Below are 553,151 nucleotides of genomic sequence, written 5' to 3'. Positions count from 1 at the left end.
TTTCTAAACACTATGCCATGGGACCCAGATCCATGGGAATTGGTAATATGGAAATATAGTATCCTCCTAGATTAAGGAAATCTACCAAATATTTTATTTACATAAGTTTACTAAGTGTGGCAGCAACTCTCTCTGACCACAGAGAGCAGGCACAGATTTTCCCAGGCATTTTCCCAGGGAAGGCTGTGAGAAGATCAGAGCAAAAAATGAGAAACCATTCATATCTCACTTACTGCTGCTTGTTGTTGCGCACATGTAGAATATATTTTAGAGATTTGTTTACCAAAAAGTGATTTCTTAATTACTGTTTAGATTAATTGACCAATTAGGTCAAAACTAGATCAGACTGGCTGTAAAAGTTACTGAGTTTCCTAATAAGTATAGTATAATATAGTGTAAAATTATATATTAAAACAACCAGCCTTCTACAATCATGGAGCCAATGTTAATTATTACTCAGCTAGGGGCCTACTGTAACAACTAAGGACTGTAGAAACATGTGATCATTGTATTTTTTATTTTAATATTAAAATGCATTAGTATTTCTGGACTGTTATATGTAATCAGTTGATTATGTCAGAAATCTGTTCAGCTGTGACCAAGACAATGTGAAAATGGACTGGGAGTCCCCTGAGACACAAGATTACTCTGACTAAATAATGTTTCCTATGCTTCTGCCTCAATTCTGTCAGAAGTGCTCCATCAAGCCATCCACTGCAAGGAATGAGGAGGCATCTGACCACTGTCCTGCATATTTCTGTTTTTACAACCCTTGCAATTGCTTCACTCATTGTACATGCAGCATCTCAATTCACTGTATTGCCTATCAGGACTGAAGTCAGCTCTACATTAATCTAATTACAGTGTAGAAAGAACAATAGTGCAAAATATTAGATGTTATTAACAAACTAGAGTAAGTGTAGCTTACTTTCTTCAAATATGGTCTATGCAAAAAGATCATGGTTTATCTGAACTATTTGAAATGCTAAAATCATCACATTTACTGCATTGGGAGCAAGGAAAGACTGTTGTAGCTGTGAAATATATTTAAAGACTCATTTATTAGTCTTTGTCCTAAACTATTTAGGAGATATACAGAGAATACACACAAGAGTAAGTACCAAAACTTTTAAAATTGTGTTGTATTTCTCTCACAAAACAGAGACAACATGTTGATAAAAATTGCTGCTTCTGGTAATTAAAAATACATGAAAAGTAAAGTATTCCTAAAAGTACATCTACTTTTAGCTTGAGTACTTAAACAAATAACATTCTAGCAGCAATATTTTTTGTCTGCCTGCCAGTGACTTCTGATACCTTTAATTAATTTCAGGTAAGTTTCACAGAGATCTACAAGCTTCTACGAATGTCATGAAACTCACAGCTGGATCAAAGAAAGCAACCCATGTTCATTTGCATGAACCAGGTGTGGGGTGAGGGGACCACATAATATACTCCAAGTCTTCTTTACTTTGTTTCTTTGCCTTCTTATCACAGCACAATCACCATAAACTAGTATTTGTCTACAAAAGACCACTTTGCCTTATTCCTTTTTTTCTTTGTCTGGGCTAAGTTAATCAAATTTCATAACAGGCTATGTTTTGCTTTCCAAAATTGTTGTTGGCCCTACTGTTCTCTTCTTAACTATCCATTCTGTTAGCCTGCTTCTCTAGGCATCCCAGACAAGGCCTCCCATTATCAAGCATAACCTCCAGAACAAGTAAAATTCTCTGTTAATATACCCCATGTTGAGGTCTGCCTGCTTTTTCACCTTCATCACAGTATTGACCACTACTCAAGTCTGTAATGATGAGTAATACTCATAACCTTTCAAAACATATTGCTTCCCAGTTACCTATTATCTATTTTTATTTGAGGATTTGAGCTCTGCTAACTCTGGGTAGTTTTTTTTTGTACTTGTTTTTACCAAAGTGATTTTAGGCAACCTCTGATTTTTCCGAATTATATTTAGTTTCTATTCCATTTTTCAAAATGCTTATAACTATCTCATTTTTTTTTTTTAGTCATTTGCTAATGATTTGACCTTTTATTTCCTTAGCCAGTCTCTTCATTAACTTATTTAATGTGTCTGAGATCAGAACCTTTCAGGAACCTGGTAGAAACATCTTCCTAGTTTGATGGTACACAGCTGATACTTTCTTTTGAGAATTAGTTCAGGAGCAATTTCTTACCCACTCATGAATCACCTACACAATAGTTCCTTAGCTTACTGATGAGAACCTCAAGCTATGTATATAGTGAGTGCTGCTGATGCAGATATACAGCATACCTACTGCTTCATCACTGTCCATGGGGTCAGATATGAGGCAAAGAAGAAAATTCATCTTGTTTCATGTGGAGTTTTCTTGACAAATTCACAATGGCTAATCTTAATCAAATTATTATTTTTAGGTGATTACTAAAAAGTAGTTTAATAATTCTTTTGTGAGTCTTCTGGTGATATCTATTTCATTAATTTCTTTATAATTTCTCTCATCTCTGTTTCTGAAAATACACAGCATTATTTTTTTCCAACTTTAGAATCCCCCCCCTCCAAACACTTAAAATAGCAAGTGGTAGTATATGCTTGAAAGATCACATCTTATCTCCAACAGAGAATGTTATATTAGGAGAAAATGTCAGAAAACATATATGACTTTGGTGCCTAATTGTGTATGGAGAACTTGCATCTGATATGAAGATGTATCTAATATGCCGATGCAGACTCTACAGTTTAAATAAACACTATTCAAAAGCTTTGTTAGCTTATTCACAAGTTGGGAAAAGATGCGGGATGCTGAAATGCAGGGCTAAATATAGTCCATATAAAATACAACTAAAAACACAGTCCACTCTGCTTGTAGTTTGCAGATATGATGCAAATGTTGGGAAACACTGCACATAAACAGAGAGCTGGTGGTGCCTCTGTGGCAAAGACACACAATGTAACACACTTGCACTGAGGAGAGCAGAAGTGAGTCTCAGAACACATACCCAAAGCAGTCAGAACCCTGAGCCAGTTTCCACTAATTCTTTATTTGAAATTAAAACAAATGTAAACCAGAAACTGCTGTGTCAATTAAGGCACTGTGCAGCAAATGGAATAAATTACTAGCATAGTACCTGAGCTGCCTTCACAAAGAAAATCCCACTTCCCCTTAATTTCCAGCATAAATTTCCAGTTCTAAAAAAGGACATTAAGTTGGCAACACCCCTAATAATAGTAGAAGAAGAGTCACTGCTATATCCAAAAGGAGACATTTGTGTTTCTGGCCCTGTTCTACAAAGCCTAAAAGCTGAGATGAACCGCCTGCCCCTGCAGCAGCAGAAGCTGCTGAGCTCAGACCCTCAGCCTGGGTGAGCAGTAACACACATGGAGAGGAGGAGTGCTCAATGCCCTGATACTCTGCCCTAGCTGCATCAAGAGCAGCATTCAAGTGGTAAAAATATTTCTTATCCTTAACCACCTAACTTGTGTATTTGAGTACAGATTAATGGATATCTGCTGAAGCACAGGCAGAGGTGGTAGAAGTGCCTATCTTTAGATTAATAGCCAGGTCCTAGAACATTGCTATGGCCAGTGAGAGGTAGAGACCCTTCTCATCAAGAACTTCAAACCCACAACATTGAGGAGACAGCCCAACAGCAGTCCAGCGCCTTGGCAGGGTCAGAATGAAGCAGGCTAGAAATGAATGAGAGATAAATGCACTAAAATGAGATAAAGGAAGAATCACCTGAAAAAGAAAGCTTAAAAATCATTATAAGCATCAGAAAATAACATTTCTACCAGGACATATTATATGAAGTAGCTAAGTTTCTTCTGAGCACCTTGGTTTCAGTAATGAACTAGTTGATTACAATGAGTATTCAAATTACTACAGTGCTTTATAACAATTAAATATACACCCTTTAGAACTATCAGGGAAGAATAATCACTGGGACAAGACAAAGTGGGCTTATTTGTCCACTTACAACAAGAATAACATTCATAGTACTTCCAATATCTCAAGAAAAATTAATTTTGTTATCAAGCAATAAACCATGAATGCATACAATCCTAATCCAGTGTGTAAAGCAGTAAATTGCTGGCTGTTGTTTTCTTCCTTGCTGCTTTAGGGATTTAGGGCATTAAAAATATTTTTTGAACTTTCAAAGATGTAACCCACAATATGATGGCTTGGTAACTACCTTGGATTTAACTTTATGTCCAGATGAAGTATTCTCCCTCCCAATTATTTTACCAGTTACTTTTTTTTTCAAATATATGTCAAGACTAGAATAATTTTGCATTTTCTCTCTGTTACATAAAATAACAAATTGTCATCTGATGTAGATTAGCATATCTTTACTGAAGCCAATGAAATTATATGAATTTATATAGAAAAGTATTTGCCCACTCATATACAGAAGGAAGGATACAGAATTCCCATTAAAATGTTACAAAAACCTACATCCTATTACATTTTGTTCTAAGAATTTGCAGATGTCAGCTAATGAAAATAAACTTCAAAGGGAGGAATAATTTGAATTAATTGGGAGAAAATCACAATCTCAAAATAAGTTCTGTTTGGAAATGGTTGCTTTCTGCTGTGTTGTTAAGTAGGTCTTTTAACAGATTTGCTGTTTCATGTAGAGCTGTCCACTTGAAATAAGAAGCAAATAGCAGAATCTACTGATCATAGACCTTGAGGTTTGAGGCAACCCTTGCTTTCATGCTGATAAAGTATTCAAAATAAACCCTCAGTTAAAATGCTGTTTTTTCTCTTTCTTCTTGAAAGAAACAAGATTTACAGAAGAAAGCAAGACTATCCTCTCTCTACTCCTGTCCATCTGCCCTATTCCACATTCAACACAAAAGCAAGAGGTGAGACAGAGTAGATTTTTTTTTAACAACGAATGAGAGGGATATATTAATGATATCAGAGAGGGAAGGAAAAGTGGAGGCAAAGAAATTTCAGTTTTCTGACTCTTTTTTTTTCATAACTTGTAAAAAGAGAGTCTCTGCTTTACTATCAGTCAGACAGATTTCCCTCTGGAGGAGAAAAGTAAGGTGTTGGAAGCACTACAGTGAGAAAATAAAATAATGATACAGCCTTTTGTGCTATGTACAAGGCTCCAGAACACCCATGTTTTTGATTTATGACAGCAGTTTTAATGGACAAGAAGGCACATGGCCAGATAAGCTTTGGGCCAAACCTTCACAAGTCATACAAACCCTATAAAGCAGGGACAGCAGATGAGAAATGAGACACTCACTTGCCATGCCAGTGGGAACTCTGTAAGGTTGATATGGACAGTCCTCTGGCATTGAAGAGGGAGGCATGGCATGAAGAAATAAGGCAGCCAGTGGGTAGGAGCAGACTGACAAACACGCTTTCAGATCTCTCACACCAATGCCCTTTATTTGCAGCAGTGGTGTTCATGTTTCCTGATGTGGATCACTGGTCACTAGGACCTGTAGTGAATAAAGATGCACAGAGCTACATCATTCATGGTAAAGAGGTCTTGTGGGGCTAAGAGCTTTTGGTCTTTGAACTCAGAAAAAAATCCCTATAGAAGAAGTAATCTCTTCAGCCAATTCAACTTTTCTCTAGAATGATCTTCAAAATTAATGTCAGTTTAAGAGCAGAAGAGAATTTTTGTGTGTCTGTAAAACTGGGGAGACTTTAATCTATGGTTCAGATGAGCAAGGATGACATTCAGCAGAAGCTGCTTGTTCTCCACTGATTCTAGAAATCAGAGTCTTCTGAAAAGATTGAAAGCTAATACTGATGAGGTAGAGGGAGGATTCAGCCGTTATTGTCAGGAGGAAAGCTATTTCAGAGGAACATTTCAATTTACCTTCTCTAGAAAGAGTGATGATTTCCTATGAAAAAAGCCAGCCTACTTTGCAGCAATAGAAAAGAAGGATAACTGTTTTTCTACATCTAACCTCACATTGCAATTCCTCTTTCTAAGGCATAACATAGCCAGTGGTTTATTTTTTGCATTGATTATCTCAATTACTTTTTAAAGGTGATTCAAACAGTAAAATCAAAACAAAAGTATGTCAGTTATACATTAAGTTGTAGCTTCAGGGACTTGTTCAGTTTTCATCTAATAGGCTGTTGATACTTACTACAAATCATAATTTTGACAAAGTGCCTATTTTTCACAAATCCTGCCCAACAGTGTGGGATGGGTGTACTTGAGTTGTCTTGACAGTATTATCCAGCTGTTGTTTCAATCTATGGAACACACACCAAGGGCAAGCAGAGGGGAGGACTTGGGACTTAAGAGTGTCGAGAGCTTTTTTAGCCTTACCTTCCTCTCTCTTTCATTTAATGTTTGCAGGGGACAGCAGCAGCCCAGTGCAGGGCTGGATGCCTCTCTTTTGCCAGTGCAGGCTAAAATACCAGCTCTCGCAAGGATCAGTGTGCTTCTTGATCCCCACTGTGCTCCAGAAGGAGAATGATGAGCTAGGTCACTTGTTAAACTGTTGTCTCTTCTGACTAAGCAGCACCAAATTACTAAAGGCAAGGAAGCCACATCAATGTGTCCTTTTCCAAGACTGAAAGTTGTGGCCCTCTGTGATTGTAGCATAAGTTACAGGACTGCAGTCTGCCAGTTTTCATAGACAGACAATATTTTTACCAAACATAAGTTTCTTTTTTTCTTTACTGAGATACAGTAAATTTACTGTATCTGAGTAACCTACATAAGGACACGCAGTTGTTCACATAAAATAGACTTCCTGTAGCTGTAAGAGAAGCCAGCCAGCTCTAGATATTCCATTGAAATACAAATTACAGCTTTCAGAGCAGTAAAAATACTGATGGTAGTAAGACAATCCAGGGACCTATTTTGTCAAGTGCACCATTGTTAGTGCTCCTTCCCTATTCAATATTACTTTTATTTTTACTTAAACAGTTGGTCTGTCTAAACTTCAACCTCATTTTCAAATAGATGCAAAGCCTAAAATCTATTTACACTGCAATCAATAGTAAACCACTCACAGATTTTGCCAGAGTCAGTATTTTAGCCCTCACTGACAAAGGAGAGACACCGTCAAGTTTTGCGCTGGATTGCTGCTCTGCCTTGCAAGCATTTAATGCCAGAGAGGGGAAGATATGGATTAACGTAGCTTTTAACACTATAATTTCTTCATTCTGTCCACCCTTGGAGCATGTTGCAAAGTTTGAAACAGCAGCTAGATAAGAGACAGATCAAGTATATCCAGTCCCATGCTGCTGGACAGGATTTGTGGAAAGTGGACTCCCTTCGCAGGTAATTCTGCTGAGGACAATTCAGGTCAATGTATTTTTTTCACTTATTCACAAAAGAATGTAGTCTGATTTTACCCTGCTGTGATTAGAAAATACATAACCTTCAGCTTTGCTTTCAGCATCAGTCATTTGTAGCTAATAATTTCAGCAAGTGTAAGCGGTCTCTGTTCTGGAGATTCTTCTGAATAACAATGTTTCAGTTAAAAATCATTTTGGAAAGCGAGACTTGGACTCCATAGGTTTGGAAAATTCACAACATTCTACTTTTTTCCCTAAAACATATCAAAGAATTATGTTAACAGATATGTTTATCATCCATTCTCTTCCACAAGCTGAAGAGGCACCTTCTGTCTGGTAAGACAGAACTTATCATCCATCTTATCTCAGATCTGCTATTTATACTGCCCTTCTGCAAATGTGTTATCACTGCCCTGCATGCTGCTCTAAGGCATTTTCCACAAAAGCTACAGATTTCCACATCTGAAATGAGCACAACCCAGATCAAATTTAAACAGAGGCTGGAACTGAGTCTTCACTTTGGATGGCTGTGTGTGGGTGTGTGTGCATGTATGTGTATTTGTGTAGGTGTATCAGCATTCATTGCTTAAATTTTGTTCCTGCTGTACAAATGACTTGCGTAGAGGTTTATTTTAGTATCAAATTGCAAGGTTAGTTCATTTTACAAGATAGCAGTTTAACACATTGGGAGAAGGAGGGAAAATAGATTTTTTCCCCTAAGATCTGCAGTGTCTGTGATCCTCTGCAACAAACAGAGCAGAACAAAATTCTGGTGACCATTTTGATGAAAAAGTGAATGTGCTCAGTGAGACAAGCAGCAGTCAGGGAAATCAAATATGAGACTAGATAATTTTTTTCCTCTTCCAGCCATTCCAATTGACTTTCTGTAATTTCATTTAAGACAGAAATATTGTACTTAAGGGGGTTTAATGATTTTTAAATTAAATATGTTAAATTGGTTTGTGTAGAAACATTTCTCTAGAAAAATCAGTTGCAATATTTGATGAGTTCATTCTTTCTCTAAAAGGGAATCAGCTGTAATAACTTTCCTCCTAACTTTACAAAGAACTATTCTGTAACTTTTGCCCTTGCATCTCCACAAAGTCTGCATAGAAATAACCAAAACAAATGAGGACCAAAGTGATGCCTTTGGTTTTACCTTTTATATTTTTCAGATTCTGTGCTGCTTTCATGTGTAGTTCTGAGCTTTGTATTAGGAGATAGTAAGTTCTCTTCACAGAGTATGTAGGCAGAACAATTCCTTTCCTAGCTGGGGACCAAGGACAGCCACCCAAATTTCAGGTCCAAGACCATAAACAACATGGACTAAAAAAACCAGGAAGGATGGGACTTTATAACTTAAAGCTATAATTGGACAATTAACTCCAATATGCTAATGGACCAGAACTTATAAGAGACCTTGTGGCCTATCATCCATTTTGTGACCATTTTGACTCATCTTGGGTGCAGCCCTGGCAAGGCTGTTGTACTGCCTAAGGTGTATCTGTTGAGGCTTTTAATAAATACCTATTTTATTCTTTAACTCTGTCTAGCCTCTGTTCTAGGTCAGCCTTTACAAGGCATCAAAAGAATGAAGACAAGCTGGCTTTAGGGCACCATTAAAGCCATTAAAGATGGAAACAGAAAAGAAGTGTGCCATGAGAGCCTGTGCAGTACTGTAGCTTATGCTGGGAAGCTCAGTGGCTGGCAGCTGGATTGGGTCCCTCCATCTCTGCAGTTCAAGGCAGGAGGACTCTCCTTTCCCCCCCCTCTGCCCAAATGAAAAATTTTCTCTTGACATTGTGATGTACCTGTTGGGTAAAATTCACATTATCTGCTTAAAGCTCATCAGATCCTCTCTCTGCAGCTCAGTGTCCCAGTGTCAGGGTGACCTTTCCACCTCCCAGTGGGACCCATCTTCCAGAAGCCTGTATCCCAGCAGCCCCACACTGAGGCAAGCACAGAATTGTATATTCTAGCCTGGGGTTCACCAAGGTCAGCCTGAAACCAGGCACAGTTAAAGGAGAAGGAGGCACCACCATTCAGTGTGATACAAGTGCAGGTTTGGTGTCTGGGAGTGCTGCTGCAGATGTGTCTGCTATTGCCTTTGTCTTTGCTGAGAATGACAAAGTGCTGGTGAGCTGTCACATACCAAACACATCAGGTACCTCCCATTAAACAACCAAGTGCTGCAAAAAAAGTCCAATACTGGGGAAAATAATCCTTTCCTTGCCTTCCTGTTCTGGTGAATAGCTTTGATCCTCTGGTACTAGTAAGTTCTCTGCTTTTATCTCTTCTATTGAATTCTTATATATTCAACTATGTATGTGCACAGACATGCACATCCACATGCTTTAAACCCTATGGATTGTCCTAACCATGTTCCTTTGATATTCCAACCCCTTCTACATTTTCAGCCCTGAGAGACTCAGTTGCTTAGCTGAGGCAATGTCAGAGCCAGCATTTGCAAGGAGGGGAAGAGGAAGGTGCAGCATCCCTCACTGGGAAGGAGCAAGGGGCAAGAGAGGAGCAAAAGCCCTTCCAGCATTCATATTATGTCCAGGAGTGGCACCTAACAAAGACTGCAGTAATGAGAGGTAAGGGTTAAATCAGCTAAGCTCCAGGGCACATCCTCTGACTGAAGCTTGCAGAACTTTTATTTTTTTCTCCACAAAGGTGTGCAGCCACTTCTGCAGTGCTTTCCGCTGCTGTTCACTACATTGCAGATATTCCCCTGTCACTTTGCTCTAGGCCATCAGACTTGATAAATTCCTATTGCAAACAGAAGATAAGCTCCATGCTTATCAAAGTGGAATGATACAGAGCCTATTTTCATTTCTGCTACTCCAAGAATATGTATTATGCATAAGTTTTACATTTATGCCAGTTGGACTCAATTCTGCATCTTCTTGTCAGCAGAAATTATTACCTTTGTTTTTGGCAGTGACATCATGATGCTGTATTTACCTGAACAGGCTTTTAACACATGATACTTATCAGCTTCCTAATATTTTCTGGTTTGAGCTACCTTCTTTTTGATAGTGAAATTTGTGTGGTCCTATCAGTAGCAATGGTAAAACACCCTCTATAGACTCCTAACCTTTCCTCTCTCTTGAATCACCCCTGTGGGAGTCATCTGTGACAGGAGGAGTGAGGGCACCATCCTGAGCAGCACCACCCAGCCTGCACAGGTAGTGCAGACCCTAGGAGGGTGCTGGCCTTGCCCAGCACTCCTTCCATGGCAGTTTTAGGACATTAATGCCGACCTGGGAACATTTCCAACAGGCTTTCTGGTCACAGCCATCCCATTCTGGTCTGAACATTTAGCTCTACAGCTGCAATCTGCACTGGGCCAGTAGTCTCCAAGTGGTCCCTTGGCTGTTTCATAGTGTGAGACAGCCTATAATTCTCATCTGAATTTGCTTCTGTCTTTCTTGTTTTCACACCCTAATTTCAGCCATTTCAAGCTTAGCTGTACCTCTCTAAACAGGATATCGCTGTCTCTTTATCCCTCCCTGCTCTTCTTCCTCACTTGCAGCCAGCGCTTGGATGTTGCCTTATTGATCTCTTTCCTGTGTTCAGTTTTGTCTGTTGACCACCTCTTCCATTTATTGTCATCTGAACACTCTCCTTCAAATCATTTGTAAATCCCTGGTACTCTTCCATTTTTGCTATTTCTCTTCTTCTCCTTTATTTCTGTTGATTATGGTGGCAGAATCCTTGTAATGACACATTTTATTGTAAAGTGATAATATGTGATAGTAAAGACTTAAAATCTCATAGTTCTTTTATTCCTCCCTCATTTTCTTTTCTCTGGTTATCTTCTCCATTTACTTTCTTTCCAAGCCATTTCATTTTCATTTCCCACATTTTTAGTGCTCACCAGCACCCTGCTATTCCCTCTGCAGCTTTGCAAACTTTGCAGTTTTTCCCTTCTTTTACAGAGGCAGCACCACTCTTAATCTTTGCAGGAACTGTTAATCTCAGTGAAACACCTGTCATCTCTTGTGCCCCAGCTTCTCACTTTGTATCTGGTCTGCATCTGCATAGTCTAGTTTTCAGCTATTTTTCCTGGTGTCTTTCATGGCTTTCCCCAGATCATTTTTTATCTGCTGTGCACTGTGACTCTCTTCCTTTTTATCCCAGAGGCAGAAGGGCCTTGTTAGCTAGTTCTGTTCCATAGGAAATTTTCTTTCAACATTTTCTTTTAGAGAATACCAGATTGCAAACACTGTTAAATTTAGCACACAGCTCTCCAGATCCCGACGAGTTAGAGCACTGGAGAAGGTTTGTGCCCTAAGAGTTCTTATTCATCCTTACTGTTAGTGCCAATCAATTCTGTCTAGCTCAGAGGTTTTGGCCCTCACTTTCTCTCTTTTTCCATGTCTGTACCTCTATGTCAGTTTTGAAAAGGGTTATTCCCCTAAAGTTTTGCTCCACTGTTCTCAGTCACTCACTTGCAACTGAAAGCATACTTCTTGTTCTAGGATTAAATAATTTCTCAAAATTCCTTAGGGTGGAGTTTCCACAGTCTTCCCTAGCAAACAGATGCCTGTCCCAGTAACCTTGCTTCCCATCCTTGCTTATCCCTGTTGCAATGTCAGTCTATTTTTCTTGTGCTAACACAGTGGATATGGTGAGCAATTCATTCCTTCCTCTTTGCCAGTACCATTCAGATTTTGCATACATCCACTTCCAGATTTCTTTTCTCTGGATTGAGCTACCACAGGGACTTCAATCCTTTTTTAATTTGGTCATATTTTCTAGAGCTCTGATCACTCTCCAGCTCTCTCCTCAGGTACCTCAGGATCTCTCACCCTGCCAGATTACTCCCACCAACATACTAACACTGCTTTTCTGAAGAGAAGCCTTTGCCTCTCTGTTAGTCTGCCCATTCCCCAGTAAATGTTGTACTTACATTCTTCTGTATTAGAGAGGAAGTCTCAGTGTTAAGATCTGTGGTTTGTATATATGATCTAAACAAAAGTCTAAGTCTGAATTCTTGTTAAAATATTTTGGAGCATTTGGAATCATTCTGATATCATGTAGCACATGCTTCCTTCACTCTTCAGCCACCCTTTCAGCAGAGGGTATGTTGCTTTTTCCTAACTCTTAATTCTCATAGCAGTGACTTTGGGCTGAGGGTACCTTTGGATTCACTGTCTACTCCTCTAGTTTGCAAGACTTTACTGCTGAGAAGCTCATTTCATTTTCACTAGCAGCTTTCTTTCTCCCTAAAATGGCAGGGGTTAGTGTTAGGGGTTAGTGGCAGAGATTTGTGTTATCCATCAGTATTTCATTTCTAGAATTTCCTGAAGACATATAGAGGGCCAAACACACAAAGTTCAATGCTGTAGTTCTATTTGAAATAACAGAAGTATATAAATCCACCTACAAGTGGTGACCTTTCAGGATTTGCAGAATTAGATCACATTGAAAAAACTCTGAGGGATGAAAAATATAAGTGTAGGGAAAAGTAATATCTGGGATCCCTGGTGTAATGTTTTCAAGAAAAGATTTTATAGCAGCCATTTTACCCCTTGATTTATTCACAACTTTTGCATTTATCCTCAGGGCATAGTGCTCAAACTGCTCATAAAAAAATCCACATGTGGACAGATTTTTCCTCTAATGAGGTGCTGGCTGCCTGTGGTAGATTTTTCTGAGAATCCTGTCTAACTTCTTGTTGTGACAAAGGTTGCAGCTAATGTTAAACCTGTGATTTCCCTACAATAACTTTGTGAGTCCTGATGGAGCTGTAGGAAATGAGGATAGCCTGAAGGGCAACACAGTAAAATAAATGATGAGAATTTGCTCTGAGTGATAGGTGAGGGCTATTGGAGGTGGATGTGCATCCACAGACACACACACAGTATGCTAAGGTCATAATGTGAACTTTTTGTACTTAGGTTTTTTGCAAATCTCAACCGAATCTATTCAACTTCTTAAAATTAGTTTAGCCATTAAAATTAGTTTAGATTAGTTCTCTGAGAGAACCAGAAAATCTGAAATACCACTTTTGTGATAGATAAATGCACAATAGATACCTATTTTGCGATAGATAAATACAAGTGAATGAGCAACACCACTTCTTGCACTTGTGATTCCTTCATCTGTAAGTTTTGCTCTTAAGTCACACAAGGTCAAATAAATCTTTCTAAAACTTGTCTGTTCCCCTCCTTTCAATACTTTTACTGGGTAAAAAGCTATCCTGATGGCTGGGTCCAGAAAGTGTTGGTGGCCCACAGTAGTAAAAGGCAGTCCTCTGACATGTCAGTGAGTGCACTTTGCTTTTAAACCTTAAACTAGAAATTCAGTTTTTACTTTGCTCCTGCTTTAGTGTTAGCAGCATGCTTGGCTGTGAAGAGCTTTACCTAGGAGGCTTAACAGCAAGAATAGTCAATTAATTAATTAATTAATAATTATTTGCCCAGAGAGGCAAATCCCTGGAAGTGTTCAAGATCAAGCTGACGGGGTCCTGAGAAACATTGTGAGAACCCCAGCCTTGTTTTGGGGCCACATGTGGTGGTGAAATTCCTCCTCCAACCCGTGCCTCCAAAGAAAAACTCCGCAGGCTTAGCTGTTCGGTCTCAAGGCAGTTTATTGTTAGTTATCTAACAGATTATGTTCTTGGACTGCAGCTATTTGATCAGCGGCCCAGGTAGAGGCACACACACACTGACATCCTCTCTGTCTGCTGTCTTCTTCATCTCTCTCTCTGCCTAGGGTTGCTGCTATCTTTTATAAGATATATTACGTATAACATGTTTACAATTATTCCCCAATACCTACTACCTACGTTGCTAAGTGTTTTTCTACTCTAAACCAATCTGTGAGTGCCAACATCACCAAGAACATGGAGGTAAGAAGGAAGAAGGATGGGTTCAGCCCACTTTCCTCCATCTTAGAACTTCTGACCCCCATGTATAAAGTGAAAACCCCCCTGTACATGTGCTAAAACCCCCCTGTATAATACTAAAAAAATTTCCCCTCTACTTCGTAACTACTTATACTATACTATCTAACCTTTTGTGATTGCTTGTTCCACCTCCAAAGTTGGTAATTCATTCCATGGCTCAAACTCAAAATCACAGTTGTTTTTCAGCTGTCTGCCAGGGTCTAGAATGCTTCTGACCAAGGCCTGGAACCTCTAAAAATGTCTGAGAGACATTTTGAGTTCCCACAAAACATGATTTAGTTGAAGGTGTCCCTGGATTAGATGGCTTTTGGAAGGTGCCTCCCAACACAAACCATCCGATGATTCTGTGATTACACTGATATGGCCCAGTCTCAAGAAGCGGAGCCAGCAAACACCTCTGGGGCGGGCCAGGCAGGGCTCCTAGTTGGGTTTGGTACCCGAGCATCCCTGGCGGGCGGCGGGGCGCGGGCTGTGCAGGAACATTAGGGGGAGCTCCGCGCCCTGTCCGCGCGGAGCGGAGCGCGGCCGGCTCCGCCCGGGCCGCGGGGACCGCGAGGCTGCTCCGCCCGGCTGCCGTCATCGCAGGCGGCGTCCGGCTAGCAAAACTGGCCGCCCGCTAATCCCACCCCTCAAAGCGGCAATTATCGACGATGGCTTCGCCAGTTCCGACTGAAAAGTCAGAAATGCCGCGGACTTAATTACTGTCTTTACATCCACCGCCGGATTAGTTAACGAGACCAGTTATTAGTCATGGGCACTTCACGCTCCCAGGTTGTGGCGCTTATACAATGAAATGTTTTGGCATTTTCCCTGCAATTTTCAGGGTTTATAACCCAGACAGTTTACTATAGTAATTATGCAAGAACATGTATTATTTTCATACAAGCTGTAATGTGCATAATTTACTTCATAAATAGTCATTAGAGAAGAAATAGAGAAAAAGTAAAAGAAAAGTTGTGATTCGGAGGAGATGGGATAAATTTGAGTTACAGAGAATGAATGTGGGCAGATCATAGTAGAACAGTTGTGGGGAAGGGCAAAGATGGATGTTCTAGGGAAATGGAGGAGAGCAGGAGAGATGGAAGAGACAAAGTCTTTGCAATTGACTGCTAGTATTACACAGAGGGATTGAGGTTTTTTTTTGTTGTTGTTTTTTTTTTTTTTTTTTTTTTGTGGGACAAAAAGATCAACTCTAAGCTATTTCAACAGGAAAACAATAAAATTCTTTACACTAAATGGTCTTTTACTCATCTTAAAATGCTTCCTACCATCACAAATCCCCTGCAGACAGCAGCAGTGGTCACAGTTCTGCCTTGAAGCATGTTTTAAGCACCTCAGACAAAAGGAGGAGGCTTTGTGTTTAGGTTCTGTGTGCACCATCTGCTGAGAGAAGACACACAGACTTTCAGAAGGCTGCCAGCTGGCTGGCCATTCCTCTCATTTCAAATAAACATTCAGCATGTTTTCAGTAAATTCTGAATGATAGAAGCCTGCTTTTTCCTTTCTGCAGTTCTCACTGGAGAGGGTGAGAGGTTTTTTTTCTCTCAGCCATGTTATATATTTCCAGCAAGATGAACTTTTACTTCAGATTGTTACTATCTCATAAAAATAGCCCGCATGGATTAATATTCATTATTAGGGTGTTTTATTATGAACTGTAAAGGTATAATTAGTTCTTTGAAGCATACTAAAGAACAAGATCATTTAAAGATCACTTACTGAGCCTATACCTGAACTATTCCGAGCAAGTTCCAATAAATAATGTAATTTTAAAGAGAGATTTTTCTTCCTAATGTGTTTCGATTATAAAAAATGAGGAATGCAGATAGTTCTAGGGTGAAATGCAAACTTTGCACCACCTTTACTGCATAGTGATCCAAAGTGACAAGGAAATGCCATATCTAGGTACAGAACACTAACAAGTATATATGATTTTGTATCTAGCAAAGACGCTGCAGCCCACACTGGGTGTCTTCAGGAGGAAAGACCTTGGATTTGTGTCAGGGATGATGCTCATCATCCATGGACATCCAGATGTCCATGTTTTAGGTAAGCAGGATGGAGCATGGCACATCTGGCATGGAGAAAGATACTTTTGCAATCTGAAAGTAACACAGACCCGAACCACAGAGTCACACTCCATAGGTATGCAATCCTATAACACCACTTCCAACTTTTTATGTCAATGTGTCCTAAATAAAATCATGGTGACTATCAAAGTTGTTGGAGTACCTGATTCTCCTCACCACTTTACTCAGTGTCTGTGAGACTGTGCAAGCAATCAAGTTATTGTTACTAGAGGAAATTCCAGAGTGTCAGCTATTGTCTAATAATTGCTCATCTGAATGTTCTTCCTTGCAGGACATGTGAGGTCATTTTTCCCTCTTCAACTTGCAGATAAGCAGTCTCAGGCCCCTTAATCCAGAGAGGTAGACACAAATAATTGCCCCGTAGCCCCAAGATGTAACTCCCATTTTATCTCCTAAGAATCTGTGCTGATATGTGCTGAATGACCATAGAAGCTCCATTTACACATGCACTAATTCTTAATTTCTGATTCTTAATCTGTCCTGGTACTTTCTTCCATCATCTGCTTTGCATCTTGCATAAAAGAATGCAAGATGTTCAATTGTTTTGTTGAATTTTTTAATTTTATGAGCTATTCATTATGTAAAAGGTTTCATTGTATGACCTCAAGTGGAAGTACCAGGTTTGTGTCAAAGGACTCAAAGCAGTTTGGGGTGGTAAAAGACAGGTAGACTGACAAACATACAAAACACAGTATCCTTTGGAAAACCTGGGTAAAAGTGCTCATAACAACAGCCTGATCATTCAGACAAAGAATAAGGTCAATAACTTTTTTTGGGTAGATTCTCTTATCACCTCAGTAAATCTATGTAAAATTATTCACGTGCAGAAATACTTACAGAACCTTACCAGAGGTCATTTCACATCCTTCATTGTTCTAAACTCATCTTTCCTTTGGTGGTATATATTGTTCATATATCAAAGAGCTAAATCAAAAGCACGGTGGTATTTTACAGGTTTAAAATCCTTTGTCTTAAACCATAAGACAATTTCCTTCCCAGGAGAATGTGTCATTTAAAAAGAGTTCTTTCACCCTCCACCCTGCTCAAAAATGTAAAAAAAAAAAAATCATATTTAGCTCATTTCCTTCTGGAGTAGAGAAATAATGTGAGTGAGAGTACATGGGAGATTTGTGACCATTCATTTACTGGCAATCCCAATAGCCTGTCCAGCGAAGAAGGAAGGAAGTATAGTTCATCTCAATGGCAATTCCTATTGTAAGAAGTGTTTCACATGCTGAAATGTTCCATATGACCATGAAAATGCATTCTCATGCTACTAAAAACAGACTAGGAAATTGTTACTTACAGAAACATAAACAAAAAATCCCAAAATAGCGTAAAAGAATGAAGAAAACTATTAACTTAAGGAAATTCCAAATGAAGGTGGTAACTACATCAGGCAGTGGCACAACAAATACAGTGCACATAAATAAGGCAAGACATTAAAAAAGGTAGATTTACTGAGGTGCATTCTGCACAACTCATATCCTGCTGCATTACTTCCTGTCATTAATTACCCCATCTACATCCAAATAATATCAATCAGCCAACTGGAAGTGCAAGTTAATGAACAAAATTTCATACTCTGGGGTCAAGTTCCTTTTCCTTCATTTGTGTTCATTAGTGGCACCTCACAAGGCTTTTCCCCCAAACAGAAGGCAGTGAATTTTAAAAGAAGAGATTTTATAAGTCGCACTCAAGAGTGCTCAAATAAAACTGCTGGATTAGCCTCAGAGCTCTTAGGATGAAATGGAGGTTGTTATTGTTATTAAGTAGGATTAAGAAAGTGAGGTGTCCTGCCTTCCTAATTATTTTCACCTCCTGTAGTCTTGCCCCATTGTTGGCACCTTGGCACTGAAGGATACACAGAAGCTTTTCCAGTTACTGCCTGGTCTGTAAAGTGTAATGACATTCCATCTCTGGTCACTCCTGTGTAGTACACTGCAGTCAGTGAGTTCCTCCTCACAACCTCCTTTCCTTTCTTCCTGCTCCAGTCTTATCTCTTTTCTTCCCAAGGACAAGGTAGGAACAAGGCAAGCGAGGCCACCACCAATATCCTGTAGCATCTGCACAGGGACAGGCACGCACATGTCCTTCTTCTCCATAATCTCTTCCAGGGAGTTTCAGTCTCCTCCAGTTCTGTTGTCCTTGCAGAAGTCACACACCAAGACTCTTCTGCAGAGTCTATATCCTTTAAAAAGATAATTATGGACAGGATCAGGAGAGGCAAACAGCAAAGTGAGATATTCCTTCATTCATTCTCCCAGGAAATCTATTTGGTTTATATAATTTCTGCTTATGAGCTTCTCTGAAAAAGGAGAAGGCAGTGTCTCTGGGAGCTCTTCTTTTTCAGTAGCCAGAGTCAGTTTGAAACCTCTGCCCTTGAACCACAGGTGCAAAAATACATCACAGACTCATTGTCCTAGGAAATATTTCTGCCACCACAGATACAAGCCAGTATGGGGTGGAAATGCAGCAGTTATTTAATAGCATAAGGAGTTTGCACGCTCATGGGAAGGTTGGAAGCATCAGCATCACTGACAGACTGGAAGTGTTGAGATATTAAATGGGCACACAGCACTTCTCTGCACTGAGGCAGGGACTTCTGGGTTTTCCAATCACCCTGCATAGAAGAATCTCAGACTCATCCCTCATGAAAATAGATGTTTCTTCTGAGCTGTTCCTATTCTACTTAGCACTAACAGAGAGTCTGTTTATAAAAGAGCAAAGTGACAAAAAGCTGTTCTTGCCTTACAGTGGAGCAGTGTTTTACTTGAGGAACATAAAACAGACTTACAGGGATCAAATGGAATCAAATAAACACAATCAAAACCACCCTGTAGTGCAGTTCTGCCTACACATAAAAGAACACAAAAAGGAGAAAAGATTTGTGCACTTGGAGATAGGATGCTGAGGTTCACTGTCAGTGAAATTCAAGCAGTTGATATAGCCCTGTGGAAGTTGAGGGCACTTGCAGGGATTACACTGAGGTGGCAAGGAATGGTTGTTCTGCTCAGTCCACTGTCAGGATATTTTTCTGGATGACCTTGGCCAAAGGCCTATTGCATCCTCTGCCTGCTGCCAGCTCTCTAAGAAGGGCAGGAGCATTCTAAAATACTAACGATAATATGTGTTTTTAATTGTAGATCTTTCAACACTGATCTCTGTAATGTGGTGTTCAGGATCAGGTAGGGATTGAGCCTCGAGTTAATGGCACTCAGAAGCAAGCTGATCTTTGTGAGGATGTGACTGACCCTCCCAGGAGAACCACTCATCTTGACACCATTTTGTAGCCCCAGTGCAGACTTCCAGAGAGCCTTTAAATCACCCAAATTAAATACTGCAGTGCCCATTTGTAAAAGAGCCTTTGCAAAACAATTATAATTAATTTTTGGTTTTATTATTAAATCTGAATTTAATCAACAACAGCTCCTTCCAGAAAACAGTTTCCTTTTCAGCTGCTTGGCTTATCTCCTTGTCTCCACACAAAACCTCTCAGCTCTCTGAGTCAGAACACTCTCCAGGTCTGGGTCAGGAGCGATGGCAGGCCACTCCTGCTCAGAACAGGCACAGTTCCCTCCCGGGGCACCGCTGAAATAAAGTCAAATTCTGCCTTGATGGCAGCTGCTGACAGCGAGAGCAGGCGACACCGGGGTGCTGCAGACACCTCATGGTTCAAGCACCCCTGCACAGCAATGTTCTCCAAGGACAGACACTGTGGACCTGGGAAAGGAGGCACTGAGGGAGGTCAGTGCCAGAACATGGTGCTGCCACAGCACCAGGGCCCAAGGGGAGGCAATTCCCCAGCTGAAAATTCGAGATGCACAGTCAGTCCTACCCAGAGGCTTTTCCACACAGCCCAGCTGGGCACAGAGAGGAAAGGCTTGTTTTGGTGTTTTTTTACTTTATAAGAAGACCTATACAGAGCCTATTTAACAGATAAAATAGGAAAAATATTTAATTTTAGCATCAATTTTCTTGGAAAAGCTCAAGATAGTTGAAATGCCAGACTCTAAATAGAAAATTATTTCTGCACAAAAACAGATGCTGAGCTGCTGGACCAGTCTCTGGAAGATTAGCCCAGCTCCTCATAAAGAAAGCTGTGACTTCTTTTGAAGAAATCTTCCAAAAGTAATTTGAACAGTTCTCTCATTTCTGGTGTTTCTAGATCTCTAGATGGTCTCTGTGAAAGAAAAAATAGGCCAGACAATGTTTTGGCCCTGCAAAGAATCTGTATTAGTGACACTGTGATGGCCCTAATGCGACAGCTATTTATTGCTATTGATTTTCTGTGGAAAATGGACAGAATTGTGTAGGCAAGCCTGATAAAAGGGATATAAGAGGGATTTTTATACCAACTGTGTACCTTGTCAATCATTTATGCTGGCCGATTGATGGTAAGTTGAATAGTTTTGGAAATTTATCAGAAACTCATGAATCTCAATTAAAAACTTCTATTACAAACCCTCATGCAGTGGCAGTACATATTAAATCCCAGTATGTATGCAGTGGCAACTACATATTAAATCACAAACTTCAGTTTGTGAAGGCTAATGTGCCTTTCTTGACACTGTCTTTCCAGTTCTGCTGGGGACTGGATGCCAGCTTTAATGACAAAAGGCAACTTCCAAGATTTGCTAAAGCTTTATGTACCTCCTACTCAAAAGGAAACCTTCTTCAGCAGAGAATGAGGCCAGGTGAGTAAAACCAGTTAGTGTCTATTCAACACTGTGATGACTTGAAACATCTGGTGGCCTTGACCAAGAGTTACATGATAGGCTAAAGTGAAACCTCAGAGCCCTAGTTCTGTGAAGCCTTATTGTTGCATGTGTACCACTGAAGCAGTGGTGTGCTTGAGCATGGGGCAGGTCAGTCATTAGGGGCTGTGCCTGTCTGTGATCCCTCAAAGAACTAACAGAGGCTGAGGTGAGCCAACTGTGGTACATGAGCACCGAGCAGGACATACAAACCAGGAAACTGTTACATGTGGCATTAAAAGGCAGAATGACAACATTAATTATTCAATATATTTCAATATTCAATATTATTGTAGGCCTTGGTATGCTAAGTCATATTTAGCAGTCTAGATGTAGTTTAAAGAAGGAGAGGTAGAAAAATTTGAATGAATGATACCACAAGCCTCAGCCTTTGATCATTCTAATTAATGTTAATGGGAAATAAATTAACAGGAAAGCATTAGAGGCAAAGACTGTCAGATGTGAGTGGTAAGCCATGACGTCCTATCTGCTGGATGAACAGAAAGAAGACGGACTGCAAACAGCAAGGAGGGATATCTGCTGGCCTTAAAAAGAAAGATAATTTATTAGATGTAAACTATTATAGGAAGGAATCAACCTGTACCTGATCTCATGTTCAAGTGAAGATGCCTATCAGCAAATGGCTTCAGAGCTTCCTTTAGAGCTCAGGTAAATTCAAGTAAGAATTTTCCCCCACCTGAGAACTGGCCTCTTTATCAGTGAGTGATCTTGAAGGTAGGACTCAGAGCTTCTGGCTGTAATTCTCACTCCTGGGCCTGTTATCAGAAATTTAGTACTGAAGCCTTATAGAAATTCTTTTGTTTTAGCAGTAGCAGATCATCCTTTTTCTACTCTTTTCCATCTACAATGCTGAGTGCAGCATTTCTGTGGAGGGCAGTCCTATACTTTCTTCCTTTCAGCTTGTGTTTACAGATCAACAGCTGCAAACAGTAGGATCCCACTTAGCACATATTTAGTATACAGATAATATAATTAAGTCATTAGGAAAATGCATTGTAGGAATATGAAAAATCATAAAAAATGTACTGGGTAGGAACTGGATTGTTAAAGGGATGATCATTGGCTGCACCTTGGGGCTGATCAGTTTTCTGCTCTCATCAGGGTAAGAAATCTGCAGGACAACTCTGGTACAGGCAGGAAGGCAGAGGGAGCTTGGTCCTTGAGAGATGTGGCTTTAGAGAAGGCTCCAGCACAGATGCCTGTGATGGTGGAGGGGCAGTGCTAATGGTGACCAGGTTCATTGTCACTGGTGGCTGGTAGGGGAGTCAGCCCTGGAAGGGGCATTTCTTACTCAAGCTGGTGAAAAGAAACCACTTCACCTCCTTGGCTGGTACCCAGCAGCCAGGGATGCAAATCCATTGACCCTGTAAGACAAACTTAACAACCCAGTAGTTAAATCTCTGGGAAGAGATGTGCCATGAGATGTGTGAGGCAGACAGATTGTGCATTGCAAAGCTGCAGGCAGACCAGGTCACCAGGCTGGAGCTGCCCTGCCAGCACAAAGAAGGTAAATCTCATTGTGAAATGCAGCCATCAGGTCAGCATCAGCACTAGGACAGGACCAGTGGATGGGATGTGAACCTCCAGTAGGTGTGGGAGTGCAGGGGAACTGCTCCAGCACGCCCTGGGAAGCGCTGCAGAAACCCTGCACCTGTGGGGATCAAAGCAAATATTTCCAGCACTCGGACCTGGGTAGCCTGATCCTGTTTCTGTTGTGCTCCATCTGAGCAGGGAAACTAATAGGTCTTTTAGATGGAGCCTGATGTGTTGGGAGAACAGGGAGCAGGAATTTGCCATGAACCACTGAAGCAGTGCCCATCTAAAGGGGCACAGGCTGCACCAAGCTGAGTGCCCCACGAGTGCTTTTGCCTGTCTGCAGCTGCGTGGCACAGCATGGCCACAGCTCGCTGACTGCCACCTCTGAGCTGCCCTGCCCAGATGACTGCAGCAGCATGGTCTGTCTCTCTGAATCAGTGCCCACAGGTTCACTGAATTTTGGACAACTGGAGAAACTCACACAATGCACAGTGCTTGTCGCTGTGGTTCCTGTCATCACAAGGGAAAATATTAGCATATGAATTCAGGTGAATCCACATCTCGCAAAACAAACAAAAAGGAATACAAATATATTACACAGAAAATCTTGTGATTTTAAGTCAATCTGTCCCCTAGGGATCAGGTCCAATGGTATAAATATAGCTAAATGAAGTTTATGCAGTGTTTACTCACTTTTCACTGCATGACCTAAAAATCCAAGCAGTAGATATTCCCCCTGGACACCAGTCTGGCCACCTGCATGTTGCCATGCTCATGGTATACCAGTGCCTTGTCCACTGTCACAGCAATGGCCTCCTGGGATTTTACCTGTCCTTTTTTCTTTTCTTGTTGATCTTTCCTTCTCCTTCTTGTTGATCTTTCCTTCTCCCAGAATCTGCCTTTATACCATCCCAAGCGTCCAGCCTTAGGCCCACTGAGCACCTGCATGTCTTGTCAGCTGCTGATAGTCAGGTTTCCTTCCCTTGAAGTGGGGCTAGTTCCTGGCAAAATTGAAGCTGATTAAAACTCTTCACAAAGTCAGTTGATTAATCAGGACAACAGCGACATTGATCAGCAGGAACCAGAACATAGTGAGTATAGAGGAGGCCCTAAAGAAAATTTTCCTTAATAAATAACAACCTCTCTTTCATGAAGTCTGGAAGTGTCTCATTCATGACTACTGAGCCAGCAGCTTCCCCTCCAGCCTCCTGGCACAGCAGAGTCTGTTCACTATGCTGAAAACACTCAAAGAGATTTGTCATGAAGCCAAGAGAAAGCAATAACCAATCCATGACAGAATAAAGACATTTTGTACAGCGGAACAACCTTCCCAAGAATATGGTAGAGTCTCCATCACTGGAAGTTTTCAAGCTGGGCCAGTCCCAGGATGCTAGATAGGGTTCCTTTTCCCATAAGAGGTTGGACCAGAAGATCTTTTGTGGCTGCTTCCAACATGAGCTCTTCTATGATTCTGTAACACAAGTGAATATGAGGTCCTGAAAATATAAAGCAGGTGATCAGGCTCCACAGGTCTCTACTCTGTTGGCCTTCATCAGCTGTACTTCTGAACCTACTGCAGCCTGGTAAAGTGGGCCATGCCAGCCCCTGCATCCCCTCAGCTGCAATGCCTCTTTTTCCAGGCAGCTGCAGCAGCCACCAGGGCTTGGCAGGAGCTGGAATTCTCTGTGTACCAGGACCTCAGCCCAGTGCAAAGCAGCTCCAGGAGCAGAGACAGGGTGATGTCTCTAAGGCTGAAGTCCTCTTCTCTCTCCTTATCATGATATTGGATACAGGTAATCTGGCATATATCTGTACACAGAGAAATCTAATTGGATTCATTATAGCAGAATTTGCATACATTAGCATCACCACTGACAGAGAGTGGAGTTGCTATTATGTAACTGTCCCTCTTTGGAAGGAGCTGTCCATCAGCCACCTACAGTGCTGGCAGGAGGCATTTCCTTGGCAGAGGGGCTCCTGCAGCCTGCTCTCCTTGCCATTTGTTTGACAAACAGTATTGTATCAGCCAGGGGACTTAGCTAGTTGTCACTGTGATGACACATATCTGGTCTATCATTAAAAGGGAAATCTCTCTGCATTTATATGTGTATAAATGAAAATTGTATTTTGTCAGCAACTTCTTAACCTAGCTAAGTTCTGAGCTAAGTGATCTAAATTTTCCATTAGACATTTTGTCCTATTTTGTGAACCACAATGGTAACTGTGAGAACTTTCATGTGAAACTTCAGAAGCAAAATTTATTACATCATCAGTTATTCACAACCTTTTGCAATGTATGGAAAATTATAAACTCTGTAGCATGATCAATAAGTAGGTGGTGTATTCTGAATTAGAAGACTTTTCATAGAATCATAGAATCATTTATATTGGCAGAGACCTTCAGCTTCATCGAGTCCAACCACTAACCCAGCACTGCCGAAGTCACCAGTCAGCTGTGTCTCTGAGTGACACATCTACATGTGATTTAAATGCTTCCAGGGATGGTAACTACATGGCCTTCCTCAGTGGCCTGCTCCAGTGCCTGACAGCCCTTTTGGTGAAGAAATATTTTCTAATATCCAGTCTGAACCATCCCTGGAACAACTTGAGGCTGTTTCTTGTTACCTGGGAGAAGACACCAGTTCCCAACTGCTTCAACCTCCTTTCAGTTACTTGTAGAGAACACTAAGGTCCTCCTTGAGCCTCTTTTTCTCCAGGCTGAGTGCCCCCAGCTCCCTCAGCTGCTCCTGATCAGACTTCTGCTCCAGACCCTTCACCAGCTTTTTTGCTGTTCTCTGGACTCGCTCCAGCACTTCAGTGTTTTTCTTGTAGTGAGGGGCTTGAAGGGATTGGATTAGATACTAGACTTTTAAAACAGTTTATTGCATTTTTTTGTTTCAGTGGAAAATGAGCATACAGGATGACAGCCTTAGGAACCTTATGCTAACCTCAGCCCCTGACAATGACATCATCCCCTCTGTGTGCCCAGATGAGGTCAATTCTGCTGATGGAAAAACAAAACAGAAAATTTCTGAAACAGAAATTGTGAATACTTTTTGATACAGAGTTTTCTTGGAATGTTTTAAACACAAGAGGGATACTAAATTTATAATTTTTTTCAAGTAATACTGTGTATTTGGTATGCAAATACATGTCTCATGAAAAACAAACCATGCTATCAACCTTGGAGGTGCACTCCTTTATCACAAAAGTGTCCTAACAAACAGGACTGAAGGTCACAGATAAGGAGCAAAACCTGACCCATTAATGCCTACGTGGATATCACAGCTAATAAAAACAGCAGAACAGTTCCTCAACCTGCAGAAGCCAAGGCTTGGCAGAGACACATCTTCCTGCTGCACCAGAGGAATTTGCTGATTAGACTCAAGGGGTCTAATCGGTAAACTGGGTACTGATGGGTCCTTCCAAGAAACTGGGGATAAATTCATTTGTGACAATCTTTTTGAGAAAAGCAAAGCAGTCCCTGTTCTCAGCCTCATTAGGAATAAAACTTGTAATGGGAAAATAATAGGAAAGGTGGTGAGATACTGTCAAAGCCCTGTCAAGGCAAAAGCCAAATGTCATTTCTTAGGCAATGCTGCTGTATTAAACGGGCTCTGTATCAGAGTGCATTATGCAAAGAAGGGGTGAGATGGACAGTTTGACAGCAATTCAGTTACTTCAGACAGGCAGATCACTGCCCAGTTTTTCTGGAGAACAAGTATTTTGCTAATTGATAGGAAATGCCAGTGAGTGAACCTCTGAATCACAGGCCAAACTCAAAGCTTCAATTGAAGGCATCTACAGTTACACTGAATGGCTGTGGTGGGCAGCTTTCTCCAGGGGTTGCCTGGGGCTGCTGTGGGAGGGAGAGGGTGAGGGGCATAGCTAAAAGAGGTTTTGAACCAAGGCTCTTTTCTTCTTTCTCGAGAAATATGGGAATTAAAGACAGAAGACACAGTGATTTAGGTCAAGACCAGTTTGGTACAGCCCTAACCATTTCCCAGCAGTGGATTGCACATATGTGTAATATCTAACATGCTCAACATGCTTTCTGGAGACTTCTTCATCAAGCACAGAAAAGGAGTTACAACAAAATCAAGCTTGGAAAGTATGTGAGAAACCATTTTAAACCCAAGAGGAAGGGCATCAGAGGGAACACTGAAGTGAATTCAACCACAGCATTCTTCAAAATATGTTCTGGGCTCCATTGTGCCTGCAAACAGAGGCTCACACTTCTGCAGAGCGAGAATATTCCCAGACAGACATTCAAAGTCTTCTGCAAGCTCTGAGACATAGAGCTGGATCATCCATCCACTGAGCTTCCTCTATTTGCATAAAAAACTCCAAAACCCAACCTGTATCAGACATCAACAGAAAAATACAAGTGGCCTTATTAATTATGACCTGTTAAAAATAAGCAGCTTTTAAAAGCAAAGCCATGATTTGGAGAGATAGCCCTTCAGAAACAAATTGTTCTACCCTTTGCTCCCCTTGAAGGAAGGTGTCTGGCAGCTCCCTGCACCTGGCATCCCACAGCCCCCTCTCTGGAGAACATGGTGCTGCAGAGATAAAGAAGCTCTTACAGCAGCCATTGCTTCCCTCCCAGATAAGGATGACTAATAACTCACTCAGCAGGTCCCTCTATTTTGGAAGTGCCATTTTTAAAGTCTTACAATTAGTCAAGTATGATGAAGGAAAATACTGTTTCTCTGGGAGTGGCAACCAGCTGAGAAAGCTGGTGGCCCCAGATGAATGAATTAATCCCCATCAGCCTGTCCCCAGAGCAGGAAATCAGCAGAGGTCACCAGGCTCTGAACAACAGCCCACCTTTTCAAGAGTGTGAATTACTGTGCACTGGTACCCAGGGCACTTTTAGGGAATGGCTCCCCTTCCATCCACCAGTGTAAAATCCTGGCATGACTAACCTGCCTGCGAGACTACCCAGACTGCTAAGCCCTAATGTGAGATTGTTTAACAATCCCTTGGTCTGATTTTTACTGAAAGCTAAACCTACCATCCAGCTGGATGGGCAGGGAGAAGGAATGTCAGCTGGAGGAATGTCAGCTGTCAGCAGGCAGAGCCAGAGTGCTTTCAGCAGAAGGGAGGACAAAAGCATCCTCACCCCAGTGCCTGCTGCTGGAACCACTTGGCTCTAAAGAGAGGCAGTGCCAGAGCTGCTGTCACTGATATTTCCCCAAAGGTGTGCCCCATCCAGCATGGCTGGTCTTGGTGTCTTCAGCTGCTGCTCTCCAGCACTGCTGCCAATGCACATGGTAAAGTACAAGCACCTGGAGAAATCCCAGCAGCAAAGGCCAGGGCTGGGGATGCCTTTCAGAAGGAAAGCAGAGCCCTTTCCTGTCGCTGCAGAGAGCTTTTCTGCAAGCAAATCCCCCTGGAGAGCAACACCAAAATCTAGAGGCAGAAAAGGAAAGTGGGTTTGGCAGCCATAAGGCAGTGTCTCATGCATCTGGTGAGGGCAGCAGGAGGATCTGGCTGCAGGGGGCTGCACCGATCCAGGCACAGCCACTGCCAAACAAGGAGAGACAGGAGCAAGCACACAGCTCCCTGCGGGGCAGTAAAGGGAAACAACCGTCAGATCAAACCCTGCAGACTTCAGTCAGCGCCTGCTGCTTATGCCAAGAATTTCAGGCTGCAGATAAAGGTTGTATAGATGTTTACATGCAGCATTTTAAATCAGTTCCTGTGACTCATCATAATACAAATATTTTTCTAGATGAATGTAGGCATATAAAGATTACCTTCGGAACAGCAGCCACATTTAACTACTGCCATGTTGTAAATATCAATAATTAAATAGCAACCATTCTGGAGATCACAAGAGAAGACAGCAAACTATACTTATGACGCTGAGAGAAAAGGGTATTTTTCTCTAATAGCTCTGAGAATGCCTTAGAAAACCATCTCATGAGAGTGCATGTTTTCCATAATCTCACTAGCAACCCCTCAGCTTTCGAGCACAAGCAATACAGAAGATTAAACCAACTGTAATTTAAAAAATTCCATTAAGATAAAAAACCTCATGAAATGGCACTTTCATTCTGCACGTACGTGATCTCTCCTGATTTACCCAGCCACATTTCCTACCCAAAAACCCTTCATCTGCCAACCCCACAAAGGCAGTAGCACAAGAGTAGAGCAGCAGATTCTGTCTGCCCTTTGCATCATCAAGAAAACTGAATGCTGCCTTCTATCTTTCAGCTACTGATGTGCACACACTGCAAAAAGCCATCCTGGCTTTCCAGAATACAGGTGATGTTTAAAAGGATTGCAATGAAAAAATGTCAATTGTAAGCTGAGCAAATAGTCTATGGTGTTTATTAAAAAGATAACAGGCCACCCCACAATTGGTAGCTTCAGTTTCAGCTCTAATACTGCTTGTTTTACAGAACAGAAGGGGAATTGGGAAATGGTACTGCAACACAAAACCAGGCAGGCCACCATTTAAAGGCAGATCAGGTAGCTATGTTATGATCTGCATGAAATGAGCTGCTAATATCACCCCACTTTGGAGGCAGTAGATACTTCCATTAGAAAAATCTCCATCAGAGTTATCATTTTTCTTACCGGAGGCAATTTAGCCCCAAACCTCCATCTGTTTCCCAGAAATGGTTCTTCTGTGCAGCCCATGGACAGACAGGAATGTGGATGCCCAGTCTGCACTCCTGAAGTGCCACATCCATTCCACTTCACAGGCAGGCACAGAAATTCCTGGAGTCTCAGGAGCAGCACTTCTAACCATGCAGCAGCTCTTTTTGGTAGAAGAGCTGCACCAGCATGTGCTGACATGGCACTGCATATTATTACAACCATGTTGGTAATATACCCCCAACCAATGTCTTACTCCAGGTTTTGTTTTTTTTTTTCATTTTACCACTGTGGTTTAGAAATCAAAAATCCCTTTATTCTAGAAGTGGGGTTTCCCCATGGGGATTTATTTATGTGTATCCATATTGGCTTACATGTACTAGAATAAAATATATTAGTGACTGATAAATATCTCTAAGCTGTTTGAAAGTATAATGTGAACAAAAACGCCTGGGTAAAGGGGAGGGAAAGGACTGGAGGGAGAAGAGGCAAAGGGCTGGTCTCTTTCACTGCTCTCCAAACAAAGAAATCTTGGAGCTGTGTCTTTAAAGTAAGGTTTTCATGGGATGCAGACATCCCTTTCACATATGTTTTATCAATTCCAGGAAAGCTGATGAGACTGTCTCCTTCTGAGAAAGCAGGTGGCTGTGCTCCATCCAGCTCTTTGAAATCACCTAATGAGATCATTTCATCCAAGAGACAATGAAGAGCCCACACTGCACAGCAGCCTCTGTGCAGCAGAGTAGCTGGAGAGTGAAGGGCGTTCAAGGTTTCCAAACCACATCCTCCCTCACCTCGACATAATCAGATCAGTGCTGAGGTGGTGTCTGCAACAGCCCTTGTCAGCTGTGAAGACAGAACGACCAGTCTGTCAGTCGGCAGCCGGTGGTGAAACAGGGAGCTCTGCAGTCCTGGACAGAAAGTAATGAACCTTCATTTCCACTGCTGTCTGCTCTGTGAAAGATAAAAACTAGACTTCGCTGCCGAGTTTGCCAGGTGATAAATTCAGGTTCCTTTAAGGAGGAAATCTGGAAAATGCCTATGAATTCTGTCAGCTGTGAGTGCACAGCAGCGACCCTGGCAGTGCCCCTCCTGTCCAACAGGAACAACTGAGCAAGTATAGAATTATGGAATTATTTAGGCTGGAAAAAACTTTAAGATCATCAAGTCCAAGTGTTAAACCTAACACTGCCAAGCCCAACACTAAAGCATATCCCTAAGTGCCACATCTACACATCTTTTAAATACTTCACTGTGCTGTGGAAGTGTAAAAGCCAAGCAGAGACCTCACTCTAAATGCTCTTAAAATTCATGTAATGTCATACAGAAAATGCCATACCTATAGTGTCAGGAGATCTGTTCTTTCAGACACAAAATTTTTTATGCCCTTAAAAGAACACCCTGCCTATTTTCTCATTCTGGCAGCATTTCTCCAGTACATCTCTGTATTGAAAGCAGCATAGCTAGCAGGTTGAGGCAGCTGTTTCTGCCCCTCTGCTCTGCTCTTATGAGACACCATTCAGAGAACTGAATCCACCTCTGGGATTCCCAGCACAGGAAGGATATTGACCTGTTGGAGCAAGTCCAGATGAGGGCCACCACTTGACCATAAGGCTGGAGCACCTCTGCTATGAGGAAAGGCTGGGAGAATTTGGATTGTTCAGCCTGGAAAAGAGAAGGCTCTGGAGTGACCTCATTGTGGGCTTCCAGTTCCTGAAGGAAGCCTACAAGAAAGATGGAGATAGAATTTTTACAATACCATGTAGTGACAGGACAAGGGGCAATGACTTCCAAATAAAAGAGACGAGGCCTAAATTAGATAGTAGAAAGAAATTCTTGTCTGTGAGATTTGAGAGGCACTAAAGAGGTTGCCTAGAGAAAATGGGATGTCCCACCCCTGGATGTGTGCAAGGGCAGGTTGAACAAGGCTCTGAGCAACCTGGTTTTGTGGAAGGTGTCCCTTAACATAGTAGGGGGGTTGGAACTTGGTGATCTTTGGGTCCCTTCCAATACAAACTATGCTATGATTCTATGGTCTCCCTGGCTCATGGGAAGTCAGCTGGAGTTCAAATTCTTTTCTTAGTTTGTCACATCCTGCTCAGAGGACAGTGTCATTGCTGGTAAAACAAATTCAAAATTCATATACTAGATTTGCAGCCTTTCCTTGGTGTCATGTTTTGGCTGGGCAGGAGATGAGAGAAAGGTCTTCTGTTGTAATTCATCAGTAGATGACTTAGGACATAAGCAGAGCTCTTGACATATCCCTCTTATATCTCCTCAGATTCACAGCAGGACTATAGGGTTTGGTGAGCTGATTTCTGCCAGCAGCTATTGCTTTTCCTGGCTGCCCACAAGTGATTATCCAGGGCGGAGGAGTTTGAGGTGGGACGTGCATCCCTCAGGCACTGCTGAGCATATTTAAAGCATGAGATACTGGGTTCAACAGAGGGGGCTTTATACAGTAGCTGCTTCCTACTGAGCCACAAAATACCAAGATAACACAAATACCAACTGTCTAAGTCAGAGTTTAGATTGCTGTGCTGCAGTAAGATATTAATTTACTTGGGTTTGATGAAGATAATGATTTTTCTAGTTATACAGACAGTGTAGGATTTACACTCACCTGAGGATAAATGAATTTAGAAATGCTAGCAACTGGGGAGCAGAGAGGGAAAGTTCTTGAAGGCAGAGAACAATGGAGACCTAGAACAACCAACCAGGTCACTAAGTTTCATCCCCTGCTGTTCCCACAGCCCATATCCCTTCCAGATGCCAGCCTTTTTTCTTTGGCAAAATAGCAATGCATTTGCTTTGTGAAAATCTTAGAGAGCTTATTGCAAAATCTCAGTGTCTGGGGGTTAGAAGGTTTCTGACTGAAATGTATTCTGTGTATGACCAGCCTGAATGCCAGGTTGTGGGCTGGTACTGACCTTTCAATAGACACATCTCTTCTTTCTCAGTGTTTTCCCTTTGATGTATCAGCAGACAGGGACAGTGGTTAGCTGGACTTGACATATCCCTGCCATTTGCTAACAGAGCTCTGCAAGGAGTCTGTGCAGACATCTGTCAAATGGCAGAGCATCCTTGCTCTCCTGTCCACGGTGATGGGACAAAATCCATGTCTCCCTGATGAAATTGCCCCAATGGGGAAGAGAGCAGGTGCCAGAAGAGGGTCAGGATAGGCATATGAGCCTGCACTATGTCTGAGGCACCTTCCTTCTGCCCCCCACTCAAGTTAATGGTGAGAAATGAGTGAATTTCCTATTATGATTTCTTGTTGTCATTGTCATCTACAAAATATGCTGTGTTTCAAAGAGATTCATACAAATATTTGATTAACAGGTTCTAAACATCACTACATATTGTCCCAGAATTAAGAAATAATGTCAGGGCCCTGTTTTTATCTTTTTTGATCAAGAACTTTCTCTTGTGGGACATCTACTGTTTATTTTGGTCCTACATAGAATCCATCCAAACTAAACAGGAACAGCACCTGAGCAATCTTTAAAGGGATATAGTGATTTCCTTCTTGAATCCTGTGCCCATGTCGTTGTGGGGAGGGTCCTGCTGTGGCAAGCAGGCAGGTGCAAAAGGGCACCCTGGCTGGGGAGGCATTAAGGGTTGGCACAAGTTTTTGTTGTTCCCTGTTCTGCAAAGCTCCCCAAAGGCTCAAGGACATTCTTTAAATTCCTTTCTCCCAGCACAGTTGATGATAACCCATAAATAGCTCCTTTTCAAACACAATGCTGAAAGCCCCAGTGATGAGCCAAGAGTGAAAATGTTTCAGTACTTAAACACTTTATTGAACTTGCAGAGGCCAAAAGCTTCAGTGCTCTATTCAGATTTAAAATAAAAAACAAAGCCAAAGTCGTATTCAAGAAAGTCTATTTCATTCCCTAAGTTTCCATAAGACAGGGTTGTTATCCTTCAGTCATTACAAATATACCGACAGAGCATGAAAGGTCGTGAAAATAACAAGACTGAGCTGAGCTGAGAAGCTCTATGTGCTTTCATAAAGTTGTCTTGGAGATTATGGCCAGGGTCCTTAACATTCAGATACCTAAATATAGAACTGTGCATACTGACCATGGTAGAATTGCCAGAAGCCTTTATGTTCAGAGCTGGAATATGATCAACAATTTCTAAAGAAATTTTTGTGATGCCTAATTTTGGGCACTAAAAAGCAAATCCAAGCAAGCACAAGTTTCTTATGGAAATAATGAGATTTATTTTCTGTCAAGTGTCATTCATGGTATTGCTTTTTTCTATGGCTGTGAAGGCAAGATGAGGGACCACAGACCCTGAGTGTTCTTAGCATTCATATCATACAATATTACCTTATAAATATCATACCAAGACATCCAGTAATAACATGGCTATCCCACTCTGTTCATTCAGCATGTCCTCCTAGCAACATGAAGTCAATTTTTTTACTTAAAGGCAAAGCAGTGCTTTTGGAGAAAGCACTTTCCAAAGGGAAAGAAAAATGTTTTGTCCTGAAGACTCTCCACCTGTGCCACTATGTGTTGCATTAACTGCCCAGCACAAGTCCTGCCGTGGTCACAGGGATGCCCTTCTGCTGTGCATGCCTGTGCAATGCTGTGCTTCTGAACTCCCTGCCACAAATTAGCATTATTAGCAGTAATTTGATGTTACTAGATGGTAATCCATGGACAATAACAGAGTAAAATAACTGTTATCAATTTTTCTGTGCAATCTAGAAATGCTGGCTGGTCATTTTATCCTGCCAAAACTAAGCTCTGTGTAACACAACATTTCACATTAAATGCCCCTGAGTATCAGGGATGTTTATTTACCTCTTATTCTAGCCTTACTCTCAGGCACATGTTTATCTTTCCACCTGAGAGAATTCCTTTTAAGTATCACAACCCATTTGTTTCGTTTCAGTACAAGCTAAATAGCCATAGGAGACAAGGAGAAACACCTTCCCCTTCCCTGCTCTCTGCATCCCATCTATCCTGGATTAAGAGACTGAAGACATATTGCACTCATTTTGGTGATAGCTGCTATACATATTAAGAGATCTGTGAGGCTAGGAATATCCAGCAGAAAGCAGCCATGATAATAAGTCATGATAAAAGTTTTAGAAATGCCTCAGAGCATTTCAGCTAATATGTCTTTGGTGAGGATATAATCATAAAGAGCAGTAAACTCACTTCCAGACTAGTCTTTCTCACATAACTGTCTTGCACTGATGGGTGATGGTTGAAGGTGCAATTAGGTCTTGTGATTGTTTGGCTCTCTTTGGGTCTCCAGGTATGGTATTAACCTCTGCAGTCCACTGAAATGCAGCCTGGGAATTCAGTGATGGGACATTCCCACCCTCACTTTGCATTAAAAAAAAAAAAAAAAAAAAAAAAAATCATCTGGCATCCCTGCCCAGGATACTGCCATCACTCTCAGTCAGGGAAAGGCTTTTGCCTCCCTGAGGTCTCTGCTCCCACTTGCCCCAGCAGTGCTGCGCAGTCACAGACTGACATGCAGAGCTTGTTATTCTCCTGGGCTGGCTCTGTCTCCTGGTCCCCCCATAATGAAATGACCACTTGTTTTAAGATATGATCTATTGAGTTTTCATCCAGTTTTAGGAAATGAGATGTGTTTTTCAGCTTGATCTGTATCTCTGAGAATTTGACTCAGTTCAAATGCAAGACCAAACATTATGACAAATTTCTTCCTTCTGTGGGGTGTAGATCCAACTTTTTCCAAACATCTCTCTACTTTTAGTAGATTTTTAATCATTCACTCACACATCATTAAGGATACAAAAATGGGCAGGATCTGTGAAAGATGTGACCACTAGATATTTGAGAAAGACATTAAGTTGGTACATATGGCATTTCTCCAGCTGGACAGAGAGTTCTGCAGCTGTGGAGCAGCTGAGCAACCAACCCTCATGGTGCCTGGACCATGGGGACCTGGCACTTTGTGTGTCACAGGGGCTGGAGAGTGTCTGTGTGTCGCAGTGACAGGCTGGAAAGGGCAGTGATAGAGGCATTCCTAGCCACACAAATCTGGAGTTTAGACAAACCCAGGTTCCCTCCACTTAGAAGGAATGACAAGAACTACTTCTAACACAGAAAAATGGGCACATTTGTACGCCCTTTGCAACATTAAGTCTGGAAACATGAGAAAACTGCAGGTCCTTTTATAAACAAGAGGACAGACAAACTCCATAAAGACTACCAGGTGCTTCCCTGTTACTGAACTGTGTTTTGAGGAGGTGGCCCTCGCAGTGCTGGGATCTCCCAAGTGTCTCCCACAGTTCCATATGTTCCTAGGCAAGGTTAAATGAGAGGGAGGTTGGTTTAGAATGTGTAACTCCTTCTACCTCCTGCTCCTAGGCAGCATCTGCTGATTCTCAAACTTAGTAGCCAAACATGAATTCAGATTAATTTATAAATTATACAAAAAATTATACAAAGGAGTTGAAGATAAAAGATATGTTTTCCTTTCATTTGGGATAAAATGTAATATAAACCAGTGTCACCTTCAGAAGTAAGACTGGCTCTAGCAGAGCAGTCAGCAGTAGACTAGGCTTACAGACATGCTGGCAACTGTTTGACTACCAGTCAGGAAAGGGAATCCCCTCCAGGCCAATGTGGAAATGATGGGTGAAGAGAGTATCTTTGCAGTGGTGATATTAATAGCTCATTTGAAAATTTTTACTCAAATCTACTCACTTCAAAAGCTCAGCTTGGGGACCAAGAGAGATATTTTTCAACAAAACATTAGTCTCAATTAACAAAATGTAACCAAGATAAATGAGCTGAAAAAACCAGAAGCAGATAAAACTGGTGAGGCCATTAAGTCTATAAAAGGAAGTTGCTGAAACTTGGAAGGTATCTGAATACAATCCTGCAAGTAATCCAAGGCAGGGTCAGAAAGGGATAACAAGGCATTCCCAGGCCAGAGATGCTGAGTGGCCAGACGGTGTTGACACAGACAGTCACACAGCAGCACAGCCCACAGCAAACACTGCACTAAGGTGGGGAAGAATTTTAATGAGTAATTTCACTCTCATACACGCTATGAAAAAAGGACTTGGCATTGTTCCCAATGACAGTGCCCTCCAGATCAGAGACTAAATCACAGCATCCTCAGGGGAGGATGAAAAGAGATCGCAGTAGAGTGTCTTTATTTTTTTCTTTGATCCTGAAGTACAAATAGCAACACGCGTGCATGCATAAGAGCAACGTTGGAGTATAACAAGCAAGCTGAAGAATAATAAAATAAAATAAAAATAAAATAAAATAAAATAAAATAAAATAAAATAAAATAAAATAAAAATAAAATAAAATAAAATAAAATAAAATAAAATAAAATAAAATAAAATAAAATAAAATAAATAAAAAATAAAATAAATAAAATAAAATGTTGAAAATAGTGGACTAAAATAAAACCACAATAAAGTAATGTAAGATGATTTAAAGGCATTAATCCAAAGTTTTATGAACATTTATAGCAGGTTGTGCACTCCTAGGTAAACAGTAACTTATTTGGTAAGTAGAGCCCCTTTAACAGACGATTTTTCTGATGTCTTCAGCAGGACCAACACCCCAGTTCTCTCAGAAGAGGCAGATGTACCAAAGCAAGTAACATCACCTGGGACGACAGGTTCTGCCCTCCGAAACATCGGGGAGGAACCGGCATACGCAGTGAAGGCAAAAGGAACAAAACGCTCTTTAGGCATCGGGAGGCACCAAAAAGCTCAGCTGTTCTCTGCAGAATGCTATGGTATGTTATGGGCGCAGGGTGACCGGGTCGGACGGGCGCGGGGCTGCGGCAGCGGGCGGAGCGCCCCGGCCCCGGGCTCCGGGGCTCGCTCTGCTCCCCAGCACAGCCCCGGCTGCCGCCGGCCTGCCCGGCCCTCACCCTGCCTCAGGCCACGAAAGTATGGCGAGATAAGTCGGCAAAACACCTGGAAAAGCCTGCTAGTGCTCTTGTAGGGCTGAAAGAGAAAGCTGACAGTTATTCCCGCAGTTAAATATTTCTGCTACCTAAAAGCCGATATGCTGCTGTCCTGCAGGGTTTATGTGGCACCCTCCAGGAGAGCGGCATATCGGGTTTTAGGAGCGATGGTGCTGCCACGGGATTGTGGGCTCGGCTCCCGTGTGAGAGCAATTCCCCAGCCCAGCTGCGGAGGCAGGGAAAGCCAGCTTGCTCCATCTGTCACTGCCGCCACGGCGGAAAGGACAGGCCCTCTCACTGCTGTGCCTTTCGCTTCCACTTGATCCTGTTGGTTATTTCTAACCGGCTTTTTATAAATCAATGTCCTGCAAAAAAGCCTGAAATTGAACACAGTGGAAACCTAGGCACGTTCAGTGTTCATATCCGGATAAGAAAATGCAAATGCCTGTTAAACTGTGCTTGGGTCTGTGGCTCTGGCTGCTGTTCACATGCCTTCAGATAAGGGTCTTCAGCAACCCTGCACAGCAAGACCACTTAGAGTGTCACCTGGCATTGGACAGGGACATTCATCCTCTCAAGCTTCCTATCAAAATAATCAGGAATTGGAACACTTGAAGCCAACTAAGTCTTTGATAGTAAAGACTGCACACTCTTTGTTCCCCCACCAACTTGGGAGCTGTGATATATGTTTTACCAACTGGAGAGGTTATCATAATTTTTGAAAACATAAGGCAAACCTTGGGATTTTTCTTTTATTTTTCCTTGGGTAGAGTCAAAAACCTTGACTGTTTTCTACATCAGTGCCTTCCCTCAGATTTTTCACTTAAAAATCAAAAAAATTAAATTTTGCTTTGCTGGATTATTTCTATTATTTATTTATGAATTTTCCTGTAAACATTACTGACTGCTTAATGGAAAGTTGTCTCCTATGTTTCTCAAAGAAGAAAGTAGCTGCTGTCTCAGAGGCAGCAGTAATTGCTTGAATGGCAATGAATAATTGCTTGGTAACAGCCAGAGTAGGGCTTTGCTTTTCACTGGAAATCTGTTTCTGACTTAGAGACTAATTAGCTACTGCCAAAAGAAAAGGGAGACTTGCAGAGCTGCTCCTCTGCTCTCATTCCCAGAGATTTGCAAGGTGTTTCCTGCTTCCAATCTCTGACCAGCCTGATTCCAAAGTCCTTCTTGGAATGTGTGCCTATCTTCTGTGACAGAATTAAAAACCATACTGCATTTTCCCTATCTCTAGAGCAAAATAAACCCCTGAATGCTCAACTAGCATGGATGAGCTTTCCAACTCGGCAACGGACTTTTTCTTTGGTTGATCAGTGAACTCAACTTCTAGTAAAATATAAGGAGTACTGGATGGGACAAAGAGACTCTGGGGCTCCTCTCTCCTCTGTGGGCTGCCTACAGCTCTCCTCAAGGTAGTCATGCCAGGTTAACTTTGCCTTTGAAACTTTAGGAAATCAAGACTTTAGATCAAATCTCTCTCTGCTTGTTCTAAGACAATCCTCTCTGGAAGAAATGAAGACCCAGCTCATAGGGCTACATAGATACACATATGCTCAGAGAAGGTATTAGAAGGAAATTTCAGGAGTAACTTTTCTGTGATTATGAAATTAAATACTATATTATAAAGGGTATATATAGGGAAATTGAGCTTAGGCTGCCTTAGAGGGTATGACTTGGTTATTTTCTGGTAGCTAAATGTTTGACTTTGGAACTGTAGCACTTCTTCAGCTAAGTCTTCATGTGCCATATTAGTAGGGAACTTCAGTAGCTTCAATCACAGACTTGGCAACTATCTCCAGTGACCATGCCCCTTGTCTTTCAGCTTCATTACACACAGCAAGCATGATGGAGATGGAAAGAGTGAATGAGAATTTTAATTGTTTTGGAAAGCACGATGTCCTGTTCATGTTCACATTTAGAGCCACTTCATGGGTAGCTATTTTAGGCTGTGTAAAACAATAATGAAAAGGTTAAGAGGGAATGTCATGGATAATTGTTTTAAAGTTAATAAATATATAATTCATTTTAAGCCTGCATTTTGCAATAATCCAATCTCACTTCTACTGGGCTCCATGGCACTTCTGTGATTCACTTGAAATGAATCAGGTTGCAGAGTTTCCATAAAGGAAAATCCAACACTTAATTAAACCCTTTTTTCCGAAATTCCAGGGTCATTGGCTTCAAAGACGCACAGTAATATTTCTCCCACACAGATGTAGATGCTAATGTTACACAGTCAGTCACATAGCAAGGTGATGAACAAAGCTCAAATAATTCATAACCTAATTAAATAAATGAACTTCAATGAAGTTACAGGTTGTATTTACAATGGACATTTTTTAAATGTTGTTATTTACAAGAGAAGTGCAGCTTCTTCTTGCAATCCATTTTTAAATGCTGTTTGGAAACTGTATTTTTTTTCCCCCAAATAAAACATTATTTTATCTATATTATACACAGCATATCTGTTATTGCCTTCCCTAAATGCCCAAATTAGCCCCAAGGCTCTCAGTAGTGCAGGTAAAACCACTCAGTGCAGGGAGTGGACCAGGCAGCTGTGGCATTGCAGCAAGGGAAAAGGGTGAAGTGGGCCAGGGCAGGATGGGATGGGGCAGGCAGGATGGGATGGGGCAGGCAGCACTGGAAAGCAGAACCCAGAGCCCTGTGCTCACCCCAGGCATGGCAGGGCAGGGCAGCCGAGTTCCCCAATTTCCACACTGGGGAGGCCACATTAGTTTTTTTGCCACAACAGTCACACAGGTGGCACGTGGCCTCTCCTGCACTGCAGACCCAGGCCTGGCATCTCCAGATTTGTGAAAACCTTCAATGAACCAGGAGTGAATTTTCCCAGTTTTCTCCAAAAGTGCCTGGCAAACACAGAAAATGCACTCACAGCTTTCATCTTCCAACACAGACTCTGAGCTACTGTGTATTGGGTCTTTTTTCCATCAGGGCAGCCATACCAGCAGTTTGGTTTCAGGCACCATGCCAGTCCTCTAACTCACTCTGATTCCCCTTGGACAGGTTGTGTACATCAGTAGGCATTTGCTTTGCATCATTATTCTGGGTTCTGGTTCACAGATGAACAGTGTTGGAACTTTTTGTGGCATAAAGGCACTCAGACTCCTTCTGAGAGCACAATGGTTTCTAGTAGTCATGCTATACTAAGCACTGCTGATTTTGTCTCACAGCAAAGAGTTATTTCCATTCTGCCTGATAATTCAAAGTGTTTATTTTGGAAATTACGTTTTTAAAAACTCAGCAAACTGAAAATTAGCAGTGATTTTCTTTTTTTTTTTCTTCTTTCCTATTTTTTTAATAATAAAAGCAACTAGCACTTCCAAAAATACCCTTGTTTATGTATCAGTTGCAAGCCAGAAACTGCTCTTGAATTATCGCTGCTTGTAGGAAACTGCCTTAGCTTTACAGATACCAGAACAAAGTGCTTATTTTTGTTATCATGAAAGAAAAACTCCTATGTCCTTCAGCCTGCCAGTATTTCAAAGCCCATCTGAAGCAGAGCAGCAGGTGTAGCAGTTTCTCACAGTCAGTGAAAAGAATGATGATGAATTGCATATATTGCCCCCAGATCCCTGCCCCTCCTCCAAAAGCCAATCTTTCAGATTAGGCAGAACACAAACAGGGCTGCACAGGACCACCTGCTCTCCCTTGTGCTATATAATATGTTCTCTAAGCTCAGATGTGCCTGGAAATGTAGTGAATCCAAGTTCAAAGGAGGCAGCTAAGGGCAGAGGGGTATAATGGAGTGGGCTGCAGGAGAGGATAATTTATTTTCCATTTGATAGACTGCTGTGAGTCTCTCTCCAAAAGTTATCTTTTGCCTCTTTAGGAAGTGCCCAAAGGTAAATGCTATTGTACACCATGCAATAACATTTCTGCCTTCAGCTTACACCAGAGACTGGTTTCCTTAGAGGAGTTTGGGCAGCAGCAGTTTCTACATAGCAGAAGCTCAGAGTGTGACTAGGAAGCCTTTTATTCCTGAGCACCTTTGTCTCTTTCTGGTGTACAACATTCTACTTCTCCAGGTTCCCAGGTGATTTAACCATGTGGGCAGTTTAGTTCACTGATGTATCTTTATATTTTGTCTATATCTAATTCACACTTTGTAGCTTTGGAGACCTCTCAATAGTATCCTGTCTCACTGCAACTTTGGAGTTAACATTAATGGGGTTTTTGTTGTATAGAAAATCATCCAACTACAAAGTTTATAGGCTAGATTGAGGTAATCTAGCTATTTCTCTTTCTCTCTAATAAATAGCTTTCAACATGATTGTAATTTTCTTCCAGATAAAAGAAACTTCTCTTTACAGCTTTTCCCCCACTTTTTTTTTTTTTGCCTAATTATCAACCTAATGAAAAAAACTTCCATTTATTCTCAGCCATTGTATGTGCATCTAAAATTTTGCCAAAAGGTCTAGAAAGCTATTGCACTTCCCTTGTACACCATAACATTAATATCTCCAAATAATTCCCCTACATTAATGAGTTATGAACTTCCTTCTTAACATTACAGCCACTTCCCTGTCTTCTTTCTCTGCCTCTTGGTTCTTTATCACTTGTTATTCCTCTCTTTAGTTAAGAATACACTGAAGGAATTTCTTAACCACTTTAAGTGCAAAATTATATCTCTAATTTCTTTGAATGTTACTATTTTCCAATCTCTAAGTTTTTTCTTTAAATGTCAGTTAGCACATAGCAGGCATTTTCATGCATTTGAAACTGCAGCTGAAATACACACAATATGGATATAATTAAAATTTGATTGGTATTGGTATTGATTGGTCTGATTGCAACTAGTGAAGTAGATGCAACTTCCACTATATGCCTAAATGTAGACTAACAAAATCAGACATAAATCCCATTCCAAATCTAGTCCTCAGAACTGACATTTCAGGGACAGCTAATCTGCCAAACATTTTATGTTAGCATCTTCATTTAAAAATAAACAAATAAAACAATCAACAAAAAACAAACCCAACCAAACAAAAACCCCTCAGATTAAAACATATTGATTCAAGGTGTACTTTCAGTCCAGTTAAAATTGCCCAGGTCATCTGTTTTGTCCAGTGCTCTTCTGCTTGCTAAACTACCTGGCATCAGAACTGAGATGAAGAGACTGGCATCAAGAAACACAGTGCTGGTGGAAAGGGGCCTAGTCTAAAGGGCATGAAAGACAAGGAGATACAGCATCTCCACTTTGGTCTGAGGAGTTGCAGAGCAATGCCAGAAGCCACACAAGCATTTCTTCCATGTCCAGACCAAGTGAAAACCAACAGAAGTTCAGTAAGGCTGCATATCAACAGGCCATCTATACAAATAGTACATCCAAACATGAAGCCTATGAAGGCTACTCCAAAACTGACACTCCCAAAATGAGATAATTTCTTTAATCAGGAGGATCTGAAGGCAGCAGAGAGACTGCCATGTATAAATGCAGTGTGCTTCTGGAGACAGCTGGTGACTTTGGCTGTGACAGCAAGGTCAGGAACCTCTGCCAGGGCCCAGCAGTGACTGGCGACTGCTGCGATTGGAAACCAGAGTTATTTTCACCTGGCTTGTATAAGCAATAGTGCAGAGCATTTAGGGTCCCCAGTTCCTAGCCCAGCCCCAGACACTCACATCAGGGCTGAGAATGTTGTTCTTGCTCCTCCAGCCCTGATACCAAGCTTGACACCTGTGTGGGTGGCCAGAGGGCTCGCTGGTCACTGCAGCCACTCCAGGGCCACCACACCATGCCAGTGTGGACACTGGGGTCAAGAGCAGTGAGAGAACAGTACCACATGCCAAGTGTGCCTTGGGGACTGTATGATTCACAGAGTGAAATGAGAACAGTAAAAGGTATCAAGAAGCACTTTTGACCAGAGGCTGATTAGAGAAGCATCCTTCAGACAGGTCAGGAAGGAGCTGATGAGATGAGGGTCCATATGGAAAAGGAAAAGGAAGAAGGGAAAAGAAGAGAAAAGCATATTAAGTGTTTTCTCTTGTCTTTTATTGGTGTTGCACACTTTTTACTTAATAAGAAATGTCTTTAATTCATGTCAAAATACTCCAGTAAATCAGTGCAAGTCCTCACAGTTGCAGAGATGCCATTTTCTAAGCCTTTGCTTTCTCCTTTAGATTTTTAGATTCCATGTCAGTATTTGTCCCCAGTCCCCAAGACAGTTACCAGCTCAGCACACTCAGTTCTGCTTGTTTTTACTCTTCTTATCTTGCACAGTTTCAGTTTACAGACTCTCAGAGCTCAGTGACATCTTCCTCAGTGACAGTGAACCAAGGTCAGGCAACGAAGCTTCACACAACCAGCCAAGGGTCAAGGCCAGCTGGAGACCTGGGCTGCAGAAGCCCTGAACCTGACAGCACAGCTCAGGGAAGTAGTGTGGTCCCCCTGTGACTTCAAAGTGGCTTTGAGTAGGAAAGACAACAGATCCCATCTGGATGTGATGATGCAGCAGACTGGTACCCACAGGGATCTCTTTCTTCACAGGGATGCACATCTCTTTCAACACATTATCTGAGATGCACCAGTCAAGATGGCTCACATTGATCCAGCAAGCATGATATGCCATGCACACAACAAACTGAAATACATATGCAACCTGTAGGCATGTACATTATATATACATGTGCATATATATAAAATCATACAACTTCAGATAGACTGCTAAACCATAAATCCTCATTCCATGTTAAACACCATTTTTGAATAAAAAGTTTAAATAAAATTTTAAATTCTTTCTTTGTCTTTTAGCTCAGAATTATTGGCAGACAAGAAGTAGAATCACTCCTCTCAGCCCCACCCCCCCTCCAAAAAGCTGTCTCCCTGGTACCTACCCTCACTGCAGCAGGCTTTTACACAAATCTCTCAAGAAAACCACAGCTCCACTTTTATAGTAAGATATTAAGGCTAGGAAGCCTTAGTCATAGTCATGGTTAAAGGAACTGTTTAAAGGGTCAGATTTTAAATCTTGGGCTTCAATTTGCAGACACTCAGCAGAATTGTGCCTACCTTCTGAGTATTCACTTGATCTGTTTTTTGCTGCTCTTTCCACCCATTTTTTACTTTCTACATAGTGAAGTCTGATTTTAAAACTTTTGTATCATTCATTTATGAATTTGGGTAGGAGTAAGGTGGAGGGGAAAAAACCAGCATCCCCTAATCCCCTAATTTGAAATCTTGCAAAAATCACCACTTTCAAGCTTTCTGAGAAAGATATAAACTTACCAAAAATCCTCATACTCATACATATGTACCTCTTCTCCTCTTAAGTAAAGTTATAATAACAAAATCATGTCTTCTGGTTTTCCTTTCCTGAAAATTGTTGCATATATACACTTTTCCTTACAGTCAGAACTCATGGCAGTTTTTAAAATTCTTCTGAAAGAAGTGCAGTAACAACACAGTGTCACAACACAGAATGACAACACAGTTTACAGAATTTCATCATGAACATTTCAAAGGGTACCTGATTCCAAAATGAAATAAAACTCTTGATTTGCATTCCAAGTACCAGGCTGAAAGGAACTTAATTACATTAACTATGAAATGCTTATTACAAGATTTTTTTTAAGATTCTGGTATTTTGAGTTGTAACATACAGAGAAATTTATCCTACAAAGACTGATTTTAAAATGTCCCATGAAAAGGCTTACAGAATTAAAAACCAGTTATGCTAAAATGACTTTATGATAATAGGTGACAGAGAAGAATATGAGTGCATAACAGAGACATCTGCTTTGCAAACAAAAAAAATTACTAAAGTGGTCTCAATGACACTCAAATGTTGCTTATTTCATCTGTCTGTCCTCTAAAACCAGATCTACACACAGCATCAGCCCTAACAACATTTAACACAGCTATCAAAAAAGGAAAAAATGAAAGGCAATGTACAGTAGGGAATTTAGGAACACAGGATTGGGCAATTGTTTCTGGGGAACTGTAGACAAATGCATCATAGAATTGCTTTCATAAGCTCATCAAAATACTTCTTAAATTAAAGTGACAGGAAACTCACTGGAGGAGAGTTAAGGGACACTGGAGGTTAAAGAGACCAATTTTTGTCTTTTTGGTCCTCACCCACACAGCCACAGTAGCCATAAGGCACAATAACTCATCAGTTTCTCAGCTGCACAATTACTTTTAAGCTGTTCCATTTAAATGTAAGCTGATTCATGAAGCAGATTGTGCAATTAATACAAGAGGAAAAAAACCTCAAAAAAAAACCAAATTAAAATGATTCCTTCTGCTGCCCCTGAACTGACTGAAGAGCCACCACCATGGGGGTGGGAGATCCACTCTTCACCCTGAGGCTTAGCACAATAAGCTAAGTTCTCACAGAAGGCAAATTTTATTTTGGACAGATTTTTTTAAAAGTGATTTATATTTCTTCCATCAGCTATCAGCTGTGCATTGCAGCAGTGAGTTAAAATTTGATATTGGGAGATCTTAGTTTGTGAAGTAGTTTTCAACCAGCTTTTATACTGGCTCTATACAGTGCTGAAAAGCTCACTTTGCACTCAATGTCTTCTGGCTCAGCTTCATCACTCTGCATTTTGAACAGGAGTTGACTGAGTATTAGGTTTGATTCGTCTTTACTAAAAGTAATTCTAGTGTCAGGCCAAAGTAACTCAGTAAATAATTCTGTTTTGCAGTCAGATCCCTCTGAGAAGGAAGGGACCTGGACTTATAACTATTTATTTTCACAGTAATAAATGCATAAGAAATACGAACTTTACCATCAGTGACCTAGGAGCACAAAGAACAAGGTGTTTGCAATTCAGGTACTGCACACTTCCTGGAATCAGGACTTAAAAGCTAGATTTAACAGTTTGAAAATGTAACATCTTTTTACCTTTTGTAAATGAAGTAAGAACAGTTTTTCCATTTTCAGAAATCATCAGTGTATCATTAGCACCCGATATAAATTCAGAGAATCCAGCATATATTTTTGATAACAGATAAAGTAAAATAATACAATTTGGAAGTACATTAAATATTTAAGTATCTGATAAGTTTCTCAAATGTGTAGTTGTAGATTTTTGAGACTGAGGAAGTGAAAGGGAGAGACTGAAAGAGATTATGTGACTAACTTAGGGAAGCAAACTTTGACCCTTTGTCTTCCACCAATTTAAAACCCACATGAAGGTACTTGATAAATCTAACATTTTTAATAGGCAGACCTGGTCATCTGTTGAAGGTAAACAATACCAAATTTCCTTTGGAGTACAATCATTCCAGAAAAATCTTTCATCAAAAAATGTTAGCCAGAGTAATAAATCACTTAGAACAATAAAATCACCTGCATGAGCAAACACAGCTTCTGTCAGTAATTGTGCTTCCTTGCCCTAGGCATAAGTTTGTTACATATGGAAAGTGATAATACTTGTGGCTACAGTTCCCAGTATCACATTTTCCTTTCCCAGTTCATACTTATAGGTATGCTTATCCAACAGCAGTTACATAAGATGCAATTCCAAACATTTATAATCCACCTCTTGCAAACAATGAGCTGCATCAAATTAGCCCCTGATGTGCTTTGTACTATCAAAGCAATTTGCAGATCCATCATGAAGTATCAGGACTATTTGTCTGCAGTCAGTACAGCTTGTTTTTTCTGACAGTGTTACCTGCAAGTGCTGGCTTATGTGAACTTACAGTCACTATCATGTAACTGAGACACTCTTAGGCAAAAGGACAATTCAGCCTAATTTCTTTCCCCCATTTCTGGGAGTTGGAGTATCCATCTGATCCAACATCATGAGATGTCCCAGAAGCAACATCAGCAATGCTCCAGACTACTGATTTCTCCTGGTGATGTCCATCACACCCGACACATTACAGCATTTTTGGGGACCCTGAGCCCTGCCATTACCTTGACTAACCTGTTTCCTTGCATAGCTGTGTACAGTTCTATCTACAGACCATAAACCCTTTCCACATGGCAGCCACCAGAGCAGAGAATGTTTCTTTCCATTTGGTTTTCTTTTGTATATTTGTTTTTCCTATATTTAATTTACTCACATAGTGCTATGCCTAATTACTATAAAGAAAATTCAGTGTGTAGCTTAACTTGAAAGGCAACAACAATATATCATTTACTTCCTCATTAACACTTCATAATTATTATATATTAACTTTTTTTTGTCAGTCCATTTCCAGATCCTGGAAATAGTAATTTTCACCACATTTCTTTAAAATTTGCAGCATGTGGGAGATGTTCAGGCCCTCAAATTTTACTGGCAGTCTGCATAAGATACTACCAACTCAGAAGGTTTGTCTCTACAGTCCTTGTTGCCAGATTCAACCAGCAAGTAGGTTCTACCAGCTTGATCATTCTGAAAGTGGGGGTTTTCTGACTGACAATTGCTTTCAGTGAACAGGAATTCATACTCTGTTTTGCAGAGCCATCTTTGAGGATGATAGAGGTACAGCAGAATGTTAGGAAAAAGAATATCTGCTTAATGTCAAAACTGTGCCCACTAACCCAGCAAAGACTGTCATTAGTGTCAGCCGTGGTGCAGCTGCTGCTCTGTCCTTTCAGCTGTGTTAAGTGAGAGGAACCAAACCCAGAGGTCTGAGGTGTCAGTGGGAGTCAGCACATGGAGCAGAGGGATTAGCAGGAAACGTACACACACATTAGAAAAGATTACACAGAAGTTTTGCTACCACAAAACAATAAATCAAAAACCAAATAACTCATATTCCTTTCTGTTGACTCAAAATAGGCTTAGAAAAAATTCCACAATTTACATTGGATTACAGTTTCAGCAGAAACTTTAGGTTATACCTTTTTTTCTTTTGCAAACAAAAATGCAAGTAGGGCACCAGCTAGAAGGGAGATATAAATGATCAGCTAAGGTCTGATCTTACAGAATCAGCAAAAAAGCAAAGTAGATCAGGACTTCAACCATGGGGCAGAAAAGTATAATATGCACGTCCCTGCTATATAAAATCTCGTGCACTTGTATCAGTTTAGCAGGTTGTATAACATTCCTTCATGCTTGTATTCAAAGAAAAAGAGTAACAAGATATTTGAATTGACCATATAAAGACTGCAAGAAACTGAAATATAAAGCCTGAAGGAAAGCAGAGCTGCCTGCTGGCTCAGTTATCAACCTGGATGACAGGCATATGAAAATAAGTTGCTTGGTCATTGTAACATTAAACTATGAAAAATCCTCCCCTGCAGAGCAAGACATAATTGTTCACATGTTCATTTTCCCCAGGAACACTATTATCTGCCCTTCCTTAGCCCAGACCTCACTACAAGCTCCATATGCCTCATCCTGTTCAAAACACCAAACACTAGGGTTTGCGTACAAGACCATGGTATTATTTGTGCTCTTGATTTAATTAATTTTTAAATTATTATTTTAGACTCTTTCACTAAAGCAAAATTGATTCCAGCTTTACAGTTGAAAAGTCTCTAGTAGCATATAATGCCATGAATGAATGTGCTGTTTTGTAACCTGGAACCATCACATATTTCTGGATACTCCACACACCAATGAGTATTAACCTAATTATCATTAAGGTTTCTTAAATTTCTCTTAATTACCCTTTATAAAAATGAAAACATAAAAAGCTCATATAATATGCTTATGACTGCCTCTCACTTAGAGCTCTTACAAAACTGCAAGAAATGACCATGTCTATCAAACTCCTGTTAGGAATGCCACCTTGTGGATAAAAGCTGTATGAAACAACAGTTCCACGTAAATGTCACTAAAATGTTTACTTGTAAAAAACTGGTTTTGCAGAAATAAGCCACTCTTGTGGTGTTTAAAAACTGCATTGAATTCTTTTATTAACCTTTCTGGTAGAAAAATTCTGTGAGTATGGTTCATCTGTATAAAATGCTAATTAATTATGCAGGGACTACTGGTTTCATTAGGAGATGGGATGCATTTATTAGCATTTTAAACAGAACCAGATTGCCACAGATACTTAGAAAACAAATCCACTAAATGCCTGCTCTATTTAGATATAATTTAGTGAATTAGTTTAATGAAAAAATACATTTAAATCAAAATATATTGCTAGAGTAGAACCTATGAGTACATTTTACCTTCTCTAAGCTTTAATTGGTATATATAAGTTCTAGTTTAACTATAAAAAGGAACCATTGGATTTTTCCATTTGTCATATAAGTCTTATTATGAAAATGAATTGAAAATGGCCACTGGATTGCAAGTTGCTCGTAAAAGCCGAGAAAAAAGTGGCCAAAAAGCATCTAATAAATTTCAAAAGATCTCCAACTTTTAAAACCTTGAGAAAATAAATAAAATTAGCTACATTCAATAAAGCTGACATTTACACAGACACTTTCCTCCTGTGCTCTTCACCTCATTTTCATAATGAAAGTATATATAGCCCAAACCATCATAAGGCATATTGTATAATGAAATTTAAAACTAATGAGCCATATCCTAATAGCCATGAGTCAAGTCAGGGTATGCATTAGTAGTCCATTTGCAATTCTCTAGAGACAGCAGGAACAAGGCTAAACATATCCAGTAGCCTATTTTGCTCTGTGTACTGATCACACCACAGCAGAACTGAAATTAGTTCATAATCTCTATCTCTCAAACCTCTGTGAAATGCTGTTCATGCTTTTGTTAAAGGCAAGTTACTCCTGGGGCAGCCAAACACAACTTGTGACTGTTTGGTTTGACCTCTTGTGTACCATGGGTCTGACTTGTCTGAATTAGTCCTCTTTCTATCAAATCACATTTTTTCAGGAAATCATCTAATATGTCCAGACTAGGGATGCCTTTACTGTTCTGTTATATATTTTATCTCTTTTTGCAACATGTCCTTCTGCTTAGACTTGCTGGATCACTCTTTCTCTGCTAGGTGGAACAGCTCTTTATTATCAATTTTTCTCTGAAAATGGTTTGTCTAGGCTGATTCTTTTTTCACTAAACTAAGATTTTCTGGTTTCTGAGACTCTCATGCTAGTGCTTCTTTTTAATACTTTTATTGCTCTCATGACTCTTTTCTGTCCAGCTTCCCAGCATTACTAAAAATTGTGACTACTGAAATTTGGCATAATATTCTTCCAAAAGGTTACACCAAAGCAAATTACAGACAGCAGTATTTCTTCCCTGGCAGTATTCCCATTTCTAACCTTTTGTCCTTCTGGCACTGGTCCTTTTGGCCACAAGGCATGCTGAAAATTCATACTCAGTTGAGAATGCACATCATTTCCAGACACCATTCAAAGTCAGCAGCATTTCCTGCCACAAACAGTTTAACTTGCTAAGTATGTTCAAACCTCTATTCTCCAAAAAAAACAGGTCTACTTTAGGCCAGAGTAAAATGCAAATTGCTTACAGCTCCTAACCAAGAAATTAATCTTGCTCTGATTAAGTGGCTCCTTAGTATTTAAGTTTTGTGGCATCTGTAGATTTGGACAGTCATTAGTCTATTTCCTCCTATGTTCTTAATAAACTCATGGTTAAGAGCCAAATCCTGTGTGAACTCACATAACAAATCTGTTAAGTCTTCCCTTTCCAATTTGCATGTTGAGTTCTTTCAGGTTTGACTCAATTATTGTCATGATGAATTTTAAATCTGGAAGTGATACCCTCCATATTTATGTAACAATAACTCTTTAAAATAAAAGAAACTATTTAAAAATTGAAGTCTGTTCCAAATACCAGTGACAAAATATCTAAATAAAATGCTAGAGTAACAATTCCTGTGCTATGTAACTGATTTTGTGAAACTTGAGATACACTTTTTATGAAAAAAGTGTTCCTGTGTTGTTCAAGGAAAACACCTTGGATGTTCTCCTTGGCTAAATTTTGTAATATCATACACAAGCAAGTAAATCAGGTGTTATCTTAATTCCATTGAATAATTTTCCTATACTGCCAAGAAAGAGACCAGACAGCATCTTAAACACTTATCAGGAAATAAAGTCTTCTCAAGTAAAATGAGCAAACAGCTTAGGTCTTGGTCCACACTGAGAGATCTTTGAAAGTTTTAGCTAAGATGGAGAGCAAGACCAAGACAGTTGTCTTTTAGATTGCTACATTCTGAAAAAAATCTGAAGCAACAGCTTCCCAGGTCTGATAGGCAAGCTGAGCACATTTGAAACCACTGTGAAAAAACACAGTGACATTTAAATCCTCCTTAAGCTGCTAATACATGTTCAGAATCAATGGCCCATTCACATTAATTCACTGACATCAACTGCTCATTGTGGCTTCAACCATTCAAGTAATTTTTAAGCCCATGATCCTGAAATGATATTAGAAGTGTACCAAAGTTGCTCCACATCAGCTAACAATCTCTCCACTGAACTAGACAGGAATAAGGAACATTAAACTGTCAGAGATTTACTTTTCCATACTAATCCTCAGAATACAGGCTTTCCGTGTAGTGCTGGACAAGTATGTGGTGCAACGCAAACAGAGTATTTAGACATTTGCTATTTTTGATCTGTGCTTTCTTTTTTATACATACTTCCTTCCAGTGATGCACATTATCTCACTAAAATCTTAGTCTCAGCAAAGTGAATGACTGTATTATCACTAACCATACCCCTAACTTTCAAGGAAACACAGGATGGAACACATATTTCAAGACTTAAGAATATCTTAATTGACTCTGAAACCACTACTTTTAGTGGATTTTCTTTATAGCAGATTGTTAAGAATTCACAAACATATTTGCAAAGAAAGTGCTACAGTGCTATATAAATCCTGCAGTGTTTATTTAGAAAAAAACACAGTGGATACAAATGAGTAATGTGTATTCCAGGTATGCCAAATATGATATACTTAATAGCAATATCTGTTCTTGAAGTCCTTGAAAGCAAAGCTTTTGAACAACAAGAATCGTCCCTGTAGAGTTCCATCAGATAAAATATTTCATCACCTCAAAACTGTAAACAGCAATTCTTTTTATATAATAAAATACTAAGAAAACAGAATTATCTTCTGATGTTCTATTCATCCTTCACATGTCTCCCCCCTGAGAAGAAGAGCTGTGACTAAAGGCAAGTGATGAGCACCTGGTACATCTGTAAAGAAAATATAGTATTTCCCACATAAATATTCTTATAATATAAAGTGTAAATATAGATGTTGTATTTCTCCTTACATTTGTTAAATTTGTCCCTGAGGTTTTTCAGGTAGTAGGAAGTGTTCAGCAAAGATTTATCTATACAGAAAGTAACAGCTTAACTAAAGCCATGCTATTACTCTGGGTCAACAAAGGGAGTGGAAATGTGTAGATCTGCACGCTCATATGTTCTGTCAACCTGGATTTTATTAATTGATTCTGCTAGACAAATAGGAGCAAACTGTGTATCAGCAAACCTAAATGGCTTAAATACTGCTAACCAGCACAATATAGATTTGCTTTTCTGTACCACTGGCACACTACTTTGCCTGAAGAAGTTAATAGAAAATAATGTATGACAGCATTCAGTGTGCAGTGTCTGCACACTGAACACACAAAACCAAAAAAAAGGGCACTTATGCCCAGTCTTTAATGCCTTTTGAATCTTTCATAATACTGACAGTGGGGAAAACAAGGACCATAACAGTAGCACAAGATTTGCTGAGTGACAGTGTATCACTGACACTAAGAAAATCTGGGCTAGGAAGAAAGGAGGATTGCTTCCCTCATTATCCTATGTACCCACAGCCAGCTATTCTGAGCATGCTGGAATTTTTTTTTCCTTTGCTACAGGCCCTGCAGGACAGAAAGCTACACCACAGCTACCAGAACACTGCATTAGCATCAGCTCACAAATACTGTGTACATCCAGGATCACAACACTACTGCAGCATTTTAAAATGTTCATTACTAGGATCCACAAGCAGATGTAGTGCAGGAAAACAGTTTATTGAAGTTAAGAAAATCCAAAAATTAACTATTTTTGAAAATTAGTAAATACTATATTGTAAAAGCCTTTACATTCTGAGAAATCTATTAATATTATGTGTGCTCATTAACCACTGCCCTTAGACACTGTAAGTCCACATTAAAAGCCCTTACCTAAGTACAAGTGCTTATTTTTTTTACTTGCTTAGTTTATATCAACTGCTATAATGGGTCATGTGATAGGAAAACAGCAACTAGAAATTCAAACAATGCTTGGGTTACTGCCACGAACTATAAAATAATTTAGTGATGCCAAAATAAATCCCCTGCTAGTTTAGTTCTGACTAGTTTATCTAACACCGAGTTATCTGAGGGTAGGATATTGGCTTCTAGTCTTATCTTGTTTAAGGTAAGACTAGAATCTTGTTTAGAATAAGTTTTAAGATAAGACTAAATCTTGTTTAGAATCTCAGCTCTTCCCTTTCAGGTACTTTCTACAAAAACAAGTTCTTTTTTGAAGATATTTCTATAAAGTATTGTAACACTTTGCGACAAACTGCCCTGTGATGCATTAAGCCCCATGGAACCAAGTACTGCAGGATTTCCACTAAGTCCTTATGCTGAAACCAAGCCCTGTCCCAGTACTTCAATCCAAGCAGTTTGGTTTGTTTGGTTTTGGGTTTTTATTTTCAAGATTTAGAATTCTGGTTTTGCACTGAGCATGTCCAGAGAAAGCATTACATTTTTCCACTTGGAATTACTGTAAGAATCATATTGAAACATACAGAAATACAAGGTGGATGCTGACTTAACACTGATAAAAACAGTGCTTCTTTCTTTGCAATATGCTTATGCAACTTTTTCTTACAGGACTTGCTTTTTTTAAAAATTATTTAATCATGGTCTTTCCCAGGTTGTATATGGAAAATGATGAAAATTCCCCTGCCCTATGAGGATGCTGAATGAGTTAGATATTTTCATACTACAGGAGGCTTAGTGGGCACTTCAGCACAGTTGTCCAATACATCAGTGGTGGTTAGGAAGAGATTGGAAGCTCTCTATTCACAAGGAGTCATATGGAGATAACAAGGGGGAATCTGCACCAGGAGAATGCTCATTTTGGTACAAGAGAGAAATTTTTACAGTGAGAACACTCAGTCACTTGAACAATATCCCCAAGGATGCAGAAAGGTCTCCATTGCTGTAAGTTTTTAAAATATAACCATAGAGGGTGCTAGATAATCTCATCTAGGCTCAACTTGTCACAAAAGGTTGGCCCAGACGATGTTTTTAGGTCACTTCCAACCTGGTCTGTTCACAATTTGATAAAAATAAAAAGTTGTTTTCCAAAGTTACTGCAGAAATAGTGAATAAGGTTTGAGCAAAGAACTAGAAAGGTCCTAAAAATGCATCTAAAAATGGAGGAATCTAGAAAGCTACTGTGTCAAACCCATGTTCTCAGCTACACTTAGTGATACTGTATATATATTCACTGTGGCAAAGGCACATCGTGCTTGGGACTTTTACCTTATGCTGGAAGAAATTACAGTTCTTTAAAAGAGTTTGCTAGATGATTTGCTAGATGGTGACTTGGTCACTTCTAGTGTGACAAAAAGTACAAGCAGGCACACAGAGGAAGCTGTTGGATACAACAACAGTTCAAAGCCTCAAGTGAGTCTTGACATGTAGGAAATGTTGCCTATTGAAGAGGCAAAAAAATGTTATAAATTACCAGATTATTTGAATCTTAGTAGGAAACACAACTTCTCATAGCTATATGTCCTTACATCTTAAGACAATCTTAGCTCTATAACTGCATTCAAACCTTTCAATATATCATTTTACCATTTCTCATAGTATGAAATGTAGTTTATGTCCTTGCAAAATATAATCTTCAATTAGCAGAATACATTTGTCCATAACCACATGATCTCCTAGGACAATCCAGTCTAATTTTTCTTCAGAAAAAAAAAAACAACACCAAACAGCCTGTCATTAGGAAAACCACACAAATGTATTTTGGGTTACATAATGAACACTTCTGATGCTATCACACTGGAATTCATCTTTCACTTGCCTTGATGAGATGCCAAGTAATTCGGGAAGCTTCTTTCTTACATTAATTCATGCAAAGCATGAATAGAATATAACATCAAGGAAATGAACTTAAGAAAAATATGAAAACATAAGTAATTAGAACAAGAAAAGCTATATGATCTCAAAGATAAAACAAAAAATATAGGTAAATAAATGGTGAAGTCTGGTTCTTATTTAAGAAGACAGCTGTTACCACTATCAGATTCTTCTATAGTACTAAAAAGGATTCTAAATTTGAAAGTTCAAATAAAAACCATCTAAAAAAGAGACTACAAGACACTGGAGGAAGAGTCACACCTCAAATATATTGAAAATATTCAAATAGGTATTTTGTTTGACACAGGAAAATATTTTGGGGGAAAAGGGTGTTAAAATGACTAGATTTTTTTTTTTTACTTAGACACTGGCAACACAATACATAAAAAACATTATACAAGAAGGTAATATATCAAAAAATTAAATGGTTCAAGGATTAACAATACAAGGACATTTTAATCTTTGTAGTGAAATCAACCCTCATTACTAACATATGAACACCAGTATATTATTATGTTTCACTGCCCTAAGTGAAATGATTTAAAGTTTAATTAAACATCCACTGACCAAAGGTTCACATCATTGTTGGAACAAAACCAGAGCTATTAGTTCCAGAAAGGTCAGAATTCACTGTCTCCTTTTGTTGAGGATGCTTCAGGCTTGTGAAGGAAACAGCACTGCCAAGGAAAGCCAGCAGTGCTGGCATCTCTACTGTATGATTTGCAAAGCGGTATTCCAGTTTTTTACACTCTCAATTCACATCCTTTCACCACCACTAGAAATCTCACACATGTTACTTACAAATACTGTTGAAAGCTTGACAACTGAATATAAAACTGTGAGATATGCTGTGAACTGATGAATGATGGCTTTAGTAAAGCATGCAGCTTGTTAAGAACTTATTGCAATTGCGGACATTGGATGCGTTGCTCAAAAAACTTTCATGAAATGATTTTGAATTAAGGTTTCTATATGAGACATCAGCACACTTATATCAGCAGCACAGACCTGGTGATCCCCATTTCCTGTCTTCTTCAGGGTCTCCAATAGGCCCCAGTGGATTGGAGGCAGAGCGCTGTAAGAACTCAGCAAGTGAAGCTGACTTAATGGATTCTGATTTATTTCTGCAATCCTCAAGGCCCTTAAGATAGCAGGTGCAAACTTAGAATAATGAGCTGTAGATGAAATAATAATTGGACAAGTTCTATCTTGTAATCGATCAGCAACTACTTTAGCAACAGCTGTGTGTGTATCCAAAATATATCCTGTAGTACTGTACACAGAGTGAATAGCAGCCAGACAGTCCTCATCAGAGCACCAGCCAGCCACTAAGTCCTGCTGAAGCTTTCCAAGTAGATCTTTCTGCAGCTGGAAGTGGCCCTGATTTTCCAGCTGATTAAATAATTGTGTCACCAGTTGTCCGTCTTCATTACCAATCAGGTGTAAGTATCGCTCAAGATTGGAGGACTTCAAAATATCTACTGCTGGTGAAAAACTGGAAATTAATTTTCTTCCCCTCAAGTCATAAACACCTGTTCTTATGAATTCAGTCAAAACATTGTTTTCATTGGAAGCACAAATACATTTCCTAATAGGAATTCCCATCATTTTAGCATAGAAAGCAGCTAACATGTTGCCAAAGTTTCCTGTAGGAATACAAATATCTATAGGACTTCCAAAAGAAATAATACCTTGATGAATGAGATCAAGGTATGCAGAGGCATGATAAACTATCTGAGGAAGCAGTCGTGCCCAGTTTATGGAGTTTGCTGCAGCTAAAGCTGTTCCATATTCTACTGTAAGAAAGCCAGTAAAATCAGAATTAGTAAAGATTTGCTTTATAGCTGTCTGGCAAAAATCAAAATCTGATTTGACACCCACTGACCAAGCATTTTCCTTCTGACAACCAATCATTTGTGATTTTTGAATTGGGCTTACTCCATCCTCAGGGAAAAAATTCACCAGAGCAATTCTCTGTTTATCAGCATCACGGAGACGACTAAAGCCATCTAGAACAGCACTCCCTGTGTCCCCAGAAGTAGCTACCAGAATTAAGTAATTGCAGCTTCTGGGGATGCAGTAGGCAAACAAATGTGGCATCAACTGTAATGCAAAATCTTTAAATGATGCTGTTGGTCCATGAAATAACTCAAGAAGGAACTGATTACCTGCCAGATGCCTAACTGGGGCAACTTTAGAACAACTAAAGTTTTCTCCATAAGCAGTTTCAATAATTTCTGCCAGCTTAGAAGCAGGAATATCAGCAGGATGTATGCATTTTTCTAGTATCACCTGGGCTCTTTCAATGTAAGTTGCTTCTATCAGACCTTGCCATTCTTCAGCAGTGAATTTGGGAAGCCCTCTCTCAGGAACAAAGAGTCCTCCATCAAGGGCTAAGCCCTGAATAACAACATCACTGAAATATAATTTGTGAGAGTCTTCTTCTGTACTCCTTGCAGTACTACTAGACCTCGTTGAAATGAAAGTTTCCAGTTCTGAGTCTTGGTATCTCTTCACAGCATCAAGTACCTTTTCTGCTACAACCTCTGCTGCAACATCCCCTCCACAAAGAACACGGATGTCAAACCACCTCTTGTAGAACTGCTTCCTAAACTGAAGTATGTCTTTGAGAGAAATACCAGGAGAAAGGCCCACAATACGATCCATTTGCTTTGATTTCAGCCTCCTCATAATGACTGTTGTGGGCACATCCAGATACACAACTATTCCATTTTTCTTTATGTGCTGCATGCCAGCAGCATGCATTGGATTGGACCCACTGAGGGAAATTACACTTCCAGATGCCGAGAACTTCAACAGGGCTTTTCCTTCTTCCTCTAAAAATTCCTCATAACCAACGTCCTGCAGTTTTTCTGACACACTCATATTCCAGGTTGTTTCAAGAACATCATCATCTATGTCTATGACAGGGCAATCCAGTTTCTGGCCCACTATTCTCCCAGTCGTTGTTTTCCCAGCACCTGGAGGTCCCATCAGGATAATATTTTTCTTTCCAAGAAGAGAATGACTTGATAACCATGACTTCCATATCTGTGCAAATGCAACAGGTCTTGAAAGCATCAGTTTTAAACACATGCTAGAAAGACTGTTTTGGGTTATTAGTCTTAAAGGCTGATACTGAAAAATGTGAAACATCTTCTGATGAGTTATTGTGGGTTTTTTTCCAAGACAGCTTGACAATCCACTTAATTGCTTCAGAAAGAAAACAACACAAAAAAACCCAAAACAAAACAAAAACAAACAGCAACTAGTCCTTCAGCAAATATCTAAGAAAAAGTCCTCAAAGATATAAAATTCAGAACAAGACTTAAAACATAAATCCAGCTATAACCTCATCAGTGCCAATGGGGCATTTTTCAGAGTAAGACTCATTCCCCTCTTGCATAGTTCCAGCTTGTTTCCACTGACAATCCAACTTCAAAACATCCATGTCCTGAAGGTAAAAAAAGACATCTGAACCTAATACTATAATACTGTTTTCAAATAATATTGCTTATAGGAATTAAAAAACAATTACTTTTTCTTCTAGAAGACTTGATTTTAACTACACATTTATAAGTAACAATTAACTTGATTACCTTTTTGTAATCAAAATGTTAACAAAATATGCATTTGTCCCACCTCCCAAGAAAATTTTGATTTTTTTAAAAAAATTATTTCTTTCTAAATAAAAGCAAATGCAAGACCCACTTAAATACACAGATAACTCACAGTCTTGTGCAACAGCAAGGCTGGATGAGTTGCATTCAAATCTCTTCTGAAGGGATGGAAACCAGGCAAGGGATTTTTCAAGAACTCCTATACTGGAATTGTATTGAATGTAATTTGAGGATAGAGAGAGAAGGAGACACAGACAGACAAACGGACAGATAGAAATCATGAGGACTCTCTAACAAAAAAAGTAACTAAGAAGGATGGATTTCCAACAAAGTAAGAAACTCCCAACATTGTGCTTTGTTTACTTAGAGAAATAAACACCAATATCAGCACTAATTGGAGCACATGATTTGTCTGTGATGTTTAGAGCAAAAGAGGAAAGACTCAAAAATCTCCCTAAAACTGTGAGGGGGCTGGGGGAAGAGCAAATGCTCTTCTATGCAAAGTTGAGCTTGCAAACAGTAAATTTCTGTGTTTGCAACGAGTGCTGTGACCTGGAGGATATGCTGTCATTGCAAGGCATAGATCGGAGTAAAGATGGGCATATAATGCTATCCAGGGTTTTTTCCTCAACTCTTTTAAAGAATAAGGGGATCATCCTATGTAGGTGCAATAAAAGGGGTTTATAAATCTTTAATAAAATAAGAGTTTTAGAAACCCTTATAAACACATAATAAAAGGAAAAACAAACTGCAAAGAGGATTTGTAATATCCAGTATTGCTCTAAAAGTGTACTGCAATAGTAAGCACTCTATTGTGTATATAAATATGTACATTTTCCTCTTAGGGACAGAAAGAGATCTTCATATTAAACTTGCATTACATAAAGAAGAAATATTCAGGAGTAAATAAACCCAAAACCAGTAAATTTTAGTGACTTTATTTGTTGAATGTAAGAACCACTCCAAGCATTGTGCGTGTGACCTAAGGGAGTGAAAACCACGCCAAGCACAGAGTCCAAGCTGCCATGTCCTGCTCTACTAGAGGTTAACTCTGAGCTGCAGTCAGTTGGTGTGCATTACTCAGATAATGGGTGAAACATCTGGACTGCCTTAAGAATTTAGGCCATATGTATTGTTTAAAATCAACTTGAGTTTTGCACTCACCCACATAAAGCACATGTACATAGAAAGTCGCAAACACTGAAAACAACCCATTTCTTTGAAATTATTTTTTGTCCACTGGCAAAACTTCAACAGTAGAAACAGTCAAATGATCCACCCACCCCACTTTAGATATAAACTCCATGCCAAGAGGGTGCGGTTGTTGCAGCAGAGCATACCCATACCTCCAGTAACATTAGCTTTGGCTATTCAGCTCGACATGGACATGGACAGCACCTAAGCATCTTTAGCCCTGACCCACAGCGTTAACACCCACTGCCGGTGACAGCGCTCTAGTGAAAAGTGGGCCTTGCTGCTTGAATAGACACGAGAGCAGCCCCCGCACCCAGCTCCTGCAGCAGCTCCCTGAGGGAGTCAAAGCGCGGATGGGAGGCGGGGAGCCGGACGGACCGCACCCACCCAGCCAGACAGCCGGCCGGCAGTGCCGCGGGCTGCCGGCCCCGCTCGCCCTGCCCTGTGCTGTGCTGTGCTGTCCTGTCCCGTCCCGTCCCCCCTGTCCCGGCCGCTCCCTCCGCCGCCCCCCGGCGCCCTCAGCGCGGCGCGCGCACGTACCGGCGGGGGCGGGAGCCGCTGCCACAGCACCGCGCACGCGCAGTCCCACGGCCCGGCGCGCCCCGCCTCCCCGCGCGCCGCGCGGTACCCGCGGCCGCTGCGCCTGCGCGGCCGTTGCGCGGCCGTGGCCGGAGCGGGCGGAGCGGAGGCCCCGCCCCTCATGGCGCCGTGCCCCGGCCGTTCCCCCGGTAACTGACAACAGCCGCCGCCCCGCCCTCAGACACAGCGCCCGGCGGCGCTTCCCGGTCCGAGCCCCAGCGGGCTGGGTGCCCCGCGTCCAGAGCCCCGCAAGCAGGCCAGCGCTTCCCTGTGCCCGGAGCCCCGCGGCGGCAGCATGGCCGCGCAGAGTGCCCAGGAGGGCGCCTGCGAGCCCCCGCCCCGGCCGAGGCAGCCCGGCAAGTCTGACGGGTATGTGGGGGTGACGGAGCTGCTTCTGGCAGGGCAGTGCATCTAACGGGTAACAGGTTTTAAGAAGAAAAATAAGTTTCTTCATAGTTACTCCCCCTCCTAACGAGGCACTAACATCAGGAAGGACGCTGAGGTGCTGGAGTGTGTCCAGGAAGGGCAGCGAATGGTGAAGGGTCTGGAGCACAAGTCCGATGAGGAGCAGCTGAGGGAGCTTAGCCAGGAGGAGAGGAGGCTCAGGGTGATTTTATTGCTCTCTACAGCTGCCTGAAAGGAAGGTGCAGCCAGGTGGGGTTGGTCTTTTTTCCTAGGCAGTTAGCGACCGGGCAAGAGGACGCTAACTCTAACCTGCACCAGGGCAGGTTTAGCTTGGACATCAGGAAGAGATTTTTCACAAGAATGGCCGATTAGATACTGGAGTGGGCTGCCCGGGAAGGTGGTGGAATCCTTGTCCCTGGAGGTGTATAAGGAAATACTGGATGTGGTGCTCAAGTCTAGTTAACAAGATGGTGTTGGACTTAGATAATTCAGAGGTTTTGTCCAGCCTAATTGATTCTATGATCTGAAGGTTTACAGTCTGCTCCAAGAAGTGATGATTAAGTTTGGTGTCTTCAGTGACATCTTGTTAGTTCATAATTTACAAAGCACTCCTTCTGTGCACGGGAATTACATGACATCTTTGTTATTTGCACTTAGAACAGCTCAGTGAACAGCTGAAAAGGTGAGCTTTCCAGTTTCCATACTTTACATGTTTCAGGTGTATCCTCTGACATTGTTTCTTCTGCTTCCCTTTCTTAGCACTTGCCTTAGAAATATTAAAAAAAGGTATTTTGACAAGAGTTATACAGATATGTTGTTTTTTCAAGTCCCTATTTATATAAAAGGCTGTTACACTTAGCATCTTTAATGAAAGGGTAGGTCGTAATTCAATAGCTTTAAAACAAGTAGATGTATCAGTGACACTCATTAGAACAAAGATAATTATCCTGTTTCAGGTAAAAGGATTCAGACTTGTGAGATTCCTAGTTCTGAGTCCTTCCCATGTAAAAGTAGATCTTTAAATTTTGTTTGTTTTCATTGTGAATGGATACAGTTTTGGACAGATACTTTTGAAGACAGAGGAAGGTGAAAGGACAATATGGTAAGGCATGCACGCTAAATCCATTCCTGACTTAATACTGTCCAGAGATTTGGATACTCCATGACCATTAGGTTCAGTTTAGGCAATGGATTCCTTGGCTTAGATAAATCTGACTAAATCCCCTTCTGATCTCATTGACTTCTGTTGTCACCACACTTGCAGCTTAGGTTCACAATGTGACAAATATTCAGCTGGTAACAGGACTACTGAACCTGGTTAATAGCGTGATTTGACCAGTTTTAACTAATGCATACAAAATCTACTTTGTTGCATGGGTTTTTTTTCCCAAATGAAATCATATATATTTCACTTTCAACTGACTGGTACTGCTCATGTAACCACAGCAAACATCCTCATTTTCCCCAGCTTTGATATCCCAAGTTGACACCTAGTCATCTTCTGTCTTCTTACAGATGTATTGTCTCTTTTTCCCTTGCTAAATGATGAATAGATTAGATTCTGATGTTGGTCATAACCATGTTTTCTTCCTTGCAACCCTCTCTAACCCTGTCATATTGAGTGACTTTCTGGGTCTGGAAAGTCACTAAAAAGATAACAGATCCCCCATCTCTTTGTCAAAAGGCATGTCTGTAGCTATCTACAAATGATGTCTCATGCCAGTATGTAAGAAAGTCAGTGTCTTCTCATGCATTTTCTCATTCCAAGACTGTGAACCCCACTAGGTCAAAATTTGCATAAAGCCTTTCTCTCCCACGCGCTCAGGATGCCACTTCTAGAAAATGATGAGGAATACTATTATTTGTCAGTTTGGTGAGTTTGTGCAATGTCTATTGCTGTTTGCCATGAATTTAATAGAAAAAATAAAATAAAACCTTATTCCTTATAATTAGAAGTATTTCAGGAAGAATATAAGATCTTCTGTAGATAATCCTCTCTCTGATTTTGGAGACCAAATCTTCAAAAGACAAAATAAGTCCACAGTTTTAATGAAGTCCTCTGACATGTTCTAATGTCATGATTAAGTACAAATACATTTATTGGACATTTGCAGCTCACAGACAAGAGCTGTTATCAGTGTTGCTACTGTCATACACATTCAGTGGTCCAGGATTACATGGTTTCTTCCTATTTCAGTATTTCCATAGAATGGGTTGCACTATGTGTAATCTTTTTTGTTCTTCTTTTTTATCTTTACTTGAAAACATGAACACATTCATAAAGACTTTTTTCTGTAAAAGAAGCACAGTTTTTTATATGCTTTTGTCTACCATAAATTAATATGACATGTTTTCTAAAGATGGGCAGATTTTAAAAGTACAGTGAAGGAGCCTTTGCTTCAGGAGCAGGGAGTTCTGCTCCCTCAGGCAAACATCTGTGACAGCTCAATCCTTCAGACAGAGGCAAGATGTTGCCAATCAGCTAATGATCAGCATTTGGCTTCTTTTGGAGATTTTGATTAAAGCAGAAGTTATCATGCCATATGCAACATTAGACCAAAACAGCAGTGTGTGTACCATGTTTATACAGCTTTTCATGTCCGAGCCCTTACTGATTTTCACATCAACTGTTTCAGTGCCAAACCCACTACTGATTACCATTGTTCAGGATCACAACTCCTGTCTGTGTAACATAAGGAATGTGCAGTGTGCTGTGCTATTTCAGAGCAGTTGCCCATCTCACCTCTCATAAGAGTCTGTAACAGATGGCTCAACTGAACATTGAGACAGTGATACAGTGGACAATAATAAGGAAAATCTGATAAACAAGGACATCCTGTACAATTCTTGACTACATTTGACATTTTTTCTCAAGCATAAATCATAGAATCATAGATAATGCTGAATTGGAAGGGGGCCATCAGGATCATTGAGTCCAACTCCTGACCCTGCACAAGACACCCCAAGAATCCCACCATGTACCATAAGGAATTAATGCAAGCAATACTCTAGTTTATTTCCAAAATTTAGGTTTTGTTGTATTTCAGAATGTATGTGTTCAGTGTATATATTTGGTATTTATTTCCTCAAGTGTGGTTATCCTGACCTCAGAGACACAAGAACAGAAGGAAAAGCAAGCTAACGTCAGTGTCAGTGCACTATTAGTTTAGCCTTAGTATGGAAGCTGTATGATTGACAGTCTTTATTTGGGAGAGAGTACAAAACAAAACAGATTAGGCTTTTGCCATGAGCTACTGCAAAAAAGTATATTCTTTGAAGAACTATTTTGAATATTTTTCTGACCCTTAACTTCTTTATGGATATTTTTTAACCTCTAAGGTATATATCCAAACTTAGAGAACTTGTGAAACATGAAGCAGAGAAAAATAAATCTCAGTGGAAAACTATGGGGCCAGCAAAAGTTGCAGTGCCAACTCCAAATGATTTTCTGCAGAAACGTTCCAAGGAACCCAAGCTAGCACCAAGTAAGTGTAGACAGCAAATATATGCAGTGTAATGTATATTTTAGAGTAGAGAGTTACCTCTTTGTGTCCTACAGTACTACGTTGTGGCCAGCTGTCAGGTTGTAAAAACAGAAGTACTGCTTTGTGGGGTCAGTGTCAGGACCTCTGTTGTTGTTGGAATCAGTATTGTTGTGGGGTCAGTATCAGTGGCTGTTGTAGGAATGAGCTTTGTCACTTGTGACGTGACACTTATTTACTGCCAAAGAAGAATATTAACTCAGACAACTTGGATCAGATCATTATTTCTGGTAATGATAATGAATTAGAATTATGTCTAGTGGGAAATACGATGGGAAATAATTATTCTTAATTGCTTACTATAAGTGAGACTACTCAGATGCTACTGAATTTCTGTTTGTGCCTTGGAGAAAAGATTACACTAAAATGGAAGAGGTTCTGTATTCTCTGGAGAAAGGATTATGAGAAGTTTTTTACAAGGATTAGGGAGCATGTCTCCCTAAGGAGAGATGAGTCAGATATTGAGGGCAACCACAATGCAGACTGGGCAAAGACCTCACCAAGAGAGTGCAGTCCCACCGTGTCAGGCAGGCCAGCAGAGCAGGGTGGTGAGCAAAGTCTGTCCTGTCAGTGTCCCACTGACCATCAGGCAAAATCAGGTTACAGGCCAGGTCCCTCACTGATTCCGTATCGCTCTTCAGGAGCAGGACGAGGGGCACACATGGCTGAGACAGCTCATCCACGTATTGACAGGTGAAATGGAGTTCCAGAGCCCAAGGGGGTGGGGTGGATGCCCCAGCTGAGACTGGACAGGACCATTATTGCCCAAGGGCTCTGACAATGAGCACCTCTACTAGAAGTAGTTATAATTACATTTGAAAAAAGTCCGGTACTACTGCAGTTAAGAGAAAATGAGTGACAAATAAGGAAAACCCATCTGAAGCACCATAGTATTTCCTAGGTTATGAAACTTCTATTAGGCCAAACAAACATACCTCACAATTTATTGACAGGCATTCTTTCATTGTAGATACTGTTTGGTTCTAGTTTTACGTAATTCTTTACACAGTTTTTCCCTTTTGAGAAGTGTAATAATATGAAATTGCAAATCTCTTTACATTTATTGCTGAGAATGTTTACATGCTCTTTTCACAGAAAAGAAGGAAGAAGATGGTAAAAAATTGATTCCATTATCAGTGCCACCCAGGACATACCACCCAATTACTCGCATTAAAAAGAATTTTATAAATAAAAATGCAGTTGCTGTTATAACGGGAGAGCCTAAAAAGCCCCGACATTTTTGTGTTGATACAAGACAGGGAGATAAATATCTCCTTGAACCTTCAGGACTTTTTCCAAAATACATTAAAAAAAAGGTAGGTTTTATTAAATTATATTGGAAACACTATTTGTAATGCCTATTTTAGTTTCACTATTGCATAGATACCATGGCTGCTCATGTGAGACCTCTTGAATTCATCAAGAAGAAATCACTGGCACTAGATTTGTGCCTTGCATTTGCTCTGTTTTCATTTGCTGTCAGCAAAAAAATTTACATATGTCTTGCATTGGGAACCCAGGGAGTGTTTAAAATGGGGATATATGGAATTCTGTGATGAGTGAATGTTTCTGCTTAGAAAAGGCAGGCAGGGAAGAAGAGGAGGGTTGCCCTTTGAATGGAGGAGCTGTGCAAATAGATGGAGTTCTTCTATGAAATTGGCAACGGACTGGTTGAGCCTGTGGGTCAGAATCAGAGGAAAGGCCAGAGACTGTCAAAAGTGTGTTTGTTATGGAGCACCCAATAAGGTGAGGAGCTGGATGAAAAAAAAACTCTTTAAGCAGCTTGAGGAAATCTTCATATCATGATGCAGCTTCTTATGGAAGACTTAGCTCTCCTTGAAAGTTGCTGAAAGTGTAACACAATGGCATGAAAGCAATCAAAAAGGTTTCTTGAAGCATGTCAGCAACATCTTTCTTCACACATGGTAGATAAGCAAATCAATAGTCATGCTCTTCTGGTTCTCCTACTTACAAATCAGGAAGAATTTCTCAGGGGTGTGATAATCAGTTGTAGTCTGGGTGGCACAGACCATGTAGCAGTTGCAGACCTCCTCCTGTTCGGGGAGCCAGGTGGTAGAGTACTGACTGCTCAGGAGAGCAAACAGCAGCTTATTGAGGGTAACTGGTAAGTAGGACCCCATGTGAGACAGCTCTGGAAATCAAATACCTTGGGAGAGCTGGCATGATTTTAAGGACAACCAACAGTCCATCTGCTACCCAGGAAAACAAGATCTATCAAGAGTCTGGCTTATCTAAACATGTAACCCATGACAGAGCATTAAGAGATGACATAAGACATAACTCATGACAGAGAAGATGACAAAAAGAACCTGAAACCCTTGCAGTAGTTTTCCATTGCTAAACAGATACATATAAGTAATGCTAGTCATGGTGCTACCTGACACTAAAAGATTAGTGAATAATTTTGCATTTAGTAGAAAGAAGGTAGACTCTTGATATCTTTTGGCTAGAGGAGCTTTGTTTTACAAAGGTTAAGGCAAAATAGGTTTGTTTCCCCAATAATGTCTGGGATATTCAGAAGTTACTTTTTCCCTCACTGAAACACATCAGTATGGGATAGTTTATCCTTCTTAATTAGACTTATTTTCATGTATGTATTTTTGCATGTTGCAGTGTTCAGCAAAAATCAGGATACAGGAAGACCTTTCAAAGACATTCTCTAAGGCATGTTTCCAATCATAGAAGCTGATGCTGTATAAAAATGTAAATGCTCACTGTCATGAACAGGTTTCAAACTCCTTGCTCAACCATCAGTTCTTATAAGTAGACATTTTGGTTTCCGATTCTGTTGTCTTCTAAGGATGTGAAAATAAATTGAAGGGAATTGTTTATATGTTTTTCTCAGGCTAAAAAGATTATTAAGAACATGGTGATTTAGGATTTTAGTGCTCAGTAGCACAAATTGTCATTTCAAGCTATTTTTGCAAATGGAAAGATGACAGATATCTCTTTTTTTCCTTCTTAAGAGCACCTATAAGGAACTTCTTCCTTCTCCTTACAGAATTATGGTGTTTTACCAAAATACGTGACACGGAGAAATGAAGAAATGAAGAGAGAGGAGGAAGAATACCAGGCCAGTGTTTTGGACCAACTTAAGAAGAAAGCCATGAAAGCTCTATCTGAAGAAGAAAGGACAAATGTTCTGAAGGTGCATATTTTGATTTAGTGTAATTAGTATCATGTCCAAAAGATTAAATACGGTAATGTAAGTCCATATAAAAAAATAAAAGTATACTTTTTTGGTTTTTTAAGTGAAACTAATTAGTTGGCTACTTTTTCACTAGATGGAGCCGTAGAACAGTTGTATACAACTGAAAGAAACTGCTGTAGCTACAGTTTTAATAGTTTTCAATTATGTTTCGTTCTTATCTACCTTAATGACTTAAAGTTTCAGTGAAACTTCAAAGAGCAGAAAATCACCAATATGGATTTAGTGGCACTTATTAATGCAGAAATACAATTTTTTTCCTAATGCAGAATATTGCTCCTTTTATTGGCAGTTTCTATCTTCACATAGTGACCTCACTGATCAAAGCATAATTACTTGCTTTAAAATGTGGCAAAAAAAGAAAACAGAATTAAATTGCGATGTAGTCATAGAACTACAACTGAAAATTTTGTATTTTGCCAAGTTGTTCTGTATACTGTCTTTCATACAGTTTTTATTGCACAAGACTTTTTAAAGAGAATTAATACCATAAAAGTAGAGCATAAAAGAGATATCCATAAAAGTATATCTTGCCCTAGAACTGGATTTTTTCTTGACCACTTTTTAGACAAATTCCCTATGAAAATCAAGTTTATATGATTGTGATATCTGTATATCAGTCTGTCCCTTAATAACTTGCTCTTAGCATCCACCTGAAACAAATTAATAGATAGATGGACAGCTTAAAGATGCTGAATGCCCACAAAAGAAAATATCTAGAGAGAAAAGAGTGTCTAACTCACTTGCCTGAAAGATGAACTGGTTAATTGGTAAGGTCTGAAATATCCAACACAATGGTCTTTTGCATGTACAACAAGCAGTGGAAGGAGTATGGGAGAGAGGTGAGGGTATTGCACTGACAGCAATATAAAGAACAAAACAGCATGCTGTTTTGAAGAAGATTGAGATATTTTTATGGTGGGAAAGGCATGGTACAAGCTGATGGTCTAACAAGTTAACTATGCAGAAAAAATATGTGCACAAAAGGCATGTGAGTTCAGCTGCTCACCATTCTGCATTTAGTTTGATTAAAACAATGTCCTGTATTTTTCAAATATAGGAAAGCACTGGAATATATTTTTAATTTTTAAATTTTTTAGATTTTTTTTTTTTAACTCAGTATTTATTTTAATTTTTTGTTTCAAAAACATTTGAACTTCCACGGGCTTACTTATGCAATTATATTGTCAGGAGAAATTAGTGTCCCCAGGGTATGTGGCTTCTACCCAGTGCTCAACTATAGACATATGGGAATTTATATCCTTTAAAATAATTGACATTGCTAGTGAACACATGTGCATGATCTGATTTGAAAGAATACGTGGCAGTAGATGCCTGAGACTAAAATCAAGCCTCATGACCTTACAAAAATAAAGGGAAGTAATTTGTGCCAACATTTTTTGAACTCTTCATTGTGCTTACTTTGGTTGGGGTTTTATGAGAATAAAAGAGAACGTTGATAAATGCAGTACATATTTCTCACTGATCCAGCATGTTTTAAAATTCCATATATAGAGCTGGATATTCAGTTTGTGATTCTAGCTGTAGGAATAGTGGTCAGCATATTACACTGTTGGAGGAGCTATGAAGGAGATTTTTATAGAGTCATGATCTGCTTTCAATCTCTCCACTTTGTAGGGATAGAGCAAATTTGATGAATGTATGCTCTATGTTTTAAAATTCACTGTTTTCAATTATTTCCAAGTCAATTCTTGCTAATGTACACAAATAAGAATTACTTAAAGAATCTACGAATTACTCTTTTATGAAAGTTTTTGAAAAGATAAGATTTATTTTTATGCCTATATATTTGTAAATGGTACCTGATGCCTGGTAGACTATGAACCTTATCAAAGTCCTTTACAGCCTTGGTTAGCAAAGACAAGTATCATTACCAAACAGTAGATAAATATCCTTGTTGCTTTAAGGTTCACATGTAGCAGTAAAGTATTTTAAGTTTATGTAGATATTTGTATATGAAGATTGTTGTAATGACCTTTATGAACAACACTTAGATGCTTAATATGAATATGCAAAAAGCTTGAAATTCTATGCAAAAAATACACTGCTTTGAATTGTTAAAATATTAGTTCATCATAAAGGTTACATTTTTCTTAGTGTTGGCAGGAGAGTTCATTTTTTTTCTGTAAATCGATTTATACAGTCAACAAAAGACTGTATAAAGTTTTTAAGCACAAGAGCCCTTGAGTTCTGAAATAGAAACAACAGTCCTCAAAGTTAAATATGTATAAAAATAAACCTCTAAGTTTAACTTCAGTATGTTCATCAGTTAGCCAGACTGTGAGAAAAGTGTTTAATAATAATGGAGGACATGAGTTTGGAAATTAGAGCATGCCATAAAATCAGTGTGCCAATTGAATCCAGTTTTAGTTATGGAGAAGAGCTAAAAGCTTTGGTTCCCAAGACAGTAACTTAATTTCTTTGTTTTTGAAGATACTTAGTGATATCCTCTAAGATGACAGAACTGAGAGCCATAAACATTTTGGAGAACTGTTTTCTTCACCCGTAGGTGTGTTATTTACTGACTGCTGCCTCAGTTCCTCATTAGTTGTGATTATTAAGTTCACCCAAATTCTCACATACATGTGGATAGAATTTGTAGATTTGGATTATACTTTTGAGGAGAGAAAGTAAGAGCAGTAGTTGGGGTAATTGTAAGAAAGCTATAAAGACAAGATGTAATTTCTTTTCCTACCACTGTCTGGTTCCTTTTATTGGTGGATAAAAGTGTTGTCTCAGGTGTCGACTTAACACATTTATGAATAAGTTTTGGATTATAGCATTTTTAATTTTTTTATGTAGAATTTTAGTCTCAAAGTTTTATATATGGAGGATATGGTTTGCTTTATCTAGAAAGGTAATTCTTTGCACAGCAGCATTCAAGAGATGTGGTAGTTATTGAAATTATTGTTAATAGGGTCAGTGACAGGGTTTTTAGTCCAAATGATAAATAAATTGCCCATAGTTGTTACTCTAAATGTGGATTAGAAGGGGAATGTAAGTATTCAGTATTTTTTCAAAGTAGTTTATAGAAGTTAAATCAGTTTGGAATCAGTTTGGTGACCATGGTGTGAACAAAATCCTGATTACAGCAAATTAGGCTGGTGGTGAGATAGCATGAAACTTTGCTGAATTTTGCTGAATATGGCTGGAGTTCCAAGTATCATAACTCTTAAGGGTTTAATTAATTTGGTCCATTTAAGATGATTACACAGTTTATGTACATATTGTTCTTATTTTTTCTCATATATTTCCTTTTCATGTAATGGCACCAGGCACTGAAAAAGAACTGGGAGGAAATAAATCATGCATATCAGGGTCTTCCAATAATAACAGACACCTTGTACAAGAAGATGCATAAAGAAGAGCTGGAATTAAAGCTGAACCAGCTAGAGCATGACATAGCAGCAATTGAGAAGCATAAAACTGTCTACATTGCAAATGTGTAAGGCTTGTTGTTCAGATACTGCCTCTTTTCTCCTTTTTCTCTGTCCCTGCATCTCCGAGAAGTGCCTCTCTAAATTCTCAGATGCTACTGTCAACTATTTAGAAGGAAATACTCAACTAAGTATGTCGCTCCTTAGAAAAGTTGTTAAATATAACTCACCTGTACAATTCCCAAAACACTTTGAAATAAAATGCTTAACTAAACTCTGAGTATGAATAACAAATTTAATTTATTATTCTTTGTAATTTTTATTAACTACTAAGATTTCTATAAACATCATATGGAAAGCATATAAAACAGTGTTTCATATGTTTGGAGTACATCTTTCCTTGCCTAGCCAAAACAAAGGGAAATAATTGGCTGCTGAAGACAGCTTGGTAAATATAACTTCAGGATGGAATGGCTTCTGGATTATATATTAAAGAGATGTTGTGCTTAAAAGCTTAAGTGTTTGTATTTCTAAACAGCTTGGCTTCTGCATAACATTGTGTGTACTCATTTTTTGTTACCAAAACCAATTTTTATTATGGAAACCTGTAATAATACAGACTTCACACAATACAGATACCACATGTATGTTTTTACAAGTACATAATTCTGTAATACTATAATAAATCTACAGTTAAATTAGAAAAATGTGTTTTGATTGGAATTATGTGTGTACTGGTAGAATGAAAGCAATATACAAGCATCTGAATCAAGACTTAGACAAAAATTAATCAGCACACTCTATTGCAATTGTTTGCATAGAAGGAAAAAATGGATTTTTTCCTGCTGCTTAACCTTTGCTTCATAGAATTGTAGGTATTGTTTAGATTAGAAAAAATTTTTTCAGCCTTTCAGAACACAGCTTTTTCTGTATGGTGTCAATCACTACCACCAGCAGCTGTTGTGACATCATCATATCTGACATCAGAAAAGGATAAAGTAAAAAAATTGAAATTAACTATGAAAAGCCAAAATTTCCCATACATTGAGTTCCCTTCCTAAATTTATCAGGGAATGGCTTTGAAGACTTCACAGTGATTCTAGGCTTTATATCTTGTGCATGTTATACTTGTCTGTGATATGCACTGGGAACACATGGATGAGCAGGAATGCATGTTTTCTTATTTCTAACTTGTTAAGCAAACATGTTTCATTTTGAAGGATATAAGCTGGAAGAAAGCTGCAGATTTGTAAAATGTGGATTTAAGATACTTCTTACTCAAAATAATGACACACTGTATATTTTAAAAAACTACACTTAATTGTTAGCACTTAATAATATGTGACATTATTTTCTAGTGAAGTACCTGATGCTCCTCTTAAGAAATTCAGTGTAATCAGAAAAGGCTGTTTCGTATAGCTTGAAATAAAAAAAAAAAATTAATAGGATTTGAATCCAAAATAGCATACATTCCCACTGCCTCCCTTCCAGCCTTTACTTATTTGCAGACTGGCTGATTTAGGTTAGGATTTGTGTTTGGTTCTTCTGTCTATCATCAGAGCTGACTTTATGGAAATGCAAAATAGGTGGTGGCCTATCCCAAAATTTGGGATGAGCCTCTAGGCCACACTTATAAACATTCACCACTCACCAGTAAAAATTACTGATTTTTAACATTGCAGAAGTATGTTAATACATTATTGGGAAATTAGGAAGTGAATGGGAAGGAATGCAAAAAGTATTCCTGCTTAACAGAAGAGGAAGAGACAAAAGCCAGTGTCCTGTATCTGAGTGGACTGTCACTAGTGTCCTTCAATGGTGCTGTGGCATCTTTTTCCTCAGTCTCATACAGCTCTTTGCAGGTAGCTCTGCTGCATGTTCCCCTCATGAGACATGAATTGCTTCTGTCACCCTGTGGAGAGGCTTTTGGTGTGTATTCCATGGGACCTGCCTACACCTCTGATAATGGAAAAAAAATATAATGAAAATGATTGGAAATGCATGCAGAAGGATAAAGTTCTTATCCTTTAGCTCTCTCTGGGAAGTTTGACAAAATAGATTTACATAATCCAAAGAATGTAACTGTATTTATATGTTCAGGAAATGCCAGTAATCTAAAGTATAGTGTTCGTGAATCAACTAATATGGACCATTGGTATAACAAAATAAAAAAGATGAAAAGACTAAATTGTTCTGCTAGAATTGTTCCCTCATAAAAGCTATTAAATATTACCAGAAACAAGTCTGTCCACAGGCTAAAAAGTGGCATTACCATTGAAACATCCTTTAAATTCACTAGTCAGTTACTAATAATCAATGAAATAACAAAGAACTGCTTCAGTATTTAATAATTATAAAATTGGTAATTTTAAATTGTTCATAATTAATTGGATAACCATAATAAAACATGAAAAATGGGACATGAATAATCTGTGGGTCAGTAAGAGTTATGTTCCCGCAAACTGAAAACATTTCCTGTTGGAAGTTGTGCATGACAAAGCTGTGTATCTATTTTTTAAAAATAGCAAGGTGAAATTATGATGAATATCTCCCTGGCTGTTCTTGAGAATGAAACTATTTATATTCAGGAAGGAAGGGATCAGATATGGCATTGTCACAAACAGAGGGAGTTCCTGATTGCCTCGAGCAAACATCAGCTCTGAGAGGAGCATGTGGGCTTCATGTGGCTGATCTTGGACATGGTGGCTTTTTGGGCTCTGCATGCATTCCTGGGGACTAAGTCTGGGACAGGTCTTCAAAACCTAGAGAGGTAACCTTGTTCCACTCACAAAATTCAGTGGGAAAAATGGGAGAAATTTGCCACTGAATTAATTTTCCTTAGTCTCTGTAGGTAGGTTTTTTTGTGGGAGGGCATGTTCTGACACCTTGTATATTTTTGTGGAAAATTGGTACTGCAAACTGCTGCTGTGATGGCTCTGCCATGAAGCTAAAATCTAGTCCTTTCATTGGCATCCATTTCAGGCAACACAACATATCTAAGAATTTCTGACTTAATGAAAGCAGACATCTTTCAGATAAGAAAATTTCACATATATGCAGATTAATAGGATCCTAGATAAATGCTAACCCTAGTCCACACTTTCATCCTCAGCTTTAGGATGCTTATAATATTAATGACATAATTAGAGGAGAGACAGGTGGCAAACCCTGTTATTAAGGTTGTCTGACATTTGCCATAGTCAAGGAAGGCAGCTGCTGAGCCCTGCAGCTGGCTGGCATTGTCCACTCCAGGATCCAGGTGTGTATCAAGCATGACTAAGCCAAGGAGGAATGGCCATTCCTTCCATGAATGGCCATCCAAGGTGGTGATGTACACATGACCACATGAATGCCTAGATTGTAGGGTTTTTCATACTATCTCTACCCTCCTCCTGCTCCTTCTTGTCATGCAAAGCTATGTAGACAAAATATGAGTAAATTCACAGTATTCACCTTCCAGGCTAAGAAGTGGTGTTATGGTAGGAATGCAGCATGAGTTATTTTTTGTAGGTTTTTTTTTTTTTACTGTTTAAAGGGTGCTGATATAAATGTGACATATTCCAGCAAGTTATGAAACACAATTTTTTTATAGACTGTACCTCCACAAATAGTTGTAGATAGGCAGACATAGCCAAATAGTAGCTGTATCCTGGTCTTGTTGATGCTGCTAGGAGAGTGAGCTGTTCAGTCACAGTACCAGCCTGTGGTGTTAATTCATTATGCCATACCATCCTCAACATTGACTCCACAGCATGAAGAAATTCACAGAAACATGCAAACACTGGAATAATTTTGTATTCAAATCTTTCCTCAAATGTCTTTTGCAGTGATGCTCATCAACAATTTAACAACAGCTGAGCTGCTGGTGAGCTGAAATAAGGATTTATGTTGCTGACCTGTGCAGTTTCCTTTAACTCCCCCCCAGCACTGTAGCCTGTTGTTTCTTGTCTTAGATTGTTAAGCTATCTGTCATATGGGTTGTGTTTTTCTCTATTTGCTTAGTGTCTGACACAATTTTGTCTGTTAGTAGAGCTCTTATGTGCTTATAATAACAGTAATAACAAATATGCTCATCTGGCCATGAAGACTGTGCAATAAGATTCTTGTTGTTTACTAAAAGGATCTGTTTTCCAAGAACCCTCATTTCATTTGTTTCAGCAACTGGAAAGTAGGAGTTGAAGGAAGAGAAATGAGATTTAAAGCACTTAACTTATTCCCTGGAGCAGTATGATCTATTCATGTCTTTGTCATAGCATGTTTTTGAAATGTAATGGTAAATTACTTAATACCTGGTATTTTCACTGATAATCATTAATACTGCATTTCCCATTTTTGGTATTTCTGACATGCAATTTGAGCCCATCTCTTTTAAATATAGGATATATGTGCCTAAAGTTAGAACTATGATTTGAGCCTAAACAGCACTGTGACTCAAAATTACTAAAATTAATGATCAATTTAGTCTTGCTAGGTGAGAGCACCCATATGGAAAATTCAAGTGACTCAATCTTCTAATTCCAAGAGTGGCTGTAAAAATTGATAAATACCTCTAGAACTATTCTTTGAGGTCCATTTTAAAGGACCTCATGTTGCTTTGAGGTCCATATTCAAGCTGAGGAAGCAATGTAGTAATTCTCTCTTCGGAGGAAAAAACTCCAGTAGTGGCTTCAAGCACTGCACAAGGGAGAAACAACCACATTTTGCTGTTTGCTCAGGAGGAATGAATTGTGTTTTACACAAACAATAAAATTAGTAAATGGCCCATATCCAGAATTTCAGCACCATCAGGTTGTGGGTCATTCTGTGCTGCAACAGAGCACAGAGGCTGTCCATGAACAACCACTGTCCTGTGCAGCAGGAGAACTCTTGGGACCAGACTCTGTTTTTCAATACACTTTTGTTACTGCAGTGTTTATTCTAGGCAAGCTCTGAAGTATACAAAATTATATCAAAGATAACTGAGCCATTCTGGAAGGAAAAAAACCCTTAAATTGTTACTTGCTTATTTGTTTAAGACACTCTGAATTCTTTTCTATGGTAGATTTTTCTATATTTGTTTGAATTTAGAAAAAAAAAGTTAAAAAGAGGGATGAAACCAAGTGAACAACCTCCTTTAAAAAGAAAACAAACTCTTAACAGTTAAATTCATTACTTTGGGTGTGACCCACTATATAGTTACAACTCCCTGACTAGTTTCCATGATCATGCATGATGAATTTGTCATAGGATATGATGTGAGCCGCATTCCTTGAAAATAGTGCTTTATCATTCAAACATCAATACCTCTAAATAGCTGGTTAGGGCAAATATTTCCATAATATTATAAAGAATATAAAGTTTATACTAGTACTGAAGGACAAGAGGAAATTTCTGTTTGCATTTCTTTCAGCTATAAGGACTTTATATTACTAACATGAACCTGAAAAGCAGGAAGGGTATCTTCAGGAGTCAGGAAATTGCAAAGCAAAGCTCGCTGCTCTAGTTTGGCACAGTGAGATTAATAACAAACAAAAATGTAGTTTTGTATTAAAGATGTTTATCATAGACCAAATAAGTCAAAGCCCAGCCTTCTGTCAAGCAGTGCCTAACAGTGATTTGAAGGTTATAAATATTTGAAAAAATAAGACTAACATCTTGAATGGCAGCTTTTAGCCATTTTCTTGATATCAAAGTTACTCCAGTTAATTTTCAAAGCCTAAGTCAGTCTCACAGACTTAGTACAGGTTAACTGTGACCAAGCTTCCCTTGTAGATCTTAAATGCTGCAACTGCTTCAAAGCTAAACTTTCTAATTCCTCTAAAATGATGGTAATTCTGCTGAAGTAGACAGGAGCCAGATTCCAGCCTGCAGAGCCACTCTGTCACCTGCTCTAGTACAGGAGTCACAAAGAACAATGTGCATCTCTTGTGCTGCACATCACAGGATGCTCCCTAGCCCTGCTAATGGGGCAGCATTTTCTATGGCCTCCCTGTGTTCATTGCTGTAGGGGAATGGTTTGAAATCCTGCTTCATGTTCTCCCAGATGTCTGGAACACTGTCTGCCAGACATGTTCTGCTGCACTCAGGGTCTCCAGCAGCCACCCTGTGGACTGGGTCACTGCCTCAGGTAATACACAAGAACTCAAAATTCTGGAATATATTAAAACTGGATATGCAAACAATTTAGAACTCTTTCCAACATGTCCTAAAGTACTGTACATATGCTAGACCTTTGTTTTTAATAATCTCTTCAGTAACCATTTTACCCAAAAATGTCTTTGCCACAACTGGGGGTGTGTGTGCTGTAGCTTACTTTCTAACCACTAAGAAATGCAAGTTTATGCTTGATAAGATTGTTTACAGTTCTGCTGTTCACATAACAGCTGCAGCAACAGGCAGAACCAGAAAAAGCTCTTACTTCATCCCCTAATTGGCAAGCTTCTGTCTAGGTAAGCCATACCTCTTGAAATATTCTGGATTTTCATGCTTTCCTTGTCTAGTTTTGGTGTTTACATATCAAACTGAGTTGTCAAATGTTTGTTATAGCTTCTTGGAAGCAGAAGACATAATGCAGTTGTAAAGGTTGCTTACAGGTAACTCCATAATAATATGTGCATTGGACTGCTTTCTTGGTATATCCCTGCCCCCCAACCTTTTATATTTATAATTTCTTTACATTAAAGTTGTTAAAGGGTGGGGATGTCCTACTTTTAGTAACACAGTAAGAGAGAAATATATGTCTAATTGAAATTATAAAATTGTGTAAAGGCCAAAAATGTAAATATATTCACATGAGATTTGTGTATTAGTCCTAACCCTGCTTTGTTTCTCTGTGTGTCACTTCTTCCATCTGCTCCTTTATGGCTCTTGGCTATGTGTCCAGACCTACCCAGTCCTACTTGTTAGTTTTATCTACTCTTATTTTCTTTGTTCTTCTCCCCTTTGATCATTTCCCCTGGTTGTATATCTAGAAATGTTTATTCTTTTCCTCCTATTTTTAGTTAATAAACAAACAGCTAAACAAAGATAGTAAGAACATTCTTCAGAATGTTTACAGACTTTTTCATAGTTAAGCCCCAAATATCATGCTTTCACTAATCATATTTTGGCCATAATTAAAATAAGTTTTGAAAGCCTACTGTAAACTCATTCATTCTATACCAGTTCAGACTGTAAAAAAATGTAAGCATTCAGTAAGTATACATTCCTCCATAACAAAATCCTGAGCAGCTTCATTTCCATCATGAACAAAGAACCTCATTAATTCTGGTTTCTACTAATTCTGTGAGTTCACAGAACCATGAATTTGTGTCATTTGCAACAAAATGAAACAAAATGTGTTTTGTGCCAATGAAAAAATCTTTCATGGAGAAGAGCAGCTTTGTGGGTTGGGTGTGTGGCTGCTGACAGCAGTACTATCAAAGCGTACCCCAGCTGAATTTATCTAGTTTTTTATTTCCTTACTCATATTTATTGTTATTAGCAAGACATGACACTTCATTACACTTCTTAAACAAGCCCTGTAAAATTGCTGGAAGATAAGAATATCAAAACAAAGACTTGACAAACACATTCATCCAATCCTGATGGGAAGAACAAACGATCTCCTGCTTAAGTTTTCCAGCACAATGCTGGAGGAATTTATTCTTTAAGTGTCCTGCTCATGTTTTTCAAAGCATTAAGCTTTGAACTATCTCTTATATTGCAGTAGTCTGATAAAGAATATGGTTAAAAAATACAGAAAGCTCTGATAATAGTAACCCAAATAGCAGTGGCAGAATTTGAGTTTCTATCTGTAATCTAAATAGATTCAGATCCTTAGAGTTCAGCACTGTGACTTAAATGCAACAGCAACTTTATTGGCAACTTGGTGACAACTGATTCTGACTGCACTAGCTTTAGGGCAAATATGGACTTTAGGAGGCATCCTTCCAGACAAGAGTCTTCAAATCCTGAAAAGTGTGGATATGTATCAGGAGCATTTAACCCAAAGAATCAGATGAAACATTTAAGTTTCCTTCTCAATAGTTGTATGGAATGTTGACATGTAATTAAAATGTGAATCTATTTAGGGATTTTGTCCATTACAAAAATCTCTTATGTATTTTACCAAATTATTTTTATTTGATTTATGTAGGTTTGTACAAGTCTGCATATGCTGTTTATCAGATTCACTACTTATTATTTTACAGCACTGTGAAGAGGAACTATTTTTTCCTGGCGCACTTGAGTCTTCATATGCAGGCACCACTTTAAGGCAGATAGATTCTGGAGTGGACTTCTGACACTTTGTAAACCTTTTGTTCTTTCAGACATCCTGTCTATTGTAGCAATAGCTCATTAAAGAATAGTTTCTTAATTCATCAAAAACCCCTGGCTTCCTATAGGAAGCAAAGCATTTATCACAAGATAATCTTCAACTGCTCTAGTACTTCACCAGATTTTAATCAGTGATTACCTTATAGAAGCATTCTTAACACCAGATTCCTAAGAATTGTCCTATCAGTTCTAATATAAGTGCATAAATGGAATGTATTTGAAAACTAGTCCACATAGGACATGACAAACTCCCTGTGCAGATATACCCATAACTGCCCTCTGGATCCATCTGTTGTGACCAGAAGTGTCAATGACCACATTCTACAATAGCAGTGTTCAAACCTGAAATGTTTCCTACTTGGTTGCTGAGAGCCTTTCAAGCAGCACTAAGAATATTTCACTATGCCTAGGTCTCCCATAAAAACAACTTTTTCTTCCTTTAATATTTCTAGTATAGGAATGGCAGAATTCTACCAGCTGTGTATTTGACAGATTGATACTAGAAATTACGACCGACTTTCAATTTGAAGAAAGTTAAAAACTCTATTTTTATCCACAGTGGGCAGAGAGGCTGCTACCATTTCCCACAAAAGACAGGATACGAAAAGAGTGGAGCAAGTCCAAATTTGAACTTCTTATATGGAAATATAAAGGCAGGTAATGATCAGAGTAAGCCAAGAAAAAACACAAGCTCCTTCTGATCTGTGAGGCAGTGAAAGCAGAATATTAATAATAATTTTAACAGAATTGGAAGGGAGTGGCAGAAAGCTGTACTATTCCTGGTGCCTGATCTGTTTATCTCTAACTGCACAGAGAGCATAGGCAACATGGGCATGGGCTGGGGGCAATGGGAAAACAGAGCCTGCCCCTGCATGTGCACGGTGATGGGAAGGAGCAGCAACTGCACAAGACAGAGAGGATGAAAAGTATGATTACTGAACTGTTGGAAATTTCATTTTATCTTCCCTGGAGTATAAGAAAATCCTGTTAAACCGTCAGTTTAAACCACACCAGCTTAATATTACCCATTAACTCAGGCCAGGCCTCTTGGCCAGCCCTGCCCAAGTCTTTCCACCATTCCCACCGTACCTATACGCGCACAGCCTCCATCCTGCACGCCGCACCGTGCATCCTGAATCCCGCACCGCCCATCCTGCATCCCCCCTCCCTGCACCGCCTGTCCCGCACCAGTCACCCCGCATCCCACATCCCATACCCCTCACCTCACATCCCACACCCCGCAACCCTCAGCCCACATCACTCACCCCATACCCCGCCTCCCACACCCCACACCCCTCACCCCGCATCCCACACCCCTCACCCCACATATCTCACCCCTCATCCTACATCCCTCACCCCACACCCCTCACCCCACATCCCGCACCCCTCACTCCCCACCCCTCACCCCGCATCCCTCACCCCACACCCCTCACCCCACACTCTGCATCTCACACCCCTCACCCCACATCCCTCACCCCTCACCCCACATCCTTCACCCCACACCCCTCACCCCTCACCCCTCACCCCTCACCCCACATCCCTCACCCCGCATCCCTCACCCCGCATCCCTCACCCCGCATCCCTCACCCCACACCCCGCACCCCTCACCCCGCATCCCTCACCGCGCACCCCACATCCCTCACCCCTCACCCTTCACCCCGCATCCCTCACTCCTCACCCCACATCCCTCACCCCACATCCCTCACTCCTCATCCCGCATCCCTCACCCCGCCTCCCTCACTCCACATCCCACATCCCTCACCCCTCACCCCACACCCCGCACCCCACACCCCTCACCCCTCACCCCACACCCTTCACCCCACATCCCACACCCCTCACCCCTCACCCCTCACCCCTCACCCCTCACCCGCACAGCACCGCAGCCGCCGCGCTCCCCGGCGCGGCCCCGCCCCGCAGCCCCTCGGGCGGGCGCGCAGGAACATGGCCGGGCAGGGCGGCAGCAGCGCTGGAGGCCGCGGCATTGTGGTAAATGCGGAGCGCGGCCCGGCTCGGCCCGGCCGCTCGACCCTCGCCGGCCGCGGTGCCTCCCCGGTCCCCGGCCCGCTTCCCCGATGTCCCCCGGCGCTTTGTGCTGAAGCTCCGCGCCCTTCCCTTCCCTTCCTTCCCCTCCTCCGGCCCCGGCCGGCGCCTGGGCCGCCTCCCCTCGCCCCGCGCCGCTCCCGCCGCGCCCGCGGCCCCGGCCCCGCTGCGGCCGCCGGAGCGGGACGGGCGGGCTGGGCTGAGCCGCGCCTTTGGCTTCCGCCGTGAAAACACGGCCCGGTGCCGCCGCGAGCGGCCCCGGGGCCGAGCCTGTGCCCGTCCAGGCTCCTTGAGCACCGGGGATGAGGCTCCTCGGTCATCCCGAGGTGTCTTGCTCCCACCGGAACTCTGCGAGGCCTCTGGGAGAGGGTTGGGCTGCCCGTGTTTTGCTGGGGTGGGAAATAGCCCGAGCCTTGGCATGCGCTTGAAATGTCTGTAGGGATGGATAAATGGTGCAAAAATGAATGAATGTGATCCTTATTCTGATAGACACACCAGATTCTCCTGTGAAGCAAATGCCATCACTGCCACCACCTTAGGTATGTTCTTATTTCAATGTGGCATTAGGATTTTAACAGAAAGTTCACGGGTCAGCTGCCCAGATCATGGCACAGGACGCTCTGTGTAGGCAGTGGTCACACTGTCCACTCCAACATCTCTTTCATCCCCCTCCTGAAGGACCTGTCTCCATGTATTCGAGCTCTGTCTGAAAACACCACACATCAGCCACATCTCCTGACACCTGTGTAATAAATTACATTCCTTAAGTGGGTGACTGTGCGTATCATCAAGCAACAGGAGGTTATTGCAAAGTCAGACATGAATGTGCATGACCATGTTCTGGTGCTCTGATTTAATATTTCTGCTCAACTCCCCAAAAACCCAACCAGCAATAAGTCCAGTGCAGCATTATTTAAGTTACAAAAGCTGGACTTTGCTTTATGCTTTTTGGAGCCGAGGACTGAGCTCAAACCTCACCTGTGCTCACTTTGCCAGACAAGAAAATGAGCAACATTCTTCTAAAGGTGTTGAATGTCTTCAGCTTGTCTCTTAGGCCTCAGGGGAAAGCTTTTGGATATTGCCATGTATTTATATTCCTCTTTGTATCCATTCACATCAACTTTTTAAAGACTTACTGAAGAATATCTGATGGGCTATTCAAACATGTGAAACCTGAACTTTAAAAGTAGGTCTTTATTTCACTGTAGGAATGTTTTACAGACAAATATGCCAATGTATTTAGAATATATATTTACTTATCCAGTTGAACACTGTTTTTTTTTCTGAAAACAATGAGACTTTTTTTCCTTCATTTTTAAATTCTCAAACAGAATAGTCATAAGAATTGACAGTTACTTGAAAATTGTCTTACAGCATAACACTGTGAATAGGTTTAGGATAAATGAGAATTTCCTAGACTTGTTGGGAAGTGCCTGTTTAAAAGAAAGAGGAATATGAAAAAGGCTTATTATATCAGACAAATAATTAATTTGAAAGTACATGTGAATTTCATCTTGTTTGTCAAATGCCAGCAAGCACTTGTAAACAAGAACTTCAATATTATTGTAGAGTTACACTATGTTCTGCTATTCTAGAAGGATAAATGGGAGAATGAAAATTTCATCCTGATCCTGTTTTATGAAGGACTTATTGTAGCCTAAGTAAAAGTTATTGGGTTGTATGAATTCTAAAGCAATTTTTATCCATTTAATTTGTTCTGCATCACACTGAAAACATGCAATTTGCCAAGAATGCAGAAGTAAGCAACGCTGACAGGGGTTGCTAGTGGGTGTTTGTAATACTTAATGAAATTGTTTCAGTTTGCATTAAAATGCTTTTGAACAGACCGTTCATTGCTACAAAATGTTTAAAAACTTCCAGCCTCCTCATGCACTGAAGAAGTAGATGGGAAAATAGTCTTTCCAGGCCGACTGCAGCAGTGTTTCTGGGGCAAGATTTTCTCTAATAGAAAGCTCGCCAAGGAGGATCTTTATAATCTCCTGTTTCTATGGAAATGAGGAACACAACTAAGTAACTTTTTATTCTTCTGTGTAGTTTCAAGGCTTGTGTAAGTCAGGGGAAAAGCTTTCATTGATTCCAGTGCTCTCCCAGTCATGCCCTTCATGGACTAATATTCAGTAGCCAACGAGTAATTTTTTTGATGCAGAAAATTTTGGGTAGAGTTAAGAAAATGTGCCAGTCAAGGAGCCTGTAACTGTCAATGAATATGAAAAAAAAGCCCCCAAGAAACTCAAAATCCATAAAGCAGAACAGTGTTTCAGTACAGCAAGAGGCAGGGCTGTGTCTGAGTTAAAGAAGAGGGGATGTGAAGGACAGCTCAACATCAAATATGTTATCTTAGCCAAAACTGTGAGGAACAATTTAGTGCTCTACTATAAAATGGTAAGGAGAGATTAATTTCAGTGATGGTCCTTTAAAGACTGTAGCAAAAATGCCACTAAGATATGCACTGCACAATGGCAAGTTTGCCTCCATTTCTCCTTATAATCAAGATTCCTGTAGCCAGGCTGTAGAAAATGTGTGACTTGAGGAATATGATTGTAAGGAAAACCTATTAGGTGTTGCTTTTTATCCTGAACCAGTATTGGAGCAAAGCTTTGCAATGATTTCAAGGTACCTTGTGAACCTGTCTTATCTGAAAGCCTTGTCTTTCATAAGGAATAGGGAAAATGTTTGTTTTGGAGTTTGTGTAGTTTTTGTGCTGGTGACTTTGCATTTCATAGCTTTCTGAAGCCTTCAACCGTTGGCTAATTTTTGACCTTCTTAATCTCTACCACTATTGTATGTTGTGAGATCTAATCTCTGTATTCTGATACTTACAAAACCAATGTATATTAAGTCTGTAAAATATTTTTTATGTAAATATATGGATTTACAGACTAGTTTCATAGTGAGGTGAGATGCAAACATTTTGTAATCACTCGTATTTGATGACATCTAAATTAACAACCTCACCTTTGACAAGAAGTACTGTTTTTCACTGATTTGTACAGATATCATCCATGAAACACATAAATTATTCTCTGAATGTGCTGTTTCATCTGTAGAATACTTACCTATTTATTTATAACTTTAAGTCATTCTAAACTAGAAATGCACAATTTTAATATAGAATTTTTTGTCTTTTATTCCAACATCTGAATGTCCCATTGGAAAATCTCTTCTTACTGGCACTATTATTTTTGCACTTTGAATTTGAAAGTACTTAGAAACTTATTTTTGCCACTAGTTTAGTATTAAATATTTCCTTTGTCTGTCTAGTTGTTTGTAATTTCAGGTGACATTTCCCACACTTTGTAGGGAGAAAGATGTAGCATTTGATTTCTGAGTTATACAGAGAAGCAAAATAATTAATGGGAAAAGCAAAATAGTAAATTGTAACTGGAAGAAGTTATGGCACACAATGAATTCATCCAATAGAGTGTACTAGAATGCTGATTTTGTATCAGTTACATAAGGTCAAACACCACGAAGTGTTCTTGACAGTACTATTTGATATTCAGATTTCAGACAATTGGCCTGGATACAGTCTGGATTTGTTCACTTACCCTCAACACTACTATGGTGACCTGGAATATGTGCTCATTCCTCATGGCATTATTGTTGACAGGTATGTGTTGCTTGAATGTTACTAAATAAATTGTTTGGTCAGTAGTATTATTCTTTTTTATAAAGGTGGTCATCCATATACCGTACATGTATGATTTTTGTAATAAAATAAGTTAAAAACTTGGATATTTTTATTTAGAAATTTAAATTAGTACATTTTTGTCTGTCCTGGACTGCCTACATTTTTAACATACAAAGTGGTCTTTGGAATTCCTGGAAATTTTAGCTGCAACCAATCTGAGGAACAATATAAAAAATAAAAATTAATCAAATAAATGTTTCTTAATGAGAGGTTTTCCCCATTCTCAGACTTGATAAAGATGATAAAAGACTATTTTATTAATCTTCAGTAAAGTAAGTGATCCTCATTTTTAAAACACTAAAAGGAATTATATATTTCAGATCAAATAAGATGATCTAATTTTTCTAATCTCTTCTATTTCTCATCTAAAATATGCTAATTATAGCCATATGGAATTTGCTACAGCATTAAAAATAAAATATGTGGAAATGAAGCAACAGCTGTTTCTCATACTTAATATATTATCTTCAGTCTAGAGCTTATTCTTCTCTGCTCCATGCACAGATTTCACTAAAGACCAATCAATGTACTTATGTAGCGGCAAATTGATTTCTGTATTGCAGTTGATAGAGAAATAAAGAAAACAACTAAACCTGAAAAATGTAATAATAAAATATATGGGATAAATTATGGGGTTATTTAATAAATTGTATCCTGTCAACAAGTCCACTCTTGTTGATACTACTAATCTAAGTCAGAGAGCTATAAAATAATTTTCCAGTGGAAGTGTTTACAGAATATAATTTGCTGAGCTGTTTTTCCTCAAAACATCAAATGACATTTTAAAGTTTCCTATTGATACTTCATTACATCTAGAAATGACCCAGTACCCTACTGGGGGTCTAGAAACACTATATTTAAAGTTAATATTATTTACATTTATTACTAAGATTAATATTTATTATTTTTATCTTAAAAATGTATGTAGCATTGCATGGCAGAAATGTGTACCCTTTGTTTCCAATCATCTGCCATATTGTGTTTGCCATACAGAATTGTCTGAAAGGACGGTTTTGTTTGGGAACCACACAATTCCAGGCTCACTGGGGCATTTGCTTGATTATTTTCCTGTGTGGGACCTTGAACAAGTCAGTGAAGCTCTTTGCACTCTTCATTTCTGCTGTACAAAGCAGTGACCTGTACAGAATAGTGATAATATACACTCTTTATAAGCTTTTCACTGATGCTCTATTTCATTCTAGTTTTTATGTATATTTTTCTTAAAACTGTAGGGGTAGCATCTTCCAAAGCCAATCAGCATGAAAGTTTCAGATATTTTCCCTATCTTCCACTTGTTCTTGTGCAGTAACTAACATAACAAGTTAGGGGTTTGTACAGGTATATTTTATACTGATAATTCCTGTGAGGTAAAATGGAAGGCTAGTTCACATTCTTTTCTCTGGAGTCTCTGACATATTTATGAGCCTAAAATATGCTGAGATGTGTAGGTCCTGTTTGTATAGCTGGGAAATTTATGCATTTAAGGTTAACTAGAATCAAGTGCTTTGCATATTACATCCATCACTTTGCTATCTGTGAGCTGGATCCAAACCCTATCAAGCACTGGAATGGACTGTCCTGGAAGGTGGTAGAGTCACCATTCCTGGAGGTGTTCAAGAAAAGACTGCACATGGCAGTTACTGTTATGGTCTGGCTGACGTTGTGGTGATCAGTCAAAGGGTGGGCTTAATGATCTTGAAGGTCTTTTCCAACCTAAATCACTCTGTGATTCTGTGAAGTCAGGCTACTTAAGCAATGCCAAGCAAGCTTTATAGTCATGATAGTGTTTGTAAAGCATACCATGAACTTAGAGCATCTGCATCTAAAGTTATTTTATCTCTAATTTTTTTTTTTGTGCAGGACAGAACGACTGGCGAAAGATATTATGCAAGACATTGGAGACAATGATATTGTGGTTCTCTGTGTCCTCAAAGGTGGCTACAAGTTCTGTGCTGATCTTGTGGAGCACATTAAAAATCTCAGCAGAAATTCAGAAAGGTTCATCTCCATGAAAGTCGATTTTGTTAGACTGAAAAGTTACCACGTAAGTCAACAACTGATTTATGTAGATTCTGGTTGAATGCCATAATAAATTATTGACTTTTGCATGTGAGTTCTCCACCTCCAATTATAAGAAAAAATGCATGAAAAATATTTTTGCTTGAAAAACCTGTGAGGTTTTCTTAAAAACTCATATCCCTTATACTTTGTAAGTAGTAAGAATAAGGATATGAAGCAGCCTTTACCTCTATTGTTTTATTTAGTCTATCTTTTAGTTCTGGACAGAGAAGTATTCAAATTTCATTCATGTAAAATGACAGCATTTGTTTGTACTCAAAATCCTCAGCAGTTCTGTCAAGTTAATTTCGTGTTATTGCATTTTCTACCCCCGCATAGTTTGGCATAACTGCAAGGTGGTAAAATCTATGTCTTCTTCTAAATGTTTAATGCTAAGTAAATGAAATGCTTTCGTCTTCATAGCATGCAGTTTACATAGTAGCAGAATATACCACCAGATGATGATAGTGTTCTACAAGACTATGAAACAAGCCATTCAATCAAATCCAGTGTTGAAGTAATCATCAAGCCCTCCTGTTATCTTCAGAGGAAATTATGCAATAATAATTTATCTGTGTCACTAAGGATGATACTGAGAAGACCAGCATTTTTCAGAATCTCTAACTACAATTTCTTACTGTAGAAGCTATAAATTTGTATCCTATCCTGCAGTGCATGTTTCACAGTGAGGTAGCATTTCTATAAGTAAGTTGTTGTAGAGGTGTCTGAAGAAGTACACTAAATAAATAAGAGTGATAATAAGGTGTCTTGCAGAAATGCAGCTTGCTATGTCCTGTAGTTCCCACATTAACTCTACAGCCTTTCCACAATTTGTTGGCTGGCATTTTCTTCTGACCCCAGTGACTATGAACTTTTTCTAACTTTCACAGATCTGGTCTGACTTTTTTTTCACTGTGAGAAAAAAGGTGAATGAGAACCTTTTATAGCCATTTGGTTAGGATTTGGTCCTAGGACTTCTGTTTCAAGAATTAGTTCTATGAAGCACATGTGAAATACTAATATTGTACATTTTCTAGGTATTCAACAGTATTACAGAAATAATTAATAAATTACAATGTTATATAATGTCTCACATAATGGCACATGGAAATTTTACTCAATTTTTTTTTTGTGTGGTTATAATAGCACTTCTGTAACACTGCTGAGGAAATAGAGGAATTACTTAAATTGGGTTTTATTTTGCATCTGGCATGTAGGTAATGCATGTGTTTTTCCTACAGAGTTATCTCCTATCAAGTATGAAGATATCCTAGTTCTAAAATTTCTTTCCTTGGGGTCAAATCTTATTAGTCATCATAACCCATAACCAATGAGTGGCAGGAGATGTGTACTGCAAAAGTGTGTACATTTTCACCTCTTTAGCTTAGGAAATAATGTAAAAGCATGTTATATCAAGCTGAAACAGCACTAAGAATTTTATTATGCAAGGGTGCAATTACCAATACTAAGTCCTAGATAATCTTAGGATTTAGTGGCTGTGCATATTTTGGGTCCTATCTTTCTCAGGCTATATCAGAAAGGTAGCACCTTCCCTCCCAAGAACTAGTGCCTCCATCTGCATTTTTGAAAATATATTCTTTGTTTCTTGTATGTACTTCCAAACTGGTGTCAAGTATTGCGAGGCTGAAGCTGTCCTTGATTTAGTGCTTGGATCAGTGCTTGATACCTGTCTGGTCTTGAGAAGCTGAATGACACTGCAGTAGAAATTTGAAATTACATTAATATTGGTAGATGCAGTCCATGAGATATGCATAAACATAATGCTGGCTAAAGCACCTTTTTATTTTGAGTTATTGTTGTGTCCTGTGCAATTGCAGGTTTTGGAGAATGTCCCCTTGTCAGCATAGCTGGGCTCAGATCACTTGAGGAACTCACAGTTACCTAGTCTGAGAGACTCTTTATCCTGGCCCTATACGAAACTCCCAAATCTCCATGTGAGTTTATTCTGTAATAACATGTCTTCCTCAGTGTTTCACACTTTAATCAGAGGCAACAATTACAGCTTTAGAGATAAACCTCTACTTAAAATCTTGGAGCATCACCAGTTCCACTCCTTTGTTTTCCTCTGAGTTTTCTGTTCCACTTTCTAGTAAGACTTATCACTGCCCTCTCTTTTTATACCTTTTTCATTTCACAGACACTGTTCTTCTCACATTATTTATCCTGTTTCCTTTTACTAACTGTTCTCTCTTTCTCTCCTGAAGGGAGTCCTGCTGCTCTCAATATGCTTCCTTCAGACATGTCTCCCTTACCCCCTCCAGCTGTTTAAATCCAGAAACTAATTTCAGCTCAAACTCATGGGATTTTTGTATTGTCTCATTCCAGCTTCAATACTGAAAGGTTAGTTGATTTTTAGGGGCTGTAATTCAAAGTGGGATTTCTTGGTTTAACAGGCTAGCAAAAATGGGCTGTAATTGTGACCCAAAGTCAAATCTTGGCACCCCTTAACTACCAAGTATCAGTGAAAAATGCTGTACTTTGCTGTTTACCATGCAGACATGATTACAGGAAAAGGAGATTGCAAATATGACCAGTTTTATATGGCTCTTTGTTTTTCAAACCTGTCATGATATTACAGGATTTAGACTTGAGAATTTATACTTAATTAGTATGTTAGGATTTGCCTTCATATTAAGTAGCTGAAAGCTGGGCATAAATCTTCTTTGTAAGATTTCTTCCTGCAAATGAATTGATTAAAAAAAAAAGCGTAGTACATATAGATTCTCTGGATAATGAGTTGCTACTTGTACTGCCATAATCAGTATGGCTTTATCTGGCTTGCAAAATATTGTTATATGTGCCTGAATATTTTTACATTTTTGTGAGAAACTTTCCTGTATTTTACAAGGGGCAGGTTAAAAGAAAGCACCAAGTTGACAGAAAATATTATTTCAGGAATAAACAGATAGGAAGCATCATGTAAAGTTAAGCATAAAAGGAAGATGGAGAGGAAAATCAACTTAATTTTCCAGATGGAAATCTAAATGAAAAGCAGCAGCTCTGAGTTTTAAGAGGTGGAGAAGAGAAAACATACCACCAGACTTCTTTGAATGAACTCAAGAGTAGCAAGGCAAGAAGTATAGTGGGTAGAGCAAGAAGCACTACAATAATCCTCATTGGAAATATGATGAATATATAGAAAGATGCATGCCAAGTTATAGGGGAAAACACTGTATTCTGGAAACAATGACATAAGAACTGATAGAATTTAGCAGCTTTTTAGATATTAGGTTCTAAGATATTGGATTTTAATATTTCAGGAACAGTGGGATTGACGGCAGAGATTTTTGAATTTAAAACTGGATGAATAAAATTTACTATATTTAATTTTTAGCATGCTGATTTTTTTCCTGAGTGATTGTTCCTCCACAGGGAATTGGAGTTCTGAAGTTGAAAATGGGTGAGGGTTTCAGATTGAAAGGAGATTTCAAAATTGTTTTCAGAATGTTGAAGTTAAAGATGAAAAGTAATGGTGGAAGAAGTTGAATTGGGAATGTCATCAATGTGACCCTAGCAGGAGAGATGGTGGATCCAGAAATTCCATAATACATTTGTGATATTGATAACTTCAGGAGATTAAAGAGCTGATTAGGAAGAATCTATTTTACTTTTAGGGAAGTAAAATAGAGACATTAGGAAGATGTTTTATTAGGGTATTTTTAATTAAATGATAGGACTAGACAAGAAAAAATATTTGATGATGAACCAAAAGAGAGAATGAACAAAAGAAACCAGAAGGATGTGGACGTCATGAAAAGAAGGGTGGAAGAGGATATGTTTTAGTAACAACATACACTATAAGAAGGGTAGCAGAAGAGTAGACTGTTCATAAACAATAATTAGAGCTTATCTTTGTTAAATGTGGAAGACACAATTTAGGACAAGCTGAAAAGTAAAGGTTGAATTACAGCTGCAGAGAGAAGAGGATATTCTGTCTTAGCGAGTCTAATCCACGACTAAGAGATGCAACAGTATCACCTAATCCTGTTCCATGGATGTGCCAAATGTGACCTTTAAGTGAAACCTCAATTTTTAAATGGAATTGACAAAAATTAGAAGAAGTAGAGGAAGTATGCAGACTTTTTTTAGAAGTTTTCAGCAGCCTCTCAATAGAAGGTACATGCATATGAATTAAGACTTCTTTAGTCTTTCAATGATGAAAACTAAGAGAAGGAATCATATTAAGAGTCATTGTTGAAACTGGTGATGGAGACTGATGGAAGAGAGAGGAAACACCACACGCTTTTATTAGTCAGACCAGTGTGCTTTCTACCTGTTCTTTAAAATGTTTAGTATTCGCATATGGTTATCCATTGATACCTATCTAATTCTCTTAATTACTATATTTTATAGAATAGATATTATAGTAAAGCTCACATCTTAGGGAAGGACAAGTGAATCTTGGTGCAATAACCTTTTTTCACTGAAAACCATGGTGAGGTAAATGAAGAATGAGATTGCTACTTTTCCTGAAGTCTTTTGTGATTTGTTTGGTTATATGTGTGGACTAAAGTGGCAGAAGAGCAGCCATTTCTGTTTTGAAATGACATTGTTATAACAAACTCTGTTATTTTGAGTAACTTTGGGACCCCACCTGGAACACTTCATCCAGCTCTGGAGTCCTCTGTACAGCAAAGACAAGGATCTGTTGGAGAGGGTCTGGGGGAGGCTACATACATGATCACAGGTCTGGAGCACCTCTCTTAAGAAGGCAGACTGATTCAGTGGGGTTGTTCAGCCTGGAGAAAACAAGACTTTGGGGAGACCTCAGAGCAGATGGCCAGTATCTGAAAGGGGCTTACAAGAAAGGTGAAGAGGGACATTTACAAGGCCATGGAATGATAGGACAAGGTATAATGCCTCTAAGTTGAAAGAGGGTAGGTTTAGACTAGATAGAATGGAGAATTTTTTTTTATTATGAAGTTGGTGAGGCACTGGAACACGTTGCCCAGAGATGTGTTTGATGCTTCAAATATGAGTGAACTTCAGAGGAAACTTCCAGAGAATTATGTAGATTTGGTCAATTCATGCAATTCTTTCAAATGAGTACATTATTTATGATTTCCAGAACATAACTAATAAAAAAATTATAAAAATGTGACTGCTGAATTGTAATCCACACACAATGGTTACATTGAATTATGTTCACAAACAAATTCATTGATATGATCTGTTTCCTCTTCAGCCTCCAGTTGTTTGAAACATATTTACAACTGTTGGTTATTAGTCTTGGCAAAAACAGGACTATTAGTGCTGCAAGAATCTGAAAACAAGCAACAAAACAAGCACTGTTTAGTAGAAATCTGAATGTTTTTGCTATATGAAGCCATCTCAGTCAATAGTTTTGCTAAATCTCTCTTCTGTAGGAGTAAGGAAACAGAGGGATTTTATAATGACTAAGTTGAAAGCTTGGTAAATGGAATATAATAATTTCTTTTTTTGCCAAGCAGGTTTCCTTCTCATACATCAAATGAGTGTACTTAATTCCTAAAGGACTCAACAGAATGAAGCATCAGGCTATAATCAGAGTGTTGTAAAATATACAGTTCTACTTTTAATGATAACCTATTCTTATTCAGTATAATTTTACTGTATGTAACTTGGCTTTTTTTAAGATCACTATGAACTTTGCATTTAAAAATAATATGTTGAAATCCTGATGCTGAAAAAGCAAGTAACCTCCAAATGCTTTTGTTAATTTAACAACACAGAAGCAACAACTGTCTTGTTTGCATTTAGTGATTCATGTCTGTACCCAGACCCTGCACCAGTGCTACAATGATTGTTTATCTCCATTGCTGTGTCACACAGGAGAACACAACTATGATCTCTTGAAAAAAATATACATGCTGAGATGAAAGAGAATTCACATTAGTTTTTGTACTTACAAATTTTATTTTGGGCAGGTTGTGAGTTCCCTTTATTTTGCTTCATGTACACAGTTTAGCTGATGATTGCATCATCATATTGATGCTGAGTAGGCAGGAAGAATTACAAATTGAAGCCTACCTGATAGAATGAATTCCTGTTAGCTTTAAAGCCAAATTCTACCATAATTTCACAGGACTCTAAATTATCTGTGCATTATACATTTGACCTGCAAATAAATAACTTCAGTCTAGGCAAAAATGTAATTTAATTTGAAAATTAGTGATTTGTGGTTTATTTAATTTGGAGAGAGACATTCAAAAACTAAAATATACTCTTAACCTTTTTCAGATGTATGTCTTGCAGTCACCACTGCAGACAGTGAACAACTGTATAGAGAATTTTGCAGCATGATATAGTTTAAAATGCTAATGGGCAGCAGAAGCATTACCTAATTTAGTCCATAGAAGCTACCAGTGTCAAGGTTGTTGCTGTTCTGAGAAATATGTTCTGTTGATTGTAGATGGTATCATCAGACAGATGTCTTATGGGCAAGCTAATGATGAGAGATTTGGGAAATCTGCTCCTTGAATTGCAAAATGGATTTCATCTCTGTGCTCTTTTTGTCTATGAATGGATAAAATAGCATTTACATCCCAAAGTAGTAGTATCTTTTTGAGTGAAAGTTCCATGAGTATAAAACAAGTAAGTAAAAGGTCTTCTAGTGCTCCAAGCCAAAGACAGTCCCAAATCTTAAGCAGGCATTGGTGCTCTCCCTTGTATCTCTTATGCTTCAGTTATTTTCTGAAATTTAGTAAGACCTGAGATGGTTAAGAAGATGATGACCAGTGGAAACAGATCATATTTTTTGTGAATTGAGTGTTTGGAGATACTACAATTCACAGTTCTCCAAGCTCTGTCCAAATGTTCCTTTTTCAAGTGTTAAGACTTGTTTAAGTATAGAATATTCTTCATGAAAGAAACAAAAAAACCCACATCAACATACAGCAGTGTCTGACTGCAAAATATCACTCTCAGAGACACAAACTTTTCAGAGAAATAGCCGAAAATGTGTTAGTAGTGAAAGTTATCCCAAAGGCTTATTCTTGCAGCTAGCTGATGAAATTTTAAAAGAAATTCACAAAAATGTAATGAGAAGAATGACAGTCTCTTTCATTAAATTGTGGGTGGTGTTATGAGAGTAGCAGCACAATTCAGGCACTTTGAGAGTAAACTCTCTTGCCAGGTTAATCTGTACAGCAGGTACAGTAGCTTGGTGTACAAACTCAGGCACTGGAGTCTCTTTTCTGATTGCACCTGCACTGGCTAGAACAGTGACTGTCTCCATTCCTCAGGGGCTGCATTGCCCTCCAGGCAGTCACACTGGCCAGCTCAGCTGTTTCTGAGCACTCCCTAACTTGTTTCAGCCCAGGTAACACCACTTACAAGAGAATTTCTATTTGGACCACTTGAGCTTGCTGGATTTGTTTTTAGCAGCCCAGATGCACATATGCATCTCAGTAGCCCCTGCCAGAGGGAGATGTACAAGCAGCTGGGGACAGCTTGTGGGCTGTAAATTCTTTAGTCAGCACAGTTCTTGCTGGAAAAAAAGTCTGCCCATAGTCAAGGGACTATCACTGCCATGTGTGCAAGCCTCAGACTCACCCACTGATTTACCTGAGAGAAGCTCCTCAAAGGTATGAGCAGTGTGGATGTTTCAACTCTAGTTATATTTGTGTACCAGCCTAGTTTTCATAGTGTTCTCAGATAAACTGAAGAAGGCCATACTATGTGGAAAAAAATGTGAACTCAAAAGTCAGGGTCTTGAAACTTCTTAGGTCTGGAGGCAAATGTGCTCCTTTCACCTACATGGCATCTACAGCTTCTATTTAATGTGATGGTAGAATTGTGAGATATGAGGGCTTTACTTCATTTCTTCTCAAAGGAAGTGTTTTATTTAAAATAAACCATACAGTTTTATTTTGTGCTTAGGAGCTTGGCTCCTTCTAATGTAAGTAGGTGTTAATTTGTGGGCACAGTTCAGGAAAGGTTATAAGTCTATCATACAGTCAGTTTATCCAGTTTATCTCTAATGTAAAACTTACTTATAGAAGATGATCTTTGTAATTCTATGCACCAGATAATACACCTACATATCACTTGAATATGTTAGCACCATCTGAAATCTTAGTGATTTTTTTAAAGTATGAGTAAGTGTGTTGGTGACTCACGTATGAAAGATTTGGGGGAACCAAACAACTCAGCCGAGGGAGAACTGAGTAGGAAGTGGCCTGATTGCCATGGGGACAGAACTAGATCAGATGTGGCACTGAAGGCAGAGTGATACTGAGCTGTCCTACAAGTTTTCAGAAATATGAAAGTATTGTTTTAAAGTGTTTATGGAGCATATTAAAGCAAGTAATTGCATGCTTTTTAAGATACTTCTAATTTTTATCTATAGTTTCCAGCTTAGGTATTACCTTCCTTTATACTGATATATGATTTTTAGCTATGGAATTATTTTTCAAATTAAAAAAAAGTTTGCTTTCCTATATTGTGTGTTGGTACTGTGCTCTTTTGGATACAAACTCCAAATAGAGGTATTTTCTAATGTTTTTTGAGAAATTTGTGTCCCCAAGGGTCACATTTTTCTTACAAGCTGTAATATTTTCTTTTGAAAAATGTCTTTTAATTTGGAATAAATGTCTTGGGCTACAGTATATTGCATAGGGTACAGCTACTATGTATAAATGGAGTTTAAGGTCTCAAGTTCCTTTTTCTTAAGGTTTTTTTTCTATGAGTGGGTTTTTTGTGAGCTTAAATTTTTAGTATTTTTAAGCAACCCAGGTTCCTGATATCTTAACATATAAGACTGTAGATGTTTTTGAAACTGGCCACTTTTAGAACATATTCAAAGCACCAAGGGACTTTATTAGAAGCATCCAACTGTTAATCTCTTCAAATAATTAGATTCTCCTGGATACAGTATTTGTTGTATAGCAGTGGTTTCTAAAATATTGAAGTTTAGTTTAGTTCATATTCTGCCAAAAATATACCAAGCTACTATTAAGTTATGGCATTTGCAACAATACTATATGTCATCCTGCTTCATGGATTTTATAGTGACAGGGAGATAGGATCTTACATGTAAGATAGGTCCAGAACTTTATGGTCATTAATCCTGTTGTAAAAATAAGATCTGATGAGTTTGAAAGTACTGTGGCGTGTTTATGCATTGGAAAAATATCACATTACTTGTACGCTAGTAGTACCATTTAATGTGTGAGTTTTTCGTATTAAGATCTGAAATGGGGCAAAATAAATTAAAATAAGCCAGAGGGTTCTAATTTTTCTCAAGGGATTTGTTTACTCCCTTTTACTGGCATCTTAAATGCTGTTTCTTAAAAAAGATCATATATGTGTAGTGTTTGTGCAGTGTCACACCCCAGTTGGTCAGTGAGGCATAGACCAAAGGGTTACTCTAAAGAAATATGCCAATAACAGGAACTCCTCTGTAATTGCACTGCTGATCTGTGTGACAGATATAAAATTCTTTTCCCTCCTCATTTGATAGACAGAAGTTAAACTATTTAAATAAAGATGGGATACTATAAAAAAACTGTGCAAGAAAATTCACAAAGAATATGGGTGCTGTTAAAAGTTTCCAAGTTGTTGTTAGCCCAGGGAGTAAATGCAGTAGTATGGAAAAGAGTCTACTGATTTCTGAGAATCAATGATAAACTAAGCTCCAGATTGCTGGAAGGGACTAAGCATTTGAAGTTTTTATTAGACTCATCTTCTGTGAATTTGCTTACACCTATTTATCTGTTTTCTCAGCTTGTGGCTATTTGACAAAGTTCAAGATTCTTCTTCTATCTCTGTTTTATCACCAGATTCTAGGAACTAATGATAGTCAGGGTCAGAAGGTTAGCACATTCTGATTATTTTAGAGAAAGCTGTTTTCTCTTGTGCTCGCAGAATCCCCAGGTGGATAGGATTTTTAGTACAGAGCTACAAACTCATTATATGTTTTTTTCACAATGTTCATTTACTTTTGATCATTAATTCACAATGCAATTTAAAAAATGGGGTAAGATCATACATGTGGATTTAGTAGTGTCTGAGGTGGCAGGCTAAGATCCTCTGTTGAGGCTGAGAAATATGACTTCTAGTTCATGCATTTAATGCTAAACAATAATTGGGCAAAAGACAGATACTCCAGTTATTGTGGACTTGAATCCAAATGGACATTTTCCTACCCAAGGCCAGTCTAGTTTGCCATAGCATGATTGATGACCTTAATGACTTTTGCATTACCATAGCAGGAGGAGAATTTTCCTTATGCTCTTTGGCTTATGGAGCTAAGGAGGAAAAGCATCCCAAGTCTGCTATTCCAAGTGTGTGGGCTGGTATTACATTATTGTCACCAAAAGTAGACGCTCTTTGCAATGCCTCCTGGCAGCCTAAATGGAGCTCCTGTGTAGGACTGTGGTAGTTCAGGAGGGTATGCTTCCTAAATTTTTCTTTTACCTGTAAATTTTAAACTTTATTTGCTTCCCATATCTGGAGAAAATTATGTGATCTGAACCTTATCTTATATGACTGAAGAGCCCTGTGAAATTGCTAATACCTTTTCGCTTTCTGGAACATACACAGATTTAATGTCTATGTTTTAAATATTATCTTAGAGAATAAAAATAAGCTAGAGTACAAGGAAATCTCAGACTACTGTATGTGAAAACTAACCTGAGTTTTTGAGGATTTACTGTGTTTCTGATATACATACAAGTCAAAATCTTTGTTATCATATGTTCTTGATTTCAGTTCTTGCTGATCTTTCTAAGTGTTCAAGTGCTGTTTCTGCCATATGGTAGTATGTAGTGTTGCAATCTTACTGCCTCGTTCTTAAATAAAAGAACCCATTTAACCAATGCTAAGCACGTATATAAAATTTAATTGCTAAATCAGCAATTAAAAGTGAAATCATTTATTGTCTATAATCCTTACTAGCCAAGTTAACTAGTCTGAGTTCTGCTTCAATTTATGACAGTTCAACCCTTTTTTAAGATAGCTTGCCTTCCTTGGATTAAATACAGAGAAGGCATGCATGAAACTGGAACACAAAAAATTTGCTGAGTGTCTGAACAGATGATTACAAGCAATTCCATTTATTAAGTTTAATAACTTACTGTTTCCCAGAGTGTTGTTTAAGCTGAATGACCTGCCTTGCTTTTACCGTAGGGAAGAAATATACCCAGGTGTTACCACAGGTCAGCTGATAAGGAGTACCTTGCTGTCAGCAAGTTCATTGTTTGCCTTTCCCTGTCCAAAGCCAACTTCCTCATTGCAAAACTCTGGCCATCCCTGGAACTGGATAGACTAGCCTGAATTTGAAGCAGTTCCAAACCTGAGTGGTGGAACTTTTAGTTAAGGAATAACAACAAGGAAGAAATAGAAGAAAAAAATAAGTAAATCTTTACATGAGTTACATTGTAGATCTACCCCTACAGAAATAAAATATGTCTTACACTGTGATAGCTAGAACTCTGCTAGATGTACATCTAGACCAGTTTCAAATTTGCTGTCATCTGTTATCCTGGCATAGCAGTAAGGCCAGGCTCAGTGCAGCACAGTCAGTGTGTGGTCAGCTCAGGAAGGCAGCTTTAAGGCTTGCAGAGCTGCTCAAAGCTGTCAGTGCTTCAGTGCACATGTACCTGTGCGTCCCTGCAGGAAAGGGGGTGTTCTGGCAGTGGGTGTGTGCCAGTTTACTGGATTCCATTCCCACTTGGCTCAGCATTGTTGGATTGTTTGCAAGGTGTTCAAGGCACCTCATAAAAATGTATCAGCGACCTGGCATTTGACTATTTTGAATGTGGGTGTACCCCAGAGGTTGCACTGTGGCCTTTGGTATACATTTGATTCTGGGTTAGGGAAGGCAAACTTTCCAGTCTTTACTGGGAAGTGATCCACATCACTGATTCAAGTGGATGTTGTTTCTAAGTACAGCATTTTATATACTACCACTCAACTTCTGCTGATTCACTGAGGATATTTCATAGCCTATACTTTGTATATCAGTTTGACTTTACCTATTAGCCAGAATAGGTTAACAGATCCTGTAGATGCTATATTGACACTTCCCCAGCAACTTCTTAATATTTTGAAGTATTTCTCAGGAGGCAGGTTGCAAAGCAATTTAGTTACATACTAGGATCCAAGTGACAACTGAATGGTCTGGCATTGACTTCTTTTTGGTCAAAACCTTCCTGGAAAACCCAGTTGTAGGAGGTGGAATGGTAGTGTGAAGTGAAAGAGCTGTCCCAATGGGAATTCCCAGGTTGGAGGATCTGCTGTATTACCCAAGGGGACAAAACCAACATAGAACAGGCCTGATGGTCACATTCTTCTTTGTTTTGAGTTGCCTTGATGAATTTTGGGAGAAAAAGATAACCACATTTTTTTAAGAAATTCCATATGAACTGTGCAGACTGTAGTAATTAGAAGTGTGATAACGACCTTGAGTCTATATTTCATAATTTAGTTATGCATTTACTGCTCTCTTCTGTTAAAGCTGTTTCTTTTGCCATGATTAAAGAAGCTTTGTTTCACTGAGTCCAGTATTAATGTATTCCAGATTCTGCTTCTTCAGAAGAGTAACAGATGTTCACAGTTTGGTGCAATTTTCAGATGAGCAATGGTGTTTATAATGCATTTCCCTGAGACCACCCAACTCATTTCACTTGTAACTTGAACTATGTCCAAGTGTTGATCTCAAGAGATGTAAAAGAGATGTAATAATTCTGTGCCCCACCCAGTTCAAAACACATGACTTAGTATAGATGGAATTTAAATATGTATACTTCCAATCTACATAGAAAGCTAAAATTTTATCTTGTATGCCATGAAAAATGGTGGTGGATATAAAATGCTTGCTTTAATTAATCAAGTGTTCCTAGAATTAACTAAAATCATGAAACAAAGATGAACAAGTGAAAAACCACAACCCAGTAATTAAAACCAAAGAAATTGAGATTTATTCTGGAAAACGCAGATTTATTAAGCAGTGAAAAAAAAAAAAAGAAATATAGCTTAGGATGAGGTGTGGGGATGTGACACAATGCTTCATGTCTTGTCAGAAACAGCTGCAATAAATTTTGTGCTGCATTAACCAAAATATAGTGTGATTTAGAGCTGTCTCTATCCAAGCCAATATATCTAGTGTCAAATCTTTAAAAAAAAAAAAAAGGTTGATGGGGTTTAGTGATATTAGAAAACAAGTATTGAGGAACTTTGGGTGACAGAAAATGAAACTTCATATTTCTGCATTTATAATAAATCTCAGAGACTCAATTATATCAGTTGGAACAACTCACAAAGGAAGAAAGAAGCTCTGAATGACTTGCGACCATGAAAATTAAACAAACAGTTCTGAATTGACATTAATTGGTTACATACTAGGTGTATGTACATACTGAATGAAGAAGATTTATTTCATTCCTGACATTCGTTGTACTTTATACTTAACATTTAGTGCAGTGTTATTTTGAGATTATAAACTGAGAACTCAGAAAAAAAGAATCACTGAGAGGTTCCCATGGCAACCATAGTGTGGAAATTATCTGAACATTATGATCAGGGTAATGTCACATCATAGTATTAAGCCTTGCTGTTTGGCAGGTATGTATTTTACAACATGAGTTAAGTGATAAATGTAGATAGTTATAAATGGCATTGAAATCAATTATCTGAGTTTTGGTGGTTTTTTTGGGTTTTTTGGGGTTTTTTTTAGCCAGAGAATTGCTCTCCAGTGTAATGCAAGGAATTTCTTTAATTTTTTTCTGAAAATACATTGTCTGGAGGGTTCTGAGCTGCATATAAATAAACATATAGAAAATTATATGGTTTTTAGGCACCATGAATACTCAGCCTTGTCCTTTGCCAGCAGTCATTCTCCACTCAGAACAGCAGGATTTTCATAAATGTGTGCAGTTGTGTCCCAACAGCCGATGTGTGAATGCAGAGATTGACAGGATGCTGTGATCCCCCTGCTCTCAATGGCTTTTGTGTTTGCTTAGCTGCTTGCCAGCAATGAAGATGCTATTTCAGCATCTTCCTTTCAGCTGAAGCCAGAAATACCAAATGCAAAGGAAACAGTGCTGCTGTGAATACTGTAGAAAGAAAGGTTTTTGGGTTTTTTTTGTGAAAAATAAATAAATTCATTAATCATTGCACCTCACTGTTATCTTTTTTCTCTTTCTCTGTCTCAAATAGCAGCTTAAGGGCAAACTGCCTCTTCAGTAATTCTTCTGTGCTGGTTGCTAATGAAATTCTACACTTTCTCATTTGGAAATGAAAAAATATTTTGCCAGTGCCTTGGTTACACATGCTGTGGTAGATATTAGAAACAATCTGCTTTTTATAGTCTTATAATAGTCTTGACTTGAATACATGCCTGACTTTTGAAGAGTGACCTGTCTTGCTTTACAACAAAAGACTTATGCTTTTAATCCTGAACTTAAAATCTTCTCAATGTCCATTTTTCTACTTAGTTTTAAAATAATCTTCTTAGGAAATCAGTTACTTGCTTTGTTGTTGTTTGGACTTTTCTTTTTCTGTTTTTCTTTACAAAAATAAAAGAAATATTGAAACTTATATTAGAAAATATATGGAATGTAACCTTCGTTGCTGCTCTAGCTCTGTTTCCCGGGAAACGGATGAGAGCAGCATGAAATTTATCTAAAGCTCCCAGATCCGGTGCAGAAAAAGTGAAGGCAGGTCTAAAAACTGCCTTTTAAAGCAGTGACTGCTCAGGACCTCTTACAAAGCTGTGGTGTGAGAGTTTTGTGGAGAGTAGAGTCTTGAGTGAAAGCCAGGGAGCCTTTTGGTGGGTCTGCAGAATGCAAACATGGAGAAATTCTCATCTGGGCAATTCAATAACCTTTGCTTACAATTATTCAGGAAGGCTGTAATAATTTATACAGTCCATTCCCATGAGGATCACAAATAGTTCCTGGGGTTGCCAGATTGCTTGTGGCTAAATATCTGCAAAGGTGCTTGGAAGTCCCCAGACTTCTGCCACCTGGGCTGTGAGCATGGACAGGTGTGGTTCCATCTGCACAGGGAGCAGCTCTGACCCTCTGAGTGCTGCCTCTGCTTGTCCTGCTTTGGGAAGGGAAGAAGAACAGCTATAAATCCCTTAGTCCAGTAGGTCTTTACCCACATTTTAAGTGCCACTATTTACCTGTGGAAAAACATTTGTCTTCAGACCACTGGATTTAGAAATAAAAGCAGAGAATTCAAGTATTGTATATTTGTCAGCTGTTTGTAATGATGAAGCTTCCTGGTGTCACCAGTAAACCACAGTGTGACATTGTGGTACTGGAGCTATTATTAAAATTGGACTAATGCTATCTTCCTATGGGTAGGAATATTAGATTAGCACATGCATCGATTTGGCAAAAAAACCACATTAACCATGCTTCTGTTCTTGCTTTTTCTGAAAAGTTCATATAGCCTGGCCATGGCTGTGTATTTTTTAATTTGCTACCTTCTTTAAGGCCTCTTTTGTCTTGCCTTAAAAGTAGGGCTTCCATGTGTTTCCTTTACGTGATCTTAACTTCGTGTTCTGCTCATAATAAATTGGAGCTAGAGCTGGTTGAGAATTTTCCATCAAAAGGAATTTCAACTAGAAATGTCTGTAAAACAAATTCAGAAAAAAAAGAATTCTTCAAAAAATAACTTTTTTAACAAGAAAATCAAACTATACTATTCTGTTGCATTTGGTTCAACCTCATTGGCCATGTTTAAGTAATTGACCTCAAGGATTTTATCTTTGAGTCAATTGAATAAACAAAGCTCTGGAAACTGTATAGCACACTGAAAATATTTTGCAAATAAATTTTGCAAAACTTTTTTTGCCCTGGAGAAGATTAATTTCTCCAAAAAGAGCTGACATGTAAGCACATTTAGCCTGTGCTTCCAAAAACTGTTCCAAACCAAGAATGTGCTTGCAGGTGTTTGGTCAAGTGTTGAGATGCTCCTGTCCTCCCATTTTGAAAGGGATAAATATGTTACTCAACCCTTGTCATACTAAGAAATAGCAAGCAAGGGAACGCTATTTTAAAAAGAAAGATGCAACTTTTTCTAGTCCAGTAAACCCTGGAGTTTGATGTTGGCTGAAAACAAGCAGGAGATGCAGGAAGCCACAGGAAGAAGTGAGAGTATGGTTTCTTGAACACCAACACTACCAAGCATTAGAAAATATTCATAACTAAGACTAGTAATCAAGATTTAAAAAAAAAAAGGTAACATATTTTTATTCTGTACAGTTATAACCAATTTCAGAGTTTTATCTTTCTTCTTTCAGAATGATCAGTCTATGCAAGATATGCAGATAATTGGAGGAGATGATCTTTCAAAGCTGACTGGCAAGGTTTGTTCATTCTATATTTAAGAAAGAAAATAAATTCACTAAAAATACTTGAGAAGAGCTATATAATTTTTGTCAGATACTAATACTGGAATCAAAGTTATTTATTCTAATATATTAAATTGCTGTGATGCCAATGCTTTCAGATTGCAGATGCCCAAAAAGGTCAGAATGTAGCCTCTCCATCCTTTGTAGACTTTCCCAGTAGTTATACACGTATCATCAGTGAGATTGTGGGCAAAATTTGTGATGTAATGTTTCCCCTTAGCTTGTTTATATCATGGAGCCTTGACTTTTTTTTTTTGCCTTCAATGGGTGCATACAAGCAAACTGCACAGTGCATATCTCTGTTGAATTCAGCATATGAGTTTAATCCCATTTTGCCTACTGCACAAAATTCAGTTGTGGAGCCTTTCACTCAGAGAATCAAATGGGATTTTTTATTTCAGCATCAGGCTGCCAGCCTGATATATGACTGAATCTGCACTAAGCTTGAGCCTTGTGATAAGGAGAGAGAGTGGTCTGAGGCAGTGAAAAGGCCATTTTCATCCAACCATGGTAATACAAAGCAGTACTTTAAAGAGGAAGGAAAGCTGATTTCATTAGGCAAATGGTCTGTGTGGCAAATGGTCAAAAAATGGATTCTTTACTTATGCATTAAGGCAACATAATACTTATCTTGTTATTGTACTTGCAGTCACAGTATTGTATTTGCAGTCACTGTTTTATTAGGTGGTTCTAGATAATATCAGTTTCTTCAAAGCACTCAAATGGAACACTAGCAAACTCATTTTTTTGTTGTACTAGCAAACTCAGTTTTGTTGTGCTATAGCACACAAGAAAAAGAAGAGGAAAACAACTTTAAATATTTCATTAATATTAAATAGGGTTTGATGCAACTAGAACTGAAATTTAAAAAATGCTGTTATACTCAGAATATTTTAGTGATATGTATGTACTCAATTTGCACTTCTAAATACTCCTGCTGGGTGTTGTTTCCAAATTACCACTAAAGGGTTAATCATATTCTGGGGAAATATTAATTAATTTGCTACTTTCTAATATTCAAACACTAGAGTTACCTGTTTTTCTGTGATGATTTTGCATATGTTTCTCTACCTCACAGACAGAACTGGCAGTGCATCTTACTTAACATTTCTCTTTCTGAACGTAGTTCAAACACTTTCTAAACTTCCAGGCCCAGCTCTCCTTCCCCATCTTCCAATCCCAAATTTCCTTGATTAATGGTTGCAGATATTAGTATTATTTCCAGACATGATATTTCCAGTATAATTTGAATTCACTGAGCAAAACATTTTTTGCAAGACTTTTGTGTATTTATCTGTGCCCACATGTGTATGAGAGAGAAGGAAGATTTCACCCTATGAAGTCCTGCTCTTGTCAAAAAATAAGTAAATTGTTTTCTTACAATGGAAGTCCTGGTAATATTTTTCTCAGTGGCATGGCTCTCCTGTTCCCAGGTATGGAATGGGACACAAAATTTGGCTGTTGGGAGGCTGAGAGATAGCTGGGGAGAAGACTGAGCAGCAGCATTGTTTCAGATAGCTGGGCAAGGCTGCTGGGATCTTGGGTGGGTGGGAAGAAATTGCTGCTCAGGAGGGGAGCCCAGTGCTGGAAGCTGGGACTGCCAGGGGAGCAGAGCTCCAAGGGCCTGGTGTTTGTATGTGGGGCTGTCTGTGACACAGCTGATGTGTCAGGAAATAGGAATAATAGCATTTTCTCTAGAACACGTGAGAACAGGGTTCCCTTAAGACTTATTTTACTGTTTGAAAAGCTGGAATGCAAAGCTCAGGCTCAAATGCTCATGCTTGCATGTCTAAAGTTGGATATGTGAAGGAGTGGCCTTATGTCCACAGATGCCAACTCCTCCATCTGTTGTTGACTTCAGCAGCTAGTGCAAATATTCAGCACATTTTACTAATCAGCCATTTGTGGGCTGATTCAGAGCCTCCTACAGGCCATGTAAAACTTTTCCTTGAAGTATTTTCAGTACCTCTCTTTAGCTGCTGGCTTTTAAAACTGCTGGTTCAGTAGTTATCCAGTGTCACTGAGTGAATTAGTTGAAGACTTACTCAGAGAATTGAAGTTCTTTGCTATCAAGCAAGCTGTGTTCTTCCTCTGCCTGCTTGGAGTATTTAATAGGAAAGGTGTAATTATATTGAAAAATTAATATACCAAGTTAAAATCCCATTAACTTACTGATCATGGAAGGTGTTTTCAAAAGCACAAGTGTGGGCTTGGAACATAAGTTCCATTAAGTTTCTGTAAAGTTGAAAAGTATCAATAAATGTAAACAGTTTTGAAACTTACAGAGAAAATATTCTGAGATTTTGATATTGAACTGCCTTTCATTAAGTAATAATGCCTGGAACCTCAGCTAGCCTATAATCTTAGTGAAGAACTAAGGCATGTTTGCTGCCTATTGGAAAAACAGATTACTGAGTGAACATGCTGGTATATAATAAAGTTGGGGGTTTTTTTCTGAGAAAGCTCGAAGAAAGCAAAAAATTTTAAAAGCTAATTAGAAAGAGGCTGTTAAGGAATAGCTCTTAGCTCTGTTAATAGCTTTCAAAATAATATCTCCTCTGTACTTCTCTACAATATACTTTTGTTTACAAAATTATTATAAGCATGGCAAAAATGTATCATGACCCAAACCACGAAAAAGAAAAATATTATGAGAGTTGGCATACAGACCCAAATTGCCCAAATTGTTGCCTGAAGAAAATCATCCCCCATTTGAAATTATTCTTCTGTGAAGAAGGTCACTGAAGCAAGAATGAAGTTTTCCATGGCACAAGTCATTAATTAAGATACTTGAAGAATGAATCCTGATATATCTTAACACTCTAATGCTTTGTAAGCATTTCTATCCAGAAAAAATATACTTTTAAAATCTCTCCTTTAATCATGTAAATAGTGAACATAAAGTTTCTCAATATCTGATTTCATAGTAAAATAGTTAGTTTTAAATTACTTTAAAGTTGAAATTCTCACTTGGGTAAAATGTATCATGTAAACATTTTGAAAATGGGAGATAATAAATTACTGTTCAGAAATCTGTTTAATAACAAGATGGCAATGAAAATGTATGGAGATGAGGTGAAAGAACAAATAATACAACCCTGCTTAGTTTCAATACTGTAAACATACTGTATAATACTGTAAAAATTCCTAACATATTTTCAAGTATTTTTGACATTTGAGCAAAGTAAATTTTAAAGCATCTAGAAACTTCAGTAGGTTCAGCTGTACCAGAGCTGTGAGTAGCACTGCCATTTATTTCTTATATTTGTATGCACATATATTTTGTCTGAAAAGCTTAGGAGATGGTTTTGTAGTAAAAAAATCTCCAATGACAGGAATCATTCAGTATATCACTCCATATGTAAAATATGTCCTGTAACCTTTCAAAAAGCTCCTATACCACTTTGACTTCTCTCCTTGTAAATGAGACATGTTAGATAAAATAATAGATTTAAAGTTTATATATTTTTGCAATTAAATACTTATTACAGTTGTATATTTGATGTCAAACTTAGATCCATATATACTGAAATTTTCCCTATTTCTGTATAGCATAGAAAGTGAACAAAAAGAATCATTATTAGTTTTTAAGTTAATAATAACTTCAAATTAAGACAGAGTAGTTGTACAGTTAGTACTATACAATTGTAGAGCCAGTGAATTTCAAAAATTCTGTCCATGCTTATGTTTTGTGTGAATTCCCCTTGTTCATATTAAGTACATGTTGACAGCCAGTGGTTTAGTCATTTTCAGTGAAGTGTAGAAGGTCATAAATAGCCATCAAGAAAAAGGGAAAGTGAGTATTTGTGCTTTATATGCACTTTGTTGTGTTAGTTTGAGCACTCCATCCTCACTCTGATGGTCTTCTAAAATAACTGATCAGCTCATACAAAAAAGAAGTTTCACTCAGAAGAAGATATCCTCCATGTATCTCTTCTCAATTCCTTCAGGTTTTGGGATTTGGGCTATAAAATTTCCAAACTTCCTTTATGTGGTTTGCCTAAATCAATTTAACCACTATCTGCCATTTTCTTGCTCAGCTTGTCATTTGGGAAGATGTTCCAGGAACATAAAGCATTCTCACTTTCTTCTCTTATGCTTCTCATTTCATTCCTATTTGATTGAACCATTTTCTATGCATCTCATAGGCTCCAGCAACAGCTCTGAGAGCTGTTTCTCTGTCATGCTCCTAAATATGTTAACATGGCAGTATTTAATAAATCATACATGTGGCAGCTGTCTAACACAATGTTTTATTCTCTAGATCAATATACATATTATCCTCACAAATTCAAGTTTGTTTCTCAGAATTATATTGGTTCCATACTTATTATTCTCTCCATTAGTATTCACTGTCTTGACTAATGTTGTGATTTCTTGCCCTATATGCATTCCTTTCTAGAGTAATGCCCATAAATTTGCAGAAACAATAATGCCATTCTCTTTAGAACATTATGTACATGAGAGACAATTTATATGACAATAAAGCCATACAAAATTCACTGTACACTTTGGCAATTGTCATGTCCCCCACTCACCTCAACATCTTACTTTATTCCTGTCAGACATGCAGCCTTGCCTTTTTCTTCTTTTCAAAGGTCAATTTTATATGTCTTGAAGTATTGCACATCTTCAGTATCTCTGCTTAACTGCCAAGTTTAGTCACTTCTGTTGTTCTAAATTTTTTCTTTATTAGATTTGATACTGTCTATTCTTCTGACAGTTGCCATTCTTAACTGTTTTTTCCAAAGCAGAAGACACTATTTTTTCTTTCTCCAAAGTCAATTACCTTTCTTTGCATTTCTTTCTCAGATATTCTCTTCTACTGTTGATCATTATTTTCTTTTGTTGTTCTTGTTGTTTTGGAGGAAGGAAAGTATAAAAAAAATCTTTACAGCCTTCCTATCCCATTTTTCACATGGGCTCTGCTCATCTTGCTTCTACATCTTACCTGTTGGTAATCCTATTTCACCTATGTCCAGAAAATCCTCCTCCATTTCCAGATGACCAGAAGACTGTACTTCATGCAAGTGAGAAAATGGAGACATGAGTCATTCCTGAATTACCTTTAGATTAATTATGGTAGTTTGTTCTACTTTTTATACACAACAGAAGGATGCTGTGAAGATGGCTGCAAGTGGAACATGAGTGTGCGCAGCATTTGACACAATGCTGTCTAAGACCAAAGCATCAGGTCCTCCATTATGTCCCCCACTCTCTTACCTCTTGGAGATTCTGAACTTGTTTTATACAATTTAGATAGCTGGAGTTTGTATTCATGGGCTTTTAATACATTCACCAGTTTGCTCCCATCAGCAGCTGCGACTGATGAAACCAAGTGTCTGAAAAAAATAACAGTTTTGAGGTGTCATATCTGTCCTTCCAAGTATGCCATAAGATGTGGATGAGCCCAGCAGAAAAGTTGAAAATCAGACATATATGGCTTTTTCTAGAAACCTGTAGAAAGTGCCTAGCTATATGTCTCATTTTACAGAAGTCTTGCACATTATTTTCTGACATTGTGATGAAGGGTTAATATCTGTGGATTTCATGCCTGTGTGCATAACATAAAATTATTTCACTTCTCACAGGAGTGCTTGTAGCTTCCTTTGAACCTCTTCACTGAAACCTGATGCATTTTCATTTAATTTTTATTTTATGGTGATTCTTTTTAATTTAAAAATGGTGATTTTAATTAATTTTTATTTGATGGTGATTCTTCAGCTCTATGGCACTGTCATAAAACATCTTGTTTAACCACTGGTGGGTGAGGTTCCCCAAATACAATGCTAAGAAAGCAGGTACTACATGTATGATGAGTAAACTGATACTCCATTAAGAATTCAGTTTGAAGAATCACATTATCAATTTATGTAATTCTGATGATGTGGAGTACACATGAAAAGGTGTCTTAAATGCAGACTACTGAATGGAAATTTATCTAAAAAGAAAGAAAATACACTATATTGTTGCTTTTAATCCTCTTACCCTCATAAAACAAAACAAAAAAAAGAAGTAGAGATTGACAAAAAAGAGATTTTTTGGGGGGAAGGTGGTAGGAGTTTTGGTTGTTTTTGGTTTTTTTTTTTTTTTTTTTTTTTTTTTTTTTTTTTTTTCAAATATGCTTTCACTCATAGAACTGGCAAGTAAAAGAACTCACCTTTTCTTGACACTGTGTATTCATGCATACTTTGCAAGCTGGTATAACTAACAATATGTTACAATACTCCCAAGTAGTTTAAGAATAGTTCTATCCAAGAAAAAGACAGCAAGGAACTCAGGATATCAATGGGGATTTGAAGATAAAAGTATTTCCATCAGTTCAAATTATGCGCAATATTCTCACATTCAGACTCATTTTTTTTCCCTTTGTTTTTTCCTTCCCAGAACAGTTAATTGGCCTGATCACAAACAGGGCTGTGTTTAGAGATTCCTTTATCTTAAGGCCCAAAAGCATCTTCTGGGTGATTAAAATGAAGGGTCCCAAATGATAATTTCTTCACTGTACCTACAGTGTATATTTTAAACTACTAAAAATTTTGATTTAGAGACTTGGTAGAGAAGCCTCTATATATCAGGCATGTTTTACCAAGTCAACTGTCATAATTGCTAAAATGGTGAACCTAATTTTCGTTTTTGAATGTGAACCATTTTTTGTCTTTTACTATGGCCTTTTTTAATACCTTTGCCTACTGGATTAAGCTGTTTGCCATTGTCAAATTTATATTGCCATATGGTTGCATATTTGCCTATCACACAGTCATTACTTAAGCTTCTTTTAGATAAACTAATCCATTGGAAGCCTGCTGTACAGTACTGGCATACTGTAGGATGTAAATGAGACAATATTTGAAGGTGGAATTAACAACATGAAATTATTAGTAGGCAACTGATATAGTTGGAAGAAATGAAATTTCAAGCATGCAGATTCTTCTGTTGGTCTGAATAGAATCAGCAAACGTCAAGCTAATTACAGATTGAGAGAAACTTTTAATTTTAACCTAATTTGGTAATCAGACAATTTGGGATAAGAGAAGCGATTGCCCTACATAATCACCTGCCCTGTGACCAGAGGGGCAGATAAAAATGTTAAGAATTCCTCTGAGCTAAAATAAGAGAGGAAATTATCAGCTGTGGAACACTGATAAATGAGTTGAAGGGCAGCTGCAGAGGAGGATTATAATGTGTTGTAAAGCCTCTATTTTATTCAGTCCATGATTTCAAGTGCGTACAGCAGTTCTGAATTTTTGTTCCCAGGCTCAGCTGTTGAAAGTATTTTGTGGTCTCTCTGAGGCTGTGGGCTGAAAGGTCAAAGTTCTTTTGTGAAAAATGTTCCCCCACTGGGAAATGGGCTGTTAATTAAATAAAAGCTATTACTTCCTGCTACAAACTTTACTTCACTCTAAGGTATTTTTTTCAGTTCTCAAACAATTTTTCTTTTCTCAGTTTTAAGTTCCTTCTGTTATTTTCTTTCTATTAAAGGAAAAAAAATGTGTATATGCTATTCTACTGATTTTATGCTGAAACATTTAAGGAGAAAATACCCTCTTTATGTACCTATCTGATTTTCTTGCTATATATGTGAGAGCTGAGTTTGTCCCCTTTGCTGTAGTGTTGCATTAAATGCAGTTGTTAATTTGATTATTAAAGTATAGTTTCAGCTTTCAGGGAAATACTCCCCCTTTCTAAATGTGCAACTTAGAATTTTTACCTTGTTAAAATTTCACATTTTATATTAATTCAAAGACACAGTTTTCCTCAAAGTCTTACTCCAAGCTAACTTCAAAGTACTACTATTTCATAGCAATTTTCCTTTGAAAACAGTCTTCCAAATGGAACATAAAATCCAAGTCTAGAAAAAAATTGTTATTCTTTTCCAGGAAGATGAAAAATAATTTCCATAGCACTTACTACTGTCAGGCAGGAGGCAGACATGCTTTCATTACTCTGCTTGGTCTTGTTAGCTGACATTGCTCCATTTATTACTGACCTGTGGGAAGGTAAACAATAGAAATATATTGACTCAGTGCTGGAGTAGTTTTCATCTCACTGTAAGTCAGGATTTTTAAAAATGTACTGTAAAAAGAACATACTTTCTTGGAGTGTATAAATGTGTGTGGCTTTAAAAAGCAGTAAATGACAGATTTTCAATTTTTGCATGTTTTCTGCTCATTATTAAAAAAAATAACATTCACAGATAATTCTCTTTAGCATGAGAGACAAATTCACATGCTACCTGGGGATTAGACATTTCTTCTTTATTTTACATAGTACTAGTATTGTCAATCTCCTTTTTCCAGATGACCCAAGACATGTTGTTATGGGCCATTTTTACTACTGTCTGGAAATTAATATGGAAGTGCAAATTCTATTTTTGCAGAGATCCAGCTCACACCACAAGTGTTATTTCTGCTGAGTTCAAATGTTCATGTACTGAGTTGCAAGTTGTGTGTCCCCTGATCACTCAGAACTGGAGAATTTTAAACTTCACAGCACCCCTTTGCATTCAAAACCACAGAGGACAATTTTTGGGCCACTGCTCTTTAATGTTTTTGTAAAAGATCTGGACTCATTAATTGAATGTATATTAAGAAAATTTGCCAGTGATGCAAAAAGAGAAGGGGCTGTGGATTTCCTCAAAGGTGGAAGAGCTTACAGAGAAACCTGCATAGGCTGGAGAGCTGGGCAATCACCAATCATGAAATTTAACAGGATTCTCCACTTGGGACAGAGTAAACCCTGTTATATGCAGAGACTGGGGAATGAGGCTGGAGTGCAGCACCATCTAAAGGGACCTGGGGGTCCTGGTCCATGGCAAGTTGAACCTGAGCCAGCAGTGCCCTGGCAGCCAGGAGGGACAACCCTGTCCTGGGGGGCATCAGGCACAGCATGGCCAGCTGGGCAAGGGAGGGATCGTCCTGCTCTGCTCTGCTCTGGGGCAGCCTCAGTGCTGGTGTCTGCCACAATGCAAGGACTCCTGACTATCAGAGTGTGTCCAGGACAACCAGGTTGGTGCAAGGGCTCAAGGCTTCTGAGGAGTGCCTGAGGTCACTTGTGTTGTTCAGCCTGGGGAAGTGAAGGCTGAGGAGTGCCCTCATCACAGCCTACAACTTCCACAAGATGGGCAGTGCACACAGCTCTCTAGTGACCAGCAACAGGACAGTAGGAAATGGAATGAAGCCATATCAGGGGAAGTTCAGATTGGACAGTTGGAAAAGGTTTTTCACTGAAACCATGTTCAAGTCACTGGAACTGGCTCCCCAGGGAAGTGGTCAGGGTCTGAAGCCTGACAGAGTTACAAGAAGTACCTGGTCAATGTCATATGGTTTATTTTAGGTAGTCCTGCAAAGAGCAAGGAGTTGGACTTGCTGGTCCTTATGAGTTTCCTTTCCAACTTGAGATATTCCTTGACTCTGTGTTGCACCAGCCTACCTTCTGCCAGCTACCTGGTAAAAAACTGTAAACACAGAATGAATCACAGTCATCCAAATCTATCCACTCCCAGCCATCCCTCTGATCTATCAGTAATGGAAGCTGATTCTTTTGCAATGTTGATTCTTTTGCAATGACTCAATAGAAAGGTGTTTCATTCCCTGAAGCCAGCATCCCTTTTTATTTGGACTGTGTATGAAATCTTTCTAGGACATATTTTAAAAAACTGAGTGTACTCTGTCTCATGCTAAGATATATTACCACCATTATTAGATTTCTGGATGTACTTCAGAGATTGTCTTGGTGAAGATGGCTCTGCTCAGAAATTAAGCCATCTTTAGTCTAGTCAACATGCAGTAAATATTTCTATATCCTGTTCTCTGAGTTTCAAAAGTAGACAGAATCCAGAAGGCTGGATTACTTTTCATGTGGTTTCCTTCTTAGTAATTGCCTCAAATATATCTGAAAGGACAAAACATTCTTGATCTATGTGGTACAGGAGCTTCAAACACACATACTTGAGAAGGATCTTTTCTTCAGTGTCCTTTAGTCCTTTGTCCAGCTATCAGTGATTGTTGCAGCACCACAAGCTGATGAGTTTTACCAGTCTCCTGCACACTGGCTTACATGGGCACTTCACAGTGAAGCTGAATAAGCTCTTCCACATAAGTAACCTTTCACAAGAGATGCTGGGCACAGCCAGCTGTGCCTTTAGGTTGATGTTGACATTACTGATAATATACTAATTTGTTGTATCCATTGCATTCTTCTTTCATCCTCTGCTATCTGATCAAGGATAAGCTGATCTATTTCAACCAGTTTTAGTTGGACATCACTTCTGTCTAGTCTTGGACATTGTATATCAAACCATTTCTTGTCAGTTTGCAGTTTGTTCCTCTACTACTCTGCTATCCCATCCCTTTTCTGAAATCTTCTATCTGTAAACTGCTTCAGCAGAAAAAAGGCAGGGGATAGGCAGCAACACAGTTTCCCAGCACAGTATTTTGTAGGGGAGGGTTTGTGTACCAGAGGATGGCAAACCACTCTGAATGCCTTTGGTCGTAAGCAGCAGTTTATGACTGAAAAGTATGGAGACTTTAGGCACAGTAACCCTGCATAAAGATAATAGAGATTAAAGTATCTCTCTGAACAATTAGGATGCCTGCTTACTTATAGTTACAAAATGCTTTCATATCTAAATATTTTATAGTGGCAAAGGCCTTACCTACAGGATTTCCCCATAGTATAGAAAATCCTCATCAGTGTTTTGGAAATAATAAGGATGGGTGTAATACAAAACAGCACATGTGTTTTCTGGTCTAGACATCTTATAGGGACTTCCCCAATGTGTGTGATTTGCAACAGTTGGACTCCTTGACTCTGTGGATGAGAGACAGCATCCACCAAAATCCTTCCTTGTCAAGTTAGTCAATAAGTATGAGATCTTGTGCTTCAACTGAAGTCATATGCAGGTGACTATCACTCCTATAGCCAGACAAACCTTTCAGGCATGTCTGGATCCACGTTAATCCTCTTTCCTTCATATGAGTCATTTGTGATAAGGAAACACAGACAAAATTACATTTCTATTAGGCTGATGTGTAACTGGTTGGAAAGCTGTTCTCAAGAAACAGTTAATTATGCTTCACTGTCAGACAAGATGCATTAAAGCATGCTCTCCAGGGACTGTACAAAATTTAATTCATGATTGAAAAGATGAAATTAGCATTTAATGGTACTCATACTACCTGGAAAAATACTACAAGATATTATGATCTTAAGAAATTATTTTAAGAATTTTGTTCAAAAAATGACATGTAATGACAATAAAGACGAATACCAACTTCTGTGTTTATATAGAAGTAATCTTTTGCATAAATGCAAGTGAGGGAGGATTGACTCAGCAGCAGTCCTGGAGACAATAGGTGGATCACAAGTTGCACATGAGACACCAGTATATTTTTATAAAGGATGTAACTGTTGTACTAGGATACATAGAAAAGAGGATTATTTATAAAGCATACAAAGTGGTTCTTTTATTCCTCTTTACACTGGAAAAGACTTCTTTCTGATTTGGAACACCACAACTGGAGAAGGATTCTGACCAACTGGACCAATTCCAGAGGAGAACAAGAGTGATCAGAAAGCTAAGAAATACAACTTGTGAGAAAACATTAAATAAATAGTTTGTTCAATCTGAAGAAGAAGAAACTGAGGAAATATGACTTTCAAATATAGAAGAGAAAAGAGAAGAAAACAAAGCTTTTTCCACATTCTCTTCAAAATAAGTTCAGGCTAAATATCAAGATAAGTTTTCTTATTGTATTTTTGCTCTTAGATAATGAGGTGTTGAGACACATTCCCTGGGGAGATTCTGAAGTACTCGTCATGTTCTAGAAGAGGTAAATCAGGTATCTGTGAAAGATAGTTTAACATTTCTACTGTAGCCCAACAGAATATGATCTTTGATGGTCTCTTCACACCCATTTTCTATTATGTCTATGATTATTTTTTCTCACAAGTTAAATAGTAAAGTCTACTCCTCCCTATTGTTTAACTCAAATTCCATGGCCAGGGAGGCTGCTGTCCCCTCATGCTGTCCAACTTTGTGATTCCCACATGTGAGCAAGCAAGAAAATCCCTACTGCCGATCATGACAGACCAGCTGAAGCAACTGTGGTAGCAAAGAAACTTATTTCTCTGTCAATTAAATGTCCCAGGACTTTGCTTTTCTCTCAATCTGTCACAGTGCACTAGGAGATGCACTAATAGATGCTAATGGCCATGACCTGTGTCCCTGGGGGTCTCTACTCACACCTGTGGGCACAGGGACACCAGCTCAGCCCTGGGCTCTTAGTCCCTGGTCTGTGCTGCGTGGGTACCGACCTTCAGCTCAGCTGCAGCCAGACCTGTACATTACTGCAAACATTGAGCCAGACCCTGACTCACAGACTGACTTTGTTGAACCTGTCTCAAGGCTATGGACCTGCCTTGAGATCCATGGGCTGTGTTTGGTCATGGTTACTCTCATTGGGCCTGGTACTAAAGGGTTCATTTCCATTTTTAGTTCTGGTGAGGTTCTTTCCTTGTCAACTCTTTTGCTCTTTCCCTATATCATATATATATATATGTGTGTGTGTGTGTATAAACACATCAATATTTACATATATCACCAGCTGCACAATTTCTTTGGGGTGGTTAAGCCATTACTCCTGCACATTATCTTCAGGTGTCCATGGACTGAATCAACTAATTTCCTTATGCCTCACACCCAGGTGTCCTGAGCTAGTCCTCAGAAGTGTTTTTCCCACTTATGATTTCATACAGGAAGTCAGATGAGAACCAAATTGGTTTTGTATCCAAATGGTTTCCTTCAAAAAAATGTGTTCCTATACACCTGTCATAAGCTTCTCCTGAACATGGTTTTGGTTCTTCATACTTCCATTTTTTCTTGAAGGGATAAGTTTCTAGAGGCGGGGTATCTTCAGATTTTTGTTGTTAAGAGGCCTTTAAGTTTTAACGTTCACAGAACTAGGTGTTTGAGATCCAAAGTTGTTTGTGTCAGCAGCTGAGAGGTTGAAAGTCAGGAGTGCCAAGCAGGATAACCACCAGTGAAACCTGTTATGAAAACACCAAAAAGGAGCCTCCCTCCAAGATTAATATACATTCCACCAGAGCTCAGTCTAAATTAGTGGCTTTCTTGAGTGGTGTCTCCATTGCTGACATTTGCTCAACTGCTGCTGGGAGTTCCTCCACACCTTTATCAAGTGTTTTGCCATTTCAGAAGCATCCAGGTATAATACAGTGTGTGGTAACATGTTCCTGCAGTGCTTAATGCATGAACTATGCCATGTTTCCCTGCCAAGCACTGTGAGTATTAGGAAGAGCTGCAGTATGAATATAAATATGGATAATCTATATTAATAATTTCTGGTTTGAAAATTAAAAATTATTTACATATCGGTTAATGAAGCTATTAAAGGTGTGCTGGTTGTGAGCATGCTCCTTTCACACACTCCTTCTCCATGTGTTTGAGTCTCTCTTACAACTCTCAGCCTTGGGTTTCTGTTATGGAAAAGAAGTTAAACAGTCTCCATGTTATGTATGCAGCAAAAGCCAACAAGCCTGATAGAAAGGAAGTGGAATGTAAACTAGGCTGGTGGATACTGCATAGATATGAAACTGTGTGGTCTCGAGATTTTGCAGGACACACAGCATCCACATCCATATAAGGTGTATACACTGATAGATGGATAAAGGTATTTGTGAAATAACTTTCCTCTTGCTACTGTGGGTTTCACTTCAGAAAGTAGATCTTAATGCAATATTGTAAGAGTTCATCCTTTTAATCATGCCTACTAATAAACAGATTTGTATTTTGTCTAATAAGAACATTACATCTTATTATTGCTTTTAGTAAAAGAACTGAAGTCTGCTTAGACATTGTAATTCCTGGACCAGTGATGAACCATTTCAGCAAAAAAATTCAGCCTGTGTAGTGAACTGTCATAAAACTTGACATCACTGCTCTTGGCTGGGCCACTCCCCTTCTCTTCAAATAATACTGATTTCAGCAGCAGTATCTGAAGAGAAAGAGGGTGCTTTGCAGTATGAGGGTGGGTGTTACAGCTTGGCCTCTAATCCTTTACTGTGAAGTTGCTCAAGTGTGGATGGAGGGAGGAAGAGCATTTATTTCAGAGAAAGAATATTATTGCCGTATTCTTATACTGACATTGGAAGTGTTATTTTAGTGAACTGTAGGGTACACTGCAGTACACAGCTAGAGATGCTGGAATGAAGTGAAGCTCATCCTATTTGGATTTCTTCCATCTAATTTTATTTTCCAAAGCTACATCCATTCTTGGACAAAGAGGATAATCTAGACAGAGCGGAATTAATTTTTGGTCCCTGACTGCAGGGCTTGCTCTTATGGCTGGTTCTTTTTCAGGGCACAGAAATGAAACCGGAAACTCCTTGTGTCCTACTGTGTTGTACATATGCACATGGACCTATCTTAATTTCCCTTTATAAAACATTTGTTTCTTTTACTATGTGAATATCAAGTAATTGTATTCCTTTTTGCTTGTTTCTTCCAGAATGTTCTAATTGTGGAGGTAAGCTGGGTGCTTATGTCATATTGTATGTAGATAAAGTCACACAGCCAAATCATGATTGGCTGTTCTTTTTCTAAATCCTGTCTGTGTTTACACTTCTCTTGCTGGGAGGTGGTGAAGAGGGAGAGGGGTTTATTTGCTTAGTGGCCTCTCCATCTTTTTGCAATTGCTTGACAGATCAAACTACATTGCTGTCACTTTGACTGGTGCTCTGCCTTGTGATACCCAGGAGTCTTTGTTTCTGCCTCATTTGATTTGTTCTTTCTACAATTTCATCAACTCCTGTTCTTCAAGTTGTTCTATTCCTTGGAGGACAGTGAATCAATTGCAGTGATGCCCTGCATTTCTCAGATGCATGACTTTGAAATAGTGGCCCTGCATATGATTTACAGCCCCAAAGTTGTTCACAGTCTGGCTGGGAGTGTCAATCATTCCCTCAAGGCCCCCAGCTCCTGCATCCAGCTCTCCATCCAGCAGTGTCCCCAGGGGACAGCCCATCACAGAGCTGTTGCTGATATAAGTCTGTGTTCTGATATAAGCAGTGTTCAGTTGTAGAGGGAAATGTCACCTCACTGGTGACATGATTACATAATTAAGATAGGTGATTCTCTTTGAAAATGTTGAATAAGCAACTGAGACAGCTAGAGAGCACATCAGGATCTGCCTGGCATTTCAGAACCTGTTTGTGTGTATGGAAGTAAGCTGGACAGTGCAAAGAACTGTATACTGTTGAAATTTCTTCTCTTAGCAAAGGATGGAAAAAAACTTATCAGTCACAGAGATGACTGGTTACCTGAATAGCTGCTAAGAGCTCCAATTTACTCATTCCAGCTGCTTTAACAGAAATTAAAAATGTCCACAGCAAATTTCATTAATGCTAATTAAATAGCTGGAGGGCAGAGACAAGGTGTTGCTAATCCAACAAGCTGTTGATCCCAAAGTTCAGGATCAACAGCTGCTCTCCACAGTCAGTTTTCTAGACAGGTATCTACTGATCTCATTGGATATGGCAGCTCTGGAGAAATCACATTTGTACTGTGCTAATACAACAACTAGGGCAGAATTAGTCCTGACGTGGAGACATGGTGACATATTGTGGTCTCAGGCATAATGTGAGAAGCTGAATCCCTGCATCCTTGCAGTGCCAAGTAGAGTCGTCTCCAGTCCCAAGTTACATCCTGAGTACTTGCAACATAGCTGTTTTCAAGAGGAAGTGGACAGTCCTTGAACTGATAATTTTATGAATAGAAAGTGCTTGCTTCAAAGAGTGCAAGCTCAATTATAACCTTTTTTGGATGTGGCTTACAATGCACTGGAAAAATAAATCATCTCCACAAATAAGAATGTGAAACTTCTCAGTCATTGTCCACATTTCCTCCTTTCAGCTTTCCTTTGTGTTTTACTTTATTTTTCTTGTTTTATAAGGATATTGTTGGAACTGGAAGGACCATGAAGGTTCTCCTTAACAATATAGAAAAATACAAGCCAAAAATGATTAAAGTAGCAAGGTGAGTAAAACAATCACAAAACTTAGTAAGTAATTAGTCTAGTCCGGGATATTTTCCAGAGTAGATTCCCATTAAGACATCCTGCTTTAATTTGATGCTGCAGTATGAAGGAGAGCTGTGCAGAGGAGCTGCCTGAGTCACTAAGGGCAGGGTGAAGGAAAGGAGGGGAAATGTTTTGTATTGTTCTGCCTTGGCGATGATCCTCCAGCCATTTAAAGACTGGCACTGATGGACTTGGGAGGGGAATACACCCAGCTCTTCCCTGCAGTCAGGATGTTGTCAGGAAGAGAAACAGAACAAGAACAGGGACTCACATGGCTCAGAAGATTTTGATAAAGAGAATCGTTTTATGTGTGTTATTCCATTACATATCTAGATTTAAATGGGGTTTATTTTATTTTATTTACAGCTTGTTGGTGAAAAGAACATCTCGGCCTGATGGGTACAGACCAGATTGTAAGTGTTCTGAAAATCTCTACTTGATAGTAGAAGTTACCACTACTTTGTCATTTGCCTTTCATCCCATTCTATGGACTGTTAGAAGCATTGTAAAATACCAGTTGTCAGTGGGTCTATGGGATGCAATGGAAGGATTTGTATAAATGTAGTTTGGAAAGCCCACCCTACTTAGATTTTCTGCAGAATATGAACTTTATTGGGAAATTTTGAAAGGGTTTAATTTTATCAATGAAAGGTGAGTGTTTTATCTTCTGTCTCTGACAAACAATATTGAAGAGAATATCCATTTCTTCTTTTTCCTTCCTCATTGCATCTCTCTGGAGGAGCTGCAGGATTCCATCTGAGCAAGAAAGGTGTTTTATTGTGACTAAACATTAACAAGTTTTACATTCTTTTATTCAGAAAAGCACTTCTGTTTTTTTTAAAGTTAGTTGTCCAAAGAAAAAACACTGATATTGTAATTAAATCCCTGTCCCTAAAAAGCAGAAGATAAATTGGGCTTTTTAAACTTTCTCCTGCTGCTCAGTTTGCACCACACCAGCACCACTTCTCTCTAAATTATTGGTCCTTATACTGTGTTATGATGAAGCTGTAAATGGAGCTATACCAAGCAATTGTCATTTTAGACTTATTTAGAATAAATGATGTAATAACAGGTATATGGCTAAATATGAAAAGAATAGACCCATCTAGAAGAGATCAACCAGTATTTGCTACTGAAGAAGTCTCTGGTCAACTGAACTGGGGAGGAGGGTAGAAGGAGTGTAGGCAGGTGAGTACCAGGAGGCAGCATGAAGAGTTTTGATTTGAAGTGGGATGTGGGAGAGAGGGAAAATTTATCAAGTAAAAGTTACTTAAATGTTGGGCATGGCTCTGAGGTTTTAGCCCTTTTATCTAAACTATGATCCAAACATTTTGTTGTACAACTTTTTACACAGTGGAGTGTTATTTTTTAACATTTAGAACTTAATCCAGTAAATTAAGGCATATATATGACTGGATTCACTAATGTTAAACATATAAAAGAGGCAATAAAATTACTTCATGAAGGGTAACTTTATATTTATATGTACAAACTTTTGAATGAAACAAATTTTATCCTTGTTTATTCATAGTGTGATGAATTTTATAAAACATCAGATATCTCTTTTGTAAATCACTGAAAGTGGTGTAGCATTTCCTCACTTACCTAAATTTACAATTCCAAAGTACAAATAACCTCCAATCTTAAACAACTGAATAAATTTCTTACCTGGATACCTGTAGAATGTTTTATGTGGACCTATTTTTGTGTCTGTAAGATTGGGTTTTCCTCTAGTTATTTAGAGAAGAATTTGGAAATAGTCTAACTTATTTTATGTAGTGCTGATATTACAGAGACCTTCACACTCAAAAAGATGCATGTCTGTGCTTGGCTTCAGGTGTGTGAGTTGTATAATTGAGGTGCACTGCATGCATTTACTTTGTTAAGCATGTGCTTGAATCTTCATAAGGTTGGGGCTTTAATTTAAGAAGCATTTGACAAGTTTTGATAGCACAAAATACGAGCTAGATTTGCTATTCTTAGCAGAAAATATATATATCTGAAAGTTACTTCTGATTTAATATTCCACATTTTTCCATCATTACTGTGACACAGGACAATAATCTTCACACATATATACCAATGGAACTTCCAAATGCAATCAGAATGTTCCAGCTCTGATTTTGGCTTCCTTCCACAATGTACCAGTGATAATTTTATACAAAATTATCCTCTCCTCTCCTCTCCTCTTGCTATTCACATCCCTTTCACAAGTACTCTGTGACTGGAAACTGGTTATGGTGCTACTGGTGACCACGATGTCTCAGATTCAAAAGTAACATATCCCAACTGACTACATATAAGTAGAGTTTGCTTGTTGAGAACTATGCATGAAATTAAGGGCTTACAACTGCCACTGATCTGATATTGATGGTGTTTGTTATTTGTCTCAATACAGATTATGGATTTGAAATTCCAGATTTATTTGTGGTAGGTTATGCCTTAGACTACAATGAGCACTTCAGAGATTTAAACGTAAGTTTCTTATAAAAAAAAAAGTTTAAAAAATCACTGGTCTACTTTTTCCATATTCTCATAAATATCCCACAATTTTTCTCCTCTTTGGGGCCCTGTGGAAGTGTGTATTTGACATGGTTGGGATTTGGGATCCTTTCAGTGAGTACAAAACTCCCTGAAAAGCCTCAAATAATCCAAAGGAGTTCTTGCTCAGCACTGTGATCAGTTCCCTCCCTCTAAGAGTTCCCTAAATTTCCATCTTTTATGAGCCTAGTTTTTCTCAGGTCCACCATTGCCAGTATGTGCAGAGACAGCAGCAAAAGTGAAACACAGGCACAGGTCAGATGGGTTGTCTGAATATTATGTTACCTGTCCCTTTTCTCAGAGAACTGAGGATGGAAAAAAGGTGCAAACCTTTCCTTTGCTTCTTGTGGTACTTCCAGGGGTGCACCTCATAGCTGGGAATTCCAAGTGGGAAAACTTGCTATAGCTAGAAAGTGAAATCAGAATTCACTTCCAGATGTCTGGAAATGAAAGAGTGTAAGATCACTAGGCTGGCCAAACCTAAGTATTTCTGAACAATTAATTAATAATTTATAATGCATTCAACCATACTTCTGCAATCTGTTCTGGTTTTTTCAGCACATATGTGTTATCAACGATCATGGCAAAAGAAAATACAGAGTCTGAAGCAATAACATCAACACCTGAATATTTATGTGAAGCAAAAATTTGACTACACTCCTTCAAGCATCTCCCAGAAAAGTGATTCAACTAGCTTGTATGTCTTTCAACTCAGTATAATAAGGGGTTTACTCTAGAGATGCTAATGAATATTTACAGATGTGAGAGGTCTTATCTCAAATGTGAAACATAGGACTTTTACAGTTACTACCTTTATTACATATTAAAATTACCACCTAAGATGCCTTTTGACTAATAACTTGTCTGCCTCAGGTCTCATTGTGAACACATCTTTTCTTTGCTCAGTTCTTCATTCCACCTATTGCAATTGCAATAATTTCACCTACTTTGCTGTGTTGCATAAGGTAGTTCAAAAGTGCCATTCTGTGCATGAAAATTATTTTACAAGATTTTACTGACTTCATCATGCTTTTAGTCTTGGTCAGATATGCTGCTGCGAAATTGAAAGCATTATTTTGACTTAATTCCACAATTCAAAAGTTTCACTGGAAGTTTTGTGTTGTGCTGCAGTTCATTACTGACTCCTCAAACAAATTTTTAGCTCCCAGAATGTGCTGAATTAGAATGAAGGTCAAAATGAACCTTTGCAAGACACTGTTGATCCAAAATTGGAAGATATCATGGTTCTGGTATGTCATGTAGCCATAGATCTGACCTGTTTAATGTGCTGAATTTTAATCAAGACAAAACAATGCCAGGCAGATTTGAATTTCTGCATGGTATCCCTTTCTTCTGTAGCACACAAACAAGTATAAAAATGAACAGTGTTTTCCTGAGCTCATTTTCTTAACTTATCCTCATTAAGCACAAAAGTTTAATGTTAGTCAGACAATTATTCAGTTATGATTTGATTTTGTAATGTGTCTAAGTAGAGATTTCTGTAACCATCTGCCATCTTAGAGAATACAGGTCTGGCAATGCTGAAGGAATCTTGTATGGAAAAAAAGAAAAATATACAAGACAACACAGAAAACCAGTTAATGCATGAGTGTTGTAGACTCTAGACTCCTTCCTTTGTAGATCATGTTTGAAGAAGTTTGTGAATTTTATGTACTGTATTAGCTGTGAAAAGTTTAATCCTGTATTAAATATAACTGTTCTTAACAACTTCCTGAGGGAAACCAATGCAAAGTAAGTAGCTGTGTATCAGTAGCTTTGCTCTGAACTGTGAGACACAGATTGTTACTAGCTGCAGATTCCTATAAACTAATAAAGAAACATTAAGAATGCTTATTTCATTGCACAGTTGTTTTCCTGCTTCAGCATATTTTGCACATCCCATAAAAGATTTTTAAAAATATGAATTTATCTGATAATCTAAACATACCATATGTATGTATTCTGTAGCTGATAAGCTGTGGTTATTTGGATAAAATCCATGCATGATGTTAAGGGAATGAAAAAGGTCAGAGAATTATGGTGATTCCTAGAGAAATGCCTTAGCTCATCTCTAGTCCTTTAACTTGTATTTTAAAAGACTTCTGTTGAAAAGCTTTCCCTCAGAGTAAATTTCTTCTGTTTTAGAGAACAATGCATACCCTTACAGACCATAGAAGAAGTTGCTGAAGAATTTAATCCCTTTTTGTTTGATAAGAGTGGTAAAGTTTTTCTTAACGCTTCTGATTGCTATTAGTAGTAATGATGCATTGCATAGACTGACATGCTTAGACTTAGGCTTAGTCCAAGATATTCATTAGGTTATTTCTTTTTTTTCTTCTCTTCTTAAAAAATTACAGTCTTCACCTTGGATAATTCACAATTATCAGCTTTCAGCATCAACAATAAAAATTTAGGTTTTATTGTGAATGAGTTTGTGTGAAATTAGTGTGAAAATATGAAGAACTGTATATACAAATAATTCAGACAGTGTTAAAATTGTTTAATTGGAAGACTCAGATTATTAAAATCTACATGCTTAAAAGAAAAGACCAGATTTCTAGATATTATGAGAACTGGAATGTTTCTTCAAATTCTGTTTCCTCCTGTCATATTTTTAACATTGTGAAAAATGACCATACAGATTTCATTAGTGAATTTGCATGTGGAATTATTCTGCGAATAAAGGGGGTGTTCTTTTCTAATATCATATTGAATTTTGTACATATATGTATCTGAGCATCTCCAGGTATCTCATCTGCCATCCACATTATTCTTTGCTTGAAGCACTTCCACCTGAAAAATCAGCTTTCAATTACTTTAACAATCAGACTGAAAATCATTAGTGTAACTAGGGGAACAGGTAATCATGTACTGTTATATGACTGATTAATATTGAGCTTATTGGGCACTCTTTGGTGTGCTCAGAGAATTTATTGTTTTGTGTTTTGGTAATATTGTTGATTCCACTCCTTTAACTAAAAGGCCACTAAGTATTTTTTCAGTTGTGGTTGCATGCTATGACCCACAAAGCTATGTTTGGGTTTTTTAATCAGTTCAGCAACATCTGTTACATAAGAGGAGATGTTCTCTAAAATTTATTCTTTTCCTTGGACATTGTGTTTATGGTCAGGCTTCCATTTTTATCTCAATTTTTCTTCTTGTGCACTTAATACCAGCATCTTTTCCCCACCTGTTGAATACAAATTAGCATGGACAGTAATTTTGTTTAAAGTGACGTAAAGACTTTTCAGCCATCAGGGTTTAGACTTTATTCATTTATGTCTGATTCCAAAGTATCTATAAGTGTTTTCCTGGAGAGAAGGTAGGAAGAATAATTACTGCACCTTGGTTAACTGAATATAAATTAGGATTTCATGTTGCAAGCCATAGATATAGTCTGACTATCTAGTAATTTCTGCCTAACAAATAGAATTAAAATAGTCTCAGAGGTCTGTAATTAAGATATTTTTTCAATTGAATCAGCTGGTTTACTTTTCTAGTTAGAGCTGAACAAAGTAGGAAACTGATTGATTGATTGATTGCTATTAGTGTTATATTTCTTGGCCATGTTATGTTCATCCTCAAAGTGTTATTAATAAATTTGTATAATGTAAAATTCCAACATTTCCCCTCAAAATACAATACTAACTGTATGTGATACTCAGCTGCAGAACACTTTCTGATCTGTGAAAGTGTGAAATCATCACAGTTTATACGCTGTGTTTATGCACAGTTTTGTATATTAAAATGCTTAACTTTGAGATGTACTTAAGTCATGAGTCATCACTATTGATCTGTGGTAAGAATAAGATTTATTTAAATACAAATATTTGCAATTCTATATTTTAATATTTCTTTATATTGAAGAAGATAAAGGCTGAACCAGCTTCTCTGCATATCTTGCATTTTGATTTTCTCAGATAGCAATGAAACCCCCTATTGTAATCAAACTTGTTTCACATGCAAACTGTAATTAATTCTAGCTAGCTTGAAAACTTTAATTTCCAGTTTCAGTTAAAAATGAGTCTCAAAAGAAAAACATTACAGGGTTGCATAACAAGAGACAGAAGGATTCCTTGCCCTTTTGTAAAACTATCATATTTGAAGATGCTGTTTCTTTCTTTTACCTTTTAAAAGTTTTCCAAAACCTCTCATAGTCTAAATATAAAGATCTGAGATGAATGCAATGTCAGTGTACTGAGAAAGATATCCTAAATTCTTCTTCTCTTTAAATTGGATGGAGAAATGTAGATACATAAGTTAACGTAGGTGTGTGTTACCTCGGTTCAGTCTTCCAAAAGTTACTCTGGCTGTACCCTCCATGTGACTAAGGCAGCTGAGTCAGCCTCCTCCTGTGCTTGTCTCCATGTCCCCATTTGAAACCTTGTAGGTGAGAGAAGCAGGGTGTCAGGTGCTTTAGCCATCCTTTCAAAACATTGAAAACACAGCAGAGGGAAAATAAAAGCTTGTATCCTAATTTCATACACTTTTCACAGTTCTTTTTTTAGTGCCACATGCCTTTGTCTGGGAAGGCAGCCTTGAACAGCTATCCCAGTACCTGGCTGAAATGTTTGTACCACTTGGGAATGACTGCTGTGCTTGCCAGGGATATTCAAAGCAGTGACAGCACCACAGCAACACTTGGACAGCTAGAAAAGTTTGGTCACAAGCCATAAACTATACTGTGGGATTATTTTGTAGTGTTAAAAGGATAATTGCTTGTGAAGAAACAGCAGTATTATGCACTTATAATTGGTTTGAAGGGAAAGACACCCCAAATAAGGAAAGCAATACAGACAGACTGAGGAAAGGCTGTCCTTTATTTTGCAGAAAATACACAAAATTTTTGAAAGGGAAAAAAGGAGACATCAGTTCTGGGTGAGGCTCTGCAAGCCCTTTGAAGGCTGTCAGCTGTAGTTTGGATGCTTGTGCTGTTATGCAGAACTGGCTGACCCTGTCTTCCTTTCTGTCAATAAACCAGTGCTTGGTTTCTTTGTACCTTCACATGGACACATGTGTATCCGCAGCTGAACTTTTCACTGCTGCCAGCAGTTGTTTTGGAACACCAAGGGGTTTCCAAATGCAGAAATTTAGACTCAATTAGTTGAATACTTGCTGTCAAGGCTCGTTCCTTCTGCTGCTGCATGGAGCAATGAGCTACTGACAAACTATTGGAGTCTGCAGTACAGCGATTTATGTCTAATACTGTTTTGGATACTGTTCAGAGGATGACCTTTAGTTTGTTTCAGGAGTGGCATGAAAGTTTTCCTCTGTTTTTCCACAGCAGAAAGAGACAGAAATTACTTGTAGTACTGTAGTTCTAGAAGTCTGTCTTCAACCAGCATGACTGGGGGCCTCTGATAATGGTAAGAAAGTGTTGTTTCTAATCATGACACAAAATTTCATTAAATTACTCATTACTGCCTGTGTTCAAAAATACATTTTTCTTACTGATAGTAGAGCTTTGTACATTTATCAATGCTGTCATGAGATTACACAAGGGACAGCTATTGCTGGAAGACATATGTTATGCCTTCATAGCTATTGAATTTGCATAGAAAAACATTGGAATTTAGCTAAGATGTTTTGGAAGCAATGCCAGGAAACACTTATCTTGAAGTGCCTTTTCTCAGCAATCTTCCATTTTCCTAAATTTCTACAAGTATTAATCTCTTTTCTTCAGATTTCTTACCTCCAGTTACACATTGGTTTTATACTCTATTCCATCATAATGTCTTTTAAGCAAGTCCTTACCAGTCCTGTAGTTTAAAGGACATTCACAAATGCTTGTTATTTACCAGGAAACTTCAACCCTTTTTTTGAAACATTCAAAATCAGATTTTCAAAGGTGCTTATGCATCCAAGAAAATTTTATGGGATTTCACCTGCTTGAATAGGTGCCTAGCTGCATCCTTCAGTACCATGTACTTTTGAAAATATGTTTCTTGACGAATCTGGATAGACTGAGAAAATATGCAGTAACATAACTTGGAATGAAAGCAGGAGGATATAACAACAAAAAGAAGAGGCAAGCACAATCATGTCATTCTTTCACATGGGCATGAATATCTCTTTGTCTTTCTGAATCATGCAAGTGTTTAATTGATTTATTTGTTTGGGTTTTCATGAGAGTTATTGTAGTAGTGTTTCTGCTCTTTCTTAGGAAATTTGGAATGTAGTGAGAATGCTCAAAATTTAACTTTTGGAAATAATAACTCAGCATAAACATTAGCACAGAGAGACAGAAAACAGATCAGCTACAAAGGAATACCCAACAACAGTGGCAGAAGAGTCAAGGAGAGTAAAAAATGAAGTGTCACAAAAAAACCTTAAGCCATAGAGTATTGATTGGAATGGATCCACCAGTGGGTGTACAGGCAAGATGTAAAAATTGGTTCAATATGACCTGCAGAATGAGTGTGGAGGTGGGAGCTTTCTGCTGAGAGCCAGTTTGGTCCTTGGCCCATTTGTGCCATATGGGAAGCAAAACCATAGTAAACTGAAATTGTTTATCTTCCTTCAGAAGCATTTCAGATAATAACATGATGCTATTAACTGTGTTCAAGCTTTTAACTACGAACACCCAACTGGAGCTTCCAGTACTATTTTGCCTAAACTGTAGACAAGACAATCTCAGCCCTGTAAAGTCAATCTCAATCTCTCTGTTTTAAATTTAATCAAGTACTAGACACCAATGTTACTCCATCTGTATAGATTCCAGTGTTGTTCCTCACAGCCTCTCTGTCCTATTTTCTGAGATTTTAAGATCTTTCCATCTCAAGCTTTACCCCTATTCCTTACAACTTAATTTATCCCAACTCCTCTTAGCCTATAAACCAATTTACAAGCTTAGCAGATGCTGAGAGAGAGGTGAAGAATGATCTGCAGACAGACACTGCTGAGTTTGCAATCCTAAGAGAAAACAAAACCCACAAAGTGCTGAGATATTCTGAGGGGTGGCAGTCATTGGTTTCTCATGGGAAATTTCAAGAAAAATAGCAAATATTTAACTTTAGGGGGGAAAATAAATCTTTGCTTTGTATCCAGAAGTGTCAGAGTGGAGGTGACTTGCTTGCAAGGCATGGAGGAAGAATTTTGTGACACCACCACTGTCTAGTGTGGTTTTGTTTGCTGCCAGAGCTTGGGCAGTGACTGGGGCTAGAGGAGCAATCCAGCCTCTGCGACACAAATCAACACAACAAACATCCTCCTTTGCTGCAGCTTTTCTAGCTCCAGTACTCAGACAAACACAGAGTTGGGTTTATCCCGGTCAGGTCTGGCACACTGTTGATTCTGTCAGGCCTCAGCCATATCTCACAGCAGTCTAGCCAAAATATGCCTCAAAGTATTTTAATATTTTCCCCACACAAGCTGGAATCCAAAGCTAGCAAGTGTTTTCCTGATTATGGTCTGCTTATTTATAGAAAAAGAGTCAAACATAAAAACACATTTCCCATGCAGAAGGGAAAAGGAAATCAAGGGACATCATGGCACTGCCCCAAGCAGATCTGAAGTCTTTGGTTGGGAACAGATTTACCATGGTTATTTTCCATCCTCTGAACTGTGTTTAGACTGTCTCAATGTTAGCAGTCTCTGAGACATGTAAATTATTTTATGCAGAAGGACAACAATGAAGCCAAAATAGGTAGTGAAAACTGTATGTAACACTGCTTAGGAAGGAGTGCATGCTGTCTGTGTTTGAATGGCACACTCACCCCACACATACAAGCCCTGTTCCTACAGAGGAACACAGACCAAATAACCATCATTGCTCATGCACCCCAAGTTCAGCCCCTGTGGAGTCTGAACAAGATTGTAACAACAGATTTTTGTTAGTATATAGGTGTACACATGAACATACTATCATTTTCAATATGGATGTTATTCCAAACATTATTTTTGAGTCCTTTTGCCTCCTTCAATATAATGACCTCAGCCTGAAATTAGGAGTGGTGGTAATATTGTTAACTAGAATGTAAATTTTGGGCACAAAATTTCATACATCACGAAATGTGATGGGAAAGCAGCCATGCAGTTTAAGTAAGGATCACCACAGGTTCATCCACCAATGTTTCTTGAAGTCTCTGCTGTTGAGGTAAATCTTCACTACCTGAGGAGACAAAGACATATAGTAACTCTTCTCAGCCATTATTAGGCAGACTTTCCAAATTCATAACAATTTACAAGGCCCATTTCTCGTAAAGCAGGAAGAGTAGACTATAAACTCTTGTTTATGAATTGTAACAATCATCATAGAGCACAGCTGCTTTATTCTCCTTTGTAGTTCACCTGCCCCTGAATTCCAAGGCTTTCTCCCTTGAGGCTCTTCAAGACCAACCTGGCCTGCCTAAAGCCACAGTTTCATCCACAGCCATTATCCTGACAGAGCAGCCAGAACCTTTGTGCCTTCCACCTTAATTTGCTAAGAGAAACCCCTTCCCAGCCAAAGCACTAAACTATGTAAAATTATCAGTTATGTAGTGCAGGAGTGGCCACAAAGTACTGGGTATCAGCACATCCTGTGGGGTAACAGGCTTGGGTGAACTGGCATGGGGACAATGGCATTTTACCCTGCCATTCTTGGAAGGGCTGGGCTGGGAGGGTGAGGACAACCACAGTCTTTGCTTTATGCAGCAGCCAGAGCACCTCATCAAAAGCACGGTGTTCCCTTAGGGCTCAGAGCCTCTCATGACAGCTCCCAATGTCAAGTCCAGCACCCTGCTGAGAGCTTGTATTTTCCAAGCTCAGCTCCCAGTGTTAGAGCAGATGGGATCACAATTTGAAACTGTAAAGGTGTAGGAGTTAGCTTTTCACCAAGAACAAGCCCTAAATAAAAAAAGTCATCATGCTACCTTTATAAGCATCCCTGCCCTTCTCCTGAGGGTTTGTGCTGCTCTCCTTGGCTGCTGTTGCTATCTTGGTTCAGCTTCTTTCCAGAACCAGTTTTTCTCACCCTCCACTGGCTCTTGCTCTTGCCCGAGACTGCTTCATAAATGTGTTTTACAGCTCAAAATTACCCACTGCCTCCCAGCCTGTGGCTACAACTGAAATAATAGGGTGAAAGTAGGTGATTTCCATGTTTAGGTTTAATCAAAATTACAGTACCAAGATATGTGAAACCTCAAGGCCTGGCTGATGTTCTGTGCTGCTGTTGAAGGAAGCTGCTGCCTTTACCCCTTCAGACAGTTTTGATATATAGTGAAAGGTAGTGTCTTAGTGAATAATACTGGAGTTACTGCAAAAATGGAGAGCTAACAGATAAAGATCTGCCAACTTGTAAATAATTCTTTAAGAATTTAGATTTTGGAGAGATTTTGGCTTTTTAAAAAGTCTTCCTCTTCCCTGACACACTTTGCAAAAGTTCTTCATTTTCAAGGGTCTTGTAATTAGTCATTCCATGAAAAAAACAATGCATTTATCATTTGTTCTTTTGTCTATATGTTCACCCAAGTTGAAAAACCTTGGGAAGTTCCCATCACTCTTCTGAGTTAATTCATATCAAATTTGCTCTAAAAGTTAGTTTTAAAATAGGCAGTTAAAAATTCAGATGTCACTATCTGCATTAATTGCTTTCTGAAATACAAAAAAAAAAATCTTATTTATATATAATGTTCTTATAATAATAGTTAGTAGAAATGTGGACATAGAAAAGCAGCTCAAAATAAAAATCAGTTTTTTCTATCCCGATTTTGATAAAGTCTCATCTGAAAGGTATTTTCATATTTCTCATATTCTCAGTAATTTTTCAGAATTCTACCAGAACCTCTGTGTTCAATGTTTTAGGTCAGTAAATTTTAGTCACACAATTCCTGCCTCATTGCATATCAAGAGTGCTTCATTAGCTCTACTTTACTGACCTTAGAAATTTCAGTTAAGGGAATCCTTACAAGTCTGGTTTTAAATTTGGATTCTCACTTTTCATACTTCCAACAAGTATATTTCAAAGGTGGCAATGCAGATTGCTCATCCAAATTAACTTTCTTGTTGCCCTCCCTCGTGCTTACCACAGCAGGTCAACGCTCCTTATTTCTCCCAATACATCTTGCCTGTGTTCTCAGCAGATCATGTTAAAGTTCTGAATTATCTCAGCAACTACAGAATTGTTTCCTCTTGCTTCTGTGACATTTTATGGCACAATAAGGCAGCCTTGAAGTGAGAACAACTGGCTTCAGAAGAATATCCTTCATCATTTCAGTCTTTCCGGTCATGACAATAGCATAGAATATATGCTGGCCTCATCTGAGTTCCTGCCACAGACCTCTGTGGCAATGCCAGAGATTGGTGATGTGCTTTTCCCAGTGCACTGCAATCAGGAGCTATCTCTGCAACCCCAGGTTTGCTTTCTGGACTGGGCAAGCACCTGCACAAGCTTTACAGACTGCTGAGACCCCCACCTCGCTCCCTCCCACCCTTGGGACTGGTTCTGCACACAGACACAGTGCAGGGCTGGACCACAGTACCATGTCCTCGCCTCTCCTGCTAGTTTTCATTATTTGCAACACCTGGAGAAACTTCTAGAAGCTCTGCTTCTGGATTTAGTCTGTTTCTCCTGTGCACAAGCTTGCTCCTCTTTATCTTTATAGATCTGTCAGTCTTTTCAAAAATAAGAACTTTTTTCCCTGACAAAGCCAGATTCTTGGCACATTCTTTCAGCATTCCTTTGAACATCCCGTCAGCAAACAACATCACAAACACTTGCCTGCCCCCTCATTGTTTCCTGACCCTGACTTATGAGAGGTCGGTGTGATAGATGTTTAAACTAACCACAGGCTCAGTTTATGCCAGGCCATTCCATCTAAGCTTTCATGTCATATTAATAACAATTCCATTGCAATTAAAATCAAAAGCAACAGCTGTATGCTTTCAGCTCCCACCCAAATATCAGGTATTGCTGAAGGCCAGATTCCACCCCTCTTCTCCCTTCTGGATATCATCTTCCCTTCTATATCTTCATATTTTCAGATCAGTCTTGAAAAACATGGAAGCTCATCTAATTGAGTGGATAGCCAAGTGCAGTGACATCCAAGAGAAAAGTACTGTGTTGGATAAGACTGTTACAGGTTGGCCCTTTGCAGAGTCTGAGTTGGCTTTCACGGCACAAAGTCAGGATGCAGGCAAGAACACAGATTTTCTGTTTCAAAAATTGAGAAGTTACAGGCATGTATAACCATTACTTTCAAGCTATTAGAGAGGTTGCCACAACAAATGAAACCAAGGTTCTGCTGGGGCTGAGGTGTCCCAGCTTTTCATCCCCAGCAGTGGCACTGCACATGCAGTGTCCTGGTCAGCAGCAGCACTCTAAGGGGATGCTCCATCATAGGCCTGCCAGGTGTGCTGGGGTTTAGCTAATTGGCCCCTTGCCCAACTGCTAGTTCATACTCTGCTTGCAGCACCTTGACTTCTTTCTATTCCTACTCTCTTTTTCCCCCACTGCATTTCTTTTATTGTCTTCCTTTATCTTTTGTTGTATTTCTAGCTCTGCTTTGTCTTAATTTTGCTAGAAGCAGCATTCTTCTGCTAGACTCTCAGACTGAGAAGGATCTGCTGCACTTCCTTTCTGGTCTCGCAGGACTGCTGCTGGAGCTTCTGGCAGAATTTCTTTCTTGTAGCTTTTTTTTTTCCCCCAGACTCTACTGAAATAGCTGTTTGCCTTTCCAGTAAGAGATGCTGCATTACTATCAGGAGCAGGTCATTCTTGTTTCAGAAATTCCTGTCAAGAAACTGAAGCATGTGACATCTTGTGAATCACAGATTCTTGCTGTCTGTCCTGACAATTTCTCTTATCTTTCTGAGCTGAAGGCTGATCCTTAAAATGGATAAGTAAGTGATATTGCATATCATGCCACTACAGTCCAGCCAAATAATATAAAAACAAATGGCTTAGGTGGAGTCACTGCAAAATGCAGAATTAGAAAAGATATCTTGATGTTGGTCTAGACAAAACTTTTATATTTGTACTATTGCCCCCCAGATGAATTAAAAATTACCTAGCCTTACAGCTCTTAAATCAGTGTAAAATCTCCAATGTTTTATAGCCCCTGATATTTTTTGTTCTTCAAAAAGTTCAACTTAAGATCCCGTTTGCCATTTTGCACCCTTTCTTTGTTCCTGCCAGACAACTAGAATGCTGGTGACCCTAATGAGCTACCAGGCACTTCAGCTTGTTCCAGAACAACAGAAAATGTACCACCTTAAAACGGGCAATCTGTCCAATGAGAAAAAAAAAAAAAAAACATGAGGAAAAAAAGCAAGAGGTTATAAGAAAACTAATTTAAAATGTGTATTACAAAAGGTTATCTATGGCAAGAGTGGATGTAGGATTTAAACTTCTACAATTCAAAATCTGAATGTCTTATACATTTCAAAATGTATATCTGGGCTTGGATGTCTCTGGGTAGGGTCAGTATATTTGGCATTATCTGAATTGAGCTAGCTGAAAGAAGATTCTGCTGTCTCCAGACGAGTCCTTCCAGTCTCTATCACAAGCCATCACATAACAACAATAACTTTACACTTAGCTCATGAAGATATGCCAGAGAATTTTCTTCCACACCTCGCTGCAGTCCAGATGGGCTGGAAGGCAATGCAGTATCCCGGGAACAGTCATGCCTGAGCCCATAGCAACTTTTTGTCCTACTTAGTATGTGAATGTCCTTGTTTTCACTGGTGTGCAAAGGACAAGAGCCTGGAGCTTGCATGTGTGCTGTCGGAGTGGCCCCTGCTAAGGTCAGTGGCACGGAGTTACAGTCATCATCCCTGCTAAAAGCAACGTTCTCCTGCTGCCCCCTCAGTGCATTCACAGCGCAGAGGAAATAGTGTATTTGCAGGTGTGAGGAGCAATGCTTTCCAAGGATACTTTAGTCTCTCCCACCTTAAAAAATCCTGTCCTTGATTCCAGTTGTCCATTCAGATGCTCTCTCCTCCGTGCTGAGGGTCTGCTCCTTGAGCAGCACATCATTGCTCAGTTTTCTTCTTCAGTTCTGACCTAACTCTTCCCTGACTCAGCTCCTGCCACCTGTGCTCCACTGAATTGGCTCATGATGTCCATGAAGTTCAGAACTAGAGGCAAGGCGAGTCTTTTATTCTAATTTTAAACTGTCACTTTAAAAACATTTTAAACTGTTATATGTAAAACTCAGGTATATTAAAGACAGAAGCTTGTGTAAGGAGAAGGAATTGTGCATCTCTCTCAGCAGCTTCCTTATAATGAGGGCAAAGCAGGAGCAGACTGTTAGTCTCCATTCTTTCATTTGGCTTTCAGGATTCTATTTCTGCTTCCACATTTTTAATCTTTCTTACAAGGTATTAAGGGATCCTTATTCTCTTTTCAGCATTTTCTACAAATTCAAGAAATAGCTGTATTCAATCACCTTATCTTCCCTTCCTGTACTTTGCCTCGGAAGGATCTCATCATAAATACCATTTTGGCAGCTTTCTCCATAGTTATGATTCACCAGCTTTTCTACTTCCTATTTGTCACATTCAGATATTTATGGTAATCTTTCAATGCCACTCCAACTAAACACATTTTTCTTGCAACTCTTGGGCTTCTGTGTCCCCTTATTATAGGAGCCTGATTTTGGTTTCTCACATCCGTTACTCCCACCTTGTACAACTTCTGTTCCCATAGTTCTGATATGAGTGGGAAAGTGCTGATGAGTTTGTGTGGGGTCACCAGTCACTGTAACCTAAAAAATATTATCAAGTCTCAGTGAGGTTTGGTGAATGGAAGTAGATCAAGTCTTGAAAAGATCCTTTAGGACTAACTTATACTAGTCTTTACTCATATTTTTGTTTGTTTTTTCTTTTTATTTGAGAAGATGGACAAAACATAATCAAGCCTACCAGATTTTTCTAAAGACAACTGTATCCAGCTGTGAAGGTGTAAACACAAAAGAGAGGGGCTGAGTTCTTGGCACTGACTGACAGGGAATAACTGGGAGTAATGAGATTAAACTGAACAAAGGAAAACCACTGAAGGTTGAACATCAGGAAAATATCCTGACTGTGTCTATCAGACCATGGACTAATTTCCCACGGGAAGAGGTGGAAACTCCATCTCTTGAGTAATTTAAAATTAGAACAGATAAATCACTAAAAAACACAGGGCTGGGAACAAACCAATTGGAATTGGAAGGGGATGAACTAGACAGTTTTGAAAGATGTTTTTAGTCTCAGTTTCTCTTCCCCTGAAACTAAATAACAAGCCTTGTTTAGGGTTTACTCACATGGGACTGACAAACCTGCAGCTGCATGTGTTCTAGTCATTGTGGCCAGGTTGAAATGTTAATGTGACTCTGTCTGATCAGTTTTCTCTGCTATGGCCACACCACAGCTAAAGCCTGGCAGGGTGACCAGAGGACTCCTGTACAGGCCCTCCTCCTCCCCAGATCACAGGCCTGGTTGGCCTGTCCATGGATTTTTCTGTCAAAATCCTTTGTCTTCAATGGATTCCTTGTTATATCTTATAGCACACACCCTGCTGGGCTGAGCTCCCCTAGATGGCAGAGCTGAAGCAATTTACAATGCAAAATGCTTTACACAGCCCTTCTGGAACAGGGACTGCCATAGCCAGCCCTCTAATTTCTTCAGAGCTACTGGCTAGAAACAGCTTCTCTTGCCACAGGTCACTTTTTGCTGCATGTGAGAGATGCTCCAACTCCATGTGCAGTTAATGCAGTAATTAATTAATTAATTAATGCAATAAGGCCTTGGCCCCAAAAGGATATTGTTTCTCATAAATGATTCAAGTTTCCAGTTCTCAAAAACAGCAGGCAAAAAAAAAAAAAAAGGTTCATTTATGGTTGCGTCTTTAACAAACCCCCAGCCACACTCCTTGAAAAAAATCAGCTATAATACAGTTGTGCAGATGCTTGGAAAAGCAACAAAGGTGATGAGGCAAGTTCGGAGGAGATACTTGTGATCTTCTTGTGCATGTACATTTTCATGCCTTCTGTTATGCAACACGAGAGGTTATCCTGTCAGCAGCATCAGTCCACACAGCACTGCTCTCCCTGCACACAGCACTGCTCTTGGTCCACCCTCAGCTGTTCTTCCAACTCACTGAACTCTACTGCAATGCTTTTTTTTTTTTTTTTTTTTTTTTTTTTTGGGTTGAAGTGCTGAGGAAACCTGAACACGAGCTGGGTCACATTTTGAGGATTTCTTTTGAAATTAAACACATAACTTCAAGTTTAAGGATCTTATTAAAAAAAAAAAATACTTGAGTTCTGATATCTCCAGAACTGTCATGATTTTCTATGGTTTGCTGAAGAGGACAATAGATCAGGGTCTTTTTGTGTGTGCTATTTCTTTTTCAGCTGAGCAGTTTCACATGGGCTATTGCATTTCTCAGTTGGCAAAAGACTTTTTTTTTAACATTACTGTTGGATTAGCACAAGATGCCTGAGAGTTTCCCATCTTAGAGTCAGAAACAAGTTAAAAATATTGACAATGGCTGTGGTAGATCTATAGAGGGAAAAAGGGAAATCCTTGGGAAACAAGAAGATTGATCTGAACTATTTCATGAGTCTCCCTTTGTTACCTACCTGAAATTGTAAGGTTTTTTTGTACTCAAGAGCTGTGAGTACAAAAAATAGAAAAAAAAAAAATCTGTGTTTATAAATGATCAGTTCAGAATCAGGTTAACCTTCTTATCACTGAATTTGTATAGTTTTACAGTTTGTTCCATAATAATTTATTTCTCATGTAAGGATTATTCTGTTTGCATCCAGTCTTTTACTGATAATTTCCTTGTTACTCACTCTATGTTATATTTTCCATTATTTTAATCTCTTTTTTTGCTGAGTTTTAGAATTTCTATTTTATTCATCTTTGAGTAAAAGCTCATCCAGCTAATTTCAAATTTATTTTACCGATTTTGTCAATTTTTGCTTCCTCCCTGTATCTGTCTTATCTTTACAATCACTGTGTATCTTTTTTGATTTTCCACAATGCAGCTTCTCAGTATCAAATACTCATGTTGCAAAATTTCCCCTTGTATAAGGATCAACAGTAAGTTAGCTGGAAGTCATTCGTATTTCATTATATTTGGCACTGAGAAGTGAAGCTTTTAAAGAGCCTCCACCCTACAGCTGCATCACATCATTGATCCATTTAAATGCACTAATCTAGCCAAAAAGCCAATGTTTCCCATTACAACCTGTCTCTAAGTGACATCTATGTGCTAGTTTAGGAATAGATCTTCATAACAGAACTACTTTGGAGGTAAACCAGGAAAAGATATTCTGGTTCCGTGCTGAACACTAGCATGCTTTTAACCTGAAGTAAGTATGGAGCTGTGTAATTCCATCCACTTATGTAGCAGGTAAAATAAACATGAGTGTCCCTCACCGAATACAAATTCTGCAATTATGGGTTGTATGTGTGTGTATGACCATTTAGGTGACTAGAAATTGGCTCCTACATTGGATGGGATTTATCTACATAAAGGGAAAATTATTAACAACTCTGAAATTCACACAGAACATAGGGGAGGAGATCTAACATGTGACTAATATCCCAAAGGCTCTCAGGTCTTTATAATAGTGATCATAACACTATAGCTTCATGAAAGGAGTAATGAGGTCTGATCTGCCCCCAGGCTAACACAGTAGTGTGTGAGATGGCTTCTGAGTTAGTTTGATTTTGTTGACATAGTTATAATACTGGAAATCTTTCTAATCAAGATGAAAGGTCTTAAAAAGAAAACCAAACTGGGGCTTACAGGTCCTGTCACAGAGACAAATTTTGATATAAGCCTCATAGATGACAAAAGGTTTTATTACAACAAAGAAGGAAAGCACACAGCATATTCTATAGCATATTAATTATTTCAAATACCTCTATGTTGGAAATAATAATCAATATCCTGTGCAGATCTTTCAGTGTGATGCTGCCTTCCTACACTTTCCAGGAGCCGGTGGGCTGCAGAACCCGCCCCCAGCACTGCTCCGCTCCAACAGCTGTCACAGGAGAATGAGAGGGTTTTATAACAAGAGTGGGTAACTGCAATTTGGGTACTCAGGAACTCGTGGGATGCTGTTTCTTGACTCCAAAGGCAAGTCAATAAATGAGAAGATACAGTGGGAGATAAACAGGCTTTGGAACACTTTGCAGGAACTGCTACTAGGAGGTTCGCAGGGGCCATACCCAGCTACTTATGTGTTCTGGCACCTTCAGAAATACTATGGTATTTCAGAAATACTATCGTTTCTCCTGAAGGACCATCTTGCTGCCAAATGATTTTTGCATGTTTTCAGTAGATGCCTGAGTCATAGATTCTACAGTGCTAACGCTCACAAAACTAAGTTTATTTTTGATCTCCTTCCCAAAACTTCTTTCCTAATTCATAATTGTAGTCAACAGCACCTTTGACATGCCTTCCCATAAACTGAGCCTTAAGACAGACATACAGTTAAAGCCCTGAGTTGTATTTGCTTCCTAAATTAACATCCAGGCTGTGATAAATGTGGCAGTGCGTGAATAACAGTTATTGTTTCACACTGTTTGCTGGCAGCATCAGAACAATAACTGCAGTGGTCTCAGTTCAAGTCACACACGTCTGCAAAGCCTCCTGCTGTAGGGTGGCCTTCGTTCTCAATCCCAGTTCCATGAAAAGAACACGTCTCCAATCATTGTCTTGTCCAGGTGAACAAGATAAGGACTTAATCGCTCCTTCCTACAGAAGGAGTTTAAAGAATATCTGTACAGAAGGTCTTTCTGTGATGCTGACATACAGATATACAATTAATAAAAAAACCCCAGCCCTCATGAGAATGTGTACTTTGAATTTAGTTTTAATGCGTTTGGCACATAGCTTATAATGTTTCTTCACCTCAAGAGAGGTCACTTATATCCTGTTTCAATATTTTAGTTTTCTCTGGACTTGCAAACAAGTCAGTTGTGAAACAGATCTTCTAATAATTTCGTTTGAAAGGGGACACACTGCTCCATTTTCTATTATGAGTAAATGGACCAAATTTCTACATTAAAAAAATTGCATGTACTAGGCATATTGTTTCCAGGGTCATAACCATTCTTGATATAGTTTGTGACAGTTGGACTGCTAAATTTTTCAACCTGATAAATGAAACTAAATTGAAAATCAATATTTTCTTTTACAGAAGCTTTCAAAATACAAGGCCTGGCACTTTGCTCAGAGTAAAAAATTCTTCCTTACTAGAGGCAAACCTCTAGTAATACAGATCCTGCAGCACAGTCACACTTGCTCTCACCCCACAAAATGGCACGACAATCTATAAAGCTAAAGAATTAGAAAATAACTAATTAACATAATTGAAATGTCTCAGTTAATATACTTGGTTAACAGCAATGTTATGTTACCAAGAGAAAAATCCCCCTACACACTTGGATGAAAGCCTTGCTGTTACCTCATGTCATATTTATTTCTTAATATAGAAATAATTAATACTTTTATGTATACAGTTATACAGAGCAGAACTGCACAGCTGTCCCTGGCCAGCCATCAAAGGGATGTCTTGTATACACAAGAATAAATTGTTACTTTTTCTGTAATTCTCCCAATGTGAGGGTGGACAAAAAGAAAGTGGGCTAATATGTCATTGCAGTTGCAGTAGTCTGGGCTTTCCCAGAAGTCACTGGAGAGAAATAAGAGCCCTGAGACATTGATGCAAGCCATCTTACATGTGATACAAACATGCCTGACCAGCTTCTTTGTCTTTCATTGACTATTGAGGGAGCATAGCTGATTAGCTCAGATCAAATGAATAATTTATAGATGGGTAAAATCAGGTGTCATGAATATCATCCTCAGTGTCTATTGCATTTGGAGAGCACAAGGCAAACAGAAAATTTCCCTTGCCTCAGGATATTAAAGGTTTGTGTTATTAAGCTCTCTGTTTGCCCAGGGAGGGAGTTCTATTGCAGCCAGATTTGTAAGGATTTGCTTTCTCCTGGAATTAACAATAATGGCTGTACAGCAACACCTGTATCTGCAACAAGAGCCCCTCATTCTTGTCTTCACATTGAACTAAACTGAAGGTGAATAAGACATTAATATTTTTTAATTGGAACCAAAAGAAGTCATTTCATTAAAAAGAAGAAGAGAGTATGAGATCCATTTAATTAAAGCTTTTCCAGCCAATATGCTAAGGAACATTTAGATTCTGCAGGCATCTTATGTATAATCAATGGAAATTGCATGACCAGAAACTGGAAAAGCTTGCAGGAAGCCAATGTAGAATGAGCAAAGACTACAACAGACTAGACCCCATATTACAAAGCTTTGGCATTTATCAGAGAAGAACCAAAATGTTTGACTACTAAGTGGACCCTGGTTGAAGAGTGGCAGGTGAACCCTGCCATGGTTTAAAGCACCCTGCCAGTCTGCACCAAGTGACACATTTGACAGGAATAAGGTGCTCCTGCAGGAGCAGGATCATTGAACAGCACAATGCCATCACTCAGGAGTACCAGTCTCTCCATAGCTGGTATCGCCTCCAGCTGGGTCAGTAGTTCCCTAAACCCTCTTTCAATGCAGAGCAGCATGTCAAGGAAGGGGGTGGGGCACTATTTCATTAGTCCAGCAGTCTGTGAAATAACCATTTAGCTTCAGATGCAGCTAAATCTGGAAGCTGTTTGAGATAGCCATCCTCAGGCAGCCCTAACATGGACCATCCTTTCCCAGTGATCCAAGCAATGTGCCTCACTCTCTGCTCTCATCTCTCGTTTTTCTAAGAACAGTATTGTCATGAGCAAGAAAAGCATGATCCTCTGAACTGGAGTCAGAAAACACATCTTGAAAGAGGAAAAGCCAAAAGATGACTGCTGCAGTGTTTCCAAGTGGTTCACCCCCTTTGCTAAAACAGCTAATTATTGGAAGGGACTTGAGCTCTGCACAGATGTTATTTACCTCTATTTTGAAATGCAGAAAGTTGCAGTAATCGGTTTATTTTTCTTTAACTCTTTTGTGCTTTGGAAGTATCACACAGTTCAAAAGGCAATATAACTAATTTTAAAGAAAATTATTGAGCTGCCAGTGTTTTAATAACTGTTGTTTTATAAAAGAAAACAATAAATAAGGAAAAGCAGATTAAATAAACATAGAAGCTATGAGCAGCACACAAAACAAGTTTTAGTGTATAGAGAAGTTTGGCAAATTATGACTGCTGCAAATCTTCGCTTTTTCTCTGGCTTTCATCAAGATTTCTCTAAAACTTAGACCATGTCTTCAGGAGAGCAGCCTGACACATTGCAAATGGAATAGAACCTGTTGCTCCCGCAGCTGGTCCCACAGGGAATGAGAAGAGCAAACAGGAATCTGTATATCAAGGAGGAGGGTTTTCCCTTTGAATGTCTTTTTTTATATTAATCAGATCCAGTTACTCAGGCTAATTACCTTCAAAAATATTGTAAAATACTTGTGGCCCTCACCTCAGGTAGTCATGTAGACCTGAAAGCTAATAGTCCATCCCCACCTGATCAAAAGGAAAGAACACTCTTAATATATCAAAAATATTAATCCCTGACCCTAGACATCTGGGAAAAATGCTTTGCATTACTGTGCTCAGGGTTTGTTTTGTATTTTGCTTAGGCCCTAAAGACTGCCTTGAGAATTAAACTAACTTGGACTGCTTTCCCTTGCCTGCCTTGCAACTCTTTGGTCTAATCCTGCAAATGACCTTTGTGTGGACATACTTTGCATCCACATGGAGCCATTTGGAGTCTGGCACATATGAAACAGCACAATACTGCAGTGAAGAGTTCAAGTATATCTAATGAGTTAAAATATTTGGCTGCTGCTTTTTTCTGGGAAAGCAGTTCTGAAATGAACATCTGAGGGTATCTTAGCAGTAGACTGGGCTGAAAATATTTTGTAAATGTGGCTTTGTTCCTTAGCTCATTAATTTCAACTTCTCCCAGCATTATATTATTGCTGATCAGATTTCTGGATTGATTTTTGACTAAATTTGAAATTCTAAGTTCATTGCCAAACAGGGACAAAGTGGTGTAGGATGCTGATGATTAATTTAGTCACACCAGAAACATGTTATATTTAATGCTTTCTTCAGTCAGTTCAAAAGCATGTTTCTTCTTTCCATACTACAGTTTGCATAGGCAATCAGCACAGCCCATTCACAGAAAATTAATGAGCATTTCTGTTCATTAGCTGCAATAATTTACATGGCTGGATTCTAACAATGCTTGTTTTTTTTTTTTTTTTTGTTTTTTTTTTGCTTTTTTTTCCCATAAGGGCAGATGAACCACTTGGAACCTGAACCCAATCCTGGGTGTTCCTAATTCCCACAGTTGTCCCTGTGTTGGTCCCTAAAGCTAGAGCAGAACCAGTCATTAGATAGTATCTCTAACTCCAAGCAGTCAGCATCTTCTGCAGCATTTGTTTAAAGGGTTTATAAATAAGAGAATGAATCCTGTACTTTCTTCTTCTTGAAAACAGCATTCAAATACAGTCCTTTCTCTGGAAGCAGAATGTAGCTTGCTCAGGAATTCCTAATATTTTTTTTTCAGGAAGCTATAGTAAAAGCTTAGTTCTGTTAAAATACCAAAGATATTCCTAACCCAGTCTCTTCTGGGAAATGTATAACCAACAGACATAAATACAATCCAGTTTGCCTCACACATTTGGTTTGGTTTTTAGTTTATTTGGTTTTTGTTTTTCTTTTTTTTCGTGGGGATCATGCTTCTCTGGATGCTGTCTCCCCATATTCCACATCACTTTTTAAAAGCTTCAGCAGAAAGATGGGTGGTGGGAAAGCAGTGGGGAAATAAACCAACCAACAACCCCCCAACCAAGCAACCAAAAAAAACCCCCACCCCAATATCACTTTCAGAGCCTAGTCCCCATAAATAGTAATCAGCTTACAGGTTTAGACACCTTCTGGCCTTTGGGTGACTCCCGCTGTCCTAGAGAACATCTCTTGTGTCTCTTCAGTGAAATAGAGCTGAGCAGCAGTCGGTTGGTGTAAGTAGCAGTCGGGTTTAGAAGCCAGTAAAAGCCAAGTACCTGGTTTCTACAGGGTATCTGGCAGTGAGGTTCTGATGAGCTCAAATTGAAGAATAAGCTCTTTGGATATAGTAAGTAAAATGTGGGAGCAGCAACTGACACATTGGGTGGGGCACATAATTTTTGGAAGGAGGGAGAGTTTGAATGAAATCAACATATTCATGTGATACGTCCAATTTTTACTCCTGAGCTTTTCCTCAAGGCCTGAAAGCTGTCTTGATCTAGCCCAGTTCTAGAGGCAGATCTGTTATATGGCAGAGGTCAGGAGAAAGCTGCCACGCTTCATCTAGCTAAAGGGAAGCAGTGGATAGTCAGAAAAAATACAAGATGGGTAGCCTAAACTTTGGAGATGGCTGTTAGCATCTCTGTGCTACTAAAACAAGGCTTTGCTAATCAGTGGATCAAGCTGCTGATTATGTGATGAAGCAAGGAGAGAGCAACAATGCTGTTGTCAATTCCTCACCAGCTACTTCCACCTAAATTATCAGTTCTGTAGTTAAATGAAACATTTTACAAACTAGGGCTGATTTATTACCTTCCAGTCAGAAGCACAGAACCAAACACAGAGTTGTTATTTAGCAGAAGAGCTAAGGTGAATCAAATCATCATTTCACTTTTCTCTCTCATTCAGGCACTTAAACCTTTGCTGTCACGGCCAGTTTTAGATAGTTTGGATATTTATTGTGTTGAACTCTTTTAAACTGTGTGTGTGTGGGAGGGGAGGGTTTCTGAGGGAAAATGCTGCACATGTAATAGTCCCTGCTGGCTTTCTAAAACAAGTTAACATTGTTTGACCTAATGTGAATAAACCTTCAGCAGAACTGAGGCCGATGACTTTATCTGTTAGATTCTGGCTCCTCTAATTTAAAACAAATGAAAGAATGTAGATAGTTTAAGTGAATGCAGAAAAGACTGGAGTGATTTTCCCCTCGACCTTTAAAAAGTTAGGAAATCCTTTGAAAACAGGCACAGCATCTTTAGAAACATTGTCACTGTTGTTATTCCACAGTGACAGTTTCCAACAGCAAAGGATGAAAAACATGTTTTACTCTGCTCACAGTTTCAGAGTGTGTCACTAGATTTTCATTGTTAGGAACACAAGTTAATAGTCTTAAGTGAGTTCTGCTGGGCTCCTCCTAACCATAATCTCACTTACTCAAATTTTATACTGCAACCCATTCTCCTGGGCTCACTGAATTATACTTGAAATTGTTTTTGTCTCTGGCTGGATGATAGTAAATTCCTGCAGGCTTGAACAACTTTGTATTTCTTTACAGAGTACCAAGTTTGTGGTCTGAGCTGAAATACTAATGCTGTAAACCCACCAAAATGTATCCAGCTCCAGATTCAGAATAGCAGGGATGATTGTGTGAACAGCTGAGGCTTACTGCTGTAAAAGCTATGCCAGCCTGCCTTGGTGTACATTGGTAGCCTCACACAAACACCTCTGGGTGACTGGCAATGGATCAGGGATGCTGGCCAGGAGGAACAGTCATCTCGCTGTCCACTCCTGGCTTCTCTTTGTGCTTCGGACATTGTTACTCTGTCCACATCAGGAATGGTGTCCTGACAGACACAGATCTCCCTTTACACCACAGTTTTGTTATCTGAGAAGACTACATTGAGGAGCAGAAGGCACATAATCTGCATAATCTGAGACACTGGTTTTTATAGCACAGGTACCTGGTTCCCAAAAGTGGACAAATGGCTCCTTTCTCCTTACAGCTCCTTTCATCCTTGCAGCAGGATAAGAACTGGATGTCCAGACTTCTACCCAGGCTGCAATGTTACTCTGTGTTGGCATCCCCAGGCAGTGATTTTCCCTGAGAGTATTCTTGCAGAATACTGTATGCACTTAAAATGGTGTTACTTCTAGGAGGTATTGCCTAACACCCTGTGACTGATGGAGATGAGGGATGACTGACTGAAACTTCAGGATGTCAAAACCCTCTCTTGCTATGGAGGACCCAGTGGTAGGCCTTGTTGCAATTCTCTCTGGCAGTTCTAAGCACTTTAAAATCATCAGTATCCAGGGCCAAGTATGGAAGGTGTGATCTTCGAAGAGAAGACTGAAATAAAAGAAACACATTTGTAAGGGTTCAGTGTAAAAGAGGAGCCAAGATATAGGCATGGCAGCAATATTTATTTCTGTTGCCTGAGTATTGGTGATAGGAACACCTATAGAATGAAAGGGGAATATTGTGGTATGGTTACCAAGAAAACAGCCATCACTACTGATGTCTAAGATGAATACTGTACTAGTGCTGGACAGGAAACAGATGCCTGTATCATGACTGAATCACAGGAATTTCAATGCAGAAATCTGTAAAGTAAATGCAGTTACAGGCAATGGTCACATTACTGTGTAGCTATAGTAATGATTTAATGGCTTTTACATATTTAGTAGGGACTGACTATTATCTGCATTATCTTGGAAATACCAGTGAATGAGAAATGTGTGCGTAATCCAATCCTCAAATCCTCATGCTGGGAAGAATCTCCTGAATCATTCTCGGGCACCTGTCAGCATCTTTGGGAAGCAGGGATGCTGTTAGGTTGATTCCAGTGATGAAAAGCCTGTAGCCAGGCAAACTGTGGTGCTTGCTTGCTTGCAAACACTTCCTTGGAATATTTCTTACATCCGTAACAGAGATGTCCAGGCTCAGCCTGAACCTCTCAAAGGCCCTGACCATGAGATTGAAGCCACTGGCAACTAGAGCAGAAACTCTAATCAGAATGATCATTACCTCGGCAGCTCCTACAAGTGACAATTTCTGAGGACAAGCATCAGTACAATCATCTCCTTGCCTGAGGCTTATGTCCGCCCACTCACTCACTCCTCCTTTCATCCCTAAACTCAGGTCCTGTTAAACTTGGACCTTTTCCTATTTAACTTTTCAGACTCCTCCTTAGGAGAGAAGTCCTTATCCCAGCACAAATACCCAAGATTTACTGCTATCTCCCACAGCTGCCTATCTAATCTATTTTACTCAGGTACTCAACACTAATCTAATCTAAAGAGTCATGTAAAAAACCCGCTCTCACTTTAAGTTCTTTTTCTCTCCACTCTGTTGTTGTCTAACCCAAAGGCCAGGCATTTGGCTGGGCCTCCTCAGTGCCTGTGGCACCTCACGTCTGACATATCAAGGTGGGCTGTGGGTGGTGAGAAATGAGAGAGCATTCAAGATGGCAAGGACAACAGAACTGCTTAGCAAATGAATTGCTACTCCTGAGTGCAGGTTTACAGGTCTACACACTTGTGCATGTGAGAGAAAGGCATGCCCCTGTGCCCTGCCAGAGACAGGTGCTATGCACCATCTGGAAAGGAGGCAGCTACCAAAACCATATTTAGTGTAATGAAATTCAGTCCTCCAGTCTTCCTGGCCAAGTGAAATTTGATGTCTGCAAATTAGCCTCTAGAATATCTATATTCCCAAAACATCAACATGTTTACTCAGCAAATGATAGTTTAAGAAAGCAGAGCCTAGTGACTGTGCCACCACTGACCCAGCAGAATGAGCTGAACAGAATGACTGAGTACACCTTAGCCCCCAGACTGCAGGACAGGCTTCACTCTGCCTACCTGGGAAATTTAAATTAGCTGCTAGACTTTGCACTGGAGTGTCTGAGATGTGCTCAAAGATGTCTGCAGCAGTTCTCCTGTGGGGATGATACTCTTTAGCAAGGAGTGATAATAAACAGTAGGAGAGTGCTAACACTTTAAGCTGCTGCAGCTGCCTGCTGAGTATGTGTCAACACCTTCAGACTGGAAGGTGAGAAAGTGAAATTATAGCTTTCAGATACCCTATTTTCTGCTTTTGCAACCTCTTTTATTAAATAACTTTCAAGGATGATTAAGGGACTAAAAGGTTTGCTTGTGTATTATGAATCCAAGATATTGAGTGTGTTTCTGAAACTTTGTGTCCTTGTTCAAGCTTGACAATTTATGACACCGTTTTTACAACAAAAAAATTACAGCAAGATAGTCTTATACAGGAATGTCCTATAAACACTCCAGTGTCTTGAACAAAAATATCTGCCACTAAAAAAATAGAACATTGTAATATGAGGAAGAAAATTAAGTACACAGTTTAACAAAGGTTTGTGTAGTCTGAATTTTCTTTTGATAGTTACACAAATATATATGTCTCAGTCAATAATGAGGTCTAGTCCCTCAACCTAGCAATGAAGTAATATGTGATTCTAGGATCAAAGTTTCCTCTGTTATATTTTCATCTCTCCTTAAAATTTGAAAGCTAAAGCTAGAGAAGTTGATTGACAATGTAAAAAAAACCCAAACCAAAACAAACAAACAAAAAAAAAAGCCCCAAACAAAACCCAAAACAAACCCACTGGAAGATTTGTCTCTGTATTGATGCAGCTATGCTGGTAAAGAGACTTGTTAGATTCTATCCTCAGAGCCCACTTGTAGTTCAATCTCTCCAAGACATTTTGTAAATCTGACAACATTCTATATGGGTATTAGTGATTATGCTAATTTAGATTTGGAGTCAGTACTGTGTCTCCTATTGAAAAAAAATTATTATGAGTACATGAACTAATTTTCTATACATCAAGGAATCTTGATAGTGTTCTGCAGATTGTCATGATGACTCCAGTGCAAAGAGGAATGCACAGCTGAGCACATAGCTACACTTCTTGGTTCTGTTTGATAACAGAATTTCAACAGAAGTGTTCCAACTGTTCCCCTTCTCCACTCTTCAAAAATCTCAAGTGATTTTAATTCTAGTCTTTTCAACTTCTTGACAACCATTGTGCAAACAACATTATAAGAGTTTTCTCACAGTCTGCATAGCAAATACATCTTTTAATGTTATAGGAGAGTGAGAAATAATAAGGGAGCTGGGCAGAACCTTCCTGTAGATTGCCACATGGATAGCAGTATGCTTATTCAAAATATTTCTATGTAATCTCTAGTCCAGGTCAGGTTCAGCCACAAAGTAATCTTTAACATCAGAAATTTATGAGGAACTCAAATTCAGAAATTACCACATATTTTAAACTATATATATACCTTATGAAATCCACAGCAACAAGTAGTATTGCAGGCAAGCACCTGAATCAGTGTGACAGGCTGTGAGTTGTAACACCCTTTTAAACTCAGCAGATGTGACCTGGATTGATAATAATTAGCATATGGGCCTCGAGACTTTTCCTCCAGCTGCTGGAAATAAGCTTGTTCCTCAGTTCTCTGGATACCAGTATTCATCCCTGCTGACAACTCAAGTTGCTGATGGATAACCAGGGCAGGCACCTCTTTTCAGAGATTGCGATCTCATGGGCAAGGGCAGCACGTAAAACAAACACAACCCAAAACATTACTATTGTTTTCAGTACACAAACTAGATACAACGTTTCGTTTCACTCAATTCTTTACCAATTCTTGCAAATGCTTTGTTTTTCTTTGTTCCCTGCCAGAGAGAGCTTACTTGTCCAACCTCCAGGCTGGAAAACACTATCCTAAAAACCGAAATTTCAAATCACATACTCCGATCATGATAAAGTATAGAACATATCTGCATTTACGGCCTTCGTAGCTACCACACAACCAAGTTCGCCCCCGCCACTGGCCCAGGGGCGGCCCAGGACTTCGGCCGAGCCCGTCCAAAGCCAGCCCAGGGGCGGTGGCGGTCCCGGTCCTCCCGTAGCCAGGTGCAGGTGGAGCTGGCTGCAGAAGCACCAAATCCTGCGCTAGGGCGGAAAGTCTGAGATCGCTGCTGTGCGATCAGCCCCGCAAACGCCCAGGGAAGCAGCAGCAAACGCCGCCGCCCCAGGCCGCGCTGGCGGGCGGGGGCCGGCGGGGCTCTGCGCTCCCCAGCCGCAGGGCGGGTGCCCTGGACGGCAGCCGAGAGCCAGTTCCTGCCCTCGCCGTGTCGTCTGAGAAGGTGGGTGGAATTTTGGAGGGAAGAGAAACCGCCAGGCGGGAGGCAAGGGAAGGGGACACGTTCCCCCATCAGCAGAGGCAGCGGGAGCCGCCAGCGCCGGGAAGGGCGGGGCGGGGGCCGGAGCCCCGCGGGCCGAGGCCGAGGGGCGGCTGCGGGGCCGTGGGGCGGCGCCGCCTCCCTGCGCGGGGTCGCGGTGCCGGCCCGGCAGTGCGGGCGATGGACACCCCTGTTCTTGTCAGGGCGGGGGCCGCCCACGGCTGCGGCGCTGGGACGGCCCCGGGGCCTGCCTGGAGATGGGCTCCAATGGGTCGGGGCAGAAGGGGGGCCGTGCTGGGGCCCGGGGGAGCGATCGCGGCGAGCGGCACCGCGCACAGCCCTGTGCTTTCGGGAGGGCGCTACCTGGAGTGCCCCGCCGCTCCCCCGCTCGCCGAGCCCGGGCCAGTGCTCAGGTAGCTCGGGGAGCCCCGGGAGGAGCCCGGGGGGGCGCAGCTGGAGCGGCGCGATGGCCCCAGCGCCGAGACTCCCTAATCGCCGCCGGCTGCCGCTGTGGAAGCAAAGCGGCGTCTGCACGGGGGAGGCCCGAGGGAGGGGCGCGGGCGGGGCGTGGGGCGCGGTGGTCTGATCGCGAACGGCTCTGGCTACGTAGACGGGGGGAGGGAACGGCCTGCGAGCGGGGCAGACCCGCGTAAGAGACAAAAGCCCGGCACGGCCTCGCTGCTGTCGGAGGGGTCTTTTGTTGCTACTTCTTCATCGGGGCTTGTGCGCTTTCTGCTGCCGCCCCCCACCCCAGCACGCCTCTGGATACAGCCGGGGCGGGAATTGTGAGCCGGCGGCGGCTTCCGCCCAGCCCGGAGAGCGAGCGGCCCTTCAGCCCCCGGTCCCGTTCTCCTCGCCCACCAGTTGATCCAAGTTCGGCTGGGCCGAGGCGGGAGCGGCCCAACCGCCCCCGCCGGCCGCGGCTGCCCGGACAGCGCCGCTCCGTCCTCGCTCCCTCCGGCGGCGTGTGGCGAAGTAGGAAGGAGCGGACACCTCCCGCCTCTCCCCGCTTGCCCTCTCCTCCCCGCGGCTGGGGCTCTGGATAGGAGGAGCCGGAGGAAGAGGAAGATGACGGAGTGGGTGCAATTAGCCTAACAAGGGACGGGCGGCGGAGGCGGCGGCGTCCCCGCGCCGAGAACTGACACATCTGCTTTCTCTCCTCCTCCAGCTATGAAGGCAGCAGCCGGGGAGCGTAGCTGAAGCCCAGGGTCGTTCCGGTGCTCTTCCCTATGGCAACCGCGTGAAGGGGCCGACCCGTCCCCCGGCGGCGGGGCTGGGCTGGCCGAGCCTCGCCTGGCGTGCGCGAGTGGCTCTGGCATTGGTTCCCTCCTCCCGTCCCTTCCCTTCCCCGATGTGGGCTCCAGTGGATTTGCGCCTCCTTTGTAACCGGGAATGAAATAATGGCGACCCGGTGGGCAGTGGGGCCACCCGACGGAGATGGAGACAACGAGCCCCCCCCGGGCGGCGGCAGCGGTGTCGGCGGCCAGGTAGGACCGGCAGAGGCGGGCGGGGCGCGGGCCGGACCGGGCGGCCGCCTCCCGCCGCGGGGAACGGCTTGGCTGGAGCGGGCTTAATGGCCGCTCCCGCCCGCTCTCCCTCCCTCCCGCTCTTCCTGCCCGCCCGCCCCGGAGTTGCTGGGAGTTGGACGCTGGGAGTGGTGCGGTTCCCCGGCGGCGCAGGGGAGGCAGCCGCCCGGCCGAGCGCTGGCCCCGCACTCGGGGCACCGCTCCCAGGCCGGGAGGCGGCGGCGTCTTCGCTGCCTCGCGGGCCGGGCGGCGGCTCCGCTTCCCGCCCCGCGGAGCCGCCGCCGCCGCCCTCGCCCTCGGGACGGAGGTTTTCCCGGGGCCGCCCCTGGGGCCTCTCGCCCCCCCGGCCCCGCGGGCAGAGCGTGGCGTGTCGCTCCCACGCCCAACCTGCCCGTCCTGCAGGAGCGCTTCGCTGAGCTCTCAGGAGTACGGCTTCGTGCCTGTCACATTTCTGTCGTGGTGATTTTCAGTAGAAACAAGGGTCTGGCCTCTGTCTGCTTGACCCCAGTGCTTGCCACTGTCCTGTCCGCAGTCCCTTATATTAAGGATATTTCTATCCACAGCATTCGTTGCTGGAACGATCCTCTGTGTGTTTAGTTCAGAAACTTAATAGCGTGCCCTTTGGTGTCACCGTTGCATGTTTTGACTTGCAAGACAAAGTTTTTAACGCAGAACCGTGTCTGATCCTTCTGTGCTCCCTATTAATAATAGTGTCTCTGAAAATATTAATTTTAGATTCAACAAAATACATATAACAGCTTCAGTGGACTTGTTTTAAGATTTGTCTTAAACTTTATTTACAAAGACAAACCTGATTTTGTATTTCTCAAAGTTGGAGTGTGCATGTTGTGCTGAAGAGAAAGCTGATTTAAATCTGCATAGGGCTGTGAAATGTATGCCCTTTATGTAGATACTCCCCTTTTTGTTTGCTGATACAATTGAGTGATTTTTTAGGCATACAGAAATTTAATTGAGAAGTGTGGATGGTTTTTGGTTTGGTTGTGGTTTTTTTTTTTTATTTTGTGTGATTTTTTACCTTAGGCCACTGAGTTTTAGTTTAGTGCTCTCCTTGAATTCACCCTTTTGCCTTGGATTGGAAGTGTCAAATATGGTGTAGGATTTTCTTTTCTGCTGTCATCTCAATTAAGTGGTTCCCACAGTCTCTTAAAGCCAGGTGGGTTAGGTGAGGACAAAATCAGTTTTAAGTAAGAGCACAGAAGATGTTAAGACTTTTTGATAAAATTCAGCTGGAAAACAGTGCCATGTTTGGAGAACCTGTCCTTCAATACTTTTCAGGTAGTGTGGGAAGAAGGAGAAAACTCTGTGTCTAATGGTAGATATTAATATCTGCTTTTTAATTCTGTAAGATTGAAACTTCTGGTCTTTGGCACTGGCCCTTGTCATAATCTACCTTGTCCTGTGGTGGTAAGCCTTAACAAGGCCTGTGGCACTTTTGGAGCTCATCGTGTTAAAGCTGTCTAATTGGTGACTACTAATAGGCGTGGAATTGCAAAATGGACTGCTCTGCCTGTTGTTTTGCCAGGTATTTACATGTTGGAGTTAAAATGTAACTGGTAGACGAGGTGTGCTGGGACCTGTGATTGCCTTAATCACAGCAGGCCTGATGTAATCTTTGCTTGAACGTAGACAGCCCTGGTGAATGTCTGATCAAGGTTGCAGTGCATTCTCAGTTGCCTTCTTGTAAGATTGCTGTGGCTTAAAGTTCAGTTTATTATGTTATACCTTTAGTTTCATTGATTTGTGTGAAATACCCAGAGAGTGAGAATTTGTGGCTTGACATCTGCTCTATTTGATGTAATAGTTACTGTACATTGTTTCATGTGCTATATGTGAACAAATCCCTTTAATTGAAGTCTCTCATGTTTGTATTGAGCAGTAAGAATGGCTTTTCTGTTTAAAAGATCAGAAAATACCTTTAATGAAAAACAATTACTAGAAAAAGGGACTTCAGGTTTCAAAAAAATTGCTGCAGTTGCAGAGGTTTATAGTAGTCTAATACTGATGTGCAAGGTATTAGCAATTTAGAGAAATTATTTATGGTTTTGGGACGCTGGATCCCATATGGTGTTTGCATTATAATGCAGTAATTAGGTAATCTATGTTTTATGCTTAGGTGTAGATATACGTACAGCAGACTGTCACGAGGAAGACTCCAGGCATAGCCGTTGTTCACCACAGTCAAGGGAGTTGCAACAAAAATTAGGACTTTGAATCAGTTTAAGTTTTTGGAAATGCGTTAACTGTAATCATCAGTGTTTGAGCAAGGACTGAAAAACTTGTGCTCTATCTTCAAGATCAGTGGTCAGACTAAGAAAGGGAATGTTTGAGAAGTGATGCTTCTGTGGGTCTTTGTGTACACAGGTAGAAGAGAGGACATGTTATTTGAGTCCTCTGGGTACCACATATGTTGGTCGATAATTGTGTTTTGTTTTGGATGCCTGCCTACTCTGATACTAAGTTCTGTTTGGTTACACCTTTCTGTGTTTCCTATTTTTATTTTCACTTCATTTTTTTTAAATTTTCCCTTTGTTGCTGTACCTGGTGGTCTTTCTAAGCACAGAGCACCTCCACTGAAATGATTGTTGCGAACAAAGATTTCACATTCAGGCTTGCATGCTCCATCTGAACATGGAGTGCCTGTTCAATGGGACAGGTCACGTATTCTGGGCTCCTGGGGGAGCTGGCAGAGAGGGCCAGGGACTCTCAGGGCTGTTTGCCATTCTCTTTGAAATCTGACACACGCTTACAAATGGAAGAATTGCTGGGCTTATGTTCGTAAGGGCAGATAAGTGGGAGCATGTTCTTTCTGGCTTTTAGATTAATAAGCATTGGCTATCTCTGTTCTGTCAGGTTGTAGTGGTATTTTGCTGGAGAGTTTAAGGCCTGCTGAGGTACAGGCAGTACTGCTTCAGTCACAACATCCCACCTACAGGCCTGTCCAGATTCGAGGCTGTAACTGGTGTCTTTGTTAGTGTAAATTTAATTTCCCATCCTTTGCCTAGAAAGGCACAACAAAAAGTGGGGGTTTTTTTCAAGTTTTTTTTTGCTTTTCTGTTTCTACTGTTTTGTATTTAAAGAAGTGCTGTGTCTCTTTGTAGTATACTTTACTGCTAATCTGTATTAAAAGTACATTCTGAATATTAAATGAAGGCTTAAGAAAATATTAAGCACAGTGTGTGTGGCCTTAAAAGCCAATTTTTAATTCTTAACAATGCTATTTCCTTAGTTTATGAACAGTAAAGTGAATACTAGAAATACTTTATCAAATAATTTTATTAAGACTGATATTTTTCTTTTGGTTTGGTTACATGTTTTTATTTTGCTTAGCAGATGAGTTGTTAGGAATAGTGAATGGTCTTTAGTGATTCTGTATTTGTTGAAAATTAGGAATACATTTCCAAAGACTTCTGTAAATAATAAAAAAAAGCCGTTTATTAGTACTTGCTTTGTAATCACAAGTGTTCAATTTCAGAGAAGAAGAAAACCCACAACATTCTTACTCCTACACCTTATCAGAGAGAGTGCAACTGCGTAAACTGAAGACGAGCATGTGCTGGGTCAGGAACCAGAGAAGGGCAATGATGGCACTAAAAATAGAAAATCATTTGCCTCTTGCTAACAATAATGAATAGATCGTTTACTATTTTAACAGCCTGGTTGGGATGACATTGGTAAACTTCCAAGTGGTAACTCCCAGATGTTACATCTCTCTCCTCTCAGAGCTGAATGTCAGTCTTTCTGTAATTGTGCCTATAAACATGTGTTCTGGAGCTCTGCGTTGGTGGGTATTGATACTTTTTCTATGCCTGATACTCAGAGGCTGGAAGGTTTAATAGTAATGGTAAATATTAGAATTAGAAAAATCCATTTATAAAATTTTATATTCAAATAGTACACAATACTGATTGTTAAAAGTGTACATTACTTAAGGTGTTAGAGAATTCTGCATAAAGCTTCCATTTATTAAATTCAGTATAAATACCAGCCTTACCTGGAGTTTTGGTTGCAGCTGTTCAAAAAGCTTGAGTCAAATCCTGTTTAATCATGCAGGCATAATGCTGACTTCTGCTCTGATTTATGTCAGCATAAGCCTAGATTAATTTGACAAAACATGGACCTCTTCCTTGAAGAAATGTTACTTATTTGATAAGTGACAATATGAAGCGGGAAATACCTTCTTTTTTTGAAGGAACTATCTGCCTTCCAATGTAACTGCACTTAATGTTTTTTCTCAGGCAACTTCTTGCTTTCCAGTTACACAATTTTGTTGATTGTACCACTTTGGTATAGCTGTCTGAAAAAAAATACTTCTGCAAGAGAAATGCAGTGGACTGAGAGTAACTTGAACTGTGGCCACATGAAATAACTGCTCTTACTGCATGCATTATATGCATTATACAACTGAACATTTTCTTTAAAAGGTTTGACAAACATCAAAGTACTAAGTTGACTTTATCTGCGTAAGCTAGTTTTAATGATTTTTATTAAGATGTAAAAATAACATCTGTTACTTCAGACATATTATTTAATGTAATTTGTATTTACTTACATGCAAAAACGAGAAAACGGTTGGGGAAGAGGAACTATTTCATCTTGCACACTGTATGCATTTGTGATCTTGTCCCTCTTATATCTTTGAAAACATCTTATTGTAGATCTTACATAACCAAATCATAACTGAATAGTATAGGCTCTGAAAAGAGTAAAAGCTTGTATTTTTTTTTTTTCTTTAATTCTCTGACTACATACATATGTGGCTGTGTAAATGATGATTATAATATAAACATATACAACCTGTGACCTAAACATGTACAACCTGTACAACCTAAAAGAAAAAAAATATTTTTCCAAGGAAATCTAAGTAGCAGTGTTAGGGTAAGCTGTTAGGAATATATACTGGTGCTTTGTAGCTGCTGTTTTGGTTTTTTTTCTCTGATAACAAATGGAAGAAGAAATTGAGGTTTTCTAGCATTCAGAGGTTGTATGCTATTCTTCCTTGCAGTTGTTAGTGTGCTAAATTGCATAGAACAGGAAGAAGATAGAAAAAGAATTATGAAATGGTATTAAATGAAAACAAGATTTATTTATGGTGGTTATCAGGAGTCATTGTTTTTAAAAAAGCATGAGTTAGCCCTGGTGTAAATGTTGAGGTTTCTAAACTGTATTGAAACAATCTGAATTGACAGTACTCCTAAAGTCAGTCTGGTGGGCTGTTAGATACAATTCCATGATTGTGGAAGCTGTCTGAGCCTATGAACTCATCAAAACCTTGAATTTAGGGCCTTGCTACAGAGGAAGTGTTTGTCTGCTTGCCACAATACATAATGGATGTATACTAAAAATATGTTATCCTAAGCATAGTTTGCAGACAGTGAACGTGAGTTATGCTGTCTGGTCAGATTGATTTCTTTCTACAGAAATCTTGTAACACTTAGCCTGTTCATAATATGAAATGTAGATTATTGTAAATGCTGTGCTTTTGTGCTGTCCAAATCCTTCTTATGTCTTGTAAATTTTTTTTTTTTTTTTTTTTTTTTTTTTTTTTTTGTGCAAAGACACTCCACGGTATTTTCACCTAGTAGTAAGTATACATAGTAGAAGTATAATGGGTAGGAGAAGTGACGTCAAACAAGCTTTGATTATGTTGGTACCAGAAGCCTGACACATCTTGTAAACCTGAAAGTGCATAACCTTGGAGTTGCAAGGTGGGATTAAGCTATTTCATGTATACTGTTCCTGGGTACATAAAGGGTATTTAATGGGAAGGCTTCCTCTGTGTGTTTTTTCTTTTTGTTGGGCATTTGTTTTTCTTTGGTGGTATGAGTTTTGGTTGTTGTTTGGTTTTTGGTTTTTGTTTTTTTTTTAAACCATAGTAAAATGCATTTTTCACTTACACTAGTTAGATGGGAGCTCTGGCGTCTCCCTGTTTTTGTTGTTTGCTTTGGTAACAGGGAAACAATTTTCTGACTTTACTTTGTTGACTGTTGTTGGATTTGAAGAGAACACTTCTGGGGAGGTGATACTAGAGTTTAGTGATTGGATCACTTTGGAATAGGATGGTAAAGATTAGGCACAACTGTATGCTTTGTTCTCTGCATCTCTGTGCTGGGGGCTGAACTACTGCATTTTTCTGAATTGGTGTACCCTGTTATTCTGTGTGGAAGGGAATTGTGTTTAACAGAAAGTGTTGCTGCTTTATATTGTCTGTTCTAGATTTTTGCACTGACAACTTGTGGATAAGTGTTTTAGTGAAGCCTTGTATCTGTTGCTGCAGCTCTCTACAGTCTGAGAGAGCCTGATACAAGATATAAATCATGTTAGTAAATATTTGGTGCTAAGCATGAGAGGTTCTGTGTGGGCATTCTGGAAAAACACTAAACAGCTGTTTAGATTTTTACTCTGGTTTGCAACTCTGGTATACACCTCTGGGAGTGTAGGTAGAGGCTTCTTTGTGTTCTAAATTTCTTTATTTCCATTTGCCAGCAGCTGCTGCTTTGGTGAGAGTGAATGAGGTGCCTCCTTAGAGGACATGGATAATTACAGATTCTCTATTGGTGGAGGGGGGCACTCTGAGATAGACATTTTCTTTCATGTGTGTGTCATTTGCATAATGTGTTAGGACACACAGTATGGACTGCATTAAGCACTAGCAAATATGCTGTAGGGAATAATCTTGCACTAGCATCAATAAGTTGGCTGGATAATGTAATCTTCCTTATTTTAAACGTTTAGGTTTGTATTTGTCTATTTGAAGGGCCGGGGACAAGAAACAAATAGAAAACCACATAAACTGTACTGAGGAGAGAAATTTTAAATGCTTCTGAGTAACAGTTGCAGTTGGTACAAATAGGTTGAAAAGAGAAACCTGAACTTGTGTGGGGATTTTGGTTTTTGTTTGTTTGCTGTGGGTTTTTGGTTTTTTTTAGTTGGCTGCTTTGTGGGGTTTGTGGTTATTTTTGGGAGAGGGGTTGTTTTTTTTTTTTAATTAATGGCAGTGTGCCCTCCTATTTGTATGTATGTGTATCTCTTTACACTTTGATTAAATACTATTTCTTATTAGAATTTCATTGCAAACCACTCATCCTTTTAAGGACTGTATTTGATTCTCTTCTAGTTAAGTTTTTCATCTAAATATTTGGGGCTTTTTGTGTTGTGAAGTTTGAGACATAAGAGAGTGAACAATCCTGTAATAAAAAGAGTTTAAAAAAATCAAAGCTTCTTAAATTTCCTTAAATGTTAGTGTTGAATATATCTGTGTAGTTCTCTTAGTCTAAGTGCAGGGGCAGAAAAGACTAAAATTCAAATGCCGATGTGATTTAAAACTTCAAAGTGAATAGAGGTCTTGGATGCAACTTGTTCTGTCCATGATGTGAGTTAAAAGAGAATATTTTAAACTCTCAAGAATCCCTTACAGATCACTTGGCTTGTGGCAGATACAATCTGCTCAGTGATACATTCACAGCATTGAGATGGACTACTCAATTTTGAAAACTAAAACGGAGCTCGATCTACAGCTTAAGTTGCAGTTTTATATCAGAAAACTGCACAGGGAGAAGTGCTAAAAAACTAGCTCATGGAGCTGAAGTCATATGGATTTCAAAACCATAACACAATTCCAGTTACTTTTGAGAAAAATACAACATTATAACTTGTTCAAGGTCTATCCAGATGTAATAGAATGTGGAAGAGGTTGATTTCATAAGAAGCTTGATAGATATTTAAATAAAATTCTTTCATTAAAGTCTATGGTAGTGTAGGCATGTTTAAATGTTTATGTCCTCAGTTCCATAATGTTTAAGAGGGCTAGAGGTCGGTCAGTGTTTGCAGGAGTATACAAAGCTATCAGAATTCCCTTTTGATGTAAGAATTGAGAGCTGAAGTATTTTGTTGTTCACTTGGTCAGCAAAAGAAGCAGCAGGTCTAGTATCTGCTCCTCAAGCAGGTGACTCTTCTTACCTGTGGGTTTTGACCTGTTTTTTGTAAGATAAAAATCTGGTTAGGGTTATCTCCAAAAGAAGTGCTGCAGTTTTCATGGAACAAGCTGTCCCATTGCACTTCATGCTTTGTTGTTGTTGTGCTTTTCTTCTAATTTTGATGCAACTTTAATAGGGAGCCTGTGACTCCAGTGACTCCGTGTATAGCCGCAAACATTTCTTACTCACCAATGGCTGTAAAATCTGACTTGTTCCTTCTTGCATGCATTTTAAAGTTTTATTATCCTCAATCATCTTGGTAAAAGATGAGTAAGTAAACTTTGCCCGGAGTAATCAATTTTCATGGCAATTTTTCAGGCCTTTTGCTCCATTCTCTGTATTTGCACTGGTTTTGTATGGAACTCTCTACATACAGTCTCACACTTTCTGTATGCTTTAGTTACATTTTCAAATATGTTGGAAAAGTTGCTTTGGAGCTGCTTGTGAGGTGGGATTTAAACACGGTCTTTCTTTTCTTAAGGAAAAACAAATGAATGGCTTGTGTGCTGCTCTGAGATTATTAAAGTTTCCCATATTGCCAAATTACCAATAATATGGAATTTGGAAGAGTGAAACAAGTGAACATGAACAACCTTCAGTATTCGTTGCAATTTGTGTATCTGAATCAGATGCTGAGTAGTTCAGTATCAGTAAGTAGTTTGGCAAGCTGGTATTCTGATCCTGATGTCATGGAGGTGATCTTACAAGCTCATTGCTATCATCTCTTTTGATGGCATTTTAATTTTTTTGAAACATGAGAAGTAGTATTCTTGGTTTTTAAAACTACTGCATACAGAACCAGAATGAGTCTGTGCAACAAAGGGCTTTTTCTGTATGAAAGTGTTATGAAATGTCACATTGTATAATGGAAGCTGGCCAATACAAGTAGTATTTTGTAGACCATGCCCTTTAGGTGTGTTGTTTTTTTTTTTTTTTTGTAAATTCAAAACTGTAGAGGGTTTTGAGTAAGTTTCTTTTCATTTGCACTGTGACTGAGGCTATGATTCATCTGTGTATCTAAACAGGTCTGGTAACTGCTGTTTTCATGAATTTAATGACAATGGAGAGGTAAAAGTGCTTCTTTTGTTACCTTTATTTGTAGAGAACTTTTGCCTGCTGATAGTTATTCTGATTAGTGAAGATGAATTGTCTATCCAGAAATGCTGAAGGACTTTCTTCAGTTGTAAGTTGATACAAAATGTGTGTGTCTTATGTCACATATAAAATACTGAGAGATGATGATTAACCAGGAGCTCATGGGTGAAATCTTAAATGTTCTGGTAGGTAACTCCAAGGATTAAACAGCACCTTAATGCATGGTGTTGTTCAAAAGAGTGAATTGTCATCCATTCCCTAATAGTTTTGAACATCTGTTATGCCTCAGTATATAAATCCATAGTACACTTAGAGCTGGTGTGTCTTGGTCCCATCTCTCTCTGTTTTTCCCCATCTCAGAAACAATATAGTAATGCTGGAAAAATTGCCAAGAAAGGCTAGTTGTGATAATTGAATAGATGAAGTTGTTTTCATATCAAAAGCAAAAATGGAATCTAGGACTTGGCAATTTGGGAAAGAGGGGACTAGAGACTGGTGATGTTAAGATGTTGTAGCTTTCTTTGTCTTCATCTTGAATTTCTATGGATCAGCTCTTTACTATCTGCACCAGATAGTAAGAACTTGGTGGCGTCAGATGAGCATGGTGGGTTGAGATCAAGCAAAAGGAGATGGTCCTTTGCATAAAAATTAATTAAAACTTGTTATTACTCTGCGCTTTAAAATTTTGAAAGCTAAAAGCATGTGTATAGACTGGATATATTTTTGAAAGAGCAATGCATTTAGAGTTACTCAGTACCCTTGTAGTGGAATGAATTATGGATTTGTGAATAATTAAAGCTGAGAGGATAGTCTAGTGATGCTTGTTTCTGTGTTCTTTCCTGATTATTCACAGCTATTAGGATTTGGTCACTGTTACAGCTGGGCTACTTCAATCTTTGATCTCATCTACAGGTGTTCTTATATGTTACAGTGCTGAATCCGTTCTAGCTCATCAGGATTCCTTCTGCTTTCAGGAAATTCTGTACCAAGCCTGATGAAACAAGGCAGCTGTTGGTGATCAGCAACAGGAAATGGAGTTTTTAAAATATTCAGGACTGGGCCTATTTTTGCTTCTTGAAGATACCAAACTTATGTCTGGTTTTACCCGGTTTTGTTAAAGCTGTTGCATCATATTGGTCTAATGTTCTCCAGTTTTAATAAGCTAAATGAAATGCACCATTGCTGGCTTTTGTGTCCACTCTATCTCTTCTCTATCCCCCTCCCAGCTGAAGGAGAGCTCAAGATGACTGGGAATTGTACACACAAGTTATGTATGCTGTTGTACTTTCATTTATTTTCTACTTGTTTGCAGTTCAGGCAAGTGCTTTTTTTGCCTGTAGAATGGTTTTCTGTTCCACCTTTTTAGTGGCCTGCATTACTTTGCAGGACGTAATCTTTGATTCCAGGTCTTTTTGCAGCAGCAAACTCAATAAACCACTTAGATCCTGTGGAAAGCTCCTTTCTCCTTTTGTGGTGAATGATGCTTCTGGGACTTCAGTTTCCTGTGGAATAGTTACTCCTCTTTCACTCTATTTCTACAGCTTAAGGGAAGGAGATAGCACTTTCAGAGGCTACACAGCAAGCTACATAGCTCCAAATGGATCAGTCTGGGTGATGTAGGGAGAGGGAAAGGACTGGAGGGAGCAGCCCAAAATTAAACTTCTCCCCTTCCCTAGTCCTGAAAATCAATTATCCAGAAGGTAAGATAAAAAAAGGTAAACTTCTACTTCACAACTAGGAAATGAGATGGCCACAAAAATAGTTTTGTTGAATTGGGGTTTTTGTCGTTTGTGGGTGGGTAGACAAATAACCTCCACCCCCAAAAACTATTTTTAAAGCTAGATCTAAAATGTTAAAAGGCATCTGTGGTTAAGATGGTTTCTGGTCTTGTAATCAGTGATTCATGACTGAGAAACTAAATTCTTTAATGCGAGTGAGTAGAGACTGTGGTAATATTAGACAGTTACTCAGCAAGGCGTGTTCAGGGTAAACAGTCCTCACTGGTAAGTTTGTCTGTGGAGAATCATTTTTTCCTTGTTTCATTTAAATTGTAGACTTGGATAAACTTAGGAAAAAATCTTGTATTCAGTTAAGAATTCAATGATGCTTGTTTTTCACACTATCCCGGTGTGAGTTTATTTGGGAAAAAGATTCTCCCTTTGCAACTCCTTCAGCATGTTAACCTTTATACATTTCATGGCCAACATTCAGTGGCTTAAAGTTTGGATGATGCAATGTCAGTAAGTAATGTAATGGTCTGTAAGCTTCTTTACAGTTCACAATGGCAATCAAGTTTGGAAACCAGATTTTTTTTCTGTGTTCTGTGTCTGCTGTGAGGGAGGCAAAGCACAAGCACTACAATCATCTTATTTTGGATAGTGCCAAAAAAGTGGATAATGATGTTTTAGTGGTTTTTTTTTTTTGTTGTTGTTTTTTTTTTGTTTGTTTGTTTGTGGTTATTTGGTATGTTTTTGGGTGGTGTGTTGCTGTGTGGGTGATGGTTTGTTTGGGTTTTTTCTTTTTTTAAATTACTGGATTTTTAAAAAATTCAAACCACTAATTCTACCAGATGAGTTAAGGGGAAGGCATTATGTGTGAGATTAAAACCCAGATTTGTGGGAGTGACTTGACCTTAAATTCAGTTAATACTGTGGTGACTTCCCCCACTTGGATAATCTGGTCTTGCAGATTTCTCTTTTCCTGCTTAGGACCCAACCTTGAGCTTTCATTCCTTGGAAAGTGCCTCTAGTCTTCCTTACTTTTGTAAGTGGAAAAGCTGGGATTACAAGAATATGTCCTGAACTGAATCTTGCTAACATTTTCAAGACATGAGGAACAGTGGTTGTCCTTCTTTGTATTCTTTATCCCATGGCTCAGTTGTTTTATGTGGAACTGGATTTCTTTATCGCAAAGACACTTCTCATTTGGGAAAGAAATATAACTAGTTGTATCTTGGAATGACTCACTAGAGAATGATATTCCAGTTTAGTGTTACTGCTTAATAAGTCTGTTCTGGCCTATGTGCACATTATTTCACAAGCCTGTTTTTCTGTGTTACCTTATTTACAAATGGCTGTTTCAAAGTGGCAGTAGAGGTTTTACTTTTCCATTATACTGTTTTGTACTTTGAGTTCCAATGAGTTCAGAGAAGTTCCATTGTATTTATTGTTTTAAATAGTTGAAGTCTGGATTATTTTTTATTTTTAAGAGCAAATTCAGGTTAGATGATTTCAGAAATGATAAAAAATATGTCAGAAGATGTCTTGTGTTGTTTATGTTAATAAAGGTTTTTAATAATTGGTGAAAAAAGTATTTGGTCTAATTTAAAATACTAAAAAAAGGGGAAAATTATATTTATTCATACTTCATAAATAGCCTGTGTAAGTCTTTTCAGCTGGAGATGGTTCTGGACTTCAGCAGGCTTTGAATCAGTGCCTCTAATAAATGAACCTTTAGGAAAAATCTTTAATTCTTTTCAAAATCACTTGTGCCTATTCTGTTCTTTAATGCTGACTGATTTTTGTATTATGTACTAGAATATAAGTAAATAACTTGAATTGTATACTTTCTTCAAGCCTTTTGGAGAGATCAGTGTCAGGTTTAAGTAAGAATAACCCAAACAACTAACATTTCTTCACTTGTTAGAATAAAAAGCCTACAAATACTATTTTTCTGTATAATGCTGTAGAAAACCTGACATGCTGTTATATATGAAGTCACAATGTGAAAATACAAAGAATGTAAAAATAACTGTATATTGAAGATAAGCACAGTGAAAGTAGATACATTTGTTTGAGGAACACAATTTTTGTCTTTTTATGCAACTCCTTTATTCTTACTCAAATTTAGAGGGTGAGAAAGCTTGTCTGTTTAAAGGAAATCTGTGAAGAATGAGGCCTACTTTTTTGAATGTGTGCAGCTTGAAAGTGTTTTAGGTATGTCTCCGAAACCAGGCAGATAAGACTCTGTTGTAAAAGTAGTACAGGTTGTGAATTTAGAAAACAGAAATTTAATCTTTAAAAAATCCCAAAAAAACAACAAAAGCAAATCTAAGAGAAATTCATGAGCATCTTTCCATAGCAAGTCATGGACTAAACTATAATTATACTTCATCTAGTATCTCGTTCCATCATTAACAGACTTTGCCTGTTTTAAGAGAACTTTGTCTTCCTGGTGTGGTTTTGTTTTCTGTAGCTACTGCAGGATTTTGCCTGGAGCCTGGAAATCACTGCTGTACCTGCAGCAGTCTCTTTTCAGTGTTAGATCTATGACTTGGGAGTTTCTGGCCCTCTGAGGGCAATATTGAGGTGAATTTGTTCTTTTTCCTCCTTCCTTCCATATACACATGTGATTATATGTTATAATTGTGAAACTGGTTGCTGAAGCCAGAGGAGGATACGCTTCTGTACTTATGTTGAAAGTGCTATGTTCATGTTAGCAGGGGGTGTTGCAGACTGTATTGGACATGAACAGGTCGGGGATGTTAAGGATTTGAACTAGAATGTAGCACTTCACCAAAAATAGTCTGAACCTGATTTGCCTGCAGCACTGATTTGTGTAGTTGCTGTAAAATGCTTTTTCACTACTGAAGATATTGCACAGATTTAGAAACGGTTTTCACAGTATCAGTGAATCATTGAGGTTGGAAGGCATTTCTGAAGATCATTTAGTTCAGTAAACTGGAGCAGGCTATCGAGGATGGTGTCTAGGCTGGTTTTGACCACAAGTATGGAGACTCAGCAGCTTTTCTAGCAATGTGTTTCAGTGTTTGATGACGCTTATGGTAAAACTTTGGGTGCTGGTGATGATATTTACGTGGTTTTCCTTTATTTCACTTTGTTTCTGTGCATTTTCTAATTTCATACTTGGCCTCCAGCTGTACCTCTTTCTGTTGTTCATAATCGCTTCAATTCCCAGTTTGGTTCACTGTTCATTTTTATCTGGCCCATACTTCATTTGTTTGTCCGTAAGAACATAATAAAAGGCAGTGTCAAAAAACCCCCCTGATGTCAGGCTGAAAAAATACCTGCTGCTCTCCTCTCATCTACCAAGCCAGTCAACTGTTTACAAATGGCCATCAGGCTGATTAAGTATGTTTTATTATTGATCAATCTACCTTCTTGTCCTTTGTACGTTTGGAAGCCTTTCTTGTTGCTCTCCATGTCCAGTAGCAGATGAAAATCCAAGTAGGTTTTGGCTTTCCCATGGGCTTTGGCTTTCCTAACCCCTATCACTGCATGCTCAGTGTCTTTGTTTCTTTTGGATCACCTGGATTATGCTTGTGATCCTTGTAAATTCCCTTTTACATTTGAGCTCAGTCAGAATCTTCTTGTTTGTCACTGCATGCCTCCTGCCACCTTTGCTTGATTGATTGCACACTGGTGAGGATCATTCTTGAGCTTGTAGGAGATCCATGAAAATCAGCCAGCTCTCCTGGACTCTTCTCCAGGACAACCTCCTTTGAAATTCTTCCAAGCTGATCAGTGATCAGTTCTGTTCTGTGGAAGTCCAGGGCTTTGAGTCTGTTACGTGGCTTTGCTCTCTGCTCTCAGAATCCTGAATCTCGTTCTTCACAGTCACTGTAGCTAAGGTGGCCCCTGAACTTCACGCTCCCAAGAATTCTTCCTTTTCTGTAAATATGAGGTTTAGTAGATTGCCTGTTCCTTTTTGGAATCTCAGTCACCAGTGTCAGTCTGGAAACCTACTAGTGTTCTGTGATGTTAATAAAATTATTAAAAATAATATATATTTCATTGCATATGTTTTTGTGAATAATGCAGTTCTTCTGAATTGGTCTTGTACAAGGTAAAACCCTTACAGGCTGTTGGCTGGGAACTTTTACAGGGGAATTAAATGCAGAGAAAAGGAAGTTTCATTAGAGGATTAATCTGTTTCATCATAGGGCATAATTTGGAAGCCAGGATGTAAATTTGAGAAACACAGTGAAAAGGTTTGGAAAAAGATTGTTATATAAAACTGAAACAAGAGCTTGTATTCTGCAATTAAGTAATTTTTAGTTATTATTGATGTCAGTTTAGTATTGTTGATGTCATTTTTGAAATCTGGTTGAAAGTATTTTGGTAAATTGTGCTGTCTCTATTCTTGCTGTATCTTAGGGGAGTGCAGGTCTCCTATCATCATTTGACACATGATATTTTGTGCAAGCACACCCAGGTCATGGACATGGAACTTCTGCCATTTGACCTGAAGTTGCTGAATGGTGATTTTTTTAAAAAAGTAATTTCTCACTTGAAAGATAAGGGTAGGAAATACATTTTTTTAATAGACATAGTAAAAAATTAAAGCAAGACCCTCCAGAAGAGAGCCAAATATTTTTGCACAGGCTGATTACTGTCACTTATGTAATGAGGAGCTTGGCACATGTGTAGTAGTTTATGATTGATGGGTCACAGTGTGTGTACTCACACTTTGGACAAGACTGGTAAAATACATTCCTAAAATATACTGTGAGCTTAATTTGATGTTAGGTGAAATTTTTATTAAGAGTCAAGACCTGCTGCTGGCAGAAAGAAGGTTGTGGTGACACAACCTATTTTCTTGCAGAAATATAAGCAACTCTGAATCTAAGCAATTAAATGAATTAAATTCATGTGACTTTGTTATATAATCAATAGTCAACCTGTAGTTTTCCACTGATAAATCTCCTGCTTGTTTCTTGGTTTCTGCTAGTCTGTTGCTTTCTCCCTTTATTCCACACATTCAACTATGGTTGCTTTTCTTTTAATTTCTTTTTGAATGTTATAGTTTTCTAGAACTTTTTTCCTAGGAGTTTTTGGCTGTAATATTAGGACTCCCCTGAGTACTGACAGAAGTCCGATACCTGATACGTTAGGATTGATTTAGGACTTGCTTGTTAAAACGGTATGTTTTTCTTGAAATGGTAATTTCATTAAGTTTCAGTGGCACATTAATTTCAGACTTTGAATGTAGCTCTCACAGACTGGCTCGAACTTGTTGATGACATTTTGTGTGGCGTGTTCTTTTACATACAGAAAGTGTGTTGGTGGCTGAACAGTTTCTCAGTCTGTTGGAATACATTGTCTCAGGTGGGTTTATGAACCATATCCTGGGTTTGTGCACTTGAATGTCTCAGGTTGTTTGTATCAGTCTTTAGTTAATAAAAGTTTCCTTGAGATTTTAAGTGCTAGTACATTTATTCCTTATTTACTAGGAGTCTTTAGAGTGGGAATTTTTTACCTTTTTAATTAGTTCTGCACTGTGCCCTGACCTTTTAAGTTAAAAAGAATAATAAAAAAATCCTTGACCCTTTATTCTATCCAGCTTTTTTAGACACGGAATCTATTGCTCATTGATGTACTTTGGGTTTAGTATTCAATATAGAGGTAAGTTTTTAATGTGTTCATTTAATTCATGTTCATTTAAGTCTTTGTATGCCTTTTGTATGTTGTCAATCACACCTGCCATGCATTTTAAAGAAAAGGACCACTTTATGCCCTCTCTCATCCTGTCCTCTTCCTACTGGACTGTTGCTTCCTCCATCGCTGCTCATTTCCATTATTTAGTGTGTGGCAAGACCTTATCCTTTAATGAGCAGAGGACTGAAAGGGCAGGGAATTACATGCTGATTTTTCAGCTCTGGAGGTGATTGATCCAACACTTCAATGAGGGGGAAAAATAATTTATATCAGTACGAGTAGTGCTGCTGGATGTAATTGTTGTTGCTGTGCTTGTGTAGCATATTTGGTTGGTCATACTGTTCACAGCGTTTGTGAACATTTCTACTCCGTAATCTCTGAGCGTGTTGGTGTCATTCCCCATCTGTTGGCAGTTGTGTTCCTCCCAGAAGACCATGCCCAGTGTTTGGCCCTCTCTGTGGGACATGACAAACTGGAGAGAGGGAAGGCATTCAGAGCCTGGAGTGCCTGCCTGGACAGGAGGCCACTGACCCCAGCTTTGCTCAGCCTGAAGCAGGGAGGGCTGAGAGGGCAGGTGGATGGGGCCTTCAGCTTCTTGAAAGGGAAGGGATGAGAAAATGGATGTAGTAAGGGAAGCTCCAGGTGAGCACAAGGAGAAAAAATTGCTGTTTAGGGTGGTTAAACATTGGGACAGCTTGTGAGAAGTCCTGGAACCTTCCTCTTTGGAGACTTCTGGGACTTCACTGTATGAAGACCATAGCAGCCTTTTAATCAGCAGTCTCTAGTGTCTGCGATTAGGGCTGTGTGTTTGTTGCTTTTTCTCAGAAGAAAAGCATTGCTGCATTGTAAAAAGTCTTACTGGCATGTCCTTTCTAATAAAAATGAGGTGTTTCTTAATATACTTATGTGATGAAAAAGACACCTGCCTGTGCCTATAGACATCTCTAAAAAATTGGAATTAGATTCAATGCAAAACACTGGTGTGGGGCTTTTTTTCTTTTTTTTTCCCTCAGTTGCACCTGTATAATGCTTAATGAAGATTACATTTTCAGTGTAAAGTTCAGTGAAATTGTGTTATTTTGGACTAGTCTGTTTTAGAGATAAAGGTGTTCTAGGGATAAGAAAAAACCAAACAGGTGATAGTTCTTGGTTTTTAGCCTGTATCAAGAACTGAAGTGAGATGGACTGCAGAGGATGTGGCTTTTCATCATCCAGCATGAGTTTTTACTAAGGTGATGACTAGGTCAAATTTACAGTTCCTTTTTATTGCCTAACTTTGGAGGATGAAGTTTTGGTAAAGAAAACGGTAATCGGGTTGACTTTCTTAGGAGTGTTTTGTCTATGTGTTTCCTGTAGTAACAGCTTTTTTCAGGTTCAGCGCTCAGGAAAAATGAAGGTACAAATTTGCTTTCTGGAGTTTTCTTTCTTACTTTATCCTTATGTTGGGGAATTTCAGAGATTGTATTTTAAACTCGGTTCTTGGAAACCCTTTGTATTTTTTTTTCATTGTGCCTTTTTAGTGTAAGTAATTTTCTCTGTCAAGATGTTGGGAGTAAGGAGTAGAAAATATGGACTCTAAGAGTGATAAATCTGAAGGCAATGGTGGAGTTCGGATTTAGGCCATTGTACCACAGCCACTTTGCTTGGCCTTGACTTATTAATGAGATCAATGGATGTTATTACTGATTTCTAAATAATGTTATGTGCAGAGTTGGAGATAGGCTTGAGAGTACCTCTCGACTTGGTGGGATGGGAATCTATTGGCCAGAATTTTGGTGTGGCTCTGCTTATACCCTTTCATGAATAGAAAGCACCCCAAAATATTTTTAAGCTAAAAAAAAAGAGATTTTGCACAGCTTTCTCCTATATAGAAAGCTGAAAGGAAAACAAAATTATTTTATTGGTTTAGAAATTAGGGGAATATATCTCCACTCCCTACTGACTAAATCAGGGCATGTCCTTGCTTCTAGAATTAGCTCCAGATGAGGCTTTTTATTTATTCTTTTTCTGTTACGAATTAAATAACGATGATATTTCTCAGAAACCAGTTCCTTCTAGTTCATAGGTAGGAAGTTTTTCTCCAGTCTCCTCGGAGGCCTGGCTGGACTTCTGCTGGCATTCTTAGTAGTCTCTGGCTGAAACGGTTCACTGAAGGGGCAAGCAGTAAGTTGTTAGGCTGGCCACGGTCATCACTTCTAGAAATGTCGTGTAGGCTTGGAGATCGTTTGGAAACTGAAACTTAATATTAGTTGGACTTCTTGTGATGAATGGTAATGTGCTAATATGAGCAAACTTCTGTTTTTTAAGATGCTTCCTGCATTTAGCAAACATTCTCCTTGTTGTAACATTTCAGAGGATACCCTGACTTTTTTTCTGAGAGTTTTGGAATGATGAATTGTGCCACCAGCCTAGTGAGGTTTAAGACCATAATTCTAAGCGACACATCATTACTAAGATCTACTTAGATACCATCCCCGCAGAGCTACATGTGTTGAGTTCTGTGGTTTTTTGCAATCAGTGTATTTCCCTTTAGTGGTAAGCACTAAAAATTACCCTGGGTTCACAGTGTAATTGAAATGTTGAGGCCAGAGGGTGAAGCTATTGACTTCCTCTGTAAATGTAATGGGGCAGTGCTTCTAGTTGATGAAAAGCAGGTCTTTGCCAGTGCTACAGTAGTGTTTTGCATACTGTGTGTTTTTGTCATAAAAGTTCCTCTTATCCTGTGGTTAAGAAATAAAAGGGTTTTAAATTCCATTGTATGAAAGAATTATTAAGTATTGTGTCAAGTCTCTTTCATGCCACAGCTAATTTGCCTGTTACATAGAGACAAATTCAGACACCTGGCTTCTCTGCACCTTGGATCATTTAGATGTGCTGTGTGGTAATTTTACATAGTAATTTTTCACATTGCATCTGAAAATACATTCTGTTGTCTCAACTGTAAAAAAAAATGGGATTTCAGATGTACTCCTTTTTTCAACATAATGCTGCCTTTAGCATCTCCCTGGTCTGTACTTCACTGTTTTGAATTTCATAACTAGATGCTTAGACCTGGAGTTATACCTTATAAAGAGAAGTGCAACGATACCTTTGCTCTGCCTGTGTTTTGTGAATTTGAACTTTTGCTCCCTAGGAAAAAAAATGATCTTCAGGTCTACAGACATACAAAAAATGAGGAAAGTGAAGTTTAATCTATTGGAAAATGTATGTTGATCAGAAAAAAAAAAAGTTAATTGTTCCACCTGTACTTGTATACTTTTTTGCCAAGAATATTTTTGTTTTCATAATTTTCAGTTATGATTTTTTCTCTAAAGAATGTATATAAGCATTATAAGGTCAAAATATATTAAAAGCACTAGCTTATGATTCTGCAAGTTTCTTCTTTTACTTTTGATGAAAAGATCATAATATCTGCATTTCTGTATGATAATTGCATGCTGAAATAGCTGAAGGCACTGCAGGTGAAAATGCAAGGCTCGTTTTCTTCAGGCAAACAATAGTGTCAGAAGCAAATGTTGTAATGGAATGAAGAAGTAAAAATTCTTGAATCTGATTTATTTTGTTCATGGCATCAGTCTGCCCATCTGTTAATTGCACTGCAGTTGCTCTCAGAGGTCCCTGGCCAATTTTGGTCAAATTTCAAGGCAAGAAGGTGGTCTCAGAGATAATGTACGTGCCTGGAAATTCATAGTCACTCAGTAGGCAGATGCATTTTGTCTTAGACTGGTTAATGCCTTGCACTGAAGGTGAGGTAGAGGAGCTGTTGTGGCCAGTCAGCACACGTGTGACTGCCAAAAAACCATTCTTTCCCTTACAGGGGATCTGACAGCACGAAAGAAGATTGGGGAAACAAGATGTATGAGACCGAAGTCAGTTCTACCACTCATGTAGCAACTTGATATGTTTAATTTGTTTCTAAAATAAACCTTAAGCCTTCTTAGAATTCCAAAGCTCCCTGGAGTATTTATTAACTTCTTTTAAAGGGTATTTTCTTCCAAGTAAATCTATCTACCTTTGGATGAATGAAAACTTTTGAGAAGAGATGGAAATTTGCACTGTGGTGGGGAAGAGCTTTGATCAAGTCTATGTACTTTATAAAACAAAAAAGAATGGAAGTCATGAAAGTTAGTATCAGATTGTGTCACATGACTGATCTGATAACACTGTTCATGCAAAATGAGGCTTGTTCCTAATAGAAAAAAAGTATGGGAAAATGGAAGGAAAATCTGAATTTTTTAATCTCTTCCAGTTAGGTAAATTGCCTAGAGACATTACTAGATATTATAGAGGTCAATCTTTGAGGTTTTTTTAAAAAGACCAGACTTCAAGCCTCTGAAAATGCAGCATATGGAAGCATGCTTATAGGGTCTATACTATTTTTTTTTTTAGTACAGGGAACAGAGGTGTTTGATTTTGTTGTTTGAGGTTCCTCATCTTCCTTCAAAGGAACGAAAGCTTCATCAAGTTCTAGACAAGCCTCTGGCACTGTACAAGTTTAAAATTTGGGGACAGTCAGAAGAGAAAGCTAGGCATAAGTCACCAAGCTGTATTAATTAACAAGCTGTTTTTATTTAACTCTTCTTCTCTTGGGAGTGACAAGTGGTGATATTTGTTTCTCGGCTGGGTTCTGTAGCTTGCGTATGACAGGACTTCTCTGTACTGCATTATGTTGCTTGTAATCAATGCAAGTTGCCTGCCAGATTTGAAAACCTAACCCAGAGTAGCTTTGTTTGTAGCATATGTTAGCTGGTATATTTACACATTACCCTCCTACAAAAGGAAAGTAGAAGTGCAGGTGTGACGAACGTTGGTCATTAGTAATCCGGTATCTTAGAGTTTATGTCCCCTGCCCATGTACCTGCAGAAAAAAAGGTACTGACAAAGGGCTTGGGACTGCACTGAGTAATTCTGTAGCATTTGTGTTAACACTAACAATGTGGGAGTTCTACTCAGTCTGTACATTTGAGACCACAGGTGGGAAAAGGAGAAAGGCTTTTGGAAAGGTTTCTGTGAAGGGTACTTCGAGATCTCTCTTGGTGTAGAGGTGAAGTGGCCAAGGCAGGTGTTCAGCATCGTGGTCCTTGCCAGCTGGGATACAGCAGCTTTAAAAAGTTTTGCTCTAGGAGCTTAGGGTTCTTGCTCTGTGGGAGACTTACAGGAAGCTATTAAGGAATGTAATGTTCACTTACAAGTTTTTTTCCTAGTGTTTTGAGAACATATGTACAATGACTGATCATTACTTGAATTTTGGAAGAGCAATTATAAAAGAAACTCACATTGTCATTCTGAAGTCTAACGCCTTGAACAACTAATGCTGAGTTTGAAACATTTTGACTCTGATAGTGCAGATGGTAAAGGTTAACACTATAGAGATATCCAATCTGTAAGGGTATGTTATCATTTAATAAAAACATATTAATTGAAAAAAACCTGTATGTTAAGAATAGCAAAATAAGGGTGTTCTATGAAAAATAAGATCAATAATGTAATATGTTTTCCAGCATGCCCAAACTGATTTTCTGTTTTTTTTTTTTTTTTGGTTTTCAGTTCAGTCAGTGAACTAGTTAAGTGAAAGAAATGTTCAGAAATTATTTGTTGCAGTTGAGATTAGACTTCTGCTTTCTGAAGTCGGAGCTTACCTTTCTGACTGAGAGCTCAGTACAATCCCTTTCTTGTTTCACTGGTGGACTGCCTTTCTGAGGCTGAGGGAGAAGGAAGGGAGAGGAAGCAAATGTGATGATTTTGCTAGGTGATGAACTCAAGTTGCTTCACATGTGCTCTACTAATTTTATTTTAATGAAGATTTTATTTTTTTTTCATTTTAGCTGGCTTCAGGAAGAGCTCAGCTGCTCTGATTGCCCGTTTGGTGAGGTTATGTTAACTTCAAAATTTGTACTTAGTGTTGAAGGACAATTCAGCTGTTATTCTCTATATATCAGAGTTGTGTTATGAAGTAAACCATGTAATCAAGTACTGAGAACATACTATTCTAACAGAAATAGGAGGATTTTATTGAAAATACCTTAATATTTCAATAGTTCTTGTGTTTACCAGCAGTAATATTTTTTAATTCTGGTTCTCTTCTTACAGTCTGAATGCAAAGAAAGCAGGAATATGTCTGTGTTCTGATCAGGCTGGCACTGTTTCTGGAGTGACATGAGTGTTGCTTTCTGGGATTGTCTTTCAGGAAGGAGGTTCTCTGTACACAAACAGTTTAGCCTTCTGAACACCCTCTGGTCTCAATAAGAGGGTATTGGGCTGTAGGTGAAGGTGCTTCAAGTGTGGTCACAATTGTTGATTAGTTTTATCCTAGCCTTATATTTACAGATTGCTAGGTTATTGAGAAGACGTGAATATATTATAATAGATTTGCTATTTAAGTAAATGTCCCAATAAATGGGAAGAATTTTCTCTGTAATCACCAGAGGTAACATTGTATTTTCTTATGTGTTTCTATAAGCATTAATGCATGTAGGGATTCTGCTTTATTACAATAGAAAATTTTAGGATTCTGAAGCCCTGTCTTAAGCTGGCAAGTAACTTAGTTCTGGCTTTGTGCTGAGATCAGAAAATGGCCGAGCTGATCGCATGGCGCTGCAGTGTAGTGAAGAATGGAAAGACAAGAGGAAATCCCTGTTAGAATTCTTCCTGTGGTGGTGCTCAAGCAGTTGTGAACCCATGCGTGTTCAGATAGGATCACTAATATTGTAAGTGAATAGCCTTCTGTAAAAGAAAATGTGTGTCTTGTTGATACCAAAGCCATTACATTTGATGTAATTTAATTTTGATGTTTTTACCATTATTCCTGGGGGTAAAAAAAGAAAGGGAGACCTGCCTACTTTCTAACCTGGTCATGGCTGCATCACTGCTGGTGTGTACACTGTCTTCTAGAAATTCAGATGTAAGCTAGAAACAAGTAGTAATGTGTCTTATAGTTTTGTTTTCATGGGGACAAAGAAGTAGTGATGGGTAGTGCATTATGGTAGGAATTAGCATGGCAGTTTTTTCTGTCTGTGTTTTGTTCGGATATGAAAAATTACCATGTAGAGACATTTTAAATTAAGTCACGTTGCATTTTGTCTTAGACTGGAGATGATGTAAAATAACCAGGTGAATAGTACTAATGTGATCTAAAATGCATTTGACAAATAGACTTCTGTAAAATTTTTGCTGGGTTTTGCTATTTTAATCCTCTGCTGATATAAAAACTAAAGACAGTGAGAGCAAGTGGAAACTGAAACAATACTGGTATAATTGTGTGAACACTGGATTGGACAAACAGGAATTTCCACAGGAGCAGTACATTTGCCATCCAGGAACTTGCAGGTGAAAAGCAAATGATCTGCTCTTGAGAGACATTGAGCTCGTTGGTAGCAGTGATGATAGCTTCAGTAAACTTACATTTTCTTACATTTTAGCCCCATAAAGGCTACCAAGTCCTTAATGGTGTGACAGAATATACTTTGCAAAAGAGTACATATGGCTTTTATTTCTTACTCAGTCCTCACTAAACTTGGCTGTGCATTTCTTGACTAGAACAGTGTTAGAATCTTGCTTCCAGTTTCTAAAGATTGCCAGCTGCTTTACTAGAGTGCAGTTTGAGGAATCAAAGTATATTTGAGTATATTCATTTTTATGGGATTACATGCAAAATGATACTTCCCTACAGCTAAAGCTAGTCAAAAGTCAGGTTTTGTTTGGATGTTGATTGTTCGCTGAAACAGAGAGATCTGTGCCTGAATATGATCAGATAAAGAAAAGGAAAAGCTAGAAGTTGGTTAAAGAAGGGAAACACAGGCCTAGTCTACTGAAAATGTCTATGGCTAAAATCCCAGGAAGTGGGCACTATTTGAGCTTAACTGATGAACTGAACTGATTGCTCAAGAGAAAAGGAGCTCACTGTGTTGTGACTCAAACTGACACTTGACAGATCAATCCTGCTATCGCATGTCCTTTGAGGAAGCAAACGTGATGGTGAAGTTGTCTTGAGAGTGGGTGCAGGAGAATTTTTGAAGAATTAGGCAGCCAAATTGATGAGTACCTCACTGCATGAGTTTTTAAAACAATTACTAGAACAACTCTCTTTATATGATTTAGATATTGTGAATGTGTTTGCAGACTGTTGAATGCTATGTTTACAAAATATATCATAAAATACATTGTTGAATTCATCTAATGGGCTTATACATTGATAAAATACAAGTTGCATTTATGCAGAAGAAAAATGACAGTTATGCTAATCTCAGTTATTTTCTTTTGCCTTGAGTTTCTGAAGAAAAATATGTTTTGTGCATTCCCTTAGTTTCTCAGGTTTTGAGAAACCAGTAGAATGGAATAGAAAATATCAGTAGAATTGTAGCAGACTGATTTGCATGTGTTAAAAAGCCAAAAATGGTACTGTGCCACCTGTTGTACGCTGTATTTTTCCCCCCTAAGGTTCTCTTGTGTTTGTAATTCTATGAACTCTGTTACATCTTAAAAAGAAGTTGTTACAGAGGGAAGGAAACAGTCCAGATATTTTTTTCCACTATGGAGGGAGATGGCTTGTGTATTTACTGTTTCTTCCCTTTTTAAAAAAATGTTCATAGATTTTTGTAACAATTTCAATCATAGGAAAGAACGCAGAATGGAATAATATTTCAGCCTCTTCCTGCTGTTGACTTGGTTTGTAGGAACTTTTTTCCTTGTCAGCCTTTGAGACTTAAGCAATGAAAACACCTTTTCTTCAGACACATTTTTCCTTTTTTGTTCTTGTGCACGTCTCAGTTTCATTTGCTAAAACTCCCCCACATTTCCACCAGAGCTTCACTATCATCACTGTCAGTCTGCACTTTGTTAGTGAAGGATTTACCCTTTCAAGGAATTGTTGCAAGTTCTGAACAGCACCTTTCTGGTACATGCTTCACTGTGTGCTGTTGATGTGCTGACCCTTGGGTATGATTTGCGTATTTACTCATGTAGAAAAATATCTGGAGTTTTAGGGAAATGGAAGCCCTTCCTTTGTGTGCATATGAGCTGTTCCTGTTTCGGAAAGCTCGCTGCAGTTTTTAGAGAAAAGTCTAGATACTTGAGGGGTACAATTTTAGGGAAATTAAATGTTCCTTTATAACCTTCTAGAATCTGCATACAAAGATGGAGAGTTCTGAAAGAGATGAGGAAGTTGTTTGTGAGCTGTTTTTAGTTTAGTTACCTCAAAATATTGAGATGTTAAACTTGGTTTTTAACAGCAGGAGAGAACAGTGGACTTGGCAACAGATGTGAGAGGACATTGAATAGGTTCTTGATTTTTTTATTTAATAAATTGCATAATTGAAGTTTAGCTTCATTGTGTTCTCGGAATCCTAAGTGGTCCCTTCATTACTTACAGAGGCATGAAGCTGACCAGTGGTAGAATTTCAAAACCTGGATGACATTCATCATCTATTTTTCAGTCAAAGCTCAGTGTATGATAAGGAGCTCTCTGAGCAATTGAGTGCTGAACTCAAATTTTCTCTGGACACTGAGTCCTTTGTTGCCTACTAATGTTGATGTGTGTAATCTGTCATTCTCTAGTTATGGGTGCATCTTTAAATGCTTCAAATTGAAAATTCAGTGTATAAGCATTGCTTTTATATTTTGAGCAAAACTTTTTAGAAGTTTAATGCTTACAACAAAAATTATTTCAGTTTTACTTCTGTATTAAACTTTTCCAAGATAGGCATTGGTAAAATGGATGTTGAAGGCAAAAAGGGAAGAAGACTTCTCTTGATTTTAGGCCTTTTATAAGGAAGCTTCATACATAGTAACTATGCTTAGGAGGAGTAAATATGGACTCTGAAAAAACATGTTAACAGTAAAGAAAATAAGATTAGAACCGGGGAGCACTGAATTAGTGGAATTTGATTTAACATCGTGCCAGGAAGGAGATTTATCTCTTGTAAATGAGGGCAATTGTCAAGCTGGCTGATGAACAGTTTACAGTAACAGCAGATTCAAATTTACAAGTATAAAGACTGATTGGAGAAAAACATTGAGACAGTCCATTTTAAGCAATAGCTGAAATTTACTGTGGAAGGTGCTGCAGTTTGTGAATTCCTTTTACCTGAGGCACCTTAGTAAAGACTCAAGCTTGAAACAACTTGTCCTCAGGTCTTTCTTGTGCCTGCTGGAATTTACAGGCGTTTCTGTACTAACCTTTGGCAGCAGCTGGCAGGCCTAGACTGACTGACTGACTCTGAAAATGTTCTCCTACTGCTCTGTATTGCTATTTATGGTTTTATCTGCAATATTAAACACTTTTGCATAAACTGCAATGGTGTATAAACACTGTCCAGATTGTCAGAGATCAGAATAGGTTTAGGATTTCATTGAAATGGATTTGAAAATGAATGGAAGGTAAAGGGTAAATAATGGCTGCTGGCGTTATGGAAAGAGTTACACAAATTTGATGCTGAGTTGTAACTGCTGTTTTTTAAATAATAACATACTGTACAGTAGGAGATTTCTAATATGTTGAATACTTTATTAGGAAGTTGAATGCTTCATAGGAAATTAATATGGAGTGATATTTGATGAATCTAAAAGTAGATAATTGATAGTAAAACAAATCACTGCAAAACTGTACTAAAATACTGTTTAAGAAGAACTTGGTTGATGTTGATTTTAGTATAGAACAACAGTCTTCTCTTAATTTTCCAGATCTGCTTTCCCTCTTCCTTCTGCCTGATTTAGTTGGTGACAGCATTTTTCCACAGTCCAGCAAATGTGCAGCTGGCTGCATTTCCAGCCATGTGTAGGCTGCCCCATACGCTCTGCCAGCATCCCGCTGCCAGTCCTGCAAGGTGCCAGGTCCTTCCTCGTTCCAGTATTGCTGTCCTGGGGACTTCACTGCCTCAGTCTGCTCTGGCATCTCTGCAGTAACCCCCTGCTCTGTAAAACCTTCCCAGACATCCTCTCCAAGATTTCTCAAGCTTGGATAGTTAATGGTGTCTCTTGTGAGGAAGTGTATCTGTTCCACCTAGTAATAGTTGCTAAGCAGGACATTTCTTCTAGCCACATGTCATGTTAGCCCTGCCTGCTTCATTACAGACCACCTAACTGGAGATGTTATTGTTCCTTTTTTTTTTTTTTTTTTTTTTTTGACCTGAGAACACATTAATTTTGTGCCATGTTGCTGTTCTCCCTTTTGCACAATTAGGTGTTGTAAATATAATAGAGAATCTCCTGCCATACCTCTCTTAAAAAACCAGAATAGGTTTTTTTTTTTGTACACAACAGGGTCTTGGAAGTTTTCAGACTATTCATATTGGCAAGAAGGGAAGAGGTTGGCTTGGACTCTGATATTAATTTCCAGGGTCCTTTGGATGAGGAATTGCAACAAGATTTTTAAATTTGGTTTGGGTGAAACAAATGAAGCCTTATTTTTATAATTGTCTCAAAGTTAGAGCTGCTCTTTGGCCACACCATTTGTTTAACTCTCATGTACAAGTTTGTTTTATTTCCAGACTGCTTTCATAGCACACGTTTTCTTTGACATTTGAAGTATTTTTCAGTCATTTGGCCATTACTGAACCAAAGGGTGAATTGGCCACTTGTTCCCATAACCTTTCCTCCATCTTTTCCCAAGACAGTTTTCTGTTTCTTGCATCTCATGAATGTTGTTAGATAATTGTATCATTTAAACTGAAGGTTACTCTAAGTTGGTTGTGTGACTAATCCAGTAGTTTGTGTAGTCCCCAGATAAAACGAGTATGTTTCTGCAGAAACACATTTCCTGTATTTCTGAATCTCACTTTGGAATGGGAATATTAGGTAAGCAGTCAAGATACAGTAAGTGAGATTCGTGCTAAAATAAGATTGTTGTTTGCAGATTGCAAAAAGGGAATACATGAAGGAAGGAAGGAACTTTTCCAGTATTTCTTCAGTTTCTCAAGATTCCTCTGGTGTTGCAGCCCTGACCTATAGGATTGTCATCCTTCATTACAGAAGGCTGCCAGCATATCTGTGCAATGCTAACAGTATTTTTACAGGTTTAAAGGGAAGTCTGCTATTTAAGAGTAAAAAGTAGATAAACCTGTATAATTTTTATGAACACCGTGCCATTCTCCTAACTTCAAAAAGTTGCATTGTATTGTGCTGGGTTTTAAAGAGGCATCCTAAGCTTTTGAATCTTATTTACAATATAGGGAGCCATCATCACAGTCATGCCTAAGGAAGTTTTAAGATTGATATGATGTGAATTATGACTCTAAATTGTTTATATTTAGAGTGATTTCAGCAGGAGCAGAAATGAAGGGGGCAGGGAAAAGAACAAGTGCAGTTTGAGAGTGCCTTTGTTTGCTTTAGTGTGGTTTCTTAGGATGTTCTTATTTCTCATACATTCCCAAGAATGCATAATTTGTCAGCTTCGGAAGTATTATTTTGAATAATGTTACGCAATTCTGTCAGTTTATCTTGTTGACTTGACACATAGTTGGGGTGGGAAGGGAGACTGAACAGGAAGGAAAGTCCTTGTTCCTGAATGTCGTTGCTGCACAGCTCTCATATCCTCGAGGATCACCCGGACAAAAGCTGAGTCAGAGCACAGCAGCACTGTGCACCACAGCAATGGCCCAGTTCAGGATTTTGGACTGCGTGATCAATCACAACTGGAATTTCATATGTAACCTGTACTGTGCGTGGAGTGATCAGGTTTGTTGTTTGCTTATCCTTGCATACAAGATGATTATTTAATGTAGTATAAGGGGAGAACAAAAAGGCTTGGGTTGATCTCCCCACCCCCAATCTTACTGAAGATGAGCTATTAGAAATGCTGCTATTTACTAAGGAGTTTTTTAGAGATAGTAAGCATACAAAACATGGTTTGATTATATAATTGCTTTTTTTAACACTTTGAGTACTTTAGTTTTTTCTCATTAGAGTCTTATGCTTTGAGGGATTTTGTTTCATGAATTGCACAAAAAGGTAAATATAATGTACAGGAAGGGGGAGATATACCAAGACAAAGTAAGTTGTTAATAAATATAAAACTAATTTGTTTTCTTGCTTTAAAAAGACCGAGCATTTGGCTATTTCAAAATACTTGATCATGAACAGGATTAAAATAAGTGTGAGGGGGAGTTTGTTACCCTTTTTTTCTTTTAATATACAGTATTAAATAGCTCACAGGATGCTATTCATTTTTTAATATGGACAGATATACTTCTTATTCACTACTTTGCTGTAGAACCAGAGGAGAAAAAGGCCAACAAACAAAATTCCCTGGATTCTGAATGAAAATGTTTTAAAACAGAATCCACTTACTAAAGCCTTTTAAATAGTGTATGCAGTTGTAATACTGCTTTAAAGTTACTCTAGATATTACCTGTATTTCTCATATAGCATTCAGCCAGTCACTGAAGAAAATTTATTTAATTTTTATTTGGTGTAAAGGGAAGGTAGGCAATCCTTATAAAGTTGCAGTTTCAGTACAGTTACTGGACATGGGTGATGCAGAATTTTTTTCTACTATGCATAGAGGTCCTTTGAAATAACCTGCCACTTAAAAATGCCTACAACCCCTGTATATCACATCTATACTGAAGCTTCTTAATCAGGAAAATACACTGCAAGGTCATAATGGTGGGGTTTGGTTTTGTTTGTTTGTGGGTATTGTTTTAGTTCTTTTGTTAGTGGTGCAAAACCTGATTGATGGTGCCTGGGTTTTCAAGTAATCTAATGGATGTGACAGGCAAAGAGTATCTTCTATTGAATTTAAAAAAAATGAGTAAATTAAAAAAACAGAGGAAACATATTACATTCTCTTAAACTTTTAATTTTTACATATGCCCAACTATTTGATCTGTTTGCTTATATATGAGTAAGAATTCACCTGTCCAGTCAAATGCAGTATGACAATTGCTTCCTATGCTTCAGAGGAATGAAGAAGAAATAAGAAAAGGCTTTGGATGTGGGCGGTCCTGCAGAGTTTTAAAGTGCATTGGATATAACTAGAGGGAAGGGAAAAGAGAATTGCTTTTTGAGCATAATGAAGTGGAAGGTTTTAAAAAAACCAAAACACTACCCCCCCCCCCCCCCCCCCCCACCAAAACCAAACCCCAAACACACTTCCCCCTTCAAACCCCCCCCCAGCCAAATACAAACAAACAAACAAAAACCCCAAGCAAACAAAAGCCACCAAAACCCCCTCGCCTCAATGCGGAACAGGGTTCACATCATCTAAAAACTGTTTCTTACCAATATGGAAAGAAACAAGCTTTAGATTCATATACCCTGAATTAATTGCATGCTTGAGGTAGCAATGGTGCAAAACTGTTTGATCTTGCTAGATTTTATTAAGTAGACAGTGCAATTGTTATGTTTATGTTGTTGTGTTTACTTTAACTGAAGTCCAGTCTCTGTAAACTATACAATTTAATGAACTGTTGCTGATACTTTGCTTTGAAATGAAGCTGGAAGTTTGTTTATGGGTTATTCCAGTGCATCTACTCTGTTCCTGCTGCCCTGAAATGCTGTGGCAGAAGTGGAAGCTGTCAGGCCTGAGGAGAGCTGCATGCTGCTCCACACAGCAGTACTGCTCTCCACCTTTCCCACCTCACTGTGCCCAGGCAGGCTGCTGGTGAGAAGGCAGATGGGTGACCTCTCACGTTTGTGTCACTAATAATATCTCAAATTTTGTTTCAGTCATTCTAAGGATTTATTTTAATTGTTCACCACCCACTGCCTTGGCTCTGGAGCATATACTTCCCAAAGCTTATTTTTAAAACAGGAAGTGAGCAAGTATGAAATAGCAGGGGTATTTTCTTCTGTCTATCATAGTGGTTTAAATTTTAGAAAAAGTATTTTCATGGTGTGACATTAAGTTACTTTGGCCACCTTTGCCCTCTGATACAGCAAACTGCTATGTGTATTAATATGTTTTCAAAGGATATACAGTGTTTCATACTAAAACAAAAACCCTTAAAATAAAATTGTTCTGTGATATAATTTAGTGAAGTTCTGTTGGCATCAGTGAATTACAGTTTTTAGTCCAAACATTGTATAGGATTGATGTCTATCACATGGTGATCCATAAACAGCAGGTTGGAAGCCTTCAGTGACAATAAACTTGATTGCTTGCAGTTTTTCATCCTTTACTTTTTGTTCCTGGGAGAACTGCACTACCAATGTTAAAAATGTTTTTTAAAATGAGTTACTGCAAGTACCAAAGTGCCTTGCTTCTTGCATATGTTGTCTCTGACAATTGTCTTGTGGGACATGGGGTAGATTCAAGTGTGACAGTCTTACTGGCAATTCAGAGCTTCAGCATGACTACAAATGTAGAATTAGTGAAGCTGAGTAGTAGCTAAAAAGTTTGTATTTATGGGGGACCTCGGCACACAGCTTTATGTGGAAATTTGTTTGTACTTATCCAGATTGCCCTGACAGTATCATAGATGATTAATTCTGTTTTTAATATAGTCTGGTCTTAGTAACAAGGAATTTTTAGTGTTTTTTTCTTAAAGAAGAAAAAAGAGAAAGGGTGAGAGTGCTCTAAAAACTTAAAGCATTTTTTTTTTCATATGATAATCTGGTGTTTATGGGGTTGTAATCTTGGAAGGATAACTTTGGCATGCTAGCTGTGGTCAAAGAGGAGTTCCTCAGTGAATATATGGAAGATCTAGGTAATATTTTTCCTCAGTAACGTGTGAACTAGACTCATCCTCAGTAAGATGTAATAGGAGCTACTTCCTCTGTCCTTGTCCAAAGAAGTACTGGTAAGTAGTATAATGTAGGTGATACAGTGGCTTTGGATTTTTTTCCTTCCTTTTATCACAAATTCCTTTCTTTCATGTGTTAGGTAGGAAACAGTAGACCACAAATTGAGTGTAGGTTGTCTTCCTACCAGCACAGAGCATAGATCAGCACTGTGCTCTGAGGAGACTTCTGTTAGTTTGAGGTGATCAGATCTTCTCATGTCCTGTTCTCATAGGTTCTTTGATGAACTGCATCAGGCTTCTTTTTGTTTTTAATCTTATTGCTGCACCCTAGTCTCTAAAAATAATTATATTATTCCTTCAGCCATGTAAATACTTAAATCTTGGGTTTTTCAACCAGAGGTAGGTATTTTGCAAATTCTGTAAACTTGTAGTGGTCAAATTTCACTGCATAGGGTGGGCCTCATCATTGCAGTTGTTGGTCTTGGAGAAACCTTCTCATCAAAGACTATTTTGATGTACATGAAGATTTGTTACTATGTGGTGACCTAACAGCCAGGGTGTCTGATTCCTGTTCTTTTAGCTGGAGTTCATTATTGCAGGCAGTGTGAGAATGCGATGTTGCAGTGCAAGCCTGGCTCTTGCATCACTGTTGTTCGAGCCCCAGAATGCAGCAGTACTGCAGCAGCTGCTGCACTGCAGCTATTGCCCTTCCTCCGGAGAGTCTCCAGTGACATTAAAAATGCTTTTTGGTCTTCCAAGTGTGTCATTTGGAGGATGAAATAACAAAGATGTCTGCATTTCTTCTGAGATATTTGCAGCTGATAATGGTTTTGAAATGCGATATTTATTTTCTTACTATTCTGCTGCTGCCTCAGAGAGGGAGGGAGGCAATATGATAAAAATCTGTCTCGGTAGCAGTGCAGGGTGTGCTGTTTCAGTTTAAGTAAAAAGTGTAAAATCATTGCATGAAACAGCTGGTGACTTAACTCATTGTGGAAATTCATATTGCTGGAGAAACATTTTGTAATGTCCAGAAGTACAGGGAAATAACTTGGCAACAGTGAGCAATTTAAGCCACAATAATAGGCATGCAAAGACAAGTAGTTCTTAAATAAGCCAATAGATTTGTGTTAAAATAGATTTCTTCTCTCTCCCCACTCCAGCTTCCAGACAGAGAAATAAATGTAGATTTAGTTACCTGTATCAACCATTCTTACTGATACACACAATGCAAACTGTGAGGAAACGTATGCAGGTCACATATGATCATGCCATAAGTCAATGTTCAGAAGCTTTTGGATTTGCAGTTAAACTGAAAATCCTGTGGACAACTTTCTCCTCTTTATCCTCTTAGTGGTATCCCTGGGCATAAAGGTCTAATATATTTTTTCATGTTAATGACTTCACACTCCTTTTTCAAGCATTTTCCTGTTCATTGTATCTTTGTAAATGAAGTTATTTACTGAAAAGGCTGCTATTTTTCCTGTTATATATGCACAATAGATTACAAATTTAGAGGTTGGTCATAATTTAATTTGGGCGTTTGGATATGTGGCTTTACATGCTTTACATCTGTGGATGCTAATTTTATTTTATTTTGCTTTATAATGGAGAAGCATTTTCATTTCCAAATTTAGGACTTTGAAACGTAATTGTGTTGATTTGCACATTATATAGAATGTTTAAATTAAATGTCTTGAAACACAGGATCAGGATTTTTTTTAAGTGGTGAGTTTAAAGGAGTTTATTAGTAAAGTATTAGAAAGCTTTAACACTTGAGTATCTCATGCTATATGTAGATCTGTTTAGAGGCTATTTTTGAGGAGGGAAACTGTGTATTTGAGGACGTAAAGAATCTTGACTCACTGGTCTTTTTTGTGTTTTCAGCCATGTTCTCTGTGTTAAAATTCCTATGCCGTTATTTAGCCTTGATCGACACAGTTGTTCCTAAAACTCCCCCCAAATGTCTAGGTAAATCTTCTACAAACAGAGTCAAATTCTGGAATAACAATGCATGTGCAATAACCACGTTTTTAAGGTTACTGTTTAGGTTTGATATTGAAGGATCAAATCCCTGATGTTCCAGAGGCTTTGGGCAGGTCAAGAGAATTTTCTGATATACATGAAATAAAATCCCAAGTGAAGCTGCTGTAGTGCAGTACTGAATGAGCTTAAGCCTTAACAGCTTGAGTTACCAGCAGGTACAATGATGCACTTAGGCAGATGAAGTGATGTGTCTAGTCTGTAAATGACCTAATTTTCTTGTTTTTAGAACAGAAATGAGCATGTTCTGTTTATGTTGAAAAGTTCAGTAGTTTCAGTAAGAGAAGGTCAGCCTCATGTTTGCATTCAATAAAGAGCAGGTATAAGGATGCACTGTCCCCCTGCTCAGCCCAAAAGCTGTAAAGCTCTTACTCAGTATTGTAGCTGCATCCTGGAGTAGCCTAGTCAACATAGAGGCTTGCCACAGGAACAAAGAAGCTGTGGAAAAATTGTTGTTCTCTTGGCTGGTTTGGTCAATTTTAACTGTGTCCCTTGTGGAGTTAATAATTTTGTTATTCAAGTCATAGTCTCTGGCTGCAATGGAGAAAAACACTATGAAGGGAAGGAACTCTGTAGGTAGTTTCAGGGCTGGTAGTAGTTTCAAGGGTGGAGTGTCAGTTTATTGGGAATGGGGTCTGTGCAGGTGATTTTATATTGTGCAGCAGTTTTGGTTTTCTTGAAGGCTTCTGCAAAGCTATTTCATATGTAAACACATTTGTGCTTATGCTATGGTGGAGGTGTAGTGGAAACTATCTGGTATTTTGTGTGTTTTGTAAAGACCAGGTTATTAGAGAAAAGAATACAAACTTCGTTGACACTCATTCCGATTTTTGCAGTACTGTACTTAGCTGGGGAAAGAGGTGGTGTTTCTTATTGTCCTCTCCCCGTTAGTAGGAAGCAGAGTTAATCATGGTCCAAGCTCATAGTCTTGGATCTGAAAAAATTCCCATAGGTTGAAAGAGGCAGTATAAGGCAGCCCTTGACAGCTGGTGACTGTGTAAGGTGCTCTTACAACTTTGTTGTTGGACTGAGAAGATTCTTGTATCTTGCATGGAGTAACCTCAAACATATCTTCAATGCTAAGGAGCAGAAGCATGCTTTCTTTGTCTCCTGTCTCTGATATTTTCAGATTACACTGTGAGGTGAGGACAGAGAATTTCCTATTCTTAACAAGCAATGACAGAACAAGCAGAGAAGGAAAATTTTCAATTTAGCTAAATTAAGATCACATGATATTTTGCTGTTGTGCTAGCTACCAGCCCTGCAGATGTTTCCTTTCTTTCCAGTTTAAGGATGTAGCTGTTAAGAGGGGCAGCTTTTGCTAATGGGTCTATAAGAAAACAAGGAAGCTCTCAATTTCTCTTTGTTGTTAATGTTTTTCTGACTAAATTTAATATTATGAAGTCCATGTTTGTTGTTTTGAATAACAAAATTTAAGATTCAAACAAAACACATTGTGAAAATAGTTTGCATCTCTGTCTTGTGAAGTTTTTCATTGTATACTTTTTACTTTGTGTCATAGATCTGTACAAGCTACTACAAATGTATGTGTATATATCTACACACACAACACAGTATACTTAAGTTTGTGTGTATAAAACTAAAATAGACATATGGTAGATTAATGAATTTGAAATGTGCTAATGGTACTATCTAGAGTTTAAAGGAAGATCTGAGAAGCTAGTTTATGTTCGTTTGTGGATGATTTAGGGGTTAGGGGCTAAGTGTGGAGAAATCCTGTTTAAGAAGTGGTGGAGCACTAGTCATACCAGACATGATCTTGATTTTGGTGACGTTAAGAGCATTGTTCAGAAGGTCCAGCCATCAGAACTACTGTATGAGAAACCAGAGCTTGTGCTGTCTAGAAAAAGAAAAAAGTTACTTTGAGTCTAGGCAGCACTTAGTAAGGTGGAATTTTCCTTACTTTGAAGTAGAACAACTCTTTCTGAGTCTCACCTGGCCTGGGAAGCTGAAAGCTGCTTTCATTCAAGCAAGTATGTCTCGCTAGGCTCAGTTTGCAGAACCACTTGGGATGTTACTGCTTTTAATCCAGAGCCAGGTAAACTGAAAAATTTTCAGTTGAACAGACACATAGAGGGGACATTTCTGGGATCGTCCTTGCTGTAGATAGCCTTCAGCTTTGCTTTGTAGGTCTAGTGGTAAGACTGACATGAGCAGCAACTGCTTTACAGAGCCGCCTTTCATGAACAGTAGAGTGCAGTGAGGCAACTTTGGGCTGTGTAGTAATAACATGCACACATGGAGCTTTTTACTGTTTATTTTCTGCATATGCCTTGACCTTTAGGAGAACTGAAATCCTTTCTTTTCAAAATGCTGTTTCTCCTTTGAATAACTGTTTACTACAATGCTAGTGGTACAGAAGTAGACAGAAAGTACACAGAAATATGCATCCCTTTGTCCTGCTTCCAAGCCTAAGCCAGCTCTGTTGCCTGCATGGTGCTTGACAGAATTTTGTTTCCTTCCCTGTGCCTCCCAGCCATCTGCCATGCTGGCACAGATGCTTTGCTTTTGAAAGGTCGCAGATTTCCCACTTACTTCATGCACTGGGAGTAGTTATGTATTACCATCTTAGTTGCCTTTCTCTTTACCTGGTCTTGGTTTAAGGATATGATTTATTTATCTTATTGAAGTACAATCCTGAGATGCACTTCAAAATTTGGTATCCTCACTAACCTCTGCTGCAGGCAGCTGCTGCCTTTGTTATTGAACTATACCAGCTTCTATTCCATCTGGGTGAGATTTGCAGTCCTAAAAGACAGGTAGGTTTACTCCCAGGATGATGTCCTAACACATGTCTGAATTCAGTTTGGTTAGTACACCAAAAAGGACCCAGGCTTAGTGCCATAATGGTGTGTTACTGTGATAAGAGGTGAGCTCCTGTGAGGGACACACCTAGACCTGTGGTCATTTCATCACGGGATGTTCACATCTTTATTGCCTTCCCCTTTCTCTGAATTGTCTCACTGTGGGTCTCTGCAAGACCCATGAAGGGGGTTAGAGAGGGAGAGTGGCTCATGGAGACCACCTTGCTGTTGCTGGTGGCTGCTTGAGTCCCACCTCACCAACCTAGGTGAGCATCAAATAGGAGGAATGGCATTGCCTGACTTCCCCTTAGTCTTAATTGTGATCACTGATAATCTGTTCCTGTTTTCCTGTTGTTGGATATTGAACCATTAAATGTAGTAAAAGCCTCCACTTTAAGTTATAAAGGATTTGCATCTTGTTCCAGTAGTAGTTGAGTTCTTCCAATATGTTTGCGTCTATTACCCTTTCCAGTTAGTGCATCCCACTCAGCTGCAGTACAAGAGAGTGTTGGGGTGTCTCAGCAAATATCCTGTGCTTCATGCATGCATGACACTTGCGTGATAAGAGATGAATGGGGACCCTGGTGATTCTGAGTGCTGGTGCTTTTCCTGAGTTTGGGAGTTGAAGTCTTCCTCTAGAAACCCTTATTTTTTCTTACTCTTTTCCCCTTCCACTTCACAAAGAACTGTAGCATGGAAGAAGAGCTGTGCCCCAGTTCCAAAACCAGACAGCAGTGACCCCAGAGTGAGGGCCCTGACTAGACTAGCTTTTTCTGTCTCTGTTAGTGCTAGCTACTGATGGTTTTATGTGTGTGGACTCAGGCTGTGTTTATCTCCACATCTCATCTTGTGGTGAGTGTGGTTCTGTAGCTGTTTGATCTTTAGAGCTTTGAGGGTTTGTTTACATCTGCATCTCCAGTTTCAGGTGCTTCATGATGAGGCAGCCTCTTCTTGGTAACTACTGAAAACGGGCTCAGCAGTTACAACCACTGAGCATCCAAGTCCTTCCTGCAGCTTTCTTAAATATATAGCACTGAAGTGGTCAGGATGGAGACAGATACCTTCGTGTTCTGAGGGTCTTGCTACTAGTCAGAGATCTGTTGAGTGGAATCCATTTCCCTGTGGCCTATTCTGCAAAGAGGAATCGTTAGAGATATTCTGGGGTAGGAAGCTCCTTTGTGCTTTAGTACATCTGTGTCTCAAGTTGCCTGATTTTTCTGTTTCGGGAGTCACTGTAGATAAAGGCTTTCTCAGTGGAGTGAACTAATTTCACTTCTGTGTATCAGCACATAGCAAATGTCAGCAATCACATAAATACATGGTCAATACTGTAAGGTTGAGTATATTGTGCTGTGAATCTATATTGCATTACAACATCTGTATGTTGAGAGTTCAGCTCATTATTGGATAGAGGGAAACTTCTATTTTTAAATTACAGTGATTTATTTCTGCTTGGCAAAGTTCACTTTAACAGGTGTTGATTACATTCAGCCATACCCTAGTAATGTTTGTATTTCTAAAAGGTAGACATGGAATGAAGTAGGTAGAGCATGTAGTTAGGAACAGTTAATTATTATCTGTCATCAGCTTAAATCTATACATAAATTAAGCATTATTAATTTTTTTAACCTTGTTGCTTGCTTAGTGTGATGGGTGACACTGGAGTAGCATGCAAAAATGAATGCTACAGTGTGACACTAAAAAATACTGAAACATTTGTGTATGTTAATGTTGATGTTAGTAAAGAAGGGACAACTTTGGTATTATGCATTCACTGCTGCATGCATCTTTGGAATTTGGCTTAGAGTTTTTTAACAAGTCTAGCATGTACAGCTGTTAAATATTCACTTGGTGTTTTTCTCAGGTTTTGTTTTTTTTTTGGCCTCTCTTCCTTTCTGCAAATTCTAGATGCCTTTTTTGTGGTGTCAGTTACCATCCACAATCTTTTAATAGATTTCCTCGTATCTCACTAATTTGGCAGACTGATTTCTGACCATCCGTGTGGGTTTGGAGAATAGTGTTGATTATACTCTGTAGCTGTCTTTCAAGGACATAAAATGATGAAACACTTCTTTGAGAGAAGGACACTGTCAGTATATATACTGACAGGTTATATTTCCTGCCTGAATTTCTGTCTCTATCAACATCCTACCTATTCAGGGCAAGATTACAAATTTTGGTAAACATGAAAGTCAGAAGTTCAGACAAGTGGGTATTGGACACAGAAGCTTAAAATTATTTGGGTTTGGGGTTTTCTGTGTTCCAGTTTTCCTGCTGGTCTTTTTGCAGTGATTTTTTTTTTCAGTAAGAAATGAATGTATTTCCTGAGGCTAAAAATGATGGAGCTGACTTATTTGTTTTGAGAAGAAGGCTGTGTTCTGAAAACCTGGAAGATGGATTTACTTAATGTCAACTTTGTCAGTAATTACTTTTCTTCAACTAGGAATAACTTCTGTATAAGATGATGTTTGTGCATTCCAGTTTGATTTAAAGACATTAGAAATTTTGCTCACTACCTCTTTAGACTGTTTCAGTACATGATCATAAAATGTGACCCATTTCCCTTTAAATTTTGGTTTATTAACTTGAGAACTGAAAGAAAAAGACTCAATGTACACCTTGTGTGAGTCATCCTGCTTCTCAAATAAATAAAATACTGTCTTGGTGTGCTCTATATGCCTTCCTATGCTGCAAATGAGATGGAGATAATGTATCTCAGAAAAGATTGTATAGTCTTTTATATGGCTGCCTTATACGTAGGTTTTTTTCCCCCTACATGTTCTGTAGGCTTAGCCAGAAAAGACCTTTTTATTTCTTCTTTGTTAGCTTTTTAAAGAATCTATTTTGTTGTCAGATTAAATAAGGCAAGACTGTCCTAGAAAAGCCTTTTTCTCTGCAATATCAGGTATTTAGCAGGGCAGTTAGGTAAGTGATAGTGACTGGGTACAAAAACAGGGGAAAGCAGATGACCCTATACAAGAAATACCCCTGTTTTCAAGGTAGCCCAGCTATTATTAGAACATTTGGAATATCCTGTCTGTGTCTCAGGAAGATTTTAGGAATTAATAACTACATTTTTTTCCTCTGGCTTATGTCAGTAGTTACTGAGAAGCCCTAAACATCATTTGATGGCTGTTGAATCAGTAAAATCAGGTAACATCAGCTCATTTTCTATGGAACACGTATCTGTCTAGCTGAGCAGCTATATCAAGTATCACTTTTCTTGGTAGATGAGCTAAAAGTTGAACATTTGCTAAGTGCAGCTGCAGCAGGTGCTGCTTAGCACAGGCTGTCTCCATGTTGTGACTGAGGCACTGATAAGTAGGTCCCCTGGATGGTCTGGTGTGGGGGAGATTGGTTGGTTTGAGAGTTGGGGGTTTCTTGTTTGTTTTTTTATAAAGATGTAAGCTCTGAAAAGTGTAGTGTGGGAAACCCTTATATCTACAACGAAACTTTTATTTATGTGATTTATTTGTGAAGCATTCTGTATGGTAAAAAAAGGCATCAACCAAAACAGTTTAAAAGGTAGCAAATCTGGATACCAGTCCCATGCCCCATTTCTTTAAGAAATAATTTTGAATTTGGATACTAAACACAAAATAAAGATAGAAATTGATTGCTCGTACCAACTTTAAAAGAGCTTGAATGATTTTTTCAGAATAGATGGTAAAATATATAAATTATGTGTTCACATTTTTTCACCTATGGAGACAGTGTTCAGAACTTAGACCATACCTGTTTATATGTTTAGATAATCAGGATGACTGTTTATAGCTTCAAATGCAGTTGCCTACACCTGTCATGTAAGGATTTTTAGCTTGTACAGTACTGTACATTGAGATCTGTAAATTGATCAGAAGATTAAAAATTAGAGGGGCTTTAGAGAGCATGAAGGCTGGATGTATTAGCTTTTTTAGTTGTTATTTAGACTGATATAATGGGAAACTATTGCTTTGAGACTTACTTTTAATTTGAAATATTATTTACAAACATTAATGCGACTTACTGATTTTACGTAATTCTGTTACTGTATGTTAAGCTGCCAGTGATTCATGTAGTTTTTTATAGTGCCATCTGATTTTTCATAGATGCTTTCATTGCTCAGAAAGAAGGGTTAAATACAATATTAAAAACAAGGTATGCATTTTACTGTGCACTTAAGCATCTGTTGTATGTCCTTGCAATTGCACAGAACAGGAAATGATGCTTTGAGATACTTTGTGCAGAAACCTTGTATGAAAAATTCCCCAGGGAAATGATGCTTGAATAATTTTTAGTAGCCTGGGATTCTTCAGTCCTTGAACTCGATTGTATGCATTCTGACTTTGATTTTGAGAACTGAGTCTATAGAGAAATAAACATACAGATCTTCAGTAAGGAGTATGGCACAATAAGCTTTGGTTTTTTAGATCTTATATGAAAATGAAGCATTCATTTTTCGTCTCTTGTTATGCAAATGACTCTACCCAAAAGATACTCCCTTATGGATATGAGATACTTATGTATTTGTAACTTGGTATTTGATTTTCAAGTAAAATTGTAGGGACTTTGTCTTCAGTACTGTGTACTTGCCTGTGCCAAACATCATCTGTTTCTTGCTTGCTGTCTTGCATCCTTGTTTTGTTTATGTTTTTGAGAAATTCTCTTGTTCCTTTTTAAAGCTTTTTCTGGCAAGGGATATTCTGGTGAGTGTGCTGTGGTTGGAAGTGTCAGAGGGTTACTCAACAGATGTTCATTCTCTTTATAAATCAGATTCTTGCTTGTTGTGGTCGCTGAAAGTTGCTATTACTGAACATGTCTCACATTTATTACTGATACTACTGGCTTTTTGTGTTACCCTGTTGGCAGACCTTGCAGGGGGTCCAAGGTTGGCATAAAGTTCACCTTTCCCTTTAGTGTGCTCTTTCAAGAAATAATTATTTGACTGTGGCTTTATGAGTAACTTCTAGTTCAGTAACTTGTGAATGCTAAATGTTTAAATGAAATCACAAGGAAATTAGAGGTTCTCTTGCTACACTGAAATGCTGAAACTCCTGTTTCTAAAAGCTAGTGAAGTTCTCTGTATGGGTCTCTTTTGAACTGAGGTTACACTACTTCTGTATGTAAATTACAGTCCTTAGTTGTTACACATACTAAAACTACATTTTGGCTAATTAAGGAGGTTTTTCTTAGAAAAAGGATGGAAGTATATTGAAGACTTAGAATTTTTCAGTGCTACATTTAAGCTTGTTGTTTACCTATTTCTAACTATAGGCATTTGCTTATGGACATTTTTCAATATCTGTGATTGTTGGATCATTTTAAACTTTGCATCATGTCTTGTGTATAAAAGTCTGAGAGAAGAAACAAAAGATTGCAAGGGAATATTAAATAGATGTGTTGCTGTGAGTCACTTGATGGAGGAAATCATTGTCATTTTTTAGAGGCCGGTGATATTTTTCTTACTGGGAGCTATTTCTTTTGCCAGTTTACTAGGATCAAAATGTTCTTATTGGCTCCGGTTTCTGCATGTGTCCTGAGACTGAAAGCCTGAAAAGCGACATTTATTTGTGCAGTACTGATAAAATGCTCTTGTGTTCGGAAGCTGAACAGAGTGGTTAGGAACACCTCAATAACAAACTCCATCCTTAGGCTAAAGGATTATGTAAATTTTACCCTAATCTTTGCATTGTTTGAACTTGAGCTCAAGCGTCTCATCTTGGCAGTTTTGCAGTGCTCACTAATTTTTTGTTCATTAGTCATCTAATTGCAGAGTCTTCTCAGTTTCACATTAACACATTAAAACATGAATGAATATGATAGATGAGGACAGACTAGGCTGAGATGGGGTCCTTGATATTTATAACTGTTCGTTCCAAAATCTGCATTAATTCTTCCAAGCTGTTTGGAAGAGCAGGCTGTCAGTCTGTTCTGGTTTCTCCATATTTTCTTGTTCCTGAAGCAAATTTTTTTTTCTTGCTGAAAATGGGGTTGTTGGAGGTAGGGAGGCTGGTCTTTGGAGCACTTGCTAGTATTTGCTGGTTCTCCCACTTGGACAAAAACAAGATGTGGGTTTCTGAGGACAAACTGTAGCATCTGTGGTCAAATGTGTTGTGTTTTACATACCTGAATGCAAAATGTTGTTCTGGTGGATTAACTCTCACCAAGGAGCTGCAGTATTTTCCTTGTAGTATTCTGTGTTGTTCTCCTTGTGGTTAGAGTGGAAATGCTCTGTCTTCTCTGTAGATGTTGGTTGGAGTTGGCTGAGTCCACCTTGCCAACTAGCACTGCAGTTTGAGATTCCAGCTCTAAGACTGAAGCAAAAGAGATTATTTTGGAGCAGGACAGGGAGAAACCAAGCAGTAAATTCTGGCACTGATCAGCCAGTTGCTGAGCCACAGCAGCAGAGCTACTGGAGGACAAGAAGACTATTATTTCTGTTTGAATACCTTTTGAATAGGCTATAGGCTCTGGTATCTAAATTTGTTTCACGCATCATTGAACTACAGTCTTTAGACGAGGGTCATAGAATTTTGCATGCTCTCTTTGTGTCTCCTGCCTTTGAGTGCTGGTATGGCACTCACTTTGGAAGTTGAAATGGAAGATTTTATGTAAGGCTGAGAAGGTAAATATTTAAATATATTGCTTGAGTTACAGGTATATGAAATTACCAGTAAGAAAAAAAAAACACCCAAGATGGCTTATTTCTGTATGAGAGGAAGGATTGTAGGACTGTATTAAGAAAGGAGACATTTTTACTTTTGTGTTTAGAATTTGCATACTGAAATGTTGAGAGAGACAATAGGTAAGTGTGGAAAAAGCAAAGGTGAAGTCGTAGATATGACTAGAGGAAAATGTCTTACTGGAGAAGTCTAACCAATTGCATGTTCTGTTTTACTTGTATTAAGTGAGGAGGCACTAGTAAGAAAATCATCCCTGAATTGTGTGGGAAGAACTTTGTTTTGTACTTGTATATGTGAGATATGTACAGCCAGAAATGGGGTCCCGGAAGTCACGTGTTTATCTCTAAATAGAAGGCAAATAAAACATGCAAGCTGTATGCATTTCTTGTGGTTCCTTCAAGTCTTTCATTGTTGAATGCTGATTTTTTAAATATCTAACCTCATTTAAAATTTCAGTGTTATTCTATGTGTAGTATGACCAGAGATGCAATGGTGAAAGGGGTGCTGCTTTAGCATACACATTTGAAAATACTAGTGGTCATCAAGTTATTTTGGTTGTGGAGGGGAAGATTCTATTTTCAAGTGTACAGGCATGTCTGGGAATTCTTAACTCTTGTTCTCTTTTTATTTTTCAATGATCCAAATTAAAACTCCTCTGCATATCTTTTTCTCTTTTAGGCATCAAAAAATAAAGATGGAAAAGAGCAGAGTGAAGCTATATCGCCATCGGAGGAGGAAGAAACTTTCTCTTGGCCTGGTCCTAAAACTGTTGTGCTAAGGAGGACATCTCAGGGTTTTGGCTTCACCTTAAGACACTTCATAGTCTACCCTCCAGAATCTGCCGTTCAGTTTTCTTTCAAAGTAAGTGGAATTAATAATGAAGCACTTTATATAAAGCCTTGTACTTTTTAGGGTTGTAAGTCCCACTTACTTGAAAGTAAATGTGTTTATAAATTTGTCTTACACAGATGAAAGATCCCTTGTAAGGTGGGTGGGGTCATGGCATTGTTTAATAGCTGTTTGCTGATCTGTTCAATAAAATGGAATTGATGGAGTTGGTCAGTTAAAAATAGTTGTATCATGGATAAGAACAGTGGTTATTGCAGAACAGGTAATTGTTTCTCTGTACAGATTCTTTTTACCCAAAGCTAGTGTCATTAATTAGTCTGTACCTCTTCTGAAGTGTAGACTTGAAGGGTATGATATTTGGGTTTCATTGTTGTTGTTGTTCTCCTCCCCAAATGAAGTTGTCACACCATCACATTAAGACACAAGGAAGAATGTTTGCCTTGGTTTCTAACTGAGTATCCTAAATTCAGTGTACATTAGAAAGATAGGTTGTGTTTCGGTGTTGCATTTTTTCTGCTGAAAAGAGTATATGCAGTTGAGATTAATATAAACAAGATATATACAGGCCTACATTAAAAGACAATTTTCTTCATTTTATGTTTTTTAAAATGTAAAACAAGAATATCTGAATGTTAAGTAGCTAATTGGTCTTCCTTTCTTAAAGCATGTACATGTTCTCTTTTGTGACTGGAGCTTTTGAAAGTTGCTGTAATATGGGATGTTGAGAAAAAGTCCATTTAATAATGAGAAGAATTTGAAAATTGAGAGAGGGTGTTTCCTTGTGAGTTCCAATAACATTTTCTCATTTTAAAGGCATGAAGTATAATAGTTTTCATAAGCCATGCTACACCTCAGTTTTGCTTTTCCAGTTAGGCAGAAGAATAAATTCATACCAAGCTGGGGAATGGGTATTGAAGCTTTCTGGAAAGATTATGAAGCTAATTGACTCATATGTCTGCAGGTGTCTTTTAGTAAAGTTCTGTCTTTGCCTGCCCTTGGTGGCTGTAAGATTTCTTTTGAAATAGAAAAAGCGTTGCAGAAAAAAGTTGGCACATTTTTCCAGTTTACTGCAGCTATTCAGCCTTCACTTGAGTGCCCAAATTTTTTTCCTTGACAAGGAGTGACTGAAGTTACGTGGAAGTGAAGCTAGCAGTATCAGGTGATCCCAACATTTCTGTCATTGAGCACAGGTAATAGCAGTTTCTGGCTGAATTCAGTGTGAAACAGAGGAGTGAGGGTGGGGAAGCCTTAGCCTTGAGCAGACCAAATGACATTTGGGCTGAGGGTGAAAATAAACAGCATAAGCAGGATTAGCTTCCTTAACTGAGAAGTGACTGGATATGTTCTGGAAAAAAGCCATCACTAGATGTCTCTGAGAGAGTCAATATGTTTTTCATGTGCAAAAGGCAAAAGGGAAGGGCATTATAAAAACGAAATATCAGTCCTTCCTCTCCTGTTCATATCCAATGATTTGAGAGACCCAAGCAGTTCATGGTGAGCTCAGCACCTGTAAATCTCAAGACTTTTCTTGAAGTTCTTAACTCCCTCTTTTTCTGCAAGAGAGATCTTCATGCCTTCTAAATTTTTTTCAGTTTTTGCTCTGACATGTTAGAATCTGGTTCATTCATTCCTATTTCTGTCTGATTTTGAAAATGAAATAATGAGGTGATTGGATACTGGAACACCTTTATTCATGGATTCAGTTAGATATAAAGATGGTAAGGTTCATTTGGAGAGAGCTCTTGTCCTGAATGATTATATTCTCTTCTCTTCATTTTAGTGTCCATGAGGTGAAGCAAAAAAAAGAACAGATCTTGCTACTTACGAGTATTCATAAGGTGGCTTTTGTAGAAATCGATGTACCTGAGTTATGGTACAAAAGAATGAAATTCACCTATTGTCATCCTGATCCTAATATGAGGCAAATCTGATTTCTCAGCTGTGCAGTTGGATCTTTGATCAGATAAGATTACCAGCTAATTACAATCTCTGTCATTGATTGGAAGCTCAAGTATCAGTCCTTTCTTTCCTCATTGATCAAAATTTTAAGTGCCTCAGAAGTCACAGATGTTTCATTTTGCACTCCTCAAAGGGAGTATAATAACAATAAATATGATTTGGTTTTCTTACTGTTTTTAATCTTGTAGTAGCCTTGTCCCTCCTTCACACCTGAGGATGCAGCCACTGCTGATATAAGACAGAGATTACAGCTGGATGTTGATGATGTCCTTAACATAATAGCTGTAGTCACCCAATCCTTGACCTGTTTCTCAGAGCTACAGCTCCTTTGTTATCTCAAGTGTCAGTGAGATGCTGGTGCTTTTCCTCTAGATCAGTGCATAAGTCTCTGTTATTTACCTGAGGGTAAAAAGCATTCTAGCTCCTTTAATTTTATTGTTTGTTAATTCCTCCCTGCCTGCCCCATCCCCTCAAGGAAAGCTTGCCCTACGATCTCTTAAATTTTACTACAAATCAATATAAACTAGTAGAGTTGGTGAAAAGGAAGAAAATTATCTAAAAATGCTTTTGAACAATCCTTCCACATTCTTGTGAATGTATATGTTTTTGATTTTTTATTACCTTCTGTAGATTCCCATTCAGAAATACTGATGAAAATGTCTCCATTCAAAGTTCTGCTCCTTTTGCTTGTGTTTTGCATGTTTGAAAAAGCTGTTAGTGAGTTACGTGAAATTCTGCGGGAAGAGGAGAAAAAGATTCTTCACAAGGGGTAACAGTAGCATCTCTAGAGCATAGAGCATAATATTCTTAGCCTGCAGGGTGTGGTAAAGATCACTCCACAGCTACATATTCCATGGGAATTGAAAGATAAGTTTTCTTATATGCTGGAGGATGCTGCTTGGAAAGCCACTGAGGTTAATTTTCTTGCAAGCAAAGGCATGCCAGAGGATGTATTTGAGTGGAGAAGAGTGGGTATTACTTTATAAAATGTATAATCTGTTCTCTGATTAGATGTGTTTGAGATTATGAGCTTTTAATTTCTGAGAAGTTCAGTGATCTAGTTGTTAGTCTAATAAAATCTTTGTTCAGTTGTAAAGCCTTTTTCTTTATTGTCTGAAGAATTTGCTGCTGGGAAGGGCGTCTAGGCAGATCTGCCTCCAAGACGTGACTGACTGCTCTGAGTCCCAAAACACTCTTGTCTTGATACATAAACTCCTAATAGTACTTCAGGACTTCATGTGATTTTTTTTTTTTTATTTGTGACACTCTTTCCCCATGTGAAAATGATTGGTTATGATCAATTCAGGGAAGTGTCTCTGCATATTTTATAATGGAATGCTAGTATGTTGCATTTTGATTATTTATATCTTTATTACATATAAAACATTTTTATATCTAATTCTTTTAGCACTCCATGTGTATGTAGTAGTGGGGGGGGTCTAGGTCAAATTCAGGGTATTTTGCTAAATTCTACTATCTTTTCATAGTTCCTGCATAGAACAGCTGTTTAAGTACAAATCAAGGGTCTCTTTCTCACTGTAATTTGCCTTAATTAGCAAACGTATCAACATTGTGATAGGTTATGGAAAAAACGTTTTGTCTGGTCAGTCTCTTGGGAGGGACAGCCCTGTGTGAAAAATGACCTTGGAAATTGAGGATGTGGTTTGACACGTTTCATTTTAGCAGAGGTACTTGACTGTGCTTCTATGGGGACACACCAAACTGGGAAAAGCTGCACATTCAGGAATAACCCATTTATGTATTGTACTTGCTTCCCATCCCTCCTTTTCCTTAAGAAATTGATTACGGAATGTGTGGAAGATTTCTTAAGCTAGCATAGCAGAAAACAAGTGTTGCATAATGCCTTTAACATCAGGTGTTCATTAGGTTTTACTAGAAACACACAGTTTCTGCATGTGATGTTTGTTCTCCCAAGTTCATTTATCTGGGAAGCAAGTAAGTGATACATTCTTCTCTTCGGGTATGGATGCAGCATATACTGACATCTTGCCACGTGTAAGGGGTGGATGTAGGAGGGAAAGCTGGTTTCTAAACACTTGTGTTATAAAGCATTCATTCCATTTTTCAAAGCCTGATCTCTTTGGCTTGATACCATGAAAAACTAATATTCTACAGCTGTCTTTGGTAACAGAACTTTGCAGGAACAGTGACAAAACTGACAAAAACCCACTGCAGGATTTCATAAATTATGGCATTTCTACATTAGCTAATTTTTCTCTTCAGAAATGTTTGCTATATAGCATCAAGCCAAGTAGCCTCCCCTACATGTAACCCAGATTTTTCAGATTATAGGTTCTAATATTTCATGTCCTAAAGATGTTTTTTCGCTTGATAGGTGTGTACAGAAGTAACATATATACATTTGTACATATGTTACAAATGTACAGAAGTTACCTGTGTCTAATTCTGGGCTGCTGGTTGTAGTTCAAAACCAGCTGACTGTTACAGGGCTCCAAGAGTAAGCAGTCATGGTACTTAGCTTCTAGTGTGCCACTTTTACCAAAGTATAGAGCAGACAGGACTGTCCAACTTAGAGATACACTGTGTGGGCATCAGTGACAATTATAATGATTTTTTAAAAGTAGAATATATGCTAGATTTTTGTTAACTCTCTGTTTTGGGTTTGGGGGAATTTTTTTATTCCTTTTTGTTCCTTAAAGTTATCTTCCTGTAATATCTTTGAAAGCTCCAGCAGAACTTCTGTATGCCTTGTAAGAAATCGATTTCTGCTAGGACAGACTTGTTTCATCCTCACCATTAAACAATGTTCATATCTGGGTCTTATTTCCTCTCTTTCCTCAAGTCTTTCTCTCTTGAATGGATTGCTCAGGTCAGTGTGTAGATGCTTTGAGCTTATATAATTTGAAAAGCATAGTGATTTTGCTTTAAATACAAAATAACTAGAAATTTTGAGTTAGACCATCTAAAAGTAGGAGGAAATATCCAGGTAAAAATTATTTCTATGGTTATTTCCTTGCTCCTTCCTTCAGGACAAAGCTGTTCTGATTAGCTGAGATATGTAGTTAGAAATATTTTTCAAATACTACCTGTTAGTCTCAGAAATTGTATTTGATTAAGTATTTATTACTCTATGAAGTTTAGAAAGCAAACAGGTATTTTCCTAGTTAGATAATTTTGCTTCTTAAACGATAGAACTTCGTAGACAAGGTTAACAGTGATCTTCATACCAGAATGTTGACAAGAAAGTAACATAAGGGATATTTTTTTTTTTTTTAGTTTAAGCATGCCATTTGCCCTGATTTTGTGTGGTTTTTTTGGAATCAGTGAGCAGAAGGAGATTCTTCAAGGTTGTTACTAAATAGTGTTTGAGGTACATACTTTCCCCTAGTAGTAGCAGTAGTACTACTGAAGGCAAAACAAGCTTGGTTCAAATTTCCAGAAGCAGATTCAGACATTGCTTACAAAATATTTTGTATCTCTTGTATATGTAGCTTTGAATGGTAAGGTGATTAAAGTGTAACCTTCCCTGCCTGGCTTTCAGGGTGAAACATGCTTGTAAGAACACACAGTGCAGTGTGAAGCTTCATGGTAGTATTTCATGGGGTTTAGTACATTTGTTTTCACATAATCCTGTTCATGTTGTTTCTGTGGGAATGTTTCATAGGATTGTGATTAGCTGTTGCTTTTAAATTAGCTATTACTCTACATTCTCAGAATAAAAGTCATAATTCTGTAAGTTGAATAGTTGTGGAGAAAGTAGGAGGTACCAAAATACAGACTTAGCTTTACCAGTTCACTTCAAGTCTTTGTATCTTAGAGCTGCCTATGCATATTTTTCATTTATTGAATTTTTAATATGCACTCTTTCTTCCTCTTTAGGATGAAGAGAATGGGAATAGACAAGGTATGTCTTGTTTTTACTCTCTTATAGATCCAGTATATTGAATGCTTCAGCTGTGTAATAGACCTGAATTGCTGCCTAAGAGTTTGAAACTGAAAATCACTTTAGTGTGAGCATCAACCTCATTGATCAGTCACTTAATTCTAGGTTATGCCAGTCAGTTCCCCTCAATTTTCAGAACTTTCTCCCTCTCACATTGCCTTTGTCTGCTTCCTTTCTTAATTTACTCATGAACTTATTTTTAGAAATTCTCCATCCCATTTAATTGAAGTCTCTCTTTGGCATCCGTGCTTCCTTTTTGCTGATACCTTACTGTTCCTTTAAAAGAGTGAAAAACATGTTGATTTAAGAAAGATGGTTTCCAGCTTGGGAACCCATTCCCACTTTCTGTTTCCCCAGTGTGTCATGATGGTGAGGTGCAGGGGCCAGTGTGATGATGTGCATTGAGTGCCCCATGCAGGGTTCCCCAGTGCTCTGCCTGCCTGCCACAGCAGTGCAGCTGCCTGGGGGCAGCATGGGCTGAGAGCTGCTTCTGGTGCTGGGTTCTCAATTGTACCAAAGCATGGGACCTGCTCTCAGTGTACCTTTAAGTACCTCCTTTAGTTGGAAGACAAAGAGTATATCTGAATTCCTGTTTCTGTTTAGTTTGTGTAGCTGTGATATATTAAAAGCATTATGGGAAGTATGAATTTATTTGAACTCTCTTACTTTTCTTTTGGAATCAGATGGATTAATCCATTTCATTCTCCTAGTTTTACTCAGCTGTCATCACCTGCGTGTTAAACAGTGAGAAGTTAATCTCTTCTTACTTCTTATCACTCCCCAAATTTGAAGCATCCTTTATCTGTTTTGACTTACAAAAAGGCCCATTCTTTTAGGAAGGGAAGGGAATTGATCTTTTTTGCCAAACCAGTGAGGAACATGCCACTTAAGCTCTAGAGAAAAAAGTTCATGGTGTTCTTGTTCTTACAGGGAGAGCTCAGGCAGCTAAAGATGTAATGTTTTAGGTCTGTTTATCTAAAATGTTATCTGAGAGCTATTTTTCAGTAGGGAAACAGCAGTGAATAAATACTTGGTTCACCATGAGACCTGTAAAGGTGGAAACAAGATTACTTTCTGGAAATTTTTATGTAGCTTCTAAACCCATGAATCATAGCTCAACTATTGATTATTTATAGCACCTTGGTACGTTATATGCCTTGAAATACAGATTAGAGAGCATAAATGCCCTGAAAGTTAACAGCATTCTCTTTAAGAAGGTTGGACTTGTCCCCCTAGAAAGAGAAGGCACTACTATTAGGCAGAGGATGTAGATGTCAGTAAAAATTAACCTGCCAATTTTGTGTATTAAACCTTTAAAAACAGCAAAATGGGACGAAGTGTGTTAGACACTTCAGCATTTGACGTGATCTTTGGGGGTATAGGGTGGATGAAATCTTTATTTACATTGCTGCAGGTTGCCTGTTCCCAAACAAGGGGAGTAGGCAGCTTGTGCGGAGAAGATGAGGAGATCCGCACGTGTCATTTCTTTTGCTGGCAGAGCGCTGTTCGCTCCGCAGCAGCAGCGGGCAGGCTCGGTGCGGGGCTGTGCCGGCGCTCCGCGGCGCGGAGCCGCTCCGCTGGAAACGCGCGGGCGGGGCCGGCCGCTGGCGCCACCCGCTGGCGGGCCCGTGCGGTGCAGGCCAACTGGGAAACCCTGCCGAAATGGACTGAAAACACCTATTGAGAAACAGTTTTTAAAGTTTGTACGCGGTAATTCGCTTAATCCTCTTGATCTTTTCTTCCTGAAAGACTAAGTTAAAGGGATCCAAGCATTTCGTTTTTGTGAAGCAGTGTGTGCCAGTGCAGAAATGTCTTTTTTGGTGTCAGTTTTCAGTGAAAATTTATAATTAGCTGCCCTTTATGCTTTGCCCTTGTCGTAGATTAAGCTTACCTGTTAAAAATGAGGGTTTAGTATCAAATTCAGCATTTATATGTTTGATTAGGTGAGTGTGGATAAAAGTATCTCTATTGCTATTGCCTTTCATTGAGACCACTTGAATATTTTTCCAAAGGATCAAAGCACGTAATTAAGTCTAGAGGGCAGAAGATAAAAGCGTGTACCCTGTTTGATGTATTCTAACAGTGAAAGAAATATTTTTATATTTTTTAAGTTCTGATATAGAATTTTAGTGTATAGTTAGATCAAGCTCCTAGCTTGCATTAGTCTTCCTTTTGGTAAGTAGTAAAGTTTCAAAGTGTTTATATTGGAAGGTAATGTCAGTTTGTCCAGGAGAGCCCTTAACTAGGAATAACACCAGAGGGAGACGATGACCTAAAAGCAAGATTGGGTTGTCAGGCAAAGGAGTTAGGATGCTGTGACCAGGAGACACCTCATGTCTCAGGCATGTTCTCAGCAGGAACAGAAAGGGACCACCTCAGCTGTATGCACATGAACAAGGGAGAGCCTACAGGACTGCAGGAAGCTCTCCTGCCTTTTCCAGGAGCTCGCTGAAGCCCCTGCACACTCAGACAGAGGGGCAGTGGGATATCCCACAGCAGAGGGCCAGTGGATGAGTGGAGAGCAGATTGGGAGACCATAGGAGTTGAGTTGTCTTTGAGGTCCAGTTGTGAGAACAGCAGGGATGCATGGAGCTGTAGCTAGGGATGGATGAGGAGCTGGCTTAGAGCCCGTGGCCAGGATTTTTGGGCAGTGTTTTGGTGGGTGTCTGCTGTCTGCTCTCATGGAAGAAGTAGCCAAGGCTTTCTTCAGACAAGAGGTGGAGAAAGCACGTGCTGCTTCTTGTGGGAGACTTTAGCACCCTGTTATCTGCTGGAAGGTCTTCACAACAGATTTAGGGTAAATATTTTGTAGTTCTTACTTTAAGATTTTCAATTCTTTTCCTACTTTCACTGCTCCAGATTGTTGATCTTAAGCCAAGTCATTGAAAGGCTTCTCTAACAAGGTGCATTTTATCATATGATACAGATTTTCCACAGTGAATTCATTGGCCACAGATTGGAAACTTGTATCAGCTTCTACTGTTTTCCAGAGACTCTCTGTTATATTGACCAATCTATATTGCATATTTCTTGGACTTGTTACTCCCAGAAATACTTGGAGTATTTATTTTGTGTGTTTTGAGGATGTCTTGCTGTCAGTTTTCCATTCTTCCTATTTTTTGGAGTTGCCCTGTTTCAATACTCATTTATTTAAGTGGTATCTCACAGATAGAAATATTCCAGGAGAGCATATTAGGAATATTTGGAGCCAGACTGAAAAATACCTATACCTACTAATAACTTAGCATTCTTATTAAAAACTTGCACCTCATTAGGTCTGTCAAGACCTAATTAGGTCTGTCTAGAACTAATGAGTGGAGCTGGGGGAGAAGTTCATGCCATTTGATTTGATTGTGAATTAATATGATTCTGTATCTTGTTGTCATTCAAACATTACTTAAATTGTTAATGTCAAAATACAGGTTTTGTACATATGAAAGTACTTTTTTGTAAATTGTCCTAAAACATGTTTTTCTTTAAAAACTTCTAGTTTGGTGATAGTGACTAAAGTGAACAGTGAAAAGCATAAAGAAATAGACTGAAAGAAATTTTATCCTTCTACAGAACTAAGCTATTTTGTGTCTAACACAGTACCTGGGAATCCAATATCATTATAATGCTGTATCTTTTTTTTTTTAATAGTATGATGTTCTTGATTTTTGTACTTTTACCTGTATTTCTATGTAGAAGTACCTGTGGCAACTAGGAACTCTTTTTCCCATAAAAATTAAAATCAACTTAGGTGTATTACTCAGTGTATTTCTCTGTGGAGACCCAGTGTGTACTTGTTAATGAGACCTTAGACATGTTTTCACTGAGAAGTCTAGAAGTCTAGAACCTTAAACTTTATCACCAGGCTTTTTTCTTTTCTTTTCTGTTTTTGTTTTTGGGGTTTTTTTGGTGTTTTTTTTTTTTTTTTTTTTTTTTTTTTTGTTTGTTTTTGTTTTTTTAATGTGCCTAAATATGTACAAAAGTTTCTACCCTTCAATTGTTTACGCTAAATAGTTGCAATTTACTACCTGGCCTTCTTCAGCTCTGTGCAAGTCTGCTTTGATAGGGTACAGCCTTTGAGAGAAGGGTGGAAAAAATTCAGGAAAAGGTTTTTTTCCTGCATTACTGCTGCTTACATAAGGGCTGGAGTTTTTAATATTTCATTTCTTTTAACAGACTGTTGATTTCTGTAATGTGTTTGTGTTCTCCCAGGATTTAATTTAATCCCATGTTTTTTAACATCATGGTCTGTCGGCTCAGTCTGTTATGAAATAAACATATTGTGCCTGTGATGTGGGAGCAAGGTAGATCAGAACAAGAGGCTGAATGTGAAAGCAAATATGTGGAAAGGTCATAGATGGCTGGGGTGTTAGGGTCCAGGGTATATGGTAGTAGAATTAGAAGTAAAAGACAAGAGATGTGTAAGAGTAATGGTTCAGGATAGGGGGACAGTTAATTTCTCTTTCTTGTGGATTTTTGATCCAACTTAATTTTTTTAACACCTAAATGTTGAGAATGCTAAAAGAGGGCTCATTCAGTTTTCTGCTGAGACCAGAGCCTGATGATTCCTTGTTCCCTTATAGTACATCCAGAATGTCTAATGGATTAATTTTCCAGCTTGTCACATGTATAATGTTTCTCCGTGGTTTCTGTTGAGTTCAGATCATCTTTGACTTTGAATAAAAACATGAAGTATAATTCTCAAGGATTTAAGGGAGGGTCCATAGATTCAGCACTCCAGATAAAAATTGTATTTCTCTATGCTTATCTAATGACTACAGTAAATCCTCTAGACTAATCATAGATTAAATTTTAAACTTAAAAAGGTTTCATTTGAGAGAATTGAATAAAGTCATAGTAATGGCAAATAATGCAATGAGAAAACACAGTTTTGAAGAGTTTGTAACTAAGCTGAAACTGTGTTACATATTTTCCATAACATTGCCAAATTATTTTCTCATCTTCTCCCCTACCTTGGCATGTAGATAGGGTTGAGGTTGTATTAGTCAAATGATTTAACAGAAAAGTAAGCAAAAGAAGAAATAGCATTTTGGAGTTGCCTAATCAAAATGCCAGAGGTGCTTTGAGAAATAAGAATGTATTTTTCCTGTGTTAGAGAGTTGAATGCCAAGTGTTTCTCTGCTAAATGACTCAACAGCACTAATTTACTTATCACATTCTTTCAGAGGCTCATCCCTGGCACTGTATTTCAGCTGGTGTTTTTCAGTTGAGTTGCTTTGAGCTTGACAGTGAGTGAAATAAGCTCTGTTGGGACTGGGCTGAGACCTTTGGGCTCCTTTTCCAGAGTGGATTGCTGGTGGAGAAATGCTTACTATGTATGAAATTCAGTTTGTAGATTATAATATGTAGAATGATCCCTCAGAGGGATTCTTCAATGGGCCGCCTTCAGTTAGATGTAGTCCTGACAGGTTTGTGATTTATATTTAATTAAATGCAATATCAGTTAATAAATGTAAGTTCTGCTGTACTTTCAGCAACCTTTTTTGAGTAGTTTGGGAAATGAGTAACAAGTTTTTGATTGAGTAATCAATTGGAAGCATTTGCTGTGCTGTCTGTTCCCCTCCCTTTGCCTGAAAGGCATCCCAGGAATCAGTGCTGCTCAGCTGAAACAGTGGCGCTCAAATGCCTTGGATACCCAAAAGCATACTTGCAGATCTTCATGCTCAAGAGGAATGTTCCTCCTCCTTGAGTCAGAGACAGATGTGCATAACAGCCCGTCTTAATTGATTAATCTGAGGTGTTTCATGAGGCTGATTTCTTAAATGTAAAAGTGAAAGTCATCCTTTTGCTGTCTTCTGATGATAGGGCTGGGAGTAAAAATGTTCTACAACATGTTCTCTGTAGACTTTATTGAATTGCTGTATTATGAGGATTTCTAAGCACAGTTCAGCTGTTCTGAGCAGCAGAATTTATTTTCACCTTGAGGAAGAGGAGCAATGACATGTTTTTAATCAGTGGATAGTTGGAGAGACTTTGTAAGAAAGTATGTACTGTACTGTGTTCCAACACTTGCTGGTTTGTGTTCTGCAGGTCAATAGAAAGAGCTGTCAGCAATAGCACTTTGGCATGAGGTTTTTTTTTTTCTTTTATCCTTTCCTGTTCAGGATGCAAAGGTTGTTCTTTTTGTAGTCTTTGTGACTCAGATGTTTTAATCTGTGTTTTATATCAAAAGGTTAATGACTTCAGAGAGACTAAGTGCTTGTTGCTAGGCTGTAGTGTGTTGGTAGATTAGATAGCATAACTTATGCCATGTCATTTTGTTTTCCATGTGAATCATAGAGTAGCACTGTAATACTGTCTGGTCTGCAGAGAGTAGTTTAAAAACTAAGTCATAGTTACTGCATTTGATACAATACTGGTTATGTTCATTGTAGCAGCTGTATTTCAAACTAGATTTTTAGGGGATTAAGCTAGAATTGGCACCTAGGTAATTTCTATGTTGAATTTGGGGCAATTAGGAGAAGTTCTGCTGAATATCGCCCCCCCAAATGTAAGTCAGTTTTAAATGTTACCTAGTCTTATTTCTACTGTTATGTTTAAAAGGAAATATTTTTTAAAAATACTGCTACTTTTATCAGGGAAAGCATGTTTGAATTCTATTATTTTGTAAATATGGTGGTTGCTAGTGCAACATATTCCCCTCTGCCACTTGTGGCTTCTTAAACATTTGTCAGGAAAGCTTCCTTGGAACTTTGCAATGGGAGACTTGTTTTCTCCTGTCAGACTGTGAAGACGTTATTGACTTGAAGTCTCAGCTCATGGATCCAGGCAAGATAAAGGTTTGATCACTAATGATTCCATGATATGAGCTATGAAGAAAGTCTTTATTTTGCAGTCATTTGAACAAAAGTTAAAACAAGGCACTAATTTTAGTTTCTAGATTTTATTGTGATCTCCATGCTTATTGCAAGTGACATGTAGTCTCTGATTAATTAAAAGATTTGCATCGAATTATGAAAAACATACTGGCTCAGAAAAACCTTGTTGCAATACCTAGGTTTTCTGTATTTGTCTTGCATTTGATTTACAGGTGCTAATTATTAACTCTCCTGATTCCTTACTATCCTTGTTTAAGCTGATGAGTTTTTGTCTTGAGTCTTCTATGTACTTGGGAATTTATTTTTCTTTCCTTACTTCTGATGATGCTGAATCTCTGAATTCAGTTCAGACACCAGTTTGCTTACTCTAAAGTTATATTTTCATTTGGATAACATCACTGAAGGGAATCATTGCACTGCAATCAGTATTTTAGTTGTTCTGTTAACAAAATTACACTACTGCCTGGGCAAAAACTTGCCTTTGAATTTATACTGACTGATGACCATTTACTCATGCTGGAAATTTTCATGTGTTTACAAAAGTGATACAGGAAATGTCAACTTGATGGACTTTTCAGTATCCAATCAGCTGAGTTGGGTACTTACCAACTTTATTTGCTTTTTTCTTTTCACTGCTCTGTTGCAAGACTACATCTCTCTTTATAGCTGCATTCAAGGGGGAATCAAGTACAAATGAAGTTCTTTTTAAATAAGTTGTGCTTTTCATCTGTGCTGTTTCCTTGCATATGTGAATATGTTATTGGCACCTCACACTTTGTCTGTTCTTTGTGTGTGCATGGTGTCTTATTTTTCATTTGCAGTTGAAGATTTGGGAGAAGTTGTTGTATTTGCTGGTAGCCTGCCATGTAATGCTCAATTACAAAGTATGTTTTGTTTACAAAAGTATGGAGAAGGAGGAAGGAGGCAAAATTCATATGAAGTAATAAGCACTGGAAAAGCACAGACTTTTATTTCTTACAAAGCCTTTTATATAAGGATTGTATGTCTTACAAACTGCTTTTGGATCTGCAAAAGAGGTCTGCGTTTGCTGTTCTTTGTTGTATCACTTTGTCAAGAATTGCTGGCATGCTGCAAAAAATTGGTCTTTTCAGTATTAGAAACAAAAATCATGAATCCTGACAGAATGTAGTGCAGAGCTGGAGAACTTTGTGTAAATCTCTTGGCTGTGATATTCTGTTCTAGATTGTGGTGTTTAGGAGGAGGGCAGTTTAGTCTCATTTCTAGGCAGCATTTGCTTTTGCCTGATCATTAGGTGCAGACAGGACCACATGGAAATTTAGGCATAATTAAATCAGAGTGTAGTGAATGTTAAATTTTGAGACAGGAGGTGAGTTATTAGATAATGCATTTTACTTGAAGTTTATTTCTATGATGATTGAGTGCATATTTTAAAGATTTATTCTCCTCAGCTGGTCTGAAAAGGTACTGTTAGCTTCCACTGTCAAAAAATACTGCTTAGCTTTGCTTGAGTTTCAAACTCCCAAGTATAAATGTACATTGAGGCTATGTATTCAAGGAAGTTAATTTCTGTGTTACTGATTAAAAAAGATTTGGTTTGTATCTAAATATGTAGAAGATCAAGGAGAAGTGAAGAACATATATTTATCTACCAGGGCTTGAGAGTTCTAATATGTCTTCTTGTTTCTACTTCTGTTTGGATAATGCTGATTTGTGGAACGAACTAGCAAATGTAATCCACATTTTGGACATTTTATCTTGATTTTTTGCCCTTAAATTGATTTTTAGTGTGGTGGTTTAGTTTTTATAGGAAGTAAGAATGACTGTTTAATACAGCCTCCTTCTGCAAGTAGGACAAAGAGCCAAGTTTAATGTGCAATTAGCTTTCTGAACTGATTGATAAAATAGCTGTGGAAATATCAAGTGAGTGCCCTTAATGTCCTGGTGTAGCTGACAGGCAGGTCAGAAGTCCGGTGTCAGTCTCTGGTCTCCCTAAATTGTGGCAAGTTTCCCCTCTTACTCAGAAGTGGGAAGTGTATTACAGGATTTCTGTGTTACATACTGAATGGGAGTAACTTTATCTATTTGACCTCTTGATTTGCATGTTCAGGTATGGACAAGGCATAAAGCAGCACATAAAGCAGCACTAACGTTTTTTGAAGAGTATTTTATAAAGGAAGCTGAGGTGTGATAAATTAGATGTGTCATGGAAGCTGTATTATTTTTAATTTTTTTGCCTCTTTAGGAAATGTATGTGTCTTCAGTAAAAGATAAGTGACAGCATTGGGAAGGATGTTTGGTGGTCCTATAAAAGGTCATATTTTAACTTCATTCTGTAAGAAGTTGAAGCAACCTTTTGTTCATGGCATCTGGGTAGATTAATCTTGGGGCTTCTCTAAACTTGCTGAAATGTTAGTGGCTTTTTAAAGGACAAGACTCATCACATGTTCAGTGTCTATTTAAATCTGCAGATTAAAAATGACAGATATTAACTTTGGCTCACAAAGAGCATTTTGTGTGTCTTGTAGCTGTATCTTGCTAATCAAATTTTAAGTATTTGAGGACTGAACTGCCAGCTGGAGTTTCTTGATTTGTAATTAAGTTGCTTTATATATAGTATTTATCTGATTCTATCAAATAAACTTTTTGATTATTTACTCCCCAATCTGGAACTATTTTGAGAAGGCCCATTAGAGCCATATGAGCGAGCCATTTTGTTGAACTGTTTTATGGTAAATTGGCAGGATACTTGAGGATCTGCACAATAAAGGCATTAGGCTAAAACCAGGATCTGAAAAATGTGAATCATAGTCACAGGGTGATCTGGTTTTTTGCAATTTATTACAGTTTTTCAAATGAACTTTGCCCACATGGAAACTGAACTAAAAAAAAGAGGTTAAGGGTGCACCTTATTTATATTCAATAAATACTACTGTGATTTATTAAACATTTTAGGTGGAACATTTAAAGCTGTGGGGAGAGTACTTTGAAAAGCCTAAGACTTGTGCCTAAGTCAAATGCCAGTCATTTCAGAAATGGTTAGAACCTAATAAGGCCAGTTTTAAGGAGTTTTTTATCAGCAATGCCAGTTTTAAGCAATTCCTTTATTCTCTTGTGCTGTTCCTTCTTTTCCTGCAGTTTAAGCCTCCCTCTCCACTAAGCTGGGGTTTCCTGCTGAGGTGGAGCCCCGGCCCAGACCCAGCTTATTTTTGTACCGTGTCACTTCCCTGGGCTGGCTGCTCACTTACCCTCCAAAGGTGGCACTTCCTTAGCTGGGAGTGTGCAGCAGGGATAGAACCTGGAGCCAGGGGTTGGGAGTGCCCAAGGCTGTCAGAGTGTCTCTGGCACTCTAAGACTGTGTGTATCTGGCTGTAGCCCTTCAGGTTCTGGTTCTGTGAGCACTGGACCATGCAGGGCCATTATGGATGTGTTGGTTTATTTTTCATTATTTCTGGCTGGTCTTCTTTGTGAATAATTGGGGTTTGGTTTTGGTTTTTTAGCTTCACTGGCACAATAGTTCCATCAGTGAAGCTGTGTTAGATGCTGTAAAATGGCTTACTCCAGCTGCGTGCAAATGTAGGACAGCTACACTGTATTTTAGCTGCTGTATAACTGTGAGAATTTTTTGGGTGTTTTTGTTTGTTTTACTGTACACACACACACACACCCCCCCCCCCCATCTTGATTTTCAGAAGTGTGGTTACTTAACAAAGAATTACTTAGCTTTGGTGACAGGCATGTAAAACCAAAAGGTGCCTGTGTTTCTGGAAGTATAGAACTTAAGTGTGTATTGAGAAAGCAAGAAAATGCAATTGTACATTGCTTTTAACTACTGTAGATTAACTTGAAGTTGTGTATATACAGATATATACAGCATGTGCAGACATATGCTGTGCGTATAATTTGAATTAAAAATTTCTTTTTGAACCTTGGTAGATCTTTGAGAAAACTTTCAACTTCATTTTGCAGTTTCTGAAAACACTGTTGGAAAATCACTTTTGTAGTCCATGAGAACTGTAAATCAGTGTTTTATTTCTTCCTTCTAAGGGAAGATTTTAAAATTTTATTTTTCAGTTTCTATTACATTATGATTTCTTTGTATGTCTCTGTGAATGCAGCAGGATTGCATCCCAAAATATTTTAAAATGAAAACATCATGTAATGCAGTACAATGAAATGCTATTAAGAGATATTCTTTCTTTCCCAGGAAAACAAAGAAATAGACTGGAGCCAATGGATACCATATTCGTTAAACAAGTTAAAGAGGGTGGACCTGCTTTTGAAGCTGGGCTGTGCACAGGTACTGTTCAATAACATGTTTATGTACATGATGTAAAATACATATGATTTAAGTTTGCTACTACATAGTTCTATCCCATTTAAACCTTGTTCTTTCCTTTAGAAGCTTTTAAATTGTTCTCCAGTGTTTTTCACCTTGGAACCTTGTTTTGCTTATTAAAGCATTGAAGTTTTAGTCTTTTTGATTTGCTGTCTTTAAGAGAAAAATAAAATACGTGAAGAAGAGATAAAAAACGAAAATAATACCTGTAAGTTCCTATTTCTTTGGTTTGAGACAAATTGGTAACCTAAAAACATTCAGGTCTTTGTACATTAAATAAAATTTTTCTGCCCTACCTCCTTAAATCAAATAGGATCACTACAAATCTATTCTTATAAAATTCTGTTCAATTGCTCGTTTAATCAAACTGGAGAGCAGAAAACATGGAGGTTTTCTGTGAACTGTGTCATACCTTTACTTAAGTGCTGAAAGAAGAAAAAAACTGTGTTAGAATAGAAAATCTTACAGGTGACAAAGTTACATACATAGATGGATGCCATTGTGAACACAGGTTTCTTAAAAATATGGCAAAAATTATTTTCTGTGAAAGGCTTGTGCTTGTATCAGTAATGGGATGTTGATATATTTTTAGAAAAAGTTATGTACCTCAAATTGACTGGAATAAGATAAGTTTTGTATGTTCTTCCTAAAGAAATACAAAGTTTCTAGGTTGATTAGTTTAAAAACAGCTCTAGATCCCACTTGCACGCCATAAGGGATTTGTGGGGTTTTTTTTAACTCCTCCTTAGATAGTTATTTAGAGAAGGGCTACTTTGGCAAAATTTGATTGCTATTATATAAAGATGTTTTGGCTTGATAAAATGCAGCATATGTTGAATTTGTACAGAGGAACCATGTTAATTTCTGCTCTGTTCAGTGTCTGCCAAATTGAGAGAGATAAAATCTGTAGTGAATATTTTATTTTTAGTTACAGAAGAGATTTTTAAGAGCCCAGAATAAAGAGCATAAAATAAAGGAGAGAATACATTTTTAATAACTAGAATATTATTCTTAAACACAGTGCTTATAGCAGTTACATCTAATTAGGTCATGCCAGTATTTGTTATTTATGAGTTTTAGGGTGAAATACATTACTATATCTCTGTCTTGGTATTATAAAATACTCAGGGAATAATCAGCCAGGTATATTGCTTAACCTCTCATGCAGACACTGTATACATTTCTTATTTTGTAGAATCAACTGTTGCTATTATTAATTGGGTTTGGGGTTTTTTTGTGTTGTTGCGTTGGTGGTTTTTTTTTTTTTTGTTTGTTTTCCATAATGTAACCAATGAAAACTTGAATGAAAGCTTCTCAATAGAAAACTTGGAATATTCTTGGAAATTTGAGCAATAGAGGAAAGTATCTTAAGTATAAGACAGTCCACTCTGAAGTATTTTTGAATACTCCTGTAAAATCATCTTTGTTAAGGCTAGAAAGGTAATCTCACATATTTAACCTCTAAGATATTTCATTAAAAATAGTTTTATGGAGTTAATAAATACTAGAAATATAGAAATATGAAAAGCCTAAACATATCTGTATTTCCCATGTCATGATCTTTGTGCTGTTGTTTATCTATATGAAGGAATATAAAGAACTAAAACATATGTGGAAGGGGCATTCTGATTAATTTCTACTTTGATCAAAATATGTAGCAAGCCACCAGACTGATGGAGAGCTGTTAGAAAAAGCCTTCTTGTTTCTGTTTCCTTTTTCACACTACAGGCACTGATGTCCCTTTGCTATGTATCTGAAACAGAACAAAGTTGTACTTGGAGAGTTGTCTGTGCTCATGTCATTTATGTAAGCAGTTCTGCAGTGTGTCCCCATCAGATCTTGTGGCAGATCCATGGGATGTCTATTTCAAGCAGACTCGTGTCACTGCTGTGTGGAATCTAGTCTGCTTCTGTGAAAAATAAAAGCTGCACAAGTATAGATAAAATTATATGACCTACTCTAATGATACTCCTAATTATAGTTTTTAGTGGGAATACTGAGTAAAGATCTGTGGCAATATAGCCCACATTGCAGGCTGTTCTTAAACAACCTGGAAAAGAGCCAGTTGGAGTCCCAGAGAAGGATCTGGTGTGTTCTGGGGAAGTTCTGCAGTATGACATAGCCAGGACAGGGTTGAGAGCTTGTTGCCACTAAGCTTTCTTTCATGGCTTAGGAAGCAGGAGACAAAACTCAAGAGTTATTTCAGACAAGAAGGTAACCAGTGGATGAAGGGGAATAGGTAAACTTTTATAAAGTTGAAAATATCACACCAGTTTTATTGGCATAAAGTTTACTTTATCTGCAGACAAAATTAAAAGTCAGATTTGTGTAATCTGTATGTGGAGCCTCCTCAGAGCACAAGCATTTGAAGCATTATTGTCCCCAAGACAGGGTGAGTAGTCAGGGTGAACAGTTTTTTCCTTGCTTTGATTTGATCATGCCAGAAAAACAAAAAGGGCTTTCAGTTTCTAAAGCAGTGTTGAAAAAGCCATTCTCTTTGCCTCACTCTGCACAGGTCCTTTCTTTCAGCTCTTCTTCCTCCAGTAGCTTTTTGAAGCTCCCTACCTGTAATCTTGGAGACCGTTTTCTCCTCATTAGGAAATTCAGGATACCTTTCTGCTCTTCTGATCAGAGATGTCTTAAATACTGTTTGGTCAAGAACAAACAGAATAGGTTTTGCATCACAGGCTAAAAATAGCTCTACATAATATATTTGACAATTTATGAGGATATATGAAACTCTTAATGAGGAAGGTGTAACATAATATTTGGAGAAATGTTTTTTTGTTTTTGAGGAAGACTTGAATTTAACATATGGGTGTTCTTGATTATTGTGAGGTATAGAAATGCAAAATAAAAACTGTTTAAAAAACATATAGACGAACTAATTTCAGTTATAACTTTTCCCTCTACAGGTGACAGAATTATAAAAGTCAATGGAGAAAGTGTTATTGGAAAGACATATTCTCAAGTCATTGCTTTAATACAGAACAGGTAAGATAATATTATCATGTGCCACACTTCTTGTATGGTGAGCATGAAATACCCACTTGCGGGAGTTTTGAAAAGTCATCGTATGACTAAATTTTCATTAGTCCCGCTCAGTTATATTATTTCCTTTTTCATATATTTGCTGATTGCTGAGAAAAGTTTGAGAATAGATGTGCTGAGTTGTACCACAGTCCTTTTATTGTTGGTACTTGTCCCATGTTAATAAATAACACCAAGTGTTATAGAGCTGATGGCTGAAATGTTTTAACATCCCTGCTAATACAGACACTTGGTTTCAGGCAAATAGAATCAAATTCTCAGTGTTATAGAGGAAGTTTGAACTGGAAATAGACAGATTAGGTGTATATACATGTGTCAATTGGAACAAAAGTTTATAAAATCCACCTTGCTTATGAGAGCTAAGAACTAGAAATCAGCACATCTGGTGAAGGAAAAATTCTTGCTAGTGCACACCTGCAGAATATCATCTGCAGTAAGTCTTTCCTCTGTTTTGCAGCAAATTAAGAACCTTGCTCAGAGTTGAGAAAATACTAATATTTACTGCTCCTTCAACTCACAAGCACTTGTGAAATCATGTCTATGCATGAGTCTAGATACTCTTTCATGTCTCATGTCTGCCTCCTTTTTTACAGTTCTTTTGGTGTCAAATTTGTTCTATAGCAACAAGTTTCTGATATAATACTGAACTATGTGGCAAAAAGATGTATTATGATCAGCATGAAGGAATGTTTTCCAAGTACATCTCCCTTGTCATATTTTTAGTGGCTCATCACGTATTTAAACTTAGATATGCCTACTGTTAAAAGAAGGGAAAATCAGATTCTGATCTTCCTATTTCAGTGATGTCTTTGTTCAAGATTTTGTTCCAAATGTGTCCACCTCAGGTGGTTTGTGTCTCTGTGGTTTTGTTTTGGATGTTTGTTGTTATTTTGTTCTTTCAATAAACAACAAAATTGTATTCAGAGATGTGATGAACTTGGTAGACTGAAACATGTTTTGTGTCATTAATGCTGTCTTACAAGAGCTGGACAGATGGGCTTTTTTATTTCCTTCACTGGACATAACTACTAACCATGCATTGTTTCTTTATTTTGTGTTTTTGCAAGCAATTCTCTTATACAGTAGTGTATACCCAAGATATAGTGTATGCTCAACTATGTAGATCAGTCAATTAACTCTTTTAATCCCAGAAGGAGACCAGTCACATCTTTGAGTGGCTTGTGTGGTCAGTGATGCTTAACTCTAGGTGTGCCTGTGAATTGAGTTTATTTTCAGGAGTGTAGGTAGTGACCTATTCAGTAGAACTGAACCCCTGCCCACTGTGGGTGAACTGGGGACACCTGAACAAGGCCATGTCAGTAATTGTCTAGTGCAGCCAGGAAGGGTGTAGCACACTGTTGCATCTATCCCTGATTTCCATGAGGGCAGGGAGGATGAAGGGATGCTATTGTTTGTTAGGAGAGAACAGTTTGTTTTCTCAAGCCAGATGTGTACATCACAGAAGATTGTAACAAAAGGTCATGTGTATCCTTGAGTGTTTTATACAGCATATTCAACCATCAGGAAGTCTACAGCTGAACCTCTTAGGATAAACAGATAAATGTGAATTCTGATCCATAAAGCGAGCTCAGACTCCATGTCAGGTGTATCTTGTAGCTTATAGACAGTACTTCTCATGTGACTGAAGAATCAGCTGTCTCTCATTTTTTGCTTGAAAACAGTATTTTTGAGCTCAAAGCAGTTGGTCTGAATATAAGGGGTTTTTTACTTCTTATGCTGTCATTTCATGGCAAATAAAATTGCATTATGGTGCATGGTGCTCTTGCATTAACATTGCCACCTGGGTCAGACTGATGGTTTGTTAGGCCATTATCCTCTGTGCTAATATCCAGTAAAGATTTCTTTGAAGTCTGTGAAAACACTGAAACTACAGAGTGATTTGAGTGGTCAGATAATACCAGCCCACTTTCTATAAATCCTTTGTTCAGGAAGCTGCTGAACTGCAAGGTTTCTCTTCATTGATTGATTTAGTAATTCTTGATAGGTTGGCCTTGCATAAGTTCACTCTTGAATGTCTTCACATTAAAAACACTCAGTGGCACAGTTTCAGCTGTGTTTTGTGTCTTAGCTGATCTTTCATCCAGCACACCTTGGCTTCTTTAGTTGGCCTCATGAAAGCAGCTTGCTGAAAGGCCTTTTGAAAGGCTGAGTTGTCTGCTGAAATATTTTTTTATGACTAGAGACAGGTTTCATTATAGTCTTAATGTGTTGTATGTTGGTTTTCTAGACATTTAAATTGCTGTATTTTTATTGTTTTTAATTACTCATTCAAAGATATTGATGAGTGTAAATGCTTATTCTTTTGTCATTTTACTCATCTTCAGAGCAGTTTTTAAGGTTACAACACACTTCATCTTCTCTCTAAAGAGAGAGCTTCCCCATTGCTCACTGTTCAGCTGTTTGCAATAAAACTCCATGCAGGCTGGCAGATTTTTTTTAGATTACTTCTGTGGCTCCATTTTTATAGCTGCTTATTATTTTTCTAAAAAGTTGTTCAATTTTAGCTGCTTGTCTTCATTATATAATGCTGCAGACATCAAAACTTAGCTGCTTTATATGAAATGATACCCGTATCTTCCAGTGGGACTTAAGGATAGGATATAATTCAGCCATGCTCTGTACTGTTCCCAGAAAAGTTTCAAGCTGTGTCTAGAGTGTTTTCTATTTTCCTCTGCTTGGAGATAACTTAGTTTAACTTTAGGTTTTATGCTATTTCCTCTGGGAGATGAAAGGCACACCTCAGAAGAGTTGCTAGAATTAACTACAGTCCTGTAACATTAATCATGACTACACTTTTAACTCTACATTTCCTACTTTTTGCCAAGAAAAATTTAACTCTGCATTTCCTACTTTTGCCAACATTCCTACCTTTTGATGGTTTGGGCCATTAAGAATTTATTCTTATCTGTTTACATATATAATCAACTTGGAGATATGTTGATTGCTAGCATAAACTCTGTAATTTACTTATTATTCCAAATAAAAGAAGAAACAGATTCTGATTTGCAACTTCTCTTCCTTCCCGCCCCCCCCCCCCCCGCCCCCCCTTTTCATTACAGAGGGGGATTTGAATGATTGTCTATTCTGCTTGTTTCTCTTTTCAAACTGTTCTTGAAAGTGTTTGGATTACTCAGAAATGTACAGTTTAGCTACTGAATCTGTTTTATTAATACAAAACAATGCATCAGAAGATAGACTTTATGATTACTGCTTTAGTTTGATAACTTGGAATCAAGACATTTGAATTTAACTCTCAGAATGTGTAATGAAAGTAATTGGAATGATAAATACCTCTGAGAGTTCTGAGTACTGTGTCTGGAGCTCCATTGTAGGCTATCACTGGTTCTTACTAACACTTTCTAGTTCATAATTTGCATTTACATTACATTGTACAATAAACCAGAAGTCTTCCCTAATATTTTCTGTTTCTGATATGGGAATTAAAAAACATCCTGAGAGCATGTCTCAGAATATGAAGCAAGGACATCTAAATTGTCTTCAAAAGGTTCTTCAGGCAAACAGGAATAGAATACTTAAGTAGTTATTAGAGTTACATGTAAAACATTGTTTCTGAATGGAACCCTGTAGTCCTCTGAATGTCTTCTAAAAGTATGTTAATTGTGTAAATAGATTTAATAATTTTCTTAAAAAGGGGGAGGAGGAGAAACATGCAAAATACTTCAACGGGTATGGTTTTTTCTGTGTCAAATTATATTTTTTTATACAAAAAGTACTCCAAGAGGAGCAATGCTATCATATTTTTGACATCCAAGGTCTTCATCCTGGAAGGAAGAAGTTGCCTGATACGATTTTTACGAACATGCTATCCATGTGTAAAACTGAAATCTGAACACTTAAAAATGCCTCCAGCTGTTTATGCATTCTGTCAATATGGGAAATGCTATTGTAAATGCACATAAAGTCAATACTTCCTTGTTTCTTATAATTCAGTATTTTAAAATAATCTTTACAAGACTTTTGAAGACTTACTTTTTCCTAGATGTATAGGGACTTAAAAAAAAAAAAAACCAAAAAACAACCAAAACTTAAATCACTGCTGATCTTCAGTTTTAAGACTAAAGTAAGTTTTATGCTGCTTGGAGAGCACTCTTTTCCAAAATGAATAGTGGTTTAAAAAGATTGTGAAACCAAATACCCTTACTCTGCTTTTGGAATTCAGCCTTACGTCTGTGGTTGTTAGAAAATGGAAAAGGAACCACAACATAGAAACACTTTTCATATAAGAAAGCATAATAAATCACACATGACATTTTGAGATGATGGCTTTCTTTTCTGCACAAATAAACTGAGGTCCCTTCTCAGTGTTTTCATAGGCTGATCAGTGTGCCCTGTAGTTGGGCCAGTCTTTGTGTGGCTTTGTCTTTCCTCACCTAATGCATTGTGCTAACCAGTACAGATGAGCTGATTTCTGAGAGAGCCACTTAGGTTGCATTGATACTTACGCTGATACTGGTCATGTTTTTTTTAAATATCCTTTTTTAATTCTTATATGTGAGATTTCTAAATAATGGTCACAGTTGGTTTTTTGGCCTCATTATAATAGGCTGTAAATTAGTCTTTTGTAGTCCTTCTTTGTACCTGTTCCACTTCACATTTAATGAATGTGAACAGGTTATTCCATTATCTCAGATGAGATAATAAATGAATCTATTCTTATCCAATGTTGCAAGCCTATGCTTCCCTCTTGCTTGTGAAAATACCTTATTTCTGGTAGATACCAACTGTGGATTTCACTGTTTTTAAAATATTCAACTGGGTAGCTGGTACACTGTACATTTGGTGTCCTGATTTTGCTTGTGTTTGAGTCACACTGATAGATCTATTCAGATTCCTGGATCTTTATGCTGTTGTTGCTTGTGGTTTCAGCAGCTCAGACTGACAATTGCAGCAATTACAAATAGTAAGCATTTTTCATCCATATTTCAGATGTCATCTGAATGGCTGTTTAAGTTGATCCTGCTAGGAGGTGATTTTAGTGGAAAGGTATAGGTCAGTACTGGCCTTGGTATTGCTCCTCTTTTCAAATGAGGTGGTGATCATGATGTCACCACAGCAATTTTAAAAAGTGCTACAAAACTTCAGTTTTAAATTGAAGAAAGAGGAAAGTTTTAGCTTTTATTCACATATTTGTCACATTGTTTTGTCCAAGAAGTTCCAAACAAGTAGTGTACCTTGGGACTAAAAGAAGAAAGTAAAAGAAATAAAACTACCCAAACCGGTGTGTTGGTTCAATAAACTGGCTCAGTCAGATTTCTCTTCTGCTTTTACTTCCTAAGATTCTAGTGGAAATCAGTGATTACTTTTGTTGTGTCACGTGTTTGTCATAGTAGCTGAGGGTTAGAGTTTTGAACAATCTATGAAAGTAAATTGATTATCTTTGTAATAAGAATTGAAAATCTCTGAAAGTTTATCTGTGACTTTTTTTCCCATTTCTTTCAGTGACAGCATATTGGAACTTAGTGTTATGCCAAAAGATGAGGACATCCTTCAATTGGTATGTTAATGAAACTTCTGTTCAGAGAGTGTATTACCTATCAAAAATGTTCTGTTGTTGGTTAAAAAGTCTTTGAAGTGTGCTATCAGCAAATAATTAGAGATAATATTTATCCTCTTTGTAACTCCTTAGATATTTTCCTACCTCATTGCCATGCTTGAAATTTCAGGGGAATCTAAATATAAGGAATATTGTCTTCACATGATATTTCTAGCATGTTAAAAAATACATTTGTTCATATTTTTACTGTAATTTAGATTAATTATGTTAGAATTTATGAATCAGATTGCTTCTTTTAATTGGGTTGTCCAGTTCTAAAGAATTTGAATTCAAAACTAGCATATGAAGCCTTTGTTAATAATTCAGTAATTGTGAGTGGTGTGGTTAATGGGCCCAAGTGACTGCTGTAATGTTTTGTTGTACTAGTGCCTATTTGTTACGGATTTTAATTGAGGTCCTGCATGTGTAGTAAGATAATTCATCTCCCATTTAGTGTCTCTAAATCCAAAAGAGTCTTGAATAATACATGATATATAAACGTATATTGTGAAGAATCAAAATTACACCTAGTGTATTGATATGCTCTAGTTTATTTTTAATTGGAAGCAGAGGAGAGGAGAAGATGGCAAGCAGGGTAGATTTTCTTGTTAGTAGTTGGATAAGTGTATTTTCTAATCTACATAGAAGTAGTGAGATGACTTTGTGTTAAGAAAAACCTATGGGTTTCAGTAGTTGTTTTCCACTATTACAGACCAAAATAATGAGTAAAGAGAAAAACAAAAAAACTTTGTTTGGCATTAAAATGAAGGTAGAAGCTAGTACAGGAACTCTCCAGTTGGGACAACAAGCTAAGATTGATAGAATAGAAGTGATATTTTGAGAACATTTGATGAAGACATATTTCAGTAATCAAACACAGAAAGTGTTGGGGGCAGGGTGTGAGTTTTGATTGCATGAATAAGTGGGAGAGAAAAGCTGTTTGGGTGTTTTTTGGTGTTTTGTTTGTTTGGTTTGTTTTTTTTTTTTTTTTTTTTTTAGTGGAACTGTGAATATGTATAAATGCAGGAATAATGCTAACATTTAAATTATCAGAATGCCCTACTCATATAATAAAGTCTTGTAGCCATAGTAGTGTAAGAATCTGGACAAGGCAGGATTTGTAGTTTTAAGGTTAAACATTTGTATTTGTTGGGATGAAAAGGTCTTAGTGAAACAGAAAGTGCAAACTTCAGGTGAAATAGAGATGAAAAATAACGAGTTGCATATGATTTGTTAGATCAACAGGTAAGATGGGGGAAGAAGGCAAAAAAGGATGATTGTTGCCATTAAGGGTTAGGAAAGGATATTAACAAAAAAAAAAAAGGTTATTTTCCTTCAGAAGATGGAGGGATAAAGAAAAGAGAAAAAAAGACCTGCCTGTGGAAGTTCTAGGGAAAGACTGGATATATGAAAAATCTTCAGGTGTCATTATACAATAGTTCCTTCAGAGTTTTAAGATGTGATGAGTTGTGAATTTTGTATGTGAGGTTGCTCTGTTGAAGATAGAAAGAGGATTAGGTTTGACAGATGAAGTCATAATTCTGCAAAAAATGCTTTACATTGACCATATAGCTTGTGTGAGTTCTTTCAGTTGTTCACTGTTGGGTTGGGTCGTGACACAGAAGGATTTTATGCTAATGTTTGCTAAGATGCAGTTGTGTGGGATAAAGTGAACTGCCCTTGAGGGCTTCCAGTTGCACATAGTATTTTCCAAAGGAAAGCCTTGGAGGCACAGGTGTTTCCTGTATCCATAAGGCTGAGCAGTACTGGCTGTACTTGGGCCTATTGGAAATGACCTCTGATAGCAGCAGTTTGTTCATTCAGTCCTGTCACTGAACACTTCAGTATATATGTTTCCAAGTGTCAATTTTTGATGGCTGAGCTGCAACTGGTGAATAAAAAGATGATAAAAATGAGTTGTATCTTACAACAGTCTGTCAGTTGTGGCCTGTAATTGTATCTGTTTTAGTCCACCACACAGGAGGAAAGATTTTAGTACTTCTGAAATAATTTGCAATCTTTTGAGACAGTACATTCTCAGTAACGTCAGTAAAATGAAGAATCTGTACAATTCTTCTGAATTGTAATAGAGGAGAAACACCTGAAGTTGTGTTATGTAAGCTATTATAGAATGTTAGATAACTTAGTAGTCTGCTGTGACATATGTCACTGTAAATGTCTTAAAATAGTGTTACATTGTAAATTGATGTTAAATACCAATGTGCTGTAAAAATAGCAAAACTCCAAGCACTACTGGATATTGTAGTATGAGCTAACAAGTGTTATATCTAGTGTAGAGAAGATGGAATAGGTTCATTATATTCAGGAACAATGTTGGTTGTGCTAAATTTTATAGTACTTGGCAGTCTGCTCCATGTGCTCATGACTGAAGGCTAGAAATACAGTTGCTTGTTTCTATCCTTAGTTTGCTATTTATAAACCTTGAGTTTAGTCTTCAGAAATATCCATATATGTCTGTGAACCTCTTGGTATATTGAATTCCCTGAAAACAGGGTTTCAAATCCATTCATAAGTAGTTACAATTAAATGGTCTAATCCCCAGGCCATTGCCCTCTGTGGCATGGTGAACAGTGCTTACTTGGGAGGGAATTACACGTGAAATCTACCATTAGTGAAACCAATGTCACTTTTTGCTTGTTCACTGGTGTGATGTTGAAAATGTCACTTTGTAGATAGGGAAAAGGATATTTAAAGCATCTATGTCTAAAACAAAATCTTAAACTCTTGACAGCTGTGTATGTCTTGTTTTTTTTCATGCTCCTCATCAAATTTACAATAAATTTACTTAAATTTATCAAAAGATATTAGTTTGAAACATTTCTTTTCTAGGTATATAACCATTTTTAAACCAGGAAGAGGAGGATTATTTTTATGTCATGTTGTCCTTGATGATTCAAATTTGATGCATGTATATGCAATTTTTGTAGCATTCTTAACCTTTTTTGACAGAATTCTGGCATCTTGTAGGTTTTAGTTACTGCTGTCTTCATGCAAATGGGAAGACGCATTTAGGTCAACTACAAATAGCTTGCATTTCTCAAGTGTATTCAATGAAATTGTTGGTGTTTTGTAGCCTTTGGATAACAAGTTTAATACTAAAATACTGTTCAAATGTTGACAACGTTCCAGTTGTTCAAAGGCTTTTTGTGCTATGTGGAAAATACTGAATGTAAAGGTGCTCCATAGAGTAAACCAAGTTTTCTAAGCTTCTTTGCAGGTGAGCATTGTTATGAGTGTTGTCAGTAGGATTTGTTGTGACTAACATGTGTATGTTAGTGTGTCCTCCATATTCAGGATTTGTGGACCATTTTTTCTGGGAATGTTTCATGTTGAAATGTTACTTGCTAACTGTTCCTGTGTGTAAAAACGAATAGATCCTACACATCACTCATTTTATAAGTACCAGGCACTTGAAAATACCACTCTTTGAAAAATGATATCTTTGTTATGATCTGCATTGGAGCTGTTTGTTTGGAAAGTTATTTGTAATGTAGCATATTAATCATTATATATTATGCTTATTGCAGGTAAATATATGTAGATACTATTTTGTAGATGTGTATAACTATGCTGTGTATAAACATATATACTATAGGTAAGGTATCCTTTTATTCACCATTAATTTTCTAGCACTTTTCTCACTATACCCTCACTCAGAAGTTCATCTTACCCAACTTTTAGCCTATCTCCAATAGTTTAATTTCTAAAAAAACCTATTTCCTTACAGGAATTGTCCCTAAAGGTAAGAGGTTACTTCTGGTCTTAGGTGTTGTCACCATAAATTTTATTAGTGCCCAAATCTGTTGAACTGTGCCGTAGCCTTCCAGAAAGAACTTTGCAGTTTCATTTACAGAAAGATGTTATTGAACAGTCTATGAATAATGGTAAAGGTGGAAATAAAAGGGGGCTGTTTACTACTATGTTTTTGATAAATTTAGTTAAATCTTAATCTTTCCTCAGAATTACAGACCAATGAAGCTGCAGATCAGTAACTGAAAGTTTACCACATTTGACAAGAAATGTTCCTCTTGTCATAGATAGTAGGGGAACCAAAAATCCTAGATGGGAATGACCAGGAAAATGAGTAAAAGTCAACTGAAGCACAGGTTTTCTTTTTTGTTTTTTCTTCTTTCTAGTCAGGTCATATAGAAATTTCCAGTATATTGGAAGATCTGTACAGCAGAGAAGAGAGTGCTGCATTATCATTTCTGAATTTAGAATTTTTGTGGGATTTGGTGGATCTCAAGGCCTTGTAATACCCTGAAATTGCCAGCTGTGCACTTATAATTAAAAAATAAAAGGGGAAAAAAACTCTCTAACAACAGCAAAAAGAAAAATAACTTAAATGAGGAAATGTGTCCTAGAGTTTTACATGCTCCAGTAACCTCATGTCTCTGACTACAGGTCTGCTCACAGTTGGCTTCCATGTAAAAAGAGTGCCAGTTTAATTTTGTTCTTCTTCCTGTGACCATCCAGTTGTATCAGACCTAGTGGAGGAACATGGCAAATTGTGAAATACTTTCATTTGTTTTATCTTTTAATAAAGATAGAGATGTTTTTCTAAGTAGCTGTATTTAGTCCAGAGACTTGGAACATTTTTTTAATTCCACATTTTGTGCTGAGTTACTGATGTGCACAGAGGTTAATATTAAAGCAGTGGTAGCAAGCACAGTGGGAGGCAGGTGTGGTGTGAAGACACAATGACCTAGAAGAGGAGACTTAAATTTTATTGTCCAACCGTGCATGTTAGAAAATACCATTTGCATCAACCCTCCAAACCACAATTTAGGCTTTACAAGAAAGTCTCCTACACAGCTTTTATTTGGAAATAAAACTTACTTTGCCAAAGGCACTAAATTTTGCATACTAAAGATGCGCTGCCTTTAGGAAGAAAAGGTGCATTTTTTGGGTTTTTTTCAAATAACATTATCTGACTGTAGTGTTGGCATGTCTCAGAGTAAAATGAAAGCACTTGAGCTGTATTGCTAGCATTCTTGCAGAACAAACTGTAAGTAGAAAATGTTGCCTTTTAAGAGACCTGTGAACCTTTTCTGGTGTGCAGTTTCCATACTCATGATGACAGTGAGATTAGGTTAAGGCTGGGGAAGAGAACAATTTAGTAGTAAAGAAAGAAAATCTGAAGCCAGACTAGTTGGAAAAGGAAAGAAGAATGCCTCAAGCTCAATGTTGCAAGGAGTTATTCATGTTAGCTTCTGATTCATCAAAATGCTTATCACCAATTTAGTGAATAGTTGTGTTGAAATTCTGTTGTTATTCATCCTGTGGTGGAGTGAAGCACACTCATCCTCAGTGAAACATAGGGCAGCATGTTTTCATGGATTTGGGCTAATGGGTGTAGGATATGGTTGGTTTGAGCTCTTGAAAGTAAAGGGTTTCCTATGATTCTTTCCCAGAGGAATCCTCATGCATTTGGCTGTTACTGTTCTAGCATCTAATAGCATTAAATCAAGGGATTATATGTGGGACCAAAGCCCTTCAGCTAAATTTTACGTGGTTAATGAAAGACCTTGGTAAAATGGTTTATTTGCTTAAAATGTATTTTGTCTATCATACGGCATGAATGTATACCTTAGGAGTTAAAACCCTTAACAGTTCTACAAATTCACAGTAAGAAATTATTCCTTTACCACAGGAGTTTGCAAACTTTTTGCAAACAAAACAGATTGCAAGGGGGGAAGAAATGGTACCCAGTAACTAGAAATATGCTGAGTTCTTACTGTAAGAGCAGCAATTTTCTTCTAGTAATTGTTGCAGAGTTGTTATCCATCAGAGCAGTTAATGTCACTCTAAATTACTGCATTTGTATTCTAGTCTTTTGAAACTGCCATTGTTTTGCGAAGGTGAAAAAGAGCTCATGAAACATCTAGACTAATTTTTGGATTTTTTTGGGACTTCTGAGTATCCAGTTCTGGAAATTGAAATGGCTTGGCAGGTGTCTGAATTAGGAGCATCACTAATCTGGATATTAAAAAACGTTTTTGTTCTCTAAGTTGTAAGCCTTTTTTTGTTTGGTTGATTTGTTTTTTGTTTTAAGACTATAAACACTTAAAATTCAGCCTTTATGAATGTATCCTGTGGTAATCCCTTAGAGATTAAGGTAGTATTTTTCACATTATTTAGATTGTTATAGAAACTGTTAAAGCAGTGTTTTATGTGGTTGCAAAATATGTTAAATATCAAAACAATGTATGAACTAATACTTTGGTGTATTTCACATTTCTTAGTCTCTAAACCTCTTCTAAAAATCTCATCAATTTGTGTTGAAAGCAGTTCAAATATTTTATTGGTAAAAAGGCTGATAATACCCCCTTCAGTGTGATATTTGCAGGACAGATCCATCAGTTTCTTTGTAATTTGCATTCTTTTCTGTAGGCCCTTAATCAGAGTTATGAAACAAAGATATCAGATATTCTTTGTGGAAGTATCACAATCCTGTCTATGAACTTCCTTTTTCTTGGAAGTATGTTCTGCTTTGTCTTGGTGCTTTCTTGGGTAGTGGGTGGAATGAGGTTGAGAGGAGAAATACACTTTCCAGTAACTGTCTTACACAGAACTGGCAGTCTCTCTGTCTGGATGTACCTGCAATCATGGAAACAGAATTTTTTGGGGGAGGAGAAAACCTAGCTGATCTCATTTTGGACCCTGTGGGAATGCTGTCTTCTAAAGGTGATGTTTTAATACAGGTGATAAATTTTGTCAAGAGCTGAGAACTTATTTTTATACTCACTTGTAGTCTTTGGCTACAATCAGATCACACCAGCTTTGGAATTTAGCCTTTCTGCTATCAAAGTCAATGAAGCATTGTTTGTCAGGGGAATGTTTTACAAAAACAGAAATGGGATATTTTCTGTTGGTTTAATGTGTGCACATCCTGGAGAAGGTAGGATATGAGCTGTTTCATCAGCTGTATAAATTGATAATTATTTTCTGATTGGGTCAACATATGATGGTTTTTGTTTGTCTTGCATGCCTGAAGGATCTTGCTTAATCTGTTTTTTGAGTCTTCAGCATCTCTTACAATTTTAAAAATTTAATTTTTCAGCCCATCAAGATCTTAAATAGCCATTTATTTAAAGCTTTAGAAATGTTTGTCTTTGTATGTTCCTTTCCCCCATTAAATATGTCAATGGAAGCCTGTCCTGATTTTTACTATGAGTGGAGGAAAAAAAATTACAGATCACATGAGGAGAGTATTTCTGCAGCATCATTCCTCTAATTTCAGATGTAGAGCATGAAAGCAGCTGCAGTCAGCTGACAGTTAGTGGTCATGTTCGGATATACGTGAGGAAGGGGCGTGCTGTTTTAAGTGCATTATAAAGCCGTTGTTTCGTCACCAGGAAGCAGGGATGGATGGCAGCAGCCCAGGGAAATGAGAGACAGTGATGTTGCTCTAGTGGAAGGGAAATCTCATTGCACAGAGCCAGAGCTCTCTGCAGGCAGCTGTAGGGATGCACCAAGGCAGAATGGCACAAATGTATTTTGCTTTTTGTAAAGGTACAGAATAAACGTAAGGAGCAGATAAAATTCTGAGATGGACATGCTCACAAGGAGGATGAAGTTATTTTTTATGCTCTACTGCCCTTTATGTCTGTTGGTACTTTCCAGTGAAATCAGTGAAGCTGTATTTTTAGCTTGCTGTAGTCAACATCAATATGACAAGATAATTCTGTCTTTACATCTGTAAGCAGTTTTTACTGTGTTTTCCTGTTTTCTGCCAGCTGCAGTTTACAAAGGATGTCACAGCACTGGTAAGAAATATACAGTAGCCATTTCTCTGACGGTTTTGTAAGGCATGCTTTTCTTAATGATTTGTGAGAAGCAAGAATATGAAACAGCAAGTTTGGTAATGAACCAGATAGTCTGAGCTGAATTTTCTTCATAATGCCGATCTCTTGATTTGTGGTTTGTGCCTGTGTTATTTGGTCTGTTTTCTCTCAGTGTGCTTTAATATTTTGCATTTCACTAATGCTCGATGTAACATTGCAGCAATATTGTAAATGCCTCGCCCTCTCTACTTTGCTCTGTGTTAATTTTATGGCTGCACTTGGGCTTTTATAACTGTCTACTGTTAAGACAGAGCACATTGATATACTGGAATTGAGCATGTTATGATTTGAACAGGAAATGCTGTGATATGATAGCCCTCCTAAGCGTGTAAAAGCCTTGAGAAATTATTTTAATCTTCTGTTATATTGGCAGGCTCTGCACTGGCTCTTTTTTTCATTATGTTCAAACTGAACAAAGTCATGCTGAAGTTTTTCAATAATAGAATGTTGTTTAAGTATGCTGTATGCTTCTTATGGATATATTGTTTTCAATGTTCCGTTAATTTCACAATGACAAATGCTGCTTTCAGAAATGCTGCAGAAATGTACTAAGTATAATATAACCATTTTTTTCTTAGAAGTCAGGTTGTTATGCATGAAGATGCAAAGTGCACCAAGGAAATTAGAGATTTCAGTTTGGGTTTCAATAGTGCATGGACAGTGGTGAATATGAATTTTCATACTATTTTTACCTCAAAGTTAAAAATGCTAAATATAATTAATATTTTTGCAGTAAAATTTGTGTACCATGTACTTGCTGTCTCCTGTAAAATATCACTTACAGGGTGTTGGCTCACAACAGTATGTTACTGCTTCAATTTATTCATTATATGTTTAGGAACAGTAGCTTTTATGTTTAGAAGACATCTTAGAGGAGTGTGTGTATATGTATACTTATTTGTCTGTACTTTTCATATGTACTGCATTAAGTGAACAGAGTTGTTTTATACCCTAAGTATATAGAGAATTTTCTAGTGCTATTTGAATTTATTATTCAGCATTTTAACCTATCGAGTGCGGTGAAATTCCAGCTCCAGCAATGGGAGGCTTAAATGAGGAAAATGCGTGAAGTATTATATTAGGTATCATATTAGAAAGCAGAATTAAAGGGGAGAAAAATACTGTGCTGTGTGCTCATGGATTTTGAGAAACCTGACTCAATGCCCTAGTCACAGTATGTCCTAGAATTGGTCATCAGTTTTTTAATCATTGAAGGAGGGAATGAATATCATGATTTTGCTTGTTCTGTTTCTGCTTACTAAGAGGCTGGAATGCTGGTTTTATCTTTTGAACTAACATTTTGTCTGAAATGAGAGGGAGTGTGAATTTTGTACTTGTTCTCCTCCTTTGAAGCTTGGTCATGCAAATACTAAATGGCAAAGTTTTCCTTCTCCCTCACTGAATACTCACTTAATCTTCTCTCCACAGGCGTATTCCCAAGATGCCTACCTGAAAGGCAATGAAGCCTACAGTGGTAATGCCCACAACATACCTGAACCACCACCAATATGTTACCCACGCTTGACATCCACAGCCTCTGTTAAGGCACAAGCTGGAGACAAGCTCCCTTCTGACTTCTCGCTGGGGAAACAGCAAGTCACTAGACCAGTCCGGGCATTGACACAGCCAGAGAGGGCTTACAGAATGGAAATACAAGTGCCTCCATCTCCAACAGACATTGCAAAATCAAATACAGCCGTGTGCGTTTGCAATGAAACTGTAAGGACTGTTATTGTGCCTTCTGAGAAGGCTGTAGATTTGCCGTCTTGCAGAAATAACCATGCTGGTCCATCACACAGGACAGAGGAAGTAAGATACGGCATGAAAGATCAAACCAATCTAAAAGCATGGACCACCACATCACCACCATCTTTAGTGTCCACTGCCATTGTACTTCCCCAGACTCCAATAACAAGACCAGTTGATACAACTGTAACAGTAAGTAAAGCTTCAAATTATGTAGTATGTTCAGAAGGCATCCCAAACACTAGACCTTCTACTCAAGCCACAGACTCGCCCTCAGTCTCTACTAATCACTACAGTTCTCCAACCTCCCACCAGCATATAGACTGGAAGACCTACAAAACTTACAAGGAATACATTGATAATAGGCGCATGCACATGTATGGCTCCAGAACAATACAGGAAAGGTTAGATAGCTTAAGGGCAGCTTCTCAGAACACAACTGAGTATAATCAGGTGGTGCCAAATCGCACTGCTTCTCAGGTACGGCGCAGGAGCACCTCTCACGACAGGGTTCCGCAGTCTGTCCAGATCCGGCAGAGAAGTGTATCCCAGGAAAGGCTTGAAGATCCCGTGTTGATGAAAGAATGGCCCCGAAGTGCTTCACAAGATGCTCTAACTTCGCCTTCAGTCAATGCTAGAAATCACAGGGCTCGGTCGTGGGATTATCTCAGCAAACAGGGTGAAGTGCTAGAAAATTTTCATTCTGAGAATATGATTGCCGATGCAAATGGAGATAGGAGAAAGACTTACAAATGGACAGGGTTTACTGAACAAGATGATAGACGAGGGATTTATGAGAGATCTAGGCAGCATGCATTTCATATGTCCCTCCGAGGTCAAAACTTTCCTATTGCTCCGAATACTTATATTTCAGACAACAGGAGAACTGGTAGTAGAGCTTCTCTGCCTGGTTCTCACTTTCAGAAAGTTTCACCAGATATCAAAGTCTTACAGCCTTCTCGTGATTCACAAACTCCTGGGGGAGTTTCAAAATCTGCAGGTGTTTCACAAGAAAGGTTGTGTCTCACACCAGCCAGAAGTTCTAAAAGTAACTCTCTGAAGAACTCGGCTCCCTATGCAGCAAAACCGTCGATTCCCCTTAACCAGGGCCTGGATGCTATTGCCAGCAAAGACCAAAGAACAGTAAATAATTTGCATCAAAGCAGTCTGTTAAACCAACAGTCAAGGATCCGAGTTGAAGGTGCCCCAGATCACAAAACAGAAACTGGTAAAACCATCCAGCCCTCTTCTCTGGCTCCAGCTTCTACCAAACTTGTTCACCCAACAAGTGAGTGTTTAACTACCTCTGACAACGTAGATGGTTCCATCAGACAAAAGATTCATGGTATTGAAAGGGAAGATGTTCATGAGTCTGAAAGTCTGCAAATGGATGTTCAGGGAAATGACAAAGACACAGTGGTCATGCGGGACAAATCCCCTTCTGGCCACCAAACTCCCCAGCCTTTGAGGCATCAGTCCTACATTCTTGCTGTTAATGACCAAGAGGCAGCCTCGGACACTACCTGTTGGTTACCTAATGATGCTCGGAGAGAAGTCCACATAAAAAGAATAGAGGAAAGGAAGGCGTCGAGTTCCAGCCCACCTGGTGACTCTTTGGCTTCAATTCCGTTTATTGGTGAGTTAAATTATTTCAGTGTATATCAAATGCTTTTCTGTCCTGGAGGTGATGAAAAACAGCTGATTGCTATTCCTGTAAGCCCTGAGGTTGAGAGGCATGGGAGATTTTTCTCATCTAAAATAACTTTGGGTTGGTAAAAGGAAAAAATATTTTTCAGTGGAGAAAAAAACAAAGCTGTTTTGTTTGGGGGTCCTGGAGAATGAGTGTAAAAAAAACCACAGTGATGTAATATTTTTCTAGAGTTTTCTTTAACCCTCTGGGTAAGTCGGTGTTACATAACTCCATCTTGTTATCACTCCACATAATGTTGTGATGTTACGGATATGGACAACTGGCATTTGCAACACCTTTAAAATACTTTTACTTTACTAGTATAAAACATACTTGGAATCCAGTACAGAGGGAATATGAATGCAAATCCATATAAGAGTGATGATTTGTCGGTAAAAAAGAAGTTTTTCAGCTGAATAGGTATGGTAAAAGCTTTCTGAGACAGATGGGGAAGACATGAAAACTGTTTCAGGTGAAGGGATAGCAATAAAAAGAAGTGGATTTGCAAGTACAGATGCTAATGCGGATATGAATGAAAGTTTGTGGAAGCAGAATTTTAGAAGGCGAAATGATTTGCCTGTGTGCTGTGACACAAACAGGGCTGGAATTACAGAGAGCTTATGGGAAGGGCTCTGAACAGGAAAAGAACTAATGGAAGGATTTGATATAGTAGGAAAAAAAATTACACTGAATGTTGGATATGTGATGAATCAGTGTCTTCTGCTGAAGAGAGGGTTACAGTGCAGAACATTTCTGTTCTATCCAAGTAGTCAATGCCTCTCTTGTCTTTGTCCTGCTGTTGTTGTTGGGTTGAATTTTATTCTGTTGTGGCTGATTTAATCCTTTGTAGTCTGGATGTCTGTGCATCATTCCACAGGAGTAGATTTATACCTGACTCTCTGTGCTCTTGAATGTAGCATAGGAAATATTTAGAAAATACTGAATATGGAATTTTGATTCTTAGACTCATCGGTGTGAAAACCAACTCTTTTTAATGATCCTTTTTGGTTTTTTTTACACATTAGGTTAAGGGAATTGCAGATACGATGTATCTGTATCATAGCATAATTGTCTTCTGCTGTGGATCTGAAACAGTGATTTTTTTTTTCCCCCCAAGCATTATCTATTATACCCACTACTAGTTGAAAGTGAATGAACAAAAAATAGTGAAGAAGCTTTGTGTTCATCAGAAAATGGAAATCATACAAAAGATAACGATAATTCTGGTCTTTTGACAAAATACTGGTAAGACATTAAAAAGTGCTTTCTTAGCTAGCAGATACTGCTTTTGTTGGGTTTTTAATTTTGAATGGGAGTTGTATGGATCTTTTTCATTCTTGTCATTAGTGGATGCATCAGCATAATTTTAGGTTCTTCTTTAGACACAGTCAATCTTTCTTTAAGGATTAGCAAAGTTTGTGAGGCATATAACTGATCTTTGTGCAGGATTTTTCAATACTCTGCCTAAAATCAGTGTTGGGCTCTTGATTTAGTTACATTCCATGTTTGCTGGGAGTATTTTAATCCCATACAGTTGAAATGTCATGTTAAAATTAGATCAAGATTGGTAACGTCAAGACCAACCTTTTCTACAGATTCTCCTTTCTTGGTTTTGTCAGAGATTTCCTATGAACTTTTATTTATGTGACTTGCTTCCATATTTTAGAGAAATGTGTTGATTAAAGTTCAAAGAAACCTTAAACGTATCAGTTGAACTGTATTTGGTAGCAGCTGAGCAGTTAAGAAGGAACAAAATTGTAACTCTCCGTTGCAGCCTCTTGGCATAACACCACATGGGATTGAATTCTTATAAGCCTCTTGGAATGAAACCTCCTGAATGTTCCAGAAATACTGAAACCAGATGCTTCTAGAGCCTGGGCATGATCTGAGTCAGCATGGTCCTTGTGGCTGTTTTCCTAGCAAGAAATTCCTGTGCCAGTACAGGGGCTGTGGAAAGCTCCAGCACCCTGAAGAGGAAATAACCCTCTCTGAATAGAAAGAGCATGAGACGTTATGAAAGTGGACCACTTATGTTAGAGTTTATATGCATTATTCTAACTTTGCTTGTTCTGCTATCATTATGCCTAACTACAACTTCACTCATTAAAAGTTGTACTTAATCAGGCGGATAAAACCCTAGATCTGCTTGGAAATTCAGTTAAAGGCTTTTTAACTCTTCAGATGGCAAATCACTGGGAGTTTTGGTTTAGGGTTTTCTTTTGGGTTTTTAGGATTTTTTTTTCCCCGTCTCTGATTGTTGAGAAGGATCTTACTTTGAACGAAGACATACCTTGGAATTGGCAAATCACTTTTCTTCACTTATGCTTATATCCATATAGTAGGGTTTTTTGCTTTCTTAGGTTTTAATTGGATAGAACTAATGTAATACACTTAGTGAAGTTCCTTGTACAGTAGATACTTGGAGTAGTGTAAAAATGTGAATTTGGGGGAGGGTAACAAGTATATTCCAAGGCTACAGATTGCTACCTTTTAAAATATGTGTGGTGTTTAAAATACTTGTGCTGTATCTATTTTTATCACCACTTTCTGCTTATTAGAAGCAGTAGGTATGGCCAGTATTTTGGTAGAAATTCAGCCAGGAACAGTTGGCTTTTGCAGCAGTATTTTGTGATTAACTCTCTTCTGAGAACAGCACAACATCAGGATGATTTTAGCCCTGCCATGCCCTACACTGCAGATAGAAATCCAGGCAGAGTTTCTGTTGAGCTTCCTTACAGCAGATTATTGCAGGTATCATGGTGGGTTACAGAAAAACTGCCTTTTGACACTAATATTTTAAAAAAGGTAGTTCAGAAGCAGGAAGATTTAAATTTTGTGTGTAATTTATTAATAAAAATGACAGATCTGTTCAGAGCAAACCTAGTAGGCAGCTGTAATGCCTTTTATGGGAGAAATTGATTTATTAAAAAAAAACAGGCAAAAAAATTAGGCAAAACATTGTGTGTTCAGACTCTTCAGGTAAGCATATGTTCTTGAGGGATGATGAAGCTGCCAGCTTTACAGATAAACATACAGTGGTATTGCACACTTTTCTACTTTCCATATGCTACTAAATGCAGGATATTGTGGTTGTCAGAAAGCTGCTATTTCTGTTTCAGGTCCAGAGAAAGGCCATGTCCTAAAAATGGTCTTTATTGTTTCAAACTATACAAGTTAAGTCTAGTGATGGTCTACTGTTTTTACCCAGAAAAGGTATCATCTGTTCTCTAGACTGATAAAAATATCATTTTCTCTATTAGTGACTATATTAGCAGTTGTGTTTAATGTGCATTTTTTGGACTTGTAGTTTTTGCATGATTTCTATGCTAGAGGGCAGCAAATGATAATTTTCTGACCTACTGGGTAATTTTGGATGAGTTAATCTTCACTGGAATGGAAAGTAGAATGCTGCTAAACATCCTGATAGATGTGGATGACAAGTGGTGTCTCTCAGGGATATTTACTGGGACCAGGGTTATTAAATATTTTCATTAATGACATGGACAGTGGGGTTGAGTGTACCTTGGCAGATAATACAGATTGACACCAAGCTTGAGAGGTGCTGTTGCCACACCTGAAGGATGAGATGTCATCCAGAGGGACCTGGACAACTCGAGGAGTAGGCACATGGGAATTTCATGTGGTTTAACAAGACCAGTGCAAGGTGCCCTGAGTCAGGGCAACCCCTTGTGTCAACACGGGCTGGGGAATGGACAGGGTGAGAGCAGCCCTGCCCAGAGGGGCTTGGGCTGCTGATGGGTGAGAGGCTGGACATGACCCAGCCATGTGCACTCACAGCCCAGAGAGCCAAACGTGCCCTGAGCTGCATCAAAAGCAGCGTGGGCAGCTGGTAAAGGGAGGGGATTCTGCCCTCTGCTCTGCTTTGGTGAGACCCCACCTGCAGTGCTGCATCCAGCTCTGGGGTCCCCAGCAGGGAATGTGTGGACCTGTTGGAGAAATCCCAGAGGAGGGCCACCAAATTCAGCAGAGGGTTGAGGAGAGGCTGAGAGAAGTGGGATTGTTCAGCCTGGAGAAGAGAAGGCTTTGGGGTGCTGTAATTATGGCCTTTCTCCTGAAGGGAGCCTACAAGAAAGATGGAGAGAAACTTCTTGCAAGAATGTGTAGTGACAGCACAAGGGGCAATGGATTTAAACTGAGGTTTAGATAAAATATTAGGAGGAAATTCTTTACTGTGAGAGTGGTGAAACACTGAAACAGGTTGTCCAGAGAAGCTGTGGATGTCCTTTTCCTAGAAGTATTTAAGGCCTCGTTGCGTGCGTGTCTGAGCAACCTGGTCTGGTGGAAGGTGTCCTTGTCCTCAGCAGGGGCCTTGGGTCCCTTCCAAACCAAACCATTTAATGAATTTTGTAACTGTTGAGAAAATGTTGATTCAGGATATAGTTATTTTAATACATTTTGTAGACATAAATGTCTAGTATTCATGTCTGAGATTTGCAGCAAAGTTGAAAATATTTTTTGTTTTTTTTACAATACTTACTTGTAGAGTAGAAAGAAATGTAAAAGAAGTTAATCCAATTCCTATATTGAGTTGAGTGAACTACCCACAGGAGTGCAGTGGAGGCACTACTTCAATTCTTGACCTGATTGCAGCATGTGTAGCTGTCAGGCCAGCTTAGTGCTTTGGCCATTACTGCTTGGTGGATGTTCTTTCCAGCTTCACAGAGGCCTGTCACATGAAAATTAGTTTTAAACAGATATGTTTTAAAAACCTTAGCCTAAATAAAATTTCAAAGTTCAAGGTTATTTTAAAATAAAATCAAGTTCATAGCTATTCTATTAAAGAGTTTTTCCTTAGGCATACAGTAGCATCATGTAAGTACAAAGATTTTAACTCAAAGGTGTGATCCTATTTTGAAAATATTTAGCACACCCTTACCCTGGAAAAATTTTAGGTGAGTTCTTCATTCCACTGTTAATTTGTCAATAACTGAAGGAAAATTACCCAGATAAAAATACTGACCAGACTTTGATAACACCAAAATATTGTAAAAATGAGATGAGTGTTCTCTCCCTGACTGAAACTCATACATTAGGAAGGGTATAAGAACAGGACAAGGATATGTGATACTTATTATTCTTCCACTATTTGCACTTTAAAATATCTCTGAGCTAAATATGATTTTAAGTGTACCATAAATTCCTCTATTCTCGTGTGTATTACAGTAAAATTTTGTTATCCAATACCCTGTATTGATTTAAATAAAGATTTGCCAGGGATTTCACAGTTGAAACTACATGGTATTTATTCCCTTAGTGTGTGTCTGTGTTTTTCTAAACCATGTCTCCTGCTGACGAAGTTCACAGTGTGGGTTGAGAGGGTCCCTAAAGACCATCTGGTTCCAAGCCCCTGCCATCAGTGGAATACCTTCCACTAGGTTGCTCAGAGCTTCTCTCAAACTGGCCTTGAGCACTTCCAGGGATGGGGCATCCAGAGCTTCTCTGGGGAACCTGTTGCAGTGCAATACCACCCTTACAATAAATCTCTCTGTTGCTTCTACCCTTAGTGCAGGCAAACCACCACAGCAACTTCTGTGCTAATAATTAGGAACACTCTGCTGTTCACCACACTTTAGAAGCTGATATTCATGCTAACTTTCAAAACCAAAAAGTTGGGGGTTTGGGGGAGCTTTAGATTTTGTGGTTGGGATTTTTTTTTTTTTTGGGGGGGGTTGTTTTATTTTGGTTTTGTGGGGTTTGTTGATGTTTTTATTTTGTTGGTTTTTCGGGTTTTTTTATTTGTGGTTTTTTGTTTGTGTTTTTTTTTTGTATTTCATTACCTGTTTTTTTACAAACGTCATAAATAAAAGTTCTTGGGTACTTGCTAAATTAGCAGATGGGTAAATGTACCATGTACCTGGCTTCCAGTGAGTTCTGCTCAACCCTGTTTTTTGGGTTTTTTTCCTATGATGTTGTTGATACTATATGTATTTTTTAAAGTGTATTAATTAAGGAATTAGGAGTTGAAACATTCTAAATCACCTTTTAGTTAAGCTTTTCAGGCAACTTTATTATACATGTGATTGCGTTTATCTTCTTTAGTGCTGAAAGTAGGGGTGTATAGCTTTACCCTATCAATACTTACCTTTAAGTCCTAGGTAATGTATGTATCTCCAAGTACTTTTTGGAAAGTGTAAGGACTTTACTGCCTTGCCTTAGTGGATTATGTGCCATGCTTTCCCTATCCTCCCCCTACATGTTAATGCCTCTTTCTTCAGGCTGGTGAGGCTTTGGAGATGACAATGTGAATACATCGAATGCAATTGAAACAAGAAAATAAATTGATATGCTTGCACAACACGCTATGAAGAAAGGTTATGATGGTAGGAATAGATACAGGGGAAACAAACATTCTCATAAGCAGAAAGGAAGCATTTGAAAGAATGTACTCATTCTGTTTTCCCCTTATGAGGAGGGAGAAACTCCAAACCTCGGACGTCTGCAGCAGAGATTGTGGTTCATTAACTCAAATTGTGTGGATTTCTTCAGGGCAAATGGTGGCTGAATACTGATGGCTGATATGGTGTGTTTTAAGGCAAAACTGCTAGCAGTCAAGATGAAAACAAAATCTTTAGCTATTGTGATAATTTTCTTTTCTACAAGTTATTGCCTAGCTATTCCAAACTATCAAAACACATGCAATTGCAGTAGAGAGTAGGGCTGACAAATGTTCATTTTCGAGGACTGTTTCTTCCATTATCGTGATAGCATTGGAACAGCTTTTAACATGTCATCAGTGTTTCTAAGATAAGCATCAGTCATGTATTTTTTTCCAGGGTTTTACAGTGTGGCCTGCCAAATCACTGTTGCTCCAGGCTGAACACTTCAGTGTTTCTTATCCAAAGAACATGTTTTAAATCATTGTGTTATTCTGAAGTATAGCATCCAAAACGCAAAATTAGTAATTAGTTTTTTAAATACCATTTAAATGCTTCTGTAACTCAAAAATATTTTTTTTAATTAAAACTTAAAATTTGGAGCAATAATTCATAACATCTAGAAGAGTTTTAATTGAGTAGAAGCATCAGATTAGTTTGATAGTGAGTAATAGTTTCAAAGCATAAATCATCCTAAGTGAATCATTATAACTTCAAATAATAATTGCAGGTAGGGAATGCTGTCGGGGTTGTTGGCAACAAAAAATATACTGAGAATTGTACTTTTTTTTTTTTTATGGAGTAATATGGCAAGCAGGAACCTTTAGAATTGCTTTGTGTATAAAGATAGTTAAACTTTTTTGTTTGACACTAAAATAAACAATAGACCTTGATAGATGCAGTTTTCTAGTCTGACATGAAGAATAACCTTGGGAAGCCTTTTCTGTTTGTGTGAAACATAGTCAGTATAACAAACATACTATTTACATGAGTGCATTAGCAGAGGACTGGGTTTGATGATTCAGGAAGCTTGTTCCAGTCATGTGTTTGTGGGGCTTAGAGCCATGAAAATGTGCTCAGCATGCAGATGTGTTTCCATTCTATTCTTTTGGCCACATGAGGATAATTACATAAAGTATGTATATGAAGAAGTTATTTGTAAAGACAAGTAGTGCTGGATATACTTAAAAACTAGCCAAAAAAAAGGATTTCTAAGGTTCTTTTTTGAAAAAATGAGGTAACGGGTAATGAGGAATCCAGGCAATAGAGTTATCTTTTTTCCAAATCAGGTGTTTAAGTCTTGGAAGTCAGTACATAAGGGAGCTGTTATCCTTGCAGGCTGAATTGTAAGATGAAGCAGTTTGTACTGCAGGGTTTAAAACAAGATATCAGTGCTGTAGGGCATCTATTAGTCCTTTGTGCTATCTTACATGAGAGCAGGGTTAATTCCATGTAGTTTACTTTTGATTAAACAAGGATGTGGAGTGTAAAACGGTTGCAAAGGGCTGACATTCAGTAAGACAGCGCCTCTAAAACCAGTCCTGCTGCAGGGTTGCTGGCTCATCCTGTCAGTCCTCCAGAAAGAGAAGATTAGGGTTTTTTTAAATTCTACTAATGAATACTTAATAGTTTGTTCCTTCTTTTGTTACATAAGCAAATTAATTTGACATGTAAAATTAATTGTTAAATTGCATCCCAAAGCCATACCTTGTTGTTTGAGTGAGCTGTTGAAGAACTAGAGAGGCAATTAAAATACTTACTGTAATGGCTGTGAGGTAGATGCCATCTAAGTCTATAAGGAACCTTGACATCTGTGGTTCAGTTGAATGAAAATAATGTTTTTAATGACTCTTTTAGCCCTTTGCTTTGCAGACAGCAGCATGACCTACCTCAAGCTTTCTGCAAAAGGCTGGGCTTTTTACAATCAATCATTGTTACATTTACACAAGATTTGAGTAACCAAAATTGCATTAAATGCTGCAGGAGTATCTATAAAAAAATACCTAATCCGAGGATTTGGTATAGTTGTCAGAAAGCCAGTAATATTACAATACAGTTATCTTCTTCAATGCACGCATTTTGGGAAATTGTACATTGGACACTTTTTGGTTTCTGGGGGTGCACACTGTCTCAACATTCTTCATGGGAAATGTAAAGCTGTTTTTAAGTGTGTATTACTACACAGCTGCTACATTTTTATGATCTGAATCTTTAAATCAGGTACATAGTCTTTGATAAAATACATACTTGTTGAATTAAGCTTTGTGGCCACATATTACATTGTTTAAATTGAGATGCCCAGTTGGTGTTTTAAATGGTAATGTGGTCTGCAAAGCATTTATTAAATAACACAGTTCATTCTTAAGGTCTTTTGAGGTGTTGAAATATTGCTTGCAAGACTGCTGTGTCTGAAGGGGGATAAATATGAAGGATGACTTAAGCCTTTGGAAGCTCTTTTTTTTTCCAGTAATTTTTTATTACTAGTGAAAAAAAGCTTTGGCAAACTGAATCTGTATGGATTGGAGGAGGAATCACCTTTCTTGGTGAATAATCCCTATTAAAGCATCCTTAATGGTGTCTGTACTGAAGTCTCTGATTTGGTTTCCTATGTGTGTATGATTCAGTTAACTAAACAACTTCCTTGAGTACCTCTCTCCCTTGCTTCCCCACCACCACAAAAAAAACCCCAAAAAACAACAAAACAAAAATGGAAAAAAAAGCAAACCACAAACCAGCCAAAGCTCAACAACAAGCACAAACAAACCCCACAATCATTACCATTTTGGATAAAGAAGGTATTCTTAAGACAGCTCGTGTGCACCTCAACCCATACCTGTCCATGCAACCCAATGAAACGCATCTGAAGGTGTTGACAGAGTTGACTGGTGTCATTGCTTGAGATACTGTCTTTGAAGGATTATGAAGACTGGAAGAGGTTCCTATTAAATGGAAAAAGGCAAATGGTACACCCATCTTGAAAAATTATGGGAAGGACAATTCAGGGAAGGCAGTCAATTGACCTTATCTGCATCCTCATGCAAATCCTTGAGTTGGTCCTCTTGGAGCTAGTTTCTGGACAACGGAAGGAGAAGGAGATTCAGAGTAGCATAGATTTGCCAAATGTTTGGCTAATGGCATTGTCTTTTGTAATGAGATGAGTAGGTGTATGAATGAGAGGAAGATGCAGGGGGTCACCAGCCTTGACTTCAGCAAGGGTTTTGAGCTCTTCAGTGACGCCATCCTTGTGCCATAGACTAGATAGCTATACTGCTGGATACATAGAAAAACCGGATTATCAGGTCTAAAAGGTAGTAATTAAGTGTTATATTCTGCCTGAAGGCTGGTTACAAGTGGTGTTCTTCAGGGCCATCTTGTTCAACGTTCATGACCTTGAGAGGAGATAGGATATGCTTATTAAGTTTGACAACACTAGACTTACACTCTTTTAGTCTGGATCAAGAAGAAAGAACACAGCCAGGATATGCAGGGAGATCTCCCCCTCAATTTGGCACTTGTTGGGTAAGAGCCCTCATCAACATGGCCTGAATTCAGCATTCACCCTGCCTTGTGGAGAATGTGAACCTAAGAGACTTTCCGAGGTTTGCTTCCACCTGAATAATTCTGTGATTTATTTAAATTACATTTGAGGTTCTCAAAATGTACCCTTTTTGTGTTCAGGTTGTTACTTGCAAACCTTAAAGTTTAAGGGACTGTTCAGAAGATGGGATAAACAAACACATTAAATGATTAATATTAATCATAATAAAATTGTATTGTAGCAGCTTAATAGGTTGTGATATGGATCTGCTTTTTCTCAGTGATTTTGTGTCTGTTTCTTTGAATATCTGATAAATTGGTTGATACTTGTTCCTTACTTACTCACATAGTGGGGATAGCATGTCCTGTTTGTCATGCTTTCTTGCCCATGAAATTCTCAGTTTTGAAGTCTCTGGTTCTCTGGGGCCTCTGAGCCCATTTTATATAAATCTCTGTTTCAGGTTTTTTCACCTCACCTACATTGTGTGCAGATGCCCTCTATCTTTGTAGGTCCCCAGTCTTCAGCTGCATGGCAATACAAGCCTACTTTGATGCACAGATTTCTCTGTACCTTGGCTAGAGGATCAGTTAGTTGTGGCTGGAGCTGTGCTGTATTACAAGTTTTCAGTGTCTTACCCCATAAATGTTTTTGCGTTGAAGGGCTCTTCCTGAAACTATTAGTTGCAACTGTTGACCTGTTGCACTCTCGTGCAAACAGAAGTGATAAGTGGCATCCCCCCTTAGACAGAGAAGCTGGGTTGGTTCTGATGGCCAGTGTCTTGCATCACTCCATAGATAATAATGCTGAACAGATTGTGGTAGAAAAGTATAACACAAAGTAGTTCTGGAATAACAGAATCATTCGGACCCATCAGGATCCTTGAGTCTAACTCCTGGCCTTGTGCAAGACACCCCAGGAATCACACCATGAGCCCAGGAGCATTGTCCAAATCCTTCCTGAACTCATGCAGGCTTGGTGCTGTGACCACTTCCCTGGGGTGCTGTTCCAGTGCCCACCAGCTCTTTGGGTGGAGAACCTTTTCCAGATATCCCACCTAAAGCTCTCCTGACTCGGCTTTGTGCTGTTACCTTGAGTCTTGTTGCTGGTCAAAAGAGTGAAGATCAGTGTCTGCCCCTCTTGTTCTCCTTGTGAGGATGTTGAAGGTCATAATGAAGTGTCCCCTTCTCCATGCTCCAGACCAAGGGACCACAGAGAGCTCCCCTCCAGACCCTTTACCATCCTTGTGGCCCTCCTGTGGATGCTCTCTGACAGTTTAATCTCTTTCTTATGTTTTGGCACCCAGAACTGCCCCCAGCACTGGAGGTGAGGCTGCCCCAGTGCAGAGCAGAATGGGACAATCCCCCCCTTGTCCAGCTGGCCATGCTGTGCCTGATGCCCCCCAGGACAGGGTTGGCCCTCCTGGCTGCCAGGGCACTGCTGGATCATGTTCAACTTTTCACAGACTAGGACTTCCAGGTCCCTTTCCATGGCAAGCTCTCCAGCCTCTCTTTCCTCAGTCTCTACACACAACCAGGGCTGCCCCATCCCAGGTGCAGAATCTGGCATTTGCTCTTGTTGAATTTTATATGGTTGCTCAGCCTTCTAACTTGTCAATAGCCTCTGCTCTTGAAGGAGTTGACAGTTACTCCCAATTTACTATTGTTAGCAAACCTACTTGGTATTACTTTGAGTCCTGTGTCCTTGTGATTAAAATGAAGATGTGGATGAGGACTGGGCTGAGGATGGATCCTTGTGGAACTCCAGTAGTAGCAGGTCACCAGTTTGAGTTCACCACATTCACTGTAACCCTTTGTGCCCAACCCATGATCCCATTGGTCACCCATTGTGTAACAGGATGGTCCAGCTGTGAGCTGGATGCTTTCTTCAGAAGGAAACTCTGAGAGACAGTATTGAAAGATTTGCTGAAGTCCAAAGCACATCTGCTGGCTTTCCTAGGTCAGTGGAAACATCCATTCACATGGTTTGTGAGTTCTGGGGTGCAAATATATCAGTCAAGGGAACTGAAAAGGTTAACAAATATTGCAAACACTTGAAAGGAAGATCAAAATACAAGGAATATATGTAGTTTGTTTGGGTTTTGTTTCTTACTGGACAGCAGCAGTGTCATTTGCTAGTACATTAAATTAATAGGCAGAAACTCCTCTGGTGTATGTCATGATTTACTCCATCATCACTTTATATTACATAAAAGCTTGCTATTAGCTGACCTTCCGTCTCTTCAGGGACTGAGTAGTTATGCCTCTCCTATACCAATGTCATTTGCAGTTCCTCCAAAATTTGCATATTTCTGAAACAACTTTAATTTTGATTCATCTGTAAATTGGATCCACTGTGAAGTAATAATGATTTGAATAATTACTATTGCTTTCAGGGAACAAACTATTCTTCCTCATCTGAATTCTTGGATTTAAGTGTTGTGGGAAATGCTGTAGTGTTGCCAGACATGTTTGTGTTCACAGCTCTCGCAGATCTATTTCAAGTGCTAGTGTTTTTATAACTTTTGGGAGTAGAGACTATGACATTTGAGATATGTCTGTTAACATAAATAACTTTAACCTGAGCACATTCAGTCTGCTTAGTGTAACTCAGTCACTTGCATAGTGAGTGATTATATTCCTTAGTCAACATTAGTTTCAGGGAAGCTCACCAGATTTAAAAAAATAGGAAATTGAGCTGCTGCAGGTTTGAAATGGAAGTATAGCTGAGCTTTTTCCTGTGTCCTAGATGCTGTCATGAAGTCATCTCTAAATGCTTCTAATTTATCACTTTGGATGCAAGTAAAACACGAAAATTTTTAAATTGTAGTGTCACGATTTGGTGTGAATTCTCTTGCTTTTCCTTTTTATTAATGTTTCTAGTTTGCAGCTGGGTTTTTTGGGATATACTTTTTTAACTTCAAAAGTTACTATATTTTTCACCCCAGACAATTTAGAGGTGTGTTACTGCTAAACCATCCTGTACTTTGCTTATTGCCTTGTTCTAAATGTACATTGCCAAATTCTGATGGTACAAGTGCTGCCTTAACAGAACTGTTAGTGACTGTTGGAACAGCACAATGCAGCACACGCAGTTGTGTTCACACAAAGCAAAGAATAAACCTCTGTCTGTGAATGTTCATTGGTTTCAATAGGCTTTTCAGTAGCTCTGCATATTACAATTCTTAGCACCTAGAGTACATTCATATTCATTATAGCAGTACAGTTCAGCCCCTGCTTGTGACTTGATTTTTTTCTTTTCTATCCCCTCCTCTACCAGAGCGTGAAGTAGAATGATTTTTTTAGTGCTAGTAATGTGCTCTAGAAGATGTTATGGCTCTTTTCTCAAAATGATGCAAAATGCATATTTTGGCTTCTTATATCTTGTAAGAAACATGTTAAATACTAGTATATTTAAAGCTTTTTGGACTTTTTCATTATGACGCTTGTGGCTATTGAGACTGAGAGGTGCTGGGCATGTATGGCATGCAGTCATTTCTATGAACAATTAGTGGAAGAACTGATTGGTATGTAGTAATCCCATCTTTTAAAGGTCTGAATATTTGCTTCTTTATTTGAATGTACAGAGGATGGGGGGGTTAGTTCTTTGAATGCTAGATAGCTGTTTAAAATGCTATTTTTGTTTGCTTGTAACTTGGCTGTTTTATTTGAACACTCTTTAAACCAAATGGCTTTTGATAGTCTGCCCCTGTTTTATTGCAGATATCTGTCTCTTGAGTTCAAACTTACTGATACAATAAGTGTGGGTTTTGCTTACGCATATAAACAAAAATTCTCCACTTCTAAATAATACTAAGAGACTAGCAAATAATTTCTCTTTCTTTTGCACACAGCAAAATCAATGATTTTTTGCCTTTATCTCTAATGTAGCTATCATCCCTATCAAATGAAACAAGCTTCTCTTCATGAAGAAAGAGTACATTTGATAGTGTGAATTAATTTGACCCTTTTGTTTCTTAGAATGACTTCATGTTTAAGATATCTGATATCCCAGTAATGAGAAGTTCAGACTACTATTTGATTTGAGCATTTGATTAATGCATTTACTGTGTTAATATATGGTATATTACCTTTGTAGATGAACCGACTAGTCCTAGTATTGACCATGATATTGCACACATTCCTGCTTCTGCTGTTATTTCTGCATCTGCTTCTCAAGCACCAGCTATAACAGCTGTTCCTCCCAGTCCTACATCTCCAATCCCTTTAATTCGGCGACAACTTTCACATGATCATGGTGAGCGTTGATTTCATTCTTTTTCTCTTGCAACTTTTTTCCTTTCACACTCTGGAGATCAGGAGTGAAAATTGTAAACTCTTTATTGATTGAAATAAATTGCAAAAATGTAATTCAAGTTCCTGCGTACTCAAAAATTTCTATTTCTTTGTAGAATCCATCCGGCCTAGTGTCCTGGATAGCCAACCTGCTGCAAAAACTGAGAGATCAAAGTCATATGATGAAGGACTGGATGACTACAGAGAAGAGGGAAAATCGTGAGTTCATGGAAAAATTAATTAATTTGGACATCTGTTTTCTTAGGTGTCTAAGATCTCATTTTAACATTTGTTTTTCTTCCAACAGATCCATTAAACATGTATCTAGTTTAAAGGGGATTAAGGTAGGTAAATACATATATATAGTAACTCCTAAACATTACCCATACTGCTATGACAAATGGTTTGAATTATACAGGTCTGTTTTATGAAGTGATGTGCTAAACAGATGGGAAGTTTATTGGAATTGCTGATGTATGCACCATATAAGTAAACATAGTCTCTTTTTTCCTGGACCCATCACATGGTCCTTGATTTTCATCTTTCTCAGTCTCTGTAAATAAAGCGTATTAAATATGGTGGCCTTTTGTGAAAACTTACTAATAAGAGTCTAAGATTCGAGAAGTTTATCAAAGTATTCTTGGCATGTGTAGGGTGTGTGCAAGTTTACCCATATTGTTGTGTGTAAACTTTAGAAATTATGTTTTCCTGGAACCATATTCCTGGGGACATTTTTAAAGTGAGAAACTTCTTGAATATAGAAACGGTATTCAAATGTCTGCAGAGTTACACTGTAGGGTTCTTTCTATGGTGTTTGCTGTAGGTCCCAGACAGCCAGAAATCTTCAGAAGACTCTGGTTCCCGAAAAGATTCTTCTTCAGAAGTGTTTGGTGATGCCTCCAAAGAAGGATGGCTCCATTTTCGACAGCTTTTTACAGACAAAGGAAAGGTACCAGTCATGTTTGGGTTTTTAACCTAGGACAAATGCTAAGCTGGTGACAAAATAAGATAAGAAAATTCAAACCTTCCTGTTTAGGTTCTTTAATTTTTTTGGAGGGGATAATATCATCAATAAGAATGTAAAAATTTTATATCTGTTAGAAATTGACTTCAGTCAATTCCTCAGCTTTGTCTACAGACTGCTTTTCCAGACTGTTTTAATTTCACATTTCAAAGCATCTGTTGAAGTAAACTAATTTCTAATGACTACTTAAATAATAAGAACCAGTCCCTTGGTAGGTGTAGTTGCATTTTTTTCCTCTTTTCTAATAATGAAAAAAGTTGTAATTTTTATTAATGTTGCGGAGTTAAGGTCAAATTAACCTTCTGCACAAATATAGTCTAATGCTTAAGGAAAATTGGCTGTCTGGAATTGCTGGGATGTGAAAATGCCATCCTGACTTGGAGGCAGTTTAAAAGGCATGGGCAAGAGTTCCCTAAATACCAGACCAGAAATTGTCTCATACTGTTTCTTACCTGCTGTCACATGTGAACTTACACTCATTGGGTGATGTGGGAGGGCAGGTTGTGGGACAATTCAGTCCTTTAATGGAGAGCAATTAGTGAATCCCACTTTGTGTAGTCTTTCTGCCAGCCAGGTGGATAGCTGTTCTGTGTAAAACTTCTGGAGGTAGTTGTGCAATCCAGAAAGGGGTGCTGTAACAAGTAAACAATCTGACACCTTGGCTGCTGTTTTTCAGCGAGTTGGTGGGAGCATTCGGCCGTGGAAGCAACTGTATGTTGTTCTTCGAGGTCATTCACTTTATTTGTACAAGGATAAAAAGGAACAGGTGACCCTCGCTGAGGAAGAACAACCTATAAGCATCAATGCTTGCTTGATAGACATCTCGTACTGTGAAACCAAGAGGAAAAATGTATTTAGACTCACCACTTCAGACCGCGAGTATCTGTTTCAAGCTGAGGACAGAGATAATATGTTAGCATGGATTAAAGCAATACAGGACAACAGCAACTTAAATGATGAGGTGATTGTATAATATTTAAAGCAGAATTGTAGTTTTTGCATTTTAATTAAAAATGTATTGGGATTTCTTGTAATTAATACTTGAACAGAAGAATGAATTTTAAATTAACCAGTTGACCAAAATGTGTACAGGAACATTAAAAAAATGAGGTGAAAGGCAGGGTAACTGAGTAAATTAATAGTTTTAAAAAGTCAATGTAATCATAATCAGAAAATAGATGTTTGAAATAAATTAGTTAATGCTGTTCCTGATTTGACTAAAGATACACTTTATAGTAAACTGATCTGCCAAAAATAAGTAACCTTTTTTTAAAAGATAATTTCAGATTTAGGACCAGTGTAGTCTCTCTTCAGAATTGCATTGCAGAGTCCGCATTGCAGTGTTTGTGCAGTAGTACAGTGTGAAGAGTTTCTCAGTACTTAAAAAGTGAAACTTTGAAGATGCCTGTTTCTTAAAAGCTGATGTTTCTATGAATTAAGTCAATGCTCATAGCCAAAGGCAAGCATCTGGTATTGTACAAAAGGTATCAATGTCTGTCCCAATATTGTCCATTGTGTTTTCATTGCAGTGATGAGAAACAGAGGAATATTTTTATGTCTGTGGTCATACACATCTACTCAGATTCAAAATAATTACCCAAAGTATTACACAGATAGATAAAAAAGTAGATTTGAATTAATGTCTTTTTCAGCTGTATTTGTAATAGCAATTAGTTTTCTATGTGCACAGATGATTGGATTTTTTTTAGTAATATATGTTTACTTTCATTTTTTCTGTTTAAACTTACTTTCTGTTTAAGAGGTATTAATTAGATCATATTGTTTTGAAAAAAAAAAACAAAACACCTGTAAATAGCAGTACTTGATTTGTGATTACTCGCATTTATTTTCCTTGTGGTTTTTCAGAGTTTTGTCTTTACTGTTCTCAGGAGCTGTCTCTTAGGATGTTTGGTTTGGTTAAGGGTTTGGGTTTCTTTAAAGTGGACTGAATTGTTGAATTTTATACTTATTTGTTTGCCAGAAGACTTTAATCATATTCTGAAATGATTTTTTTCTATTTTATAAGATTATAAAGTATTTCTCAATTTATTTTATAGGATACTGGTGTCACTAGTAGAGATCTAATTAGTCGAAGGATTAAAGAGTACAGTACAATGATGAGGTGGGTGAATTATATGTTGCCAATGGTTTTTGTAGAGTTCTTATTTAGCTTCTTTCAATTGAAGTAGTCTCTCTTGTTCAGTTCTTCAAGCAGCAAAACAGAACCATCTCCCAAAACACCTCGCCAGAGTCTGAGTATCAGACAGACTCTACTTGGAACTAAAGCAGAACAGAGGACTCAGAGTCCACATTCTCCTAAGGATGAGACAGAAAGGAAGCTTCTCACTAAAGGTCTGTATTTTGTCTATTTCTTTAGTTCCCTTTTGCCCCAGTGTAAGGCCATCCAGGTGCCCTTCTCAGGGATTTTTGAATTCATAAATATACAGATGCAAACCAAGGATTAGCCCAGGGATTTTAAGCTGCAGCTTTAGTCACTCATTTCTAGAAACTACTTAATCTCAGATCCTGAAACTTTTATTTTAGTCCCCTCTCAAGAGGTTTTGTGGTTTTTTCCCCCTTCAGCTCTATGTAGAGCTAACAGCAGTAAACACAAGTGTTAAACTTCTTGAGAACAAAATTTTGCCAAGCTTTGGAAATAATTTTGTGTGTAATTCATAGTTCTGTCTCCAATTGACTTGGAACTAATCAGGTAGTATTTTCCACTGAAGTGCTTCCAAAGTATAGAACAGATTTTTTTTTTTTTAAATTTTTAAAACACAGGAGTGAACTTGTATTATTTTTTCCAGAATAAAATTAATGCCTTCTGAGTTCTAAAAATGTCTGATGAGCTGGCACTGCAGACTTGAATCAGTATCTGAGCTCCATCAAATAATGTCACAATCAACTTTTTTTTCTCTTTTTCTTTACTTTTTTTTTTTTTTTTTTTCACATAGTGTGTAAACATATCGTACTTCACATCAGACTGTTGTTTAAAAAGTGTTATGTACAAATTCAGGCAACTGGATAAGCAACCACTTTTCATCCACCACTTTGGAGTGGTTCAGTCTTGAATTTAAGCTATCAGTGAATTCTGGTTTTTGTTTCCAAAGAATATCCCTGTGCTTCTGCAGTGCTACACATGTAACTAAATTGCATTTGTTGAGTAAATCTCAAATCTGCTGAAAGAATATCTCCAGAAATAAGGAAAAAGTACTTATTATGTTAGATGACTTGCAGTACAAGATAAATGGGAATTCCAATTTGTTACGAGAATTCTATAGGAGAGGTAAACAGAGAAACTGAACTTCTGATTTTTGGATAGAGAATATTTTAAGTGAGTAATGTTTGGAATTACTTAGGAGTGACTAAAATCTGATAATTTCTGAAAGAGTGAGTAAGTCTGCACAACTGTGAGCATAGCTCTAGAGTCTGATGGGTATTCTCTGCAGCAGTGTGATTCCATGGAAACTTAGTGTTGTGCTACTAAATGTAGGTTTTAATTTTTTTAATTTTAGTAGTTTATATAAATTTCAAGTTTAAATTTAGTAGTTTATCTACTTTTAATCTTAGAATGATGAAATGCCACAGTATCATCCAGCTTCTTGCTTTTCTAAGTCCAGGTTGTGAGTATGTTCAGATTTATCTTTTGAACCACAGAAGAGTAACAGAAGTTGTTGCATAAAGCCATGTAAAGGCTTGTTTCATAAAGGCTGGTAAAAGCTAAAAATGCAGCAGATGTTACTTGCTCTTTGCAAATCTGTTACCTGTATTTACAGTCAGTTTTGTGGCATAAATGTTCTTGTTTTTCTTCTTTATTTTCTTTTTTTTTTTTCACTGTCCTAACAACAAAAAGATGAGACAAGCCCACCAAAAGACAAAGGGACATGGAGAAAAGGCATTCCAAGCATTATGAGGAAGACATTTGAAAAGAAGCCCTCTGCTGTTGGAACTTTTGGTGTTAGACTAGATGACTGCCCTCCAGCTCATACCAACAAAGTATGGAAGTAGTTTTTCTTTCATTGTGGTTTTAAAATACTTTTAAAATCAATTACTTATCTATACAACTTTTTTTTTTTTTTTTTTCAGTATATTCCACTGATTGTTGATATATGCTGCAAACTGGTTGAAGAAAGAGGTCTTGAGTACACAGGTATTTACAGAGTACCTGGAAATAATGCTGCCATCTCAAGTATGCAAGAAGAGCTCAATAAAGGAATGACTGACATTGATGTTCATGATGATGTAAGTCTTTAATCACACTATTTCATATTAAAATCCCCAAAACATCTGGTTGTGTTGTGATCATAGAAATATAAAGCATGTCTGACCTTTTCTTTTAAACACATAGAAATGGCGTGACCTGAACGTGATCAGCAGTCTGCTGAAATCCTTCTTCCGAAAGCTCCCGGAGCCCCTCTTCACCAATGGTACGTTGTTTTCATTGCAGTTTTGTCATAAAGAGTTGCAGTTGAACAGTTGTCTCACAACATTCAGATGATTTGAGAGAAAATTCAGGGAAATCATCCCCACTCTGCATTAAACGTTATCTTTCCTAAAGAGTAGGAAGTCATGGTGATCATCTTAGGAATGAGAGCTGTAAATACAATTTCTGTGATGTGAAGGGATTATGAATATGCAACTAAAAGAGTAAAACATTTGATTTCACAATTCCACTGTTGCAGTATTCAGTGAAAGCTATTTTTTTTTCCTGTCCTGTCACACAAAACATACACTTACAATATAATGGGCTAATCTATGACTTCGAGGTCATTCTTTTATGTGTGTTCAAGGGGGAGTGGGGCTGGCAGATGGGGGTGTATATGCATACATCTATAGATCTAAAAACTCATATATAATTTCTACTTTTTTAACAGACAAGTATGCAGATTTTATAGATGCCAATAGAAAAGAAGATCCTGTTGAGCGTCTGAAAACACTGAAGAGACTGGTAAACTGAAATCAGTTGTGTTGTAGGTGCACTACAAAATTAGCATTAAATGTTCAGTGTTCTGAATAGTGATTGTTTGTTTCAGATTCATGATTTACCTGAACACCATTATGAGACCCTCAAGTTTCTTTCTGCACACCTGAAGACAGTAGCAGAGAACTCAGAAAAGAACAAGGTATTCGAAATAAACATACAATGCATTCTGGTTTGTCTCATTAAGTTTTTTTTTTTTTCTTTTTTTGTGCAGGAGCATTTCTAATTAAGGTGATAATTTATTGTTGTAGATGACATTAGAGACTGTTGCTATGTGGAGAAAATTTTTGTAATAGACTAAGTACTCCTGCAAAATATGCACATGTTTAGTGTGAATTAAAGTTATTCAGACTGGTAGTCAGTCTTTTGGGAATAACTCCTTGCATCCTAAGTTTATCTCAAGTCTGTAAATTTCCTGTAATCCAATCTAGATACCAGTAAGACTGTGCTTGGGTAGGGCACAGGTGAATAAACCTGCTGACAGAGGTTGTCTGTCACATCAGCTTTCTTTGAAGCCTGGCTTCTGGATGCTTGTGACATTTTTAAGACTAGGAGTTACTATAGTTATTTGAGTGATTTCCCTATAGATGCTGTTTTGGCTGGTTTTAAGAAGGAAAATTAATAATATAAATGGTGGTAGTTCATCACTACTGGATCTTTTTCCACCACTAAGTATAACTTTTTGTAATTTCCATAGGTTGGGAAAGAGGTGGTATGTCTTAAGTGCTCCTGTGCATGCTATAGCCCTTCAGTAAATTCTAATAATAGTGTCCCCTTTTTCAGCTTTCAGGGAGGGATAGCTGGGTGCAAAGCTGTCCATAATATGGGTGTGCTTATGGATGTTTACCTCAGGGCAGGTAATGTGGTCCTGTATCCCGCACATTGGCTAAATGGAAAAAATTTGATATCATTGATGCTATATAGAGGAGCCTGTGGCCAAATCATTTAAATCATCTTAAATCATTTAAAAATCAGTTGGGGTGAATATGGTAGGTTATGCAAATAATACCTTCCCGTTAAATATATGAAAGAAAAGTATTTGCGTGTTCATTTAAAAAAATCAACAAATTGTAAACTTTAGCAAAATTACAGATTATATTATAAGGAAATTATAGTAAATGTCATTTTTGAGTGCAGTGCTTAAAGGACACTTTTCTATAATTTTATGGTTTTGATGGGCTGTATAAATGTTGCTAAATACTGTTAATATTGTTGAATGTATAAGGCTACATGAATGAGGAGGTGGTGTTACAACTGTGTGACTTGTCCAAAGACAGAGTTCGAGAGCATTGGGGACTTGTGTCATGTTTGCAACTTACTTCTGATAAGCATAGTCTTTGCTTCCCTGTGTATTATTGGTCTATTCTATACCAGAACAGTAAACTCTTAAGTTAAAGAAGCAAAAATAGAAGGTTAAGTTCTGCTGCTGCTTCTTGAAATTATTTGTCACAGATGTAACATTAGTCATATACTTAATTCACTTCTGAAGTAGTGACCTGATCACACAATGCTAAGCCTGTCCCACCAATAGTTGTCTTGGGTCCATGATGTTTGTTCTGCCACCTCCTCTGAAGCTGGTGCAAATTGAATGAGGTCTTTGTCAGTAGATATAATACAGTATTTCATTAGCAGCTTAATTTTTTGTGTGTGTCATGTAAATGTTTTCAGGAAAAAAACCAGGGAGCTATCAATGCCTTTTTACAAAACAAAAAATTCTGAAAACATCAATGTTTCCAAGCATCAGTGTTTCTTTAAGGAAAGAAGAAAAGATCCCCCTGAAAACGTAAAAAATATGTCTGGGTTCTTGAGTTTTCTGTAGTTGTGGAGCTAATTTGCTTGCAGTAGGTTAAGGAAGGCTGGAATTCTGAATTGCAGAAACATTGGATATATTTATTGCAGCTACATATAGGAGAGTTTGGGTGTAGTGTAACATCCTACCTGAGTCAGTAATGTATTTTTAAAAAACTCTTCTGTGTCCTTATTTTATATGGTTCTCATATATATTAAAAGTATTATATGAATGTACATAGCCCATATTACTGTATTTTCTCGTTATCAACGTATGATGTGGAAATATTTCATTTCTTAGATGGAACCAAGAAACCTGGCAATAGTATTTGGTCCAACACTTGTGAGGACATCTGATGATAACATGACACACATGGTTACCCACATGCCGGACCAATATAAAATTGTAGAAACACTCATCCAAAAAGTAAGTGGCTGTATTTCCTTATTGAAAAAATAAGATCATACACAGATCAAACAGCTTTTTTCTCATTGGGCCAGTTTGGGTCTGGTATTTATCCATCAAACTCTCACTTTCAGTAAAATCTATGTTTGGTTGTACCACATTTGGATTTTGGATTTCCTGTGGGGTTTTCACCTTTTTTGTTTTAACTTTTAGCATGACTGGTTTTTCACAGAAGATGATGCTGAAGAGCCTCTTGTAAGTATTATGGCATAAATACTTGTGTTCTAACTGCCTTAGTTTAGAATCTGCTTCTGCTGCCTCTAGAACACCTGTATAGTTTTTACTATGTCACTGTACGGTTTGCTCTTCAGAAGCACCTTTTTAGCTTTCCAGTCCTTGTAGTAATGAATTCTATTTTTTTTTTAAAAAGCAAGCCATGCATTTGTTTTAAAAGCATAAAGGAAAATAGGACATGCTTTCCTCATGTTCTTCAGGTGAATAATGCAGTTTTCTAAATGCTGTTGAATCATAATGAACTATTTGTGAAACGATGATGAAGAAATCTTTGTTTATTAACTGTAGACAGCAGTTCAGGAGGAAAACACTGTAGAATCTCAGCCAGTGCCAAACATAGATCATTTACTCACCAACATTGGAAGAACGGGAGTATCTCCTGGAGACGTATCAGGTAACTCTTGCCTGGAAAGTGTTAATCCATAGGCTAGAATAACCTACTCTGTTAACTCAGTGTAACCCTCTCTTCCTATTTTATTTTACTAATAAAATGTTTTCCTCTTTTCCAAAAGATCATTTAACATTTCCTAAAGACTTGAATTGTTGATAACCATGCATGATATAATTTGGAAGACTTTTTTTGTCTAACAGGAACTTAATCGTGAAAAGATGAGGCTTGCACATAGTATTTTATTTATTCACAGTAACCCATGCAGTCATCATCGTGAGGTCAAGCAGATACACTGCTATAAAGTGGTTTGTTGTGATGGCAGAAAGACTGATCTTCAGTGGTGTTCTAATATTGCTCCTTCCCAATGTTAGGAATGCAAAACATTGAGCTATGTTTTCTTGTCAAATGATGGACACTTTAGTATGTTGCAGTATGTTTATACTAAAACTGGTTTCCTTCTGTTTATAAATGCCGTCCTCTTTTGTGGCTAAGGATAAGCATTACAGGCTCTTTTTTGGTGACTTTTTCCCTTCCTCCCTTCGCTCTACTATTGCACTAACCCAGCATGTTGTATCCCACGAATGTTATCCCTTTGTCTCTAGCTTTTGTTTCAGTTTTCAAAGGGTTGTTCACCACTTACTGAAACAGTCACTTTGTACTGATGTTGAAACAGGCGAAGTGGGAGGAGTCTATCACACGGTGATGTCATTAGTGGAGTCTGTGATGTCACTGATGGACAGCTGGAACTGTAGGAAGAAGGAGGACTGTTGCCCACACTGTAGCTGCCTTGTCTGCAGAAACCCCCGTTTCTTGTAAATGGAAAAAATCCCAAGTTGATCTGTGCTGTAAATTTTCTTTTAAGAGTATTTTAAACAGATCAATGCTACTTTTTAAAAGTTTTTCTGCTGTTTCTTGTTATCTCTGAAGCAGACCCTGAGGAGAAATAGCATGGTATGGTCTACCAGTCTTTCTAGTCATAAAGCATTAGCCATGTGTCAAAAAGGGGTGTGGCAGGGGGCTCAGCTCTTTCTTCCCAGGGAGGAAGTCCCAGGTTCATGTTTTTTAGTCATCTTGCTAGCCCCTTCCTACCCCCTTTATAATTGTATAATCTTGGGTTTTGCGAGACAGTGAAACTATGGTGTCCATTTTTCATTTCATAAAAGCGCTTCTTGTGGGAAAGCACAAAACTGGTAGCTGCTGACATCTAGACAATTTAAAAATAAAATTTTACCTGCATGTAGTAAGAGGTGGAGAGAGATGTATAATTGGGGATTTACACAGAAAATATTACTTAATTCTTTTAAAACCTCACTATAAGAACCATGATTTGTACCTAGGGAGCCAACTGTACAAAGACACCCAATTTTGCTTTGTGTATCCTGAATCTCAGGAGAGTACACAGTGCCATCCTGAAAAGGTCTCTCAGCTGCGGTTTTGCAGGAGCTGTATACTTAAAGCATTGAATAAACATTAGTATTTCTGTTTTTTATTTTGAAGAACAGGGCTCCTTTGCCATTCCTATCATTGAGCTGGTTCTGCCTACAATTCACAGCATCCTTTCATGGCGGTGGCTTTCTGTGGTGCAGCTTGCATCTTTGTGAGCTCTGACTATTCACTCTGTTCTGGTTTTAATTTGCTTCACATCTTGTTCTGTGCTTGTCTTTTTCATAAGTCCAGCATTGTCTGTAGCAACAATTAAAAAGTTGCACAGAACTGAACAGATTTTTTTTTTTTTCCCCACAGATTCAGCTACTAGTGACTCAGCAAAATCTAAGGTAAATCATCTTCTGATATCATATAGTTACAAGCTTCTGAAATCTGTTAGATGCTTCCTTTGTTAAATCACTGATATGCAGGTATACTATAGAGCTTACGTAGAATTTCTTCTGTAAATGGTAGTACTGTTTTCTCATAACCTATTTCTGAAGTGTTTCAATGGGAAAAGGACTTGTGTGCAGTTAGCTGCATCTAGCAAAGCAGTCAGCTGCACACAGCAACAGCTTTGTTCCAAGCTCTCACAGTTGTGGGCACTTACCTCCTTTTTTCGTCTCTTTTCGTAGAAATGAATGTATATGTAGTATCTTCCCTATTTTTGGCATACTACTAACTCACAGAGGGTATTTATGTTTCTCATTTTCACTGAGAAAAGTATACTTAGAATTCAGCCTGTTCTTCAGGAGGTAATAGCTCCTCCTCTTAGAAGAAGACAAAGGCTGTGGTTAAAGGTTGCTCTGCAGAATCTCCCCCAGAAGTATTGCTGTGCGTGGGAGGAACGCCTCACCAAGCAGGGGAGCAAGACTGGAACGTGGCTGTTCGTTCAGTGCTTGGTTCAGTGACAAAGCCCCCGTGTGACACATGTGGTTTGTCCCTCATGGGGACAAACCTTTGTCTCCTGGGCTGTTGTTCAGTAGTTCTGACACTGGGTGTCTGTAGCACAGACTCACAGGGAGGCACACAGCTGACCCCGATGAGGTCATGGCACAGCTCTGTGCTGGCCTGCATTCCAGGTGTGGCACTGATGCCCCCTTGGAGCTGGGAACAGGACTCAGAGGATCCTTCTGGTTCATTGTGGAGATGCCAACACAGCTGCTCTGTGAGGATGTTTGGTGGCTCAGCTGTTTCCTCAAAATAGCCCGATTTCCAGGATGCACATCACACTGCCTGTAGCAGTGAGGCTCTAAGTAGGAAAGGTGCATAGCTTTGAAGGGGCCAGATGGTAATGTTAGAGTATTGAAAAGAGTTCTTAATTCATAAAATGGAATAATTTGGCTTGTACTTTTATTGTTTCTGTGCCATTTTAAAAGTAAATTCCTCTAAAATAAGGAAGTTTTATTTTTTAATTTTCTACACTTAAAGTAGTTATGAGTAACATTCATTTTATTGGCGGTAATTAATTGGTACTATTTACAAACTCAGTCTGAAATGTGAAAGATGAACTGAAAAAATGAGCAATTAGCTTTTTTGAATAGGTAAGACCTTGAAAGGAGGTATTGTGAAGCATCTGTGAAGCAGTTGCAAACCAGTCTTGAGAAGGTTTCCTTCTGTAATGGGGTCTGCTTTATTAGTTAATCAAAAACTAAATAGTGGTATACACTAACCAGTCTTGGTTAAGTTTAAGGGACTCAGATAAAAAGTGGAATGCTCAGGAAGGAAATTGACTTAGTGGGCAATGTCATTTTAACTACAGAAGGAGCATGTAAATGTTTCCTGAATGAAGATGCACTTCCTACTGTGAAGCTTAGGATCTATTTTTAAAGTGTTTCAGGCTTTTTGACTTTAATTATGCCCTCTTCTTTTTTTTAACAGGGTTCTTGGGGTTCTGGAAAAGATCAGTATAGCAAGGAACTGCTTGTGTCCTCCATTTTTGCAGCAGCTAGTCGCAAGCGGAAAAAAACTAAAGAGAAACCACAGCCAAGTAGCTCAGAGGATGAGTTGGATAATGTGTTTTTCAAGAAGGAGCTTGCAGAACAGTCTCGTGGTGACACAGCAAAAGAGAACACAGCTAAAGGGGAATATGAAAGAGAGAGAGAGATAGGGAGAAAACAAAGGATGTTTGTCCTGAAGGAAAAAGAGAACAGCAGTAAAAAAGATGTGAATGTTGTAAAGGATGAAAAGAAGTCATTAAAGAAAGAAAATATCCTGACAGAGGAACCTTCACTGCCTTACGATGAAAAATGTACAAAATCATCAAATATCAACTGTCTGCAAACCATGCAGAAGAATAACCCAAAAATGCCTATTTCACAATCTTCTTCCCAGGTTGAGGAGACAGTGTCTGACTCTGGCACTATGCTAAGCACTTCCTCCCAGGCTTCCCAGCACAGATACGCATGCAAAAAAGTAGCCAGCCCTGAAATTAAACACAATGAGTTTTTAGCAGCTGATGTCAGCTCCATCACCTCAGATTACTCAACTACTTCATCTACTATGTATCTGACTGGTTTAGATGCCAGTATGCTGAGCCCTGAGGTGCAGTCAGTGACAGAAAGCAAGGGAGAAGATGCAGATGATGAAAGAAGTGAATTGATCAGCGAAGGGCGTCCTATGGAGACGGACAGTGAAAGTGACTTCCCTGTCTTTGCCACCAGCGCTGCTGCCGAAAGGCTGTCCAAAGGGAAAGTTCCAGAAGTGGTAAAGACCAGTCGGAGGAACTCTGAAGAAAGTGAAGTAAGTTGTACTGAGGGAAGTTCCACGCCAAAGTTAGAGAGTCGCAGACTTTTTAGCTCGCACAAACTTATTGAATGTGATACACTCTCCAGGAAAAAGTCTGCACGGCACAAAACGGACAGCGAGGGGTCAGGGGATGCCAAGAGTGAGAAGGACTTGCCTACTGTGACCAAAATGTTCGACATGATGAAAAAAGGAAGATCCACAAGCAGTTTAGCTACATCGGCCAAAAGCGAGGCTGACAAACAAGAACCTACGTGGAGACTTAAGATTACAGACAGGTTAAAGCTGCGACTCAAATCATCTGCTGATGATATGTTTGGAGTTGGGAATCAAAAAGCTAACTCTGCAGAGACTGCAAAGAGAAAGAATATCAGACGAAGGCACACACTTGGAGGGCAGAGGGATTTTGCTGAAATAAGTGTCCTGAATGCTTGGAAAGCTCAAGAACCAAGTCAAAACAGAGAGAGAGAATCTGAGCTTTCAGCTGTGACTCGGTTGAAGCCAAAATGTCCAGCCCAGGACCTCTCGATCTCGGACTGGCTTGCACGAGAACGTTTACGCACTAGCACAACTGACCTTAATACGGGTGAAACTGGAAAGCCCAGACTTGAGAACACTAACTTAGCAGAGGTATCAAAGGTAGAACTGCCCTCATCTGCAGACATGCAGGCGGATGAAGGCAGCTCTTCCAGCAGCTTGACTTTAATTAATAGAACACCACCTTCGGGACCATTTCAGCCACCAGACCAGGTAAATGGTGAAAATTATCAGAACATGAACAAAAACAACTTCAGCCCAGCAGTTGATGCCCATCCTCATAAACTGTCTGGGACCCAAGTGGTTAGATCTCGATTTTACCAGTATCTTTGAAATGGGAAGATATGTCCACTGCAGCAATTCATTAACTTACCCTCACACTTCCCAGTAACTCTGCGTGTGTGTGTTTGCGTGTGTGTGTGTACATATATAAATATTTTTTTCCTGTACTGTTGTTGTTATGCAGCCTTCATTTGGGCTGGTTTCATCAATGTGCCCTGTGGAACGTCTTCACAGTGCATTGCCACAGCCAGAAGAACACTAATGTTAAAGTATATATATATATTTTAAGAAAAAGTATATTTGATGGCTGCATACAAATGTTGAACAAAGCATCTGATGCAACATGCTGTGTAGTGTATACATGGTTTTCTGACTGAGAGTTGGCCTGGCATTAGTATGCAGGAAAATTGTTCTTTTGGTTTAGTCACTAACAAGTGCCTCATTATAAATTCATTTGGTTTGTTAGGGTGCCATATTGCTAAATTAGAGAAACTTATTACAAACAAATAAATGCATTTTACTGTTAATGAATTTCATTACATTTTACAAATGTTAACACAGGTGGCTACAGAGCTTCCATTCCTTAGGCATTCCAGTAAATATTGGAGTTTTATATTTCCAATTTTAATACAGATTTTGAGTTTTATGTGACTTGAATTTCTAATCTTTCTGTAAAATAAGTAACTTAACTGTACATATTACATGTGTATCTTTTCTTCAGATACCAGATTTGATATAAATGTTGTAACATAGGCGTGTAGATAGTGGATACTGGATGGAACTGGTTTCTTTTATTGAGAATATAATTCTGCATGAAGACCTAATGAATCCAAACCTGTATCATGCCTGTGTGCATACCCACTTAAACACTGGAAATAAAATTGTTTTGGTGACCCTTTTTGTGATTCAGATTCTTTCTGATGAACGGTTCTGAAATGTCACACAAGTTGCAGTCAGGAACTGCTTTTAGGATCACCAAACCTGCAGTTCCTCCTGGATGAAGGACTTTTGTTTGTGGGGCCACACTGTGCAGGTCAGCAGGTGAGAGAGATGCAGCTGGTTAAATATTTTCATCTTTATACATGATTGATTCTAAGGTATGTAGCAAGTGGGTTTATGTTTATGTGCAGGTTTTGTTAAGTCAGAATAACCATCAGTATCTGCCAGCCAGGACAATGCTGTAGTTTGGGTCTTGGACTTTTTATAATTTTAACTAAAAAAAAAGTTTTTCTACGCTAAAAACTCATCTGTGTATGAGCTCTGTCAGTTATATTTTTTTTTATTGTATGCTCTTCCACACCTACTTGAAAACAAAGCAGCTGTTCATCACTTTGGGTGTCCCTGTGTCATTGTTTCTTGCTTGGCAGAGGATTAAACCTCTATCAGTGTGTCCATTTACTGCGAGGAGAAGGAATTGTGGTACTGGGATGTGTTGGCTGATGTGCTTTTAGGCAGACCTCATTTCTTTCCAGAGTGACTGTTACAGTCCTGTGCTTTGATCTGCTGTGGTTTTGAGCCTTCTGAGAAATCATAAAAATTGGCTGTGAAGAAAAGTCCCAGATAGAACAGCTGACCTCTGTGAAAGTTCTCACCACATAATTGGGTGCGCCTAATTCCAGATTCCGTAAAAATGAGCCATGTTCTTGTGGTCTCCATGCAAACTAAAATGTCTTTTCCTCCTGGAGCAGAGGGGAGGTGGGTGCATTAGCAGGGTTTGGGTGTGCAGTGTTTGGAGGAACGGGTGTGTTTTTGAAGGGCAGATTAACTGAGGATGTTTTCTGTTACAGTCCTAACAGTAAAGTGTACTTGAACTTACTGGGCTTTCAGAGCACAGTGCTGTGATACCTCTAATGCTGTTCTTCAGCAAGTACCCATTGTCTTTTACTGGATCTGTATTTTGTCCCATCATTAGTCTCTTAAGTTTGTCAGTGTGTGCTGAGCATCCACTGGAAGTCACAGAGGTCTCTGTGTGATGGACTGTACTTAGGGAGGTGCACAGGGGAGCCTGGGGGTCTGCACCTTCCTCTGCTTTGACAGCCATTTCAATAGGTTAATTTCCATTTTGTTGTGTTTATAGATAATTGGTAATTTTACTCCTGAGCCCCAACACATGGCTGTCAACTTTTGTCTTTGAGAACATAGAACTGTAAATGTATTAAATGAAGAAGAACACAAGGTCATCTGAAAAATTATGAACTTAAAAAACAAACATGCAAAATATGACTTGTATTGGCTGACAGTGCTGTAGGTACAAGTTTATTTCACCTCATGAGCCTCCATGCTATTCTCTGCTACTGCACTGGTAACATGGAACATGTAGGGGAAACCCATGACTTGGGAGAAAAGATGCAGGGAGCATCTACCAGGGGCATCAGGGAGAGGAGGTTACTGAGCTCCCCCTGAAGAAAGTAGTGAGTGACTGCATATCTGAGTCTGGAAAAATGCTGGTTTTTCTGCTTCTTGAAGACTGCCAAGATTTGGTTCACCTTAAATTTCAGCCAGTGTGGCAACTGAGAAAATAGACATTTTAGGGGTCATTGCCATGCCCTGATCTTAATAGCAGCTACCTCAGACCCTTACCTGTCGTGCTTTTTTTATTGTGTTGGGGATTTTTTTTTTTTCTTTTTCCCCCTCCTGTGGAAGAGAAGGGTGACAGTCTGACTCAAAAGGGAAATGCATGCACACAGTAGACTGTCCCGAGGTGGATACTGTCAGTGTTCCTCTGGAGGCTGGATTCAGTGGGATGGGGAGCTCTGCAGGCTTGCAGAGCAGGTGAGGTGAGCAGGGATCACTGAGCCATTCCCCCCAGCTCAGCCACGTGTAGCCAGGGCAGATTGCTCTGGGCTGGGGCTATGGCTGGGTTTTGACTATTTCCATAGTTGAAAGCTCCAAAACTTCCCTGGGCAAGTTGTGACAATGTTTGGTCATGGAGCAAAAAGGGATTTTTTCTTTTATATAAACAGAATTTCTAAACATTGCTATTTGTGTCCATTTTTTGTTTCTGTATTTCATTAGAAGGATTCAGACAGGGCTTGGAAAGTACTTCTGGGCTGAGGACTGTTTGCAGCTGTGAAGCTGCAATTTGTTAGGGATAGGGTAAGCTGAGATCTGATGGAAAAAAAATGTATCGGTAGCAATGGTAGTATTTGGATTTTTAAAATCATTCCTAACAGCAATTCCTGCTTCAATGGTTTAGTCTGAATTGTCTGTCTGGAGCGTGGCAGCTGGAAGGTGCTGTGTGACTGCTTTTTAAGATTTTTAGGGGCTTGTTACGGTCCCCATTAGTATGGCTCACAGCACTGTTGATGTGGAATTAAGACATGGCCACAGTCCAGACAGTTTCATACTTTCTTTTGTGCTGCTGCAGAGCTGAAGGAAAATTCTTTGCTGAGCTGCACATAAAGGGCCTCGGGTTCCTGTGCAGCCTCTGAGAGCCTCTCCACTTTGTTCAGGCAAGATGAAAAAGTTTGAAATGTGGCCTCATTTAATACAAAAAGCTGTGGTTTTGTTCCCAAAGCCAGGTCATAACACCATTCACATTTAGATAGTAATTAACCAATTAATTTTGCCAGCCTTTGGACAGGGGTGTGGCCTGAAGGGGGAATGGCTTAAAGCTGGGCTGCAATACACCCTGCAGTGGTGCACGTACCTGTGGCTCCCAATCATGAGACTGTCAAAAATCTGCCTTAACCATCTGCTATCAAATCCCATGAGTTTTTAAGCCTGCAGGAAGGGCTGCCTTTCGGAGGGGATCAGATGAGTTTTGGCCCTGCACACTTTATATGTCCTGCACATATTTCCCTGCTGTATGCCCCTCTTTGGCTCTGCCTTCCCAGCTCTGTGTCCTGCCCAGGACAGGGGCTCTGTGCTGTGTCACTTTGTGTGGTTTTGCTGCAGTCCCTCCCTGTAGGAGGAACTGGCTGACAGAGATGATGCTTATTCTGCTGTGAAGTCCTTGGCTGGCTCTGACTGTGAGCTCCTTCAGTGAGCAGCTGTTTCACTGCTGGATTTCAGAGCAGTTTTACCTGTCCCATGGCTTGACCCAAACTTCAGAGGCAGCCACCTCTACCAAAACTGCTCTTCGTAACCAGTTTGCAGTGGGAAGCCTGTCTTTTTCACTAGTGTCCAGTTCTGATTTCTTCTGTGTCCAAGGAATTTATTTACAAACTTGATGGTTTTGCTGAGTGACAGCCTGTGTACAGCTCTTCCCTGCCTGTGTTTGTGAAAGCCTGGTACCTTCATTGCTGGACAAGCAGGATGGAGAAGGAATAAACATTGCTTGGCTTGTGACACGGGCAGTGCTGCCTGTGCAGTGGGTTATGAGCTGGCTGAGCTGCTTGTTTCCTGGGGTTGCTGCGCCCCAGCACTGAGCAGGTGCACCATAAGGTGCAGGTCAGAATGTAGCTGAGGCTTTGGCTGGGTGTAGAGTTCACTGCCTGATGTGATTTTCACACCACCACCACCAGCAGTGAGCACAGCACTGCCTCACTGCCCGTGCACAGCAGTGACTGTACCGGGTCATTGGGTTGTTATACAACCACTGTCTGTGTCTAAATTCAGCCAGACACAGAATGTGCTGCTGTAAGCCCTCACCTGCAGAGGCTCGGAGAAGCAGCTGTGGGAGCAGTGCCAGAGCCATGGGGACATCTCACTGCCATTACAGACGATCAGTTATTAGTAAGTCACTGTTCAGTGAGTGTCTGATCCTTGGGAGGTGTCAGACAAACAGCTTAGGAACAAATCCTTGAGGTTACATTTTGGCTATATAGAGGGGGAGCAGGGTACCCAGAGCTGCTGCTCTTGTGTGCTGTCTGTTGCACGGGGAGCTGGTAACAAGCTCCAGCATTGGATCAGGCAGGTTCCCTTTGGAGCCAGGGAATCCTGTAAGCCATGTGTGAGCAAGCAGAGATCAGAGCAGGCACTGGAGCCACCAGTCCCTGCTGCTCTGCCCTGGCTGGAAGGGACCTGGCTCCACTCCAGAGGGGCCCTGTGGGTGCTCTGACCATGCCTCGTGCTTTGCTTTGCCTTGGGCTCCCCAGCCCCAGCTCGGCTCAGCCCGGCGCTGAAGCTCCTGTGCTGGGGGTGGCAGTGACCTGAGCCCGCTGGAGGCAGACTGTGGCGTTCCTGAGGGATGGCTCAGTGGTTGCTCTCACCCTCCTGGAGGGAGGCAGACTGTGCTGTGTTCCTGAGGGATGGCTCAGTGGTTGCTCTCACCCTCCTGGAGGGAGGCAGACAGTGTGCTGTGTTCCTGAGGGATGGCTCAAGGGTTACTCTCACCCTCCAAGGGTACCACCTTGGAATGATGCTTCTAGGAAACTTCCCTTTTCACAAGGGGAAATAAAACAAGGAGTACCTCAAGGTGGAAAGGATGATATCTCATTCAGTCATTTTCATTGCTAGCTGGTTTTCTAACTTGGCATTCCAGCAACAAGCTTTTATCAATAGCAATTTGAAAGACCCCATTTTGAAATTACTAACTAGGTGTGGCCTTAATCTGGGGAAAATCAAGTCAGGTGTTCTAATGGCTTAACACCCTCAGGCAAACAGCTGAACAGCCAATTGAGACCATCTGAAAAGTTACTAGTGACAAAATACAAATATATAAGCATGCAGCCCTTTATTTTTGTAAAGATCTTTGCTTATCATAGTTCTGTATATTACATTATGGTGTTATACAAATAAATTTATTTACAAAACCATTAGCTATGCAAGTTTTTTGCTCTTCTCCTATTTAACTGGTATCCATCTTTTTCAACCCTTCCCATATGTATTTTTAAGCATGCATAAAAATTAACTTTGGTGTGGTAAAACTACTCTATGTGCCCAGCCACATACAGTATTTATTTATTTATTTATAGATATTTATAGATATGTACAAAAGTTTGCCAGTATACAGAACAGTACTGAAGTGTACATTTAAAAATCCACAATGCAATACATTAATGGGCTACCAGGTCTCAGTAAAATAAAAATGAAGGAAAAAGGGTGGATTGAGCTAAGAAAAAAAGTAATCAGCAACTATCTATATGTGTAAAACAATTTATTTTTTCCTTGTCTGTCAAATTCTTAAATATAATCTGAATGGCAGTGCAATAAGTTGAGTTGCCTCATACACACATAAGACCAGTCTTGTTCTGTTTCTTGTGCAGAGGTTTACTGTCCAGCATACTACTTTCAAATGTACATTACAATAGTATCAAAATGTTTTGGCAAAAAGATCTCGAAAGGAACCATGACATTTGTTGACAAAAATAGAAATCTGTAACAAAGCTAAATAACACCAAAATAAAAGAAAAATATTTTAGTCTCAGTTTTACAGTTGAATATAATCACACTTTAGTATATCTCTGTTCACTTCTAGACCTCATAATGAAAAATAGCTTTATACAAAACAACTTAGTAAATTTTTATCCATACAATTCCCCATGCTCAGTACACCACTGTGCACACGCAGTTCACTCACACACCTTCACACTTTTTTAAAGAGGTGCTGCCTATAGAAAGAAAATGCTCTTTTATCATTGCAACAGCAACTGTTTTCCAAAAAGCTTCACTCTAATCTAGTGTAGTCATTCAGTATTTAGCACGTGATTAGTATTAAGCCTCCAGCAATACAACAAAATGGTTACGTTCCCTGGTTAAAATATTGGCTGTGGATTCTGTGAACAAAAAGCCTCGGTGACCTGGCAGGTGTGCTGTGCTTAGCCTTTAGGATGGCTCCTTGACCGTGGATGGGGCGGACTTGCTGGCATTCCCGTTCTGTGCCTTGTAGCTGTTGAAACTAGGGGTGTGGATTGTCCTGATGCTCTTCATACCTTGGCTCAGGGAAGGGGGGGAGATAGAGGAGGGGGGGGAGGTAGAGGAGGAAGGAGGGGGTGGTCGGCCGTTCTGAGTCTGCAGCGAGAAGGAGAGGTGGTGACCTTTCCCTGGGTAAGTGGGGCTCTGCAACTTGGAGGAGCCATTAGAGACAGAGGGGATGAGGGAGGTAGAGTAAGTTATACGACCTGTCTGAGGACCGAGAAGGGAGGAGGAAGGAATGGAGGTTTTAGTAGGTGGATTAAGAGGGTTAGAGCTGTCACCGCTAGAAGCAGGTGCTGAGCTGCTTTTCCCAGAAGTGGGAGAAAAGGCTGGGATCTTAGAAGCAGGTAGGGTAGGAGAAGTAGCCTTATAGTCCCCACCAGCTTTCTTAGCACTTCCATTAGCCTGCAAATAAAGATGTCGGGAGACAGTTTGTCAGAAAGCCGGTAACATGATAAACCAACAGGACCTGGGAAAACAGCCCTACAGAGAATCAGAACTAACAGTTCGAGGCCTGAGCTAAGTCCTGCAGCCATGGACTGGACCTGGTAGAAAACCCAAAGTGCCCAATGGAGAGTGCATAGAGAAAGAACCAGGAGAGCTTTGTGAGAAGGCGCGACCTACGTGTTACAGAGCAGGCACTACGTCGGCCATGCTGGCAGAATTAACGTGAGAGGGACGTCCCGCCGCGGGTTAATGTGCACCCACTGCCACCTACACCAACGGGTTAGTGTCCAGGACTTCCTGTAAAGACTCTGAACAGAAGCATTCCCAGTTCTCCTACAGAACCACCACATTAACCAAATGGAAAGTAATCAGGTAGTTGACATCTCAAAATCACAGCTGAATACCACAGTTTAAAAAAAAATAAAAATAATAAATTAAGAAAAAAAAAAAGCCAAACCCAATAAACAGACGACCCAAAACCCAACCAAACAAAAAAAGCAGCAGGTGTTTTATTGCAGACATGCATGCACAAGCATGGTGAAAAGATCAGTACTGTCATGCCCCCCAGGATCCAGGATGTCCAGTTTGACCTCAGGCATCCGATATTTGGTATAATCTCAGTCAGTTACTGGAGTTTTTAAATAAACAAACAACATGAAATGTCCATCCAAACACTGGGTTTAGGGTAAAACTACCTGTCTGTATTGGCGTGGATCCTGCAGCTTGTGCTGTTTGCCTGATTTCTCCATGCTTCCTTGTCTAGTTTTTGAAGCCATGGGGACTGGCATCCGGCTTGTCTGGGAGGCAGCGCTGGAGCCCTGTGGAAAGGAGTGGAGGGGCAGGGAGGGGAGACAAGAAGGCGTGGTCAGTGCGAGGGTGCCTGAACAGAGGACTGCACACCATGCGCCGAAAACAAGCCACAGTACTACATGCAGGGGAAGTTCAGGAGCTTCACACCGCGGGTGTTAATTCCAGAATCAAATGGAGAAAACTGCTCAGCTACTGATCAGCCTGGATTTCATGTCAGTGACACTTGTCATTTCACACAGCGGATTATTCAACCCAGCTCCCCTGCATTTGCCCATCACCAATCAGCAGCAAAGATTTTAAAAAACCCCAAAAAACAGTGGTCTATTAGCTGTTAGACACCTCGTGGGGAGCCCAAACAAGCCACCTGAAAGGAAGCAAACAAATCACAAGACCCTCTTGTTTAATGGTGATTATTGCAGATTTCAGAAAGCAGCTGGAGGTTTGATTTCTCGGACTAAGGTACCTTACGTGAAGTGGCTGGGAGTGATGCAGGGGGCTCTACACCAGCAAGGCTCTCATCCAGCACTACATGCTCTCGGGATGGGGTCTCTGGTACTATCTGGGCAGAGAAGGGGACAAAGCTTCCCTCAGAGGTGTATGTGTTTTCAGGGACAGGTTTTGGACTCATTTCACTGATGGTGTTTTCCAGCTGCTTTATAGTCTGCTCAAGGCTGTCTAGCGTTCTGTATGTACTCTGTCGAATTTCATCAGTCCTAGACAGGGACACTGCAGCTCCAGAGCGTCCCTCTTGCTTCCCAGAAGGACTTTTATCACTCTCCTCAGACTGAGACCTAGTGATTTCAAATCTCTTTGCTTCCTTGTGCTGCTTCAGGGTCCCATCTTCCTCCTCTTCTTCATAGACCACAACCTGCAAGGTCTTCTTCCCAGTCTTGGTTCCTGTCCGTATTGCCTGCGTCAGAGCAGCCAGCTGCTTTTTAGGGAATTTAAATTTAAATTTTTTCTTAGAATCCTGCCTGCTTGCCAACTGATCAGCAGAGTCTGAGTTTGCTTCTGTGTTTAGCCCATAGATCTGACGGTATTTGTTGAAATTTGTCTTTGTGCTTTCCTCCTCTACAGGAGGTCTGCCTTCTGCAGAGTCAGACCGAAGGTTAAATAGGTATGGCCCCTGGGGACCATGAGCTGCAGAATGCTCTGTGGTTGCTTTTCTGTCATTAGCCACTGGTGACTCTTCCTTCTGCCTCTCAGAGACTTCACGTGCTTCATTTTCTTCCTCCTCCTCTTCTTCTTCTATCTTTTCATCTGTCATCATTTTTTCCAATTCCTCATCACATTCCTCAAAAATGGTAGAAAGCCGTTTGTACGCTGACCTAATATCCATCGGTTCATCAAAAATGATGATGACAGGCTTTTTGTCCAGACACACCACAGGCTCTTCGCTGTCCATGTTCTCAGGGATGCCCTTCTCAGATGCCACATCCTTCCTCGTGTCGATGTTGACTGTTTGCACATCTCCTCCTTTCCGGCTCACTATGTCGTGAACTTCCCCACTCGAGAGCACCTGCACGGCTGTTTTGGTAATCATGAAGGCAATGTTTTCTGTGGGTGGGTTGTCTTCACTTGGAGAGCTGGCTGGAGAGTCTGTCTCCTCAATGCTGCTCACGCTGTTTGCTCTGGACACTTTGGGTCTCAGCACAACCTGATTGTAGTTGCCTGCAGACACTTCTTGCTCCTGCAAGGAAGGCTGAGGCCCCGCAGCCTCCTGCATGTGCCTCAGGAGAGGGGCAACGCTGCTGATGGGGATGTGCTTGCCTGTGCTCTGCAAGGCTTCACCCTGAGGCACACCCTGGAGAGCATCTCTTGACAGTCTGTAGTTTGGCTTTTGTTTTCCAGTCTCAACGGCTGGAAAATGTGATCCTAAGATATCTTGAGCCCCTCTTCGTTTGTCCTCCTCTGGCAAACCGATGCTAGACAGGTTTATGCTCATATTCTGAAGGTTTTTGTTAGAATAGTCTGTACTGTCTACAAACAAACCCTTGCTAAATGTAGGACTGTCATTCATTGAAAAGCCACTTTTATTGTCAGCTGTACTGGATGAATCAGAACCCAATTCTTCTTCAGTTCTCCCTTCCCTCTTCTCTTTAGGATGGTCACTATCTGTGGGAGATCCTGTTGTAGCCCCATACACCTAAGGGGGAAAGTTGGATTACTTAGTTATTCAGGGCTTTTATCTTTACAGGACTTTTATTTTTCCCCAAGATTAATCTCGGAGGAAGCGCAGACCTCGTGAACTCACCACTCCATTTACTGCTGCAGAGACATATCTCAAGTTGTCATCTGATTCCTGTCTTTCTTCAGGGCAAATTTCCAAATTCTGGCAGAACAGTGCATGATGTTACTGCTTTGTTCTATGCATTAGGTCAGGATGGGATGTTACCTTGTTTTAACAAGGCCTCCAGAATATGCATAAGCACATTAATTACCTTATTTCCAACACAGTGCTCCATGACCTGTTCACCTTCCTACTAAACCCCTCCAGACCCCCCCCATTTTTATAAGATTGAAGCTGAAAATCTCACAGTATCTGGTCACATTCTGCTGGGACATATCAAAGGGAGGCTGACATGGAAGAGCTGACAGCAAATCTGGTGTGCCTTGAAATGAAGTTTTATACCAGTAAAAGCTGATTTTCTAGTTACATTTTGCTCTTTCTAATGTTGGTCACATCTGAGCAGTGCTGCTCCATCACAATTAGTATCCTTACAGTCTGAGAACTTCTAAATCCTGGTTGCAGCTTAGAAGTATTTCATCAGAATTACCAGTGACACCCTGTGGTGCCTGTGGAAGTGCAGAATGAAACATTGAGCTACATTCACTTACATCAGAAATACCAAACACCAAACAGAGAGGACATCCACTGGCTCAAAAGAAGTGTGTTTATTCCCAGCAATGAAACTTCAGGGGGACTTTTTTCTTTATTTGCAAGTGAAGACCCCTGGAAATGCTGTTTCATAACACGAGGCTTTTCTTTGGGGTTTGGTTTAAATGCTAGTGACAACTTAGGAGAAACACCAATCATCAGGATGAAGGACTGACCTGAGGAGACACCAGGACTATGAATAAGAGAGAAATCTACAGTCAAAAGACAGCTCACCAAGAAGGAAAGTAATTTGGTCTCAGGTGCCTGAAGGCAGTGAACCAAAAGCAATAATGCTGACATTGCCTCCTTGAGACTAGAAGCTGACTCCTAGCACACCAGAAGGACAGATTATACTTATGTGAGCATCCAGACATGCAGAACAGTCAGGAGCATTGCTCTCCCAGCTGAGATGGGTGAGTGACGGTGCAGAAATCCCCAGACTGGTTGTGCATGCACGCCCCATGCATACAGAGGTTCACCAGATATAGTTTCTACACTTTATGTGACATTTTCTTATGGAGGATTTTACAGAAAAACTTGACTCACAATCAAACCACAGAAGCAAGAAAGCCACTCATACACCAGAGTCACAGTTCACCTCCACAAAGGCTTGTTCAGCAGTAACAAGGATGAACAGCTGCTTCCTCACATTTCTGAACGAGGAAAAGCTTTCATACAAACCAGCAGAGCACCAAGGCCTCAGTGGGCAGGCTGACAGTCTGCATGTTGTGCTGAGAGGCATTTTGGGATCCAAACTCCAGGGCTTGTGATCCCCTCAGGCACTGACCTGCTCAGTGCTGAGCACCTCCCAATCCCACAACATGTCAGACCCCTCAGAATTAGGCCAAGTGACCTAATTGCACTTGTTGCCTCTGGATATGCTGACTGTATATCTTTTTTTTAACATGTTCCACTTCTAGTTCCAAGCATCAGTGAAACACCTCACAGTGTCCTTGTACAATGTGTCTTAGTTTTGGAACTTCTGCTTTTCTACTAAAAAAATAAAACCACAACAAAACTCATTTCCTCAATGATTTTATCGTGACCATAATGTTCCATATTTAAAGCCAATAAACACTCTCTCATGTCAGATTACAAAAACAGATCTCATTAACCTTAATTTCCTGGACTCTGTGTTATTCAAATAAATATCAGTTTATGGCAGTTACTTGGCAGCACCTTTCAAAGAAATGTTTGTGTTACAGGATATGCAGTGTCCTGAGTGATGACCCAGGATTTCATGTAACAATACGATCTTCTCATTCTGACAACAGCAGTAATGAGGATGAATTCACGCTTCTTTTTGCTCTGTAACACTGTCATACACACAGAACAGTTTGTCCTTTTTCCCTCATACCCACGGACCTGTACCCTCACCCAGCCAGCTGTTTGCAGCTTTAGACCAGAACTGCTGTTTGGGCAGCTCCAACACAAGTCCTTAAGTGCAATGCCCTGACCTGGCAGCACTTGCATACACACACAGAATGCATGAGGAGGTTGAAATGCTGTGCTGAAGAGCTGTGTGTCCTTCCCCACCATACCCACCTTCACTGCAAACTCACATTTGGCTGACAAGTTGTCATGCCTGCACAACCCCCTAATGCAGCAGTGATGCAACTCATTATTGAACATAAAAAAGGGGTCTGCAAGGACAGAAGTAGTTGTCCTTTTCTTGTCCTGCACATTGGCTGCATGCTAAGTCAAATCAACTCAGTTGGCAACTGCAGTCCACGCACAGCTGTGAAATTTAACCTTGACCTGCCTACAGCCCCAGGCACACAGTGCCTCTTCTCAGTCCCATGATGAATTTTGGGCATTAACTTTAAACATAAGGGCAAATTCCTCCCATCCACTTTGACTCTGTCATCCAATAAACTGAATGGGATTTCTGAATATCTAACAACTATTTCTGGAACCAACAAATGAAACAAAATAAAGCATACATTCTCAAATTGGCTCCAGAGACTGAGAGGAACCATTAACTCCCCTCAAGCTTAGGAGAGATGCTTCACCATCCATCAGCAGAACAGTTGGGGAAGGATGCTCTAAGCAGTATGAGCATCTCTGACAGAAACTGATGGGTCCTGTTTTGATTTCACAGAATGATAAAATTTCATGCAACCATTGTACTATTGCTGATGAGACACATAATGAAGTTTAATATAGAGTTCTGTGTGAGCATTTCTGAGCCATACGGAGATAAAAGGAAGGAAACTGCTGGGCAGTGGTGGGTGGGGGTTAAAGAGAACAGGACACAGGATGTAAGATTAGTTTTGAAGGAAAGAAGGTTATGCCAAGACTGGGTGGCATGTCTACAATTGCCACTTGTTACCTTCTTTTCCTTGTGATGCATTAAAGTCCCAGGCCTTATGTCTTTAACATGTGTATCATTTCTGGACTGTTCAGCATGACTGTTTGAGTTTACATCCATAAAAGAGCACTTCTGGAAAGCCTAGGAAATAAATACTACAGGTTATCAGAAGACCAGGAACTCGTACACAGAAATATCTGGAGATGACCAACTACAAAGACAGCATTTGTTTTTAACAGTCACAGCTCAACAATGTTTTCTACAAGCTCATGAGATAATAATAGAGATTTCAGAGTATCAGAGTAAGAGAACCAGGGCATCCCTTCCAGCCTCTCAAGACTCTAACACCATGCTGACCTCAGTGCTCCCTGTAAAGAGGACAAGCTTGATTTCTGAATTTGCAGACAATGGAGATACAAAGGGGTGCTTTCCAAACTCAAGTAGGAAGCCCATGACAAACTTGGGGCTTGTGACAGCACCTATTTCCTTGTGGCTGATAATGCAAGAGTTACATAACTCCACTTGTCCCACAAACTGTTATTGAAAGTTTAAACATGGAGATGTGCCTTTGTCACAGTCTTTGATAATGAGCCATAAATTGACTGTCCCAACCTATGGGTTTGTGGGCACTGGCCTCCCACCACGTATCCTCCAGGACATGGCTCAGACTTTTCAGACATTTATTTTGCTATCCTCCTTTCATTTCTTTTGAGTTTCTCTATCCAGCTGGCTCCCAGACCTGGAAGAGCAAAACTAGTACTGCCACTATCACCATGCAGTGCAGGCAGAAAATTCTGCCTCACCAGAATTTCTGCAGGCCTCCACTGGCACATGGCCTGCCTTCAGTGAGACGTGCAGGGAGGACACGGCAAAGAGGGGGCAGTGCTCACAGGAGTTAGACAGTGCAGTAAGATTTTACTGTTATACCATATATTAGGGAAATTATTGATTCCTGGCAACTCATGAAATTAAAAGCCCTGATTACAGATTGAAATCAGGCCTGTTCTTTTAAATACTGTATTCTTTATATGTTTTGCATGTTTATGCAAAATCAGAAAAGTAAGGATAACAGAAAAAAATCCAGTTCAAAAAATCAGGATGTAGACTTGCTTCTGGTTTTCCATTACATGCCATTTGTATGTGTTAATAGACCCGAGTACCTAAGATGACATGAAACTAACAGAAAAAATAGTCTTGCTCCTCACAATAGAGGATATGGACTTTTCCCCAACTTACCCATTTGTGAGACCAGTGATATGGGTTTGAATAAAGCATCCTCAAAGTCCTTCAGACTCTAAGTGTCAAAAAAGCTATTTCCCTTTGGTATTTTTCTTATCACCTTTGCTCTGAAATATCTGTAACAGTCTCCAAATAGTTTGTGCTACAGCCATTGATAATTATGATGCCTTTTCCTGTTCCATTAAAAATCTTCACATTGCACTCAAGTTTCTTCTGGACCTCCAACAGGTTCTTCAAATGGGAGACACATGGATACTTAGTCATGGATGCAGCAGCACAGTGTGTACACACTGATCACTGATCTTGTACACAGACATAAAGACATGGCATGTTTTCACATCTACACCTGAGGCAGGCTCAATTTTGTGGCAGCATCACTGACCTGGGAGCTCCTGTCAATCTCTTACTGTAACTCCTATTTCTTTCCAAGGCATGCAGTTGTGGCCTGGCCAACATGTTGTTGCTCTTCATGTGGACTTTTTATTCAGCAAAGCATTATGACCATTAAATGATTGCTATCATGTCTCTGCTGTCATAATTCACTGATCTGAATAAAGATGATTTACACAGTAAGAATTTTAAATGTATTTCCAGACTTCTGATGAAAATACAGAGAGATACTGGGCCTGTTGCTGCTCCCTATGAGACCTGTCATAGCAGCAACACTTGCATCAAGGTCAGTGATTTCAAAAGCAGACAGGTCTCTATTATGCTGCAATAGGGTTTTTTTGTATACTCTGAGGTTCCAGATTTTTATAACAATGTTGTGTGATGTTTGATCAAATGCCTTACTAAAATGGTTATAGGTATACAATTCAGTTTAAGCAGTTGAACCTGTTACTTGATCTGAGTGTTGCTTCCTTTGACAGCTCTCTGTTCCACTGCATTGTGCTCACTGGCATAACTGTTTATGTCTGGCCTTTAATTCTTCAATGATTGAATTCCATATCTCATTTTCCATCTTTCTGCCTATGACTGACATCAAACTAATGAGCCTGTAGCTCTTAGATCAGGCAATTTGCCGCTTTATAAACATGGTATGCTGTTAAGCTTCTAAAATATACCTGGTATTTGGTATTGGTTTGAAATGAGTATTGCTAGCCCCCAAAGCTAGCACCCATTCCCTGCTGAATGCCATTCCCATGCCTATTTCTCTTCCTCAGCTTCTCTCAGCCCCCACTTTCCATACCTTAACCTCCACTTCACTGTCCCCAGCTGTGAGGCAGAGGTTGCTTTCCTAGAGACTGAGATGCTGTGACAGCTTCTGTGTCCCTGTGGGAATCCAGGGCTTCCCTCTGGCTGCCCTGGGACCCTGGCAGGGGGTCAGGAGCCCCCCTGGACAGAGCCCTGAGAGACACTGTCTGTGATCTCTGTCCATGCAAAAGAGTTTTCAATCTTACAGGATGAATTACAAGCTCTGAGTGTTTGATATAAGTAATAGTTAAGTGTGGCACCAGTGGAAAAGTAAAATTTTAGGATTCTAGATTAGGGGTCCAAAGGGGACAGGATGGAGGAAATTGGGCGTGTCTTGTCCTTTTTCTCCTTCATGCCCTCCACGTTTCACTGTAGTGTTGGCATTTTTCTGTTGGTTTAGGCTGGGGACACACTGTTCAATGTAGATGGTAGATATTGGCACATTATTGTAAATGCAGCACAGGGAGTTTCTGGTATTTAATGTTTGTAACATCCCACTGAGGGCAGAGCCCCACACGCTGCCCTGCAGGACAGAGCTGGGCAGGGCAGCAGAACATGTTAGAGATAAACAGAATAAACAACCTGGAAATCAGCACAGACGAATTATGGCTTCTTGGGCAACGGGGCAGAAAGACAGAGACTTTCTACAATCTCAGAATCACCAATACCTCAGATTCCAACATGTCCCCAGCTCTGGTGTCTCACTGCTGTCATCAGCACACAGGGGGGATAAGGGTGAACTGCTCTCACTCTTGAAATCAGCACTGGTGGGTGAGAGCTGAAGGAAGGAGCAAGGTGAACCCCTCAGAACGAACAGTTAGAGCTCAGTGCCCACATCTCCTGTGCTCTGAATGCTCCCTGGGCAGCACCAAGCCCACCTGTTGGCAGGTGGACAGCAGGGATCATCTCATGTTGCAACAGCATTCTAAAATACCAAAAGTTATAGCCAGTTAGGCTGATCCACATCTCCCTTCCTCATGTGGGCATGGAAGAGGACAGAGGGTGCCCCTGGAAAGCTGGAGCTCACTGATGGTAGCTGGAATAGTTGGCATTTACTGCAGCATTTCCATCACTGAAGTGAACTGTCCTATGTGATGTCAAGTGAAGGACCAGCAAGAGAGCACTCTTCTATGCCACTGGCAGAGTGATGGACCAGTTACACCACAGGAAATGGCAATGTCTCAGTGTTCAAACATTCTGGGAAACTTTGGATTATAGCATAGCCCACCAGAAGCAGACCCAGTTATTCTCTGCTCCCACCAAAGCACACATGACAGAGGCTCTCAGCACCTTGCCAGTCTGGTACTGGGTGAGCAACACTAGGCCAGGGACAACCACATCAAATGCACACCAATGTTTTACTTGTCCCATTTGCATGTGCAGGCTTCTCCAGTGGCAGCTACTGCATTCTTGATCACTGTCTCAGCTCCAGACCTCTTGAACAAAATTTGGTAGTACTTTCAAAAAGTGTACCACTCAGTGCAACAAAGTGGTTCTGGGTCAGGCTAGCAGACCTACTTTCCTTCATGTTCTGAGCTGGAAATTGCACTGAGGCCCTAGAAGTGATATTGGGCAGAGGTGTCCTCATGTGCAACCCAAAAGGCATACCTGTAATTCTGCCATTATTTTATCTCCTTCCTCTTCCTCTTCATCTTTTGCAGCTGGTGCTACAGCATGCCCTGTGCTCCGAGACAAAGCCTGGTCCTCTTTGGGGGCTTTGGATTGTGCTATTTGCCCAGCATCTTCACTGCATTCCTACAAGGGAGTGAGAAAGCACAGACAGATAATACAGCTGAACCTTCCTGATGCAAAGTAAACACCAAAAATTCAACACTACTGCAACTCCTGTCTTGCAAGGTCCCTCTTCCTGCTACTTCATCAGTTCAAAAGCAACCAATATTGCTGATGTGATTATATGTTCACAGATTAAAAAGCTTCCTAAATTGGACTTTCCCCACCACTTCCTTCCCCAGAACAGATGGGAAAAACAAGCCTAAAGAAACTAATTTTCAACATTTCTGTAAGAACACTCTCAAATCTGACCTTATCTTCCCCATCTGTTTAAGGCATGCTTTGTTTTTGTTTTGTTTTTTTTTTATTTTTAATCTTCTTACCACTCTAAATGAAAGCAGCCTGTGACTTGCCTGCTGTATTGCTAGGAGATAAGAGCAGCAAGTAAACAGAACTGACCAAATCTTACTTGCTCATTTGTCCTAACAGAAGTGCATCCTGGTGAGCAGTTTCAGTAGCACTCCAGGACACAGCTCTGCCTCAACTTATTTTGTGGTTTATAGGCCCAAGCCCATGTCTTGTCTGTTTGCCAGCCTCTCATCAGGAGTGTGGCTGCCTAGAGTATGAATCACCAAACCTTGAGAGCAGCAGCCTCTTTCCTGGCTGTGTAGATGACATCTCCTGATCTCGTTGTGGTCAGCCCTGACCCTGGCAGGTAACTGCGCCGTGGAGGTGGAGGAGGTGGAGACTTGGTCAGCTTGTCATTGTCCTGTTCTCCATCAGGAGCTTCTTCTGCAGGTAAACAGCAGCACAAAGTAAGCATAGGTGAAGGAGAGGAAAATAGTATTTGCATGCCTGCCTTAACTGGAAAGGAAAAAAAATGTCTTAAAAGGTCCTGTTGCTGAATATACAAACAGAAACACATTTGGTATTCAAGTGTAACTTGAAATGAAAGTAAACAGTGCTGTACTTGCACAGAGAAACTGGATCACTTCCCCCAGAACTTTTCAGCAAAACTCCTGTCCTGCAGGCAGCTGTGTCTGGGTGTAGCTGTCAGTGTACAAGTGGGATAGCAGAGCACATGTGTGCAGGAGCATGTAAGGCACAAGTTCTGGGTACCTGCTTACAGACAGTGCCCCTCAGCCTCCTCTGAGAGCAAGGCCACTGACATGGATACAGACTCCAGCCTGGAGGCTTCTCATTGTTCTCAGCAATTCTGAAGCAATCAGCACAGCTTTCTGCTCTGCCTGGGAGGTGCTGCTGGCAAGGTGCAAGGAGCTGAAGAGTTCTGTCCATCCCATAGCTGGATAGCTGGACACAACTAGCTAAGTTCACACAGAGGCTGAGTGAAAATGTAAGCAGTACTCTACAGAGATGCCACCCTTGCATTTCAGTGAGTCCTCTCATCTCTGAGTGGGGCAGGGGATCGCCAGAGGCAACTGCACTTGCTCCTCTTCTTAGGGTGTATTTGTTTTCACTTAACTTGCTGTAATTCTAGGAATGTACAGTTCTGCCTTTGAATTATCATATAAAAGCCCTATACATATTTTTCTAAGCCAAAAAGATTCAAATACCAAATGCAAAGGCCAAGCAGAGCCAGCCCTTCTTTTCTGAGGAGAGTCTTCTTAGAGAAGACCAGTTTCAAACTGGCACTGCCCCTGAGGATGCTGCCCCACCAGCTGCCACTTCCTCCTCCCCCCATCCCTGAACAGCATTATTTCCAGAAGCAGCATTACCCAGCTCATGAACTGCCCCTGAATGTTTCTGGTTACAGGCTAAGCATCATAAATATGGCAACAGCCACTGTTTTCACACTGCTGTTTACAGTGTTTGTTTCCAAGAGCAAAAGAACGACCTTTCTGCAGCCACTCAGTGTTATATAAACAGCTGGCATAAATATAATCCAGAAAGATAAAACATCCTGCTTTTGGGATTATCCAGCTGTTTAGGGCTAAGTGTTCCCTATGGGGAAATTATTGCATAACTGCCCACTCCTGTCAGGCTGCTCCAGCACTCCAGTTAGCCCTGGGGACTGGATGGAGTCCTTGTGTGACCCAGTCTCATCTTTGTCCCCTTCTTAGCTCAAATGTTCTTTGAAGCTGCTTAAACTTAAAGAAATATTCAGTTGTATTATCTCCCTCCCTGGTTATCTGGCACTCACTTGCCAGATTGCAAGAAGAGTGAATTTCCAGATGCACTTAACATTAGACCACTTCTTTGGTCAACACACACCACTCAGTTTTTAATTACATCAGATGTGCTTCTGCTGTAAAATCAGAGTAATTCTCTAAGATGGTGTTTAACAGACTATGATGTAGGGCTTTTGCAAATTCCTACTCCTTTTAATGGGCACAACCCATTACCCTCAAATTGTTAGTGACCCTGATTGCAAGAACTCAAAGTTTTTCTTGCATTTAATGACAGCAAGGTTGGATGAGAGACATGGAAGGCATGAAGAAAACATGATTCTTACAATCTCATTCACATCTCCGAGATACTCATCCATCTCCATCCTCAAAATGGGAGATAAAAACACAGGTAAGAAATATTGTCACTGAGTGTGGCAGAAGCATTGGTTATTGAAGGCTAATCTCTCTCAGCCCCTTAGCTGGAGTCATTAAGGAGAGGCTGTGATGGGGCTTGGTCATGGCCAGTGCAGTGACACTAGGCTGCCCATAAAACTTCAAACATGGATTTCTGTTTTATTTACTAAACCATTATATTTCTCCAATACAGATAAGAAGGAAAAAAACAAATTTTAGAGGAAAAAAATTACAGGGAAGATCTTACCTGTTGTTTTTTTTTTTTTTTTTTCCTCTGGCAAATTTAAAGAGGGAGGAGTAAATGAAAAAATTTAACTCACTAAGTCTGAGACTGCCCATGAATAAAACCTACACATTATGGAACCTTCTTTGGTGCCAAAGTGCTCAGCACTTCTGTGAACAAAATGGGAGTTGTTTGTCACCAGCTGTTTCACTAAACTGCAGCATTTTTCAACAGGCACACATAGATGGGAACCAATTGCTCCCACCATACAGACTTCTACTTGCACCAAAATAAATCCAAAAGGTTTCACAATAATAAAGCCTGCCTTGAGGCAGTCTGCAGTCAGATAAACTCTCTTTAATGGAAGTTACTGATCACTCATCACTTCCAAAAATCAGGGCGTTCTCACATATGAAGGCACAAAGAGAGATGAAGGAGACCAATTACTAATGTACATGCTAGAAAAAGATCACATTTTTCATGGAAAAGTCTTGATACAAAGATAAGTTAGACTCAAGACATTAAAGAAATATTTGCAGAGTGATGTGGAAAACTGTGTGAAGTGTGTAATTTTATTTTGCTTTGTGCTTTGCAGAGAAAAAGAAGTGTTTCTTCACTGGGAAAGGTTCTGTGTGGAGAACGGATGAGACACAATCTGGCAACATGATATTTCTGGGCTCTGCAGCTGAGCCAACAGAGGCCTCTGCTCATTTATGGCCAACATTTTTTATCTATTTTATTGGTAGATAGGTGGTATGTCTTTTCTTATGCTGCTCAACTTTCAAGTCTACAGCAGACTGGTACTGAACTTCTCATCCTCAGTCATAGAAGAGCTGAGTGGTATGTGAGATATTTAAGCAGATATTAAGGAAAAGTTTTGCTGTTCCTGTAATTATGTTACTATTGCAGGATTCATTATGCACAACAGAAGGCAAATGTCTCAATCTCATCAAACTTGTTCTTAAATCTGCTGGCTGCACACTGTGCAAAATTGTATTCCAGAAGTGGATTAGTTAACTATGCGACTTACAAAACTTCTCAGTTACTGTGCTCTGCACTTCTTAAGATGTCACAGCTCACTGCACCCATATGGTACTTATTTTCACTGACTTCTTCTTTTATGCCACACATTATACAAGCTAATTGTGTTGATAGCCAGTAATCTCACTGAAGGGTGCCAGAATTCTAAAATTATTTTATGAGGTTCAACATAATTTATTTTAAACATGTATGTTGCAAAACATCCAAGAAGCCAAAACTTGGCAGTGTCAAAGGTACACACAGAACAAAATGCTGGGTCTGAAAACACTCCTCCCAAATTCTATATGAATTTGTCTACACAACCCCTAGGGCTTTGTTTTTCAGCTTTTTACTATGTTGGCATGCCAACACCTTGAGTGCAGCATGCAGCTCTGACCCCCACAGCTCCAGAAGGACAAAGTGGAATTAAACAAGGGTAACTGAATCTAGCCTCTAGGAGAGGGAGCAGCTGGCCTGGATGGAGGGACCAGAAAGGCTGGAAGTTCAGTTTGAAGTCTGTGGGGCAGACTCCAGGAGAGCTCCAGGACATGATAAAGGCTTATCCACTGCCTTCATAATTTCATGAACGAAATGAAGAGCTGTTGTTTGCCAAATTAGGGGTATTAGAGCTATGGAGAACTCAGTGAAGCTGGTATGATACCAGTTTAAAAGGGATGAAGGAAAGCTCCTTCACAAGATGGGAGCTTGCTGCCACAGCAAGAGGGTGTAAATTGTATAATCAAGTATAGGGGAATTGCTGAATAAAAGTTCTATAATGGATATGGAAAGGAAGAGATTTGGATATTCCCTTTAAAATCCCAGAATTGAATGGAATACTAGTAGCAAACTGCAGAAGGCAGCTGCGTTCTGTGCTCCCCACACACAGCATCTCCAATTGCCTGTCAGAGACTGAGCTGGATGGACTTGCATATGGGTAAGAATCTAATGATGTGTGTTTGCCTAATGGGATAAATCTAAGGTTTGGCTGAGGCATCTTTTTTGCTCCTTGGATTTTGAATAAATTCAGACATGAAATAGGACTGGAAGTAGCTCTACCTGTATAATTCTATTTCAGTGCTAGTCTAAACCATTCTGTCCAGTAATGGGGACCTTGCATCCTCCTCATTGCCTCATGCAGCTTCAGTGCTTCACTTTCCTCATCTTTATGAGGTTTTTTCCCTAATGCCTAACCTGGATTTTCCTGTTTGCAATTGCCAGCTTTTACCACCATTCTATCCACACATAGCAAGTTATTCTTGTTTTTTAAAGCACATTTTTGTGTATTCAGAGATTGTTTTGTCCTTCCTCGGGATCACAGCAATCTATAAACTGAAAACATTCTAGAAAGTTGGAAAAATAACCTCTCCTTCCCAGGTAGGCAATTCTTTAGCCCCATTTACTCTAGCAAACCTTACCTGAGACTTCTAGCTTTTCTGCTGCATCTCCTTTAGGCAGGGCTGCTGGCTGGGGAGGCATCTCCAGGTTAGGAATGGACTTCATTATATTGGCCTGGGCCTCCTCCAAGAGCTTTTCAAATTCCTTTCCATTATAGTGATCAAGGTTTTGTCTTTTCTCTTCCCACTTCTTTTCAGCTTTCTAGATAAAACCAGTAAAGAGTCTATTTATTTTTCTGATTTCCATTGCAATCACTTATTTAAAAATAAAATCCATGTGTAAACATTATAGGTCAGTATGGATAGATTCTTTCAATTCTAGAAAGCAACTAAAGGAAATCCATGAACAGTAATTGCACACTGTTCTGATTTGTATTGTGCTAGATTTGACACAAATACATGCCAGTGGCCACTGCTCACTAAAGGAACAAAGGCAAAATTTAAATCTGGGTCTCTGCCTCAATACATCATACTGGTGATTAAAGGCTGTGTCTGTAATAAGACACAGCAGTTTACCTCTGAGTTTTCCCACTGGAAACCACTGGAGCTTCACATTCTTTCACTTTTACTTCTCCATAATAAGGCATATGGAGATTTAAAGAGTGAACGAAATCCACATATGCAAGTGTTGCCAGAGAATTGTATGCTATTGTTAAAAATAGGGTATTCTAAAATTTCTAAAGCAGAATGCTGACTTTTTTTTTCAATAAAGATAATTTTAAAAACAGTTACCTGATTTTGATTACATGTAACTTTTCTGTTGCATTTAAAATCATAGAACAGTTTGGGTTGTAAGGGACCTTTACAGGACATCTAGTCCAACTCTTTTGCAATGAGCAGGGACAAAATCAGAGGGTATCTTCAGAAGTACAGTGTAACTAGGGGTTAAGTACATAAATCCCCAGAATGCATTTGTGAAGTCCCACCTGCAGCATCAAGAGTGCATCAAGAGTGAGACTGGGAGCTCAGACCCAAAGAGAGGACAGCTGTTGGAGTAGAATACACCGTACCTCAATTGATACAGCTCGATTTCTGGTACTTGCACTGTGAATTTCCTCAATGAAAAGGCTTTGCATGGTGGTGCCATTGACAGAGACCTGTGGTGCTGGTGTGGCTTGTGCGGGCTGGGATCCTGCCGTGGGCTCCTGCGGGGCCGGGGTGGCTGCAGGGTGAGCTCCTGCAGGCACAGCTTCACCGTGGCTGCCTGCAGAGGGAGAGCCCTGGCCGTGGGGGACCAGGGCTGCCGAGTGCTGAGACTGCTGGATGACAACAGGCGAGCTCTGCACGTGGTGGACGGTCATGGCTGAGAAGGGGATGACTTCTGACTTGACCGATGGCACCTGGGACTCGGATGGGATTGCTGTCAGGTTTTGTTGTGCGTGTCCCTGGGTGGGCTTGTGCTCCTCTTGGCTTTTCAGAGTGTCAGCTGCAGTGGACTTTTCTGTAGCAGAGTATTGCACAGCTTGGGATGGATCCGCACCCCTCAGCAGTCCTTCTGTAACATGTCTGCCCAGCCAAACCAAACACAACAGCACATGGTCAGCACACAGGCCAGTCATCAGCAATATGCAACAATAAACTCTTGCAAAGGAAAAGCACCAAAATCAAAACAATCAAAATAGTGATCTTTTTATTTCCCTGATGCCCTTAGCTGTATGATTTTATAGCTTTCTCTCAGAGTCAGGAGCTCAGAATTTTAAAGAGGCTACTCTAACTTCGATGGTTTTGCTGTCTAAGGTGTTTACAAACCTTTAGTGATGTACTGGCAGTTTCTCACCAAACCAGGAATTATTTGGTTTGGTGGGTTGATTTTAGAGTGAGAATGAAAATCAGTTTATTAAACATATACAATGTACCTAGCTAAACAAGATGTTCCTGGACTAGAAGCACAGAAAAGTGAAGCTACATATAATGAGAGGCAGCAGTCTGGCATGTTGTCAAAACAGAGCTTCAAATGAAGGTTCTGTATCAAATAATACTTCATAAAAGTCTTTCCTATCAAGATGTGGGGTAGGATGAGCTGAGGACATAAAGAAACAACTATTTCTGGCAGCTAGCTGTGAAATGTCTGAGCTTCTGAGTGTTGCAAGCTATCAAAAGCCATGAGTTTTCCCATTATTGAAACAGACTTTATGAGGCTTAATATGCAATTTTGCTCCAAAAAAATTAGTAAAAATTTGGTATGCATAGCTTATTATTCTATTTTTCTCTGCAAGACAGGAAGTAACTGTAATAATTTTTAAGAAAAGAAACTGATGTGAAAGGATATAGATGTTTGTCTGCATGGATAAGTAAGTGATGGCTCTTATAAAACCTGTTATATAAACCGTTTTATTCATCTGCCAGTACTGCCAAATACATTTTACATATGCTCCAGGATATATAGAAACACTGGCAGTGCTACATTCCTTAGAGTAATGGTAGCAACAATAGGCTCATGACTTACATTTTCCTGTAATTGAACTAAAATTGAGATCACCACCACTGACAGTTTTGAGCAGGAATTAAATCCAATACCCACTGGGTTAAATAAATCAGCAAGCATTTGCTGCTCGGATATTCTGACAAACATGGATAAACACTGGCACTTAGTGGACATTAAGTTTTATCTAATATTTCAGCTTCCTCTAATGCATCTTCTATGCAAAGAAGAGAAAAAGAATTTGAAATGTATTCTTTCAGAAGGTTTGAAATACCTTTATCCACTTACACTATTTTCCTATTTTATTTCTTACAGTTACATTTTAGGGAATTAATCTTTCAGTGTCAGACAATGTTTCTGTTAGCTTAAATTGCTGTAAATACCTTAAGGTAATTAGCTCAGTATGAGACTGTTGCCACAGTAAGTTCTCTCATCCAGGCACTTCCCAGATCTGGAAGTGCTGACGTGAGAGGTATCTAGTTTTAATTGTAAGATCTCAGTGGCTGAAGCTGCTGGTCAGAGTGGACTCACTGCACAGAGCACAGGAAAGGCTAATTTGAATTCCCTTGAGAGGGCTCTAGGATCAATCTATCAATACTGCAAACAAGCTGAACAGAGATTTGCCACAGACAAGGGGGAGAACACAAACCCAAAAGCTGTTCCAGCCTTGCTTGAGGAAATTCTTTAAACTTGAAGAAAAGAAAAGAAATCACCTCCTGAGCAGGGTGAGCACATCGGTCATGCTGCGCACACGTTTCAGCAGGCTGTCCAGCTTGTGTGGCTCCTCCTTCAGGAACCTCACCGCTTCTACCTCAATCCGCAGGATTGCTCGCATTTTATTTTGCAGTGTCGGGAACTCTCCTGCAAAAAAAACAATTGTGAAGCTGAAGAGGAAATTATGAAAGCCCTGGGCAGTAAAAGATGATTGGGTGAATGTCAATTACTTGACTGTCTATCTCTCTCCAGGGGCCATGCAGCAAGCTCCCTAATCCCAGCTTTACATCTCTTTGAAAGTGAAAGTTAGTGCCTCCAGATCAAAGGCAAAACTGTTCTCTGTGGTTAAAAGAAAAGAAACAGAAGTAAAAAGGACAGTACATACCTTTCAGGGTAGCAACAGCTTCTCCCACTTGACGCAAAAGAAAGGCTCCATCTTCAACGTCTTTCAGTGTAACTGCCTTGCTGGAAGCAGCAGAGTCCTTCTTCAGATCTTCAACAAATGTCTCCAGCTCACTGGCAAAATAAATAACATGGACAGACAATTTAATCAGGGCTTTCATATTGCAAGTAAATATATGTAAACAAATGGACTAAACTAAACCAGAAACCTCAACTGTGGCACCTTCAGATCTGACATCACAGGCTAAACAAATAACAGGACACCATGAGGGGAGGTGAGAATGCTGGACACTCACAGCACAGAAACAGGCTTGTAACTAGCCCAAGACATTGATTTCTGTGACAGGCTGCAGATGTGCAGAACATCTTGACCTCAGGGCAGCTGCGCTACAAAGGGCAGGTGGGCTGGTGGAACACACCAACAGCCAGGAGCCCTCTGGGGATACAGCTGCTCGAAGGGTACAGACACTACAGACACCCCGTACTGGTTTGCACCTTGTGTTTTCTCTTTGACATACAGAGGAATGACCAACAGTTAGGAAACAACCCAAAAACTGGCACCAAAAGCCTCTTGATAAACCTTGTTTATCTACCAGGTACTGCTAGACAGGACACAGGATTCTGTTTCTGTGAAGAGCCAGACTGAAACAGCAAGTGTGCATTGTGTGCAGCTCTTGCTCAGCACCTGGATTTAAGAGTGAATCACTTTGGATATTCTTTCCAACCACTACTATTCTGTGGTTACTCCAGCTCCATCTGGTGCTTCCTTCTCACCTTTCCAAAGATTTTTTGCAGTTTTTCCATACTTCACATAAAATTTTGCAATACTGGAGACACATAAATTGGTTTTGCTTGGGAAGCAGCCACTTCTTTCCATTTGAGACAACATTGCTTTATCCGGAGTTTTCCAAAGATACAAAAAATTTTCTCAAAAAAACCCCAACCCTGAGATACTTTATGGGCAACTACGCAAATACCCATGTAAACACCTTAAAAAGATAATATCTTGAATATCTAGGAAAAATTCACTTCTATTAAAATGCCAAATTTACTCACAGGACTATTCTAGGAAACTGTTTAATTGCAGATAGAAAAAAATGCAATGGAAACTCTGAACTGACAAATCAGCTACTCATTTGAACCTAATCTTGGGCATAAGTTTTTGCATCCATCAGGGATCAGTTTTGCAAGAGAATCAAGGTAGAAGAGGATTGGCAGAAAAGGGGTATGAAAAGCTTGCTCTCTGCACCATCTGCAAGTCTTGCATTTCTACATACTTCCTTTCCATTGCCATGCAAAGCCAATCATTTCCCAGACCCATCTCGGTGGGGAAGAAAAGTAGGTGGCCAGTAATGGGATAAAAATAAAGAAAATTCCTTACATCACTACTGTACATGTAGGTCAGTTTAAACTGGAAGCACAGTCCCACAGAACAATCCATGGCAACACAACAGTATTTCTCATACACAGGGGAACAGAAAGAGGATTAACATCTGAACATTTAAGCATGCACAGCAGAGTTAATTTCAATCTAAAATGAAGAACTTTAGAAGCTAAAAAATTATTTTGAATTGAAAATCATAAGTTGTGTCTGAACAGATCACAAACACGTGGAGGTAAATGATCCTGTTCCCACTTAAAGACCACTTCTCCCAATGACTCTGCCTTCAGAAAGCTGGGAGAGCCCAAGTTCCCCCAGCACAAGCAGACTTGCAGGAAACAATCCATTGGACCACACGATGGCAGCAAGGGAACACTTCTAAGGGCGTTTTTCCAGTGGCAGAAGCTGCTAAAATGCAGGTGTCTGCTGTCTCTGTCTGCCTTTGCAATAAAGGGCACAGACACACTCTAGCAGGAGCTGCAGGAAGAATGTGGCCTTCTGTCACTGTCACTAAGGCAAAGGCTCCTGTTCTACAGGATGGTGCTCTGCAGTCTTGCATCCTCCCTAGTCTTCATGCCCTGCTACTGGCACTGAGGCTGGGCAGTGCTGCTTTGGGAATCATGGGGTATCCCTCCTCCCTTTTGTAGATCAGCACTGGAAAAGCAGCTCCTCAAATATTTGCATCTACCAGGCAATAAAACAGATAAAGATGCTTAAATTTGTTCATGTGTGGAAAGAAGAGAAAGGAAAACACAGAACTGTATTACAGTGTTTGAAGGACTCTGAGTTAGATGACAGTGGCCCTCTTTCCCCTTCGTTCTTTGAGCAGAAATGGAAGGGTCATCACAAATCCCTTTGATTCCATATACTGTCAAACAAGACAACTGATCCTGAAATTACCCAGGGGATACCACATTACACTGCTTCATGTTGCTAACTGCAAGGGAAAAGAAACTTAATCCCTTAGGACCGAAAGACTGAAACAGTTTGGTGGTCTCCAGAATTTCTCTTCTCTCACTGGGGAAAACACTTGACTTTACAGATTGACCTGAGCAAATTAGCAAGATATGCACATTAATGCATTTTCAGAAGGCTAGTATAAGATAAATACTTTTTCTGCATCTATATTCTACATAAGGAAGCCGAGGCAACTCTTGTGCTGAGATCTTTCTTTAGGCAAAAAATGCCTCAGAGAATCTGCCTCAGACTGCAGCATCAGTAGAACAGGGTACAAAACAAACTGACAAAATGAATGGTAACAAATCACCCAGACCAGATGGTATTTGCCCAGGAGTTCTATAGCAACTTGAGGCTGAAACAGCTGAACTATTCATGCTAAGCATCTAACTTCTTATTAAAATTGCTTTGGAACAACATTAGCAGAAAGTGTCATAAATTATACAAATAATTTTTTTTAATGGTATGGGGGATATCATAGGAACAGTACTCTGGCGAGACTGACACTTAGACAGGTGTGATGGATAGGTATCAAAATACAGAATAAACAATAAAGAATCAATGAACAATGGATAAATTTGCTGTTAGGTAGGAATTAGCATGGTTTGTGTAAAATGAAGGAAAGTTTCACAATTCCACAAACAACAGAAGCTTGGAGACAAAGTATACCACAAAAGGCTTTCAGCAAGGTGTTTGAGGAAAAGCTTTTAAGAATGCAAAGTTGTCATGGGACAAGAGGAAATTCTTTCATGGATAAAGCACTGAAGCGAAGATAAGGGATCAATGAACAGCTAACTCAATGAATGTACTTTGCTGATGGGTTCCACAGGGACTACTGCTAGGGCTGGTGCTTTTCAATATACTATAAATAATTCAGGAAAAATGATGAATAATAAAACAAAAAAAAAATCTCAAAAGGCTATTATATTAGTCAGGCAAATGCAAATCAAAGGTGGGTGCAGAGGACTGTGGATGAACCATCTGGTACTAACTGACCAGAAAACACCAAAGATTAAATTAACTTCTAATACCTGTAAAGTGTGCTCATGAGAAGAGGAGAAATGAAACCAAAATCAACCCCACATAAAACCAATAACCTCCCAAAACCCTAAGGTTTTATATACACTGATGATCATCCATGTGATTGAGATGTTGGATATTTAATGTAAAGCTCCTGTGGAACAAGAGGACAGGGAGATCACACCATGCACGAGGTCACGTTGTGCCTGCATCCAACAAAGCTCTTGCAGGGCTCTCCTGTCTCCCCATTCCCATCCCACAGCTGTGCACCAGAGTTAGAAAAGGCAAAGAGAAAGGCAACAGGATGATGAAATGTAGAGAACCTTCTAGAAGGTTAACTCAGCAGACTAAGACTTCTCAGGCTGGAAAAGGCATGAGTGGGGGAAAAGGGAAGGGAAAGGGAGTGTCTATAACATAATGACTAGCATGCCAAGGGTGAATATTCTGCTGTGCATTATTCAAGAGTCTGGGGATTGATTGATAGATGAACAATTCAAAAACAAATTAAGAAATTCTTCTGATATACTTCCCCAAGTATCTGCTACTAGTACCTCTCCCAGATTGCAAAGTAAAGTTTTGTTTTCATGGAGCATGGTTATTGTTATTAAAAAAAAAAATCTGATACTTGTCCTAATAAAGTATAAATTGTAAGCTACTGTGGATTGTATCTAATTGAACAGTTTGGATGTGGCTATAACTTAAATACTGTGCTTATAACTCCCTTCTATTAAAGTGCTTAAAATCTACAATATAGAGTGGTCACACCTCTAATGTGCCTGTTATGACATAAATACTTCATTACTCAATGTATCATGACATCGTAATTTGTCTTTGGTAATTCTTAAATCTAGTATCTACAAGTGCTATATATAACATCTCTAATGTTGAGTCAAAAGACTAGATTAAAAAAACCTACACATTTAATTCTGAGTGTGTATTTCACTGTCACATAAGTGAACATAAACACTGTGTTTAACAGGTTTCATTAGACGTCCTCTGAACTGTAATCCTGCCACAGTGGTGATACACATGGGCACACTTCTGTAGGCATCATTATGAATCTGTTGAGCAAGATTTCTACTCAACAGAATGCTTGCTTTGAAATGTACACCAATATTTCTGTTGCTTACAACATGAAACTGCCAATATGTTTATTTCCTTATTTCACAGTATCACAGAATGGAAGACACCACAGTGGGTCATCTGGTCCAACCTCCCTGCTCAAGCAACAGTCTTCAATTGCAGAAGAAAGGACTTTTTAAACTAAGATTTACCACCTAAAAGTAGTAAATACACTTTTGTAAGTATTGCAGTAATCTTACATTCCAGTGTCTCACATGAAGACATTTATTCACTGATTTAGTCTTATGATTTTTAGAAGATGACAGTTGAAATCCTAAAAAATGCAAATATTGTGCCCTGTTGCTTTGCATTTGTTTGTATATCTGCAGTGGGATCAGTTTAGTTGTAAATGCCTATAAATAATGTAACCTTTTTCTCAATAATGTCAGTGACATTTGATGTGTAATTTTGTGCTGCATGCTCTTACTATGAAAAGCCATCAGCTGCTGAAATTATTGCTGTCAGATGTACTTTTCTTTTGGGCTCGGCCCTTGCAAATGGGAAAATACATGACAAAGGAATCTCATTGGACACAAGTGATAAAAATAAATGTTTGTTTCTAACATGTCTCTAAAAGAGGTGAAGTAACACTTGAATGATTTAAAAAATTCTCCTGTAACTTTAACAAAGGAAGTAGCAGAGAAGTAGCAGAAACTATGGGAACAGAAAAAATTCCAAAACCTGGAAGACAGAAGCACTTTGCAATCCAAGTCCTATCCTTAATGAACAGCTGTAACAGTGAATGCCATTGGCACTTGACCTCACTCTGTATCCATTTTATGAGTCAATGCCATAATCAGCCATCACACAAATTGCTCTTTCCATAGAGAACAGACAATATAGGAACTTGGCAATGAGGTACACAGGAGTGAAGTGAGGAACAGGAAGGGCATTACTTAAGACTATGAATCAGCTGAGAGGATTAATTATTCTAGCATGGACCATTACTGCACATTCAACCTTTCTTCACAGGACTCTCCTTAGTAACACCCAACCTTCTCTTTACAGATACACCTTTTTTATTACAAAAAGTATTAATCTGACAATTTATTGATCAACAGGAAGGATTTACTCTCCTTAGTTGTCAGGAACTGTACTCTGGCTCTTCAGTCATAATTTCCAATGATAAGCTGACTAGAATTTTTTTCTCTATTATCTTTAGGTGTGAAATGCAATAATGAGAAATGATTAGTTATATAATATCTTACAAATGTGAGTGTTAGAATTAGTTAAACTGTTTATTAATTTCAGCTTTATCTTGGCTCCTGCTGACTCTGAACTAAATCAAATAACTTGATCCCACCAGTCTTGGTGGGCCAAAGTTCTGGGGAAAAAAGCCAGAATCTTCCAAAGGGCTTTTACATAACAACAAAACAAGGTACACAGTTAAGCAGATGGAAACCTCAGTGACTACATTTTAGACAAGGACTGGCATTGCTGGCTGTAATTAAACTTCACTCCTCTGAGTTTCCCCTACCTCTCCCATGCAGTAGCCAAAGCACTTACTATTGAAATCTGATTTTTGTACTTAAAGCCAAACTTATTACCTTCTTTTGAATCCCTTTGCTCTTGAGGAAATTCCTCTCCCCTTCCCTAAAGCATAATACATAAGGCTGAAGGGGAGAACTAGGGTAGAGAGAGGCTTTCAGAATACAGGGGTGGGCATTCCAGTCATCTCTCCCTTTACAGGGGACTTCTGAAGAGGCAGAAGCTCTTGGTATTGCTGGGATTTACCCAGGGGATGTGCAGAGAAGGGCTCCCAGTCAGGACCAGTGAGTTGAACAACACAGACATGGTTCTACAGCCAGTGTGATACACGACAAGGAAACACAACTAAAATACCATATACAAATGCAGTTTACCTGGTGGTAGAAGTTTCTACTTTATGGAAGAAAAAGACAGGTAAAAGCAATACATTTGAAGAGGTTTCTCAACCCACCATAACTTCTTTACAATCTTTTCTTCCTCGCTGAGGTACTTCTGCCTCTCTTGTTCCACCAGGTTGCGCTGTCGCTGCACAGGATCTTCAAGCCTCTTCACTGTTTCGATCACTTTGCCATTGATTTCTAGCTCTGCTTTCTTCACCATTGCCCTCAGCATCTCCTGGTTCTGCAGCTGTTGCACAAAAGAAATCAACTTCAGTTTTTCCTGCTTCACTGACATCCCTGGCAACAAAATACATTGCAGATCTCAGAAGGTCGGGATAAACACCATCCTACAGCGAGTGAGTGTTTTCACCTGCTTTCCCTCTTTAGCTGTACCTATAAACATTATTCCATATATATATAACGTCCATTTTCAAACTGATAAACAAAATATGTTGGGATCAATATATCACCTTCAATGCATAACTTCTGCAAGGAGTGTGGCCCCTTTATTCTGCTTGGTTCAACATGAATCAAGAATTAATTACACCTCATGAGAATGCTGGATGCTTGACTTCCCCTTCCATGTATCTCACCAGCTTATGCATCTCACAGCCCATACGTGCCTAGTGGATAATCCCACACATTAATGTCATGGCAGGAATGCACTGCTGTTTTCAGAATGGAGATTTTCAGTCTCTCAAGTGGCAGAGGAAGGACTGTAACATGTGGTGTAATTTGGTACAGGTATACAGCTTACATGCAATACATAAAACCTCCTTTACCCACCAGAAAAACCAGAACACCTCCCCCCCCCCCCCCACACACACACACAAACACACACACTTTGACAGCAACTTTCTGAGAACTTCAAGTCATACCTTGTTTCTTGTCTTAGCCTGACAAGTAACTCAAGCATTAATTGTCTTGCTGATAGTAAGCTCACAGAGAAAACAGAAGTAAGAGGGCAAACTAGGCTGTACCCTTCTGGGGGTAGCCCTGGAGCAGCTACCAGCCATGCTCACAAACCAAACCTGTTTAAGTCTGTTATGCAAATCACAAGATTCAAAGAGATAAGCAGGACTGTACCTAGTCATAGTTTTAGGACACAGGAAACATGAACACAACTCTGTTAGCCCAGGAGCCATTTCATACTGTAAGATTTTAAAAAACACCCGTGTTAACTGGGGACAAAATTCCCATTTTAAAACTAGCACTTGAACTGTCAGGTTCTTCTAAACATCCAGGCTTAACAGCCAAATCACATTTAACACACAAAATAAATCCATGATCTAACAGGAAGAATCATAAAAATGGGATACCTACAACACAGTAGCAGTAAGCCTTCTTTAAAATCCATTTAAGAAAATTCATGAGAATAAAAAAAAGTGCCTTTGCTGAGACAATTCTTTCCAACCAGTATGGGCATGAGAGAAACAAACTCAGTTCCTCATTTATGACTGTTCAGTCCCTATGCCTGACTCTCTTACTCTCTTCTCCAGCTACACAGCTTCGACGAGAGGGAGGGTAACACCTCACTGCAGGGGTTGTGTGTGTGTGTGTGAAATCTGCACTGTGACAAGCAGCAGTTAACTCAAAATTCAGCTGAAGAGAAATGTGAGCAGTTAGTGAAACTATGAAGCTGAAAAACATTTTAACAGCACAGAACGATATAAATAAAATCTAGATTATTTTGAAGACAATGTGTATTTTCCCCATTATGGGAATAATGTTTGGATTTGATAAATTAAAATCTCTTGCTGCAAGGCCAGCACAACTGAGATACACACTTCTTTCACTGTGTCATATCTTCAAGCAGGAAAACCTAAATGAATGAATAAATAAGTGAATGAGCATGTGACACTTCAGGCATACAATTTATTCCCAGCTCTTTAAAAAGTGTGGAAATTTGACACATGGAAGTGAGTTAGGATCTGTGAAACAACTGATCCGAGTTCAGTGAGAAGGTCAGTAACAGAGTTAGACTTAAGTCTCAGGTGTCCAGAATTTAAGTCCTTGATGTTCCTCAGCTGGTAATAGGGACTTCCACTAATAGCAAAACTGATTATGTGTGAGTGTGTGAGGTTGTGAAATGGCAGGCACATATTTTTTCCTATTATGGGGGTATGTAGAGGAGCTATATTTATTGTGGTGATGTGTACAGCTAAGGTGTTTGTAGCCTCCATTTATGAAGTGCTTGAACAATACCAGGAAGTTTCAGTCACAAAAGTTCATCTATTTCTGATAATGAGGATAGGGAATAAAAATGTAACACAGCAAGATTTCAAAAACTCTTGTATGTTGAGGGCTCCCAAACCTCAGTGTTTGGAGTGAGCTCTTTAATTCTGGGATATGACTCAGTCTTGGTATCAAAGAAATGTTTTTACTATTTCTATGAAAATTCATGCAATAATTGGCTAGTTATGGACAACCTGAGTTTACTCATGCTCGGGGCACAGGGTCAGAAGATAAAAAGGGAGAGGTACATATATGTTCAGAGAGACAAAAGGAAGAACGGTGGGAGGGGAGCAATTGTGTCAGTCAGCAACCAAAGGACAGCATGAGGCAAGGAGAGCAGGAGCACAGGGAAAGAGCTGTGGCTCAGGAGAAGTCACTGGCCTTCCCATTTACCTCCATGTTCTGGGACTGAACTTCATTCTTACCTTTCTGCTGCCAGCAGAATCAGATGTGAGACTCCCTGTCTAAGTGCACACCCACTTGCCCCTCTGACCACCTCTGTTACTCCACCAGCTCAAGCAAAAGACATTTTATGGATCTGCCATAGTTATTCTGGTTCCACACAATAGGACCTTTTATACTATAAGCTTACTTGAAAACAAGCCAAATAAACAATCTTAAACATTAATTCTTGAAGACTCTTTCTTGAAGCAGTACTGAAATTCTAAAGGCACGTGCTAAAAGGTAAACCAATGCAGGCTTTCCTGTCACCAACAAATGGTAATTTGCTAATTAGAGTTACCTTACCTTGTTTCTGCAAGAAGCAATCAAACAGAAACAAATTTAACATTTTTTTTTAGAATTCTAGCATCCTTTCATACACCCCTTACCCTTGGTTCTCATTTTCAGCCTCATCAACCTCTCCAGATACCTTCCTTGCCTCTCTTCTTCATCTTGTGCTTCAGCCATTACTGGTCACTCTCACACAAGTACCCCAATCCTGCCTCTGGTACTCACTAGTTCAGTTCACTTTGAACCAATTACTATCTATGAGACAGGTAACTAGAAAACCAAGTATTAGTTCACAACCCTTCTCCTCATTAGGAGATGAGTGTGACCCACCCAGTGGGAGCTTCCCACCTCCCCTTGAACTCCAGTGCACAGCTACAAACAGGAGCTGGCTGCCTGCAGCTCAGGCCCTCTGTAGACTCTAAGTACCTCGTTCCTGAAGTTTGGTACCATCCATTGATTAAAGCTAGCCTCTCCAGTTCTATAATGCAGCTCAGAATATATTTGTATTCTGAGTCAAAGTTACACTTGTGAAACTGAGGATCATATACCTTTATGACAGTGTTGTTATTACAGTTTCTGTCCTTTCTGCAGCACTCACTTCCCTGCAAACAGTGCCCTGAGAGAAGGAAAAGGATGCATGCATGCACCTTCCTAGTGGGGAACTGTGTTCCCTTAAAGTGAGTTCAATTAAAGAAAAGAAGGAATAGAAAAAAAAAAAAAAAAAAAAAAAAAAATCCAGTGCACATATAACCTAATGATATAAACCATATACATGTACTCCAAGGCTTGGTTCAAACCTACTACTAAGAGTTCTCAATACCTGGGTGCATAGAATGAACAACCCCACTAAAATCATCATGGGCTCAATTCTTACCAGTGACAAACCCATTCAGGACAAAGGCTGGGTTACAGCCCATCTGTGGCATTGAAAAACTCCACAGCACCATGAAGCTACTCTGTCCTGAATGTCTCTGAAAATCAGAGCACTTAGAACATGCAAGAGGTGTACACAGCCTCTAGCAACAGCCATAAGGTAAATGTCTATGTGCCAAGAATCCCTGTTCAAAATCCAACCACATCTTAAGTTTTTGGTGGCATCTTACATTATATGTTTATCTGGTGTGTGAATAAATACATTTGGATCCATTGCTGCTGGATATGGTTTAAAAAGAAGATTTTGCCAGCACAAACAAAGGATACACAAATGAATGGGTCTTTTCTATCATGTATTTCTCTGATTCTATTAAGAAAATTAATATGAACTTATGGTGGTAACATCAATTGAAAATTAAACAATAGACAATATTAAACATAGTTTATGTTCTGTTCCTGTTTTTTATTTACCCTGCCAAATTTTGCGCCTGTGCAATCTTTTTCATTTTTTGAAGTGTTTCTTCTAGTCTGTCACTGTATAAAAAATTCACACAAACAGGAACAAACTGACTGCCAGACCAGGAGAAACAGTGGAATTGAAAAATAGGAAGCACTGTCAACATGAAATGAAAACAATCTGCGAAACCAGAAAAATACTTTTTCCCTTCTACTTATAATTATTTTTGAAAAAACATAGCACAACATATTTCATTTAAAATGTGATATTGCAACACTCTTCAGTTTAAAACACTGCCTGTTTCACTTGCTGCCCTATAAACTGGGAGTTTTTTTTCAAAATAGCTCAGGAATGCCATGACAGAAACTCTCATCGATGGAATTTATGTGTAACATACCAAAGTTTCTCTTGAGCTACAGGTTCTTCCAACATTTCTCAACTTCCCACTAGCTCAATGCACCAAGTTTGCTATAATTTCAGAATTAAAGGAAGCCAGCCAGAGTTAATGAGCACACTTGGGATATGTCCTTTTTCCCTTCTCAAGACCTCCTTGCCAGCATTGATTTGTGCAGATGGTAAAAGTTTCTTCACTCCTGTGTGCCACAATGTCACGTCTTCTGCCCCGGGCAAGGCCACAGAGACAAAGCTGAGCCGGGGAAATGCCACCTCCTTGGTGGGCAGCCCTGTGAGAAGGATGGACTCCCTGCCTCCAAGCAGCACTGCAGACTCCAGCCACTTTCCAGGGCCACATGCTGAGCACAGCTGGGGGCCAGACTGAAGGCATTTGCCAAGAGCTGCATTTGGCACATGGTGCAGAGAAGGACAGAGGGTCTGCAGTGGTTTGCAGCACGAATGTGGAAAAATATGCACTTATACATAATGTGCCAGGGCAGAGATCAAATGCCAGTGTCTTCAAATCAGACGAGGAACACGATGGCTGGCACGTAGGCAGCACTGCTGAGAATAGCTTTTGAAAGGGACATTTGCTGTTGGAGCATACTCATCCTAAACCGAAAATTTAAATACATGGGAGCTGTATCACAGGCAGAAGTCACCTGACACAACTCTTTGCTCCAAACATCTTCTGCCATCTCTGTCTCTGCATTCCCAGCAAACAGAGCACAGGAAGTTGTCATAGGACCTTCAGTTGGACATATTTTCCTATACTGATGTTTACTTCACCCTTCTGCTCCTTTGCTTTATGACTGGTAAAACATGAAAGTAAAACATGCTCTGAACTCTTATCTGTATTATCATTATTTTGTTCTAAAATTTATCAGCAAATCAAACGTGATTGACATGGTACCATCATCCTGGTTGTAAAACCAGTAGCTGCAGTCCTACAATACCTAACATGTGATGTCACTTTCTGGCTAAGGAGGACTGGCAAAAAGAATACTGAAACTTCTCCAACTGTCCAATTTGTCTTACAAGAAAGTGCTCTGCTTTCTTTTCCATCTTCTGGGACAATACACAGTGCTCTTCAATTTCCAGTTAAGTAAAAGGCTGAAGACCTGTACAGCTGCATATGCTTATTTTTACAGTGTCTGAGATGAACAGAATGTATTTATATTTGCAGCATGACTGCATGTGCCAACATACTATTTTTGTTAACTCTTCATTGGTTGTATTCTTTCTTGCAGGTTTTGAGGTGTTGACATGTATTAGGAAGGTATTGCTGAGTGTAAGTAGGACACAACAAATCTTTGCAGTAACATTTGAAAGACCTTTATTTTTCTTATTGTTCAAGTTGGCTAGTTTTCTGGATTCTGTAAATACAGGACTCAAACTCTGGCTTAATACATATCTACTGATCTTCAGCTACATTTGGGTTTCCTGACATCAAAGTTGTTTATTCAGGAACTTAAGATTCATCTCAACTATAAACAGTATGAAGCAGGAACATGGTTCTTCTGACATGTTTATATAGCACATAGCATAGCAGGGTCCAAACTATAATCACAGACTTGATATTACTGCAATATAAATAGTGCTTTAATGTATAGGGTATCCAACAAAGCTAGAAATGAAATTTTTTTCACAATATCTGAGCAGCAGTAGTTTAACTGAGCTAATTCTCACACCCTGAGGACTATGTAAACTTTTGTGTCTGTAGTAGTTGGGTCTGCCCTTTGCTAGAACTCTGCTACTGAGACTTACTTGTACAAAAGGTAGAAGAGAGAAAATGAGAGAGGAGGAAGGAGGAAAAAAGGCATTTGCTGACAACCCACCTTTTTTCCCAGCATTATCCAGATAAGCATACCTGTAGCTGCTTCATCTGATGCAGCTGCAGCCGCAGGTCCGACACGTTGCGTTTCATGCCATGCAGGCTGAGGTGCATTGCTGGGGCTCCAGCGGGGTGGTGGGTGACAGCTGACTCCACAGCTCCCACTGCATTCTTCCCCCCAGATATACTGGCAGCACCTGCAATAAGCAGCAGTACAGGCTGAGTTCACAGCAGAGAAGGTGCAAACGTGATCCCTCCTCTGCCCACTGAATCCACAGGTATCTCACACAGATGGACGAGAAAAGCAAATAACAGATGCCAACGCTCAGTACTAACAGGGGACTGGCACCTCCTTATCCAATATATTTTGAGGGAAGCCTGCACAGTATCAGAGTGTATCTGTGCTGGAACCTTAGTTCTACCAGAGCACTGCATTACTCCAGAACTGCTTTCTACCACATGTAGTGGAGATGGGATAATAAGCTATAACTGCAGATTACACAAAACAGCAACAAATCAAATTGGTTCTGAAAAGAACTTTGGGACTGTCCTCCCAGGAGATGTCTGAGATCAAGTTGATGCAAATTCACTCATAGGACTCCTGAACTACATATTTGTTGATTAATCATGTCAGGAGATGGATTCCATCAAGCTGCCAAATATGGGGAAAAGATTTCTATAAAAAATCTTATTGCACTGCTTAAAGGAAAATTGCATTATTTCTACCAGGTATCTCCAGCAGCAACCCTATAAAACCAGAGAAATTAAATGATGTTGTGGCAGAGGTTCTCAGCCATGTTGCATCCACCCACTCCCTTTTAGTCTGTCAGAAAGGAATACAGCATAACACAAGGAAATGAACTGAGCCACATTCTGAAAATAATGATTATTGTCCTCATAAAACTTTCTTTTTTAAAGAATGCTATCCCTCTGCACAGGAACAATGCCACGGTTGTTCTTTTCAGTCTCAAGTACCTGGGAAGAAGCTCTATTTAGAGAGAACAAGCAAATTCCAGCTCATGAGCTAATAGAAATGTCAGCTCCTTCTCACAATTTGCACTTACACACCTGTATTCTTCAAATTCTTTTTCTAATGTGTCCCTTCCCCCCTACCCCCACTCCCCCAGCAGACAAAATGACAGACTATCAGTATGACAAACTTCATTTTTTAAGTTCAGTACTACATAGTCCTGCAAACTCTTCTCATCACACTGCCAAATACACCTTATACCTTAGCTGTTGTTCCCTGAACTACAGCCTCTCACTACAAGAAAGACATTGAGATCCTGGAGCATATCCAGAGAAGGGCAACAAAACTGGTGAAGGATCTGGAGCACAAGTCTGATGAGTAACAGCTGAGGGAGCTGGGGGTGTTAGTCTGGAGAAAAGGAGTCTCAAGGTCCTTGTTGCTCTCTACAGCTGCCTGAAAGGGGGTTGGGAGGAGGTGGGAGTTGTTCTCTTCTCCCAGGTAACAAAAAACAGGACAAAAAGAAATGGCCAGCCAGGGGCCATTTACAGCCAGGGACATTTAATATTAAGAAAAATTTCTTCACCAAAAGAGTCATCAAGTATTGGAAGAGGCTGCCCAGGGAAGTGGTTGAGTCACCATCCCTGAAGGTATTTAAAAGATATGTAGGTATGGTACTTAGGGACCTGGCCAGGGGTGGACTTGGCAGTGTTAGGTTAATGGCTTGACTGGATGATCTGGAAGGTCTTTTCCAACCTAAATAATTCCATTATTCTATTCTATGATTAGGTCATTCCCTACTTCAATTTCATTCTTCTCTATGATTAAACAAAAGAAATCTGAAGAAACAGGAAACAACTCATCAATGGATGAGCAGGGATTTTGGTCATCATCTGTTCCCACAAGCACACATTCTATCAAGCTTAATGAAATCAAACAAAAACCAGTGTTGTGAGCTTTGCGGGCTGAAGGAAAACTTTCAGTGCACTGAAGTGCATGACACACCTTCTGCCTGGAATGGGTATGACTCCTAGAGTGGGAAGTTCTCCCCCCATGCTCTCATCCCTTGTAGTCTTTTGAACTATTCCTCCAAATGTCCTCAGTAGAGCTCAGCATAACAACACACTGTTAGTCCTTTTCCAACAGGTGTGGATACCTCAAATACAACCTTTGCAAAATTCATCTAGGGGAAGCATTCTTAAAGGATGGAAATCACACCAGCCTATTTTTATTTTTTAAAAAAGGTTTTTAAGAATCATGTTTGCTACTTTACCTTCATTTGCAATTCTGCTCCACAAAAGCACAGGCCCCTCTGGCAGGATCCATGCTACATACAGTGTGCCATGCCATGGGCTTCTGGAGACATGCTCAGACAAAAGCTCCTCTAGCTTGGGGCAGGCTGTTGTAATGCTACACTGTCCCTGAACCTGCTCCAGCTAGATCTGCTTGGTGCTTCAACAACAGCACTCATCATTACACTGCTGAGCAAGCTGCTGCACATTTTTGCTGTACTCCAGTATGATTCAATGGTCTCTTGACTTTCAAAGAGCTCCTTAACAGAAAGCAACACTCAAGAAATAAACAGTCCTTGTTCGTTGCCATTATGTACCCACTCCATGCTTCAGTCTAATGTATGCTAATACTTATCTGTCTACATGTACACTGCACTTTCTCCTACAGTCAAGCATCTATTTCCCTCCCACAGGCACTATTTTTTGCCTTTTTTGTTTAAGAGAATGGTATTTAGTTCATAAACCTTACAGACAGAAACCACCAGAGAGTCTGAAAAATGTGGATAAACCTCCAAGAGTTCTGATCCCTAGCCACAAATCTGGACTATTTTTGAAAGCACACCTACCTTTCTGCTGTTCTTTGCCTCAAGCAAAAGTTCCAAAACCTCAGCCCCTGACCCTGTGATGAGGCTGCCAAGGCATGAATCAGACCCCACCAGTCCCTCCCCCCATGCTGGACCCCAGTCAACTCACATATTTTCTCAGGAAGGGGTGCCTGCTTTTCTTTTAGTGTAGATGGACTGTGATCTGCTTCTGTAAGCAATAAATGTCTCTAATTCCCTACAAAGCAGCTCTCCTCCTCGCTGCTGCCTCAGTCACCTCTTTTCACCATTAGGTGCTCTGGCTGCCACAATGTCCCTGCTGCAGAGTGCCCAGGGCCTGGGAAACCTGCAGTGGGACTGCAGACTCCAGCGGGTGTGAAACACAAGACACTGCGTGAGCAATAACAATCAGCAGCTGATTTCTCACATATTCATATTTTCATTAAGAAAGAATAAAAAGGCAGCTGAATGAGGGGCTGCTTCATCTAGGGAGTGTAGCTCACTGTTGGAAGTAGTCCCAGGCTGTAGCTTTGTGATTAGATGTGAGGCCAGATGGGTTAAAGGGAAAGAAACAGCACTGGCTCTTGGGTTTTTAAAGAAACCCCTTTCTTGAGCTAGATAAGGGAAATTCAACCTCCCACCATAAGTTCCCAACACTTTGGACAAATAAAAAAAGTTAACTTTTTACAAAGGCTAATGAACTAAGCTGCCATTTTAGAGTACAAAGAGAACTGAAGTGTAGAAAGAGGAAAGGTTTGCTGTGTCCTCAGGGGATAAGGAACACGACTTCTACTCCCTGACACTTGACCTTTGCTATGGCTGCAAAGACACTGCTCTCCTTCTGTTTTCCAGATTTTTTTTCTTTCTAAAATGCTAAGATTTTATTTTGAAGCAGTTGGCACAAAAGGCCATCAGAAGACACTCCACAATGTTTTTTTTTTTGTTTGTTTGTTTGGCTTTTTTTCCCCACAAATAACTAATCTAATTAAAGAGATAAAATATTTTCAAACATTATTTGGAGAGATGTGACAGTTACTAGATGGCACTAAATCAGCCTCAAGATAATAAACTATTCTATATATACATTAGTATGCAACTTCACCTCATTGATCCAAATTTAATTCAGGATTATATTTTGTCTACAAATGCTGACAGAGTTCTAAGACTAGCAAGATCTGTCTTTGAATCTGAGATAAGCAAGCAGATATGGACAATGATTTAATTCACAGGTCATCACAGCAAGAGTCATGCATGTGAGAAGGGCACACAGATATGCACAGATGACAAGACAATTCACAAAGAATCTGAGTCCTACATTTGTAATACTTTCCCCTGCTGCCATCTCCCTCTTGTTTTGTATAGGTGGTGTTAGTGCAGAAAATTGTACTCCCTGATGCCCTTCTCATGGAATACTGAAAAGTCTTACTTCCTCTTTTAACAAGGCAGCAACTAGCAAAAAGATATTGCTTTTTTTGGTAATCCATGAAACAGCTGATCCTAATTTAATAAATGAATCCAGGATTTAGTCTATCAATCTCCAGCTGATGAACAAAAATATGACAGAAAAGAGAGTGTGTATTTCTCAGGGTATTTGTTAGTAATCTCATGGTGACTCTTACTAGTATGGTTTTAGAATCATGTGTTGTTTCTAAGTGAAGAATTTCTTGATGGCATTTGTGTCTCAGGAACTGAAGATCTTTATAAGGATTCAGAGATGGAATTTCTCCTGACATGAGCAGAAGAGACATAGCTAGTCTGTGGAGGGTTACTGCTCTTTGGACCCATCCCCCATGAAAGAACTGAGCCTAAAGCAATAAAAGATAAGAAATGCAGACAAGCATTGTCATTCCAGACTCATCTTCCTCAGTGAAAAAGCTGGGTTTCTTCAGATTCCTTAATACTGGGGGCTAAAGAAGTCACTGGCTTCTATAGTCCACCACAGCAAAAGCAAGTTAAATACAACAATTTGGTTCATATGACATACCAAACAGAGTATTCACAAACTAGCTATATAGAGTTATCTAGGGTTTAGAAATTTTGGTTTCCTTCCCATCCCAAGGGATATAGTCTATTTTTTGCACAAGTCTCCTATCATTGGAAGACATACTATAAAATACAATGTTGGTTCAACATTGATGACACAATATTATTTTTCACAGATGTTTTATTTTTTAGAATGGGAAGCAATTCACATTTTTGCTTATCAGAGCTCTAGAAAGGAATGTTCAATCAACATTTTATACCCCTTTGTCTTTCAAATAGTCTCTGAAATTGCTAAAACTGGTATCTCGGTGCGCAGTTGTCAAGTGGAATTGTAAAGTGAGAGAGTCACTGACTAAATGACTATATGTAATAAAGATTGGGGTGAACTGAAGAATAAAACAGTGGTCAGCAGAAGTGTCTCTAGCTTCTGCTGGCATGTTTGAACCCAAGCATATTTACAAAAAGGAGAAACATTCTGTAGTATATTCTGGCAGATTGCCTTATTTTCAAGTAAGCCAAACTGCACTGACTCATTGGACCATGTCCTGAGCAATTCCAGGCACAAAAGCAGGAAAATATTCCTTTATACAAGACTATTCTTTTACACAGCAGTCTTCAGTAATAGCTGTTGTGGGTTACAGTAGTGTACTGGGGTCATCACACCTTGTTTTCCTTACCTGCTACAATTTAATTTTGTGCCTGAGTCATGCTGGAAGGACAGGATATAGGGATGGAGGTGCTGGGGTTACAACTATACTTTATAGCACTGCTAGAGATCCTTGCAGACTGCTGGCTGCATTGCTGTTCCCACTGTCCTATCCCCTTCTCCCAAGTGATGAGAAAGGCATCTAGAGCATAAGCTGAGTGCTGGAATCCTTACTCATATGCTGGACAGGCACATGGCCATGTGGCAAAGCCAATGTCTCTGTCAGTAAGTGACAGACGATGATCTGGCCTGTGACAGTAAATTAAGTCCCCACCCTCCATCTCCCCCACCATGGTTGCACATGCAGCTGTTAGATGCAATATTAACCTTTCAGGGATGTGTCAGTCACATGATAAGGCAGTGAGTGAGAAGTATTTGGGAAAAACAGTGCCAGGAAATGGCTGCTGGTCTGATGAACCGCACTGTTCTGGTGGGCTGGGCATGACTTCCCAGGGAATCTTCACTTTTGCTTTATGTAAGGTTGTTTTCCCAATGAATACTGTTCCATTTCTCATTTGAGTGCACATTTATACATGCACACACAAACCACTACATAATTCAGGTTTAAAGGGACCTCTGGAGGCCCAAACTCCTACTCAAAGCAGCACCCACTTAGATCCTCCGACTGAGTGTCCCCCACCAAGTACTTGTGTGCACTGGTTCCGTCAGAGGGAAAGCAGAGAGGCTGCTGTTGCAATGCAATACAAAGAGGAACACAAGGCACTGTATGTGCTGGTTGTGATGCTTTCATAAGTGCTTTATATGAGGTGAGGCCTGTGCAAGTGGGAAATGCCATAAATTCTCAGTCTATAAGGACACTGCAATAGGGAAAAACTGAAGAGCATTTTGCAGCTGTTTTGAATAATGACAGACTTTTCACTATATTGTCTGAAAAATTACAACTTATTTCTTCAAAGCTTGAAGTATTCCTCTCCCCATTCAGGAAGGGAAGAGTTGGAACAGCACCAGAGAGTGGCCTGGGAGCAAAGCTTCAGTACCAGGACTTTAGCTTTCTCTCTTCCACGTGGTAGATACTTTCCAGGTCTAGTTTGGTTTCTGTCAATTAGGAGGACATAGTGCAATTCCAGACAAACAGGAATCCTGAACGTGAGCTAACAGCTCCAACAGAAAGGCTACTTAGGAGCATAATAGGTTTGCTAATAAATATGCGTGGTTTACTACCTGCCGGGCACAGACCTCCCTGTGGGAACAGCACAAGCAGGAAGCAGGGAACTGCCTGTATTTGCATTCAGTGCATGACAAAGGGGAAGAGGAGGCACATAAGCACACGAATATCCTGCGGACTTCTCCAGCAACGGCCTGTACACAAAGAGTTTCAACCACATGGAAATCTTCTTTGTCAACAGTTTTAACTCAATCTTTTACACACTTAACAGCTCTCCAGGTGGGATGCTAAAACAAGACCGGACTCAATCTTTTACACACTTAACAGCTCTCCAGGTGGGATGCTAAAACAAGACCGGCTCTTACTGCCTTCATAATTGGTGCTGGCTCAGAACAGTTTAGGTGCACGCTAATAATTAGGAACAGGTCAATGTGGCTTAATTAGGGAAAGTGCTGTCTTGCTGACTGCTAAATTTCTTGGTGTCATTACATCCGTAGTATCCTAGTGACAGAAGACCTTAGAAAAAGTTCAGGTGACAAGAAAAGGAATTAAATATTTAGTCTTCTATAGCAATCTGGACACATCTAGGGTTAATAACAGATATATACACACTGTATAGACAGGATGAGTCACTGGAAAATTCACCAGATGCAGAGGCTCTGCATCTCATTTAAACCATTCAGCGCAGGTGGGAAATTCATTCCAAATACCATCTCAACCTGTCAGAAATTCCTCTCTTAAAGATGTGATCGACTCCCATATCCTGCACTTAAACTTTAGTTCTGACAGTACAGTCATGGAAATTTAAGTCAATTTGACATTTCCATAAGCTGGGATGTTTGTAATGTGAGAGCTATTCATATACCTGAATAAGTTGCAAATTAAAAGTGAATTATCTTACCTGCAGTGTCAGTGCTGCTCTTGCTGGACACAATTTTCATCATCTTCTCACTAAATAATAACAAAAAAATGTAATTTTAGTTTACTAACTATTAAAACTATAGTGAAGTTTATATTCAACAAATTTAATGACCTTGTCTAACATATTGATTTTTAACTTAAATCACCAGTAATTTGTCAGTCATCAGTAATTTTTTTTAAATCACCTTTTAGTAGAAGTTAAACAATGAATGGATTATAAGCAGTAGAAAGCACAGAGATGTAGCTACATTCTTTTTATTACAAAGAAGAGTAATGTAGTTAATATCCATCTATCATTTGGCATATTCTTCCTCTCTGCCTAGCATTCTCATGGAGATGATAAAGAAACTTAAAAATGATTGAGCATTCAGGATTTTTTTTTTACTATTACATTCAAATATATTTTTGTTGATTGATTACTAAAATCATTACAGATGAATTCTGTTTTTACCTAGAAGAATCTTTGCTATTACTTGTATTTGGCCCTTTAAAAAGCGCAGACTGAACAAGACCAGTTAAACTGGCAATCTGTTTCTCCATGGCTTGTATCCTCTCTCTGTAAGACAAGAGAACCGTTTGTTAAAGCCAGATATATTTGCTTTCAGACTTGTTTTTCTAGGTAAACGATTACCACAGGATTGGAAAGACACTACAGAGTTTGTGCAAAGGCCTTTGGGTACAGTTTGCATATACCTTATTGCAGCAGCTTACCACATCTCAGTTTGGACAGCTTTTGTGTTGTAACAGACAATTTTAAAAAATCTGCTTAGTTAAAAAGAACAAAACAAACAACCAAGTAATAAACTTCAAATTACCTCACAAGACAGGCACCTAAAACAATTTGTTAATGCCACTTGGAACTAGTGAAAAAGTCTTTTGCAGCATTGCATTCATTTTCTCTTTTACCTACACTGGGCTAAACTTTTTATTGGTACTTAAGGTTTCAGGATTAAAGACTTTACACTTCTTCTTGTCACTATTTTTACCTTCCCCAGACCCAGGATTTTTGTCTGGGAAGCATTTAATCTGCCCAAGCTGATGACTTTCCAGTCCAAATCCTTTACACCTGACATCACAACTGTCTGCTTTGAAAAGGACAGAAATGTGACAGAGAGGCACAGGACACCAAATGAAGACTGTACAGTAACATTACAGTAAAACAGATTTTCTTTCATTCACATATCCTGAGAAATTCCCAAAAAGCAGAAGAGATGCAGAACTACAGTAAGTATAAGCAATGTTTTCCATAGGATCCAAAGGTCACTAAACAAGAACAGTAACTTTTTTTTGATGCAAAGGCTAACATTTGTGTGTTTATCTGTTTGCATAAATCCATATATTTGTCAGGTACCAGGGGACTTCCTCAGTCGGCTCCAAACCAGCCTTTTGCTCACACAGGTGCCTACTTATACATGCCAGTATGTTAGTGACACACCACAACAGAGACACACATCAGTATGGCACCTTCTGAAAAGGCATCCCTCTATTACAGCAGTCAAGTGTGTGGGGAAACTTGCAGGAGGAAATTCTAACAGCAGGCTGTGGTTTTGGAAGATGGCTGGGAAAAAAACTTGTCAAAAAGCAAGTGGTTAAGACCAGCAGCAGCGCATGATGAGAGAAGATGGGACACACAGACACAGACACAGACTCAGCATGCTGCACAGCCCATCCATCACCACAGCAGCATTCTGTGCACATGGGAGCAGCCAAACTCTGGCCCAGCTGCAGTTGCAGTTTGGTGGCCAAAGCAATAGCATCAATCAATAAGTCACATAAACTCAAATGTAGGTACCAATAACAGCCAAAAGCAAGCTGACATGACAAAAAGCAAGTAACCAGCCCTGCCTGCAACTGGACAGGTTATCCAGGCTAATTATTTCATTCACATTCAGGGAATGAATGAGGTTTCCTGGGACAGCACACAGGTACCATAGCCAGGAGAGACTCAGAGACACCCAGAGGTTGAGAAAACAGGGCAGCAAAACAAGTAATGAGATGGTAACAGATACAAACAGGGAAGAAGAGAGTGCCCAGTCAGTTCCCAGGCCAGCAGACATGTTCTTACTGCGATTTAATGCAGTGCACGCATCTTACTTTTCTGTCCTCATGTTGAAAGGTATTTGAAGGGTGATGAGAAGACTAGTGAATCTGACTTAATTAATTTCAAATCAAGAAATACGTTATGGAATTTCCACTATTACAAGTTTTAAAATAAGAAACTGGTGCAGGCCACACTAACTTTTGGAACAAAAACAAGTACTAAAACCCAGGGATAAATATACTTTAACAAACTTTAATGCAGCATTTTTGACACTTAATAATGAAAACTTTTTTTTTTCCCCAGATAATCATCACAAAACCTTCCTGGAACTAAACTCAACTGGAAGTCTATCTGTTTTACCAATCCATAAATATGATGGGTTTTTTATCCCACATTAGATAATCTGGAAACAATTTTCTGCTTCAAAAGATATTATGGCAACACAAAGCTGATCTTGTCCTTTGCCATGAAATCTAGGAAAGTATGTTGTTAAGAGAGAGAGGGAAGTTCCAAGATAGGAGATGATGAAAAACGAATGAAATACTGGAATCAATTGCACTGAACACATTATTTTTCATATGGTAAAAGCATTAAGAATGTGAAGAATCTACATGTGCTCTGGAGTTACTCTGTTAGAAACCAGGCAGATTTTTCCTGTAATAATTTCACTGTAACACCCAGACTTGCTATGGCCATTAGCATCAAACAAAATGTCAAAAACAGGTGCCTGAAAGGTGTCTTTTAGGCATTAAATAAAACAACCTGATTTTTGGAGGTTGTCATAGTGAAGGTGGTGGGAGGCAGCACATTCCAGCATGGGCAGGGAGGGCTGCAGATGGCCTGGTGGTGGGGCTGTAACCTGGGCTGAGGTGGCTGGAGGGCTGGTGGCCCAGTTCTGTCACCACAAAGTCCCAGAGGAGCACAGACAGGATCTGCAGTGGACCCATTTGCCTCCAACTTCCTTATGAAGGGCTGGAGCAGACTCTGCTCACAGAGGGAGGAAAAAAATGCTTTCCTCAGGCTGTGCAAGGCCAGGCTCTATCAGGGACACCAGCATTGCCATGACAAAAATTGTGATTTTTGGCCCTCAGCATTGTGTTTTCTACCCCTGCTGTGGAGGGGGAAGGTGGGACCAGCCTGTCCCAGCAGCTCTGCCTGCACAGGGCAGTTCCCAGGCATGGGACAGGCTGCCACGGCAGTGACATGGGAAAGACCAAGGTTCTCAAGGCACAGGACAGGCTGGCACCCAAGTGACACAGGGCAGGCTGGATGTGGAGCACTGGGACAGAGGGTCAGGCAGACGGAACAAAGCCGTGCCTCTGCTTGCTGCCAACAGAAGGGTGGTAGCCAGAGAAGCGCCAACCCGTCTCTGCTCCAGATTAATTTCCCAGATAAAGCTGCATCTCTCCACCACCCAGGAAGAGCAGGGAGGGTCCCTTTTTACAGCAGTTGGTTAAGAAATGGCTATTTTATCAGCCCGAGCACAGAAAGGCATTGTTTCACATTGTTTTCCCGTGAATGCTGGGAGAGTCGGAGGTGGCAGCGGTGGGGGAGGAAAGGAGAGCACAAGGCCAGAAGTGACGCCCAGCAGAACTCTGTTAGGCTTGGCTCTGGCTTCTCACAGACCAGGGTGGCAGGCCAGGAAGGCAGGGACCACAGGCCAGGAAGGCAGGGACCACAGGCCAGGAAGGCAGGGACAAGCCACGTGCCAGCCCTCTTCTCCCCAGCAGCCTAACCCACAGCTCTGGCTCCAGCCATGTTCAGGAACTGGAACCCTGCCCTGCTCTGCTCCTCAAATTCAGCAGAACCAAAGCAAGACTTTTCTTCTCTGGAGAGCGTGCACTGATATGTCAGATTTAATCACCAGATTTCTTCCTTACAGCTTCACTGATCTTTCATGTTACTCCTTCTATTGCAGCTAACTGGAAGTAATTCCAAGAAGGGGTACAGCATATTGCTGAATTGGAATCCACTTGTCACAACAATGCTATTTAAGCGTGACATGTTACTTGCATGTTACTTCCCTTTCCTGGGGAGATCTTTAATATCCACTGAGAAGATACTTCGTACATACACAGAATAAAACTGGTCTATGTAACTGTTTATTCACATTCCTGTCCAACTCTGGGCTGTGCAGCACGTCACCCATAACAGATGTACTCAAACACTAAATCTGCACCATGAACTACCTGGCACACATTCCTGGAGAAAAAATTTTCTGTGACTTCCTATTTTATAGTTAAGCTCCAAATGAAGCAATGAAGAGGGGGTCAGAGACAGAGAAATACACATTTCTTTCTATATTACTCTATGATAGAAACAATTCATTATAATTGTTTTTACCTCACTGGGAAAAGAAATGAAACAGGAGTAGGCTGTTTTCCCAATGTCTTTCTCAGAATCAAGTGAAGGTGTCTTAGACTTTATTGCAAATTCCCCAAAACAGATGAGTGAGTGGGTGTCCTGGAAGGGTGGGAACCAAAAATCAGCAGAATTCTTTCTGTATTCTGCTTTCTTCCCAAAGAAGGATTCACACAGGTGAATATGTAAGTCCTCTAAGGAGAAGATTTAACTCAAACCTTCTACATCTTGAAGCTAAAGAGGAAAGGAAGCTCTGAAGCACAACAGCATCCCAGAGCCTGCATCTCATCTTCCTACAAAGAGTTCTTCTAACACAAGGAAGACAAAATACAGTTTACCTTTCCTCCATCCTGTGTTGGTCATTTGACTTCATCTTTTTCTGCCTGATTATTAAACATCTTTTACAGAGGAATATGCAGTTTTGGCCCTGTGAAAAGTGTCTGAGACAGTGTATTTGTAAAGCACCCCTTACAAAATGCCCAGTGCATTGCTGATGGAGTCTGTCACTGTTCATGACTTTACAAACTAAGGCTATTTTTCCTAATGTCTAGAGAGTCCATCTGTATTTCAACATATCAAACAATAAAGTAGTTTTGTGGAGGGGAACAATATCTAATAATCTACACTTTAGTCATTACACTTTAGTCTTGAACTGCAAGCCATGAGCCAGTGATGTGATTACATTTTGTGGTCGATCCAACTATCATCTTTTCTCATAATTTTGCAACACGTGTTAGAAATGCAAAGATTTTAAGTTAAGTTTAATTTAATGCAGTTTTGGACAAACAGGTTTTTTTCCAATTTATCAACTGCTTTGTCTGTAGTAACTTCCAGAAATGTCCCACAAGCTACATAAATGAGCCACCCAAAAATATGACAGCAATTGCTGTTTAAACAACTTACGCTCACACAAAAATTTACTCATTCTTCCAGCAGACCTCAGATTTAAGAGATGATGGCCCTTTGAAGGTGAACCGCTGTAAGCTGTTGTAACTTCTAACAGTTTTCTGCACATGAATATTAACATCTTTTATTTCTTTAAATCTCCAAGAATTTCTTTCTTCTCACTGTTGTAAAAGAGCTTTATATGGGACTCTTCTGGTAAATTAATTAACTGCGAGAATTTAGTCAATCCTTTATACCACAGAAGTAATCTTGGAAATAGCCAAGGTAAAACAGTTACAAGAAAGCATTACATGAAGCAATTAAATCCCCCTCAACTCTGCCTTAAATAACAGGCTTGATGAAACTGGCTTCCGTGGTGTCAAATTAAAAAGGAAAACTCCAGTAGAAGAGCTCAGAAATATCAGTTTCCATCTCTTGTAGATCCAAATCTGCTTCAGTTAATGTTCCATAGGTAATGGAACCATTTTCTTCAACAAAACCAGGATACAGTCAATGAGAGGTCTTATCTGTTTTAAATACCCAACATATTCTGATAAAGTACAGAGATATCCCATTTCAGCCTTGAACTGCTAAATTGAAAGAGAATTGAGATGGGAAGAGAGATCCACTTTTACTTCTGACATTGTCACTATCCCTTTCAATCTTTCCCCTGATTTATACTTAAACTTGCATTGTCCTGAGGTTGTGACAGTGCTACTTTGGGGAAATTTCCATAAAGTTATGACACAAGAGATGTTTTCTTTGCTCTCAGCACACTCCACTAGGGATTAAAGCAACAACAGTGCTGATATAATGGGTTTGGTGTCTGCAGGGTCCTCAACCTGAATGAGTCAGGATGGTGAGTCTCTGGTGCCACAGTGCAGAGATGAAAAAGACTTCTCTCCTCAGTAGCTCCAAGGCTAAGAGCTCCTCTGTCTGCCCACAGCTGACACCTCTGCCCACAGGCTGACTGAACATGTGTGTGCTGTGGCCTGGCTTTCGGCACTTGGCATCAGCAATGGGATAACATACACAGCCTATAGCCTACACCTCATTTTACCATGCCTGGAAGAGAATTTATTGAGCCCTATCTCTACAATCCCAAAAATACCTTCTCACAGAAGTAAACCCATATTGTTTATGGGTGTAAACTCTAAGTCCTACACAAGGTAGGAGATACCATTCTGCCATTATGTACCTCACCCTTCAGGTATCCATAGCAACCTTGTAACAGCTCAATCCCTGATGAAGCAGAAAAAGAGCACCTCAACTTGGACAATCCCTTGTTTAGTTTAGTATGGTTTAAACAGTGTTTGCTTTCAAAGTTCATGAAATTATTATAAAGCTAAATTAAAGCTTAGAGCATTTTGTGTTTGTAGAACTCAAACCCAATTCTTAATATTGCATTAGTTAGAAAACACACCAATTTGCATTAATTCCTTTTGATATTTACAATTATTTTTAGAAAGTCACACTTCCTCAAGGTTAAAAAAACCCACAACCCATAAAGACAGCTTTCAAAATTATTCTTTCAGTGCCATGTGACTAATACACACCATGCTGAATTTTAAGGTAATGTATTTATTTGGAAGTGCAATTATGCAAATGCTATTTTCTTCCTTGTTAATATATTCTGGGACCAGAATTAAAACACCTGGTGCAAAACTCCCTTTTAAGGAGCTGCAGAACTATCTGTGTAGTTTCTCTTTATCCATTCACAAACACCCTTGTGCATATCTGTGCAGCTGAGCGAACAGCTGAGATGCCCAGAGAGAAGATGAAAATTGTACAAATACAAAAGTTTTTGGTGTCCTTCCTTATTTTCAATACCTATAATGAACTTTGTAAAATTTTCTATCTGTAAATGGATTAAAATTGGCAAATTTCCTTCAAATAATTTCCTAGATGTAATAATGGTGGCTTGAAATGAAATTTCAGATACTTGCAACTTTCTCTTGGAAACAGATACATAAAAATCCATTTTCACTGACTTTAGATTGTAATATGCCCCATCTCATACTCTTATGTCATAACTACCAAACTACAAGCCTGTAATTTTTGTGGGTGGCTGTTTTTCTTTATATTTTTCCATTTTTTCCCCTTCAGTGGACTTCATGACCCATATTTTTTTTCTAGCCAAGCATGGCAAGTGGCAACTAATTATTGGGCTAGCTGCTTAGAGAGAGGGGAAGCCTAGGGTCTGTATGAAACTCTGTATCTTTCCAGTGGTTAAGGCAATCAGCAGTTACCTTTGGCCTCTGTGAGCTCAGCATTTTCCAGCTATTCATCTTCACTTCCCTAAAGAGCTCTATAAAAGTTAATAGCACAAACAATATGCTAGAGATTAACGCAGCTCATATAAATACACAGCAACTGCCTGGCAGTGCAATGATTGTTCTCTCCCAGGGCAGGGTCTAAGGCAGGAGAAGCCTTCACAGACCTCTGTGTAAATGTGGTCCTTGAAAAGACAGGAGAGATCATTGTCATCATTGCCATCGCACTAAAGTTAACAACAGTCAGGTCACCAACTGTTTGTGATGCTGGAAAAATGATTTGGAACAGTATTCATGTTTCGATTTCTTCCCTGGGAAGACTTGCTTTTCTCAGCAGTTTTCCCTCAAGGAAGATTATTGTAAACAAATGCCCTATTTTTATGCAAATTCATGCTTTACAGGAGATAAGACAGTAATGATAAATTCTTCCCATTTCCTAACACTAGATGAGAAAAACTTCACTCCATAAAGAACCAAAATTGTAATATCAGAGTGTCATTCTTAACGGGGGTGAAATATATTCCCTTATTAGCAGGAACAGAACATCATTTGTTCTTGTAACATGATCTGGCTGTCTGCAAAGAAAAATCCCAGTTAATCATTTTATTTTATTATATTTTTTCCAATGACTGAAATTTACACAAATGAAAATAACTAGGGATTCATCATGGGTTGACAATACTTTCAAATTAATAATGGATGGTGTCACATCTCCCCTAAATTACTAACTACCTTGACAGACAGCTAATAAACACTGCAGCCGGGTGCAGCAGCCTCCTACACATTACATTGTCCCGAGTCTTAAATGACAAAGGATGTGCAGATTAGGAACGTTTCTCATTTGCATAAATTAAGCCCTAGCTCTGCCTTACCTTGTCTCCTTGTCCTTGGGCATCGTGGGTGACCCATAGCCAAAAGCCTGCTTGTCCATGGGAGAGGGCATTGCCTCGGCCATGCCTGGCAGGCCAACAGCATTCCGCGCTTTCGCATCCACAAACACGGGCGGTCCCGGCTCCTTTTTGAAGGACTGGCGGCTGGGAGAAGACCTGTCCGGCTGGATGGTGTGGGCGGGAATGTGAGGGCCATGGTGAGGATGAATATCGATCATTCTCATGTCGGCCACCCTGTGGGGTGAGGCTGGAGGCGTCTTAGAGCCGAGAGTGGGCAAATGGCTCTCCGGGTACTTCCGTGACTTTTGTCTGTACAAGGACTGCTCCAGCATTTCAGGCTGCATGGATGGGTTGCAGTAAGTGCTCGATGACCTCATGGCACTGCGATGGTAGGTCACAATGTGATCGGGGACATCCAGGGGGTGTCCGGAGTGCGGTGCAGCCACGCTCATCCTCCCCTCGTGAAACAAGTAGGGGTCCCCGTACAGGCTTTCATTTCGCATCAGGGTAAGGTTTTTGTTACCCATGTCCTCATCCGGCTTCACATCCCGTCTCTCCAGAATGGCGCTTGGGCTGGGCGATATGGAGCGCGAGGCTGGCACGCTGGACAGCCGGTCCCTGGGGATGGTGGCATTGCCTGGCACACCCATGGGCCGGCCCCCACCATAGGGAATCCTGGATGGAGAGGGAGGCATGGAGTGGGGCACTGGGGTGGAGGGTGGTGAGCTGGGCATCGCATGCAGAGGGTGTGGGGCAGAACCAGGGCGAGAACCACTTTGGCCATCTCGCCCCGTATAAGCAATTTCCCTCTGCATCTGAAAAGAAAAGGAAAAACACCTCAGTTACAAAATTACTGAATGAGCAAAACACGATGTGGGTTGTCTACAGAAAATTAGGAAATCAAAACAAACCCTCGAGACAAAATAATTTTACATCTGCATAGATAAAACACTTAGGGGCTTCAGTGCTTAACAAAAATAACAACTATAAATAGCAACAAAATGGGCTGTATGTTAAAGGAGTATGAGAGGTTTAAAATGCTTTTACTTTTGAGAGTGTAGAACCTCACTGTGCCCAGCCATGACCTATCTGGATGGCTGAACACTGTCAATAAGACAGGAGAAACTTCCCTCTAGAAAGCATCATGTGCCTGCTCTGGGTGCCCTTGGGGTAAGGTGGATAACAGGAAGATGAAAAAGTCAGCTGAGGACTAACTACATAAGAAAATAAAATTATAATTTCTAAAATTCATGCCGACAATTTCATCTTCCCTTTTCAGCACCTTCAAGGGATTGTAGAAAACTGTGTATCACAAGCCTGACTCCACATTCCTAAAGTTACAGAGCACAAAATAATGTACAGTGGATGTTGCTGATCTGAAATCTACACAATTTTCCTCCCCTCTCACTCCTTGCTTTCACAATGTGACTGGATTCATTGTAGTTACAGTGATCCATGGCAGATGAAGCAGGAAGTTATTCCTGCCCACCACAGGTTTTTCCACTGGTAAGGGAATTGCAGTGTCAGTATATACACAATAGCTGTTCTTATCACAGCATGTTCTGCACTCAGGAATTAGAAATTACATTCCCCAGGGCCAGAGACCAATAGTCTGGAGTATCAGAAAGAAGAAAGAAGATAACCTGATTGTGGCTGCAGCAATAATAAATAAGTGTAACAGAACAAAGATGTGTACTGGGATAGGTCATAAATGAGCCAGACAAAAATTACAAAATCAAAGAGGAAGACGTCATAATTTTTTCATTTGCACAGAGAGTAAGTCTAGTCTGGAATTTTAAATAAGATATAATTAAAATATAACTATTGTAACAGTATTAATCACTTTCTAAGAGGGAATTCAACATAGTTGTCTATATTGGCTTGAAGAACCACTGCAGCATACTAAGCTATATTGTGTGAATTGACTCTGGCCGTGGGCCAGCAGAAGAAAATGACTCCTACTGACTTGAGCAGATTTGGGATCATGTCCTCAGGGACAGGCAGATACAGATGCTTTACACAAAAAAAGAACCCAGAGAAAGAAAACCCTCCTAGACTTCTACTGTACAAGCTACACAATGTCCTGTTTAGTTGCTTCAGATAAAGCTACAACAAATGGAATAATATCTGTCAAAGAAACCATAGCCACTAGGATATGCTGGGCTGTAGTGAGAGGAAAATCCCAATGTTATGTTGCAGAGAGGAGAAAATTTCCATGGGAAGATTTGAAAGCAACGGGTTTAATTTCCCCCAGTTTCTGGACTTCATATTCCTGTATATGCTCATTCATTCCTCGTAAGTCATAGAAATCTGTCAAAGAAAAAAATCCTATTTTCCACCATAACATCATTTAGATGGAATACTTTAAGATGGAAAATAATTTTAATATGAGACTGAGCTATTGCTCAAAATCTTGTGTCTGAGTGCTGTTGTGTGTAACATTATTTACTTTTGCTTTAAAGTAGTTCTTGGAGTACAGAGCTTCAATCAAGGCTCCCTGGGGCTGGGCAGGGCAAAAACACCTGGGCACCCAACCCTTTTCTGAGAAGTTCACCTGCTATTTTAAGCCAGGACTCAGGTGGAGTGTACCAAAGGGGAGACTGTTGGAGCCAGAGAGTCCAGGATGCCCCGCAAAGACTCACTGGGGCATGTGGGCTGGGCAATGACCTGAGCTGGTCACCAGAAGCCAGGCAGCTTTACCCAGTGGGTGACAGTGTCTTCTGCCACATGGTTGGTATATTCTCTCTTTTCACTTTTCTCTCTCCTCCAGGCTCTTTACTAATGGTAAGATTAAAAATATGACGGATGGTCTTTTCTTGCTTCTCATCTGTACCTCCTTGGTGTGATAGTCTAGGCACAACAAAGAGGTACAGATGGGAAGCAAGAAAAGACCATCCTTTACGTTTCTCTTTTCACCACTCTGTCATATATAGCCCGTTTTCTCTGCTGTTTTTCATCTTCTCTCCTCCACCACAAAACCCCCATGTTGCTCAATAAAACCCCATACTCTTCTACATAGGCTGTCTTGAGCCACATGTTCCTGGACTTTGAATGACTCAAGGACAGAGAAAGAGGATATTGAGTTTATCTGAGCCTCTAAATACTGGGTGCTGTCCCACATGATTGCTTTGAGGGCAAAAGGAAGATTTTTTAGTACAAGCACAGGATCATGTGCTTTTTGACTGCAGCCATGTAATATGTTTACTTGAGGGTGGGGATTTCTTTAGCACATAGCTCTTCCTTGTTCCTACTGCCTATAGACCTTACTTACATCCTTGAAATGGAAACTTGTCTTATCGATCCTTAGGTTAAAATATGGCAAACAGCTAGCAATCATTTCTGTATAAAATATTTGAGGGAAAATCACATCACTGAGAATATTTCCCTTTCTGTAGTAAAAAAGATTACACTATGTTTAAATATCTGCTGTGGAGGTTTTCGGTCAGTCGAACAACACTTAAGTCTATAAGATGCAGATTTAACTGTTTTTTTAAAAACTGAGTCTCTATAAGCTAAAGAGTGAATGTTCTATAAAAGCAGTTATGCCCTTTATTTCAAAGACTGTTGGCACGCTGAATAACTTGCTATATTTTGAAAATGTCTATATGCACAAAGTCAGCAAACCAGAAAAACATCCACCTAGGGAGGTACAAGAAGCCTTGCTCCTGGTGGCTCGTAAAGAGGACAAGGAGAGCCAGTGTCTCTGCAGCCAGGGCACACAGAGCCATGCCTGCATGCACCAGGGCAATGCCAGCCAGCAGGGCAATGCCAGCCAGGAGGGCAATGCCTGCCTGCAGGGCAATGCCAGCCTGCAGGGCAATGCCAGCCACCAGGGCAATGCCAGCCTGCAGGGCAATGCCAGCCAGGAGGGCAATGCCAGCCTGCAGGGCAATGCCAGCCACCAGGGCAATGCCAGCCACCAGGGCAATGCCAGCCTGCAGGGCAATGCCAGCCAGGAGGGCAATGCCAGCCTGCAGGGCAATGCCAGCCTGCAGGGCAATGCCAGCCACCAGGGCAATGCCAGCCTGCAGGGCAATGCCAGCCTGCAGGGCAATGCCAGCCAGGAGGGCAATGCCTGCCTGCAGGGCAATGCCAGCCAGGAGGGCAATGCCAGCCAGGAGGGCAATGCCAGCCACCAGGGCAATGCCAGCCAGGAGGGCAATGCCAGCCAGCAGGGCAATGCCAGCCACCAGGGCAATGCCAGCCAGGAGGGCAATGCCAGCCACCAGGGCAATGCCAGCCAGGAGGGCAATGCCAGCCTGCAGGGCAATGCCAGCCAGGAGGGCAATGCCAGCCAGGAGGGCAATGCCAGCCACCAGGACAATGCCAGCCTGCAGGGCAATGCCAGCCTGCATGGCAATGCCAGCCAGGAGGGCAATACCAGCCAGGAGGGCAATGCCAGCCACCAGGACAATGCCAGCCTGCAGGGCAATGCCAGCCTGCAGGGCAATGCCAGCCAGGAGGGCAATGCCAGCCAGCAGGGCAATGCCAGCCACCAGGGCAATGCCAGCCGGGGCCTGGCACCGAGCCTGCCACTGACTCACAGGCACCAGACCAACCCTCCCACTCACCGTGCAGCCAGATACCAGACACACAACCTCACTCAAGCCATTATCTACCATGATCTCAATGTGAAACTCAGGCAAAGGGAAAAGTAGGCCAAGTTTCTGACATGGCAGCCTTTCCCTCTGCTCTCCTAGGCCTCCTCTACATCACCAGAGAACCCAGCAACTGGCTTTGCCCCAAGATTTTCAGGCTGCCAAAATACCTACACAGAGTCTATCCATGCACCCTCTTGGAGACCCTGGGGAGTTCCCAACAGACTCCATTAATCACCTCTCAGCCATGTGAAGCTATTACTTTCCTTACTCTCCCTTTGACACCCTGCACTTCCCTGAGGAAAGTGCACCTGTGCTCTGGAGGCTGGCTCAGCCAACAGTAAACACAGCACACCTGCAAAGAATTTTACTGAGACTTTGCAGTCTACGATGACAAGGCTACATGAATACTAAATACCGATACAATACTGGTAAATTAAACTGTTTGTAAAGAAATATTTTATGAAAATTGCTCAACAGAAAAAAAATCCCGTAAAAGTAAGGCAATCCTTTATTTTTCTAGTGAGGAAAGATTTAATTAAAGAACCTGAATCCAACAACAATAAAATCCATTAGTTTGTTCTCTCTTCATAAATATAAATTGACAACTTTACTGTACTAGTTGTCCAAACCCCTCAGCTTCACCATTAGTTGCACTATATGATAACACTTCTATCATGATTGATCTTTCAGTCCAGTTGGATTTGGAGAGCTGAAAGCAGAAATACACTTTTGAAAAAAAAAAAAAATCCAAATTTTTAAATATTTGAACATATTTTTAATGTTTGTAAAATAAGATCATTTACAATAAGAAAATGTACACTTGAAAACTGCAGAATTGGTAAATAGTTAAATGAGAATTTTAAGCACCTGTACCAAAACTATCTGTCTGAAACCAAATCAGACATCACTGAGAGGCTGTCACACTTGTCTCTTCTTGCTTTCTCGTAGAAAGCAAGCACCTTTAAATTTTCCCATTCTTCTAGCATCTATAAGTTTTCCCATTCTGTTGGGTTGTTACAGAAAAAAAATCATGCTGCTTGCAGCTGTGGGTTCCTTCAGCTGCCCAATGTCATATTTGAAAACTTCAAACACATTAGCATAATTTTTAGCTGTTTCTGATCAGAAACTTTTCAATTATATGTATTTTCAGCAGACAACTCTAATCCAAGAGAGCTGAAACTTTTCATAAAAGCATCAGTAAACACAAAAGTTGGAACAAAACAACCCAGCAGATTTCAGTCAACAGTGATGTTCTTTCTAACCAGACATCCCTGAGGTGCTCTAGAGCTTTGGCTTTCCAGATTCATAGAACTGGTCAACTTGGCTGGAGTCTGATGTGGGATAGGCACCCTAATTCTTCCATGCTCTCCTCAGCAGGCTGGGTGCTTGGTAGTTTTGGGTTACTGAGCAGTGAGACGTGGGGGTTTCAATGGCCATCACTCCTTGGCAATGCTTCCAGACTAGTTTACTTGGTAATTTTGTCTAAGAATGCCCAAAAAAATGATTTCAGACCATGAAACCACTGACCTTGCCTATGTTGGAACCTGGCCTCATTTGAATCTGGCTCAACAGTATAAGGTTCTAGGAGCTGCCAGGGTTCACAATTGTTTTTCATTAGGGGAACCACACGGTGGTAAAATAAAACTGATTTCAAACATTCAAACTTCCAATGAATGGGGAAGTACAAGACCCAGCTAGCTGTTCTGAACATGTTTCATATATTTCTATTATTTTTCCCTGGCTAATTTTCCAGAAAAGGAGTTGCAGAGCTTCCTAAGAAATCTCAAGATTTATAATGAACTTCCCAGTATTAGCATGCACCTAGATTTCAATTATTTCAGTCCTTCTGTATAGTTTTGTTATATGCCCAGCTATGAAAACCTCTGTATTATGGTGAAAGGAGAATTGAGATAAAAACTCAGAACATCCATGAAACAGGAACTTTCTAGGGTCTGATTACATATATGGTGGATATGTCAAGAGAATAACTGGGTTTCTTCCATTATGCTCTAGTAATGTTCTTCCATTATGCTATAGTATTCTTCCATTTATGCTCTTAATTCTATTTTTTTTCCTTTCCCTTGATGAACAGCAACGATCAGTCAATATAAGATGTTTTTTAGGATGAGTCTGTGATGGTTAGTGATGGTGAAATCATCCAGGCCTCTAGTTTCTATGTTGATAGATTACTTTTTATTTTGGCCAGGGTCAGCTAGCCAGAAGTTGACATAAACAAAATAGGAGAATCAGACTGTGATGCTCATTATCTTAGGAGGTGGAATTCAGAGGACATTTTAGAGGAAAGGAGGCATTCTGACTGAAACATACTTAGGTGTTGTCACCATGCTACCCAGTATCACTGTGACATCCAGTCCCCATATCTTTCTCCCAGTTGTGCAGGTGTGCACAGAGGTTATGGCAAAAGCACTATTTGATACTCAAAAGCAGAATTTCTAGGATACCATACTGTGGCTAGCAATACATTGACTTGAAGCTCAGACACACCATCATTTCCCTTGTCATACCACAGAGCATCAAACACATTCTTAACATTATTTTCCCTTATTTTATACATATATGTTTAATGTACACTTGTGTATGAATCCAGTACCTACAGTAATCCAAATGTTTTACCTCAAGGTATTTTACATGTCTCAGTATGTCCTTTTATATCCCTGACTACGTATAAGCTTAATTCATACCATATCCTAAAGTTCCCATGGGGAAAACAAAGAATACCTAGTTCACTTTTTACTGAATGTAAAGCAGATCCATAAAATTCTAAGCTAACCACAAAACAAATGTAATAGTAATAGCAAAAATAATGTTTGATTGCTTCACCTTGCCTGTAAGTCAATGTGTATGCTGAAGATGGATCATGCAAACAAGCAGAGAGGAGTTTGTAGACCAAATCCTACACAGTCTACTCTTCTGGGCATAAATTTCTTCAGCTATCCGGACGCTACCCTGATTATTTGTTTTCACAATTTAAAATACTAGCCCTCTTACTACACTCTTAGGCAACATTGTTACCTATGGACTGTAAAACAATTTTTTATGATATCTTTGCTTTGAAGTAATTAAAGTCACTTACTGTTTCTTAAGGAAATCCCTCAAATGGCTACAGCAGTGAGATGAACATTTGGTTCCACTTCTTCTAATAAAGCACCTTTTGCTTTCAGTCTTGAATATCAATCCTTGGTCTACGGTATAATATTTTGTATATCCATGTCTTCTGCAAAAAGCTTTTGAAACAGGAAAAATGTTCCTTTTCCCCTCTGCTCACACCAGGCCATCTTGCTTTATCCGGTCATCTAAGTAATGCTGTTTCAATAGACTGAAGTACTTTTCCACGTGACAAGCCTGCAATTTCTCCTCCCCTTCAAAATTAGTCACTAAATAACCTTCTTGGCATGTCACCCTTTCACAAACTGTGCAACACTATGTGATTCAGTCGCTCAATCATTTTTTAATGTGTGCCTATAAGATGCATAGAAAGAGGCTAACATACTGGAGTGAACCACAAAAGAGACTCACAGAGGGGAAAGCCATAAATAAAATAGTGAGTAACCTCTGCTTCAGTAACACTATGCATTTCAAAGGCAACACTATGAGACCTATACATATTCATTCCCCAACAGGTGAAGACCTCCAACTATTTAGCAAACCCAGGAGACAGAATTCTAGAAAAAAAATTCAGCAAAATAAACCTTAGAAGCTTTTCACCTCCTCAGATTAGTAGTGCCACTGTAGAAGGAAGCACAAACTCCTCCCGTGGAAGAGCTGTCTACTCATTAACCAGGCACCTGAGCCACTTGGATAACCTGAACTTCGGGGTCCCCATAAATCAATCCCATAGTTATCTCTACTGCACACCACATAAGCCATTATGATTGGGTGTTGGCTTTGATTTGTTTTGTTGTTTTGTTATTTTTTTAAAGAGGAAACAATAGACAAGGTAAATACTTTTCCAATAATTAGAACAGAAAGGATGCTTCACTCCCTTCTATCCCCTCACATAAAAAGACCATAGAATATGGAAATTGTCTCCTTAAAAAGGCAGCATTTACAGCTGAAAAGAGATGACACTTAAATATCATAAGGGAAAATCCCATGACACAAACCCTTCCCAGTCCTGCTGTTATCTTCTGCTTTGGGGGCTTGTTTCTTTTGCTCTTGCTTTGGATTTTTGTCTAATTTTGTTTTCGTGCAAGTAAAAAATTGCCTGTATCATCATAAATGGCATTCAAAGGAATAAAAATACAATTAAAGGATGTGATCATGAGCTAATATTGCTGTACAGAATCAGCCCTAATGGGACATTACAGGAGCAGCATTTCTGTTTCACAGCACTGCTCTCAGTCTCAGCCACTAGTGAAGGAGGCATCATTCATTTCTGCTATGAAACAACAAGTTGACACTAAACATTTAAGTAACAGGAGAAAGATCAGAGCAGATCTTGTAGCCAAAACTAAAAATCCAGGTGTTTCACCCCTTACTACCCCCAGTCAAGCATCAGAGAAGTCTTCCAGCTTTCTAGACAGCTGCTGTGTATTCTGATTTGTAATGTATGCCATAAATTTGTGTGCCATTATTGAGCTTGACTAGAACTTTACAAAATTTATATGTAGTGCAATATAAACAGTTTTTTTAGAAATGTAAAAAAAATTATTTTGTCTTAAATGCTTACTTTTCAGTTTCCATGTAAAATATTTTAAAACGTTATTTTTATTAAATATTTGCACTAGCACTATAATAAAGTATTATTATGGCACAGAAACAATGTTAAACCTATTTATTTTTATTTCAAATTCAATCAGTCAAGGCTTGTTTCTTGCAGTGTAGGGGTAAAGCAGTATTTACCATTCAGGCATCTGGTTTATATTTGGCAGGTTTAACTAACCAGTCAAGCATCCCCTTTTAATGAATGGATGTATATATTTGACCTAGTTAAAAAGCTGCTTAGGTTGGCAGACCAACCAGACTCAGAAACATCAAGAGTAAAAAACCAAGCAAATTATCCTAGAACACTTTATTGCCACATATGCTTTTCAGCAGTTGCAGAGAATATTCTTCTATCTGTGTTCTTCCTTACAGGCTAGCAAACCTGAAGTGAGAAATTATTATGCTAACATGCAGGATAAAAAAGATGTATTTTCCTAAGATCCCCTGCAATGAATTGCAAGCTGGTAGGCTGCACATTTTCAGTAATTGGACTCTAGCATGACAAAGTATATCCCAGAACATCAGACAAGGATATAACTAGCTCTCCATACACATGACATGATATTCATGTATGTCTGATGCATACAAAAATATTTTCATAAGATGAATTAATCTGCTTTTAATTTTATAATATATCAGGCACACCGTCATAAGTATTGCAGTTACATCATTACCAAGGCTGTAATTTAATTTGTAGGTTCTAATAATGCATACAAACAATTCAAGCATCACTTTCCATTTAAATTACTTTATCAGAGCCCTCAAGCAATATCTAGCTTGCCATGTATTATCCTATGTACAATTACTTGCCATATATTTCTTTATAAAGTACTGTACAGAACAAGAACTTCTTTTCAGTTCAAGTCCCTGTGTATACCAAGGGCATGCCCCTAAGAGGCACAACACCCTATGTTTCACTGAGACCAAGCCTGGAAGTTTAGGTTAATTTCAGACTTTAAAACCAATGTTAATGTCTATATTAACAATGGGCTCAAGTCACCACAGACCTATAATGCCAGTCATCCTCCTTTCTTCTAAATCATTAACAATGTTAGTCTGTTGAACTTTTTCATCAATTTGCTCATCACATCAATTTATTTTTTGCTTCTTTCCCTCATTTTGAAGCAGAAAAATTGTTAGAGGCTAAACATCAGTAGAACACACAATTATAAAGCCAGAGAATATTCTGAAGAGTGCTATGGGGCATACACATTTGGCATAGACATAACTTATTGCTTGACTGTTGATCAAAGTTCTTTCTGCTCCTGATAACTCCTTTTCCCTTTAATACTACTTTCATGGATGGAAATAATTAAGTAGTTAATGCCTTATGGCGTTGTAAACAACAATTTCCTTGACAGAAAACAGGGAAGCACTTCCAGTGGTTGGTGGTCACTAACTCAAGACTTCTTGTTCTCAGCACTCCAGAGCAAAGTTTGTGATGGAGTCAATGGGGTTTTGCTTAAATTCAACAAGTTAGCTTAGTCCAGCAGAATCCAAATGAAAAGACAGTTTGCTGATGACAGCTTTTAGGGCTGAATTACAAAGAAAGCTTATTTTCTCCTGTATTTGGGGGTTTGGGGTTAGGATTTTGGATGTGGATTAGGGTTTTGAGATTTGGGGGTTTTTTTGCCAAGGAAGGTCTCATGCCACCTCACCAGTCCTATTGCCCACCCAGCTTCTAATTTTGAGCCAAGAAACCAACATTCTGAGATGACAAAGACCAATCTGTGGAGTTGTCTGCAGGATGTCCTAACTGGGGGCTCTGGACACAAGACTCATGGAGGCAGCTGGGGAACTGCTATCAGCATCTTTCTTCTCTGCTTAGGGTGGCACCATGAAAAGTTTAATTTCTTCTATGAAAGGAGAGTGATGCTTAGCTTTGCCTCCAAACACTCAGCAGAGAAGCAAAAAATGTTCTTACCTCATCCTGATCTTAATCTCAGTTGCTTCCCCATGACAAAAACAAGGGAACAGAACACAGCTCCTGAGTTGCTCCAAAGTCACCCAAGCGACATGCACCGGTACCCAGCCAGGCTGTGCTGCTGCCACTGCACTCCACTCTGCTCTCTATGACCCCGAAAAACTCTTTCCAATTGGCCTTGACTTTTTCACACCAGCCCACTGCCCATGTTTATACCTACAAGGATGTGTGTGGTGTTTCTTTGAAGACTGAAAATCCTACAGAAGCTCTTTGAATTTGAGAGACCAAGCTAAACAAACAGGGAGGGAACAGAACAGTTTTGGCTGCCTAACACATACTGGATTTGAGATTATGTACAGACCACACTATCTTCTCCTAAACATACATATTGTTTGTACTCCCTCTGTTTACTGATTCTTGGAATGCAGTGAAACAGATCTGCCTTGGAGTAAACACAAATACCATAAAATTCTCTTATACTTATTTCAAACTCCCTAGTTCTTAAAACATACATGCAAACAAACAAACAAAAAGTCCTCTCACGCTAAAAAGCACATTACTACTGGCTAGAATGCACCACTATAAAGGGGACAGGAAGCTCAACAGCTTCACTGCTGGCAAAGCTGCCTCTCACTAGAGCACCTGGAGCTTGCAGCGTGGACCAGCCTGTGCACAAAGCCTTTGAACCAGCCCACAGATGAGCATCTGAGCTCCCAAGAGAACAGCGTTGTCTTGTAACCTGTGTATTAGCATTATGTATACACACATGCATATATGTTTTGCATAAAAGTAGTAAATTTTTGGCCTATCCTTTGGTGATGGCAAGCCAGTATAATAAGTATAATCTGAAATTTTTGATTTTTTTAGAGATTAAAAAAGTTAAAGGCAAACAAAAGTGGGAAGTCATCTGCTGGAATCTCTATAGGCCTCTCAATTATTTTTTTTTTTAAGTTTACTAGAACAAATATAGCCAACTCTTCCTGGAGTTGCATGAAGAAGGTTCTGCAAAACTGAACTATTACGTCAGGTCTGCAGTCTGTCTCTCAACCCTGTAATTCAAACCTCATGCTTCCCCCTTGTTTCTGTCCTGATTTAAGCAAGAACATTTTCCTAGCAATGGGAAAGTATCACAGCATGTATCACAGACATATATGCATTAAGCACCTCTCAGAAAATCAAGAAGCAATAGTAATTGCTCCAGATTGAGGATTTGTCTCACCTAATGTTTCATTAAAACAAAGTCAGCCAGACATCCTCCAGAGTCAGCTCATTCCACTGGAGCTGGGTGGGACAAGCTGCCCTTTTGCATTTCCAGCCTCTCACCACTGACTGCAGTGGGCAGCAATTTCTACACTGATCTTATAAGGATTAGATTTTTTTTTTAAATTCTTTATAGTGAATATAGCCCATATGTCTTTTTCATTTAGCTCACTTTCAGTTCTGTTTCTCATCCTACTTTTTTCCTTTTTTTTTTTTTTTTTTCCTTCTTTATAAGAAAGCTGAGATCCTATAACTACCAAGGACAATGACGGCTTCATTCCGTCTGCTGCTTGCTGGTCCATGCAATGCACATTGCTGTGATCTGTCTTGGAAAATCCAACTCCACCTGTGGTTCCTGTTTTATTGAACTAACAATTAAGCATCTCTCTCCTGAAATTGACAATAAACATTATTTATTTCTCAGCAGAGCAATATGGAAGGATCTTCATTTTCCTCTTCTTCTGTCCTACCTTTAGTACACTTATTTATGCTTAAACTTTCTAACTTTTTAAATGTACCTTTAGTACACTTATTTATGCTTAAACTTTCTCACTTTTTAAGGCGTGAAATGTTCCCTTCTTAGTTCATAGGTAATGCAGAAATATTAATAAAAATAAGCAAGTAATATGTTGCAGGTATTTTACTAACACTTAACTCATGACTTGAACTGATGACCTTAAAGATCTTTTCCAACCTAAATGACTCTGTGATTCCCTGAAACAGGAAAGAGAGACAGGAGGTAAAGAAGTATTATGTGGAAAGGTAATAGGAAATTCTCAGTGAAGAAGTACAGAAGAAAGGAAAAAAGACAAAACAAAAAGGGAATGAGACAGTCTGAAGCATAGTAAATAGGAGTTTGTGAAAGATGAAAGAGAGTAATATTGGAGATGGAGTGCTGAAAAATTAATAGGAAAACAAGAAAAGGATAATAAATAAAAAAAGACACAAAAAAAGAGACTTAAGCTGGGAAGAGTGGAATTAATGAGAAAAAGAGGAGTTAAAGAGACTAGCATATGAAGAAAAAGTCAACAAAAAGAGACAAACAGAATAAGTGGAAAAACATGAATTAATGCAACTTTTCTTCAATGCTAGAAGATTTGGCATTAATTCTTGTTATTTCAATGCTAATAGTAGCCTAGCATAGTAGGAATGGTAGGGAGAGGGAGAGAACAAGAAAGGAGAAGAGGGACAAGGAAGAAGAACATCCAACATAAACTTATTTAGTTTAATATTCTGATGTTTCATGGGTTTTTTGGCAGATGTGGTCAGAACATGAGGGTAGTTTTTAGACAAGAAGTGAGCAGAGCACTTCAGGTAAATGCCAGCTGGAGTGACCCATAAATACTTGAGGACATGGGCAAAGAAGGCAAGACCATCAACCTTTGCAATCCACTCTCATATTCAAAACAAATATATCTGAGATGCACTTTAAAGCTACAAATGGCTTTTGAAACCCAACATTTAATTCAGCCATTACCACTGAAGATGTAATTAAGATTCCAAACAGCTTTATCTCCCTCAAACAGTGCAAGAAATAACAGCTTGTGAGGCTTTAATGCAGCATCTCATCTCTGAGACAGCCCATGCAGTGGGACTGCGTGCTGAGCTGGCTCCTGCCCTCTGTACGTGTCTGTTTGTTAGTGGGGGACAACAGAAGTTCTGGTTTGATTGAACCAACACCAAGCTCTGACAAGTGATGGGACATGTCAGATACATGCACATGTGCATGCAGCCCTTCTAAAAAAACTTTTTCCTTTAGCAATTCTATTGTGTTATCAATCTCCTGACCAGACAGACTTATGACCCCAAGAACACCTGCACATCAAGAGCTCTTTGGCCATCACAATGTTCAATGGCCCTTCCCATTCCTAAACTGAGGTCACCTTTTTTTCAGGTAAAACAAGAAGCAAACAAAAAAATAAGAAGAAAGCAGTATCACTCTTCTTCCCATAAAATGGTGAGCTTACAACATGCTTCATCTTAAACACAGCTCAAGGAATGGGCTCTGTATTTGGACAAGCCTGGTTGTACCTGTACTGAACCTGCTGTCACAGATTAAGTGTCAGTGAGAAAACTTGACAACACACTGGCTGAATTCTGCTTGGAAGGGAATGGAGTATAAGGCCACTTGGAGCCTGACCCAGAGCCATCCCATGAGAGCTTCCAGTCTAGCCACACTTTAGGAAAAGTGAGCAAAAAGATGAATGAGATGCAGCACATTTTGCATTGGCCTGTCTGAAATCACAGTTCCTCTGAGTGGAAGTTTATTTCCCCAGCAGCATTTCATCACTTGAGCTATCTCCCTTCTAGAAGTCTGTAGTGCTTTACTCCTGATTGGCAAGACAAACTCCCAGATCACTTAACAGGCACTCATTTCTGCCTATTTATGTATTTAATTTCCTATGAACAAATGAAATGTGAGAGTTAAAAAAAATGTTTAGATTATCCAATTAAGCAGAGAAAAGTTAATAAATTTCTCATGCTTTATTTTCCTATGCTTCCTTCATGTGCTATGCAGACAGAATGGTGAGTGCACTAAGAAACCTCTTGGCATTTCAGCCAAGATTTTTCAGGGTGTTATCATAAATGACAAAAATATAAACACACTAAAACATAACACATTTCAATCCTAAAAAGGTCGGATTTACATAATTACATCATTGGTTTGCCAATATCCACATTTATCTCATCAGTATAGCATGGCCCACCCATCCCATAAGCTATTCAGATTGTTTGGACTGAATGTATAAAAGCTGTTACTGATCTATTTTTCTAAAGTTAACATTATGACAACCCTCATAACTAATGCTGCATTCAAACCAATTGTTGCCTTTGCTTTCAAACCAACTGCTCCTTTCTTCTGATTTTCCACTGATGCTTTTTATGGTAGAATTTTCTGAGAACAAACAGAGACATGTAATTCATGAAAATGCAGAAAGCATTTCCTCCTCCCTCCCCATTTGCTTTGAAGAGATGAGGGACACCGTGTACATAACATAGACAACCACCACTAAAGCAGGGAGCCAAACCCTTCAGACCAATCCCTATTTCAGCATTTCCTTAGGGCACCACAGAACTGATGGGGTCATCTCTTTTTTTCCCAAAAAAGGAATAATTTCAAAGATGTACAGTTCTGGTGGAGATCAGCATTTTTATTTGGTTTAAATATGCTGTATATCAGATTTCTGCTATTTAAAAGAAAAATACTTTTAGTAACTGCACTCATAAATCTAAATAAATGCATGGCTTTCTGACTCCCTGTACTAATTCCACTCTTATTTTTGTTCCATATTTATATCTCTTCTCATTGCATTGAAGACAACTAAAACTGAACAACTTGATAAAGTGAAATGAACATAAAGAAAGTGTAACCCTTGATCTCATCTTACATTACCAAACAACTGAGTCAAAATACAATTCCTATTACAGATTTACAAAATGGGCTAGAATGTAAATATTATAGAAATATTATAAAACAGAACTAATAGTCAAAAGAGACAGGCAGCATATTTACACCTGTTTCTTCCAATATAAGGATATAGAAAATCAGAAAAAATAAGTTGCTGTGCTGAGTTTTGGAGTCAGCACTATTGGCAAGAGAAATGGTAACAAAAAAATCTTGCATTCAACTGGATTTTACAATTCAAGTATCTAAGCCACACCACAGCTCACAGCCATAAGGTCAAACAGCACTTGCAGTTTTATGTCTTTTGAAATGGCAGAAGTGCTATCAGTGCATAAACTAAGAGTCTTAGACCACAAACTTCTTCCTACACTGTTTGAATCCTACATTTTCTTTTCCTTTTACTTCCTTCTGTCCCAAATATATCCAAATTGGTCAGCATGGCTGAAGTAAACAATCTAGTTTATCCAAAGGTCAAGCTATCTATAGCAAATATTAAGTGATACAGACTAGGCCTTTACCCAACACACCCACTCAGTCTTTTCACTTAGTCACATGGAGTTCAAATTTGCAATGATGTAAGAAAGACATATATTCAGACAAAAAATAATTTCAGCATCACATCATTTCTCATGGAGTCCTACTGCGTGCTGATATTTGCAACTGTCTTGCTTTTGCCAGCTGAGGCTTTTTTTAACCCCAGATCTTAACCTGTATCCAAGGAAAGATATTTTTACTGCTCATATTTTCAGAAGAGTGATTAGTTTTCCAGAGCCCTTATTAGAAAAAGTACAATCCAGCATGGAGAAGAATCAAGATCCTCAGATGTATAACTGTGTTCTCTTAAATACCAGGTAATGGTTTACTCCTCTTTGTTAAAAGGAAGATAGGGACATAATTAATTCTCTTTAGTATTCATAAGCCTAATGACTAATAATATACTGAAGTAAAAACTCAGTGGAAAGCAAAGAATCTGAGACACAATCACGAACTAACACATTCTGGACTTGTGAAAAACTTACTGGAAAATCTAAGGTCCTGCATGAAAAGAAGAATGGCTTTTTTGAAGAAGAAATATTATTGCTAACTTCACTTTGATTCTGGGAACTGTGGTAGCAAAATGCCCACCTTCAAAAAGTGATTTTTAACCCCTGGTCAAGTAACAGCTCATTTGGAAAGCTACCTGGAAGTCATAAAACTTGACTGGACTTTGACTTGCATGACTCCTGCAATTCAGATAAGCTACCTGGTTTACAAAGGAGGTAAAGAAGGATTTCCCCTCCTCATAAGGGAGGTCACAGCCATGAGCATTTTTATCATCTATCAATGTGTTTAGGGAGCTCTGGCAACATCTGACTCTGTCAAGTATTTAGGAATTTCAAGTAAGCAGTCAAATTAGTGTAAACTGTTCTACTAAAAGCAAGGAAAGCAGGGGGAAAAAAAAGAGCAAAACTTCTAAAGAATTGGCAGAAGGAAACATTATGTAAAAAGAGGTGGAGTAAGAATAAAACCAGAAACTAGAAGACAATAAAAAATGGACTCAAATCCAATCCTTATGTTTTTCTTCAGGGCAAGCTCTCACTGAAGGCAACAAAATCTGCCTGAGAACCTCAGATGTACAAGAGATAAAATTTGTAGTTTTAATGAAGGGCTGGAAAGTCCTTCACCCAAAAAAGATAATATGTTGTCTGTGGGTAACTTCATCAGCTGCAGGGCAAGTTCTCAGCAAACCTCAACATCAAAGGCAGATCAGCTTGAATAGAGGCCTGTTAGTCGGAAATAAAGAACCCTCCCCATAAAAATTCCACTCTCTACAAGTTTCCAGGTAACTGGTTTGTGATATCTACCATATGACACTCCTCTCAGACTAATTGGGTGATCATTGCATGGGTGTGGCAAACTCATGTTCTTTGAAGAGTTTTATATCAAGAATGTGACACGTTCTTTCAATGGCAGTTTCATATAAACTTAAAATTCATCCTCATTATTTGAAAATTAAAGAAACCCTAAAAAGTATATTTTAAAATGTTGGTATAGTAATAGTATCTACAAGGTTGTATTCCTTATGCACACATATACTCCCTATACATACATATAATACAATTCCTAATGTTTGTGAAATAAATAAAATACACTAAAGCATAAAACCATCATATTAAAAAGGCCACAGTGAAGTATTCATCCAACTGTTACACAGGATCTGTATCTTCAAACAAAACAGTTTTGGGCTAGAAAACATTTGAGATTAATATATTGTTTTATGTGTAGCTAAAATAAAAATAATATTTTTTTCCTTATAATTCTATCCTTTTTCTCACTAATTTAGGCATTGCACAGCAGTAGGTATTGTGTATCAAAGGACACATGAAAGAGAGCAGGTACATTACAGTCTTTCATCACAGACTGATTTGATCCAGGTACTCCTCAGTATCTGCAGGTCTGTAATTGCATAAATAATTGGTAACTACTGAAAACCCACTCAAAGCAAAAGTACTAAAATCCATATCAGTAAAAAGAAAATCCAGAACATCAGAGACTTCTTTTATAAATTTTGTTCAGATGTAAGCAAGATTTGTAACAGCAAGTAGGAAGATAACTGTTCATGACCAATATGTAAGTTTGAAAACAGACATAAAATCTAAGAGTAGAGGTTGGTGGTTTAAAGAGCAATTAAATATTTATTTTCCTCACACAGCTGAAGGAAGAAGAAACTGTTTTCATTGTTCTAACTGAAATTCCCAGTTAAGCTGAAATATATTTTAGTTTGGAAAATAAAAAAAGAAAAAAGGAATTATATAACCTTAATTATTTATAAGCATCACCTTACCTTACATCTCTTGGTGAGTTCTGTCTCTAGATGACTTTGGCAGGTATTTTAATTCAGAATTAGTTTCAGCAATATGTGCCATTACATCTGCTCTTTAAAATAAACTGCTTTTTCTCTTTTCGTCAGAAAAAGTATGTGGCCTAAAAAAGCTGCAGCGTCTCTGCTCAAGAGATTTCAGGGACACTCAGAGGCTTTCTTTCCACTGTATGAAAGTAAAATCTGAGTAAGGAAGGCATTTTTCCTGTCCCGGAAATCAGCATAACCAAAACCAATGCTGAGCTAATGAGAAATGTTTCTTCCATGTGTTCTGTTTGGCAGACACCACAAGTCATATCAAGGAAACACGTGATGTTTATAAATACAATATGGCTTATGTTGTCATAACCTCTCAATGACAAAAAGAGCATTAGAAAAAGCAGACAGCAAAACAGCAGGAGAGATGAGATTTGTATCATTTGGAAGGTCTCTATCAGATAATAGAGGTATTAGCAATTGCCTTTTCATTTTGGTTTTTTTTTTTCCTTTTTTCCCCAAAGGAAACAAAGTTTTATAGTAATAGGATCAGTAAGGTAAACACAAGGCAACTTATATAAATACTGCCCTATAGGCATCCTAGCGCTAAAATGCATACACCCAATTTATTGCTTGAATTATTTTCCAATAAATACTTTTGTTCTAAATACCTCTATGTAATGCAAAGAGCTCTTTTTTTTCAGCTGCAGTATGCAATGTAAAGATATAACTGTGGCAGCATTTGCAACTTTTATGTTTATTGATGTTATGATCAGAAGCTATCCTATGAAGATGCTGGATGTATGTTTACAGGTACCTTAAGAAGACAGAAGACTTGTTCTGCTTTTATTATTTCTCTATCTTTTCTGCAAAACAACACTGAATTTTAGCCTCCTTGGAAGCCTTAAATTCTTGGGCAGTTGTTTGAAGGTTTCTAGTACTTGTAGGGTATTTTTAAGTTCACACATTGTATCTAGCTCTAAAGAGCTAAAATATTGGCAGCCTACTAACCAATCACTTTCAGGAGAAAAATGAAAAGTTGGAGGTGTGCAGTTTCAATAATAAAAGCTATTTATCACAAGTTTACACAACTTAACAAATGTCTGTCTCATTTTCCTATACAACTCAACTCCTCTCACTGTGGCAGCCAAAACACCCCACTGCTGTCAGGAACATTACCATCTTTTTGCCACTCTAACTCCCACAAAACGTGGAATTTCCAGGTACTCTGCACTGCCCCAACCCAGCTCTGACTCAACCTGCCCTAATTGTTCTTTCTCGGAGAAACGGTCTCAAAAAAAAAAAAAAAAAAAAAAAAAAAAAAAAAAAAAAAAAATCCAAAACATCTCAAAAGCATACCTCAATACAACAACAGCCACAACAAGTATTCTTTGGATATTCTGACCTCACCCAGCAGAGATCTTATGCGAGTCAGACAATTAAGTAAAACCATGGTAGGTCTAGGACACTTCAAAATAATGTGTACCTCACAGACTTTAGGGCAGGTGGATGGGAAGAAGAAGACTGCCAAGCAAAATAGCCACAAGTTTTTATGACGTAAAATTCCTTCCCAGTTCTCAAAATTGGCTGGTAGGTGAAGCCCAAAACAAACCACTGCATAAGCCAACATTATTAGTATCCAGCTGTGCCACCAGAAACACTGACTAGTTTCTATAACAGAGGGGGAGATTGTAACTTCAGTTTCTTTAGCCTTTAGCCACTCCAGGAAAGGAGGGTGTAGAGAATGAGGACAGAAAATATGCTGTGCACATTAAGTGGGGGAATCTCTTCAGCTCAACAGCCCAGGATGGAAGGAGCTGTGTCCATTCACTCAGCACATCAAACCCCACAGTCAGTTCCATACAGCCATCTCCTGGCATTCAATCTATGCACCATGGCTGAGTGAGTGCCAGCCTGGGCCCTTCCCCTGCCAACCCATGCAAATCACAAATGGCCATTCCATGGGCACAGAGCAGCATGGCTGGGTACATGCATTTACACTGGAATTCAGAACAATGACGGGGAAAATAGACCATCTAAACATTTGTTCCTAAGATGTAAGGAAGTGTTTTGTTGGAAGAAAGTACTGTTGCACAGACAGCTACAAAGTGCTGGAAATGATACCAGCTCAAGTGAAAGAATAAATGAATGAAAGGCAGCAATGTGAAGATATATTTTTCAAAAAAAAAAAAAAATCCCAGCTGTTGCAGGTTATCAGAGTACATTTGGGAAAGGAAAAATAAAAAAGGAAGAGCACAAGCACAAATATTCAGTGAGACAGCACTATGTGGCTGCTTCTTGCTTAGCAGCATTTAACATGGCAGACCTGTCAAACAGCCCATGCTCTTTGAGATGGAAAGGGCCAAGACCAGTAAGCAAGCAAGGCACTCAGAAGGATTTCAAGAAAAACTTTCCTTTAGAGCTGCTTGGACCCTCTGTCAATTCCCTTTTCTCAAACACAACCCACTCAGAAAAAAAGCATGAAACAAAGAGCAGGAAAATCAGAATTAATGGACACAAAACCCGAATGGTTCAATAGAAGATCTGAAAGTTACAGATCCCACAGTCTTCTTGTCCATATGGGTAATACTTAATACTTTAAGTGTTACTGCCAATTCTTATACAGGTCTAACATCTGTTTGGTAGTTAAAACAGGTGTTCAAGCTGGCAGCTAACAATATTTTCTTAGATTATTTTGAGCCAGTTACATGGAAATTATTATAAAACACGTGAATAGAAGCCTGAATGTCATCAAATCCAGGGATAAACATTCCAAAGGGACAAGAAGACAAACAATAGAAAAATCTGTAAAGGCAAAACTTTCCCCATCATCAAAAAACAAAGGTTTAACTCACAGATGACAGGAGATACAACCAGACTCAGAGTATCACCATGGAAAAATATACTTACAATGACTAATTCATTATATTCTAAATACTGTTTTTCAATGGTCTGACAATCAGCTGCTTTTCTGTAGGTATTTTGAAACAGTTAAACATGATGCCAAGCACACACTCCCTCCTTCCCACTGTAGTGAATTTAGCATTCATATATCATATGAAATTGATGACCATCAATTAGCCTGATGCAAAGATATGCAAACATAAAAGGAGAGTTAAGAAGCAAAGGTTTTTCTGCAATCTTATGGGTACTCTTCAATAGCAGTACATAAAATGTACATGTTTTTCACTTAGAACCCTCACATTTCCCCCTCCTTTACTCTGGTTTGCTAAGGAAAGAGGGATAAATAATCCATATGGCTATTGGTGGTTTGTTTTTTTTTTTCTGCTGAACTAACAATCTGTGAATCCCCAGGCAAATTTCAACCAGATTTAACCAATGAGTAGAAAGACTACTATGCCCCTATAAATTTTGCCAAATTAGTGATCTGACAGAAGATCCTACTGTACTTCTGCCAAACAGAGAAACGGCTGCAGTGTGGGTTCCAACTTTTTAGAGCCCAGAGGATGAACACTGGAGAGTGTCATGACTTTGGGAAGAGCCTCAGATAGGACCTAAATGTTGCTGCAAAAGAAATAACCCAACCAAAAGACACACATCCTTAGAAAAACAGGTTTCAGCATTTCTGAGCTGAAGAAATCATTTGTTTCCATGCTCATAACTTTGAAGTGCAGAAGTTCACACAGATCAAAGGGAAGACTTTTTGCATGTTTCTCCACAAAGGCCCTATGAACATCCTGGCTCTGACTTCACCTCTCAGACCAGAAAGACAAGAAATCTGCCAATGCAAAGCAAAAGCCAAATGAGAAAATAGTTCTTGCTGGATGCACGGAATTTCACAGCAACCTCTTTGCATTTCTGTAAAGTAAAAAACAATATTCTGCCATGAAAACATCACCTCTGCAAAGGTTGTCACTGTGTCACCACTGTTTTATAGTTATGGCCAAAAGGTGCTAACTCAGATATAATCAGGAGATGTTGAATGTGCATATCTGTTGTACAACATAGGATTTTAAAATAAGCAATTCAAATAATTGCAGTTTTTGCACAGAGGCAGCACCTGTGTTCAAAACAACTCGGCTGGGCACCAAATGCCTGGAAGACAGCCAAAGAAGTAATTTTTACTTTGAAATATGTGTTAACTACAATAGCACCTTCAAATAGGCCTAGAATACACACATAAAAGCCACAGTGCATCCTTGAGCATCCACTGTACATGGAACAAGAGCAGTATAACATAACTTTATAAAGCCACAGTTACAAGCATTAATGTCATAATGCATAGTGACAGTATGTCATGCTTTTGAATATGAATGAGATGTATCAGATACATCCAGTTACTGCCACAGGAATATAACTAGAACTGAAGAATTTCAGCATGTTACAAAATGCACAAAAAACTATCACATCTTCCCTTTGAAGCATAGCTATTTCTTTTCTCATGTTGTGTTTGCAGCAGTGTGAAAAATCAAGTAATTAAGATTTCTGACCTATCCAAAGGACCATTTTATAACTGAAGTGCATAAATGAGAGGCGGTTGAGAACAGTGCCTGTAAATAAATTATTTCAATATTTCTAAAATATTGTGGCCTTAAACTGTTGAAACACAAGAAGTACTTACACAAAAGATTAGTAATAAAGCAGAGAGACATGCTCAGAATTGATAATGAAAACAAGTAGCAAACACACAGTTAAGGAAATCACAGGAAATTTTCTGCACAGTTGAATCAGCTTTGGAGCTCATGTAAAAGCCACAAAGCAGGTAGGACAGTAGTGGCATTCTCTTCTGGCCCCAGGGGTTAATTTGGTTGTACTGTTTCCTGTGGACAGACCTAGGATGGGTGGGGAGGAGATGAGGTTGTGTAATCTCACCACCACCCCTGCTACTGCAACACCAGCACAGGTAACATTGTGGAAGCTGTCCCACAGCTGCATCTCCTGCCCTCTTGGCACCAAGGTGGGAGGTAGCAGTGCAGCAAAAGGCAAACACAGTTAGAGAGAGAAATCAAATGTTCCAAATACATTCTCTGTAGCTTCCTAATACAAAACATTCACCTGAAAATACAAATATACTCATCCTTTTTGAGTGCAAGTAGAAAATGTAAGAAAAGGCAAAACTATTTACACCACAATGAGTATTTATCAGAATTTACTATCCAAAACCATCATTTACAAAGAGTTTCAGTAGACTTGAAGTGAGGTACAGTTGCTCAGTGACTGGAAACCAATCCCTGCTGAAACTTTGCTGAAGTGTACTAACACCATACTTCACTGTAAAGGGTTTGCAAACACAGAATAGGAAGATGTAAAAACTCTGAGTACTGTCTTTTTCACAAAATACATAATTAAATTATATGTTTTGCTTCACATGCTTTAGTGCATTTAAACAAAATCAAAAAAACAGTTAATGCCCATGGCAAATAATTGGAACAAGAAAAGCAGTTAAAACACATTGCAACAAGCATTATTTATTCCCTTTTCTATATATGTGCCATACATATAGCCCAGATTTTCTGAATTGCTAAGTACATACTACATTTCAGAGTTAGAACATTTAGCAGAAAAGCTGGAGGAAAAAGGAGTAGAAATGCATCATTAGTACTTACCCTTATATCTCCATTTACAGCTCTGGAAGTGTGATTAAATGCATGTGCAGGGTCTTTGTTGTAAACTTTAAGGAAAGATCGGTCTTGAATATTCCTGGAATTAAAGAATCAGCAATGACAACATATGAAAGAAGTTTTATTTACTGTGTTGCCTGAAAGTTTCAGGTAACAGACAAACATAGTAGGTCTGCAGTCGATCTATAAGAAAAATGTAAATGCCATAACTAAGACACACACAAACAAACAAAAGCCTACTTTGATTCTCTTTCCCATGGGAAGTATCATTCTTTCACTAGAACTCCACACCCATAAAAATTAGATAGTGTTAAGTTTCTTTCAAGATCCTGCCATAGAGTGAAAACACTTTGAAGACAATAGAACTTCAACATTTGCACAGCACTCAAAAAGGATTTAGTTAATATTTACATGTTTTATTGTGCACCCAGCCCACATAAATTTTTACTATTCTAAGAAGCAAGAATATCAAAAGAAAAGCAGTCTTTCTAACTGTGATGAGGAAATTTTAATTATCAGCTGGTTCACAAAGCTGAAAAAATCCACAAAAGCTAAGAATTCAGTAGTAGATAAATTCTTCCTCTAAACTTTATCTATAATAAAGACAGTTTTTAATGGGAAAAAGTATTGAAAAAACAAATTAGCAAAAATTTTGATGAAGGCTTACACAGAAATAATTCAGATGAAAAGCCTTACAAGAATACTTATGTTTTATTTGGACTCAACACTTTGTCTTTGATTAGTTAATTTTTTAACTACTACATTTAGGAAAGAGATGACAGTTTTTTATTTTGTTTGAAGACCTACCTTCCAATATTTTATGGCTTTGACAATTGCCCTGAGCTTTGCTGATTTCTGGTACACATTTAATCAGTAGCAAAGCCTCCAATCTATGCTCACTTACATCCTTCCAAAGCTGTGATTCCTTTCATTTCCCTGTAGTGATCTCTAGAGAATTTACTTACACATGTGACTGAATTCCTTTCCTCCAGGTGCAGCTACAAGTCTAGTGAACTGATCTTAATCACTTTGATTATAATTTAAAAATGAAGGGAAGGATTGTTGGGCAGGTCCAATTTCTTCCTTACAATGTCATATTACAATCAGTGATTACTTTGAATGGGTAGCTAGTCAGAACTTGTGTTGCTGTTGTAGATGTCAAGCAGTTATTAAAGAAGCCCTGCAGCTTGCGAGACAGATCAGTGCCTTGTGTTTAACAACTGGAGGGCTGATGAGAAGTTTAGTATTTATGAGTTTACTTGTAGGCTGCATAGGAAAATAGCTACCTTGCGGCAAGTTCAAGTTCTTCAATTATTTACGGTAACATAAACTGCTTTCCATCTTGCAAATGTGACCCTTTTGCTTTGAGACCTGCACTGGGAGGCTCAGTTACCAGTGTCTGCCTCAGACTTGGGACTATGTTCTTCTCAATACAAAGCAAGCTCTCTCATATTCTGTTCAAGAAATGGCATATTAGTCATTTAAATAAATTTTATCTGCTGTCTTTTCTATCTGATGGCTATGAGATAGTACCTCAAACAACTGGAGTTTTTTAAAAGGCATTTTCCATAAATATTTCTTGTAGAAACATGACACTTTAAAGCAAAACACTGCTGCAAGGCAAAGCACCAAAATACTAGGCATTTGATCTCTGATATGAATGTATTTCACCTCATGTTGCTATTCTAAGATAAACATTACTGATAACAGGTATATACTACTGTACATTTATTATTACTATAATTTGCATTACTGTAGCTCCCAGATGCCCTTGGCATGTTCAAAGGCCTCACTGATCTGTGTGTGCTGTGTAAACACCCCAGGAAGACAACTTTTCACCACCTTACAAGATGAATAGGAGCCACAAAAGACAATAGAATAGCTGCAGGAAGATATGGGAACAAAAAGAACTCAGAAGATCATAGTCTCTCCAGCCAGAGGAACAGTAAACAAATCCTGGAACCACCGACATGCTCGGAGTAGGCAGTGCAACAGAGAGAGTGGGAAGGAGACCAACGCAGTGGTTTTGCAGATGTCTGAGGATGACACCTTCCAAACACGTTAGAGGGCTGCCTGAGAGAGAGGGCAGGCACTTTGAATTCTACATCTTTAATTTTCAAACTGGCATTATTCACCAAGTGGAAGCAGATGGCACTTGGTACTCAACAAGAAATGAAAAGTAGCATTGAAGTGGGCTTGGAGGAGCCTTCATAATGAAGACAAGTGCTTTAATGAGATGGAGAATATACAGTCAGAGGACAAGTGAAAAATAAATGCATGCAGAAGTCTGTTTGTCATACTAGGAGAATGATCTTTGTTGCTTCATTTGAATGGGTAAGAGCAAGCAAGATTACCTATTACCTATTCCAACTGCCAAGAAAAGCCAATCATAGCAGTTGCTATTAAAAAGTTGAAGAATTACATGAGTGTTTTTTCTCTGTGTGATGGGAAATGAAAGGCTGTAAAATAGGGATGTTCTGGAGCAAAAATCGGAAGTCCACACTAGATGAAGAGCCCTGAACCACTTTAAGAAAAAGATTGGACTTAAGTAGAAAGACAGGGCTTTGTCTCCAGTGATTAAAAAAAAATAAAAAGGAAGGGGAAAAGAAAAAGAGAAAAGGGAGGAGAAAAGGGAGAAGAAAAGGGAGAAGAAAAGGGAGGAGAAAGAAGAAAAGAAAGAGAAGAAGAAAAAGAAGAAAATGGAAAAAAGGAAAATGGAAAAAAGTAAAAGAAAAAGGGAAAAAAGGAAAATGGGAAAGGAAAAATGGAAAAGAAAAAAGGAAAACTGTAAAAAAGGAAAAGGAGAAAAAGGAAAAGGAAAAAAGGAAGAGGAAAGGAAGAGGAAAGGAAGGAAAGGGAAAGGAAAGGGAAAGGAAAGGGAAAGGAAAGGGAAAGGAAAGGGAAAGGAAAGGGAAAGGAAAGGGAAAGGAAAGGGAAAGGAAAGGGAAAGGAAAGGGAAAGGGAAAGGGAAGGGAAAGGAAAGGGAAAGGGAAAGGAAAGGGAAAGGAAAGGGAAAGGAAAGGGAAAGGAAAGGGAAAGGAAAGGGAAAGGAAAGGGAAAGGAAAGGGAAAGGAAAGGGAAAGGAAAGGGAAAGGAAAGGGAAAGGAAAGGGAAAGGAAAGGGAAAGGAAAGGGAAAGGAAAGGGAAAGGAAAGGGAAAGGAAAGGGAAAGGAAAGGGAAAGGAAAGGGAAAGGAAAGGGAAAGGAAAGGGAAAGGAAAGGGAAAGGAAAGGGAAGGAAAGGAAAGGGAAGGAAAGGAAAGGAAAGGAAAGGAAAGGAAAGGAAAGGAAAGGAAAGGAAAGGAAAGGAAAGGAAAGGAAAGGAAAGGAAAGGAAAGGAAAGGAAAGGAAAAGAGGGTAAGGAGTGTGATGGCCTAATGCAAGGCACAGAAGAACATGAAGCAGCCTTGGAGGGAGATGGAGAGCTTAAAGGCCTGACTGAAAGCCCTCAGTTTAAAATAAAGAAAGCAGAGGATTGAAGGAAGACAAGACAAACAAAGGAGAGAAAAAGGATGCTTCATTTAATCTGTTCTCTGAGGGGAGACACTGAAACAAGATGTTGTGAAGAGTCAGGAACAGAAATGGAGAAATGGTTGTGGAAGTTATTCAAAGGTGGTGAAAATGCATGTTACAGACTCCATTAACCTGGAATTGCTGAGGTTTCCTAAGTGAGAAGGCTGGCAGAACTGAAGGAGGGACTTTTGTTATGAAGGAAGTCAGCTGGTTGTGGGATTTCCTCTAGAAATGCTCAACAATACAGGCATAGGAACAGAGGAAGCAGATGTTGGGGTTAAGCCAGGCCTGAGGCTGGCAGAGTGATGCCTGCAATGGGAGCAAGGGAAAAAAAGGTGGAGTGGCATTAGGATAAGCAACAACTGCTTTCTCAAGGGCATGAAGTCATAAACTGTTAGTCTGAAACTTAAGGGAAGATGGAGGGATAAAGGGAGAGAGAAAGAGCCAATGGGTTAGATGATGGTTGGCAATAATGCACTTGGCAACAGAGATGTAGTAACCCCTATCATGATTCAATGAGTTGATCTGATCTTGTGAATAAACTATTTGATGTATAAGAAACTTGGGTTCATGTTGAAAGATGATGATATTTGATGGAAAAAATCAGCTGGATCTTCACACAGGCATTACAGTGGTCAAACAGGGGTGTGGCACTCTGCAAAGCAAATAAGATTAAAAGAAACTGAAATCCAAGAGACTAGCTAATGAGAAGACACTGGACAGACAGCCTGAGGAAAGCAACACAGAGGTGAGAAAATGGAGTATGGGGCTGTTCAAAGATTTAAAAAAGGAATGGGGAAATTGGATGGGGAAGGGCTAGAAAAGCTGCAACTTGCTTTTTTAACTACAGCATGATAAGGAGGAACACCTTAACCATAGGATCTCCAGAAGAAACAAGGCAGCAGTGGACAGTACACTTCTCTTGCACCACAACATTTTCCTGCATTAGTGGCAGACTAGCAGAGAGCAAACAGTTCTTCTTCTTTCTCCTTTATCTTCTTATGCTTCTCTGCCCATTTTTATAAAGTGCAACATGGTGTACATGAGAGCTTTATTTAGGCATCATTTGGGACTTTCTAGGGACCCTGAGACCCTGGAACTTCTGCTGAAGAAACCTGGTTAATTAAGAAGCTGCACTCCCACAAAATAAAGGATAGAAAGGTGAACCATTTATTGACCAAGCTCTGAATTACTGAAGTGACTGCATTAGTTGCTGCATCCTGATATATATCAGGAAGGTGCAGCAGTGGTCCCCAGTGCCACAGAGCTTTGGTGGCTCAACTGGCACCATCATAAGGACATCAGTGACATTCATGCTTGTTACTTCGGGCTCATGAGATCAGGCTTTACACTCCCAGCAAAGAAACAACCCATGTCGTTCATAAAATTTTATTCTGTATTATGTATTTTAAATTATTGTGTCTCTGTTAAAATTCAATAAACATATTAAATATATGAACCTTTGTATATTATACAAATATTTCAACAAGGCACGCCATTTATCAGTGGCTTGTGCAATGAATATTGCACCTACAGCTAAAGGTATTGTCAGACCAGAACTCCTGGATTACTGAGATACCACTGAACATGCCTTTATTTGTCAGGCCACTCTCTGTCAGATAATTATCAACCCCATTACTTTCTATTCCATAAGTGCACAACAAAACAAAAACCACAAAAAACTCCCAAGCCCATGAAAGCAGTAGTTACAATTCTATGTCTTACCTCACATCACACAGTTCATAGTATATGTTTCTGCTCTCATCCTTGATGTAAATGGCAACGCTGGGCGATTCCAGCATTTTCATTGTCAGCTGCTGGGGGAAGGCACTTACAAAAAGGGCACGAATTGTGTCTGTGCTTGTGATTTCATTCGGCATCCTCAACTGCTTTGTTTCATCTCCATACTGAAGATATAATACACCTGCAATCAAATGTAATAGGAAGTTACATATTCTTAAATGCATAGTAATGATCTGTTTTCAAAGTCTATGCAGAACACAGACAAGCCCATAATGAAAATAGAAAAACCCACTCACACTCTTTAAAAAATAAAGCACATATGCCATTCTCCTTTCCAATAGACTATTTGAATAGAGCATAGAACAATTATATGGCTTGGCCCTGATGAATGTGCTAGTCCCAGTACCGAGATGCCTCTTGCTCTACTTCAGTTAGATAAATCAGAATTTTACTTTATCCTAATGGAAAATCGCAAACATACCAAATTTGCTCTGTATTGGAAGTTGTTGGTAAATCACGAGGTACTTTTTAAAAAAGTAGCTGAGGAAGAAATTTATCCTTTTATAGCATCCAGCTTTCCTCATACGTAACCTCACACCAATAAAATCACAATTTTCATTTTTGCTCAAGGAATTTTATATTCACAATTCAATTTTCTGGCATCATACAGCATAAAGCCTCAGGTGAAAACTCCTGCCAGGAGTAAAACTGAGGTACCCCACATAAAAACAAGAGCAATTTTGGAAACTTTCAGTTTCACAGCACCATTAATAATCATGCTTAGTGCTCAGGGAGAAACATAAGTAATCTGAAATGCCAAATTGCAAAATACAGACACTCTTATTCCCTCAAGACAGAACACCTTTCTGATACAGCTATTTTCAGGGAATTGAAGGCCATGATACACTCAATAGTGGAAAGAAACATGAATAATATAGAACAGGGACTGAGGGAAGGTTTACAAAATACCTATTTCATTATGCCTGTGTTGGCCCTGCCAGTTCTATGCTGACTCCTGTACAACCAGCAGGTGCCCTTACTCCACTGGCCAGTACTGCATGAGTGTGGCTCATGAGCATTGCTACAGCCCAGTCCCATGCCATTGTGACCTCCAAAGCCCTCCAAGGACTAAAGCACTCAGAAAGAGCCATCCCAATCAACAGAAGAAATCAGTCTGGATTTGATGGTGTTGATGAGTTCTAACCATGCTGGGTCTGGCTACTAAAGAAAACCAAAAGATCCTCTCATGAGCATTTCCAGTGTCAGAAGGTTTATTAGGACCTACACAGCAAGCTGCCACAGGACTGCAACTAAACAAAGCAATTTCCTGGGATGTATAACACTAGGGAGTAGATTCAGAAGCAAGCATTCAGCTGAACTACTATGGATACAAGGAGATGGGGACTGGTAAGCCCAGTTGAGTGCACTGTGCTATTCCTGAGCCATCCCAGGTGTCTCTGTACAACACTGCAATGTCCCAGGATGAAACACCTTTATTGTCTTGCTGTATGAGATGGAGCAAGTGTTGCGTCCACAGTGGTGTAAAAAGATGGCAAATCACAGAATCACAAAATGGCTGAGGTTGAAAGAAACCTCTGGAGGTCATCTGGTCCACTCCCATCCCACTCAAACAGGGACAGATACAGCCACTTGTGCAGGACAATGTCCAGACAGTTTTTTGTGTATCTTCTAGGACAGAGCCTCCGCAGCCTTTTTGGGAAACCTGTGTTAGTGTTTGGTCAATCTGATAGTGAAGAAGGGTTTCCTGATATTAGGGGGAATCTCATATGTTTCATTTGGTAGGTATTATCTTTGGCCTTCTCACTGGGCATGAATGAAGATAGCCTAGCTCTTCTTTGTCCCCGCCCTTCAGGTTCTTTTGTACATTGATGACATTACTGCCCTTGAGCCTTCTCTTCTCCAGGCTGAACAGTCCCAGCTCTTTCAACCTGTCAGAGCAAAGAGGCTCCAACCAATCCCAAGTAGAGGATCACAAGTTAATGATCCTTGTGATCCTTTACTAGATTCTGTCCAGCTTGGGAGGATTCTGTGCTGCCAGGCCTTTGCATCAATCAATAATTAACACAGGTGGGCTAAAGCCTGGCGGAGCATTTTGCACAATCTGAATTCACCACAGCAGTTGCAATGGAGATGCACTGTAAAGTTGTTCTCGCATGACCAATATAATCAGAAGGGTTGAGAACACAAGGCCCTCAGTGCAGTTGCCATCAGTCATTGCAAATCTCAGCAAATCACAAAACTTAGACCGTAAGTCAGTGAGTCACACTTGAAAGTCATCAGAAACAGGGTAGGCATGTTATGGTGCTGAGATACAAACACTGAGCAAAAGCAATGGGGAAAGCTGAGGTCCTAAAATACAAAGGCAAATAATGAAAAGAAGGCATTCCAAGCTAAGATGAGCCCTGTTTCCCCTAAGTCTTTAATACTTTTGTCCCTATGTTGTCCATAATTGCTATAAAGGAGGGCAGAAAGAGTCAGATGTTCCTACAATCAGCAGGTAATTGTTCTTGCACTTAGGGAAGGAAGATGTTATTTTTCCTGAATACTAAACAGACTACTCAACATTACCTATTATTTAATATTAGGCTGCTTTTATAAAATAGAGCTGTTAACTTAATCTTCGTATTATTATCAAAAGCTGATACCTCTTTCTTCATTAATATTGCAATCAAACTCCATATGAATACTACTAGAAATTTCCATTTTCCTTTGTCTGAAAAAAACTTTTTTCAGACTGAAATTAAGCTAGTTCTCTTTCAAAGACTGAGAGGAATTTTCCTATGACTTTATTTATAATGCCAATATTATATGAGCTATTAAACTATTCTTCTCTTTTTTATTATAATTTGAGACATCATGTATTTATGTTCTTCCAGGTAAAATTGTCTTTTTAGTGCTCAAATATCCTATGCATTTAAACACTCTTTAGGATTCAGAAACTAACTACATTTATAAAAAAATTAAACAAGTTAATGATTTTGTTTATTTCACTTTTCTAAGATATGCAAAGATATACTAATTTTTGATGACAGCTTTCAGTTATGAAAAAGTTCTTCCTTATGAAGAACATAAGGAACCTTCTATGTTTTTGTGTTTAAATGTTCTTGGATTTTGTGGCAATTTTTTTTAATTTTTGCTAAAAGGACAGGCTTTGCATACCAGCTTTGCAGTTGGGTGTGACTCACTTTTCTGTCTAGTTTAAAAGTTAGTGCAAAAATTAGAAATGCTAGTTTTGCATTTCAGACGATTAAAACTACACTCAATATTGAGCTACTGAAACCATTAACACAGAATAAGTGGCAGAGTTGAAAAATCTTCCTTACTCACAAGTAAAAATCATTACTGAAACAGTCTTGATTTTGCCTGTGTTTCAACGCTCCCACAAAATACTGATCCAAAGCAAAATCATAGTTGTCATTCAGTCCTGAATTTTCAACGCAAATATGCATATATGCTTTAAAACAGACAGGTTAAACATACGACTTAGAGAAATGTTTTAGCCCAAATCTCACTTGAGAAAGAAAAGATGTTTCCAAAGGCATAATAAATTCTTTTTTTCTTTCTTCTCCTTTAAATCACATGCCCTTAAAAAACCCTACTGCTTTTTCTCTTGAGTTGTCTGATCCATATCATGATGCAGCAATCCTTTAGGGCATTTCCTATTTGACAGAATTAACAGCTCACTTCTAAAAATCCTTTTTGAGCATGACAAAATAAAGAAACTCAAAATCCATTAGTTAAAATCATTCACAATATTTTTCTTCCACACATTGCCCTGGTGAAATTCTGAACACTGACAATACCCACAGGTTCTACTTCACATAAGCTGCTGGAGCTCTGAGGTGTGTTTTACCTTCAGCTAAAAAAATCATTCCCATGGAGATTAAAGCAAGAAGAAATAGAATATAACTTAGACATGGTTTTTGCTAGGGCACAGAACATATGTCAGCAAAGCTGCTGGAAATATAATAAAACACAAGGGATATTCCTGTCTCCATGTTCCCTCAAGTCCCTCTTGCATTTACTTATGCTTCTGTTACAATGGGTTTACCTGAAACATGAAGATTGTGCCCATTTTTATACATCACAGATCAAAGAGGACTATGAAATTCCCTGCTGCCCTAGGACAACACGTATGAAGATGACTGTGAACGAGGTAACGCCGCTACATAACAGATTTGGAAGTGCACGTCAGACAATGCTGTGGCTCCCACTTCCAAGAGCTCTGAGGTTCTGCCAGCCCTGCGCTGTCCTACAGCTACAACCCAAACTAGAATGTTTAGCCACCCCCTTTGTCATGTAGTATAACTTAGCTGCAGAAATACCTCCAGCATTTTTGATTGTTCTTCACCCTACAAGCAACAGACCACACACTTAAACACAGGCCACAGCAGAAGACATTTACATGTTAGTAACATCAGCCTTGTAACAAATTTCTTCACAACATTCCTGTCAACAAAGAGCTATCCGTTATAGAAGGGAAATTAAACACCCGGGAGGCAGAAGAACATGTTCAAAGAGAGGTTCACAAGCATCAAACCCAGATCTGATGATGATCCTGTGAATACACCACATGACTGCCCTTTCCTTCCCTACATACAGAGCTCTTTCAAAAAACAGTATTTGCTGCTGCCTCTTTATCAATGGTCAGTGGCAGGATGTGCTAAGTATTTCATGATTTCTCTCAGGGATGATCACATGAAACACAACCCAGTGTGATGAAAGATACAGAGTTATCCTGACTCGGGTGGCTGAGCCCACCCGTGCTGGGTTGGGATGCCCAGAGCAGCCTCTCTGTGCCTTTAGCTGGCACAGCTCTGAGCTCAGGGACACACACCACCTTCACAGAAAGGCCTTCAGCTCAGACAGAGCCACTTGGGAGCTGAGGACATGCCCCCACAGTGTGATGGTGAATCTCACCTGAACACACGGGGTCTGGGCTGGCTTTAGAGCATGGAGCTGCATAAACACAATAGGGTTGGCACACCACCCATGCTGGTAAGACCATAACTCATGAGTCACAACTGGTAAAGGTTTACTCCAAGAGCTAATGTCATGCAGGTGTCAGGAAACCACCCAGCTCACATCTCTCAGCACCTCCATCACATACACGGTGCTGACCTAACCCTGACAAAGCACCATGTTATCATGGTTATATTGCTAACAATGATCTCCATGCAAGGCAGCTTACATACTTAGGAGAACTTAAATGACAACTAGCTTTTGTTTAAAGAACAAAAATTATTTTTAGAAATACATTATATTAGAGAAGAAAGTTAAATACCTGATAAAGCAAGAGCAAGTAAACAAACAAGGTTGTGTCCCTTCTGTGACCTTTAAAAGTATCTGTTAATTCTCTCAAACAATGGATTTAAAATGGAGAAACATAATTTCTCACATAATTTTCTTGTAACAAAGAAGAAAAAAAGCTGATGCAGAAAGTTATTTAACTCCTCACTTTTATGAAATAAAATACAGCTTACATTTGGGTTCATGAAGTGTCTTTTATGTGAAGCTACAGGACTCCCTCTCTGTAGGCAAGATGTCTTACAAATTTCTGCATTGAAATATCTTACTGGCATTTGGCAATACCTTAATCCAGCTGAAGAGAAGTATTAACCAATGATAAAATCTGTATTTGGCTGGTGTCGGATGCTTGGGTGCTGGAGCATCGAAACCTTCCCACAGAACCAAAACCACTGACATGAACAAAGCACTCCTACTCTCTTCCAACACAGCTATTGTATGCATCCTCTGGAAATTCTGTGTTGAATCTGAAAGTTTCTAGTAATAGTAAAGCTGGCTAGACTACAGCAATCAAAACATGGATGCATTGGGAGCTCTAGACCTCCTTGAAATACAAGGTGCAAAGCATGGTATAACTAAAATAGGGAAAATGCCATTGGATTAGTTTCACTCTTTACCCCTAACCATCAGTTAACCACATCTTTGTGAGAAGATGGGCATCTTTGTCTTTTCATGCTGCTTTAGCTTGATCTTCCACCATAAGTTCATTGAGTCATTGTCTCTGTCTGGACATTCCCTCATGCTGTAGTCAGCAGCAATGGTAACAAGAAAAAGTTAGAAAAAACATCCTTGTTTCTTACTTATATATATATATGTCAAGTCATTACTTGAGACTTTCAAGAGTTTTAAAAGCTAAGGATAATCTTTAAAGCCTCAATGATAACTGTTTTTGTTGGGGCCAGGCCTTTCCTCAAAAGTGCATTTTAATTAAAATTTAATTTTCTTAGATTTCTTATAACTAAGATTTCAAGGTACTTCAATTTTTTCTTTACTTTTGACAAAATTGTTATATGTAGGAGTGTAAGCATGGCATAGGCCCATATTGTTATTCTCTGTTCCCCATCCCTCCTTCTCCCCAAACTATCTAATGAACAGAGCAAACACATATCACCAAATTCTGCCCAAGTTATGCAGACACAAGTTTATTACAGTAACAACTCTTGCAGCATGGAAGAAATTCCTCAATATTAAGTTCTCACTTTCCATACCCTCAAGACTTAACTCTCCTATTTCACCACACAGTTTCAACTAGTCTGAGATCATTGCCATGATTCTTGTGGTATTTCTAGCCTGAAGCTCTCATAATAACTTTTGTTAGTACTCCCTCCTGAAAATCTGTCCACCACATTCAGAAAATGTTCTATGAATATACTTAGCTGTCTTAAAGTACTAAGAGAATAAAAAGTAGATATTTTAATTAATAAAAGCAATTATTTAATTTTTTTTTTGTACAATAGTCTGAAGAGATTTGTTCAAGGTATTAAGTTGTTTGATAACAGTTTCAATAAAAACAGGAACTGTTTAATTTAGTCTAGTATTACATTTTACTTCTTCTATGCTACTTACAGTGACTTGCATTAATTTTTTACTTAATGAAAAAGACAGATGGAAAACTCAGTAGTCACATAAATTTCCTACCAAAATGTTATGAAAAACAAAGGTTTTTAACTGCCACTAAAATACTACCACTTTTCTACAAACAAATGCATTCGGCTGGCTAAGAAGAATAAGTAAAAACCAAAAAGAAAATGGACAACTTTTTTTACTGAAAGAAAACCCATTTTACCAAAAGATTTTCCCCATCTGATGCCTGATAAAACCTGTGAAAAAGCCTCTTGTCAAAAGGCAACTTTGTCTATATACCTATATCAGCAAGTCCATCTACTGTGAACAGTTACTTCTATCACCTAGAGATTCTGAGAGAACATTTCAGTTTAACCCAGTTCCCCAGCTGGAAATCAATGTTCTGGCAGGATCACTTTTTGACAATAATTGTATTCTGTTGCACAGAATAGCCCAACTGACCATCAAGGCAACTTTTTCATACCCCTCAAACTCACATAACAATGCCAGCAAACTTGGAAGAACACAATATTTTAAAAATGACAACTGAACAACTCAGTGAGATGAACAAGAAGTTTCATATGTACCAGAGTTATTCTTCAGAGGGCCCACAGAGGCTCTGCCATGCTGCATTTACTGCAGCTCCCATCCACCAGTGTTGCATAATAAAATCAGAGAACTCCACACATACAAAATGCTCATGCAGGCTCTGCTTTAGCCCACCAGAAGCTGAGCCCCTGCCCTCTGAAGAAGCCAGTAAGCCATGGCTGACTCCCAGCCAAAGGTGCCAAGCTGACCAGTACAGTTTCCAAGGATGTACCTGCCAAAGACTACACAGATATGTAAAGCATTTAAGGCCACTTTAGTCAAGTACTTTACATAGGGACATTTTTGTAAGTAACTTTTAAATGGACGAAAGCAAAAAAGAAAAGAAAATACCAATTAAATTTCTTGGAATATTTGTTCTTCCTCTTGAATAAATACACAAAAAAGAGATATCCTACCCAATTATATTTCCTTTGTGTATAAATCAGCTGTATCAAACTCATTATTTAAGTAGTAACTATTTTTATAAACCCTGTTTTTTAGTACTAAATGAGGTAAAATTTATGTGTTCAAGGGAAGAATCTGACCATTTTAATAATTCATAGCCATGAAGCATTAAAGTCAGGCAGGCCATGCATGCCTTGGTAATTTTGCTCCATTTACCAAATGATCTGTATTTACAGCAGGAATTCTCTTCAATACTTCTGAAGTTATTTCATTTCTAAAAAGTTCACTACTGTCAGTAGAAAATTTAGGAGTTGAGTGTTCAGCATTTAAGAGTGTAGTTGGTTAGGGCACCACACCAAAAATTCACCTCTGTCGGCTCTAACAAACAGCTTGACTTTGTGTGAAGTCCTCACAAGCTATTTTAGACAGGATCATGGCACCAAGACCTCAATTTGCATGATTAAGAAGCAGAATGCCAAGAGGCCATTTCCAAGACTCATTCCAGTTTGTCATTATCTTTCATGTATGGGGAACCAAAACTGGACACAGAGCAACCTCACAAATGGTGAGAAGAGGGGAATAATCCCTTCCCTTGACCTGCTGGCTGAATTTTTCCCATAGATAGCTATGCAGTGTTCCCTTGCTGCATGGACATGCTGCCAACACATAGTCACCTTGTTGTCGTTCCCCAAGTCCTTTCTGCAAAGCTGCTACCAAGCCAACCTGTCCTTGCCAGTATTGTTGCAGGGCTGTTCTGCCCCTGATGAGAGGCTACATTTGCCTCTCTGGAGTTTCATGAAGTCCCTGCTAGTCCACTTCACTGGCTCATTGGGTCCCAGTGAAGTGGTCATCTGACTATTCAGCACATCAAATGCTCTCCCAAACTTAGTGTCAGACTTGACCCTACTGCTGGTTCATTCCATCCCAACAACAAGGTTTCTGATGTCAAAAATCACTGGCACAGAGTCCAGCCCTGAGGAGCACAGCTAAAACCCAGCTGCCGGTTACACACCCTGAAGGCCACCCCTACCTTCCCCATGTGGCTACAAGGAGGCTATGGGAGATGTGAAAGGCTTTGTTAAAGCCAAGATTAACAACATCCACCCTCATACCCACGGATGGTCTGTTCATCACAGAAGGTAACTGGGAAAAGCAATGGTACAAGCACCGATCTCCTATGAAACAGATGAGTAGTTAAAAAAATATCCAGAAGGGCTCCCATCTTTAGAGCTGCTCAGACCATTGCCCCAATTGTCCCAAGAGAGCACCCTAATCAGCAGGCTATCAACAAGCTTCTGATGCAGTGATTACCCTCTTATCCTGCTTGAATTGGGTACTCTGTAGCCAGAAACTCAGAAGAGAGATAGAGAACAAGAACTAATAAAAGAGATAGTCTTATATGATACCACAGAGATGACATTATTTCCCTCTGGGAACACAAACCTGAACTTAGGTGCAGCATAGTAATTATGCATTGAATCACTGCCTAAATATATAAACAGTATTGGGAGCAATGGTTAAATCCAAGAGCTGCCCTCATTTGGGACTTGCTGTCAGCCCTGGCAGCAAATCCTAAGTACAATGTGCTGAGGGACAGGCTATGCTTCTCGGCTTGGCTGAAGTCTTACACTTCTTACAATGCATGGAACTGCAATATACTTTTTTCCTTTGCATAACCATGTCAAATGGAAGGATCTGGTGTGTGTGTGATTTACTGTATTAGAGGTAGACTTACAAATTTTACCTAACACAAAAATTAGATCTGATTGATCCAAGTGATAGCTCCTGTCCTAGATACACCCCATGGGACTACTCCATCTGGCCTCCTACCTTTGCTCTGAAGGCAGGAGGCCTGTATAAGCTACTTCAGCTGCCAGATCTGTCTTCCAGCAGACACCAATTACTGAAGGCTCAAATTGCTGCTGCTAAATCAGAATACGAAGTGATGGTAGAGCTAGATAAAGACATTACGCCTTTTGTGAGGGCATTATTTAGCATAAAGAGAAAAGCCACTGCCACCCTGACACAGTTTTATTCAGTTCATCCAGTTTGTACACTCATTACTCTACCTCTCCTACTATCTTCACCACTTTTCATTCTGATTTATTAATGTTGCAAGGTTCTGAAATAGGAGTATTTTGTCACTATGTATTACCCAACACAGCAAGGCACTGTTTTCACTCAAGGTATTACTGCAGTGCAAATGAATAATAAAGGCTGCATTCAAAAGTCATTTAACAGATATAGAAGTGACAGACACAGACTTACATAACTAATGGGTATGTTTGGTACACTGTACATCTTCTAGTCCAGTATCACTGCAATGAACCCATTAGATCCATGCTGACACAAGCTGCTGCAACAAAATTCAGCTCCGGTGTGACACAGCATCTAAAATACCCTGCATATCAGCTTTTTGGTGGCAGCCAGAATGTGCCTCTGTTGAGACAGTATATACTAAATGGTATCTTGCTCCTTAAAAGCATTTTTTCCAGGTTTCCCCCACATTTTATTTTAGGAGAAAGAAACTCTTAAGTAAACAGTAATTGTGGGCACAAAAGCTAGCCTGGGAAGTCACATATGTCACTCTTTCCTATACCTACCTGCCTTTCATATATCCTGTAGAGACAATAAATGAAACAGAAAAAACTCTGATATGTCAATATCATTGTTTACATTCTTCTACTCTTTTGTTACAAAACATTTCAGGTAAGAGGTGTGTGTTTTTTTCTTTCCAAATCCAAAACCTTTAGTTATTATAATTTGAAGAAATGGGAAAGAAAACAAAGTCTTGGCAAGCTGGAAGGAAAACTTGAGCTACATTAGAGTATTATAATTTCCTAGGGTCTGCATTTCAACTCATTAATTGGAACTAGTTGTTTCAGGCTGTCAAAATCTGTCAGTCTCTGTTAAGCTATCTGACCACGACAGCAAATATTTACATGACCTTTTTGCATGTTGGCTGCTTTGCATACACTGTAAAAGGCAAGATAGGGAAAATTCTTTAAGATGTCTGAATACATTAAAGTTATACTCAGCCTTAACTTGAAATGCACTTCCCAGGGAGTTCCTCTCTCATAAACTAAACCAAAGTTCTTGCTGACTTCATTAGGCTTAAATGATGCCCTAAGGAATCAGAGGGCAGTGCCACTACTAGCAAATCACAGGTTACTCATATAAAGTCTATGGCCATTCTCACATCTTCTGTCTGATTTTACATGCCTATTTTAATTTCTAGCTCATAAATAGTAAGTAACAATTAATTACCGCCAATATAATATATGTCTACCTTTAGCATTTATATTTGTCTCTGTGTATCTTACAGTATCTTGCATACTGTAGATACTAAATATTAATAACTCTCTATGAATAGAGAGTTATTTCTACTGCCAGCTGAAAAGCAATGATCTGTCTCTCTGCAAAGGTTTTGCTATGATTGAAATTGTCACTGTGGCCACGACTTTCTTTTTTAACAGGCTTTGAGAAACATCTGCAAGAAATGCTATAAAAGATTGAGGCGTTATGATTATGATCACGAATGGAATTTCCATATAAGGTGGCAGCAAACTAATTAATCAGGCACTAAAATCTGTGCCTGCCAAAACTTGGGTTTGGGGGCTAATAAATAATAATCAGAATACTCCATGATTACTTAAGACCCTCCCCATGCCAATCCTTAAGCATTTGTATAATTTTACTCATTTACGTAATCCCTCCAAATGCAAATAAAATGCAAATGTTGGCAGGCTCAAACATTTCTGAAGAGGCCTTTTCACACCACCTAACTTTAGGCACAGGTTTACCAGTAGGGAGCCCAGTCATCCTTTGCTCCTCATCCATCTGGACTGGAGTAGCCTGGCACCCTGGCTGAGCCACCCAAAAAAGATGATTGCAAACCTTGAGCAATAAAGCTTCGTCCTCCTCAGTCACTACTCAACCCCAACTTTTTGTGCATTTATGGAAATCCCCCCTGTGCCATGTCCTTCCTTCATGCAGCCCTGCGGTGCAGCCCAACCCTGCAGGAGCACCAGCAGCTGTGGCTGCAGTGGGAGATCACAGCTGGTTCCGGGCTCCAGCCCATGGCACCGGGTGCCCTGGTCTCCATCACCACAGGATACCAGAGCCTAAAAAATCTTACCAGGGCGCCTTACCAGAGTGCTGCCCATTGTTTGGACAGATGCACCACATGAGAGACCACAAGTGAACATATTTGTCAGCCTTCGTTTCACCAGGAGGTGCTGGAGCAGGGACAGCAGCGAGCTGCAGTGCGGGCACAGGCGGCTGCTGGCGTAACCTTGCTGGATGCCTGTCAGGTTCTGCTTCCTCCAGGCAAATTGCAAGTGAAGTTTGCTGAAAGCTTTTGAGCACTTTCCAGGTTTCAGCTGATTCTCACTGGCAGTTTTGCTAGATAATTTTTTTCCCACAGTTATTGCACAGGAAAAGCTCCCAGCTTTCAAATAAGTATTTTAAAATACATTTAATTTTTTCTTGCACTGTGAATTCATTTATTTTAATATCTTGCTTTCTCTCCAGGCTGCACAATGATAGAGCAACTGATGATTTCTAGTTTTCTTAGCCAAGATATACCTTAATTCCAAAAGCTGTGACTGAAATTTTAAATGGGTCCACAACAGGAATACTGTTTTCTAGGTCAATTCCATGTGAATACCATGTCCTGTTAGATTAGTCCCGACAGACAAACCCATGATACTGAGGTAGCCAAAATGCATTTGTGTTATTCCTTCTCAGGCTCCATGTTAATTCAGACCACAATTTGAAAACAAACTGACTCATATATAGCTTACAAAATAGGAACTCACAGAACAATTAGAATTAAAAAAAAAAAAAAAAATCAGTTTTTTAAAATGCATTGAGATATACAATGTAAAATTAAGAGAAGTTTCCAAAAGTTCATTATACTCCTCGCTGAAATTATGTTCACTGGGGATCAAAACATAATTTTTATTTAAATTATATTAAATAAAATTAATAGATACAGAAAGGTAGGTGATGATACATAGATTATTTAAAATCATATGAATACAAGTATGTTCAGGACACTTTTAAAACTGAAGTTATGAACAGTTTCCTGTTTTTTAAAAATAAACATCACCCTTTTATAGTTGGAAATAAAAAGGACCAGAGCATGCAAAGCATCTCAAAAGTTGCTGATGGTGTTGTTAGAACACAGTGGCAGAAGAGATCAAAAAGGACATTATTACAAAAGAAATTCACATAATATTAATAATAATAATATAAAGTTGAACTTTATATTATTTTGGAATACTTTTCATCTTTTAAAACAAACTATTTGTTATTAATTGGTTCCTGGAACTACTTAAAAAAGACAGATTGTGGGGTGATGACAATATATTACCTCCTATTTGGCTAGTATGATGACCCCTTAAGCCACACATATCTGTGACCCCTCCTAAAAACTATCCACTGAAATGCTTCATGTTACATTGCTTCCCTGTTGTTTGTTTACTTTTTTCTTTCTCCTGCATTTGGCCTGTTCGTGATGGGACAAGCTGGGACCTTATCTCTGGCACATGAAAGACAGGGTATTTTGCAGGGACCAAAATCTTGGCCATTAAATAAAATAGTATATCTTCATGTGGCTGTCCTCCATTAGGGCATGGACAACACATTTCAGTACATGCAAGAGATGCTAAAAAAAGGGGTTTAAGAATGAGTTACTTAACAGTGAACTTATGGTCCTCTCATGTTAGCAAAGATACTATTGAACTGCAAAATTTCAGGTCAGCAATGGTAGTTAAGTGTCCAGGATGGCTCCTGGATGAGCAACAAGTGGTTATAGCAGTACTGCTCAGCTGGATAAGAAATCACCTGAAGGAAATGATAGGCCAGAGAAATGGTCTGGGGGAAGCAGATAGCAATCTGGTGTTTGCTGTCACTTCCAACACAAGGACAAAGGGGCATAATTTAGAGCTGATAAATAAACATAAAACAAAGCAACATGATAGCAGTGGTTGGGCAGTAAATCAGCAGGAACTTGCTGCCAAAGTCACAGATGAACTGTGGAGGATGTGAAAAATTTACATGGGAATCAAAGGTTGACTGAACAAACACCTGAAGGAGACATCTCTTGATGGTTATTATAGAGGTAGAAACCATAACCAGGAAATCCCTAAGCTGAAGATACCATGAGGCTGAGAATACCTGGAGGAAGGATCACACATACACACACAGAGGACAGGGACTTGATTCAGGACAGCCAGCACAGGCAAGTCCTGTCTGACCAAGCCAGTCAGTGGCCTTCTGCAGTGGGCTTCTATAGCAGTGGACAAAGGAAGGGCTAAAATGCCCTTTATATTGACTTCTGTAAAGCCTTTGACATGGTCCCCACAACATTCTTCTCTCTAAATTAGAGATAGATGGATTTGATGAGCAGACTGTTAGATGGATAATTAAGTGGTTGGATGGTCACATCCAGAGGGTAGTGGTCAATGGCCCAGAGTCCCAATGGACATCAGGGACAAGTGGTGACCATTGGGGTCTCTACTGGGACCAGTGTTATTTAATATCTTTAAAAATTACATAGATGAAGGGATTGAATGCACCTTCAGCAAATTTGCAGAGGACACCTGCCCGTGTGGCACTGTTGACATGCCTGAGGAGTGGGATGCCATCCAGAGGGACCTGGACAAGCTCAAGAAATGGGCATGTGGGAATCTGATGTGACTTAACAAGACCAAGTGCAAGGTGCCCTGAGTCAGGGCAATGCCCTGTGTGTTATGTGTACTAACACCAGATTGGGGGATGAACAGGGTGAGAGCAGCCCTGCCCAGAGGGGCTTGGGCTGCTGATGGGTGAGAGGCTGGACATGACCCAGCCATGTGCACTCACAGCCCAGAGAGCCAAACGTGCCCTGAGCTGCATCAAAAGCAGCGTGGGCAGCTGGTAAAGGGAGGGGATTCTGCCCTCTGCTCTGCTTTGGTGAGACCCCACCTGCAGTGCTGCATCCAGCTCTGGGGTCCTCAGCCCACACAGTGGGGCAGGACTGTGAGTTCCAAAAGTTCAACCACTTAACATCACATTGAAGCAAATACAAGTTTTAGAGAAAATCCTGGGGGTGAAGTAAGCCATACTCTAGCCAGCAGTGACTTATAGGCAGTATAGTATAGTAAAAATAATAGTGCATGTACAGTAAGCATACATGTGCTCTTAAAAACACCTCAAAAGCAAAAACTCTTATCCAAGTTGAAGTATCACAAATTTCTCTTCCAAAAGCCCAACATATTGGTGGCCCAGCAGGCTGTGGAAGAGCAGCCATTTGTCCATGACATGGACAAGGATCAACTCCTTGTTTCCAGACCCACTGCTCTTCACTTTTCAGCTGTGGGTGAGTAAGGGACACCTTCCAGCCCTGTTTTCTTCACATTTGCTGTGTTTGTCAGATATCATAATACTCAGAAATTGCCTTAGATTATTGAGGAACAAGTAAACCACCGTGACAAGCTTACAAGCATGGTATGATTTACAGTCCAGTCTTCAATTTATGTCACTCTCTATATTGGGAAATGAGCCTACAGGAAAGCAGCATTTCAGTTTACTACCTATGAGCAAAACCTGCCTTCCTCAGCAACCCACAGATGAGTTACGTGTTTTCCCACAACGCTTTAACTGCCCTCTGGTGTCTTCCCTCCAAAGAACAGCCTTTACTCCTACCATCCATCAGCTGAGCAGAGTCTCTGAGGCTAAATTCACCATCATAAAAGGAGCTCTGGTTCACAGCTGGGCTGAATTCAACCCTGAGATATGGAAAAAATGCAGGAAGCAGAGCTGTCCACCTGTGCTGACACATCTCTCGTGTCACTCTGCAGACGGAAGGGCACTGCCCCAAAGTAAAGAGCATCTCTGTCAGCATATCCATTCAAATCCTCAGCCCAGAAACCTATCACCACACAAATACAAACCTTTTCAGTAAGGTGGATTACAAAGGCAATAATATCTCTAGGTTTCTTTCAACTAAGTCTGGCTTTGAAGAGATGACAAAGTGAAAAACCTGTGTCTGCTGTCTGAAAATGAGGGAACAATCTTGTAAGTTCATTGCCAAATATTGTGCAGGCTTGGCAGGAAGTGTTCACAACAGTGGGTTTTAACCATTACTCAGCATTTCATGTCAGGGCCTGCATCTCTCTCCCTGCATTTCTACCATGCTCCCAATCACACTTTCAGATCTTATGAAAATAATTTCACCATTCCCTCAAGTTGCTCAGTATCCCAAACCGAGTTCATTTCCCAAGAACAACCTGACATGAAAAATAATGTGCTACCAAAGTCCTTACTTTTTAAACCCCGAACTGTTTAAAGATTGTTTTAAATCCACAAATAGAAAACACAGACTAAACACAGAATGGAGAAGGACTGGAGCAGGCTCTTACCCAGTGATCTTTCCTTTGTTTGGTTTGCTGACCGCACAACGGGAAGACTTGCCCGCGTGCGGCTGCCCCTCGAGAAGGGGGTTGGAGAATCACCTTCAGACATGGCCTCTAAGGAATCAGCAGATGCTTCAGAGAGGTGTTCTGTGTGGTCACCCAAATTGGGCTGTGGGCTCTGGGACAGCTTTGGGCTTCTTGTCTGCAAAACAGAGTATTTCCATATTAGTCTACTGAAACCAGAGTGTAAGAGGAAAAAAAAAAAAACAAAGAGAAGAAGGAAGGAGTCCAATTCTTCAAATTCTGGTATGCTGGAAGTCACTTGTGTAGATTATTTAGGATAAGTGTCCTTGGACATTCTGCTGCAGTTTTTATGGTTGTATATCCACATTGCAAATTTTGTTGCTAACAAGGCCCTGAGGAAAAGACGTGCTGATAGTAATGCCATTCTCCTTGTCCATATACACACATACACACACTCTAATTTTATAAAACCTGCTAAGAAAAATCCTCTGAAAAGCAGTACTGTAATGGAGTTGTAGAGCTATCAATTTCAGTATCTTCTGCTGTGCCATCTATGTAAGATCCAGGTCATGCAGCATAGCCAAAATAGCCATTTAACATTTCTAATAAAAATCACAATTTTTTTTTTTTTGATGCACCAGCATAAATCAGAACTGTCTTCATTAACTGACCAAATTAATTATGACTTTTACTAGGAAATCATATTAGTGAATTGATAAACACAGCTGCTGGCAAAAAACCCAAATCTTCCAGCAGGGGAGAGATATGTTTTCATTTATGCACTTCTACCAGCTCTTCATGGTAGGCTCTGCCTAGTAAAAACACACTCAACAGGAAATAAAATGTCCTAAACATTTTTTGCAAACTATAATTGACATTATAATTCCTTTCCACAAAAAGGGGTTGCTTGAAGAAGCATATTCAATACTGTGTGGTGAAACCCCCCCACAACCACATGTACTATTACTCTGAAAGAATAATTTCCTGGTCTCTCTCAGTCAAACCATATCACAACAAATGAGAACATACAAAGCAGAAATTCAAAGCAAAGCAAGCTTACTAGGTCCCAAACCCAGTATGTAAATATGAACTTTATAGACATCTATAATCAGCACCAGGCATGAGATAGCATTAAAATTATATGTTTTTATCTCCCCTATCATTTAAAGTCAGATGCTATTATGTTAAAAATCCCCTGTATCAAAATCAACTTCAACTCTAGGTTTGAAGATGCTGTCAAGATCCAAAAAAGACTATGCTTCTTTCTGGAAAGCTAAGCTAACTCATCTTGCTTACCTGTGTTTCTTTCAGTGGTTTTTCAAGTGAAATGAGCAAAAGTAATTTCAGCATCATGTAATATTTCTTATGTGACTTTGAATGTATGAAGAACTTCAACTTTTATTACATTTTCCTTATCTGTCTGTAGATGGCTGTTCTTGCCAAGTTGTACAGTTGCTCACAAAATACAGTTATTAGATATACCTCACAAGAAAGTAAATCCTCCTGAACTACCCACATTCTAAATGCTAATATTAAAATAGTAGGTACTATCCAATGTCCTGCAATGAAATTGTTCAAGAGCATTGAATTTTATGCAGGACTTAAAGCTAACAACATTTGTTCTAAAGTATGCTTTGAAGTGCCTCTGACATGGTCAGCACTAGTCTGCAGGTTGTAAATACAAGGACTTGTGCCAGGAAAGTTACAGAGGTGACAAGTGACCTGCAAACACAGAAAAGAATCTGGTAAGTCAGTACTTCTTCATTCAGCTTTCCAAAATGTCTCGTGAACCATCACTGGTAAAGTATTTTGTTTACACAGGCATATCACAGAAGTATTACCAAGCCAAGACATTACAGCTCTGTAGTTCCTTGTCACGATTAAAAACTTATCTGTATAAATGCATTCATAGAGAGCTAGAAGGCATATAATTCTCCCTGTCTAGAAAACCATGACTAAAAGAAACAAGATTTTAAAAAGCCCCAAAGATCCTTAGTTTCAGAGTTTGTTGGGATGAGACAGTTTTTGTTTCTTAAAGAAAAAAAATACTGATAAAATGAAAATATGGACCAAGCTTATTTTGCTTTGCTTTTGCTTATTTTTTTCTCTTCAATTTATAATAAAATAATCCCCAAATGTAATTTGAGACATGCAGTTGCATGTCTATTGTTCATTGATAATATGAACAGATGTATATTTGAGCAGTAAGGGGACACTTTATTACCAAAGGCACAGATTTAGCTGAGCAGTTGCCCAGCGTGTCCTGTGAATGCACAGGTGGAGCCAGCCTCAGCAAGGCTGTGTTTCTTTGGCTGTCCCTGGGGCAATGCTGTAGCACCTAAGACACAGCATCCCAGATCCTCACAGGTGACATGATGTCATTACTGTACCTAAATTTGTTGGATCTAACTGACATCATTCTCTCCATAGCAACCCTCATAGCGCTGCACTTTGTATTGGTGGCCAGAAAGGTGTTGATAACACACCATTATTTCTGCTGCTGTTGAGCAGGGCATGCACAGCACAAAGGCTCTCTCCAACATTCCCTCACTCACCCAGGAGGCTGTGGATGGGCAAGATCTTAGCAGAGGATATAGTCAGAAGGCTGACCCAAAATGACCAAAGGAATATTCCATACCACTTGATCACTGTTCAGCAATAAAAGCTAAGAAAAAGGAGGAGGAAAGGGACCATTTGTTACCACATTTGTCCTATGGAGCAACTGCTATATGTACTGGAGCCTGAAACCTGACTTCCTGGGAAGAGCTTGGTCAGCATCTGCTGATGGGGAATAGAGAGTACTTTGTTTACTTTTGCTTCTGCATATGGCCTTTGCTTTTTCTTTATTAAACTGCATTTATCTGAAGCCATGACATTTTTCCATCTTATTTTCTCCCCTGCATTCCAGCAGAGGAGGGGGGATGGAGTGGCTTGGTGGGTAGCTGGTGTTCAGCTAGGATCAACCCACCACACTAAAAATTATCCTTTTTCAGCAGCCCTTGTTTCTCACCACCAATGCTGCAGCTTTCTGAAGCAATCCAGAGGCACACCACAGATTCTGCTCAGATATAAGGCTCAGTCTTCCTCTTAATCCACCAGCTCAAATCCATAGGAATCCCACTCCAGAGTGACACAAACATAAAGCCAATACAAACTATAAATGAGATCCATCAAATACACACATGAAGTTTATGAAAGGCTTCAAGTTATTTGTAATACTAAACTTCTGTAAACATTACATTCCAGGATTCTGAATTTTAAACAGATTCTAAAAATATTCTCATACTCAGCAACAACAGTGGGTATTCAAAAGAGCTAGGAGCGCAGATTTGATAGGAAAGCATTTTTGTTATTGGCAACGAGCATGAGGCTTGATGCTATTTAATAATCAAGCTGATTCCTAGGTATGACTCCTTAGGAAAACCAACTCATGCAGTGGGGAAGGAACCAGCAACATTTACAGAGCTGTAGCTACTAGTATTTGTAAAGATTTTTGAAAGAAGCAGTGCAGAAACCTTCAGCATGGTCCAACCCTGTAATAATTATTCAGGGTGTTGATTCTAATATCAGATAAGAAGAATAAGACAAATGTCAAATAAATACTTAATAAGTAATACCATATATATTTTTTCCTCTAGATGTTGACTAATATTAAAATGCTTAAAATAATACTTCAAGTGTCATTTTAAGGACTTTTCAGGAACTAGTACACAGTAAAATATTGCACAAAATAAATGTTGACCCCAATAGTCAGTGTCTCAGGACCCAACAGAGGACCCAGCTAGAGTCATAGTCTAGACTGCTGCTACGTGAGTCAGAATGGTACGTTTTTTTGCTACAGTAAAACATAGCAGACTGAAATATCTAACAGAGGAGAAAACTCAAGATATACCACTAAGGAGCAGCATTATCCAAAATTAAAATGTGTAAATAGAGACTCCACAGAGGCAGACAAACTCAAGGAAATGCTGGCACATTCCAAGCTACCTCGGGGATAAGTTCCAGAAAACAGAAGGAGGTTCAGAAGGAGGCAGCAGGTCTCTCCTCCCTCTGCCAAGACCAGTTAGGTTACATTTCCTCACTCAGCCATGGTCTTTCCCCCCAAGTATGTTAGGAGGCACTCCCCTGAATATTACTTTGTGCAATAGGGTTCATCTTTCACCAGCTGAGTAGAGCTGACCCTCCTTAAGGACTTCTCTGATAAAAGATACTGTCTGTACTAGTTCTGGGTTACAAGATCATCAGAAAAGATAGGCCAAAATAGGGATGGACAATTCTGGTGCAAACTTACATGCAATTACACACTGCTTTTTGATGATTCTTTTACTTAGGATACACTATTTTATTTACAAGGAAATAGACCCTTGTAACCTTTTCAGGGTATAAATTTAAGTATAGCACATGGAGCTAGCAATTACAGAAGATCCAGTATCTTTCAACCACTCTTGGAATTTGACAAAGAATTAAAACTGTAGTAAATCAAGCCTTATGACAGACATCTGTCTGCTGCAGCTTGGCAAAAGAATGCACTTTCAATACATCTGCTTTAGCCCTTTCACTGACTCAAAAAAAATAAAGAAAAAAGAAGTGCAAGGCTCTTTAAAGGCAGTAAAATTGCAAATAATTAGGAATAAAGCCTGAAAGTACCTGAATAACGAAAAGTGACATACTGCAGAAATGCCAATGTAATGGGCAGTCATGGAGTAGCAGGGATTTTCATCAAGTTCTCTGCATGCCTCTGCCTCTGGTCCTCTGCACACATTTGTCCACACTAATCCTCTCATGCTTTTGTTCTAGCCAGCTTTATGTTTCTGTTCTTCATAGTTCTGTTCTTCTATGCTCATTTCCAGTTATTTTTTATACTAATCTATATAACAGAAACTTTTTTTCCCTCTTTTCCTTTCGCTTGCAAATTTGCTTCACACATTTCCATAGACAAAACAGAACTTAGGAAAAAAAATGCACAACCCAAAGAAAGTTTTAATTTCATCTCTCAGTCAATTCCCTCTTTTTATTTCTTGTTTCCAAGAACTTCCTTAGTCCTTGTCATGATAGAAATTTATCTATTTGGGAGAATAATTTTACATATCTTAGAAGTTGTTAACACTCCTGGCAATGTACAAATGGTAAACAAAGGCACCAAAAATAAAACAGAGGTAGTAAAATATATTTTTCCAATCATGTACTCTAATGAACATAGCACAGGCAGCCCCCGCCCTCCACATTTAAGAGTCTTCTTGACATTTTAAATAGAGAGGAAAAATCAGTAGAAAAATGGAAGCCTACTCTTCTTGACCTTCATGTAAACTAATTGTCCTGTGACATGTGCCAAAGATGGATACAGGATATGTGACAGACTGCAAATAGGCAGTGTTTAGTGTATGACGAGTTTATTAACTCTGAAATATTGCCAAAACACATGAATTCTTACTACTGCAACAATACTTCTTCATCACATTTGTGTCACATTATTGTTGTCTGAAGGATGGATCTGCTTTTTCCACAGATATAGAGTCTTTGGGTTTCCATATTAAAGCAACAGGGTTTTACTTGTCTGGACATGCTGAGTGACACGTTACTGTTGAAGAGAAAGCAAATGCTACCTATACTATCTCAGTTTTAAGCATTTTCCATATTTTTCCATAGCACTTTCTCAGAAAAGTTAAATGCTTATACAAGTCTATATAAACTAAAGTTCATATTACCTCTGTGCAACTGATGTATTTGGATACTCTGTCTCACTGGGGGAGCTGGGGGTGGGGAGGTGACTCAGCAGCTGAATGCAACATTAAACCATCTCTCATGACAAACTCACTTCTGTGCTTTTGGTGCTTTTTCACCATTACAAGATGCAAAAATTTATGGCATCTTTCTTTGGGATGCCACCAGCTGGAAATGGTACCATGCCAGGAGCAGGCACATGCCAGCATCCGTGTTCTCCAGAGCTGAAGAGAGTGGGAGGGCAGCTGCCCACCTGCCTACATACAGAATCTGTAGGTGTTAGTTATACTCTTCCCTAATGCCTGCTCATGGACTAACACGTCTCTAGCTTTCATTTCTCTCCCAAACTTTTCACTATTTTCTGTTGAATCAACAACGAGTTACAAAACCAGTTATTTCCCACAAGCATCTCAGTTTGGTGGCAATATGGATTTCTGTGGTATGAATAGCCAGAATAATTTCCTCTTTGATAAGGAGAAATGCCTGAGCCATGGCTGCCCACCACCCCAGCACTGAAGCAAGGCACCCCACTTGCCTGGAGCCTCCTTGGCGTGGCCGTGCCGCGGGCAGCCGGGGCTCGGGGGGCTCACACAGCCGCGGTGCCAGCAGCGCCAGGTCACCGAGCCCTCCCCTGCCCACCTGCCGTGCGGCCACTGAGCAAAGCAACGAGTTCGGTGTTCTGTGAACCTGAGGAGGGAGGAAACAGACCCAGAAGAACTTTTCCAAGTTAGGTAAAAGAAAGCATTCCTCCTCCCTCCCATGGAGAATGAGGAGGAGAAGATAACTCAGTCATCAGCACCAGTAATGCTCAGTCACAGCCACGCACTACCTGTCACTGTAACAGGGTCTGGATGCTCCAATGAGTAGACATTTTACTCAAGTTAGTGAATTTATTTGAAGATAAAACTCCTCTCTGCTGATGACAGGATCTTTATCTACTACTCTGTATTCACTGATGCTAACCCCAGTTTCTTCCACCTAGAGGAAAAAAAACATGTCTAATGATGGGACAGAGTTTCTCTGCCATATTTTTAGGTTGTAATGATATTCAAATCATCCTAAAAATCCGCACGTTTTCCCACGAGCCTTGCTAGCTCCTGTTGGTGGCCAGCTGCATGCTCCCTGCTGTGGCAAGCTGCCAAAACTCATTTCTTTTAATCCCAAGTGCTGTGAATCACCGAGCAGGATATCCACAGGCTGCTCCCCCTTGGCAAGGCCATGGCTTGCTCTCCAGCTGGTTGATCCCCAAAATTAGCAAAAAAAAAAAAAAAAAAGAAAAAAGTTTTTCACAAAATTCTTTTATATATTACCAACACAAACCAACATTTTCCAACTTTTTTTTTTTTTTTTAAACTGTAAGCACCTAGATACATTGAAACCTGTTTTTCAGGAAAGCTGTGTGTCTATAGTAAAGATATTCATTAGGAGCAATAAAAGCTGTAGGTGCTCAGCACTTATGCTGCCAGACCTCTTATTCAGATGTTTAATTGCAGGAACTTGCATTTGAAAATGCTGCCCTAAGGAACTCAACAGCCCGTCTAACAGCAGCTTAATTGGTCCAGACAAGTCCAGACTGAAATATGTAACATGCTGTGGCATCTCTTTGGAATATGTGTAATATCAGAAAACCCCAAGCCATCCACAATAAAGTGTAAAAATATTTCACAGTATGTTTCTGTCCAAATCCAAGGTTTTCTTTTTCTACAAACACCTGAGACTTGATGGTAGAAAGTGAAGTAAAACAACAGAGAAAACTATTAGTTACTCACTAATAAAAAGCAAAAGTCATACTTAATGAAAGAAACCTTGAAAATAAAACAATTTCTCTCTCTGCTTTATTCTAATCCTTCATCATGTGAAGAGCTTATTCACATATGAGAGTCAAATTAAAAAAGCCACGAGTCACCTCAGTATTCTTCCCTGCCAAGGCTTCTTCTATGGGTCCATTAATTTTCCTCAGAACAAAATTTCATCTTTCACAGTCTCTGTCATATTCTTGCATCACAGCTTCGTTTTATTATTACTTTGTTTAAATAAGTTATCCATAAATTCCAGCCTGGACATCAGCATTTGTCTTAATTAAGACCTTATGGCAGTTTCAGTTGGAAGCTATTTTTCTTTTCCCTCCTGAAAAACTCTACTGTGAAGTATTCACAACCCAGCACGACCCTTTGTTCCATCCAGGAGATGGCTGCGTTTCATCAGCAGCGGGTGAGGTAACTCCTACCTACACAATCCCCAAAATCGCCATGAGAACTGTGAAGATTAAAAGGGATGATTTAAACAAAAACTGTCATTATGCTGATTAAAGGGGAAAGATCTTTACATGCTTAAAACCACATGCAAAAACTAGGAGGGTGGGGGGACGGGGGGTATGGATGAAGAATATATACCAGATGCCTAAATGTACCTAGGGGATAGTGAGTTCTGATTCAAGAAGATTATTTACCCATCCCTGTTCCTCCCACACACGTCCCTGAGGAAAACAGGAGGAGGGTCTGTTTCTGTGGTGTCTGTTTCTCAAAGCAAAGGAACACCGTGCAGCGATCCTGGAAAAACCTGTTTTTCTGTGTTTCTACAAGCTGAGAAGGCGCTCTGCATTAAGGTGATATTTTAAAAACACCTGAAAGAAGCCCCATGGACAGGAGGGCCGGCGGATGCCAGTCCCCAGCAGGAACAATGGCCTGGGACAGGCTGCGCTGCAGCCAGCCACAGCACACCCACACCAAGGACTTATTTTCAGCCTCTACTCGTGGAAGTAAACGTGTTGAAGCCCTTACTAGAGTTTGTTGCTCTGGCACCTGGGAGAGTTAGGGGCTGCCGTAGGAGAGGTTCTGCTGTAGAAGCTTCTGCTGTTCCTCTCTCCCAGCTCATTGCCTTCCTCTTCGGCTTCTTTTTCCCTCCCTCGAGGCCACCTTGGCGACGAAGTGCTCTCCACACCTCAGCCTCTCCCACCCGTCCCTGTGGTCCCATGTTTATTGGCCTCCTTAAAGCCTGAGAGGGGAAACACAAGTCAGGAGCAAATGAGCCTCTGCCTGCTCTGAGTCCTGCGTCCTGGCTCCCACCATGCCTTTTCTTGGGGTTTTTATGATTGCGCTCTTGGCTGCAGCAGAAACCATGCAGAGGCACCTTCTACCTGTGAATCTACAAGGTCTGTACACATTCACTGTCTCCCCAGGGGGAACAAAGGCAACTGTTGTAGACATCCATTCTGTATGGCTTTAGAAGCCATCTAGAAATGGAAGAGAAGCTCAACTGGATGAAAGGTGAGATACAGGCAACTTCAGAGGTACACTGTGCGTATAAGATAATTCTGCAAGTTGCAGAACTTGCATGTTTTGCATGTTCAATACAAAAATATTTACTGCTTTGCCCACAGAGATGTCCTTAATTTTGCAGCAAGACTTTTACCACCTAAGCCAGTTCCAAATATGTATATAAAATAAATATAAAGCTGGAATTGGGACAGTGCTTAGGAATCACTTACTTATCAAGGATCTCCCACTGAATTTTGGTGGATTTCAGAGCATCTAATACAAGAACTTCATGTCTTTCATGCCGTTAAAGGAAAAGTCAGAATTTAAAAAATTGTCAGAGGACGCACATGCATCACACTCCCATATGCAATTAATCTATATGCATAATATTTCATTGCTGTGAAATACAGAGAGACAAAGCATGCAGATTCATATTTATTTGAGAATTTTAGTTGTGAAGCAAGACACACACAATTAAAAGGGTAACAAACTCAATTCACAGCAGAGTGCAGAAAAAAGAAAGTACAGTACTAACTCTCTGAGAGGATTCAATTTTCATCATGTACCTTTGAATGTCAAGTTCTGAATGAAGGGAGACCAACATGCACTGCAAAACCTGTGGATCAAAGAGAGAAAAGAAGGGGAGGGGGAGAGATAATTGTTAACAGGAAAAGAAAAAGGAGAACAATAGAAATTTTAAAAGAATATTGTGTACATACTGAAAGTATACTGAATAAAGGAAGAAAAGAGAAGAGAAGCACTGAAAAACAATGAAGGAAATGCACATGTGGCAGAGAAAAATACACTATCAATACTCAATATGCAAGATTCTCAGAACTCTTGCTGGACTCAGTTCAGATGTGCTACATGTGGTTGTATGTCAAAGAAACAAAGAATGTTCTAATATAAGAGTTAATGGCTGAATGTTGAGCCTTAGAGATTCATATATTTATATATACATATATATATGTATAAACCATAACTGACAAATAACAAAACATTTTTTCCTGAGAAATGATACAACTCTTGGCTGGAGTTAGAAGCAGTCATTACACTTTTGTGTTCATTTCACACTTACTACAGGGACATGGAATCCTTCAAGCAGAACTTAGAAATAATGTGTAACTCATGAGTAACCACAACTTAAAAAAGAATAAGAGAAACTATGGTATACTATGGTATGAATAAAAAGTCTTTGCCAATCACATCTCTCTTTTCTACCTCTGATCTTGAACCCTACAGAATGTGAGAATTTGCTAAAAGGGGTTTAAGGGCCAAAAAACCCAACCATTTTTTTCCTCCAACACATGAACGAGATGCTAATTGGAGGGGAAATTGCCGACTGCTGTCTGAGTTCACAGAGGTGGATGTCCTGTATTTTCCTTAATCTTCATTTGCCTGTGGGTAAAGGAGATTTTTGTAGAGTGCTCTAAAAAATCTTCTCTAAGCAATCAATTCCTCCTTCAAGAGAGTCAGGCTCCCACAGTTGCTGCCTCCCAGTTCAGAACATGCAGCTATTCATACCAGGCAAAGAAATGCAACTGCTTTGACAACAAGGACGTCATTGTTAAAGAATCTTATTTAACAAGTAATTATAATGCCAACATCACAATTAAGAGAGTAATTTTAAAAATCTTTTGTATTTTACAAACCCAGAGGATATGAGCATGTGAGAGCTGATTCTGGGGATGAGATAAGCAACTTATAAGTATACTATTATTTTTCATGCTTTTGTCCATTGGATACTTTGGAAGGGCAGTACCATTTTATTTTAAAGAGAACAATAGATCATTTTTCTCCCTATGATAACTGCATAATTTAGAATTGTTCAAGTAAAATGTGATTTTTACAAATAAGCTATTTATGCAAACACAGTACAAATTAAATGTAGCCTTCCGGCAACAACTGGAAACATTCCAGTTGCAAACCACAAAGACAAAACAGTCTGTTGCTAATGTCTCGGTAATACTGAAACTGTATTGGGGTTTTTCATGTTTTTATAATGTTACTATCCCACATACGCAAACCTGAGAAACCTTCCTTGGCTTTTATTAAACAATTCCCTTTAAAAATAAAAAAAAAGAAGAAGAAAAGGTTTGTATAAGACCAAGTCCCTTCTCAATGCCAAACACACAAGACTTCCAAGGAGAAAAAAAATCATGCTGGTTTGCTTGACATTCAGGCATCATTACACATCAAGACCACATGTCAGAAGGGATATTATTCTGCCCAATGGAAGTATTAAAAGTGTGCAACAGTCACTCTTCCTCAAGCCATTGCATAGGATCAACTTGAGCTACTTAGTTTCCTCAAACCTTGTCTCATGGATGATTACAATTGTGCCACTTTTCTCTGGACTTTCCTAGTCCCAGAGGAAGTGAAACATCGATTCTGACCTAAGGGTGGGTAAGGAAATGAGGATGCTTGAGGAAACCTGCAACACTTCTCACTCTCAATCAGAGAAATGCCTAACTCTCATCACAATACGGTGTTTATTATAAAGCAAGTAGATAAACAAAGATATGCAGTTAAAATATTAAAATGACTCCACCTTAGATCCAGAAGTCTCTCCTTCCTCCTGCAGGAATCGATTTGAAATCATATGGATATGCTGTTGGATTAGGAGCTAGTGTTCTCTGAATAAACACAGCCTTGCAGGAAAAAAAGAACCACACACAAATCTGGAACCACAACAGCAGTGCAGTAGGAGGTTTCTTCTACTTCTGCATAAGGAAGCACTAGGAGACTAGAAGGTGTCCAGAGTGTTATGTAGCAAACTTCAGATCTCCTAAAGAAAATCTAGACATGCCAGTGTGGGAGAAATACTGCATTTCCATTACTGCAGCCCACGTAAAGACCTTATTATGAATGAAATTTGAAGACATTTGGGTCTGAATCCAAACCTGAAGCATGGCTTCCTTTGGATCTTTCCAAAATATTTCTTAACTGTCTGCATTTCTATCCAAACTCAACACCACATTGATGCCATCATCAGCACTCCACTAACCTCAGGGGTATTTAAAGATGGAAACCAATAATGATCTCTTTTTTCCTTTCCTTCTAGATTGTAGAGGAGTATGATTTTTTTCCATCTATCAGCATGCATATGGTTATATATAGTCCACAATGACGGGAAATGTATCCAAAGAGAGCTTTGCAATTTCCAAATACAGCAAGGGCTGCGATCTCTTGACTCCAGGGACAGGTTTCTGGGACAATCTCCCGTCTTCTGCTTTCCTCACTAACTCTGTCATTGTTCCAGAAAGATGAGGCATCAAAACAAATACCCATCATGAGAGAAATGGGATATTGGAGCAAATGCCACTGAAGATTTAAAAACCCTGGACTTGACTTACTAAGAAATAAAGAACTGTAGAGTGCAGAACACCCAACTAACGTGCTCTGAGCAACCTCTGCTGGCCAGCAGACAGGATCCCATGCCTTCTCCAACATGGAGCTGTACAAAGCCTGTGATTTCAGTTTCATCTATGAGTGCAGATCTTTAGTTGGCTTGTATGAACATTACTTGACTAGCTTAAACAGTGCAAGGAACACCTGTGAAAGGTGGGCCTGTCACTTCCCAATGGGACGGAAAAAAGACTGGGATATCCACTTTATATTAATCAAATAACTTCAGAGCACAAAGGTTCCTGTTGAAACTAGTGTTATGTTTTTATGAGTTGTGGAAGCAAGTAAAATACAAGAGGTACCAATGTTTGTACATGTTGGACTGGCATGCAAAGAAACAGATTAATAAAGGCAGATGGACAAATAAAAGTAATACATAAAAAATCAACAAAAGAGCATAAGTAGTTTCCTCTGGAAAAAGGTGGAAAATACTAGAGGCCAAGAAGAGTAGAAGCTGGGGCTGAACACAACACACAACTAAGAAACAGTTGCAGAGTGTCACTACTGGCAAGTATGAGCAGGAAGGGGAGTTACATTTGAGAAAATTGTGGGAGCCAGACATCATTGTAATGAGAAGAGTACCAGAGACAAAGGAAACAGCTGCAAAACATGTTGCTTTTGAACTTTAAACCTATGGAACAAGTGGTGACCCTGGAAAAGGATGTAGAAGGCTAAGAGTCATAGGAGGAAAGCAAAGTTTTCCAGGAATGTGCTGAATGTCATCAAACCAAGACATAAGAAAAGTCTGGTGAATACCACTTGTAAGATAGTGCCCAAAGGAATACCCAGCAGCTTAGGGAGGACAAGGATTAATACCCTGGGGCTGACTGACTGTATTAGTCATTATTCCAGGGCCCTCAAAAGAAGGGTGAATGAACTGCAAGTCTGCCTTGTGGGATCTGCTTGCTAAGCAGATCAAAGGAACATATTCACCATTTTAAGCAGGATCAGACCTGTTGAACACTGAAATTCTAAGTCTCCAGAGGAAAACACAGATGCTTGAGACATTTGTGTGGGTGATTTAGTAGGAGACATCTGTCCCCCTGAGTCAGTCTGAAATAATGTCACAGAAGGGTGTTAGGAGCACAATGTGCTCCCTCCGCAGGAATGCAGCACTGCTGTTCTGGCTGGCAGTGACATACAAGCTGAAATGCTTTTTCACTGGCAGTACTGCAAAAGAGGAGCGTTTTAAGTTTTCCCTTTTTTTTGGTCTGTGTAATATGCCCTTGATTTATGCTTCTGATGGATTTCAAAAGGGAAGTTCTTACAAAAGCAGAATACATTAAACACATTCCATTTATCATGGAAGATGAACAACGCTGTTGAGAAAAAAAAAGCAGCTAAAATCAGAGAAATTCAGGAGTACAGAATGAAGAAAAGGGAGGCTAATCCAGGACCCCAGGGCATTAGGATGACAGTTCATGTTCCTTAGGTTTACAGTCTCTGGGTGAAATCCTGCAGAGACATGCAATCAGCTGAAGCTGCAGGGAAATGATAATGAGAACAGAAAGGGCTTTAGATGAGTATGTAGATGATGATATACAACTAAATGAGATGCTGACTCATAAGTCCTCTAAAACAGCTTGAAACTGAAGGAAGGAAATTAGGATCAACTGGTTATTTCCTGTGCGCAATGGTTTTGTGTGGAGGATGCGAGAAAATGGTGTTTCTCAACAATGCTGGGATGGGAAAAAGTGAGGATAGTAACTCAGCTGGGATCAGGCCAAAGAGGTTCTTCCAACAGAAATGTTAAGCACACAAGTATCTGCCAAAGAAGGGAAAGGGTGAAGTCTTTTATCACATGAAAACACAGTCAATGTAAAGAATCAACTGCAGGAATCTACAGGACGGCACTTAAACAACTGCAGGGGTGAGGGGTGACACACGTGCTGATGACCAATGACAAATGGTTCTAGAGGAAGCATGGAAACAAAAAAAGCCCAAAATTCAAACCAGGAATGCACTCAGAGATATAGCAAAGGAAGAGGTCTGCACAAAACATTCTGACTTCTTACACTTCAAGATTTACATTTTCCAGTACACTCTAAGTCTACATATCCCTCAAGCTGCATACACACTTTGGCTCAAATTCATTGAACATTACAACTGAAAATGACATATGTTAACCAGGCAAACTATTTTACTTTTGATTTCCAAAAAACAACAAAAAAAAGAAAGGTGTTCTCTTCATCGTTGACTTAATCTTCCTCTCAATTCTTGTAAAAAAATAGCTAAGACCTTGTGTTTCATTTTAGTGAGGATTAAGCCTATTATTTTATATAATTTCATACAATATATATAGTAAATTTTAAAAGCAAACACCCAGAATAAGAAAAAAAATCTCAAGGGAATTCAGTCCAAATTATACTTTTTCAGAGATATAAAATATTTACACCTTTAAAGTAAAAAATAATCTGGTATTCAGGATGTTCAAAATTTCTCCAGGGTCACAGAGCCTTCTCCATTTTCTTGTCTCTCCACCTATGCAGAGTTGCTGTGTTGAAACATCTTATTTTTGCACTGCCTCAGCACAAATACAGTATTGTATCTGTACTCCAGTTCCCGTACAATGGCAAAGGAAAATGTAACTTCTAGTTCACCTTAGATGACTTTTAAGTCTAGTGGTTTTTAAGCAAGAACCTGCAGGGTATTGTATATTTCAGTCTTGGCTTTATGCTTAAAGTATATAATTAAACATATAATTAGGAATAATCATAGGAGAAATCCATGAGACTCTTTTCATTAATGAAGTTAGGCATGAATAGATTGGTTGCTCTTGGGCCCTAGCACCTATAGTGGTGGGGGCTTATCAGACTCTAGTCTTTCCACATTTTACATAAAAGTAACCAAGACAATACATAAAATATATTATTCCTATATTTATGATTTGTCTGTCCCACCCGCTACAGAATTTAAATATCACTCTGCAGTGCAACATACAAACCCAGACTAGTTGGTGTAGGCTGTAGAAAATATGATGACTGGTCCTAATTTCTCTGAGGTAATCTGAACCTGATTTGAATCCATGAACCTTAACTCTAATCAGTCCTTTGTGATGGAAAAATCTGTATGCGAAAAGCCTCCATTGTACAGACCTGGAAAACTGAAAAAACATTGGCTGATGATCTCAGACTTGGCTGCCTAATGAGGCCTACGACTTTTCAAGGAGATACCTCCCTGTGCCTCCTACTAACGCTGGTAAGATTTGCATGAAACAGACCATTTTCAGTTAGTGGTTCAATTGGGAGTTTCCAGCCACTGACATGTAATATCTGAGACAGTCAACAATTTAAATATGGATTCAGAGACTAAACTTTACTAAGTGCCAAGAATATTGTTTACAATTGTTAAATACAGTTATTACTGTTTTTCCATATTTGTCCTACTGTTCGAAATTAGGAAAATTACACAAATGCAGTATTTTGATTTCTAACACTGTATCTCCCCTATCATTCCTCCCTTCCTCCTATCATTATCGTCTCTTCTTGGAATCACAATATATTGCTGAAAATAAACAACAAAAAATATTATAAATCTTTATAAAGGAATAAAGAAAAAATGATGACCTAAGAAGGAAAAGATTTTCATGAGCTGTCTCCAGTATTTTGAAAAGTAAGAATAATAGGGGAAATGTGATGTTTAAAGAACATAGCTGTTTCTCTCTCTCATTTTTCTGTGGTATTTTTCTCACAACTTTATTTAAACAACTGGCTGACCTGGTTATTCATACAACAACCATTGCTGAAAAGCACAGTATGGTGTATGCAAGAACAACTGATGGTCTACTGAGAACAACATCCTCTGAAATGCAGAAAAAATCATGGACTTGTTATCTTTTATTGATCAGACTTAATTGTAATGTTTCTTTAATAAGTTCTTGCTTTTGGACTTCATTTTGGCCTTCAATATTGACTAAATGTATCTAATTTTTTAGGCTGTGAACTGCTCATCCATTTAAACCTTATAAAAACTACTCAAAGTAGTAAAAATTTGGATTACTTCCCATTCAAAATTTTAAGGTTACAGGAGTTGCTCCCTCACCCCAAAAGAAAAAAAAAGGTATTTACTCAGAAGACAGTATAAACAAAAATGTCTACACACATTTTGTTCCACCTTTTTGCTGTGTATCTCCAGAAGACAAAACAACTTTAATGGACACGTTTGCTAATAACTTAAAGCCCACAACTCCAAATGATGGTCTCAGCCAAGAAACACCTTTTAGCTACTGCCCTTGACAACTTTAGGAAGGAGTTTATGCAATAGAGTACATGCCTGTCAGGATGCCTGGGACTGCACCCAAAAAGCCTGCTTTTCTGTTCAGCTTTTATGAAAAAACAAAACCTACTTTATTTATATGCTTCAAAGCTCTTAATTTCTTTTAAGGAAGGAAATTGTAGAACAGAGAATTTAGAGAACACTCATTGAGGGTAACCTGGGTAAGAAAAATCAATGGAGAACTGCAGTGGCAACCTCATATTTTGGCAAGTCTTACCAAGTATTTCTCAATATACTAAAGCATTCTTAGGAAATTTAATTAGGATTCCCTTGAGCACAGAGAAATGGGTGAATAACTTTGATCCAATCCTAGCCTTCTATGGTCTGAGAGTTAACAAGCTTTGGTCCCCATTTCAGTCATAAAACCACTTTTCCTGTCCTTGGCCCACCATGTACAACAGAACTCACAGCACCTTTTTACCTTACATGGCTTCTGCAATAATTAACTCACGAACAGTTTCCAGCACACTGCAGGGAAAACTGCTACAGAAATGTATTACATACCACATTAAATTTGCTCTTAACCTCTTGTAAGGATCACTGTCTTAGCACAGTAGGAAGGTTTTGCTAAGCACAGTCTCCTACATTTTCCCCTAGAACATCTAAAACTTTGAACTACAACATCAAACATAAAAAGCCTACCTGTTTTATGATTAACTGAATTTATCATCTTCCACTTTTCTTAAACACATACTTGTCATCTACACAAGTAGTTTGTATAGATGAACACAAGAGAGCTATGAGCTCAGAAATGCCTTTGTGCAGCATACACCAGCTTACAATTGAATAGTTAGAAGGTAATTAGAGTGGAATCCAGGAGAAAAGTCAGTCTTACTATCTCATAATATCAGTTATCTCATATAAGTGAGACAGATAAATATCAAGTACATATAATGTTATACACAAACAGTGAGATTCTACAAGGTCCCAAGAGATTCCCATTTTTTATGCAAATATCATTGCTATGATGCTAGAGGCTATTATCTCCAGCCAACTTTAGACTGTGCAAAATTATTATTATTATGCGACATCGCTATTGCAAAGCCAACACTTTAAGTTTTCATTGATAAGGATATTTACATATTAATTTATTTTTCAGATTTATATATAGATCATTAAATACTATATATTGTTCAGAAGTCCTCATTGCAACACGTTTGATTATGTACTTCAAAACTTTCTTCTTAAAATTATCTTCTCACACCTAAGGCATACAATGTAAACTCAATAATAAACAAACCATAACATCAGCCCATTAATCAGATATGTCAGTTTAAATATATCCTATTTGGGAACAAACCCAAATGCTACTGGCTTTATAAACCTTACAAAGCAGAGAATAAAGCTAGAGTTGGATTTCAAGAGTTGATGTCATCATTGTTCACAAGCCAACACAGGGCTGTAAAAGTGAAAAGAATCTACAGTACATAAAACGGTTTTCAACTTGTAAGGGGCTCACCAGTGGATAATAATCTGCAGTAGAGGTTTTTTTCCTGAGGACAACCTGGGGGAGGGGATCTAACACATTCATGCGGAACAGAATGTGCAATTATGTATTTTTATGTGCTGTAAAGAGAAACGTCTTTCTAAAAACTCATTTACTTGTATTGAGCATATCTTGTCTTCAAATGCTTAAACATTTCACAAGTCGGAATCTTTACATAGAACACCTTTGTTCCCTGAAAACATTTCTAGCTGAAGTGCTAGTATCACTCTTAAATTACAAAGTATCAAAAATTATGAGAAAACAAGCATAATATCCCTGAACAGCTTCAAGGACAGGTTCAATGAAGCTCTGAGCAACCTGCTCCAGTGGAAAATGTCCCTACCCATGGCAGGCGGTTGGAACCAGATGATCTTTAAGGTGCCATCCAACCTAAACCATTCCATGATTACTATGAGCCAATAGATATCTTCTGCATTTCAGAGAGAGGTGCAGTGATGGAGTATGTATATTTGAATTTTCTCTTTCATGCTTTAGTTTTCTTTCAGCATATACACACATTTTAGAACACCATGTCCTTAGAACTTCTGAAAATTTACTAAATCAAATCTTAAAATGTTGAAATGAAGTAAACTTTAGTAGACAAAACCAGATGAGCAGTACATAGCTTCTTCTGTTCTTTTGTGACTACTCAATGACCTCACACTATTCAGTGCCTTCCCTCTTCTAAATTCAGCAAAAGAAAATGTTATCTGTTCAAACAAAACAGTATATACACAAATATTTGAAAAACTGTCTCAGTTTCTTCTAATTACATGGCACAGCCTCCAAAAGCCAATAAACACTGTAGACAGAACATAATGTAGGTTTGTACTTGAGATTATCCATTTGCCCTGTTACTGATACTGTTGAAAGCACATCTCAGGAGTTCTGGGTATGCACACAAAAGAAATCCTGACTCCACAGAAGCTCATGGGATGTTTTTTACTACAGGCATCCCTACAGGTTATCATCTTTAAGTGTCTTTAAGCCTCAAAAGCAGATTTAAAAGATTCAAAGTGAAGAAAGAATGGGCTCTAATGTATTGTTCTTGAAGGAATCTGAGACAAATTTGCTTTTCAACAGGTGATTCTGTAGGACTTAGAAGGCAAAACATACTGGCAGTGTTTTCTAAGATATGTCTGAACATGGGTGAAGGTGCCTAGTCTTGTGAAAATAAATGTGTTCATAGATTATACAGATATTCCATTGTAACTTTGCTCCTGTCTGGTGTTTGCTGTCTGTCCTGGTGTTATCTTGGAAATTATAAAATAATTCCTATTTTGGCCATGGAACAATACTTAACTTTTTTTTGGTCTCTGTTCCTCATCCTTCACTTGTCTGTTTTTTAGATGGAAATAGATCTTGTTTCTTCAAACAGCAGTAAAATGTATATTGTTTATTTACAAACATCAAGGCCTCCTCTGATACAGTTGTTAGCAAGGAAAACTCTGTGATGGTAGCTTACAGTATCTAAGTGTGCATCTCCACACTTTTGAGGACACTAAAGGGAAAATATACAGAGGTACATATTTTCCTTTCAGTGTCCTCAAGAGATTACCTTCTGGTTTGCAATTGTATCAATTCTGATTGAGAGAAATTGTGACCCTGAGATATACTCAACTCAGCATGCTGTTCACAACATAAAGTGATGACAGGCATTGCTATTCCCAGAAATAATATCCAGGTTGACCAGCTAGAAAACATAGATCTTATTCTCATCCTCTCAGAAAGTAGATGCAAAGATGGTTTATTAGGAGATAATACTTGTATGACAAATATTCCATACTATAAGATTTTATATTTAGTTGCTGCAGAAGCACTGAGAAACTTTTTTTTTTTTTTTAACCTGAAGGTTCTGGGCTAAAGTAATTCAAAATTGAAGAAGTACTCTGATTTGATGAACTCAAAAGGAAATACTAAGTTCTTGTGAAGACATGAACATATTCAAGGCTTCCATTCACACTGATGGTGTTACTCTATTATCCCTTTAACCCTCTTAAAAGAGTTCCCATCCTCAACCATTTTTCTCTAGTTATTGAAATTATCAGAAGTATCATTATTTCTCTATTTCTAAAAGTCAAACAGAAAACCCACCGACAATGAAGGTGGACTAAGATGAATTCAGTGAAAGCAGATGTTGCAGGGAGTTCACTAAAGGTTAGGTAGTAAGAAAGCCAAGTGGAAAATAAATCTAGTGGATGATCATATCTGCCCTGACATGCATTAACTGAGCTTTCAGTTCTGTTTATCTCAGGAACTGAATAAATGCCCAGTAATTTCAATAGTATCCAATAAGGCAAGGGTGCAAGTTGTACAACAATGCTGAAAGAAATAAGATGATATTTAATTTTTCTGAAGGAACACTGAATTCTAAAAATAAATAATAATTTTATTATTTCAGAGCTATTAGTAGATAATTTTATGTAATATATCTTTCTGCCAGAGCTCTAACAGAAGAAAGTAGGGCATAACAAAAGAACCCAGTAACAGCAATACTTAGATGTCTCTTCTGATTCACTGATGTAATTTAAGAAATTGATGATTCCACAGACCCCTTCAGAATGCGAACTGAGGGACTGTTTGTTGATGTAATAAGTAATGGTTTAGATTCTTTCCCATATCTATTACTTTTTCTTATAAATTTCATTTAATGCTCCCTGTCTGGAAAACTGAAAGCTTTTAAGAGATTTCTCACGGAGGAAATTTAGGTGCTAAATGGTAATAATTGTTAGGACAGCATTTTGCTGAATTTCAGAACTCAACAATCTGAAGTTTAAATGAATGTAGCTACTTACAGAACATAGAGATGAGTCAGTATCAATTTACAAGATTTATAAATTAATGGCCTAAAATCTATAAAAAATGCATTTTTCCATTGAAAATATAGAGCCTTCTTTAGTAAAGGTTTGACTAATCATAGTGCATAGAGCTCCCCAACAGTATTGCTCATGCTGACCTTTACAGAGATAGCTTCTGTGCTGAAGGAAAACAGAAATTGCTCTCCCGAGGGGAATGAAAGTCAGACAGTAGAAAAATATGAAGAAAAAACCCCATCATCCAGAAAAGTATGTTTCTAAATTAACTAGATTTTCTTGTATTTTCTTTCTGAAAAGCAAATGAAAATTTACAAAAAGTTGTTTGTGTGGCTTAAGAGTACAAAAAACCTCACACATGTTTTCAAAAGCATTCTGTAAGCAATTCTAATTCAATCAAGTTAACAGAACCTGCCTGTCTTTCTTGCATGAAATACCTAAAGGAAACTGAACAAAAACTACTGGGAGACTGTGCCGCCTTTTTTTATGGCTTGGTAAATACTAGACAAATAATGATAACATATGGTCTAGAAAGAATCCTTATTAGATAGCACTTGAAAAGGGGAGAGGGGAAGAGGGAATAAAACGATACTCACCCTTTGAGATCTTTCTTCTGAGGATCTACAACAGGTACCAGCTTATTAAAGTTTGCAATTCCAGCTGCACCATTTATTGTGCAAGGACTGAGACAGATGTGATAACATGGCCCAAAAAACAGGCAGAACAGCTTGCAAACTCCTGCTACTTTGTCAAATATATACTCCAAGCAAGCAAGCAAACAAAAAAAGCCCTACCAAATGTTAACCTTCACAAGGTGAACAAACTGATTTTCAGATGAGCTCTCAAACTCTGGACCTCACATTACTAGATAGGAAATGCCTGGTTTTGGCTGTAGGGATGATAAAGACGAGCAGCTATCAGCCACTTTGAACATCCTTGGCTCCTTGAAGCAGAGGCCATAAAAGCCATGTTACGACTCAGATAAGGTGGCTACAGACCTCTCCTAAATTGCCCCACACTGGGCAGTCTGAAGGAGAACTGAGCAGTGGGAGCTCCAGCCACACAGCCTTCACTTGCCTGATATCACCTGTAGAGCTGCCCATGCTCAAACCTGAGGGCAAACCCCCAAGCAGCAATTTTTGCTCGTTCTCAAGCTACCTGATTCATGCTGGTGCTGGGCAGATCACCAAGCGAAACAAGGACCTCTGGCCCACAGCACAGGAGCTCTTCCAGTCCTGCCCCTGTGATGGCACTCCAGCTACTGGCACTGCTGCACCGAACGCTGGGATGCCTTATAGGTGAAAAAACTCTATGGCAATCTATGGGATAGACTGAGCTTCATTTGATTTGTGTGCAAGAAGAAAAGTCAGTCACATGTGAACAGCCAGGTCTCTCTTTCTCTAGACTGCCACAAACCATCAATGGGACATAGCTAGGAACATCGGATTGACCTTACCTAGCCTTCACATACATCTAACGAATATGATCTTTTCCAAGTGCTGTTAGTATCTGCCTTTTTGCCTAGAAGCAATAATAAAGCAGTATTTTAGAAGTGTATCACAAGATAATAAAACACTGGACAAATTCTTCTAAGTATCTGATCTTTTGGGGTAAGACAAAGCACATCTCTTCCACAGTCTGATGAAACCACAAAGAAGGCCAATAACTATGTAAACTGAAAAATCTTCCTGGTGGGTATGGAATAGTGGGATCAGAAAGGGCAACTCTCCCTTTGTAATTTGTCATTGTAATTTGCAAAGGTTTCTTTGCCAAAAGGGGGTCTTCCACATCTTTATCATGGGAAGTGAAATAGCAATAAAAGTAAACTGATAAAGACTTGCAAAAAATGCTATGCAAATTGCTACAAGTAGAGTCACAACCTGCCACCTCAGAGTGCTGCATTCCTAATACCTGAATATGCTATTTCACAACATCCTGTATTAACAGATCCAAATTACATCTCGCCATTCGCGCATATTCTTTCTAGATTAGGCTTAACTCCTTAGAGCTAAGAAAAAACCCAGAGATCATTTATATTTCTTTTGTCTGTTGGAAAAATAGAAACCTCACGTGAAATCTTCTATCAGTGATTGGGAAAAAAATTCTAGGAGGCAGAAATGGGATAGAAGGATTCTAGACTTCTTTACCATTGAAAATTGGCCAATTCAAAGAATAATTTCTAAAGCAACAGACCATGCTTCATCCCTTTTCCTATTACTATTTTCTGGTTAGTAAATATGACCTCCCTAGTAAGTACTACAGCTTTTCTAAGGAACTGTATTTTCAAAAAAATTGAATTTTAGTAAACTTACTGGCAAAAGAAGCACATTTCAGTATTAAAGTATAAAAGGTTTGCCAATTATGTTTCAGAATATCATTCCTTTTCTTGATTTTCTTATGTTAACTGGAGTGGTGCAGAGAAGCACACAAAAATGCTTACTGTGAAGAACATGCTTTGCTGGAAGGAAGAAGTCAGCTACTCATATAGTCAAATTCATTGGCACAGAGCTGATGTGAACTCTAAAGCATTAATGTTGTATTTCTATAAACTGCAAACAATGCTTGGGACTCTGAAAATAAGTAGCTTTAACAGTCTGACTTCTGAAACAAAGAGTCCTCAAAATGGTGTTCACTATTAATTATTAGTTTCATGCCATGGAGAGTAAAAAAATAATGCCCTCTATTCCCAGGCTTTGCTTAGAGTTTTGTTTCATTTCTGACAAAGAGGTCTCACACTAGTCAAGCAGTTAAATTCTGCTAGCCTAAGTCGTGCTGAACAGTGATTAATCCTGCAGTAAATCTCTATTAATTTCTAGCATTGAAAACAAACAAACAGAAACAGAGTTAGAGCCCTCACAAGAAACCTCCAACTACTTTTAAGTAGGTGGAGGCACAGCTGGTGGTGTCAGATGTTCAGGGGATTTCTTCTGTGTATTTTGGTTTTGTGTTCCAGGTTTTAGATCTGTATTTTCATCACTCATTGTAATCTTCATATTCTTCCCTCTGTTTTCTCCAACTGGTGATTCTTATGGCCATGTCTTACCCTTACAATACTGTGAAGCCATGCAAAGTAAACATGCCACATGCATCTGGTGACTTGTGCATTCCCAAAGACACCGTGACAAGGTGTGAGGCTGCCACAGAAAGTAGCTCAGTGTCACATGGCCTGTAAGAGTGACCCTGATTTTCAAAGCAAATTGCTACTTTCCCTAGGGATTCACATTTGCTGGTAAATAATGCCCTCGTGCCATCCCTGAGGACAAGAATATATAATACCCAGTGTTCCACACCTTACAACACTCTGTTACCACTCTGGAGGCACATCCTAAACCGTGAGAGCAAAGTGTCTGGGGAGGGAGATTCCCTTAAAAACGTTATGCTTGCTGCTGAATGCACAGGGTCACATACAGAAATTATACAGGAGAAGCTCAGCTAGCTTTGCCTGTGAGCCCTTCCAGAAGTGTTTGTGAGGAAACCCCCAGATTTCTATAATTTTCAACAAGATGAAGGAGACACAGAGCACAGTGCTAATAACACTGCAGAAATACTTCAGATCTTCAGCAAGTCTGAATTATTCTGCACTGTGTCCCTCAAATGGTCTGAAACCTTCCATGTTTATACAATACCAGATACCCCTTCAGGCAAAGAGCACTCCACATTTCAAAGCAAAGTCAAATACCAAAAAATTATTCATTTGGAACCACAGCAAAAGTTCAGACGTTACTGAGCAGATTTCACTGAAGGCTCTAAAGATCTAATCAGGGTGACTTAATTGCATTTGGCTTTGAAAGCTAAGCTCAGTGCCCGAAAAGGAGAGGGTTTTTCTATAGAGCAGTAGCAGCTCCCAGCTGTAAGAGGAGCTGAAGTGAGAAAGGATCCACGCAGCCCACAGATAACTCTTTGCAGAAGCTCCATTGTCATAACAAGATCATCTGGAACTGCAAGCACAAACAACATGTCTATTTTTGGAAGTACACTTGATCTATTGCACATGTGGAGATCTGAACACCTTTTGAGAGGGAGAAAATGATGAGGTTATGAACATTTGCACAACAATTTGTTTACCAGCTCAGAAAACTCATGAATAATAATTTGGGCTAACCTTTTAGTAATCACTTTCTTCCTGCTGTATAAAATACATTGTTTGAAAACCATCATCATGGCTACCTTTTTTTCCATGCTCTCCCTTCCCCAATATGTATCTTGTAATTACATTGCAACTGTGCTCTGAAGGATGACCTGAAGACAACTTTTGAAAATTCTCTTTGTAAATCTGTAAACAAAAAAGAAATAGAAAAACCCTATGGCCCAAACAGCCCTTTCCATTGATTAAGGTGTAGAGTAGCACTGCTGCTATTTTAATTCAAAGGGTTTCAACAGTTCTTTGTTCATATGGCTATTTCTCCAGTCTGATACCCTATTATTGGAAAGGTTTCATCTCCAAGTCTGACAGAGAAGCAGAAAAGCTAGTATCCCACAACCTGTTATTATAGATTTTCTGAATTTTTAAAAATATGAAAATTAGAAATTGTCAAATGCTCACATTCCTATTGAAAATTAAAACACAAACCACAAATCAGTTAACAGCAAGCCACTACTCTGAACACAGGCAATGAGGCTAATCCAAATTAATTTCTGTTAGAATAAAGCACATATTGAAAAAAAACCCAACAAAAAACAAAAAAAAACCCCCCAAAAAAAAAACCAAAAAAAACCCAAACAAAGTAGCAACAGAAACAACAAAAGCAACAGATCAAAACAAATAAAAAAAACCTAACCAATATCTATTCAAGTGGATAGTTTTTCTCATGCAAAAAAATGGACTCCAAAGAGTGTGCATCTTGTCTTGATTTTGACCTGTTTGGAACTTGACTAAAGTTGGGAAATCCTGCTTACTCTAATGAATAATTTTAGGCTATTAACTAGAAGGCTTCTCAGGTCTTTACAATTCAACACTCTTTTCAAACTGGGGAAAGCAGAACAGGAAAAAAAAAATAGGAGCAATTCCTTCAGTTTCAGCTTGGTAAGCAGTGTCAACTTCCTAGCATTATCCAAAAGTTCCCTGCTCCTACAAACCCCAAGGCCATGAAGTCCCTCCCACTCCAAGTCATCCTGAGAAGTCAGGACTGGTTGAATATGCAGCAACTCTCAAGTTCTTCTGAAGTGGTGCTGCACATGCCCAGGTCCTCAGGGTCTTGCATGGGCCATGTTCTTTGCTCCTGCTCCATGGCTATGTCTTGGCCCTGGAATTGGCTTTATCATTTTGAGTTGAGCTGGATGCAGATCGTTTCGTACTAAGAAAATTGTTCACTATTTCCCTTTCATGTACCATCTACTAACTTATCCCACCAGCTGATATTATTGTTTTCTTCCAGCTGAAGCCCCAGAAAACACCACAGTCTATCTTTCCAAAATCACTCTATACACTGAAAATGAGTGTGACCAGCCTAAAAAACTAAGTGAAGTTAGATCACGGCTCCTCCATTCTATGCAGATTTTCTGGAAGACTGTTTGTTTCAATTAATATTGAAACAGTCTAAACCAACATTTATTCTCAATATTCAGCTCGTAAAATCATGTAAAAAATCTGGGTTTTGTTATGTCTCTATCATTAAAAAGCCCTCAAATTACAAAGGCTGTAGGAGGAACCTGAGCAGCAGTCAATATAAGTAAACTCCTCAGACCAGATATCAGGAGAACAAGACCAAGTTAGAGAAAGGAGCATAATTCTGTACCTTTAAATGGAACAAAAGGTGAAAAAAATTAAAAGCTTAGGTATGGGCATACTGCTGTAATGAAATAAAATAAAACTAAAAAACTTCAACACAAATAAGCAAAGAAAAAAATAAAGATAAAAATAAGTAGTAGAATATTAGCTGTAAAGAATAATGGCTTTTTGGCAGGTTATCTTTCAAAAATACAAAACATGACACATCTGTGTAGGGTTATCAGATTTCAGACATGTTTCCTGGAGGTGATCTACAAACAATAAGGTTAAGACTTGAAAAAAATGTGATGAAAAAGAAAAATATGTTGTTTCACTTCAAAGCAACTGGAAATGCCCAAATGGAAAGAACAGATAACAGAGGAGAAAATATCTGAAGGTAAAATGTAAACCACAACTGTTGGTGTCAAATGAGAATAAACCTGCCCTCAATGTCCCCTGTCAGGATGTACCCCTACCAAAAATGCAATTCTTCTTTTATCCACTTCTAGAGGAACTAATTAACCAGATTAATCACAATAATCCTCTACCACATCAGCAAAGATGCACAGTTCACTTTGCTAGACTAGGGAAAGACTTCTGAATATCTGTTGTTATAAAGGAAGCATGGAAATACTCAGATGAAACTGCTGTACCTGCTTGTTAGATCATTGAAAACAGAGGTTTTACTGGCAGAATACAAAACAAAAATTGAAGAACATAAAGATATAAATAAACACAGTGTCCTAAAGCCTGAACAGCTGCTTTTGACAGCCTAAACACCAAATGCTTTGAACTCAGATTCATGTGGGGCACAGTGACAGGCATGAGCTCTTTCTGTAGGAATTTTATGTGTAGACATGGTCTACACAGATATGTCCATTCGGTGTATTGATATATTTACATATAGAACTCCATGCTAACCAGTGCATATAATGTATGATTACATTAGTAAATACCCTCAGTTTTTAATAGTTTTCCCATGTGTATCATCTCTAATTTGACAGGCACTCACTGTGAGCTTTTTACCTTAGTTTCTTTGCCACAACTATCAACAAGAAACCTTTGAAAGATGTCTCTCTGCTGAACTAGGAAAATAAAATATTAACAGATGAAGTTTCTTGACCAAAGAAAGTTTAGCCTGTTGACAGATATTCAGTCTGTTTGCTGTTGAACTCAATCACACTAAAGGTGGATCATTAAGCATAAACCCATATCTGAGTTTATAATCTTTTTTCTATGCCAATGCAGAGCAGGTCAAGTGCTATCTTTTATAACCTGTTTCAGAAAAAATAATGAATGAGGAAGATAAAAGAACTGCTGAAAGTTTCTGAATAGAACTTTCTTCTTCAGATCAACGTTTGAAAATCACTCCCAGCTGTTAAATCTGAATTCTTAATTGTACACAAGAGGCTGAGGAGAAAATAATCAGCAGATGCAGCTACAGTTTGTCATATCTGTGATTATCTATTCGCTTCATGATTTACAGTTCTCAACCACTTCTAGAAAGACTGGCACCAAATTTATTCTTCCAATACTGCTATCTGTGCACAAGTATTTAATTATAGGGTCCCTCACATTTTCTGTGGAATAATTCTTGAATGCAGAATGCTATATTTCAATTCCTGGAGCTTATAGTCTCAAAAATCAGAAAAAAAACTATCAGGGATTCATGGTGGCAATTCCATAATGCTAAAAGCTCAGCCCCACTCTCTGTGCTGTTCTGGCCCCTAAACAACCTGCTTTTCCCAGAAATTCGAGTAAATCTAGCCAGAAGAAAAACAAAAAATGGAAGAAGTAAATGCATGGGAAACACAGGATGATGAGGAAGAAAGTAAACAGCAGTTTGGGTTATCCCTTTTTTTTTTTTTTGACATCATGTTACATACCCAACTGCATACCCCAGGTCTCAGACAAGTCTATAAAATTATGCTCTACATGTGCTTCAACATGTTGGTTGAGGGAAGCGATTTACAAAGAATTCAAGCCTGAACACTTCTCCATTTACAGCCTTTAATCATGATGCCTCCCAAGCATGTTCACCTGAGTGCTGGGGATAACGTGGTGCTTCCAGGTGTGCAGAAGTGCACCAGGACATCTTCATGTCTGGTGAAACCTGTGTGCAGACAGTGAGGGTGACAGCATGGGCTTCCAAGCTCATAAACGTGTTAGCAATTTATTGTATAGGTCTGTTGCACTTCCATGTCAGAGAGGCAAGAAAAATGGATATTTAACCCAGTAAATTCTGTTGCTCCGTAACACAGAAGCCATTACAATATAGATGAGATCTGGAATCTATTAAAAGACATAATGGAAAATAAAAGCTAAACACATAAATAACTCATCCACTTGGAATTTCTTTTAAAAATATTGAAAGGCATTAGACACAACCAAGATTAAGTGTCTGTAAAATATTTTCTTAAAAGAAACATTTTTTTCACCAGGGCATATGAGAACAAAGCAACATCTAAAACCTCAACAAAGTGAAGCTTTATTAGTTTTGCCTAGAAATTTTAGGCTCCAGCCTTAACTCACTTTGTTCCTCCAGGATGTGGTTGGGAACTATAGCAGTTTAGATGGGACTTTATCTATTGTGGTAAATATTCACTGATGGTTAAAGATGGCCAGATATTGAAATATTGAACCTTTCAAAACCAAGGGCTAAATTTCAAGGGTGCACTGAGTATTCACTGGACTATGGGAGTTCCTCCTCAATGACCAAATATCATGTATTTTTGAAGACAATGTCCTTTAAAACAGATGGGTCAGTGCTATGGAAATGGTTCTGCACAGACTGAAAATTTTTAACCATTAACCATAACCATGCAATGAAAATTAGTTCCAGCATGCTATATTTTATGCAGGAGAACTTACATCCCATAAACCAAAAATCTTTTCTTGTTAAATTATTCTAATGGTCACTTAGCAATCTTTTGGAAGCAATCAGAATGAGAAATGTACGTATACAGAAATTCTGTATTTATACAATGGCACTGATTCAATTAAACCTTTAGCTATGTATTTTATCTGAAACAGTTACATAAGGAAAGCAGATGAAGCATGCTGAAATTATTTTCTTACTCTAAAATCCTAATTTAAAAAGCATATATTCAGTAGAAATACATCTTCTGTTAAATAGACCTTTGTTCTTCAGTGAACTGTGGAATATTTCTCTGATCATGTATACATTCTATGAGCATTAAACTGAGGAAAATCCCTAGAACTACTTAAATAACCATAATATATAATCTCCCCCAAAGGTACTTTGTTTATAGTAATTTATGGTTTTAACGTTTCCAGACTACACAGAAGTGGTGGGTTAACATACCAGCATAGCTGTGGACTTCAGACATTTAAAACAAACACTGGGTAATGACCCTGCAGTGTGGCAGGGACTGCAAGTATGAAAGGGCCACACAGCAAGTGGCATTCCCCTCTGCAAGTACTTGGGCACTGGCTAAAGCGAAGATGACATAGAATATCTCTGATAATTGCACTTAAAAATGAAAAAAAATTAAGAACCTTATGATCATGGATATATGGCAGGAGGGCATAGTAAATAAACACTGTAATCAAAGCTAGGGACTATCTTTGATTGCCTCTAGCAGTGGTGGATCCCTGGCTCTCTGGGTAGCAGAAGGCAGGATCCTGACTTGGCTTCTCCAGGGGCTGCATCTAACACCAGACCTGCTGAGCCAAGGGCCTGACACTGGGCAAAGAAGTGGGCTCGGTCAGGGCAGTAATTTCAAACAGGATCCCAGTTTCTAGACCTCTAGAGATTGATGAAATTTGATTTAATGCCATTGTATAAATACAGAATTTTTGTATATGTACATTTCTCATTCTGATCGCTTCCAAAAGACAGTTAAGTGACCATTAGAACAATTTAAGAAGAACAGATTTCTGTTTCATGAGATGTAAGATTGATTTGCTGAAAAAAAAAAAAAAAAAAAAAAAACCAGCCATGAAGTAATAATTTAAAAAACCTCTTATGTTCTCTTAGCAAATGGAAAGTTGGACAATTCAGCCTGGGATTCATGAATTGAAAAGGCCTGCCCTGGAGTGGTAGGCTGGCATGGGCAGCACAGGGCAGACAGATAGGCTTGGAAGGCTGTGTTGGATTCTCCCACACTTCCTTGATCCACAGAAAGTCCACAGCTCTGCCCTGGGAAGCAGCAAGTGGTGCTACGAGGTGGGCAGCAGGCAGCAGGGCAGCCCTTCATTCTGCCTTGTGCTGTTGAAGCACCAGCAGGGAAAACAGAGGGGCTGAAACTGCAACTCAGAGGAAAACATCTCAGACCAGGATCCCTTCAGCTTCTCCTGGATTGGCACCAGCATCTTTCCAGCTCCAGCTGCCTGAAGAGTTCTTGCCTTTGCTTCCAGACTGTGCAGGCGCAGAAGACCGATCCAGCTGTGAGGTGCATCTGGCTGTCATCAGAGGACAGGGAAGGGGAGACAATGGGAATCATCTTCCAGATGAGACAAGGGCTTCCAGTCTGAGATGGGCTCAAGAGTCCAGAGATCAGAGGAACAACTGGTCTCCTGAGCAGAAAAATGAACATCCCAGAGTCTTTTTCTACAGCAATACTGGGTGATCAGGGTAAAGTAAAAGCAGGAAGTACACTGAAGCAAAAATCCTCTGCAGGTACAAAAGGGAGTAAAACATGCATACTTAAAAGAGGACAACCTGCTCCCCAGGAAATGTACAGTATCTGGCCCAACAAGAGTATCCAAAGTTCCTAAAATAGTTATTTTAGTTTAACTACTAGGTGAGCTTTTCCTTCCAGTACAAAAGTTTCCATGATGCAGAAGGTCCCATGCTGAACTTGACCTGAACCCCACATCTTTAACAGTGGAAAAAAAGATGCAAGATTGAGCAAGTCCTTTGAAGCACTTAGTGTCTGTTCTCTGCCATAACGATACTTTAGTAGATTTGACAGGATTTCTAAAGGTGGGAGATTATTTATCTACCAGGGTGTGACAACTCTCAAATCCATTCCAGTCAGGATGCAGAGGTGTTTCAGGAGCTCAGGTGCTGGAGCACAGCAGGCTCTGCTGACCAAGGGCTGCTAAGTTGAAGGAGTGCCAGGAGTGAACCACAGGAGACAAAACAATCACTGTGAACAAACTCCTAAGTGCACACTTGAAAGTCTTCAACTTCTGCTGCTTAGGAAAAAAAAATATCATTTCACAGTCCTAACAGTTACTCTAAAAATAAATGAGATGAAAGGAGCTTAAATATTTGCCTCATAAGCCATTAGTGAGAAAATGCAGCACTATGAAAACAATAGGTCTGGACACCAGCAATATTATTCTGCTCTCTGTGCCAAGGAATGCAGACTTGCTGAGCAACTGAATTCATGCTGCATGGTGCATTTCATGCACTGGTAAGAGACCACTAAGCTGCACAGGACTGTCCTAAAAACAGGTGTGATGTCCACATGTAAGGGAGCACTTTCAGAACAACATCACAATGGGGTGACATTAGCTATAAAACATTTGTTCTCCAAAGCAGCCCAGGAAGGATGAATTAATGAAGGTTGTGGACTCAGTAAAAGTGGGTTCAGTACAGATAGAGCAACCCTCTGACCAGTGACAATTTTGTGTCTCAGTTTTCACACTTCAAAATAAAACTTACTTCCCAATCTACAGGAATATTGTAAAACTGCAACTCTTTATTGGTTGTGACAACTGTCAAAAACCTTAAGGATATAATAAATCACATTACTTATTATATGATTTTTGATATGCCTTGCCAACAGTTAAAGAGTTTTGCTTAGGAGTAAGCCAAATTTTTTCCACCTTGCATAATAAAGGAATTTTGTGAGGTCTTTGCTAGTTCTGCCACAAACAAATTACCATCTTTAAGGTAATGGTTTAAAAATGTTTTAAAAAACACAAAGCAACAATAGACCATGAACTCCCAATGCTATGATCCAACCAATGAATACAAAATATGAAGTGAATTCAAAGAGCAGGGAAGCAGCATTACTCTATGTGACACTGACAGGATCATAAAATAATGCAAGCTTAGTTCTGGAGTGTGTGTATTTCAAAAGTAATGTTGAAAAAATTCAGTGCATTCAGAAAAGAGCTATAAAATTCTGAATTATGGATGACGCCAGAGAAGTTCTCCCTTCAGGCTTTGTTCAAAAGAATATGAAAAAGTGATAAAATAGGTACCTATGAAAAATTTCTGATAAAAGAGTACAATTCAGAAGAAAAAGTATGGAGACAGGAAAAAAGTTATTATAGCAATCAGTTTGGTCCTTGAGTGTAGAGATGTGCATTTTCTAATATTAAGGTATATTTCTGGAGGTGAAACCCCAATTTTAGTTGGTGGAAGGAATTGGGACTTCAGCAGGACAAAAATCAGAAGCACAAGATTAACTTTAATATTGTGAAAGTGAGCCTTAAGAGATGATATTTGCTCATATTTAATTCTGTTAGCTACCATGGTATTAGATCATAATGGAAAAGGTACAGGATATAGGGGCTTCCAACAGTTTAACTATGGTGTTTAGCAAGAAATGGATGGAAGTCCATACATTATTTGTGTTTTTCAAGAAGATTCAAGTTTAATGTTGTTTAAAGGTACCTAACAAAGGTACCTAAATGGCATATTCCACTGAGCACAGAGAAAAAAACATCATAAAGAAGGATGCTGGGTCAACCTTCTCAGCTGGTATCAGAGCACCAGCTTTCTGCCTGAATTTAGTTTCAGTGAGAACTGGTGACACATCAGAAAAGTATTTAACAAATACTCTGAGTCTATGCATTCTCTCTTCAATTCACAGCAACTAAGAATCCTCCTCACCAGTTGGGTTCAGCAGCTTTCTGCCACAAGATAAGGCCCTGAACAGGTTTGAATCTGGTTTTGTGATGAAAGATCATACTAAGAGTAATCTTAACAGAAATGTCAAAGTGGAGCAAAGAAGGTATTTCCTTTTCACCTGCATCATGCAAAAAAGCTTCAATGCAAATAGATCAAAATAAGAGCTAAAGCTTGGTTTTATTAGAAATCAGTCAGGCACTGATGAGACAGAAATTTATTTTGAATGTAGTTGTTTAAAGTTATCTGTGTTTTAACAATGTTCTTGCTGAAAACTGAGCAGCAACCTTGCTGCTGTTCCAGTGGCTGTGTCATTAACAGATAAATTTCTCAGACCTTCTATCTCCTGGCAGAGAAGACAGTGACACCTGGAAATACACAATTACAGCAATGGCCACTCAACTGCACACAATCATCATCCACTCAAGTTCCAATTTAGTAATGAACCCTATGGGAAGAAGTATTCTTTTTGGGAAAAACATTTTCATCTTTTCAGATGACCTACACAGTGAAAAACACAGAAAGGAAAAGTTGTCTTGTTCCGTTCCCTACAACACTCCAGTAAAATCAAGTTGGTTTTAATCAGGACTGTAGAAATCAGACTGAAATCAGGGACTGAATGAAGTAATGTCTTATAGCATTTTCTCTAAAATACTATCCTGCATGAGGAAGTAATGAGGAATCAACAGAGTTCATGCTGAAAGGTCAAAAATAATGATACCTGTGTAAGCAATATAGCTCACAAACGTTTGTATCCATGATACACACTGCTTTTAATTGGTCTGTTGATATAACCTGCCTTCAGTTTTATGAGCTTTCAGTTTTACCCTGCAACAGCCACAATGAGAACATTAAATCTCCAAACAACACAGCTCTTGTAATCCTGACAACAACAGTACAGTTTAGCTCCAGATACATCAATGTCTAATTGCCACAAAAATATATTTTTTTTTATCATCACTGGCAGTCCTATCACCATCTGTGAAACTGAAAACACAGCTATGAGAAACCTTGGAGCTGACTCAGCTGTTCTAGGAATGAGACACAGAAATTTCCAAATCACTGTACATCCTGCCTGCTGAGCTCCTACAGAGAGGATAAAGGGAGTCAAAACGTTAGAAATGTCTGTGTTTCATCTCATCCAGATGAGTGGCTTATGCACACCAGAACAATTCCAAGACATGAGGAGCAGAGTGCAGCACACAGGACATGCTGTTCTCTGGTGAGCTATAGATAGCCAGGCTCAAGGACCTTATAAAAGATACAAGTTTATAAAAAGTTCCTGGACTTGCTTATATGAGCAGTGGATACCACATACAAACTGTGCTGTTTAGTCCCCTGGGACACAAGAGCTACTGAATTAAGCAAAAAGAAGCTGCAAATAACTGATGCTGTTCATCTCCACTCTATTAAATCATATTACTATTATTACAAATAATAGTATTTTCTTGATAGTGCACTTTTCCTTTTAGATTTTCCAAATCTGAAGAGGCAAAACAATTTATGATCAGAGAGTTGTTTCAGAAACATGTAAGCTGCTTATAGTTAAATATTTCCCCAGTAATTAAGCAGCACAAAGAAAAATATTAGACTGATTGATTAACACTACAGATGAACAAAAGTATTTTTTCCTCCTTATTTAAAGCTGTGAAGTTTAACAAATATTAGTCTCTGAATGAGGAAAGAAGACTATTTTTCATGTTCTGCTTTCATTCAACAGAAAAGAGAATGTGTAGTGTCATAAAAACCTGCTTTCTTCTGAACCTACTTGATTACTATCACACTCAAGAGTATTTGGGAAGTAGCTCTGCTCTGACATGTATGGTGTCTTCAAGGACTCCCTCTCTACCACATTATTTTAATTGTCATGTCAGTATTTTTTGTACTTAAGCCTCCCATGTGCTAGTGAGGTATGACAGGAAAGATACTGCAATTTCTGCAACAGTCACCATTTTCAACACTGCCAAAATGTTGTTTTAAAAGAAGTTTCTTTATCCTCACTTTTTATTTGTATTCAGGAAAGTTTAACTGTCATTATTAGAAGATGACTTTGAAGAGTCTGAAACTGTAATTTGTTAATTAAATAAACAAATATTCTACACTATACTTTTCTAGGCTGTCATTACTCCTGTTTTTTCCTTCAACGATCCTACACTAGCACCCCACACCATACATATTAAACACATGTATTTCCTTTTGAAGGAAAGAGCACAGGATAATTAAGAGAATGTTGCAAGTACATATACATTTTAAAATGTAAATTTAAAAAATGAATGAAAAAATATATGAGTTAAAAATTTATAAATTAGTTATAAATTCCCATCCTGAGAAAATTGCTAGGAAAATGACAGCACCAACAAGCAGAAGAAGCCTAGACTGCAGGACCACAGCATGGTCACCACCTTCACTGCCCAGGTGATCCACAGCAGCCCCAAAGGCAAATGCTCCCCATGCCAGAAGCCTCTTCTTGCCTCCCTAGTGCACTCAAACCTTGGGAGGCTCCAGGGGATATTTTAAATGGCTACAGCGTCATTAAAGCCCAAGCAAACAATCATAAGCCCCATTTACACTGCTAAACAATGAACATCATAAGAGCAGTAGGAGGGAAGAAAGAACTGCTTTGACTAAAAGGCAGATTAATGGCCACTGAAAGCAGTGACCTGGCCAGGGCACGCAGACATTTCATGGCTCACAGGTTGGCCCAGTGACAGAGCTGCTCTCTGCCTCAGCAAGGCCAGGATTTCACCTCACCATGACTTTTGCTTTTCTAGTAATCATCTCTCTTTTACTTTCGGAAATAGATGAGACATGCTGAGAAAAGTAGCATAACGAAATGATGACCATACATCTTTTCCAGCATCAGCATTTTATTAGAGGGGTTTGTTTGCCAGCTTATTTTTACAGGAGCTCAAGAGGCCTGACTGCATATTTGAGAGGCTGCACTCTGTTCCAGTTTTTAATGACAAAATGCCAAAGTTTAACATGAATGCCAAACATTCCAGAAACCTCCTGCACAATAGCCACTTTAAATGATGTCTTATTTTTCCTGCTTTGTGAGGCATATGCAGTAGCAAAAATGTACTCCTCCCTGCTTTTTTAAAAACATAACACATAGTAATGACAGCTACCACTTCAACACGAGAAAGTAAACAAGCAGACTCCATCTATTCAATCCCATGATGTGCAAAGCTAAAGATTTGTAGTGTCATACATCTTACCTTTTAAATACATTAGCATGTACTGTGTATACAGACATGCTAAACATCGACCCCCAATCCATAGTTAAATATGGATTTAACAGGGGGTTGAGGGAGTTGTTTCTTATGTTGTGCAGCGGATGATCTGCAAAACACTGAAACTCTTTCCCCCAAATCTGCTTTAAATTGCAAGAAAATGACTGTAAAATTAGTATGTCAAACAGGAACTGAGAAATAACAATAAAACCCCTTCTGAATGAGGCCAAAATCAAACAAAAAAAGTTTGAAATATAATATAATGTATTTGTACTGCATTGTTAGAGATGGTGCTCAGCTGAGGATTAGGTCTCATTGTGCACAGCGCAGTATACAGGCATTGAAAAGCTTGAAGAGGGCAGCAAAATCTACTCCAAAGCCACAATAATTAAAATGTGTGGTCAAAGTAAAAATGTTAGTGCACAAAAAGGTTGCAAAAAGAAAAAAGACATGCCATTATGGTTGGTTCAGTAAGGTAGCAATTAGCATACCAGCTGTCCAGTCGCTTGTGAGTGCTGTACAGGCAACCTGACAGACCTGAGTTAAAACAATGCTTTGAGAGAGGGTGTGTAAGTGACTTTGAGGAGATCCTAATAAAAATGGCCAGAAGCATGTGGGAGTTTGAAAATGATGATGTAGCCTAGGGCCTTTCAGCACCTCTCCCATAATCATCAGTGTAAATGTCATAATGAAGCACTATCATTCACAGCAGAAAAAAGTAAATGCTTCTGAACCTGAAACACAGTGGACCAAAACCCACTAAAATAAGGTAATTATAGAATGACCCCACACCACAGGCCCCACAAAATTTTCATGTATTAAGAAGCTCATCTAAATACAAATTCACTGGATGTCTTTCTAATGATTGTGTTATACTGTCGTCATTTACAAGAAGTTTCAACAAGCCACTTCATTCCCCCAAAAAAATGTATTAACCTTTTTTTTTTTTTCATTATTGAAAATATACCAAATGAGAATGCAGATTTTCTGGTTAGGTGCAACTAGGGAAAAAGGGACACAAGTTGGGGATATCAGTAAGAAACTGCAAGCTATTGGAAAACTGAGGAATTTGAGTCTGTTTGGGTAGAGGGATATATGGGTTATAAGAGAAATTAAAAGCCTCTAGTTCATGTAATGATTTTCACTTAAATGATGCTTTTATCCTTCATTAAAAACAAAGAAGAAAAAAAATAAATGAAAAAGAAGTAATGACTGTTATATCTGATATTGCATCCTAAATACGTGCTTTACTCACATTTCTCTTAAACACAAATTTTAATTTATTTTATCCCCACATAGTAGAAATCTACCTTCTTCTCAGTGTTTACCCATACAAGGCAGAAGACATCACCTAGTATGACTGCCTGCAGTTTCAACAGGGTGTTACTACTTGACATCCTCAAATACACACCTTCAAAGAACACTTACAATCACAGGGCAAGATGAAGGCAAGTTCTGATACCTATTGACATGTAAAAATAATTTATGAATGGACATAAGATTATATACATATATGCATATATACATACAAGCATATGTCAGACAGTTACAATGTCTTGCAAAGGCTTATTAAGAGTAATTTTTTAAGGCAGGTGTGCAATATGGAGAACATACTGCAATAAATTTTACTTAACTCATTTTTGTTTTATGGGACAGTCTGACACATTCAGTTATTCCATTTCAGTATGGAACTCAAAGCAGACACAAGATCCTAAGCAGTACCATACATAAAGCTCACTTTTGTGGTGTGATTGAGTTAGGAACTCCTAAAGCAGACTCTATGAACCATTCAACAAAAAAGGCCCACCTAAATGATAAACTATTCTAAGCAAATGAGTTACCTGTATTTTTTCATCAAACACATTTAAAATATTTTACAATACACTTTTTCTTCCCCTTCTGTCCCTCCCCAACAGGAACAGATTATGATGATTATATCCAATATTTGTTATTCAAGTTCTAATTCGTTGATGATAACACACAAAAGTCTTCCTAAATTACAGCCAAGAAAAGCAGCCCTGCCCACATAATAATGCAAGGCATTACTTCACACGTCTGGAAGAATTTCAGAGTTTCTACTTCTTTAGTTCTTGCAGATCCATTATGGTAGAATATCCAGCTATGCAGTATCTGGTACCAGCTACTTTTATAAAGCTTTTGTAGCTTTATAAAGTTACTTGCACTCCTTTTTTGGAAATTTTTAAGTACCTTTGTTCTTGACACTCATGCAATTACTAAAAATCATCTTTCCAATTAGCTTTAGAATTCAAATGTGGTTAAAGCCTTTTCTAGGCTTTAAAGAGGCACATACTTCTTATGAAATTGTCTTTTTTTTTATCTAAAAAACCTTTTCCAACAATCCCTTATCAGAGATGCTTTCTTATGTTCAGCTAGGTTCTTATTGCTTGTTGCAAAGGCTGTTGGGCACACTGACATGCTTATACAAGTTCTGTACTACACAAAAGCTTTATAAGTGGCATCTACAGCCATCTGAGAGCACCTCCATTAAAAGCAGTCAGGGACAAATGCACATAAATAGGTTTTGCCACCTTATCCATGTTGTTAACGACGTTTAAACTAAAACTCGCCACATGCAATTCTGGGAAGCCCCTATGTTAATTTATACACTGATTATTTCTGCAATATGCTGATGCCAAAATTAGTAATGTAACTCTATGCCACAAAGTAGTAATGTAACTCTACACTTCAAGTGTACACTACAGTGTAACCCAAGCTCTTCTTGGTTTGCTCCACAGTTGCAGTGGAAAGAAATGTAGTTTCATGCTTGAAGCTCAAGAAAGAAGTAGCAAGAGTCTTCAAACATATGGTTTTGTGCTTGTGCTAGTGACTCCAATCACAGCACTATTGCAAAGGTCCTTGTGCATCTGGCTGTTTTCAGTGAAAACTGACTGACTGATGCAGAAAATGTTATTACAGGGTTTTACATGAAAACAAGATTAATGCAGAAGTCACAGTGAACAGTGATTTACTATTGTAATGTTATAATATGAAATTTAAGTATATGGTATATTTTCAGTTAGCTGTATTTACATGAGCTTGCCTTTATGGTCAATCTACTCCCAACACAGCATGAAGGACACCAGGACACAAACAGAGACACACTTTAAAACAGCCTTACCTCAGGGGTGTAGCAGATGCTACACTTTCAAGTCTACCAGTTTCTACAGAAGTGCTGTGGTTCACTGCCAAAAGAATTCTTACCTTACAGGTAATGTCTACGCTGGTCATAAACACTCAAGTCCAACTTTTTTTTACACTGATTAATCAAAAATAAGGTAATTTTACTGGAGAAAATGATCACAGAACTGACTGCCAGCACCAGCAGCTGAACCTGACAAGGGATGAAGGGATGAAGGTGGAATCAGACAAACCTCAGACAAGACAGGAGCCACGATCGCGTCTGGCTTCCAGGAAGACAACTTGTGGGCCAGACTCCACCAGGGCATTTCTCATTCACAATCAGTAACAATGTTTTATTCTTCTCAGAAACCTGACAAGAGTAAACTTGAATGATTTTACTTCCAAGGCAAACAAGGAGCATGCCTCTTCTTTAACACACCCTAGTTATAAAAAGAAAATTCTCTTGATAATAACCATGTGGTGATAACTCACTTCATTATTACGAGGGTTTTGTCATTTCAAGACTTCTCATTTCCTTAAAATATCAAAGTAGATAAAATATAAAAGGCTCATTTGTTTAGCACAGCAGTGGTTAATGTTCACTACGGAAGGCAAAGTAATCCCTCTATTGCTGTGGTCCACAGACTCCTGTGGTAATTGGCTAAAGGTTCCTGGCAACTCTTCCTGTGGACAGGAAACTATTCCCCTCATATCTGCAGGGCAGAAACAGTTGAACAGTTGATGTGAACAGTGCCCATTTCTCCTTAGGTTGGTTTTTGGTGGGTTTTTTGTTTGTTTGTTTGTTTTCCCAAAATAAAATAGGTATTAAATAACAAACAGGAAGGAAGACCTTAGAGGCAGGAGATATTCTCTGAAGCAGTCACCACATACGCACAGAATGACTCAACTGCTGCTTTTGCTGCTTGCAGGCCACAAACCCTTCTCTTGGGAGCAAATAGTACATAGGAGTCTTCTCCTGACAGAGTGGAGGGGTGGGATGGTGTAAGCAAACTGAGCAAACAGAAATAAAATACTCTCTTATAGAAAAGAAAATTAATAATAATGAGGTAAACTTCATAACTGAATTCTTCTTTTCATTCGGTAACATATAACAACATATAACAGTAATGTAATTTCTGAATACTCCTATTACATCCTTCTTTCCTACCCTAGTTTCTGACACACTGGAACCATAAGCATAGTTTACAAGAAAACAGAGCAACTATGAATTTTCTCCTTATTCCTTTAACCTGCTGATCAGGCACATGTCTGTTTGCCACGGCACTGCCCTTGTACTGTGACACATAACAATGAACATATTTATGCTCAAATTGAACAGACAAGAAGTGCTCATAGATCAGTCCCCAGTGCATGAAACCTGTATGCAACCTTCTAAGGAGCATTTTATTTCTCACATCTACTGAAAATGAAGGTATTTTTTATTCAGATGGCAACTCAATGTCTCCCTGTCTCTCCTTAACTTTGCAGAAACTCACACGTGCTTAACTTCAAGAAACCTGCCTAACATTTGTAGTACTATAATACTGGTTCCTTTAAAGATAAATTCATGTACAGGAGCCTGCAAAATGAAATCTTTAGGTAAGACCAAGAAAAATATGTAGAATGAATGAAAAAGTCTGTATAAAGGATTTGGTAAATCCTTCAAATAGTAAAAGGGAGTAGCCAGCACATTAGTAACCAATCTTGTGCATCCCGCACATCCACAAATACTTTTGAAGGCAATGAAAATATGGGTACACATGGAATAGGAGGTACAGACAGAACAAACACCTTACCTTTTCCCAGCTCATAAGCCCCAGTTTTAAGCTACAGATAATCAATACAACACTAGATATTCCAGATCAATTTAATGACCATAATTGAGCATAAAAGTATTTATGCAGGTTTCTGCATTGTTTTATATGTCCAAGGACAGAAAATTAATTCCCATTCATGTATGGTAATGTAATATGTAATAACATAAATTAACTTTCTTCAAGAAGTAAGTTTTTATCACTGTATACAAAGAAATATTTTACTTATAAACTATTTTTTCTTCACTTGCTTCCAACTAGTGCAAGTGAAACACACATGCCTTTTGTAAAGCACAGAAAAAGCTGCAAATCAATTTTTGTTACTGATTTTCTACTGCTAGATGCCTCTTAAATAAACATAATCAGCCACTTTAGCAAAGACCACTGTGTTGCCACCACTCAGTGGAAGGGGTTCAAGTCACATGAAACCAAACTGTCCAGGGGAAAAAAAAAAAAAGAGTTCTGCAATGGACACAGTCTGGAACTTGTTTTGCCTTTCATTTATGTCCTTTGTCCCCTAACCCACCACGACAGAGTGAGACCCACCTGCACTCCCTGCAGCACCCTGCAGAGGAAGGACAGCCCCAGCTGCAGCTGGTCTACAGCAATGTCTGTGCCACAGGCAGGCAGCTGCTGGCAGGGCTGCCTCTGCTCCCTTCCCAAGGCAGCTTGGGGCAGTGTAAATTGGGATTACCTCCTCTGCCCGGTGACCTTTAGGATAGCTATTCTCCTTTCAAACTTAAATAAAATCATCCAAGATCATTCTGCAGACAGAAAGATACATACTCAGTCACATGAGCTTTCTCCTCCTAGGAAATGAGTCTAAAAGCCAAACCTATGGGCTGCAGGCAGGGCAGTGAACACAGAGAAGTAAGTGGCTTTGGGGGGACAGATGAAAAAAGGGGGGTGGCTGATGCTGACAGAAAAACCCAGCTGAGTATGTTAGTATTGTCTGAGGAGCTGATGACAATATCAGTGACTGGGCGGGGGGGGGGGGGGGGGTTGGAAATAGGAAATCCTAAATTACTTGCTTTGCTAGTAAATTAAGATTCTAAAAAACATTCCCAAAGAAATCCTGGATCTATTGAAGTGAAGACATGCTATGACATTAATGTCAACGCACTTACAATTTCACCCTCCTCTGTACAAGAATACCAGCATGAGATTTATTGTTACAGTCTGGATTACAAGATTTCATTGGGTGTATTGGCTTTCATTTAATGTTTAAAGTCTGATTTAAATAAAGAAAATAAATGGTGACTTTAAGGTTTCCATGAATTGCAGTTCATGATATATCATTTTGGCACAGGACTATGGACTTTACTCTGTCTCTAATTAGGTCTGAAGAACACTCGTTTACTTAAATGGGATCTACTCATGTGTCTCTGGAGGAACAAGTGAAACAAATGGTTATCTTGTGTCTGAATAAATATTTTTGCTATTAGTGAAAGAGCTTCAGCAGTGATTCCTTGGGACAGGCAAAAATGAAGGATTACATCCTGAACTAATCTAAGGCTGAAGATCCACTATTTATGGCTCAGCTGATCTAACAGCTCAGCATAGCTGGAAGGGAGGGCCAAATCCTCAGTTTTTCTGCTCTCATATATATTTCTGCCCCCTTTTCCCCTCCTTATATCCCCATCTTCTTCCCTATGAATAAGGTAAAACAATTTTTCTTATTCCCCAACACCAAAATAATTTTGTCCTGTTTCTGCAAGCCTTTAATTAGTGTTTGGGAGGATAGTAAATTGTTAGATCAATAGAGATACAATATGTTACTTTACACTAAATTATCCTTTCTGCTGTAAAAGTTAATGGAAATTACCTACTTACACTTATTGGATAAATGGTTAAGGTTAAGAAGGTTAAAAAAGAGGAATCCAGTGGCCCTGGATACCTTCATCTTCCAGCTAGAATTTACATGGTTTAGTGAAACCTGGGCCTTTCTCCTTCAACAATGCATTTTCATAGCTTTTAAGAAAGCAAAATCTGGAGAGCTCTGCAGTAGCTCCATTCCTCACCGTGGGGATCTTCACCTCTGGGCCCCAAGTGGGGACTGCACAGCACCCCATGGACCCTGGCATGTTAGCCAGATGTGTGTGCAGAGGTGACAGAGGCAAGCGACAAAGGCAAAAGAAAGCCAGTGTCTCATGCTTCACAGCAGAAGTTAAAAAACCTCACAGCTGAGAAAAGAATATAATGTTATGATACAGGCACATGAAGTTGATGGAAAATTCACCTAAACCCGTGTAAAACTACGTTTTATTAGTGATTTCCCCTATTGGCATTATCTCCACAGATGTATGGGCTGAAGCATTTCAACAGCAAGTACAAATGCTGAGGGAAAACACTGTATGTGTTTATGTATGCTTTTATGCCAAATCCAGCCTATAATTAATTTTGCATAGTTTTGACAGCTTAATTCTGCAAATTCCCCAGATCACATTTCAGATCAGGATTGATGGAAAAAAATGTGCAATACTTCTGGAGGTGTGTGAACTCCTGCCCTGCCACAGCAGCCAATCTGTGTGTCAACAGCAGCACTTGGGTGGTGTCACCAGCTGGTAGGGCAACATGATCTGTGGAAGTCACGTCACAGGGTTTTGAGGTTTTGAGGCAGAAGGTTGACTTGGCAGCCTCTAGAGCACTGATGGTTCTCCTGTCACCCAGCCCTATCCTCTCAATCAATCTGTCATATATTTACTAAGGAGGATGGCACCAGGACAGCTCATCTGGAAAGGCCATGGGAGCACACCAGCAAAACTGTTTTTGCTGGATTATCACATTTCTGTTCTTGACTCACAGATATTCATTACAGGTTAAGGATCTTCCCTGAACTGTCACTTTGAGTACAAAAAGGCAACATATCTCACACCTTTCTCTTTTTCCCATGCCATGGGTTGCAATTACCACAGGGACACATATCCTTCAGGACACATTTTCCCTAGCCTTCAAGTCTACCACTGCCATGAAATTCTCCACTGATTGTTTGCAGCTGTTTGTGAAAGAGCTGGGCCACATCACTGTTTGGTCTGAATTTGTACATTGTCATTCTGTTTCAATAGATGGATAAAATTATGACCATAGTCCAAATCCAACATTGGGCTTCCCATGAAATTAATGAGCTCTGGACCAGCATTACATTAAATTTCAGTGTGAAAAGTATTTTCTGTTTCAAACAGTTTCAGCATTTGATTACAGGCTGATTAAACATTAACATAAAAAAAACTGCCATAAAATGAACATTTTCAAAAATACCTTGTAATTGTGTCAATTTCCATTCTAAATTAATACAATTATTTAAACAAGCAAACTGTAGCACAAAAGTGCTACTGCCAACCAGCAGGTGTTATCTGACCTATTAATCAATTATCTAGATAAAGGTAAAATAGTCTCAAGTTACAATTACACATAAAGTAAGTTTAATTTAAAAAAATCAATTTATATGCAAGACAAAGTTGCACTGCAGGCATGAGAAAGTATAATATTTTAGATAATTGGTTTTAGGAAAAAATACAAATTACAAAAATATCTCCAAAAGAAAGTGTCTTTAATTGCATATACAGTAGTTTATGATTATTTCCTGTAATTAAAGTCAAGATTTGCTGGGACTAAGCCTTTTTGCAGATGAGTAAGGTATTTTTGATTCACACAATCCTCACTAAACCAGAAAAACAGAGTAGTTGCTGTATTTAAATACACGATCATAGATTTGCTTTTCATGTGTTGTTTAAATCCAACCCAAATGTAATTATAAGTCTTTTGTAAGATCTGAAAGGGCCATGACAAGGCTGACCAGATGGCCTCTTCTTTGCCATGGCACTCGCCCTGGTCAGAAAACCCAGGTTTACTCTGGGTTTCCCTCACATATATTGTGGTCCCTGCAATGAGACAGATAAAGGATAAAAAGACAGAAGGGACTCTCCATGCCCCTTGAGGTGGTGGTCCCGTGGAGCCACCTCTGTGACACTGCAGTGCTGCCCTGGGCTGTGAAGCAGCCCCAGGTCCTGCCTTCACTGCTGCTCTCCTTCCTGGGGAACTCACAAACCGCCTGTCTTTGACTCTGCAGTCTTTAAGAGGAGACTACAGACCACTCGGGATTCAGCTTCTTGGGAGCCAGCTTCTAAAACTTGTTTTAAAAGTGCATTCTGGCAAGATCAGAATGAAAGAGCCCCAGGAGACATAGGTGAGATATATTTCTAACTAGTGTGGAGTAATCTAAGTCATAGTGGACAAGCTTCTCAGTGGCCATCAGATGCTAATATGTTTGAGGACTTGCCTGGCTTCAAGACAGAATCCCTTCTTTCATTCAACTGCTTCCAATATCATTGGTGATTGATGGCCTGTCCTTATTCTCTTAATAGAGATTTATTTGCCAGACTTAAGTTAAAGTATTAAAATTTATATTGTACTTTAATTTCTTAAGAACACCATGAATAAGAACTTTCTACTTCTCTGTAACACCATCAGTGTTCTGTTATTCCTCTTCCTTTCCATGTAGTCTCTGATGAGTAAAACAAATTTGAGACAATCTTCTGATCCCTTAGTGAACAAGAACTCCAAAAGAGGAGGAAGTGACCTTATTTTCTCTGCGTAGTACCCTCCCAAACTTCCTGTCAGTATCTTGGGGACATAGCACACTAAACTGCTACACAGATCAACTATCTCAAACATGGCTCCAGAAGAAGAGTAGACCTTAAAGTCTAAACAGCAGGGGAAGAGCATATCTTGAACATCTGTGTTGTGAGAGAGATCAAGTTCCAAATCCTTCCAGGCACCTTTGTGGCAAGTGAAAGCATCTTCCCTCAGATCTGCATTAGCACTGGAGCATTTCTACAAGTGACAAGATGCCTGATTGTCACTCAGCAATACTATCCCTCCTCACCAATACTTAGAAGCGACACCAAATTTTCTCTTAAAAAGAGCAATATCAAAGAGTATCTATTCCAGATTGGGATATGCAGACAAACAGGAGAACAGGACCAGCAAGTTCAGAAGTGTCATGCACAGGCACTTCCACTAGACTAAATTTCTCAAAAGTAGAGAAATGCAGAGTTCCCTGTCAGGGCTGAGTCACAGAGTTTGCTTGCCCTCTGTATTAAATCATCCCCATTTGTGTTTTTGCACCACATACCCTCACTTCAGTGTCTGCATCCTCTCTCAGACACAGGCATGCTCTGGAAAGGTTCTCAGCAGCTGCAGAGAAGAGGGCATGAGGGCGTTCCCAGCCAGAGCAAGAGGCAGTGACTTGCCATTCTACCACACAGGTTAGCAAATCAAATGTGACATGAGGAAATGCAGGGCAGAGTTTTATAACAACAGCTCAGCACCACACCAAAGGCAGCTAGCAAGACAATACGGATGCATAACTCAGTTTCTGACCTGTCTTTTTATTTCCACTCTGCAGTTATTGCCTTTCTGTTTCCAACAGTAGCAGGTAACAGAGGTTTACTTGCTTTACCCCAGATCACAGCAATATATAGAAGGATATCCAAGTCTCTCTTTTTTGATCAAATCATCTTTTTTGATCAAATTATCTGACTCCATATTTACCCCCTGCAAATGGAAAAGCTAGCAAAGTCACAGGACGCACAATTTCACCTTGCAAACATTCAGAGGCACAAGCACAAAGACAGAATGCCTTTGGGAAGTGTCTGAGGAGCTAGCCAACGACCCAGATTGCAGCCAGGAAAATTATGAAATTGAATTTGTTTTAACCCCAGTTTCCATATGAAGGCTCATGTTTTTCCTGAATAAGTTTGGGTTTGCATTTGCTGTGTACAACAGTTATACCTCACAGGGAATGTGCATGTATGGCATTTCCTACTACACAAAGGAGGAATTTCCCTTTGTGCAGTGAAGTATTCCAGTTTAAGCTGCAACCTCTACCTATTTTCTCTGTTACAAATATCTTCCATAAATAAAGTATGTTAAAAATCAGGTAAAAAAATGTTTGTAACCCCCTCTCTATACAATTTAATGTATAATTTACTACATCTCTTTCTTATGCTTTTTGTTCCCCCAAGACTTGTTCCTCCAGCAATGTGCCTGAGGGATTGGTTGGAGCCTTACTCTTACTGAGGAGCCAGAAATCAAGCAAGGCCATCTGTCCCTGTCCTCTCCTTCTCCCAAAGGAACTCCTCAGGACAAGTAAGCCACAAAAAGCAGAACACCTTTCTTCTCAGACAGGATGAAGAAAGCAGTTTTAAACCTGGATGTCTTTCCATTCCTTCTCTCTGATCCCAACTTTCTGTCCAAAACACTCCTCACTCCATGCCACTGAATCTGTAAAACTTTATCTCACTTAGCCCTTCCTTCTATGCTAAAGCTTTATAGTTTATGTTTTGGGAGAGGTGGGTTGATGGCATGGCCAGCCAGACAGGCCACACAGGTTAAGGCTGCAGCCACTGCTGTCTGAGGAGCAAGCTTCAGGTCCACAAGGACCCAGAAGGTCTTGCAAAAAGTAATGTGCTTCCTTCATTCTGTTCTTCTAGAAATGGGAAATATCTCTGCCTCACTGGGGACACGAGTAAGTCTTCCTTCTGTGAATCCAATAAAAGCTAGCCAGAAGGAGGCTGCTTGTCCCAGGACTGAGATTGGAGCTTTAGTGTTGGTGATCAGTGATGGAACTAAGATGATGTAGACAGGCAATATTCACAAGAGCTTAAACAAGAGTTCCAAGACCTGGAATTGCAACAGATTATTTTTATTTTTGTAAACCTATGAGTTCTTTTCTTTCTCCCTCACATCTTACTGCACTCGTCTTTAAATCTTGCCAAAGTCTTCTTTGGTTGACATTTCTTCTGAGGCAATCTCAGAAAAAAAGAAGCTCTGGTCTAGAAAGTATTAATTAAAGAGCCTCATGGTGGCAAAAAAATACAGCAAGTCTGTTTTCAAGTTGGAATTAGAAGAAACCATGTGAGACACACACTGAGAATCAACTTTGCATGTATTTTAAACACAGGTGAAAAACATCTGCTTCTGGATGTAATTCATTACAATGAAAAAAGAATCTAACTAAACAAAGCCACTAAGCTATATACCAGACTATTGTCAAGTCTACATATTTTCATATTTTTTAAAGGCTTTACACAATGTTCTTAATCACGATAAGCAAATACCCCTAGTTACTCCCCACTGGCCACAAAACCTCTGGGAAGGGGAAGCAGAAAGGCACTTGGCCACAAAACCTCAAAAGCAGCTCAGACACACTCCTCTGCCTTGTTCTCAGGGCTTTTAAGTATATCTCAGTCAAAGTTATTCATGAGTAAGCAGGCTATGAAACCCAAATTTATTCTTTCTGCTCTTCAGCTAAAATAAATTCTAAGGATTTAAAGTCCTCATACTACCCTCATCAACCACTATCATAGGCAGATTTAATTTTGAGTAAGTATAGAAAGAAAGAGATCAGAGGTCACAACTAAATTCTTTACCCAGTTTTTTGAGTTCTGATGATGCTTTGTAATCAAAACAACATACAGTGACAAAGTGCTGAAAAGAGAGAAACTAATAGCATGTCCTAGAATAAAGATCTTTACCTCCTTAAATAAGTATCCAAATATACATGCACCTTGGATAGCAATCTTATTGAACAGTCAAGCATACTTAGTTAAATCTATTACAAATTGTTTTCTATTGGACATATAGGCATTCTCTGGGGAGAAATAGAAGTCAGACCATCAAATTCTATTAGCATTAAAAATATCCTTTTCAGTAATGTTAACTTACTCTAAATTGAATTTATAATAAATACAGTTCCCTTTATAAATCAGTATCAAGACACCTTCTCTTTCAGCTAAGGAAAAGTAGTTTACAATGATTGGGTTACCTATTACTGCTGTGGATTTAAAGTTATGTTTTCTTTTGTAAAAAACCCAACACAATCCAAATCAAACGACCAAAAAAAAAAAAAAAAAAGGCTGAAGTATGGACCAAAGGTACAACATGTGAGCAAGAGGATAAATAAGATGAAATACAAAGGAAAATTTTCCCTATGTGTTCTAATGATTTCATTTATCACATACACAACTTTTCCAAGACAAAGAGCAAATTTTAAGTTAGTTGTGTTTCTTAAGATAATTTGTACTGTGTTTAGTAAAGCTCAAATTTAATAGTATGGCAAACTCTAACTTTTAATGTTCTTGTGCTGTTCTGATCTGCTCTAGCCTTCTGGCATTGAAGTTTCACAAGTTCAAGCTCAGTTTAGCAGGACAAATTCAAAGGTCATATGTAAGATGATATAAGCTGCATGTCACTCAGTAGGTGACAAGTATAACTTATATGACCCAAGGATGGATGTGGATTAAGAATTTTCAATGCTACACTGCAGTCTCCCAATCCTCAGACTTCCATACCTGGAACAAAGCAAGGAGGCTGCATACAAACAGATCTTTATTTGTACTGCAGACCAGCTACTGAAAAATCCTGGAAAACTACATATCCAAGTCAGGGAAGGAGAAGGTAAAAGCACCTTCAAGAAACAGTTCAAACAATAGCATGGTGAAGGAGAAATTACTGACAAGAAAACAATTTTCTAGGAATAAGGAAAACTATTTTAAACATGATATTGGGGAGCAACTGGAGAAAGGCAGCCTGGAGAGGTTTGGAGAGCTGAAGACTTTCTGGGCTCAGTGCTTATGGCAGGGCACTCAAATGACAAAGCTGTCACTTTTTTCTTCCCCAAACCTGGTTCTTCTTCTAGTGTTATGTGGTACTTCATCCTTGTCACCCAGGGGTTACTGTGGCCTAGAGATTATTTCAGGAATAAGGAGGACTAGACCAAGGGTCCAGCTACTCCAGTAGGCCATTTACACCACCAGCTTGAAGTAGGTACCCAGAAAATTGGTTAGGAAAAGTTGAGCAAACAGTGATGCTGCTCCAGAACTCCCTCTCAGTCCCTAGAAATTTGCAGTTCTGTAATTTCCTGTTCCTTCTTCCCTCCATCACATCTCATTCAGTCATCTAACTTCTCACTGCACTGGAGTCCCTTGAGCCACTCCATAATTTGGATTATTGTTTTTCTACAGATCTTGTCCCCCTGTCCTGTTACACCATTTTGTCATTGGAGACACCTGGACAACTACTCAACTTACGTGAGCATAAGGGAAAAAAATACAATTTTTTTTCTCTTCAAAATACCAAAACACTTCCAAAATAAATAATCTACAGACTAATAGTGTAATTCTGGTGTTTACATAAATTCAGCCTTTTGGATTATTATAGCCACTGTCCCCTTGTGCCTCCATAAAGCAAATAAAGAGAAGCTATAGTGACATATTTGTGTTAAGCAATATTTCCCACATCCTAGAGATAATATTTTCCTGATTATTCAGAGCTGTGAGAATACTCTCAGATCACCAATTTAAGTACTGTTGTAACTTAGCATCTTTTTACTGTTTAGCAAGCTTCAAGATTTTAGAAAATATTAAGCTGCCAGAGGTCAAGCCTTTTTCAACTCTGCACTGGACAAAAACATCCCATTTTAAAAACCAGCTTACATCAGGTACTCAACAAGTACCTCGCCTCAAATTTTTGACAAGAGAGTGGTTACAATGTAACTAAAACCTAATGAGTTTGTATTATATAGATTTGAACTGCATTTCTATATATCGATTTTTTAAGGAATTCAATTGTAGAGATTCAAATGTCCCATAAATCCCATCTTTCAAACCCAAGACCCCAACTGACAACACCAGAAATTCTGATACTGTTGTACTTAAATATCAAGCATCTTACTTCACAGTGTTCTCAAGCACCTACCTCATAGTAGAGGTGATTAAACATGTTTGCAATAACCATTATTTTTACACACACACATAATATATAGGTAGATAATGTGTAGATAGTTATTATATATAATAAAACCTTTCACATGAGGATGCGCTTTAGGTACACTTTAATGATTTTTTTTTACTTCAAGGATTTCTAAGGGTCAAAAGTTCTATGAATAATCATGGTTCTTATCTGGTCCTTCTGTAGCTTTTTTGCGAATTATCTGCCCAGTTTTAGAATACTTGCATATTCTTATCTGGTTTATATTAGGACAAACAGAAGCACAACCAGCCCCCAATCAACATTAGAAACCACAATGCTTTAAAGTAATGGTCTTTCATTGCAAGCAGCTGTTTACTAATAAACATCTACAGGAGAAGCTAGAAGGAAAGGCTGTAGGAGAAAAAAACAGTACTTAAATTAAAAAGAAAAAACAAGACATGTAACTAAAAGCGCTTCTGAACCGAAAACATCTTTCTGGCATCCTTCCCAGGTCAAGTTTGATTCTATGTCCTATGTGATATTTTATATATCCTTGTATTTGAACTACACCAACCATATTTTGCTTCTTCCTTCTATTGGTTTTTGCACTACTCCCACAATGGTGTCACTATATAAAGGAAATGCACCATAGAGTGCTTTATGCTTTCTATTTGTAACTGGATTGAGGAAGCTATTTAAAAAAAATTTCTAAAAATCCTTAGGTATATCAATAGTATTCATTAAACAGGGCAGGATCTTCAGTAAGAATTCTGAATTTTGAACTGAGTTTTGCATGCTTTGTGTTGCCTCATAACGTGGTTTTTTCAGCCTTGACCCTAAGCTCTAAAAATTGTAGTTTCTCTAATTAGCTAACATCATGACAGTATCCACTGTTTAAACAAGATGTTAGATGGCTCCTTCCTCACAGAGCTCAAACTTCAAGCAAAAGAAGTAAAAGATGGCAATGCACTAATTGCAATTTTTTAGAAGACAAAACTATTCAAACACTGATCTTCCCTAACAGTACACTGTAGAGTCCCACAGGGTGTGTTTTAAGTGTAAGCTTATCAGTGGGCATTTTTAAGACACATGTCACCTGATCCATTTTAGACAGCTCCTTCAGAGTGAGCACAGAACTGAGATTCCACTCCCTAAGGGGAGCCCCTATTAATTAGTGCGATTGCTTGTGCTAAGCAGCATGCAGCTGCACCCTGTTAGTCCACTAAGATGCCATGGTAGGCACAGCTCTCACAGAGGAATGTGTCAGATGGCAAGAGGGATCTAAAGGCAGGAAATCTTAAGGAGCAAACTTATTCAAGCAGCTTGTTCAGGACTTAACGGGCACATAAAAGAAAGCAAAAGAAGCAAGCAGAGAAACATGCTTCAAAACAAAGGGAAAAGTGTAATGGAGTGAGCAATAGTAAATGAACTCCCACAATTCGTTTGCTGGAAATAATACTTGGCAATGGCACTGAGAACTTCAGAGAAATGCCTAGTGCTACACCCTGTCCACAAAGAGAAAACAAAAGAAATCCACCAGGAAATTGTTCATATTTCACTAAGCCATCCCTATAAAAGCAAAAAAATATGCTCACAAATATTATCTAAATTACTTTAACATACATAGCTTATGCATGTCATCAATGCTCTGAACTTACTGTGAGCTGCCCTGCTACCTGGGGGAATCATTCTAATCCTGTAAATCCTGAAGAATTGTTTGAATAACTGCAAACTTCTCAAACATCTCATCATGTAAAAAAATCAGTGTCATCCTTCCTCGTTCAAGTGTCTCTTCTCAGTGCAAGTACACAGCTGTCCAAAAGGATCAAGTTTCATCTTCCATTTCAGTTGTGATGGATCCCATACTGAAGTCTATAAACAGCCTTAGGTACATCATTGGTTACAAACTGGTGCATTTCCTAACCAACATCATTAAAATATAAGGCAGTTCACTGAACTTGAAAAACAGTAAGAAATTACTCTCCAGAGTGCAACATCTGGTATAAAGGAAGAGAAAAACACTGTTTTCAAGAGCAAGACATTTAAGAATTGGAGGCTAAACCAAAACACATTAATCTATCTCCACCCCCATGTTCAAAATCAAAAACAGAAAAAATACCCTTTGGTGCTTCACATTAGGAAGATACAAATCCGAGATGTCTTCCATCTGTTTTGTTTGCTGTTATTTAATAAAAAAAGCAAAATCATCCTGTTCTTTTTTTTCCCTCTGCTTTCAGTAGAAATCCTGAAGGATATTTTCAGACCTGTAATTCTAAGGTTTTTATACTGTTCTCAACCCGTGCAAATTGGTTGCCTATAAAATTTAACTACTCTGCCTTAGTGAAGCAGTATCTGAGCTTTTCAGACATTATTAAAATGATTCTGACTAATCTAACATGTATCACAAATCTAGCTGAATTTAGGGAGCCAGGTGAGGAGGTAATTTCCTCTGTGCTCCTGTAATAAACTCTTGACCTCTCTGGTACATTTGTGAATAGTCCATGGCTTTTCAAAGCCCCTGCTGTCCCCAGAAGCTACCAGGAGCCACAGACCACCAGACAGTGACAGCACTGTCTCATCCTACAGTAGTGGCACAAGGAAATTGGGTGGAATTGGGCATATTGGAAACTTCCTTTCACTGGAGAAATTCTTGCTGCCTCATTAGAGCTTATGGCTCATCTGCATGGTCAGAGGAATGAGTCAAAATCCCACCTGCAATGCTTTGGAATGCTGGGAAGGCTCCTTGGCCACTGCCCCTTAGCTCTCATTGCACAAACACTGCTGCACACACTTTCAGTTACCTACTGATCTTGGATGAATACCTAAGACTAAAGTTTGTCTTTCCTGAGGCCAAGAAGTGTTTGAAGCTAACAGATAGATATCCTTTTTCCTATCTAAATATATCCCTGTGGTACTTAGAGGTCTGAAGAGCCACCTGTGGCTGAGTTCTATCTGGATAAGATTTTGTTCTATTTCTCCTTTTATTTTTCAGAGAAAGCCTTAATGCCCTGGCTCACCAGCTGAATGAGTTCAAGCTAACTTCACAAAACTTAAACTAGTTTCTGTAATAGATGCTACTCTCTCTACATATTAAAACTTAATATAAAGCTTGTCACCACTTTTAAGGGACATAAAAATGCTTTTAAAATCCTTGTGTACCAATGTCAAATTCTCTGTGATTCACACAACTTAAAGCCTTAAATTTTAGGTATTCATGACGGCAAACCAAGGCAGAAAGTGGACTTAACACTTGGGTTTGTTTCCTGAAACAATGTCTGCCTTCGTTTTAAACCAGCATCACATATTATAATACCAATCTAATTTAAATTCTCTACCAGTGGTAGGTGTGGTGGAACATGTCTTTGCAATTTTTTTAAGATATTGAGTGAAATTTTTATGTTCATTTAAATCAGGAGTATGAGTTTCCTCAACTTTCAGCAAAGAAAAGAATTAAAAGTAAACACCTTCTAAAGACTTGTTTCCCACAGTTGAAATTTCCTTATGCACAGTTGAGTAAATCATGTCTCTCCATCCAGGTACAAACATGATTGCACAAGTTAACTTAAACAGTAAAATTCTAACTGCTCCTCAGCATCTGCCAACTTTCAATGCAAGTGGTGGGAAAGTTGTATCAATCCTATTAGAAAGAGGAAAATATTTTCAAGGTCTCAAGTCAAATGTGCTATTGTTTCACTCTTGCAACACAACAGCACAGAGACACTCCTTCAAGTAGTATTTCCAGTATTTAAAATAATTACATGGACTTTTAAAGTGGTATGAACTCTTGTCCTCAGCATCTTATTATCCAAACAGCTTTATGCTGTGCAAAATGCTATCACCAATCTGCATACACAGGGCCAAACTCCCCTCCTTTCCAAGCCTGAATACAAGAGACTTCCACAAAAATGCTGTGGGAGAAAGCTTTCCCATGGGAAAGGTCATGTGGTGATTCCACTGACCCTGGCCATTGGCACGAGATGACTGAGGGACACTGAAGGTCACTGCTACCCCGACACACTTGGCTGATGGCACAGACCCACAGGCTGTCCCTGACATTTCCCCAGACTCATTCATGCTTTCACAGCCATCTCTCCCCTCCACAGGCTCCCCAGCCTCCCCACAGTGAGGGAATGAAGGAATCTTCTGGTGTTTTATGAAGGAAATAGCTTAAAAGTATCATTTCTATACAAATATGAGATTGCATTAATTCAAATATACAACACAATACATTTCAGAGAAGTATTTGGTAGCTGGCCCCACATCACATCCTGTCTGGCAGGAGGGAGCCATGCAAGCCAAGCACAAGTCCTGGAAATAAAGGGCACACCACAGACAATGCTGATCCCTTCAGAGCATGGAGAAATGGTCAGAAGCCTCCAGAGATGACAAAACTGAGGCTTCATCAATGGGTGGAACAAAGTGCAGGGCAAGTATTTGCAGAAAGGGTGATTAGTGAACATTGTGCTGGGTTTGTCACAGCAGTAGAGTCATGGGAATGGAGGAAAAACACTTCTGCACCCCAGTATGCTTTTCAAAGAGCTTTACAAACTGAGTCCCTTAACATAGAATTTGGAAGGCCTTCCATAAAGTGTAGTGATATTCCCAGTGCTTATGTGGCACTAGCAATCCACAGCCTGAGAATTACAGGCAGAAATGATGACAACCCAGGTCAAGCATCAAGAAATACAGGAAGCACATTTTTCATCAGCCACAAACTCTGTACACAGCCTGGAGACTTCATAGAGAACATGACCCAGCTCAGGAAAGTGCAGACAGAAACCCACTGCTGCATAATACATGTCAGGGTGCATTCTGGTGTCGTCTTCATCAGTAATTAATTGGCTGACTCCATCACCCACACCCTACAGGTGTGTTGTGGCTGTCAGCAAAGCTCAAAAAGCCTGTGTGAAATAATACTCAGCCCCACCAAGAACTCTAATAAAAGCAACTGTACACTTGAATCATTAGCACATACTCTGGATGCTTTATTTTCCTTTAAATTATTTATACCATAGCAGATGGAGAACTGAAAGTGACATGCAGACTAGGCTTCTATTTTATATAACAAAACATACACTTCTTTTAAAAAAGAGGAACTACAGGTTCAAATTAATATTAAAGGGAGTTGAATGTACTCTTGGTACAAAGAAATGTTTTAGATCACAGTTATCTGGGAAACAAAATATAACTTTTATCCATTGAAAATTTCAGTTCAAAAAGTGCTTCTTTTTATAGGAGCTTGAGGAGCGATGCTTTGGGAGCAGAGCTTAAGAGACTCAGTTTAACAAAGTAATAAATAATGTTAATGAATGAACTCTCATGCTCATGGACTTAGTTCTTGACTCATCTGCATAAATGTGGCACACTTGTCATGTGAAACTGATACAAATTTTCAGTCTATATATTAAAGTAGGTACTTATGAAAATATGAACATTCAAAGCATTTCAGTATTCCTTCCTTTGGCTGACACAAAATTTCTTCACAGCTTTTCAAAAATTCTACTTCCAAAACCAGAAATATCACTAAAACAGAGTGGGGTTTTTTTTAATGCAAAAATAAATAAATAAATAAAGCAATAAATAAATTAATTAATTAAAGCTTGAAAAGCTACTTGCTGAGACTGTGAAAAAAAGTGAGATTTATTTACTTCATTCAGACTGAAATTTCAGGGGGAAAAAACCAGGAAAATGTTGTGAATTCCTGGCATGTGCATTTCTTTTTTACTAATTCCCTTCCTCTGCATTTAAACACCAGTAAAAGACCATGGAGATGAATTTTTCTGCTTATTTTGCTGAGCCAATGCAGCTGACAGTGATATTGCAGACCTCTGGGGGTCACCCACACAAACTTGGAAGGCCCACCACTGCAGCATGGGGAAAAAATTACTTACTTTTATTACTGTCAAGCTTGCTACAGCCTAATGCAATAGCAGGATATTTACAAATGCAGACTGTCTAGACTATACAAAGTATAAACTGGATCGAGCCAGCTTTTCTTTAAACTTAGGCTATTATCAATTTTTATTACAAATTTCGTTTTCTCAAAACAGAAGCAAGATCAAACAAGAAAGAAGGAAAGAGTCACTAAAGAAAGAAAGCAGAGCTAGATTAACTACTTTACAACTGACAGTACTATCAATTTATCCCTCATTTGATTGGAAATTGTAAATTACAAAAGCTTTAATTTGTGTTGATGGTTTCAATAAAGAAATTATATTAAGGCAAATACAGTTCAGATGGTTTCTGGAACCATTAGGTCAAACCCCAAACTATCCACACAGTGGAATGAAGATCACAGAATGGGTCATGCTGGCAGGGATCATCTGGTGGTCTCCTGCTCAAGCAGGGCCATCCCAGAGCACATTGCACAGGATTGTCTTCAGGCAGTTCTGGAGTGGCTCCAGTAAAGGAGACTCCACAACCTCCCTGGGCAACCTCTTCCCATGCTCAGTCTCCCACACAGTAAAGGATTTCTTTAAGTGGGGAAAGCTTCCTGTCCCTCAATTTCTGCCTGTTGCCTCTTGTCCTGTTGTTTGGCACCACTGAGAAGAGATTGGATCCATCTCCTTGGCATCCTCCCTTCGGATACTCACAGGCAGGAATGAGGTTCCCCCTCAGAATCCCACACTACCTTCAGCTGGGCTACACACAACTGAACTGCAGCCTGAATTCCTCAGGCCCAGACATACAGACCTCCTGTACATCATTTAGGGAATCCTTCCCAGCTACTAGAATTAAACTGCTCAGCACCAGCAGCTTTGAGCAGCACTCAGTCACCTCAGTCACTGGGTTCAAAATGCTGCAATCAGCTTTGGTGCACAGCTTTGGTCCCCTTAACCCCTTCTAAAACTGTGTGTGCCTTTCTGACACACCCATGTTATGCCCACCACCTGTTAAACACTACATGTGCAATATATTTCTTTACCTCCTTTTTTTAATTCTGGTAGGATTGCAAGAGCAGATCAAGAATTATTTTCTGCTTAAAGATTTCTCATATTGCTTTGACATAGCCCTTGTCCTTTCCTTGTTTCTAACTCAAGTTCTAACAAAAATTTCTCATTCTCAGACTATGTCACTTTGCTCTTTTTCTCCCTTGGAAAATTCATTCTGATTTTTGTCACCACCTTCTCTCAGAGAGACTCCCTCCCTCATTCTGCTGGGCCCACAGATGATTTTCAAACGGTGCGAAGTCCCATTTGTAGGTATACTTCCATCCATTGTGGGACCTTGCTCTAGTGAAAGCGGGGTTTTTTTGTCTCCTTCTTACCCCAAAATAACTTGGTTGTGGGTTATTTCTTGACTGCTTCAAGGTATACTGTATTCTTGTCCATGTTCAGAAAAATTTACTGTAGCCAGATCCATTACTCAGAAGTGTCAGTACATGAAGAATCGATGGGGGACTTTGGTGGTACCTTACAAAGTATCAATTTCAGGGCAGACCAAGCCTGGGATCTCTAACATTGCCAAGACTTTTACTGCTATAAGCAAAAATTTTCCCAAGGAATAACTGAGGTGAAATTCAAAGTTTTCATCAAAGTAGAAAACTCCTCTGAATTAAGTACATCAAAGATTGGGAAATTTTTGTGGTGGCAATCATACAGGCTTTTCTTGTGCTTGTTTATGATAGCTGTATATAGGTATCCTGGCTAGGATAACAATAATATAGATATTAATATTCTAATTGTAAATGGCAAATAGTATTTACCCTAACTCTACTTTAATTTTATTCACCGACTCTTTTTACTGTAATCTTTTGCTTACTACTCTTATTTTTATCTTAAATTTTCAAGTAACTTAAATTTTTAAATATTAAAGCAATTTTTTTTTCCTAAAAGAGCTCATTTTTACTGCAGTCCTATGTTAAAAAGCAGCTGGGTCAAACTCAGTTTCATATGAACAGCACTCGAAACATTAAAATTGCATGAATAGCCAAAAGCCTCAGTTGCATAACCAGGGCTAAGGAGCAGCCAGTAAGTATTTACCAATCACCCCTATTCATCAGCAACTTCTGTTTGACTAAAGCATGCTAGAAAAGCAACCTGTCATAGTTCAAAGATTTAGAGATATGAAGAACCTCTTGCTTCCCTTGATAATTTGCCAGAATAATGAATCATTTCTACATGAAAAATACTATGCATTAATGCTGATTGCAATCTGCCCAGCTCTCCAGCTATAACTTTTAGTTTCAGTTATGATTTTTATTGCTGTTCTAAAAAGCCAATATAAACCCAGTATATTTTCTCCTGCTTCCAGAGAATTAAATTTCTTAATTGAGGAGGATCTCTATTTTGATTGTGTCAATGGATAAACATCACCATTCTCAGAGAGCAACAATTTCATGAGATCTCAAATCTTTTGGATGTCCTTCTGTAGTGCTCCCATGGCTCAACATCTCTTCTACAGCAGGCATTCCTGTCACAATGCACATCCAGAGGTAAGGCTATCTTTGAGTCCTAATCACTGTCTTCCTGGAAAATAACTCCTTCTCCTTTTATGATAGCATCACACTAGGAACTCCTGTGAAAACAGAAAGATAAAAAGCTCCTTACAGCTCTTCCAGACTTACGATTTTCCAGGGTACAGTTTACTTTGTTCTGGAAATTCCATCTGGACAAGTGGTGGAAACTCCTCCAGTGGCAATATTCAAGACTCAGTTGATGGGTGTGGATAATCTAATCTAAATCTCTGCTTTCCTCAGCAGTTCAGATGCCACCCAGAGGTCCTTTCCAATTTAGGCATTACTATGACACACAATCACACATTTGCTCAAATGCAGTTACTCCATTCTCCACTCTGCTTTTCAAAAGTTGAGGCCAAACTTTACAAAGTCATCTGATCTTGTGGATTTATAATGCCACTGCTGGTTCTTTCAATACCAACTCGGTATCTTCTTTTAAAGCCTTAACCTGTGAAAAGTTTTACCTATGTAGTATTGCAGTATATTAAACACTTGCATACATCATGTATTTACACATGCTCATGACCATTAATTGGCTCTACTCTTTAGCCCTAAAAAGTGACTCTGCAGGCTGCTGCAGGTTTCTGCACCACCACAGCAGAATCAGAGCAGGAACTGTGAGCAGAGCACACATTTAGACTGTCAGACCCAAGTAACCACCTTCAGAACAAACACTCTGCACATTTCTGAAAGTGGTTTCTTGGGTCTGACATTTCATTAGCTCTGGCTTTATCTCTTAACCCAAAGGATATGTTTACACATCTGAAAATCTTTCCTCGCCTGTTTATTTATGATTATTTGCAAAATCACCATTCTCTCACTTGTAGCTCTTCACATCTTTACAAAATTGCTTGCCAAACTTCTATTTTATTGATGAAATACTGAGGAAACAAAAGATAATGCCCTATTAAAATATGTTCTCTGGCTGGGATACACTCTGGTTTTGTAACAAGATACTGTGTACTTACTAGGACAATATGTCACACTCCTATAGCAAAAGATTGTATTGCAATTGCTGGCAGCTAAAGCAGAATTAATTTCTTCAACAAAGCCCAGATCCCATTAAAAAGAAAAATTTCTATAAAATCTGTCTGTCAATATATTCCCAAGAACTGTTTGAAGAGATGATATTTAACATTCTTCTATATGAAAAGTCTTAACTTCTAGCTATATTTACCTCCTCCCAAATGAACCCATTTTACCACAAATTTACAAAAAATATAACATAAGATTGAGTACCAAACTCCAGCTGGCAAACCAGGTGAGAGCACTTTATTACCAAAGTTGGAAGGAATCCATGGATTTCTTCAAATGTTAAATGTCACCTACTTCTCCCTGTGCTAGTCCCAAGGGCCAACAATTCTCAAGGCAAATTTAATTTTCCTTGAAATTTCTGCATGGCAAAATCCAGAGCATGAACCTTCTCCTACCTGTGTCTACAGGTAAATCATACTCTTGATTTCAGTTTTCAAGAAGGAAGTATAGAAACCATGCTGGTATCCCTGAGCAGGCCTAAAACCATGCCAGATTACCTGTTCTGGTAATCCACCCCTACTGGAGGCTGATACACCTCTGGCTACTCTCCCAGAGGTTGAGGTTGGGAAGAATCTGTATTTTTTTTTTAATCTTTCATCATTCAGATAATTTCCTGCTACAATAATCACCTTTTTCCAAATATCAAGACAATGATCCCTAAGCACTTACTACTAGTAGTCTTTCTGTAAAGGTCACTGTACTCTACAAATGATTTATAGCAACCTGTAATGTAAGAGGGAAGATAAAATACCCTGGGAAAAAAAAAAAAAAAAAAAAAAAAAAAAAAAAAAAAAAAAAAAAAGCAAAGCAACTGCATCATGGTTTACTCTAATTTTGTTTAGCTAATACTGTGGCTGAACAAACTGTCAGAAGCTTTTTGGCTTGTGAAACAGTATCTGCAAATCTTTAAACAATGTGCTTCTTAATGGTTGGATTAACTCAAACTGTACAAACCCCCTTAGATTAAGACTGCACTGCTTTCATGTGAAGTAGAAAGGCAGTGTGTCAGGGAAATAAAGATTTTTGTCCTGCTGACTCTCAGCCTACCAAGCATGGAAAAGGGGGCAAAAGGCCTTGTTATGTGGCCTGTGATCTTATCCCTTATCCTTTTTGACCAGCACAAACTGTCAGGAAAGAAATAGCTCTGCTGATAAGAAGGAATACCTCCCTCTCTTTTAAGTGGAAGTATAGTAGCTGTTCTCCTTCAAGTCAAACAGAGCTCATAGTGCTGTATTTATTTAAGAAATTTTCCAATATGATGAAATATTAACTTGTTTTGGCTGTGTCTCTTTGGATTAGGCTGAGAAAAAGAAGTACAACTCCCACAATGTCTCCAGATCTCAGCATCACTGTTCTTTTGATCAGTACACTTTGGACTTACAGAAGCAAATTGCAATCATACTATCAGTCCAAAAAAATACTGTTGAAAAACAGCACTTGCATTAACATTTTCATCAGATGCTTTTGAAATCATCTTCAATGAACAGCAGTTAATTCAAACTTCCACCTGGGACAGCAAAGTCAGTTTGATGTTTGTATATTCCTACTTACTGAGACCCTCCAACAGGAAGAGCTTGGTTATTAAAAACCAACTGCCTGTGTACTTACGTGGAGCTTTTAGGAAAGGCAATGGGGAAAAATGGTGACATTTTGCTAACAACCAACTTCACTTCCATGGGGGATATTTGAACATCATGCCTAATGTTGTCTGCAGCAGGGGCCTAAATGAGAAACAGCTGGTTGATCCTCTTCAAGGTGACAGGAGAGGCAAGAGAGATTACATGGGCTGAGTCTGGGCAAATTTGTTCTTTGCAATGCTTCTTGGTGCCTGAGTTTCCAAGTGATCAAATAGCAGAGCAGGTTATGACTGCTTACCTGTGTGTTATGAACAAGCAAACTGGAAATTATCCCTTTATTTGTGAACCAAGGCAATCTAGTCATGGAAAAGATAAACTTTACTGAGCATGGTATCACAATATGCTGCTGACCTTGCAGCTGCTGCCAGTCATTAGTTTTCAAAAGGATTTTAAAGGTTTTACTCTTCAGTGCAACACCCGATACACCTAGAATGGACTCAAAGCAAAACATTCTCCTTCGCTCATCCAGACTTTTCTTCTCCTAACAACTCTTATTCAACTTTCCCTCCCTCCTGGATTTCAATAAAATTACTTAAATCTGGCTGTTGCAACAGAACACCACCAGACTCAGCTTCTTTGCTGAATTTGGGTGAACAAATGTAGGTGATTTTGTGGGTTGGCAGAGACAGCAATATGAAATCAGGCTGGCTGTTCTGGTTAAATGAGCAGTCAAACAGTATGTAAGATTAGGTTTCCAAACACAGCTCCCTGCCATACACTGAGGTAAGTAAAACCAGATCATCGCCCTCATCTCCACTGAAAGTATCTGAAGGCAGAATGAACATTTTGAAATTATGACTGCATTTTAAAAGACTTCTGAAAGATCACAGAAGCCAGACATCCAAGAAAGTTTTCAAACCACAGGGAAGATAAGCTGAAAAACAAAGCAGTAGTGGCTAGACAAACCTCACTTGAAAGGCTTGATAACTTTTGTCTGACTGCTTTTGCAGAGGAACTTAGGAATTAGAAAAGCTATTCTGCTCTCAAAATCTAATACTGTGCTCCTAAAATTAAAAAAAAAAAAAAAAAGAGAGAGAGAGAGAGAGAGGACAATGACAAAAGCACAGACATTTTGGCAGTATCCAGGGAAGTTTGACAAGTGGCAGCAGAAAGCACAGATCAAAAGACCAAAAGTTCTTTTATTGTGGAAAATACCTAGAATTCTATGTTTATCTTACCACAATAAGCAACTGAATGGTTATCTAAACTGCCCTTGTTTTGCTAGGTGACTTTACCCCACATTAGTTTTAGTCTGGTGTGTTTAAAAGGCTACATAGCAACTCAATCTAATCTAAAAGTTTATGCATCTTCTTACAGTCATCACAAAGAATGATCACCTTAAACAAAAAATCTCTTTGGTATCAGTTCAGAATTACTTGCCCCAGTTACTACACCTAAAATCACCTTGCTGTAATACATCACAAAAAAACCTCAGCCCTTTCTCTGACAGTACATCACTAACAGGTATTGTGAGAAATCCACAAAAGTACATTTAGAAAAACCCAACCCTACATAAGAAGCATCTCGCAAGAACCTGTTTGAGTACTTGTGAGTCTTTATTTTTTTCCTTCATTTCCTTAGTTCTCCTTTTACAAACTTGGAAAGTTTCCTTAAATTCCAAGCTGGCTTTGCCTATATACCGCAGGAACAAAGAAATCTGTCTAGCATCTTATAAGTGGGACTATTCTTGGCAAAATAATCTCTCTTAGACAGGTTTAAATCCTGCAGAAACAAGACTGAACTTGTGAGTTCACATTTCTTTAAAACAAACCAATACCTCCTGTCACAGCAGGAGGAAAAGAAGATATGTCAAACCCAGAATATTACAGCAGAAGGTAGAAAAGACATGAGAAAAAATGTAGCTCACTCATCTTCACTATTCAAGTACCTTCAGAGTAGAAGTCTACTGTTTTCTAACCCTTCAATTCAGAAGAGGCCCACAAAATCCAGAGTCCTGGAAGACTTCCAGTAAAAAGATTAAACCCTGCATACAAATATTCTCTATAATTAAAGAAGAAAGCATCTTGGTTTTTGAACAGCATATGACAAATTTTGAAACCATGAGATAAAATCAAACTGCATTTTAACATGCTTCAAGAGAAGCCTTTCTTCTGTAGACTGTCAGTTTCCCTCTTGAAAACATCTGATAACTACTGCAGTAACATAATGTTTTTCACACCTCTCAAAATCAACCTAGAAACCTATGGACAAGAGGATAATAGTAATGAACACTTAAGGACATTCCTTCTTACAGGGAGCAATCTTTTGAATATAACAGCCTATCCAAAAGCTTCCACTCTGTCTTGCACAAGCCCCACAGAAGAAAGCCGTGCTCTTTATCACATCTGTACCTGGCTTGCAGGAGAATCACCAGAGGAGCAGCAAAGAGCTGAGAAGTTCCTTTTTCTTCTCGGTTGTGCTACAGGAGCACAAGTGGTTACCTCCTCCCCAAAAGCCATCCCCTCAATAGCAGACTGTCACCAGCATGGAAGGACAGAAGCAGGAGCAGCACAGGCCCTTTTCCTCCTGATGCAGCTGTGCACATGCGGCAGAGCCTCATCTGATGTGCAACTTCATTACACATCCGGGTGTATGAATGAGTCATGTATAAAAAATACTGGTTTCTCATGACTGCATCTTCCACACGGGTGGGGACTGAGCAAATACATGGGCTGGTGTGCACATGGGCTGGAAACTACCCTTTTGTGACAGGATTAATACCCAAGACCAAGGAAGTCACAACTTAGCAATGAAGGAAGAAGGTAACACGTGTGCAGTAAGAAGACATGAAGGAGCCATCAAAGTAACACAAATAGTTAATGCTGTGGTGATACATCTCGAAGTAAGCTACAGCAACAGCCAAGTATTATACGTGACCTCTGCAGCGGTCCTGCATTACTGAAAGCCATTCGCTGGCCTCATGAAGAAACCTGACTCCACTCGCTGTGGGGATCCAGGCTCGGAATGGATGAAGCCAGTTGCTCAGGACGGGATTAGGCCCCGTGGCCGGGCCCGTGCAGCAGCGCCCGGCAGCTGCTGGCCTGAGGCAGCCGCGAGCCCGGCGTGCCGCAGCGGCAGCAGGTGCCCGCGCGGGAAATCGCCGGCTGCCACGTCCGGTGTGGAAAACACTTGGTAAAAATAAACCAGAAGGGAAGTACACATGAGCCAGAAATTAAATGCTTGCGTCTGATATCAGAGGAAGAGCACGTCGGTCAGACAATCCGCTGGGGGTTTGAGCCAACTGCACCCTGGTCAGCAGGAACATTTTATTGGCATCAATACCAGCACCACGAGGGCCAAGAAAAACATTTTGTGATCTGCGCCTCCTTGCTCCACCCCATCCCACCCTTCTGTGATGCTCTGAAGGGAGAGGTTCTCCGCTGACTTCCAGAAAGGTTTGATGCTGTTTCTATCACGTTCTCATTTAAATTCCCCAGTGACAGACACCATACTAATTGCCTCTGGTAAACAGAGTCCCTGGTCTGTGTAGTGCAGAAACCCTCCTCTGCCCCGCTCACCCACGTAAGAGGCTGGCAGAAGGCACCATCCTGCCTGTATTCCCACTGCTGGACTTCATATTAGCCAAAAAGGTGGCAACTTGGATTAGCAGCTGAAAACAAATTGGAACAATAGAGATCCTCTAAAACCCCCCAAAATACTGCAGAAGTTACTGACAAATCATGGTAATTGCATTACTGTGGTGATCCCATTCTAAGATCACAGAGCTTCTCCCACATTCCTGGGTAGTAGACATTGACATAATGTTTTCTGTTTAATACAAAGCTATTAAACAATTTTAATATGGAATAGCTTGTTTTGACAAATAAAGATCATGTGAGATCCATAATGAAAGAGTGAAATTGGCACACAGTATCTGTGAGGTTCTGGAGTGGGTTTTTCTTTACCGACTTTTAGAGAAATACATAATAGATAGAAATATAAGTAGATCAAGAATTTTCTCAACTTATCACTTCTCTGTCAAAAACAAAAAAAGAGAAAAGAAACTGTTTAGAAACTTTATAAATGTTCTAATTTTTTGGGTACACTTTTTAAATTGAAGCATTTATGTTACATGTGTATATTTTAAATTATATTTTTACATGATCCTGAAAATAATTCTTCCTTCCAAAACACATTTCCTCTCTTTTGAATTAACCAACCAATGTCATGCAATAGTTTATTTGTTCAGCCAATGGGAAATAAGTGGCATTTCTTTTTACTTATTCTCATCAAAGTCAAATATTAGTTCCTTCTGTGAGTAGTTTGGTACTAATTACAACAGTCTGATGTATAGTATTTTGTCTTACTAAAAATAGGGCTACAAATTAATAAATGCAGCTAAAATTATGCTTTCAAAGCACAGTGGAAGAAAGCCCAAAGCTCATACATAAACATTGACAGCAGGTCTGTTTCCAGACTTTAGACACCCACACACCCACAACATAGGTGCACATTGGAAAAGTCTCTGCTTGTTCATCTGGGAGGAAGTGTATCTGAAATGAACACATCACGTAGGATTTAAAGTCAGAATCAATTTCTTTCAAATTAAAAATAAACCCCTTTTAACTCTGTTTTTCCACTCTTATTTAAGTTTTCCTCTTGCTGCCTTCCTCCCTTCTTGAAGGACAGATATCTCCTTCCAGACCAAAGAAATATTAAGCTTCAATTGAAATTGAAGTAAAACTAGTTTTTCCCTTTTGAATGAAATAATTGCAATGAAGATAGTTTATTAAAGCTATGTGTAAGAAATGTGTAAGAAACCCCTTAGAAGGGGTGAAATAGTCTTAAAACTTAATTGAGCCCTGGAATTTTCAGTCATGAGACATTAATATAGTCAAGAATTCAGCAGTACAAAACAGAACTGGACATTCATGTAGGCATCAGGAAGACCCAGTCTTACAACTAGCAAGAAGATAATTTTGGAAGATAAATCTCAAGATGTGGGACAAAATAATCTGTAATTACTAAAGATAAAAACATACATAATGGCTGATTATCCCACATCCACCACCTGACAGATGTTAAGAAATTGCCCTTAAGAGGCAGAACTCATAATGAAAAACATATTGGTCTTTTGGATTTCATAATCCAAAGATAACCTAAGAGAATAGCTTCTCTCTTCCGTTCCTAAATAACTAATTTTGAATTTTAGACTTTGATTTATTTTAAAGTGAAGTACACCTATGGCAGTGTATTGATCAGCCAATGAAAATCTTTCCTAAAGATATTTTTGCTTCCTAAAGGCTGGAAAAAATGGCACTGCTCAGGGCTTACTAAGGCAGAAATCTCCTAGCGAATAACAGGAATCACTACAATCCCCTGCACAAGGGGTCACACAAAATGCAGTAGCACAAAAGGTATGAACTGGGACAAAAAATCCACAAGACCAAAAGAGGACCCTTCAAAAGATTCTTGACCAACCAAAAGTCCCTGCATTCACTTGCTGTGTCAAGACTTGATACCACAGATTCTGAATTTACTGAACTGGCACAATTACCACAACTGAATGGATGTTAAAAGCACACATCTCAGGGGCAGCTGTCAGAGTCACAGGTGTTGGCCACAGTTTTAACAATAGCACTGTTTTTCCTGGTGTACTCATCTCATTTGAAGAGAAGGGAAATTGGAATATATGTATTTAAGCAACTGGCTTGTCTTATTTACTCCTGTTCTATTTGAGCCCAGAAAAGACATTTAAATCCCAGAGATTATGGCTAAACCAAACCAGTTAATCAGGCGACTTCAGTGCAATCTGCCTTTGTTAGACAATCAACTGAAAAATGCCGTAAAGCAGTAGCAGTAGTCCAGAGGTGCATTTACTTTGCTAACGACTGACATAAATATGAACTCCCATCCCAACTGACAATGTGCAAATAGCACAAAAGTGCTTCCCAGCAAGAAGCTAACTGGACTATTTAGCTGTAACAAGAACAACCCAAGCATACTCACAACCATTTGCAGGGAAATGGTTTTTGGACACAGCAAATTCACCAGTTCTGAGGCTACTCACAGGTCACCCAGAGAAGTTACACTGTCACCTCAGCACTAACACCAGCCAACCTGTTGCTCTCACCCAACACCTCTGGCTGTGATCATCTGCCAGATAAGTGCTCCTCGCACGTTCTGCAGCACACCTCCAGAGCTGTGGCCAAGTGAGAACTTTGGCCTGCTCAAAACTAGCGTGGCCAAGTGTCTGTAGACCAGAATCTGCAGGTCTTCATTCTCACTCCTGCCACAAAGTTATTGTGCTCTTATAAGTAAATAAGAGGCTTGAAATTAAAGTTGGGATTTAGGGATCACTGACAAGCCCCACCCAGAATGGTGTCCTGAGGATGCCTCCCATGCTGCTCATGCCTGAGCTGGGCAGGAAGCAACTGGAGGTGCTTTGGTTTAAAAGCAGAGTTGGACGATGAAGCATGGCAAAGCGCGCTTTGTGCAGACACTCCTGGCCAGCCCTGCTGAAGGAGGCAGTGCTGCCCCAACCCATCCCCCAAGCAGGGCCCTGCTGGCTGTTGCGGTGCGGCTTTTGGCAGTCATCGACTGAGGCAACTCAGAAGGAACGAGGGTTAAACCAAGTATGTGCAAAAACACACCTATAAATGCCTCAGGACATTTTGGGCCAGAAAAGCTTAAGTTTCTGAAACCTAAGGAATCTCAGGTGTCTACAATAACTGGGAGAGGTTTCCATGGGCAACACCTTTGAAGGCAGCTGCCTGAAATATGCTTTAAGGGATACCAAAGTCCTAGATTCTTTACTGGACTTAACAACAGGTACTGGAACAAGATCACTGCAGGCATTTACTCAATCAACAGAATACAAAGTATCCTAAAAATACTTTTGCTTGTCATAAAATTAGATTAGAAAAATATATGTACAAAATTCACAGGAACAAAGGTAAGTACGAACAACTACTTGGGACTTCTGAGTTACAAACAATACACGCTATTTAAAATGCAGAGGCGTTGCCACAGAAAAAAGTTACTAATCCTGTTGGGGCAAAGTAACTGCACTGATGTGTGGTTTGCATGGGGGAGGGAAGGAAAAAAGAAAAGGAATTGTTTTATTAGTCTTTTTGCACTTTGTTTTGTTTGCTTTTTCAAAAAACCCCAGCTTTTCAAATTACTTTTAACTGATAGATATAAATGAAGACTCTTATATTATTAAAGCAAGTATTAACACTCTAGTTAAACTTCATTTACTCCCAGAGATACCTTAGGGCTAGTAGTTTAATATGTGCCTTAATAGGTTGCCTTACTTTTATAAACTAGAGGGTAAAATTGAAAGACTTTTCACGGAGACATTCTATTAGGAATATTCTTCTTCCTCAGCATTTTCACTTTGAGTGAATACAAAGCAAATCCACTTTACTTTGCTAATGAACCAGCTCTTTGTTCATTTATCTATCAAGCTATTTATAAATATCTTGCAATCACAGCATTATCTGGGGGCTAAAGAGCATGTTTCAACTCAAAACAAATGGACATGTCATCTCATGTCCTTCCATAAACAAAAGCTAAGGGCTTGGAATCCAGCAGAGATTTAACCTTGTAATAATGTTGCATATGTTCATTTTCATAGTTTTTCTTAGGTGCTTGTAATAGGGTAAAATACAAGCACTTGCCCTTAACTTAGAGCGGCCCTGAAAGCAATAAATTGTTGCAGCAGCTGTACGTGAGACGGGGGACATGTGTGGACACCAGGGAGGGTCCCCCTGCCTCAGCATGCTCTGCTGGCTTACACAGGCTGCCCAGGGACAGCAGGGAACTGCTGGCTCACTCGGGCAGGGAAGCAGTGCCCGTTGGTGGAGAAGAGGCAGGAACTCACAGAAATCTTCTCAAAAAACTTCTGAAACTTTCCTTTTCCCCCACACAAAAACCTACAACCTATGTGGGCACAACAGCACGTTCTGGCTGTGACGCTGACTTCTTGCAAACAAACAGGCAGGTTTTGGTGACACATTAAGTATGTGAACCAAGCGGTAATTCAATGAAATGGATGTTCCCAACTAGAAAAATTTGCAGCATATCTAGATTAAAATCACATTCTTCACATTTTAAAACTGAATGTAATTTTTAACTCTGTGTTTTAACTTGCACAGACCAAAGAAGTGTTCATGCAGCATTAACAGTATATCAATTTCTCCCTTCCCGATTCCATGGCATCAACCAGCAACAGTGTAATGAACACAAAATATGCTAGTTCATTTTACACATTGTAACTTGTACATAAGCAAGTACTAAATAATTAACACTTAGTAGCTGGGAGAAAGGTTAAATTGAAATAAATTCTAAAACATTTCCATTAATAACTCAAGATATAACTGAGTGTAAAAGCAAAAGAATTGTGACTAAAAAGAAATCAGATTTTGAAGTGATTTCTTCACTTGTACTGCTTTCAATTCTTTCACTTCAAAAGTCACTACACATTCCAAAAAATGTTTATTTAACCTTACCTAATCAAGCAATGCAGAATATCAGAAGACCTTTATACCCTGTTTTTTCACCTGGAATGAAACAATGTGCTTACCATATTCTGCAACCCTCTCATTCCCTATATTCTACTGAGGGTCTACATGGATTCGAAGTTCCTCTCCAGTTTACATCACTCAGTAGCCTTAGGCAGAACATTACGATTTTTCTCTTTTCACATTTTTAAGGTTGGGCATTGTTCCCACCCAGACCTACCCATTTCTATTCCACACTGAGCCACCTGAACCAAGGGGACTCTGTAGCCCCAACGCTGCTTCCCGGTACCACGTCCCACTGTGCCAGCCATCCCTTACCTACTGGAGTTTACTTCATCTGCCCTGGCTGATGTGAGCATGAAAGCGGTTGCCACTAAGAACACAGGGTGCTTGCTGTACTTCCAGAGGGACTGAAAGTATCCCCTTTTGTTTATACCTCAAATCCCAATGTCCCAGTAGCCTTTCTGTTGCTCAACTTTCACCTCCAAATATGTTTACCCTCTACTAACATACTTCTTTCCAAGGAAAAAAATCTATTAAGAAGTGCTCAAACGTTACCTATGATATCAAACATACACTCCAAGTCAGTTTAACCAACTGATACTGTGATTCATGTAAAAAACAAAAAGCTTCTTTATTTTAACAGATATAAAATCCTGGAACAAATGCTCTTATAATTTTAGGATTCTATTTTAACAGTTAAAGGAGAAACATCTGGCAATAATCTACAAATAAATATAGTGTCTCCATTCTTAGTTTCTCCTCCAAAACACTACCTAGGAAATTTTTGCAGCATGATTCATATAATCAACATGATACATTACAATGCCTTTCAAATAATTCCTAATTCTTAGTTCATTCAATAAAGAACTCATTTTTGAAAGAGAAAAGGGAACATGCCCTGCCAGAAAACTTGCTTTATTGACTCAGCCCTGCTGCCAGCAGGAACATGGTGAAGCAAACTCCAGGATTTCAAAAGCATTTTTTCACAGCGAGGGCAGAAACAAAAAGAGGCTTATTTACCGAAATGTGAGATCCCACAGGTGAGGCCAGAGACGGTCTGAAATCCTCTTCTTTTAGTTCCAAAAGTTTTAATTTATGATGAAGTCTGTAATAATCCTTTCAAGCTGCCAGGTAGAACGCACGCCATATCTCAGCCGTGTTTTCTTTCACCCTTTTGCAGAGTAACTTTGTTATTTGCATAAAGCTTAGTCCTGGCCTATGGGACCTTATGAACATCTACATGTTAGATTAGCTGTCTTGACATGCTCTATCAAGCATGACATCACAGATCCCCATGGTAACCTTAGCCACACCTGCCCAGATGCCAGAGTTACCTGTCATGTTCAGGTCTAAACGAACATAACAAAAAACCCTAAACCACCATTTTCTAGGCAATCAGCCGCTTCAAAGGCACCAGAAGGATTTCAGTTTTATTTTTAATTGATTGAAATCCAATTCCGTTTGCCAAGTAAATTTCTTCTTTACGGAGCACTGCCTGAAGCACTAGGGCTGCTCCTGACCCTTCCACACCTCTCAGCCTATTTCCTAGTCAAACAAAAACTGAAGAAAGTTGTGGCAAACTTCTTCCAGCTCCCTCTCTTATCCCAGGCTCACAAGCTCCTGCTCGGAAAAACTTCTACGCATTCATTTTTGTTCTCTGCCCCTCAGAGAGATTTTTTTAGAGGTGACTTGTAAAACAGGTTCGCAGCAGGGATTACCCCCTCCCATTGCCAAGTTAGCATTTTAACCTCTTAATTGCTAACTTCTTTTCAGGTTTGCAGCTACAGACTCAGCTTTTACACTTGTTCCTGCTTTCCTTCTCTGCTGACCAGAGTCAACCTCACCTAAGCAGGTGACCATGTCCTTCCATGAGCTCCACAGCAGATGATTCACACTCTCCGAAACTCAAGACATCCCAGACTGTTGCTTTCTTTTTTTTCTAACTTCTTGGGGATTACATTAGCACCTTCCTTTCATTGCCACAGGTGAGACAGCCTTGGCACAGCCTCCTGCGGGAACTTGCATTACCATAAAAATAAATTTTGTTCCTTGGCTTTACAGGCTTCCAGGTGAAGGGAGCTCTGGTGCCCAGCTGTGGACTTATCTTAAAAGGGGGAAAAGCTGAAATGTGAGGGGGAGCTGCTGAGCTGTGGGTCACAGAGATGTGGTCATTGGGCGCTGCATTCTCCTGTGCTTGGGGGCACAAGGTATGTCTGAAACCCCCCAGGCTGCTGCAAAGTCGTGCTCCAGTTTATCACAGGCCAGCTTAGCTGCAGGCTATTTGCCTTGCTGCAATATCCCAAGCCCCTTGTGCAAATAAAGATGGTCCCTGCCTCTGTGAGCTCTCCTTTCCAGAAAAGGCTATCACAAACAAGGCAACAAACCTTCAGAAAAGAAATGGTCTGTGTGCACAGCTGGGAGGTTTCAGGTCATCACATTAGCTAACCATCAGTAATCCCTGCTGGCATTTTACCTGGCCATGATTGTACTTTTGATTTGTGGCAGATTATCAGGAGCAGAAATGGGTCCTCAGGAGGCACATCCAGGGAGGTATTTATCTGAATAAATGAAGCCTGGAGGAAACCATTAGCACATAGTGGAAGATGCAGACAACATTGAGCTGTCCTTGCTGGTGGAAGTGATACAGGAGGATGTGGAAGCATCAAATGTTTTTTTCCCAGATATTTATTTCCTACAAACAAGGAGTCAGTTTGCCTTACTCAGATAATGATGGCTAAACTGGGCAAGAGAAGAATGTCCACAAATAAGAAACCAGACAATTACCAATCTTGATTTTCTATTGGTTGTGCAGCTAACAGGGCTTAGAGCAACCTGAAGGAGAAATTATATATACATATATACATCTATACCAGGGCCTACCTGCTGACTGTAAATACTGGGGTATTTTAAGTTTCAGCTACATCATTTGAGAGAGATTAGAAAATAGTATTGCATTAACTACTGTCCTTGATAGGTGTCCTACAGTGGGGAAATTCCCACCATGGACAATGTTTCCACTTTATAGATATGGAGAAGCTGAAGAAGAAGGGAAAAAAGGAACCTGGAAAATAAACACTGACATTTTAATGTAAAATAAGACATTTTAAATCATGTCTTCCCATACATCTTAAAAATGTTGTTTGTGATACATGTATATGTTACATATACATACCTACTATATCTGCATGTAGTTTGTCTTCTATACCACTGCTACACACTCATATATATATGGGTGGAAAAAAGGAAGCATGGATGCTAAACATACCTATACACCCTTCAAGGCAAAATTATACTATAGTCTTATTCATGGAGTGGCTAAGAAGTCACACATTATACATACACACACATGCACACACACAGCTGTGTGTAAATATTTATACACACATACCTATGTGTATCCATATACAGTTACATATAAACACACACACACACCAAATACTGATATGTGGGTGTGCACACAGAGAGACACAACTGGTAAGAAAATCCCCCTCTGAACTGTAATGCTATGATCATCATAGTCTTACGGTATCTCATGAGCCAAACAGTTGATACATCACATGCCAACTAAGCAACTTTCTTACAATCAACTTGTATTATTTATTTCTGCATGTTTTTCATGTGGTTTTATTTCAGTTTATACTTTTATAAGGAAGGCTGAATGGCTGGAGTCTTCAGTATTTCCCACTTCCAAGAAATACATTTTGATGCTAGTAGTTCTAAAGTTATTCTGTTTAAAAAAAAACTCATTACACACAACACATATAATAATCACCAAAAAACAGAAGGAGGAGAATGAATTGTACCCTCAATAAATTACTAAGGAAGACACATTTTAAACAAATTTCAAGAGCAGTTACTGCATTCCTTCTGTAATTTACTGCCTTCAGAAAAGGCTCAAATTACAAAATGTGTAGGGTGTAATGCTGTAGGCTGTTCAAACTAGGTTTGCAGTGTCTGCAACACTGGAACTAAATATTTACATGACTCCAAAAGATCTAATCTCTGGATTTCACCCCCCTCCCACCCCCTTTATTTAATTTGTATGCTATCTTTATCCACCACCCAGCACATTCCACACAGTCACAAAAGTTCATGGAAGAGATAAGTGGAGAGGGAAAGAAGTCAAGACTTTAAAAAGAAAGGAGTAAAACTGTTTAAAAATAAGGAATAGATCATCCTCATTAGAGCTGAAGTCTTGCAGCAATTTTAGCTGGATACAGATGGATTCTAACAGTGATAGCACCTGGGATCTCTAGAGACCCTGTAAAAGAGAAGTTCTAGGGGTGAGTTAACGAATTACAATCTTTCCAAACATGTAACAGTCTGATCTTCAAAGCCTCACAAGTATGCAAAGCTTCAAAGAAACTTGGAATTCACTAAGAACTTCCATAACAGAGTATAATATTTTTCCAACTCATTTTTATTCCTTATTTACAATTAATTTGCTGTTAGTGCTGAAACACCTATAAACCACTAACGGAAATGAGCTTCTACAAAAAGGCTTGCTGTCAATCATTTGTTAAACTGAGAATAATGAGCACAAGATTTTTTAGACAAAACTCCAAATTCTGATGCTTGACTGAAAAAAAATTAATTATGGATAGATGATAGATTGCCCAAAGAGATTAAATTCTGTTAAAGCACCCAAAACCAGAGTCCAGAGTTAGGACAAGATCCTTGCATGGCAGTTCCTGAATTCAGGAGGTCCGTGTGCGGCAGCCTCCACCTGCTCTGAGAGATACATCAGCGTGTCACCTCTCCTGTGACCCTGCATCTACTGCTCGCTGCTGGGAAGCAGCTGCAGGCAGAGGCACACCACCCTCAGGTATGCTGCTGACAGACGAATGTGGGTGTCAAAGCTCCCTGGAGGAGGCAGATCGTTATGGGTAAGTCTGCTCTGTTTGCATTACAAAACTCAAAAATAGAAAAGAAACCAAATGAAAGGGTAACAGAGCCAGCTAAAGCATACAGGCACACTCTGCAGGTATTTTCTTTTCTCCCAGGCAGTGGTGCCAATACTGAAAGTGTAACAGAAGTCAGCAGCTGTTCCATATTTTCCCTTCAGCTGTGAAAAGTAGATTGAGACTCATATACTAAGATCAAGAGTCTCACCTTCACTCCTTTCTCTGAGTATGCTCTAAAAAAAGGAAAAAGTTCTTCAGAAATGTCAATTTCAACAAACAATTCCAAGGTAATACTGAGCAGATTTATTTTGTTTCTTTGAATTTCAAGGCAACATCTGAATCACAGGCCATATCCAAAAATTTGTTTCATACTTTGTTACATTCTCACTTTTTGTAATGAGGTAACACTCAATTTTGTAGGAGTTATAAGGACCATTAAACACACATGATACAAATTTGACTTCCTTACCTGATCTCTTAGTCTCTCCTGGTGTCCCATTATTGCTGTGGCATGGTGGGGATATTTCTGTTTCAGATGCTCAAGAAAAGCCTCTCTCTTCCTGTCCATTTCTGAGGTTTGCATTCCCAGTATTTCTTTGGAACTGCGAGGGCCACCTACTGTATGTCTTCGAGGGATGTTGCGGGTGGACTTTGAACTAGAAGAAGTGTGGCTGCTCGGGGTCGAAAGGAGCTCTTTAGATCGGAGACATTCTGCATCATCTAGTGATGTTACATGCAAACTGGGTTTTGCCTGGTCTGCAAAGAAACAAAAACCAAAACCAGACATCATTTATATTATAAAAACTTAATACCAACATTCACATTAGTTGCAAAATGGAAAAAAAGATTGATATGAAAGCTAGGTACTTTTAAAAGTCTGGCAGTGTGCAATGGCATGTTCTGCATCATTAAGCATATACATATCATAGTAAGTGGCCTAGAAATAATCCCTTATATAAGCTATGCACATACTTATCTACTTTTATCACACAATTGCAGTATTGCCTCACAGAAAAGTGAGTATCATTAAAGTGGATGTTCCTTCTATATCAACTTTACCTACGTGACTTGAAAAGAAGATCTGACAGGGCCCTTATTCCCTGACCTTCAAGATCTACAGGATGCTTTCTATGAGAAGAAACAGATTTCTTCAATAGGGTCCAGTACACTTAATGGCCCCATAACTAGTATTCCTAAGGATACAAACTAATAAAATTCCTTTGACAGAGCAGATTTGTAATCCTTAATCTTTTTTTTTCAGTGTGTTTTCAACATATTCTGAAACACTCAGGAAATAATAAGAGGGTTTGTGAGTCTCTTTTTCCTGATTTTTGACTATGCTCTGGTTTTAAATTTCATGGATCTCCCTCAGATTTTATGTGTCTCAGGACAGCAGGCTGGAAAATTCTACATCACTTTTCCATAAGCCATTTCTTAAGAAATAGAATAAAAGCAAGTTCAGTGTGATCTAAAAAAGGAAAAAAAAAAAAAAACACTCAGAGAAATTCTACTATTTTAAAATCTACTTAAAGACCAAAGACTATGACAGCATTTGTAAAGAGATAGGCAGACACTGTGAGTATGTAAGTGCTGGCTTATCTTCAGGTAGCTCTGTAACATGAACCTTCTGGTGCCCAAAAAATTGTAGACTGGAGCCTTGTTACCTAATACCTTTGAAAAAATCCCTCACTCCTTTGTCAGCAAAGGGAAGAAAAAAACCAAAAACTAATAAAAACTTGAAGTACTGAAAAGGCCTCTCTAAGTCTGATGTGGCCTTCATCATCTTTACCAGACAGACTCAAATTCAGACGCCCCTGAGTGTTAACCCTTCCCAGCATTTCCCCAGTATTGTAAAATGCAGGCAAACCCAGTGGGAAGAAATGACGATGTCTGACTTTAGTTCAGAAGGCTGAATGACTTCTTTATTATAACTATGCTATAATACATTAGTATACTATATAAAGGAAGATACTAAAACTACAAACTACTTTCTCTAACTACCATATCTAACTAACTCACAACTTGTGACCCTGTTCACGAAAGTCCAGTCGCAGGTGCTTTGGATTGGCCATCAAGCTCAAACAATCCTCACTAGAATCCAATCAAGCAATCACCCCAGGTAAACAATTCTCTAAGCACATTCCACATGAGAAAAACAAGGAGCAGAAATAGAAATTGTTTTCTCTTTCTTCTCTCTGTGCACCTCTATGAAAAGTCCTGAGAGAGAGAGAAATGTCCCTGACACCCCAGGAGCAGGAAGCTCCTTCTTCTACCTGTTTTGAATAAATCTTTATTTCTCTCTGTCTGACACTTGTTGCCTCAGAGCCCCCTGACGTTTCACCCGCGTTCTGCCATTATACAGCACCACTGCTTGGAAACAGGCACCTACTCGCTTTTTTTTATGGTTCAGTCACTCATTCTGACACTGTGTGTGGTAGGCACAACACTTGCCTCAGGATTTTATGCTGAGGATTTCTCAGCTTTCTGGTGCACACTGTCAACTGCCTGCCACGTACCATGGAACCTCAAGCCCCAGTAATAAAGCAACTCCTCCAACGGTGGAGCTGCTGCTGGATGTCCCACCAATTCACACAGGGAATCAATTTCCTTGGGTTCCATAATAGAACTTGCCCCTGGACGGTCCTCAAAGACTTTGCATGTTTCTGTAAACTCCCTGTACTGTTCAAGGGCTCCAAAATTTTCTACAATGCCCTCTTGTTTGCATTCATGGAAACCTATCCTGAAAGCAGGTGAAGGCACAGGGGCTCAGACTGTCACCTGTGGTGACAGCAAGTGTCATCTGTGGTCTTCACAGCACCTTCTAAGACCTTCTTAGCAGCACAATCCTGGTTAAACCTCCAGAGCAGCAGCCTCACTTTCGTACACAAACACTCATGCACTCAACTTTTTCAAGCACAACTCAATTATGAAACATCCGTCCTCTCTGCGTGCTGAAAAGTCATGAGCCACCAGGTACACTGAGTTTGTTTGAGAAAAATGGCAAACAGGAAAGTTTTGCTTGCAAGAAGCCAGCATGGGTACTCCAGATACACTCAGTGAAAACAGTTTCTGAAAGTTGCATAGTCATTCTAATGGATTTTACATAGGAGGGAAACTAGGTGTGGTGGGGCTGGATGGAATATGCCATCTTTAATTTGTTGTGCCAAGAGCCTAGAGGTTATATCCCTCAGGCTGCTGGAAAAAAGGCACAGACATACAGTAAGGGATTTTCGTGGAGCTGGAGGGAGTCAGCATGAGCACAGATGACTGAGTGCAGCAATTTGGTATAAGCCCTCAAAGTATGGTCACAGCAGCAGTTTGAATCACTGAAGTGACAGCAGGCACTTCCTCAAGAAGGCAGGTAAACCTGTGCTGACAAGCACAACCCAGAACTCATGAGTGTGTATTTTGGGTCCTAAATCTCTCCCATGCAAAGTCTTTCCCTACTCTGCACTTCCATCATTTCAATAGTTTAAGAAAGGGCTAATTATTTGGAACATAAAGAGACATATCAAGTAAAGGGTTTTACCACTGTTTGTTATTAGGTGAAACCTTGAGAAGGAATCAAAAATAACATACTTTTCTTATACTGTATTAGAAAGATCAACAAATTCTCTTATTTTTTCTTCACATATTTGGAAAATACTGCATAAATACCAGTGAAAAGAAAGGAATGTAAACTATGCAAACTAATTCCTCATCTTGCCAGAAAGCTGACTTGGGCATCCAGCAAGATCCTGATCCTGCATCATTACGGCACATAGCAGCAAATTACTTTCTCTGCAAACCAAAATCTATTGTGTTTCAGTATGGGTCTTTTCTCTACTAACTGCTGGGGAAAAAAAAAAGTTTTGGACCACTTTCTGGACAGGGATAAGTGACTTCATTGTCAGTTGCCTAGGGCTGAGCACTGAGCTGCTGAAACTCCCCTGTGGATCTCGAGTCACGTAAATTCTACAGATGCTGTGTTTGCCACAGTGGTATAGGAAGGAAAAAACAGATTTTCTGGACTTTGGAGAGCTCAATAACATCGTGAGTAAACCTTCCATATCTTCCAAGTGAAGCTAATAGGCCAAGCAAATCAATCTCCACAGATAACTGTGAAATGTGTGAAATATCATGTGATGGTTCCCAGATGAGTACTAAGAGTAGGAAAAGGATAAATTATGCAAGAACCCTCCTTGGGAAAGGAGCAAAGAGAAGGCAATAGAAAGCACAGAGGTGTGAGATAAGCTTGTCTCCCTCTCTCTCCCCCTCATTTTCAGAAGCTAAAAGTTAAAGGTCTTTCTGTTCAATAAAGCAGCAAGTCTAGAGGGCAACTGAATGCAAGATTTGCTGATTGACAGGGAGGAATTTGGTTATCCAAAGGCATGAGTAACTCTTACTTCTCTGTTTGCTTCTCTGATCTGAAAACAAGTTTCAAGATTTCTTAACATCACCAACATCACCCATTACTCCAGTAAAGGCCCAGGTCTGCAGTGTAGGAGGAGTATGTCTGGGATTAGCAGGAAGATTATAATGATGGATTAATGGCTGTGAGCTAGGAAAAAAAGAATAGAAAAATAAAAAAGTCCTTTGATATGTCCTGGTATGTAATTCTTCTAAGTCACACCCTCCATGAAGTCCACAAAGGTCAGGAAAGTCACTTTGCTTCATTACTTTAAATGCTATGAAGATTTTAATAGTCCTGTTTTGCAAGCCAGGTGACATGACAAAAGAACATTTTCAGAATAATTTCAGAAAGGAACAAGTGTGGACCTGACTCATACTGATACTGTGAAATTCAGCCTTGAAGCGAACCCCATTCAATACTAACATTTTAAAAAAGAATATGGATTTAACAGCATGAGTCAAACCAACCTCTGTTACATTTATGTTAGCAGTAAATGTGATATTATTTGGAATTGTTCTAATTTATTTCACTGTCTTTACAATTAGCTCTCTTTCCAATGTAAATTTTGGATAGGGGCCAAAACTACTACATTTGGTTATGAGCTTTCAGCACTCAACATTTTTGGGAACCATAGAATCAGTCTGGTTAGCCCTCTATTTTCCTAGCTCCACATGTATCTGCAGCAGTTTCATACAACTCCTACAGAAGAAATGTGTTACTGAAAGCAGTTTCTTTTCCTAGTCAGACACATTCTTGAAGTGAAGATTTCCGTCCCACTAAACATAAACATGCACAGACACAGGTTACTTGCGATGCTCAGTAATTTTAGTTAAAAAATAATTCAAAAGAGCATCAATCAATGAACACCCAATTAAAAAAAAAAAAAAAAAAAAGAACATTTATTTTCCTCCTAAATTGCTAAAACACTATTTGTTGGCATTGCATGCTCATAAACTTGTGTGATTTATTTTAAACCACATGAGCTATTTGTTTCACAGAAGAACAGTAACACAACTTTTCCTGAAGTGCCTTTGAGGAATACAACATGCAAGAAATGGGAATGTTCACAGGTGCCCCACAAGCACTATAATAGATATAGATTAGATTAGGTGTTTGTCAGGCTACCTGAATGTTGTGTACCCCGTGCAATGGACCATGTAGAATCCTCCAGGAAATAGTTTTCGTTCACTTTATGGGAAATAGATAGTGCAGCAGTGAATGTATGAATGCACAGCGCAGAGCCGCCGTGGAAACCCCGCTTAGACAGTCCTGGCTGTGCTCCAAAACAAACCCCAGTGGTTTCACCCAAAGTAAACTAACCCTGTCACAATCTGCCGCGGATCTCCCGCTTTTAACAGACACCCCGAGGTAAAGATGAGCTCAAACCCACTTTTACGAAGGAGGTGCTATCCCTGTGCCATAGCTGAGGCTGGCACAGTATTTAAAGGGAAGGGGACACTGTTTCCCCACCTCAGCCTCCGCACCGGCAGGATCCCGCGTCCCTGACAGCCACGCAGCGTGCTCCCGGCTTCGCAGGGCACGCAGAAATCTCTCCGAAGAGAAAGTTAAACTCACAAAGTTCCAGTGTTAGGGAAATGTGCACAGCAGAGCTATTAGTACAAGGAAAAAAAAATATTTTTTTCATGCATTCTGCCTCCAGTTATATCAAGCAGCAACGAGGGGCATGCTTAAATGTAGCTCCATTTTTGCCTTACTTATATCGCCGCTTACTTACCCCTCGTCTGCCTGCTGTCTGTTGGGCAAGCGAGGCACAGCTCAAGTTTCTGGCGTTCCCTTTCCTCCATTATCCCTGCCTACCGCACGGGCTCCCCTCTCCCGCTCGGAGCGGCAGCGGCCGCACGGTCCGCGCCGGGCTGGGGCGGAGGACGGAGCGCAGCGCCGGCGGAAACCCCGCGCAGCCCCCGCGCGGCCCCCGCGCGGCCCCCGCGGAAACCCCGCGCAGCCCCCGCGCAGCCCCCGCGCAGCCCCCGCGCAGCCCCCGCGCAGCCCCCGCGCAGCCCCCGCGCAGCCCCCGCGCAGCCCCAGCAGGTGACGGCCCCGCCGCCGCCCCTAGCCCGCCCGCGCCCCGCGGCAGCCGCGCCGCCGTGCGAGAGGCAACATTGCAAACGCGATTACAGGCCTGAGCCTCCGCTGGAATCCGAGACCGCAGCCTTTTAAATCTCTGTCATGGGACAAAAGCCTTTCCACACGGTATTTTTTTTTTTTTTTTTTTTTTAAAGCTTATAACCACCAAGCCCACAAACATTCCTGATAAATGCTCCACTGACTTTTTTAGCATCTAGTTTAAAAGTAATTCATTATATAAACTCTTTGAGGTTTTGTTTTCAGTTGGATTCTTTCAAGCGGCTCAGAGAATGAATTGGGAAAAAATCAAGATACAGGAATTCAACTTTAGCGAAGCCAATAAAAATGAATGGTAGCAATATGTAAGCAGGGACTGGGTTAAGAGGGATTTCGAAGCCTCAGTAGCAAAACATATAGAAACATGTAACTAATTCTCTTTTGGCAGATCAGAGGCCAGCAGCCTGCATGAAAATCAATAGATCTACCAGGCTGCAAGGCAAAAAAATAGTGTGGTTGAGAAGGATGAGATCAAATCCCCCAGATTCCAGCAGATGCCACATGTGTTGATTTAGCAGAGAGTATCAGACTGATTTAGTCTATCCAAATCATAACACTGAGTCAGAGATAGTGGAACAAACTTAGTGTTGAGTTACAGCATCAAGACCAGAAAGTTTATCCACAGACAACTTCTGAATTAGATTAAGAACAAAGCATAACTGAGATATTAATAGAAATAGGCAATTTCTCACTTAAATTCATACTCCAACACCAGGTAGCAGTATCTTGCGTGTCTTTTTAAACAGACCTGGCATAATATGGTCTTCCAGGTTTTCTTCAACTCGGACTTCAATATAACATCAGCCAAATTTTTGCAATGACCTCTCAACTACCCAGTCCAGACAGGCTAGGAAAATTCCCCTACATTTCCTTCTACATTTCAATCTGGCTGAAATGTCAGCCTGTCTGCTTAGATTATTGAATACAGAAATGTTTTGTGTATATATAAATTCAGTACAGGAGCTCTAGAAGGATCACTCTCCTTGTGCTCATATCCTCTCACTTCCAGTAAAAAAAAAAAAAAAAGCTTTTGAGTAAATTACAATGAACAATTGATAAATGAACAATTGATAAATGAACAAAACTATTGTTCATTAGATCAGACATACATATTCTCTAGCACTTCAGAAATATTTATTTTCCTTTTTAACAACTAATTCTATATGGTTTTGGAACCTGGCAAAAGTCCCAGAAATCTGGCATGGAAAACATAGAAAAGATGAAAATACTATTTTAACATTAGCACTGCTATTTAAGGTCTTCGGTACAGTGCTCCCAGCAGAATACTCCTATAGTTGCCCTACAATTATAAAGAAAACAGTGTGATTTTATTTAGAATAGTGTTTTTACTGGCCCTGGGTTCCTCCTGCTCATTCTGATTGTGGACTATTTCAGGAGGAGAAATGATGGCCAGCCATCCCACTTATATGATGTTTCTTTAGTGATATGAAGGAATGTACCTTTAACACCAAGGTTTTCCAAAGTCTGGACAATTGCAATGAGCCTCTTGAAATTTACATTCACAGCTAGCTGGAAGCATGAGAGGGTTCTTGCAAAAATAGTGAACAAGGAACATCACCAACTTCAAGAAATGTAAAGTAACTCAGAAACCTCTTATGGAAAAAAAAAGTCAGTGCGGTTGCCTGGAGCAGCACCATGAAAGCCGTACTGAGACATTATCTATACACAGGGCCCAGAAATTGAGAGTTCAGAAACTAAGGGCATTTACAAAGCCCTTATCCTAAAATAACACAAAAGAAAGTACAAAACATACTAGCATTAAATCAGTCTTGTACAAAACCAGGGTTAGCTGTCGAGGTCAGAAGTATTTGTACCAAGAACCTTAATAAGAACTGAATCAGTGCACTCTAGCTCCTTAGAAGGCTTTCCCCCCATCTGTGATGGGGAAAAATACCTACAAAATTACTCTAAGACTAAAATAATTATGGCAACAACAACAGCAGCAGCAGCATCAACACCAACAATAATAATTAAATTTAACTATCTACTTTTAGCCAGCACCTTTAATTTCCATAGCCAAGAGCAGAAGACAGAGGTGATCTCTTGACTTTCCCAGTCCCAGTGAGCAGCCAGGTGCCCCTTGGGACAGTGCCAAACTGGTCTGGAAGTGCTGCTTTCATGGCCACAGCAAGGTGTTCCAACTGCTGAGACTGACAGTAAATGGTATTGATAGTGTTGTTAAGGGGCCTGAGCAAACTGGACACCCAAAATGTAGAAATGGTTCAAGAGAAATTGGTTTTTTGGTTGTGGACCTGTGATTTGAAAATTGGATGTCACCTTACTAGAACTTCTGCAGCTGCAGGAAGTAGTTTCTCAAACCAGATTAAAGAACATTGGCAAAGGAAGAGACTAAACATGGCACACTTTGATATCATCAAAATCAAATCAAACCAAACCAAAGAGCTTGCCAATAAAACATCAGCCTGCCCATCACTCAGGAGACAATTGCCTCTGCTGCTGCTGCTGCTCAGGACAGGGAGCAGTTGGGCCAACATGGTCTCAAAACATATCTCATTTTAAGGGAAAATTCCTTGGTCTCAAGCTGTATTTTATTTGTGTATCTAACAATGCCATTCCTTAAGATGTTACTGGTGTCTGTTTAGAGAATTAGTGAAACTCCTTTAGCAGCTGGAGACAGCCAGGACCATTATATTATTAGGCTCAAATAAAGAGCACTCCAGTACAGTCACTGAGATGAATCACTAAAAAGAAGTTAAATAAACTTGATTAACCAGTTCACAGCATGCAATCAGCATTTGTTTATCTGTGGGATCAACAATAACAGTGGTTTCTTCTAATTACGGTGCTAAGACCTGGATCCATCAATATCAAAACAATGCACAGAGAATAACTGCCAACAGGTTATGATGATTCAATTTGTTTAAAATTACTGTCCCAGAGCGACTTCAACACTTCTGGATTTAGCATGTGCATAAGAGGAACAATTAACAAATACTGCCTGCACTCAATTAGTCAAGCTTATAATATAAAACAATGACTCCATGGCTCTAGTAATTATTCAGAACTAAAAATCTGGGAAGGTAATTATTAATAGTTAAATCATAAGAAGTGTTCTATAATTAAAGACTTGTCTCAATGTCCATGTGAAATCCTGTAGCCATTATGAAAAATGTCATAAATGCTCTCCACAGGAACCAGCCTGACACTTTTTAACCTGTTGTCCAGAAAAAAAATATTAGACATGGAGTGGTGAGGCACAGAGGAATTATGAGCACTCAAGTGGGTCACAAGCCTTTATCTGGCCAGAGATGGCTTGGGACTGCCCTGCAGGAGGGGAGCATAACAAGGATGCTTCAGCATGTCAGAAAACCTCCCCTTTGTACTCTAGGGAATCATGGGTGGCTATTCACTACCAACCAGCCAGATTTAAAATGAAGGAACTACTCCAGAGAAAGAGCACTGACTGTGATGAAGCTCTGATTTCCTCCTTGGACAAGAGAGATCAGCTTCAGGGCTGCAGCTTGTTCCAGCACATATTGGTTCTCATTCATCCTCAGCATCTTCACTGCCAGGCTGGGTGGTATTCTCTCAATGCTTAAAATTAAAATAGACTCAATTCTGAAAGAAGAGGATTATGTCCAGATAGCATATTACCAAAAAAGATAAAATAACAGCCACTAGCTTCTACAAGCAAAATGAAAAAAGATTCTAAGGTCTATCAATATGAATCCATGTAAATACATCTAGAGGCAAAGAAGCTTAATTTTTAAATTAATTGTCTATTGATTAAGTATTGTACAAAGAATTCCACATTATTAGGATATGGAGGCAGAGCTTTATGATCATTTGGTCTCATTCACTTAAGAAGAGATCTCAATGAAGTGGAGCCTATTTTTAAGGCAGGCATAGTGATTAAAATATTCAGTGCTTAAATTAAAGGAAAACATCTGTATTTGATTTTAAAAAGTACAATGACAATCTAAAACAACTTCTGGGATTACTTATCATAAAATTACCGTCCCTGTTAAAAATCTGTGGAGTGTTTCAGTATTTATACTCTGTGCATTCCATTTCAGTTAAGAAGTCCCATACTCGTGAGGAAAAATTAGCCCAAGGAGTGAAATAGTAAGACTCATCTGAAGCAAAAAGGTAAATTGAGTATGAGTTTTTCTGCTCATCTCCACAACAGAATTTCATTTTATCTTGTCAGACCTACAGGTTTCAGCTCTTCAGAAATATTCAGAGACTTAACAGCGGTGCCAAGAGCCAGGCTTAATCACTAAAACAATTATACAAAAGAGTGAGTAAGAAGTTGAACCTGAAATATTTGGGCAGAAGATAGATTCATCCTTCCAAGTCCATTTCAAATACAGCTCTGGGAAGTGGCTATAATCACCTGTCACTTGGCATTGCCAAGCTGTCAGATGCTCATCTCCAAGTAACACATCAATCTTCATGCACGCCAAAAGACATTTTGTTCAAGTTCACAACTCTCACACCTGGACTTAGATCATATTAAATAGGCTATATTTTCTGTTTTCCAAGTTTATTTTTTGTTTCTTCCTCTCCCTCCAGTATTTTAAATAAATTAAAAGGCCTGAAAGCAGTAAACACTTTTGCATACCCTAAATCAAACTGAGAAAAAGAACTGTGGTCTTCACAAAGTGCTAACATTCTAGCGGGGAGAAAAAAAAAATAAAAAGAGGCGTTCCTGTTTCTTTCATCAATAACTTTGTCTCCCTCTCTAATCTGGGACAATCCCAGCAAAGCTAACAGTAGATACACTTATCATGACTTCCCCTTCCGTTGCCCAAGGGAAGATGGAACAGAGCTAAATGAGCGCATAATTACAGGATCCATGTTTCTGACTCATGCAATAGAACACCTTTTTTCAGCTTTTGCACCCTCCTGCTGTCATCCCACCATTCCAAACTAATATTAATATGACTACCCTGCCACCAGCACAGAGAGCTCTGAGCTGGGGACCCTGACATGGCTCAGCTCCTCCACACACCCACCAGCCTGGACAGCCTTTCTTTACACACCACATTTTCACGCAGGAAGGTAAAGAAAGAGATCAGCCTGCAAACCCCAAAACAGAAAATATGATCATGTTTTTGTAAACAAATTACTCTGTGAAAGCAAAATATGCCTTACATTGCAGAAATTTTAATCACTACAGTTTAATGGAATAAAAAGCAATATGTGGGTGGGAAAGAACAGTGTAAGGGATTGTTTCTGAAGGAGGTGGACAAAAGGGAGGGGGGAAAGTCGCTTTGAAGTCCATCTGCTCTACAATCAATTTCTATTTCTCCCCAGTGTAAAGCATTTTGGTTTTGGTAAGTTCACTTTGGATGAATTGACTCTAAGAGAGCTCTGACTGAGTTTGGATTCAAACTGATCCAACTTTTTAGCAGTGCCAGAAGAATAGACTTACTGCTTGAAACACTGATTATCACTGGTTTCATGGACATCTGCAGGCTCTGGTTGTAAATTTATGAGGCGACATGCTTTAGTGATCAAAAGTACCAGGAGCTGCTCTACACAGAGCACATTTATACTTTGAAATAATATGAGAGATCCTTTATTTCAGCTTTTATCAAGTATGCATTCAATTTATAAGATTGTCAGGTGACTGCCTGAATAAACAGGAAATACAAAGTATACTTCAATGGAGACTGGGTTCAGAAATAAAGTAATAGTTCAAATTATGCTGTGGTTACCATAACCATCTATTTATCAATCAGTATTTCTGATAATCTACCACAAAAAATAATTTCAATAAAAAATTGGCAAATAATTATTAGAAATGCAACACAATGGCACAGGTGTTGCCAACCCACAGAATTCACATAATCCATGATGATGGTCTTTCTTGAAAAGTGACACTTTTGGGAACACTATTCCTTTTATTAGTTTCTGGGCTGTACCAAATCATATATTTGACTTTTCTCAACAATGTCACTCGGAAGAACTAGACTTTTTCCTATGACTCAGACTAAAATCAAGTGAGAGGTCAGAACCATTGTGACTTAATGAGTTGGACATTTAAAATAATTTTTACTATGGTTTGTCCCTGTCCCCAGAACAATGGCAATACTATACAACAAATGAAAATCTGAATATCTGAAAAAAGATAAAGACAAGGAGAATAAATTCTTACAGCTTTGTTTCTATGCAGATCTGGTTTCTAACCCAGCAGGGATGGTCAGAAGTTGTGGTATGTAAAGCTTTTCTTTCTACCCTTTGTAGGGCACCAGCCTCTGAAGGCAGATGTAAGAGCAGATGTCTAATGTAGACCTTTCAACTTTTAAATGCATCAATGACCTCTCCAGCAGTATGTACACCTCCCTGCTTCAAAGTGCCTCTCTGACCTCCCCAGACCATGCTCATGCTATTATTAAGACAGCTGATTAGTAAGAAAGCAATTGAGTTGACAGCAGTGGCATTGCTGTTCTTTTTCAGGCCTACCCAGTCTGTTCTGCTGGGATGCACACTTACTAATTCACTCTTCAGGATTTAGGGTTTCATAGCTTTAGGGCAACAGGCACCATTTGATTATCTTGTCTGATTTTCCATCTATCACAAGCCATTAAATTTTATATAGGATCCTCACACAAAAGCCAAAAGCTTAAATGAGATGAAGAAGACATTACTGATCTCAGGATACCAATGCTGCATCTGCACTAGTATTTGCTTAAAAGCCCACCACACATGCAATGAGATCTACCCACATGATGAGGATAAGAAAGTGAAGAACATCAAACTCCTGTCTGAGGGAGCTTAACCCTGAGCAAAGTTCTCTCCTCTGCCTTTAATTCCCCACATGAGACATCAACGTCAAGAAACTCCAAACCATCCTAACCAAAGATGTGATACACACACCCAGTCACTGTCTCCAGCACAGTCCATCTTTTATGCATGAGAGAAAAACCTGAAAGGAAAAACACCTCAAAACATACCTGTCCTGATGTACATGGAAGGGAACAAATCCTACTGAGCACTGCACGTTATCTGCTGCAAGGTGCAAGCATGACAGTTGATTATAATCACTGCCTTTAATACAGAGCTGCCACTGCTGTTATTTGAGGGTGTAGCAGCAGGCAGGACATGGCTGATGGAGCTGCTGACTCGGGCATACCATGTCCAGCAGCAGCAGGACTGCCACAGTCCTCCACCCTGCAGCAACCACCCACTAAATACAGGCTCTCTTGCTCCTCAAATGGCTCAATGGCTTTGCAAATATACCTGTTCTCATTTCACAGACTATGTTACAGTTAACTAACTCATGTGTAATTACCCTCAGTGCTAAGAAATTGCACCTATTTCTTCATGGCAAAGTTAACTCAACTGAAGTTTCCAAGGATCAGTTTTATTCCCCTTTGTCAGCCAGACCCACCAGTGCTGTAGGATGTGTGCTAGGTAGGAAAACCATCTCACAGCCTCCTTCTCACTCACTCACTCACTCACTCACTCACTCACTCACTCACTCACTCACTCACAGCAGCTGAGCTCCATAAAACTTGCACTATCTTTTTGTCTTGGTTTGCTTCTTGGAAAATGAGTCTTTGCCTCTTTTCACTTTTTTTTCCAGTATCCTCATCTTCTCCTTGCAGTACAGTTAGTGAGCTTGTCAGAGCCCATTCTCCTGAACTTAATATACTAACAGTAAGAAAAGGGTACATGACCTAAATTTACCTCTGAAAACACTGGTGCAGCTGGATGCTGCACAACAACACAGAGCCCCCAGGGAAAAGGGACCTGAGGCTGGGGCACTCTGCACAGCCAGAATGGGAGCCCCTGGTCACAGCAACCTCCTCCCAAAAAGGGAAAGAATGTTTCAGGTTTTGCAAGGGTAAAATGTCCAAGCACCAAGTGAGATCCAGTGTCATGACTCATGTCATATCTTATTCCTCCTACAAGGGGAAGTCTGCTGCTCCTGTGCAAGAAGATAAAAAGGGAGGAAAAGTAACAAAGCTCTGTCTCATCAGGCCACAAGAAGTGTACAGAACTGCCTGGGGTGAAGAAAAGAATAAGCAGTGTCAGCATAGGAAGGTGTCATACAAGGTTTAAGCTTTTTCAGTAGTAGAGTCTCTGTCTCTCTCATGAATAAATACATAACCCAAGACAATTTAATTCCAACTGCTCTGTATTTCTTATAAAAACTTTTCAAACCACAGGATGACTCACAGGTGAGCATTCCACTGACAACACAAAGTGACATTTTATTAGGTATGTCCCTTTACAAACTCAAGTCTGCACTGAGATACATAAATATGTCTCCTAACATACCATATGCCTTTACATGCAGCACAGTACAGGCTAGGGAACAGGCAGTAAGTAGTGACAATGACAGGTTTTCCTCAGTCCAGAAGAAAAGGAATTAAATATTAATCGGCAACATAGAGAGCTTTTACTGCATATGTAAATACTACAATACTCTGATTTCTAAGACTCATTTGCAAAATGTAACTCTATAATTTGTTTAATTTTATTTATGATTTTCACACTATTCTTTAATCTTTCATAATTAATATAATAAGGTCCAGTAATCAATTCACTTTTTTTTTTCTCACCCCTCTTTTGTTTTTTTTGCTCTAGAACTGCCATTAAAAAATAATACTTCAAAACTGCAGATAGAATGATATTTAAATCCTTTCACCACCTGGAGGATATTCTGGGCAAAGTGCTAGAAGGAAAGAAGTACCAAGATCTCCTTGAGACAAGATACAACATTACTTACATGCCTCCATTTCAGTCTCACAAGCTCCATAAGTTCTCTCTCACAACAGAGAGTAACGCAGGAGTGCCCTTGGAAGAGGGTGAAGTAAATGAAGAATGAGTTTGCAACCCATGAGTAGTATCCACGTAATGCTTTTAGTCTGCTCTTTTGCACTGTCTTCTAAAGTGCCTAAACTCAGCCAGGAAACACAGGCTGAATACCACAGTTAGAGGTAAAATGCTGCAGGCAGTAATTATCAATCACTTTCTTTTCCCAACCATCAAAGAAGGTAATTTGTTTGTTTTACCTACCCAGCAAGGAAAAGACTGGGTGGTCTTCTGACTTAAGAGTCTGAGAAATTTTCCTCTCAAGGATGAGGCTACCCCAAGCCTCTTGGGCAGCATGAGGTCCTTTTTCAACATGGTCTTACACTGTATTTGATTTTAGTTACAGACATTAAGACTGTGGCAATATTTTGCAAATCATCACTAAATACCTTTTCTTCTTCGCCATGTAAATCTCAGGAGTGTTTCCAAGAAACTAATAAAGCTTTGCTTGTGGAAAGGTAACATGCTTCCAGTTCCTCAGCTGTCTTCATCAGCATGGGACTGCCATGCCACAAAGATTTTTTATCAGGTTAAAGACTAATTCCCTCCCTCTTGCAGTAGTTGTCACCAGTTGCAAGAATATAGCATCTTTGTTCAATCTGTAAGTAACTGTGAATTCTGATGCTATTTTTTCATTGAGGGAGAGACATCCCAATTAAACACTAGCATAAAAACACAGCACCTTGCAGAAAACTCAAACAATTATCCTATTTATTTAAAAACATCTCTTGGATTGCTACACATTCTAACTTTTAAAAATTAATTACATTTTTTTTTTGTTTCCCCATCCCCTTCTTAAACGGAGTGCTTCTGATAATATCTATCCTGAAAGCCATGCCAGTTGAAGTTGTTTGCATACTGAAAAACCTAAGTCACTGAGTGTTCAATGTTGCAATTCAGCCTCCCTTTGCAGTGAAAGGAAGCTAGCAGAAAATGGGACAGGAACCAGGCTGAAAAGCTTTCTGAAAGCTGCAGCTGCAGCCAACAGCTGAAATTTAAAATCAGACATTATTTTCTCTCCTCATCTTGTGGGCTCTGCTACAGTTTCAATAAACCACAAATTTAGACACAGAGGAACTATCGCTTGCAATTTTCTTTTGCTGATGGAGCTAAAATAAGAACCATTAACACTTCCCCAACTTCTGAAAGCAGCGTATGTCACTCTCCAATAGGGCTCTTGACAGGTTCCATGTGGACATGTTAGGCAAGTAGCAACCCCCAAATGTGGTACTGTGAAATTAGCAATTTAATATTGCAGGGAGAACCTGAAAAACAAGATCATATGGGTCAAGGAAAGCAGAAGCCAGAACTGCTGCCATTTCCTAACCCAGTGAGAGAACAGACCTGTGGTAGCCAGCAGACATGACTCCCTTGGATTTCCAGAGGGCATGTAGCAACATCCCTCAGTAAAGAAACAAAGAAAGGGGACCTTCCCATTGATAAAAAAACTGAATAAAGATACAAAAAACCCAAAACCCTTTTTGCAGGTACAAAAGCCAAATTTCCCTGGAAATGTACATTATCACACAGAGTGGACTGGTTCAGGAAGCTCTCTATATTAGTGAGCTGAAAAAGAGAGTTTAAGTGAGGTGGCAGAGCTTACTGAGTACATTCTGATATTCAGGGAAGACTTCAAGGGCTGGTTACAAGGAAGAGACTTCACAAGATTCACTGAATGGGCAGTAACTTGACAGATGGAATCCTGTGTAGACAAATGTAAAGCGATGCACATTGACATTGAACAAACTATTATTGCTCAAAAAGAGAGTTTGAGGTTATAACCATTTTCTGAAAATTTCATCTCAGCAATCTTTAGTGATTAAAAAACTAAATAGGAAATGTATAGCAAATTAGGCAGATTTGCTACTGTACAAATCTACAGTCCACCAACATCTTGAATAGTGCATGCAATTTTAATTTACTCCAGGTCAAAAAAGATATAATGGGAACATAAAGAAAAATGCAGCATAGATGATCAAAGTTACAGAAGAGTTCCTGTACAAGGAACAACTGAATTATGTAGGACTCTCCATTATGAAAACAGATGACTCAAAGATCTGTTTGAGGTCTATAAACGAGTGACAGAAGTTGAATGGAAAAAGACTCGTCATTGTCTCTCAATACAGACTGTAGGGGCATCAAATAAAAGAAGTAAGCTAATGATTCAAAACTACATAGATGTGAATATTAATTTCACAGAGCATTGTGGAAATGCTGGTAAGCTGGGGAACTTCCTGCTGCAGGACATTGCAGTTAGCAAGTTAAGAGTAGTTTAAAGAATAAAAAAAAAGTTAATGGGAAAAAAATCCATTGAGCACTGTTAAGAAAAAGGACATAATCCTTGGTTTCCCCTCAAGTAATATTTTAATTGCATATTTCTGGGAGCTGGGAGGATATTCAAGAAGCATGACTACATAGTTTCCTTGATCCCACATCCTTCTTTAGGTAACAATCACTAGTCAAGACAGGTCGTTGGGTCTGGTACAACTGCTCTTACACTTGACAAGGTACAAGAAGCCCTAATGCTGACAGCAACACTTTGTAATATGCGCTAAACGTAAAGAAATAGAAGTACATTACTACAGAAAAATAGCAACCCTAGACCTAATCAAAACACTCTGCTCTGTGGTGAGAATCACATGGAAATCTCCTCCTGAAGAGAGGATATGGGAGAAAAAGAATGGCATACAATGCATTAAGTCATGTCTCATCTGTTGTAGGAAACTGTCTATGCAGGAAAGTTAGTGCAGTGGAAGCTACAGAATGAATTTGCAGTGCCTCAGCTATTCCACAGAGGTGACAGACAATGCAGGGTAAATCTTATATGGCATCAGCATCCAAGGCTCTGCATACCATCAGTGTGAGAACACTGTTAAACCTTTTGAACGAGGCATCTGGATGGCACTGGGAGGCTGAGATCATCTTTTCTCCTGCATCAATTCCCTGCTACCAAGAAGCTGCTCTGGAGGGCTGTAGGTGCCCTGACTTTGAAGCACAGCGTGGCACCAAACCTTCCCCATTTCTCTGAGATATGGGACCACAGGGAAGACTGTGCAGCGCAGCACACCATACACCACATGGCAGCCCTAGGATCTAGTAGGTCACTGGTAATTTGCTTATTTAGAAGCATGAAATCTGAGCATCTGCACACAACCTTGCCATGAAGGCATCATATGCTTTTGTTCCTGTAGCTCCTTGGAGATTTGCTTTGACTATTTCCTATTTGAGGTGTGTAACCACCTCTATGCTTTCTCAGTTCAAGGAAACAGAAGATTTATTCTTTTTTCTTTTTTTTTTTTTTTTCTTTTTAGTCAGGAGACATTTTTCAAGGGCAAAGAATAATACACCTTTTATTAAGCAGTGATGTGCAGTAACAAATTTTCTACTAGCAATTTCTCAAGGAATGTTATAAGTGGCTGACTTGAAAGAGACCTATCCAAAATCTCATTAGATTTTCAAGTACTTTAAAAAGCAGTTCTTACAGAATTATCGAACACACAGGAAAGCAAAGACAGTTTCATACCTGAGATTATGTACTTGTGTGTTAACTGCAGAAACATATCAGAGTGGTGAGTAGCACTTGGAGCTACCGCAGTAACAGGGAGCTCCTGGAAATTGTTGCAGCAGACTCTTTGTGAACATTTTATTTGCATGATTAAATACTGTTTCTCAAGTGATGTACATATGTTATTCAGTGATGTATCTCAGTAACTCCTGACCCAGAAAATGTGAAGTAATAAAGAAAAAAAGAAATCATAAAATCTTCACGGTGTGGTGTACACACAGTTCGTAACATCTTGCATAAGCAACCTTTGGATACTGTGGTTTGTGTAGAGCAGCCAAATCTGTTCTCTGCTGGAGACCAGGGCTCTGCACATGGCCCTGCAAAGGTGGCCGCAGGCTGGCAGATGCACTGGTTGTTCTGGAGATGTTTCACACGCATCTGCAGTATTGACACTGAAAATGACAGAAAATAAGAGTGCTCTTCCCTAGCTGACAGGACTTCTTAGATACCACCAGAGAACCCCATTCCTTCTTTCTTTTGAAGGGAAGCCAACCTGCCACACGTCGCGTAGTCTCAGCCATCAAAATTACACGCAAATATCCACCTAGTATCCACCTAGTATCCATAGAGAAAGAGAAACTACTGAAGTTAATTCATTGCACTAAATCTAGACCCCTATTTTAAGATGGGGTGAATTAGTCTCCTGAGACACCTCTCCATGACTGTACAGCAGCATACATGTTAGACTAAATGCCCAGCACATACAGGGGCCAATTTTACAGGAGCTGACTCTTCTTGCATGCAGCAGAGCGTTTATTTTTCAGTGGGCAGCTCTCCAGTGGAGGTAGTGGTGATCCCTTGAAAACATCTGCACATAAGGCTTTTTGGATGGCATGACATTTCTTTAAATACTTCTGAGAATAAAATAAAATTAATTTTTTATTTGGAAAAACATGTACTCTCTATACATGGAAATATCTCCTAATACTCTTTCTAACATTTCCACAATGTTTTAGGCAGTGAGTGATTCCCATGTAGACTGTTTGCCTCAAGAGCCAAGCACATATTTAATTCTAAATTTTAGGCTCATGTTCCAGATTCTCCGTATGAAGACTGCTATTTCTATTTTTGCCCAACACTTTTTGTCAAACTGTTTTTCTGCCAGCAGACTAGACAATCAGTTTCTTAAATACTTCTCTCTTGAAACAAAACAATCCAACCGAGATCATATTCTGAGGAGACTCACTGCCATGAAATGCTGTTTTACAAGGCTGAGGATGGTCTGTCTTTCTCTTACACTACATTTCTGTTTGCAATCTCATACCCGATGGAGTTGTTGCATGATTCCTGTCCAGACTTTGAAAACCCAAGCACGAAGCCTGCTCTTAACACTTCTGTCAGCAACACTTCATGAGTGGTCGCTGTGGCTGTGCCAGAAGGGCTGCAAACAGCACTCCCCTCTACCCTTTGCCCCCAGTCCATGCAGACACTCTGCAGCATCCCCCCAAGCTCTGCTGAACTGTGGGGATCTCAGGTCTGGGCACCACACGGAGAGGTAACACCTCTCTCACATAACACACGTCTGCACCCTGCACCTGCCTGCTCAGCTGCTGCTTCTCACCTCTTGCCTCATCGTCCTCAGCATATTTTGCTGACAACGTACTTTACTTTGCCTCATCTATCACCCCTCCCCTCATAAAACACAGGAAGAAAAGCTAATTATAGACAAAAGCATAGTTAGAAGGCTGTGGTTTTGAAGCTGTTGGTAGCTGGATAGAGTGGATAGCTGGGCTGGTGAGAGGCTGAGACCTGGCCTGGGGGGTCACAGCAGCTGAAGGCTGTTCAGCACCAGCACACCCACCACTGGCAGGGAAGGGAGCACCCAGCTCCCGCAGCATTGAGCTGCTGTCCCCTAAAACACACAGCCCAGCAGCAGGAGAGGGAATGCACTTCCCATCTTGGTATTTCATCTCAAGACTTGTCCTAGCTTTCCACTCTGTGGCCATGACCCGACTGTGCTCAATGTCCTGCCAATGAAATACAGGCAACTTTTGCAATACAAAGCAGTTTCATACCATGGAAAGTCCCAGAGCTTAGAGAAAATAGATTGATCTCCACCCATCATCTGTTTCAAAACTTCCTTCACAGCTTCAAATTACAGCCTTCTAATGAAAGTATGGGGAAATCAGATGAACAGAGAAATCAGACTTTGACAATAGAGACACTAACTACATGCAAACCACTTTTTTTTATTTATTTATTTTTAAAACTTCCATTTGTCTCTCATCCTCAGTGAAACACAATGAGTCCCAAAAGAAGAACATGAAGAAACATGTCCTACAGGCTCCCTCCCTGAGGCTGGCAAGATCCCCATATGAAAGTCCAGAAAACTTATTCAGGCCTGGGTAAGAAAAGTTAAAGCTATTCTTAGATGCTGCTTTGGAAACCACAAACTGATTTTGAACACAGAAGAGCAGAAGTCCCCCTTGAGAGTCCTGAAAGAACTTAAAATCTTCAGTCTTTTTCTAATATCTTATTTTCAGGGTGAAGCCTCAGGCTGTTGTCTCTCCCTACAGCCTCAAAACTGGCTAGACCACAAGAGATTCTGCAAGCCAGTGTCATAAGATTTATTAACCACTTAAAACTCTATGTAAGATCTCAGAATAGGTCATAAGCAGAGGTACCTTCTACTTCTACCCATGACACTTGTTTTTGTAGCTACACGATGATGCAGCCACACACACTTTGCACACGCTGCAATGCCATCAGTGTTATCTGCTAAATTCTGAAGGAAAACGAAACTTTTAGAATTGCTTATTAGTTATTGGAGTTGATGTCTGGTTGAAGATAAAAACAAAAAAAAATATAAAGTTTTAGACTAAATACAAGCTATGGTGCTGGCAGAGTTTTGAACTGATCTTAAAAAATACCTGCACATGGGATATCGAGCACTACTTCTTAATGTTACTGAATGTTCTTCACAGAAACGGTGTTAGATTTAAATCCCAACAAGGCATCCCACCCAAAAGATATATAGCTGAAATACCCTCACCAAAAAAAAAACCCTAAAAACCAAAAAGACAAAAACTCCCACCAAAACAGAACAACAGCCAAAAAACCAACCAACCAAAAAAACCAACCAAACAACAACAACAACAAAAAAAACCCAAAAAACCTAACACTTAAACTTAACTTGGCAAAGTCTTAACACATAAAAGATGTAGAAAACAGATGCTCCTTCTTACCAGCAGCCAAGATCTTCTAATAACCCTACAATTTGTTAATCAACTAACATATGGTACTGCTTTAGGAAAACACACCATTTTGATTTTGCATTTACATGGACAGTTTCCTACAAAACTACTGTTATATAAACTAGTAATTTTTATTCCTATACTTTAAATAAATCAGTAAGTACAAAAAAAAAAAAAAAAGAAGATAATCAATTTTAATCCAAACAGTAAATAAAACTCATTTTAACATATTTTTCAGTGGCGATTAAATTTCTACTTGCCATGCTGAATCTTACCAATCTATAAAAATCAAAACTTGCTGTAAAATTATGACATAAAAATTCTGTTGAATTTTACTTAAATCCCCTTAAAATCCACTACATTAAGTTTTTTAGGGCAAAGCTAAACTGTCAAGGCAAAATTTAGTGTAGCTTCATAATATCTGCACAAGGTGGTTCCCACATATACATAACTTTATTAATGTGTTTTAACATCTATTTTAAACACATAAGAAGCCTTGCTGTCTCCTAAAATGACACCAAAATTTCCTTACACAGAATATTTCTTAATACTAATACTTCTAATTATTTTTAGGTAAATTATTTTAAAATTAGCTTATTTGGTTTATTTATTTTTAATGACTTTTAATAACTTATTCACTTAAATTTAAGTTTTAAATCAGTATGCCTTTGCTGATCTAATCTCTCTCTGACTGCCACCGGTTTAATTTACCAATACTCTGCTGCTGGGCCATAACAGCTTCTGCCACCCTGACAGAAATTCAGTGCCAGTCCATTCACAGTGTCACATGCCTTGCACAAACCTCCTGCTGCTCAGCCTGGGTGCCAGGCCGTGCTTTCTGCTGCTCAGCCTCCCACTGGAAATGGGACCAGCCTGCTCTCAGAGGCATTTGGCATGTCCTGCTCACAGACCACAGCAGCAGCTCCCCGAGCTGAGTTGCTTCACAGCTCCAAGAGGTTTTTGCCCCAGTCAGGAGGCTTTGGCTGCCCAGGCGTGGGGCGCTGGGTGCCCCGGGTGCTGCTGCAGGAACCTCCAGTGCTTTCCTGTGCCACCCTCCAGATGAGGTGACATCCAAACAGCTCTGGCCAGAGCATGGACAGGAACGAGTCTCTGCCCCGACAAGAAAACTGTGAGCAAGAACAAGGAAGTTTGGCAGAGAAGGTCTGTAACACAGCAAAGCTCATGGAGAAAGCTTAGGAAGGCATCTATGTGTCATGTTTGCTATTTAAATTAAAGATAGGCACTTTTGAATATGTATATATATTCTGCAGTTTGAGGCCATTAGGAGGGCTTGATTTTTGGCTGTTTTTTCATGCTTTTACCATCCGACACAGATGTAGCACCATTTCAAAAACACTTTCAAAGTACTTGCATATGGAAGCTTGTTTACAAGTATAAAAAGAATTGCCTGACAATGCCACTTCTCAGCACGGGACATGACAATGCATTCAGTTCTATTTAAAGGAAGAGAGAGTTCTAAAATTTCTGAATACCTGAAACACACTAAAAGCACCCAACAGCAAATTCACCTTTTTTACTGTATTTTCAATGGCAGAGTAAAAATGAAAGTTGAGCACGTGAATTACTGAAAATTATCTAACATTTGGTTTAAAAGTTTAAATCTGGGCTTTTACTTGCAAGAAATACAAAGCACAAAGTTACAGGAAAAGAAAGTGATTTAAGAAAAATGAAATAAGAGAATGCCATAACCTTTAGTTATTTGATACTATTCAAAATATTATAAATTTATATAGACTGGAAGACAGATATTCTCAAGTTACTAATTATTAAACTTTGAACTATTCCATATATACACCTGTATTCACAGTAACATAATGCTACAACTCTATGTTTCACAGTATATCTCTCCCTCTCTAAATTGCTCCTCATCAATTAAATTATAAACTCTATCAAGATGCACAAGAGTTTCCTACACAGCGTGTGATATAATGGTCCAATGAATTCTGCTGTGAGTTTCAGGCCATTACTCATAATATAATAAATTATACTTTAAAATGCATTGCAGAAATTCTTTCTCAGTTAAATACTTGATTTTCACTTAAATGTAGCAATAATCTTCTGAAACAGATGCATGACTGAAGTGAACATTAATAGTTTCACATACTGGCACACATATCTGACAGAGATCTTTAAGAAATTCAAAGCAGGCTATACTGTCTGCAGAAGATAAAAGTCCCACCTGGCCAAGTCCCAGAGGAGATCATGGGATAGGATGAGACACTCAGTGCTGAAATGTATTTCTTCTGAAAGGCTAGCACGTACATGGTGGGGACAGTGTGTGAGGGTGACTCACCTGGGTATACAAGCAGCTTCATGAGCAAACTCACACCTGCAGCAACGTTCTTGGCTTGAAAGGGATTGCAGAGAACACTTGATAAATTACCTGGCAGAAGATGTTTCTACCATCTCCAACTTATTCTCATTTTTTAAAAATTAATTATTTTATTTGAGTTTTGCTGCATAAGAATTCGACAATTTGCTTACCAAACTTCAGTTCCTATGGGTGACAAAAGGAGAAAAAAAGTGAATTTTTAGCAGTTGTGAGGCTTTTGGGGTGCAGAGCCTCTTTGGCATTTGTATAACAGCTCCCACAAAGAGCCCATAAAGAGTAGTGGAATTGCAGCCACTGGGATGAAGACAAATTTCCTACTGACACTGAGGAGCAGCAGGGAGGCACAGACAGGTCTTGGGCTTTGTTTTACTGCACCCAGGCTGCCTGCCTGAGTCAGCCCTGTGGGGAAAGAGCAAAGGGCAAGGGGACTTTGGGGGGTCCCACTGTGCTCAAGCACACCCCACTGCACCAGGAGCACATCCTCGTGAAACGGAGGAGCACAAGGGCTTCCATCGTGCCTCCACACCCAAGTCTACATGGCCACTGCTCCCAGCACGACAGCACACACTTCTGGGTGAAGTACAGAACTAGGAATGCCTTGAACACCACACTATTAAATTTATTTTTGATTAAAGCAAAAGAGCAATGCATCTAGATAAATGCTCTCATTCTACTCTGCTCACCTAGGGTATCTAAGTCTGTCTTGAAGGAGGTTTGGATTGCTCTACTGTTGCTATTTAAACAGAACCCTTGATTCTAAATTGTTGGTGGAAGTACCCTAAAGCTATATGAAATACCTGAAAAGATAGCAGCATTATAGATTTGTGGATGGGCAAAATTACCTCTGTCTCTTAATCCAAGATCCTGGATAATGAAATGCACTGTTAATGTCTCTCAGAGGTACTCCAGCACTTTACACTGGTGCTTTGCAATACAAGCAGTAGCAGATCTGCTATTGTTTTCTAACTGAACATTTCACCCTTGCTGTATCAGCAAATTAGTATCTACTGAGTTCAAATCTATTATACAATACCCACAGTCCCTCCCCCTTAATAAAGAAGATAAAACATCAGATGTTTAAAATACAATTAAATTTCTAGATAATAAGATATATGAAATCAAAACTGCATTTAAATGTTTTAACTTACTGAATTATTCTCCTCCTCCAGCAGAGCGTTCTGCACCAGTTATTAGGAACAAGAAGGGAATTTCCTCCTCCTCAGACTATTCTTGAAATAGATTGCAGTAAGTCTTCCTTTCCAACCCCAGCCTTCAACAGCAAAAGGAAGCAACTCTCAATCTACCGGCAGGAACAACCTCACAAACTAAAAAAAACCTAACCAAACAACCCCCATCCCAAAATTTTGATGATCACTTTTTTAAATGTCAACAAAGACATTTCAAAAAGAAGACCTCTACAAGCTGTTTTAAAAGACTTCCTACTGCAGAAACCTCAATCATAGCATAGTGCTTGCTTGTCTTGCCTTTCAAGTCCGGAAAGCTCTTTGTTAAGATCACTTGTAGTAAGGAAACAAGTTTTCACTCACTCTCTGTGTGTATTTTTGTAAGCCAGTCTTGTAAACAAACCAGTGATAGTTTATGGATGCCAACAGAGGACAGATTGCCTTTGCCATGAATGTTAAATGAAAATTTCTACATCAGCCCCACATAGCCTTGCAAGATTTGGGAATTCACTCCATATGGCAGGGTCAACAGTCAGAAGATAGACAATGACAAAAAAGTTCAGGTGGCATCAAACTCCTGACAACTTTATTGTCATTAATAGGTAAGGAAAAAGCAAAATATGTAGTAAGTGGCTGTATAACTCTGCACTGCACAGCATGGAAAAATCTCATTTCAAAGATTTCAATTAAGTGGAAGCCAAATCAATAGCTAATCCATATGCTAGACCCCAAGATCAGCCTTGGTACAGTAATGATGAAAGGTGGGCATTAGCTGAATTCAACAACTGAGAAAATAGAAGGTCCTTTGGTTTCAGGGTGTGTTTGGGTTTGCTAGGCTTTCTTAAAGTGTTCTCTGTCTCTTCTTCACTTCTTCAGCTTGGAACACCTCTCCTCCTCTCTTACAGGCCAAAGCAAAGGGCTTTGCACAACAGCTTGCAAAACCCATCTCAGAGGGAGTATCAGTATCTCTGTCATTAAGGGATTTTGGAAGAGAGATTGATGCTGCAGCATCAGCATCTTAAGAAAGGTGGAAGGCCAGAATTGTCTCAGTCTAGTCCATGCCTTCACCCTGGGATCTGGTTTTAAATCTTGAAAACACAGCTGTTCTGTGAGCACTTTAGCCTTCACAGCCTTCCCAGGACTCTTTTGTGGAAACTGTGTTGACAAAAAAACATTCTCCACAAGATTTTATGTAGCATTGGGTTGGTAATCACAGTCTTCTTCAATACAGCATGCCACTCCTAGGCCTAGCAATCCCTTGCTTGTATGTTTTTCCAACCTCTCTGCAGACTTGGAAAACAGAGAAGCCATGGTCTAGACTTTAATACTAATATGTGAGGTGTAAGAACTGTAACAGCACAACAGGATCATCACCTTCCATAAAGAGCAACAAAGAAAGTCCTTCCTAAGGACATACCCTCCCCCATCTCTGATCAATTTTAGACAATCTGATCAATGATCAGGAAGATGAGTTCTCTGGACTCCTCTATGAAGGTTTCATTTGCTGTATCAGGAACCCAGGCTGCTCATTTAGGGGTTGAAGTTCCATGACTAGAAGTCAGTCATCTTTGAGAATAACAGGCTGAACTAGAAATCATCACCTCACTGTAACAAAATGGCTTTTTACAATAGAAAATTGCAAATTATGGGCACATGCTCCATCAGTACAAAAAAATCACCACAAACTGAAAACAGAAACTTGGAAAAACAAGCGTGCAGGAAATCCAGAAAGAACAGCATTGAGGTCAACTTGAAGAGGAAAAGAGCTGAAATTGAAGGATACTCTCTACTGGGAAAAGTCTGAAGAAATACAGGAAAAATATCTCCACAAGTTTTCTGGCAAAGAAATACTCCATTAGGAAGCAAGGAAATAAAAATTCTCCTGGGATAAAATGCAGAGAGAGGTGCTTGATAGCTTATGGCTACCTGCCATCTGATTAACAGTGAATGCTCCTACCACAGAGGCAGCAGGTATGAAAATGCACTGATATACTAAAATTCTGTCCTAGGAAAGCATGTGACGAAACTTTTAATTGATACTACCAATACTTGCCCCTCCAAAATGTCAATAAAATTTGTTACAGATTTATTCAGTTGATTATTTTTGTTTCATATGAGAAAAAGGAGTGCCGTCTCAGAGTAATTAGGTTGCCATACCAAAATCCGTGTTCATTTAAACAGCAGACTAAATGCAAACAGATGCTGTCTTGATTTCTCATTTAAAGTCCAAGAAAATGGTTCCCAGTGCAGGGTCCCAAACTATGTATGGCCTGTTGCAGGGCTCTTCAAAATTGAAATCTTATTTTACAGTGCCCAAAAAGCATTCTTACACACTCAAACTTCCTCTTTTTGGAAGAGAAATGGAAGGAGGATAGTAGCAGGACCCAATTGGAGGCTGCAGCTATTTTGCATAAAATTGCTATTTAGCAGTGAATGAAGTTTTTATGTTTTTTACCATATCCTCATTTTACTCATCATGTTATCTCTGATTATGAAGTTACAGAAGGTAATACTTTTCTGTTAATACTTTTCTCTTTTTTAATGAAAACCCATTCTGACTGTAGCCTCCTCTGTCAGAGTCACCCTGGACACACAGCCAAGGTGTAGGTGGGGAAAAGCAGTCACTGCCAGGATAATACACCACAGCTTAAACAGAGACTCAGAACTTTCATTCCAGTTCTTCTAAAAACTTGGTGTGTCCCATTTTGCCTTAATTCCCTTCCAGGAAGTAGGGGTGTAACCTGTGACAACTTGCTATTGCTGTGCATGCCTGTTTTGCTGCTACAGAGGTATATTTTGAAGGTTCATCTTTGCACTCCTCACAAGTAGCCCCTTAAATACCCATGGTAACACATTTCATAAGTGGCCTCTGCAGTGAAAATGTGTCAGCATCATCAGGGACATTTGTTTCAATGATGCAGATAATGCTTTTATCTCAGCTACACCCGTCTTCAAACTAATAAACTAATTCTTGTAATTCTGGTTTTGACAATCCTTATGACACAGAGAGCAAAAATTGTATACAGATTAATTCCATCCTCCAGACAAGCTGAGCCAGATCCAAGGGGGAGACAAGGCATGCCTAGAAGTCAGAGGAGGGCAGAGGCTTTCCCAAATCCAACACACAGCAATCCTATCACTTCACCTCACACCTTCTTGGAGCTCTGTCCTCTGCTGCCACAGCAGAGGTTTTCCCATCTCTATCAGCCTGATAACCAGCATCCAGGGCACCATCCTGGCAAGAGGAAGCCAGGGACAAAACAGCACAGGCCAAGGTGACAAATAACATGTGAACTTATGCTAGTTCTGTGGTGACAGCACAGTACCTGGAGCACCTCTAGCTCAAGAATAGATTAAGACCACAGGACAAGAACCCAGGTAGTGCTCAAATAGTGCTCAGGTAGTTCTCTTGGATTTATGACATTTAAAACAAATCCTGAGTGGGTGCTGCCAGCTATCACTATCTCACTGCCTGTGCTGGAGTGTTTGGCATCCAAGAGGTAGGGAGTAAATCTGATGCTGAAGACATGGGTATCACTTCAGACTCAGCTGAATATCACTAAAAAATAGTCACTCCTGTGGCCTTAAAAAGAGATTTCTGAGATTATAAGCATTTTAGAGTCATTTAACTTAAATTCTTATTCTGATCTGGCTGCATTCCCACAAAGACAAATTACACTGATTATTAAATTGGTGTAAAAAAGCTACACAGAACTTGGAGCACTTTTGTCAAACTAACCAAGTAAAAAACTTGTAATTTAAGAGCCCACTAAAACAATATAGAGAGCTCCACCAATGGGTTCAAAAGCAAGCAAAAACCAAACAAACAGAAAAAAACCAAAACATCTGAGGGACAGAAGGCTGGGAAGCAGCTTGTATTGGGTTTGCTGGGGAAGGTTTTGGTAGTGGAGTGGTGTCTTCCATGGGAGGCTGCCAGAAGCAATCCCTGTGTCTGATAGAGCCAATTCCAGCTGGCTCCAGGATGGACCCACTCCTGGCCAAGGCTGAGCCCATCAGCCATGGTGGCTGTGCCTCTTGGATAATGTATTTAAGAAGGGAAGGAAGCCATTGCACAGAAGTAATTGTGGCCAGAGAAGAGAGGAGTGAGAATACGTGAGACAATCACCTCTGAAGACATCAGTAAAGAAGAAGAGGAAGGAGGTGCTCCAGCAGCCAGAGCAGAGATTCCCCTGCAGCCCACGGCAAAGAAAGTGTGGGGGCAGGTTGTGTCCTCACAGCCCACAGACATCAGTGGGGGAGCAGAGGTCCACCTGCAGCTCATGGAGAACCCCACGCTGGAGCAGCACCCCAGAGGCAGCCGTACCCCCTGAGAAGCCTGTGCTGGAGCAGGCTCCGGGCAGGGAGGAGCCAGCTCTGGAGCAGGTTTGCTGGCAGGACTTGTGACCCTGTGGGGGACCCACGCTGGAGCAGAGGTGAAGGACTGCAGCCTGTGGGAAAGATTCATGCCAGCTTGATGGAGGACTGTCTCTGCTGGGAGGGAGCCCATGCTTGAGCAGAGGAAGAGTGTGAGGAGTCCTCCCCCTGAGGAGGAAGCAGCAGCAGAAACAATGTGTGATGAACTGACTGTTACCCCCATTCCCAATCTCCCTGCACTGCTCACAGTGGGTGATAGAGAACCAGGAATAAAGATAAGCCTGGGAAGAAGGAAGGGTTGTGTTTTAAGATTTGACTTCTCATTATCCTACTCTGATTTGATTGGTAATAAATTAGACTAATTTCCCCAAGCAGAGTCTGTTTTGTCAGGGATGGTACCTGGTGAATGATATCTCCTGGTCCTTGTCTCAATCCACAAGTATTTAATTACATTTTCTCTCTCCTGCCCAGCTGAGGAGAGAAATGATAGAGCAGTTTTGATGTGCTCCTGGCATTTAGCCAGGGTCAACCCACCACACTGCTTCATTAAAAAACAATAAAATGAAAATTCATTATAGTGAAAAAGAAAAGCATTCATCTAAATATACAAGACTAATAGGAGAATATTTCTGTAATATTATAATAGTTTTACTGTGCTAATATACCTTTTTAAAATTAAGGATCATTGACTGGCAAAAGGTGAAAATTAGTAGTAAACATAAGAACCAAAAACGCAAATTACAAATAAAGAAGTGGTTACTGAAACTTCAAAGAAGATACATATACATTGCTTGAATTGGAATAGAATTTATAGAATCACAGAATAGTTTGGTTTGGAAGGGACCTTTAAAGATAATTTAGTCTAACCCCAAGAGCAAAATGGACACAAAAATGGACCTTTGAAAGACAGGTGAACCTCTGAAAAGATCATAGTAAGGGCAAACAGTGGTGGATTTTGATTCACAGAACTGCAACATCCTGAGGATGAACAGTGGAGAAGAGGAAGAAGGTCTCACTGTAATTAAATTAATTTAATAACCTCAGCTGTGCTATCTCTGAGATGGGTTAGAATCAGGATTCCTATTGTAAATTAATCTCTCAAGAGAGGGCATGGGGGCAGTAGAGGAAAAAGGTGCTGTTCCTAAAAAAAAGAGCTATTCTGTAATCAACCCGTGTTGGTCAGAGAGAAAAGCCAGCCAGGTAAAGCCATCTGATCTGGAGGGATATGTGCATGACTCACAGGAGACACACAGAGCTGTGGGGAGTTTTCAAACATGAGGGACAAATTGAACGCACAGAACACCAAACTATCCTACTTACCCAGCTGCACAAGCAAATTGGGGTTGATTTGTTATTATTACATGGCAGTTTGCTGTGCTGTTGCACACATGCTAAGAGTTGCAAATATTTAGCGCTCAAAGCCATGAATTTACCTCATGCATGCACTGAAATACAACAGGAAAGTGCATGACTCCATTTATGCTGTCTTCTTTTGCCTTTCCTACAAAACTGAGAGAAAAAAATTGCTCTTAACACAAATACATTGTCAGAGTTTGGAAGTAGATCTCAGAAAAAGCAACTCACCTCTTCAAGGGAGCAAAAGCCAACTAGTGAGAAGTAAAGGAAGAAGCAGCCACAAACACCTAAAAATAGAAAGTCCAGTAGGAAGTTCCCCTACAGAGATTTAATCTGCTATTGTACTCAGATCCTGGCATTACGAGTTAAAATCGACAAGAAGCTATCATCTTTAATACATCATCTCCTTCCTACTGTTCTTTAAAGCAAAGAAGCTGATTAAACATCCTGCCACACTCTGGTAACCTTAACAGCACATTTCTTCATCTTGCACTGAAAAAGGTCAGTCACATGTTAAATTGCTCTTCTTTGTGTGAATTTACACTCAGCACAGACTAAGTCAATAAGGGCTGAACTTCTGATCTTTTCAACCAACCAAGCACTTAAAAGTAGGACATTGCATCTTATTTCAGAGAGATGTTAAAAATTCAAGTATTTCTTGCTCATTTAAAAAGTTTGACTTTTACATTTGCTTACTGAAGATCCAGATTAACTAGTGTGGTATATTTTACTAGAATATTAATATCTCCCAAAGCACTAAAAAAGCAAACACTTTTACCTTCATGTTATAAAGCAGTAATGATCTTAAAGGTTATAGCTTTACTGTTCCCTAAAATGTAAGCATAAAATTCAAATGAATGTTTTAAGGCTTTTAATAAAAAAAATAAAACCAAAAATACAAATGTGAAATTATTAGACATTAGCATATATTAGCATTTATTTTATTTAAGAAGTAGTATCAATCCATACACACTTCTCCGAACAGTTGAACTACTGACTAAAAAGATAACATTTCTGTACAACTGCCAAAATCCCATTTGTCAAAAAGTGTAATTATTCTGGGGAATACAGCGGTGGGATCTGGGAAGAGCAATTTTTGAGGTTCTTGCTGCTGCCTGACAATTCTTTAGAGTTTTTGTGCCTTTGGGTACCTGTTGAAGTTGGTAGGAAAACATGTTTGTTTTTTAAAGGCACAAGGTTGAAGGTTCTGCTGGGTGATACTTGTCACATAAGACACCAAGCCATATGTTCCAAAGCATACTTATAATCACTTCCCTCTCACCTGCATGAAAATAAAAACATGTGGCTTCTCTAGATTGCCATGGCAGCACAAGGAGTCAAAAAACCAGAGGGGGATTGTGAGAGGACTTCCCAAACATTTTCCTACACAGATAAACAGGCTGACTATTACATTTCCACCCTGTCAGTACAAGTGTTTTGAGTGGTAAAGATCTTTGTTCTTTGCACAGCAGAAATACTACAATTCTGGCTGGGGAAAGGAATGATGGACCAAACACCTTTCCAATATGTACAGTAAGTATGAAAATGAAGGTGATTTCTGAGTTTGAAACCAGCAAATCTGTGAGTGTGATTCAACACCACCACTGCCCTTTGGGACAACAAGGGAGTTGGACTGGACAGAGGAATTCTCCTTCCACTCCGTGGGCTCCCAAACAAAAGTTGTTGCTAGAAGGTCAGAGCAGCACTAAGTCCAGGCTTGTGGGCTAGGGAGCTCCAGCAGCCCCTGGCACCCTGTTAGCCCCAAAGGGGCTGTGAGACACTCTGCTCTCTGGAAAGCCAGGACGTGCTCCACAGATGAAGGTCTGGTGTATTTTGCAATAGTGCTGGGTCACTGAATACAATCTGCAGTGTAACTGTGGTTAACAGACATCCACACTCTGGGTTTTACGGGACCTGTCAAATGAAGATGAAAGGCAGTACTGACCTTCACCTCAACTCCCTTTGCTTTTTGTACTTTAAGTACAGCTATCTGGATAAGTAAAGGGAGACACTCCATGCCACCCTGCAGTACACCACCTGTACTCTCTTACCTGCATCTAGAATGAAACCAAGACCTTTAAACTCCACTCCCCTTTCCCCTCTCTGTGTGCTTTAAAGCAGTAATAGGTACCATGTTTTGGTACACTGTTACTTTGTCCCCTTGGTATCTGTGACAGTAAAGAAAGGACAGGCAACTATTTATGGCTATCCGCTGTTAATAGTGCACACAGAAATCCTGATTGCAGAGGAAGCATAAACCTCTTCCTCACAGGATAGAAAGACAATATATCACAATCTGAATACAATGCACTTATTGCTCTTAGTATTTGCACCTGGTAACCTTTGAATCCAGTAATACAACCTCAATATTCTATAATACAGTGCTAATAGAGAATTTCTTCAATATGCAAACAAAAGAAACCAATTCTGTCATGTGAAACAACTGTTCAAGATACTTCTGGAGCATAAATTTTCTTATTGTTTCTCAAAAAGATGTACAAAACCACAGAGTTCCTTGTGTTCCCCTTGCTATACACACACACTGCCCAGAGACACTGGGCACTCATACTAAGCACAAGAGGTAACAGCACCTCTAGAAACTCCCTCACAGAATAACAACAGAGAGGATCTACAAGAGCCCACCAATTAGGAAATTAAGCAAACCAAATGTGTAAGAGAGGAGCAAATGAAAGGTGGCTTTCTTGCAGCCTCAGCTGCTGGGAATGCAAGGAGCCCCTTGCACAAGAAGGACCAACCTACCCCACACAGCTCCCACCAGTACCACAATGTTTTTCTGCAATAGAGAACTTTCAACATGTAAGAGAAATTAGATTTATTTGATTTTAATTCCAGGCTCCCAAGACATAAGCCATAGCTTTGTGATCTTTAACTTGTTATGAGGTGGCAGTGTTGCTGCAAGAAGACATCCTTTCTTCCCTCAACTGCTCACTTCCAGTCCCTGTCCCCACAAACCTCTGCATAGCCACACACTGAACCATGACAGCTCAGAGAAGTGACTCTTCTTAAACTAACCTCAAAAAAAAAAAAATCTCTTCTGTTCTTTCTCTGGGTTAGTGGTTTCACTGCAAAGCATAACTCATGCTGAGACTCTATTAGAAAGGAGGAAATGATTAATTGTATGTTGAGTCAATTACTTAAAGAGTGAATTGATAAAAATATTATTCCATATACTTTATTGGAAAGCTAACAATTTCCCCCACCAATTCCAGTAACAATCAGGATACCTTTTTATGCTTTTAAGTTAATTTAAACTCTCTTTGATATTGCACCTGTTGAGACACTTCATAGGTGTGCTGAACATAAGGCACAGAAGATAATTACTTTGGTCTACTTGGCAGAGGGTAGCCTATAGGTCTCACTACATCAATCTCACCTAGTCTTGAAAGCAAAGAGGTTCTGAACATGTTCAAGTTGGAGTGAGAGCTCTAAAGCCCCCCCAAAAATGCAACCACTTTTGGTGCAACATATGGCAGCAATCCTGTGTAAGCAACATGTACAATAATTTTTTCAGAGGAAAAATGAAGAGGAAGATCTCTGCTTGAAACTGAAGAGAGATTTATCCCACAAAAGTATGCAGCACATCATTACCCAAAGCAGAAGAAAGGCAGGACATCAGTATTCAAGTGTTATGGGAACTTTAACAGGGGATTTGATGTGATGTCCAAGTGAAATGCCAGTTATAGTTTGCACAGTGACATCAGACAGACAATACAGTTTTGCTGAGAAACTATTAATTTAATGTTACGGAAGCAAAATATTAAGCTATGAGGTTTCATTATACTCAGAGCTTTTGACCCTGGTTTATCCTGGAGTTCAAGCCCTGATAATCTATGTGCTTGAAGCTTCTTGGTGGATAATGGAAAATTCTGCTCCATTTCCTCTGGGACTTCATGCTCATTAGTCACAGCATACCAATTAAAAGCTTTGTTAGAAAACCAGAGGAATGTGACACAGCACATGTACAAACCAGGAAGCTTCATTCACATATAACATGGATGAATGGCTCTGTATGGAAAGCCAAGCATTGTATTAGCAGGTCGTGTGCATCGGCCTGCAAGATCAACAAAAGACATGCAAAAATTTTTAACTCAGCACTCTCACTAGGCAACGAATTTTCATTTTGAACAATGGGAGTTACAGTATTTTTCACAGCCCACACCTTCTTTCTAACCAAAGGTAAAATATTTTAAAAGTTGAGTTTTCTTACTTTGCTAGTTTGACAATTATCTAGCAGGAAATCACTGAACATCATCAGCTACCAACCAGATTCTTTCCTTAACCATCAGAGGTGAAGCTGGGGTTAGTGCCCTGGCAAGCTACTTATGACTAGAATAACAACCATTTTCAAAAGGGATTATTGCCACTATGAACCACTGTCAAGTATCCATACCAAACACAGCAATTCTCAATTAAGGGAAGAATAGAACTCAACGTCTGTGCTCTGATCATGCAGTTAATAACTGACTCCACCTCAATCAAAACAAAAGTGGGATTTAACATGCAGATTGATTTTTGCAACAGTTTGTGTTACCATTCAATGCTCAATCATTTATTACAGAATTTAAAAAAATAATGGTCAGCTGTAGTAGTAAAAACCTAAATTTGCTACATTTTATTAACCCTTTAAGGGTATCCCAGCATTTCCCAGAGTGAATGAGCTGCTCCCAGGAGGTTTTAGGGTTAACATCTTCCACTGACAGCATGCTGTAAACCCAGAAGAGGCAATAGCTCTACCTTTCAACTTCTATTTTTATTTCTATATTTCAAATGCAGCATAATTTATATGTTTAGCATATTTCTTATATTATAGACAGAATACTTTGTAAAATATTCCATCTGTGACAGGGATGATCACATTAGAGTTTATTCCTTCTCCACCACACTGGGAACATTGCTTTTTTTCCTGCCCTTTTTCTTACCAGCATATCCTTACATCCTTTATCCTTGGTGATGGCAACTCATCAGATGGGGCCAAAAGCCAAAGGTGGTGACCACACTCCCAGCACCTCTGCAGCTCCCACTTTGCCCTGGGGGTCCAGGTCCTGGCAAGGGACAGGGACAGCTCTTGTCCCATCTGACCAGCACAGTGCCAGGAGGTGGCCAGGGGGAAAGAGGCAAGAAATGATCTTTTTCTTTCTCAGCTGAGCCTCATCAAAAATTGTTGGTTATGGACATTGGTCCCACCAAGCACAGAAGTTGAACTTCACTCTTAAAAACTGCTCCTTACAGAAATCTTAACTCAGTATCCTTTCTTTTTAACTACAACTAATTGCATCTAAATTTGGGAGCACTTAAACTAAATAATTGTTTATGTTGTATGAAGGAAATGCCTGCTTAGCCAAACCACCCCCCACCCCTCCAGTTTACAAATGCCCACTGTCAGGAGTGGTGGCACCGTGCTGCCTCGCTGAAGGAATGGGCCCTGCTGGGCTGGGGATTCCTTGGGTGGGGCTGCAGTTTCATCCATCGCTGCAGAGCACAGCCCCACTGCCTGCAGGCCCTCTCACCTCTGCACCTGCAGGGACCCAGGAGAATCTCCTCATGACTTGAGAAGGGAATGGCATCTGCTTCCTCCCCAGGTATCAGAGGCAAGGTGGGAGCAAAGCCGGCGATGACTCAAAGAGATGCTCGGAAGGCAAACTAAGGAAACAGAATGGCTCCTTCTCCTTCTCCAGCACCTCCCAGCCACAGCTGAGACTTGCTCTTACAAAGGCTGTGGTTTTCCTCACATTTACATCCGGTGTGAAGCTGCTCAATGGTGTGCTTAGTGAAGGTAGAAACACAACATGAGAAATGAAATGACAAATAGCCAGCTTCCTTTTATTAATTCAAAGAACAGGATTAAAGCTGCTCAGAACACCTATTTCTTCCTTCAGTTTTCACAGAGCTTTTAAAAAAATCTATATCCTTCTTGGAAGATGTGAGAAGGAGACAGAGTAGAAGCTCTATGGTATTTTGAAACCAAAGAGCTAAGATGTCCTTTGGTTTAGCATAGCCGTGCATCCATATCCCCACTAAGATCCAAAATAAATTTTAGATTCTTCATTTGCTTTTTGGATTTTGAGCACTTAAGTTATAGGCAGGTAATATTCGCATCATTTTCATTTTGTAACTATAATGCTGAGAGTCTTTTTTCTTTTCCTGGAATCAGAGGTTTAAATTTGCACTTAGGATTCCAGGAGCTGGAACACCAAGAAAATCTAAAATTGGAAAAAGATATAAGACTTTTTTTTTTTATATCAATGTCAAAGACAGTTAACTTCAAACTATATATTTATGGGTTTACAGTCATACTAAATAAATTAATAAGAAAGTAATTTTTTAAAAAATCCTTTCCCCATCATCTTTTTTCTAGATCAGTCTGATGCCTGCTAACACACCATCCTAAAGTGAAATAGTTTTAGGAAAGTAATTTTTTCTTAATGTTCACCAGGGCAGCTCACAGTCTCTCACTAAAGCAAAGTATCTACCCTTTTATTACTATAATTTTTCAAGCTGCCTTTGTATTTGATGGCTACAGCTGCATGTATTATCTTAAGAGAGTTATATTCTCATTCAATGGCACATTAAAAATATTCTCTTGTTAAATGGAATTATATTTTAGTGTAAGTGGAAATAATTGAAAAACTACCAGTATGTGCCTATTACTCTAGTCACCTACTTTAAAAAATTGTGGAAATAAATTACTTATGAATGAATGGAAGAGAACTACAGATAAAATATTTTGGTTCAGATACCTGCTTACAGCCCATATCATAAAAGTTACTAAAAAAATAAACCCTGAAATACATATATATAGATAGATTGAAGTAATTTATCAGTTTTCATCATGAGGAAGGTCAAAATAAGTTTCAATATAAAAAAAAAATTCTTCCCTGTACAGGGAAAATATTTCACATTTTATTTACAGTAGCAGAAGTCCCAAGAAAAGGTACTTACTCCTAATTTTCTTGTTAAAACAATCAAGATTTTCCAGTTAACAAACAAATACAAAGCACTCAATAGTTATTTGGTGAGATTTTTTTCCTTAGGGGATTAGTGAAGTCTCTTGAGCTTTTTCTATTCTTCTACATTTCTCATCATACCCCATTCTAGATTTAAAAAAACCCAGAACTTTTATTAAAATTACATATCTTTCTAATGGATAAAAATGTAAGGCAGCAGAATCACCCTGAGCCTTTGAACAGATCCCTTGTACTCCCAGTGACATCTATTGCCACTTCACTCTCACATGTCGCAGCACTGTGAAGATGCCTGAAGGAAAAGGAAAGGAGCTCTGAATTTGTGTGTGCTAAAGGGTTTCCTGCTCCAGGCTCCCGGTGAGGCACAGATTCCAGGGCTGAGGAGCTGATGTGCTCAGGTGTCCATCTGCAGGCACCCAGAGCACGAGGGAGGGATGCGCGCCCAGCAGTCGAGGGATGCGCTCGCTGCCTTGCCAGGCCACCCCCAGTCCCAAGCAATGCTCATCCTCAATGCCAAAAGATTGCTTTCTACCTTCTGATTTTCCACATTCAGAAACTAGTCATTTTTCCAATCGTGTTTCAGTTTATAGAAACACATAAAGTTACCTGTGGTGTACCCAGAGTCTGTGCTTAGCTGTTTCTCTTCTTTCCTGTCCACAGACATCTGTCCTTCCCCTCCATCCTTATCTAAGATAAGCAGCTTCAGTTTACACACTCAGTACCTTGCAAAAGCATAGTCTGGAAAATTAATTCTTGAAAGGATTAATATTTTTTTCCTCTCTCATCACAAATATGTTTCTGCTTCTGTAGACAACATGTTCCGCTTTGCAGACAGAGGGGGCACTGCCTGCTCTGGCAAGAGCATTCCTCTTCCATACAAAAGGAAAACTGCACATAGTCCAGTCAGGAATAATTCCATTCATCAGAGTAACATGGTCTGTCATACTGATGCAGCCATCTGCAGGCAAACCAGGGTGAAAAACCTCTCCTTGCCTGCCTTTGATTTCATGGTGCAGTGCAATGGAAACCCTTGAAAAGAGGCTCTGAGTCCTGAAGGTGCTCATTTCACACTATCTCATAGAAGCATCCTATGAGTGCAAGAATCAGTAATTTTCCCCTTGAGGAGTCAGATAAATCCCTTGCCTTCTAAATTTGTCAGAGGTTTCTTCTCTACCATTGGCCCCCTGTGTCACACATGGGCTCCTCTGCTTCTTGATTATCCAGTGCAGGGGTGTGAAAAAAATCCATTCAGCCACTTGGATAACTTTGAAGGGCAACTAACTTTATATTATGCAATGGCAGGGAAAATATGGGCTAATGTTCCCACCCCTTATTTTAAGGAAGATGTGGTCTTCTGGCCTTCACAGCACTCAAGCTGACTTATTTCTACAGCCATGGACTGGGCCATCAAAGCATTAAATTTTCATCCTCAGGACCATGTTCATTCACTTTCACTTCATCCAAACATAGACAGTGGCCCATCACAAAATTAGTAGAAAGAAAAATATGCAGCGAGAACAGGAGAAACAGCATAAACTAAAGCCAGACACAGTGAGGCAGCAAAGGGAAATAAAAGCTTTTACTAATGGGGAGAACAGGAGGTGAAAATGCTGAGGGAGGGCAAAGGAAAGGTAAGAGAGTAAGATGAAATGAAGCTAAAGGAAAGAAAAACATAATGAATAGAAATAACATTTTAAACCTTGAATACAAGACAAACTTTGACTATGTGTCACATGTGCAACCACAAATTGCATTATAGAAACTTATTTTCATGGGGGATGGTGAGCTGGACACTCTGTTGACACCATATTCTCTCTTGAAGCTCAGTTGTTCAGAGGCTAAAACTATGTCATTCATACAAAGGAAGAAGGCAAAGTGTGAAAACTGTATATCCAGATATGAAAGACAAGAACTGACTTTACTAATGTGGATTAATGTATTACCTAAGCAAAAGTTATGTAACTTCATCATTGCTCAACTAAACAAGCAAATAGCAAAGCTGGCTATTACAGCTTGCTAAGGAAGAATTGCCTCTATTTATAAATTTCAAAAAGGAAATATAAGTTTTTAGATGTCTTTTCTTCATTCCTTTAGGGGGCTTTTTAAACAGAAAATAGAACATTAAACTTGGACTGTCCCACTTTCAAAGTTGGAGCTATGTGGTGCATCTCCCCATACTGACTACTCTCCCAAGTAAGAATTTGCAATCTCTCTCAGCAACTGAAGCAAAGATGATTTTAGCTTTGATAATGATTGGTGAATTTCAAATAGTTTGGATAAGCAAACCCCAAAAGTTCAAAATGAATATTCAAATTTTGTTACACAGCATGGTCTGCAAATTGAGGATAGAAATCTCAGATGATAGCTATCTTAGATCTTCTCCAAGATACTCTGCATGCCCTAGTTATGTCTAAGCAGGAAATAACACAAAAACCACCAATATATTTAGTGATGAAATGCAGAGTTGTTCTGAACACTCAAAAGAAAAACATTGAGGGAGAAGATGCACTGAGAAATCACAAACTTGCAACTAGGCTAACTTTATAATGGGCCCATCCCTATTCCACTACATTCCTTCACTAGCACATCGGGTTTTTTTCCTGAAATAAGCAGTCTCCCACCTGCAGAGAGTCCCACTGGTGACTCATCATTGCCTGGCAGAGAAACCCCTCCACATGCTCACACCCACTGGTGACCTTGCTGAAACCTGAGAACAGTGCAAATCCAGGACAAAGCCACATCCAGTTCTTCATCCCTGCAGGGCTCAAACGTTTGCCTGGCACAGGTCACTCCTCCCCAGCCTGGCAGTGCCCAACTCAGCAGGGATGCTGAGCTGGCAGGTATGGGGACATCCTCCCCCACCAGGACCCTACACCAGATTCCCATCTCAGCACCACCATCATAACTGGGCTGGAAGCAATGCAATTGCATTGATGGAGCCAAAATTCCAAGAGGCACTATGTGTGAAGCAGGACTACCCATTTGAGAGGAAATGGCAGGATAGCAGCAGCCCAGCAGAGCTCATGGCTGGCTCCTGCCCTGTGGCAGCTGTCACAGATGCCACCCTCCAGCAGGAATCCTCCTGCCTCTCTGAAAATATTGTCTCTTCTATACAAGACTGTGGGCAATCGCCTAATATTTTTCCTGGGATTCATTTATTCACCAGGCTCTCCAAGTCTGTGTAAATGAACATCATTTACTTGAAGTGAATTGGAAAAAATAACAAACAAGCAAAACACTTAAACCAGTGCTCTAGTTCCAGGAACATACCACTGTATTGTTATCCTTGCCCTTAGAAATCTTCCACCATGTATTGCCTCCAAGGACAAACATTTTGGTGGAGGGAGAAAGTTCACAGCATGTCATCAAAGTTAGAGATTTGTTTTTGCTCACATTATGACTTACACATTTCACAAAATCAACAAACAATTTATGCTATTTCAGATATAGATCTTTTCCATCTCAATGGGACTTAATTCCTTCAAGCTGAAAAAGGAAGCCCAAAAAAACTGGAATAACTAAAGTGACATTATAGGAAACATAGCCTGAGGCTGCCAATATCTTCCTGTGCTGTTGTAGGAAAGACTGCATTACTGAGCTACACCAAACGCCATTTCCAGCAGAAACCTTTCCTTCTTCTTTGCTGCCATGAGGAGGATTACATTACACAGCACTGCACTAAGCCCATTTATACAATTCTACTTTTTAAATTGGGCTATAAAAATAATCAGCTCAACTTCTCACACTAATCATAGAATTATTAATACAAGGCACTAAGTACTCATATACTGTGAGATTTTCTTCTCTATGCTAAATATGAAAGTAATAAAGTTTATTCTTCCCATAAGTTCTAAGAACTTATGTTTTATTGCAGAAAGGTAACATCAAAAATAATTACTGTTATAAATATACAGCAAAATATAGTAACATTTGGCATATATCAAGGGTTTATGTGAAAAACTTAGCAAAATGCCAGCTGCAGTATGTTTTCCTTCTTTTTCAGATGTACAGTGTAAAAGTCACTTTAACTAAGAGAAAGTAGAGAAAAATGTTTAAAATAAAAATGTTTAGAAATATAGGTAGGTTTCATTTAACAAAACTATCCAAACAGTAAAAAGGGGCCAAATTAATCTTAGTCTCCCCAGACAAGCAAAATTCTGTTTAAAAAACTATTGTGTACATAGTTTTTGAAGATATCAATATTATATGGGGCTTTCCATCTTTCTGAATCAAAAACACATGAGTTTTGTAATTTGCCAGTATATCACAATGCTACCTTTACCAGTATTATTTTAATGTGTTCCCTCCCCATCTTTCCAGTGTCTCATTTCATTGGGAAGAGAAATCAATTTTATTACCAAATCCCTTCCCTGTAAGCACTACATGGCAGTACATTACATACTTTTTTCTCATGAATCAACACATTTTCTTCTAAAAATTAGTCAGGTGCCTTGTCCCACTGTGCTTCATATTTGAAAGCTGCCTAAATTTCCAGCCCACAGATTCTCAAGATTAGTGTGCAATTATTTCTTTTTGCGCTAGAACTATCTTTTATGTACAAATCCTCCTCTGAGTGAGACAGCAACTGTATTTCCTCTCATCTTTCCTTTTTACAGAGTCAGACAAATCAAGGATTTTAATCTCCCCTCATAATATATCTCCTTTCCTCAAGGCGTTTTATAAACCTGCCTAGGCTCCTAAAAGAGTTTGAATTTACATTTCTTAAGTATATATGATCACACTGGCACAGATTTTTGTTTGTTATACTTTACACATACCTTATACCAAGCAGCACTAAGGCTTCCTTGCATGGGAAACAAATTTCCTTATACTGCCAGATGATCCATGCGAGAATCAAATCTGTCCACTTCCCACTAAAGTCTCATATTGATGCCTCAATTATCTTGTGATTAGCACTCCCATGCCTGTCCAGCCTCTCCCTGATGCACGCTCCCAAGTGCATGACCCTTCACTTCTGACAGCAGTCTGTCATCCCCCTTGCACTATTTTCCAACTTGTATGCTCATTTCATTTCTTCTAAATGAAATTCCAGCCTTCAGCATAATCCTTCTGGTAACTTGTATCATCAAGACATTTTTCCTAGTATTGATGTTTGTGTGGTACAATAACATTTCCTAAGACTGACCCCATAGGCAGTCCTTGGGAAATCCTTTGGTGCCTTCCAACCCATCCTCCAGCTCCAATTTTCCTTCTAGTTAATGATTTCATTCTCTTTTCCTCCTACAATTCATTCATAATTCCAATGTTAACAAACCTCGACACAGCAGACGACAAATACAGTATTTTACTGAAGCCCATGTGGATATATCATTACTTTTTTTGTTTAGAGAATTAGCTCAGCTATTTTTTCAACTAAAAGCATCAGCTTAGTCAGGCATGATCTCTTTGTGGAGATCCTACATTGTATCTTAACTTACTTACCATGTTTTGTGTCATTTGCTTATTCTTTCCTTAATTTTTTTTTTTTTTTTTGTAGAAGATTTTACATTCTATTGAGATTACAGTAATGCTCTTTAATGGAGTAATTTTTTTTTCCAATTTAAGTATTATTTTTCGTTTATTTCTCCAGGGAATACCAAGTGATGGGATATATTTATTGAAAGTACTTGCTTTTGGAATATTATGCAAGTTCTTGGATGTGGATGATATGGTCTCTTCTGATTGAAACAATTACATAATTTAAGTTTTGCTTCCCCCTGGAGGTAAAAATTTCCATCTCTGCATAATCATTCCTATTAGATGCCCTGCATTTGTCCCAGGTTTGATAGAATCATTAAAATATGAGGAACACTACCTATTACATCTAAAACCCATCCATCTATATCACCATTAATGTCAAAATTCTATGTTTTTTTCCACTGACTGCATTTTTACTCTTCTTTACTTTTTGCAATTTTTATTTTTAGAAAAATAATTACATCTTTGTTAAGTAGCTTCTTAGACATTTACGATTCATTCTTATGTTTTCTGAATTTTGTGTAAGCTCTCTGTATAGGCCAATCCTCTTTCCATTACTATCAGACTCCTTGTTTATACTTAATACTATTTTTAGGATGATTATTTATATAATGAAACATAGGGAACTGTTTTACAATGTATCTCAATTATATATTTTTATTATTTCTAGGAGGTTTTTTGAACCTTGGGCTATGGATGACATTCATGCCTGCCTTATATAGTAGTCTCTGCACTTTTTATTCCAGATTAATTAACTGCTGCCTGCAACTTCTCAAATATTTGTCCACTGGAAACCTTACAGACCTATGTTGGTTCTGAGTCATTCTCTCCCTGTCCTTATTCCCATCCACCTTTGGATTACTGTGACACTACCTCAGTAAAGCTTTTCTTTTAGTTTTTCTTCCTTTTTTTTTTTTTTTTTTCCCCTTATTTATGGAGGTTCTGTTCTCATCCCATCCTCCCTTTCTCAAAGCTTTATGCCCTTAATGTGTGCAGACACCCAAGTGATTCTACTTGCCAACACAAGCCTTCCTGGACTCACTGCCATTTTTTGGGTAACACCCAATTTCCCTTTAGCATGGATAGTTTCTATGCATCTGCCTGGATCCTTACATTGATGCAACAACAATTCCACAATCCACACTGACCTCACCCAACTCTCAGCCAGATACAATGGGATTTTTTCCACAACTAAATCTTCATGTCAAAATTTTTTACAAACAATGGAACTAGCTTTTCCTTGCTGGCTATCATCTCATAATATTGCTCCTTTATCCATTTTTGTAGTCTCATTTGTCCAATTTTAATTTCTCTGCACCTTCAAGGCTTGTACAGGCATCACATGGGTGTCTCTTGCACTTTGTCCTCTGTCCCTTTTCATAAATTTAAAACTATTCTCATCAATCCCACAAAATGAAGGAACTGCATACTGTCTACCCACTGACAATGACCTTATTTTGTTTCTGACATATAATAATGAAGCTGCCTCAAATTTTCTTGCTTTCAAATCCTCTCTGAGGATGATCTATTGAACAGATCTATTGGAGATCATCTCAGTTCTCACCTGTGTCATTCTCCATCTTTTTATGGTCCTTGTTGATCCACTCCAACAGGAGTATCACAGTCATTCTTCACTCAAAATAGCATTTGTAAGAACTTTTCCCATTCCTCTCCTGTTTCTTTTCAGGTTCAGGTACCTTATGCCCTTACAAGCAGCAAATATTTTACTCTGCAGATCCCCTTTTGTGTCCCCATCTGGTCTCTGCAGGTAATCAATAATGATCACAATCTAAACTCAAAACGTGCTTTAATTTTTAGACATCCATCTGGCATGCAGGAACTCATTTGGATTTTTTAAATTTCCTTTTGTAATTTAATGCACCTAAAATGCTGACAACAGGAGAGAACAACACTGAATAATTTTAAAGCAATGGTCTATCAGTATACAGTACATACTATTTTAATGCATTAACAATAACATCAGACAGACTCACAGCCCAGCCAAAAATTCTTAACCTCTTTACTTCTCTCTCATTTTAGTGTCTCTGAGTCCAATTACAGTCATCTATCAGTACTGTCATAAAGAAACCCAGATCTCAAACTACCCCTTCAATGCAGTCTAGACTTTACTAGATGCAATCAGCAGTATGATCCCAAAGCTTTCCCCTATCTCTTGTTTCCCCAATAATTTATAATGAGAAGACTTTCATGGAACCAGAAGAGTTGTCTTTAGATGCATTATGCTCAATTGTCCAGATACAACATTTAAAAGGCGTCTTGAACAATACTGAAAATACCAAAACTTCAGCTTAGCAGGAAGGAACATGCTCATTCCAGATATCCATTTATTTTAAAGTCTACATTACAGCATTTGTTAAAGTGAACTCAGGGAGACTGAATATCTGTTTTATTTAGCTGAACCAGTTCTTAAAAGATGAAAGGAACATTCTCCAGGATATCTCACAGGATGCAATTCCTTTAACAAATGGCACGTCTGGATTTAATAAGTGGACACATTTCTTTATAAACTGTAGAAACTGTTAAAAAGGCTTTCTTTGGAGTCAAATGTATTGGAAAGAAGGTAGAAGAAATAACAGAACCTTTTAAAGGTAATGTTTACATTACTATATTAAGATGAAGTATTTCATAAGATAGAAGCATACTATTAGATTAACCTAGCTGCAAATTTTAAACCTGATGTTAGAGACAGTAAATACCCACTAAGTCAGAGCGTGTATTGTGACACTTTGAGCACACTGATATGTTGCTGGTCAATGTTATTTACTATCATTGCATAGCCACCTGCTCAGCAGCCACATGCAATAAAGCATTGGTGCCCTGATCACAGCTCAGCCTTGCAGCTCCTCAGCTCCTCAGATGAGACTGTGCAGGTTGGGCAGGCTGCAGATAGAGCTCCCTCCCTGCTGCTCATGGGACACAGGGACACATCCTTGCACCTTGGCTGGTGAAATGGGAGTGTGCAGCCATCTCAGGGTACCTGGATGAGGAAATGTGCTTTCCAGCTCCTCGCCTGTCCAGAGGCTCAGCAGGGCTGATTACACACAGCATCAGTGCGCTCAGGCTGCTTGCTGATGACAGATGAAGGGTGACCCAGTTCTTACAGACAGATGAAGGTGAGAGCAAAGCCAGACAGATAAATAAGGAATTGCATTACTCCTACTGTGCAAGAATTTTCTTAAGGCTAGGAGAAACCATAAATCTCGTTTGCTAACAAACAAAGCCTAAGCACTCTGTAGCCTGTATACTGAGTGAATGGATGAATGACCAGTTAAATCTCCTAGTGCAAGTCACTCTTCTTCCCCTCCTTACAGCTGGTTGTCTCACATATCAAGACACATCAAAAAGCTGAAATCCACATATCTATGAATATGGACTATGACTACTCAATAGAACTGCTGAATACACATCACTTTGCTTTAGCAAAAGCATGTAATAATTAAAAATATTTATGACAATATTTAGTACCAATGCAGATAGGGTGCAATTCATACAGATTGCATCATCCAAACCTACTATTTTCTTTGGTTCTTTGGGATTTTTCGCTCTGTTGGATATTCAGAAGAGCTCTGACAGTTTCATAGCACTTCCCTTCTGAAAAAGTGTATAAATATCTTGTGTAGCTATCAAGGGTCTTAAAAATGCTGCTGATTTTACAAGGCTTGCCTGTGCAAAGATCACATAACATAGTAAGTGGTAAGGGTGCTTGCTTTCTTTACCTAAGTCTATATAAGTCCTGTTTCAGTGAACTAAGAAAGCAAAACAGGAAGCTCAGAGCTCGCACGTACTTCTTTCAATCCTTGGAAACATCTAATCACAAAATTAGAGCTGAAGTATTTAGAACTTATTTTGAAGTTACTGAATGTATTCTTTTGAAAATCTCTGAAGACTAAAAAGGTATTTATATCAATTTCTGTAAAAGTAATTTTGTAGTAATTTAAAAGAGATCTTATACGTATTTTTATCATCCTCAACACATCAGATGTTCATTCCGTTTTTTTATTGAAAATACCAGTAATGTTGTCTGCATGTATACCACCTTTCATTTTAAAAATTCAGAATCCTTTACAAGGGCTTCAAGTATTTTAACCATGTATCATCACGGTGAAAAGAAAACCCAGATTTTGCCACTAATTCTGACTTGTTGAGAATTCAGCTTCCAAAGAAGATCCTAACACACACCTCAACCCCTTCCTTTACAGCACTTTTAATCCACCAAGCAACCCTTGCCCCAGAAGGCACCTGTGGCATGACTGAAGTAAGGCAGTCCTGGCTGTTCCATCCATAGGCAGAGGTTGGGTCTATATTTCCACTTACTAAAACATATTTTTTAAACAAATATTTTGATCAGGCATCCTCATTCCTGGCAGTGAGCAGATTGCCATTCCACACTGACACTGCCCATAGGTCAGGCAGTGGCCACTTCATCACATGCCATCATGGCAGCTACAGCAAGCATATGCATAGGAAATTATTCAAACTGTAAGTGGACCTATACCTGCTCTTAATGTCCTTAAGCAAACATACAGATAAAAATCATAAACAAACTTACTTAGAATCTTTTTATAAGGTTAAGAAACTCTTTTTAGAAATAGTTCTGTCACAATCTACAGGATTTTCATCTCATATGTTAGCTTTTTTAATGATGCAAGAATATCTAGTACCATCAGCTGGCTGCATTTCCTTACTTCTACAGAATACAATGTGCCTGCTGGAGAGATAAGGACACTTGGGTAAACTTCCTCTCATATCTCTGCAGAACAGTGTCTGACAAACTACTGAATGCCTGGGCTCACTGGCCACACATCCTATCAGCATCATTTTAAAATGGTCAGTAACTATTGGATTTGGCTTTCAAACATGTTACATGACAAGACTTCTGCTTGAGAGATGACATTTTATCGGAATTATTATATGAAATAAATAGATATATGTTCTATAGGATATAAAGATATGAGCTGTTGCAAGCAGCACAGAACAGCTCCAACTGTCAGGAATGTCAATGTACTGATAAGTATTACAGAACTTTTTCAGGAAGATAAAAACCAACTGGTGTTAGTACCATGAGCTTAAACATCCTATGATGAAGAGTGAAAAATAAGGTTGCACCTGCTATTTTTTACCAATATTTTTCCAGAGGACTTGGAAGAATCTCTATCATGTCATCTGGAATAAAGCCTGTGCTTATGGACAGAACAGAGACTAAAGAAAAATCAGCGCTTTTAGCTGTAACTTGTCATTTAAAATTTAACTCCTGTGTTACTATTGAGAGGAAAATACAGAAACCATTATTAAACTGGTACTTTAGTTCACATCTGTGTATCTTGAGGGGTCAGCTGTGAGGGAGCAATGTTCTCTACTATGCACTAGGGAAGCAGCCTGGAGCCTCACAGATTTTTCTCCTAAAGCTTTTGGCTTTGCACTGGTGGAAATTTCCTTCTTTCAACAAAACATGATTTTGTGAATTTTCAGTGATTAGCTGACTAAAAAAGAAATTAAAAGGCAGTCCATTTTTGACTTGAAAAATTACAGTTTTCATTCAAGGCTGAACAGGAATTACTAAATACAGAAGATGACTACAGGCCACCATTTTTATCTCTGGATGCATAGTTTAGATTTAGCACATGAGTAAAAGGAGAACTCAAGGCTATCGCCACTGGTATTCAGTCCTTGAAACAGGAGGATGTTGCTAAATGAAGCTCCTTGATGATTTCAGGGAGTAGCTCCATGGCATCCAGGATGAGACGGCAACTCCTAACACCCCCAGAACAAGCAACAACATCAGCATTAATGTTAGAGGAGGTCACGTCAGTAAGGCACCCAAGGGGATTTCATGCAACTAGGAACACCACTGAAATATTTAATTTACACTCCGTTAAAATAACTTGCCAGTCAAGCAGGAAGGAATTGTTTTGTCTGCTACAAACGACCCAGCTAACAAGCAGCAGCTGCCCTGATGCTGTGTACCATTATTCCCTAATTTCACCAGTTGTGAAGACAAAGATTGCAGTGGGTTACTTACAATGAGTCTCTACAACTCCATCATAATTTTCTAGCAAAAAATAGTTTGTAAGAATGTGGAAAACAAAGAAACAAAATATTACATAAGTTAAGCTCCTCTTTGCTGTTTTTTTTGGTTTTGTTTTTTTTTTTAATATTAGGACATAGTGGCATCTGAACAAAAGGATCTTTCATGGAAAAATACTGTATGGTTGATCAGCCTCTTAGTTCCTTTAAAAATGCAGAATTAGATTACTTGGCACAAGTATTGCTTGCACCTCTATTTACTTTACATGCAGTGATACACATCAGTTTGATGATATTAAAAAAAACCCCCAACCAAACAACATACTATAAACCAACACTTTGTCATCAGCAAGTAAGTTCTAGTTACACTTTTGTTCTACTTAAAACTATCTCCAGAGCAGCTAATTCCAGTCTGATATTTACTCAGCAATAACTACACTTTCTCTGTCTCCCAGAAAGTCCCCTAGGAGCTGCAGGCAGAGGACTCATGTAGAGGTTCACACGTGCACGTGCACAAGCATTATAAAGGATGCTCTGGTGCCAGAACCTATTTCAACCATCATTAAAGGCAGGAGAATTTTAACTGTTTGCTTAATCTGGAAGGACTTCTGAGGCTGCGTAGAGATAGCTTTCCATGTTAGTAGTCTGATTTGCCTAAAAGCTGCAGCTTTGCCCCACACCAAGGCTCTTGCCCAGCCATGGAGCATGCAAACCATTGCAGAACACAGGCCTGTGGGCTACAGAGCCCTGCAAAGGAAGAGCTCAGTTAGTTCCAAGAGGTCAAGACAGCATTCAAAGTGATACTTCACTTATGGTAATATGAGAGGTAATTCAGCACACAGATAAACTGAATCTTGTAAGTGCATAGACTATGTAAGAATGGGAAACACAGCAAGGTGGTGGATGAGCCTCAGATGACAAACAGTGGGCACAGTTTCAGTAGGAAAAGCAAACTGAACAATGAGATGTGCAGGCTGGAAAACAGCCAAGTGTAACATGTGAGTTTGCATGGCTAGTGCATGAACTGAGTGCATGATTTTAACATTGCCTGGAATGTCCAGCATGTAAATGAGGTCATTTATCGCATGATAAAGGCTTCAAGGCCTCATTGAAAAATCTGTGCCACAAAATAGTGACTTACAGGTCAGCATAAAATGTGTTTAAGGGAAGCTAGATGTCGGTCTCAAACTGCTGGATTAATTTTAACGCCTCCAGATGCTATTTGATCACCCTCACTAATGATATGCTTAGTATTTATCCTCTGCCCTAATGAAACTGATACATGAGAGAGAAAGAGGTTGTAATCTCCTGGCTCTGGCAGCCATACGGGTATGGGGAGAGAGGGGACCATCTTTAGACAGGCAGAGTATCATTGGCAGAAGAGGCATTTGCAGCCTCAAAAGAAGGTGATGCACCTTTCAGGTGATAGCCAAGATGCAGCACAGATGTCTGTGAAGCTTGCATGATAGCCAGGCAGTGCCTGCACCTCACACAGCAGGGCTGCACTTACACCTTCTCTGCCGAAACCTCTTTTCCCGTGTCTTCTAACAAGGGGTGCCTAGAAAGTTTAATTTCAAACAATTAATGAAGTCTGTCTATGCCACATCTAGATGCTGCAGATGAATCTGCCTAATGGAAGATAGAAGGCTGAGGAGAGGTCTCCAAAGTTTTCACTGCAAGGGAAGTTACTTATTTGCTGAAGCTCCAGCAAGGGTCTTAGCATGTTCACAAACTCAAAGTACGAGTCTCAAGATAAATTTTATCTAGGGCAGGACAAAACTCAACCTATGTCAGCAAGAGATGGCCACCATAAAAACTTATTTTCCAGTAATAGTACAACTTTGCCTGTTCTTATATGTCTGGATATTAATATCCTGGATATGTTCAGACAGCTAGCTGTGCATTCCGGATGTTTCAATTTTTCATGTGTTTGCAGCTTTGCCTTTTTTGGTTTTTACTCAGAATAACTGGTTCATGACTGGGCCCTGAACAGTTTGCCTTTCCTTAAAATGAAGAGCAGGCCTGGGTGACTACTTATTGCATAAATGCCTTATGTAGTCAGAGGAAGGGCAAAGAAAAGATGGATCCATTACTGAATGGGAAAAGACAGTTTTTAACAAATGGTGTGGGGAAAGCAGAATTTTGAATGCCTTTCTCATATCAGACTTCAAGAAGAGGGTCAGCTGTGACCATGTGTCTTCCATAATTAATACCAGCAAGAAAATCTAAAAAGGAAAGGAATGAAACCAGACAGTGTGCTGGGATCTTACGAATCTCATCCTAGGGCACTACAAGGACTAACATATTAATATTTCTGCATTCTTAATACTTACCTGAATTCACTCAGGATGGATGAAATACCAGAAGATTTGGAAAGAGCTGATGTTGTGTCTACACTTTTAATACTAGAAAGGATTCAGGAATTAAGATCAGCTAGAATGATTGTGTTTCTGGGTCAGGGGAAAGCCCTCAATGCCTGAAGTTAGAAGATGATTAGCAGCAAAAATGGCTCTAGGAGTTAATCAGAAGCTTAAAACATTACCATGCCATTGTGCAAAAAAAAAAAAAAAACCCTGTACTTGCACTAGGATTTATAAACATTTATCCACAATAATTGTAACATAATCCTTCCACAGCACTGAGTGAGGGAGCACCATGTCCAGCTTTGAAAATCCCATTTCAGAGGATGATGTGAGCTAACCTGAAAATTAAAGGAAGTTTGAGCCATCACTTAATTAGCAGACAAGAATAACAACAGATAGAGATAGGAGCTGAATTTCAGCCTAGAAGGACACTACAGTCCATCCACCAAAAAGAAAAGATACACAAGCTTATCAAGTACATGTTAAATAGATAAGCATTGCTATTTCTTTTCACTGTATTTCAGTGATGTTTTTTCCATTTCCAGTCAAAAACCTCTCATCTGTAGAAAAACTTCTGTCTTGACATCACACAAATAAACTAACATAGAACTCACAAGTAACTTTTTAACCTACTAGAATATCCACAACATTAAATACATGGATAAATCTGAAAGTCATGCTTTCAATTCAAAACACACTAGCTCTTGTTTTGATAAAAGGTAACTCAAAAACTATACACCCTGTATTATTAGGGTCACTTCTGGATAGAAAAAAAACCCTGTTTCACAGAAACAGTCAGGCCTGAGGGGATTTTGACTGTAGGACCAATATTTCTGAGCCTTCTCATTCAAATTTTGCTAAATTAGTTCAGATTTGCATGGTACTGTTTGACTGACACCTACTGAAATCTCTAATACTGAAATACTACGGTTCCAATTAAGTCATATTACTTAGGTGACATTCCTACACTGTTACAGATTTTGTATATACGTGAAAGTTATATACTCTGTATAAAATGTATACCTACATCCTAAAGGTGTGAAAGTGATACTGATATGTTGCTTTACAGAGCAAGAATCCAGTGAGGAACGTTTGAATACCTACAGTCTGTGACATCTATTAGTTCCCTTAATTTAATCTAGACTCCAAAACCTCCAACAGATTTTAAAAATACATAATTTAAGGAAAAATGAACATTCAAAAATTATTAAAATAATTACTTAATTTCCCCAAAAATTGTAACCTCTCCAAAATCCTTCATCTATATAGTTTAAGCTTTTTTAGAGCTATGGAGAGAACTGGTGAAGTTTTTGCTCATCCTTCATGACTTTACAGCAAAACAAACAGAAGATCCTGAGCTTCCCAAGGGGATGTATAGAGCTCTCCTCCTTTTCCTGCCAGGTCCCAGAGGAAGAACTTTTAAAGTGGATATACTTTTTGCAATTGAAAAATAGTTCTGTAAGCAAGGCAACTACTGTAACTTGGTTTCCAAAGCAGCTTTTTCTTTTATTTTTATTTGGAATTGGCTACTGACTTGGTAAACTGAATTATACTTAGGCTGCAGTATACATTCTATTTCAAAATATTGACATCAGAATTCATGCAATCTCATCCATAATCTGAATTTTCTCCACTAGTGAATTATGGGAGCTGTGAGCTCCAATCCAGGCTTGTCCCTTGGGTATGGCTTTTATGAGGTGTCACCCACATGTGAACTCTCTGATGTGCAAGAAGAGTTGAGCACACACTGCAGCTCTTCCTGAACACAATATCAATCAGGTCTTCCTTCTCCTCCTAGCCAGCAATTTTCCACAGTATTATAGAAAAATATAGACATGTACTGTTTGACAGGTAGAGAACAGCATATCCCACACAGCTCAGTGTATACAGTATATCATAGAAATGCAGTATTATTGAGACCCTTACCTCTCCATCATAATTGCACAAATTCAGATAATGGGTAAAAAGGTTACCAATGAAAGAAAGCCTGCCAGATATATTTGACATGACCAATTTTTGGAGGAAATCATGCTTAAAAATAGCTAAAGTATATTTTATACTTGGGTCTGAGTCACAGTCTCACAGCAAATAAGAACAGAGGTAGGCCAATTATTCTTTTCCTAAACAAATGTCCAGCTATTCAGTTTTCAATAACCATAAATCCACTTTATATACTGCATAATCTTAACTGGAAGGAGGGATGTTCAGCTGCCCTATTCATCCTCCAGGTGAAGTCATCCTTCAGCAGCTATAGAAATAAATGTTCATGTAGGCAATTGAAAGAATGCCTACTGTTTCATGCCTGGTCTCTGCTCCTACATTGCAACTATAAATTCCAAGAGTTATCTTAAATAATGCTCCTTTCCAGCCTGAATTTTTTATCTAGATTTATTTTGTAATCTAATGGCCCATATTACTTCTCTATTTCTAATACTAATATACTAAAATGAAACAATATAATCCCTATATGTTATCAAAGCTATGTCTCAAGCTCAAAATTTTGAACCATTAATTGTATTATGTTGCACATCCAATACTAACCCTAGTTTCACTATAGTTTTTCTGACTACTCTAAAAGACAGTAAAATTTCTGATTTTTCTTTTTTTTTTTTTTTTTTTTTTTCTTAAGATCACAGTAGAAAAGCTGCATTTCAAATTGAAAAAAAAAATGTACTGGTAGTAAAGAAGAAAGCTAGCATTAAATTTATGAGATAATGAACATTTTTATATACAAGTACTGTATATATAAGGTCTGTCTTCTCTACTGTCATGAATCTAAAACAGTTGTAGAGGAAACAAAAATACTGTAGGCTAAATACTAACATTCTTTCCTTTGCTATTCTTTTAATAATGAACTTCCTTGGATGGCAAACCCCTAGTCTTACATGTGTTCTGTATTTGTAGGTACATCCCTGTCAGGAAATGCTGTGAAATAGAAGTTCCTGACAAATAAAGTTCTCAGCCTTAAACATTCCATAGATATTACTCAAATGTCAGACAGAATAATTTCCAAACCTTGGCCATTATTCTAAATCTATTTAAAAACCACAATGTTCTTGGAGGTAATTAGTAATACACATATGGGTTATATGGTCATTGGAGTTTGTAATAAAAACAAAACAGGGAAAATGCAATTTATTCCACTTTCTATGGTGCTATTCTTGCTTGCTTTGCATGAAGAGACCATAGTTATGAATCCCACTATATCCCTAAAGTTCTTTGGCCCTCTTCTAATAACTAGGGGTGGAACAAACAGGTTTTGTCTGGTTTTGGATCCAACTATATATGAGATAACAAAAGGTTTAGACTAAAAGTATTGGCCTTGCATTCCAATCATCATGAACTGCAAAGTAAAGGGCAGAGGAGAAACCAGGGAGGAAACTGTAATGGAGAAAAATAGAGTGAAAAATAAAGCAAAGTGAAGCAATGTGAAGCCAAGTAATAAGGCAAATATCAAAACTCAATAAAAGGGCACAGAGAAAGGAAATTGAAAAGACAAACATTCTCTGCTTTTGTTGGAGGAAAGTACAGGTAACAGAAATTCATAAAGTTTTCCAATCAGTAACATATCCCAGAGGTGAAAAAATCCTATTTTAATTGATTCAGACATGAAAGTGAAAATTAAAAAAGAAAGGTTTACCTATCTCCATTTTTATTTAAACCAGCAAATCCTTAAATTATGTTTAGTTTGCAAAGAAAGTCCTTCACCAGGTGGGAAAGCCAAAACTCAGACTATCTCTGCAACCCTATTTCCTACTCTTGGTCTGAAGACCAAGCAACAAATTTTGTAGCCTGGGTCTAAGTATTCCTCATGATAAAATAAGAATTTTATCTTACTCCTTCCTTTCTCTTTTAGCAAGATGAACCTGTCATCCGGAGAAATTATGGTCAAAGTTGTCCATTAAATTCAGATGAAGAGTAACAGGTAAGTACAAGATGACCTTCTTGAGTCCTCTGCATTAGACAGTACTTCATGCAATAAAATTGCAGCTGACACTGACTTCAGCTACTGTTACGTGGTTTCAGCTCTGCAAATCAGAACTCATGGAATCGGATTTGCACATCCAGCAACTAAACCAAAAACCAAATCCACACAGCCAGCATTCCCTTGTGAAAGCTGAAGCAGTATGTCTGTCTCTGCCACACAGACCTCAGTGGCCACTTGGACCTTTAATGGCTTTACCTCCGTTTGTCTCTGCCTTAAGCTGCCCCCTGCTAATAGAACCCAACTTCTCAGTTAACTACAACTCATCTTGCACAATGCAGGGCAAGAATCCTGTAGAAAACACCCCCAACATATAATGTAATTACAATGAGTCATTGGGCTTTACAGTCCTGTTAAAATTACAGCCACTATTTTTTATTTCCTATCTGTGATACACTGAGCTTGGTGGATTGCTGTCTGTTAGCAACACTCATGCATGTTATCTCCTTGGTATTAATTGAAAACTTTCAAAGATACCAGAAATAGCATTATGTTGCCCACGTAAAATTCAACAGTAAAAACTAATCCAGACAAGCCAGCTTGATCTCCTGTGCACAGACCAGGCTTTTAAGGAATAGCACATACACACAACTATGGGGTTTCACTGACATGAACACAACAAATAATGAAATTTGGTCAAACTCCTCTTCCATGTCAGGTTGTTTAGGACCCCAGTCCCCACGTAACAGAGCCTCCTGCTCCCACTACTCCATTCCATCCCCTTTGATCCACCTAAAAGCCATTCCTCCTTCACCATTTTTTTTCTCCTCCAAGCCTCAGTCTTCTTCCCACAGGAGCTTTCTGTCTCCCACACTATGCTTCCTACTTTAGCCATCTCACTCAGCCTACATCTGCCCTCTGCCACCTCTTCCACTTTACCACTTCAAGACCACTTAACCACCTTGGCTGCTGCTCATTCTCTCTTGTATTACTCAGCCTTGCCCCAGGGCCCTGCCTTGTGCCTTCTATGCTTCTTTTGGCTTCTGCCATATCTGCTGTCCCTCCACCACCCAGGTCTGTATCTGCTTTTCACAAAACATCTTTCAAACCACTTTGGCCAGTGTTTGGAATTTATTGGGGGTCATCCAGCCAGTCCCATTTCCAGAGAAAAAAACCCACACTCTGCATTTCCATCACCCTTATAGTATGTTCCCTTCAGAAGTATCAATATTTGTTCTTCAACATCTCTTACCAAAACAACTCACAGTAACATCTTGTCTAAATTAAAACAACCATCCCAATGCAGAAAGACAGTACTTAACAGGGTTTAATTCATGCTCAAGAAGGCAGTAAGTGTAATCTATAAATACTAAAAGCAAGAGCCATGTTGCAGCACTACTGATATACACTAGATTTCCCTTCTTAGAAATTTCACCTAAAACTCTAAGCAGTGAGTGCAACCTTTGCTTGAAGTTGTAAAGCATTACATAGCCAAACAACATTTTGATAAAGTGAGTAAAGTGACAAAGGAACAGAGAGTGCCATAATAATCACATCCCTTAAAAGGATACACTGTTTGTTCTGGAAATCCTGCATGATTTCCGTTTCTCAATGCACCAAATAAATGAGAAAACACAAAGGAAATAAACTGCTGTTTAAAAAACTTTAACTTGGTGGAAAACATACTGTTACAGGATTTTCTATGAAAGTTTTCAAATTTTAAAAACTTGACTGGGAAACATAATTTACTATAAAATCAACAGATATTGGTTACCAGGGCATAAGGAATTGTACATCTGTTTTTGTTGGTTTTTTTTTTTTTTTTTTTAATAAAGGTTTTACTTTTCTGCAATACATCTTAAGATCAAAAATGAGTTTCCACATTACATTGCTAAATAAGCAAGAGATTCTGTAAGTGAGACCAGTAATTTAAGCCCTCCCACCTCCAGCTTTTCTATTTGCTCTCTTCTGCCATTAATAAAGTGCTTCAAACAGAGTTTCCTTTGTAGAAACAATCAGATCATCCATCTCCCTGAGTAAGACTAGGTGTCATCACTTTTCCCTTCTTTGTGAAATAATAAAAATCATACTGCAGGAAAAAAAAAATCTTTTAAACCTTATTCGGGTGGGAATAAAAACTGTGACCTTGGATGCCACGTGTGTGAAAGTACAGTTTCAAGTTACAAAGGTCTATAATGTACACTTCTTTTTCCTATGGATTTAGGATCGAGGGACAGTAATTTCTATTCTGTACTGAAGGGATTCTACTTCTTGTTCATATTTAAATATAAACTCTATAAAGACTACAATTAGAATAGTACCACTTTTATTTCCAGATAGAATGGCAATTTACCCTCATTTTACACCATGCAGATTAAATGGCTACTTTTAAATGGAGTTCTAAGGAGTACTGTCACAAAAACTAAGTTAAAAAAAGGCAGTGCTCTTGCAGCTCATTGCTCAACAGATCAGTGAAAGTAGATTGTAATCTTATATTATCCTCCACATTTGTTTGCATTCTGAAAGCATATAAGCCTTTCCAAATACACTTGATCTGTTTAGTTTTTATACAAGAAATAGTTGCAGCTGCCTTGTTAGGACCCACAAAGAAGAGTTTTACTTGCAGGGTTTAAAGATTCTGTGCCTGCACTGATGTCTATTTTCCCTTTATTTTTCCCTATTTAATCTTTCTCACATTCTCACACTACAAATCATTATTTTAAATAAAGCTTCACAATACAGTGGCACATTTAGACTGTAAAAGATTTTGACATTTTGACAGCTCAACATTTTTTAGCTTGTACACAGCACTCAGCCAAAATTGAACAACAAAAATGTTTTGAGCCCTTTTATTTTCAAAACAAATGCTTTATGTGCAAGAATCTGTTGTTTAGAAACAACACACACACTCATACACACATATACCCCCCTATTATACCATAATTGATGCTCGGGGTTTATTAAAAGCATAATGATTGCAAAAGCATTTGACTATATTTTTTTTTGCAGCATGAAATTACCAGTTACCTTTCAGGAAAGGAGCCCTCCGTGGCACAAGCCTTTCTGTGATTTCCACCTGCTCTTGCTGATGCTGTTTAACCAGGTTTCCTTCGCTGCCAGCTCGCAAAATCTTTTCACCTAGCCTAATTTTTCGTGATCGGCTGTTAAAATCTTCTTTCCTAGACAAAGGCGATTTAGGAGCTGTATTAGCCGACACAGGTCGAGCCAAGCGAGAGGGTTTGGACATCCTGCCTGCGCAGGAATGTACCTGCTCCAAAAGCAATATCTAAAATAAATCCTTCGCAGCTGACTTTCCAGCACAGAGGCTGGGGAGTTTGTGTGCGCAGCGCAGCTGGATGCGAAGTGCTGTGCTGCCAGCCTGATCAGTTTTAAACACCAAGCCTTGGGTGGTCACGCAGTCTCCCAGACCTGTGGAATGCAAATGTGTGCTGGGGTAAAACAGAGGACTCTGTCCTGGTGCTGAGCCCCAGCCACGCTGTGGGAGCAGAACCTTTTCCAGGGACTGCCTCGAGCTCCGGGCGTGCACTGAGGAGCACCTTGGCACGAGGGGAATGCTCCACCTCCACAGGTACAGCGTGAGAAACCAGCCAGGCATGGGGTTACCTCTGCATGTGGGACCCCCCCACGCTCCTCTCCCAGCCCTCTCTCTCAAACAAACACTTTCTTGTTTCAGCAGATTTCCTCGCGCTGCGCCAAAACCACACGGCTTCACTGCTACACGGCAAATGCCTGATGTCAAGAACACGTTTGTCTTTGAGTTAAGCACAGTGCAAGCTCAAATTGGATTAAATGATGCATATTCTCCTAGAACTGTATTATCTAACTCACCAAAGGAAAGGAAGGATTGACAGCAAATATCATCTCTCTTTGAAAAATGGCCCAAATCCCTTATTATTAATTGGCATTGTTTAGGAAGCAACACTGTACAGAATATTGCCCACTATACTTTCCTATTTCAATGGTACATATATATCTAGAAAACCCCTGGCTCTTGCACATTACAGATAATCATGTTCTTTACTGACTCTCCAAAGAAAAAATTCCTGACCTCAGGCTACATTATTTCAAATCTCAGTTCCTGGGTGCTCTTCTTTGAAAATGCCCAGGCAAATCCTGCCTAACTTTCTCTGCCAGCTCTGTGCTTGTGAATGCTGCCAAGACAAAGAGCATTTGGTTACATGAAAAGAAAATTCCATTCACAGTAATTTTGGAAACAACTTCTAAAGAAAAACAACACAGTGCAAACAAAAGAAAACATCACAGCTACAGTAACAGTAAAATGCTGTATTTTAAAATGTATTTCTCAATATCCCAGGCAACCAGTATGCTGCATCTCTAATAGAATATGAGGGTCCATTTTATTTCAAAACTAGAACAAACATAAGCAAATCAATATTACACAAGCTAAAGTACTAATAGATATTTAGGAGAAATACTTCATAAGCAAAAAGTGAGCAAAATGCGACTTAATTATTAAAGCCATTCCTCATTTTCTGAGATGGCAATTGTGCAGTGCTGTAAAATATTTTTGCAAGTTATTTCTATATTGTTTCCAGGAGTTCTACATTGAATAGATAATTGTTTATGCCTTCTCTATAAAGCATGGTGTCTTTTACTTTGTTACCCCATCAAGAGTGGGCCAGATTAAGTGCAATACAGCAAGCCTTGCCATGATATTATTCTGCATATTATACTATGAAGACAGGAGGAACTCTGAGTGGGAAGATTTCCACTCACAAGGAGAGATCTGAGGGGCATGAGAATAACTGGGCTCATTAGCAGTGCTCAGGCACAGCAGGTTGTGCAGAAGATAATGAAGAACAGAAACAGGGGTGAAATAGGATGATGAATGGAGAGTTAATCATGTAACTGGGGTAAAGAATGAGTGAAGAAGGAAGAGAGAATGTGAAACCCAGTATGTAGGTGACAGCTCAGTTGTACTGAGCCTAAGAAGTACTGTCATTCCCTCTCAAGATCTTGGACTTTTTGGTCAATTGTAATTTTTAATATCTTCCACTATGATTTCTCATTGCACAAGCAGACACAAATGCTGTATGCTTAAGAAGCATTTTTAAGCCATGATAGTAATGCCTCTGACACTACAAAGACATATTTTAATTCTGCAAAACACAGAACAATTGTGAAATAAAATCCAGTCCTGAGTGACAACAAAAATAGTATTTCAGTTTTTGAATCACTACTGCTAAAGTAAAATCCAACTGAGATTGCTGTACATTACACATCCACCCAAACTAAGCACCCTTATCACAGGTTGCTCATGGAAAGAATGACCTCATCTGTGAAGGAGAGTCTAACTAGATGGTGATGTTACCTGCAAGATAAAATAATTTCTAAGTGAAGAAAAGACATTGTGAATTCAAGGTTTTCCTAAGGCTCTCTCTAACTAGCTAAAAAGATGAGGAAAGGGAGGTCCATCCATCAGCTTTTGATAGGAAAGGCCCTAAGTTGTCCATTTGGATGTTAAAGTGACACTTCTGCACTGAAAGAGAACAGCGACATCCTGGTTTTGACATGAAAGCTTTTTTCCTCACAGCAGAGACACAGCCCTAGAGAAATGGGGTGAGTCAAACATGTTCCTCAAACACGGGAAATTCCTGGAATACTCCAGTCAAAGGTGACTATTTTCAGTACTATCTCAGTGTCTGATGGCACTGTGTCATGTGAGGAGAGGCTGGGAGAGCTGTGCCTGCTCAGCCTGGAGGAGGCATCTCTTCCATGTGCAGGAACATCTGATGTGGGGATAAAAGGGGAGGGAGCTGGGCTGTTCTCAGTCCTGCCCAGCAGCAGGACAAGTGGCAATGAGCACAAATTGAAACACAGTGGGGAAAAAAGCATTTAAGGCTTTTTATAGAGTAAAGGAGATGTGAAGCTGATGATTCCGGCTATCAGCATCAAACCATTAAAAAAAAAAAATCCCCCAAAAAACCAAAACACCAAATAAACTCCACCCCAAAATCCCCCAAAACCCTGAAATAAAGCATTCCAGAACACAGGCTGAGGCTGCTTAGCTGCCTGTGGGGCTGCTGCCAGCTCCCCATCACCCACCTGCACAGCTCCTCTCCCCCCAGCCCAGCTGCCCTGGAGGCCTGGGCTCCTCCCAGCTCTGGGGCAGGTCCTTTCCTGCCAATCCCTCCTTCTTCACCACAGGATCTTATTGAAGTTCCCCAGGGGGCAAGTCTTTCATCAGCTCTCAGGCTTTTTGAAACCCCAAGCTACTCTTTTGAACTAAAAAACCCAAACCAAACCCACAAAACCAAAAATAAACAAACAAAAAATACCCCAAACAAAAAGGTCAAAATAAACCCAGCCCCTTTTCCCTCAGATTTCAGACAGCCAACTTCAGCTAGATAGAGATATCACAGTGGTGTAACTTACCATAAAGCAAAAAGCAGGTCAGTTTGTCAGGTTTTCATAAAGTGCTGTAGGAAGTTTTCTAGTGCTTTGGGTCAATGAATAAACTCCGTCACAGCCTCACACAGCAGAAATTAGTATTAAGGGACTAACAGTGCAGTCCTTGCTTTTGAATAATCACGTATATAAGTAAACAAGTAATACTTTTAGAAAACCATACACTGTTTAAAACATTGCTCTTTTAGTTTTAAAACTAACCTCTCCTCTTTCCGGCCTAGAAAATAAATTGCTGCTGAAATATGACAACAAGAATTTGTTAAGTGTTAGCAAACAGAAGGCATTTTTACCATAGCATATTAGATAGGTTATGATACTGCTATTAACTTCAGAAATGTTTGTGCCCTCTGGGATAAAAGAAATGTGACTATAGATGTTATTAATCCAAACAGATCATTTGCAAAGCTTGAAATTTCCTTTTTTGGGCAACCATGGAATTCGAGTTTACATTTGCACACAAAGAGCTGGGGAGAGGAGAGGAGAGGATCCCTTGCATGTGAACCAGGAAAAATTGGGAGTTGATGCTTTACAGTTCAGGATGTGGTGTTTTCTCAGCCTACCAAATCCTCCCCCAGATTTCAGCCTGCAAGTATCTAAAGACAGAAAGGCACGTACACAGAAATATTTCAGCTTCAGCAGACTCTTTCTAAACCAATGACAGGCAACAACTGCTACACCAGTAAATGGAAGTTGCAGGTGCAGAAGTTAAAACTGCAAATTAATGAAGTCTTCTCTTTACAAAATTACGCAAGTAACCAGATGGCATAACATTTTCAGCATGAAATGAGAAATAAATGTGTAGGCACCAAAAGAACAAGATCAGTGATGAAAACAATTTCAGATGCAAGTCACTGATAGGTATGTAATGTAATAATAAAAAAAAGCTGGGTGCTTCAGAGAGCTACATTTTCCAGTAACTGAAGCATGCAAAATTAGTGACAAGTTAATTTTGCAGATGTTAAAGCTTTCTTAGAACTATGTACCAGTGCTTTATTTCTCCATACATGATTTCTGAAATAGTTGCATAGTACAGAAGATGCTCCACATTCAATATATTGAGACCCATTTTAAAACATTTCCATCAGATCTGAAGACATTCTTGCTGGGAAAATAAACCATGCAAAAGGAACCTAGTAATTCATTCAAAGACAAGTGAACTCCTCCAACAGAAAGCAAGCTGTATTTATGGCAAGTCCTGTTACTCTTGAATATGGTCTTGAAAAGGAAAGTCTGTTAAGGATCCTGCTCTAATACAATAGCTGCCTGGAAGTTTCTATAATTAAAGCAGAGTTGTCATTTATATCAGGAAATTCTGTTCCAGAGATTTACTACTCAGCCATAAAAATTTAATCTCAGTTCCAAGTCTTAAAAAAAAAAAAAAAAAAAAAAAAACAAAAAAAACACAAAAAAAAAAAACTCAGAAAAAAAATCCTTCGTGTCTACTATATTTCATTTTATTCAAAATTTAGAAAACTAAACCATAGCAAAAACTTTCTTAAAGATAAAAGCATTTACAGCTGTAGAATCTAAAAACCTTATTCTGCCACAAACCCAGAAATACCACCAGTAAGGGCAAAGTTAATTTTCTTCATTATTTTATCACTTCTGCATCTTATATTTTGCTTTTGTTCTAAGGCCTTCAAAGTCCTGGCTTGCCTGAGTACACAGGTCTGTGGCTTACTATTGAAGTGTTTGTAAAGACTGAATCATATCAAGGTTATGGTTTTTCTAAAGCAGTGCAGGTACAGCACTTCTGTCCCTCACCTGGTGTTGTCCTCAGGATGCCTTTTGACAATTGCACTTGGTTCCCTTCCCTGCCTGAAGGGTTACAGGAGCCCAAGCACACTCAGACACCTTAAGTGCAGATACCAAAGGGTGTACCAAATGAAGAACAAAGCAATGGGGCAACTCTGTGAAAACACAGCCTTTCATGTTTGCAATGCTTGCCGAGATTGTTGCTAAGATTTTCAATTGATGCCAACTCTGATGGCAGGCCTGGGTACTTCATCCTGATGAGATGAGTTAATCACCAAGTAATTCCAGACAGAACAATCAACTGTGAACAACTGCCCATGCAACTCATCACAAATACTTTTTTTTTTTTCAGAATGTTACCTTTTTCTATATATAAGCCACTCACAAAAGAATACAAAATTCAAATATTTATGCCATATTTAAATTATTGCTAAACTCTAGCAAAGTGTTCTTTGATTTGGCTGTTCTTGGTGTTATACTGCTTGGCTGTAATAACTAAAAGTGCTAAAATCTCTACAATCTTGGTTCAAAGCTTTTTCGCTTGTTCTGATCTTTTAATCAAATCAAAATAAGAACTTAGGCTCAATATGTTCTTAAAGGAATACCTATTAGCTATAAATCACAGCAGATCATCGCTATTATTCTTTCATTGTTAAGTAACATGTGAATTCTGCTTTCCACATCTGCAGTTATTTCACATGAGATTCTTAAAGCATTTAAAAATGTGCACAAAATTATCTTTTGCCGAATTTATAGCATTAGTAGTTTTTGGTAAAAGAGAAAAGTGTTCAACTTTCAAAGTCTCTTCTGAAATTATGTGAGACTATGACTGTCTTAGTCTTTATTACATATAAATATATAAATATACAAATATTTACATATATATAAATAAAAATAGGGGAGGGAGAGGAAGAATTTTTAACACTACACTGACATTTTACTCTGAAGAAAATGTTAGTTTAAAATGTTAGGTGCTAATTTGTTTTAGCATAACTGCAGCCTTCTCTAGCTTTTTTAATCATAGTTTCCAAATGACCACCTCTTAATAGAAGAATAACCTTTAGAAGAGCTCTAACACATCAAAAATACAACACAGAGAGCTTCAAGTTTTACAAAAGATAAAATATGCCTTACGGAAAATCAACCTCTCATTATGGTTTGAATGAATTCTTAGAATGAAGAGAAGAGAAAATAGGTAGGAATCAAGAGCAGATTGGATATGTCAGGAAACAGAAACACAATCCTTGACTGACAGAATCCTGTGCATATGGTCAAGGCACAGCTAAGTCCTTTCCATTGTTTCAGTATTTCAGTACTCCACTTTCATCATGAAGTTCTGCATCATCCACACTGGGGGGAAAAGTTGGTAAGAAAAGTAAGCACAAAATGAATGAAAGGAGGACAAACTTCAGGCACGAGGGCAATTCACTCATATCCCACATGAAGTATTTTAACTATTCCTCATCCAGCAAGGCTCCATCAATAGCACCTGGGTATGTGTGCTGCAGTGGCTGCTCTCACAAGGAGGAGCAAACTACAAAGAGAACAATGGGAAGACAATGGTCATCCTTTGAAGATGGAAGTGAGAAGGAATATCTCTGTAGGGAAGCTGTAGATCAGGCACTCTTGGCTGGACTACCACAGTCTTTTTCCACTACAGATTTTAGATGTAAAAAAAAAATCTCCACAGGTTTATGGAAAGCCGAAGGGAAGTAAGCAGATATAGAACTCTTTATAGTCAGGTATTACAACAACATTCATTTGGGGGCTTTTTTAAAAGCAAAATAATTAGTCAGCACCATCTAAACTGCAGACACACACAGAGAGTATTCCACCAATCCACTATCTTTTCTCAGGAGTAGCCCTGGGAGTGATGATTTAGTGAACTGCAGAATATAAAATGTATTTTTTCACTTGTGAAGCACAATATTTTTCAGACATCCATAAATTAATATTTCAAGAAGCTAATCTGATCAGCTGCCTGTCATTTTTGTGTGGTTTTGGCCATCACAGAAAAGGAAAAAATACTTTTTCTTCTAAGTCCTGTTTAAAATGTGCATCATAAGAGTACAGCAAGCTTTAATTTTTGCACAATTTTACTTACACAGTGCAACTTATATGATACACAAGGTTCTTTCCTGTGTGAGAATTTCAAGTGACTGGTGCTGAATTTGATCTTTTCTGTCACTGACACTGTCCTTACAGTGAGATAACAAGAAGTGCCCTATAATGCTGACTGCATGGGTTTGAGTAAACTGTCTATAAAAAGTCAGCTGGTTGATCCCTTGCTGTCTGAGCAGCTCTGGAGAAATGAACATTTTTGTTAAACAACAATAAAAAATCTGCAACTTATTTTATTGTGTTTCTGTAGCTATAGAATAGTTCAGGTAGTCTGAATTTACCACTACTCTGAAAAGCACAGCCATTGCATCCTCACCCAGTCAAGCCATCTGGAAAGATATTTCTTGGTTACAATCTGCCCATACTTGTAGAGACTAAATGTTCTGAAATCTGGAGATTTTTATGCAGATTACTTGATGTCCTGATTTTCATATTTGATTATTTCTTGCCTTATTTACATAAATGACAACAAATGGTCCCAATTACTAGCACTTAAGAGTGAGGAGATTGCAGTACATAGCATGCTTTAGGAATGCAGCTACTGTTGTGTCCTTTACTTCTGGCAGATTTTGGGGTGGTATCCAGGTTACCCTGATGGATCCTCCAACCTCCATCATCAGACATTGTTCATCAGGAACACAAAGGGAAAATCTAATGCAGTGATCAAACAGCAGACAATAGCAGATGGAAATGAAGCAAAGAGATCAGAAATATTAGTCTTTCCAACCAAGAAAAATCTTGAAAATAACTAATAACCCTATCAATAAAACTAAGGGCCTATGAAGTACGTTATTAAGAACCCAAACCTGTTTTCTGAATGGAAAACTAAACTGATGACCACGTCAAGTAAAATATATAAATGTAAAATCTTCTTTGAAAAAGGTCAATAGCCATTTTAAAATATTTTAGCACAAGCTAAAATAAAGAGAATACTTCATGACCAGCAGTTCTGCCTAGAACCATGAAGGAAATTGGTAAAATGTTTTGAATGCATATTCTCTTTCCCAAGAATCACATTATTTACTACGTTCTACCAAGAAGTGTGCTCTGATCTGACTGTTCTTAATGCTATATTGGTTTGCTGTAATGACTAAAAGATGTAAAAAACAGAGAGTCTTAGTTCAAGGTTGTTTCATTTGTACTAATGCATTAATCAAATAAAGTAAAACTTTGACTTCAATATATTTCTGTTTGATCCCAAAGTGTTAAAATACAATTGATGTCACAAGGATTGCTACATAAAGAACAGGCAGGCATGTACCTAAAAACACATGCAAAGAGAGACAGAAATAAAATAGGAGAAAAGAAGAAGAAGAAGAGTAATTCCCCTCTGCTAAGACCTCCAGTGCTTTTAATGGGCACCAGTCTGCTGTCAGGGAGATTTCAGCCAGTCTGACCTGAATTCCTTCTACTGAAATGCAACCACGTTATTATATGAACCATAAAATAAACAGAATAATTCAGAAGCTATTAAAAATTAATGTTACAAATTCTGAGAGAAAGCCTTCATGATGTCCCTCATTTTAATAGTCCTTAAAATGCCTTTCAATGAAAGGGTCTGTAGGGGGAAAGACTGGAATAACTTGGATCAAAAAAATCAGGTTTCTTACCTCAATAAAGACCCCTTGAAGGGGAAACATAGGATTCCATATTTAACATTAGAAATAAATGGAGCTTTTAAATCTTTGCTGGACTTTAAAGACAAGTTTGTAAATTATTTACTCCCATGACAGAATGAAATTTTGCAATTCAAATAACTCCCAGATAATGTATAAACCTGAAGAAAACTACTGCCTTCTCCTTTAAATATAAAAACTGCAATGCTAACAGCCATAAAACATAGTGAAAATGGAGACAGTGACCATAAAGGTAGCTTTAAGCAAGTAACACTTTTCAGGTTTAAAAACGAGACCTTATTATCTATTTCACATAAAGCTATGGCTTCCACTTAATAAAATAATCCCATTACCAATCACCAGCCAAGTATGTCACATATCTTAATACTTTCAAAGAGCACTATTACATGAAATCAGGAAAAAAAAAAAAAAAAAAAAAAGGAAAAATATTTCTTTGATTAACAATGTTTTGGACAGTTTTAGCCTAAACTTTTCCTTCCAAGCTTCCACAGCTTTCTACAGCACAAATAAATTAGCCATCTTCTTCCACTAGCAGTGACTGCCTCTATTCAGTCTATTTTGCAGCTAAAAAGATCACAGTCACATATCTTTTAATAACAACAATTTCATTCTAGTTATTAAAACCATGTATTTAGAGTTCTACACTCAAAGGTAATTTCACAGGTAATTCTAATTTGGTGGAACCTAACCATATGAGTCTGGTCCAGATTCAGGATTTAATCCTATAATTTTTAGGTGAACTATGACTTATTTTACAGCAGCTGTTATAGTCTACATTAGCCTTGGTTCCACCACTAGCTCAGCCACCAGACTGCAGTCAGAGTTGCTTCTTTGGTGGTTATCTACATTTATTCGATAGAGCATCAAGTTTTACTGTCCTAAATACATTACAAAATGTGTCAAAAAGAAAGCCTTGCAGTTTGCAGCCTAATATCATCAACAGGTGCACTGGACATGTGATGGTGAGGAAACCTGGTGGAGACCAAGAGGCAATTTGGGTCAGAGAAGAGGAAAGAGATTAGGATAAAAAGGGGAGGAAATTCTGCCACCTATCACAGTTCTACTACATTAGGCATACTTTCAAGTAGGTGAGAATATATGATGATCAGTTGTTACAGAAGTGGGCTATGGAATTCAAGAGACATTTCCATCTACCCGCTCTCATGATTGCAGGGAGCTGCCATGAGGGTTTTCTCTGTGGAGCAGCTTTCACTCCCCTTTCCAAATGCCTGACAGAGCATTAGGGAAGGGACCCCTTCATCCCTCCTTTCACTCTGCAGCACAGTCCTGAACAAGCCTCGGGGCCAGAGGAAGTCAGCACAAAATTCACTTAAATCTATGCTCAGGTGACACACAAATATGATCCCCTGGACCCTTTTTGACCACAGCTGTGATTACCATCCATTATTTCCAGAAAGTTTATAATTGGCTAATCTTTTTTTTTTGGTTACTATGAAGAACACAAAGTCAAATTTCAACAGTGTGCTAATGGAGACATGCAATCTGCAAAGCACAAATTTCAGATTTACTCTGAGAGGTTAAAACCACCACACCCTGAAATCTTATCTAAGCCACTTTTCTTTATAGCTAATATTATTCATTAATCAAAAGATGTTATTTTACCAATGATTCATAAAACTCTAGTAAAATCATAAACATACCAGTTAGACTTTGGGTAACTGTGTGGTTTTACTCATCTCTGAAAAATATATACTACCAATGCAGAAAAAAACCCCACTTTCCTAGCAATACAAATGATGTAGTGGCAGGTTGGAATGATGGTGTACTTCAGGGTGATTTGTTCAGCAAAAACAACAGGTGCAGTTGGTGTTTTCCAGCCGTAAATCTTCCCTTTTGCAAACTAAAAGTAGGTTGCCAAGCTAGTGTGTACCTCTATAGATTATGTTACATAAAAGGAATTTTTTCAAGGTGCATAATTGTCACAGAAGGTTAATTTTAGATGAATGAAGACTTTAAAGAACAGTTAATTAAACCCTCAAAAAAGTATTTTATTAATTTGAGGCAGAAATGCCCATTCCGCTTACAGAATAGCAATTAGGATAAAGGATAAATCAATATGTTTGCATTTGTCAATTACTGTTATTCACCAAGCGGAATTTGGAAACTTTGATAAAGCATCTTCAATTCCTTCAGTCCTTAATTACAACTCATTAAATTTTCATTAACTTCAAACCCAGTAAAAAGCAATAGAAATCTTTGATGGTACCAGTGTTGGCAGGAGCATGTTAGATGGTAGAGATGTTCTTTGTTTCGTGGAAGTTATTTGTGTTTAGCCAGTTATGTCATTGCTATATCACAGCAACACATCAAGAAAAGATAAGAAAATGTCTCATGTCTCTGCATTTAAGTTCACCCTATGTACACTTTAAAGCTTTGAAGCAGCTTTTAAGATAACATGTAACTTGGACTTGGATCTTAAAGAAAAGCACAGTGAATCATGGAAGATATGTGGAGATTATCCAGGAATGCCTGCACTGCAAAAGTGCAGCCAGCATCTCATCATGGCAGCTGCAGAAGGGTTCGGGACCAGTGGTGCCGGAGACCTCGAAAGGAACTGGGATGCTAAAGGCACAGAGGAGAAGAAATTAACTTGAATCCCCACCAAAGAGCAGAGCACCAAGGCAGAAGTGGGAAATCCTTCCCCTAGGAAAACCTCCTGCTGACCCTGGAGCAGATGCAAGGTCAGACCAAGCTGCTCAGGCTTTGAAAGCCTCCAAGGATGAAGCCTGCACAACCTGCCAGGGCAACCTGTGCCACTGCTTCGCCCTCCTCGGGTGGAAAAGATTTTTGGGATATCTACACTGAATCTCCCTCATTCTGATTTCTGTCTGTTGTCTCCAGCCCCTCACCACACACAAGCAGCAGTCACCTCCTCACTGTGACCTGAAGGGCTGCAAGGTGCCCCAAGGAGCCTCTGACCCCATGTGAGCAGCCCTGCTCCTGCAGCTGCCCCAGTGCCCTGCTCATGCTGTGCCTGGGCTGGAGGCACCGAGCTGGGAACGCCCGGGTGAGCTTTCCTGAGTGCTGAGAGGGGCATGGATTCCTCCTCTCAGCCTCCCAGTCGTGTCCCTGCCCATGGGATCTAGGACACTGCTGCCCCTGCATACAGACAAACCACTCTTTCATTTGGACATTTGACTCCATCATTGCTGGAGTCAAATGTCCAAATGAAAAAGTTATGATTATGGGGTTTTTTTTTTCATTTCAACTGAAGGTGACCCAAGAAATAAGCATTTAATGGAGCAAGTATAATAATCAGCATGAAAACTTCAGGCAAGATGTAGAGAGAGGATGAGCAACTGAGCACTGCCCAGGAAAAGCTCTTTACACAGTGCTTTCAGAGGTATTTCAAGGCTAGACTGTAAATTCAAACATGTTAAAGAGGAAATGAATTTTATGCACTAAGGAAAAAAGCATAAATCCACTCATTACGAGAAGAAACTATTTGGTGTCCATTTTAAGTACAGTGATTTGAGATTGCTGATTTCCTTCTTTGGTCCAGCCCTGATAAAATTATGTTAGAATAAGAGTCTTATGCATAGTCTAATTTAGCAAATCAGAGTTTAAAAAAGAACTTCAATATCTTATGAACTACATATAAAATAAAACTGTACTTAAACTAATTTTACATTACAGTATTTCTATTTTTTTCTAAAATCAGATTTTCCATTGCATATTTGTGTATTTTCAGAAGGGTATTAGTCTCCTACTACACAGCTTATTCCAGCTTTAGATACCAGGTGACAAACAGTTTTGTGTGCTTGTGGCTTTAGCTTTCCAGTGGATGGAACAGGTTTTTAAGCTGAAGGTGTGATTTGGACTGTTCAAACTTTCTTTTTTTATGCACTTGTTTTTGATTGTGAGACAAAAATTGTTATTGAGATGGAAATAGCTGTCTCCCAGAACTCATAAAGTTTGTAGATTTTTGAAAAGCTTAAAATGGAACCCAAACATGTTAACTTAGCTGAAGCTTCTGTAGTATGTGGAATATTTTTTTCATAGAACCACAAGAGAATCTTCCTTAAAACAGTAGTTCTCTATAGAATTTATTCAAGAGCTTTTCTTATTTTGCCAGCAGCATGGAAGCACACGTGCTTTGAACCCTTGTGTGTTCAGTGGTTAGACTCTGCAAGTTTTACAAATGCCATGTTGAACTATGTAGTATAAGAAGGTTTCAAAGCACACATATATATTGGTATATATCTGACATTACTGAAAATGTGGTGAATATGATTATCATATCATAAAACTTTAAAGTTAAACAGAAATCAAACCAACAAACAAAATAAACAAACAAATGAAAAAAGAAAAATAATTAAGAAGAAATGGAAATTATTTACTTATTTCTCACATTAAACTGCAAGCATGACATACATTGTCAAATTTCCTACCTTGGAATCAGCCAAAACAACCAGATGTGACTTAAAAACTGCATGCAAGATCCAAGGTTGATTAGGGCAAGAAGGAGGAGCATTATAGTCCTCTTATTCAGAGGGCTTTTGAACATTTGAAGAACAAATCAATGTATAACTATGCTGTTGCCTTTGTAAGTGTCATGTTTTACATTACCCATACTTCACAGGGTAATTGCTGATTGCTTAAAAGCAAGACCTACTTTTCTCCTTCCTCCAAGTCAGACCCAGACCTGACCTTCAAAGCAAACCACGAAACATTAGGTAGCCCAAGCCTGTCAATGTTTAGGAGGCATTTGGACAATGTTTTAACTTTTGGTGAGCCCTGAATTGGTCAGTCAGCTGAAACTGCATGATCATTGTAGGTCCCTCTCAATTGAAAATAGTTCACTCTATTCTACAAAGACACCAGTTTCCTTCCAGACTGTTAAATTCTACAGTAAATTGAAAATCACGCAAGACTATATGTAAGATATTTAAAAAGGTAACAGAAAAATATTATTATGAACACCATCACTCATTTATTCTTATGAATCACGAACATTTGCACAAAAATACAATGAAACAGAACTTGGATATAGTTTGTGGCATTCTACACAGAATGTTTCCCAAAACCTCTGTGGCTGTGGGATAACCACTTCTTGTTACTTCACATGCACCCCCTTTCACCAGGTCATTAGGATAACACTGATAACAGAAACACTCTGCAAGCTTAGCACCACAGCTTGGCAAAAGCATTGCTGCTGTTCCACAGTGAGCTGGCACAGAGGCCATGCTGACAAAGCAGAGCAGGGCTCAGCCCCTACAAGCTGTGCCCAGGATTATGTTCCCCCACTAAACAGCTGTCTTCAATCACAAAGCCCACACTTCTTTTTCCAGCATTATAAATCTTATGAAAAATTGCCATTTTCCTAGCAGCATGACATAATGCACGTGGCTGCTCAGCAACATCTTACAAAGATGGCCATTTAAACCCTTTTGCACAATAAATACCATATGGGAAGGTTGGGGAAACAGGTGATGTTCAGTTTGAACCAAACTAGTCCTATTTTGACTCCAGTGCTCTGATGAAAACTTATGACACTGCTTACATGGGGCTCTGGTGCAGAACAGGTGAGTGCCACTCCTGAAAATGCACAGTCCGACAGGAGCAAGGCAGGGCTTGTCAACTTCCAGGCAAGGATTTGCAAACAAATGAAAGTTACTTGAGCTGGTACAGCAAGAACAGCAAAATTCCTGAGGTGTTCTGGAAGATAGAAGTAAAGGCTCTCATGGAGACTGATGCTTCCCCAGGATTATTTCATTAGCAGGGACTCAAAACTTAGAGTTTTGAGTTTTGTTCACTTTGAAGCTGCTTGCTTGATAGCTATCATTTCTAGACAGTATCTTATTTGTCATATTTCATAAATTCCAGGAGTAAAGATGCAATGCATGCATTATACAAAAATTCGAGTAAAAATAATTTTCATCCAAATTGAATTCAATGCTTTTTGTTTACTAAGAGACTGAAGCTTCCTAAAAGATCACACCAGATAAAACTGAAATAATTTCACCTACAGCAGACAAGCAAAACACAAAGGAGAGCAAGAAAGCAGATGTAACATGAAACATTTCAAGTCATGAAGAAAACATGAACTGTAAGTTAGCTGCAAGTGTTGAAACTACAGCAGGCTGTCAAAGAGCACAAATAACTTATTTTCCCTCATGGGTACATACGAAAAAGTAAAGTTTCCAGACTTACAAAATCAAGTGTAGTACGGTATATATGGAATGAAATTTGCCATAACGAGTACTGAGGTTTTACTTGATGCAATCAGCTCAAATTGGTGGTCTGCCACATCTCCTGATCTTTCACAAGGTTTCTTTTAAAAAATCAGGACATCACCTGCTATTTCTTATGAAATTCTATGAAGTGCACAGAAATCTAAGATAATGACAAGCCCTAAATCAGTTAAAGGTGTCTGGATGACCCATTATCTTCTTCAGAAGTTTCACACAATGTCTGTATATTAACAAAAATTGCATCTTACCTGTAGTCCAAGATGAAACCAAATTCTTATCTAATGGCTCAGTCACAACCCTGAGGTCCCAGACAGGCTTTCTTCCAATCTCCACAGCCTTTCAAGGGCCTTACAGAGAATGTCCTGCGTGGTCACGTCGCGAGTGGTGCGCTCAGGGCACGCAGCTGGGGACACGCTCCTCCAGCACGTGCAGGCACGCCGGGTGCAGGGACAAATCTCAGCCTTCCTGGCACCTGCCTGAAGGCTGCCGTACTGCTGCAATATTTTGGCTGTTTTCTAAGAAATGAGGATGAAAAATTGACACAAGGCAAGACACTGTAGGTTTCCAAAATCTTGGTTTTCGGAACCAAACAAAGAGGAACAAAAACACAATCAAGAAGACAGATGCAGGAATTCTCCTCCCTATGCAGTGCCTCATGCTGGGCAGATTTAGAAAGGTGCCAAGAAAACTTTTAATTGAAGGCTACAGTGCCCTGTGAGGTGCTGAGGCAATCTCAGCAACCCTTCACGTGGCTGCTAGCATGAGCTGAGACTTCTAAGGCTTCTGATTTACACAGTTAGGAGATCTTGAGCACCATCTGACACAGAGCCTGTATCAGAACCTTCTGATTTATTCCCACTAGGGTTGACTGAGGTCAGTCTTTAAATATATCAACTTCAACTCCAGCTTAAATCACAGGCAAAAAATACCTCATGTTTTTTCTACCAAAAATACTGGTATCTGATTTTAAGGACTCACAAATCTAATAAAGAATAGCAATGTTGTAAAATGGCATTAGGAATCCAAAATACAAATCCTAGAAAGGACTAAGAAAAATTGAAATGAAAACATTTATTAACAAAGCAAAATATAACTTACAGTCTCCTTATTTTCCCCTCTCTTAATCTTAGAAGCCAGCAGTTCTTACCAATACTGTTTATTGCTGAGGTATCGCAGAAGTCATACCTTTGGGCAAAACCTGCTTACATTACCCACACTCTAACATTTTAATAGGACAGGTACATCGCCAAGGGGTTTGCCTTATTCTGTGATTTGTTCTGCAGATAAAATATATGTTGCTTTGAAATCAAACTGGTGATAAGGAGAAAATTTGGTTCTGGCCTGCAGCTTCTGTGACAAAGTCAGTTAAAAAAACAGGACAAGAATAGTAGGTCAGAACAGCATCAGTTCAAGTCTCCTCTGAGCACATGCAACTGGTCTTAGAGTACACAAATCACAAAGGAATCAAAGCAGTAAAGTATAATCTGATGGCCAGTGTGATGCTGTGAAACACCTTTCTGCAGATACCAAGCCCCTTCTTATTGTAACAGAGCGATGCCAACTGAAAGACTAAGTTAAATAAGATCACCCAAATGTGGCCACCACTGTCCCTAAGTTTGCTTGATCTTAGTCTTCCCATTAATAGCTGGGCTTCTTCCAGCCTCATTTTAATCCCTTCCCACTGTTTCACTTGACAGAGACTGGAGAGAGTCATAGACACTCACAGATCCAGCCCAATACCCCTGCAGATCCTCAGATAAGAATAAGCTGCCGGGGCCCTCCCTAGAGGTTTGGTTAATTAACCCTTTCCTTGTGGCACCTGCCCCAAGGCTCATGGACTCTGTCACAGACACTCAGGGTAGATTTAAAAGGTTGCTTATCCCTCAACTCCCAGTGACCTCAAAGGAATCTGCAAATACTTATTGTTTCTGACAGGCCATGTATTCAGATTGATAAACACAACCCTGTCAGACGACAAAAGAAGTTCTATTTTCATTTCAGTTAAAAAGAATGAAAAGCATTCAGCATTTCTTGGTGCCAATTTTAGGCACTTGAATTCTGAATTTCAGCAGAAACACTCATTAAGGTGATCTATGCCGCCTTATCTTTTCCACCCAGACAGGTCTTTTGGTATCTGTCTTTAGATCTTTACCTCTTTAACAATTGTTTGTATTCAGACTAATCTTGTATTCAGTATCTCCCCTCCATCAGATGATTTACAAAGTCTAGTTTTGTCCTACCTGTATAAGAGACAATTTTTCAAATAAAAGCATCACTTTTATATAATCTGTGATGAAGAAATGACTACAGACACACATGTAAAAGAATGCTTCATCTGAAAAATAATGTTTAACTGCTTTAATCAACCTGAAATAGAAAAAGTAAACTCTGTTTTTACTAAAACCACCTTTCTCTTTCAATGTCATGAACAAATGATTTTTTTTCCAATGTGAAATAATTTTATTTAAATAAGGTGCTGCAGATATGCTTAATCAAATTGATCAAAGTATTTACCAGAACAAGAGAGGCATTCAAAGTGTGACTGCTTGTCATATTTGTGCACAATATGATAAATTCAGCTGAAGTCTATGAAAAAAAATCAAATCAAATAATTCAGAATATGATTATTAAATATATTTTGAGTCTGAGTACCACTGCAGAATTCATCCCACTGCACTGACATTATCTAAAATCTGTGTGATTTTCTGCAGTTGCAGTATGGTATCCCAAAGTCATCTCAGAGGTACAAGAAAACAAAAAGTTAGGCAGTAACGTCCTTCTCTCTATCAGGATGTTAATGGAGTGTGAACTATATCAAATGAGAACAAGGAAGAACATTTGCTGCAAATTTTACTCAACAGCAGTTCAAGCTATCATACATCAGGAAATGAAAATAAGAGGTGAAGAGTACATATTTTATTATTTCAACAAGCTACTCTACTAATGGAATAAAAACCTTTCCACATAAGAAGGCATTAGACTATGCTGACCATACACTTTCTCTCTCCGAAGGAATGACTGGTGATACAGAGTTGTGTCTACTTCACTACCTACAAAATGAATTGTCAGTTGAAAACAACTAATATTCTTCTACTATATTTCACAGACTTGTTTTACAGCTTCTATTTTATGACTCACAGGTTAAAACCAAGTTCCTGCTGTATGTGAGAATCTTTTTTTTTCTATGACCTTGAACACTACAGAAGTTATGAGATTTTTTTGTCAAACTTTTATAACATCTGCAGCTACAATATATGTCTGTTCTACCTTTCAGGAATACAGATTGATGCAATTGATCTGCTTATCATATCAGTTTTAAGACAGAAAAGAAAATATTCTTCAGAAAGAAAAAATAAAGGTAATAATAAGGAACGGGTGTTCAGATCTATCAACTCACAATGCAACATGTGTTATGTGCAGGGGCTTTGGGCTAAGATTCACATGATCTTAAGTTCGTTGTTCAAAAGGCTGATGGAAATATTTCTGTATAACATACAGTTGCTGAAATTTTTAAGTAAAGTAAAACTCTTACAGCTGTATAAATATTATGAAAGTATATATGTTACTCATATATTTTTTTTTATATACAGACTTTCAGACCACCAGAGGACTCTGAGTTCCTTCAGCTCTATAGTCAGACCAACAGCATTTCACTCAAGGATGCAAATTCAAGGGTAACTCTTTACAAAGGGTTCTACGGCTAAATAGTTTTTGCACTTCCATTCATGACAAATATGAATTAGGTTGTATGCAGACATGTTATGTAAAACTTCGATTAGGGACTACCACTATGGGGGAGCCCTACTCTTTGCATCAAAATCTTATGAGCACTTTGGCATTAATAGGGATGGCTGAATATTATTCCTATTGCTCCCATATAGTGCCCATCCACTTTGTAATGGATATAGTGCCTTTATCAACTTCTCTTCTTCTCACCCCCTTTGGTTTCTCTTCTTTCTGTCTCTCTGTCCTTTCCCACAAGGACCATATTATCCTATATTCTTCAAAGTAATCGGAACCTGGTATTTTCTACTGCCCCTTGTTTCTCCCCCTGATCCCACTCCCCTTTGAATAGTGCACTCCATCTTCCCTTGACAAGCCCAGGTCTTCCTCTCCAACTGTAGCAGTTGCTGTTCAACACAGTACTGAAGAAAATGCCTGGCTCTGCATAGAGTCCATCCCCATTTTACTTGTTAAAGACGAATTACATAAGAACACAGAAGTTAACTGAAAGAAAGCCTGAGTGATAAAACACTAAAATATGTGCTTGTGCCAGGCCACTTCATGAAGATATCATATAAGAAAGGCATTATTTAAAGCACCGCAATTGAATAAAAATAAAACCAACCCCCAAACCCAAAAACAGTCTAATAGGTCTCCCTAGTTTTTCTCCAAAAGGCAGTATGAGGAAGAGAGCAAAAAAGTCTTTCATGACATGAAAAACATTCTCCTAAAGAAAAACTATGCCCTAAAAGGAAAACAGAACTCATGAATGGGAAAGGAAAATATTATATGAGTCTGAACAGTCCAATATAGGGACTAAGTAAAGCAAAATCTTTATAGTTAATGGACATTTTAAAAAGTATTAAAGTATTATGAAACAGAAATGAGAAAAAACAGAAAGCTTCACTCTATATATAATGATGTAAAGGAGTAAAAGCCATTGCATCAAAAAAACTAAAGCAAAAAAAAAAATTCCAAGCCACTTAGACTTTAAAAAAAATTAGCAAAAATAATTTGCAGTCTGTTCCTGAAGCAACAAAGCAATATTAAGATACAAAGGGCATGAACCAAAACCTGATGCGCTGAACAAAGGAGCAAATACTGAAAGCAAGCATTTAATAACCTCTCCCCTAATCAGGATTTAAGAGCTCTAGCATTTTGTGAAATGTTTGAAATATACACTGACCTACTTAGGATGGTTATAACCGATCTAAAAAAAAAAAAAAAAAAAGAAAAAAAAAGCCTGAAGTCTAGGAGCTGCTCAGTAAAGCCAGCGATTCCTCCTCTATTTAGTGCTGTGATAACTTTGAAAAGTATGGCTTTTCCCCACAAACACTATCTCACTGCTACACTACTAATAATCTTTTGAGTTCTGAATTAATCTTAAATATCCTGTTTCTGCCAGAAATGTAATCACCTTCAGGCCAGAGGGGGCTGTGCTGTGCAAAGCTGACCTCAGCATCGGGCAGCTCAGGGCTCACATCAGCCTGTCCTGCCACTTCTCCCTGGCAGCAAAAGCCAAAGGGGGCAGCTGCTGGTGCTGGGGACGTGCCAGCAGGCAAAGTGGGCACCCCCAAAATCTGAAGGCAGTCCACATGCCTCCAAAGGTTAACCCATCCTGGCCTAAGTTATCAGACAGGCAAGAAGCCAACTCACAGATTCCAGGAGTGCTCTCGAGCAGATTTGCCTCTCGTGCTGTCCTCGGGCGCTGCTCCCCAGTGACACCGTCCTGTCCCCACAGTGAGGAGCCAGACCTGACGCTCTGCCCTGCTGCAGACCAGTCTAACACAGGGATTGTGGCATGTGCAGACAACTCACAAAAGCAGCAAAGTCAATTTTGAGCTCCACTGATTTCTATATTTTGCCTTTAGGTCAAGCCTGTGTCTCTAAAAATAAGTTTCTAACCTCGACCAGGTGAATGTTTCTATCGGTGGCACTGAAAAGAACACCCAATGTGTGTTACCTCAAATCCTGATGGAAATGAACCCAAGCCATTCCAGCAATGTCAAAGAGGAATTTTAGAGGGCAACTGAAAGAATAAATATCCTAAAATCCTGCAGGACAGAAACCCACTGGGGATTCTGAAATTAAATAGGTAACACAGGAAAATAACTATAATCCACCATCTTCTGCAGTCAGAAATGAAGACACTTTCAAACACCTTCAAAACTAATATAGTGAAAGAAGTAGTTATCAGAGTAAATATTTGGCCTTTCAAAACAATTCAATAATATTGTGGAGTCAATGAAAATTATTACAGCCCTATCAAGAAAGTAAATACTCCTGCCATCTTTCTGAGTAAATAATAGCAAAATAGTGGATTTGAAAGGACAAAATTACCTACGGTGTGTTTTAACAGGAAGACACAATTACAGGGATTCACCTCTGTGGCTTAAGCAGAGGGGACAGGAGCTGGCCCTGCTGAGCTGGGTGCCTACATATTCATGGGCTGCTGCTCTGCAGAGAAGACAAAATCAAAACACAGAGGATCAAATGTGCTGGACTATTAGCTTGTTATTGCGATGAGAATCCAACATTTTAATTATCCACGTGGAAAAAAATCTCAAAACACGGCCTGGCTAATTCTCATTTGACTCACAACACAGTAAACCATAATTTATCCTCTCCAAATATATCTTAAGCATCTTTTAACTGATGGACTTCCTTTACTGCAGCACCATTAAAATCTGGAGTACAAGTTGCTTCCACTTGACTATTTAATGCCTCTCCTGGTATCACCATATACAATAGCATACAGACTGCTGGCTTCATAGCAAAACAATGTTTAATATTCTTTCATTTAATTTTGCTTAATACTGAGAAATTTCAGGCACCACACTGAAGACACCAATATCCTAAATATTTTTTTGATCATGAGCTCTGGAAGGTGGGACTATAACTCACCACATGTCTGCACAGGCAGTGCCTGGCTCCCAGTTTAATCACACACCAAGCTCCAGCACAAGGCCGACTCGGGCAGTAGGGTTTGGTTTATGCTCAGTGCTAGGAAAACAAAGGTAGGGAACAAGCAAAGGAAGAAGAGAAATTCCCAAGCCAGCTGTTCCTCAATTCCCAAAGAGCTCTTGTGGCCTTGCACTGAAGCAGCAGGAGGCTCTACCAGCCCTGGCAATCTCCTAGGAGGGACACCTGAATAAAAGAGTCAAGGACATTTCTATTGTAACATCATTAAAACCCCTGGGCTGTGGTATGGGTTGTTTCTATATATGGGCACAGAATGCAATAAAGAACATTAATTAACTATTTGACATGTAAGTGATTGTGCTGCCAGGCAGTGCAGGCTTTAAAGCTTTCCTACAACAATCCTCTAACTTCCTAGAGCAAGTTTTACCCAGGCATTTCCTCTCTTGAACCTGAAACCAGCTTCAGGACCTGCTGTAGGGTTAGTAACGAGGTGTGCTTTCACATGGTGGTGAAGTTCCAGCCAAGACTAGGGTGGGTTTTTTGCTGGACATGCTCTGAATGCTGAAGGTTGACTATTTGTTCCAGAGATATTATCCTTTCTATCTGACTGTAAATTATGGGGAAGAGGAGAATGGAATTGTCAAGACTTACAGGTCAGTAGCTGTGTGAAAGCAGATCCTTAGCCCCTGCCCAAAGCTTGATCCATTAAAACACCTACTTTTTAAATATGTGATTGGTATGAGTAGACTATAACTGAAAATGTTTTTGCACACATTTACTGAGTTTTCATTTAATATGTCTTTCAATGGTTGAATAGGCAAGATATCATGTTGCATATAAAAATAATAAAATCACTTATGTGTAATGTTTTTCAGCCACTAAAAAATATTCTTCCTGGTTCTACCTAATGTTTCTCCAATTTGCTCCCCTTTTCAAATTCCTGGGAGCAAAATCAGTAAAAATTTGCGTAATAACAACCTGATCTTGTGAGACACAGAGCTCCATAGTGTAAGATAAAACCTACCAGTGTAAGCTGGTTTAAGTTCATCTGGAAATGAAAGCACTAGGAGAATAAAAAGCCCTACATATTTTTCACTCATAGCCAAATATTTAGCTTTTCTAACTTAAAACAAACATTAATCCAGTAGACAATCAAAGTATCAATAAATGACTTGAGGGATGTGTTTTGATAACAACTCACCAGGTCCTTATGCAGATTCAATTAGACTATCTGCATTTTACCAAATGGTTGGAGCCTCTAAATTAAGATGATAAAAATGTTTATATGGAAAGACTTTGATATTATTTAATTTAACCTGGTTTTGGTTTTTTTTGTTTTCAGTTGCAGGGAGAGCACAACTTATGGAAGCAGCCATGGCCTCCCTCCCATTTCATGAATGAAATTTTTGAATTTACTACAAAGGATGGGGAAAGGGAGAATCCCTGGGAAAAGAGAGTGACTGGGAGTAAACAGCTGCTGCCAGAACAAATAATCCTGGCTGCAGGGTACCTGATGCCTGTGGAGGGCTGTCCCATGCCCAGCCCCAGGCACAGCAGCTGGGGCAGCCCCAAACCCCATTCCTGGCTCTGCTGCCAAGCTGCTCTGTCAGCTCAGCCCTTGGACTTACAGGGTTTCTCCACTGCGAAAGGAGTGCCTAGACATTTCCCAAATACCTATCAAAGCAAGCAGAGGTTTGGCTTGTTTTATAATTAGCAGCTCTTTGAAGCCTTTCTGAGATCTGGAATGTGGAAAATGAGACCAGTGGCCTAAACCTTGCAACTAAAGTTGCCAAAACCATGTAAACACACACACACACACACACACACACACATATATATATATAGTGCTATTTATTTCATTTTCTGCCATGCATACATGCATTTAAAAAATACTCTTTGTACACATATGTGGATTTTGTCCAAGGCAACTCAGTCTTTGACTAACTAATTTACAGCCACATCTCAAACAGAATTAACTGAGTAAAACCATGTTTAAAAAATGTAATGTACATGTTTTGCACATTAGGAGGGATATTTTAACACAACTGTTTGTCTTGAACACTCTTCTCTACATTCAATTAGCAAATATTTTTGTTTTACAGGAATATTCTATAAAGCCAATTTAAATATTTTTTCTCATTGACTTGGATAAATATGGGAAAATGTAAAGCACTGAAGAAGGCCAAGTGATATACAATAACTGCTGAGAATTTACATCAGACAGGAAACGTAAATAAGGAAAAATAGCATAATTGTTAGATCACAGCTGCCAATAATTCACAAATATTAACAGTTCAAAATAGAATAATGTTTGGTAGAAATTTTTTGGGTCTATAGTGACTGCTTTTAAGATACTGCAAAGAGTTTTAAATCCTGTTCTCCAAGGAAAACTTTGTAACTCTCAGCAGAATCTTTACTGCCTTCTAGTATTTCTGTCAGAATATTTATTAATCATGATAATATTCATAATACACAGAAGCTTACTATTTTTAACTCTCACTAATACTATCCATGCAGTTTGGCTTTCTTCAATCATTATGTTTCTCCAATTCTATATTTTTTTCTCAGCCCACCATAAAGTGCCTACTTTCCTGGAATGTTAAATCAAATGCTTATCTATGTTTATTATGAATGACATTCCAGACATTTGTTTCCCTGTTTGCTGGTCTTTATTTAAGTGACACTTTACAGACAAGCAAACATGACATGCCAATTCAGCAAGTTTTCCAGTAATTTTCATTTGTTTAAAATTTTTTATTTTTTAAAATCATATTCCTTTTTTCTGTTTTTTGTACCATGTTCCTATTTTTGAAATGTGTTGAATTAGACACAGCAATTGCAAGTGGCCCATAAAATTACTGAGATAAGAGTGAATAGCTTTGCAGCTAGAGTTACCTCTTTCATTAGGAGATCAAATGAAGAAATTAATTCACATTAAGCTTTCAAGAAAGAAGAGAGATGGGTATTGCAACATCCACCTTCTGTCTCAGCAGAAGTGAACCAGGCAGAAACAAATCTGATAGTAGGAAAAAAACAGAGGTAAAAAGGTATAAGAACAAATATTCAGAACAACTATGTATGCTCATTGTCCTCTCCCAGGGTAACAAACTAGAGACATACAAATTTATCTTACTATTGTAGTGGTGTTGAGATATTTTTTATTTCTTTGAAGAAAAAATCCTGATTTTATTTTAAGTCCCAGACAGGAAAGAATCACTAAACCAAACACTTATAAAGGCTGCTGCTGACAGCAGCTCTGTCTTAAGAAGAATTTGGCACCTTTAGTTCTCAAGACTACTTCACATTTTCATTTGACTTATGGAGGTCATCTTAACACCACTCAGTTTTGTAGGTGCTTGCTCTTGTCCTCAAGGCAGTGTATCACAAAGTGAAATCTGTGCAGACTCTTCCACAGGGTTGGTGCTCTCTTGCACTGCAAGGCATTGTAACTAATAGTCCAGGAAATCTCCCTTGCATCCTCTGGTACTTGTCCATCAGCATCCAAGTCAAATACTTAGTGGTATTCTAATGTAAAGGTCACATTATTAATTTTTTTTTCTTTTTGGTTATGGAAAAACTGAGATAGGAATCTCAGAATCCTTCTCAGTCTATTTTTCTAACATACATAATAAGTATATTGCAGTCTCAGTGATTGTAGGATCATTTATTCTGAAAATATGAATAAGCACAGTATCTGGATACAAGGGATAAAAAGTATTGACTGTTTTTTTCTGACAAATTTCAAAATAGAAAGAAAGCAGAATAACATTCTTTAAATATGACATGGCCACTATCATTTGCATAGCAATACAAAGTTGTGCAACGTTTATGATTTTATATGGATCTTCTCCTGGCTAATGTGCAAGCTTATTGCTTACTAGCATTATATAAAAGTTCTTTGATTTAACATTCATTAAAAAAAGCCAAGACAAATTAAAACTCAAAAACAAAAAAAAAAAGGTTTTAGCAGTATTCCTACTATTAGTTCATAGGATTTTCAAGATTGGAACTGACCCTTTTTTACCTCTCTTACATAGGGTCAGTTACAGAACTGATATTTTAATTCAGTAGTAGGAAGGAGACCAAGATTGAACCTGTCAGCAATATCAATGCCACCTTATTTCACATTCTATAAATGGAAACACCAAGAAATAATTTAATTCACTAATACATACACAACAACAATGCTGGAGTGAACCAGAAGATTGTTTCTCGAGAACGTAACCCAGAAAATAAATTTCACCAAATCAAAATCTCAAACAATTTGGTTGCTTATAGTGAGCCCCTCACCAGTTATTTTGAGGCAGCATTGCCACAGATTGCCTCATTTCTGGGTTCAGTCATAAGAATTCAAAAGAACAAGTCACTAGATCCTGCCCCTAAAAATGAAGCTTTGTACTTCTTCAGACTCTGCATCACCACACTTTTGGTACATTAATGCAGATGGGAAGCATTGCTTCACTCTCAGTTGAATTACTGACACAGTTCTCAGAAAAATGTACCCTTGGCGGGCAGGACACAGCCTCTAAGTGCCCTACAGCTCAGTGTTCAAGTGGGAAGAACTTCTTTAACCCAACAAACAAATATATATTCCAGCAATCATACACCCCTAAAAGAACATATTGTGTTCTAACAAAAAAAAAAAAAAAAAAAAAAAAAAAAAATTAAAAAAAATTGCGGTAGCAGCGTTTTTTACTTTGTATTGCCCATTTTGAAAATTTCTCCATGGTAACTTGCTCTTCTTCTCTCGGTCAATATGATACATCCTGTCTCAATTCAGCAGATGTTTCCTCTTATTCTTTTCTCTAAGATTCATTATTTATTCTACATTAATGTGTACTGCATTCCATCTGCCATCTGCTAACCTAGGCACATAAAATATCAAAATCTTTTTATGCTCGTCTGCAAGGTCCCTCAAACCTTAGTGCTTCTACCCGAGCTCATCCGGCTTTTAGAGATAAATCCTGGAAGCTCTGCCCAGGATGGGAGGCCCTGTGCCTGCAGGCAATCAAACGTGCTCGCGCTCACCCCAAGGACAACTCATCATTTCCAAAGGTTCCAAACCTGCCCACTAAGGACAGCATCACTCTCGTGCTCACCTTCATTATTTCTCAGACAAAATGAAATGGAGCAGCACAGCTGTGAGAAACACTCATATGTGTCAGAACCACCAATACAATAGGAATACGAATAGCATTAATGTCTAGATGGATAGTGCACATGAACATTTCTAGCTTATTTTAAAAACCTCTCACGTCGTGTCTTGTCTGGATTATATAGGCTGGAGTGAGAACCTGACATGAGATAAAGGAATGGACTTGTACTCTGATAATTATTTAAATCTAAAATATAGAAGCAGTTCTGGCAACAGAGAACAGCATAGAAGGATTCTTCCACTGATTTCTAAGCACCTTAATCACTTAATTCCTAATGAATTTAATTTAGAGTAGGGTTGAAATTCTCTCTGGAAAAGAAACATTTTACAAAATCTCACTTCCAGTGTAATCCACTTCCACCTTAATCACTGTATTCATGAAGTGGCATTAAAGATAAACCACACTCCTCTGCATTCCCCTATTAGATAGCGAAACCTAGACATAAATGGCAAATGATCATCTCATCATCAGCTATTCTAATTTCTGGCTTTCCCCCTGCAGGCTTCCCTGCATTTCAACAGCTGCATCTGCCATTTGTACCCAGAGCATCTGGATACCAATTTGAGGTGACTTCTGTTGTGATTATTCATATTTCTGGACTTTCAGGGGAGGGAAGTGGGCCAATACTGATGACACCTCCATGTTGCGTTTGTTCCAAATGTTAGCTAGGAAGACCACTGCACAGAGAGAGGGCTTTTGATCTCATCAGGTTTATTAATGAACTTCCCCTGCAACTTGTCATTTCATAAGGTCTAACTCTGAATGCAGGAATTCCTTCAAGGCCAAGCAGTACTTTCTTCTTAGAAAAGACAACCCCACAACTACCAGCTACTTCTTGCCACACCTTCAGAGCACCTCTGGTCAATGTGTGGCACTAAACAGCAGCATGCTCCAGAGCTCTGTGAAATCCAACATAACAAGAAGTTATCACCCCCTGCTACTACACTTAGAGTTACTTAATGAGTAACTCAAGAGCATCAAGTGAGAGAGACTGGTCAGTGAGTTCACTGGATGAAGAGAAACGTGCTACTCATTGAGAAACTACTGCTTTCCTACCATCCCAGTGTCAGCAGGATCACGAATTAGAAGGAAAGTGCAGCCTTTGAGTTGACCAGGGACCTCTCATCACTCACAGTTCCTCAGGTACAAACTCCACTTTTGGAGCCACAATTGCATAATACTTAGTAGCAGGGAGAAAAACTCCACAGAAGTGTTTCTCCACAGCAATCACAAGCAATAGGTCAATAATCCTCACTAATTCTGGCAAAACACTGTGTTTGGATTTAGTGCAAAAAAATCCAACTGCGCATTGTGTCAAAGACTAAGGAATCAGAGCAAGTTCCAAATCTTACACTCTTACTTTGCATGAGACTCTGTTATGTACTTGGTCAAGCAGAACCCAGATTCACAACACAAAAACCAGGAAAAAAGAAATGGCACTAAATAAACCCTAGTATAAGAGGGGAAGTTTTGATATTAAAGGCCACAACTGTCTTAAGTGGGAAAATATATCTTTTCATGTGAGACAAGATTTATCTCATAAGCAATCAGGAATAAAAACATGAATAAAGACATGTAACAGACAGGTATGGCAGTCTGCAGAACTTTCTGTCATCAACCACAGCACTTTGTCTCTTTCCAAACAGAACACAGGGAAAAGTCATCTATCAACAACCCAGAGTAATCTATTAAACAATGAGATCAAGACAAGCACCCATATTTCTTTTCTTCATATTCACTGAATGCTCCACCTTAGTTGAAGATGCCTTGGATGAAATAGAAGTTTGAAGTTTGTCATATTGAACTACATCTTAGCACAGGCCACACAGAATGACTGATTAAATTAGTACTTAATTTCATGACATGCTATTGACATATTCAGAAAACGAGCATAGTGTAGAAAATATTGCTTCTCATTACATAATATTGTAATTATCTAAAAATTGAGTCTTAATAGAGGAATTAAACATTACCTTCTTTTTCCTCCACTAGATGAAAATTAAACCTTCAATTTTACCCAGGTACCTGAATTAGTGTATCTACAATTTTGCACCATGCAGGTTAAAGTAATCATCAAAACTAAACAAAGACATATGTTTGTCCCAAGAAAAAAGCCATCCAGTTGTTTTGCTGCCATCCACTTGCCTCCGTGCTGTCATCCTTGCCTGTGTTTCTGGTTGGGGATGTGGTCATTGCCCAGAATTAAAGCAACCTTGCAGGGAGAAAAAAAAGGTCTGTGTAGGATTGTCTCTCTCATCATCTTAGACCTGTCTGGTCCAGAACAGCTATACTTTAATCAGAGATGCATAACTGGTTTTAACACACCTACCCACCCAATGTTTTATCTCAGCAGATATCTTCTGGCATGTGACCCTCATTCCTCTTCTTGCCAAAAGCAATCCTTACACCCCCACCTCCCACCCTCGCCCTGAACACTTGCATTTACAGACACTCATGATTTATGTTAGAGGTAGAACACCTGAGTAGAAAATGAAACATTTATAGATTACTCCTGAAAAACTTCAGACAGAAGCAAAAAAATCTTCACCTCTCAGCATAGCAAACAACCACCAACACCTGTTCCAGGAATTAGAACCAAACAGTTTTTTTTTTTAATACATAGTTCAAATACAGTTTCTACAGCTCAAGATAGATGTTTTGGCAGTACAAAGAATTTTGAGGGAAGCTTCATAGAAGCTGGAATTGTTTGTTGACATGGAAAGTACAGAGACAATTACTCACATATCACCTGCAACTGCACTTTATCTATCCATGGAGCACAGGTTTCCCAGAGGCTCTTTACTCCGTCATCCAAAATGCAGAAACACAAAGTTTTCTAGAGGTCCTAACAGGACTTGAAATATCTGATTTAAATAGTCAAATGATTTCCAAATAAATAACAAATGGAAAGAAACAAAAGGGAGTAATGGTGGCTTTGGGGCACAAAATAAATGAAGGCACGGCAGCTGGTAGGTGTACACAAGAGACAGAGGGAGATTGAAGTATAAGATATGGTAGAGAATTCTACACAGAGTCAGTAGGAGCGTGACTTTTCCAGACACTTCAAACACCAGAACAGATTCTCCTCCAGTTTGGAAGAGCTTGAATACATGACTCAGTTAAAGCCTGGCTTCTGCTCCATGAAACTTCAGCAATAGAAGTGGAACATTGCCATGCCACAAGGCTGGTGGGCTGCAAGGGAAGCCCGGGGCTCAGCCTGCACTGCTCTTTCCAGCCTGGAAAGCAAAGCCAGAGGCAGACACAAGTTCTGCTTCAACCTCTGTCATCACAAAAAGGGAGACAGTTGCAAAATGATACAAGTTTAGAACCCTAAAATGAGAAAGTTACATTGCACACACCAAGGGATTGATCTGATCATCAGATGAATCTGGAGTGGAACCCCTCCAATGGAATGGGCAGAACACTACCACCAGTAGCTGTGGAACAGCAATGGTTCAGCACCGTCCAGAGACAACCACTTGTTAATCAGAAAAAAATATTTTCTTCCTCCTGAAAGAAGCAATTTCTATCTTTTGCTTTGGAACAGGCATGATAAGATATTAGACAAGTTAAAGCTAAGCTAATGTAGTTGCAGAACATTTATGGTTTTATTTCTATGCCAAAAAACATAAAAGAAGGTTGCTAAAGCAGCGTTATCTCTGCTGAGCTCTTGGGTAATTGTACACCCCTGCTTTGCCTCTTGCACATTGCCTGCTGCAGGGTAGGTTAGGCTGGTGTTTGTACTACTGAATGCAAACAGGACCATAAAACAGGCATACAGGGAACCTGAACAAATTTTGCCATGGGACAGTTAACGTCAATATTCCTTGCATTTTTATGATTTCTAACAATATAACTTTAAAGTTGCATTAGTACAATTTCTTGCTTTGAAATACCTAGTAATTTTACACAACTTAGCATGTCTTCTTGTAAACATCATAATTCTTATCATTCCTTGGCCAACCCATCTCTCCCAGCCTCCAAGCATCAACATCGAACAATGTGCCCTATATTTCACAGGCTGCTTTTGTTACTTATTCAGATGTATTATTTCATAAGCATTTAGCCCCAAGACACCACCTCAGCCACATATCCATTTACTTATGGTCTACAAGAACTTGTAAGGCCCTGCCTGGCATGAAAGGGAACACAGCAATTGCTTCACATACATTCAGTGCTTGAAAGAAGAACTCACCCATTTCTTTAATTTCTTTAGCCTGATCCACAACTTGCACCAAACATTTTAGATGGGCTGAGACTAGAGCTGTTATAATTAATGTCATAAATTCTAAAGGGTTGTATCATACTTACGATCATAGATTGCAATCTATGATTATAATTGCACATGATAAAAAAGTGAATTTCTAATAGATGTTTCCTTCTAGGTTAGACATTGCAAAAAATAACACCTGGGCATCATAAACTTGCATTTACAAATGTATTTAGGGGTTTTTGAGAAGCTTTACTGAAATGTAAACAAATGAAGACCTTTTCTTCTTCATCATCTTATACCGATTTGGGAACTTTGCACCTTAAGTAGAAATCTCTCACCTTGAGTAGAACAGATCCATTACTATATACATGAATGCAGACTAGAGCCATAACACAAGTGAAGTTTTTTTTATGTTTATACATAATTTTCAGGATAAAAAAGAAAGAATGAAAGAGCAAGGAACAACCCAGCCATGACACACCTGCAATTGGAAGAGTACTGGGTAAAAATAATTTAGAATTTTATCACCAAAGCTCTCACCAACACATTAACATCTTTCTAGTCTAAAAACCTGCCTTTTACATTGTCATGATTCATCAGAAGAACTAGGCAATTGTGGAGGAGATGGGGTAGCAAGGACATAGCTGTCACTCTACTGATCCATGAGAGTTTAATATATTTTCTCGTTTGCTTGCTGTCCACCAGCTCACAGACATTGTCATGACCTGCTACGAGGAAGCAGAACAGTTCTAGTGGTGTCCTTAGTTCATCACATAGGTATCCTGTCAGAAAAGGCATAGCATCCTACACAGAACCATTAACAGCAGCATTTGTCTAGCTATATTAAGCACAGAATTAAGTACAGAAGTTACTCCAGAGTAAGTTCAAGTTTACAGGACAGTATGTGTGTGTGTGTGTGTGTGTGTGTGTGTGTGTGTATAAATATATATAAATACATCTGTTTATGTGGTGCCTTTTCCAAAGAACATTTCACAGAGTATTAATATCTATTCATTGTTATAAATCATTGGATTAGAATGCAATGACATGCAAACAGGGCAAGAGAAGGGTATTTTTATAAGGAAAAATATGTCCTTTTGGAAACATTGCCCTTTTGGGTGTAACATTTTTCATAAACAGCAAACAGAGACTCTTTGGAAGAGCTCACTCAAATGAGATTTAATGGGGTGGAGTTACCTATCATGGATAACACAAAAAAAGCACAACGCGGCAAAGAAGAAACACTTTGTAAGAAACACTGAATAGTTTAGCCAGCTGTATTATGATACTAACACAACCTAACAGTCCTTTTTCATGCACACTGCATTCACACCTTGCTCCACATTATTGCAGCCTTCATCCTCCTAGTCCCCCTCACTCCCTCACTGTGGGAACACCTCATCAAGAAATGTGTGGCAGCACATCTTTTCCCATTTCTTGGGGCACACCAATGCCATCTTCAAATACTTTGACTTGCCTCATTATGACTTGTTCCTTCCAGAGCCAGAGGCCCAAGGGGGAACTCAGAGATGAGCACCCCAGCCCTATCTCCCAGGCCTGGCAGGTCCCTGGCTCTCAGCTCAGCAGCCGATTTCAGGGGGAAATGCTCCTGCCCTGAGCCAAGGCCAAACACAGCTGGGCCATGGGAGATGGATTTTTGCAGGCCTCGGAGGGGACGGAACATGCTGTAGGTGTGCTGGCCAGTAAATAACTTTTTTGCAGCAGAGGCTCTGGAGGTCACCTCAAAGTGGATCAGAAACACTAACTGGATCTACACTATCTAGATGGCTTTCCTCCAATTTTCATAATTTATTTAGCTGTTTTTGTCCACATGCAATCATTACACATTTATTATATATAGACTGTCAAATATGGGGCCTTTGAGGAGGAATAAAAAGGAGTTTGTACTACTGACTGCCCTACATTCCTATGAATAAAGTTTATCTTCCTTTCAAGTTGGTTGTACTTGGAAGAAATATCCACAAATTATACTGTGTTTGGGGAAATAAATCCAACTGATTTTCTATTCCCATACAGCTGGTATTTTTTCTGAGATTTTTTAAAATAGGCATTTTATTATTTTCAATGCAGTTTTGAAATGGAGTACATTATCTGCTGAGGAATTTCTTTCATAATTTGAATGTAAATAATTAATAGATCTAAAGAATAAATAATGGTGGATATAATTTAGGGTAGCCAAAGAAAAAAGTCTGCATTAGGACCAGCAAAGCAGGATGATCCCATGCCATTGCTGTCCTGCTGGGACAGGAACTGTATCTCCATCCACAATTACAATGCTCTGATACTGCTGGTGCCTCTTTTGTAGCCTGTCAACAAAGCTAGGAGCTCCTGGCCTGTGACAGTAAAAATATCCCTGAAACAAATAATTTAATTCTTTGACTTTCTGAAATGCAGAAGCATGAGGTTTACTCTTAATGAGCAACCTTTAGTACCACAAGGGTCTGTCCAAAGATTGACTCACTAGATTCTATCTTTGAAGGCATCAGAGTAGAAATTCAGAATACTAACTTAATAGTCTTGTTTACTAAACTCTAGTATACAGTTTGTGGAGTGGACTTTTTTATTCTCTGGTTTCCTATATTTTTATATTTTGAAATATTAAAATATTTGTTAAACACAATTCATTTTTCCCTCTTCTACCAGTAATTTATCCTACTTACATCATTCTTGAAAGGATCTTCTGACACATGTCTGATCCCTAGTCCAAAAGTATCCAAAGGAGGATCAGACAAGACTTAAGAAATCAAAACTTTAACATCATTGCAGACTCCAGATACTCACTAATAAGATTGCATAGGACAAATCTAGTTTTCTCTAACATCCAATTGTGTTTACATCATACATTTTACCTGGAATGCCAGTGTGAGAAAATCCATCTATTCATTTGGTTTTTGAGTTTCAAAGTGACAATAATGCTACTGGATATATACAATTTTTATTTTCCTTAACTAAGGTATTAAAAACAGAGGCAAGTTAACTCCTTCTTCACCTACTATAGTAATTTAGTTATAATTGTGTTTCAAGTTGCCTATTTTTTGTAAGCCTAACTTTATTATTCCCTTATTATTATTATTTGAAACCTCTCCCCTATTCTTCCTCTGCCACTTTTAATCCTTTTTCCCTTTTTCCCTCTCTATCACAATTCTTGTATGTTAATTTCTCACTTCAACAGAAATTAAACTGTTTCCTAAAAATACATTCCTCTCCTAAGTCTTTTAGATCCAGGATACTATGAAAAATAAAAAATAAACAAATTAATTGAACAAAACTTGATCACCTATCTCTGATCTGGCCTCTCTTTGTTTGGAGAGGGACAAAAATCTTGCAAACCACATCTTCACAAATAAAATATATTTTACTTATCTTTTTGTCAGAGTGATATTCTGACATGTTATCTAGCTAAAAAAATTAGTTGAGAAACACATTCTAGTTTTGCTCATACATAACTTCCCAATAAAATTTAAATGATAGTTTTTTTAACTTAGTATTATTCATAAAAAAAGTAAGAATATACAATTGGAAAAACATAAATCTTAGCAGGAAAATAATTTTTGCAATTCTTGATTAAAGATGATGAAATTTTGTTGCCGAGACTTTAGCAAATCAGTAAAATCATATTGTTCACAGATCCCTAGAGAGAAATACATGCCCTAAGTGTGATTTGCACATCAGGGTCAACTATTTCAACTAATACATTATCAGTTCAGATGAGCACAATATCTAAGTATCATTTCAACATTTGAGGCCTCAAACTGTTTCCTTTGGTGATAGGTATATTTGCCTACATTGCAAAGGTTTCATGATTGAAACAGAAATATTATGGCAAGTAATCTTACTCCCCACTAAAATGATTTTAGTGAATCACAAAATAAATAACTGATTCCACTACACTCATTGCTAGCTGCTGTAAAAGCATAGAGGCACACACATTTAATTTGTTTCTCTCTTTGATGTTAGTTTTAGTATCTGTGAGCATCAGTGCAAGAAAAAAGGAAGCATCTGCAGAGCAGGAATGCCCGATCTACGCTGCTGCTTTTCTTCTTGACTTCTCCCATTCTAAAAGAAATGTGCCAGCACCACTCACTCCTTTACTTGTCATGGCCTGGGCAAGGAAGGCTGACTGAAGCTGCCCTTCCATGGCAACAAAATAGTTAATAGGAAAGTGCAAATTGTTTTCCTGGACACTCTCAACGTACACTGGCAAGAAGGGAGGACACAAGCCAAAACAGGGTGAGTGTAATTCAATTTATGTCAATGCACCAGTGCTGGTATTTATTCACTCCATTGAAAATCTCTTTTCCCATCTGCCATTTTCCCCTTTCCCTTCCTTCCCACATATACATATGGTAACACTCCCAAGGCCAAGCTAAAAGACGTAACCAACCACTTCCTTGATAAACATCAGAGAAACAAGGAATATCAACTCAGAAATGTAGCCAAGATGTGCCTCACTTGACTATCTCCTACATAAAAAAATTAGGAATCAAGGAAAGATCCCGCAGGACTTGAAGACAAGAGATCACAAAGGGGAAAACAATGAGAAGGGGACAGCAGCCTGAAAGGGAAGAGTTGCTGGCACCTTCACATGGTATTTAGTAGATTAAGCCAGTGATTTAACAAAGGAAATGTTTAATGGAAGTCTGGAGTTTAAGGAAAGACTGGAGGTGGCACTTAATGCCATAGTCTAGCTGACATGGTGCTGTTCAGTCATAGGCTGGACTCAATGATCTCAGGATTTTTCCTAATTGATTATGTGATCCTTTAAAAAAAAAAACAAACTATAGCTAGAACCACTTGAAGCAGTCAGTTATTTCAGTTTCCAATGAGGTGTGAGTGATGACCAATAATTTATTGATGAGACAGGGAAATCCACAAAGTCATCACATGTTAAGAGCTCTCCTGACAGCTCAGACATAGCAAAAAGAAAGTGTCAAAAAATAAAACATGAAGATGAAATTTAAAACCTACTCAAGCTGTACAACAGGTTTATTATTCATTATTCAGAACTACATAATCTCCTAGGTACTAAAACCCAACAGGTGACTTCTTATTTAATGTTTCCAGGAAAAGTTCCCCGTGTGTTAACCTTAATTATGCACATATATGCTTATAGTAGACAGGCAACTGCTGATCAGCTGTGCTCTAAGACATGTAGGCTCCAGCAAACAGCTTAGATCTGTTAAAAACACTGAAAAGCAAGATGTGGCCAACACCTCAGCAGTGGCAGAAATGGTGGAAGCACATGTATGCCTTTTACACTTTGAACTACTGGATGATAAACATTTTTTAAAAAGCAAGAACTGTCTTGGAAACAGGAACTGGGCAGATAAATACTTCAATCCCTGCCTTCAAGCCTGGCTCCACCTTTATTTGTTCCATGACTGTTGAATTCTTGGCCGCAGGGTGACTCAAAGAGTGGACATTGCTTACACCTTCTCTCTCCCTTAGCTGAGATGCTCACACAAGATGAGCAGGCTGACACTCATGCCTGGGTCTCTCCTCTGAGGAATTTGTGCTCCTTACACAACTGACACACCTAAGGCAAGCATGCAGGATTTTCCATTCCATGTCTCCAGAGGTGCAGGTCTCCAAAAGCTGCCCAGGCAATGCAAGTGGTTCTGCTGGGCTGGATGGGAGAGGATCACACTCCTGGAAAAGCCATCTAAAATTTCAGTGGGGCAGTGCTGAGATGAGACACCTAAAGAAAAGGCTGGAAGCCATCCCAAAGGCTGCCCATGCAGTCCCAGGAGAGCTAAGTGACAACAGCTGCATCACCCATATCTTAAGCTTCAGTTATTTTAACATCTGGAACAGATGTTAGTGTTACTTACTCCTGCTCACTCAAAATTAATGTGTGCTATATCGTAATGCTCTTGAGGGGGAATCAACTTTTTTGATATTTATTATTAAACATGGAATAAAGCTGAGAGTCTCTGAACTACTTTAGCCACAGAAACTGACTTGCATTCTTTTCTATGTCTCTAAGAACAATAATTAGAAATCACATAAACATAAAACATTGAGGGTTTTTTCTTTTCAATGCAGATTTTGGACTGAGTTTTCAGAGAAAAAAACATACAATTAGTTAATTAAACAAAGATTTTTCAATTTCTACTGAGACTGAGATAGATAATTACCAAATGCAGTGAAAAGAGGTAAGTAAAATTGTTTAAATTTCCAAAACCCTATCACCCCACCAAAACAAAAAAAATCCCTTCATTTTACTAGTAGACTAATGAGGCAAGGCACTCATATCAAAATAACAGTCCTTGCCTTCATACTTGCATTTCAGTTTTTGTGTTGAATATGAGTCAATGTCAATAGATAGATAAAGAATACATACTATTCTTAAACAATCAAAAAAACACTACCTAAATGAGAAAGAAAGACAAGAAAACACTTTCCAAAATTCTCATTTTTCACCTTTTTAAAATGCTTAGGTGTGTAGGTATCCAAGAAGAAAGCAGCCGTGTTTTCAATTTCTCTTAATATTTGTTTTAGAAAATACCTTAAAAACTCCTCAACCCACAAATCTGCAAATGAATAGTCCTGTTAAATTTGCATGAATTGGAAATGTGAATGATGGCTGAATGACAAAAAAAAAAACCCAGGAAGAATTTTCCCCATGCAGTGACATGCATTGAGTTACATTATCTGCAGTCTATTCAAAGCAATCCACAGAAAAGGAAAGATAAGTTTTATCCAAATTACAACTAAAACCAGGCTTTTACTAAAAAATATTGATACAGAATAAAATGAGTTCTGGCTTCATCTCCTTTACTTTGCTGGTAGACTTTCTACACCTAATGCAAGTGAAAAGTCACTGCAGGTTCACTGAGCCTCAGGAATTGCACTGATGAGGCATAAGCCCACTGCAGAATGTTAATATATTTTATTTCTGTTTTATTAATTTTATACTGCAATCTTTTATGTCTACTTACATTTGTTTACAAATGATTTTCAAATTTGAAGCTAAATAAATTAAAAATATTTGTATCCTTATAACAAACAAAGAACCCCAGTACTGGAGAATGCAGGCACAAAATTACAGTAATTAAGGTACACTGATAGAACAATGCAAAATGCCATTTATGCACTTCAGTGAGCCACAGCTCTATGCTAAAAGAGAGAGAAATATAAATGACCAGTCCTTGAAATATGCTCAAAAGAAGGGCTCAGCTCCATTTATGTCACCTGTCAGACTCAGAGTCTGGCCCAGGCAATTTCACTCAGAAAATTGAAATGTGTAGGATATTTGAACACGCAGATGCAAGGTGTAATTTTGTTCAGTAGCTGGCACTCACCTTCCAGTGTTCTCAAATGCGTTTTTTTGGTTTCAATTCAAACTTAAAAGTATAAAAAATTCTCCTTTCTAGTGACAGCAGTGTGAATCCTGTTATCAATATAGATAATGCTGGGGCATCTTCCAAGGAATCAGTTGCAACTCTGCTGTCCTAAGATGCCAGATATCAAGGGGCTTTATAACAGGGCAACAAATGTGCCAAAAATCTCTAAAAATAATTAATAATAAAATACTCACCATCCCTAGGGATTCATGATGAGAACTTAATTCAGAGAGGTCTTGAGAATTCAAATTTGGAGAGGTTTCAAAGAGTTAGACCATGACATACAATTTTTGAAAGGTTTTTAACTTAAATACGCATTTACTTACATAAGTGAACACTTCATATGACCTCATCTTTGCTACATGCTTAGCCTGCTGGCAGATTAGCATCAGATAAGACACAATAAAATGGATTTTTTTTTGTATTATGTTTGCATTGTCTAATATTTTTTCAGAGTACTTTCTCTCAGAAATAGCAGAATAATTGCATGTCCTTGTGAATCATAGAAATAGATAAAATTTGGTATTTGAGATTACTAAACAGTTGGAAAGTAAAACATCCAAAATCTCAATTCAGTGAGCTGTTTAAAAGTGGTCCTATGGCTTTAAACAGAAGTGTTGTAAGAGACTAAAAAAATTATGTTTTTAAACACTTAAATCAGGCTTACCTGATAAAATTTACTGCCTTTACTATCAGAAATGTTATTACTACCAGTCAAAGAATGATTGAGATCTCAAACTACAGCCTTTAACTGTGCCAAAACACAGACAATTGGTGACCCATTCAGAATATTCCAGAAGTGCAACTGAAAAGGCTATGCCATTGCTGGGGAGCATTTTTACAAGAAGATTTCTGGTAAGAATGAAAGCTCATGCCATCCTTTTTCATCCATTTTTTCCTTTTCCTGGAGGTGAGATCAACAGCTGATGTGGAGGGGACCTATTGGCACAGACTAGAAGAAGAAGAAGAAGCTGCTACAACTGATGCACACAACTGAACTGACACTGCTGCTGCCACCACCCCCTCTCCCCTGCCTTTTTTAAGGGACATTTTTCACAACACAAAATCAGAAACATGTAAACATGAATGGCTGATACCTATATTCTGATTAAGTCATTAATAACATGAACCAGATACCAATGCAGTCATGAAGAACTTCCTGAAATTTGAGAATACTTCGAGTAACTAAAGACCATTAATCTTTTTAGATTATGTCTCTCTACATACTATGTAAACATATCTTTAACAATTGCATCAGTAATTTTGAATTGAAAAACAAGAAAAATGAATTCTGTTGTAGTGATATTAATTATATTTTTAAAAATATATAAATAATATAATTCCAGATATGGTTACAGACACAGACACATATAGCCCTAGCCATCCAAGAAGTCCACAAGATTACTAAATCTGGCTAAACACTTCCAGAGAAGTACAAAGCACTTTGCTTTAACCTTAAGTCTTGTGAGTTCTTCAAAGTTTTTTTCTGAGATATCAACTAATCAGAGGCTTTTCTCTTCAAGAGATTAAATAATTGCTGTCCATCACCACCTGAATTTTTCTGACTGCTTCTTGTATATGTGTCAGATATAAATATTTACCTCCAATAAACCTAGCACAAATGATAGGAAAAAAGTAAAACAATATCACTTCATTTACATGTAAGTTTTAACCTTTTCAATTAAATACAAAAGATGCATTTAAATAAATATTTCTTTCAATAAGAAAGGTGATCTCCTAAGAACAAAAATGTGACAACATATAAAGCCTAAAAAAGAGTGGTTAGGCTTGCTCAATTATCCAAGGGCTTACTGAAGGCACAAAGCATAATGACACTGAATGTCTCTAGTATTTTATTGTTCCCTTAAATTTCTGAACAAAGAAAACCCCATGGAAGGAAATATAGGATTCCTATCTATTTCTCCCTCAAAAAAATCCCTACATGCACATTCACCCAGTGATTGCTTTCTAACCTCATCCCTGTAAGCAGAAGGAAAACCTGAAGATGAGAATTTCATTGCAGCCAGGTTAAGCAGAAGGACTCAGAGTTGGCTGAGCTTCACTCTTTTTCTGAAGAGACTGAAGAGAACTCTTCCAGTTTTTCTACCCATCTCCCTTTTATTTCCAGCATCCTCTTTTAAGTGGTTATTTAGACACTTTTCCTCAATGTTTTCCTTATGCCCTCAGACTGTGATCAAAGGCCCTGCTGCATCCCTTAGCAGGCAGGAGTCATTGCTCTCTTGGCTGCTGCTGCTGACAGCAGAGACTATGGGTGCCTCTGAAGCACTGAAAAGGCAGCAGGAAAGTTGACATGAGAGGAGAGGATCCACTGTTAAAACAAAAAAGCTGAAATATAATGCATGTTTAAGATATCACTACTGCTTTTTCCCTAGCCTCATTATACTTACTCACAAAAGACAACAATATTGTCACCAGATAACCTCTGAAAGATGAAGATCTGCTAAAGCCAAAATCAGTGTAAATAATTATGAAAAAAAATGTTTTTTCTCTGGATGTATACTATCTGTTGTCATATTCAAATAAGAGTTTTTTAAACACAGCCTTAAAATGTTCCTTTCTGCCTCTGCTGCTTGCTCTGCCTTTGCTTGATGTCAGACAGCAGCTCCCTAATCTCCCACTCAAAGTTGGGCTGTAGTTCTGGAGCTCAGCTCAAGAGGAGGTGGCTTGGCAAGCATCTGCCTTGCTGCTGAAACTGGGGTAGCTCCCTAGCGAGAGCAGAAGAGAACAAAGGAGCCTGTAATGCTACAAGAGGACTACAAGGAAACACAGGAAGGAGCTCATTCTTGTTTGGAAACAACAACAAAAATTCAGATCCAAACACTGAATTAACATTATTAAGCAGTTTCTTTATTGCAGCAGAGCAGCAGCACAAACAGGCCCCAAGAGGTGCAGATACAGATACAGATCTTGTACACACACATGCAAAAATACATAAAACTTACCAGTGCTACTTTGCGCTTTTGAAAGCAGAAAAATAACAAGTAGTCCTACCAATTAGACTTTCAAAAGAGCATAAATAACTCATGTGTTCAAACTCCACAAAGTTTCAATGAAGTTAACTGCCTTACTTCTCTTGAGGCTTCTTTAACCTACACAGCTACTCAAAAACTTACTTAAGATTAGACAAATCATTATGATAAATGAGGACCAATTCAGAAACAATCGGGAAAAAAAAAAATCATTAAGATATTGAGCTCTACACTGAGGCACTGAAAACAAATTACTGCTGAAATTCAGAGCTGATGTGGAAGCTCTGAATATTGTGTACTCACATGTCAGGGCTTTGGCAGGCAGAAGGTGCACCAGCAAGCTGTCCCTGCCCACATCACCTATTAATCAACCAGATTCATATGAGAATGAGAGACCATCCAGTGAGATGAAAATTTCCTGAGACTGCATTTTTTCTCTTTCCTCAGCAAAAGAGGATGAGTAGCTGCAAAACCTTGTTGCTCCCTCTTCTGTTTCTACCACCACCACTAGGACTTTGGGAATGAAGACTAAGTGTGTATGGATTTAATCTCTACTGGGCATTTGCTTTATTCCCCTGACTGTTCTTACAATGCAGACACACTGAAAGTGACTGCTGACTCCTCTGTCTGGGCATTAGCTCAGAGGCAGCATCAACCAGGTCAACAGACACAAGTTATGCACCAGCCAGCTATTGTGCCACTTCCAGTGTGAGGCCACTTAAACTGCTTCTGCTAATCCCACTGTTTTGCATGCCCAATACAGACAAAGCAGGCAAGGCTGCATCTAAATACCCCCTTTTCCTATAGGTATAAAGAGGACTTTCCTTTCTAACCCCAGGGATTGGAGTCTGTTGTGCAGGTTCATTTGATGCTGTCTTGCTTTTCTTTCTGAGAAAATCAGTGCTTACAATGTGCCAAATAAACTTCCCCCATGCATAAGTACAAGGGAGGTTCACAAAACTGAAATGGTCAAAATATTTTCTCATCCCCATTGAAAAAGATCTTTCAGTGCTGTATAGAAAGCGCTGCTGCCAAGAGTGACTTCCCCTGCACTGCCTTCCCTGGACATTCCTGACAGCGAGGGTATATTAAACACTTTAAATTACTAAAGCCTCCAGGCACCCTGCGGACAATCCATGCTGCCTCCATACCTCATAGGTCATAGCCTTAAAATCTGTAGCAAGACCAGTAACTTCTCGATGAAGATATTCCAAATATCCAATAAAAATGAAAGATTATGGAATGGCATCCAGAATGCTCCTTGTCCTCAGGGAGGCAAGGTCAGCATGGGCCTTCCCTCACTAAACACACTGTGCTTTCATAACTCTCATTTATATAGACTATATGAAATCACCCGCTTAGGAGATTTAAAACCCACATTTCTCCTTAACCAAAAACATAAGTGGAGTAGAGACACAAAAAGTTCTTACTAGCAAATGATAAAGGCACTCATAGATCACAATATATGCAGTTTTTATTATTAAAATGTTCAAAGATCAAGAATTTAAATAACCAGTTACACTAATGACATCAATCAAGAATCCCAATTCAGTTTCTAGAGTGCACTGGCCTAGTTTCCCTAGCGTACCTATGTTGAGGGGATATCTACATTCAACCTAAAGCAATGCAATAGGACTATTTTAAAGTGTGGGACCTTGAACAATTTTTAATGCTATTACTCAGCTGCACTGTAACAAGTTATGGAAATAAAGGGGCTTGCAGCAAGCTCAAACAGGGACACACACTTGAGGCATGAGGCTGTACACATATGGCCACATACACTCCTCAGTGTATTAAACCTAATTTACACAAGATACTACCCACGCAGCAGAAATACAGTAAATCACCTAAAAAAAATTTGCTTTAGTTTTCAGCAGGCTAAGAAAGGTAAAGTGGTTTGTTCAACTACAATTCTCTTTTCCTCTTCCTTACTAACCAATGCAACCAATTGTGCCTCACCATGCAGGAAGCTTACAGAAGGCAATTCCAAAGGGGAACACAAAGATTGAGGGAGAGAAGGACACCATTATGCAGCTCATGCCTCACACTGGCACCATCAGCAGCAGAGGACAGACATCCTTAGGATTAATTCCGCCTGTACTCCCCACCATCCTCCCCCTCCAAAGTGCACAGCTGTGTACAGAGGATAATCACAGGAGTGGGCACCAAAATATTTAGCAAATGTCATCAGTATTGGGAGAGGTGTCATGTTTGCATCACCAACACAGCAGGGAGAAGGAAGGGAAAGATATTTCTAAAGACCAAGCAAACCATAACTGGTTAACACACATTTGCAGCATCAAGAACTGGAAGCTGGAAATAACAGTGATGACAAGTTTGACACAGAACAAAAATTAGTTGAAAGGTTCATGGAAATACTGTGCATATGTGCACACTTGCCATTTATATCCCTGCATGATTTTGCATGATTGTCCTACTTTCAAAACATTTCAGTCTTTACTGAAGCTTTTCCATAGTCTAGGCTATCCTTACATAAACCATAAATTTGTAGATGGCTTTTTGCCTTCCAAATTATTATTTTCACTAGTTTCTTGAATAATAACTCCGTGCTTGCAGAAATTTGTCAATTTAACAAGTTGTTTATTAATCAGAGGCCACCAAGGTTGGTTAGTTAAAAAAACTCAGCAGTCTGGTTTAATTACATCAAGCACAGGAACTGAAGTGGCCTGAATGCATATAAAACACTCTGGGAGATCATACACACAGTGTCACAAAATCCATAAAATTCTTAAGTATTGGTTTGTGTATTCATTGTACATTGACTCACACTACTTTACTTATTATTTGATAGTAACAGAAAAATTATTGGGATTTTATAAACATAAATAGACAAACTTCCCTTCAAAAAAGCATTTGCACATTGGCCAAAAAAAGATTAAAAAACAGATTAATTAAATAAACTGGGATAATGAGAAATTATTACATTCATCACTGTTACATACTTCGATACTGCATAAATTCTATTTAATATGTGTAGTAGGTATCTCCATGAGCTGTTCTTTGATTATGAATGTGAGACCCTTTTGTGCCTCATTCTGAGACAGCACTAACTGGAAACATCTGGGTATAACCTGGCAGACTCACCAGATAGCTAATACTGGGGAAAGCAAGGCCCCAAAGCACTGGGGGAGTGCAGTTGGAAGTGTCAGTGTCCAGGGGTACCAGCACCATCCAGGTGAATGATATTATGCTGCCATGCATGACACTGGCAAAGTATTCTTCAGTCTTTTCTGCTGAAGAGAAAAACCACAAAAACAAGCAGGAGGCAGTACTTCACACAGATACCCCAAATCCTACAGCCCCAAACATCAAAGAGGTTGAGATATCAAAGTTCTAGATTGGGAGAGACAGGTTCTCATGTTGTTTTGAGGCATGGTCTAGAGGGGATTTTTACAAATACACATTACGTAGACACTAACAGGATCCTGGTAGCAAGAAGTTGCTTAAGACTGCACTAATTGCTACTGCAGTAGATTGACAGCAATGCAAATCTCAGTTTCCCGAGCAGCTTTACAGTAAATACCTAGTATTACATTTTTAAAAATTAAGGTAATAATTTTGTAGAAACTTGTATTTTAAACTTGTCTTAAAATAATTAATTAAAAAGACATAAGTAACTAATTGAAAATGGGAAATATAACTTGTTTTTCAGCAAATTCCAATCTAGATTTCAGGAAGATGAGATTTATCTGGCTTTTTTTGTCCTATGGCTCCCTCTCACTGGAGCACATCAAAACCAATTGCATTATTTACACTCCCAAGTATGAATCAAAGTCCAAAAGGTTTTCTATAACAGAGATAAAAGAACAGAGAACAGACATGATCCATCACACAAGTGAAACACAATAAAGCTTCCACCCTAGGCAGGACATCTGTATGCTATGCTGCAATACAAAGCTTCCAAAGCCCCCAAAATCTTTGAAGACTGATGTGGCAATTCAATTTGATGAAAAGGACCATATTAAATTTCTTATATAGCATACAAAGTGAGTTTATATTTCAGTTTTGGTTTATAATGTTTAATCATTAAACATTTGAATCAGCAAAACAAGGAGGACGGTTCTCAACATCAACATGTTTTCTTTTTGTTTGCCATATTTAATAAAGAGCACATTTATGAATCCCCTCTGTGGAATTCAGACCAGAAGCGAGGTATAAATTCAGAAAGGTTTTAATGCAAAGGGATGAGTCATTCAAAGATTTCCCAAATATTTATTTGCCCTACAGAAATCACTTGATGGGTGGAATGTGAAGCTGGGTAACACCAAAGAAGTCCCCCCACCTCTCCATTTGCAATGCAGGGCTGGCACAAAGGCACACACAAAAGCTTCAAAGGTTGTGAGGGACTGTGGGCACATCTTTGCATGTGTATGGGGACAGGAACGGGGAGGGGAGGATGGCAATACAAATTTTTCAGTCCATACTTTTCTTTTACAAGCACAATGCAGAAAGATTACAAAAGAGTGTTTTCTTTGGACCTGAAGTGCTATTTGGGAAATGAGTACTATTTCAAATGGTTCCTGTTGTTGCAAATAGTCCCACCACTTAATGAAAGATCCCTTTTTATTACCTCATGCCCAAGTGACTATATGAAACAGCAATGGGCAAATATTTTTAAGGAAGTTTTTTTATTCAATTTTCTACATCACAGGCAAATAAAGACAACCTACAATGTGAATTATTTTTTGGGGAAAGGGGTGATTTTTAATATAGTAATAACATCAGCCTCAGTCAGATAATATTACCTTTAACAACTCCTCATAAAATTGCATAGCTTTAAAATCTTAAATGCCAGCAAGCAGACACAGCAATAAATATTGATGGTGGGGGGTGTTGCTTTTAGGGCAACATTTTTGGCTTGTCTATTAGTACCGTAAGAGTAGAAGGCTGCTCTTCAACATAGCTTTTGATACACTTCTCTTGATACTCCTTTGGATATCTGCAGCACAGAAAAGGTACAGGTAGCTCATACTGAAATCTGTTGAATTTTAATGCATCAGAAGCTGACATGCCACAAGGTCTCCATTACTGGTATACAGTACTATGACTCATTTTGTCAGATATTTAATGTGGTGGCAGAAGAAAGTTTTGGGCAACAGGCATTTATTTCAGTGGAATGTCCACAAACACAGCCTAGAAGAAAAGTAACCTTGTATAGTCATGGTATTATTTTAAAATTACCTGCCTATATAAATATGACAGTGTACCTTATGCACAAAATAATGCTCCTAAAAACAGGCTTCCTTAAAAATGTGCATCTTGAAAATGCTTATGCATACTATCTGAAAAGTACCCCAAACAGTTATTAACAGTGCTAAAACCAAGAATGATTTTTAATTTTATCAAATCATATTAAAAATGCTTTTAAGTTTTATGCTTTGGTTTGCACTTATAGCATCAAATATACTCTTTCTGCTCTACCAAAAAGCCTGAAGGGCACCAGATTAGGCTAATACAGAAGCTTGCAAGTGAACTCATTGCTGCTGAGCACAGGCTGTGCTGAAATGGGCTCACTGTTCTCTCTGCTACCCTCTAGTGAACAAGGAATAATAAGTTCCATGTGCCTTTGAATCTTACACTGAATTGAATCTTTAACTGAGTTATTAATCAATTCAGTTTTCCAGTTTCGACTAAAATAAAGACCTCTCTCAACAACACTTCTGGCAATTATTTTTCGAGACTTTGTCACTCCATAAATTGGGAAGTTTAAGACTGCAAATTGCCTTTAAAAACACTTTTTTGTTGAAGAGGTCATTGAATTAGTTGATCTTAAGGTCTTCTCTCTGCATTCAGGATCTTTATTTTTTTTCTAATTATACACATTGATAACAGTTTAAAGCATTTTTTTCAATTGTAACTTCCTTTGAACCAAGTCTTTTTGAAGTTTTTTGCTCATGGTGAAGAACTACTTGTCCTGTTTTTAGAGGGAAAGGGGGATGCAGTGGATAATGAAGCACTGGACAAACTTAGAGAATCTGCAGTAACTTGGTATCTACTGCCAGACACACTGAACTATTTAAGAAAAGTGACATTCAGGACATATTGTGAAGGTTACTACACTATTACTGTTTGCTGTTCCTCTGCACCATTTCTAGCTCCTTTCCTGCCTGTTTCTGAGGATTAAACAGATGGTAAACAGAAACTAATGTCTGTGTAACTCGCCATCTGGCTAATAGATGCATTTTTGCACAGGCTCATTAGCATGCTTGTTCCATTCCAAATCCTCCATAACAGTTTTGTCTCTGTCAATATCATCTTGGTAACATAGCTAATAAATGCAAAATGCATATACAAAGTTGCAGTTCATGTGGAACATAATCACAGCTTTTAACTAACGAAAACATCAGAAATGGTACTCAACCCAACCCTCCTGAGCATCAGCTGCATTTGCTGTCTGGTCCACTTTTTGATTATTATTCTATTCTGCTTGAATATCTGCCTTTAATTTACCACTGGTTAATTTTTTACCTGAGATGCTCTTTGCAAGAAAAAGCAACCACTAACTTAATCTTTATAATCATTGTTTTACTTAGAGGAAAGGCAAATCATTGAAAAAAAATGCCTTCAAACCTAAGCTTATTTGAATTATAGCTTGGCTAACTTTTACCTTTATAATTATCCTGAGATGCCTAAAAGCAAGAAGAAGGACAGGGCTAATTTTAGCCTATTCAATAGCATTACACAGTTTGTTAAGAACCGGGATTTTTTTTTTTTATCTCCTTGACCAGTTCTGTCCCCATTTAATAACACTGGTCAGAAAGTTCAAAAGTTGGGTTATTCAAGCTCAGCTAATTACTGCTTAGAAGTGGCAGTGTCATGACAGACTAACAGTCAGATAAACACAAAGTCAAAACCACACACAGGTCGGACATAAAGTGGGATTCAGCAACAGCCAAGTGGAAGTCAAGAACAGCAGCACTGTACATTGCATTAACTAAGGATATGCTAAGGTCTCTCCTCACCAACTTGTGAATCATCAACCTCAAATGAAAATGGGAAATATTCAGAGGAAAAATAAAAATCTACTAGCACTCACTGATATGTTATCTATGAGTATTTTAATACAGTTAGATAAAACAGTAAAAGCATGAAAATTTTATGCCAAATACTGGGGAATGACAGCAAAACCAGTGGATTGGAGCCTGCACAGGATTAGGATGCTTCATCAGCACAGGCAGCACCTGCTCTACAGCCCATCACTGCACCACACTGCAGATGTGGCTCAGAGGCACAGCATTCCAGACAGCCCAGACTCAGGGCTGGCTTTGCATTGCTACTGAGGTTTCAACAGAGAGAGACAACCACAAGGAGACCAGTTTGTCATTGAGCTGAAATGAATCCAACATCAACATCAGATCTTTGCTGGTTTGGGTAGTACTATGGAGCTAATGGAAAGGGAAGAATAGAGAGGAAAGAAGAGTGGAAGAAGGAATGATGGAGAAGAAAGGAAGGCATGAAGGAGGAGAATATCAACAGACAATGGAAATTTGTTGAGGAAAGGGAAAATCTAAAAATGCACCAAAAATGTTGGTTGCACAAGCCAACAACAGCAAAGCTGGAAGACTAGATATGCCCAGTAATTTTCAAGAGACAGCATTTCAAACACACCAAGGATATGCTGCAAATAACTTGTTTATCTGGATTTATCTACATGCAAATACAGCTCGTGACCAATTTTTAAAAAGCCCAACTCAGAAAATCTTCTTTAGCAAAAATTCTGATATGGACAGCAATGCAATTTATGACTGTAACTCCAGTTACAGTGTAATCAGTGAGATTTCACTTCCATAGTGGTCTGATAGGTTTTGTCCCAGTTTTATTTGGCAAGAGTATCATTAGTCATTTACACTTGCACGTTGACTTGAAAACATAATCATTTTACCTCAGATTATTGAAATACCAGCGTGACGCTAAGAACTCTGGCTTCAAAAATCAAAACTAGAGAGAGTTACATTGACTCTGAAGAGGAGGCTAATTTCAGATTTCTTTCCACAAGATGCTGCAGACCCTCAGTTTCAAGTGATGATACTGTCAAGGGCTTAGCATACACAGGTTTTGACCTTAGTCATCTAAGTTTTAGAATTCCCATATGGTCCACTGGCAAAGTCCTTCAGTTTTTAAAGTGCTGTTCTCAAGGCAACAATGCATTGCTTAATTCCACACTGGACAAATTCCACACTTCAGCAGGAAGTTCTATTCCAAGCAGAATTTGCAATTATTAGACCCAGTAAAAGAGAAGGGAAAAAAAAATCTGGCCTTTTTTGTAATACCAACCATTCATGTTTCCACAGCTCTTTTCCAGTCCTTTTTACTTCTACATCTGAGCTGTACTTGGCTATGGGCTTCACAGTATTCTTCAGAAGAAAATTACAGGCAGCAGGATAAAAGGGACATTTAAGGGTCCAAGGACCAATTTTTCTTCCCTCCAGACAGCAAACCTGTTTCAGCAAACTCACATCCATAATCAGTACCCCACACCTGACATGGCAGTATTTGGACATAAGGCTCACTCTTGCACCAGGGTCTAAAGCAGTACAAAGAAACTTTCCAAAGACAAAAGAAAACCCAAATCCCTTAAAATTCTGCACACAAGGCAATTAATTGAAAAAGAGTTATCTAAACTAACTGCTGTCTTAGCCTGTGTTTTTTGTTTCCAGGCAAGGTTTGGGTAATGGGGGGGCTACAGGTGTAGCTCCTGTGAGAAGCTGCCAGAAGCTTCTGCTGTGTCTTGACAGCCAATGCCAGCTGGCTCCAGGATGGACCCACCACTGGCCAAGGCTGAGCCCATCAGTGATGGTGGCAGAGCCTTTGCGATAAGATATTTATAAAGGAAAAGGTTATTGGGCAGAAGTAATTTTCTGCCAGAGAAGGAGTGAAAATATATGAGTTCAACAACTCTGCAGACACCAAGGTCAGTGAAGAAGGAGGGGCAGGAGGTGCTCCAGGTCCCAGGGCAGAGAATCCCCTGCAGCCCCATGGGGAGGACCACGGTGAGGCAGCTGTGCCCCTGCAGCCCACGGAGGACTGGAGCAGTGCCTGAAGGAGGCTGTGGTCATGTAGGAAGCCCAAGCTGGAGCAGGCTCCTGGCAGGACCTGTGGGAGACCCATGCTGGAGCAGGACTGCACCCCATGGAAAAGACCCCATGTGAGACCCACACTGGAGCAGTTCATAAAGAACTGTAGCCCGTGAGAAGGACTCACACTGGAGAAGTCTGGGGAGGACTGGATTCAGAAGAAGGGACCACAGCTGGAGCAGGCAAAGGACTCCTCTTCATGAGGAGGAAGCAGCAGCAGAATCAACATGTGATGAACTGACCATAATCCCCATTCCCCATCTCCCTGCACTGCTAGGAGATGGGAGGTAGAGAATTGGGAATAAAGGTAGGTCTAGGAAAGAGGGAAGGGTGATGAAAATGTTTTTTTTTAAGATTTAATTTACTTATTCTTACTTACTTGTTGTCCTACTCTGATCATTGATTGACAATAAATTAATTTCTCCAGATCAGGTCTGTTTTGCCCATGACAGTAATCACTGAGTGATCTCTCCCTGTCCTTATCTCAAGTCATGATGTCTCATTGTATCTTCCCTCCTCTGTCCAGCTGAGAAGGACTGATGGAACAGATTTGTTGGCACCTAGTCTAGCCAGGGTAACCCACCACAGGTTGCTGTCACAAAGAGAGTGCACCTTTCTCAGCATTACTAATCTGGACTCACAAAAGGTCACCAAATAATTCTCTTTTGGGGCAGGGGCAGTACCTACAAAATAGGCCTTCTGAGTATAAATCCTTTCAATAGCTCGTGATGTGCAGTTGATACAGGGGCAATGCACAATTCTAAGGTCTTCAGCAGGGATCAAGACCATTTAAATCAATGAGTTTAATCAACTGGCACGTGTTCACAAGAAAAAAATGCAAGAAGGGTGTGGCTTATATATGACATTTTGCAATGCCCATCCCAGGCAGGGATTAGAACAAATACAAAAGGATAATTGCTATCTAATTAGAATATAAAGTTATGGCATTGTAGTCTACACTTAGCCTGATAATACTAGAGATACAAAGCAAGCACCCATTTAATTATTTCAAAACTTGAACAATACAGAGATGAAAAAATATATTTTCTGCAACTGAGATTCATCTCAGCAGAAAATTCCTTTTTTTTCCCCCATTTATATATATTTTAAATAATCAACATTCAAAATCAGGATTAACAGCAGCGGGGGTTTCTGAAATAAAAATAAAACAATTAAATGTGATTTTAAGGTAAATTTAAGTATTGTATATGATAAAACTACATTTTTTATTTCAGGTGATTTTAGCTTCAAGGAGCATACACACGAAATAAAAATGGCAGTAATGGCAGTACAAATCTAGAAATCTCATGCCACATCATACCACATTGCAACAGGTGTTTTTAGTGTTACAGGACACTGCTTCTCTTTCCTTCCTCATGCTCCCCCACCACAAAAAAAAAAAAAAAAAAAAAAAAAAAAAAAAAAAAAAAAATCCAAAGAACCACTGAAATATAATTTTTCCACCAAGGAAATACGATTTTTGCCAAACAGCATTTTCCAGGAGAAAAAGAACAGCATGAAAAAGACATTTACCATCACTTTCTCCAAAGCTACCCCTGTGGCAATGCCAAGGAGTGTGCCAGGCCATTTGTCAGACAGCTCTATCAGAACCTTTGTCTCCTAACAATGTGTCCCCTGTTAGAACAGACACAAAGCATGCTTCCTACCTTTTGCTTAGTTCATTCCCAGCTTGCTGCTTACAGATGGGGCAAAATTACTGAAGCCATCTGGAAATATTATGATTACACATTTGCAGAGGGAAGTCTGGTGGTTCTTTCCATCTAATTCCTATTATTGTTTTTCTGTTCAAGGATTTCAAATGTGGGGGTTTTTTTAGAATACAATAAGCCAAATTCAGAACCACTCCAGACAGAAGTCCTGCCAAAAGTAACATCCACAGACTGAAAAATGTTCACCACCCACCAGGAACAATGCAGAGTCCATCCCAAACCAGTGTGACAGGCTGAGCAGCAACCCAACTTCTGTCAGTCAAAACCCTGAGCTAGGATACCTACAGGACAGGGTCAAACGTTTTGCACAAGCTCAGGTAGGTGGTGTCAGTCACTCTTTCCTCATCCACCAACACCTTTATCATCATTGAAGGCCACCAAATTTAGGTCAGGAGTAATTTGCCCTTAATGAAGTCATGTTGGCTGTCACAAATTACTTCCAAATTTCCATGTGCCTCAACACAGCTTCCAGGAGGATCTGCTCCATGATCTTGCCAGACACTGATATGAAACTGACAGGACTGGGTCTTCCTTATATTCCTTCTTAAAATAGACATTATGTTTTCCCCTTTCCAGTCAGTGCAAACTTAACTGGACTCCTCAAATATGATGGAAAATGGCTTGGGCATTTCATCTGCTAGTTCTCTCAGAACATTTCTCTCAGACACATTTCATCAGATCTCATGGTCAAGTTCCTCAGGTGGTCTCTAGCCTTATCTGCTTCTAGAGAAGGTGGTTCCTCATTCTCCCAGTGCACACTTTTCCCTTCTGCAATTTAGGCAGTGTGGCTGGAGTACCCATCAGTGAATACTGAGGAAGAAATGTCATTAAGTACCAAATCCCAGGTAACAAGATCTCCCATTTCTTTCTAGAGATGGCCTACTCTTCCCCTTATCTTTCTTTCACCACCATATATTTAAAAGTTTTTCTTGTTGCCCTTGATGTCCCATTATATCCCTGATCAGCTTTAATTCTATCAGGGCTATAGCTTTTCTAACCAAATGCCAGGCTGGTCAGGCAATCTCTCTGTATTCTTCCCAGGCTAGCTGTCCTTGCTTCCACTCTCTAGAAGGCTTCTTTTTTGTGTTTGAGTTTTTCCAGGAGCACCTTGTTCATCCTCCTGGCATCTTTGTATAGCTTTCTTTTTATTGGGATGTATTGATCCTGAGCTTGGAGAAGGTGATCCTGGAATATTAATCAGCTTTTGTGGGTCCCTTTTGCCTCCAAGGCTTTATCCCACAGTATTTTACCCTGCAGATCCCCGAGGAGGCCAAAGCCTGCTTTCCTAAAGTCCAGAGCAGCAAGCTTGCTGTGCCTCCTCCCTGCCGCCCCAAAGATCTTGAATTCCATCATTTTATGGCCACTGCAGCCCAGTCTGCCCTTTGAGCTTCGTCTTCTGCACCAGCCCCTCCATGTTGGTGAGATCAAGGCTACACATAGCATCTTTCCTTGTTGGCTTCTCTATCACTTGGAGAAGGAAGTTATCAACCACATGTTCCAGGAACCTCCTGGATTGCTTATGTCCTGCTATGTTGCCCCTCCAACAGCTGGTTGAAGTCTCCCAGAAGGACTAGGGCTTGTGAATGTAAGGATGTTCCTGTCTGTCTATAGAAACCCTCATCCTCAGTCCTCCTGGTCAAGTGGCCTGTAGCAGACCCCACAGTGATGTCACCTATCCCTTCCCTCTCTTTAATTGTGACCCAGGTCAGCTCCACATCTATCCCCAGGGAGAGCTCCATGCATTGTAGCTGGTCATTATCACAGGGAACAACACTCATTCCTCATCTCTGCCTGTCCTTCCTAAAGAGCCCAAGTCCTTCCATTCCAACACTCAGTCATGGGAACCACTGATGACAACCAGATCACAGCCCTGCAGCCTTCACACATCTCTAACTCCTCCTGTTTATTCCCCATGCTACATGTGTGTACACAGATATTTAACATGGGTCTCTGATGAAGCCAAGTAGTGGCAGCAATGCTTTGCCCTGCTCTTCAGAAGCCCTCCTACCAATCTCTGTGATCCCTCTCCAGGCTCTGGGCATCTCCTGCTGGCAGTGGCATCATACTGGTAGGAGTGGGATAGATTGTGGTTCCCCTCCTTTGGCAATCTTTGTTTGAAGCCCTCTTCACCAGCTGGGCAAACCTATGACAAAACAGTGCAGTTCCTTCTCACCATAAAGACATTATTATTCAGGTGCTTGTGATACAGCAACAGCTTATCTGCTGCAGATAAATCTCTCCATCTCTTCTGATTTTAAAAGGACACCCAAATGGGTTTCTCCACACAACTCCTCCTGTATCTTAAGTAAGCTGGTAGAAATCTTCTATTCTCACACTGGTGGGGACTAGTACAAACCTGCACTTTCCCCTGGCAATATGAACTTTGCACCTTGCACATTGCCATTACCAAGAGCCTTACAGGAAACAGAAGAGTTCTGGGTAGTTTTGCTGCCTATCAACAATTTAAAGCATAAACATCTTCAGTCCAGCACCTTTGCCTGTGTCTATCAAGAAGAGCACCTAATTGTCCCAGATTGCCACCGACCACCACCAGCATTTCAGAAAATAAAACTAACCTTAACCATAAATATGCTCAAACAAGCCACAAACTTACCATACTTTTTCAAATGTTTCCCTCACAGATAGCCCAGGGAAACCCAAGGAGAACTCCATGCAGCCCTTATCAGCTTGAATTCAAAGGAGGGAGAGAACAGCTGCAGGATGGAGCAGGCACAGGCACATCAGGGGAAGAAACAGAGACGCTGCTTCTTGCCTCACTGGGATGTAGCAACTTGTGATTGCAGCCCAGCCCTCCACCAAACTGGTTTGTACCTTGAAGGGTATGCCAGGAAATTAAAGGCTTGTCATGCACTTGTGCTGTGGCAACATACTTACATACAATTTTCAGCAACACATATGTTCAAAATAGATATACCACATGAGTCTTTGTTACGCAGATATGAGTAAAACATCATGAATATAGAACTAAGAAACTGTCCTCTCCAGGCACTCAGCCTCCTGTAGGCTGTCAACATGCACTGTTAATGCATGGCTGTTCTACAATAGTTTTCCTGGAAAAAATAATTAGAATGATACATATTCAAACCACTTACAAAAATAAAATGTAAGCTTAAATTAAGAGCAGAAACATAAAAAGACAATTTAGATGGAGAGAGAAAACATTCTTTACATGGAATATACACATACAACTCCTTAGAAAAAAATTCCTATCTCTTGATCTTCATGAATTGTTTATAATCACATTCAGTTAATATATGTATTTTAATTACAATGAGACAATTATGAAGACAACTTTTTAGCTCAATAATATTCTCTCTTGGATGATAACTGAGCTTCAGAAACTAAGGAGGCAAACTGAATTCCCACCTTACTGCTTTCAACAAGACATGGAAACCCTTCTCCTAAGAACTTCTTTCATTCTCCAGGCCAGGATGTCATCATGACCTCTTATGCCACAGCTGCACT

General features: G+C 39.1%; 5 protein-coding genes and 1 long non-coding RNA gene across 19 annotated transcripts; 3 read left to right on the top strand and 3 right to left on the bottom strand.

The window, feature by feature from the left end:
• Window positions 1-55,010: 55,010 nt before the first annotated feature.
• Window positions 55,011-60,592, bottom strand: THNSL1 (threonine synthase like 1). 4 transcript variants are annotated; one of them, XM_021533114.3, is made up of 3 exons: window positions 60,503-60,592; window positions 58,881-58,972; window positions 55,011-58,602 (listed from the first exon to the last, which is right to left on the bottom strand). In XM_021533114.3, exon 3 carries the CDS (start codon window positions 58,302-58,304, stop codon window positions 56,079-56,081), a length of 2,226 nt encoding a protein of 741 aa, XP_021388789.2. In that variant the 5' UTR covers window positions 58,305-58,602; window positions 58,881-58,972; window positions 60,503-60,592; the 3' UTR covers window positions 55,011-56,078. The 4 variants fall into 4 exon arrangements, 3 of the variants coding, with proteins under 3 accessions (XP_021388789.2, XP_077644684.1, XP_077644686.1); XM_077788558.1 differs by having other exon boundaries at window positions 55,011-58,361; XM_077788560.1 differs by having other exon boundaries at window positions 55,011-58,361; window positions 58,881-58,967; window positions 60,503-60,536.
• Window positions 60,593-60,734: 142 nt separating this feature from the next.
• On the top strand, window positions 60,735-71,822 carry ENKUR (enkurin, TRPC channel interacting protein). Its single transcript, XM_021533115.2, has 5 exons — window positions 60,735-60,910; window positions 64,286-64,431; window positions 65,584-65,804; window positions 67,511-67,657; window positions 71,014-71,822. The coding sequence occupies exons 1-5, from the start codon at window positions 60,837-60,839 to the stop codon at window positions 71,185-71,187; spliced, it is 762 nt and encodes a 253-aa protein (XP_021388790.2). The 5' UTR covers window positions 60,735-60,836; the 3' UTR covers window positions 71,188-71,822.
• Window positions 71,823-78,836: 7,014 nt separating this feature from the next.
• Window positions 78,837-81,328, bottom strand: LOC144247542 (uncharacterized). Its single transcript, XR_013341198.1, has 3 exons — window positions 81,281-81,328; window positions 80,016-80,115; window positions 78,837-79,415 (listed from the first exon to the last, which is right to left on the bottom strand). It is a non-coding gene; the product is annotated as an uncharacterized LOC144247542 (long non-coding RNA).
• On the top strand, window positions 81,326-124,081 carry PRTFDC1 (phosphoribosyl transferase domain containing 1). 3 transcript variants are annotated; one of them, XM_021533122.3, is made up of 9 exons: window positions 81,326-81,399; window positions 84,978-85,084; window positions 87,026-87,209; window positions 103,479-103,544; window positions 118,118-118,135; window positions 119,561-119,643; window positions 120,053-120,099; window positions 122,085-122,161; window positions 122,786-124,081. In XM_021533122.3, the coding sequence occupies exons 1-9, from the start codon at window positions 81,355-81,357 to the stop codon at window positions 122,831-122,833; spliced, it is 675 nt and encodes a 224-aa protein (XP_021388797.2). In that variant the 5' UTR covers window positions 81,326-81,354; the 3' UTR covers window positions 122,834-124,081. The 3 variants fall into 3 exon arrangements, with proteins under 3 accessions (XP_021388797.2, XP_031359670.2, XP_021388798.2); XM_031503810.2 differs by lacking the exon at window positions 118,118-118,135; XM_021533123.3 differs by lacking the exons at window positions 122,085-122,161; window positions 122,786-124,081 and adding an exon at window positions 120,426-121,370.
• Window positions 124,082-151,102: 27,021 nt separating this feature from the next.
• On the top strand, window positions 151,103-262,196 carry ARHGAP21 (Rho GTPase activating protein 21). Of its 4 annotated transcripts, XM_031503811.2 has the most exons (26): window positions 151,103-151,251; window positions 151,344-151,662; window positions 196,073-196,255; window positions 202,064-202,088; window positions 213,144-213,236; window positions 216,191-216,269; window positions 221,808-221,862; window positions 229,662-229,691; window positions 231,198-233,151; window positions 247,234-247,392; window positions 247,547-247,649; window positions 247,738-247,774; window positions 248,254-248,379; window positions 249,131-249,415; window positions 250,512-250,576; window positions 250,658-250,806; window positions 252,308-252,450; window positions 252,541-252,696; window positions 252,803-252,881; window positions 253,329-253,402; window positions 253,488-253,577; window positions 255,525-255,650; window positions 255,843-255,884; window positions 256,212-256,317; window positions 258,058-258,089; window positions 259,621-262,196. In XM_031503811.2, the coding sequence occupies exons 2-26, from the start codon at window positions 151,576-151,578 to the stop codon at window positions 261,352-261,354; spliced, it is 6,012 nt and encodes a 2,003-aa protein (XP_031359671.2). In that variant the 5' UTR covers window positions 151,103-151,251; window positions 151,344-151,575; the 3' UTR covers window positions 261,355-262,196. The 4 variants fall into 4 exon arrangements, with proteins under 4 accessions (XP_031359671.2, XP_021388795.2, XP_031359672.2 ...); XM_021533120.3 differs by having other exon boundaries at window positions 151,103-151,662; XM_021533121.3 differs by lacking the exons at window positions 151,103-151,251; window positions 151,344-151,662 and adding an exon at window positions 180,731-180,856.
• A 4,705-nt stretch (window positions 262,197-266,901) lies between these two features.
• Window positions 266,902-498,009, bottom strand: KIAA1217 (KIAA1217 ortholog). Of its 6 annotated transcripts, XM_021533124.2 has the most exons (20): window positions 497,319-498,009; window positions 438,595-438,881; window positions 362,169-362,364; window positions 345,859-346,057; window positions 340,608-340,701; window positions 316,271-317,103; window positions 308,290-308,394; window positions 307,819-307,868; window positions 300,338-300,498; window positions 293,849-294,024; window positions 287,413-287,543; window positions 287,027-287,174; window positions 284,902-285,397; window positions 283,913-284,093; window positions 279,349-279,503; window positions 278,589-278,735; window positions 274,569-274,688; window positions 269,822-271,504; window positions 269,244-269,366; window positions 266,902-268,506 (listed from the first exon to the last, which is right to left on the bottom strand). In XM_021533124.2, exons 1-20 carry the CDS (start codon window positions 497,536-497,538, stop codon window positions 268,012-268,014), a joined length of 6,000 nt encoding a protein of 1,999 aa, XP_021388799.1. In that variant the 5' UTR covers window positions 497,539-498,009; the 3' UTR covers window positions 266,902-268,011. The 6 variants fall into 6 exon arrangements, with proteins under 6 accessions (XP_021388799.1, XP_077644649.1, XP_077644650.1 ...); XM_077788523.1 differs by lacking the exon at window positions 274,569-274,688; XM_077788524.1 differs by lacking the exon at window positions 269,822-271,504 and having other exon boundaries at window positions 497,319-498,006.
• Window positions 498,010-553,151: the final 55,142 nt, after the last annotated feature.

This window comes from Lonchura striata, chromosome 1 (assembly GCF_046129695.1).
Source record: "Lonchura striata isolate bLonStr1 chromosome 1, bLonStr1.mat, whole genome shotgun sequence".
Classification (NCBI taxonomy): domain Eukaryota; kingdom Metazoa; phylum Chordata; class Aves; order Passeriformes; family Estrildidae; genus Lonchura; species Lonchura striata.
The sequence above is the reverse complement of the archived record's forward strand: the minus strand, read 5'-3'. Positions and strand labels throughout refer to the sequence as shown.

What these genes read in the sequence shown, in the direction of transcription:
- ARHGAP21 (XM_031503811.2), top strand. Translation starts at nt 151,576, where the DNA reads ATGGCGACCCGGTGGGCAGTGGGGCCACCCGACGGAGATGGAGACAAC. An exon ending in ATTGCTTTAATACAGAACAG is followed by an intron (nt 216,270 to 221,807) that starts GTAAGATAATAT and finishes CATTTCTTTCAG; the next exon opens with TGACAGCATATTGGAACTTA. An exon ending in TGAAAACACTGAAGAGACTG is followed by an intron (nt 253,403 to 253,487) that starts GTAAACTGAAAT and finishes TGTTTGTTTCAG; the next exon opens with ATTCATGATTTACCTGAACA.
- KIAA1217 (XM_021533124.2), bottom strand. Translation starts at nt 497,538, where the DNA reads ATGTCCAAACCCTCTCGCTTGGCTCGACCTGTGTCGGCTAATACAGCT. An exon ending in AACAAAGGAAAGATCACTGG is followed by an intron (nt 346,058 to 362,168) that starts GTAAGAGCCTGC and finishes ATTTGATTGCAG; the next exon opens with GTGTATTATATCTTCAGTAT. An exon ending in ATCAGATGAAGCAGCTACAG is followed by an intron (nt 294,025 to 300,337) that starts GTATGCTTATCT and finishes TTTGTGCAACAG; the next exon opens with CTGCAGAACCAGGAGATGCT.
- THNSL1 (XM_021533114.3), bottom strand. Translation starts at nt 58,304, where the DNA reads ATGTTTCACATTTTTCAGTATCAGCCTTTAAGACTAATAACCCAAAAC.
- ENKUR (XM_021533115.2), top strand. Translation starts at nt 60,837, where the DNA reads ATGGCCGCGCAGAGTGCCCAGGAGGGCGCCTGCGAGCCCCCGCCCCGG. An exon ending in CAGCCCGGCAAGTCTGACGG is followed by an intron (nt 60,911 to 64,285) that starts GTATGTGGGGGT and finishes TTAACCTCTAAG; the next exon opens with GTATATATCCAAACTTAGAG. An exon ending in AAAGGACAAATGTTCTGAAG is followed by an intron (nt 67,658 to 71,013) that starts GTGCATATTTTG and finishes TAATGGCACCAG; the next exon opens with GCACTGAAAAAGAACTGGGA.
- PRTFDC1 (XM_021533122.3), top strand. Translation starts at nt 81,355, where the DNA reads ATGGCCGGGCAGGGCGGCAGCAGCGCTGGAGGCCGCGGCATTGTG. An exon ending in CATGGCATTATTGTTGACAG is followed by an intron (nt 85,085 to 87,025) that starts GTATGTGTTGCT and finishes TTTTTTGTGCAG; the next exon opens with GACAGAACGACTGGCGAAAG. An exon ending in TTAGACTGAAAAGTTACCAC is followed by an intron (nt 87,210 to 103,478) that starts GTAAGTCAACAA and finishes TTCTTCTTTCAG; the next exon opens with AATGATCAGTCTATGCAAGA.